Here is a 576716-nt window from a genome sequence, read left to right as displayed (position 1 = left end):
ATGCTGGGAGAATCATGAGGGCTTTGGAGGGTGCAGCCCCTTTCCCTTGTTGGACAGGCTGTCTGCCACTGCGGTGTGGAGAAGCTTGAGTTCATGCTTAAAGGGTGTGGAGTGAGCCCTTGGACCAAAAACTGGGCTGAAGTTCAATTCAAGGGCAGATAGAAAGGGGGCACACCTCCATGAGGGAGGCAGCTTGAGGATAGGTTTGCCAATCTAGCAAATAAAAGAAAGAACACCCCATTAAATTTGAATTACAAATAATTTTTTTTAAGTATGTCCCATGCAACATTCGAGACATGCTAAAAAGTTATTTGTGCTTTATCAGAAATTCATTTAACTGGGTGTCCTGTATTTTATCTGACTCACTCTCTTGGGGGGGTCTTCTCTTTGACGTATCTTGGGCCTTTTCTGGCTTATTGCTTTCAGGGATCATTGTTTCTCCTTGCAGCCTGGCCTGTTGGGATACGTTGCTAGAAACTCTAGAAATGAAATATCCCTTCCCTCTCTCCTTTCTCCTGGGGGTATCCAGGTGCACAGATCCAGTGAAGGCTTTCATTTCACTTTCTGGCAGTGAATTCTCAGCATGGAGCCAGATTCTCCCTGTGGGCAAGTTCTTCTGTGGGAAAACGAGAGGTAATTCTGAAGTTGTGTTAACTCCTTCAAGCCCCCAGGATTCCACTGAGGAAGAGATATCCTCAAGACAGGAACTCTAAGCAGTGAACAGCTTCGTTCAAGGGCCTCATTTAAGTAATGTGGATGTCTGTGTGGATAAACTCTCAGCTCAGCTCATCATTGATGAACTGTGAACCGCTGTTTTGTTTTATGTATATATCAGATCAGCACTGATGGGCAAACCTGACATTGGTGTTGCCACATTGCCAGAAACAAAAGCCGTGTGCCTGATGATGGACTAACAAGTTGGCCTGGGAAGGGGCCTGGAAACACCCTGTTCTCCAGGCTCAGACCTCTCATTTGTAGGATGATTTTAAGTTGTGTTGCATAGAGTCCTCAGTGAAGGCTGAGCAGCCTGGATCCCGAGCCCTTTCCACCCCTTGCCAAGGGGGTGGCTTCATTCTTAATGGTTTACTATTTAGGGTTTTATCTCAGACTGTGTTTGAAAGAAAGGTCCTGTAGAGAAAAGCAAGTTTGAAAATGACTGAGCTAGGATAAACTCTAATTCCTAGCAATACCTCTGCTGGAAAAGTATCCACCTTTCATCAGTGCTTGTCCAAAACTCTTCAAGTGGCACTCCAGGCCTTCGAAGCATTGGCACCATGCCCCTCGGAGTTCCCATTACCCACCTCCATGTGCCCCCTTCCGTTCATAACAGATTGTTCCCTAAATAGCCCACATTCTTTCACTCCTCTACTTCTCAATTTTGAAAAACTCTTCTCATCTTTCCAAGCCCGATTCACATCGGTCCTCCATGGAGAAGCCCCCAGCTTCCCCCTCCTTCTCCCAGAGCTAGGAGTAGCTCTCCTTCCCCTATACTTCCACAGAGGTTTGTCTGGATCTGCACTATGAACGCACTCTTCATTGGTTATTTGTCAATGCAACTCTCACACTCGACTTTAGCTCTTGGAGAGCAGAAACTGGTCTGTGTCCCTCCCAAAAGCCAGTGCAGGACCCTGCATGCAGCAGTGCATAATGGACCTTCTTCTTGCCTGGGCTGCTTGTTTCCTCCATCTTCGGTGCCTAACTCCTCACCTTCAGGACCCGGATGGAAAACGGTTTCCTCCAGGATGCCTTCCCTAACTCTCTGTGTCCTCACCAAACACATTGTAAGCGCTTTTACTATGTTATCACACTCCATTCATAATCATTTATTTAGATGCATGTCTTCCTCCCACAAAGTGAGATCGTTGAGGGCAAAAATTGTCCTATTCGTGTCTGTGACAGAGCTTCATATCTCATATTGAGATGATACTTAAATAATGCTTACTGAATAAATGAATGAAATGACAATGGAAAGAAAGGCCACCACTATTTCTTATACACTAACAGTACAATTAGGGAAGCTGTAATGGTATAGGAGATTAAGAACATGGGCTCTGGACTCTGCTTGAGTTTGATTCCCAACTTCTCCACTTACTAGATGTGTAATTTACTGGAAGTAAATTAACCATTTTGTGCCTCACTTTTTTCTTGTGTAAAATGAGGATAATTATTCCATTTTCCTCATAGGATGGTTATGAGGCTCAAATGAGACAATCAAAGTCAAGTACTTCTGATACCTAGGAGTGTTAAATAAATGTCTACTATCATGGTGATGATGATAACTGTAGTTAATCTAATTAAGACGGGGAAGGCTACTGTTCTTCACCAAACGAACAGACAGAAACTCCTCAATAATCAGTATGATATCTTAGCAACATGAATCCATTTCCAGCATTTCTACAATATAAACAATTAGCATAGCATGGCTTATCATTAAATGTGTTAGGATAGGAGTTCAGCTCCATCCTGGAACAAAAACAACTGCCTTTACACAAAGGCTATACCAATCCCCAAACCAGGAGCAAGTTAAAAATACCTTTCTTCCCTGACTCCATCACATCCCTGTCCCTGTGGACATGTACTGATCGCCCACAGAAAGGGGCCTGTAGATGGAGCTCCTCCAAGCCCTGAGCTGCCCCAGCCCTGCGGTAGGTACTTCAAGTCTGTTCAGGGGGGTTCTTAGAGTCAATACCTCACATGGCTCACAAAAAGGCAGAGTTGTGAAGGGTCTGTCTTAGTAACAAGACATGGAATCAGTGACAGCTGGGGCAGCTGAATCTCAAGACCCATCTTTCTCCATTGGGGTACCATTTTTTCTCTTTATAGCAATCCTTGTCTGATTGATGAAGTGCCTTAGCTCTGCTGATTCTTATATAGTTGATTCTTATACAGTGTATCCATGGGTTCTGCATCCACGGAGTCAACCAATGGAAGATTGAAAATATTTGGGAAAAAAAATCACAGAGTTGCAAAAAGCAAAGCAAAACTTGAATGTGCCACAGTCCAGCAACTATTTATATAGCATTTCCTTTGTATTAGGTACTATAAGTAATCTAGAGATGATTGAAAGCATACAAGAGGATGTATATAGATGATACACAAATACTATGCCATCTTATATAAGGGACTTGAGCATCCGTGGATGTCTGGTACCCAAAGGGGTCCTGGAATCAATCCCCCACTGATACCAAGGGATGACTGTAATTACCCAAGCTTCAGTAGCTCTTGTATCCTTTAGGCATAAGCTTCTGTTTCTTAATAGCTCAGTTCCTGGCCAGTACCTGTGTCTATGAGGCATGGAAATGGGCCTGAGGAAGGAAATACATCAGCTTTAGCCACCAACTGTTTCCTCTCCAAGCACGTTCATGCACTTGTGAATACGTGGTTTGGGCTGAGGTGGATAGAAACAAGAGAAGACAGGAGAAACTATAATCTACATGGGAAGTCCTCACAATCCCAGAATATGTATAGATTTCACAGAAACCTGGCCAGTCCCTGGCCCATCAACCACCCATAGCCAGCAGCTTCCTATTTGGATTATAGCAGGGCCAGATCAGATCTCCTTCCAGGTTCCAGTGTAGAGACTGGTAAAGATCTGGAGCACAGGGTGGCCACTTGTCTAGGAAGGAAATATATGGAATTTAAATTTTATATGTGCTTCATCAGGGAAAAATATCTGGCACATGCTAGGAAGAAAGGATAAAATTCCTCTTATCCTTTATAATCACTGATTATTCTACCTCAAGACACAAGAGAGAAAGGGGACTTAGGGGAAGGAGAGGAACTTGATTTGTTTTACTTCGGCATTTCACCGCCACATGACGTAGCACTAGGAGAAAGACTTAGGCTGGAATCCAGCCTCTGGTTCTGGTGTAGCCTCTAAAACTAACTTGCTGGGTCCTTAGACGTCGCTGTAGCACTCCCATCCACAAAGCGAAGGTGCACTGAAGAACGCCCAGGAGCATCTTAAAAGTGCAACTTCTTGGGAATGGGTGCCTGTACCTGCATCTTTAACAAGCCTCCCAGATGATCAGGATGTGGGTGATCCTCAGCCCACTCCTTGACCTCCCTATGACCTTCAAGATCCCTCCAACTGTAAAGTTCCATGGCTCAGCGATTCTATCAATACATGTCGGCAGAGCAGTAAAATGCCTTTTCAAGGTTTGGTCACAAGGACACTGGTATTCATTTTTCCCGAAGTTTGTTATCACCACTGAGGATTATTTGTGATTTAAAGCCATCCCCCTTCAAATCCTTTTCGTCCCCGTGGGTTTTCGGTTGCCAGTAAAAGGTGGACAGTGAGACTGAGAGATGAATATCTGATAATGTAAAACTATATCACTTTTCAAGTCAGAAAGTGTAAAACTGAGGCGGGGGAGAGATCTGGGGGAGACCTCGACTTGAGGTTGAGCCAGATTAAAAGACATGCTTGGGAATAGTTGTAGACCTACCTCCTCCCGGTTCTTAATAGGGTTACCTCAAAAGACTCAGCATGTAGATCAATACAATAGGTGGAAGTCCACATGACCTGGGGACTGGTCATCCATTTTTTGAATCATTGTTATAAAGGAAATGTAAAGACAGGTTGTTACATCCTACACCGAATATTCACTGGACTACAGCCTCCATGAGGAAAACAGGGACTTCGTCAGCATTTTTCATCTCATATTCTCAAAGCCTAATATAATACCTGGCACTTAATAGATGTTCATTAAAAATTTATGGAAGGGAAGAATGATATTATTCTTTAAACAACTTGGTATGAAAAGAAGAATAAAAAAAATAAAATATAAAGTTCCACTTTAAATTGTCCCTTGGTTAGCAATTTCAGAAAGTGTACTTTGTCCTTTAATTGCCAAATTAATGGGCTCCCCATGTTTGCAATGTCTGGAGGTAAATTTGTTCATTAGTTTCTGTATTCAACAAATTGTATTCAGCTAATAAGGGTGCTACAAAGATGAATCAGACATTGCACTCAGGGAGCTGACAATCTGGTATATAATTGCAACCTGTATAAGATCTGAGAGCTTTCAGAAAGCATTTGGTAAAGGTAACATTTAGTTTTATTTAGCAATACATAACAGAACCTCTTAAACCTGAACTTCATTCTCTGCAAAGGAAGAAAAAGCAAAATTTCTTCAAAGCATTTATAAGCCAACAGAGAAACCTTGGATCTCAAAAATAAACCAGCTAACATGCTAGAAAATAACTCAGTTTCCTTTCCTATCTGCATTCCTCCTGCCCTCCTCCACACCACCATCGCCGAATGGCAAAACTTTCCAGGGCCTACTCTCCTTCAAATCAAGCATATTTCTAACTACCGTTTATCGTAGGCAGAGACAGCAAATTCCAACTCAGCCTACCTGAGAAATAAATAACAAACTTCCCAAATGATTAAACAGTGATAGACACTGATAACATTTCTTATGAGAAATGTTAAAAGTCCTACCTGGGAGCTACCGGTCAGAACGAGAACCCATCCTGTTTCACCAGTCCCTTGCCCATTATAAGCCTCAGAAGTCCTGTAAGGAGGCAGGACTTCCTGTCCACTCGTAGGTGGATGCTGGTTGGCTCCAAAAACAGCTGCCTCCAAAAACAAAAAGTGAGAAACAACTGGGTCTCTGACAAGAAGGTCAGAAAAGCGGAAGTCCGATCAGGCAGCGGATGGTTGGAGAGGGCATTAGATGGGCTCTGTCATTTCTCTTAGTTCCCCAAAACAATGGTTTTGACTTTGCCTGCTGCTCTGTACCATCTATGTCTCCCTTTCGCCTCTCTTTTGGGCATCACAAAAGTTGAAAGACAAAGTGAGAGTTGAATTTCTCTAAGTTAACTCTAAGGCTACCAGATAAAGCTCCAGATGGCCATTTCCTTCATAATGGATCTGCGTGTATTTTGCTGCCGTTTAATGAAATTTTTAAGAAATGCAATAAAATAAAGCTACTGACAAAAATTTAGGACTCTAGTTCTATGGCAACTCTGGCTACTCTAACAGTTTCACAAGGTCAAAGATTTGGGCTAGTAGTTCTAAGCGGAGACGGTATAGCTCTTTAAAGGGTGTTCTGGAAATTTCTAGTGGTGTCTCGGTTACACAATGATTGGAGGGCACCGCTTGCATTCAGGGAAGCTGGAGGTTCCAGACATCCTGCTGATTTTGGCAAGTCAGCATAAGGGAGAACTGTCCCAAAATTTGCAAGATTTTTCATCTTCTAAAAGGACAATCCTGTAGTTGAGAAATCTATTTATAACTACCTTAGCACAGAATCTTTGTTTTCACATAAATTTAAAGCGGGTTTTTCGGTACAGTTTTGATATAAAGCAATTTTCCAGCAATGCAAATTGAGGGAAGGGCTTTTGTTTTCTTTTTTACTTTCTCCTGAACATTACCAAGAGCTGTTCACCCATTTCAGAAAAATCTCATGGTATTTGAATCAGCAGTACAACTTCCCTGTCACATTCATGATGATTCAATATACAGAGGTAAGCACACAACTACTTCCTTATGTCTTCAAGTGAAGATAGGACTGAGCATGTGGCAGATTAAAATACATAGTGTTTCATAGTAAATTACGTTTATTTCTTCTCTATATTGTAGTTAAGACATTTTAATTTTTTGCTATTGTTAATATTATGTGTATAAATAAATTATACTATCTATGAATTTCATTTCAGGATAGAAGAGAAAGAGAATTACAAAGCACTTATTACAAGAAGAGGTAGTAAGAGAATGTATTATATTCTTACTCCTTTTTAAAATCTGCCTGAAGTGAAATGTAACACACAAAGCAAACAACTGGGTAACCACCATCCAGATCAAACAATAGAATTTTGCCAGCACTACAGAAACCAGCTTCAGGCCCCTCCCAGACATGATCTCCTTTTTCTATGTAAAGGTAACCACTATCTTGGCTTTCACGAAAATCTCTTTATAATTTACCACCTACACATACCTTCCTAAACACCAGTTTACTTTGTCTTTTTCTCTCTCTCTCTCTCATTTTTACTTTTTTTTGAACTGACTACAAATGTAATTACAGTAGGGATGATTGTGGTCTCTGGTTTCTTTTTCTAGACATTACGTTACTGAGATTTATTTACGTTGTCAAGTCTAGCTAGTGTTCATCTCTTTTCATTGTTGCATAATGTTCCATTGTAGGAACATACCACAATTTACTTTTCCATTCTACTGTTGATGGATGTTGGGCTGTTTCCAGCTTTTGGTGATTACAAATAATGTCATGAACATTCCTGTCCTGCTTCCTGGTGTGTCTGTGCACACATTTCTGAGGAGTATATTTAGGACTGACAGATAAAATGAAGGGCATCTAGTTAAATTTTAATTTCAGATAAACAATAAACATTTATTTTTACTATAAGTATGTCCAAAATAATGTATGGAGTCTACCTAAAGATTTATTTATTCTTTATCTGAAATCCAAACTTAACTGGCATCCTGCATTTTTATTTGCTAAATCTGGCAACCCTAAGTATAAACCTATGAGTGGGAATTGCCAAATTATAGAACCCATGTAACTTTGGCTTCACTAGATAATGCTAAACTGTTTTACTAAGAAGCTGAACTAAATTACACCTTCTTTAGGAGTGTACAAGAATTTCGTTGTCATAAATCTCATGTCCACATGTATGTGGGTCTTTTTCTGGACTCTATTCTATTGGACTATTAGTTCATTCTGGTGCCCATACCACATTGTAATAATTACATAACAAAAATAAGTCTTGATTTCTGGTAAAGTAAGTTCTCCCAACTATCTTATTCTTTAAAAGTGTCTGAGATATTTTTGGTCCCTTGAATTTCTATACAAATTTCAAAATCAGCCTGGAAAGTTTTAACAAAAACTTGCTGGGATTTTAATTTTTCATTGAATATATAGAACAATTATAAAGGACATCTTTATAATATTTTGTCATCTAACCTATGAATACTGTGTATAACTCTACTTAGCCCTCTTTTTTTAATAGTTTTTTTCCTTTAACATATGTATCAGGTATTTTAAAGTTCCAGTTGAGAATTCCAATAACGTAACTATTTCTGGGTCTGATTCTATTGTCTTTTTTCCCTTTTGACCATGGATTACATTTTATTGTTCCACTATGTGTGTCAAATTTTTATATGTTAAAAGACAGCAGAAACAGAAGTTAATACTATTAATTCCTAGAAAAGGCCATATCACTTCTTAGAGGCTGACAGTGAGGGGGATTGATCTGTAGGTAAACTGGGTCTGGTTTATTGCCACTTTAAATTCTGCTCACCATTGATTAAACAGCTGTAAGGGAGGGATTAGGACTTTCCATCCAGCAAGGTTTAAGGGCAGACCCTTAGCAGATACCAAAGGTTTTTTTATACTTTAGAGCTGAACCACCATTTTTCTGAACCATGGGAGATCTCACTTTGCTTTACAGCCTGGCTGCCAGCTTTTGGGGTCACTCAGGAGTTCTTTTTACTTTCCAGTCAGAATTTCAGCTTTCTACATACCTCAGAATCTCTCTTGACCTCTGTCCTGCTTCCATTCTTTGGAGAATAGTAGCAATGGACTCAGTGAAGGCCCAATCTACTTCAACAGGATTTTTCTTAGCTACTTTGCCCCTCCCCCGGACTTCAGAAGGCAGCTGTACAACACTCGATAATAGTATTTTTGTTTACTTTTACCTTCTTGCTGCTCAAAAGAAATACAATTGATTCTGTATATTGAGCTTGTATCCAGTAACATTTTTCAATTTCCTTATTAATTCTAATAGTTCTCTAGATGCTTCTGAGAATCGCATACAAGGAAGCTCTCAAGAACCTGGACAGTTAACCTCAGCTCCACTGGTTAAGAGTGTGACTTCTTTTTTTTTTTTTTTTTTTTTTTTTGCGGTACGCGAGCCTCTCACTGTCGTGGCCTCTCCCGTTGCGGAGCACAGGCTCCGGACGCGCAGGCGCAGCAGCCATGACTCACGGGCCCAGCCGCTCCACGGCATGTGGGATCCTCCCAGACCGGGGCACGAACCCGTGTCCCCTGCAATGGCAGGCGGACTCTCAATCACTGCGCCACCAGGGAAGCCCAAGAGTGTGACTTCTTGAGCCTGATTCCTGAGTTTAAATTCCAACTCTGCCACTTGCTAACTATAGGACACCGGGCAAGATTTTTTTTTCAGGTGTTTTTTTTCACCATTTCTTCACCTATAAAATAAGGATAATAATAGCACTTCCCTCACAGGTATGTTGTGTGGATGAAATGAGTTAATACATGCACAGTACTTACAACAGTGCCTGGTACTTAATAAGCACTCTATAGATATCAGCTCCCCCGTCTCCCAGCATCTTCCCAGGTCTCTCTCCCCCTTGCTCCCTGTGCTCCAGCCTTAGCAAAGACTTCCCCCATTGCCCTGAACACACTGCTGCCTTCCTTTACGTAGCTAACTCCTTCTTATTCCTTAACTCTCAAGTTATATATTGCTGCCTTGAAAAATGGAACACTCACCACCACCACCACCGTCACCACAGGACCATAGCAAGTTCTACAGCCCTCCTACCGCCTCCAAACAGCAAGCAGCAGCAAATATTACATATGCCAGAAAGACAGAATTCTTTATGTAAAGGGGCATTTCAATGTACTCCAACATTTGTACTGCATTAAGCTATTAGACTCTATGAGACTGTATCTTTGGTGAATTCTAAATAGTGTAAGAGAAAGATTTTTTTCCATATAAAAAGGATTTAAAATTTTTTATAAAAATTGCATGTGCTGTCATAAAATGCAGCTGGAGTTTATTTGCATAATATCAGGTTTCTCAAAGTTTAGTGCAATAATTAGATACTGCTGTCATGATGAGAGTTTGGAGCTCAGCCGGGCGTGTTTTTGCAATGCTGTTGCCATCTCAAACTTCACCCTCCCCTTTGGAAGCTCACTATATTTTCCTTTGGTGCCAGTATTTAAAAAAAAAAAAAAAAAAAAAACCTATGGAAAAATATAATCATCATCCAAACTCAGAGAAAAGAGATTTGTACTGAGATATGTTGAAACGGTACAGACATTCATCTGTTTGAGAGTTGAGATGTTTTGCCTGGAGGAGGGGGATGGTTGGTGCCTTCCTCATCTTCTTGGATCTTAGGATGTTATACTTCAGTGCCCTGAGACCCATTTCCTCTTCCCTGTCACCACCAATTTATTTAGCAATGCTGAGGAAATTCTTCAATTTTCTGAGCTTTAAATTAGTACGTTTCCACGATGATTTTATAGATCAGAGGTCGGCAAAGTTTTGCCTTTTTCTTTTACTATAAAAGGCCAGGTAGTAAATCTTTTCAGCTTTACAGGCCATATGATCTTTGTTGTAATTACTCAACTTTGCTGCTGCAGTGTAAAAGCCACCATAGCAATTCATCAATGAATTGGCATGACTATGTTCCAATAAAATTTTATTTTTAAAATTAGGCAGCACTATTTACAATAGCCAGGACATGGAAGCAACCTAAATGTCCATCAACAGAAGAATGGATAAAGAAGACGTGGCACATATATACAGTGGAATATTACTCAGCCATAAGAAGGAATGAAATTGTGCCATTTGCAGAGATGTGGATGGACCTAGAGACTGTCATACAGAGTGTCATAAGTCAGAAAGAGAAAAACAAATATCGTACATTAACGCATATATGTGGAATTTGGAAAAATGGTACAGATGAACCTATTTGCAGAGCAGAAATAGAGACACAGACATAGAGAACAAACGTATAGACACCAAGGGGGGAAAGGGGCGGGGGGATGAATTGGAAAATTGGGATTGACATATAAATGCTATTATGTATAAAATAGATAACTAATGAGAACCTACTGTATAGCACAGCGAGCTCTACTCAGTGCTCTGTGGTGACCTAAATGGGAAGGAAATCCAAAAAGGAGGGGATGTATTATATGTATAGCTGATCCACTTTGCTGCACAGCAGAAACTAACACAACATTGTAAAGCAACTATACTCCAATAAAAAAAAAAAATAGGTGGCAGGCTGGATTTGGTCTGTGGGATGTAGTTTCTGAACAATGCTATAGACCATCACCTAATAAATAATAATATCATTTATTTGTTTGTTTTTTCATTTACTTATTCAAAGAATATTTATCAAGAGTTACTATGTGTATCAGGCACCATTCAAGGCACTGGAGACAGAGCAGCAAAGCAGACAGGTAAGGACCCTGGTCTCTGAAACTTACTTTCTTGACAAAAGACAAACAATAAATAAGTAAACAAATAACTTTGGATAATTGTAGCTGCTTTGAATATATTAAAGCCGAATGTGTGATGGGCAGTATCTGAGGCCTGCAGGAAAACGTGCCTGGTATTTGTGATATGAGTCCAAGAAAGTGACTTTGCACAGAGGCTATGTGTCTGTGCACTGGTGCCTTACATAACGTTATCTTTACCCCTCATGACAACACCACAAGTTGTATTATTACGCTTTTTTTATAGAAGAGGAAAAAAATTCCTAGAGGCTTTGAGAAGAAAGATCACATGCCTATAGTTCATAGCTGCTAATGACAGAGCTGGGAGTCAAATCCAGATTCACTTGTTTCCAAGGGCCAAGGACTTCCAGTTTCTCCTAGGACCTAGAATCTTTGCTAAGGGAGTCCCGTGCAATGCCCATACTAGCTTTCAGTAAATTATAGGAAATCAGGATGGGAAAGAAACCGAGAGACACCTTCACTCACTCACCCTTTCATTCAAGTATCATTCACTCCTCTAACAAACGTTTACTGAGTACCTACTAGGGACCAGGCACAACTGAGGATGTGGTGATGGACCAAACAAATAAGGTCTCTGACCACAGGGATGCTGGAAAATGTTGAAAACTGGCTCTGTGGAGGTAGAGGAAGCTCTGATTTGTACCATGTGCCGATTTGCATGGTGTAAGTACTTCCCCCATGGAGGATTTCAAGCTGCTAGCTTGTTGTGAAATGGCTTGCAAAATTCCTGACAATCTGACAATTGTTTTTCGTGACCAGCTCTGCACAACCCTGGGCTGTGGGCCCTCCATGCTTACCATCTAGTGGGGACACAGACAAATAATCAGACTATTTTAACACAGGGTAAGAAGTACGGTTATAGGGGGGTGAAGGTAGGATGTTTTTGGTGCTGGATTAATGCAAAGAATAGTCACTTAACCTCGACATGAAAACAGAAAGAAAGAATAGAATTGCTGTGATATATTTGACACCAAAGATGGATACTTGGAAACATATGTATTTTGATAGATAGAAATCCTCACTTTCTGCAGAAATATTTATCTTGTTGACACACTCCAAATGGTCCTTGGGCCAAAGTATTTAGATCGTTGTTTTACTTCTCAACTTTACTTGGTAAAAGAGAGCCTGATTTAACTAAAGGTTTGGGGTTCTAGTGTCATTCCTGCTGCTAACTGGTCCTGGGACCATGGGCAAGTGACTCGATTCTCTGTGTACTGGTGTCTAAATGACCCAAGGAATGTCAATGTCAGTGCTTCACTACTAAACCTCTCCAGTCACAAGAGTTTTATTTAGGTAAAGCGCCTCTTTTCTGTCCCCCTCAGTGGGGCCTCTCAGACAACAGGCACAAGTGACAAGATGGAATTCCGTTCAGGCATACCATACACTACTCCCATTTTCCAAACCCTAGAACCATTTAGAGAAGGCCCATCTTAGAACTAAAAATCTAGCAAGGCCCACATAAAAAAATTAAAAAAAAATACCTATAAAATCCACGTTATTCTAAAACCAAGATAGGACAGGAACGCGAATGCCATGTGGATGGCCTTTTGAAAATGTCAGCAGCTCTAAAATAGCTCACAAACGAAGACAAATCCTGGGACTTACAGGACTTGAGAGATTTTTCAGTCACATCTGCAGGCATCTGCTCGTTTCTAACGCCCACTGTCTTTGTAAAGGAGACAACGACTAGGACCTGTTAACTGGGACCTGTTCACACATTAGCTAAAAACATCAGGAAACCGTTGTTGCAGGAACACAGATGACCAATGCATGGGTCATCATCCTCACACCCTGGAGTTGTAATTGCCTTTCTAGTGGGACCCACGGCCAGGATCTGTGTTTTCAGGTTGTGTCCCTGGGTTCCCTGATTCCCACGGAGGAGGCTGAGGTCTGCAGCTGACTCCGCTGAGGCTCTCTTTCCACAGTCATCCTGATTCCATTCGCCTCTTCTGATATGATCTGTGTGGGCAGCCTGCTCGGACTGCGCCAGCACAAACCACAGCAATTCCAAGTCTTGCCTCACTTCATTTTCAAGTGAGCCTTACCTCCCAGGGACTGGAGATGTGATTAATGAAAGGACCACAGCTGAAACCTGAAAATCTATTTTTTGCGGTTGTTCCAAACATATGCACTGGCTTCATTTGGAATTCATTCCTCTGACTTTAGTTCAAAAGCAACACTTAGTGGTCTTCAGACAATATGGATGGTGGGCTGTGATGAAGAGTTTGTCTGTGTCTACAGAGCCCAAATTGGACAGATCGATCGAGAGACTCAGATTCTCCACTCAGACTAACTTCCTAGAGGTTAATCATACAATGACCAGATCCATACTTCACTGTGTCCTTTGTAAACCAAACCTCACTCCACATCAAAAAGCTACCAGGTATCTGGGTCTGTGAGGCCCACTGTAATTTTCCATCGGAATATCAGTAATTGCACATTCAACTAGATTGGCTAACAGGCAACAAAGGTCACATAGTTAGTCAGAGGGACCACAGGGAGTGGTGAAGACTGTGACGAAGTGGAAAGCACAGGCCTTGTGTACCGGAGGCAGCTTCTACTTTGTTCCCCCAGATTGTTGCCATGTGACAATGTAAGCCAAGTGCTATAAGATCCGCTAACTTTTCAAAGGAATCCTGCAATCTACATTTTGATGTAAAGCCTCTCAATTTTTAATGGTTCACAATTAATTTTTGTTTAAGCCCATAGCCCACACACATCTGTGGGTTTGAACCTGGCATGCAGACCACAAGTTTGTAATCTCTGGAATTGACAGAACTACTTTCTACAACCATCTGTAATTTGGGCGATTTTGCCACAACTCAGAAATGTAGCCAAACTGAATCTTCCACCCCTGCCATGCACCTTTCTTTTTTAATATATTTTATTTAATTATAGCATGCATTCAGGAAAGTGCATACGTCCTAAGTGCACAGGCTCACAAACTGAACATATATGTAAAACTAATACTCGGTTCTGGAAATAGAATATGATCTGCCTTCTGGGAGCCCCCCTCCAGTCATTACCCACCCCTACAAGATTAACACAGTTGCAGACATTTTTCTGTCACCTTTTTTCTAAGTAAAGTCAAATTAATGCATCAAATGAACACTGGCTGCTCATGAATTAGTTATAGTAACGCAGACTGTGGATTGCCAAAAGGCAAAGTATGTGTATATAATCGCCATGCTAGGAACCTTGGTCTGATATTTCAAACAATGTATCAGCAGGGTTTAAAATAACAGCCTCCACCAAGTTTTCCATTCACTTTGTCCGTACAAGAAAATCCAAGGTAAAGGCTTTGAATTCATAGCCTTTTTGTTACCTAATCCAGGTCATTTGAGCCAAATGCTTCCCTAGCTACATGTGTAGATAAAATCCAAATCTATGTGTAGTTTTCTAGTCTCTGAAATGAGTATCACCATTCTTTTCATGAAATCAGCTCTATGTATAAAATACAGGACTTTGCTGCAATGCATGTATTTATCTTACCAAGTTTATGTCAGACCATCGAAAGCCCTGCTCTGCTTTGCCTTCTCAGTGTGTTTGTCTTTTCTTTCTTCAGCAGTCATCCTGCAGTTTAAATTCTCTGGTCCTCACATCCTTTGTTTGGAAAGCAACCTGAATCTGGCATCAATTGTTTTTTAAGTGAGAAATAAATAGTCTGTGAAGTATGTTATGGCACAAGACGCTAAAACAAAAAGACAGGGGTTTGCGGGCTTTGTGTCAGAACACACACCAGCACTTGGCGAAAGCAGTCCTGTGAACTTACCATCGATTGCGATGGCTTCTTGATAGCTTCAGCTGCTGCCCATCTGCTCAGGCTGCCCGCTGTCATTCCAAGCTGCACCTCCTCCACGCCCAGCTGCGGGGCAGAGAATCACCGCGTTACACTCCCACTGCATAGCTGCCGGCCCCACTGTCTGTCTGGATCTCTGCATTACAGCATATTGACCATTTCACAAAGTGGGATTTAAAATCCCACTTCATTAATAGTCTATGAAACACAATACAAGCAACACTGAGATGGCTTTTCACCTATCATATGTAAAGTTTTTTTGCAATTTTCATTGCTCGACTGAGACGACCTATGCTTGAGGAGAATGAGGAAATGGAAATTCTTATACAATGCTGGAGTCAGCATAAACGCATTCTAACGTTCTAGAAGGTAACACATACCAAGTCTGGTAGGCAGGACTTTGGTCTCCATGGCTTTTGCTCCTAACATGACGAAAAGGACTTTGCAATGGAATTAAGGCTACTAATAAGTTGGCCTTCCCATAGAGAGATGCTTCTGTGTTATCAGATGGGCCCAATGTGATTACAGGAGCCCTGAAAATCAGAAGAGGAGACAGAGAGATGCGGACAGTGTGAGAAGGCTTTGCCGCCATCGCTGGTTCTGAGATATGGCAGGTTCCGTGCAGGTACTGGTGAGTGAGCTCTAGGGGCTAAGAGAGGCCCCAGCTGACAGCCATCAAGAATGCAAGGACCTAGTCCTGCAGCTGTGAGGGACTGAATTCTCTCAACAGCACAAAGGGGCCTGGAAACAGATTCTCCTCTGGAGTCTCCAAGAGGGAACATACCCTGCTGACACCTGGTTCTGGCCTTTTGAGACTCAAAACAGAGAAACCAGCCAAACCCATTGGATTTTTTACCTACAGAACTCTGAAATAATAAATGAGTGTTGTTTCAATTCACTAGATTTGCCTTACTTTATAATGGCAGTGTGTTCGTCAGGATTCTCCAGAGAAACAGAACCAACAGGATAGAGGTGTATTCAAGAGGAGACTTATAGGGCATCCCCGGTGGTGCAGTGGTTGAGAGTTCACCTGCCGATGCAGGGGACACGGGTTCGTGGCCTGGTCCGGGAAGATCCCACATGCCGCGGAGCGGCTGGGCCCGTGAGCCATGGCGGCTGAGCCTGCGCGTCCGGAGCCTGTGCTCCGCAACGGGAGAGGCCACAACAGTGAGAGGCCCGCGTACCGCAAAAAAAAAAAAAAAAAAAAGAGTAGACTTATTATCGGAATTGGTTCAAGTGTTATGAATGAAGGCTGAGAAGCCCCACGATCTGCCGCATGCAACCAGGAGAGCCAGTGGTATAATCCAGGCTGAGTCTCAGACCCTGAGAATCGAGGGACCTCTGGTGTAATTTTCTGAGTCCAAAGCCCGAGAACCAGAAGCTCTGATGTCCTAGGGCAGGAGAAGAAGGAAGTCCCAGATCGAGAAGAAAGAGAGATTCTGGTTCAAGGTGGCGACACAGGAGGAGCCTGGGCTCACCTCCTCTCATGGAAACTGCGAATCTGCAGCTACATCAAATCAAACAGGACAGGCTGGGACACAATCTCGCCAAAAACCCCGTCCCCGGCACGGCCACCCACAATCAGGAGGGAACTGAAAACCCAGAGCTTCTCCCTGTGGAACAGAGTTTGAACCCCACATAGAGCAACCCAGCTTTTAAGACCTGGTCCTGAGAGACAGTCCCCCAAAACATCTAGCTTAGAAAACCAACAGGGCTTCTGTCCACGAGACCGCAAGGCTATACCCATCTGGGAAACTGTTAGGGGAAACACTGACCAAATCCTCCCGCCCTGGCCAGGCCCGACGGGAACCACTTGCATGAGTTACCTTACAACAGGAGGTCCTGGTAAGTAAGGAACGCGGAACTTACAAGCTACCGCCCACCGAAAGAATTCGGGAAAGGTCAAAAGGAGAGACGAGACGCCAGTCCGTATGTCCTACCAACCTCCCAAAATCCTTCTCGCTGGAATCCATCTTAGCTGAGCGACGCACGCACCACCAGGAAGGATCCTGCGTCAGAAATGATTGGCCAGAGACAACCCGGAAACTACCCTCATTACCATAAAACCCGAGACTGCGAGTCACGTGGCAGAGCAGTTCTCCTGAGTTCCCTGACCCTGCTTCCTTCCGTCCCGCGCCTTTTCCCAATAAAGTCTCTTGCTTTGTCAGCACATGTGTCTCCTCGGACAATTCATTTCTCAGTGTTAGACTAGAGCCCACTCTGGGCCCTGGAAGGGGGTTCCGCTTCCTGCAACAAAACAGCTTTTAAAGGGCTCACGCTCAAACTCACCCAGTTAGGGCTCAGTGAAGAGGCAGCCTATGGAAAGCAGCCCAGACTCCATGTGAAGGAGGCTCATTTGCTCATCGTAAGGTGTCGGTCTGAGGAACATGAATCTAATTCAGCACACATGTAGGGGCCTGCTGGCTGGCAGGCACCATCTTCAAGCTCTAGGCAGTGGAGGCATCTTTTTAAAAAACATTTTTTTTTAAAAACGTTACGCTTTTTAACCTTTTTTTTTCTTTTCTTTTTTCCTGTGGGCACTATCTATATGCTTTCCTTCTACCTCATCCCAGCTGACAGGTACCATCTTTGAGCTCTAGCTGGCAGGATCCACTTTTTCTTTCTTTTTTTCTTTGGTTTTCTCTTTCTTTTTCCTCTCTATGTGTTCATTTTCTTCTGTATGTGTGAATGTGTTGAAGTATACGTAACACCATGTTGATAGAACGTTCTATCTGGGTTCTGGTTGGGGCCCCCCAAGGCCAAGAATAAAACGCTGTGTACTAGGTACTCCACAGGACTGGCAAGGGCAGCCACTGAAAATTAGCCCTTTATCCCCTCCAGGGTATAAAGGATGTGAGGCTGAAAAGATTTAGGGAACTTGTTGCTGCTGCAGGGAACATGGGGCCTCTTCTCCTGGCCATTTGTGGAAGAACTGGGGAGGAAGTTGACCTCCATCTTACAGCAAATGAAAGAGGGGGACTCCAAGAGGACAGCACAGAGAACTTGTTACCTCCCCTGGAGTTTGGAGGTTCAACATGTGTTGGAGTGTGACACATTTTTTAGTAACTCATTGATTCATTCATTCATCCAACCAAAACTGACTGAGCCAACCAGCATATATCATGCATTGTGCTGGGTGCTGGATTCTAGGCCTCTTGTTTTTTATTAAACCTGTTAGTAATCTAATTATTAGAATAAAGGAGTAGACCACTGTTGTTTGCCTTCCCCAAATCCATCCCTGCTTATTCTGGATAAAGCCCCTAATTTGAACTAGGGAATTTCCCTTGCGCTCACCTCACAGGACATGCACTTCACTTCTCCTTCAACTGAAGCCCATCAGTGGCTCTTATTCCCATGATCATTGTGATTGATTCAGGAATGAGCACATGAACCTAACAGACCAATGAGATACAATAAAATGTTGGCTGGCAGTCCTTGAGCAGAGACAGTTTCTCTTTTTCACTAGATGTGACTTGAGAATAAGCAGGAGCTGGAGCAGATGCAGCCATATTGCTACTATGAGGAACCTGGGAATTGAGTCACTATAAGAAAGAAAGAAAAAGAAAGAACGAACGAAAGAAAGGCTGGTGATATTGCTTGAACCCAGGATGAAACCATAACTGAAGCTAGCCTTACCCTTGTATTATTTATATCTATAAACTAATCATTCTCATTTTGCTTAAGTCACCGAATTTATGGGATACCACTTGCAAGAAAAAAATGCCCTCATATTGATACATCCTCTGTTCTACTTCCTGTTCTCAACTCTAAAATGTTGAAAGCTTGAATTTAAATTCTCAAAATAGAATTTGAGACTCAAAGAGGAAAGATAATACGATCATCTAATACATTTAATACTATACATACATTTGATTTCAAGTATGACAAATACGAGTTTACATCTTCAAATAGGCCTAAACTAGAAGTGTCAATCAAAACACCCTTGCGACAAGGAAAGTGTGATAAGGCAATTAAGAATGATGAGAATGCTTTCCGTTCTCTTTTAAGCTTCTTTAATTAACCCTCTTGTTACTTTCCAGCTATTCACCTAATCTGACAATAGGGGTCTAGAGTGGACATGCTTGAAGGGTAACAGAAGAGAAAAAAGTCAGCACTTATTCTGACACTTAAACATCTGTCAGATGCCTCTGAACTGATGAAGGAACTTTGATTTTAGCTAGGATTTTTCATTTTTGCATTCTCTTCAGAGTCTTTGCCTTCAATAACACACTAGAACACATCTTGTCTTATACTTAACATCTGGAATGAGGAAAGATTTCCCAAAGGACCCTCAACTGCCTATGCTCCCCTGGAGGAAATTCCCTGAGAGTTAGGCTGACAGTGTGTTAAACAGGCAGCACTCATCTGTGTGACAGTTCAGCGTCTCACCACATTTGAGAATAAAAGAATGAGGGCCAAAAAGAAGGAAACAAAGCTTGAATCAAAATCCTACTATCTCATTTCAAACTTTGGTTCAGGATTCGGCAACCAAGGTGGAAATGGCCTAACTTGTAGGCATTCTCTGTGCAATCCCATCCTAAGTAACTCTCTCGTTGATTTGATCTTCCCTCAGTATGCCAAAAAAAGTGACCCAAATAACCTTTCTTAATTCCAGCCCTTATCAAACATGGCTGGGCTTGATTCCTCGATCCCAAAACATACTAGCAAGGTGCCTATTTGGTCACAAAAGGGAGAATTTTCTTCTACAACATTTTCTTTTCCCTTTATAATTAATACCGGTCATACTTAACCTTTTGTCTCAGCCAGCTCTTTGAGACTGATGAAACCCAGACCCTCTTTCCAGAAAAATGCACATAATACAAGAAATTTTTTTCAAATTTCAGTGTTTCATGGGTCCTCTGAAGCCTATGCATAGTCTTTTTAGGTTAAGATTCCTGGATTATTGGGAATTCCCTGGTGGTCCAGTGGTTAGGACTCTGTGCTTTCATTGTTCAGGGCCTGGGTTCAATCCATCTGGGGAACTAAGATCCCGCAAACCACATGGCTAAAAAAAAAATATATATATATATATGTGTGTGTGTGTGTGTATACATATATATATTCCTAGATTATAGACTAATACATTTTTTCCCATTTTATTCATCCATTCATTCATTCACTCACTCATTTATTCACCCAGCCAAATATGTAGCTCATGATACACCAAACACTGTCCTAAGTCCTTTGCAGTCATGTGAACTTCTTTTGCACTCAGGTGATTTTGTGGGGACCCACAGGCTCTGGAGGGGTGAGTGTCACTCTCTGTGCTCTGGCACAGTGCCATTCTGTGCACTGGGAAAGAGGTTCTCCTTGCTCTGCAGAAAGGTAAGTTACCTTGTTTGATGCACTCCTGTAACATTGTTTCCCTCTGGGTGGATAGTCCCGTGTAGCTCTGTGAGAGCATTTTTCCTAGCAACACAGGGTTTTGGAGACAACACCAGACCCCAGGTCAGAAGGTTTGAATTTGGCCCCAGCAGTACTGTTCAGCCACACTGACCTGGGCAAGTCACTTCATCTCTCTAACTCAATTTCCTGCTCCGTGAGATGGAGCTAATAACGACTGCCTCACATCACCTCTTTCTGGGAGGGTGAGTAGAAAATAACGGAACAAGAAAACGTATGTGAAAGCATTTCGTAAGCCACAAAACAAATGATTATTAGTATTATTATTGTCATTGTTATGCTACCGTTGTTGAAAATCAGACCCGTATCTTCACTTTGGGCTCTATAAAGTGACAGAGAGGGGCAAGAGATCACTCTTAATCTGAATTCCAGGTTTCTATTTTGAATGCAAATCAAGTTGTTGAAACAGAGCAGGTAGCACATTTCCAAAACTGCGGGACCTCTCATGAGGCAATTCTCAGCCTCTTAGTTGTAGCGTACTACATTGGAGTAAATTACATGCACACACCAACATTTGCCCCACGGAAACTTAGATAACTTCTAGGCATTTCAACAATGCAAGTACACTTTAACTGCCTTTCTTGAGAGTATCTTGAAAGACATTTGCCGGCAGTATTAGGATTCCTTTGGTGGCAAGTAACAGAAATCAACTCTGCTTGCCTTACGTTCCAGATGAGGATTTATTCTCCAGTTACAACAGGGTCTTGTGGATGGCACGAGATGGCCTGAGTTGCTTGGTGGTCAGGAGGGGTTGAAGCTATGAGCCAGAACCCTCAGAACTCCACCTCTCTGTGTGAGTTGCTTCCGTGGATCCTGGCTCTTTCTTATCAGATCAGCTTCCTGGGAACCTCTGGTCCCATGGCAGGCAGAATGTGGCTGTACCCAACTCCTGTTTGACATGTATGCATCCAGCACCCCAGGCAGACCTAAGCTAGCTCTCTGTCCCAATTCCACATCCCCAGAAAAGAGGCTCTGATTGGCCTGAGTTGTATCCTCTAAACAGGAACTAGATGATGGTGAGCTTACAAGCCTGTAGTCACCTTTTCCCAAATTGAAGGGCAATATTAAAACAGTTCATCACTCAAGGTTCACCTGCTTATCACACATATTCCTCCAATGTGCTTCTTCAGAAAGTAAGGTGGATTCATTGAGAAATACAGTTGGTTTATCTTCAGCTTAGCTTTTCACTCATTAAATTGGTTTGCTTTCTTCATTGTGGTCCCTTCTGGGCCACAGGAGGAACTAGAAATGCTGTCTTCTTGTTGCCTGATAGTCTCTCCAAACTTCTTTTCAATATTCTTTTTTTCCTAAGTGACAATCATGTGACTAGCCTTGACATGTTTCCTGTTCTAAAGGAATTTACCATTGATTTAGCCTTGGGTTGGAATAATTTATGGCACTCACGTGACCTTGCAAGGCCACTGTAGAACCTAAGAAGTGGGTGAATCTGTGTCTCAGCTGGAACTGGGATCATACACCGTTGAATGTTTTCTCTTCAATTTCCATTTCTGTTCTTTCTTTATATATTTTGCTTGTCTTACTGCCTGCAGGCTTTTTCACATAGTAGAAGCATGGCTGTTGATATTCCTCAAGCTCTATGGCTAAGAGCTTCACTTACCTCCAGGAGAAAATGACTTTATTATCTAGAACTCAAGTCCAAAATACCCAAGGCTGTTCTGATTGGCTAATGCAAGTCACATGTCTCCTCTGGACAGATCAACTGTGACAGGTGGAATACTTTGAACAATGTATAGGGATGTAATGTGGAAATGAGGGGCAGACAAAACAATGTATCTAGCCAATGTATAAACATACCACCTCTTCCTTCATGTTTCTGCCATGGTCCCTACCATCTCAATCCTCCATACAGTAGAGAGAAAGCACTGACAAAGCAAAACGAGGAAAGTCAGACCCTGCACGTCTGCTAGGAGGTACATCAAAGGCATCTGTGTGAAGTACCCAAATTCTCAGCTTCTTACCCCTCTGTGATTAAAGCTCATTTATGGTATCAGATTCACAACATTTGGAGAGTTCCAGCTGGTTCTTTCTTCTCCCCTCCCTTCTCTAAATCTCTGGAGGAAAAAGATACTGCTCACTGTAAGGAAATGAGGAAAAGCTAAGTCTCTGCTGGAATCATGGTCAGAGAAGAGCTATATTTAAACAACTGCTGTCTTAGTCCCCACAAACATTCCCTTTCAGGGTATTTTCCATTGAAAAAAGAAAGAAAGACTTTAGACAAAAAGTAAGGGCTTCAGGAAATGAATCTCAAATGGTAGGATTTCAGGTGTCATCAACAGGCAGCGGCGTGGTGATGATTTGAATGAGCAAAAGGTAGAACCCTCCAGTCACTCCTCAGATCACAGCAGAATAGGAAAACTAAGGAGATATTGCATCAGAGCAGGACGACTAGAGAATATTTCACAGTAACTTTTTTCATTTTGATTTTTATCTCTTTATTTTTTAAATTGAGGTAATATTGGTTTATTTTTTAAATTTTTATTGGAGTATAGTTAATTTACAATGTTGTGCTAGTTTCAAGTGTACAGTAAAGTGAATCAGGTATACACATACATATACCCACTCTGTTTTAGATTCTTTTCCCATATAGGTCATTACAAAGTGTTGAATAGCATTCCCTGTGCTCATACAGTAGGTCTTTATTAGTTATCTATTTTATATATAGCAGTGTGTATATGTCCATCCCAGTCTCCCAATTACCCCTCCCCACTCCCCTTCCCTGCCTCCCCATAACCATTAAGTTTGTTCTCTACATCTGTGACTCTATTTCTGTTTTGTAAATAAGTTCATTTGTACCATTCTTTTACTTCCACATAGATAACATTATATAAGTTTCGTGTGGACGTTATACAGTTGACCCTTGAACAACACAGGTTTGAACTGTGCAGGCCCACTTGTATGTGGATAATTTTCAAAAAATATGTAATACAATACTACATGATCCATGGTGGGTTAGCACCCCTAGGCCCCGCTTTATTCAAGGGTGAACTGTATTTAGACTTCTGTATACACTACAGGGTACTCACCACCAAAAGTTTTGTTTCCATCTGTCACCATATGCTTGGCCTCCCTTACCCATTTTGCCCTCCACCCATAGTAACTATTTCTGAGGGGGTGGCGCAAGGAGTAATTGTTACTTCATTTCCCAGTACCAAAATATGACATCACATACAAATCGTGGCCTGTATTTTATACCTGAGTATAAGTACTTTAAGTACTTATACTTAAAGTATAAGTACTTATACTTAAAGTACTTTAGACTTTCAAGGTGAAGGAAATCAGTCAGGTTGATGTGTTCGTTTTGCAGATGCAATTAAGGGGCCCACAATGACCTTTTACTTGAGAATCAATTTTTTTTTTTGAGTTTCTATTTACTGTTGATTAAGAACCAGTCATTTTACAACTCTGTTAAGTTAGAAGTTAACTTACAGAAAAATGATCAAGTACAATGTTTTTCTCTTCCATCTGGTAGAAAAAAATAATCCAGAAATCTGGCTTTATTATCCTAAAGGACATTCACCAGTTTTGTAACCAATTGAGCATTCTTATTCTCAGCCTTACTTATTTTTTTCTACTCCCTATAAAATCCCAGGTTTTCATATCATCTGTGGAACTTGCTTTGTCATTCTTGTAGTGCTCTCATGAATACATTAAATGTATTCTTGTATTCTCCCACGAATACGTGAAACCTTGACAAGTGCTCACTGTTTGCGTTAAAATAATGTTTTAATATGTTGACAATAATAACTTGGTTTCCCTCTGGGCTCCAATTTCCTATTCCTTACTTCCTTTCCAAATCCCTGGCCAGCTTTTTCAAAAGGTAGATTCTGGGTCCCTCCCCAGAAATGCTGATTCAGTGAGATATTGGGGAATAAGTATTTTTAAATGTTCTTCTTGTGATTCTAATACATTACTAAATTGGACTCAATACCTTGATATTATTAGCAGTAATATTAACAGTAATAATAAAACTACTACATTAGATCATAGTAACAATACCAACTATTGTGCATTTACTGATTATACAGCCTCTGTGCTATTTGCTTCATACTCTTTGTGCCATTTATTTTTACCTAATCCCTATCCAAACCCTAGAGATAAAGAAGCCCCTTGGAAAGCTACATTCGTTTTTTAAGGCTACAAGGCTAGATACTAGGATACACAAAGAATGCCTTATAAAGTAAAAATAACACTAGCTGACTTTAATCAAGCCCTTTCTCTTTGCCAAGGTTGCTGCTAAGGAAATGACACTTGGGTGCTCATCACTTTGCCCAGACCGAAATTCGATGTTTTTTCCTGATCCATCAGTTAATTAATTCATCCAAACAGCATTTGTCAACTACTGCCATTTTCTAGTTACTGCCCTAGGGACACTGGGGAACAAAGTATCTTATCTTTAAGAAACTTATCCCGCATACAAGGCCAGGGAATTAGTTTTTATCTAAAACTCAGCCCCTGGCCAACTGGGATATTTTTGTCTATACTCCGAACACTCACCTAGGATTATGATCTCCTCAATTTATGATCTTGGGTGATAATGAATGCAGAAGGGTTTGTCGAGACCTGACTACCCCTAAATCTCTTGGACACTTTGTTAACAGGAAATTATTTTAGGTGATATTGTCTCTGCAACGCACCCCCACCCCTCGACCTTTTTCTCTCACATGGAGTCTGGTGGGGTTTTTTGAAAGGTTCAGATGAAATCTTTGGTCAATAAAGAAAGTTAGATGGTACAGGGGTCTGAAGATTTCAAGAGTTCATGGGTAGAATCCAGGAGATCTTTGAACTTGGATGGGAAAAATTATCTTTATTTTCATTAACCTTTAACTAAAATGAATCTTTAATTATGCATGTAGGTAATAAGCCACAGTACTATAAACAACCTGTTTCTTGTCATCAGTACAAATCAGACTTTTTCGTATTACTTGCTATAGGCGTCTGTTAATATTGTATGTACTTACCACCACTTTGATATTATATTTATTAGACTGCTAGATCGTGTTATTTAGTGCATGAGTAAAGAATCACATAATTACTACATCAGAAATTTGTTTTCTAAATATTTTGCTAACTTTATTTCCCTATTTGATTTCCTTTGTAAGCCTGTATTTTTATACATTTAAAAACATTATTCTAAGAAGAGAATCCAAGGCTGTACTCCCCCACCAACCCACACACATTAAGCTATGCAATATAGAGCAATACCAGACACCTGACATCCACAGAAGATATTCCAAAGCTATTGTAATTATCTAAATTTATAAATGCCGCTGAGTACAGCAGGTAGGAATCTCAGTACACAAACTCCAGTAAGCAAGAAGTTTAACTATTTTTCCATAACGTAATTCCTCCTAAGAGCCTCTTTCCATCATGAAACCCAGGATCAGTCAATTCAGGGTGCACCCCTCCTTTCGAGAGTGGTATCTGTGTTCCTAGGGGAGGGGGAGCGTAGCATCCAGGCTTTGTGGAACAGGCTTACCTGCTCCGTTTTCCTCTCCTCTGATACCCTCAGCCCCACCTGATCCCAGTCCCTCGGGCCCCAAGGGGCTGCTGGGTGGGCTTGTTCTTGGCCCGGGGCTTCTTTGATGTTGCCTCTATCTGATTGCTGAGCCCTGCCAGGTGTGTGGGGAATGTCCTGCTCTTCTCAAGCCACGCATAGAAGCTCTGCCCTTTTCTGTCCTGGGTCCATCCTCCTACAAGTACCATGCAGCTATTTCTTCTCGGGGGTCTCATCCTTTCCCAGAGCAAAACCAGAAGCAGGGCACAGCTCCTCTCTTCTCTTAGATCTCCCAAACCAAGCTGGATTTTTGTCACCCACTCGTAGAATTTCATCCACCTGGACATAGGTTGGCAGGGTGGGGTCGAAGGGGAAGAAAGATTAAAGGGCCTTTTTTTTTTTTTTTTTCAGATATATCCTTGAGTCTAAGCTTCCCTACTTCACTCTCTTCCTCACCTGCTCTTAATTGGAGCAACTTTCTAGTCTGGAAGGCTAGGAAGCTTTGCTCCTAACTTCTCTACGCCCCCTCAGATCCTACAATCTGAAATGCAAACACACAGTTTTAAAAACTCAAAAGCCTTTGCTGTGTCTCCTCCTTCCTGAGGCAATCTCTCAGCTTGGTGGCCCAATTTAGGGAAGAGTCAAGGGATTCACAGGAAATACCAGTGAAAACACAGCAGGCAGTTCCAAATATTTTCCCACCACAAAAATATACAAATCTGCATCTCAAATACACGAACTACAGTGGAAAAAATTAACGTATCCATTCTCACCGTCAATGCGAAATTCTGTTAGCGAGCAGGAACTAACAACGACGTGATGAGACATGGGTGCTGGCTGCTTGGACAGGCTCACTGATTGGCTAAATGACTTACTTCTGTGCAACGTGCTCGGGGGAGTCAAAATGGCGACTCCATAAAACACAACTTGTTCCCTGTCATCCGGTACTAGGTGCTCTCTAAGCCTCAGGTTGTACGAGTTCGTCTCCCCTATGATGCTCTGGGTAAACAGCCATCTTAACTCAGGGAAAATGATACAGAGTAAGGCGCTTAAGACTGAGCAGTGAGTAGGAAGGTTTTCCTGCCAAGCAGAGTCTAGGCTCTATGGGGATGAGGGAGGGGAAAAGGAGTGGGTCTTCTACAGAAAAAGACAACAACCTCCTCTGTCAGTGGCAGGAAAGCAGAGTCCCTGTGGTGCTGACTAGCTGCTTCCACCCCGGCTGTGGGCTGGGTCCACACTGGACTGGCTGCAGATAGGCAGCATCTGTCTCAGGAGTAGCGTCCAGCTGCCCCTGCTGCAGACCTGAGGGGCCAGGTTGGGGTTATGGCTCCCAGTCAGGCCTGCATTTCCAGTGGGGATGACACAACTTACCACGTGACTATCTGGTAATCTTTTCACCTCATGTGGCTGAGCTTGTAGAGGGCAGAAACCATGGCCTTTCAGCCTGTGCAGGGACCAGCCCACAGGAAATGCCCTGCAGTACTCGCTCCCCAGGGTTTGCTGAGCCCGCCCTTTGTGTGAGTTTCTGGGCTTACATTTGAAACGCCCTATCCTATTTCACCCTCACAAAGAGCCTCTGAGGTACAGACAGCAGCACCTCAGAGAAAACAAGCTTGTCACCTTGGGTCACACACCTGGTAAGCGACAGGGCCAAGGTCTGAATTGGGAGTGGCTGACCTCCAAGGCCTGGCCCCTAAACATCTACAACACTGAAGAGACAGCTGGAGAAGCATTCTACAACATCCCCGTGCGTCAGGAGATGCTGTAAACGCAGGACGCTTTGGGGCCTTCCCGGGACAGGCCCCTCCCCCATATCCTCTGCTTTAGCTCCTCTCTGAAGTACCTAGATAACGGAATCTGATATACATTTCCTGAGTTGTAACAGTGACCTCCGTGCATTGTTGCTTGGGGGTATCGACCACTGCAGCTTCTGAGGAGAAATTTGGCCCAACTCAGTTAACTTAGTATTACACAAACCGCACTCCCAGTGACTCAGTGTATACATGCCAGTGGATTTTTCTCCCAGGTCTACAAAAGGACTCATTTGGTGTTTTCATAGAAATACTGTCTCTAGTGGCAGGAATTTGGAGGTACCCATCACCGGGAGAGGGAAGGAGGAAAAGGTGCTAAGTCCACAGTCATTACGAGGAGGAGGAAAAACACTTTCCATGTAAACCTTGAAGTTTTGCAGTAACCGGAGTACATTTGGAAGATATAGGTCTGCAGTTTTAATGCGAGGCCCCGTGTGGAATTTATACAGTAAACGGCTCCTGGGGTACTGCTTTAAATGCTTCACAAATCAGTAGTCTGAACAGATGGAGGCTGGGTGGGTAAGTAGTAAGAGATCAAACTTTGGGATCTGATAAGCCTTGTCTTACTCACAGTGCAGCCTCAGTCTGGTGCCTGCTGCCCAATAGCTACTCAATTACACCTGTGGGACAGATAAATGAATATGACACTTCTTTTAAAAACAGTTTTGAGGGCTTCCCTGGTGGCGCAGTGGTTAAGAATCCGCCTGCCAATGCAGGGGACACGGGTTCAAGCCCTGGTCCAGGAAGATCCCACATGTCACAGAGCAACGAAGCCTGTGCGCCACGACTACTGAGCGGGCGCTCTAGAGCCTGTGAGCCACAACTACTGAGCCCATGCGCCTAGAGCCCTTGCTCTGCAACAAGAGAAGCCACCGCAATGAGAAGCCCGCGCACCACAACAAAGAGTAGCCCCTGCTCGCTGCAACTAGAGAAAGCCTACACGAAGCAATGAAGACCCAACGCAGCCATAAATAAATAAATGTTTAAAAAAAAAACAAAACAGTTTTGAATGAAAAGGGCATGATGCAGTATGGCTGGTTATACCTCTGCTGTCTCTCTGTCTCTCTCTGTCTCTCTCTCATGCACACATACACACATGCACAGAAGCCAGAGCCGTCAAGAGAAGCAAAGTCTGGAAGTAAACAGAGGAAATATACCAAAACATTGACAGTGATTATATACATTATGTGGTGGGTCTGTGGGTGTATTTAAACTATATTTTTCTTTCTAATTTTCTGTATCTTCTAATACATAATATAGATATATATTTTCTAATATATATTTCTGTTATTTCTAATCTTCTGTATTTTCATGTAATTTTCTTTAACATAAACGTTTTTTAAATCAAAAGAAGTCATGTACAAAGGGAAGAAAGGAATGCTTTTGATGGCTAATATATATATGACACATGGTTTTATATATTATATATAAATATAATGGTTATATAATATAGATATAGATAATCTCCTCAAAAGGCCTGCTTTTGGATCTGCAAAGAAAGACTGGGAGCATAGTCTAAGGTGGAGTTGAAAGCTGAAATTGTCCTACATAAGTAAACAATAAGATGTGTGGGTCTGCACCTGCATCTGGTGGAGAGAGACAAAGAAGAGAAGGGGAGGGTGGGGGAGGAGTGGGGAGGGGTTGGGGAGGGGAAGAGAGGGGTGGGGGAGGGGTGGGGGAGGGGACGGGAGGGCCTGAATAAAGTGGCAGCAGGCAGACCCAAGAAAATAAAATGACACTGAAAAATTTCTCATGATGGGGATTTTAGAAATCATTGAGAAAAGCAATGTTCGGGTTTCCATGTTAACTGCTAGTAACAGAGCATCTCCTGTGGGCCAGGCCACGTGCTTGGGGTGGGGCTCTGAAAATGAGAGAGACAAGACCTCTGTTTTTGTGCCTTTCATGTTCTAGAGAGGGGGCTGATCACAATAGCTAGTGTTTATGTAGCACTTAATATGTGCCCAGCACCATGCTCAGTACTTTACACGTATTAACTCCTTCAATCCTCACAGCAATTCTCTGAGTTCCTTATTTTACTGATGCAAAACTTTTTTGAAAACAAAGTTACATAATTTGCATTAAGACCCCTTAGCCAGCACATGATGGGGTTGGGATTAGAACTCATGCAGGCTGCCCCTAAGATTTGCAAATAAAGGCAATGACAGGTTATAGTGAATGGTAGGAAAGGCGTATGCAGAGGATTTTGGTGAGTAACTGGGAAGAATCCACTTTTGACAGATTGGTCCTGGAAGGCCTTAGGTGGTAATATTTAAATTGAAATCTAAATGAAGAATAGGAGACATTTCTAAATTGAGAAGAATTTTTCTTCATTATCCCCACACACGACAAGTTGGCCATACACAACAGCCTCGACAGTAATGGGGCTTTGAGGTTATGGCCGAAAGATCCTCCATAAAAAAGGGTGAGTAAAGTTGCTAGGGATAGAGAGAACACTGACCAGGACTAGACACCAGGCATGCTCGCTTTCCTCAAAAGCATTCTAGGGGAAAGTAATTTTCAAACCAGGAGACCAGGGATGGTATTCACAAGGACAAAATAGACAAGGGCAAACCAGGCAGTGGACACTCAATTACACAGTAGAGACAGGAGCTGAAAGAAAAAGGAAGAAGTTGCAATTCCTCCCTCCCCACCGACCTCAAAGTATCTTTTGCATTGTATCTTCAGGTCAGTTTCCTAAGAGGCATTATTACAAACTGGCACAGGATAAAGTAGTACAGAATTAACCAGGTTTTGCTGTGTTCCAAATCCATGCTCACAGTATACAATTCACTTTTAGAAAGCAAGAAAAGAGGCCTGTTTTTAACAGAGAAGCATGAATAGTAACACTGGCCATTCATGAATAGTTGTTGCTAAGTGGAAAATGATTCTAACACATTTTATTATTCATAAGGAATCAGGACTAAATAGCTGGTGAGATGAAGCTTCGGCTATTCAAATGAGATCCATTCCAAACTATTGCCTTGGACTTTGTGACTGCGAAAAAGGCTTTTGGTGGATTTGATGTGTTTGCAGATGCATTTCCCTTACCACCATCCACGCTGCTTCTGAATGAGTCCCTAAACTTGGTGAGTCATGCCTGGTGAAATCTTCTGCTGTCCTTTGCTGCTAGGGAGAAGATGCTCTTAGAGACCTCTGTCCTGCAGCCTACAGTCTCCTTCTCTTTCATGCCTCTCCTCTCCCCCTTCTTTATTCCTTCCCTTTGAGCATTCATAGCTCTTTGATGGCTTGAATTAGATTATACCAATGTGGCTATATGCTTTCAATTAAAATATTTTCTCGAATCTTTGCGATGATTCATTTGTATTCACTATCTCTTGCGGCATTACAAATTACCCTGAGGCAGAGAGGCTTAAAATAACAAATATTTATTATCTCAGACTTTCTTTGGCCTTGGGGTCAGGAGTTCGGGGGTGGCTTGGCTGAGCGGTTCTGGCTCAGGGTCTTTCATGAGGTTGCAGTCAAGATGTTGCCAGGGGCTTCAGTCATCTGAAGGCTTGACTGTGGCTGAAGGATCTACGTGCCACATGGCTCACTCCTGTGGCCGGTGGGTAAAAACCTCAGTTCCTCACTGACTGACAGGAGACTTCAGTTCTTCATCACAGGGGCCTCTCCATGGAGCTGCCTGAGTGTCCTCATGAGGAATCCAAGAGAACGTATGGCAGAAGCTACAATGTCTTTTAGGACCTAGCCTCAGAAGTCATACAGCATTTCCACAATATCTCAGTGGTTACACACGTCACCCCATTTCAACATGGGAGGGACTACCAAAGGCATGGAGAATCATGGAGAACATCTTGGAGACCAACTACCACACCAGGGAAGAGTATGTTATTAGTCTCTGACTTAAAGATACAGAAGCATAGAGAAACCCAACTGTCCGCCTGAAATGAAAAGCAGATAGCACACTCATTTCTATATAGTGGTATAATTCATTCAGTCTCACTTATCTGTGGATAAATTATCCACTTTGAAAATCATCAGGGTGGTTATCAAGATTATTATGGTTAATAGTGTATTTATTTATAATGCCATTTATTGTATTCTTACCATGTCTCAGACCTTGGCTAGGACTTTACCTACATTTTATCTTCACAATGATCCTATGAAGTTGGTATTATTAGCCCTACTTTACAGATAAAGAAACAGACCTAGAAAGAGTCTCCAGCTTACAAATGATCTTAGACATCATGGAGTGTAAACACTTCATAGAAGGAACCTGCAGCCTGGAGAGTTTAATAGACTCTTCTGAAGTCCTCAGTGAACCAGTGGCTGTGTTGAGACCAAAGCCCTGGCCTCCAGAGTCTGGACAAAGCTTTCTTTCAACTACATGGGGCAGCTTTCTTGTGATCTTTTCTCTTAAACAAAAGGTCAGAACTCCCACAAGACATTTAGCCTCTGTGAGCCTGTTAAAATGGGCGTAACAATCAAACTTATCTCATAGAGGGTTGTAAAGATTACATAAGCAAAGGAAGGTAAAGTACCAAGTGCAGTGCTTGACACACACAAGGACTGATCCTATGGTAGCTGCTACTATTGTTGTTGTTTGTCTTAGTCTATTTGGGCTGCTATAACAAAATCCCACAGACTGGGTGGCTTATAGACAACAGAAATTTATTTCTCACAGTTCTGGAGGCTAGAAGTCTGAGGGTGCTGGCATGGTCTGGTTTGGGCCCTCTTCAGGTTGCAGACTTCTTACTGTGTCCTCACATGGTGAAAGGGGTGAACTCTTTTATAAGGTCACTAATCCCTTTCACGAGGGTTCCACCCTCATGCCCTAAGCACCTCCCAAAGGTCCCACATCCTAATACCATCACATTGGGCATTAGGATTTCAGCACATGAATTTTGAGGGAACACAAACATTCAGACCATAGCAATGTAATTAATTTATGAACAGGAAAACTAAACCAAGCTGTCACTGAGCACCTGGATGGTAGGAATCATGCCTTAAACTCAGCATTGTGCTGAACTCCCTATTGCCCTCCTTAATCAAATCAATCCAATGAGCTGGACTCATGGACTAGCCAGCCTCTTCTTTACTCCAATCTTTTAACCAAAAAGATTGCTTAAAAGATCTTTTAACCAAAAGATCCAATCTTTTAACCAAGGTGATGTGTGTATGCCCCTGGTTATATTTAAGATGATTCCAGAAGGAACACATTTTTATATTTTAATAGTTATGTACTTATTTTTAGTAAGTATTAGAAAAATATAACTGAGATAAAATCACTGATTTAATGGATAATCTTGCTTAGGATGAAGCTAAAATAGGTTGATTTAAAAGAATCTTAAGCTAATAATAGCAATGGCAGCATGCAATCAATTACAAGGAGAACTGTGAAGATGGAATGCAAATCAGTTTGGGGGAGCCCTAATTTAATATACCTTGAAGATTACAGGGGCTTGACAGTTCAGAATAGCTTTGCTTATTATTATTACCCTTTTTATTTTACCAGTATATTCTCTTCTGAGATAGCTCAGCCTGTCTCCTTTACACGAAACAATCCATGCCCCTCTTCTCACTCTAACTCTGGCTTAGAGATCCTTTTCCACTCTCTTTACTTGGGTAACTCCTGCCCATGCTTTAAATTTTGGATCACACAAGGCTTCATCTGAGAAAAAGTAATCTCTGTAATCTTTCCTCCAGCCTCGAAAAGCATCCTCTTTACACCTCTGTTCCTGTACTTAGCACTTTGTATGGGAATTAAAGGATTGTGTGTCTCTCTCCCCTACTTTTCTGGGGCTCCTCAAGGGCAGGGACCATGCCTTATTCATCTTTGCAACCCCAGCACTGACCACAGTGGTTGGCATAAAGAAGGCACTCAATTGTTTACCTGAAATAAGATCCTACTATAGGCTGCATAAGAAATTAAACCAACGTTTCTTCTTGTTGGACCCTTAAAATCGGCTGCCTGTCCAATCGATGGGGGCAGGCATGAAGAACTTTGTAGCTATTCTGTTTTACTTAAGAAGGCCATCACTATTAAATATTTCTTAGCTTGTCAAATGTGGGAAAGGAAAAAGGGAATATATTGAAGAAAGAGTAGCATGTCTTCAGGCTCTAAAATGTGGAAACTTCTTTTGGTTGGAACTGGTAACCTGGTTTGAACTTGTAACTTTTAATTGGGACAAAACCCTGGAAAAAAATATCTCCTGTATGCAAATGACTCCATCTGTGATCCTGTTAAACATTCGTTAGTTCAGTAGAACCTTGCCAAACTGCCACATTGTCTCTTCTTCATGACAATTAACATTTGACAATTAACTGAGAAATGGGGAAATAAACATAGACTGTGGACTCATTTTAAATAAAGTGAATATTAAATAAAACACAAACCTGCGAGTTCATTAAGGTCCTGAAGAACTTGCCAGGAATTGCTATTCCCTCCAGTGTGATGAATCACTAGACTATGAACTTTCCATCAGGACAGGGGGAAAAAAAGTACAGAGAAAGTGAAGAAATGTGCGTTCTAGCGCTAATTTTGCTTTGGGGTTGGGCTTTGGACAAGACAGCAAATTTCCTGAGATTTTAGTTTCTTCCTCTATAAATTAGGTTTTTGGACTAGGCTCTCCAAGAATCTTTCCAGATCAAATAAACTACCTTTAATTCATTCATCCACTTAATAAATATGTATTGAGTATCTACTGTGTGCTAGGCACTGTGTTAGGTCTTTATAGGTAATCGTTAACAAGATTAAATCTTTGTTCCATTGGAACTTTTAATCTGGTGGCAGAGGTAAGCATCACACAAATGATTATGCAAATAATGATTCAAGTGTGCTTACACTAAGTGTGATGAGGAAGGGCAGGGTAGTGTGAATATATCTACTTGGAAGGCATTAGAATAGTCCCAGAGATCAGGGAAGGCTTCCCAGAGGAAGTGATATATATATATATATATATATATATTTTTTTTTTTTTTTTTTTTTTTTTTTTGCGGTACTCGGGCCTCTCACTGCTGTGGCCTCTCCCACTGCAGAGCACAGGCTCCGGACGCGCAGGCTCAGTGGCCATGGCTCACGGGCCCAGCCGCTCCACGGCACGTGGGATCCTCCCGGACCGGGGCACGAACCCGCGTCCCCTGCATTGGCAGGCGGACCCCCCAACCACTGTGCCACCAGGGAAGCCCCGGAAGTGATATTTGATAGCTGGTATCTGAAAGATGAGTAGGAGTGGCCCAGGGGAAGAACTGTAGAAAGGCTGATCCAAGTACAGGAAAGAAGCCCAGTGCTTGAGAACTAAGAGTAACCAACGAGGGGCTGGGCAGTCACGTGAGCTGAGGTTAGAGAGGCCGGCTGCAGCCAGTCAAGCGGAACATCATAGGCCACGGAGAGGTCAGCCTCCTTCAGTGGCAAAGGGAAGCCATCCATGGGAGCAATCTAATTGGAGGTAAAAGATTCACAGTAATTCTTTTTTTTTTTTTTTTTTTCGGTACACGGACCTCTCACTGTTGTGGCCTCTCCCGTTGCGGAGCACAGGCTCCGGACGCGCAGGCTCAGCGGCCATGGCTCACGGGCCCAGCCGCTCCACGGCACGTGGGATCCTCCCGGACCGGGGCTCAAACCCGTGTCCCCTGCATCGGCAGGCGGACTTTCAACCACTGCGCCACCAGGGAAGCCCAATTCACAGTAATTCTGATTAAGGGAACTTTCTTTTCTCTATCCTTACCTCCAAATTGTGACAGGCCCTAGTTGGCAAGGTCTTAACTTGGATCCTTCTGGATTAACAATTACAAAAGCAATATTATCATCTGAGGCTTCTCTAGGGTTCTTGACTAATTCCACATGGGCCCGTGAACGTCTCACACCTTGCAAAAGTTTTTTGCACATTATTGTGATATTTCAGCAAAGAACGTGCTGCCGGAACCTTTTGCAAACTTCACTAATGTGGTTACAACTCCAATGCTCTCAGGCAGTATCATCTTTTATAAGAAGAGCAGTAGACAATGATTTGAAGGAAGTCAGCACGTAGCCTACGATTTGGACTCCATATAGCCCAACTTCCCTATTTCTCTCCTTTTCTTTGTAAAGGATTAATAGAAACCATTTAGAATTTGAGGTGAATTTAAATTGTGTGCTCCTTCTTCCAGGGGTATGGCATTCTAGATTTAACTCCTATTGTAGACTGAAAGGCTTCCTATTCTAAGAGTCTCAGAAAGCAGTCAATAGGTGGGGAAGAAATTGTGGATGTTTTGGGGGGTGGAAGGTTGGGTTGGGTTGAGAATCTTTTCAAGTATGCTTGTATATACTTTGACCATGTGTCACACTAACCATGAAGGATGTAGGAGCCACTTGGATAATGGCTATGGCTATGATTCCCTAACAACCATCTAGGCATTTTTTTTTCTCTTCGACTCTAAACGAAAATATTATGTTATTTTTTTCTGTGTTAAAAAAATGCAATCCTTCCACAGTACACTGAAAAATGCTATGTACTGTTGGTGTCCTTGATGACTGGCCATAATAAGCCAAAGCAATTTTTGGACCTGAACTTTTCTCTGGGAGTGATTAGGGGTTCACAATCAACATTATTTGTCACTACACTGTTACTTTAACCATCTGATTTATAGCCAACTAAACAGCTCACATAAAAGAGCCTGGGAGAAAAATAGGCAATAGGAAGTCTAGGCCCCTTATGTCATAGAAGAGTCGTGGAGTTACAGAACTGGGTTACTAACTGATACTGCAGCAAAAAGTCCAGTGTGTCTGCTTCACCATGGAGGTCACCCAGTTAGTGATCAGTCAGGAAGCTCTGCTGGAGATGATGGTAGTGAAAAGCTGCATATTCAGGTAAACCAGTGAGAGTAGAGGTAACAGAATCACCAAATTCTGCTGTCTGGGGCCATATTGAAATAGTCTTTAAGAATTATCAGTATAAGGAAGAGATGGTATAGTATAGTATATTGTTAGTACATAGATTTTGGATTCTGGCTTGACCACATCATTGCTGCCTGGCCCTGCATTACCTGTCTATGCTTGAGTTCCCTTACCTGTCAAATAGGGATAATAACACTAGGGCTGTGGTGAGCTGTGCCAGGACATGGACGAGGTGAGTGAGGCACTCGCCTTGGGCAAAATGGAATGGGGGGCCCACAAAACTCAGTAATAGAGGTAAATGATATTTTAATGTGATACTTTCTTAAAAATCCAAATTAAAAAAAATTCAAATTTAATGTCAAAAATGCACGATGAACAAACTAGCAAAAGGGCTGTTTTGTGATTAAATACTCTGATATTTTTGTCTTTCTGAGGTTTTAACAAAAGGTACAGTCACACATTCAGCCTTTTCTCTGTACCCCTGTTTGGGCAGCTGTTTCTGACTTTTAGTACCTTTTGCCATTTAGAGTGTCTGAGAGTTTTCAAAATCATCCAGTCTTGATATTGACTTACAATTTACTTACTGTATTTTGTTTTCCTTCTCCCATGAGAATTTAATCTCTGTGAAGGCATGGATTTTCTAAAAATGTTTATGTTGAAATAATTTTAGATTCATAGAAAAGCTGCTAAGCTAGGATACAGAATTCACGTATACCCTTTACCCAACTTCCCCTAATCTTAACATCTTATGCAAAACCGTGGTACATTTATCAAAACTAAGAAACTAACATCAGCATAATACTATTAACTAAACTACAGACTTTATTTAGATTTCCCCAGTTTTTCCATTAATGTCCTTTTTCTGTTTCAGAATCCACATTGCACTTAGTCATAATGGTTCTTAATCTCCCCCAGTTTGTGACAGTTTCTCTGTCTTTCCTTGTTTCTCATGACCTTAATAGGTTTGAAGGATACTGATAAGATATTTTGTAGAATGTCCCTCAATTGGGGTTTATCAGATATTTTCTCATGATTAAACTGAAGTTATGAATTTTGTGGAAGAATACCAGAGTTAATGAAAGCACTTTAAAAATTGTATTTTGATCATTAATGTTTCCTCAGCATCTAGAACAGCACCTGGCACACAGAGACAATAAAATATCTGTCAAATATTTGAGGTGGAATTTACTAGCATCTACCTGATGATGTGGCTAAATATAGACATACAAAGTTTTTCTAAAGAAAATATTTGTAAAATACTGATGGCTTCTAAAGAAAATTAACTCCCCTGAGAAATCCACTTATCTCCCAAGGTAAGGTGGGAAATCCTGTTTCTAATCAGCTCTAGGTCATTGACTGGCAGAAAACAAACAGGTGACTCAAAAATGTAAGAAAGCCAGCTTTAAGTGCAAGGTACGACATTTGAAAAATACTAGTTTCTTTCCTAAATCATGTAATGTCTTAACCAAGAACTTGTAGAAAGGAAGCAGTTGGGTCCTGTTTTTGCTCTGTATCACTAGCATCCAGCATCTTACTTATAAAGTGGGTGCTTTATAAACATTTGCTTAAACCCAGTCTACATGATCAACAAACTATATAAGGAGCTGCCTACTGGCCCTTGACAGCTGCTCCTCCAAATGACAGAGCACCAATTTCACAAATTAATTTTGACTCAGACAAATATGCATTCAAATTCTAGCTCTAGTATATGGCAAATCTCGGGGGCTCTCTGAGCTCCATTTTCTTCTTGTAGAAAAATGAAAAAAGCCTTTTCACCTTTGTTGTCAAGCACTAAACAAAGTGACTTTTTTAAAGTGCCTAATGGGAGTCCTGACATGTAAGAGTCCTTCTTATCTTTCCTCCTGTATCTTGTCAGCATCTCACCTGCTCTGCTGGTGGCGACCCGAGGCTTCTATCACAATAGATCACTGCTCCTCAAAAGGCAGACACTACGAATGGACAGAGCAGTAAAATATACTTGTTAATTTGCCACTTAGAAGCTGCATGATCTTGGATAGGTTATTAACCAAACTGTGCCTTCGTTTTTTTTATTGTATGATTAAGATACCAGTAACTACCTCAAAGGGTCAGGGTGAGGATTAAGTAGGAACATGTACCTAAAGTGCTTGGGACTCTGCCTGAAACATATAATAAATACTACTTGTTATAATGGGTTGTTGCATTTGGTGCACAGGGCAGGTGATGGTAAGACATATGTGAGGGAGAAGAGGGAAAATAAAACCTGATTTATTATGAAGGAAATAAAATGCAATGAATATATATATCATCAGAGAAATTTTGCCTGACTCAATAGCTAACCCTAAACCTTCCATGATTTTACCTAAATAGTTAAGGAATAGAGGGAGGGAAGAGGACAGTGCTCAATTATTATAGCATTTCCAAAGGTTTAGAACATGGCTGTTATCCACACCTTTCCTGTAAAGGGCCACCAAGTAAATATTTCAGGCTTTATGGATCACATGCAGTGTCTGTCCATGTTCTTCTGCTTTTGTTTTATTTTGTCTTTTACAATTCTTTAAAAAATGTAAAAACCATTCTTTGGTCCAATGGCCCAAGATTTGCTGACCCGTGGTAAAATCAGTTACTATATTTTAGAGAAATTTGAAGAAAGATGTGACGAATAGCTGAAGTTAAAGGTGAGAGCATAGCATATTTGCTGATAAGTGAGAGAGAGAATTGCGGAATGGGTGGTTAGACTCATCAAAACCACAGAAAAGTGGAAAACCCAGAGTCTAAATCCAAGACCCGGTGAAACCTTTCCACACATAGATGTCTTGGGACTTATTTATCATGAAAGCAGTAGGAAATTTGTTTGGCCAAAGCTGCTTATGACTATTGGAAGATAATTCCCTGTGGGCCTCTTGGGTTTCTGCACATCTTGCAAGCAAGGCCCTCACTGCCCCTTTGTTCCAGGCTGTCTTTTGAAGGATATTTGTATAGTGAACAGCCTTGTAAGACAGAGATAGTGTCTCCCTCAAGAGCAAAGAACATGCATGATTACCTCATATTATAAAAGATCTGGCTTCCCTAAACTCAAGGTTCTTCTCCTGTAACACACCCCACTGCATGAGCAGGTATCACTGACCCTCTTCTTGATGCGAACAAAGGCCATGAGTAAAAAGCTGTCCTTCATCTCTTACCTGGCAGTCTCAAGTCACCTGTCAACATCCATGAAACTCTGGCAGGTTTACTTCTTAGCTTGCACATAGGAAAACATTTCAGAGTTTTTACAGTTTTTGACAGTGACAGAAATGGAATGCAAATGAGGAACAACAAACTAATCAAAGGAATCATTAAGTAAAAGTTACCCTTAAAAAAAGCATTTAACAAAATCTTAAAATGGTGTGATGCACTGAAATGGGAAAGAAGGTGGAAAGAGATGGTAAACAGTGACTTAGTCTGTTTGGGTGATGTGGGAGAATGTAGCACATCTACCCTGGCTGTCTCTACTGAAATTCTACCATTCTTCAAAGTGTTTGCAAATACCACACTACCTGGAAGTGACCTCTTCGTCAAAGACCGGAAATGTACACTATCTCCATTAATACTAGTGATTTCACAGGCATATTGTCTTATCTGAAATGACAAATCCACAGCTTCTAGCAGTGTGCTCAATAAATGTGTGTGTTTCACTTATTTAGCTATGTATTATGGTTATTTTTGCAGTCTTATGTAGATTGTATGCTCAATGATAGCAATAATCCTTTCTTATTTGTCTTTGCATCCAAATTAGGTGCTTGTTATGGGCGGAATCGTATCCCCTTCAAATCCGTGTGTTGAAGCCCTAACTCCCAGGACCTCAGAATGTGACTGTATTTGAAGATAGGATTTTTAAAGCATGAATTATGAGGTCATTTGGGTGGGCCCCAAGCCAATATAACTGGTGTCCCTATAAAAAGAAGAAAAGTAGACACAGATAGGTACAGAGGGGAGACCACATGAAGACACAAGGAGAGGATGGCTGTCTACAAGCCAAGGAGAGAGGCCTCAGAAGAAACCAACCCTGCCAACACCTTTATCTCAGGCTTCTAGCCTCCAGACTGAGAGAAAATAAGCAAATAAAAAAGTAAATATCTAGTGTTTAAGCCAAAGTCTGTGGTACTTTGTTACGGCAGCTCCAGGAAATTAATACAGTGCTCAATTCTTAGTTTCTAAACAAATGAACTTCTTAAGGAAGCCATCCCTGCTTCTGGGTTAGCTATCTCTCCGATTTATTGCCATAACAGCTTGTACTAACTTCTATCAGATCACTCGCCTACCACATGGCATTGTAGTTATCTATTTATTATTTATATTATTACATATATTATATATCATTTATTACATCTGGTGCAAGTGACAGAAAATGTGATTCAAACAAGATGAAGCAAAGTGGAAATCTACTGACACTTCAGTAGATCTAGCGTCAGGCATATTTTGATTCAAGGGCTCAAATGACATCATCAGGGCCCAATCTCTTTCTATCTCTTAACTCTGCTTTCTTCCACACTAGCTTCATTCTCAGAGTTCATGTGATGGAAAGGTGGCTGCCAACAGATTCAGGCTTACATACTCCCAGGTTCAAGACCAGGATAAAAGGAGATAAAGCTTGTTTCTCAATAGTCCCAGCAAAATTCCCCAGTTTGCATCTCTTTGGATCAGGTGATATGCTTGTCCCTGAACCAATCAGTTGGGGGGGGGGGGGATGCAGTGCTCAGGCCAGGAGGGAGTCAGATGCCCCACCAGGAAGTCAGAGGTGGAGTCAGATACCTGATACCCATGGGTGGAGGGAGGGAAGAGAGGTGCTCCCAGGGGAAGATTGAGATCCAAGCGAAGGGAGGATGGGTGTTGGGCAAGCAACTTGCTTTTTGCTCCTATATGACTGTTAAACTCTCAAGGACTAGATACCCCAGTATCTCTCTAGCTTCTGGACCCAGCAAGGTTCCCTGCATATAATAATAGGCACCAGTAAGTGTGTGTTAAATAAATGAATGCAGCAGATGTGGAGCCATCAGGTAAGGGAAATTTCCATTCCTGCTGCAACCAGGACAGAGTGCCTGGGAGTCCCACTCATCTTCACATGTAGAAAACAGCCTGCAGCCTCACAGCCCGAACCTGGCCTGGTGGAGGAAATGGCCCTCTTCTCTTCCGCAACAGAGCAGCCTAGTGAGATTGTGCATGCTGGCTTTGTGGTCAGATTCTCTTTGGACACAGAGGGGTGGGTGAAAATTAAGACAGAAACAAATGCGGAAGGCGTGGGGACAGGATTCTACCCTAATGTTTCCGTTCTTCACTTCAGCCAGCAAGTGGGAATCGCATCCGATAGGTTACAGAACCACCTAGTGGTCAAAGAGCATCGACACCAGTAGTGTAGACCTCAGATGCTGTGTGTTGCAGCATAATGACCGGCATCCAGGCCTGGGAGTGGTGGTGAACTCTGTGGTCACTGAAGGGTCTCCTGAGTACCCTCCGTGGCTTCCACTTTTCGCCTACTTTTGGGAATGCCACTGAGAGCAGAAATTTGGGATAAAATGAGCCAGCTACATCGGCTTTTCATTTCTACTTTTGTCCCGGAGGTATTTGGGAAAGGAAAGGTGTCACAATGACCAGGAAGACTGCAAAGCTGAGTGAAAATAGCAGTGCAGCACTCTCTCCTCACGCCTGGTAATCTGTGGGCGCAGAGGTCACACGAGGGACTTTCCATTTCTACCTCATATACTTTCGTACTGCTTGCTTTATAACATCTGCTGCTTCTGTAATAATCATCATAAAAGAGGACATATTTAAACATAAAGAAATGGATATCATTTCATCAGGGTGGTTCTCCCTGACGTTCTAAGAGCAGAGTGTGGTCTACCCGCATTAATCTGTTTACGAATCTTCCGAACGTGTTTTTCAGAAATACAGCTGGCGTTATGGGCACTGACAGTGGCTTCGGCACTAACTGGGGCTAACTTGTTCAACTGGGAAGTTGACGCATGGGCTTCGTTACCCTTGAGCACTCCAGTCTTCCCCAGAGTGTCTTGCTTCCGGCAGTATGAGGCTCTAAGCGCCTGCCCTCATCCCCTGCAGTGTCTGGGAGAAGTAAGGCTGGCAGATAAAGGCGAGATGGTCTTCCATTTTGCTAATGGACATGCAGCCATGATTCTAAATGCAGCTGGGTGGCTTATGATGCTCTACATGAAGATTCCTAAAGGTTTTAGGTCATAAAATATATAGAACAGACTTACTGATAGTTAAATCCATGATATTTAGAAAAATATTATCCAAGTTATATTTGGGAAGGTTAACTTGAGGACAAGTGGATTGGACAGGAAGAGACACTGGCTTCCAAGATACCAAGTAGGAGAGCATTGTAAGGGGATAATTGCTATGATTGTTGCCATGGCAGTTTCTCTCCTAACATCAAATCCTCAGTGTGCCTATTATAGTGCCTGGCAAGGCATAGGTGACTAATAACCACTGGTTGAGTAAATGCTTGTGTAAACCTGCATAATCAGTTACAGAATTGTAGTGAAAGGGGGCAGAGGAGAGGCATGAAAGAATGCAGAAGACTTACCTAGTACGTAGATGTAAGAAGCTGGGGAGAGAGGAGATCAAATAATGACCGCAGTTTTGATCATTACTAGAACTGCTGTGAAAGAGAGAGGGATAGGTGAGGCAGAGACTGAGAGAGAGACAGAATTGTGGACTGTGGAGAGGCTGCCTATCAGAGCAGAGGGGAGAGGAAGGAAGATGAGTTCCATTCATTGTGCATATGTTCAGTTTGAGTTGACAACGGGACATCTTAAAGAAATGTCCAGGGCTTCCCTGGTGGTGCAATGGTTGGGAGTCCGCCTGCCGATGCAGGGGACACAGGCTTGTGCCCCGGTCCGGGAGGATCCCACGTGCTGCGGAGCGGCTGGGCCCATGAGCCATGGCCGCTGAGCCTGCGCGTCCGGAGCCTGTACTCCGCAATGGGAGAGGCCACAGCAGTGAGAGGCCCGCGTACCGCAAAAAAAAAAAAAGAAATGTCCAGCAGGCAGCTGATGATAGGGATTTGAGCGTGGGTGAGAGGTTAGTGTTTGGGATAAAGATCTGGGTAAGTCTAACATGGAGGCAAGAGCTGACTCTGTAAGAGCAAATGAACTGCCTTGGAGGGCAGGATGTAAAGATAGAAAATCAAGGGCCCAGATTTGAGTTCTGAGGAATGTTCCCTCTTTCAAAAAGTGTTGGGAATATTGAAGAAACTTGCAGATGATAAGCTTCTCCAATTGCCAATTGAATCCTTATTTACTAAAGGCCTGGTGAAATTACTTGACATTTTAAATGTAGACTACAGAGAGAGTCATTCAGAGTCGGATATGAAGCAGAAAATCCTTCTGAGACATACAGAGGGAAGAAACGATTTCCATTTCTCAGTTGTTCTCTGTTTTAAAATTCTCGAAAGCAACAAAAATCAAGGTACTTCAGTTAAAAACTTTGAGCTAAAGTTTTCTCTCGTTCTAGCTCATTTGAGTGTACTTTTCCCCCTTCTATTTTTGCTTTGTCTCCACTTCGTAAAGAGGTTGTTTAAACCTGTGCATCAAATTCTCACCAAGCAACCCAGCCACTGAGGGAAAACCAAAAAGCAAGTACAGTGCATTTATAAGAGCTTTGCTAGGAATCAATGAGAGGGGAAACCAAAGGATGCTGTCCAGATCAGTGACCCCTGCACACTGGGAAAAGTTAATTGGCAAACAGCACAGGAACATAATGGGAGGACCAAGAGTGGCTCAGGCAACCTTTTTAGGATGAAAGGAGTATACCTTTGGCAGTGACCATTTTTCACTTCCTTGCTTCCCAGAGGCCTTCTGCTTATACATTAACAGAAACAGTACCTTTCCCGATATAATCAAACATGTAGCAACAAGAGAGAGACGGGATGGGGGAGCAGCTGAGGACAATCTTTGCCTTGGGTAATGCTGAGGCAACAAATAGCTTGTTGGAGGAAATGTTGAAATAAATATATGTTCTTTTACTGATGCCAGAGGGAACGGTTTCTCTAACAAGGATGCGTGTTTGTGTGTGTGCAGGCGTGTGTGCGTTATGTGTGTTACCAGCATCGATTTGGGTGTGTAAATGGAAACACGTGATTATCCCATGGTGCTGCAAGAATGACGGAAACAATACACTTTTTAAATAAGCAGATATCGCATGGAGGCAGGACCCAGATGCTTCCTTTCTGAAGGAAACTCCCAACAATACACTGAAATCCACTATCAACAATGAAAACACATTGACAGAAGAGCCTAGAGATTCTCAAATCAAATTCTTTAAGGTTTATAACACTAGATTCAGCTTATTAAACTACTGAAAAGGGGAGAAATTAAAAAATAATCATTTTAATTATCGTGTTTGTATCAAGTTTAGCCAACTGCTACATTAATATCACTTAGCTTGTTCTACTGTAATTAATCCAATAAGTGTACAAGGCAAACAAATTAGATTTATAGCACTGAAGCTAAGTGGAAATGAGATATTGCCCAAGTGCTATTACAATAAATATGGGTTGTTTCACACTCCTTCAAATTATGCTTTAGGACTTTCAACCATTCATGTTATTCTTCAACTGTATAAACCTCCACGACAAAAAGAAAATTCCAATAGTGAACCTCATCAAACTTATGTTCAGATGTGCATATCGAGTTGAATAACCAGGCACTTGTTTTATTTGAGCCAAATTAAATATATCTCATTAAGGAAATGTTAACTAGTATGCAAACACTGAATGCATTTTTGAAAAAACAGTCTCTGTAATGAGGTACAAACATTATGTGACTTTGTGAATCTGTGCCACAGGGCAAAAACCATGGTCAAGATTCGTATCATTTAAATGTCATAGATTCTCCCCAGGTCCAGTTAATAGTGAATTATATGTAAATGAAAGGAAATACAGATATGGCACAAAAGGAGAAAATCTGTATTAGAGATGACTGGTTTTTTTTTTTTTAAGTAATAACCCCTCACTCAGGAAAAAAAAAAAAAAAGAAAGAAAATTGTATGCAAGACCACTGTTCAGGCATAATACAAGCAAATTAGGTCCCAAGTAATTCCATTCACAAGTGTAAGAAAAAAACTGTCCAAGTCCCCTCCTCATATTTCTGCATTACTGTTGCTGAGACTACTACTGACCATGGTAAAATACACTACCTACTACTTACTGCCTGCTTTCAGTTTATAAGGCACCAGATTAAGTCCTTAGCATTCTTTTGCCCAGTTAATCCACAGAGCTTCATGAGCAGATGCTGTAGTTATCCCTGTCCTGCAGATGAGAAGACCAAGGCCGAGAGGGGACATTTCCACAAGATTCTCAGATTACAAAGCCTGAGCTCTTAACCAATATATTTTCCCCTGACAAATAGGTTTTCAAATGTGGAGAAAAGTTTGTGAGGGATTTTGGATACAGCTGAACTAGCCTACTCTTGGAATTAGTGTGAACGAGGCCCTACCCCTGCTTCAGTCCATCTGGCCTGGGCTCTGGTTTTCCCCCCGCCCACAGGATAACCAGCTCCTGAGCATACATCTACGTTTGTTATCTAAAAAATAGCGCCCTGCATGTGCATACCCCTTTGAACTCTGTAAAGCCATTTCACATAAACGGTCTCTTTTGATCTGCCAGTGAAGTGAGAAGAGAAACCATTTTTTAATCCCCATTTTAAAGGCAGTATAAAACAACTTTATTCAAAGTCATATCATGGGTTAGGAGCGGAGCCAGAGGTCGAATCTGATTTTTTGCCCTTCCCGCAAGTAGCTTCCTCTCCTGCTTGGCCCTCCATGTGAGGGAACATATATATGTAACTGCATATACAACCTAACTGCCAAGCCCAGAGGAATCCTCCGGGAGCCTGCTAAACAAAGTAACACGTAGTAGGGACAGAGCTTCATGTTCTCATATAATCTAGAATTTAGAACTAGAGGCAGACATCTCTAGCTCATTTCAGACCAAACCAAAAATCACTAATCCAAACCTCAGAGAGAGAGCTCAGCTTCTGATTTGTTGCCAAAAAAAACCCCTTTGGGAGAAGAGGCAAAACTTTAATTTAGTTATCAGTTCATACAATGCTGTGTATGTGATATATTTTTTCTAGTTTGTCCGTAGGATTGAATGTTAATTATAAGGCAGCATGGATCTTTTTCAAATGTCACCATGTTTTCAAGTTTTCCTAACTACTCTCTAAGTCAAATCACGACTATGTTCACTATTAGCTGTATAACAATTGGGCAAATACTTTGAAATTTTAAAATAATCTAAAACAGTGACAATAATAACACCTGCCTCATTGAATTGTTGTAATCTTTAAATGAGATATGCATGTGAAACATCTGGTGTGGTACTTGGCAAGTACATTTTATGCATGTGACAAGTACATTTTAGTTGTTGATTTCGCTATGCAAAGCATTTTAAAATGCATCTTTGAAGCCAAATACACAAAGAGTAATTAGGCTTTTGTCAAGTTGTTTTATCTTGAAGTTAATAAGACTTATCGCCTAATCAAATGCATCATTTAACTGACAATTTATATCATTGATTAATTTGCATCTTAATGAAGGATGTGAGGTGACCGCGACAGAGCTTACCAAGTCTCTCCCCTGCATGAGTTTAGTTCGTCTTTCTCTTTACTCTTCAAGTTTGCTTTGATCGTTAGAATTTCACTGGCTTGTGAGCTCCTTGAAGGCAGAGGTAGGTGTTTTCATCTGCATTCTCTCACAGAATCCACCACATGGTTGCCACGCAGTAAACAACACTTGATGAACATTGATTTGATGCCGGGAAACTAAAAAATTCATCCATTAACAGAATTTATGTTTGCTTTGAGATTCCCACTGTGTTTGGTCAACAAGAGTACCCTGAGTTCTCTGGGATCTTAATTCTACTCTTGGGCAGGCACGGCTCTCTTCTATTCTGAGCAGCTCTTATAGCACACACACAAAAGGGGAGGGAGACAAAAAGAGAAAAAACAAGGAAAGAAAAATGAAAGGGGGCTAGAAATTTATGTTATGTGCAGTGGTTAAGAATCCGCCTGCTAATGCAGGGGACACGGGTTCAAGCCCTGGTCCGGGAAGATCCCACATGCCGCGAAGCAACTAAGCCCGTGCGCCACAATTACTGAGCCTGCGCTCTAGAGCCCGCAAGCCACAACTACTGAGCCCGGATGCCACAACTACTGTAGCCCACGTGCCTAGAGCCCGTGCTCTGCAACAACAGAAGCCACCGCAATGAGAACCCTGCGCACCGCAACGAAGAGTAGCCCACACACGCTGCAACTAGAGAAAGCCCACGTGCAGCAACAAAGACCCAATGCAGTCAAAAATAAATAAAATAAATACATTTATTTAATAAAAAGAAAAATGAAAGGGAAATAAGGAGAGAGCAAATAGGGGAGGAGAGGAAAAAAATGAATTAATGAATTTTACTTTTTACCTTTCCCCAAATATCCTTCTGTATTATATGATCTTTCCTTTTTAATCTCAATTTATCTTTTTTTAAAATTTAGGTATAGTTTATGTACAACACTGTGTTGTCTATTTATCTTTTATAATGAAAAAGAAAAATGTATACAGCTGTTAATTTCTATATTAAAATATTTCAATCAAAATGGTAACATAAATTGAGACCTGATTTGCTAATTACAGCTATTATCCATGTTTTGGAGGTTCCTGGAAGTTTTGAAGTTGCAGAGTAGACGGGAAGGAACATGATTTTGAAATTAGACAGACACAGCCCTACAGCAAAGTGTATATCTTGTCCAAGTTACTCAACCTCTTTGCACTTCTATTTCTTCATCTTTACAATTAATATGTAAATTACTTAATATTAATATAAATTCTTTATTAATATTAATACTTAATATTAATCCCCCTCTCAAAATTATATGAGGGTCAAGAGTACAAGCTCTGGAGTTAGGCTCAAATGATGGCTCCAACATTTGCTAACAGGGTAACCCGATATGAACTTCATTTTCCTTATAAATATAATACCGGTATTAATAATATCTACCTCATCAGGTTGTGAGGAGGAATAAATGAGATAATCAGGAATTCTACTCTGCACATTAGTAGACTTGCATAATCAAAATATATACTCAATTATTTTTATAATTTTGTTAATACAAATATTGTGGAATTTTATTTTCCCTCTTGGTGTGTATGTACATACCTATTTGTGTGTATATATATATATATATATACACACACATACATATATGTAATATCCTTGATTTTGCCTGCCTCTTGGCTCACAAAGCCTAAATATCTATTATCCAGCACTTCACAGAAAAAGTAGTTTACTGACCTCTGGCTTAGAAGATAAGAAGTCATACCATCCCAAGGTACTGCTTCCACTAAGTCATATATTTTCTATTAATGAAGCCGATTCCATGTGGGTAAGAGCAGGGAGACATGAGGCTAGAGGAAGGAGGGAAATGTAGACAAATTTTAAAGAGAGATTCTTTTCTTTGTTGGGAAAAAAAGGAGGTTCTTTTTTCCCTTCCATTCTTTTTAAGTCTAAGTGAGAAGAATGCCTTACGGTTAGCTTACCAGTACCCTTCCTGGACACCTATTAAATAAACGGTGATGGAACAACTGGTGATGCATATGGAAAAAAAAAATCGGATCCCGACTTCATATACCAGGTGGATTAAAAAAAAATGTTTTAATGTGAAAAGCAAAACTTTAAAATCCTTAAAATATTGAGGATGCTGTTTTGGCTTTGGGATAAGACAGACACAAACCGTCAAGAAGATGTGGCACTTAAGCCTTATGTAGTCCTAGGAAGTCCCTTGCACACACGTATACAAGGAGACACACACAGGATCGTTCACAGACTATTTGTAAAAGCAGGAAACCGGACACAAACTTAATGTCATCAGTAGAAAAAGGGATCGATACATTGTGATATGTTAATGGACTACTACATGCTAGTAAACAGAGCCTCACAAAGTATTCACACAGGTGAATCTCACAAACTTATGAGTGAAATAAGCAAGTTGAAGAATAAGTCAGTATTATGTCATTTATATAAAAGTCAAAAACATGCTGAACAATACTACATTGTTTTAGAATAGGCACACATGTAGTAAAAATATAAAGGAATGCTGAGAATGATAAGCCTAAAATTCAGAATATTAGTAACTTCTGCTGGGAAGACATGGGCTACCATTAGAATATACACAGTGTATTTCAACTATACTTAATGTTTTTACATTTCAACCTAGAAGTACAGTACATAGGTATTTATTATATTATACTTTTAAGTCTTACTACATATATCATGCATCTTATAGCTTATTGCATTATAGTAAGTATAAAAATCAAATTATTAAGAAAGAAGCCCTAAAACACCCTTTCCTCCATAGGCATTACCTTTTTAGAGAGCCATGCTGGTTTTTCCTGTATTTCCTACGTTGCTGAAATGGACATAATTGCTTTCCTCAAGAGTACCACACCTTATATTTTGTCCAAGACATATTACTTATTGAACTAAGGAAATGGCCACTGGACTTTTTGAGAAGAGTCATGTAATACCCCGGGAGGCCAGTAATAATACAGATAAAAGTCCTTGGTACCTTGAATTAGGTTATTTTTATAAGATTGAGAGGAGCCCTGATGAACCAAAAAAAAAAAAAAGGAACTACTCTAATGTTAGAATATCAAACGTGCCTGCTTAATAATATTTTCCAATGCAATTAGATTAGAAGGACAAAATATTTAAAAGCCAAGATTACATTAGGAGTTATTGGGGCAAAATCATATTTTCTTTCTAAGGTATAGTTAAAAATTCCAAGCAATTCAAGAGGTCTGGAAAAGAGCATCTAGTTATCAATTCTCTCAGTTAAATGAAATATTTGTGCCAGGTGACAAATGTGTGTGTGTGCTATGCTTATTTTTTAACAAAGAAATCACTCCATATATACTTTCACATAGCCTGATAAAACTAGAATATATATAGGGAACACTTTCATATATATATGTATACACATATATAAATGACTATATATATTCTTCTGAAATATAATTGAGATTTTATTACTTCAAAAACTACATGTATATTTATATATTATATATTAATATATAACATTATATATAATATATACAATATAAATTAATTGTTGTGTGTAAAAGTTATATATATATTTCAGAATTGAAATGTGTCAAAGAATCTAATACAACTTTATTTTATAGAGAGAAAACTAAAGCTCAAAAATGACAATCAAGGTCTCATCAAATTATTAGCAAGGCTAATGCTAAGATATGTATTTTTCATTCTTAGTTCTCAGTTCAAAATTGTGCAAGAAACATGTCATTCTTAGCCACACAAAAAGTAGTAAATGTGGGTCACTGTTATTTACTTGTCATCAGATACATGAAACATGAACATCCCGATCCGGGCTACACAATGAAAGAAAGATGTGAAGAATTTGGAAGGGATCTAGAGAAGAGTGCAAGGGCAATCAGAAAATCAGTTGAGAGAAAAAGCATTAAGGCAGAGAAAACTCAGCTTGTAAGAAGGAAGCCAAAGAAGGATTTTGCTCACAGTGGGCACTTAATGGCTTGGGACTGCATTCAGTGGGGAAAGCTCATTGAACAAGGGTGGGAAACATTCCCCCAGTTATTGAACCAGAAAAACCTCAAAGCAAGGGCCCATTCCTCCCCACATCCCTTGCAAAAAGATATCCAAAATATTTTCCCCATCACTTAGAGATGAAATATTCAGTTCATTTATTTTGTTAAAGAACTGAGAATAGGCAACATAAAACTTTGATATGCACAAAATGCTAAATACATCTCATTTCCATTTCTATATTAGAGTCAGTTAAAGTTTGAATAAACATAAACTGAAGACTGGGTGAGACGACAAAAGGATAGAGGCAGAGTGGTAAGGATAGAAGCTATACCCTGGGCAGTAGCTATATTGTTCCTCTTTAAAATGCTGATAAAACTGTCTACTTTCTATAGCTTTTTAATTGTCCGGATTCATAGGTTCTGCTCTGAATCAGAATATTATAATTGCCAACGTGGAAAAAATGATTTTTGGAGCAGTACCAGCAGCCAGAGCATGCTGAGCCCGGGGAAGAGATGAAATGAAGCCCATTAGAATGGTCTCTCTTCCACGGATACTCTCTTCCAGATCTTGATCAGGGACCACAGCTCCCCAGCTCTAGTCTTAAAGGACGGTGACCTGATCCCATCTCCCATAAAGAGACAATAAGAAGACCCAAGCTCTAATTGCAGCATGAGCAATTTAAATCAGTGGCTAGAAAAATTCCCTAACCTTAAGGCTGAAATGGATTTCTGAGAGGTTTTGCAAACTATCGAATATCACCAGAATTACCTTGTGTTACGTGAATATTTAAAAACTGCTTTAGAATTGAGTTTCATTATAAAATTGATTTAAAGAATTAACATACCTTTCCACTGTTTACCTTTTTTGGTACTCACTTTTTTTTTTTTGCTTTTATTATTTTGGTTTACTGATATATATATATTTAACATTCTTATTGCAGTATAATTACTTTACAATGGTGTGTTAGTTTCTGCTTTAGAACAAAGTGAATCAGCTATACATATACATTTATCCCCACATACCCTCCCTCTTGCATCTCCCTCCCTCCCACCCTCCCTATCTCACCCCTCTAGGTGGTCACAAAGCACCGAGCTGATCTCCCTGTGCCATGCAGCTGCTTCCCACTAGCTATCTATCTTACATGTGGTAGTACTCACTGCTTTTTACACCATGTAAGTAGGCTTTATTTTGATACACTAAAAATTTCATATTGATGTCTATATGACATAGTATAAGTATTAAAACAAATTCCCTAGCACAAACTCTCCAACCTTTCCCCTGCTGATTCTCTTAAGGCTCCAGACTCCCCTCTATCAACTTCAGTTCAGTCTTGACTTTCATACTCTCAATTCCCATTCTGCCTCTAGTTGGGTCCTGGTTAAGACAGAGGTTCCGTGGTTTGTTCATAAATGATGATCTCTTATTTTTGTGATATAATAAAATAAAAAACAGGAAATCAGTGTGACTCAGGTCAAATATTAAATTCTCAGCTCGGTGCTTTGTGACCGCCTGGAGCGGGGGGGATAGGGAGGGTGGGAGGCAGGGAGATGCAAGAGGGAAGAGATATGGCAACATATGTATATGTATAACTGATTCACTTTGTTATAAAGCAGAAACTAACACACCATTGTAAAGCAATTATACTCTAATAAAGATGTAAAAAATAAATAAATAAATTCCAATTTTGGTTCAAAGTAGATGATCAAAGATAACCACATTTAAATACCATTCACCTCATTGGAGATGCAGTTCAATCTTTTATTAAACCATAGAAATGACTGAATCTTTTACAGAAAAAGCCAAAGCCATGTTATCCCACTAGGAAGACTGTGACCTAGACCAGTATCAGAATAGAATATGATCTGAAGAGATGATAAAAATTGAGTCTGGTTAAGCATGACCTTGCGACAGACATAAACATCCAAGGAGTATCTGAACTGGCATTTAAGCTAGGGTATGTTGGTCAATATGAATGCTCATGTAGTGATTAAAATATACCACATTTAAACAGGACAGAAACAGTGTTTTTTTTTTTTTTTTTTTTATTTTGCGGTACGCGGGCCTGTCACTGTTGTGGCCTCTCCCGGAGCACAGGCTCCGGACACGCAGGCTCAGCGGCCATGGCTCACGGGCCCAGCCGCTCCACGGCATGTGGGATCTTCCCGGCCCGGGGCACGAACCCGTGTCCCCTGCATCGGCAGGCGGACTCTCAACCACTGCGCCACCAGGGAAGCCCAGAAACAGTGTTTTTTTAAAAAGTGCATTATTACAGGCATAGAACATTATAAATAGAATGCCAAAGCAAACAAATGCCCTCAAACACAAAGACAAAAAAAAAAAGCAGAAGGAATGCATTTTAAATCATTTTATTAAGAAATTCAACACTTAAAGCTCAATAAAAATTTATGTAACTGATTTCTGCAGATATCTGAATTGGAGATGTTGATTTCAGGCTTCTTTTTAACTGCTGCTGTGATAAAATTTAATTCTTGAGAATTTAAACAGGAACACATTAGGTATCAAGGCCTAATTTGAGCCACTGTCAGATCATACTATACATTTGCTCTTATCTCAAGGGATGAATATTGAAAAAATTTAAAGCACAGCAGAGTTAAATGTTCAAGGATGTCCTGAAATGACTAAATTTTATAGGCATACAGACCCACTCAAGGTGAAATTTTAAATGGGCACATTTCAAACATTTTTTTTAAAGCTATATAAAAACACTGACCTAAAAATGCTGTTGGAATGACTCTTCTAAATGGGCAAGAAAAAAAAAGCATCTCACTTTGAATGAAATCTTCCATTTTAATGCAGAAATAATTTGAGGTGGGGGTATGACATCATACTTTTAGCAGTATTCATATTCCACTGCTTAAGAGCAGAATAAAAATGTTGAGATAATTGAGAACCAAAGAGCAATGCCTGTACAAACGACTTGCATGTTTCAACAAATCACAGAAAACTATATTCACATTAAACAAAACTGTTAGGGAATAAAATTACTGAAATTCTCAGAATTTAAACTCTGAGTTTAAATAATGATCAACCTCAGCACTGTTAGAAGCAAATGTGACACTCCAGTGATGAAAGATGCCAATACAAATGCAGCACTACTTACAATTTTTAAAAGAAGGTACAAAGATCCCAATTGTTCAACAGTAGGGAACTGGTGAAGTAAATTTAACCACTCAAATAATGATATTCAGCTATTAAAAAGAATGAAATTTCAATGTTCAACATACATAATGATGCCTATAATAGATTGCTTAAAAAAAAGAAGTTGACTTTGAAAACAATATGCAAAGTGAAAGATGCCAGAAGCAAAAGGCCCCATTTTATGCTTCTCCTTGTATGAAATGTCCAGAATAAGCAAATCCAGAGACGGAAAATAGATAGCAGTTGCCAGAGTCTGGGAGGTGGGGAATTGAGAGGTATAGGGTTTCTTCTAGGGGTGATGGAAATATTCTGAAATTAGATAGTAATGACACTTGTACAACATTGTGAATATACTAAAGCAACTGAACTGTACACTCTATAAATTTGTTAAAATAAATTTTATGTTTTATGAATTTTAATTCTAAAACAAGGCACATGTATGTGTGTATTCGTATGTACAGGAGCCACTGGGGGAAAGGGGGAGGGGAAGAGGGAACCTGTGTGTATGGTCTGATAAAATGCACACCAATCTATTTGAAGGGACTTATGTGGGGAGGGAAATCTGAGGCGAGGGCAGTTTTACTTCATTTTGTTTTCTCTGGGCAAAAGTACTATATTGTTTTTCCCTCTATTAAAGTCCATCCTAAAACTCTTCTCTTGAACTCTAAAAATACAGATGTTCCAGCAGTTTGTTCTTCCTCCCATTCTCTCCCCATGCCTTAAAAGAATTTTTGACATAATTTACATATCATGAAATCTACTCATTTTAAGTGTACACTTTAATGATTTTAATAAACGTACAGTTGCACGACCATCATCGCTCAAGAAGTTCCATCCTGCCCATTTGCAGTGAATCCCCACTTCACCTCCAGGCAATTACTGATTTATCTCTAGAGATTTGTCTTTCCCAGAAATTCATATAAATGGAATCAATTGATATGTGGTCTTTCACAACTGGCTTTTTTACTTGCATCTTTTCAAGGGTCATCCACGTTGAAACACCTTATCAATAATACATTCCTATTTACTGCTGAAGAGAAATATTACTTTTTACTATAATGTTATGTAATCATAAAAGGAAATAAAAACATTCCCATTTTGAAAATTAAAATATATAAAATAGGGCTTTTATATTTTTTAACATCTTTATTGGAGTATAATTGCTTTACAGTGGTGTGTTAGTTTCTGCGGTATAACAAAATGAGTCAGCTATACATATGCATATATCCCCATATCTCCTCCCTCTTGCATCTGCCTCCCACCCTCCCTATCCCACCCCTCTAGGTGGACACAAAGCACGGAGCTGATCTCCCTGTGCTATGTGGCTGCTTCCCACTAGCTATCTATTTTACATTTGGTAGTGTACGTATGTCCATGCCACTCTCTCACTTCATCCCAGCTTACCCTTCCCCCTCCCTGTGTCAAGTCCATTCTCTATGTCTGCATCTTCATTCCTGTCCTGCGCCTAGGTTCTTCAAAACCATTTTTTTTTTTTTAGATTCCATATATATGTGTTAGTATACGGTATTTGCTTTCCTTTTTCTTACTTCACTCTGTATAACAGACTCTAGGTCCATCCACCTCACTACAAATAACTCAATTTTGTTTCTTTTTATGACTGAGTAATATTCCATTGTATATATGTGCCACATCTTCTTTATCCATTCATCTGTCGATGGACACTTAGGTTGCTTCCAGGTGCTAGCTATTGTAAATAGAGCTGCAATGAACATTGTGGTATATGACTCTTTTTGAATTATGGTTTTCTCAGGGTATATGCCCAGTAGTGGATTGCTAGGTCGTATGGTAGTTCTATTTTTAGTTTTTTAAGGAACCTCCATATTGTTCTCCATACTGGCTGTATCAATTTACATTCCCACCAACAGTGCAAGAGGGTTCCCTTTTCTCCACACCCTCTCCAGCATTTATTGTTTGTAGATTTTTTGATGATGGCCATTCTGACCGGTGTGAGGTGATACCTCATCGTAGTTTTGATTTGCATTTCTCTAATGATTAGTGGTATTGAGCATCCTTTCATGTGTTTGTTGTCAATCTGTATATCTTCTTTGGAGAAATGTCTATTTAGGTCTTCTGCCCAGTTTTGGAGTGGGTTGTTTGTTTTTTTGATACTGAGCTGCATGAGCTGCTTGTAAATTTTGGAGATTAATCCTTTGTCAGTTGCTTCATTTGCAAATATTTTCTCCCATTCTGAGGGTTGTCTTTGGTCTTGTTAATGGTTTCCTTTGCTGTGCAAAAGCTTTTAAGTTTCATTAGGTCCCATTTGTTTATTTTGTTTTTATTTCCATTTCTCTAGGAGGTGGGTCAAAAAGGATCTTGCTGTGATTTATGTCACAGAGTGTTCTGCCTATGTTTTCCTCTAAGAGTTTTGTAGCGTCTGGCCTTACATTTAGGTCTTAAAAATATGGAACGCTTCACGAATTTGTGTGTCATCCTTGCGCAGGGGCCACGGTAATCTCTGTATCGCTCCAATTTTAGTATATGTGCTGCCGAAGCAAGCACTAAAATAATAGGGCTTTTAGGATCATTGACTGCCTAGAGAAAAGACGCTACCAAGTCCTATAATATCAAAAAATCACAAAACTGAAACCTACAAGCAAATGTGTCATTAAATTTTACAAAGACATTCGTTTGAACTGTAATTACCTGGGGAAAAAAATGAAATAACCATGTTGTTTTCTCTATTTTTAAGAGAATCAGAGTAGGCCAACTAGGTATAAATTTACAAGCATCTTAAATGTTTATGAGTACTTCCTTTGTTTTCTCATATTTAAAATTTCTTTTGTGCTGCAAGTGTTGAAAAGCGATTATAACGCCTTAATACGTAATTCATCACCCTACAAGCTATCACCATATTTAGTGGTAGTTTCAGAAAAAAAAAAAATTATATATGCAAGGTAAGCCTAATAAAACTCATGAAAAATGTAATATCCGATTTTTAGAACCTAATGTGCTCAAGGAAGTATTTGTGCTTTTAAATTAGGAGAACTCTGTATTTAATTAGTCCTCATTTGCGTACGTAATCTTTTTAATTTATTTGCACAAACACAGGACATTGTGCTCCATCAGCAGGTAATGTTCTTTATTAACTAGACTAGGAACTTCATGCACAGGAAGAAATATTCCTATCTGTGATGCAAAAGTCAGAACTACACACTGTCTTGACTTCGTTCTTCAGGTTTTATGGTCACCATTCCAAGATAATAGAATAGAATAATATAAAACACTTGACTAGGTAATCTGCCAATCTCTAGAAATCAGTAATTTAATATTTAATGTTTGTTTTTACGTACTGCCCAGTTACAAACTGGGTATTTATTCATGAACAAAGTAACTTATTGAAATTCAAGTACTACTAATAATGCTCTAAAATACAAACTTCAATAATTTGGATGGTGGCAGAAGTAGAACTGATTAAAAGTCAGTGATTTCTTCATTGGTGGTGTCAACTAATAACAGCCTAGATTGTGGAGAAAGTGGTGAGGACAGGCTTTAAGATGTTTGAAAGTCAACACTGTATGCTTGACAAGCTAATGACAGATCATACTTATCTACTCATTAAAGCACATGAACCAATTTTTCCTTAGGGCATTTCCAATAGACCCTGATAATCTTGTTCTTGCCACTCCTTCCCCCAAATCCTAAATACATCCTAAAAAGAAAACAAGAAACTCTCATTAACTACTGTGACTAAAAAAGTACTTGTGTTTTTGCCTACTACTAAATGCTTCATTCTTAAAGTTACTTTGAAAACAAGCATATTATTAAGATACAAATACATTGCTTGAGGAATAACTTAAGCTTTCATTTCCAAATAAATTGAGATTTACAAATAATTGAGTTCATTTGGTGATTTGGAATTTGACACTACAGAATGAATCAGTGGATACTTTGTGAGGACAGATTTCACTTGGGGCTACTGTTTGGGTAGGAAGCTTGCTCTAGCTAAAGTCTTGAAGGAAGGCCCAGTGCTGTTCTTTGGTAAGTACTCTTCATGTGATGATCTACACCGAGTTACGTTTTTTTGGAAAACTTTTGGCACAACTTTACAACAGGCTAAGCACTGTGTCATATATAATTTTTTCTCCCACACGGCAGGTTAAGCAAATTGTTCAAGTCATTACATTAGATATGCTCTATATGACAACAGGCAGATCTCCAAATATCATCTTGATTTCCCATAATTCTTCATGACTGGGTCTGAGTATCCTATAACATTACAGAGATAACTGTCCTCACTTAGTTTTGGAATATATTTGAGTTGAGCAATGCCTATTATAGTTGCAAAATGTCATATGCATAGTACTTAGATCCCACCCCAAGTCAAATCATTAGATACATTTTAAAAAATTCTCTTTGATTGGATGACCAGTATGTAAGGACAGTGTTTAAAGGTTTACAGAATTTTTCATTATCTGCATAACTTTATCTGGCAAAAGAATGCCTATTTCTATAAGCTTTCTTATACAGCTCTTGAAAACACCCATTGGTAAACGTATTACAGCAAAGTTGTAAAATATACGTTTATACTATATGTAAATTCAACTGCATGTCTTTGGCATACATGCTTGCATAAACACACTCGCTTGAGTGAGCGAACCTGAAAAATCCACTCACAAAGAGTTTTACTCAGAGACAGTCACTGGGTTAAGCTTTTAGTGATGCTGAGAGCATCTCCAGTACTTAAAGGTACATCCATGGTTTGGGTATAAAATGGACCTAAAAGCAAACCATATGCTCTTCCTGGTACTTAGCTGAAGCAGCAGAAAGCTATTCCGATGCTAGAGAAAAACATTACCACATCGTATTTCTGAGACACAGTTATGTCCGTTTTTAAAGTATGCACAAATATGGCTACATATACTGTATTTTTGATGAGAGAGTTTTATAAAAGGGAAATTTTGGTCACGCATGACTCTTCATGTAAACAAGCAAACTTGAGAACTCTTATATCAAAGGCAATTCCACTGTATACCTATTCTGACAGAATATAAAATAGTTTTGCAACTAATCATTTTGGGGTTAAATAAAAGACAACTAACAACAAAAATCTCTACATTATTGATTTAAACTAAAAATTATTTTGTTGGGGGTGGAGGCAAAAAAATAAGAAAACAGTTTGATCCATTTGGGGAATTTAGCTGAAGATTAATGGTCTTAAGTCTAACTAACTGAGGGAGATTTTAATTCCCAAAGCATTATCTACCCTTTTCATTAGGAAGAACTGGATATTAACAGAAGGCACCCATTACATTTACCTTAGGAAGAACTGTTTACACTTATAAAATGAATTGAAAAAGGCAAAAAAGATACTATCCAAGGATTATAATAAAAAATATTCTAAAACAATTTGGTAAGTTTAAAAACCCAGCCAATAGCTAATTACTAGTGAGTACGTTCCTCCAGAAGATTAAATATTAATGAAGGAAAACAAATTTATGTAATTCCAGAGATCAGAAATCATGATCTTCTTGTAAGAAGTATGTTTTATTATTTTAACCTTTTATGGTTGAACACTAGCTCTAAAAAAGAACCATGAATATGTCAGCATGGCATTTCTTTTTATTTAGTCTGAAAGCCTCCTCTTAAAAAAAAAAAAAAAAAAAAAAGAGCAACATTTTCCCTCCCAGTATGGCACCTTTCTCATAACTGAGCTTTGTCCAAAATCAGAATCTGGCTCCAGAAAAAGCCAATCATCAAGATATGGTATTTTCTTACAGACTTTCTGACAAGAGAACATGACAATATTAACCAAATAAATTCAACACAAGGAAATAATGCAACTCAAAGCAAACTACTTTTTGTTTAATCTCATTTTTTGATTCTATACTAGATGACCACTATTCTTAAAGCGTAAAATAAATTGGGAATACAAGTCAAAACCAGACCCTAGTTAAAGAAAATGGAACACCGAGAACAGTGGGTTAGCAAAAGTAAACTCAACAACACACTTTAAATCAACTGGGAAAATTTTAATTAATAAGCATCAAATGTACTTTACATTGAAACTGCAATACTGAAACTGTGACATTTTAAATATTCTTCACAAAAAAGGTTAGTGATTTTCTTTTTCCTGGGAAACATGGAGATCAAATTATGAGCATTGATGCAGAGTCTAGGTCACTGTGGTTTAGTTAATGCTAGTATCTGAAGAGATGTTCACATTTCACATCTACAATAAGGTAGACTGTGAACTACTTGTATCGCTGAATTTAGCTAAAATTCCATGAGATAATTTAGAGAACTGTCAAACTTTTGAAGTGCAAACTCATAAAACTTTACATTGGGATCACTTTTTTGCTTCAACTGCACCTGACTTGAGACTACAGGTAATTTTTATTTCCTAACTCCTTGGAAAATATTTCTCCAATAAGTCTTATGTCTTCTTTATTATGGGTTGTTTTTAAGAAAGATTATTATCTCTGTGGTTAGTTTCCCACAGTTGATAAAAATCCATCAAAAACATTATGTTAGCAAGGAGAAGAGCTGTTTTTCTAAGGCTGCAGGAACACGAAAGAAATAGCACTTCTTATTTGTATTAGCACAAACATTTAAACCTAGTCACACTGCAGGTAAATCCAATATAGTATTCAAAAGTTCTATAAAAATGAACAAAAGATACGTATTTACTTCCATTGCTCCAAGAGTCAAACATCAGATCTGCACGAGAGTTGTACTGTAGCACTTTGCTGGTCCAATTTAAGAGTTCAAAGTCCTTTTTGCTATTTGGCCCAATGATGTCCACATCCGAGATAAATTCAGTTCAAAAAACAGAAATTAGGGCAAAGACTCCGTATAGCAAAGCACAAGGATATGCTACTAGAAGTTGCTGTCCTTCCATGGCTAATGCAGAAATAAAAATTTTGGAAGCAGAAAAACTACACCATCCAATAATTCCAGCAGTGAGAATGATTCCTACCATTCCTCTGTAGCCGACAAGGAAAAACAGGGCGAGGGGAGAGAAACAGTAGATGAGATTAGTTACATAAGAATAAGTTTTAAAAAAGCAGTTAAAAATCCACATGTAGATATCCGCCGAAATAATCAAGATGTTTTTCAAATACTGAAATGTACCTCACAGTGAATTCCATTATTTCATGTGATAAAAAGCTCATCTGTAACACATCTTGCTCCTTAATCAAGCACAATTTCTCAGCCTTGGCAGCACTGACATTTGGGGTGGATACGCTTTTGCTGTGGGGGTGTATCTGTCCATCGTTAGGAAGTTACGCAGCATCCTGGCCTCCAGCCATAAAATACCAGGAGCATCCATGCCTCCCACAGTTTTTCACAACTGAAATTGTCTCCAGACATTGCCAAGCCTCCCCCGGTTGCAAAACTAACTCCGGTGGGAAAACGCTGTTTCAGTAGAAAATACTGTGTGTAAAATTTGAATGTAAATGTATCGATCTTAACAAATGAGAAGAGTGAAGCAGGGACACTGTGAGGCCATCATCCTGCCAAATCTCTACTACCAAATAGGTGATATATACTCTTCTCCTAAACTTTCATTTTCAAAGTGTAACAAAGCTCAATCTTTGCTCGTCCAGCACTAGCCACAAGGAGGAGCTTGAACTGTTGAGAGAACATCTCTGCACTGGCCATGAGAAGTAATTTTATTAGCTGTACTTATACCTTTATTTTTAATTTTATTTTTAATTTTTTTTTATTTTTTTCGGTACGCAGGCCTCCCACCGTTGTGGCCTCTCCCACTGCGGAGCACAGGCTCCAGACGCGCAGGCTCAGCGGCCATGGCTCACGGGCCCAGCTGCTCCGCGGCATGTGAGATCTTCCTGGACTGGGGCACGAACCCACGTCCCCTGGGTCGGCAGGCGGACTCCCAACCACGGCGCCACCAGGGAAGCCCTATACCTTTATTTTTAACCTTACCTAAAATATTATTTTAAAATAACACATATTTAAAGCTGTGTACATCTGAGAACACGATAGGCTAGTAACAGCCTCTTCCATAAAAAGAATGCTCCATTTTTAGTTAAAAAGCTGTTAAAGAGAGAATATGTGTTTATTATTCATCCACTTAGCATATGCCCGATATCTTTTTTTTTTTTTTTTTTTTTGTGGTACGCAGGCCTCTCACTGTTTGTGGCCTCTCCCTTTGCGGAGCACAGGCTCCGGACGCACAGGCTCAGCGGCCATGGCTCACGGGCCCAGCCGCTCCGCAGCATGTGGGATCTTCCCGGACTGGGGCACGAACCCGTGTCCCCTGCATCGGCAGGCGGACTCTCAACCACTGCGCCACCAGGGAAGCCCTGCCCGATATCTTTAAGAAGTCAGATATGGTATAGAAAATATCAAAGAGAGGGTAAGTATAATTCTAAACAACTTGATCTTTTCCATGCAGTATTTAAGTTAACAATCACCACTGTTCAATTTGTTTATGGACACTGCTAAGTACGCAAAAAACTAAATTCTTTATCATAGGTAAAAGAGAGATGGTATAAAAGATTTTTAAACTTATTCTCACTTCCATTATTCATCACTGAGAAATATAAAACACAGTCCTCACATATAAGAGGCACTATCTAATATGTTGTTGAATCAGTGATTTATCTCAAACTGATGGTGCGGTAAATCCTATTACACAGAATTAGTCAATCAACCCCCAAAATAAAGACCAGCACTTACTGCAAAGAAAATATCACTGCAAAGCTGGAAAGCAGGATCATGGGAAGAAGACAATATCCAAGGACGCTTGCCACACAACCGAAGGAAACACCAGTCATACTCATTAAGTTTAATAAACAAAACATTCCTAGGCATCCAATTGCACTGATCCCATATACATAGCCAAACTGGATTTTGCCAGCCTACGGGTAAAGAAAAGATTACAGGTTAAGGGCAAAATAGTTATTTTTGGCTTCTTTCACCTGAAATGGCACTCACAGAAGATATACAACTTGTGAGCATTAAAATCCACAAAGGTACCTATTCTTTATACGGAGAAGTAAAACAGTAAGCAGACTGGCTTTTATATCCTTCTTAAGAAGTTTAAAATATCCACCTCCCAACACACAGATATTGTTTTTCATTTTCTAGTTACCATTTGAGCTTGGCATAGAATTCAACAAAGATATAAAATCATGGTATGATCACCTAAAGTAGTAGATTTCTAAAAATAAATCTGGCTGATTTTAAGCAAATAAACTACAGAGACAAGATGGAAAGCCATTCAGATGTTTGGATAGTAGCTAGTATCACTTGAAAGTACCCAAATTCCATCAAAATTGCCCTGAAGCAATTTATTCTCATTGGCAGATGTAGCTATAATCTTTTTAACAGCAGAAATAATCTCATTATTCACTTTACATGGGTGTTAGAGGAATTAGGAGAAAGGAAGCCAAGATAAGCAGGAAGCCAGGGTTCTGTGAGGAGGGGAGGAGAAAAGAAAAGTGGTTAATAACTGGGCAAGAGGATTATAATGGAGTATATTTTCTTCTTTGTTTTTCCAAATTGTTGGTTGCTTTATACAGTTCTCTGACAAACAAACAAACAAACACAAACCTTAAAGATTCTGCTCTTATAAAAGACAGCACTGAACAGTCTTAGGGCAGTGAATGTTAGCTTAATTGTAGTTAGTATTCTTAGTCCAGCTATGTGAACAAACATTGTATTCAGGGTATGCTATCACTAAAATCAGTCCACAGAGAAGCCTTTAAAAAGTTCCTGGTTTGTCAGATGTTTGACATATAAAACTCAATTGGGAGAATGGCTCCACAGATTACATTAAATAGCAAAATCCTTGGGATTTTTGTTAGAATCAATATTTGTTTGTAAATACTTGAGTAAGAGTGTAGAAGTTTAAAAGGGCTCAGCTGAGTTCACTAATGCACTCATATAGTAATAATAAAACCTTATACTTATACAGTGCTTTAAACTTTTCAAAGTGTCCTCACATAACCTGTCTTGCTTAATCTCCAAAACAAACTTGTTAGGTGGGAAGCATAGTATTATCTATGAGAGGGAGGTGAAGGATGAAATGACTTTGCTCAAGGGTAGAGTAGGAGCACTGAGTTCACGCCCAGTTTTTCTGACTAAAAAGTCCATCTTCGATCCATTATGTCATTTACCTCTTCTAATTCAGAAATGACATAAAATAAAACAAACAGTAATAATTACCTTTACAACTTTTCATTTTCAATATGCTTTAACATTCTTAGGGAGATGGGAGATAGGGACTAAAACCTGTTGCCTTTAATGTTTCAATTCATTAAATGTTAAAATAATATATAGAAGACCAGCATTGCTACAACAAAACACCACCTAATGATGAAATTTTAAAAAATAGCAATAAGCTAAAAGTTTTGTCAGTTTTTGAAAGGAAGGAATTTTGATGAGAGACTAAAGCCATACGATATTTATTAATATTTTTTCCCTAATAACTGAAGCACTTAGTGAAACAAGAAATGATTTCTAAATACACTATATCTATTATCAGTGGAGAAGTAATGAACAGGTACAAATTCAAACAACTCAATACTATTTAAGACACATCAAAGACTTGACTGTATAAGCAGAGTCTCAATAAAGGCTCTTGGTGGAACATTTAATCTCACACTGAGAGTTGCAACTAACATCTTACCAGTAACAATGTGGCTCCAAAAGCAAGGCAAAAAACCATTGGTCCTGCCAAGTCAGTCTCATTCATGATGCTGCCATCTGCTACTTTTAATGGGTGTAACACTGTGAGTGTTTTTTGCCAGATGTGATCAAAATTGATACCTAATTCTAAAGAAAAAGAAAATAAGGAAGTCAATCAGGATTTGTGATATACTTTTAGTTTACCAGAATCTATGTTCTAACAGGAGAAAAAATGAAACCACCAATATCAAAGGAGTGATCTAGCAATATCAGATGATATTATTTTGGTGAGTCCTCAATATCAGTCTTTACTGATTATGGTGGTTATTCCACAAATATCCAATTTCTGGTCTGATGTTAGAAACAGGTATGGACATGATGAAACAGACACTCTGCTATGTCTGCATAGCAAAGAATATATGGACAGTGTTAACAGTAAGGGACTCTATACCTGAGGCTTCAGGAACACTGGAGTTCCTGTGAAAATGTATACAAAACTACGTCTCTCTGCATGTGTATGCCTTTTTCTGAGGAGAGTATGCATAGCTTTCACTAGACTTTCAAAGCGTATCTGATCAAAAAACAAGAAACACTTTAGAACTACTGCTTTTTGTGTTTCGGGATACAATTTGAAAAACACCATACTTTTCAGTGATGTTACTAGCTCTGTCAGCTTATTTCCGTGCAGAATAATCAATACCACGCTATTTCCTCTCATTTCTTCCACTGATAGAATTTCAATAATAATCTGAAGTAAAAGTTACTCTGCTCATATACTGACATACTTTATTATCACTTTATAAAGATCTATTAAAAATCTGGTCCTCCTGGCTCAATGTGGTTTCATATACACTCTGTTCAAAATGAGTCACTTTAGTAGAAAACTGTTTTCTACAGTATTATTCTTTCAAAGAAAAGGGTAACTTCTCCAAACTAAGATTTATTTTCACTGACCAGCTGGGTACTATAGAGTACTATCAAGTGTTGCAACCAATCGTACCTTCTAATAAAGGTGGCTCGTCCTCAAAGTTGTTTCCATATAATGGCTGAGGCGTAGTTGGAGTATACGCCTGAGCTGGCTGGAAAATCTGCCCGGTGTACGGCTGTTGTGGCTGCACCATGTCTGGAGGGACAAACCGGCCTTGGTGCGAGTAGTCATAGCCAGCATACTGTCTACAATAAAAGTAAGTTACATTTCTCAGAATTATGTCAACGCCCCAAACTGATATTCCCAACAGGCAGAAAATCTTAGTCATGCAATTCCCAGGATATCTCTTTGCCAGTTTTTATAAACGGTGGTTGAAATTAATTACTAAGATCAAGCTGATTATCTACAATAAGTTGTCTGTATTTTATAGAGAATTTTCCTGATGATGTTAAAACTCACTTATGCAGTGCTTAAGCATTTCACAAACTATTAAGTTTTTAAACATCAGGAGGTCAACAAATGAAAACGTAAACGTTTTCTTGTACTTTCCCCTTTAGTGAGCATAAAGATAGCTGTGAAATAAAATTTATGCCCAAGACTATGAATAAAAACTCAGGATGACAGACTTCGTACTGCATGTTACGTTAATTTTCCACTGTAACTCAGATCTCTCCATGAGAATGAATGAGTATAAAATCATTCTTCTTTCTTCTCTGTAGTATGTTATTTTTTGCAAGTGGGTAAATCTCTTTAAGAACAACCATCAATTTCAAAAAGTAGAAAAAAATCAAGCTTCTTTTTTGTGAAAGCTTTCTGAATATACAAACATTATTAGCACACCTTGCATCTAAATAGTGCTTTTAATTTTTCAAAGTAATTGTATACCTATTGTCTCCTTTGCTATGTACTATAACAAATCTTGCATTTTAGAAGGAAACCTTACCATGGCTTTTTTAGTGATGAAAACAACAGGGAACAGAAGGATATTGAAGCAATATCTTTTAAAGACCTGTTTTACTATGTTCCAGAAAAATATGACTTAGCTATCAATGGTAAGAAATATAAAGAAGTAAAGTAACTATTGTAAAAGTAAGCTACTTTAAAAATGAGAGCTGAGAAGGCTTAGAGATCTTTTAGTCTAATTATCTTTAAAAATTTTTAATTCCCTTTTGAAAAATATAAAAAATCTAATGACCTCATTATTGAGATTTTAAAATTAAATCTAATTTTAAATTAACTGAACATCTTGATTAAAAGCAAATCAAAGGTGAAGGTTCAACTACACATAGCTCTCATTCTCATGACTTACCACGCTAGTCCAATACATGCTTAAAAAAATACTATTTATTTTTCTAGCTATAAAATATAGAATTCGCTACAGCATTATTTTAATAGCAAAAAGTAGAAACCAAAACAAAATATAAACAGCTATCAGTAACTACACTGTGATATAGGCACAGACTACTCTGCACCTTTTTAAAGGTGTGAGGCAGTTTTGTCTGCACTCGTAAGAAATGATAATCAAGAAATATTCAGTGGGGAAGAAAAAATCTAATATTCAGAATAGTATATACCATATGCACCCACCGTGACTATGCTTTTTAGAATATGTATGCATATCTATGTGCATGTGTGTATATATATATACACGTACATTATATACACCATTATATAGGTAAAGGGACCCAGAGACAGGAGAAGTAAAAGACTTAATTTTCAGGTTATAAACTTTTGTACCTTTGCACCTTTAAAAATCCTGTATATTTATTATTTGTTGAAATTCATTAATTCTAAAATGTCATATGTAATACATGGGTATATATTAACTACTGAAAATTTCCAAAAACATAAATAATAGGCTTTTGAATATTACCGTGTAAAACACTGTTTTAAGTCTTTAATGTGAATTATCTCACATTATTCTCTCTACAATTCTTTAGGAGGTCAATTTTATCATCCTCTCCATTACAAAAATGTGGAAACATATTTGGGTTAAAATGATTTGTCCATGGTGGTGCCAGGATTCAAAACTAGACTTTTTAATTCCAATAGCCAGCTCTTATAACAACTGTAGTAAAAAATTACCCTCAAATCCTACCTGACAGAGACAGCCATAATATCTTTTTCTATACATGCATTTCCCCAGTCATTCTGGTATGCAAGGATCTTGATTACTATTCTCTCTCTCTCTCTCTCCCTCCCTCTCTCTCTCTCTCTCTCTCTCTCTCTCTCACACACACACACACACACACACACGGAGTTTCCACAGGGCTAGCTGGTTGAATTAGGACAAGAACTCACATTTTCTGATTTAGTAAAATATGCTATTGTGTTGATCTCTGTTAGGATGCATCATAAACCCACCTTGGAGTTTATGAAAGAGCTAGAAAAGCTCCATATGGAGGTTTCTACAATCTGCATAAACAAATTGCATTTTATACTCTCTCTCTCCAAAGAGAGCAAGAGAGAGAATATCAATGTGTATGCAATAGAAAAAACAAGAATGACATAAACCTGTGGTTCTCAAAGTCTTTGATCTTAGAACCCATTATACTCTTAAAATTTATTATTGAGCACTCCTAAAATTTTTTATGTGGGTTATATCTACCAATATTTATTATTTTAGAAATTAAAACAGAAATGTTTAAATAATTAATTCATTTAAAGTAACAATAAATCCATTACATGTTAGCATAAACAGTTTTATGAAAAAATTATTTAAAAAAATTACTGAGAAAAGTGGCACTGTATTCTATTTTTGACAATCTCATTAATGTCTGGCTTCATATAAGACAGCTGCAAATTCTTATATCTGCTTCTGCACTCATTCTGTTGTGATATACTGTTTTAGTTGAAGTATTTGAAGAAAATCTAGTGTTGCAGACCTGTAGTTGGAAAAGAGTATTTTAATAACCTTTCCAGATTATCATGAATATTCTTTTTTTTTTACCTTAGTTGTATTTTTGTAATTTCCCCAGTTTATTTGAAAACAATCTTTTCTGACATATATTGATGTGAATTTTAGATCAGCTATCTCCAAGTGCACAGAAATTACCTATATTTGCCTATAAACTAAGCACTGATAAAAGAATACTTAACATATCAATATTTAAGCATTCCAACATAAAAGGACTTTTTCCCACTTATTATTTTTTTCCCACCTAAGTTGATCTAAATTTGACATTCAGGTTAATTACATGCATGTAAAAGCAGACGCCATCCCCAAACTGACCCTAAGGTAAACCAGCACACAAGTGTCCTTCTTCCCGGACATAATTACATTTCCAGAGGCAAAGTGGTTCAAATGGGAACACTTAAGCTGACTTCCGTATGAAATCAACTAGACAGACACAAACTAAGGAGTGAAGGTGCTGAAGATTAATCCCACAAATCTTCTTCCTTCCTGTCCTGTAAATGCACAAGTGTGCACCCTGCGCATATATGAACACTTCTTGCCAACATCACTGGACACCAGGCCCTGACATCAAGAGGGAGTGCAGGGCAGGGGCCCCATCCACACAGAGGGAAGAGGTAGTGCAGATTCTTGAAGTGCCAATGGGCTCAGACGCTGATAGGCCTTACAGTGATGTTTCACTTCATTATGCTCTATTTTGCTGCTCTACTATTTTGTTTGTTCCACTATTTCTGTAACTGGGGGCAAAGTGGGAGGTTCAACTAGTCTAAGAACACTTACCCCATAAACTGTCTAAATCAAAAATTTTTATTTATTCTTCTGCCAAATACAACAACCGATTTCCATCTACAATTATTTTTTAAGGTAAGAAACAGTGAGTTAACTGAAGAAAGGGCTGCAGCCTTGGCTGGGGAATGGTGACACTGTGACACCTGACTGAGAATGCGGGCCTGTGGGATGAGCCTGGGCCACAGCAGGACTGGACCCAGGTCAGCAAACCTTCTCCAGGAAGGCTCTGCAGCACCGCACACACTGCTGGTAGACAGTCTCAAAGTCAGTGTCATTACCATAATAAGGATCTTCAATCATGAGTTGTTTCTGTGGATTGTAGCTCCCAAGTAGTTCAATTTTCACTCTGCAGTTTTCAACTTGATTACTTTTCCTATTCAAATCTCTCAGGTTGTTTTCATCCATACATAGTATATAATCAAAAGTGGCAAAGTCTTCTTTGGTAACCTGTCTTGCTTTATGCGCTGTGTTAACGCCATGATTTGTTAGGCAGCTCACAGCTCTTGGATCTGGCGACCGGCCCACGTTCCAGTCAGAAACAGCGCCACTGTCAATGACCCAAGTATCAGAAATGTTTTGATCTGTTACAAGTTTCCCGAAAACTGCTTCTGCAATGGGTGATTGACAGATGTTACCCAGACACATGAACAGCACTGACTTGGTCACCTGTTCGGCCATCTTCATCTTCCCGCGTGCATAGAGCGAATATTCTTTTTGATACATCAAAATGCAAAGCAAAGTGGTAGTTTTTTAAATTTAACTTGCAACATGGAGCTAGAAACAATGCTAATGAACTCTGTTGTATTAGAATAAACTGATCTGTCTTATACTTTAATTGGATCCTTTATTATTCATGTATGATTTTGTAACACCATGCATTGGCCATTTAGAAAATATTAGTATGAATTATGCAGCTCTTCCAAATATTGACACACTTAATATAAAATATATATATAAATTTTTAAAAATCAGCTTTGTTAATATCACCACTGATCTCATCAGAAAATGGTTAATTATTGGGAAGCTGACAAGTTCACAATGATGGATACAAGTTTTCCAAAATCCTCATTTTTGCCTGAAAACTTGAAATTGATCTTTGGCCACACATACTGTCAATTGTTTTCCTTGAAGTAACAGGTCACTTCACTCATTTTTGAGAAATTTTTCAAGTCTGAATAACCATAGTTTGTCTGTCAGATGTTCTTTCCAATAAAAATGGTTTCCACAAAAAAGTGGCTGAATCAACTTGTGACTCAAATTGTACACGGGCTTTTCCTAGAGATAATCATTGTACTTCAGTATGAAGCAGAAGTGCTTGAGGACTGTTTCCCACTTTGTCACACAGACTTTTCTAAAAATGTGTGTTGTCAAGATCAGCATTTAATAAAACAATAATTCTTGCAGCTTCATCAAGGGCACCCTTAAGTGAAAATGATTCCCCTCACCCCCCGCAACAAGTGTGTGATGAAGAATACAACGATTACTAGAAAAATTTGATGCCATTGTCTTGCCTCATATTTGGGTAACAGCAGTTCTACCAGTCATTACTTCTGCAACATCAGTGCAAATCTCAACACACCTAAAAAGGTATATAACATCTTAGAATTTTTACAAAAATAGTTTTGACCTTAACGTCTTCCTGAAAGGTCTCAAGAACCCTCTGGGTCTGCAGGCCACACTTCAGAAACACTGATGCAGACCCATAAATTTCATGTAAGGAAAAGAAACACTGCAAACAAATAAGAGCTTTAAAAGTGGCACCATCATTCCTTCTTCAGGATATAAGGTGACAAAGACAACACCGTGGAATTTTACAATTTTTCTTTTCTGGCAGGATCTGCTCAGGAAAATTCCTGACTCACTCCTGTTGGTTTTAAACTAAAACACCGCATGGTAGACATGATCTTTATAATCTAAATCAACACTTTTACAGCAGGAAAAGCAGCAGATGTAAACCAATACTCTCAGAAGCACTCAGTATCAACAACAAGGACAAAAAGCGTCTTAATATACTGGGTTGACTACTTAAGTTCATCAAAATCCTTACATAGTCCATAAAGGTGTTATTAGCTATTTCGGAAGATGAAAAAATACTAGCTTTCAAGACTTTAAAAAATATGTAATTGGTATTACTAAATATTTTATAGGCATATCTAGAATACAATGTGGAACCTGTCCAATATGACAGATGGAGATCAAACGACCTTTTACTATTTCGGTTTATTTTTTGTTGTATGAATGTATGAATGTACAGTACCCAGAGTGGAAATTATGCAAAATGTTAAAGCTGACTTCATAGGGCAAATGTAGAACTAGGGACTAATAATAAGTCAAGTCAAATCTGAAGACAATCCAAGTCAGATGCTATGTGAACCTAGATTTTCATCAATAGAGAGATAAAAGTTAGCTGATCCTTGTTACCAAGTCGGCGTAACAAACAAAATGTTATTTGATAAACTGACATGGACATAAAAATGTCATTAGGGTGCAGAAACAGTACATATAGGTACATAGAGAGGAGTTCAATTTTTTTTTTTATGAAGTTCAGAAACCCAGTCATTACTGCTAACACATTAGGCTTCTTATTTTCCTAAGCATCATCTATAAACTCACATTCATTAACTGGCAGTAATGTTTATATAAGCATCTGGAATGAAACTTTTTCACTAGTACAGAAGCAATGCTTAGTGGTACATGATTTGGTTGGAACAGAATTGTGAGAATAGTTAGCAAGAGAATATCTTTAGATATTCTGCTCTGTGGAGAACTGAAGTGAGATGCTAAGTGTAAAGAAAAGATAAGTCACACCTTTAAGAGATGCAAACATGGACAGAAAGAAAGAAACATAGGAAAGAAAGGCAGAGACAGATAAAGCTAGGAGGCTGCAATCTAAATGGAATAATTCTGTTGAGTCCAAACATCAATATCATTTGGTTAAAAACAGGCCCACATACAGAGACAGGTTTTCCAAACCCCTGTTGCAGCACCCTGACCAATCTTATATTCATCTGCCCTGTCATACTGAACAATCACAAGAAACACATATTTAGGTAAATAAATGAGTGGAAATTTCTCAACATGACTTTTCCAATTCTGCCGGATTAACTGATAAAAGAGATAAATCTTCAATGGCATGTAATTGAGAATTTAAAAGAAAGAAAAAAAGTGGTTCACAGACAGCATTATTTACATGTTCACTCCCATTGTCCAATGTGTTGAATTTTAGGCGGGGGGGAGCTTTAGAATGTATCAAAAAATAAGCAGATTCAAGGAGTTTTGTTTTGTAAAAAGTATAGCCTATACAAAACAAATGATACTGTGGGGCTGAATTTGATTTTTGCTTTTTTAAATTCTTGGGCACTTTCATTCAGATTTATTAATTCAAACACATTCTAGTACTAATGTTTCTCTCAGATTGGATATGCACCCTTTCCATGCCCTCAACCTGGGAAAATCTTCATTAGGTTTTTAATTCAGAGTCCATAGATGCACATCTAACACACGAACTGTCTGGACATTATATGCACATTACTGTGGGTGTTTGCATGCATATATTTCTCAGAAATAGGCCCACAGTTTTCCTAAGATTCTCAAAGTGGTCCTGGACCATCTAAAAAAGGTTAAGTAGGCCTGATATAGGAAACGCCTTCACTGGATGGCAGGCTGAAAAGATTAACTTTAAGGACCTAAGAAACTAAGAATATGATGTCCTAGAGGAGACTGGTAAAAAGCTTTAAGTTTTTTGCCACAAACACCATGGACTATAAAAAGAACAGAGTTTTGGTTTTGTTTTTTCAACAGTTCGTGGATAAAAGGTTTTGGGTTCCCCTTACTTCAGCCTGTAACCGGCAATTTGTGTGTACTGACTGATCATAAAGTTTTGGTGTGTGGAGTAATAAAAGTGATTATCAGCTGCTTTATGAAATCCACCTGATGATTCACAGTATGGTGCTTACACTGTTCAATAGTGTCACTCAGTGCTTTCAGTTAACAGCTGATAAAGTCTGAAAGTTGGACTGATTTAGCTATTAAACAAGCTGTCAAAAGACTTGAATTTTTAACTCGTCTTGTGGCCTAAACAGCCTATCTTCTAGGTACTTAAAACTTCTATCCATATCTTAAATGATGTACAAATACTGTCACTAGAAAAAGGTTCTTCTAGAATCTATTTTTCCACTCATGGCACACCTGAAAATTGTGCATAAGATACCAAACCCTAAATAGGGCAATCCCTTCCAACCCAAACAAGTGTCACAGATCTCTCCGGAGGTATAAAGATTATGAAAAGTCACGTTCCTGATACGGAACATGTTCACACATTCACTCTTACGCAGAACCAAACATTCGGGGTACGTGCTTTCAATGCAATCTCAACTAAGTAAACGGGCAAAGTTGAAAAGTTACTTGCTATAAGGTCCTCCACTTCCTCCATAATCGTAGGACTGCTGTGACTGGTCATCGATGCTGTAACTTGTCTGGTAGAAATCTGTGTTTAAGTTGTCAAAGCCTGACATTGCAAATGATCTGCAATAAAAAGAAACAGCAAAGACTGCTTATGCCCAAGGTCCTCCCTGAATTCGGTCCTGATACTTTACTTAAGCAAATACCCTCAGAAGGCAGTAAATAACTTCTAAAATTTTGGGGGGCAGCATTTGGAAGATGGGTCGGGAGTGGGGTGTGCTAAAGAAATGTCTAGACTCTAAGTCGAGGCCCGAGAAGACACCTCCACTTCAAGGAGCTGATATGCCTTGGGTTCGCGGCAGGGACGTGGGAGGAGGGGTTTCGTGGGGTCTAAAATATCAACAACAACAAAGATGATTCCTCACCTCTGGACAGCTGACAACACGACAGCCTCCTGCAAAATAAGGCCTGGGCCGGCCAGGAAAGCGCAGACTCCTGCAGGGGCCTCGTCAAAGCAAGGCCCGAAAGGGAGGGAAGGTCTGAGCGAAAGGACCGGGGCGCGGTGCCGAGAGGCGGCAAGAAGCCACCCTGCCCAGGTGCGGGGAGAAACCGAACAGTGAGCCACGGAACTGGGCACTCACCAAACGCAGAGGCGGAGGCGAAAGCGGAGGCGGAGGCGGAGGCGGAGGCAGAGGCGGCGGCGGCGGCGGCGGTAGCTCCAGCAGCTCCGGCAGCCTCCAGTAACACCCCCAAACTCAACTAAGGACCCTGCACTAGCCCCGTTGCTACGTGTCAGCAGGTTAAAGAACTGCTTCCGGGGCACGCCCGCTCGCGCAGGCGTGTTAGCGACTTTGCGCCCGGGGCGTACAACGGAGAGAGTTGGGGGGCGGGGGAACGAGGGTACGATATTGAGCATGCGCAGTATCGACCAACTAGTCCAGCAGCGGGCCAATGGGAAGAGGGAAAAGCTTCCGGCGGTTTAGTTAGCGGTGGAGGCAGAAAGGCGCAGGCGCAGCAGTTGTTAGTTGCTGTTTGAGAGCGAGAGTTACTTAGTAGACCGAGTTCCTGGGTGAAAGCGTGCAAGAGCCTCTCAACACACACACATACAAACACCCCCCCCCAATGAAACAAACAAGGAAAAATAAAATAAACAGCAAGAAACACACTTGCCTTCAAACAAAAATAACAGTAGCAAAAGGACATAAACCAAAAAACCAAGGAGCTGGAGAGGAACAGGCAGCTACCCTTTGAGGTTTTCTACTCCACCAAAGAATTTCTGAAATTGCTCATGCAACTATCTAACTTACCACCTTTTACAAATAATTTTAGAATTTATTGATGTAGGTACAATCTGCAGAATTCTAGGTGGAATGACTATATCCTGATTTGGTGGGGACAGCCCCATTGTCCTATGTTATGCCTGTTTTTTCCAACATAATTACTAATTTTGTCCCCTTTTCATTTTCAGAAATATTCCAGTTTGGCTGATAAATTATATGGTTGTACTTTATTTAAGCTTCATTATCTAGGAAGCAGAGTTTCTAGTTACCAAAAATATGCAATAACCTATCGCTTCATCTACTTAGTGATCTTACTGAAAAAATTCTAGTCTCTCTTGTTTCTTCTGATGTTTCCCTTTTTTCCTGTCCAAAAGAGATATTACTCTCAAATATGAATAGAATACAAGAATATGAGTATTAAAAATTACTTGCTTAGGAATGAATTGTTAGATAAAGATATTACTCAAATTCTGCTTCTGTTCCTGAAAGCAATTACGGTGTTCACTGGATTTTCTTTCCTCTCCAACCCCTGCCCCAAATGAGAAGCCAAGCAAGAAAATTGTTACATGATTAAATTTTCCTTATTGTTTGTTTGGTATCCTGCAGAAGCCACTTGGGGATTTTGAGAATATCAGTCAATTTCATGGCTAGTCAGGTAGGCTTTTTCTTTTTGGAAACTTTTTTTTTTTTGGTGTTATACCCGCCACCACGCCCCGGCCCCCCCACCCCATGATAGGCTCCAGAGAAGTATATTAAAGGAAACTGAGTACTTGTTAAATGTGCTGACCTCTGTTAAAGTCATTGAGCTGGCTTTATTAGGAGTAGAAAGCCTCAACCAGGTCAAGGGATAATAGAACATAAAGTGGGTTTGGAGCAGCTGCCCAGTCCTTCCCTGGGACCTAGTATGTCAGTCACTAAACTTGGAACAAAAAAGGGAAGAACATTCTAATCATGAGCAGTATCTCTTAATAGTTAATCTCTTAATCACGCTAGTCTACACACTAACACTTTTACATTCTTCACAAAGGTACAAGAAAACTCTCCTTTTATGATGGCAGTGAAATTGTGCTTTGATATCTTGGAGCTGTCTTCTTTCCCTTCTGTTCTATGCTAAAATATGTCATAGGGAATTGTGCCAGGAAATTATGGTTTGAGCATAGGTACTTTTCCCCTACTTTCAGCTATATCCACAAGCACCAAATGAGTGGGGGTTTGGCAGTGGTGTGCTTATCGTGTCAAGTTACGCATAATAACTATGAAACCTGATAACTATGGTAAAAACAATGTAAGTGCCCAAGATCTGTTTTCACTATCCCTGAATATTAATTATATAACCCAAATATGACAATTATATTTCCCCCAAATTATCCTTTATCCCTTAGAAAAGAGTTTCCTCATCAAATTCTGCAACTGTTATTTCAATTATTTTACTTTGAACAATAAATTATTGTTTTGTGAAGACATTTACCTGTAACAACACTGGATGCTTTTGGAAAAAACTCATTTTCAAAAGGCAATGAAATTGAACCCTAATGTAATATTTATTCTTGGGACTTTGACTTCAATATGCAAGTGCTTCATGGTGCTTTATTAAAAAAAGTCTTTTAAAGATAATTTTTAAAGCAACACTGTAAGTATTTCCATCGTAGAGCTCACACATACCCTCTTTTTTTAAAAAAATTATTTATTTATTTTGACTGCGTTGGGTCTTTTTTGTTGCTGCGCACAGGCTTTCCCTAGTTGCGGTGAGCAGGGGCTACTCTTCACTGCGGTGCATGGGCGTCTCATTGCGATGGCTTCTCTTGTTGTGGAGCACAGGCTCTAGGCACACGGGCTTCAGTAGTTGTGGCACGTGGGCTCGGTAATTGTGGCTCGTGGGCTCTAGAGCGCAGGCTCGGTAGTTGTGGCGCACGGGCTTAGTTGCTACGCGGCACGTGGGATCTTCCTGGACCAGGGCTTGAATCTGTGTCCCCTGCATTGGCAGGTGGATTCTTAACTACTGCACCACCAGGGAAACCCCCACACATACTCCCTTAAATAGCATTTCTAATGTTAGGTGAATGGATGTTGTGGTCTGGAATAAGAATTTCAGTGATAATAGTAGAAGTTCTATATCTCAATTACCTTAGACGGAAGGGGAAATAATGTAAAAAACAGCATCAGAGGACTGGGCTCTAGTGATGGCAGAGCCCCTCCTGCCAAAGGTGCATTTGAAAAATGTAACAGCTACCACCTAGGTATAGTTACTATGTGCCAGGCACTGCTCCAAGCACTTTATACCTTTGAACTCAATTGCTTTTCCTAACTACCTGATGAGATAGCTACTCTCTATTTTTCCCTTGGTAAAACTGAGAACAGGGTGGTAAATAACTTGCAGACCTGAGATTTGAACCCAGACTGTCTGGGTCCTGAGTCCTTGTGCTAAACCACTAGACTGTATTGTCATTGTGTTACAAGTATGAATAGGGAGAAAGGCAATATTTCTAATGAATATACTACTTTGCCTAATGTGTGATTTTATATATATATATATATATAATATGCTAAAATTGCAGTTAGACAGTTGATAATTATATCTATATCCCCAAATGTGTATATGTTCAAATTGATAAAAAAAAATTTTTGTAGTCTTATTGGGCACATGACAAATCACCTAGTGTTCAAGTTTACCTTATGTTAGTCATGTAATTTAGTTAATAATGTATAGTGGTAAACGATGCATTTTCTGGAGGCAGACTGCTTAGATTTACATCCGCTACCACTTACTACCCATGAACCTTTAGTAAGTTAAAGGCTTTGTGCCTCATATATCTCATGTGTAAGAGCAAGATAATAAGAGTATTTGTTGTATGTGGTTGCTAGGAGGATTGTATGAGATAATGCACGTAAGTATCAATGCCTAAGAACTAAATACTCAGTGAATGTTTGCAGTTATTATCATTGCTGAAACTATATAGCTACAGAAGCAATAAGACTTTGTCAGCAACCAAAATGGACTTTTTTTAAAGCTATAATGATTAGGCTTGAACCAACTATGTATCTCTGAGATCAGTTACACACATTCATTCTGATGCCTCCCTACAGATTCTGTATTATTTTATAATTGGCCTTTTGATATTGCGGAATGTATTAAAAATATGCTTTCTTCACCTTCTGCCTCGGATTCTCCAAATTAGGCTTGTCTGCATTGTAAATTTTAGTCTCACAAATATCTTTTGAGGTCAGACACTATTGGTTTAAGAACCACTCGTACATTAGAGCAGTTGTGCTTGAAAATCATAGTGTGCTATCCATATTTGATTTTCTTGATGTGTTTCATGGTATTTCAAGCACTAAAGAAAATGTGTTCATCTTTCTGCTTTATATGCCTTTTTCTCTTCTCTTTCCTCAATACATGGAATTTAATTTATAAGGAGGCAGTGCATAAGATGGCTAATGCTGCAGAAAATATGTTTATTTACCAAGAAAGAAAATGGCAGTGTCCTAGCCAAGTAAAACAACTGCCATGAAAATTTTAATATATGTTTTTTAAAAACATGAAGGGATCAGGTTTTGTTATATTCAATGAGAGAAAAGTCCAGAAATTACTGCAAGTGTAATATATTACACTTCCTTAGGCAGTCCACTTTTTATATTTTTCTGTTACGATTCTTCCTGACCCTCTCAGTTATAGACACTTCAAGCTACCATGCTTATCATTACAGTTTAACTCTGCTGTTATAACGAATGTCGTATTCAACTCTATTTTATTATAAGACGGTATTTCCAGGGCTAGATATTGGTGCTCTGAATGCTTTAAGCCAGATAAATTTAAATATAAATTTAAAATATTCTTGTTTTAACTTGGTACCTTGCCTTTTGGAGTATACATGCCCAAGCTACAAAATACTGATTTTTCATTTTTATCTGATTTTCACCTTAATGTCTTGATAATAGCAGTCTCTCGCCTGAGTATGAGATAAATCACTGGGCACTAGACAGGTAGCCAGGTGGGAGAGCCTCCTATCTTGAAGCCTGTGTGAAGCAGCATACGCTTTTTACCATTATTCTTACTTTCTTCAATTTTTTTCTAAATGTCAGAGAATGCATATTCCTTGAGCAAAGAATGGTTACTATTATGGTCGCTAGAGAGAGCAGTTTACTATATCTTAACCATATTGTTTTCATGTACTTAGGTACGATGTTTTGTTCTTAAGACTTCTAATTATAATGCTAATTAAACTCTTTTCCTTAAATGAAGATAATTTCATTTTAAAACAATCAGAGGCATGTGAAATCAAACTTATTATTTTTCATTAAATTCTGCAAATTTAGATCTGGAAGTCAAACACATTTTTGCCTTTTGATTTTACATTAAGCCATCAAGATGTTTTGACTCTTCCCCTGCAGTCCTAAATCTGCAGAAATTAATGAATATCACAAAACCCCTCCTGTCTGAGATAATGAATTTTTCCCTCTGGAAGAAAATATAAATAGTTATTGTCTCTTGCTAAGATTTTATTTTAGAAAGATAAACATCATTTAAAAGAATTTTTGATTTTAGGTTTATAAATATCTTTTCTTTCCTGGACTGTCTAAAAGCTCTTCCTGTCAATTCCAAAACTGACTTCTATACTAAATGTTGTAATGTACCCCTCTTCCCATTCCCTGGAAATTAAATGTCTCAGCTTCACATGAAAATTTTGAGAGGAGCCTGGGAGATTAGCCTGAATTCACTGAGATATCCCTAAAATGAACAAAAATAGACTGGTCTTTGCAGACAATCAGGACAGCAAGTGCCTTAGAAAATGACCAAAACACCTCTGGTTTGACTGGCTTCCCATAATGAGAATTAAAACGAACAGGAACCTTGGTATCATTTGTTCTCTACCCTCTGATTTTACAAGTGAGAATCTGAGGCCAAGAGAAGTGAAGAGATGTATTGTAAGACCTGAGTTTCACCTGATGCCTTGACATTTCTGTCCCTGATTGGGCTCCAAAAGCTTGGCCATGAGTTCCTCTGGCCTTGCTAGTTATGCCTCCTACCCAGCAGGAAAGGTTTCACACCTGGCCAGCTCTTCTACCAGCCACACCAGCTAAACCCCACCTGGTCCTCAACCTAATTGGTCTTACCTTCCTACAAGTTGTTGAAATTATTCAAACAAACCAAGCATATCCCCCCATGGGAACCAGGGATCACCTCACCCTCTTAATACTACAAAGTCTGCCTCCTACAGCCTCTGTGGGCTCACTCTATTCTGAGTGCAATGTCCACATGGACCTGCATGGGTTGTGGTGTCCCTACAGGGACTGTGAGTGTATGTGATTAATAAACTGATCTTGTCTGTCCAGTGTCAATCGTCAAAGGAGGGATTACTCCTTTGCCAACAGGGTGAATAGAAGGTGATAAGAACAAGGGATTTGATCAATTCTGGTAACATGGTTAGTGTCAGGTTCATCATTGTATCCTTTCTGTGACTTTCAGATGATAGATGACAAATAAAGATGAGATGGTAAATAAGTGAGTAATTGTAACCATCTAATTACATCAGAAGCTCTGTTAGGGTAGAGGTCATATTAAATATACTTTGGATCCCAACACTAGGGCATAGAATCGCGCTGTGTTTTGGCTATGTATATATTTATTTGACAAGTATGTATTGAGAATCTACCATGTACCAGTCACTATAAACAACAGACTCTGTGTTTGCCTCTTGGTGTCTTAAGCTTGAAAGAGTCCTGTCCTCCCATCTCGCCTGCAGGTTAGCTGCAAGCTAGGCCTCCTCAGTCGTCTGCCTTCAGAAATGCTACTGTTCCCCAGTACTTCCGGCTTGATGAAGTCACTACTGAGTTTCCATCCAGCTGAGCTTGCCATTCCTTATTTGTGAACTGGAAGGTCCATGCCAGGAAAAGTCTCTCATTTGTAGACCTGCTGCCTGGGGGAAAGTTTATAGGAACCTGCCGATGGATGTCAGTGAGAACGACACCCCTAACTGAGAAGTCTTTATCTCCAAGACTCTCTAGTTCTGAGCATTAGTGTGCATGGGGTTAGAAACCAAGGGATTGCATATCTTGAGAACCTTTTTCTGTTTTTTTCTTTTCAGGTCAGGGTTGAGTAGATCCATACCAATGGGAATCCATAGAAGCACTAATCTAATCCCTTGGCAATTTATTTCCTTAAATTCTGTCATATTCCCAAAGACAATTGTCCTGTGTTCTGGTTATCTATTGTTTTATATATATATTAGACTCCAACTTTTGGTAGAAGACTGTCAAAGATTTTTTTATATGTTTTAAAACTACCACTTCCGGGCTTCCCTGGTGGCGCAGTGGTTGAGAGTCCGCCTGCTGATGCAGGGGACGTCGGTTCGTGCCCCGGTCCGGGAGGATCCCGCATGCCGCGGAGCGGCTGGGCCCGTGAGCCATGGCCGCTGGACTTGCGCGTCCGGAGCCTGTGCTCTGCAATGGGAGAGGCCACAACAGTGAGAGGCCCGCGTACCGCAAAAAAAAAAAACAACAACAAAAAACTACCACTTCCAATGGCAGGCAAGTGGAAAAAACAATAGCATATGTTTTCTTTTTTAATCAGAGGGACTGGTACATATGAGTAGCAATGAAGAAATGAAGTGAAAGAGAATGCAAGAATTCTAAACATGTATTAGATCCTGACATGTGATTAAAGGGCTGCTTCAAGACTGAATATATGGGTTGGTGTCTTGGTTCTGTAGACATGGTCTCATTATGTGCATTTAGCAATGCCGTTCAGTTACTAATGAAGTATTCTGCTTACATGTCATTATTCCTCAGAAAAACAGGGTCTCTAAATCAAATACTGTATTCATAGAATAAAGCACATTTGGTTAACTATTCTTTAGAGCTCTTTCTCTGCCTACAATGATATACAACATTTGCTGTTTATTTTTTTCATGATGCAAACAGGGATGTTTCCTTTTTGTTTCTAGAATTTCACATCAGCAGTATTTATGGTATGCTCATTTTGCCCCCTAGTGGCTTCTTATGTCCTCATTCCATATTTCTGTTTAATTTTCACATCTTTTGAAGCGTAAGAAGGGGAAGTATCCGTCTGTCCCCTCCACCACATGCATCTCATTTTACAGATGAGGAAATTAAGACCCAGACAACTTGTGGGACTTGTCTGGTGTCACACATCCAGCTAGAACTGGAATTCAATATTGCTGTCTCATCCAAGTAGGAATAAGACCCATGAGGGCATAGCAGTCTTGTTCATTGAGGAACAGGAATGGTGCCAGGCAAATGGGAGGTGCCCAGTAAAAACCTGATAAACGATAAAAATAAATTAATTAATCAATCAAAATTAGGACCAATATCTTTCGATTCCATGCTTTATACTGTTTACTATGTGGTCTTTCTTTTCATCCTCATCATAAATCCTTCTCATAGCACTTGATACTTGATTTTATTTTACTCCACAAACATTTCAACTCCTTGAACTACCTTACCCATCATGCATTTTGTCATTAGGTTTATTACATTATCATTCACTTATTCATTCAATTTCAGTGAGTACCAGCTGCATCAGGCACTGTGCTACCGATAGGACTGCAACAAATTACTTACATTTTTTCATTTAAAAATTTAAAATTATAGTAAAATATATGTAACATAAAATTCATCATCTTAACCTTTTTTTTTTTTTTTTTTTTTTTCCGGTACGCGGGCCTCTCACTGTTGTGGCCTCTCCCGTTCCGGAGCACAGGCTCCGGACGCGCAGGCTCAGCCGCCATGGCTCACGGGCCCAGCCGCTCCGCGGCATGTGGGATCTTCGCAGACCGGGGCACGAACCCGTGTCCCCTGCATCGGCAGGCGGACTCCCAACCACTGCACCACCAGGAAAGCCCATCTTAACCATTTTTAAGTATGCAGTTCAATTGTGTTAAATATATTCACGTTGTGTGCAACCAATCTCCAGAACTTTTTTACCTTGAAAAACTGAAACTCTGCGTCCATTAAACAACTCCCCACTCCCCCTTCCACCAGCCCCAGCCAGCACCATTCTACTTCCTATTTCTGTACATTTGACTACTTTAGATGCCTCATATAAGTGGGATCATACACTATTTACCTTTGTGTGACTAGTTCATATCACTTGGCATAACATCGTCCATGTTGTAAAATACGTCAGAATTTCCTTCCTTTTTAAGGCTGAGTAATATCCCATTACATGTATATACCACATTTTGTTTAACCAGTCACCCATTGGCGGACACTTGAGTTGTTTCCACCTTTTAGCTATTGTGAATAATGCTGCTATGACCACGTATCTGTCTGAGATCCGGATTTTATTTTTTCGGATATATACAAAGACATGGAATGGAATTGCTGGATCTTATAGTAATTCTATTTTTAATTTTTTGAGAAAGGGCCATACCTTTTTCCACAGTGGATACATTTTATATTCCCACCAACAGTGTACAAGTGTTCCAATTTCTCCACAACCTTGCCAATGCTTGTTATTTTGTTTATTTGATGGTAGCAATTGTCATAGGTGTGATGATATCTCATTGTGGTTTTGATTTGGATTTCCCTAGTGATTAGTGATATTCAGCATGTTTTAATATACTTGTTGGCCATTGGTATAATTAAAAGAGGCTCTTTTAATTCATTAGTTGCTTCTTCTGTATACAGAAAACTCTCCTGATAACAGCCATTCTCCCCCTTTTTTTCTTTGAAATACTATATCACCATTTACTTAAGATCTGAAGAATAATGATAAAATAATAACTAAAACTTGCATTACATCTGCACCTGTTACATGCTAGGCATTGCTCTAAGTGCCTTACATATATTAATTTATTTAATCCTCAAAACAGCCCTACAAGGTGGAAACTATTACTATTCTCAGTTTACAGAGGATGACATAGAGACACAAGGAGGTATATGCCTTGTCCAAAGTCACACGGGTGCTAAACAGTAGAAAGAGGATTTGTACCTGGGAAGTTGGCTTCAGAGCCTGTGCACTTAACCAGAACATTATTTTGCCTCTCTGATACCCACTCAATCCCTTTTATAACACCTTTTTAAATATCACCTACATCTTTTTTGTGATATCTTCCTGGACCCCTCTTCTGTATAAGTTTGTATGAGTTTGGATTGCAGATTTAAAAAATTAAGTGCAAACTAATTGCATTGTAAGAAAGAATTCATTACCTCCATGGATGGCAAGTCTAGGGTACAGCTAGCTTCAGATATGTTTGAATCCAGGGGCTCAAACAATTTTATATCTCCCAATCATATAAAATCCTCAACCAACATCTCTTTGGCTCTGATTGAGCCCCATGCTTGTCGCTGAAATAACCATGGTGGCAGGGAGCACAAAATGCTCTGAGTGATCTGCCCAAGTGAGTCATATGCCCACACTTGGAACAAAGTTGGCATCAATACCGCCAAAACCACAGAAACTTGGAGCTGTGGTGAGGGGTGGTCCCCATGCCCATTCACATTTATTTATTTTTTTTTTGAAGGGAGAGTGGGAGGCTGTGTTTCTCCCTCTAGGAACAAATATGTAAGTGAAATTATTATTTTTAAAAACCTTTTGCTTATAATGGTTTGAATAATTTAAAAAGCTAACATTAATTTAGTGACTGTACAAAACACTGTGCTGAGAATTTTACATATATGCTCAATGAATCCTTACAATTGCGGATGAAAAAACTGAGGTGCAGAAGTGCTTGGGTGTACATGGAACAGAACGCAATAACTGGTCTTCAGAGACTCAGTTTGTAAGTAGTGCAGCCAAGATTCTCACCCAGCTGGGTCAGCTCCAGAACCTCTTCTCCAATTGCATCATAAGGGAGAGTGCTTGTCATATATAGAAACTGAAACCCACAAAAGAAACAGAAGAATTCATCCCTTATGTCAATGCCTCACTCTCAGGAAAGACATCTTTGGCCAACCTAGCTTATGCTTAATAATTAGGACTTACACTAGCACCTAAGTTTATAGATATATAAGAAAAAATATAAATATATAGTTTATTGTATCAAGTTTGTGTTAGACACTGATTTTTTTAAAAAAAGAATGGCCAATGGTCCCTGTTCAGAGTCTAAGAGAATACGATTAAAAATTTAGAAAAGATTATCCATGCTGTCAGAGCTATTCATCATCATAAGCATTGACTATTTTATTTGTAAGAACTTTAGTAACATTCTAGTTTTGCAGTGGAAAAAAAACACAGCTGCTAAGTCTCTCTGAAAATGTTTTATCTCAAAAAACATCAAAAGAGGTTTTTAACCAGTTTGCTTAAGCAAGTACCAAGCTCTCTTCCAAGTGTCCACATTTTCTCTTCAAAGCACTCCCAATAAACGGCCAAAGCATCAAAGGCAATATACCAAGCGTACGTTAAATTTTTAGTATCTTGGAAAAAGTGATTAAGGTAAGAGTTTTTTTATATTTTCTTTTAGAACTGCCATACTTTAATGTAGTGATGAAAAAAAATTGCACAAACTGGCAGCTCTCATTAATGAGTTGGAAAGAGGAAGAATCATTCCAGAGCCAATTTTTCCACTAGATGTGTGATATTCAGCTATTTTTTTGGCCCCAATTTCCTCAACTGAAAAATACAGGAAAAAAACTGTAATGCTGAGACATCAGTTCATCCATTTCTGTGAGTCTTTACTGGACACCTCTTATGTGCCAGGCACTGTGCCAATGCTGGGGATGCGCTATAGTGCTCATCAAAAGCAGATGTGATTACTGCCCTTGTGGAGCATACAGTGTCATTGGGCAAGACAAACCTGGTTCAAATAATCGCTCATCAAATAGGCAAAGGACTCCTTAAGACTTTTCAGTTCCTAAGTTCCATGTACACATAAACATGAAAGAATAAAACACAAATCATCATATGTGTTTATTGGAGAAATCTGATGAAACTTCTTTTGTTTTAAACTCATTTTCCCCCCAGACTGTCAGCTACTGATATTACAAATCATTCATGACAATTTTCTACCTGTCAATGACATAATGCATTGACCTGGCTTATTATTGTAATAATAGTTATATGCATATTGAACGCATAATTTCAGATAATATTTCAGTCTTCATTTTCATCTCATTCTTGGAACTCACTTTTTTTCCTAACAGGGAGAGATTGAAAAATAGTAGATCTTAATCCTGAAGTCTGTTGTGATATCATTTTTTTTCTTCAAATAAAATGTTGAGTTTCAAAGGTAAGAACTAAAGAAAGAGACAGGTGGGTTGTTTATTCTTATAGCTATAATAAAACATTCCTTGGGTTTCCCCTTTCTTTCAGATCTCAGTTTTGTTGATAGAACACAGATAAAGATGTGAAATGAGATGTGTTTACTGAATCATGAATGACCGGAGGCTAGTGAGGGGTAGACTTTTTAATTACTTATTTGTTTATTACAATTCCTCTTTGGCAGTTCTTCCCTGAATTACTTCATAATTAACAACCTCAGGTCAGGATGTCAATTAAATCTTTTGTAAAGGTTTTGGTTTTACATGTAAAAACTATCCTTTAGGTTCCATATATCTGTAAGTTGGGCTAAATGGGTGAGAGAAGGAGGGTATATATTGAGCACCAACCAGTAGCCCTGTTTAGAATATACTTGCCAGTTCTTCTACCTCAGGCTGTGATTTCATGAAAAGATATATGTACGAGTCATTGCTTCCGTAACCACCCCTCCGGACCCACCGGAAGGGGCTGTGGTTGGCTTAGTAAATGGCACTTTTCCCTCTGAGTCTAGCTTATGCATGTAGCTGGGCTGAAAGCTGATGTATCTGGAGTTGTTTTTCACTAGGGTAGACAAGAGGCTCTGATAATCAGCAGTCATTATAAGTTGCTGGCTCCTTGTCACAGCAGCGAGGCTGCTTTGATGTAGAAGTTAGGCATGTGTTTTGATTGATAATGAACATGTCCAAATATTAAGGTTTCTTCTGGGTTTCACTGTTGATGTGATCCTTCTCTGCAAATTTTCATTTGGTACTTCCAAAAGAAAAGCTAATAAATATTTGCCTTGTGTCACTCTTAGATTTACTGTTACTAGCAGTAGGGAATCATCGAGGTCAAATTCTCATGTTAGATTTTCTTTTTTCTTGTGCCTCTCAATAGAAGGTCCATGAGAATATCGTTAAAGCTGGTTTTAATGATTCATTTTTCTGGTAGAGTTATGCATCTGGAGGTGAGCTTTTTAACCTGAAACTTTCTTAACCCCTAAAGGAGACTTAACCAAAAGTGGCTGGGCTGATGGTTAGTAGGTAGGACATTTCCACCTCTGGCAATTTTGTCATTGGGCAGCATCAGTAAAGGATGGAATGGGGTAAGCGGTGGAGAAGGGGCAGGTGGGAGATCATGTAGCTTGAAAACATCAGATGGGTGATGTGATACTGTTCTTTTCTATCAAATATTCTTCCCCCTTCCCGCCCCCCGGTCATACACACAAAAGTTGAAGATCAGTACTGAATTAAAACCTCGAAGAGCTAATCCTCCTACACAGAAATGCCAAAAGGAAGGTAAAAGGGCAGCTATGTACAACATAATCAAAGGCAAGCTCTGAGGTCTTGTTAAAGCCTTATACTCATACGTGGTGATCTGATGGCAGCACACTTTTGCAAGCATTTCTATAAATATAACGAATACCAATGGCCTAAAAGCATTCACTTAGACTTTTAGGAGACTTTCAATGATGCCAGACACTAGTTATACTTGAATCTATTGGAGTAACAGTTCTGAAAGTATTTAGTGCATGGTTCTTAACCTGCTTGGGGAACACATACTATTTTGAAATTTGCATGAGCTCTCTGGCATCTCTAGAAAATGCGCAACAGATATATAGAGTTTTATACACAACCTCATGGGATTCATGAAATTTGTGAAATCTATGCATGGACCTAGGTTAAGAACTCAGTGTTTGAAAGCAAATTGTGCTAGGTAAAGAGGACTTCATGGAATAAAGTTTTCCTGTCTGAGTGATGACGCTGTCAGCCACCTGCACGATGCCCAGTGGTCTTTGGGGTTTTCTTGTGGGCTGCCAGCATTCTCTCCTGTTTTTCTTCCATTCTAATATGGCAGTGGTCTTCTCATTTTAATTCACCTGCTTGTCAAGTTCCTCACTCTTTTTTGAGGTTAAATAGATTGCTATCTTATTTGTCTTCCTTCTCCAGAATGGGTCTAAAGACTGTACACGGCCCTGTGTCAGAGCTACTTACTGCACGCAGGATGAGGCTGAGAAACCACAACCCGTGAAGAGAGAGGGGGAAATCCACCGGAAAGAGGCTTTGGAAGGAACTGCAGGTTCGTTGCGGTAACCAGGCCCACAGAGCGCCATGAATTACATAAACACAAATGAATATGCACACATTTTGATGACCCCCACCCACCCACAGTCACGCACTTAGTCACTCTTTCCCCTGCGTCTCCTTAACTCTATAATGCCTTGATTACAACTGCTACCATTGCACTGGAATTATTTGTTTATGAGTTTGTCTCTCTTACTAGACTATGAGCAATTCCAAGACAGAGTCCCTGACTTATTTATTTCTGTATCCCAATCCAGTGTCTGGGTTAAGAGTGCAGGCTTTGGAGTCAAACTGTCTGCATTCAAATCCATGCTCTGTACCTAGGAGGAGGAACATCTGGGCAAGCTACTTAACTTGTCTGAGCCTTGGTTTCTTTTTCTTTCTTTCTTTCTTTCTTTTTTTCTTTCTTTCCTTCATTCCTTCTTCTTTCCTCAATTCCTTTGCACCTAAGAGTATCACATTAATAAGTTGTACTGGTTTATTGTGAAGAGTAAAAGAAATATTGCTTATTACAGTGACAGTCACTATAGACAATAATAGATGGTATCTATTATTACATACATTATTATTACTATTGATTATTGAGTCAATAATCAATTCCCTACTATACTTCACCTGCCAGGAAAAAGGCTTTTAAGCTTAAACTACTAAAGAACACACTTTTCTCTCACCTCTTTCCTCGTCCCCTCTGCCCCCTTTGCTACTAACACCCCTCCTCTGCAACACGGTAGTTGGTATCTTCCTCACCCTACTTTATTTTTCACCATCCATTATACTTCTCATCATCTGACATCTGATATGCTTATTGTCTAAAATGCCAGCTCCATGAAGGAAGGGGCTTTGGCTATTTGGGGTCGACTTCCATATCCCTAATGTCTAGAGTGGTGCCTGGTGCATAGAATATGCTCAACCGCTATTTTTTTTAACTAATTTTTATTGGAGCATAGTTGCTTTACAACGTTGTGTTAGTTTCTACTGTACAGCAAAATGAATCAGCTCTGCATATACATATATCCCCTCCTTTTTGGATATTTCCTTCCCATTTAGGTCACCACAGAGCATCGAGTAGAGTTCCCTGTGCTATACAGTAGGTTCTCATTAGTTATCTGTTTTATACACAGTACCAACAGTGTATATATGTCAATCCCAATCTCCTAATTCCTCCCACCCACCCCCCTTTCCCCCTTGGTAGCCATACATTTGTTCTCTACGTCTCTGTCTCTACTTCTGCTTTGCAAATAAGATCATCAACCATATTTGTTGAAGGAATGAAGGAGTAGACACACACGCACACTCCACAACACACAGAAAGCATCTTTACTCTCTGCTGTAGGTGAGCCTCACTGATTGTCTCTCAATGGGTACATTAAACATGTGCATTTCCTCACTTTTGCCAAATAATCATAGAACACCTTTCCCCTTAATTTCTCTTTCTTCCATAGTTGGTGTAGGGAGGGAAATATTTTCTAAAAGTATTGTAAAAACTAAATGATTAGAACTTCAATGTCAAAGCCATACCCTACAGTGGGGCTATTGATGGGGATCATTGAGTGGTAGGTCCCAGCTAAGAGAGGTGAGAAAGGTGACAGTGGGGAGGAGGGTAGATGAGCTCTTTAGAACCTTGTAGAAGTTGCTGTTGTTGAGAACCTTGTTTCTGTCATTCCTGCTCAAAAAGTCTCAATGATGATGCATTGTTTACAGATTTATATCCTGACTCCTCAGAGACTTTCCCACTCTGCTTCTTCACAGGTGTCTTTTGCTCCAGCCAAACTGGATCATTCACTGTTCTTTTCCCAATGCCTACACGCCTCCTTACCCACACACGCACACACATATATACTTTTTGAACTGATTTTTTCCTTCTGCCTAGTACCTTTAGCTTCTGTTTTTCTAGATCTACTGTCCTTTAAGGTGCGATGACAACATTGTCTAGTCAGGATATTTCCTCTAATTCCTCTCCTGTTCCCTCACCTTAAACTCTGATGACAGCCAGCTGAATTCTTCCTCAGTTTCCTTTAAGAATGTTTACCTCTCTTTTGGGGGGCCCTTGCCAGCCTTTCCCTGCATAGAGCTGTCTCTAGACTTGTCTGCTAAATTGTCTCAAAGTTTGGAACGCTCTCCTTTCTGGTTTTCTACCTATACCAGGCATTCAGTGAATGTTTTTGAGTAAGTCTCTGGGTATATAGCTGCAAGTTGCATATCTCTATTTTCCTAGAAGTGCAAAAAATCTTTTGGGTCTGTCTGATGCTAGCATGTTAAATGCAGAGTATTTTTCTCCTATGGTCAATGCAGATGAAGTTCTTTTACCATCCATTCTGTAAAAGGCAAAATCATTCATACCTACTGTAAAGATAGAGCTGGGCTCGTATTTCTTGAGACCTCAGAGAGAAGTGGTCATTTTCTGCCGAGAAGATTTGGCAGGACATTGAGAAGTGGTAGACCAAGGTGTGGGCCTCATTGCTAACTTGGTTTGGGGCCTTGAGACTTAGCAAGTGGAAAGAAACAAGCAACTGAAACTGAGACTCTTTGGGATCCTGGGTATGAGCAGGGTTACTCAGAGCAACTTTCATTTTCTCTTCTTCAAGGCCTCACGTTGGTGCAGGCGTCTGGTAACACTGCCCCCTTCTGTTTCTCTGAATTGTCAATACTGTGACTTCTCAACTCTGGTTTGAAGATCCTGACATGAATTTTCAATTTCCAAGAAATACTTGCTTAAGGCAGAGAGGAAAGGAAATCATATGTTTAACATGAAGCATGATAACTTGACCGTTCGATTTTGTTGTGAGGTATTCCTTCAATCGATTGTAGTTGGGTACTATATTTCAGGGGAATGGGTGAAGTCAAGGTTCATAACAAAATCAATTAATTAATTTATTTATTTGTGTTCTAAGGGGCTACTACATTTCTTCTAGTTCTTAAAACTTCCCTATTTCTTCCCTTGGAAGCTAAATCACAACCACTGGTTGACGCATTGTGGCCCTTCCATTTAGGACAGATCCTCTCAGATTAAGAGAAGTTAAAGAGTTGTGAATGCTGGTTCTTCACACATCAAAAGCTAGCACCACTCTCTGTGAATAGCACTGTTTGTGAAGGACTTTTGAACTGCTCTGGGACTGTTTTATCCTTTCCTTCCAAGCCCCCCTGTATATCTCTCTAAAGTAGTTAGGGCTGAATAGCATAGATCTTTGAATCTATACCAACGACTTTGGACTTTATTTTATAAACAGTGGGGAGCCAATTGAGATATCTCGGCAAAGGATGGTATCTTTAGAAGCATGACACTGTCAGCTTTGTGTTGAATGAACTGAGATGAAAAAGCTTGGAAGGAGGGAGAACATTAGCAGATGCGTGTAATAGCACTGCCTCCAGCATCTCGATGATGTGTCCAAAATCCTCACCAGTTTTTCCTCCTTTATCCTCCCTCCACCCTACTTTAGGCCACTATATCTATTGCTTGGATTCCTGCAACACTGTCTTTATTCTGCCCTACAGCCAATCTTGCTTCCCTACAATTCATTATCTCCAGAGCAGCCAACCGTCAACTCTAAAAAACAAGTAAGCTAGAACACATGGCTTCTAACTTTGAACCTATCAATGGCTTCCCATCCTACTTAAAATGAAATCTACATGCTTACTGTAGTACATGATCCCCAGAACGGTTTGACCCCTGTGTGCTTCTCAGACCTACGCTCTCACTTCTGCTGCAACTCACTGGCTTTCTTGGTTCCTCGAACATGCCAAGCTTAGTCTGACTTCAGACATGTGAGCCTTTGTTCTTGCCATTCCATCCACCTAGAATATGCTATTCCGAGAATTTCACACGGCTGGCTTCTTGCCCTAGCTCACGTATCATCTACGCAGAGTCCCATCCTCTTCTCTTTGTCTTCCCAACCCCACCCCGACCCAAGACATTTTTTTCATATCACCACATTCTAATTTATTCATAACACATCACTATTTGAAATGATTTTGCTTATTTATTTACTTGTTTAAGGTGTGAACTGCTTGCGTAGAATGAAGGTTCCATGAGGGCAAGGGCCATGTTTACCTGTTCATCTCTGGGTCCCCAACACATAGAGCTTACAGCTGAATGCTGCATCTGGCCAATGGTAAATCTCAGTAATTATTTGTTGAACAAATGAATTTGGGTAAAAGGTAAAGAACAAGGGTCGAACAGATGGGGATGGAAAAGAAAAGATACCTGGAAGATTTATAGTAGAGATACAGTGGATAGATTTGCCTATTGGGTATCAGGAGCTAATGGAAACGGAGGAATCAGGTAATGGGTTTTCACTTAGAAAGTAGAGGAAGGCCATTGATGCCATTAACTCAGAGAATGTGGTAGAATGTAACGAATGGGAGTGGCAAACAGATGTTTGGCTTTGGACATGAATGTGAGGTTCTGGTAGGTCTATGTGAAGATGCCCATTCAGTATATAGAAGCTGGAAACCAAACGTTCAGATTTTGAATCATTTGCACAGTGGTGACAGTCCACTGAGACTGAATCAAGTCAACAAGCAGGAGGATATAGGGGGGAAAAAAGAGAACTTAAAAAATGTGCAGATTTCTGCCCAAATATCCTGTGTACCGGAAACCATGCCGGGACAACTGACCCGTAATAAATGAGGAGTAAGGGCTAGAGCTTCAAGGGGCCAGGGATGGTGAAACTGATAATTTGGCAAGTAGAGAGTTATTATTCAGGCAAATAACATTATGACACTGACATATGGTGCCTTTTGACCCACCCCAAACATCTCTGAGTGAGGCTCTGCACCCCCAGAGGAGATCTGTGTAACTGCTCTGATTCCTTCCCTCCCAATCTGTAAGGGGCACAGAATGAGGACTGGCCAACATTAACAATGTGCCTCTACCCTCTGCTCTAGGGAGATAATCTAAAACAGTTTTGGGAAAAAAATGCATGAAAAAGCTCCAAAGTTACATTTGTTGAACACTAACTATGAGCTGGTGATGTACTAAGTACTCAATAGATGTTCTCTTACTTGGTTCTCCCAAAATCTCCATAAGGAACTACAATTATTTCCCATTTTACAGATGTGAAAATCATGACTAGAAAATTAATGTAACTTTCTCAGCTGGTAAATGATGGAGCTGGGAGTTGGTTCCCAGAACTGCCTGACCCCAAAGCCCCCACTTTTAACCATAATGCACGAATGCTTCCCTCTGTAGGAAAAAATCATTTTTAGTACTTAAGTTTTGTTTTAGTATTTCTTTGTAGGTTTCTTTCCCTTCCCATCCCCAAATTGTGAACGTTAGGTTAATAAACCAGGCAACTTTTATTTGCAGTAATGCAAGGTGACCAAAATTACTCATAAGGTTGTCCTTTTGTGTTGAACAAAAGTTATTCATGTTCTTGGGCTTCCCTGGTGGCACAGTGGTTGAGAATCTGCCTGCCAATGCAGGGAACACGGGTTCGAGCCCTGGTCTGGGAGGATCCCACATGCCACGGAGCAACTAAGCTCGTGCGCCACAACTACTGAGCCTGCGCGTCTGGAGCCCGTGCTCCGCAACGAGAGAGGCCGCGATAGTGAGAGGCCTGCGCACCGCGATGAAGAGTGGCCCCGGCTCGCTGCAACTAGAGAAAGCCCTCGCACAGAAACGAAGACCCAATACAGCCAAAAGTAAATAAATAAATAAAATTTTTTTAAAAAGTTACTGGGCTTCCCTGGTGGCGCAGTTGTTGGGAGTCCACCTGCCAATGCAGGGGACACGGGTTCGTGCCCCGGTCCGGGAGGATCCCGCGTGCCGCGGAGCGGCTGGACCCGTGATGGCCGCTGGGCCTGCGCGTCCGGAGCCTGTGCTCCGCGGCGGGAGAGGCCACAGCAGTGAGAGGTCCGCGTACCGCAAAAAAAAAAAAAAAAAAAAAGTAACTCATGTTCTTTTATTAGATCTCCTCTGTATTCCACAATTGCCTTAAAGAATTGCTATTGTTACAGAAAGTCAACCTCCCCAAGCCCTCAGGACATCCTTAATTACAGGGCTCCTGGGGTATCTGAAATAGAAACAGTGTTTTGTATTGTCCTCCACTTCCACCCCCCCAGCCTGAAACTATAGGCATACCCCATTTATTGTGGGAATCTGTTCCCGGATATAATTATGTTAACTAAATGGGAGCTCTATGGGATTATTGCAACGTCCTTGGGGATGTGCTACTGATGTCATACTTTGGCAATTGTTCTTCTTTCCCCTGAAGTCTCCTGAATTTGTGATATGCCCCTGGCCATAGATATCTTCTATTTATGCTTCATACTGTTATTGGGCAATCTTTCTAGGCTGCATTGAGGCTTATACTGCCCTTCAAAATGTCAAAGGATTTCTACCAGGCAACAATTGTGTGTTGATCTGGGTTTCTTAGACTATCTCCTTGAAGGCATTTGGAGCTGTTGGCGGTGAAGCCTGCTTTCTACCATCCGGTCTCTTCCTTGGTCTTTGGTGGCATCCTCAGCACCATCACTTGTATTCCTTTGGTCAGCCATCTTGAACCCACGTGTTCACTGCCACACAAGTAACGGCAGAAAGAGGGATCTGGTGGAATAAATAAATGACTGTGGAGGACCACACAAATGGCTCTTAGCCCTTGTTGGCTGAGAACCAAATACAAATGAGCTGTACAGACTAGTGCTGTCATGGGCTTACAAAAATATTTCTGAGAGCATCAGGACTCTAATGAATCAGCACAGTTTGGGGCAGTTCTAAATGAATTCTAAACGAGTGCCTCCGACTTCATGCCCAGTAAACGTGTAGGGATGCAAGGTAGCACTTTCTTTAGCCCATCAATAATTTATTAATGGGCACTTTGTGCTAACATGATGTTCCTCAGAGTTTCAAAAAATGACTTCCTTTTGGTTAGCTCTGTGCCTGTCTCATAGAACTTTCTCCATTTCTTTTAAGAGCAACCGTCACTCTCTGTGCATCAGTTATCTATCTCCAATTTGAACACAGAATAAGTTGTTCTGTCCTACTGTATTATCAGCTTATTGAGGGCAACTCTCTTGTCTGATTAATAGTTGCATCCTCTACAGTGTCTAACATAGTTCTTTGTACAAATAGACGTGTAAAAATTTCAGTAAATGAATGATGATAAGCAGAAGTGGGATTTCAAAAGCTTTTTTTTGTTGGACTTCAACAGACTTAGTTGTCATTAACTAATGGGGTTTCTGGGGAAGGACTCTATCTGGACTCTGATTAGCCAGTGCCTCTGCAGGTGAACTTTTTTGGGAATGGGGGGTTATTATTGTGAAGCCCAAAGTGGATGTTCTCAAAGTGGACTCCATCCCATCGGTCGCTTTCATTGGACAGTTACTTTCTCTTTCTTTCTTTAGACTTATAGGCACAAATGTCCTTGGGCAAAATGGCAATAAGAGAAATGCATTTGCTTACAGTCTTTGGTGCAAATTAGAAATCCAACTCCTTTTCCATCCCTAGCCCTTTCTCTAATTTTCCATCTTAATTTAAGATTTTATTTAATATCCTATCTAGGGGTAACGTTAGCCTCTGTGTTCAATATGATGGTACTTCAACAACATAGCTGTATGAACTACTCTCAAAATCTCATTTACATATATGAAAAATTCAAGGGGTTGGTCAAGAGACATCAGATTGAATCCAGTTTCTATCAGATCCATAAATCTTTTCTCGTGTCACTCCATTTTTCACAGGCATTCTTTTTCCTAATGAATGGGAACCAGATTTATCAGGAAGATATACAGCACTGGCTGTATTTCAAACAATTGCCCAATATCCTCTGGCAGCCATTGGAACCATACATCGCACACCAGCCTGTCATTCGGATACAATACCTACATTGCAAACCAGCCTGTCATTTGGATAGACCCTAGGATAACTGGCAGATGTACTTGAGGCTCAGCTCACTCTCCATAAAGGTAACATGCGATTTCCTTGGCAGCAGCTGTGCACATCTGCATTTTACAGCAAAAGAGTGATGTCTCCCAACTCACATTTGAACTGTGTGCTTTGGCTTCTTAAATCTTGTGCCCAGTGTGTGTGTCTGTATAGGTCAATCATTATCAGGACTTCCAACTCCACATGCCACTCCACACATATTTTTGGAAAGGATGCAGAGTGACTGATGCATAAAATGATGGGATTAGAATTGCCTGGTACCTTGTCAAGATTTTTTTTTTAAGTAAATCACGTTTTTTTTTTTCACCATCTAAGGACTTAAAAAAAACACTGGGGATTTTTAGCTTTATCTCCAAAGGAGTGTCTTATTTCTAAAAGCTTCTAAATTCTGGAACATAAACATATAAATCTATAGTACTCAGCCTTGTGGATTCATGAAGGGCCAATTCTTTGATGCTGTTATAAAAAACTTTTAGTTTTTCCCTCTTTGGAACCCTTTTTCATGGTTGGAATCAGTCTTCCATTTGGAACCAAAATTTCAGGAGTAAAGACAATTAGACACACCACATGAGATCAGAACCTTGTTGTTTCCAGCTAAAATTTCTGGACACCATTTGTCCCAGTTGATAGTTTGTTCATTTATTCTTTTATATATATATATATATATATATATATATATATATAGTCTGCGTTGGGTCTGCGAGCGTTGCTGCTGCTCGCGGGCTTTTCTCTAGCTGTGGTGAGCGGGGGCTACTCTTCGTTGAGGTGCAAGGGCTTCTCATTGTGGTGGCTTCTCTTGTTGCGGAACACGGGCTCTAGACATGCAGGCTTCAGTAGTTGTGGCTCGCAGGCTCTAGAGCACAGGCTCAGTAGTTGTGGCACACGGGCTTAGTTGCTCTGCAGCATGTGGGATCTTCCTGGACCAGGGCTCGAACCCGTGTCCCCTGCATTGGCAGGCGGATTCTTTTTTTTTTTTTTTTGCGGTACGCGGGCCTCTCACTGTTGTGGCCTCTCCCGTTGCGGAGCACAGGCTCCGGACGCGCAGGCTCAGCGGCCATGGCTCACGGGCCCAGCCGCTCGGCGGCATGTGGGATCTTCCCGGACCGGGGCACGAACCCGTCTCCCCTGCATCGACAGGCGGACTTTCAACCACTGAGCCACCAGGTAAGCCCAGCAGGCAGATTCTTAACTACTGCGTCACCAGGGAAGTCCCTCACACGTTGATTTATTCATTCACTTGTTCATTCTAACAAACTTCTGACAAATCCTTACAGAGTGCTTTTTCTGTGCCAGGCACAGAACTAGGATTGGGGATACAGTGGTGATCTATGCTAGGAACGTATGCTGCTCTGTGTGAGCAAATCCAAATGTTAGACACAGACTGAGGATATTTAATACAAGGAATTATGCCTAAGTAATTTGGTGTCGTTAAAAGGGGGCTTTGGCATCAGACAAGCTTGGTGTGACCTCTTGCTAATTATTTAACCTCTTGGAAGCTCTTTTATTCTCCCCACAATACCAAAAGTTCAGGATTGTTGTAGGAATTAAAAGAGATAACGTAGGTGAATATGTCTGGCAGTCAGCGTGTTTTATGTGTTAGTTTGTTTGGCCACAAACACAGACATGAATATTTTAATAAACTGGTGTCAGTGCAATTTTGAAACTAAAAACTTTGTGGTGTCTTCCTCTTCCAAGGGTGTAAATGGTCTTCCTTTTTTCACTCCATTTGGACTGGGCACTGGGTCCTTGGATGACCTCTTTGCAGGGGTGAGTTAAGAACGGCCGTTTTTGCAGTTAGTTGATTTCTCTGGGTCCTGACCAAATGCAAAAGTCCCTAGTAGCATCGTGAATGAAAAATGTCGCCTGCCATATCAGTAGACAAAGGATGTTGCAGCCATCAAGCCACTGCAGCCGCCCCCATGTGGCCCCCAGCTGTGCACCTGGAGGGATTCAGGATGGAGAAAAGCAGGATTCTGGCCCCAGATAGCTAAGGTGCATATTAAAGGAATGATTTCAAGGAGCCAGATTTTTGCATCTTCCCATACATAAAAGAAAAGTGCTAAATTCATTAACTTGAGATGTCTGGTGTTCTTTAATTAACAGTAATCTTTTGAAGTTCCACTACCTGGTCTTTGTTGCAAAAACTCCAATGTATCCTGGCTCCCCCCCTTACCTCTTCAGAGCAGTCCCTCAGAACTATCTAAGAGGCTGCGTCCCAGGCTGAAGTGCTCAGTTTTGTCCAGAAAACAAAACGTAATTCTCAACTTTTTGGCTGTATATTTTTTTTTTTTAGTTGACAGCATGGAGAACTCAATGTTTTGAGAGCTAAACTGAAATCAACTACCAACGAACAGCTCATTCTGACACGACCCTGTCAGTTTCTTAATATACCACTTTTTGTGCCATTCTGAGAAAACATTCTTGCTCCTGCAATTAAATTCAACAAACGTTAATTGAGTACCTTCCAGACGCCAGATCCTGTGCTAGCTGCTGGGGGCTATGAAGATGAATGAAAAATGATCCCTGGATTTCTTGTAGATAACTGGAAGGCAAGGGAAAAAGTGTGCTGGCTATCAAAGTGGTATTTCAGAGCATGCCTGAAATTCCCAGCTTTGATTTCTCAAGTCCTCTAATAAAACAGTTCCATTTTGTTCCTTGAGATAAATGTTTCCATTTGTTATTTGGTCTTTGCCCTTCTCTCTTCCTGCTTTCCCTGTGTGCAGATGCTATTGGTAAGATTCATTTCAACCTACGAGTATGACATGTTTGGATTTAGTTGTGAAAAATGCCTTCTACAAACAATGGCTACACCAAAGTGACTGCTGAATCAACGTAAAATGATGGGAGATGTCCTGAATGAGTTTTCCTCTATTCATCATTCTTTGAAAAGTATAGCTACTTTCTAAGGCAGGTGACTATGTTTTTTTGTTGTTGTTGTTTTAGATGTTGGGGGTAGGAGTTTATTAATTAATTAATTTATTTTTGCTGTGTTGGGTCTTCGTTTCTGTGCGAGGGCTTTCTCTAGTTGTGGCAAGTGGGGGCCACTCTTCATTGCGGTGCGCAGGCCTCTCACTGTCGCGGCCTCTCTTGTTGCGGAGCACAGGCTCCAGACGCGCAGGCTCAGTAGTTGTGGCTCACGGGTCTAGTTGCTCCGCGTCATGTGGGATCCTCCCAGACCAGGGCTCAAACCCGTGTCCCCTGCATTAGCAGGCAGATTCTCAACCACTGCGCCACCAGGGAAGCCCTAAATGAACAAATTATCCACCTCCTAGGACAATTGTGCTTAGAGTTCCCAGTATCCCTTTCCTTTATCCTATCCCACTCCTTACAGGGAGAAGCAGACTTTTAGAAAAGGGATCAGTCACATCACCAGTATGAATAAGTAATGTGGTACCCTCCCACCCACTCATTCACACAGACGCATCGCGTGCAGGCAGAAAGTGGAGGAAGAGGGAGAGGAGGTGATGGAGCGAAGCATAAATATAATCACATTGCCCTTCACCTATTGAACAGTTGCTATGTGCCAAGCACTTGCAGAATATTATCTCTAATCTTTACATCAATTCCACAAAGTGGATTCTTCTATCTTTATTATATACAAGAGGCGAATATCCTCAGAGAGGTAAAGTGATTAGCTCATGATCATACAGCTGGTAGGTACCTCTTTCAAACCTTGCTCTGCCTGATTCTAAAGCCTGTTCCGTTTCATTATAACTAGGCTTTTCAGACTCCATTTCCCGCAAGTTGTTTCAGGGAGTTCAATAAATTCCATGTATGCGTATATAAAACTATTTAGAAAAACATTAAAATGCACTCTAGAGACCCCTGACATGTTATTGCAATTTCTGACTGATTGCTTTTTAAATAAATAAGTGTGTTTGAACTTAACACCTAAGCGTTTGTGGATTTGATATTGCTACTCTCTGTTGCATATTTTGGAAAGGTGACCAAGATGTCGTTTGAAAGATGGGTTTCGTGGTAGAAGATAAAAGATTGACAATTACTGGCTTACAAATTACACTACTCTTTTACCAAGAGATATGTTGCCTAATGTGTAGCAAACATAGTAAGGATGGTGCCAATATGCATAACACAACATATACAATGAGCATCACACTGTGAATGACACAGCACGGTTAAGCAGGTTTCTTGGAGTAGGACTGTACGGGCGGCCAGGGTAGACCTCTTTTGTTTTTTTCTGGTTATACCTAAAATACTGTCTATGTATTTGCTGGAACCAATTGTTTGATAGCTGGGCAGCTATATTCTCCCCCCACACACACCCATTCTCCAATCCATTTTAAGGACGAGTATATTTCTGTTGGTTAGGTTTCATGCCGATGAGATCACAGTTTCAAAACACATATGTGGAGTTGGCTTCACTCAACTTCATGATCAAATGGTGCACTCCTAACTTGGACCATTTGTTCCAGAAAAGCTTCCTTGTTTTGAAGAAAAAGAAAAGATGTCACCTTCATATGTGAAGAGCAGTCCATACTTGCTTTTCAGATCAGCATAAAATTAAAAAAACCCTCAGATCTCAAAATGAGTTCACTTGGAAGAACTTTATTCGGCAGACTTTCCTTTCAGAGTCTCCATGGTGGTACAAACAGCTTTAGCTATTATATATGTTTTGGTAGTCAAGTTCAAGACTATTTTCAGGGAGACGTCCTGAGAGAAGTGATTTGACTGAATGTTTGCTATTACCTCAAACTTTTGGGTGGAGCTGTGGGTGCAGTGGATGATATTGAAGGGTCTCCTGTTCCAACTTTAAAATTACACAAGTCTAATCCCAATTCTTTCTTGTGAGGCTTTAACAAGAGAGATTGCTGTTTGCTGCCATCTTCCTCTGTTACTTCCCAGTATGTCTCTGAAGATTTGGCAGCCGTATTTTATCTTTCTTTTGCCATCAGTCACAATATCTCTATAAGGGGGGACAGCTTCATTTTATAGATATGGAAGCAGAGGCCACCTGAGGTTAAGTGGTTTGTCCAAGCCATATGTGAACTATGTAGGACCCAAAGCTGAATACAGCAGCAGGCATCGTTTTCTGCAAATAAGAGGCAGTACTCAAGGATCTAGAACCTTTTAATCTTTGTCTTCCATTGCTATGATTTTGAGTGTGAGTGTGTTCGTGAGTGTCTGAGTTCAGAGATTGTACTGAATTCAGCTTTGTATCTTAAGTACCTAGCACTGTGCTGCATACAACTTAGTAAATCTGTGCGGAATGGATGAAAGGGTACCAGGAATACAACCCTGTCTGGCAGAAGGTAGTGCAATTTCTATTTTTAACCATCGTGGTATTGATTATTCTCAGTTCCCCATTCTGCCACCCATCCCCCTCACCAAAGCCTGAAATTCCCCCCATTATTAAGAAATACATTTATACCAAGCAATGATCTTTACCTAAAACTTCACAGTGGGAAGATGAATGATTTTGGAAGTAGAAGTGAATTTCAATCTTCAGGCATCTTCTGTCACTTCTTTGTGCCTCAGCTTGAGTCTAACAACAAATATGGCTGCTTCTACCACTATCATGGATACTGCTGTCATTTATTAAGCATCAGCTAGAGCTAGGGAACGTGCTAGGGGTCCAACATGCAGATCATAGTATTTTATCAGCCCAGCACACCTGGGAGGCAGGTCTTCTCATTTTCTCCATTTTACCCTGGCTCAGAGACATTGAGTCTCCCGTCTGCTGTTACACCACCAGTCAGGGAGAGAGGTAATGACTGTGGCTGGCCCTCCATAAACGGTAGCTATTAAGATGATGGTGCTAATTCAGGAGTCCTTGGGGGCATGTAACACAATAAGTGCACTGCATCTTAGTATGAGTAAGTTTATGAGATCAATTCCCTCCCTTATATCAAAGACAGTCAGCATAAAAGCTATCAGTGCTTGACGGGAGAGGAAACTGAAGGATGTGTTAGGGGGTGAGGCTATGGGAAGTGATCCCATTATTCCAAAATTAAAATTGTCCTTTTGAGAATAGGCTCTTCAACATTCAGCTCTACGGGTGTGTGAAAGTGGGGAACAGGAAACAGAAGCTGACACGTTTTATCAATACCACAAATTACCCGTGGTGTGTCTTCATGTGCTGTGGGCTTGAATATTACAAGGAACAGGATGGAACATTCTTCCTCGCTCTTCCCCTAAGAGAAATCTGTTGCTGGATGTTCAGCCTTCGGGCTGAGTGTGGCATCCCACAGTGTTTCAGCGGAAAGCTGCCAGAAAAGAATAATCACACTAGCAGCGTTATCTGCTGACACGAAGGACAGGAACACACTAACTGCTTAGACTTGGCTTCTTGCCTCTTGTTCAGGCACCAAACAGCTGGGATTACTGACAGCCTTCCTGAGACACCCTGGGACATACTCGATTACTCTAGCACTATTTAAATCTCTCTATATGGTGTATTGCTTTGTTTCCTCAAAGCCCACTTCTCAAGCCTTTGTATCCCAGAGACTAAAGGAATAAGAAAGAGTATGGATCAGATGTTAACCTGTGCTCTACAGAACCTGACATGCATAGGCTTAGGGCCAATGTTGACTCAAACCCCTGACCTCTCAAAAGATGAGAGGTCCAGAACCTCTCAATTTCTTGAGGGTCCAGGTAGATTAAAAAAGTAAATATGCCTAAAGAGGGCTGGCAAAACAGTTGTTTATTTTTAACAGTTTATTATAATAAATGAACTTTTTTTTAGCACAAAACAACATACAGCAATACAAGTGTGTAAAGCCTGGGATAGTTACAGTGTTCATTAAAATATATTAAGAAATACGAATTCAGAGTGCATTTCAGGTGGTGTGGTCACAAGGTTAAGGTCGTGTGGTGAATGTTTTATGTTTTATTTTTTTCAGTGCTCAGAATGTGTCTCTCTGTGTGTAATCTCATTTCAAAAAGAAGGTTCAGGGCTTCCCTGGTGGCGCAGTGGTTGAGAGTCCGCCTGCCGATGCAGGGGACACGGGTTCGTGCCCCGGTCCGGGAGGATCCCATATGCCGCGGAGCGGCTGGGCCTGTGACCCATGGCGGCTGAGCCTGCGCATCCGGAGCCTGTGCTCCGCAACGGGAGAGGCCACAGCAGTGAGAGGCCCGAGTACCGCAAAAAAAAAAAAAAAAAAGAAGGTTCATAGTCAAAATTTGAGGATTGCTGGGAATGTGAGTCCCTGGCCACGTGATCTCCCTGGTTCCTCTCTTTACTCAGACCTTTCCGAGAAGCTCTACCCCGACACTGAATGTGAACTTTTATGCGCGTGTATTCATTTCCTAGATTTCCTAAGATTCTCCAAGCAGTCCATTCTCCAAAAACATTAAAAACTACTTGTCTCAAAAATAGCCTACCCTGGGCTTCCCTGGTGGCGCAGTGGTTGAGAGTCCGCCTGCCGATGCAGGGGACACGGATTCGTGCCCCGGTCCGGGAAGATCCCGCATGCCGCGGAGCGGCTGGGCCCGTGAGCCATGGCGGCTGAGCCTGCGCGTCCGGGGCCTGTGCCCCGCAGCGGGAGAGGCCCGCGTACCGCAAAAAAAAAAAAAAAAAAAAAAAAAAAAGTTGCCTACCCTATGGAACCCAGACAAATAAACAGAGCTCCTCATTTTTGAAATTCAGATTACTCTACTTTTAAATGGTAAAAATATTTTAGCCTTTCAACTCAACTTAATGCTAAAAGCTCTTTTAAATGACTTGTTCTTTTGTTTTCAAATGTGTAATAATCTTGAAATTCTTCTTGTTTTCTTTGCTTGCCACTTCTCCATCCCTATTCTAGAATCCATAAGGTTAAAAACAGCACATTGATCATTCTGAATATGCAGTGGTCTAACCCCTACCCTGCTACTCCACAGCTGTGTGACCCTGTGGAAGTGCTTTCCCTCTCTGGTACTCAGTTTCCGTATCTTTAAGACAAGATGGTGATTCCATTTCACAAGTTCCTTTTATCTTTAAAAGACTATGATTTTTCTTCCTCCCATTCTTCACTTCCTGTCAGACTGCCCCCCAAATATTTTAATATCTAATCTCCAAAGCTATTGTCATGGCGTACTGGCCTACTCTCTTAGACAAAATAATTTGCTCTTAACTACAACCAAAACCAGTACTTAATAGGTATAGATTCAGACTTACTTTTTTCCCTTAACCAGATGGCAACTAAATGTTTACTTTGTCATCTTGGTGAACAGAACATTTCTGGAAATACTCAAACCACTATAAAAACCTTAAAATAAAGGAAAAAAAAAATCTAACTTTTGGTTCAGGTAAGTTGCCAGATACAGATTGCACTGATAGTTTGAAAACACTAGATGGCGATATGAGTGCATCAAATAACAGACACATCCTTGATTGGTCCAGTATTAAAATCCCAATGATTGAGGGCAGAACAGGTTAATACATTCGTTAAAGAAACAAAGTCAAATATAATCAGGCGTTGGAGTGTTAGCTAACACTCTGAATATGTTCAGTAATCCGGTTCTTAGTGAAAGAAAAGTGTTAAATTAGAAATTATTTTATGCTACCGCTGAGTCTATCTTCAAGCTAATTCTTGGGGCAAGAGTTGGCCATAAACACGGGTATCCCATAAAATCTATCTAATTCATACTTTCCTCTCCAGTTTTGGCTTTCATTTTTTAAAAATAGCAATTGTTTGGAATGGAGTGTGCCTCACATATATTATTCATAGATGAAGTACTATATTCTCATTAGGAATGTGAGTCCTAAGATGTTGGTGTTTGAAAGGGGAAATGGCTGACTTACTGTAAGCTGTTGGCTGGGCCATTATTGACTGGCAGGATCAACTGGAAGCACTTTGTTAGTGGATTAGGTTGCCCTGGAAATGCCTTCCTGAAACTCTAATGATGCACTTAAGGGAACCCTGTGGGACAGGAGTAAAATGTCTCTTTGCAGGCGAATCTCCCACCAGAGTCCTCTTGGGATGAGATGGGAGGGGGCGGGGGCACATCCAAAGAGATGCTCTGTATGGAAACAGCCCCAGAAAAAAGGTTGCAGGTCACAATTTACATGGAAGCTAAGCTCATGACTTACTGATATAAACCCTGGGTTTTCTGAGGGTACCAGTGCTTCGTGGATTCTTTTGAAGGAGTATCATTAATTCCAGAGAGACTGTACCTAGGCATGTATGTATTTATTATTTATTTATTTATTTCCTGTGGTGGGGTGGCAGAGGGATGGAGAAGGGAAAAAACAGGTGAAGGCATCTGAGAGAACATGGTTTCATCCTCTTTGGTTGGAAAAAAGAACTACTTTGTAGCTTGAATATTGGGGGTCGTTGGGTGTGCTTTCCTTCCTTCCTTCCTTTTTTTTAAATTTTTATAAAAACAAGCTTTAGAGGGGCAATTTGCCCTTCCGCAGAAATTCAGTGCACGTGCGACGGGCATGTTTGTTGATTTTTTTAATGAAAAATCTCTGTGTTCGTCTCACCACTGGGTTGGGGGCTTGTTTCTGGGGGATGGTGGTGGCGGTGGAAGTCTGAAGACAGGAGGAAAGGGCAAAGCAAAGGCCCTTGTAAACTCCAGACTTCCGGACAGGACGGGGAGGGGGGGAGTGGCTGCGCAGCGCTGCGTCCCCGCCCCGCGCCCAGAGCGCCCAGGAGTCGCGTGCTCACGGCCGGAGCGCGGCGTCCTCGTGCAGTCCTGGCGACCTGTCAGCGAGGCGGACGTGACTCGGAGCTGCCTCCGCTTTCTCCAAGCCATATTCCTTTAAGATGATGTAATAGTCATTTCCCTGGATGGTTTCTTGCCTGCACTGCTGAAACAACAGCATCCGAACTGCACTAGGAACTGTGGAACCACCCAGCTCCGCCGCCTGAGAAGCCCGAGCCCGAGCCCCCCGTCGTCATTTCGGCGCTGCGGCGGCCACCGGCTCCCACTTGGCTGGGAACATGGGAGCCCGCTTGCCCTTGCCGGCAGGTGGGGTGGCTACCTGGGACCCCAGCAGGGCACATCTGTCTTTCTTCTTCTGGGCTTTCTGAAAAGCTTCTAGGTCCCAGTACCTCTTGCAACTCTCTTCTGTTTTAAGGATTCTTTCCAAAGGTTTGATTTTTTTTTTTCCTGGAGAAGCTTTGGATGAATATTTTTCTCTGCTTTGCTTCTTCAATACAACCTCTCGTCACGGTTTAACTTTTTTGTGACTTGTTTTAACTTGAGATTGGAAGTGAATATATACATATATATACACAAATGTACATTTATATAAATCTTTAAATATATATATATACACACACATATATATATATGATTATTTTCTAAGAGCACATCTCTCTGGCACCCTTCATTGATACCTCTGTCCTTTACCTCTTTGGGATTTGACAAGCTCCAGACTCTGTGTGGTTGTGGATTCCGACTGCTTTGCAAATGGGTATTTCTGCGCAAGAGCTGTTTCCAGCACTCACTAAGGTAAGTTCCGAGGCTTATTACTTTTCCTGTCCAGCCAGAAAAAAAAAAAAAAAATTCCCTTTTAGAAGTTGAAAATTGCATATTCCTTTTTAATGCAGAAATCAAATAGAAATGTTTTTAATACTAAATGCTGGAGACAGAGGAATATGGATAAATATGTAGACAAAAAAATAGCTTGAGAGAAGCTACGATTTAGTTGAAGAATGGGTGAAATCAGTAGTTCCAGGGCTGCTTATGTAAAATAATCTCTCCCTCCCTCCCTCCCTCCCTTCCTTCCTCCCTTCCTCCCTTCCTCCCTTCCTGCTTCTCTCCTTCCCTCTTCTCTCTCCAGTGGTCTCTTTTTTTCTGACTCATGCTGGGATTGAGGAAATAATTTTCTCTCTTTTCCTTCACACAGACCTCTCAGTAACTGGAGACCTGGCCTGCCTTGCCTACTGAGCTTGGGGGAAGATTGGATGCAGATGAGTTAATTATATTCCATGAAGTAATAGCTTACCACCTGCCAGGGTTTAAACTACTTTTGCAGCATCACTTCACCTGTGGAGTCTTTGAAATTTTGCTTTCTTGGGGAAAAAACTAGGTAAGAGAAGGCCGTTTTCTTAACAAGTTAGCGTCCTCTCCCTCCCTTACAAGTTTGCAAAAGATCAGGCTCTGACTCCATTGAACTGCACCTTCACGTCAAAATAGAAGAAGAAGAAAGGGACAATGGCTCTGAGTGGAAACTGTAGTCGTTATTATCCTCGAGAACAAGGGGCTGCGGTTCCCAACTCCTTCCCTGAGGTTGTGGAGCTGAATGTTGGGGGTCAAGTTTATTTCACTCGCCATTCCACATTAATAAGCATCCCTCATTCCCTCCTGTGGAAAATGTTTTCCCCAAAGAGAGACACAGCTAACGATCTAGCCAAGGACTCCAAGGGAAGGTTTTTCATTGACAGAGATGGATTCCTGTTCCGTTATATTCTGGACTATCTCAGGGACAGGCAGGTGGTCCTGCCTGATCACTTTCCAGAAAGGGGAAGACTGAAAAGGGAAGCTGAGTACTTCCAGCTCCCAGACTTGGTCAAACTCCTGACCCCTGATGAAATCAAGCAAAGCCCAGATGAATTCTGCCATAGTGACTTTGAAGATGCCTCCCAAGGAAGTGACACGAGAATATGCCCCCCTTCCTCGCTACTCCCTGCTGACCGCAAGTGGGGTTTTATTACTGTGGGATACAGGGGCTCCTGCACCATGGGCAGAGAGGGGCAGGCGGATGCCAAGTTTCGGAGAGTTCCCCGGATTTTGGTTTGTGGAAGGATTTCCTTGGCAAAGGAGGTCTTTGGAGAAACTTTGAATGAGAGCAGAGACCCTGACAGAGCCCCAGAAAGATACACCTCCAGATTTTATCTCAAATTCAGGCATCTGGAAAGGGCTTTTGATATGTTGTCAGAATGTGGATTCCACATGGTGGCCTGTAACTCCTCAGTGACAGCATCTTTCGTCAACCAATACACAGATGACAAGGTCTGGTCAAGTTACACTGAGTACGTCTTCTATCGTAAGTACCACGGGTTCTTTTTGTTTTTTCATGTGTATGGATCCTCTTAACAGAAATATATGTCTGCATGTTCAGTCTATGTCTAAGGAATACTGTTTTGGTTCTTTTTTTTAACCCTTGAGGTACAGCTAGAAGATTAGAGGTTATAGTCAGCTTTCATGTCTTACCTAAGACAACGTTTGTTTTTCCAGTCACAGACTATTTAAAGAATATTTATAAAATATTTATTTTATAATATTTATATAAATATTTATATAAATATTTATATAAATATTTAAAAATATTTAAAGAATCACAGAACATTTAAAGGCCTCAAAAATCACAAGATGCAAATGATATTGGTATAGGTAATATGTGGAATGAAAACAGGCATGTATGGCTCTGTCAGATACTGAATTGTGAACATAAGAACATTAGAACTTAGCTGTTGGTCCACAGGAGGTTGATAGACTCAGAGTGGCTGAAGTGCTGCTCTCTATTCTTTTATCTAACTTTGGGGTCTCTGAAGCTGGTTGCTGAAGACTGGCTTTCATGGGGGCGTTGAAAACACAAATGGATGTTGCACTGAACGACATGATCTTGGCTAGATGGCAGCATAGACTGACGAAAGACCCCCTTCCCCCCCGACCCCAAGTCTGAAATTTGCTTTTCTAGGCTTTACAGTTTTGTGATTTGATTCCTTAGCAGTTTGTACTGAGATGTGAGTTGCAGTGCAGACGTAATTAAGTCGAGCTTCATTTAGGCATCATCTAAAAGGAATGAATCCTTGAGAATTGTCAGTCACATGCAGTCGTCTTCAGATAGCTGAGGTGATAGAGTCACTGACATAAAAGGAAAGCAGAAGGGAAAAAAGAAAGGAAACAATTGTACCTTTAAATTGTGCCTTTAAAGTAAGAGTTTGTTAGAGGTCAGTCCATTTGTTTAAATGACTGTACAGAATGCCTTATTTTAAGAAATGGCATTATTCTAAAGATAAGCCATTGATCTCTGAAAGAACAATCAATCAATCTGTAAAGTGTAGTGCTTGATGAACTGCTGATTTTCAACAGGTCTGGGAGTTGGGTGGAGTGAATGCCGTAAGAAATATGTTTCCAGTTTTTCTCTGTTCTTATTTTAAGGCAAATCCATAAATTTTGAGGATTAAAATATCTTAATGTCTTTACACATAAAGATACGACTGAATTTCCTGGACTGGTTTTTGCCTACAGTTGTGTTTATTCATTTGGAGATGGTGCTGGGAACCTTGGTGACAAGGCCTGTGGGAAGCCGAGTTGCTCTCTACTGGGTTATCACACGTTTGGTTTTTGGAAGTGAAGACAAATGGATTGTGTAGAAAGAAGAGCCTGTGTAGAAAAATGAAATCAGCCAGCAGTTCAGTAGCGTTCTCATGTGTTGCAACAAGCATTATTTGGTCCAGTATCCCTACCTATGGCCTTTAGCTGTAATCTGTACCTTCCTCTATGTTGGAACTTAGTTGCCAGATTCTGCTTTCTTCCTTCTGGTGAATTTTCCACTAGTATAGAGATAAGGCTTTAGCTTTTTAGCTTTCTACAAAGGAGGGTGACATTATCTGTGATTCTGTAGAATAAATATCTTCTAACTTTTTGGGGAAAACATGCATCGTAGAGTTTAAATCTAGGTATGTGATATTTACCTTGTTCTCCAATTTCTAATATTTGAAAACAGCCTCTTAAGAAGCTTCAGTCAAATAAAAGAAAACCTACCAACCATAGCCCCTCAAAAAGACTACACTTGATTCTAATCACTTGCTCATGTAAATGATACCCAGAACCTGAGCGTATTTGCCTACTAGCTCAGTGACATTTCTGTGTTCATCAAAGACTCGTCCATATAACACTATGTCCTTTTTAGATTGCTCTCAACAGACTCTGTTCTTTGATCATATAATCGCTTCTTTCTTTTTTGGGTTGCTGAGAGGTTGCCAAGGTTTGCTCTCTGTCACTCCACGGACAGGCTAGCACAAACGTACAGCAACTTCATATTGCACAGCACATGTACTGCATACGATATACTTGCCCTTTGTACGTAACAACCAGAGCTAAGTGTTAACTCTTCCTCTGTCTTAGGATCCATAAAACTGGCTACTGTCTTTCTAAGGTGCATGACAGCTTCCGTGCAGCTGCTTAGGCATAATTATTTAATTAGAAGCTGCCAACTGTGCCTCTATAACCAAATTCGTCAACCTGCTGTGCTCAGGTTAATGGGACAAAACTACAGGAGGTGCTCTAAAGCAGGGAGTTGCTTGTACGCAAAGACGCTCCGAGCCCTGCCAATCAACCAACTGTGAGCACCAAGCCACCGCTCGCTTTGCAGGGGGTGTGGAGCCCAGAAGCCACCACCTGCCAGCCAGGTCCGAAGGGGCAGTGTGTGTCTCTGGTGAGCACCTCCCCCAACCTCAAAGAAACCAACCAACCAACCAACTAACAGAAAAGATGCTCTTTGCCGGGGGACTCGACTTCCTCCTATGTTATAAAAATATCTGTAGATAAAGATATAGATATGTAGTGACAAACTTCTTAGGTCCAAGTAATTAACTCCAAGCAATTAGACTCTTCTAATAACCAAGGGATAATGCAGAGTCACTTTGTCAGGATCCAGATCACAGTAAAAAATGAACAGCAAGAAATTAATACATTGCATATGGTGGTTGACAGTCATGGGGAAAGACCCCTTCTTCCTCTGTTTGCCTCATTTTCTTCCAGATTTTCCAAGGGGACATTGGGAAATCTGTCAATTATTAACAGGTTAGATTCTTGCCTCATTCAGTCTTCATGTGGATCTAGAATTGATGGTCAACATCAGGCAGTTCTGACTGAGTGTTTCGTTGTTGCAGAACTATTAACAGTTAAAGTCAACCCATGTTTGTGTGTGTTCAAAAGGGCAGCAAGAAAGGTGTTTGTCTACGTTGCTTACTCACCAAAATATGTGAGATACTGTGGATTATGATTCACTTATCAGCAACTGAAAAAATGTGAGTGATATAGGAAGTAAAGAAATGTCTGTCCTAGGATTGCCTCACAAAGTATTTTAATTAAAAAAAACGAGAAGGTACTTTTCCACCTTTCTCACCCAACTAGGTAAATAATTCCCTCTGTTTTCTCTCCAAGTGTTATGTGGAAGGCAATATCATAAACATCAGAGGATGCCTTCTTGATTCACCTCTAGATGAAATGAGAGCTAAGTAATTTGGCAACGAGAAGTCCTGATATTGAACTCAATAGCCATTCACACTGCTTAGGAACAAAATCACAGGTGCGTGGAAATAAATGAACCTCTTATTAGCCCTCTTCCAGTGCCCTAGGGAAGCTTGCTCTTGGTTGGAGAAAATTAAGTACATTTCCTTAATCCTACTCATGAGTGAGTTACTTCAGACAAATGCCTGAAACCATTCAGATTCAAAGGCATTTGCCTTTAGTAGAACTGTGATAACATGACCACAAATAGGGAGTTTAATTCGTAAGATCCAAAAACATAAACTATGAGTTCTGTGAATTATGGAGGTACCAATTCATTGCCTTTTCAACAGATTCCTGCTTGTAGGTGCATTTTAACCTTTTTTCTCTTTACCTGGTTTTCTTAAATGTAAAGGGTTGTTTCCACAAAAGTTTCTAATTTCCTTTTATACGCAGTATATATCTTCAGGGTGGTTGATTGAGATGGAGTGTTGGAGAAAAGTAGATCAGGAAATGACTTCTCACTTAGAATTCAGCTGCATGACCTTGTATTGGGAAGAAATGGTGGTTCTGGCCATTGGGAATAACTTACCCAGTTGATTTTAAAAGCTTCCATAAGAGGGTGTGTTTTTAAAGGAAAACAGGTGGAAAAGCATCTATCTTGAAATGATTCTAGCTCTTTTTTTCCTGTTTCCTCAAAAGTTACCAATGATAGCTTCAATTTTTACTGTCCATGGAAATATGATGTTGGCACATTCAAAATGAAGCCACGGGAACAATGAAGTCCAAACTGGGAGGGTCTGGTCTTTACCACACCTGCCTCTCCTCTTTCTGTGATGTTTTTCTGTCTTTTCCATCTAAGATGGTCTCTGTTCCTCTTCCTTTAGTCATTCCTGCTTTCAAGTTCTCTCTCTATGCCATAATCACGACGTCAGTAAAAATTCTGTTCTGTCATTTTATTTAGAATATTTTCAAGGCATGGTGTTACTTTTTTCAGAGGATTTTATACATAAGAAACCTTTTAATAACTGTGGATCCAGTGACTTTGTATCCCAAAGGGAGTGTTCTTAAGACTTGAGCCTTGTTAATTTATAATTTAAATATATAGCATAATCTAAGTATAAGACTTTATCATGAAGTTGGTTTAGACCCTGCTTGGGCAGATATTGGATGGTGATGATGATGATAGAAGAAAGGGGTAGTGGGTATCATTTTTTCTTACCTCTTTAAGATGCTGTTCTCCGACCGTTGGGCTCAACGTAACAGGGATATAAGCGTGTTAGTAACATATCCTATTATGCCGTTTTCACTTTCATGCCAAACAAGGTATATTACCTGAGCCCAGTTCCTTGTAGGAGATGATTTGAATCATTTCTTCCTAGGTCTCTGGCATCCTGAATGAATTTGGCAGCAAGAGAAGTGTCAATATGTAGGCAGAAAGGGGGAGATGTCTGTGATTGCCCCCAAGTACCTCAATATATTAAAAACGTATGTATACGATTGGAAAGAGAAGACCAAATGATTTTGATAGTCTAAGGAGGTTTAGATCTTACCAAAGGAATTAGAGATTGAAATAGCTGAGAATGTGCCACAGAGCTCCATTTGGAACACCTCCAAACACAAACCATGGAGAGGAGTGACTGGGCATAGAAGAGAGTGCCAGTCGGATGCACAGAAAACAGTTCTTCAGAAATGTAGAGGTGATGCTCAGTCTCTGCATCATAGCTGACTATTGCTCTTTTTCTTTGGTCTTTGCTCTAGCTTTCCTCAAATACTGCGTTTCTTGGTAAGTCAGCTAAAACATGTTAGTATGGAAATTTTCAAACACATCCAAATGTAGAGAAACCCAGCTCCCAAAATTACAGAGATCATTACAAGACTCATCTTGGTGCATATATATTCCTACCTACTTTCTCCTCTGTCTACACTGGATTCTTTTGAAACAAATTATAGAAATCAGTCATTTCATTCATCCATAAACACTATACTATATGTTTCTAAAATAAAATGAATTTTAAGATACATAACAATACCATTATCACATACAAAATTAATAATTCTTTAATATCTTCTAATATCTAGTTGGTGTTCAAACTTCTTTGATTTTCTCACAATATTATTTTTAAAGTTGTCAAACTCTTGTTTGAATCAAGAGTCAAATGAGGTCCATCCATTATCTTTTATTGCTATTTATTTTCTCTTTCAAAATTAAAAAAATAGGGCTTCCCTGGTGGCGCAGTGGTTGAGAGTCCGCCTGCCGATGCAGGGGACACGGGTTTGTGCCCCGGTCCGGGAAGATCCCACATGCCGCAGAGCGGCTGGGCCCGTGGGCCATGGCCGCTGAGGCTGCGCGTCCGGAGCCTGTGCTCCGCAGTGGGAGAGGCCACAACAGTGAGAGGCCCGCATACCGCAAAAAAAAAAAATAAATAAATAAATAAAATATTGCATATGGCATATATGACAAAGTGGCAAAAATCTTAAATCTCTTTTAATTTCTCCCTGCCTCCCTCCTTTTCCCTTGCTTCCTTTTTCTCTCTCTCCCTCTTTCTTTCTTTTCTTTTTCAATCTATTTGTTTGAAGAAACCAAGTTATTTGTCATGGTGAATGTCTGGCACTCTGGGTTTCGCTCATCCATCTCTGTGATCTCTGTGATTTTATTGACACATTTTTTTTCTTACCCCTGTATTTTCTGTAAATTTGTTAGAGCTAAACACCAGATTCTAAGGCTTGATCAGATTCAGGTTCAGAATTTCTTGCAAGAAAACTTCACAAGCGTTGGCAGGTCCATTTTTAATTTGCTTTGACAGATTGAAATGCTATCTGCTTTGGAGGCAAGGGAGGGACCTCTCCTTCTTGTTTGTTTTTCTTTTTTTTTTTTAATAAAATTTTCCATTTAAAAATTTTTTATTTGTTTTATTTATTTATTTTTGGCTGTGTTGGGGTCTTTGTTGCCGCGTGTGGGCTTTCTCTAGTTGCGGCGACTGGGGGCTACTCTTCATTGCAGTGCGCAGGCTTCTCATTGCGGTGGCTTCTCTTGTTGTGGAGCACGGGCTCTAGGTGCACAGGCTTCAGTAGTTGTGGTGCGTGGGCTCAGTAGCTGTGGCACACGGGCTTAGTTGTTCCGCGGCATGTGGGATCTTCCCAGATCAGAACTTGAACCCGTGTCCCCTGCACTGGCAGGCAGATTCTTAACCACTGCACCACCAAGGAAGCCCTGTTAGTTTTTTCATGATCATCATATGGACAAATAGCAATTGGGATCTGTTCTCTCCATTGTTCAAGTTGATTCTGACGATACAGCAGGCAGTAAAAGAGGCTCCAGTTTTTCCTTCTAGTCATCCAAGAACTATCTAGCATTCCACTGCTGTTCTTGTCATTAGGCCGGGCTACGATCAGGGGTGCAGTGAACCCACCAAGATGTGCACTGGCTCCTGCTGACTGGGAGGAAGAATCATTCTGAGTGGGAAAGTTTGCCTCCTGGCTATTCTAATTTTGTATTCTGGGATTCTTTCAACCGTGCGGAATCTCCACTGAACTCATCGTGCACATTCTCAAACCTCTTCTCTCCTAGCTTTCCTTATCTCAGTAAATGGATTCATCAGTTGCCCAGTTCCCCAGGGAAGAATAAAACCTGAGTGGCTCTTCTTTCTCCCTAACCATTTCTCCAGTCTCCAAGTCCTATTGTTTCTTTTCCTTCATCCGTCTCTAATCCGTCCATTTCTTCTCGTCTCCACTGATGCTACCAAGCCCACTGGCATTGCTTTTCTAGATTATTGCAAAGAAACTGAAACTGTCCTTCCCACCCACATCTGGTGTTGTCCCCTTTGGGTCTCTTCTTCCTGCTGCAAAAATGGTGAGATTTCTAAAATGTGAGCCTGACCATGTCACTCCTTAACATGAATCACAGCTCTTGGTGGAATGACCTCTGCTTCTGTCCTTAGCCTCTTGTGTTGCCCTCCCACCCGTTACATTTTTAACTTCAGCTCTACCCCATTTCTTTTAGCTCTTCAATGCTGTTATACACTTGCTTCTTCAGTTTTGTACATAATGTTCCCTCTGCCTGGAACTGTGCCTTCACCTGCTTTGATTACATACTTCAGGTCCCAATCTAGAGGTTCCTTTTATGGGAAGCCTTTCTAGCCCACCATATCTAGATTAGGCACCTCTTATCTTTGCTCCATAGGATCCTACTTTCCATTACTGTGGCACAAATAATACTGTATTATACTTTCTTATTTAACTGTTTCTGTAACATTAGACTGCAAGCTCCGTGAAGGTAGGAACTGTGTCGGTCACTTTCATCATGATATACCTGGCACAGAACCTGGCAAAAATGTAGGCACTCCATAAGTATTTCTCAAAGAAGGAAACTAAATGCCCACTGCAGACTTTTGTTATGGTCATGAGCACCACTGTCTTGCATATACCATTACATTATCTCTTAACAGAACTAGAGAGCAATGATGGTGTGATTGCTCTGGTGTGATTGGTAATAATGATGGCATTTCCTAATTTCCACTGAGTTCTTCAGGTGCTTGGCTAAGCACTTTAATTTTTATTTTTAGAATTTTTGAATTTTATGTATTTTTTTATACAGCAGGTTCTTATTAGTTATCCATTTTATGCACATCAGTGTATACATGTCAATCCCAATCTCCCAATTTATCCCCCCCACCCCACTCCCAGCCACTTTCCCCTCTTGGTGTCCATACATTTGTTCTCTACATCTGTGTCTCAATTTCTGCCCTGCAAACCGGTTCATCTGTACCATTTTGCTAGGTTCCACATATATGCATTAATATACGATATTTGTTTTTCTCTTTCTGACTTACTTCACTCTGTATGACAGTCTCTAGATCCACGTCTCTACAAATGACACAATTTCGTTCCTTTTTATGGCTGAGTAATATTCCATTCTGTATATGTGCCACATCTTCTTTATCCATTCATCTGTCAATGGGCATTTAGGTTGCTTCCATGACCTGGCTATTGTAAATAGTGCTGCAATGAACATTGGGGTGCATGTGTCTTTCTGAATTATGGTTTTCTCTGGGTATATGCCCAGTAGTGGGATTGCTGGCTCATATAGTAATTCTATTTTTAGTTTTTTAAGGAATCTCCATACTGATCTCCATAGTGGCTGTATCAATTTACATTTCCACCAACAGTGCAAGAGGGTTCCCTTTTCTCCACACCCTCTCCAGCATTTGTTGTTTGTAGATTTTCTGATGATGCCTATTCTAACTGGCGTGAGGTGATACCTCATTATAGTTTTGATTTGCATTTCTCTAATAATTAGTGATGTTCAGTAGCTTTTCATGTGCTTCTTGGCCATCTGTATGTCTTCTTTGGAGAAATGTTTATTTAAGTCTTCTGCCCATTTTTGTATTGGGTTCTTTGTTTTTTTAATATTGAGCTGCATGAGCTGTGTATATATTTTGGAAATTAATCGTTTGTCCGTTGATTCAGTTGCAAATATTTTCTCCCATTCTGAGGGGTGTCTTTTCATCTTGTTTGTAGCTTCCTTTGCTTTACAAAGCTTTTAAGTTTCATTAGGTCCCATTTGTTTATTCTTGTTTTTATTTCCATTACTCTAGGAGGTGGATCAAAAAAGATCTTGCTGTGATTTATGTCAAAGAGTGTTCTTCCTCCATTTTCCTCTAAGAGTTTTACAATGTCTGGTCTTACATTTAGGTCTCTAATGCATCTGGAGTTTATTCTTTTGTATAGTGATAGGGAGTGTTTTAATTTCATTCTTTTACATGTAGCTGTCCAGTTTTCCCAGCACCACTAAATGAAGAGACTGTCTTTTCTCCATTGTATATCCTTGCCTCCTTTGTCATAGATTAGTTGACCATAGGGGTGTGGGTTTATCTGTGGGCTTTCTATCCTGTTCCATTGATCTATATTTCTGTTTTTGTGCCACTACCATATTGTCTTGATTACTGTAGCTTTGTAGTATAGTTTGAAGTCAGGGAGCCTGATTCCTCCAGCTCGGATTTTTTCCCTCAAGACTGCTTTGGCTGTTTGGGTCTTTTGTGTCTCCATACAAATTTTAAGATTTTTTTGTTCTAGTTCTGTAAAAAATGCCATTGGTAATTTGATAGGGATTGCATTGAATCTGTAGATTGCTTTGGGTAGTATAGTCATTTTCATAATATTGATTCTTCCAATCCAAGAAAATGGTGTATCTCTCCATCTGTTTGCATCATCTTTGATTTCTTTTATCAGCGTCTTATAGTTTTCTGAGTGCAAGTATTTTACCTTCTTATGCAGGTTTATTCCTAGATATTTTATTCTTTTTGTTGCAATGGTAAATGGGAGTGTTTCCTTAATTTCTCTTTCTGATCTTTCTTTGTTAGTGTATAGGAATGCAAAAGACTTCTGTGCATTAATTTTGTACCCTGCAACTTTACCAAATTCATTGATTAGCTCTAGTAGTTTTCTGGTAGCATCTTTAGGATTCTGTATGTATAGTATCATGTCATCTGAAAACAATGACAGTTTTACTTCTTCTTTTCCAAGTTGTTTTCCTTTTATTTCTTTTTCTTCTCTCTTTGCCGTGGCTAGGACTTCCAAAACTATGTTGAATGATAGTGGCGAGAGTGGATATCCTTGTCTTGTTCCTAATCTTAGAGGAAATGGTTTCAGTTTTTCACCATTGAGAATGATGTTTGCTGTGGGTTTGTCATGTATGGCCTTTATTATGTTGAGGTAGGTTCCCTCTCTGGTCACTTTCTAGAGAGTTTTTATCATAAATGGGTGTTGAATTTTTTCAAAAGCTTTTTCTGCATCTATTGATATGATCATATGGTTTTTCTTCTTCAGTTTGTTAATATGGTGTATCACATTGATTGATTTGCATATATTGAAGAATCCTTGCATCCTTGGGATAAATTCCACTTTATCATGGTGTATAATCCTTTTAATGTATTGTTGGATTCTGTTTGCTAGTATTTTGTTGAGGATTTTTGCATCTATATTCATCAGTGCTATTGGTCTGTAATTTTCTTTTTTTGTAGTATCTCTTTCTGGTTTTTGTATCAGGGTGATGGTGGCCTCATAGAATGAGTTTGGGAGTGTTCCTTCTTCTGCAATTTTTTGGAAGAGTTAGAAAAGGATGGGTGTTAACTCTTCTCTAAATGTTTGATAAAATTTACCTGTGAAGCCATCTGGTCCTGGACTTCTGTTGGTTGGAAGATTTTTAATCACAGTTTCAATTTCATTACTTGTGATTGGTCTGTTCATATTTTCTATTTCTTCCTGGTTCAGTCATGGAAGGTTATACCTTTCTAAGAATTTGTCCATTTTTCCAGGTTGTCCATTTTATTGGCATAGAGTTGCTTGTAGTAGTCTCTTATGATGCTTTGTATTTCTGCGGTGTCTGTTGTAACTTCTTTTTCATTTCTAATTTTATTGATTTGAGTCCTCTCCCTCTTTTTCTTGATGAGTCTGGTTAATGGTTTAGCAATTTCATTTATCATCTCAAAGAACCGGCTTTTAGTTTTATTGATCTTTGCTACTGTTTTCTTTGTTTCTATTTCATTTTTTTCTGCTCTGATCTTTATGATTTCTTTCCATCTGCTGACTTTGGGTTTTGTTTGTTCTCCTTTCTCTAGTTCCTTTAAGTGTAAAGTTAGATTGTTATTTGAGATTTTTCTTGTTTCTTGAGGTAGGCTTGTATTGCTATAATCTTCCCTCTTAGAACTGCTTTTGCCGCATCCCATTGGTTTTGGATCGTCGTGTTTTCATTCTAACTTGTCTCTAGGTGTTTTTTGATTTCCTCTTTGATTTCTTCAGTGATCTCTTGGTTATTTAGTAACATATTGTTTAACCTTCATGTGTTTGTTTTTTATGTTTTTTTCCCCTGTAATTGATTTCTAATCTCATAGCGTTGTGGTCAGAAAAGATGCTTGATATGATTTCAATTTTCTTAAATTTACCAAGGCTTGATTTGTGACCCAAGATGTGATCTATCCTGGAGAATGTTCCGTGTACACTTGAGAAGAAAGAGTAATCTGCTGTTTTTGGTTGGAATGTCCTATAAATATCAATTAAATCTATCTGGTCTCTTGTGTCATTTAAAGCTTGTGTTTCCTTATTAAATTTCTGTCTGGATGATCTGTCCATTGGTGTAAGTGAGGTGTTAAAGTCCCCCATTATTATTGTGTTAGTGTTGATTTCCTCTTTTATAGCTGTTAGCAGTTGCCTTATGTATTGAGGTGCCCCTATGTTGGGTATTTATTTATAATTGTTATATCTTCTTCTTGGATTGATCCCTTGATCATTATGTAGTGTCCTTCCTTGTCTCTTGTAACATTCTTAGTTTAAAATCTATTTTATCTGATATGAGTATTGCTACTCCAGGTTTCTTTTGATTTTCATTTTCATAGAATATCTTTTTCCATCCCCTCACTTTCAGTCTGTATGTGTCCCTAGGTCTGAGATGGGTCTCTTGTAGACAGCATATATATGGGTCTTGTTTTTGTATCCATTCTGTGAGCTTGTGTCTTTTGGTTGGAGCATTTAATCCATTGACGTTTAAGGTAATTATTTATATGTATGTTCCTCTTACCATTTTCTTAATTGTTATGTGTTTGTTTTTGTAGGTCCTTTTCTTCTCTTGTGTTTCCCACTTAGAGAAATTCCTTTAGCATTTGTTGTAGAGCTGGTTTCGTGGTGCTGAATTCTCTTAGCTTTTGCTTGTCTGTAAAGCTTTTGATTTCTCCATTGAATCCAAATGAGATCCTTGCTGGGTAGAGTAATCTTGGTTTTACGTTTTTCCCTTTCATCACTTTAAGTATATCATGCCACTCCCTTCTGGCTTGTAGAGTTTCTGCTGAGAAATCAGCTGTTAACCTTATGGGAGTTCCCTTGTATGTTATTTGTCATTATTCCCTTGTTGCTTTTAATAATTTTTCTTTGTATTTAATTTTTGTCAGTTTGATTACTATGTGTCTCGCCATGTTTCTCCTTGGGTTTATCCTGCCTGGGACTCTCTGCACTTCCTGGACTTGGGTGGCTATTTCTCTTCCCATGTTAGGTAATTTTTTGACTATAATCTCTTCAAATATTTTCTCGGGTCGTTTGTCTCTCTCTTCTCCTTCTGGGACCCCTATAATGTGAATGTCTTTGCATTTAATGTTGTCCCAGAGGTCTCTTAGGCTGTCTTCATTTCTTTTCATTCTTTTTTCTTTATTCTGTTCTGTAGCAGTGAATGCCACCATTCTGTCTTCCAGGTCACTTCTCTGTTCTTCTGCCTCAGTCATTCTACTATTTATTCCTTCTCGTGTATTTTTCATTTCAGTTATTGTATTGTTCATCTCTGTTTGTTTGTTCTTTAATTCTTCTAGGTGTTTGTTCTGTAATTCTTCTAAGTCTTTGTTAAACATTTCTTGCATCTTCTTGATCTTTGCCTCCGTTCTTTTTCTGAGGTCCTGGATCATCTTCACTATCATTATTCTGAATTCTTTTCCTGGAAGTTTGCCTATCTCCACTTCATTTAGTTGTGTTTCTGAGGTTTTATCTTATTCCTTCATGTGGTACAAAGTCCTCTGCCTTTTCATTTTGTCTGTTTTTCTGTGAATGTGGTTTTCCTTCCACAGGCTGCAGAATTGTAGTTCTTCTTGCTTCTACTGTCTGCCCTCTCAGGGTTAAGCATTTTACATACAAATTGGAATTCTCCCTGAAAGATGCTCTGCTCTTAACACCTGCACAAAGATTCTAGCTCTGGGGAACTGAGAAAAACACTTTATCAGCAGCGAAGTCTCCTGTGCTTTCCTTTTAGTTGATTCACCTAAGCAGGAGCAAATTGAAGCTGGGAGGGGGTGGGTGGGCAGCATTTAAGGAACAACCCTAGGAGGGACTTGGGATTCAGAAAAGTGCTGCAAAATTGAGAGAATAACTTCAATAGGAGAAGAGCTCTGCTAGAATGCAAAGTGTGCTGTGAGGCTGACCAGGTTGCCTTCTTAATCTTCTTACTGCTAAAGGATTCTATTGATATTTCCTCCTTCCCTCCCTTCTTACCACGTTAGCGATCATTCCTTAATGCCAGAGGCAACATAACATGGTGGTTTAGAGCCTGGGTGTTGGAGCCCACACTGCTTGAGTTTGAATTTCTAGCTGTTTGATCACCTGCAAATCACTTGACTTCCATGCCTCAGTTTCCTCACCTGGAAAATGGAGATGGTAACAGTGGTACTTGCCTCATAGGGTTGTTACGAGAATTGAATAGGTTGCTACATATAAAGTGCTGATGACAGCACCTGGCACCCAGGCAATGCTATGGAAATGTTAATAAATAATTTCAAGGACCTCTGAGAATACTGACATGACAAGATACAGGCCCTTCCTATAAAAAACTTACCTGATTCTTTATAATAGTCCTCTTGGATACTTTGTTCAGTCTGTTGATTCTATGCATGTTAAAAAAACAAACAAAAACATCTAGAAGTAACTTTTAAAGAGGAAATTCAAGCTATTGATTTTAATTGAATCTGAATAAACATAAAAGTAAACCCTTCAGAAAGCTTCCCATTGCAGTAACTCTTTTCTTCCCCCTGGCTATTCCGTAATGCAAGTCATTAATAATGGCTTTTCTCCCTACCTTATTTTCAACTTGTGGTTTTTCAGAACCTGGGAGAATATGTGGTAGCATTGAAAATTAAGAATATAATTTAAATTATATATTCAGTCACTGCAGAATTAGAATAACCTTTTAGGAATCTCAGCCTAGAGAGAATTCTCCTTCATGGTGACAGAAAATGGTTACTGAGTACACCTCCGACAATAAGATCATTTAAATTGCTCCAGAAATGAAAACAAGACATGTTTCTTCACACCATGAGTAGCTGTTCTGTGTGGCTTTGAATGGAAACAAGACTGCTAATGGGGGCTGTTGCTGCGTGACCCAGTCAAAAGCTGCCCCATGTGAAGAAATTCATACTTTTCTACTTTCATTCATCTATCCCATTCTGAAGCAGAAAGTTCTCATAATTTCCACACCCCCGTTTACAGTGACCTTTTATTCTGAGTGTATCTGATATAATGTGATGGTGAACTAGTTACATTGATGAAAATAGGAGGTGACCCATTCTTTATATGTAACTTGGTGCACAAGAGACTTTGGGGCTGCTGGATGTTGTGTTTTAGACAATATTGTAGACTGTGGATTGACACTGCTAGGCCACTACATAGAGGAAAGGAGAGCTAGGCTCTGGTAACGGTGATTTTTCTGTGAAGGGAGCTTTCTGTGTGTGGAGCAGCAGAGAAATTCTAGGGACTGGGATGAGGGAAATGGGGTGTCTGACTGTTAGAGTGTGGCAGAGGCATGAAATCAAAACCAAGGGAGTACTCCAGACTTGGGGAAATGTTGCAGAGCCCTTGACAGAGGAAGAGCTGGCCAACAATGAGAAGCGCATCGAGCACTGGCCAGGCATCACGGCTCATTTTCTTACAGTGTTAAGCATTCAGTTACGTCAGGCGGAGACATTTTCCTATGGGTACGTGCTTGCACATTTACCCTGAAAATGCAAATGGAAAATAAGATTCCGTTTGCACTAATTTGCTTTCTAGCCAACTAGGTGAAATCTCTTTTTTTCTTTAAACAGAGGGATAACCTGTGTGGAGTTGTACATCTTGGGAAGCTGCCGTGAAATAGCACGATGTTCATTCCTATTTGCGTGAGAAAAGCATGCCTTAGAAAACAGCAGAGTTGCTTGGCTTTTCTGGATAAATCCTCCTGTGGTCTGGAGCAGTAATGGCTAATGCTATAATGTGTGATGCTTTAAAATTTTAAAGGCCATTTTCAGGTCTTTGGATGCTCAGTAATGTAAAATATTTATTTGGGAAGATCTGATTGCTTCATACTCACTGAGGACCTGTCTTATATAAAGTACCTTTTCTGTTTTTTGTAGGGTTGTCCAGATGCGTTAGGTAGCAAATATCCTATCTGTATGCAAAGAATTGAGATCCTGATTCACAAAGTCCTCATGCTCACGGTTTTCTAGTACTTCTCCACAATCTGCCAGGGAAGTGATTCACAATGTGCACAGGCCTCGTGGATTGGAAGCTGAAGGCCCTTCCAGCCTTTCATCATCGGCATCCTTTTATACAGACAAAAAAGAAAACATAGCCTGATGTGTGATCTAGTTTTACACCAAGATGGTGCCTCCCTTCATCAGAATGACCTCCTTTAATAGGCAGAGTCCATCCCACCTCTGTTGCTGGTACAGAATTCTGATCGCTACCTTCTAGCCATGCAAATACATGCCAGGCCCTGGAATGTTGCTATGCCTTTGCTTTTGTGTATGTTAGGTTCCTAAACATCTCTGCAATGGTTGGCTTATACATTCCTTCTAGAATATATTTTGAACACCTACTGTGCACCTGAGGCTACCCGCAGTTCCAGGGATTCACCTGTGAATGAGAAGCATATGGTCAGTGTTCTCATGGAGCACATTGTTTAGGGAGAGATTAGACTAGTAAATGGGTAATTTCAATCTTGTGTGATGGGTAAGTGTAAATTGATTTGAGGATAGAGAGGGGACTTTTTTTTTTTTTTTTTTTTTTTTTTGCGGTACGCGGGCCTCTCACTGTTGTGGCCTCTCCCGTTGCGGAGCACAGGCTCCGGATGCGCAGGCTTAGAGGCCATGGCTCACGGGCCCAGCCGCTTCGCGGCATGTGGGATCTTCCCGGACTGGGGCATGAACCCGTGTCCCCTGCATCGGCAGGCAGACTCTCAACCACTGCGCCACCAGGGAAGCCCTGTAGTCCCTTTTTATAATGATTCTCAAAATGGTGTCATGATTATTATTTTAACGTTAAGGATTACTGATTTGCCTTGCCAATCTCATGCATAACTCTTTTTCAGTAACTACCCCAGTGCTGAACACACAGGAGGGGCTCATTAAGCATCTGTGGAATGAATAAATAAATTCATAACACCACATTTTATTTTTTAATTTCTTTGCCACACAACACGGCTCGAGGGATCTTAGCTCACCAACCAGGGATTGAACCCAGGCCTCGGCAACGAAAGCTCAGAGTCCTAACCACTGGACTGCAAGGGAATTCCCCATAACACCACATTTTAAAGAATGTTAATTTTATTTTAAAGAAGTAAAATTTAAAAGAAATAAAATTTAAAGAAATAAAATGTGAAATGTAAAATGAATGAAATGTGAAATGAATGAAAATATCAGGTTTACCTGATACTTACTTTTAACCATGGATGTGCACCCTATGAGCGACAGTGAAAATATGGTTGAGTACAGTAACAGCATCAGACCTATCTGGATAAAAACCTCAGTTCCGTCCGTTCCTACCAGGGCACTCTTGGGAGAGTGTCTTAACCTCCTGATACCTCAGAACACTCATCTCTAAAAGGGGAACGTGGAAGCTTCTCTCATGGCGGTACTGTAAGGATTAAGCCAAGGTCATGCCATCTTGTTTGCTTGTCTCGTTAATATCCAGGCATTTCGTCTCTAGGCTCTTTTTGTTCATCTTACAAATAGGTGTGTTTGGATTCAGAAGAAGAAACTGAGAGAATATGGATCTCATGGAGCTGATCTTGCCCACTCACAAACAAAAGTCAAGCTGCTTCTCGCTGGTTTCCCTATGGACTAGTTGAGCTCCATGTTTCCACCATAGCACTGTTTACATGTGTAAATATTTGCTTGCTTTACTTGTTTATTTTCTCTCTCTGTAGACTGTAAGCTTCATGGGGGCAGGAGCTAGGAACTCTGTTTGTCCTGTTCTTAAGTATGCGTAGCACCTAGCACAGTGTGTGGAGCATAGGAGGCACTAACTTATTTTTTCTTTATCCTCCCTTCCCCACCATGTAAAATTATAATAGTAGGATTCCCTCTCATGGTGAAGGCAACTGATGATATAGATATAGATCTATAGACATATAGATATTGATATACACACACATAAAATATTATATAATCTGTCTCTGGCTAGTGTACTGGAAACAAACATGAGAAATGGAAAAGGGCAAATTAAATCCTGAAAGAATACAAGATGTGGACAGAAGTGGGGAAACTGGCTTCGATACATCACTTACCCTCTCCAACCCTCAGGTACCTCAGTTGTATAACAGGTATGGTGGAACTCATAGGACGCGAACTAGCAAATAATATGACATATGTAAAGTGACTGTTGCTTGATTAGACGTCTGCTGTTAAGGCAGATTTTATCCTAGCTTGAGTGAACACGTAGAGAATGTCTTAAGGAAAGGTAACTCCATCCACAAAGAGAGAGATTAAATCTGCTCATTTAGAAAGTTGTTAAAGCATTTGGATACTCATGGTCAAAATAAGTAGATGGGCAGGACGTCCCTGGTAGTGCAGCGGTTAAGAATCCGCCTGCTAATGCAGGGGACACGGGTTCAAGCCCTGGTCCAGGAAGACCCACATGCCATGGAGCAGCTAAGCCCGTGCGCCACAGCTACTGAGCCTGCGCTCTGGAGCCCGCGATCCACAAGTACTGAAGCCTGTGTGCCACAACTACTGAAACCTGTGTGATTAGAGCCCGTGCTCCGCAACAAAGAGAAGCCACCGCAGTGAGAAGCCCGCACATCACAATGAAGAGTAGCCCCCACTCACTGCAACTAGAGAAAGCCTGCGCACAGCAATGAAGACCCAACACAGCCAAAAATAAATAAATAAATTTGTAAAGAAAAAAAAAAAAGACAGGCTTTAATGGGACTGCAGCACCAGCACTATTATCACATAACACTGAGTAGCATAGAATCAAAGATATGTTGGGTCTATTTTGGTCTCCTTTACTTGTGTAATGATCATGCCACCTATGGTCTGAAGGTACTGGTTAAAAGGATAAAAATAAATTCCTTATTGAGCCCCGTAAACTGTAACGCTGGATGGGAGCTTGAAGCGTATCTTTTACTCTAGGAAAAGTACCAACTTGGTTTATAAAATCAGAGCATCCTGGGAGGTAGGGGGATCTCATGGTTTCATGATTCAGTTTCCTCTCACAGCCTCCAGGCTTTAAATGAAGTTCTAGGTAGAAGCCACCACACAGAATCTTTCAAAGTGACACTCTTTTGATTGAAGTAGGAATTGGGTGTGAGTAAGATGTTCCTCCCTATTCCCCCCTTTTTATTTTGCGGTGGCCCTTGGGGCAATTCAAGAAACCTAGGGCCCAGTGTAGATGTTTGAAAACTCTAACCTGGACATTCTAAACATATGGTGAATTTCTGTCTTTTGAAAAATTAGCTTTTTATCTTTTTGGCCAGGTTCTTAGCTGTGTATTCCTTTCAACTTTTTAAATTTTCATTGACTTATGTGTAGTTCTCAGGACAACTCAAAATGAAGGGTGGACTGGAGAAAGGCAATTATTAAAAAAGGTAAAGAGCAAATTAAATTAATTTTACCCCTGTCTTTGGTATGTTACAGAGAAAGTTGCCTTAATTATCTACTTTACATTTTTTTCTCTGTAACAACACAAGCAATGGGAGTTATTGCTATTGAAGGAAAGCATGGAAAATGGTCAATACAACAGATTTTTTATGTTTGCACCTGGTAGTCTGGAGTTGTTTTATATATTGGGAATAAAGGCTGAGGTTAGTATATTATTTTATTAATGTATATTTCCTCCAAAGAGCTTAAGGGACTGTGGTAAAATCTCTGGTTGAGATGGTGCTTTCTATCCTAACATGAAGAATTAATTGTAAACAAAAAAAAAATCTGTTTTGGGGGTGTTTGCAAATAATCCCTCATACCAGTGATATTCTCCTGTGTAAAAACAGCAGGAACACTTTCTTTTTATCATAGCTGTATTTTCATATTGTTTATAGTCTGTGATTTGCCTTGGTAGTTTGCTTCCTTTTATGGGAAAACAAGTTTTCTTCCAAACAACCAGATGCAATGTAATCAAATAATTACTGTCTTAATTTGCTGCTGAAGTCCTCCTGAGCAGAAAGAAACAAAATACAGGTATGCAGTGGCATATATTTAAATTCTGAGATTCTAACCACAATCATAGCTCTTTTGTATGTGAACTTGATGTCAGGTATCATGTCAAGTGTTTCTCATGTAGTCCTCATGAAGCCTCTACAGTAGGAAACTGAGGCTTAGAGAGATTTACCTTGCTCAAGGTCACTGTTAGTGGATGCTTCAGAATTTCTGTAGCATTAAGTTTGAGCAAAGTTCATTCACTCATCTCAAGCATGAAGGTGAGGGTGGACTGATGGACATCAAGGCTGGGTGATGGGGCTGAACTTGAAAGTAATTTCTCCCTACACCACAGACCCAAGTTACTGCTATGTGGTCTCATAATTGCTATGAGCAGAATTCAAATCCCAGCTGCCCTGACCCCAATTCCAGCACTCTTGACTGTCATGCAATACCACCGAAATACCAGATGGCAGTCCTGTCTTTTTTGAACTGCCAGAAGCAGCTCTTCAAGGAAACTGACTCCCAAGATTAAGTGAGAAGCCCACATACAGCCTCCCCCAGGAGGTGGCATGGCAGAAGGTGCTGGACAGGACTGATTTCTCTTTCTCTCTCCCCTTCAAACTTCAAGCCTTATGAACACGATTTTCCCATGATACAGCTTAAAAAAAAGTTAAACCAGATTGGGCTGAAATCTGCAAATCTGTCCTCAGTTACCCACACAAAACTTCTGGGATATGATCTCTTCTCCCAGAGACTCCTACACAGCATTATTTTTAAGAATTTGATTTCTTAGGTACCACGGATATGAAAAGGCACAAGATTTCACAGTACAAAAAGACATCAAAAAACATTTGAAATGGAATAGGAAAGACTTATCCTTGTCTTCCTCCACGCCACGAAATACCTAAGCTAAATTAATAAAGTCTTTAAAAATTAAAAAAAAATTCAAAGGCATATTTGCGAGTTCTGTTTCTTGAATCTAGCAAAACGGAAATGAGTAAGGTAGTCTGATGGAAGATGAATCCAGATGCTCTGACAGGCATTCTTAGTCTCCAGAGAAAAGGCACATTTAAGCATGAACCTATGACTAACCTGAAACTCTGTTTAAATCATGAAGTATACTGAAAATGAGCTCTTCTCTTACAGGCTCGCCTAGTTTTGAATTTGGGGAGAGTTCCTTAAGAATATAATATTGGTATAACTATTTTATGTTACTAGCAGCTTTCTATACCTCAGAGGTCTAGACATATATAACAGCAAGATTACAAACAAAAACTAAAAAGAAAAATTGATTCTTGTTACTGAAACTGGTTGACCCTCACAACCGCTTTTCCTTCTGAATCTGGATGAAAATCCTAAAACCCTAGATATGGGCAAGTGTAGCCTCTTGCTTTTCCCCGTATCTTTTGGGTTTTGTTTTTCTTCATTTAACTGTTCTCTAAAATTATAGATGCCACTGATTGAGCACAAATCACACGGCAAACACTGTGATAAGTGCTGTACAGATATTACAGTGTTCTCTTTTTAGAACAACCTTAGGAGGTGTGGATTATTACTATTTTAATATCTTTATTGGAGTATAATTGCTTTACAGTGGTGTGTTAGTTTCTGCTGTATAACAAAGTGAATCAGCTGTACATATACATATATCCCCATATCTCCTCCCTGTTGTGTCTCCCTCCCACCCTCCCTATCCCACCCCTCTAGGTGGACACAAAGCACTGAGCTGATCTCCCTGTGCCATGTGGCTGCTTCCCACTAGCTAGCTATTTCACATTTGGTAGTGTATATATGTCAATGCCGCTCTCTCACTTCATCCCAGTTTACCCTTCCCCCTCCCTGTGTCCTCAAGTCCATTCTCTACATCTGCATCTTTATTCCTGTCCTGCCCCTAGGTTCTTCAGAACCAATTTTTTTTTTTTAGATTCCCTATATATGTGTTAGCATACAGTATTTGTTTTTCTCTTTCTGACTTACTTCACTCTATATGACAGACTCTAGGTCCATCCACCTCACTACAAATAACTCAGTTTTGTTTCTTTTTATGGCTGAGTAATATTCCATTGTATATATGTGCCACATCTTCTTTATCCATTCATCTGTCAATGGGCACTTAGGTTGCTTCCATCTCCTCTATTGTAAATAGAACTGCAATGAACATTTTGGTACATGACTCTTTTTGAATTACGATTTTCTCAGGCTATATGCCCAGTAGTGAGATTATTGGGTCGTATGGTAGTTCTATTTTTAGTTTTTTAAGGAACCTCCATAGTGGCTGTATCAATTTACATTCCCACCAACAGTGCAAGAGGGTTCCCTCTTCTAGGAGTTGTGGATTATTTTTTCCATATCTCAGATGAGAAAACTGAGACCTTGGGAGATCCTTAACCAAGTTCACAGCTAGTAAAAAATAAAATGAAGATTCAGACTCAGTCAAGTCTGTCTGACTCTTAAGACTGTAAATTCTTTTTAATTGCTGAGATATATTGGTTGTCCATAGAGTACAGATCTTTTCTATAAAATGAAATATAAAAATTAGATGGTAGAACAGAAACTGAGATCAAAAGATTTTTTTAAGATGGTAGAAGAAACAACATATTTGTCTACTGGTCGGAAGCATTCAGGGGTTAGGGAAAAATCAACAATACAGGAGAGAGAGGAGAGATAGCTAGAGTGATATCCTTGGATAAGTAAGAAGGAATGGAATTGAGTACATATAGGGTTTATTCTTTGTTATGTGCCTTGTCAGTTCATTCATGGTAATAAGATGTATGAATACAGACTAGATATACGATAGATATAGTAATAGTACATGTACATACAATCACATATATTTATGTGTGTGTATATATGTATATGTATATATATAACAAATAGTAATAGAGTATATGGGTACAGACACAGTTGGTATGCTTTGGTGGGAGCTTGTTGATGTTCTCTTTGGATTGCTTCTGTCTGCTCAGTAGAATAAGAAGCTGAAAGACTGAGGATGGGGAAGGAAGTAAGTGAGGTTTGAAGATAGAATAGATGGTTTAAATAGTTCTTTAGTACTGTGGGGGGGGGGGGTGAGTGAAATAGGGAAAGTTATTGACCAGCAGCATTAAGGACTCACTTGAAGTAAGTGGCCATGAATTTAAAGTGAGATCATTCAGCATGGTTGTACATTTTTCTCCAGCCATGTTCAGCTGTATGGTTGCAGGTGGGGAGCAGACTCAGATTTGATCCTAACCAGGAAGTATGAGGTTTTGCAAAATGGGGGCAAAAGAGTTGAAGATGTAAACAAGAGAGTTATTAAAATGATTGACTACTGAATTTAAGTTGGGTAAGAAATGCAGTAAGGACGTGAAAGAGATGAAGGACAATAAAGAGGTGTAGATGAAGGACAAATTGAAGGTCTCTGTGGACTCAAAGGTTGTTAGAATCTAGTACTGAAGAAAATCAGCCAGAAAGCTAGGAGGAGATGGTGAGATGTTTGTAATTGAACTTACAGAGGGTCAAGCAATTAATAATGACATAATTCAGGATATGGCCCTGGAAGAACCTGGCTGAGGGAGGGTGGAAAATGTGACTACTGGAAGAGAGGAGTTGGGAGTTTTCAGAGATCATCTGTTTGGGTATTGATAGCACCAAGAATTAAGTTATTTCAACTTCATAGCAAATCTGTGATCATCATTTTAGAAAGAAAAATTGAGGCCAAGAGTTGGTAAGTAAGTCCAAGATCCCAAACCTAGGAGGCATCAGTACTGGGATTTTAATCTGGCTTGCAAGACTCATCTCTTTTACCCACATAATGTACATAATGGCTTATGTTTGGTATGTTTCCCTGCCTCTATGCTATGGTTAATTAAAAGGGACCGAGGCATGTCAAATGCTTTGTGTCATTTGCCTACCAAATCTGTCATTCACCAACGCAGATTTATTAAGCACCTACTAAACACCAGTGCACTGCACTGTTCCATGTCCCGGGGCTACAAGGGTGAAAGGTATTGCAAGGAGTTGCAGAATTCAGTTTCAGCTGCATTGTCATCTTTGCCAGTATGAAAGTGTTTGGATAATTATTTGAATATTTTCTTGCATCTTGCTCTTATTATCTTATAAAAAATGAGTAGAAAATAGAGAGTGAGAGTGCTAATATTGGTGATAAGACGCATGTATCTCATAAACTTAATGTAGTTGAGACAAAGACGGAAATCTTTAGGCATGCTGAAAGAGGCAAATCTTTAGCCTCATGTGGATATCATTGGATTTAAGCCAGTTGAGTGAATTTTCAATTCGGAAGGAAAAAGAAATCATAATTTAAAAAAAAGTATTAACTATAAGAACTATATTTCGAAGATACTATCTAAAATGAAAGGTGTAATTAGGAATTTATTTTTTTTTCTAATTTTGGTATACCTATCATGTAATGTGTGAATCTATGGTTTGATTTTTGCAACCAGATCTTTATACATGACTTAAGAGGTATGTTATGTGTGAACATAGGGATTGCTTTTATAATATAGAAGTGGTACAGGTATTGGGAAAAAGTAGAAGAGGAAATAAATACTTAATTCTGTGTGGAATGATCAGGAATGTCTTCCCTGCGGTGGCAGTTCTTAAGCAAAGTCATAAAGAATGAGGAATTTATTAAGCAGACAATACAAGGAATAGCATTATGGGCAGAAGGACAAGCAGGTGCTGAGGCATGGAAATGAGATTCATCATGGCTTGTTTCCTGAACCTCATGGTTAGAATGTAAGGGCAGGGAGCAGACAAAGGCTCCGTATAGAGAGCTAAATAGAAAGTAGGTAGTGAATGCCCTTATGTGACATGCTAAGCTGCTGGACTTCATCCTACGTGGTGGGGAGACTTGTAGGCACCTAGTAACCACAATTCATTCTTATCAGTGTCTTCCTTCTGTTTTCATTGCTGATTTAGTGTTGCCTAAATTCACATCACTGTTGTTTGATGCTTGTGTAACACTTTGTGGTATCTGACTGTATTATTTGGTGTACATGTTTATGGGCCCATTCTCATAAATTTCTTCCTTTCAGCTACATGGTTTATTGAGTCTTTATCTTCATTCATTTATTTGATAAATATTTATTGAGCATCTACTATCTACCAGATATTTTCTAAGCATTAGGGATTCAGAGTGAACATAATTTCTGCTCTTGTGAAGCTTATATTCCAGTGGAGGACATAGACTGATAAGCAAATTCATATATAAATCACTAGCCATGAATACTGCCTGTAAGGTTAGCATTAGGCTGAATTATGAGGTTGACAAGGTCCTCCCCATTCTCGGCTGTACCTTTGCTCCCTACAAGTGTCAAGGGTGTTCCAGAAATGGAAGTACCACAAAAAGAAAAGATAAAAGGTTTCCAACTATATCATGAAATCTACATTAAGAAGAGGGAGCTATTCTCAGGTTTGAATGTTCTTGATACTTGATGGTTTGCCAAAGGATAGACTATTATTCTGTTACAGATTCGTATATATGGTCCATAAGATCACAGTTTTTCTTAAATTCATGTTTGGATTTTAGATAATTCCTAATAGAGTTCCAGTAACAAAGCTTCTACTAATGAGAACAACAATAGTAATAGCTAATATATTTTGGGCACTTACTTGCCAAATATATTAGATCCACTGTCTGAACACTCAAAATGATGGGCTCAAAGTGGCTAAGCATGTTGCCCCAGGTCATAAAGCTAGTAAAATGTAGAGCTGGAATTCACATCTAAGACATGGGTTTCTAGAACCTGGGCTCTCATCCTCCATGTGATACGTGACTGTGCTGCCAGAAGACCAAGCTTCTAGTCTTTTTCTTTCTGGCAAATAAACACCTTTTGGTGGAATTTCAAGTAGATTCCTCCATTAGGTCTAAGGTAGATTCTATCCCTAAGGTAGATTCTGCAGTCTTTAGAGCAATACTCTTCAATAGAAACATTAAGTGAGCGATGTATGTAATTTAAAATTTTCTAGTAGCCACGTGACAAAAAGTAAAAAGAGTAAAATTAATTTGAATAAAACGCTTTATGTAACCCAATAGATCAAAAATATCATTTCAGGATATTTCTGAATATTTTTCAGGACTTGAGTTTTTAAATTTTTAAAATCATTTAAACTAAATAAAATGTAAAATTCGAGATCTTTAGTTGCACTTGCTATATTTCAAGTACTCAACAGCCACATGTGACTGGTGGCTACTATCTTGGGAAGTGAAGCTTTAGCAGATTATGTTTAAAGGAACCCCAGGTTGCTCAGTGATATCACATATAGATTCATGTGTATACCCTGAGATTTTGTAGCTATTTTTTCATGCCAGATTGAAAGCACGGAACCTTTGTTTCAGGCAGAGCAATTGTTTTTCAATCATTGTAGAATTGTGTCTTCCCAATTTGGATAAGTGCTTTGCAGGTACCCGCCATATTTCCAGCTTGAGTGGGCCTCCAGTCTCATAATGGAAGCCGTATCAACCATTAAATAAAACACAGTGACATCAGTTGTGAAAGTTAACTTTGCTCTTGTTGTTTTTGTAGGCATAGGTGGAGACGAAGGTTGTGATCTTTGTCACTTTTCTAAAACGCCAGGAGAAATTCTGATTCTATCATCTTAAATTCATTCTCTTAGTATCTTGAAATCTACATTGTGAGGGCTTGATACCATCAAGGTCAACTCTGTTTCCAGCTGCATTTTATAGCCAGCAGGGAGTCTTATCTATCAGAGCTTTCTCCCTAAGCCTGGGAAAGAGAAAAAGCAGAAGAAAGCAAAGAGATGTGTGAAGTTTGCATGTCAGCCCTCCTTCAAGTTTTTTTTCTTTTCCCCATCCCACCCCGTTTTTATTTTATTTTATTGTAAAAAACAAAGAGTTTAGTGATAATGGCTTCAGGTTCTGTCTTAGTCCCATCCCTAAAGGACTGTGCTATTACATTATTTGCACTTTAAATGGAATCCATTGTTCCAGTACGTTTTTTTTTGTTTTACACCCTTTAGATCTTCCGTAAACAGGACAGATAATGAACATAAAAGAAACCCAGCTTACCTAGGAAGATAAGGCAAAATTGCCCAGGTGTTTGAATTGTGCTGGCTGGTTTTATCTGGTTGTGATAAATCCTTTCCTGTCCTGGCAGTCAATCCCAGGGAAGGGGAGAGAGAAGGGGAAGAATTTGAAAACGCTAATTAGGGGCTTCCCTGGTGGCACAGTGGTTGAGAGTCTGCCTGCTGATGCAGGGGATGCAGGGGATGCAGGGGATGCAGGGGATGCAGGGGACACGGGTTCGTGCCCCAGTCCGGGAGATCCCACATGCCGCAGAGCGGTTGGGCCTGTGTGTCCGGAGCCTGTGCTCCACAACGGGAGAGGCCACAACAGTGAGAGGCCCGCTAGTACTCATCATTTAATCTCTGCAGTATCTGCTTTGCAACTAGGAAACCATAGTATTTATTAGACAAAAGTCTTAAAGGATTAAAACAGAATCGTAATATTTTCTGGTTAGGCAAAAACAGATTTAAATAAATAAATAACAGCAGGAGGATATGATCTATTCTAAAGAATATAATCTTCAATTATTGTAGGTTGATTTTGTACAGAAGCATTCGCATTCCCAGTTATCTGATGTCAAGCAGGTACCATATTATAGCCAAGTCTCAGTAATGGGGAGGAAATGAGTTATTTTTGTTTTTGATGTTTCCTTTGGATGTTCCAAATTCAAAAGTCAAGATGAATTGTTCAGACCTCCCTGTTTGGTAGACACTGTGGCCATCTCTTAAGCTGCTGCTCCGTAACCTCACCCCACAAGAGAAAGTTCAGGATTTCACTCTCTTGTGAGAAATGTAATATATAAAAACTTCACTCATTTTTTCCCCCACTCTGTCTGTCGTGGCTCAAATAGCTCCTATTTACCGTGACACCTTCTCTATCCCAGGGATCACAAGCTATTTAGGTAGCATGAGAGGTGCTGAACCAGTGAGGTAGGTTGTAAGCAGCTTCACTCAAACCACAAAGATAAATGGCTCTTCCATGGAAGATCCAGGACTTGGAATCAGGCTACAGTGACTCTTATATCCTATTTGTGCTACTTACCCGTTTTGTGAGCCAAAGCGTACAACTGAGTCAGGCTTTCCTGTGAAAAATGGGAACAAATCCACTGACCTTACTAGGTTGTTATATGGCTCAGAGAAGATGATGTCTACAGGAAAACATTTGGCCATCTATAAAGCAGTGTACAAAGAAGTTAATACATATATAAACCGTATGCGTCAGAATCCATCCCTTTTCCAAAGATAAAAGTTATTATGATCAAAAATGAGTTACTGAGATGGGCAAGAAACCAGTCTCTCCCTAAAGGGACCTCAGCCTTTTCCTTTCTCTCCTGATGAAAACAGGAGTACATCACTAACTCTGTCTCCTCTGGATAAAAGCTGAAAGCTGTCCAATAAGCAATAAATAAATGATTGCCAGGAAATACGCACACTAGCCTCACTGAAGCCCAGCTCAATTTCTATCCCATGAAAGTACACAAGCACACCCAGTTGATGGGATAAAATGTTCTCAGTGTATGCTTTTAGGGGGAATCATTTTGCATGGGTGATCATGTTGTTTTTATGCACAAATCTTAGTCTCCTGACTCAGGGATCTCAACCTTTTAACAATCCATTATTCCTCTGGGTTAAAAGTCTCATGCTTCCCCTTTCTCTGGAGGTTCTAGTGCCTCTCCCGAGCAGGGGAGGAAAAGTCGGTTTCCTTGTACCTTTCTAGGTTCTTGGCGGAGACCCCTCCGTAATAAAAGATAGATTAACAGGAGGGAAACAAACAAAAGTTTAATAATAACCTTCTGTATACATGGGAGATACCCAGGAAAACTGAGTAACTCCTTAAATGGCCCAACCCATCACCTTAAATACCATCTTCAGCTAAAGACAAAAGAAGATGAGGCGGGGTGGAGCCAGTTATGGGCAGTTATCAGGCAAAGCACAATATACAATGATAAGATTTTATGGAGATTTAAGTCCTTGCTTTCTCCTTTGACAAGAGTTTCAAGAGATTTGATAATCCTCTTCATGGTAAAGAGAGAGAGAGACACCCTTACAAAGGGAGATTTCCCTTATGTAAATGTATCTTTCAAAAAGGTAATTTCTAAGTTTTTAGAGCTTTTCCTGTGTCTGCTGTTTCTTGAAGATAATCGGCCTAAAATAATCCTTTTGCCAAAGAGACTTATTTTGGGGGCAAATTCTACTCCCTTTCACAAGGGTGTAGTTCCTCTGACCACAGCTAAGAGAGGATAAAGTCCTCTGTTTCCTCATTGGCCCAAGGTTCTTCAGTAAATTTGCTGAGCTCTTTGTTTCCATGGTTTATGTTTAGAGCAGGAGCCATAGAGTCAGTCTGACTGGGTCAAACCTTTACTCTACCACTTATTTCTTGTTTGACCTTGTGTACACAGATACTTAAACCCTTGATGCCTCAGTTTCCTCGTCTATAAAATGGGAATGATGGTAGTATGTACCTTATGGAGTTGCTGAGAAAGTTAAATGAAATGATGAATATAAAATATTTAGCAAAGTGCCTGGCTCATGGTAAGCCCTCAATAAATATTAGCTTTTATTATTGTTATTATTGTTACAGAAGTGAGAGATTATTATTATTATTTAGTTTTTGGATAGAAAATTATAGTATAATAGACTATTTCTTATCAAACTTCAGAGAGGTCTTTTGAGATTCACTATTGAAAATTTATACCTAACGGAATAAATACCTTTCCAAATACCTTCAGGCCTTTGAAACATTAAAATGTCTGATTCTAATTTTAAAAGGCACAAAACCCACCATAAAAGTTTAAATAACTTGATATTGTGAACACCCTCATTCTTTCTCTGTATCCCCAAATTTCATCAAAGTACTGCACGCTTTGGGGTAGTACTGACCCAGTACTTACTGACCATGGAAATTTTTATACCAAAAGGTCATTGTTAATGTATGGATTCTAGAAAAAGAAAAATGGCATAGATCTTAGCAATGACTCTGTTATAGGATTGATATCATTTGACAATAAAACATTTAATTAGGTCCTCCTGCATGCCAGGCACCATTAGATGCTGAAGAGACAGAAAACCCTGTCTCTGCCCATGAGGTGCTGTTAGTCTAGTAAAGACACAAACACAAATACAACTAATTATCAGAGAATGAATAGATGCTGTATCTGAGGCACAATTGAAATGTAGAGGGAGAAATCAATTTTGCCTTTTGGGTGAAGTCAGGGATAGCTCTGAAGAAGAGGGAACCTTTGAGTTGGATCTTTGGAGTAGAGCATGATTTGGGCTGGTAGATGGGGGTCTGGAATGGAGGGAGGGCAATCCAGGCAGAGGGAACCACATGTGCAAAGGCATGAAACTTTGTAGGGAATTTTATGAAACCGGTGGGTGGTCTGGTATGTCCAGAACAAAGCGTGATAGAGATCATGTTATTAATTACATTTATCTAAAAATCATGGATGTACCTTTCCCATAGTGATGTAGAGATCATATAAAATATGAACACCTCATATTTTGTGAAACAGAGCTAAAGATTATGCAAGATACCCTCTTAGAGAAACTTGCTTGTAGGATAGTAAGGTAGCAGGGACATTTAGAAAAGCCATCAGGGCGAGCAGCTTGAAAAGCCCATGACTTTTTTTTGGTAAGGAAGGGAAGGTATATGCAAATGGTTTTAGCTGCTAGGAGGCATCATCGGAGGAAGGAGATTTGTTCTGCTACTAACTGGGTGTTGACCTGGGAAAGTTGCTTAACCTGGTGGGCCTCAGTTTCCTCATTTGTAAAGTAAGGGCTTTAGGTGACCTTAAAAGTCTCAAACTTTAAGGATTTGTCATATTGGCAGTGGCTATCTCACTGCTGAACTTTGTTTTAATGGCTTGCCTGTTCCCCACTGAAAAATGCCCCATGACTAAGTAGGTCAGGTGGCCAGGTACCAGTGACTAGCCCTAGATGGATGGAAATACTATTGAATCTCTACTTTGATCCTCCACCTTCATTGTTTCTTCTCATCCATCCGAGGTTCTTGGGTGTTCTGGGCCCCTACTCTGAACGTTTCTTCTATGAAAGTCTGGTTGCTTGGCTTTGCCAGTCACGTACCTCTATTGGGTCTTAACTGGGGTGAACGTAGAACACTAAAATAATTTCTAACCACGGTGGTTTGGCTCTGTTTTCTCATCCCATTCAAGAATGGTCGCTATTTAGATCCTACACCACGAGGCTGCTGTCCTTGCTATCATAATTGTAATTTGGTATATTGATACAGTACTAAATTTCAGTTGAGCAGATGGTGTCAGGATTTAGACTTATGCTTTTCAGATACAGATGGTCCAAACAGTGAACTTATCTGTTGGTTATTTTTATTTAGAGCAGGTTAAACATAAATGTGACTTCATATCATTTTTCTTTCGTGATTTTTGTTTTACTAGTGATTACAAATGGTTTCTCTTATTCTTTACCCTTTTCTAGACAAAGTCTTTGATTTTAATTAATACCTATTTTCCCTCAGTGTTGACCCAGATCGTCTCCCTTAATCCTGTTGCTTTGGTTTTCCAAGTTTTCTGGAAGAGGAGAAAACTAGTAATTAAAAAAACAAAAAACAAAAAACAAGCCACACCGTTAATTAGTCTGGAAGAAAAAGCTCTGTGGTTGTCAAGCGTTCTTAATCATGCACCCCCATCCTCATCCACCCCCAGTGACAGTTGTCAGTAGCAGAGCAGAACTTAATATACAGGCTCTGGGAGGGCCGATGCTTGCTTTAGAGGTAAAAAAACAAAACAGAGCATCAGAGAAACTGAGTGATTTGTCTGAGGTCACATGGAAGTGTTTGGAAGGGTCAAGCCCAGAACCGTGTCTTCAGATTCCTGTTTGGTACTCTTTTCAGATACTGAAGTGCCTTCCGGAACCACTCCGGTTGCTTAGCATCAGATACTGTTACTAGCAACTGGCGTTTTTCCCACATGGGGAAATTGATACCATCACTATGGAGAACGAATTCTCTGCCAACTTTCTGAAAAACCACAAGTTCTGCAAGTGTTTCGTGGTTCTGATTCCGAAGGTGGGGACTGTGCAGCCAGATGGCTGTGGATTGCTAAAAGGAGGCAGTAGCAGTAATCTTGGTTTAGAATGCAGGATAATGAGAGAAGTAGGTCAGAGGATGCTACAGCTGAGAAGGACTCAGGAAGGCACATATTTCACATAGATTTCCATTGTCTTCTTGAAGATTTTCAGGGGCTGACTTCTCAGCGACCCTTGGGAATCCATTTCAGTATTTCACCACCCCGGGGTCCATGAGCTCCTCTTCTTTTCATTTAGGAGCTTTAGTTCCCTTTAGTTTGGTAACTTGAAGTCAGAGGTTGTTACTTCTGTCCTTTTCTTTGGAGGAAGTGAGAGTTGCCTAAGGAGTGTGACATAGTCAGGATTGAAACTCGTCCAGGTAGACAGCTTTATTTGGAGAGTGGAACAATAACCAGGCTTCATCTCATGCTTCTCCGTGATCACCTGGTCTTGTTGACTTATCTCAGTGATAGGCTTTGCTTCTTCCTCAGGAGTGCAGCGTTTTAATCTCCCAACAGCCTTGCTGTCAGTTGAGAAGAATTGGGTTTTAAGATGCTGAGATCTGGAAAAGGATGATAGAAGTTGCATTCATCCAAAACAATTAATTGGAGCCCCTTTAGCACTTCCTTCATTATCATTTTTCAAGTTATCCCCACTCATCTATTCCATAAGTGTTTACTGAGTGCCTTTTGGGGGCTAGGTACTAGGGATACATCTAGGGCAAGGCAGATGCTTGCCTGAAAGGGGCTTATGGTCCAGGGGAAGATTCAGACAAGTAGGTAGACAGTTGCAGTCCTTCATGATAAACGCAATGCTATGATAGGAGCAAGCATGTGGGGCTGAGGGAGCACACAGGGCAGAGGAAACCTATGGGAGACACTCAATAAATGCTTGTTGAATGAGACAAGAATCTTAAATTGTGGCTTACTAATTGTGTGATTTTGGGCTAGGCCTCAGTTGCCTTATCTGCAAACTGGGGATAATACTTCTCTAGACAGCCCCTAAAAGTTTTTATGAGAATCAGTTAAAACAATGCACTTAAAAGCACTTAGGAAACCACGATGCTGGATAAGGGAATTGTTAAAAGAAATGATGTGCTTTTCCTGGCGTGTTTGGTCATGGTAACAATGTGGAAGTTATTAAGAATTTTGGGTAAATTTCCTAAGAGAATGGATTACAGCCAAAGAATTGTGTCTATCGATGCCCCTGAGAGACTTTATTTTAAAGTGTCTTCTTTACAAGACAAAAACACATGACAGACCCCAGAATCAGTAATGAAGAATCTCATTTAGTTTTGCATTTGGAGTGAAGAGAATTCCGAAAGACATTTATTTCTTTTTAAAAGAGCTTTTAAGGATATGTTTACCTCTTCAAATCCTGTTTTGACAGGTCTCTAAATTCCCAGTGATTAAATCCACGTTGTCACCAGATTCCCCTAGAAACCTTTAAAAATAGCGTAATCATGAGCTACCATGCCTTTTTGAATGCCTAGTCAACACTGATGCCAAGGAAGATATAAGAAGAAACAAGATGGTCTTTACCATCAAGGATCTTATAGTCTAAATGATGGAATGTGATTACCACATAAAACGATAGTGAATAATAACGACACAATACATAAATCATAAGCAAGATTGGGGGTTGAGAACTTACCAGAGGTTTATGAAGGCATTGAGATCACATTGGCACTTGAAGGATGGATAAGATTTAGATAAGGCTGAATGAAATGGGGAAATTATTAATCTTTCCAGGTGAAAGGAAAGGCTTAAACTTTGGAGATGAATAGAGTTAATAGTGCCAGTTTCTGGGATAACCTTAGTGGCTTCTACTTAGTAAATGCCTTCTGTATGTTAGACATAGGCTAAGAACATTACGTATATTAATCTTCATAACAATCCTATGAAGTTGGTACTATTCACGCCCCAATTTTACATAAGAAAAGACTGAGTTTCAGAGACATTAGGTAATGTGTCGTTAGACGCATAGCTAATAAGTGGTAAAATGAGGTTTTAAACTAAGATATATCTGATCTTAAAGTCCATGTTATTAACCATCATATTATGCCATCTTCTGACTCTGTGCATCAGAAAGGTTTCAAATGAATAATTCATATTTTCTGAGGAATTAGTGGTTTTGAAACTTCCTAAGTGTCTCTTTAAATTAGAGTCTCTTTCCTTCATCACAGTATATGGTGCTTTTAACTTTTTTTTTCTTGTTTTTTTTTCTTTTAACTTTTTTGCATTGTATTTTTAACAGTTAATTTTTAAAATTTTGAGATAATTTAAGTCTGAAAGAAGAGTTGAGAAAGTAGTACAAAGCCCTGTCTACCCTTCATTCATCATCTCCTTATGTTAACATTTTATACAACCATAGAACATTTACCAAAACTATGACATTAACCTTAGTACAATACTATTAGCTAAAGTACAGAACTTATTTGGATTTCACCGTTTTTTCCAATAATGTCCTTTTTCTTTTAGAAGATCCCATCCAGGATCCTATGTTGCATTTAGTAATGTCTCTATGGTATCTTCCAGTCTGTCACAATGCCTCAGTCTTTGCCTATCTTTTATAACCTTGACACTTTTGAAGAGTATTGATCAGTTACTTTGACTGTTGCCTCTCAATGTCTGATGTCTGATGATAATGAGATTGAGATTACACATTATTGAGAAGGATACCAGAGAGGTGATGTGTCCTTCTCAGTGTTTCATATCAAGGGGTACTTGATGACAGTATATGGTTTTAAAATGTTCCTCAATGCTACTAGATTGTTTAGGCTAGTGAGGAGATAAAAGAGGAAATGTATCTCTGAAGAGAACAGTTGGGTTGGTGTATACAGGGGTTGGAAGTGGGAGGTGATGAGCTCTCATCCTTGTATCTTATTCTTCATACTTTGAAACTACTACAATGTAGAACAAGACAGATTCCTCTCTCAAGTCATGCATGGTACCTGTGGTCCTCTTCTTAACTCTGAAATTCACTCTGAATGGTCTTAAGCTTTTGTCTGAACCTGATTTTCTACTTTGATAGCCTGGGGATAGTGAGAGTAGAAAGAAGGGAACTAAATGAGTAAGAAACATTCCAAATAATGCAGTTCCTCTCTGACCTTACTTACGCTCTCAAAACACTTTTCAGGAGCATTAAAGGGTGGGGTTGGCTTCCCTGGTGGCGCAGTGGTTGAGAGTCCGCCTGCCGATGCAGGGGACACGGGTTCGTGCCCCAGTCCGGGAAGATCCCACATGCCACGGAGCGGCTAGGCCCATGAGCCATGGCCGCTGGGCCTGCGCATCTGGAGCCTGTGCTCCACAACGGGAGAGGCCACAACAGTGAGAGGCCTGCATACCGCAAAAACAAAAACAAAAAAGGGTGGGGTTGAAAACTCAACATACAATTTTCATTATGGTTGGTGTGGAGACTTTATGTTGAAGGACTCATGTCTGAGAATAACAGGATATTACATTAGAATCACTCCTTACAAGCGCCTTTGAATTATTGTACGTAATGTAGATTGGAAATTGCAATCAGATCAATTAAACTCACATTTTTTTATACTAATCCCTTAATAACTGACGTTGGTGGATATTTTAATTTTATTCAAGGAGGCAGATGAGGCTTGTGTATGAATAAAAATGAAAGGATTGTGAATATAAAGAGTTTATTGCTAGTGTTCCCCTGCTGAATACAGTGATTTTCTGGTTACCTGATCTGAAATGAATCGTAAGTCAGTGACATAAGAGAGTACAATACAATAATTCAGCGTGCCATGTTTTGCCTACGAAGCATAAATATTTGAACATTTGCATTACCGTTTCTGAATGAGTGGATTAAGTAGCTATGAATTACTAACTTACGTTCTTTTGGGTATGATTGAAATATTACATTCAATCTTTACCCCTCCAAAGGGAAAAAAACCCCCACAAATCCCTATGTTCTATGAAACGTGAAAAGAATCTCATTTCAATGTCTTGCTTCATTTAACTGTGCCACATCTGTAATATAGTATGGTGACCATGTTGCAGTTGAGAATTTAAGGTTCCCGTTCTGTTCTTCAGAGGAACGGTACATGAGTACACCATACTTTACCCACTTTCTCTAAAAGTTGTAAGTTGGAATTTATAAATTCAGAAGCAGAGCTGGCAATCTAAAGAGTTTGTGTTTTTTTGAAAAGGAAGGTGGTTTTTGAAATGTGTTTTCTGTTTTGTAGACTTCTTGTAAGTATTAAGAGATATTAAAGCAAGATCCATTCCTTGGACTTCCAAAACCAGGAACTCCTTGTTTATCTAGAGACCATGTACTGGCATTCTAGTTTACAGACAGGGGTCATGGAAGTCTTATCTATAAAAAATATATAGTTCTTAGCAGGTGTGTTTTGTAGAAAGTAATAAGCATTTCACCATAATACAATTTTATTATCATTATCATTATTATTTTTGAATAAATAATACAAACCATAGACAATTATATACTTCCCCCCACCTCAGTAACGCATTTGCCAACTTCCCAACTAATGTGCTACTATTGTCGCATCTTTTAATTATACATGTATTTTAAATCTCACCAGACATTATAATAATCTTATACAGTCAGTATTTATTAATAAACCAATATTGACACATCTTTATTAACTAAAGTCCATAATTTATTTAGATTCACTTAGTTTTTACCTAGTGTCCTTTTTCTGTTCTAGGATTCCATCCAAGTTACCATTACGTTTAGTTGTCTTATTTCCTTAGGTTCCTCTTGGCTGATGTTTCTCTGATGATTAGGCTAGGGTTGTGGGCTTGTGGGAGGAAGACAACAGAGGTAAAGTGCTATTTTTATCATGTCATATCAAGGGTTCACACTATCAACATGACATCACTTTTAATGTTGACCTTAATCCTTTGGCTGAGTTAGTGTAAATTTACTCTTTTTTATTTTTTCCCTTTCCACCCTGTACTCTTTGGAAAGAAGTCCTATGCCCACTCACACTTAAGTAGTGGAGAGTTATACTCCTCCTCAAGGGCACAATATCTATTTAAATTATTTGGAACTCTCCTGCATGGAAGATTTGTCTCTTCTTTCCCATTTGTTTCTTTATTCAGTCATTTATTTATGTTGTGGACGTTTCCTTTATACTTTGCGTTATAATGCAACTTTGTATTAAAACTTAATTTTGTTGCTCCAGATGTTTTGGCTTTGACCATTTGGAACTCTTTCAGTGGCTCCTGTGTTCCTTTGATGTAACTCCATCATTGTGGGGTTTTAGTTTTTGTGGGTTTTTTGGGAGCACTTCATTATTTTCAAGTATTATAAGATCCTCCAGACTTATTTTGAATATTTCCTACCCCAGTCCTGGGATCAGCCATCTCCCTGAGGAGCCCTGGTTTCTTTTATTGGATAATGTTATTAGAAATCAAAATCTGGTTGCTAGGTGAGCTCATTGCTACTAGAGTGACATTGCTTCTAGTCTCTCTTATCTGACATAGCAAGGACATAAATGTGTGTTTACTAACCATGTATGTATATCTGTCTATCCATCTATCTATCCATCTATCTATTATACAGATAGTATAACCATCTATATCTGTATTAAGCTAAATATGGGTTCATACTGATGTCTCAACTCTAATTTGTTAACATATGGATTGTTCTTGCTTCCTTCCCTCGTTTATCTGTAAACACCCTTTCCAACAGTGAGAAATTTGCTCCTACTGTCTGCTATCCATTTACATGATTGTTCAATTCCAGTGTGCATGTATAGCAAATTCAGAGTTGGTAACCTGTACCGTGTGGGGCACAACTTTACCAACTAGAGAAAAGTGCTTATGCACAATTTCTTTTGCTTTTAGTTTTACAGAATCCATGTATTTCTGGTGTTACTTAGGTCAGCACCTTTTCCCTCCATCCTCTTCAGTGAGATTATTTCATACATTTACAGTACAGTCAGATTGATTTGGTTCCCCCCCCCCACAATCCTTTTGTTTCTTCACATTTTAGTTTGGATATTTTCTTCTGATCTATATTTTAGTTCACTAACTCACTCTTCAACTGGATTTACTGTACTATGAAAAACCTTCATTGGGTTCTTAATTTTGATGATTATAATTTTCAGTTATATATTTTTCCATTGATTCTTTTTAATAGTTTCCAGTTCCCTGTCAAAATTCCTAATTATGTCTATCAATTCTTTGAACATGTTAAATATATTCTGTCTCATGACTTTATTACTTGGATCCCATGTGAGTATATTTACATTGTTTGTTTTCTTCCTCTTGGTCTGTGATCCTTTTGTCTTATTTCTTCTTCTGCCTGGTTGATTTTTTTATTGAATTCCAGACATTGTATTTGAAAAAATGTCAGGGTAAAGTGAGGTCTAAGATGGTCTTCCTCCAGGGAGAATTTATTTTTGGTTCTAACAGGAGGCTAGGGCCACTAGGAGTCCTGGATTACATCTCAATTCAAAGATTGAGATAATTTGAAACAGGACTTCCGCTGTGAAGATTGATCTATTGATCTATTTATTTATTTTGGGTAGCTTTTGAGGTACCCAAATCAAAGCATGGGGAATTTCCAGGTCTCCCCCTTCTTGGTGGACTCAGGGCTTCAATTTTTGTCTTTCTAATACAACGCTCTCAAAATCTCTGCTAAGCTTCTTAGTCATTTTTTTTTTTTGGATTGACCTGTGCCCAGTGACTTCCTTAGAAAGAGGTGGTTGGGTCAAATGATCTGTAAGACCCTTGAGTATGGGGCACCAAACTGTGTTTAGACATAGTTCCTACCTATTTCTATTTTACTTCTGACACTGAAAGTATATAAAGGAAACATTGAGAGCCAGTTGAGTAATAGAATGCTAAACTGCATTGTATAGACAAATAGAGGATAGGAGAGTCTCTGTTAAATTGATAATTGCACAATATAAAGAATAAGCACAAAACAGGTACATGAAGGAGAAGGTGGTGAGGGTTGCTGTCCAAGCCATGGAATTGGACTAATTGGCTTCTTTTCCATTTTTACGCTTCCATATCAAACACACTTTCTGGTCAGGCGGGTATGTGGCCCAGTCTATCTCAATTTTAACAAAATAACCCCTTTAATAAATTAAATCTGTGTTTTTGTTTGGGGTTGGAGAGATAACTCTATTTTTAGATATCTTTCCCAATGAGCCCGCAGAATTGGACCCATTCACATTTCTTCACCTTCCCTTTTCAGATTTGCCAGTAGCCTTGGTGTGGTTACAATTGTAGCCTTAACTTTGTGTCTTATTAAGTATGTGGCATTTTGAATTTCATATTCTTTATCAATAAATCAAATGAAATGTAATAGTGAAAGAGAAGCTCCTTGGAAGCAGAATCATGTGTAAATTATGCCTTATTAATGCAGTAAGTCCCCTACATACAAACCTTCAAGTTGTGAACTTTCAAAGACGTGTATGTGAGTTTGCATGTCCAATCACGTAAGTTAGTTCACGTGTCTGGCGTACATTGTCATGTGAATGCATCCTCTACAAGTGGTTGTGCTTTTGTGTACTTTACTGTACATACTGTATAGAGTACAGTAGTACAGAATCTTTATTTCAATCCCAGGATGTCTGGAAGCAAGCATAAAAGCAGTGGTGATATAGCTGGTACTGCTAAGAAGCACCAGCTGTTGTACTGTACTACTTTACTTTTCAAGGTACTGTACTGTACTATTAAAAATGTTTTCTTGGGCTTCCCTGGTGGCGCAGTGGTTGAGAGTCTGCCTGCCGATGCAGGGGACACGGGTTCGTGCCCCGGTCGGGGAAGATCCCACATGCCGCGGAGCGGCTGGGCCCGTGAGCCATGGCCGCTGAGCCTGCACGTCCGGAGCCTGTGCTCCGCAACGGGAGAGCCACAACAGCGAGGGGCCCGCATACCGCAAAAAAAAAAAAGAAAAAAAGTTTTCTTTATTTTCTGTGTTTGTTTTTTGTGTATTATTTGTGTGAAAAGTATTATAAACCTATTACAGTACAGTACTGTATAGCTGATTGTGTTAGTTGGGTACGTAGGCTACCTTTGTTGGACTTACAGACAAATTGGACTTAAGAATGTGCTCTCGGATTGGAACTGAACTCGTTCGCATGTAGGGGACTTACTGTATTATTTTGGCACGTCATCAGATTGTGAACTATGGGGATAATGATAAGATTAGAAAAGCTCTGGATATGGGGAGATAATGATGATTATTCTGTTAAAAGCTGATTGAAACCCTCAAAAACCTGAATTGTGATTTTTTTGCTTATTTATTCACCTTAACATGTATTCATCCATTTACTTACTTAGTACATAATTACCGAGTGTCTTAAATGGGCCTGGTACTGAAGCTGAAAACTTGGCCTCTGTGCACCAGTGCCGAATCAAATCTCAGACACAGAGTTTTGGGTGAAGTAGAAAAGCATAGTTTTATTGCTTCACCAGGCAAAGGGAGACAGCAGGCTCACGCCCTTCGAAAACTGTGTCTCTACCCTGGAGAATTTGGTGAGTTTTATAGCATTGGTTCAAGGGCGGGATTGCTGATAAAAGGCCTGTGTTCCTTTAATCTGGCCTCAGGTGATCACCTGATGAGCTTCTGTGGTTCCTTTAATCTGGCCTCGAGTGGTCTCCTGATCTCTGAAGAATGCTTCATCAAGTAGTTAGTATCTTCCATTTGTTGTGGGCTTTAGTTCTGTAAAGGAGCTCAAAGATATTGTTATGTATATTCCTTGAGGTGAACCAGGATCCTGTCCCAAGGCTGCTCTATTGTTTCTTGACTGCCCCTCCCTTGTCTCTGCATCCCCTCCCTTCCCTGATTAGCAGCTGTTTGAACCTGCCCTTTGGAACTCAGGGAAGGTCATGGAGGCTGAAATCTATTTCCAAGAAATGGGGGACACAGGCTTCCATGGCCAGGAGCCCCACAGGGTCCTGCTTGGTTTTAGTACTGTGCTGGATGCTGGGAATTTCAGAGCAAATATACCTACAAGCTTTGTCCTTGAGGAGCTCACAGCCTAGTGAGGGAGATGAAAATTAATCAAAGAATCAAACCAATCAATGTGACATCACAACTGTGATAGATACTTTCATGGAGAGGACTATGTTTCTACAGGAATATATAATGAGAGGATGGAAGATTTGACCTGGTCAGAGAGGTTAGGGAAAACATGCTCAAGGAAGTGGCAGTTGCCATGAGACTTGAAGTATAGGGGTTGGCAAGATACATGGAGGAAGTGAGAGTATTCCAGGCCAAAGGACTACCATCTGCAAAAGTTCTGAGGTGAAAGGGAGAATGACATGTTCAAAAACCTTAAAGAAGTCCAGAAGGTCTAGAAGGTAGAAGCAAGGAAGAAGTGGCCCATCAGATGGGGTTGAGAGATATGCAAGGTCCGGACCTTGCAGTGCTTTGTGGCCACATTAAAGATTCTGGTCTTCGTCCCAAGGACAGTGAGGGAGCCATTGAAGTGTTCAGGGGAATGATGTGGTAATGAGGATGCTATATTCCAGAGGTCAGGTGATGTTTGGGCAGAGAGATGACCCTCATTGGGCTTCGTATCATTGAGTTGAGTACTCCATTTTCTGTCATTATGTTCACAGAGAAGACTAATTTAATGTGAAATCTTCAATACAAATCAGGATTTGTAAGTTTATGCCTTGGAGTGCATTATTGAAAAGGCACTGAATATAATTCCAGGTAGCATTAAAAAATCATCAGACGATGTCCATTTGCTCAATGAATAAATGGAGACTGTTTTGCAGAAGTCATTAGGATAAAAATAAGCCAAATGTGGCTTTGAATTACATCCACTAGACATTCATTTAAAGAGCAAAATATTGGGAATATTCAAACAAATTCTTTCTTCAAAATGTTTAAAATATAATGGAATAAAATGGATAATATAGAACTTTGATCATGTTTGATTTTTTATTAAAGTCTTAAATACTTGGTTTGTGTTAACTTAGGAAGAATTGGATGTAGGATATTTTCTATGCTACCTTCATATCCACTCAAATAAAACAAAGTCACAAAATGGTAATTGAACCTTGACCAGGTCCCATCATAGTGCTCTAGCTCCTACCAAGTTTCTTTTTCTTTTCCTACTCATCTCCCCTTTTCACACCCTCTGACTTATGTGTTATTCCCCTAACCCCACCTCACTTTGTTTATTGAACTTGCCCAATATTGGATATGACTTGGGCCTTGGTAGTAGCAATGGAGAAGGTGAGAAAAATGGCTTCTGGCTTTGCTGATGAACTGGATGAGTCAAAGATGACTTTCTGATTTTTGTTCTGAAAACGGGAAGCATATAGTGACCATTCCTGAAAGCGAGAAGATTGCAGGAGAGTTCCCAATTTTGGAATATTGAGTTTGAGATGTCTGTTAATCTCCACAGTGGAAGAACCTTTTTAAAGCTAAATATTGCCTGCTTCTCTTAACAAAAAATTCAGTGTTATAATGTTAATAGGCTCTGCCTCTTTATTTGGTCTTATCAAAGGTCCTGACCATGCAAATCAGATTAAGTTGCTCTCCTAATTAAAACTTTCCAATGGCTACTTACCGCCTTTAGACTAAAATCTAAATTTTTTTTTTTACCACAGTCTCCAAGACCCTTCCTATAGGTATTGCCTGACCAACCTACCTCGTGATACCTTCCTCTTCACTCATCATGCTGCTTCTGTAAGGGCCTTATTTCTGTCTCTTGAACATGCCAAGAGACATACTTCAATTTTAGGACTTGCAGTTGTTCTTCTCTTTTTCTGGATTATTCTTCCCACTTTTTCTTTTATACTAGAGACTCTTTTTGACTATTTTGATTTCAGACCATGTTTTATTGCCTCAAAAAGTTCTTTTGTAATTATTATCATTTTTTTCATAATACTTCTCATCCTCTGAATTTTTTTTTTTTTTTTTTGCTTTTTTTTTTTGCAGTACATGGGCCTCTCACTGTTGTGGCCTCTCCCGTTGCGGAGCACAGGCTCCGGACGCGCAGGCCCAGTGGCCATGGCTCACAGGCCCAGCCACTCCGCGGCATGTGGGATCCTCCCAGACCGGGGCACGAACCCATGTCCCCTGCATCGGCAGGTGGACTCTCAACCACTGTGCCACCAGGGAAGCCCTCCTCTGAAATTATTTATTTATATATTTACACATTCACTGGTTGTCATCCCCCACCCCTGCCCCACAAGGTATCTCATCTGATTAGTTTGTCCCTATATTCCCAACACCTAATACAGCATCTGGCACATTTGAAGCACTCAGTAAATATTTGTGACTATAAAAATATTAAATAAGTGAATGGAAGTGTGAAGAAAAGGAGGAGGTAGAGAGAAAAAAGCCTATTCTCTCTTATAATCAAATAAAAAATGTATATCACATAATGTCTTTATGTTGGCTACAATATTGCCCCCATTTATTAATACACTTCATGTTATAGACCTTACAAATGGCAAAGTATTCCTCGTGGGTTTTGTGCTAAGAATACAAATTCAGTACGTCAGGCCATCTCCATTTTACATAGGAAAATAAGGCTCACAGGAAACAGATAACTTCCTCGCGCTTACTCTGCTTTTAAGTGACAGTCTGACCTGACCTTGAATCCACATCTCTTGAGTTTGAGTCTGGTATTCTTTTCGTACACTGTGCTAGCTAGGGACTGATGTTGTCACGTAATGACGATATCATTGTCAAGAAGCAACACATAACCAAATGGATCAGATAAAATTAGAAGTGGTCCCGCATTTTGATAACTCGAGTCTTTGCCCATTTTTAGAATCACAATCAGATTTATTAATATCTTCTGGCGCTGATATGTTTTAAGTAACTTTCCTTAATTTACATACCTATTTATCAGACTGACCACTGGCTGTGTAACTGGGAATATAAGCAATCTCACTGGGAACATGCTCCTTTAAAAATTTTTAACTAATTGTACAGTCTCTGGGGCTTTATAATCTCTGAGAAGCCTGAATTAACAGTGGGTTCCAATGTGTTCACAACCACAGCCCTTTGCACAGCATTCACAGCAAGGTGAGGGGTTGTGAGCCGTTGCCACCTGGGTGTATTTCTGGCACAGCCGTATCTTCCTACTAAACTGTATACTTCTCGGAACCAAGGCTAGATTTTGCATCGAGGAGATGTTTCTGGCATAGCTGTACGGAAGAGGACCCATGGTGCACCGGCTCTTTCTGCAATAGTCTGCTGCCATGTCAGTCTACCCGTGGCAACAGTAATGCACACTTAGCAGAGGTGGTGCTTCAAGGGGTGGGGGTGATGAACTCCTCTCAGGGACTCTGTATCCCAGAAGTCGCACAATTGACATGTTGCTTTGGAATTCTTTGCCTTTACTTACTTCACTTTCTTACTTTGCCTCTACTTACTTCATTGTACTGTGTGTGTGTTGGGAGTGGGGCAGAGATACAATATCTAGTCTTAGTTCTAAGAAGTATACAGTTTATAGGAAGATATCGAACTTATTTTCAAACAACTATAATGGAAATTAGAATTTGGGATAGATGTAGCCTAGAATGTATGGTTTAATTAAACCTTGCTCCCTGGAGTCAGGCAGGCTTGGAGTTAGGCTGAGATTATTACTTATTAGGTAGGTTGTTTTAGACAGCATACTTAAGCTCCGTGAGACTTGATTTCCTCATCTGGAACATTGGGGTAACAATAACCATACGTGTCATTTCACCCAATTGCATTCATGATACATTTCTGTAAATGGACTCACATAGTTCTTGGCACGTAGTAAGTGCTTGATAAATGTTAGCCTTTATATAATTGTTATATAATTTGTATATAAAATGTAAAATGGTTTCAATTCCTTCTGCTCTTCATAAGTGACTGCATTTTGCATTAAGGAAATACCATTAGTAAAGTTGGAAAGGGGGAAAGTGCAGGGTGTGTGGGGAAGTGGCCATTCCCAGTTTGGCCAGATTCTGTGATCTGTGTGGAGAAGTCTTGAAATATAAGAGATAAATCAGGGAGGGTTAATTAAGGTGAAGCTTGAAGAGTTTTGAGTGACAAATCTATATTTAAATCAACACTTGTGGGTAGGTAGTGAAGGAGCATACTGTTTAAAAGGGAGTTCTGGAGCCAAACTACCGAAGTTCACACCCCAGCTCCACTGTTCACTGCTACATGATGTTGGACAAATTATATAATTTCTATTTGCCTCAGTTTCCTCATGTGTAATAATTTTACCAACATCATAGGCTTCTTGTGAACATTATGAGATATTACAAGTTCATTATTACCTGAGAGCCTGGTAAAACACTAAATAAATGATAGCTATTATTGTATTATTATTGTTATTATTATTTGAACAGAACTGAATAGTTGATTTGCAAGTAGCAGAAACAAAAGACAGCCCTTTCGGTGTTATTTTATAACTAAAATGGGCATGGTGATAAATTTTGAGTAAGACAGCCGTGAAAAGTGACATTTTACTCCTCTTCTCCAACCCCCAAAGATTTGGTTTTTCTCCAAGAGTTTCCTGACCACTTATGCAGTCAGTTTCTAGCTGGAGGTGACTTTAAGAATTTCTATGCAAAGTGGCATGTACATATGCAATTTACATATACTGACATGCCATTGGCTGCTTGTAGTTTATGGATCTATCAGTATAGTGTAGGTAGTAAATCTATTCCTGAAAAGCTAATCTATTCAATTAGTTTTTGCAAATTGAATATTTTAAGCAAAAAAAAGGAGAAGTCTTTGTTTAGAAAAATGCTGTCATTAATTTATTTTTAAAATGTAAGAGACCACTACCCCATTCGTCATCTTTCTAAATCCAAGTGTCCATTTATTTGGGTGGGCAAAAGTCTGCATAAATAGTTTCTAGTAAATAGCATTATGCAGAGAGCTACCGAAAGCCAAATCAGAGTTAATCTTGATTTTTTTTTCTTTTCTGCCTTTTTAGAAAATCTACAAATATTTCAACCTGCCATTATTAATTTTTAGTGTGTCAGTTTTCTTTAGGTGCAAACACTGGACAGGTGGCCTAATGCTTTTCATGAAAACTTAAAGTGGATGAATAATAAATAGGAAATGTCACTTCCCTAGAAAAACTAAAAGAGCCAAGAGCGTTCACCTTTGATTAGTACAGGCTAGGGTGACGATTGGCACCTGCAGTCTCAGAGGTGAATTTTTCTCTCAGTGGGGTTCAACCAGGTCACAAAGAATCATTCTACTGAGTTCTTTGGATTTCAGGGTGTTAGTGAGGCTCATGTCAGAAAACCATGATGGAACATTTTGCTGGAAAAGGCATGCAACTAGATCATGCTACATTAGGCAAGTCTCAGAGCAAAGGCTGAGTGTCCGGGAAGTTTCATCCATCTGGAACTATCTCTAACTCTGATTACAGAATGGCTGTCACAGCCTAAAGCAGGTTCTTTTTTTCTCATCTTCTTTTGTCTTGTTTTACTCCTCCCCCATCTCCCCCCACCCCCTTGTTCTCCCTCTTTTCTGTCCTCACTTGGAGTTGATGTCTCTACTGTTAGGAACTCATTTGGTCAATGACCAATTGGAGCTCAATAGATCATTTTTATGACCTATTGTTTACAGCCAGACCTGCTTGGAGCCATTTCTAATTCTCTTAATAAAGAGAATGGAGTTAAGAGTATTGTAATTTAGATGTATCCATTTGGGAAGGGTTCACAGCTCCATCCAGGATATTTTATGCTTGAAGATCCATGGTCATCTCGCCATGTCCCACTCTGAACCCCCTTTCATTGTTATCCCCAAGCCAGCATATTATCTCCTTGTACCCTACCACTTACAGGTATTACATATTTACATAATATATAATTATATATTACAGAAAGATGTCATATATCACTTCTCTTCTAGTCATGTAATATTGGAATCTGGGGATCAATATACTTTTTTTTATTATGATAATTCTCAAACCTCTATAAAAATAGTGAGAGTAGTGTAGTGAACCCCATTTCAGGGACTAGGATATTTTCTGTGCTCATAGTCCCCGGAATTGTCACTAGCACAAAACTGGTGTTTTATACAAGTTTCTTCATCAAGATGGTTGTCTATCAAATTTATTTCCTTTTTCAAAAATAGGGAAAAACTTTGTATAATTTCAGTACTTGGAATCCCTCTTCCTTTTTTTTTTTTTTGGTTCAAAAATGAACTTGTTGCACACATGTGGCTATAGAAAATAATAGAATCTTTTTTTTTTTTTTTAAAGAGGACCATTTGGGCATCTTTTTGTAGTTTTGTCAAGATGTTATACCTGTTGAGTGGAGAGGAACTTATAACAGGCTTTTTCCTCCCCTAAAAATCTGTCTTTTATTACATGTTGAGATGGTGGCTCTTTGAAGGTACTTGACCCTGAGAGATTAAATGCCTCTCAAAGAGGGGGAAAATACATCTACTGCTACCAAATTAAATGCTAATGAAATCTGGAAGCATGTTTTATACTTAGAGCTTTAAAAAACTGTTGTTTCATGTAAAGGTCTCTGGGGTTTTTATTCAGAGATTAAAAAAAGGATTGTTGTCGGCTGTGTTTTTACTAAATCACCATTGATCTCACCTGTGACTCAGGGAAGACGTAGGCAGTTGATTGTGGGCATCTCTAGGGTAACGATTTGTTCCCTATGGACCTGTGTATCTAAGGCCTGGGTAGGTCTCTGCACAAAACCTATATGGTTGGCAAATGCATATACTAACACTCACCACATTATCTGGAAAGTGCTTTCCTTGAGAGTAAGAGGGCAACCCAACCAGAAGAACTTCTTCCTCTTTGAATGTGTTGACTCTTGCTGCAACTAATTTCTGATGTTGAAGGAACAGACCAAATAACTTTTGACTTTGGAAAAAGTGTAGCTCCTGGAGCTCAGAGTGATTTCAATTCTAAAATCACTTCATTTTGCTTCAGACAATGGAGGGACATATAAATCTATCAACATTTAGCAAAGAGGACACCCTACACAAATCATAGGACTCTGAGCAAATAAAAACCTTAGAGAATGTCTGACTCTTTCACAGATGATAGAGATTTGGAGAAATTAAGTAATTTACCTGAGGTCATCCAGATAATTATTGGCAGAAGTAGATCTCTAGAAGTGGGTTCCTGGCTCATTTACAATCACCCAGGGAGATAATAATGCTGTATATGCCAGGCCTGTACTTCATCCATTTTTTGCTTCCACACGTTGTACTGGGATGCTTTCAAACCTCCACTGGATAAAATGAGATTACGGTCATTATGTTGCTATTGTCTGGGTTTGAATCCAGGCATTTCAGATCTAGATGCCCCCTTTCTCAAACTCTATGCTTCACTGACCAGGAATTATCTGTGGGAATAGGTACAGCCTTATTTAGACAGAAGAAAAAAGTGCAATGGTGGTTCTTTGCAGAGATATGAACATCGCATTCTACATTCTGTGTATCTGTTCTATCACATTCTTCCTACGATTTGCAGTCTAAAAGCAAAGCAACTCTTCAATTACTCTAAGTGCTATGATCTCGATCAAAACAGTTGACTTCTGTGGGCCTCTTTTTTCCCACTTGAAAAAAAAAACACAAATGATCAGGGAGATTGCAAAGTCTTGTGCTAAGAGAAAGATTGTCAGAGTATCAGTTGGCGGTAAATCTCTTCAGGGTTCTGCAAACAGAATCATCCATAAGTTAGTTTTTAGGGACAGAAAATAAATTTACATCCACACGTTCATTATTACCTGTGCTACATTAAGAAGGACAGTATCAGGGGAGATAAGCAACTGTGACCTCCAAAAAGTCCCCAAGGGGTCTTTTAATACTGCTAGTCTGTCTGCCTGACTTGCCCTGCGGATAAACGAAAAGGAACACCTTCTTTTTTTTTTTTTTAATTAATTAATTAATTTATGTCTGTGTTGGGTCTTCGTTTCTGTGCGAGGGCTTTCTCTAGTTGTGGCAAGCGGGGGCCACTCTTCATCACGGTGTGCAGGCCTCTCACTATCGCGGCCTCTGTTGTTGCGGAGCACAGGCTCCAGACGCGCAGGCTCAGTAATTGTGGCTCACGGGCCCAGTTGCTCCGCAGCATGTGGGATCTTCCCAGACCAGGGCTCGAACCCATGTCCCCTGCATTGGCAGGCAGATTCTGAACCACTGCGCCACCAGGGAAGCCCAGGAACACCTTCTTAATGACACTACAAAAGCAACAAGAAGTCCTGAGAGGTATAGTGACCAAAATGGGAAGTTTTGGGGTCATTCATCATGCTGCTAAAGGAAAATCATTATTTACTAGAATTTTAGGACTTTAATGCTACTGCGTGTGGAGAATATGAGCCATCAATGGGATTAGATATATTAGGTGAAACAAAAGCTCAGGGAATGAGTGTGATCAGCATCTTCCATACAGAACTTGAGAAGGTGTTTATTGACATCTTAAAATCTCTAAGCTATTAACAGTCTTTGACTGGGGAGTAGTGAGAGATCAGAATACGCAAGGTGACCAGTGTGGCAAAAATTTTGCCTTTTGTAAAGGAATATGTAGATCATAATCACTAAGATTTTTTTATATCTTGTTATCATTCTACTTTTATTTGAGTTATTTATATATGTGTCTGCATCCCTCCCGAATCGTAAGTTCTCAGAGGGCAGAGGTGTGTGTATTATTTACCCATGTCCCCCAAAGTACAATATTGAACAATTGAATTCAAGGAATTGTTTTTATTCTAAAACATTCCTGCCATCACCACAGCAGAGGAGCCTCAATTTCAGAGAACTATAGGAAAAACTTTTTTATAAATGTGCATGAATCATAAGACTAAGCATTTTTTATCTGCCAGGTAAGACCAGTGCAACTGAGGACGCCTATGGCTAGTGAATCACTAAGACAAATATATTTGTTTCAAGTTTGCAAATCCTAAAATTGTTTCAAAAAACCATTTCTCTTCTCTTCGTCCCATGGAGTAATCAGCAGAAGTTTAGGCATAGTTTCTTGTTAGACTCTTGGAAATCAGCTTATCATGATGAATTGTGCAGTATTTGAGACCACCAATTTCACCTGGGATGCCACAGCATCATCTGTCAGCCCCACCAAGCTGGAAGAGCTCTGTAAGACCTAGATTTCCTGGGAATGTTTAGATAATCTGTAACCACGTTTTCGCTTTGACTGTATGTACATCTCTGTTAATTCATTGAGCTATACGCCAATGTTTCAATTTCACCAACATTTATACTATTTAAGACTATTCATTCTTTTATGTATCAAACAGAATATTTTCTTTTTTTTAAACATCTTTATTGGAGTTTAATTGCTTTACAATGGTGTCTTAGTTTCTGCTGTATAATAGAGTAAATCAGCTCTACGTATACAGATATCCCCATATCTCCTCCCTCTTGTGTCTCCCTCCCACCCTCCCTATCCCACCCCTCTAGGTGGACACAAAGCCCCGAGCTGATCTCCCTGTGCTATGTGGCTGCTTCCCACTAGCTATCTGTTTTACGTTTGGAAGTGTATATATGTCCATGCTACTCTCTCACTTGGTCCCAGCTTCCCCTTCCCCCTCCCCATGTCCTCAAGTCCATTCTCTACGGCTGCGTCTTTATTCCTGTCCTGCCTCTAGGTTCTTCAGAACCATTTTTTTTTTTTAGATTCCGTATATATGTGTTAGCATACGGTATTTGTTTTTCTCTTTCTGACTTACTTCACTCGGTATGACAATCTCTAGGTCCATCCACCTCGCTACAAATAATTCAATTTCGTTCCTTTTTATGGCTGAGTAATATTCCATTGTATATATGTAACACATCTTCTTTATCCATTCAGCTGTCGATGGACACTTAGGTAACTTCCATGTCCTGGCTATTGTAAATAGAGCTGCAATGAATTTTGTGGTACATGACTCTTTTTTATTTTTGAATTTTATTTACTTTTTTATGCAGCAGGGTCTTATTAGTTATCCATTTTATACACATCAGTGTATACATGTCAATCCCAATCTCCCAATTCATCCCACCACCACCACCACCCCTCCGCCACTTTCCTCCCTTGTTGTCCATATGTTTGTTCTCTACATCTGTGTCTCTACTTCTGCCCTGCAAACCGATTCATCTGTACCATTTTGCTAGGTTCCACATATATGCGTTAATATACAATATTTGTTTTTCTCTTTCTGACTTACTTTACTCTGTATGACAGTCTCTAGATCCATCCACATCTCTACAAATGACCCAGATTCTTTCCTTTTTATGGCTGAGTAATATTCCATTGTATATATGTGCCACATCTTCTTTATCCATTCGTCTGTCGATGGGCATTTAGGTTGCTTCCATGACCTGGCTTTGTAAATAGTGCTGCAATGAACATTGGGGTGCATGCGTCTTTTTGAATTATGGTTTTCTCTGGGTATATGCCCAGTAGTGGGATTGCTGGCTCATATGGTAATTCTACTTTTAGTTTTTTAAGGAACCTCCATACTGTTCTCCATAGTGGCTGTATCAATTTACATTCCCACCAACAGTGCAAGAGGGTTCCCTTTTCTCCACACCCTCTCCAGCATTTGTTGTTTGTACATTTTCTGATGATGCCCATTCTGACTGGTGTGAGGTGATACCTCATTATAGTTTTGATTTGCATTTCTCTAATAATTAGTGATGTTGAGCAGCTTTTCATGTGCTTTTTGGCCATCTGTATGTCTTCTTTGGAGAAATGTCTATTTAACTCTTCTGCCCATTTTTTGATTGAGTTGTTTGTTTTTTTAATATTGAGCTGCATGAGCTGTTTATGTATTTTGGAGATTAATCCTTTGTCCCTTGATTCATTTGCAAATATTTTCTCCCATTCTGAGGGTTGTCTTTTCATCTTGTTTGTAGTTTCCTTTGCTTTGCAAAACCTTTTAAGTTTCATTAGGTCCCATTTGTTTATTTTTGTTTTTATTTCCATTACTCTAGGAGGTGGATCAAAAAAGATCTTGCTGTGATTTATGTCAAAGAGTGTTCTTCCTCCGTTTTCCTCTAAGAGTTTTATAATGTCCAGTCTTACATTTAGGTCTCTAATCTATTTTGAGTTTATTTTTGTGCAAGGTGTTAGGGAGTGTTCTAATTTCATTCTTTTGCATGTAGCTGTCCAGTTTTCCAGCACCACTTATTGAAGAGACTGTCTTTTCTCCATTGTATATCCTTGCCTCCTTTATCATAGATTAGTTGACCATAGGTGTGTGGGTTTATTTGTGGGCTTTCTATCCTGTTCCATTGATCTATATTTCTGTTTCTGTGCCACTACCATATTGTCTTGATTACTGTAGCTTTGTAGTATAGTCTGAAGTCAGGGAGCCTGATTCCTCCAGCTCTGTTTCTTTCCCTCAAGACTGCTTTGGCTATTCGGGGTCTTTTGTGTCTCCATATAAATTTTAAGACTTTTTGTTCTAGTTCTGTAAAAACTGCCATTGGTAATTTGATAAGGATTGCATTGAATCTGTAGATTGCTTTGGGTAGTATAGTCATTTTCACAATATTGATTCTTCCAATCCAAGAACATTGTGTATCTCCCCATCTGTTTGTATCATCTTTAATTTCTTTCAATAGTGTCTTATAGTTTTCTGCATACAGGCCTTTTGTCTCCCTAGGTACGTTTATTCCCAGGTATTTTATTCTTTTTGTTACAATGGTAAATGGGAGTGTTTCCTTAATTTCTCTTTCAGAGTTTTCATCATTAGTGTATAGGAATGCAAGACATTTCTGTGCATTCATTTTGTAAATGGTAAAGTTTCCAGCAACTTTACCAAATTCATTGATTAGCTCTAGTAGTTTTCTGGTAGCATCTTTAGGATTCTCTATGTATAGTATCATGTCATCTGCAAACAGTGACAGTTTTACTTCTTTTCCAATTTGTATTCCTTTTATTTCTTTTTCTTCTCTGTTTGCCGTGGCTAGACCTTCCAAAACTATGTTGAATAATAGTGATGAGAGTAGACATCCTTGTCTTGTTCCTGATCTTAGAGGAAATGCTTTCAGTTTTTCACCATTGAGAATGATGTTTGCTGTGGCTTTGTCATATATGGACTTTATTATGTTGCAGTAGGTTCCCTCTATGGCCACTTTCTGGAGAGTTTTTTTTATCATAAATGGGTGTTGAATTTTGTCAAAAGCTTTTTCTGCATTTATTGAGATGATCTTATGGTTTTTATCCTTCAATTTGTTTGTATTGTTTATTACATTTATTGATTTGCATATATTGAAGAATCCTTGTGTTCCTTGGATAAACTCCACTTGGTCATGGTGTATGATCCTTTTAATGTATTGTTGGATTCTGTTTGCTAGTATTTTGTTGAAGATTTTTGCATCTGTGTTCATCACTGATATTGGCCTGTAGTTTTCGTTTTGTGACATCTTTGTCTGGTTTTGGTATCAGGGTGATTGTGGCCTTGTAGAATGAGTTTGGGTGTCTTCCTCCCTCTGTTATATTTTGGAAGAGTTTGAGAAGGACAGGTGTTAGCTCTTCTCTAAACGTTTGATAGAAGTCGCCTGTGAAGCCATCTGCACATGCGCTTTTGGTTGTTGGAAGATTTTTAATCACAGTCTCTATTTCAGGCCTTGTGATTGGTCTGTTCATATTTTCTATTTCTTCCTGGTTCAGTCTTGGCAGGCTGTGCTTTTCTTAGTATTTGTCCATTTCTTCCAGGTTGTCCATTTTTTTGGCATATAGTTGCTTGTCGTAATCTCTCATGATCCTTTGTATTTCGGCAGTGTCAGTTGTTTCTTCTCCTTTTTCATTTCTAATTCTATTGATTTGTGTTTTCCTTTTTTCCTGAGGAGTCTGGGTCATGGTTTATCAATTTTGTTTATCTTCTCAAAGAACCAGCTTTTAGTTTTATTGATCTTTGCTATCCTTTCCTTCATTTCTTTGTCATTTATTTCTGATCTGCTCTTTATGATTTCTTTCCTTCTGCCAATTTTGGGGTGTTTTTTGTTCTTCTTTCTCTAATTGCTTTAGGTGTAAGGTTAGGTTGTTTATTTAAGATGTTTCTTGAAGTAGGATTGTATTGCTATAAACTTCCCTCTTAGAACTTCTTTTGCTGCGTCCCATAAGTTTGGGGTTGTCGTGTTTTCATTGTCATTTGTTTGTAGGTATTTTTTGATTTCCTCTCTGATTTCCTCAGTGATCTCTTGGTTATTTAGTAGCCTATTGTTTAGCCTCCATGTGTTTGTACTTTTTACAGATATTTTCCTGTAATTGATGGTATCTAGTTGCATAGCGTTGTGGTCAGAAAAGATAGTTGATACAATTTCAATTTTCTTAAATTTACCAAGGCTTGATTTATGACCCAAGGTGTGATCTATCCTGGAGAATGTTCCATGAGCACTTGAGAAGAAAGTGTATTCTGTTGTTTTTGGATGGAATGTCCTATAAATATCAGTTAAGTCCATCTTGTTTAATGTGTCACTTAAAGCTTGTGTTTTTTTATTTATTTTCATTTTGTATGATCTGTCCAGTGGTGAAAGTGGGGTGTTAAAATCCCTACTTTTTTGTGTTACTGTTCATATCCCCTTTTATGGGTGTTAGCATTTGCCTTATGTATTGAGGTGTTCCTATGTTGGGTGCATAAATATTTACAATTGTATATCTTCTTCTTGGATTGATCTGTTGATCATTATGTCGTGTCCTTCTTTATCTGTTTTAATAGTCTTTATTTAAAGTCTGTTTTGTCAGATATGAGACTTGCTACTCCAGCTTACTTTTGATTTCCATTTGTATGGAATATCTCTTTCCATCCCCCCACTTTCAGTCTGTATGTGTCCCTAGGTCTGAAGTGGGTCCCTTGTAGACAGCATATGTATGGGTCTTGTTTTTGTATCCATTTAGCCAGTCTGTGTCTTTTGGTTGGAGCATTTAATCCATTTACATTTAAGGTAATTATCGATATGTATGTTCCTATTACCATTTTCCTAATTGTTTGCATTTGTTGTTGTACGTCTTCTCTTTCTCTTGTGTCTCCTGCCTAGAGAATTTCCTGTAGCATTTGTTGTAAAGCTGGTTTGGTGGTGCTGAATTGTCTTAGCTTTTCTGTAAAGGTTTTAATTTCTCAGTTGAATCTGAATGGGATCCTTGCTGGGTAGAGTTATCTTGGTTGTAGGTTTTTCCCTTTCATCACTTTAAATATGTTCTGCCACACCCTTCTGGCTTGCACAGTTTCTGCTGAAAAATCAACCTTAACCTTATGGGGATTCCCTTATATGTTATTTGTTGCTCTTCCCTTGCTGCTTTTAATATTTTTTCTTTGTATTTAATTTTTGATAGTTTGATTTATATGTGTCTTGGTGTGTTTCTCCTTGGATTTTTCCTGTATGGGACTCTCTGAGCTTCCTGGATTTGTCTATTTCCTTTCCAATATTAGCAAAGTTTTCAACTGTAATCTCTTCAAATATTTTCTCAGACTCTTTCTTTTTCTCTTCTTTTGGGAACCCTATAATTTGAATGATGGTGCATTTAATGTTGACCCAGATGTCTCTGAGACTGTCCTAAATTCTTTTTTCTTTATTCTGCTCTGCAGTAGTTATTTCCACCATTTTATCTTCCAGGTCACTTATCTGTTCTTCTGCCTTAGTTATTCTGCTATTGATTCCTTCTAGAGAATTTTTGATTTCATTTATTGTGTTGTTCATTATCGTTTGTTTGCTCTTTAGTTCTTCTAGGTCCTTGCTAAACGTTTCTTGTATTTTCTCCATTCTATTTTCAAGATTTTGGATCATCTTTACTATCATTACTCTGAATTCTTTTTCAGGTAGACTGCCTCTTTCCTCTTCATTTGGTCTGGTGGATTTTTACCTTGCTTCTTCATCTGCTGTGTATCTCTCTGTCTTTTGTCTTGACAGTTTCACAATTCATGTCTTATCTTTGAGTCTGTATTTACCTTGCTGAAAGAGATCATTACCCTCAGAAAATGTACTATCCTATTGGTATTATTTCTTAAGTAACTATTAATACCATTTTTATAAACGGATATAATTAACTCATAGACTGGCAGCTTTCTTTGAAATTCTCTCTCTTTTCTCTTTCCTAAACTTACTCTCGTCTCTGACTGTACCTTGTAAACATCTGTCAAGATTTGATGAAATGACCTCATTTGCGTCCCAGTCAGCTCAGCAACAAAGACTGTCATGCTTAGGACCTGACATCACTGAAGGGTAAAAATGAACAAACTAAAGAAAACATTCTAGAGGGAAAACGTCACAAGCAAATCCCCCTAAAGATTCCCTTTACACAAAGCTGGGATTTTAGGACAGAAATGGTGAAGGAAAATAATTGCTAGAATAATAACTTATATGTGTGATTAAAACACTTGATGCCTTGAAGGAGGGAGTTTTCTTAGAAGATTAATTTGAAAAATAATATGCTGGAGGCTGCCCTTAGGGGTCCTCAAGCCTGCCTACTCCCTCTCTGCTTCTGTAAAAGGGTAAAATTTGACCCAACATACTACCTCATCCTTTGTACCTCTCTGCAGAAATTCTTTCATCCAGAGATTTCAAAGTGTTTTACAAATGTAAATTAACAGGCCTCCTCACTTCTCTCCATAGAGATGGTTCATTTAAGTAACACAGAAACTTACCTAAATGGCTTACTCAAGGTCACCTGGGAAGTCCTTTGTATAATCTGGAAATGGATATTCAAAGTGTAAAAATACCTTGCAGCCTCACTGCAGATGCAGACTCATTTCATCCCTTGGCAGGTACTACTGAAGGGATGAATCATCTTCTTCTTCCGTCTTTACGGGGAGGCTTCTACTAGTTGGCCTTTTCTCAGCCTCACCGAAACCCCACATGTCTGGAAATCCAGACTTCAGCCCTCCTCTTTCCTAGCTCTTCTGTTCCCAAAGCTGAGTGAGGACAGAACATGACTATTTTTTAAGATCTAAAATGAATTACTTTGATTAAATAAGTACTTGACCCTGTTTCCTTTTATGCCCCCAAACTTGTCTATTAATCAAGCTAACAAATGTTTATTTATTAAACACTTATTTCGTTACTGCTCACTGTGCTAGACACAAGGAACACTAGAGTCATGTTTCTCCCTTCGTGAGAAAGAAACAAGAAACAAGAAACAGATACACTGAGTCGGTGCTACGAAGATGGCAAACATGGTGAGCTGGATGAAGTGGGTGGGAATGGATGGATCACGGAAGGCCTCTGTAAGTGGTTGACATTTGAACTGAGGCCTGAAGCATGAGAATGAGTCAGACTTTTAAAGTACAGGAGGAAGAGTGCTCCAGGTAGTGGGAGCAGCTAAAGTGAAGACAAGAGCTCAAGTGGGAAAGAATTTGGCATATGGGAAGGTGGCCAAAGTTTAGTGAACAAGAGTGAGAAGAGCAGGATATGTGGCTGCAGAGGAAGGGCAGAGCTTGTGGGCCTTGGGAAGCAGAGCGGATTTTATTCTGAGAGCAGTGATCAAACCGTGAACGGTTTTAAGCAAGGCGGTAACATGATCCGGTTCATGTTTTGAAACTAGGGGATTTTGGAGAATATCCTTCCTCAGCGAACATTTTTATCTGTCTTTACATAAGATTCAACCAGGCAGCGCAGGTTTTCTCATGCCTTACACCCACTGAAAGAATATAAGTAGGAAACTGTATGTGTTCTTCCCACTTTAATCCTTACCACACCAGTTCCCTGAACACTCAGGAGCACAAAGTAAAACATTGTTTTATAAAGGAAAGACCTACTTGCCTCTCTGGAGCTGATTCATCCATGGTTTCATTACTAATTAGCTCATCTTCTTGCCCTTGACACTGAGGAAACTGCAGTGTCCCTTTGATTTATCTATCATCCTCCCCTGTGATCCCAAAGCACACGGCACAGACCTTATCGCTTTGTATTGACATTATAAGCCATCCTTTGCCTCGATCTTCTGTTTGTGAGCTCTTTGAGGGCTGCGAACTATATTACTCACCTTTGTATTTCCAGCGTTATCACAGAGGAAGTTCCAGAGTAGGTGCTCAAAAAAGGATGGGCAGTTGAATGAACAATAATGGATCGTCCCAAATCATGACACATTGGAGTGTCAAAGGGAATGCAGTTAATGATTATGCTGGGGCAACAGTGTAAAGTTGGACTGGACACCCTCTGAACTGGGATGTATGGCCACCTTGATAATCATTGTAATGAATATGAGAAGAACTGTGAACTCTCATTCTAGAGGTCTTTTATAAGGCACTGTTACTTCTTTTGCCCAAGCTGGCTTAGACCAATGGTTCTCAAAGCATGAGAGACATAATCATGCAGGAGATGTTTGTAGGTGGCAAGGGAATCAAGATTAAATAATATAGATTCACACTTTCATAGCAATTCGCTTTTCAATTTTACTTTAGCATTTCTACATAACAAATAGTAATAGAATACATGAATATTTTGCCATTTCTAATTATTACAAAGAGAAACTCTCCGTTAGGTGTCAGATTATCTTTAACCCCCTCAAACCCCTGCCTATCTTCCTTTTTTTTTTAAATGGAAAGGAACAAACCTCAAGATCAGAGCCTTTGAACAAGAAATGATATTTGGCTGGAATTTAATGTTATGTTAGTTATATTTCCTTCTATGCTTTCCTTTCTTCATGGCAAATTATGATCATTTACCAGTTAGGATTGGGATATAAAATTTTGTTTTCAATTAAACTTTTGAAGTAAAAAGTATAAGATTTAAAATATATATGCTGAAAGTCATACATAGATTTTGACAAAAACCCATGAAACTAATGTACAAATGACTGACATTTAAGAAGCTGGATCAGACCAGTGATTCCCAACCTTGTTTCTGAGCCTACCTTGAAGATTCACACTTATTAGAAAATATTCAAGTGAAATTAATTTAAATTAAAGTAATTGAGAAAAATAAATGTGTATATATTACTTTTATTTATCAGCTTTTTCTCATTATAAAAATTATGCATGCTTATTGTTGGAATATGATCCTGGAGAATACTTAAGTTAAAGATGAAAATTAAAAACAGAATATCACAATTTAGGAACAAATGCATGTAATATGTGAGGGTTTTTTTTTTTTAACTTTTATAAATATGATGATTTTGACTCTCAAAATGTTAATACATTTGTAAATCTAAATTTACATAAAAGAAAAGGATTATGGTTTTATTTATTAAAAACAGTTAACAATAGAATGACTTTAAATATCATACCTTTCCTTGTGTACTTAAAAGTTTAATTTGCTCAAAATTCATATACATTTAATATTGAGGACCATATTTACCAAGTAACTTAAGACACATCTTTACTAAATACAATTTCATACAATTTCAGTCACTTATAGTGAGATGAGTGAAGTTTCCTTTTGGAAATCGTGTATTTAAATCCCTGCTTTTCTTACTTGCCAGAGATGTACAATTTCCAGCTCTTTGCAAACTTACCTTCCTACTATGGAGGAATAAAAACATAGCAGACTGAATTGTGTTCTAATTTTCAGTGAGAGGAGATGGCTTGGAATCTATTGCTATACCAAACCAACAGGTATAGGGAGATAATTATCTACTTATAAGAATGCTGTAGGTGTCAGAAGTGTCTGTTTACATTTTTTTTCCAAAGCAGAACATGAGCACGGAGTAACATTATTACCTTAATCACAAGCAGGCAAGATGGTTTCAACAACAACAACAAGCAGAACAATAACCACTCCACACCAATGCGATAACCTGCTGTTCCACTGATAGTTTCCTTCCCCCCCACCCTAAGGAGTTCTCTATTCAGATAGACAATGACTATACCACCACTTGATTTTGATGTTATGAGGTGAGAGCATGGGACTATACGATCTTGTTATAGCACTTTGTCAGGAAACAGTGCAACTAAGAAGGGAACCCTTGATCTTGAAACAAACTCTTGTCCCTTGCCACCAGCTCCACTCAACATTAGTATAAATACTAATCATTTAAAGACTATATATAGTCTCCACAAAGACTGGGAATCCGTGAAGTTATCCTCTGTGCTGGAAACAGTTGTTGGTTCCCAGAAAGCTCTTTAATATTGTTGAATGAATGTACCATCATCATAATAGCTACCTTTCCTAAATAGCTAAGATGTATTAGGTGCTGTGATTTGCTATAATAGTTCCAGTTCTCACAAAGACTCTAAATTGTAGTTGTTGTTATCTCTATTGTCACATTGAAGAAACGAGTTCAGAAGTGTTAAGTCCACCCAGTGATGGGAGTAGAATTCAAAGCTAGATTTATCTGATGCCAGTGCTTCAAGTGTTTCTCCTACAGAATGCAAAAGAGTTACATGACCTCAAAAAGGGCTTCATATATGAAAAAGGAAAACTACAATGGTGCAGATTCAAATTCTTTTGTATGGTCTGATAACAGTGACATTATTTTAAAAAAAGAAAAGAAAAAAGAATCCATGTACGTTCCTGGGACTGTGAAATAGATTTTTTTTTTTAATGAGTTGACTCTAAAGGGTTGGGAGGAACCTTTGGGGACTGACAGACATTAACAGTTTAGGCTCCATTTAGAAAACAACTGTATATGTATACGTATATGTATAGGGGTCCATTGTCTTACTCTTCTTTTGCTACTGTCTAATCTCTCCTCACCAGTCTGTCAGACTGGACAGGGCTCAACCACTGCGCCACCAGGGAAGCCCCAGAGGGACATCTTGATTGGATACCTTCTTCCCATCCTTTGCTTCTTTCTCTTTGGAAGCTGGGCTGCCTTTTGAGGCAAATGGGTAGCCATAACCAAAGAGAGCCCAGAATATCTTCAGGAGGGAACAGAGGGTGGCACCAAAACAGCCCTGCGGGAGATGAGGACATCAAGAAGATTTGTTCACCAGAGTCTGCAGTTTCCTGCAGCTTTATAAATAATTCACTTGGGTAATGTTTTACCAAAAACTGCACAATCGCTTCAAAAGCCTGAGAATCTAATGGGCTTTAAAAAAAATCTTAATAAAAGAATATCAAGGCTTTAACCTGACACCGTTCCCCACCTCAGTAGGTTTTTTTTTTCCCCTCTTGGGGAAAAAAATCTGTAACAGAAAAATGAATTTATTGTAATTGGCCACCTAGTGTGTAAAATTTCAGCTTCTGTGTCATGCTTAACAGGCAGTGTGCGCAAAGCATGATCCCAGCTGAGGACTCAAGGTTTCTAGTTGTTGTTTCTTTTTAACAGCCAGCGGTTGGATGCTGTGCTTATCTCCGCGAAGAAGTGATTGGATCAATTCTTTATTTAATCTCTCTGCTGACTTATATTCCCTGTTCTACAACAATGATATTTTAGTCCATCTCCTCCTTATTAAGTATGAATTTCCCCCATAGAATTTTAATCCACTGATTTGTGTTTCTTGACATACATACTTGGCATGCACTCACCGTGAAATCTGTTTCTCTGGTCACAAGGTGAGCCATGCAAGAAAATGTAGATGATTCATGAAACTCGTCATCACGCCCAAGGAGAGATTTGAAGCCTTTGCCAAAGATGGTGGATCCTCAGAGAAGGATAAGATTGACTCAGTGGCAAAAGTGTGGGCTCTGGTCAGGCGGCCTGGTTTGAATTGAAGCTACACCACATATGGGCTGCGTGACATTGAATACCTTCTTTAAATCTTCTTTGTCCCAGCTTCCTTGCTTATTAACTGTAGATAATTGCTCCTGCCTAAGAAGGTTAGTGTGAGGGTTAAGTAAGTTAATAAATGGAAGGCGTTTAGGGCAGGGCTGGTCCACAGGAAGCACTTTAAAATGCTAGCTGCTCTCAGTTATCCTGTCTTGTCTTAACACATGTGCTGTGTGAGGCTCTTCTACCTGACATGCAGAAGGCATGCAACAAATACTCATTGAACAAATGAATGGGTGCTTCCTAGAGTTCCCATCCCGAAGCTATGGCTGTATCTGTTTCTGTGTATTTCATCCTGCTTTCCATCACCGTACATTGTTTTTAATGGGTCATTGCGGTCCTTCTCACGTACCCTTGATTCTCCACGCAAAATTCCCACGGGCAATGAGCCTGGCCAGTGGCGGAGGCAAAATAAAGAGGCAGTTGGTCAAAGTAGATGCCATTCTTTCCCTCAAGTGACAGATCTGTAGTGATCCATTTAAGCTAACATGACTTTGAGTGTTTACTTTTCTACTTGTTAACAGGTATCTCTCTGAACTGTTAAAATGTTAAAAGATAAACGGAGGCATATTTTAAGAGTGTATCTGAGCAGAAATCAATGTGAATCAGGCAGTATCCGATCTAGCAGATAGAAAGGAGTTCTGAGGAGCGATACAAAATGAAAGACTTTTATAGCCAGAAGGAAGCAGGAAAAAAGAAGTTATACTAGACAAAAAAGTGGGTTGGTTATTGCAAGGTCACTTTTCTTCAGGGGATGGCAGGGGTCTGTCAAGCAGATGACTTAACGAGTGCTGATCCAGCAATTTCTGATGGACGGGTTTAAGATTCCGTTTCTGGGAGAGCTAAAACTGTAATTAAGTCTTAGTTTGGTAACATGGGGCTTAGCTTAAGCAGTTCCACTTGCGGCCTGTTGTCTTGTTTTTAACAATTCCCCCTTTAGATCAGACTCTCAGCCTAACTGAGAGACTGTATCAGAAATTTAAGGCATTAGCTCTACTCCCAGCTACCACTCTGGAGTTCTTGCAGTTTTTGCCAAATCTCTGTGTGGTATTCACAGATCATGACTTTAGGTTCACATTCTTTACATTGGTCATTCCTTTTCCAAAGTTCTCTTCTTGAGGAGACTGATTATGTGCTTGGTGGCTAGTGGCTATGAACATGCATTTAAGTCTTTTCAGAAAATACAGCACAGCAGGGAGACTACTATGATTATTATAACCAGGATAATTCCCAATGTCTGGAGTGCACTTTGGAGCCATGGTCCCCAAGGTCCAAACCAGTCAGTATCAAAATAAGTCAAAAAAAGACCCCGTTGAAGGAGTAACTTTCTCAAGCCAAGTGGCTTGTTCAGTGAGCTCATGTAATGAAGTCTCAACTTCCTTGGAAGTGTTAATCCAAGTGCAGCAAGTGAAATTGGCCACAGCATAAACACCTCTATTCTCAGTTGAAAAATCGTCAAGGGCTATCCTATTATCAACAGCTTTGGTCAGAGAGTCTAGGAATTTTTGCTGGGCAGCTAATTGCTTTTGCAGAAGATATTTGCCGGAGTTAAGGAACAGTGTCTTCCTGTGCATTAACAGAGAAAAAAAACGTAAGTAGCAAAAAAGAAAAGGAATGAAGGTTTCGTTTTGGAAATGAAGATTTTTGGTCTGTGATCTTGGGAAAGCTGTTTATTTTGAGATGTTAACTGCTTTGGGGGAGGAACCTCCCTAATCAATTTTAATTTTAGATCTTTAGCTGTTGTGCAGTTCTAAGAGTCTGATGGAACCCTTTTTAATTGGGAGATATGGACCCAAGATTCAAGTATATGAAGTTTGGCTGCCACCTGCATAGTGAGAAGGACCTGGTATGGTCCCTTCCAAGGCAGTTCGAAGTAGTTTTTGTTCTTAGTGATTTCAAATCAGAAGGGTGGGAGAAAATTGGAAACTTTGGTTTGGAGAATTAGCTAGGTATTTGAGGCAACAAGAAGAATTTAGGATTCAGTCCACTTTACAGGTATATAGCAAAACCTTTAGGTGTATAATAAAACCTCAAAGATAATGAACAGGATTAGAATCAAATATCTGTGAAGATGCAACCATAATTTTTCCTCTGTAATCACCCCCATTTTTACCAAAGATCATCACAGTAAAACTAATAGGTTTGCATGAAATTTGGCCTGATTATTTACATAAGTGCAGCAAGAATAATGATGGACTATATAGGCTCTTTTTAAGTCTGTTTTGTTGGTGCTTTTCATTATGAATCTAAGATTGAACTCTTAAAAGCCTCTCAAAGCTAGGAAGTCAAGCCAAGAACTTGGCATCAGACTTGCCACCAGACTTCACCTGCAATACCTGTAGATTTGGATGAAGTCCTCTCTTCCCAAGGTCCCCTAAATATATTGAGGTTCCTGAGCCTGCCAGGAAGTGACCTTCCTTACTCACCTATTAAGGCTGCTAATAACCGTGTAAGCAAGGTACCAGGCCTGTTTTTTCAAGGGGCTTTTTTGACTCCATAAAGCCAACCTTAGTTCTTCAAAGCTGTCTGGTCATATCTGATTCTACACATATTCTCAAATATGGCATTCCACCTAAAGCCTTGGCAATATAACCAATGTTTCCAGTGGTGTCTCATTACAAGGAGAACAGATTCTTATTGAACTTATGCAGATATCTAACTATATTGCCATGAAAAAAATACTCAAGAGTTTCTGAATTCTGGTGGATCAGGTAGTGCAAAAAGTAACTGTTTCGTCTTTGTTTACAAAGGTATACTTTATCCAATTGCTGTAAGTCATAGATAGCTTAAGAAAAAAGGTTTCCTTAAATCTGGAAATATAAACCATTAAAGAACTATCAGTGTTTCAAATGAAAAGTTATAAAACTTATAATCATCCTCATCAGTTCATTCAATTACATGTGATTAATTATTTCAAAGTAGCTTTAATTATATATATTGATTAGAATTCTTAACCTGTAGAATCCTAAATTCCTAGTGAAAACTGAGAGGTAAGCAATTGTGGATTGATTGTTACAATTGAATTCTGTGGATTGACAAATTTACAAATGCATTTCATAATTTCTATAAGTACATTCTTCTTCATAGTAAATTTTCCAGTGTTTCACAAGCCATGTTTACTAATATACCTAAATCTCTTTAGTTCCTCTGTAAAAGGAAGACAAAGTGGATAAACCTATGTTCAGTAGTTAATATTTCAGGATTTTGTCTAAAATCATATAGATATTTAATGAATATCAATTATTTAATTTAGCTAAATATAACTTTAAGGTTTCAAGTTACCCAAAAGACTTTGGAACCTACTTAAAGTAGACATACTGTAAAGCATAATTGTTGAAAAGTTTATTTACAAGCTTTCACTTACATCTATTTAATTCATTTGTTCTTTTTTTATATAAATTTATTTGTTTATTTATTTGTTTGTTTTTTATTTTTGGCTGCGTTGGGTCCTCGCTGCTGCACACGGGCTTTCTCTAGTTGCGGCGAGGGGTGACTACTCTTCCTTGAAGTGCATGGGCTTCTCATTGTTGTGGCTTCTCTTATTGCAGAGCATGGGCTCTAGAGCACAGGCTCAGTAGTTGTGGTGCACAGGCCCAGCTGCTCCGTGGCATGTGGGATCCTCCCGGGCCAGGGATCAAACCCATGTTCCCACACTGGCAGGTTGATTCTTAACCACTGTGCCACCAGGGAAGCCCCAATTCATTTGTTCTTAACAATTACGTTTAGATTAGTCATGAAAATCTCACAAGACATTAAACAGCTAATTATCATCTTAAGTTATCTTTCTTGCTGACAGATTCTGTAATAGAGATAACATAAGCTTATTTAACTTTTAGTAAACTTAGGTAGAATAAAAGTATTATATTTAATGTTGATAACTCTAAAGACATGCCTGCTTTAATTAAATCAACAAACCTACACTGGCTTTTATTTACTGAAGATTACCCTAGATCACATGGACTTGGAAAAAGTTTGGGTTAATTTCTATATTTCTGTGAGTAGACTTGATTTATATAATGCTTGTTTGTCTTTAAGCCAGTTAAATAAAACTCTTTGCAAACTAGTTTTGGTAATACCATCTGAAGATAGAAAAACATCACACATCTATAACATATATACATAGATATACATAAACATAGAGATAGACACAAAAAGAGATCTTACAGCTTTCATTTTAAGATTTTAGCCATGAGATGAGTATGATAATGCAAAGCCCACTAGTTTGTAAAAGAACAGTTGGATTCAAATTGTGTTTCTGACAGATGGAATAAGTTGAGGTTACTTGCTCAGAGGGCTAAAGCTTTTTACGAATATTTGTGAAAGAAACTTTTAAGATGTTTCATAGGCCTAGTTTGCAAAATAGCCTTTCCTTTTCTTTTCCCTTGATAAAAATTACCTTGGTTCCTAGAGAAGACCAGGTAGAATACTTAACATCTCAAAAGGCACAGAGAAAGAATGCAAGTTTCACCAAGAAGGACTTTGTTCCATAAGTCAAGATGCTTTACAATATCTGCAAGCCTTGTGAGATGAACAGGGGAGGTGTGAGGACTCACAAAAGGGTAGATGGGCTTTGGATCGTTTCTAGAGCCACATTTCTGGTCTTGTAAAAGTTTGATTTGTAAACAAATTCAGTTAAAAATTTTTCAAAGAATAGTTTTGCAATCTGAATGATACGGAGGCTGACCCTCCCATCCCACTACATTATCCTCAATTTGCTTTTTTATATCAGGAAGAGGATCTTTAAGATGGAAATCAAGACATTCCTATGTTCTAGATTTAGAGCTCTGTGTCTTTGGAATGGCTTGTGACCACTGTAATTCACCATTGTCTTTGGTAAGCTTGACCTGCTTGTTCAGCTTTCAGACAAAATTCTATTCACCTAAGGCCTCACTCTGGGCACAGTCCAGCTTAAGTCAGACCTACCCTGTTTCTAATTCAGACCCAGTCTGTCACTGGAAACAGTCTGATTTCTACGTCAGATCCAGCCCAACTCCTGCCAGTTTGGGGACCCAGGTAGGTAAAGAAATGCTCAAAGTCTGAAAGCTCCCAACACATTAGCTGTGGATGGAGCATCTGAGGGACCTTACCTAAGAGGAGGCAAGAAAGCTGTGACTCCAGGGGCTCTGCGGGTACCTTTGCTGTTGTTGTTTATCGCTTCTGAGGGCTGTCGAGGGTCTCCTTGGGTTCCCTCTTTTGTCCCCAGACCTGTGAAAAGATAAACTGAGGCATATTAAAAATTTTTAAGTTAGAGCAAAAATCAGTCCAATCGGAAACATCCAATCTAGCCAATAGGAAGGAGCTCTGAGGGGCAGTGCAAAATGACTTTAGAGCCAGAAAGGAGCAGGAAGTTACACTAGACAAAAAAGCAGGTTGTTTATGGCAAGGTGACTTTCTTTTAGGGGATGGCAGGGGTCTGACAGGTAGATGACCTAACTAGTACTCATCGGCTGTCTCCTGATTGGCTGGTTTGAGATTCCATTTCTGGCAGAGCCAAAAATTCAATTAAGTCTCCATTTGATGTGGGGCTTAGCATAAGCAATCCCATTATTGGGCCGGTTGTCTTATTTTTTAACAACACAAAAGCACCATTTGCAAAATAAACTCATCTGGGGGCTTCTAAAGGGAGTTTCATCCAATAAAAGGAGACATTAGTTATTTAAAACCACGTGGGCATTTTCAGGAGAAAGGTTAAAAGGTTTTCCAGAAGACAGACTTTCTGAATTTTTCTTTCTTTTTTTTTTTTTCTAATTTTTCCTTCTTTTTCTCCTTCTTTTCTCTTTCTCCTTATCTTTCTCATCATCCTCTTTTTACTTCTTTTTCTCCTCTGTCCCTTCCTCCTTCTCCTCCCCCTTTTCTCCTTCTTCAATCCAGCTCAGAGTGTGTGGCATTTATGGTAGGAAGTCTTCAGGGAGCAAGAATGTGTAGGAGACAGGTGGCTTGGGAAGGTTAAAGGTCACTCTAACAGTGCAGCAATTAACAGTTGCAAAAGTGTGTAGAGGTTGCTAAGACAAGGTAACCCAGAGTCATTGTGCATGAGGAGGCAGAAGGAATGGGATGTATAATATTTTTTGTTATTCTGAATGTGAGGTCGTGACCTCATCAGTATTTCTCCACAGTCGAGGATAATGATTGTGCTTATGAAATAGTCAGTGAGAAGGGTGGGCAGAAACATCTGCTCTACATGTTGTTGGGACTTGACCTGTCTGAATTCAGCCTTTGGACTTCAGCCGAGAAGAAAGGGTCGGGTGAGGCACGGGCAAGGGACAGCAAGGAAAATGCTATCTTCCAGTTTCCTCTTTCAGACGACCTTCCTTTCTTTTAACTAACCTACCTCAACTCTTGTGTACTCACTTCTCTGCTTGCATTTCTGTACTTTTGAAGGTATCAATTCTACCTTTAAAGTCTCATCAATCAGAAGGTTTCCTTTTTCTTTCCGACTCTGTTTTACAAGGAACTTTTAGCAAAGTCCAACAAAACCACAGGGCTTCTGAAAGCCAGCTCTGTTTAAATTGTACCCAGGTAATTATAATTTCTTTAAGTGTGGCCATTCCTCTGGTAATATGTATTCACACTAAAAAAAGATATTTTCAGATTCTTTAGCAGCATATTAAAATGCAAATCGGTCTTCCTATTAAAGATTTCTGGAAGTTCTCTGACAACACATTTAAATGCAAATTGCCAAAGTGTAGATGCTAAAATTAAAATTGGGAAACATAATACACCTCCGTGGAGGGGCTGATACTCTTAACAGCAGAAAGGAAAGAGGAGCTCCGGACCCCCTGCGTTGTAATCACACAGTTGGTCAGTGACAGGTTTGGGCAACTGCAGAGAATAACAGTCCCACCCCCACCCCCGTCCCTCCTTCTCCCTCTGCGTGTAATTCTGCAAAATGGACCTGAGCAGAGTGGACTCAGTGCAATCTGATAACCGGTTCAGATTCTCTGTCTTCCTTCCTCTCATGTCATGTTGCCGGGACAAGACAGGGGAAGGCAAAGCTTCTGACCCACTGGTATTATTTACTCAGTGACTCTGCCTTGCCCTATTTACAGCCCTTACGAGATTTCTCCCGTCTCCTGCTCTTTCTAGAACTGGATGGTTGTAGAAGGCATATTCCCATGGCAACGATACAAGCCAATGCTTTCCCAGTTCTGCTTTTGTGACACCGCAGGGTCCTCCTAATTATCCCAAAGGGTATCATGGTATTCTCAAACAAAATTAGTTCTCATTCACTTTAAATTTAAAAATAAATGTGTCATTTTGTGCTTTGGGGCCATTAGGTGGTGAAGGATGTACGCTGCGAGTCAGGTGGGTGGTGGGAGTGAAATTAAATCATGATCTGCTCAAAAGACTTGAAAATGTAATGTTGGAGATCATTTCAGGACTGTGTGGTTGAACAATGTAGCATGGACTCCTAATTCCTAAAATGCGGCTCCCAGATTAAAATAGGCTGGGTCGTGAGCCACGCCTTTCTTGCAAGGCTGAGCATGCTATCCTCTGACATTGTTTCGCTAGGTGACGTGTCTTTAGGATCTTTCTAAATTGGCCTTGGGTGAATGTCCTGAAGAACTAGCTCTCTTTGGTAGTGTTCACTGCATCCTTTGTTTGAAAGTAATTTTTAATTATACAAAAAAATACGTGAATACATTTTTTCTTAAAAGCTCTTTTGTTTTAAACCCAGTACCAGCCTCTTCTCCGAGAGTCAACTTTGTTATGAATTTGGTGTGTACTCTTCAAAATAATTCTAATATATATCTATAGATGATGTACAGAACTGTTGTGTGTGTCTTTTTGAAAAAGGAAATGACATTGTTCTACAATATTATTTCTGTCTCTCGATATTTCTTAGGGAATTATCAATTTGATGTATGTATCTTTAATTCATTTATTTGCTTTTAGAATTATATGATTCTGTCACAGATTATTTAGCCAGCCTCTTAATGGTAGACAGATTACTTATAATTTTCCACTATTATAAATAATGCTGCAGGGAATATTTTTGCATGTGGTTTATTTAGGATAGGTACTTAGAAATGGAATTACTATGATCCTCATTTTTCAAGGAATTTGCCCCTTTCTCTTAGCCTTCTGTATCTGGCAGAGACCTGGAAATGTTCCTTTTTGATTAATAGCTTCTGGTTTCCTGGAAGGAGAGGTCTTGTTTCCTATTTATATTCTGTTCCATAATCTGTGTAATTAAAACATAGCAATGTTGCAAGAAATTACATAATGATGACAGTCGTATCCTGTGTTTAATCCACAGTGCAAATGACAGGGTGTGAAGCAGAGCTCTGAATGATGGCGTTAATATCATTTATTCAGTGTTGTTATATATCCATAGATTCTATATCCTTCCCTGAGGCTGAAAAACTCACTCTGTGTTTTTCCCCTAAGGGTTTTATTTCTCTTTGGAAAGTTTGCTGTAGGACAGAAATAATAATTTGCAGTTGTATGGTTCTTTGCGTTATTTGGTGGGCTTCATAGTCTGGAATTATTGAATGATCTTGTGAGTTCAGGCAGTGTACATAGCTCAAAGTGGATGCTGCTGCTGCTGACGATGATTGTGATAAGGCTCCTTTGGGCTGAGTGGAAGCCTTACTGAGAAAAAAACAAAACCTCATAAACTGCAGAATGACTTCCCTTTGTAGAGTGCATACTAAGCTTAATTAGAGAGTAGACAGGTATTTGCATTGTATAATTTCAATCACAGGTGGCTAAACTTGGAAAAGAATTTAGACCAACACCCTCCTATTCCATCTAAGAAACTTGCATCTCAAAGAGATGATGTGAGTATCTGCGATCACTTAGCAAGATAATGGCAGAGCCAGCATGATAAACCAGATTTTTAAAAATTTTACTTTTCAAAATTTACGTACAGTAAAATTTAATATTTTTCCTTTTTGGTATATTGTTCTGTGAATTTTGACAAATTCACCAACACAATCAGGATACAGAACGGTTCCATCACTCCAAAAAATTACGTGCTGCCCGTTTGTGGTCCAGGCCTTCCTCCATCACTAACCTCTAGCAACTTCTGACCTCTGAATTGGTCATGCTGTTTCCAGGGTATCATATAAATGGAAGCATACGGTATTTCATCTTTAAGCCTGGCTACGTTCATTTACATAGTATGTTTAGGATGCATTCGTGTTGCTGACTGCATTAGAAGTCCGTATCTTTTTATTTCTGAATATCATTCCATTGCATGACTACACCCCTGTTTGTTTATCCATTCACCCCCTGAAGGACAAGTGGGTTGTTTCTAACTTTCAGTGATTAAAAATAATGCTGCTATAAATATTTGTTTACAAGTTTTGTGTGAACATAAGATGGTGTTTCTCTAGGGTAGATAACTAGAAGTACATGGTTAAACAACCAGAAGTAGGAATTGCTGGGCATATGTATGTACTTAACATTACAAGAAACTGCTGAACTGTTTACCAGTGTAATTATACCAGTTTGCAGTTCCACCAGAGTAAGAGTTCCAGTTATCTGCAACTTTGCCAGTACCTGTAATGGTTAGTGTTTAGATTTTAGCCATTTTAGTACGTTTGTAGTGATATCTCATTGTGTTTTTAATTTGCGTTTACCTAATGGCTAAAGAGGTTGAGCATCGTTTCATGTGCTTATTTGCCATATATATATCTTTTTTGGGGAAATATCTGTTAAAATATTTAATCTAGTTTTTAATTGAGTTATTTGTTACCTTTCTGTTGAGTTCTGAGGTTTATGTGTGCATGTGTGTGCATACTATATATGTGTGTGTGTGTATATATATGTATATGTACGTATTCAGGATATTAGTACTTTGTTGGATATATGATTTGTGGCTCTATTTTCCCAGTATGTAGTTAGTCTTTTCATTTGTTGTTTTTTTTGCAGAAGTAAGTTTTTAATTTTGATAAAGTCAAATTTATCAATTTTTAATTTTATGGGTTGTGATTTGATGTATCTAAAAACTCTTTGCCTAACCCAAGGTTTCAAAGATCTTCTGAGTTTAATAGTTTCATATTTTCCATTTAAGTGTAGGATCCATTTTGAATTAAATTTTATTTAACGTATGAGGTATAAGTAGAGATTACCATTATCTTTTTTCTGTTTGTTTATGGATGTTCCATCGTCTGGCACCATTTGTTGAAAAGGCTATTCTTTCTCCATTGACTTGCTTTTGCACTGTTGTCAAAAACCAATTTCTATTGTCTGTATCTGAAGTCTCTCTTCTGTTCCATTGATCTATTTAACTGTCCTTTCAGCAATACCACACTGTCTTGTTTTGTAACTTTATAATAAGTGTTTGAAAAATTAAATGAGTCCTCCAATTTTGTTCTTATTTTTCAAAATTGTTTTGGCCACTTTAGTTCCTTTGCATTTCATTAAAATTTAGAACCGCTTTGTCAATATCTCTAACAGCAACAACAAAAATCCTGCTAGAATTTTTATTGCAGTTGTGTTATATTCATAGATCAATTTGGGGGGGATTTGAGGAAAATTAAACTCTTAAAATATTGAGGTTTCCAATCAACACACATGGTATATCTCTCACTTATTTGCATTCTTCTTTACTTTCCTACATCTGTGTTTTTGAGTTTTCAGCAACAGATGTAGCACATAATATTTTGTTACATTTATCCCTAAGTATGTCATGTTTTGGAGTATTTTACACAATTTTTGGTTTTCTTTTTCTTTCTTTTTGTTTTGAATTATCTGGCAGGCTTGCCCACCTATGTGCTTGCTTTCCCTTCCTTCCTCCTTCCCTCCCTCCCTCCCTCCCTCCCTTCCTTCCTTCCTTCCTTCCTTCCTTCCTTCCTTCCCTCCTTCTCTCCCTCTTTCCAAGCATGCCCAATGTATGTGCATAACAGAACCCTATAAGTATGATTATTGCAATGTCAATAGTGTTTAAATTCTAGTAGTTTTCTTATGAGCATTTATGAACATCATTGTTAAAAACTTTTTGATACATTTCTGCTACCCCTCACCCCCTGCTTCTAGCAGCCACCAATCCTCTGTATCTATAAGCTTTTTGAAAAACAGAGACCACATATAAGAGAGCTCATCTGGTATTTGTCTTTCTCTAGCTGACTTAGCATAATTCCCTCAAGGTCCATCCATGTTGTCACAAATGGCACTATTTTGCTCTTTTTTATGGCTGAGTAGTATTCCATTGCATATCTTCTTCATCTATTCATCCATCAGTGGGTACTTAGGCTGCTTCCATATCTTGGCTATTATAAATAATTCTGTAATGAACATGGGGATGCATATATTTTTTCAATTTAGTGTTTTTGTTTTCTTGAGATAAATACCCAGAAGTGGAATTGCTGAATCATATGGTATTTCATTTTTAATTTTTTGAGGAACTTCCATACTTCTTTCCATAGTGGCTACACCAATTTACATTCCCACCAGCAGTGCACAAGGGTTCCTTTTTCTTCACATCCTTGCCAACATTTGTTATTTGTTGTCTTTTTGATAATAGCCATTTTGGCAGGTATGAGGTGGTATCTTACTGTGGTTTTGATTTTCATTTCCCTGATTATTACTGATGCATCTTTTCATGTACCTGTTGGCCATCTGTGTGTCTTCTTTGGAAAAATGTCTATTTGGAACTTTTGAAATATCTGTTCAAATTTTGATTTTCAATTGTTCGTTGCTTACTGTAAAGAAATATGATTTATTTTAATGTATTGACCTTGAATCCTGCAAACACGTTGAACTCACTTATTAGGTCCAGGAGCTTTCTGTAGATGCCCTGAAATTTTCTATACAGACAAGTGATGTTGCTTGTGAGTAGAGACAGCTTCACTTATTTTTCAATTTGTATGTGTTTTATTTCTTCTATTGTGCCTTATTTCAATGACTAGGGCTTTTATACAGTGTTGGATAGGAATGGTGAACGTGGATATTCTTACCGTGGTGCCGAGTTTAGCAGGAAAGCATTAATTCTTTGATCATTAATTATGATGTTAGCTTCATGTTTTTATACAGATCCTTAATCAGGTTAAGGAAGATCCCTTTTATTTCTAGTTTGCTAGAGTTTTTACTGCTGTGAATTAATATTGAATTCCACCAAAAAATTTTCTTTATCTATTGGCATGATTAATGTCATTTTCTTCCTTAGTCTGTTAATATGATGGATTACATTGATTTATTTTCTCATAATGAATCAGCCTTGCATTTCTGAGATAAACCCTACTTTGTCTTAGTCTGAGTTTCATTTTATATATTGCTGGATCTGACTTCTGATATTTCGTTGAGGTCTTTTATATCTGTATTTATGAAGGATATTGTTCTGTAGTTTTCATTTCTTATATTGTCCTTGTCTGGCTTTGTTGTCAGAGTCCTGCTGGCATCATAAAATGAGTTGAGTAGTATTCCCTTCTTTTCTGTTTTTTGGAAGAAATTGTGAGGAATTGGTATTATTATTATTTTCTTACCTGCTTGGTAAAATTCACCAGAGAAACCATCTGGGCCTGGAGTTTTCTTTGTTAGAAGTTTAAAATTATGAATTAAAGTTTTTAAATAGATATAGAGCTATTCAAATTATTTCTTTCTTCTCGAGTGAGTTTCGTAGTGTGTCTTTCAATTGGTCCACATCATCTAAGTTGTTGAATTTATGGCCATAAAGTCATTCTTAGAATTCCCCTATAATTATTTTAATGTCTGTGGAATCTGTAGTGATATATTCTGGTATTGGTGGTTTGTGCCTTCCTGCTTTTTTCTTTGTCAATCTGGACAGAATTCTACCAATTTTTTTGATCTTTTCAAAGAAGCTGCTTTTGGTTTTATTGATTTTTTTTGTTTTCTGTTTTTCCTTTTTCTATTTAAAATTTATTTTATTTTATTTATTTTTGGCTGCGTTGGGTCTTCGTTGCTGCACGTGGGCTTTCTCTAGTTGCAGCAAGCGGGAGCTACTCTTTGTTGTGGTGCTCGGGCTTCTGATTGCGGTGGCTTCTCTTGTTGCGGAGCATGGGCTCTAGGTGTGCGGGCTTCAGTAGTTGTGGCTCGCGGGCTCTAGAGCGTAGGCTCAGTAGTTGTGGCACATGGGCTTAGATGCTCCGTGGCATGTGGGATCTTCCCGGACCAGGGCTCGAACCCTTGTCCCCTGCATCGGCAGGCGGATTCCTAACCACTGTGCCACCAGGGAAGCCCCTCTTTTTCTATTTTATTTTCGTTATTTACTTCATTCTACTTGCTTAAGTTCCACATGTTCTTTTTCTAGTGTCTTAGGCTAGAAACTTCAATTATCCATTTGAGAGTGTTCTTCATTTCTAATAGAAACATTAAATGATATAAGTTGTCTTCTAGCACCATTTTAGATTCATCTCATAACTTTTAATATGATATACGTTTATTTTTATTCAATTCAAAATATTTTCTGGTAGATTCCAGTCCTTTTCATTGATGGTTGTTCTACAGATAGTTGTGATTTTGGTGTGGTCATGAGAAGAGGTGAGCTCAGGGTCTTTCTACTCTGTCATCTTGGCCACCTGCAAAGAGAATCCAATTCAGAATATTTTCTAACTTGCTTGAGACTTACGCTTTGACGCATAGATTATTTGGAAGTGTGTTTTTAACTTTCAGATATTTGGAGATTTTTCAGATATCTTTCTGTTATTGATTTTTGGTTCGATTTTGTTATGATCAGAGAATAATACCTCGCATTTTTTCAATTAAAAAAGTTATTAAAGTTTGCTTTTATGACCCAGTATATTGTCTCTCTCATTGAATATTCCATGTGGACTTGAAAAGAACCTGTATTATGCTATTGTTAAGTGGAGTGCTTTACGAATGTTAATTAGGTCAAGTTGATTGATATTGTGGTTCAGGACTTCTTTATCCTTCTTGACTTTCTTTCTATTTGATCTTTGATTACTGAGAGATGAGTGTTGAGGTCTCCAAGTACAATTATGGATTTGCCTACTTGTCCTTTTAGTTGCATTCATTTTTTTTTTTAAACAATCATGATATCTGGTTTTTGTTTGTTTGTTTGTTTTGTGGTACACGGGCCTCACACCGCTGTGGCCTCTCCCGTTGCGGAGCAGAGGCTCCGCACGTGCAGGCTCAGCGGCCATGGCTCACAGGCCCAGCCGCTCCGCAGCATGTGGGATCTTCCCAGACCGGGGCACGAACCCGTGTCCCCTGCATCAGCAGGCGGACTCTCAACCACTGCGCCACCAGGGAAGCCCCAGTTGCATTCATTTTTGCTTCACATATTTTGAATACGTTATTAGGTGCAGATACATTTAGGATTTTTATATTTTCTTCATGAATTAACCCTTTTTTGATCATTTTGTAATGTCCCTCATTATCGCTGGTAATTTTTCTTATTCGGAACTCTGCTTATCTTATCTTTATGTAGCCAGTCCTGTGACTGACTTGGTGACAGAGGAAGGAGAGGGAAGGAAGAAAGACACTTGAGATCACAGAGACCCCATTTCCCAGTTCCTCTGGTCATAGAGAAATATATCCTTTCCAATTATCCAAAAATCTGCACAGGAGTATTGTCTCATGACTGAGCCTTGCCTGGAACCAGCACAGGAGAGTAAAAAATATTAAATTAAATCAGTCTTCCTCCCACATATCCATCCCACATGGGGGCGTCTTCCTGGTTTTCTGGCCGTGAAGAGAGAAGAAGGAAATTTCTCTTGAAGTGTGTCCTGATTGCATCTGCTGCATGGTCTTGGGATTCAGGACTTTGTGGAGTTCAAGCTCGGAGGTATGGGAGGGAAAAACACAGGAATGTCTGTACCATGTTGGTCACGCTCCTAGTTCTATTATTTACTTTTAGTGTTATCAGATAGGGGCCTTATACATGCTATCCAGGAATTTTAATTGTAATTAGAGAAAGTATGGAATGAGCTTACTGCATTGTAGCTGGAGCCATCACCTCTTAAACCATATTTTACTCCACACTGAACAACTCAGAAGATTCCTCCCCGTACTTCTTCTGTCATTTTGGTCAAAAATACCTTCTTAATCAGTTCCATTATTATGCCTGAAGTTCCGTATTACGTACTACTTTCAACACATGTGACTGATGCAAGTGCAACAGCCAACAACTATTTTCAGCCAATTATGCCGTAACTCTAATCAGTTCAATAGATAATCATTAGCATAGATCATAACTAAGGGAAAACCAAAACAAAAATGGAGAACTATATTTCCTTGATGGAAATGGAAAGGAGGCTGGCTTTATGAACACCGTGTCTTTTTAGGGCATGAAAATATATGTCCCTTAACAAATGAAGGATAAATAAGAGCTTTGTTTACGTGGGAGACAAATCAGTAGGTATTAGATTTTATCAGGAAGTACTCTTTTGGTTGTGATCACAGAAATCCAACACTATTTGACTTAAACTAGGAAAGAAATATATTTAAAATTCTAGGAGTAATATGGCTTCATAAATGGCTACATTCACTTACTCAAATTATGTAGCCAGGGATCTGTCTTCCTCATTTTCATGGCTTGTATAGCTTTTTTTTTTCTGGGGCCGCTCCCTACGTGGCATGTGGAATCTTAGTTCCCTAACCAGGCATTGAACCTGTGCCCCCTGCAGTGGAAGCATGGAGTCTTAACCAGTGGACCACCAGGGAAGTCCCAGTTCCCGTTGGCTTCATTCTCGGGCAGATTCTTCCCATGACGTGGCCAGTAACTAGTAACTAGGTCACTAGTGACTTCAGACTTATCATTTTTCCTCAAAGTAACTCTGTCAAATAGAGTATCTTTTTCAAAATCGTAATTGGAAGTTGGAGGTTCTCATCGATTGGCCTGGGTTGGGCTTTATTCCCGTCTCTGAACCATCGACTGTTATTCTGGTTGTCCAGACCTAGGAAGTAGGCTTAGCCCTTGATAAAACAGGGACTACAAGTGAGGAAAGAGTAAGTCCCCCAGGAAATTTGAGGTTCTATGAACATAAGAAGAAGGCATTGATTGTAAAAAGGCAAAACAAGAGCTATCCATTCTGTAGGCGATGTTGAAAGAAGGGTGGAAAGCTATGAAAAGAAACGTTTCCCACTTCACAGTGTGGCTTAGTAGCCTATTTTGTGTGAGAAGGAAAGCTCAAAGGCTGGTTTTGTAAATCTCTAGCAGTGACAATTCCCTTGAATCCAGGGGAGTAAGTGAATTATGCTGAGTTTTTATTGTCCCTGATTTTAGCACTGACAGGTATAGCAAGTGCAATTCTCCAGTAATATTGAATGGCATATACAAAAGACAGGCCATGTTTCTTTTTTTTACTAATTGCTACCTGCTATATTTTGTTACTTATTAAAAAAATAAGAAACAGATTTCAAGTTAAAAAAAGATTGCTTTTTAAAGTTAAAAAGTATATCAGGTACACTTTTTAATGTCAGCATCTTTATAGCTAAGGAAAAATATTGCTAAGAATTAAAAACAGAACATTGCTTGAAGAAAAGAATTTAGAAGAAGAGGGGAGGCATTTCTTAAGTTATGAATGCTCTTCTCTCCTCTTCCATAGCTCTCACCATAAACTGGTTTGCTCAGGATTCAGGGTTGAGTGTCAGGGCCAGAATCCCTGAGGAATCGTCTGAAATATGCCATCACAGAAGCACCTCACATAAACCACCACTGTTCAGGTGCCACCAGAGGCGTGGAGGTGATAGATACACTTGGACACAAAATTGCTTCCCAAAACACTGAGTCTCTCCCCACCGGAGGGGAGTTTGTAGGATGGTGTGAAGAAGGTCTCCACAAGGAGTCATGTGTAATTGCTACTGCAGCTGTATCACAAAAGAAAAATTTCCTGAGAACCAAGAAAGATCAGAGATTTAGGCAAGTCTCTCGGCCTATTGCAAATGGCAGGGTGACTGTTCAGCACTTGAGAAAATCTGAGAGCCTAAAATTAGTCCTCAACACCTTTGGGATAAGAAGAAAAAGGAAGATAAGGGAACAAATACTTTAACATTTTATTCAAAGTCTGACATGTAAAGTAGTTGGCATAGCCATCTTTAACTGGCTGAAAGCATCTCAAAGTGAAACTTTTGCTTACAACTTTCTTAGTGTTCTCTCCTTCCATGTCTTCTCCTACCCTTCCCATTTCCTCTTTTGCAGCCTCCTGTTACAGTCCTTTTTTCCCCCTATCTGGCTTCTCTAGAGCCAAGGGGCCTTAATATGCTGTGTAAATATGTATGTTGGAACTCAGTGGCTTTTTGTTTTTCTGAGCATAGCACAGATATACCATGGAGTTTTCACTGGAGCTACCCAAAACACTTTCATGGCATATATGTTCTCATGTGCTACCAGGAACCCCACAAATATAAAACTACTGGAGTATGAAAAACTACACTGCTGTCTATTTTGCAAACATAGGGCTTTGGATTCCAGTAGTAGTATTTTGTAGTTGGTATTTGGTTGATCTAACGTGGCAGCAAACCTTTTATTAAAGGACCAATCCCTTTGTAAGTTTTTATCCATTTCTTCAAAACTCAGAATACCAGATAGAACAATTTTTAGATGTACCGAATTTTTACGTTTCAACCACAGGCCTAAGTGGAAAGCGTATGATTGTCGTGGCTGTCCTACTAGTCTTTTTTTTTTTTTTTTTTCCTTCAAGCCATCTGATAATGGTGATAATGAACGACTTTTTTTTCTGATAAAGGATGTAAATCATTGGCATGATCACTTGATGTTTTGGACAGGAATGTTTTCTTTTTTGTTTTGAGTCATCGCCAATTGTCAGGCCCAATTTGATATGAAACCTGAAGGTTTGGGGATTTTTGTTTTGTTTTATTTTTAGATAGCTCTCTTTATTTCTTTATATTTCTGGTTGCTTTGTTTGGGATCATGGTCAAATATCATATACATCACAAGTGTGTGAGGAAAGATATCTTCTTTCTTTCACCCCAATAAAATATTATATTTAGAGTTTATTCCCAATTTAGTGAGTTTCAGGTACATACATAGGTCTGGACTGGCCTAGAGATTCTCTAGCAGAGACATCATTGTAATTTCCGCTATCATTTTTGGGAACATTGTCCCTAAGGATGAGGGTTGCGTGTGCAGAAACAGATGTTATAACTAATGCACATCTGCATTGTGCTTTAGAGTTTGTCATTTAATTTTAACTCTGTAGCTTTACACAGAAGAATTGTGCTTCTTTTTCAATTCTTAATTTTAAGAATATCTGCAAAGTCCTTTTATATAAACTGAGTTCCGCAGAATCAAATCAATGATATCGTGGTGGTGATTTCACTTAGTGGTGAGGAAAAAAATCTACTTCCTCTGATAATTGCAATAATGACAGTAGTAATAGCAGAAGTAAGAGTAATGATGATAGTATGTCGACTGTTTACTGAGCTCTCGTTATGTATCAGGTATTAGTCTAAATATATTTTACGATTTACCTCCCTTTATCCTTATGTATTAGTTTAAGTCCTTCCAGAAGCAAATGTCAAGGCAGGGTTGTACAGACAAGCATTTTATTAGGGAAAATGCCTGTGAGGGAAAATGGGGAGTGAGTTGGAAGAGGCTAGAAGGCCTGCTAGGCTTTTTCTTTTTTAAATTTTATTATTATTATTTTTATACAGCAGGTTCTTATTAATATCTATTTTATACATATTGGTGTATATATGTCAATCCCAATCTCCCAATTCATTCTCCCCTCCCCCATGGCTTTCCCCCCTTGGTGTCCATACGTTTGTTCCCTACATCTGTGTCTCTATTTCCAAGTTTCACCTCAAGTGAGAGAGAAAGGGAAGGAAGTTTAGGTGGAAGGATCTGATGAGATTGCCATCAGTTTGGGGAAAGCTAGGAAAGACTATGGGGGAGTCTTTGAGTCCAATTTAGCCATTAAGGAGTCTTGTGTCTTCCAGAAAAAGGCCTGCCTTAATACCTTTCCTGTGCTCTGTCACTGGCAGGGAGAAGCCTGTGTGAAGTGGGGCACTGGTACAAATACTGCTGTGGATTTCAGAGCACAGGGACCAGGGCCCTTGGTCGATTGATCCGTTATACTCCCTGTGGCTGGAAGTCTGTAGGTGTCTTCTCATGGCCATCACACCTTACCTCAACCCTGTTTTACAGTTGAGAAAAACTAAGGCAACAGAGAGATTAAGTAATCTGCCCAAAGTTAACAACTCATCAGTGACAGAGCCAGGATTCCGATCTATGAAGCTTGATGTCAGATTCCATGCTTTCAATTGCTAGATCAACTCTTAAGGTTATACTTTAATAATCTTTGATACTATTAAGACAAAAGCACCATATGAAGATCTAGAGCAGACTTCTTAAACTTTAGCCGGTATAAAATCACTCCAGGGACTTACTGAACGTACAGATGAACAGCTCCTTACTATACGGATTCTGGTACAGGCAGCCTGGGGTGAGGTTTCAGGATTTACCCTTTTAAGGCTAATATCCTAGTGATCCTTTGCAAATGATTCTTGAATCAGACTTTCATAAACACTGCTCTGGAGAAAGAATACTGGGCTTGGAGATAGAAAAGGGTGCTTTAAATTCTGATGGTGCCAATTTCTAGTTGTGAAAAGTTGGACAAGTTACTTAAACTTGTTAAACCCAGTTTACAAATTTGCAAATGGAGATAACAGCAAAAATTAACTAAATAGGGCTCACCAGGTTGCTGTGAGCTCCCGCCTGACCAGATGTGAAAACATGGTTTGATCGTCTGGACGGCATTGTGCACGTGGTGGTTACGATGATGCCTGATTGGTTCTCAGATGGTCAGCGGACCCTGGTTATTTGTGGGTATGTCATGTGCTTCGGATTTGAACATGTTTGCTATCTGCCTTTGAATCCAGGTGAAGAAAAAAGGAATGTCTTTTAAGTAGTCAATAAATCAAATAATTAATTTCTCCTTTACTTCTCCAGTGAGTCACATCATGCCTTTAGAGAGTGTCTTTGTTGAAAATGGAGTCTTCGAAAAGGCATTTCATTGATGCATTTTTTCCCCTTTATTCATGGCATCACTACTGGCTACTTTAAAAAATTAACAGTGATAGTAAATCAGAGTGCTGTAGAAGATGAAGAAAATTTTCATTTATTGCTTGTCCCTTCCTCCAGTTTCCTATGGGAACTAGAATGTGCCCGCACCTGCATCTTGCTGCATTTCACCCTAGGATAGCTAATGTTCCTACATCCCATGAGAGCGAATCTCAGGGATCAGCTCCAGTGCCTATCTGCTAAGGATTTAAGAGGACTGAGTTGTAAGGCTGTGAGGTGCCTGTCATTAATTTTTTTTTACCTGTCTGTGGGGATTACTTATCGCTGGTCTCACATCACCCTTCCCTTGTCTGCCTAGGAAACACTATCTGATAGGAGAGGGATACCTATGGTCCAAGACTGGACAATGCCACACACATTCCCTCTACTGATTCTATCTTGGTGCTTTACTCCTCTACATTATGTTCTTGAGCCAAAGATGTTAGAAAAGGAAAAATCCACTTAGCTACCTGGAGTGTCAGTCTCTTTGTAACTTGAGGGTAATAATACATGTTTCAATGAGGGTCAGATAAGATGAGGCAACCCCTTTATTAAGACCTAACTGGTTACCAGATTTTGGTGACACATTAAAATATCCTTAATACTGAGCACTATTTCCAATTGGCAAAAAATTGTAAATTGTACTTTTGTTTCTACAAATGCATTTTGTACCATAAAATTAAGAGAGCTATCAAAAATAAATGAAATGAAAAGAAAATCCAGGGCTTCCCTGGTGGCGCAGTGGTTGAGAGTCCGCCTGCTGGTGCAGGGGACACGGGTTCGTGCCCCAGTCCAGGAAGATCCCGCATGCCACGGAGCGTCTGGGCACGTGAGCCATGGCCGCTGAGCCTGCATGTCCGGAGCCTGTGCTCCGCGACGGGAGAGGCCACAACAGTGAGAGGCCCACGTACTGCAAAAAAAAAAGAAAATCCAAATGGAAACTTTCAATGAACATTTATTATGCATATAAAACCAAACAATAAAAACCTTTACCATAAATTTTCCTTTTGGAAACATTTTCTGTGTGAACTATATGGATGAAATATACTAAAATATATCCATTAAGATTATTGTTATTTTTTGTACTGAAATTTTCCTCTTATAATCATAAGTATTCTTTACTTTATCCATCTTAAACATGTTTATCATCAAGTCAGTGTGCCTGAATGCTGCTCAATTACTGGAATAGTAAATGTCCACGGAAAAGCGGTTTCCATAATTACTTCTTTTTCAAGGATCTCTTGCTCTTTTATATCAGTAAGATCTTTCCTTCTGAGCATCCATTAATGGTATTCTTTATCGACAGATGTGAAATCTTCTCTTTTGGTTGTGTACATTACCAAGACACTTGCTTCCAAAAAAGTTCTGTTTTTATTTTCTCTTGATGTCTGTTAAGAAGAGTAGTTTTCACCTTCAGTAATTTCAGCTAATGTCCCTAGCAGTCATCCTTGAGTGTTCGAATTATTGCACGCAGTTTCCCTTGAACTGTGACCTCATGTCAAGCAATTGTCTATCTGTTCAGACAGAACCACAATTATTATTATTATTTTTTTTTTATTTTTTGCGGTACACGGGCCTCTCACTGTTGCGGCCTCTCCCGTTATGGAGCACAGGCTCCGGACGCGCAGGCTCAGTGGCCATGGCTCCCGGGCCCAGCCGCTCCGCGGCATGTGGGATCTTCCCAAGCCGGGGCACGAACCCGTGTCCCCTGCATCGGCAGGCGGACTCTCAACCACTGTGCCACCAGGGAAGCCCATTATAAATATTTTTGTATCATATCAGTTATTTCAGATTCTTGAAATTGTTTAAGGTCACTTCTTCAAACTTAGGGAAATTATTAGGCTGCTGCTAAATCTAGCTATTTGACCCATCAGTGAAGGAGCTCATATGTTTCCATATAGATTTAAAGGAATATCTTAACTATTTTTAATATAATTGGTTTCCTTTATAATCTTATGTATTTTATTTTATGAATTTAAAAACCTTATTATGAGAAAGAGTTCATGGGCTCTTCATTAGATTGCTGACAGGATATTTGACACAACAGTGGTTAGGAGCACTTGCATTGTAAGCTCACTGAGGACAGGGTTTATGAGGGATGTTGGCAGCGTCTTTCAAGCCCAATTCAGGGTAATGGTATTTTGGGATATGGTAAAGTTGTCCTTGCTGCGGTAATGAATTAGAATTGGAAGCCTGGATAATCCAGAATACTACTGAGCAGAGCTTGGTTGAATTGGGTCTGGTTGTTCTATATAGGATGGGTTAGAGGGTCAAACTCATTTAGAAATCTTGTTATAGCTCAGCTATGAGATGGGGAGGCCTCGTCAAAGGTGGCTGGCCGTTAGGATTTAAGATGAAGACTTGGCCTGGACCTCACAAGGGTGAAATAGAAGAAATAGATAGAGGTGAGCCCTGGAAGTGCTGTTTTGGGTGGAAAAGAGCAAGAATTCGATTTTGATGACGCTGTGCTTGAGGTAACATAAAAATCTTGTTAAATTTAGATGGTGGTTTGGCGTTTCAGTGTGAAGCTAGGGATTTGAAAGCTACCATTACAGAGGGAAGAGGTGAAATCAAAAGAACAAAGTAGGGCTTCCCTGGTGGCGCAGTGGTTGAGAGTCCGCCTGCCGATGCAAGGGACATGGGTTCGTGCCCCGGTCTGGGAAGATCCCACATGCCGCAGAGCGGCTGCGCCCGTGAGCCATGGCCGCTAAGCCTGCGAGTCCGGAGCCTGTGCTCCGCAACGGGAGAGGCCGCAATAGTGAGAGGCCCGCGTACTGCAAAAAAAAAAAAAAAAAAAAAAAAGAACAAAGTACTTCATCAATGGAAAGAGCAGAACGAGAGAAGAGGCTGAGAGTTAGGCAGGAAGATTCAGATTCAATAGAAAGTTCTCAGCTTTCCACTCCTCAGGAGTAACCAGTGATCTCTGCCCAATGTTTACCCTCTGTGGAGTCTGGACCCAAAGGGCAAGCTGGACTCCTGGGAGGCACATATTTTAGAAGAGACCATGCTGCCCAGGAAGGGCCAGTGTTCAGCAGTGACCAGGGGCCCAGGTTGGCCTCAGATTGTGAAGCTCAAGTCATAAAATTCCTTTGCCTATTTGAACAGAAGCTTGGTGACATTGAAGGCCAAGTTCCATGCACGGTGTTACTGAACTCATTAGGAGCTTGGCTATCTCTCTTTACTGGCCTCACTTCCTACAGCTCTCACAGCATTCAAATCCGACTCTTGTTTCTGCTAAGGTTACTCTCTGATCACTTGAGTTCCTTTTTTTCTTTCATTGCGTGGCCTTTTCTCCAAGGTTTTCCTCTCTCTATGAGAGAGTCTGTGGCTTTCTTCCAGAGTGTCTAATTTTATAGTCTTATACTAATTCTTTCAAGCTTTTAAAAATTGTTACCATGATACAGTAACGCTCAAATCTCCACAACTAGCCGCTCCCCTAATTTGTTCCCTTTATGAACTAAGGAGCCATGCTGATGTCTGCTCTTTAACATTTCTCCAATGGTCCATGTTTATTGTTTCCGTAACTTTTTATTGTGGCTTTTCTAGAAATTTAAATCTTTGTTTGTAAAGGTCTGCTCTTATGAAAATGCACTGATGCTTTATTCTTGTCATGTCTGACCCCAACCATTGCTGAAATTTTATTTTGAAGTATCTTAAAATTTTGACTGAAGCTTGATCCATCTATAAAGACTTTCAAAAACATTCATATGCAGCAAGAAAGATGGTAGCCTACTCAGTAGTCTGCATCTGGAATACTGATTACCTTTAGGTCCATGCCAATTTCGATGATGAACTTACCACAAAAGCATATTTTAATAAAACAAAATATCCATTTCATTAGTCAGTTTCTATGTAATTAAATGAGAAGCCAATTACATTTTGCATATAATGTTGAATGTTTCTTAGGAGATTGTCTAGTAATTTAACTAGAATATAAACCCTGTATCCTCTTAAATTAAAACTGCTGTGTTTTTTGAATGAATACCAATATGTCATATCTTATTTTTTCTTTTGCTGACACTAAAAGGAAAGTAATGACAGCATAACCTGGAACAGATTATCATGAATTTTTAAATAGCTATTGACTTATTTTCAATTGATAACCGTCGAAGATAGGCTGATAACTCTGTAATTCAGTGCAACTTGCTTTTTAAAAATTAAGACTTTATTATTTTAGATCAGTTTAAGGTCCATAGCAAAATTGAGCTGAAGTACAGAGACTTCCCATATATCCCCTGCCCTCACGCATGTATAACTTTCCTATCATCAACATCCCGCACTGGAGTGTTACATTTGTTACAACTGATGAATCTATATCATGATCACCCAAAGTCCATACTTTATATCAGGGTTCAGTCTTTGGTGTTTTACATTCTGTGGACTGGAAAAATATATAATGAGATGTATCCATTATTATGGTATCATACAGAACATTTTCAGTGCCCTAAAATCTTCTGTGTTACACCTATTCATCCCTCCCCATAACCTCTGACAACTAGTGATCTTTTTACTATCTCCATAATTTTACCTTTTCTAGAATGTTGTATAGTTGGGATCCTACAGTATGTAGCCTTTTCAGATTGACTTCTCACACTTAGAAATATGTATTTAATTTTCTTCCATGTTTTTCGTGCTTTGATAGCTCATGACTTTTTAGTGCTGAATAATATTCCATTGTCTCAATGTACCACAGTTTACTTATCTTTTCACCTACTGAAGGACATCTCGGTTGTTTCTAAGTTTTGGCAGTTACGAATAAAGCTTCTCTGAACATCTGTGTGCAAGTTTTTGTGTGGACGTAAGTTTTCAACTTCTTTGGATAAATACGAAGGAGCATAATTGCGGGCTCATTTGGTAAGAATATGTTTAGTTTTGTAAGAAACCACTAAACTGTCTTCCACAGTGGCTACCATTTTGCATTCCCACCAGCCATGAATGAGGGTTCCTGTTGGTCCATGTCCTTGTCAGCATGTAGTATTGTCAGTGTTCTGGATTTTAGCCATTCTAATAGGTGTGTAGTGGTGTCTCATTATGGTTTTAATTTGCATATCCCTGATAACATGACTTGGAGCATCTTTTCATATCCTTACTTGCCATCTGTATGTCTTCTTTTGTGAAGTGTCTGTTAGGGTCTTTGGACCATTTTTTAAATTGAATTGTTTGTTTTTTTATTGTTGAGTTTTACAAGTTCTTTGTATATTTTGGATAAGAGTTCTTCATCAGACGTGTCTTTTACAGATATTTTCTCCCAGTCCATGGCTTGTCTTCTCATTTTGTAACATTGTCTTTTGCAGAGTAGAAGTTTTTAATTTTAATGAAGTCCAGTTTATCAATTATTTGATAATTGGATGCAGCTTGCTTTTTAACTAAATGTCTAAGGTGTATCTTTTCTAAGATGCGTAGAGATGTTTAATGACACTCACAATCCCAGATACTTAATTCTCTGGGTATGTGTGGGCATGTTTGCACATGAACATTATGTTTTCTTATGGGGGAGATTTTTCTTTACATGCTATGTTATCAGATTATCTGACTCAAATTTTGCACATCTATTTACAATTCATAGAATTTCTCACAAATATGCTTTTTCCTCATCAGAGTCTTAAGGCCATTAGTTGTGGAGGAATCCTTTTATAAATACTTTCACTTCAGGGTAGGAACTTAGAGAGAACAAAGGAAACCTTTCCTAATTTGTCCTATGTAGTGTCTTCAGCCCTGTGTTCTTTTTGGATTGAACAGGTAGATTTAGGTGGCAAAAGAGCACAGTTAGAGTGTGGGCTTTGGAGTTGGCAGAACTGGATTCTAATCACTGCTTCATTATTTACAGTGTACATATACTAACTTAACCTCTCCACACCTCAGTTTCTTTATCTGTACCGTTCAGTCCCTCATTCAACTACCATTTGTTGAGCATTTGCTATGTGGGAGGGGCTATGTAAATTCTTACGGATAGGCATGGTGCTTGACCATTTGTTGAGCATTTGCTATATGGGAGGGGCTATGTAAATTCTTACGGATAGGCATGGTGCTTGACCATTTGTTGAGCATTTGCTATGTGGGAGGGGCTATGTAAATTCTTACGGATAGGCATGGTGCTTGACTTGATGGAGCCTACATATAAGTGGAGCATAATGGAGAATGGCACATATCATATAAATTTATGCAAATGAACTGATATTATCCAAGGAAGTGATAAAGTGACAGACATATAGTAAGGACTCAATAAATGATCGATTTAAAAATATTATTGTTATTATTGTTAGTTTATAAGTCTCCTGACCAGCCCCTGTTGTGTTGTTCCAGTGCCTGGCATGCTTCTTAGCACATATCAGGCTCTTGTCTTAGGTAGAGTTCTTTAGAAGCAAACTCCAAGATGATAATTTGTGCTCAAATAATTAATTAGGGAAGTTCTCCCAGGAGAAACTGGTAAAGGATTGGGGAAAGCAGAACAAGAAAGTAGGAGAAGCCAAGGAAGGGTAGGATGAGGCAAACTCCAGCAGAGGTGACCTGATGCTTCAGGGGACTCTGGAGAGTAAATCATCCCTCAGCATTCCCAGTCTGAGATAGGAGAGGTGTCAATCGTCGTACCTGCCCCTCACTGACTAAGTGAATCATGGGGCACTATGGTGGGCAGAATAATGGTCCCCAAAGGTTTTCATGCCCTAATCCCTGGAACCTGTGACTATATTACCTTCCATGGCAAAGGGAATTCTGCAGATGTGATTAGGGCTATGGACTCTTAGATAGGAAGATAGATTATCCTGGGTTATCCAGAGAGGCCCAATCTTAGTCACAGGAATCCTTAAAAATCCTTTCCCAGCTAAGATCAGAGAGAGATGTATGACAGAAGAAGAGACAGAGAAAAGTGATATTATTAACTTTGAAAATGGAAGAAGAAGGGCTATGAGCCAATTAATGCGGGAGGCTTCAAGAATCTGGAAAAGACAAGGGAATGGATTCTCCCCACAAGGAGAACACAGCCTGGCAACACCCAGTGAGAACTGTGTCCTGGCTACTAACCTACAAAACTGTAAGGTAATAAATATGCATTGTTTTAAACCACTAAGTTTGTGGTAATTTGTTATAGCAGCCATAGGAAACTAATACGGCTACGAAAACTCATAGACACTTGAGTCCCTCTGCTCTTATGTGCAGGGCAGCTCCAGCTGTCTATGGGAAATTCTCCAAAGAACCTTTGCAGCTAAGGAATTGGAGGCAAAAGTACACCAAAGTAGAATGAACTTAGAAATGGCAAAAGGGACCCCAGGAGATCTGGAGAGCCACCAAAAGTGTTTGGTACAGTGCTGGATGAGCGTTTGTTACCTGAATGGATGAATGAATAAGTAATTGAACAAACAAATTTATGTGAACTACTAGAGCAGAGAGATTGTGTAAGAAATGGCTTCTTGTCACAGGTAGACATGTTGGCAGTTCCCATTCAAAGAGAGTATTTGGCAATCAAAACATTCTTCTATACGTACTGCCTTCTCCTTGTTTTTAAGTTCTCCAAGGGACCAGTGGATTAGAAATGTAAAAGTGTTCTATAGACATAATAAAAACAAGCAAACTTTAAAGCTATGTGTTTGCTGTAGAAATCCTTCAGAAAATTCAACAGTTCTTTGGAGAATTTCATTGCATTCTAAGTGCTTGACTTGTAAACTGCTGTAACTAACCAGCTGGAGAATTCACCATCCTCTGGAGCATTTGGATTGCTTGGCAGAAAAACAAAACAAATCTACCTAGAAATGGAAAAGGAATGGCCTTTGGAAGCAAATGTTTTGAGAAGTCAAGATCAAGAAAAATAAGCTAATGGAATATTTTCCACTTTTCTATGGTTGTCCTCCCTCCCTACTCCCTTTCCCACCTTTTGTGCCAGGGCAAGAACTCTAAGTGAATTGTCTTCCTTATCGTTAAATTAGAATAAAATCTGTGTACGTGAATGATTGATTCTATATCCATGTATTCAAGAGTCAGAGAAAGACAGATGATTGGGGACATGACTTGTGTAATTTTACGTCGCTTCAGATCACCTGAACTCAAGAGATGCTTTAAATCTGATAAGATTAAAGATGAGGTTGTGGGAATTTGCCTGGGAGATGCTGGTGGAAGTGTCAGATCAGTATTCCCTTTCATTCTAGTTCCCCCTCGTATCACTTTTAAGTGACATTCTCTTCTTTTTCTCCTCCATTAAAACATTTTAGTAATACTTGTATTGATGCATGAGGTGTAGAACCATAAGTGTACACCTTTTAGATTTAAATGCTACGTTAGTAAGAATGCTTTTAGCTGCAAGAAAGAGAAAAATGCAACCAAAAGAGGCTTAAACAATAAGGGGTTTATTACCTCTGCGAGGAAGTTGAGAAACCTGGGAAGTTCAGGACTGGTTTAGTGGTGCAATTGAAGACCCAGGTGCTTTCCATATTTCAACTGATCACATCAGAGATGACTCTGGTCATGGTCCCAACTTGACTGCAGAGATTCAGATATATCCAGCTATACCATGTATGTTTGTATTTTTTTTAACATCTTTATTGGAGTATAATTGCTTTACAATGGTGTGTTAGTTTCTGCTTTATAACAAAGTGAATCAGCTGTACATATACATATATCCCCATATCCCCTCCCTCTTGCGTCTCTCTCCCACCCTCCCTATCCCACCCCTCTAGGTGGTCACAAAGCACCAAGCTGATCTCCCTGTGCTGTGTGACTGCATCCCAGTAGCTATCTATTTTACGTTTGGTAGTGTATATATGTCCATGCCACTCTCTCACTTCGTCCCAGCTTACCCTTACCCCTCCCTGCGTCCTCAAGTCCATTCTCTACATCTGCGTCTTTATTCCTGTCCTGCCCCTAGGTTCTTCAGAACCTTTTTTTTTTTTAGATTCCACATACGTGTGTTAGTATAGGTATACCATGTATGTTGAAGAAGAATTTTATGTTAGTGAGTCTCCTTTAATATGGAGTAAAACCTTTTCAAGATCTCCCCATTCCGTCCTAGCTTACTTTTCTTTGGATCACATTGGTCAGGTTTAGATCACTTACCATGTCGAGAAGCAAAGAAGGCTTGGGAATTGTGTGTCTGTAAAAGCTACATTCAGCCTCTAGAGTGGGAGGCCAGCTCTGCCAGTAAGGAGGAAAGTGAAGGGATGGTGATGACTATTGGACATACAGCCCTGGGTATAGGTACCCAGTTGTTGTGATGGTGAAATGAGATCATGTTGGTAAGTGCTTAGTATGGTGCCTACAAGTGCATACAGTCTCAAGATGCCTTCTGGGACATAATTCCTTGGAAGTTTGTTTGCTACTGTGTTAGCTTTTTTTTGCGGTACGCGGGCCTCTCACTGCTGTGGCCTCTCCCGTTGCGGAGCACAGGCTCCGGAAGCGCAGGCTCAGCGGCCATGGCTCACGGACCCAGCCGCTCTGCGGCATGTGGGATCTTCCCAGACCGGGGCACGAACCCGCGTCCCCTGCAACGGCAGGTGGACTCTCAACCACTGCGCCACCAGGGAAGCCCTGTGTTAGCATTTTTAACGCCCAGCTGCAATACCAGTCTAATATCCAAACAAGCATAAAAATTTTATTTGATGAGTCTCTCAAAGCAGACACAGGGCAGTTGTTTTGTATGACACTGAAAAATATCTAAAAATTCTTCTTCCCTTTTCTAATATTCTCTCATTGTCACGAATGCTCCCCATTGTACTTCGGTCTCTCCCCTACTCTGGCCCTTCTCTTAAGTCCTTTTTCCTGACCTTCCTCTTTATTATGTAGATCCGTTTAGTCTCTCCAGTGTTCTTTTAGGTTTCCTTTTTACCCAGTATTCTGATCAGCACAATGAAGTCTCAGGAATGGAGCGGGTTAAGGCAGAATTCTCTTGAGAAGCAAGGCATAAAAGAGAATGTTATGCATACGTAAAATGGAGTAATGCATTTTTCTTTCCCTTGTCACTGAGCTATTTGGTGTTGCCTAGAGATCCTAGCAATGGATCACTAAGACTTCGGCAGAAACCTTCAACCTTTTTCAGTCCCTTCCCCAAAGAGGGCCAAGAATGGAAGCAAGACCACTTTGCCATTCATCAGGAGGATCCACCCCTGCTTTGCTGACAGCCTTGTTCTGTTAAAATGACACATTATGATCCACATGAAAATAGTTTGGCCAAACTTCAGATAAGGAAGAGGTCCCACTGATCTTAAATGTACTGTCTGCTTTCTGTCTTTCTCACCCTGGTTTTAGTTTCCTCTGCCCATGGGTGATGGGTGATCGCGCAGACCTAAATTCATCTTTGCTTTCGGAAGTATATGCTGTATTTTGATGTTGCACGTATAAATGGGTACTCCAGTCGGTTTTCATTTTTCTTTTGCCACTTGCCTAACTACCAGCTGCCCTCTAGGTTTGAAAGGAGAACTAGTTACATCCACCATTAGTTTTATCACTTTATTTTTTGTGTTTTGTCTGAAAGGAAGTGCTCAGACAGACACAATTGCAGAAACAAGTCAGCTAGTGCCCTGTACTTTGGGGACAATATTGCTGATTATGCCTTTGAAGGGTATTTCTATCAATGAAACTAGAGGCTGGGTAGAAAATCCAGGTGCATTTATGTCAGGTACTTTATATTACCTTTTTTAAAAGGTAATATCAGATCTTTTACTGCTTTGGTACAGTTAGACCTTAACAGAGAGAAGTTTACCTGAGTGAGTCTCCTTGGGACCTCTCCTGGCTTCCTTTGAAAGCCAAGCTCTGTCCTTTGAAGCTAGATCTTGGTTCGTTGGAAAGCAGTGGGCATGTGAGGGTAAGGCGAGTGGCTTTTATTTGTTTCCTATATAACAGGTAGAAGGAGAATACCATTTCTGCCTATGGTTTAGCAAGAAGATTACCTGGAGGGAGAGGTCTGGGCCCATTTCTCTTGATAGCATTTATGAGACCAAGGACTCCAGAGTACAGGAAACAGAAGGCACAGGAGGTGTGGGGAAGGAGTACCAGGCAAACAGAGGAGAGTTTTCATATTTTTATTCATCCAAGACTGTGCCTGCTTGAAAGTACTTTTTTTACGAGAGGGATGGGGGCAGTTCTGTCTACATATTGGAATGAAAAAGGTTCATTTTGTTTTATATTGAGTTCAGAGAAAGGTGATAAAAATAATAGCAAAAATTTGGTATGCTAAGCACTTTCACATAAATTATATCACACAATTCTCATATAAGCCTCTGACGTTGATGTTTTTATTACACTGTTATTCTCATTTAATTGATTAGGTACGAGGTTTAGAGAGGCTAGTCGCTTGTGTAAAGTCACATAGCTGGTCCTAACAACTACATTATATGGCCTCCCTAACATGCTGTTAGGCTATATCAATATCTTTACGGAGAGGTATGTTGTAATAAAATATGAATGTCCTCATTCCAACGAATTCATTTTCTAAGACCAAAGCATTCACATGTCAGCTGTGGGTTATCTGATTCACTAGAATCCTCTGCTGAAAAATAAAAGTGCCCCATTTGTTTCTCCACCTTACAAATATTGAGAAGAGGTAAACTTTTATTTTTTACAGCCATGTCCCTTGGCCTACTGTTTTGAATCATGTGCATATGCTGGGATTAGAATAATAAAAAGAAAGAGACAGAGGTTTTGGGAAAAAGAAATTACATGGAAAGGAAAGGTATTTACAACTAAGCATAATACAAAAATTAAAATTTGATTTTTAACAATAACAAAAAATACAAGGACAGGTATTTATGTGTCTCACAGAGAAATAAGAAATCTATAATGCTGGTATTGTCAGCACAAAATTAAGTTTCATTGTACATGGATACATAAAGGGATTTCAGCCTAGAAAAACTGGTCGGTAACCATTCATGGCTGGCTATCCTAGAAATCAACGTAGATTCTTTCATGATCAATATCACTGCAGTGTTCTAAACCAGTCAAGACTACTGGCTGTGGTCGACTATAATGAAACCACTCGGCCACACTTAGATATGACCCGAGCGTGTGCTTGTATCAGTGCCAGAACAGTTTTTTCAGCCCCTCAAATGGAAGAGCATTGAATCAAAGAAGATATGGACTGACTTGGAAAGTGTAGGGAAGTAAGTCTCTTGGGCTCCTGATAATTGCCAGTTACTCCTTCACCAAATAGATCTGGTTATTTTATGTCTGGCATCACAGAATATCCCTGCTTCACTGTCACCCTTCCAGTCCTTACTCTGTATCTCTTTTCTCAAATCATTGCATCCTATCCTGAAGGCTGCTGCTGATTTTGAATACCCACCTTTTACAACTTGTACTGTTAAATAGGGCACAAATATCTTTGTAATATTTCACTCAGATAATGTAGCAGGAAGCATGTTGTAATCCACAAGGTATTTTGCAGTGTAGTATATTATATATATGTAATATGTAAGTAATAATTGACTTTCTGTATTCAATCCTGCAATAAATACTTACTGATCTTTTCACCCATGGCAGACATCATGGTTATTATAGGGGATATGAGATGAAGGAGATATATCCCACTAGTGAGGACCCAACACTGGTGAATAGTACGGCCATCTAAGCTCGTAATTAATACGCCATGTGGCTGGGTGAAACGGGAGAATTCTCCCAAAGGATTTCATACTATTAGATACTGCATCTTAAATACTAAGCAGAAGTTTGCTAGGAAACAGAAGAAAGATAGGCCAAGTGGAATACGCAGCAGCCACAGAGTAAGGACAAATCATAGTCAGAAAATGGTGGGGAATTTGACCAGAGTATATGGTAAAGAGGATGAGGCAAGATGAGCAAGGAAGATAGAATCACTTAGATGGTGAAGGACCTTGCAAGTGATGTAGAGGAGGCGTGTTTTTTTCTGAAGGAAGCATTTTAGGTAGAGAAGTAATTCCATCAAAGCTCCATGGAGATTGAACTGAAAGGGAGTAAGGCCAGAGGTAAGATCATTGTGGGCTGTTTAAGTAGGTAAGAAAAGAGATGATGAATTCTTAAGCCATACAAGAGTATATGTCTTGACTCCTCAGCAAAACTCTAAGTTCCTTGGGGAGATATTAAGCATAAGTTATGTTTTGCTTGTCTTTCTTTGTTTCCAGAATAATTCTGTATACATAGTAGATGCTTGGAAAATACTCACCGTATTAGTAGATTAGGAATCCATCTTTACTTAGGAAAATGTACTTGCACAGTGTAGGCCTGACCCAGTGACGAGGGTGTTTTTAATAAAGCTCTCTCATTATTAACAGCATGGAAATTACCACTTTATAAATTACTCCATGAATGAAAATTATCTTGAAGTGTCCCTTGATAGCCAAATGTCCAGAAGTTTGCCCATCAAAAACTCTCTTTTCTGGATCTTCAACATAGTAGCTTTTGAAGATTTAGATATTTTTAGGATTCATGGAGATGAAAACATAAATCTCAAAATCATTATTTTATTTCATCTTTCATTTTATTTTATTTTATTATTGTCTCTAATAATAATCACAGGTTTCATTATTGAATACTTACTCTGTGGTTGTCACTCCTCCAAGTACTCTGAGGACATTTTGTCATTTAATTTTTACACATTCAGTCTGAGGTAGATTTTATTACTATCCCATATTAAAAATGAGGAAATTGGGACACATATAGTTTAAATAACCTGTCCAAGAGCAAGTAGCTAAAGACAGAAGAGCTTCCAACCCAGGTTTTCTGACCCGAAAGCACACTCATCACTATAAAAAGTGAAGAGATAGGCAGATTTAGGGTAGCGCAGAGGTCACGTGCTGGGACCCTTAATAGTATCATTGCAGTGACATGATTTTGAGAGACTCTGGGCAGGCTTCAGGGAAAAAAAAATTAAAAAGGGAAAAAAGGAATAAAAGAAAGACAGAGAAATGAGTTCAAAACAAGAATGTATGCTGTCACAGTGAGTGCATAATAAATATTTTTGAATGAAATGAAAGATGAAGGACAGAAACAAAGGAGGATTTCATGGCAGGGAGTAAAAGATGGCCCTCAACCATGGCTTTGGGTTCCGTCCTTGGTAGAGAAGAACTGTGTACTTAAGAGTATAAACGTTTTGGTGGATTGCAGCTTCACTTACTCCCAGGCTATTTCTGGACCTGTTAACAAATGCATAAATCTTCACCCACTATTTTTTCTTTCTGGTTAGGATCAGCCCAAATGATTCTAGCTTTCGGAATACTTATTATCGTACTTCAAATACAGTATCAAGGAAAGAATAACTTAATTGTAAAAGCTGTTTTTCTGATTTTGGGTCTGAGATTCTCATATTCAGTGAAAGCGGTTGCTCTGGTGCATAGAACATGTCCTCAAATAACATGAGAGATTATGCCACAGTTGTATATGAAGGTCAGAATGTTTTTCATAATTTGATACAGACAGAATGATTAAAAAGCCCACTCACCTCTTCCTTCTTCATTGTTCTGTCTTTTTTAATTTGGATCCCTTTGGGTTGGTTATAACCAGTGGAAAAGAAGTGCAGTCTATAGAATGAGCAGTGGGATGTTGTGGAATATGGAAATCATTTCTATATATGCAGAGGGGAAACCTAATTACCTCTCTCGATCGTTCATCTGGTTGTTCCTCTCCGCTGTTTTGTTTAGTGTTGCTATATACGTGGCCTAATTAGAGCATTAGTGCCTCCTCTCACAGGGCATGTGTTTGCAGGTCATTAGCAACCTTGACTGACATGTCCAAAAGAACAGACCTAAGAAGAAAAGCAAACTTTCTTTCCACAGAAGGGTAGCTGGCTTTCTCTAGTTAACTCTTTTTTTTTCTTCTGCAAATGTCGTTGGAATTATATTTCAGGTGCAAGCCCTCTAAGCTTCAACTGACTGTTAGTTACCTAGTCTTGGAAGTGATTGTTCCTGTAGAGTAGTAGCAAAGCAGTGCTCTATAGGCCCTGAGATGTCTGTGAAATCCCTTACGATATGTTAAAAACCCAGTTAGCATTTTAAGATTCTCTAGGGCCTCCAGGTGGGGAGGGATTATTCAGAGATGGAAATAGAAGTCTGGGCCTTTGTGTGGCAAGGGTAATGGGAATGGTCCAAGGTTCAGCCTCTTGTCAAAAATAAGTTTCAAACGTGATCGAGCTTTTTATGCTCATTATTTCAGAGTGATCTGCACCTGTTTGGTTGGCATCAACAATACCAGTTGAAATACCTAAAACTCTTCATCACTTAATTTTTTTCCCTGGCCATTATAATGAGCCAAAAAGACAAACATGCTGATGGAAGGACTAGGCTGAGTGATAAAAATGAAGCTCCAGGTTGAGGTTCAGGCTTTCCACTAAATAGCTCTGTGACAATGGGAAGCAATTTCTCCACTCCACGTTCTTTTCATACGAGTTGGTTGGTTTTGGGAGTTTAAATTCAAACACCATTAGAGGCCTGGGCAAAGAACATAATACAAATGGTAGAGATGAGGTCTGTGGCAATTGGAGAGAGCATGTCCACCTGGCCTAAAGGCATTGCAGCCTTAACACGCTTAAAAATATCCTCTCACAGAAAATTCATCTATGGGAAATATTTGGCCAATAGTTATCAGTTTACCACTGCTAGGCTATATAATCTAAACCCTCTCTCTCTCTCTCTTTTTTTTTTTTGGTCTAAATTTTCTGTTTTCACAAAAGAAAAATAAAAGAGCAAATGAAAGACCTAAATGAAATGCCTTCTAGTAAAAACTTTTTTAAAGGAACAAAGCAAATTATGTGAGGATAAAAACTGACTTGGTTTAGATAGAAAAAAAAAGGCCAGGGTGTCAGTTAGATAGAAGTTGAATGTGACTAGCTAGTGTATTATTCTTGTGGGGGAAGGAAAAGGGCTGCATAATCCTGAAATGCAACATGAAAAACCTGTCACATGGTGTCTCGAAGTCATTTTTTCACTGTCCTCAGCTTTGGTCTGACCCTCATTATAGGGGAGTCCAGATGTGGTCAGGGACCCTTAAAAGGGATATGAAAAAGCCAAGAAGTACCCAGAGCTTAAAAGAACAGACATTGTTTCTTTTGAGGAAAGGCTAAAGGAATTTGAATTGATTGCAGAGAAGAGGATGGGATGTATTTTCATGTTGAGAATGTAAAGCAGTTTCCTCTGTATCTGTGAGTAAAGACATTAGCTGGAATAAGTGATCCTAAATGAAAGCAATGGAGATGCTGTTGACTACTAGGAAGGACAGGATCTTGCATAATAGGGTGGCGAAATGCTAGAAGGGTCTACATAGAGATGTTTTGATATCTTCATCCCAGGGGATCATCAGATAGAGAAAAGGCAAGTGATTAATCTGGTTACCCTGGTGTTAAAGAGCCACTGTTCAGCACTTTAATCTGATATAGTCTTGTTTGACATCACCATCATCCCCGTCACCCCCAATCTTTTTTTTTAATATAAATTTATTTATTTATTTATGGCTGCCTTGGGTCTTCATTGCTGCACACGGGCTTTCTCTAGCTGCAGCCAGCGGAGGGCTACTCTTTGTTGCGGTGTGTGGGCTTCTCATTGCGGTGGCTTCTCTTGTTGTGGAGCACAGGCTCTAGGCGTGCGGGCTTCAGTAGTTATGGCTCATGGGCTCTAGGCGCGCAGGCTCAGTAGTTCTGGCACACAGGCTTAGTTGCTCCACGGCATGTGGGATCTTCCCGGACCAGGGATTGAACCCGTGTCCCCTGCATTGCCAGGCGGATTGTTTACCACTGCGCCACCAGGGAAGTCCCACCCCCAATCTTGTGGTTACTTCCTTTAACCATAATGAATGGATTTCAAATAAAGATGGCCAAAGATCCTCTTGAAGTACTGGAACAGAACCTCAGAGCCACTGAGAATATCAAATTTATTATTTTTTTTTTCCCTGAGTTCTTTTCTGAGCTAGTAGACCTCATTGTTAATTCCTGGTCACCTGCTCTGTCTAGTTCACCCAGCATGTAGGCAACTCTGCATTTAGAGCTCTGTAGAGCAAGAGATCAAACTGACCAAGATTAAGGTGTCAGTTAATTTAGCTTCCCCTGAGGCCTCATTGTTTAGCTTGCAGGTGGTCACTTTCTCACTCTGTCCTCACATTGTATTTCCCAGATGCTCATATGTACCTGGCTTCTCTCTGTAGGAGCAAATCTCCTTTTCTTGTACGGACAACAGTCGGATCAGATGAAGGCACACCCAAATTCCTAGGAGGAAGGTTCTGTTGTATCTGGTTTGGGGCAAGTGTTTGCCTGGTTTTAATAAACTATACCCTGAGATAGGGTGAGAGTTGTTTGGTAGGAGGACCTACCAGCATAGGTGGTGTTATGGGATAAATGGTGTTGTTGCAGGAGAATGGAGAGTGGGAGAATGGTCATGTCCCAGGTCTCAGGCGAGTTCCTGGAATGGTCCACCAAGTGAGGGTCCTTGGCTTCATGCAGGAAAGAATGCAAGAGCAAGCCAAAGAAAAGCAAAAGCAAGTTTACTCAGAGGTATACACTCTATAGGCAGAATTTGGATCGTCTCAGAAAGTGAGAGCAGCCCCGGGGTATGGGGGTGGTTTGTTTTTATGGGCTGAGTAATTTAATATGCTAGCAAGTGGGAGGAATATTCTTACCTTATTGGGGAAGGGGCAGGGACTTCCAGGAATTGGGCCACTGCCCACTTTTTGGCCCTTCATGGTTGGCCCTAGAACTGTCATGGCGCCTGTCATGGTGCTGGTGGGTGTGTCATTTCTCTGATGTATTACAGTGAGCATATAATGAGGCTCAAGGTCTCCTGGAAGTCAAATTTTCCACTATCTTGGGCCTAGTTTGTCCAGACCAGTTTTTGTCATATCCTGTTTCTCTCAATGGCTATGTCCCCCTCTTCATTCTTTTCATCGTTGTGCCCCGCTCCCTTCCTTCCTGTCTCAGTGTCCTCCCCAAAATCCATATGTTGAAGCCCTAAGCCCCAGAACCTCAGAATGTGACTCTACCTGGAGATAGTCCCTTTAAAGAGGTAAATAAGGTAAAACAAGGTTGGTAGGGTGTGCCTTCATTTGATCCTACTGGTGTCCGTACAAGAAAAGGAGATTTGCTCCTACAGAGAGAAGCCAGGTACATATGAGCATCAACGAAAGACCATGTGAGGACATAGTGAGAAAGTGACCACGTGCAAGCTAAAGAATGAGGCCTCAGGGGAAACTCAATTAACTGACACCTTAATCTTGGACTTCTAGCCTCCAGAACTGTGAGACTAAGTTTCTGTTGTTTAAGCCATCTAGTCTGTGGTGGTATTTGGTTATGGTGACCCTAACAAATGAATACAGGTGGTCAGTGTAAGTTCTTTGACAAATGGACCTCAGCAGATTCCCCAAGAAATCTGTTGTCATCACTATATTATCATTGCCTATATCAACAGCAGGTGACGATTCTACGGAGATTCCCATAACTATAACCACACCCCCCTTGCTAGGAGTTTATAAGTATTGCACTTTTCTAGGGCTGGATCAGAGAATGCAGCAGCTCAGCTCCATCCTAAATCATTCTGAATATTCTCTAGCCTGTCCGTGGTTGGAGCAAAAATTGTAGGGAAGGGGGAAGTCATAGCAGTTTGTGTTTTTGCAGCTGTGGCTGCTGTGATAGGAGATCCAACCAGAGCCATCCTGACAGTCCCCAACCAGCAGCCCAGCCGTGGCAAGCCTTATCCTGCCCTCTCTGTTTCCCCACAGTTGACTGCCACGGCTGGAGCTATGTTCAGGGTGGATTCACTTCACAGCCCACTTTACGCCAGTGATTGCTACTGGGACTGGCTTTACCGGGCAGTGGCCTTTACAAACTCCTCAGCAGATATAAACCTATTAGGACTGAGTGACTTTCCCTTGGCCCAAACTACTCACATGACACCCTCAATTCTCTGTTTGACTTGAGCTGCAGGGACCTGCCTTGGGATTGCCTGGTGGTGTAGGGACAACTGTTAGCATTAATGAAGCTCACCTGCAACTCCTCTTTCCCTCAAGGTCTCACCTGTTTGCTAACCAACCTTTCTAAAGGCCCCCAGATAGCACTGGATGCTCCAGCTGTTATGTGTGGAGGTCAGAGTTCCTCCCTTCTAGGAATTTCCTTGCTGTGCTGTAGGCAAACCTTTTCAGTTACACAGTTATTCTTAACACATACCAGAGCCAAAGACAAATTCTGTCCCCTCTGATCTCGTCTAGGCAGATCATTTCTTTACCGTGAAACGGTTGATGCCTTTCTACTGCTTGCAGAATAAAGCCCGGTTCCTTAGTGTGGTATCCAGAGGTTTCTAACTAGACAACAGCCCACCTCTCGGGCCTTATCCGTAACCTCACTCCAGCCTCACAGGTCTACTTGCTATAGTTCCGTCATTACGTCTCATGTTTTGCTTGCGCAGTTTTCTCTAAGATCCTTTTCCTCTCATAACCATCTCTTTAAATTCTATTCACCTTTGAAATCCTAGATCAAGTGTGATCTTCTCCATAGAAACCTGCTCAGTCTCCTGAGTTGGAATGAATCCCTTCTTGAGTTACCATCACCCAGTCTTCATAACTCCATTAGGGCCTGGCCTTGCTCTCAGCTGCATTATTATAGTTTTAAGTGTTTATTTCAGCATCATCCTCCACTAAACTCCTTAAGGACTAGGTCAGTGTCTTGTCTTCCTGTAGATCTGCCCCCAGTATCCATTCAGTGACTTTAGAGTAATCATTGTCACTTATTAAACATTTACTATGAGCCAACTTTAGAGTAATAATTGTCACTTATTAAACATTTACTATGAGCCAAGCTGTGTGCTCAGTATACGTTATTTCATTTAATTGGCAGCATTTTTAAAATGCAGCCTGGAAAGCTTAGAGAGGTTGAATAGCTTCCCCAAGATTCTGCTGTTTGCAAATGGTAGAGGCAGCATTGGAACCCATTTCTCTGTGATGTCTCAACACTAATGTATAATGCTGCTTTCAGCACTCAGTATATGCAGGCTGAATTGATTTGGATGAAATAGCCTTTCCGTTTTAAGAACTAATTTATGTTAAGGTGAGCTCATGGAACGGCCCCCAGTCATGATTGCTGTTGCTGCCAAGAGCCCCCGAGTGTTGTTAAGGATGAAGGTGCATTGCCAGTCCTGGCCCAGCCATACGGTAGCTGAACCAAGGTGATGTGTCGGATGCAACGGCCACGCTCTGAAAGAACAGCGGAATGTTAACCAGCGTGTTAATCGTGCCAACAGATGGTCCGCCTGGCTCAGGTTCTTCAGCAGACTCTTCCTACCTCTCAAGCTCACTGCTGTGTACCTGTTAGTCTGAAGGGAATAATAGAAGATACAGGTTTAGGTGGGGAAGCAGGGCAGCATTAGTAATAGTTAGAAGAATAGGTTAGGCTCTCTGATATTTTAATTGCCTTTATTCTGCTTGCCCGGGACACGGACCTTTATCTTTCTATCATAGCAACCCACCCCCCTGTCAGTACACTTAAAATATATGCTCACATTCTGGTCCCACACCCAAGATGGTCCCCAGTGACACTTTCACACACAGCACTGAAAATGGCTACCGCCAACCAGTCAGGTAAGCATATATCCTGAGGAAATTTGCTATCCCTTGGCTTTATTTCTGTTGGCTCAGTGGGCAGATTCTAATTTGAACAAGCAAAATTTAGCCCGCCAGAGGCTGGTGGGCAGGTGTTGCTTTTTATGACTGAGCTGCTTCAATTGCTGGAGCGTCCAGATATTCCAGGCTGACATCACCTCTATAGGAAACCCAAGTTCCATTTGGTGGGGGTCTGGGGTCTTGGCAAATCCCATCTTCCACTGGCCTCACTGACAATGCCTTGACTTATCATTTGTGGAGGTACATATCTTAATGTTGATATTCATATATGTATACCCTCTCTATCATCTACATATCTGTCATACTGAGGTCCACTCAAATCAACAGAAAAACCTAATGAGACACAAAGAGATATAAACCTGTCTCCATCCTCAAATTGTGGGATGGAGTTGGGTGGGAGAAAGAAACTTATGATAAAGAAAAAAGATAGTGAAAGCAAAAAAGGACAAAGTGTGACAAAGAAATAAAGAAAAAGATAGTGAAAGCAAATGATAAAGAAGAAAGATAGTGAAAGCAAAAAAGGACAAAGTGTGACAGCTCCCCCTTCCCTTGCCACCTCTTTTATTTTTTCACATGGAAGAGAATTAGCCAGTATCGAGCACTACTTAGCATTGGGCAGTTTTCACATGGGGTCTCATTGAATTCACATGGGGTCTCATTGAATTCTCATCCTAGGCCTTTGAGATAGGTTTCATTGTCCCTTTTCCACAGAAGAGAAGACTGGGAACCAGAGGGAGTAATAACTTACAATAAGTTATAACTTACAATGGAAAGAGGGAGTACGATCACAGGGATTGTAAATGCTGGGATTGGGGTCACATGCTGGCTTATCTCATCCTGGTGCTGACCTCTAGCTGCTGTGATGAACTGCCACATTTCTCAGCACGTTTCACACTGCCTCTTCTCTGAAACGAGCCACTTATTCGTGAGAGGAGGCGAAACGTTAGGAGGAATCGATACCTTCTCCTTCACTGCTGTGTTTAATGGGCAGTTCTGTGCCAAACTGCCCAAAGCACTTTATGTACTCTTCGAATACCTACATTTGAAACTCTTGATCAATGCATCCTACAACTCCGGGAGGATAGATACCCACCCAGAGTAACATCCTCTTGACTGGAGACCTACGACATTCATAATCTCCCCAGATTCTTTTTTTTCCAGGCAGAAAAGATAGCAGTGGTTCATAGTCAAGCCAATTGCTTGTAAAACCCAGGACGTGTGATTTGGGGTGACACGTTCTTGGCATATTTTGAATGAAGCCTTCATTGGTAATCTTTGAGTCTTCCAAGCCTTGTTAGATTGGGAAATGGGCCAGGTCAATTTGTAATCCTGATGACAGAGTCCTGAGACCAGACAAACTTCTGTTACTGTTTTGGGTCAAAATATTGGTTCTTAATCCTCTGAGGTCTGGATCCAGATGGCAGAAGAGACCTCAGAGGTACGTCCTGGAGGCGACACATCTGCTTAGCCAATCCACAAAGTGTGGCTTGTGGAAGAACTCACACACTGGCTCTAAGTTTGAGAAACTCCAAAGGAAATCTTAAAAGAAATGGACCATTTGGGGATATGATTAGTGGGAAAATGCAGCGACAGTGTTATTTGGGAGAATTTATTTCCTTGGGAACTTACTGAGTAGCATGGAAGCAGAAGAAGGGTGGGAGGAGAGAGGAGGACAGGAAAATTTGTATACAGTGCAGTTTAATTTATTTTGAGTTCTGCATGGTGTCATCACGTATATTTAAGAAATAATTTGTGAAATCTTTTTTTGGTCTTTTATGAAATTTTTTTCTTCTTTCCCAAATGTGCTTTGTCTTAAGCCAGCAGAAATGAAAGTTTTGTCTTTTAAAAACTTGTCATCCTAATGGTTGAAACTGGATGTTCAAGTCTGTTCCAGGCTGATATCTTTAACATACAGAGCAGTTCCAGAAACTTAGTGCTGTAGAGTTAGAATTGGCTGTATTTTTTTCTGTTTCCCACTGTATGTGGCTGTGAAGGTACATACTAAATTGCTTGGTAAAAAATTGCAAATTACCAAAACTTAAATGCACTAAAAGACCTCAGGGTTTTTTGTTTTTTTTTTTCTCCTACTCTTGCTACTACCTCTACCTAATGCTTATTCCCATGGGGCAGCTCTGGGAAGTGGGAGAATACACTCCCCACAGTGCCACTGCACATTCTTCCTCACAAGGCTGCAGCAGTGGCATCTTGGTCTTTTAAATGTATATGTATAACTGATTCACTTTGTTATAGAGCAGAAACTAACACACCACTGTAAAGCAATTATACTCCAATAAAGATGTTAATAATAATAATAATAATAGTGTAGGGTGCATTGTGATTGATTTCCTCATGTCCAGTGGAGGTTCATCTTTCCCACCCCAAGTCAGTCACGGTAATTCTACCTCCCTTACCATTGATTGGTTTAGATGTGGGCAGGCCAGGTCTTCTGGGATTTGCCTAAGGCTCTTGAAATGCCAGTTCTTTCTGAGACTCGGTCTCCCCACCTGTAAAGTGGAGACAATAGTAGTTTCCAAGTCAAGGATTGTCATAAAGATTACACGAGTTCCTACTTAGTCAATACTACCTGGCACATAGTACACACTCAGAAAAAGAGTTTGGGATTAACAGATACACACTACTATATGTAAAACAGATAAACAACAAGGGCCCACTGTATAGCACAGGGAACTATATTCAATATCTTATAATAACTTATAATGGAAAAGAATCTGAAAAAGTGTATATAAAAGTATATATATGTATACATATATATATGACTGAGTCACTTTGCTGTATACATGAAACTAACATAACATTGTGAATCAGCTACACTCCAATAAAAAAGTTGTTTCAAAAAAAAATTAACATACATATTGTTCAAGCCACTTGCCACAGATTTCTGCCAAGACTCTCTGATTCAACTCCATTCCACAAATATTTATAAAGAGTCTATTAGATGCCAGGCACTTTACTAGATGGTTCACAAAAACATATTCAGTCTGCTCCCTTATAGTTAAGACTGTACCAAATCATCCCAAAGCACAGGGGAGGGAAATGCATTGCACTTGGTTGTCTCTGTTAACAGGGTGGGAACTGGGGCTTCTGCTTCCCTATGTCTTTCTGCTGTGTGCACAGGGGCTGAGCCAAGGGCTGCTGGACTGTGTCAGCCCCACTGGTGATGTCCACCATCCTTAGCACTCATCACCTTGATTAAGCATATTCACCTGAAGTAGAAATGAAAGTGACCTCCAGTGTAGCTTCAACATAAGTCTCCTAACCCTTTCGATCAGATTGCTGTCCTAAGCCCCTTTCACGTAGAAAATCCAGAGCCACTTCTACCTGCGGAAGGAAGCCAAGGCTCTTTTAGGTGCTTAGTTCAGTTTGTTCACTGTACTGATATGTCCTCAAAATGGAATACCGTTTACAATCTGATTTTTTCAGAATGAGCACATAGAAGAGAAGAAGAAAAAATTCTGTCTTGATTTTGTTCTCCTTCAAATGAGGTGTCTTCCACAAAGAGAGAGTGTAAGACAGTGCTTGTGGGCCAAGTGCTGGAGGAACCTCCATTGGAAAGGAGAGTGAAGGCTTCCTGTTTAACTCTTTCCCTAGGACTTCTCATGGAGTTTGAAATGCTGTTGAAGCTCACTGTAAAACACGATGGCGAAACTCTGTAATGGGAAGTGATAAGGCAGAAGAAACTCCTTTGGATTCTTAAGAAAAGCTGTCCCATTTATATCCCTTAAATAGCCTTTAAAGAAAATTTTTAATAACTATACTTCCACCCATGGTCTTAAGTCAAAAACTGTAGGTAGTTACAAGGCCACCATCACCCTGATACCAAAACCAGACAAGGATGTCACAAAGAAAGAAAACTACAGGCCAATATCACTCATGAACATAGATGCAAAAATCCTCAGCAAAATACTAGCAAACAGAATCCAACAGCACATTAAAAGGATCATACACCATGATCAAGTGGGGTTTATTCCAGGAATGCAAGGATTCTTCAATATACGCAAATCAATCAATGTGATACACCATATTAACAAATTGAAGGAAAAAAACCATATGATCATCTCAATAGATGCAGAGATAGTTTTCAACAAAAGTCAACACCAATTTATGATAAAAACCCTGCAGAAAGTAGGCATAGAGGGAACTTTCCTCAACATAATAAAGGCCATATATGACAAACCCACAGCCAACATTGTTCTCAATGGTGAAAAACTGAAAGCATTTCCACTAAGATCAGGAACAAAACAAGGTTGTCCACACTCACCAGTATTATTCAACGTGGTTTTGGAAGTTTTAGCCCAAGCAATCAGAGAAGAAAAAGAAATAAAAGGAATCGAGGGCTTCCCTGGTGCCGCAGTCATTGAGAGTCCGCCTGCTGATGCAGGGGACATGGGTTTGTGCCCCCGTCCGGGAGGATCCCACATGCCGCAGAGCGGCTGGGCCCATGAGCCATGGCCACTGAGCCTGCGTGTGCGGAGCCTGTGCTCCGCAACAGGAGAGGCCACAGCAGTGAGAGGCCCGTGTACCGCAAAAAAAAAAAAAAAAAAAAGAATTGAAATCGGAAAAGAAGAAGTAAAGTTGTCACTCTTTGCAGATGACATGATACTATACATAGAGAATCCTAAAGATGCTACCAGAAAACTACTAGAGCTAATCAATGAATTTGGTAAAGTAGCAGGATACAAAATTATTGCACAGAAATCTTTTGCATTCCTATACACTAATGGTGAAAAAACTGAAAGAGAAATTAAGGAAACACTCCCATTTACCACTGCAACAAAAAGAGTAAAATACCTAGGCAAAAATCTACCTAAGGAGACAAAAGACCTGTATGCAGAAAACTATAAGATACCGATGAAAGAAATTAAAGATCATACAAACAGATGGAGAGATATACCATGTTCTTGGATTGGAAGAATCAACATTGTGAAAAGGACTCTACTACACAAAGCAATCTACAGACTCAGTGCAATCCCTATCAAATTACCAATGTCATTTTTCACAGAACTAGAGCAAAAAATTTCACAATTTGTATGGACACACAAAAGACCCTGAATAGCCAAAGCAATCTTGGGAAAGAAAAACGGAGCTGGAGGAATCAGGCTCCCTGACTTTGGACTATACTACAAAGCTACAGTAATCAAGACAGTATGGTAGTGGCACAAAAACAGAAATATAGATCAATGGAACAGGATAGAAAGCCCAGAGATAAACCCACACACATATGGTCACATTATTTTTGATAAAGGAGGCAAGAATATACAGTGGAGAAAAGATAGCCTCTTCAATAAGTGGTGCTGGGAAAACTGGACAGCTACATGTAAAAGAATGAAATTAGAACACTCCATAACATCATACACAAAAATAAACTCAAAATGGATTAAAGACCTAAATGTAAGGCCACTCTAAAACTCTTAGAGGAAAACATAGAACACTCTATGACATAAATCACAGCAAGATCCTTTTTGACCCACCTCCTAGAGAAATGCAAATAAAAACAAAAATAAACAAATGGAACCCAATGAAACTTAAAAGCTTTTGCACAGCAAAGGAAAACATAAACAAGACAAAACGACAACCTTCAGAATGGGAGAAGATATTTGCAAGTGAAGCAACTGACAAAGAATTGATCTCCAAAATATACAAGCAGCTCATGCAGCTCAATATCAAAAAAACAAACAGCCCAATCCAAACTGGGCAGAAGGCCTAAACAGACATTTCTCCAAAGAAGTTATACAGACTGCCAACAAACACATGAAAGGATGCTCAACATCACTAATCATTAGAGAAATGCAAATCAAAACCACAATGAGGTATCACCTCACACCAGTTAGAATGGCCATCATCAAAAATCTACAAACAATAAATGCTGGAGAGGGTGTGGAGAAAAGGGAACCCTCTTGCACTGTTGGTGGGAATGTAAATTGATACAGCCACTATGGAGAACAGGATGGAGGTTTCTTAAAAAACTAAAAATAGAACTACCATACAACCCAGCAACCCCACTACTGGGCATATACCCTGAGAAAACCATAATTCAAAAAGAGTCATGTACCACAGTGTTCATTGCAGCTCTATTTACAAGAGCCAGGACATGGAAGCAACCTAAGTGTCCATCGACAGATGAATGGATAAAGAAGATGTGGCAGATATATACAATGAAACATTACTCAGCCATAAAAAGAAACAAAATTGAGTTATTTGTAGTGAGGTGGATGGACCTAGAGTCTGTCATACAGAGTGAAGTAAGTCAGAAAGAGAAAAACAAATACCGTATGCCAACGCATATATGTGGAATCTAAAAAAAAAAAATAGTTCTGAAGAACCTAGGGACAGGACAGGAATAAAGATGCAGATGTAGAGAATGGACTTGAGGACATGGGGAGGGGGAAGGGTAAGCTGGGACCAAGTGAGAGAGCAGCATGGACATATATACACTACCAAATGTAAAATATATAGCTAATGAGAAGCAGCCGCATGGCACAGGGAGATTAACTCAGTGCTTTGTGTCCACCTAGAGGGGTGGGATAGGGAGGGTGGGAGGGAGACACAGTAGGGAGGAGATATGGGGATATATGTATATGTATAGCTGATTCACTTTGTTATAAAGCAGAAACTAACACACCACTAACATACTAACATACTCCACTAACATACTCCAGTAAAGATGTTAAATAAATAAAGAATAAAAATAAAACAAGTATATACAGGTTCAAGCTTTAGCCCAGGATATTGCTATTCACTAACGTTAAGATAAAATTTCATAATGGAAATGAAATAAAGATCTAGCACTTTGTGTACCGTTTAGTATATAAGACTATCTCAAATAGTGACACATAATGCCATATTAATGTAAATGTTTATAATAGAGGAAACTGGGTAGAGGGCATATGGGAACTCTCTGTACTATCTAAATTTTTCTGTAAATCTGAAACATTCTAAAGGGTATTAAATAATTTTAATAAAAAGAAAGCATTTCCAATTCAAAAAAAAGACTATCTCATGTTTTTTGAGGTAGAAAACGAAAATTGGGCATTTCTAATCTGATATTTTAATTTTTTACGCAAAAATATCCTAAATATTGTTTTACAGAAGTGTGGCAACTAAGGAAAACACATCGAAGTCTAGATAATCCCAGACTATTTAATCTCATATTATGTGGTACAGATGAAATAATGCAAATGCCCTCAATCTATTTGCTAATTTTTCGTGAAGTATTTTATAAATGTACTGTTTCAGTGGGGATATTCCAGTGATCAAAATACTTCATGTAGTAACAATAGGTAATTGCCAGTAGAAATAAATTTGGTTTAAATTTCAGAAATCTCAGTCGTTGGTGATAGTCACCTAATCTGAGCAGTACCCTATGGGGCCTTCCTGGGACAGATCCCTCCCCCTTCTCCTCTGCTGTAGCTCTTCTCTGAAGTACCAAGATAATAGTATCTCATGCATATTTCCTGAGTTTTTCTGTTGCTAAAAACACCACCAAATGGAAGAAATTAACTACTTGATGTCATGAGCAGTAGCCCCCCAGACCTTCTGGCGCTGGTGGATTGATAATGTTAACTGCCCTATTACCTCACCATCAACCAGAGAATTATGCACGAGATGATCACATACCCTGTGAACCCCTTCCCTCTCCTGGCCTTTAAAAATGCTTTTCTGAAAGCTTTTGGGGAGTTTGGGGTTTTCTGAGGGCATGAGCCACCTGTTCTCCTTGCATGACCCTGTAATAAAACTTTCTCTACTAAAAAAAACAAAAAAAACAAACAAAAAAACCCCCTGTAGGTAGCAAAGGTAAGAGTGGTAATGATAGTGGAAGGTTGGAGAAATGAAAGAGGAGTTCAGAAAAAAAGGTATGAAAATAATGGCAGTATAGTTATAGCCTGTATACAGGGTATTTTTAGGGCACTGGGAAAAGCTGACCAAACCATTTTGAATTGATGGTGAAAGTGAGTGGGAATGTTTAGGGTTTTGTTTCATATGGCTGTGATGAGATGAGAGATCAGTAGAAAACAAAAAGCAGGAATATCAAATATACTTAATTAAACAGCACATGAGCATTAATGGGTCAGTTTCATATAGCATCCGTCTGCTGCTAGACGTAACCATTCATAAAATCTCAACTTTTGCCAACAGAGATTTTCTGCCAAACACAGCCTGTTTGCAGTGTCTTAAGCTGTAGATGAGCTAACGTTTTACTGGGATGGTCTTGGGGCCCTCGTTGCATGAATGAGCCTTAGAGTGTCACCTGCGATGGGAGATGAAAAACACTAAACCCACCATAAGGTTTTGTTATCAGAGGGTAGATCAGAATTTAGAAACTGCAGTACTGTTTTGTTTTTTTTTTAATTATGTAAACAGGAGTAACTGCTTCACATTTATGAATGCTTTTACTTTAATGGCGCCCAAGATGTAGTTAAATTTTATAAACAGTACTAACCTCCCCTGTTTGGGAACCAGGGAATGATGGCTGCTTTCTTTATGATTACGACATCCTTATAGTGGCAAGATGAAAATGTATGTGATAAAACGGATCCATGCAGGTAGTCAGTCTGGAATATTCCGAGCCTCCAGAAGTATTTTTGTCTCTCAGTAGTGATTGTAGTAATAGTAATAGTAGTAATAAACGTTGATTAAGCCCACACTATGCCTGGCATTGTCAATTATGGTCCTGTTGAAAGGGCTCTGGAATTAGTGTTTGGTATGTAGTATCTTACTTTGTCATCACAGTAACCCATTGAGATAGATGCTATTACTATTTCTGCATTTTACAGATCAGTTAATTTGCTTAAGATTATACAGAGGTAAATAGTGGATTTTGACTTAGAAAGTCTAATATCAGGCACCATGTAGTTAAACACCCATTTATAAGAATCTGACAGAGACTGGAATTGTTTCAATAATTTCCCTTTCAATTTCATTTCACTGGGAACAAAAGAGATTTGGCATTTAGCAGGTTTGTTAATCGACGCAGATGGTTCATACAGATATTATAGTTGGACCCCAAAGTATTTGGGTGGTAATGGAAGTACTTTGTTATTGTTCTTCTTTTTTTGTGACTGGGAGACATGAATTCTTTGGAATATCAGGGAGCACTCAACCCCAGCGAATTGAGACAAAGCATAACTGTCTTGGGAGTAATGAAAGCCCAGGCACAGGAAATTTCTAGCACGTTTTTGACGATGTCATCTGCTGTTATTGGAGTCTATGTGTTTGGTAACGAGCTACAAAAGTGTACCTTCTACTCTGGTTTAGGAGAGGTAGGTCAGGCAGCCCAATAACAAAACTGTTGTGAAAGATGGGACCACAGACTCAGAGGTGCCCTGTGCCCAGATCTCGGTTTGCAGTCCAGCTAGTGGGTTAGACGCTTAGGCCTTGTTCTCTGGGGACAAGAGGGTAGAGACAGGAAGGACTAGAGGATGGAATTATGATGAAAGGCATCTGGCTTTGTTCTTCACTTAGTTGCCCTTCTCTTAAAAATAGAGAAGCTATTTTTTAAATACACATAGGTTTTTTGTTATATTTATTTGCCAAACTGTTCTTAACACATATGCATGAGTGCCCACACACACACACACACACACACACACACACACACAGAAAAATAGAGCATTTAAACCTTGGAAACTTCATGCTGAAATGCTGGTGGGCTAATTAAAAGGACCAAACTGTACCTCTTTGTCTGTATCCTTCATCCTTCACCCTAGATTTCTGTGCTACTGAAGCTTCAGTAGGTTTGTGGTAAATTGCAGAGGTGTGCCAGCAGGGGTGTGTTCTAAAGACCCTGATGGGCTTTGTGACTAATGGAAAGGTCTAATCATTATCATTTATTAGACTAGTTGTTCTGCATTTTGCATTGTCCTTCTGGGTTTCTAATATTCACAGGTATTTTCAAGACACAAGCACTTCCACACTGTGATATTCCACGGTGTCCTGACAAATGTTGCGTGAAGGCCGGTGTGCTGCCCCTACCGTCCTGTGGTTGATTTGGGGACATTAGGGTCTCATCTACACATCCTCCCCGGAACCTTTCTTCCAGTCAGTTCCGCTGTGGACCATCATCCCTGAACGAATCCAACTGTGTGAAAACAGCAAATCTGTTATATCTCCCTATTGTTCCTCCTTTTGAAACAATTTTCCTAATGGACTCTGAAGGTTTTTATTCATCTATGTTAGAAAGACCTTTTTTCCTGACTTATTTCCAAAGTATAAATATCTTTATTTTTACTAAGCATAAATTATATACTGCTGTTGTAAAATTTTAAACAGTGAAGTACATAAAGTAGAAATGGCAGTTCCCTGCAACCTCATCCCAAATATAATGATGATAATTAAAGCCAAAATAATACATTTATTAAGTGCTATGTGCCAATCTAAGCTTTTAGACTCATTAGCAGATGTATCTCTCAGAATAGTTTTGTGAGGTCGGTAATATTATTTCCCAGTTTAGTACATAAGGAAGCTGAGGAATGAAAGGTTAAAGGTCTGTACAACACCACACAGGTAGTCAATAGCAAAGCTAGAACCTAATTATTATATTAAAAGTGTGAATTTGTGCTCCAGTTACTGTATTAAACCTGATGGATCAGGGTTGGTCATTTATTTAACTTTTTAAATCATAAAAGATGAACTATGTACACCTTAAGATTTTATTTTAACTTAAAGTATACATCATTTTTACATTAATTCCCTAACCATTGATTTAACACTAAGGCCATTTCTTAAGGATGGCTACACCATTTGCTTTTCTTAATTAAACCACACCCATAATTGTTGTGACTTTGTAGTGGGTGGTAAATTCTTCCCAGGCTATTTTTTTTTTTTTTAATTTAAAGAGATTCTCCCTTATGGAGCCTTCCCAAAACAATTAATTTAGTTTTCATACAAGCAGTTCCTTTTGTTCTTATATTTTACCAACTTGTGTAATTTTAAACGAAACTAGGTCATTACAGCAAGTATAAAACTGGCTTTAACCAGTCTGGGGACAAAAGCCACTGATTCTTGGTAAGCAAACAGTACAATCAATGTGTGAGGCCAGAAATGCCTGGGGCTTATAGCTTTAAGCCCTCAGCACTTCCCTGGGCATCGCCTGAACATTTTGCAGAGGAAAATAGAGCCTGTAGGTACATTGGGAAAGTCAAGTTCAGTTAGGAGACCTTCTTTACAGTGGAGTTATCAGGCATGCTGAGAGCTGCAGAAGTTGCTCATTGAGGGGAATCTTGTTTTTTTTCCATGCCCCACACCTGTAAGGGTGCGTGCTTACCAAAGCCTGTTGGCCCACTTCTTTTTCTTTTTTTGCATCTTTTGTAAGTTCATATACCTCTCCAATTTCAATTAGTCTTGGCAACCAAGACTTCAAAAACACGAACGTTAAAGAGTACAGTGAATTCCCCAGGAAGGAAAAATTCTAGAGCCACTCCCATGAGACTGGGCCAACACTAGAAAAGTGAAACAGAACTGAAGAAATCAACAGCATAAATCTAGTATTCAGAACTGCCGTTTTATTTTCTTTCCAGAGAATGCCCAAACTGATTAGCATGGCTATAAGGTGGTATATGACCCAGCCCCCGACTCGCCATGTAGCCAAACCACCTGTCATGCTTGATCCTGCCATGCTATTTCTGGAGTCAGTTCCTCTGCTCTTATACCTTCTTGGAGTGTACACCCTCACCTTTTCCTTCCCTTTCCCACTAAGAAAATCCCTTCGAATCCCCACTAGTGCCTTCTTCTCTCTGATCCCTTCCTGGACTTCTTAGCTGCTAGGGCAGAACCGAGGGGCTCCTTCGCCTGACTCCATTACCCTGTCCCCACCGTACATGGTATTTCTATTTTAGCACGCGTCACCCAGATTTACAACTACGTTTTGGCTTGTGTGTTGCTCCTACTACAGCATGAAATCCAGGAGGGCAGAGGTGGGGTTTCATTCATCTGTATGTCCCCAGAGTCTACCTCCATGCTTGGCAAATAATAGTGCTCCACAACTATTGGCTGAATGAGTGAACACATAGTCTGGGGGAAGTCTTGGTCTCCCAGCATGCTGAGGTGGGAAGGCATGGATGCCCTTTGGCTGTGACCCATTCTCCTGACTGCAATGCTTTCCTTCAACCCTGGGTTGGGGAGATGGAAGAAGGAGGCTCCTTGCGTGGCCATTCCTGCAAATCTCTTTCCAGCCTCGAAAGAGAGATCAAAGGCACAGCCCTGAGTTGCCTGCTCCGAGCTTTTGTTAGTACTTTCCCTTTGCAGCGAGGGACTAAGAGGAAGATTTTCTGTATATATTTTGCTTCAGACTTTGATCTCACTTGGTTGATGTTGATGGCACCTTGTTCACAGTACGTTGCCAGTGGGACTATCGTATAATGCAATAAGGGGAAGTCTGTGTGACAGCCAGGTGATGCTGAAAGAATGTATGGGTTTATTTCATTAGGGCTAATGTATTCTCAGCAGAGACCGGTCTGCGTGCATAATGTGATTTTCAGGGTGCCACAGAAGATACTGTCTGTTAGAGGAAGGTGATTGTATTACCCTGCCACTTTCAGATTCATTAAGGGGAATCTTGGGCTGGCCCATCAGTTTTGTGAGTCCCACTCACATTCAGAACTATTTCCCTGCGGTCACCTTTCCATCAGGCCGTGCGTCTCATTGGCCCTGCCTGACAGCCAGCTCCTAAATGCTTCTTAGCAAGTGCGTACGCCTGTCCTATACGTAGTTGCAGAATTGCTTGGCAAAGGAAAAAAGCTCTTAGAGGACAGAGACACTGTCTTGATCATCTCCAAAGTGAGCTGTGCCCACCACTGATGATTTTAGATGGTTCATGGGTAAACATTTACAAATTTTTAGTTGTGATATGTTTATGTTAATGTTGACTAGAAAAAATAAAACTAGCACATAAAACCTGTGATTTCACAGAGGTGATGTTTAGAGGGAGGCAAAGTGGGTGCTGAAGTAAGTCAATTTAACAGAAAATCTAAGCTAATAGCAATGACTAAAATAAAATGATATTCTAGTAATTAAAGTATAGAAATATTGTGATATAGGACAGTTCCTGATATGTGGTGGGTGCTTAATCAATGTTTATTGGAATGAATAAATGAATATTTAAAATAATAATAGTATCTACTTTTAATTACACACTTGTTTTGTGCCCAGTCACTGGGCTATAAGTGTTGCATACAATACGCCCTTTGATTCTGACTCGTAAGTTGATAATTTGTCTTCATTTTAGAGATGAAGGAACCAAGGCATAGAAAATAACTTACGCAGCTTCACACCGCTAGTGGTGGTAGGTCTCTTCTCTGTCACCAAACCCCAAGTGTGCTTCTGCGCGTCCCTGAGTCATAGATACTACAAGTTAAGATTGAATTTTTATTTCCAGTTCCACCTGGGTTCCCTAAGGTGGTAAAACTGTTCCAGTACGTTAAAGGGTAGCTCAGATAGCTCTGTTGTGACGAGCGTTCCGCCAAGACTGTGCATTTCATACGTTTGGCCGGAGCTGGCCTGCTTAAACAGCGTGCACTGCACGAAGTCTTCCAAGTCCCTGAACAAGCCTGACTTCTAGACTCTTCTTGTACCCTCTCCTCTGGAACGCCTCTTCAGCTTCACTGCCAGTGTTGTGAGAATGTCATGTCACGGCTTAAGCGAAGACTCCCAGGGACTTCATCAGATGCCGACCCAAACAGAGCTCCGTCTCAAACAGCTCTTAAGGCAGTGACAACACTGCTTTGGACAACTGTGTTGCTTGACTCAAGAAGCGGCTCTGACGGTCCCTAAGACATCAGTGTCAAAGGTGCAGGTGTGACTTGATGAGAGTGAAATAGAGTTTTTCAAAATTACTATTTTTTTGTTGGTGATTTTACATATGAATGTATAAGTAAATTTATAAATGTTTTATGATGGTATTTGTCTATTTCACTGGTAGAACTAAACAATTATACCTTTAAATTGACCAAGAGCTTCTCTCCCCACCCTTTGCTTTGTATTCATACTGTGTCTATGCTGCACTGAGCCCAATGACCTATTAGCAGTACAGATGAGCTAAATATTGATTAAGTCTCACAATCTGATAAATAAAACCTGGGTACATTCTTGAAAGCCATTTTCAGATCTTCAGTAAATCTTGGGATACCAGTAGCTTCTAATTTAAAGCAAATGTAAACTTTTAAAGTTTAAGACCATGTGCATTCGCTCTGAGTAGTCCCCACTCTGTGCCATCAGAGGGCTAAAGGGAAAAGGCATTTGGAGGAAAATACATTTGGAGGAAGAATTTTCTTAGTTTCATTAAAATTATTCCTCATGTTTATGGTTTCTTCTGTGTGGCTCATTTATTATCTAGGATAGGACATAAGTATTATGGTTTGGAATAATTTCAGAGCTGAGTGATAGTTCTTAAAAGTTGAAATGGCTCTTTTTCTCTTCATCTGCTTTTTACTTTTTTTCTAGTTTCAAGGAAGAGAAGGGTCAGATCATAAGCAGATAATGGGGATCATGGGCATTCCATATGTAAACAAATGTCAGTTCCTGACAAAACCTCTCTACCATGTCTGGGAAAGCCAATGATCTCATGACTGATCATTAAGATTGGAAGGGGCTTCTGAAAATCTTTTTTTCTAGAATTCCTCAAAATGTGAGTTGTGGATCACCGACTTTAAAATCACCTGGGGGTAAGACTGTGTATATTCCAGGTCTCCACTCTAGACCATGTGAATTAATGTCTTCAAGGGAGACCAGGGAGGATAGATTTTTCAGAAGCTCCCTAAGTAATTCATATGAACACTAGAGGTTGGTAATGACTTTGTTCTGATCTCCTCATGATACATAGAAATTGAGGCACGACACAGTGAAGTGACTTAGCAATGGTAAACTAGACAGTAAATAAGAAATCACCATGCTTAGCTATTCAGAACTGCCTAGGTGAGCTACCTGCATCTTTCTGCCTCAGCTGTGTAGTTATGTAACTTAATTACTTTTTGTTTGATTTGATGGCCTTTTTCTATTAGATAAGGTGTGTTAATTACTCTGTTGGCAATATGTGGTAATAATGGCTCAGTGTTGACATTAATAATTTCAAGATCATGAATAACATGCAACACCTCTGTGTCTGAGCCATCATTAATTTGTTTCACCATTGCTGAAGTGTTTAAAATTCAGTTTCAAGCATGTCTTCTCAGAGGAAAAAAGAATAATACATGTATTGAAAAACCTCCCCTTTATTCTGCTCTTAACTCTGTCCTTGCAACACAATTAGCTGCGTATTGTACCTAATTAGTGGGGTAAAAATCCAATCTCATTTTATTTTTTAAACGTACAGGTAAATCAAAACAAATTCTTTGCTGATAAAGAAGGAGGAAGAGTAAGAGCAATATAAATCTTACTTGGAGGATTTGCAATTGTATCACTTATAATGAATCTCAAGGGATAAGAATAATTCTGTAAGTAGAATTTTTTATTAGCCTGAGTTTTTGAGTAAACTTAAAGTCATGCTTCCTTAGCGAAGGAAAAAAGTCTGCTACTCACTTTCATGATGATTAAGCAGTTGATACCTAGGAAGAAAAGAAGGTACTTGGTGGACACCTGTTCTGTCTCCTGCCCAGCATCCATTTCTCTTTTCTGATAAGTGCATCCTGATGTGGAATAATCATTTCTCTTAGTCTATGTGGGAACAGCCGTCAACATCCATAGTTGGACAGTCAACCCAGGACTGACTAATCAGCATATTCCATTCTCCTGGGAATTGTGATTGGCTTAAAGATGGTGTGTGATATAAGTTGGTCCAATCAGAGCTCATCCTAGGATTTCTAGAGCAATTGAGAAAGATGTGTACTGAGGACATAGGGCATCAACTTGGAGAAACTGACACTCATCTTGCCACCATGAAAGGCAAGTCTACCATCATAGGAAAAAAGAGGGGAGGGGGTCATGAGACCAGTTCCTGGTGACAGAATTTAAGTCCCTGAATCCACCCAAGCCTAAAGTTACCTACTATTTTTTTTAACATTATGCAGCCAAAGTGTTGTATTTTTTGCTTAAGCCATTGTGAGTTGGATTTCTATCACTTGCAGCAACAACAAAAAGACATGAAAATGTTTAAAAACCTTCTGAACTCCTGAGTTTCCAGGAATGGGAATGGGTTTGCACTGAATCTTGCATGTGTTCTTGAGTCTTCTTTGTGACCAGAGGAGCAGATTGGCAGCTGGCCTGGGTTAGAGGTAGGGTGATGATATAATGTATTTTATGAAGCAGAATAGTTCTCTCCCTTATCATTTAATTTTGGAGAATTCTGAACCTACATAAAAGTAAACAGAATAATATAATAAATTCCTTTGAACCTGTCAGCAAGCTCCAACACCATCAATCCATTGGCCAATCCTGCCTCACTCACATCCCATCAACTTCTCCCACCTCTACTATTATTTTGAAGTGAATCCCAGACATCATCATTTCATTGGATAACATTTTGAGAGGAAAGGAAGGGACTATTATGTCAACAACAGGTGCAAACTAAGACTGTCCCAGAGAGACTGAGATAGATAGTACAGAATAGATTGAAAATAAGTGGATTAAAATCTGTAACCTTTGTACTGTGCTCTAACCAACTGTAATGGTAGACCAATCGGAGTGCTGAAAAGCCTTGAGACCTTTTGCTTTCTAGTAGCCTTTTTTGGTTGTATAAATGTTTTATTGAATACCATCTTAGTCAGGGTCCTCCAAGTAACAGATGCCAGAAAAGGCAAGAATGTACAGGAAGTTCATTAGGGAAACATCCCCCAGAAAGGAAACAGGGAGGAGGCTGGAAAAGGCTGGGAGAACAATTAGAGGAAGAAAGAGTAGGTTAGATGTGTCCTAGGTTTTGCAAGGCTGTCAGGGAGTCCTCGAGCTAAAGCCCGATGTCCCCTAGAAATTGGCCTGCCCTAATATGCCTGCTGCTCTCAGTCCTGGGCTGGGGACAGCCTATGAAAGTGTTGACTCAGTGCACAAACACAGCATCTTAGTCTGTTCGGGCTGCTATAACAAATTACCATAGCCTAGATGGCAATTAATCACAATTCTGGAGGCTGGCAAGTCCAAGATCAAGGTGCTGACAGATTTGGTGTTTGGTGAGGACCCACTTCCTGGTCCATAGATGGCCATCTTCTTGCTGTGTCCTAACCTGGGAGAAGTGAGAGAGCTCTCCAGGGTCTCTCTTATAAGGGCACTAATCCTATTCATGAGAGTGCCACCCTCATGACCTAATTACCTCCCAAAGGTCCCACTCCATATACCATCATACTGGGGATTAGGTTTCAAAATATGAATTTGAGGGGTACACAAGCCTTCAGTCTGTAGTGCACAGTGATGGATTTCAGAGTGTGGCAGCTGAGACCCTTGGTCAGTTTTGCTCCCTGTGTTTGAAGTTCTGTGAGGTACATTTTCATGGCCACCACACATACTGTAAAGCATGGACTTGGGAATCAGAGCAACTCTGTTAAAATCTTAGCTGTATTGCTTAGTAGTTATGTGAAGGTGGGCAAATCACTTAACTTCAATGTACCTTACACATGAAATGAGGATAACAGCAGCCCTTACCTCATGGGTCATTGTGAAGATTAAATGAGATAAGCTATAGATACTGCTTAGCAGAGTGTATGGCCTATAGTGAGTGCTCAAAAATTGTTAATGGTGATGATGATGATGACAACAATGATGATAATGATGGTAACAAACATGAAGGCTTTAGGAATAGGCTTATTTATAGACACCTAGCCATAGGTTCCTATTTTTAGAGACTATATCTGAACAGTGGATCTGAAATGACTAATGTATTTCACTTAGGAGTTTTGGCCCAGTCTTTCAGGTCTGTCTCATCTTCTTTTGGTACATCAAAGGATCCTTTTCCGTCCTATTCCTGAGCCTTTGCACTCAGCACTCTCTCTATCTGCATTACTTTCCCTACTTTTCTCCTTTAACCACTTGCTATTTGCTCATCCTTCTGGTTTCAGTTTAAGAATAAATTAATCAGGTAGGACTTCTCTGACCCCACAGTCTAGTAAAGCTTCTTTTTAAAATATAGCCTCCAAGAATTGAGCTCCTAAAATTGTATTCCTTTTATAGCTAGGACTTATGTTAGTGTGTAATTATGTATTTATTCATATGGTTGTCTTTCCAGTGTGAGAGCAAGGATGATGTCTGATTTTGCTTATAATTTAAATCCAAAGCCTAGCACAGTGTTAGCTCACAACCCGCTTAATAGCATTTATTAACTAAATGAATGAAGTATCTTTACTCCTCAGAAATAATCAGGTCCTTGTCAGTTATATTCTTTGCAGCCCATTCATAGGAAGCTGAGCCATAAAACTAGCTTGGCAATAGACAGAAAGGAGGTGTCTGACTAGTTCTCTGGGCAAAGCACTCCTTGTCCTACTTTTATTTTGTTTTCATTTTTGTTGTTAAAAGATGTTTATTTTTAGTTATTCTGGTAAGAACACTACAGGAGATCAATCCTCTTAACAAATTTTAAATGCATAGTGCAATATTGTTAACTACAGGCACAATGTTGTACAGCTGATCTCTAGAACTTATTCATCTCGTGTAACTGAAACTGTATACCCGTTGAACAACAACTCTGCATTTCCCTCGGCCCCCAGTCCCTGGCAACCACCATTCTACTCTCTCTATATATAGTTTGACTATTTTAGATACCTCATATAAGTAGAATCATGCAGTGTTTGTCCTTTTGTGACTGGTTTATTTCACTTAGCATAATGTCCTCCAGGTTTATCCATGATGTCACAGGGTTTCTGTCTTAAAGCCAAATAATATTTCATTGTATGTATATACAGTTTCTTTATCCATTCATTCATTGATGGACATTGAGATCGTTTCCATATCTTGGCTATTGTGAATGACACTGCAGTGAATATGAGAGGGCAGGTATCTCTTTGAGATCCTGATTTCAATTCTTTTGAATAAATACCCAAAAGTGGGATTTCTGGACCATATGGCAGTTATTTTAAAAAATATTTTGAGGACCCTCCTTACTGCTTTCCACGGTAGCTGTACGAATTTACATTCCCACCAACAGTGCACAAAAGTTCCCTTTTCTCCACATCCTTGACAACACCTGTTAATTGTTTTGTTTTTGATAACAGCCATTCATATAGGTGTGAGGAGATATCTCATTGTGGTTTTGATTTGCATTTTCCTGGTGATTAGCAATGTGGAACATCTTTTCATTTGCCTATTGGCCATTTGTATGCCTTCTTTGGGGAAATGTCTGTTCAAGTCCTTTGTCCACTTTTTAAATCATATTAGTTGTTTTTGTTTTATTTTGTTGCTAGAGTTATAGGAGTTTCATATATATTTGGATGTTGACCCTTTATCAAATACATGGTTTGGAAATATTTTTTTCCCATTCTATAGGTTACCTTTTCACTGTGGTGTTTCTTGTGCTGTGCAGAAGCTTTTTAGCTTGTTGTAGTCCCATGTCTATTTTTGTTTTAGTTGCCTGTGTTTTCAGTGTCATATCCAAGGAATCATTGCCAAGACAAAATTCATGAATTTTTCCCCTGTTTTCTTCTAGAAGTTTTACACTTTCAGATTCTACATTTAAGTCTTTAATATAATTAAGTTGATTTTTGTGTGTGTGTGGTGTAAGGTAAGGGAACAATTTTTTTTCTTTCACATGTGGATATCCAGTTTCCCCAACAGTATCATATGTAGAAAACCCTAAAAACTTCGCAAAAAAACTGTTAGAACTAATAAATGAATTAAATACATTTACAGGATACAAAAATCAGATGTGTTTTTGCATATTAACAATGAACTATTCAAAAAGGAAACAATCTCATTTAGAATAGCATCAAAAAGAATAAAATACTTAGGAATAAACTTAACAAAGAGATGAAATACTTGTATACTGAAAATTATAAAACATTGATGAAAAAAATAAGACAAATAAATGGAGAGACATCCCATGTTCATGGATTGGAAGACAATACTGTTAAAATGTTTCTACTACCCAAAACAAGCTACAGATTTAATGCATTTCTTATCAGAAATCCCAGTGCCAATTTTTTACAGAAACAGAAAAAAACTAAAGTTCCTAAAGATCATATGGAACCACAAAAGACCCCAAATAGCCAAAGCAATCTTGAGCAAGAACATAGCTGCAGACATTACACTTTCTGATTTCAAACTATGTTACAAAGCTGAAGTAATTAAAACAGTATTGAACTGGTATAAGAACAGAAATATAGACCAATGGAACAGAATAGAGAGCCCAGAAGTAAACCATGCATGTCCAATCAGTTAATGTTCAGCAAGGGTACCTAGAATACACAGTGGAGAAAGTATAATTTCTTCATTTAGTAGTGTCAAGAAAATTGGATGTCCACATGCGAAAGAATGAAGTTGGGTCCTTATCTTACATCATTCACAAAAATTAACTCACACGGATTAGAGGCTTAAGACCTGAAACTATAAAACTTTTAGAATATGGATAAAAAGCACAAGCAACAAAAGCAGAAATTAGGGCTCTGTGTGTATTTTAGCATGACTAGAGAACTAAGTTTGGTATCAGGGCAGTCTTGCATCAGCATCATGAGGGGAGATGAGAGACTGGTGAACAAAACATTATAGTTAGATACTTAGGGATTGAAAATACCCATATATTTTCTCTAACCATGGTGAGTTTTCTCCCAGTGCTTCTCAAAATTTAATGTTGATAAGTACCTGAGTAGTTCGTTAAATATAATTATTCCCAGAACCTCTGCCAAGAGATTCAGACTTAGTAGGTTTATGGCAGCGCCCCTGAATTTGAATGTTTATAAAGGGGCCCATGGATTCTGATGGTCAGGCAGTTTTAGGAATCACTGTCCTGCATTCCACTGATGGCTCAGGACTACCGAACATGACACATCTATGGCCAGAACCTATCATGATCAACTTAGATAACACTGATGTACTCTCCCAACAGATCATATACTCTAGGAAGGCAGAGACTATGCCATTCTTGCTTACTGTTATATCACCGAGCTAAGCACTGCAGTTGGCACATAGTAAGCACTCAGTAAATATTTTAGCATACTGACAGTGCAGTGTTTTACTTTCAAGTTGTGGCAGTTCCAGCTCTCTGTAGGTACACGTGCAGAACAGGGGCTTTGCAATTTGCCATGTAATTTGTAACCTCCAGCCCCTAAATACTAATCGTGGGTTAATTTTATTAATCCCTAATTATTTCCCACAGTAGATTATCAGTAGGTTATTCTTTAGTTATACGTATAAACAAAAGTATTTGGAAGAGTGTGCCATTTGCTGATGCAATGAAGAAAGGGTTCACATTTTGGAGCACTTTGAGCACTTTTCTGGGACCCTGCTTTGAGAACCACTGGTCCAGGACATGGGTCAGTGTGGTAAACTGTGTCTCAACCATAAAGCTGATTGTCATCTACTATAGTCACTGGGGTGACCAAGAACCTTTCTGTCACCTTTTTCTCAGGCTCTGTTGTGGGCAAAGCAGCCATGTTGGTTGGATTTTCACATCATGATTGCTGCTTCTTTGGTTTCTGAGCTTGTGTCCATTTAGTTTCTTCTTTGGGCTTTGTATGACTGCCATTTTGCCTTTTTTTTGTTGTTTTTTTGCGGTACGCGGGCCTCTCACTGCTGTGGCCTCTCCCGTTGTGGAGCGCAGGCTCCGGACGCGCAGGCTCAGTGGCCATGGCTCACAGGCCCAGCCGCTCCGCGGCATGTGGGATCCTCCCGGACCGGGGCACGAACCCATGTCCCCTGCAGCGGCAGGCGGACTCTCAACCACTGCGCCACCAGGGAAGCCCTTGCCTATTTTTTTAAGTAACTAAAAGCCTCTTCATTTGACCTTCCTTGTCTCCCAGATGACCAGGGCAGACAGAGCCTTATTTTGCCTTATTCTTCTCTTTCTGTTACTAATAAATTTTGTTTTCTCCTGAATAGAGTTTAGAAGAGTGAGAATTGTCATCTATCTCTAGACCTCACACTCCACACAAAGCTTTTAGTAACCAGACATTTATTCTTTTACCTACAGTGCAGTCCTTCAATCTGTCCTGTACCTGCTAATAGATCCTATAGGAGTTACACCTGCAACTGCAAGTTGTAGAGGTGCTTCACTCACAGTTTATAATTATGTCCTCATGTAAAATAGTACGTAAGGCCTCACCACTGTTGAAACGAAAGTGCTGTGTTTAGGGATTCACGATACTAGGTTAATGCTCTAATTTGCTTCTCCACATTAGTGACAAACAAGGTCTGTGTGACTTTTGTTTCTTACCTGCTTCCAAAGTCAGTCTCTTCCCATGGGTTGAAGTTTGGGAATGCTTTATACAGAAGTGGTCCCATGAGACAGGACTGTCTTCTCTCTCAACTGCCCTCCGTCTCCTACATTTGCCACTATGTAACTAAATAGGACGCCAGACTCCAGCTGGTATTCCCTGAGCAGCCTGAGAGTCAATGTGTTTGTTGAATTTCCACCTATGAAGCTATCCAGTGATTGCATTTCCCAGCAGTGACCAGTTAATTGGACTTTCAATGCACTGGCCCCAAAAACTGCTTTTGTGTGCTATCCATGGGTGTATTTGCAGCGTTTATAGACCAGATTGCTTCCCTTTGACTACTTGGGTGAAAAATGATGGTGATTATGTTAGATGCGTGCACGTGCGCACACACACCCACACACACAGACGCACACACACACAGTTCTTTTCACGCCTCCCATTACAGTGGTCCAGACTTCCACCATCTCCTGTTGAGATGTCTCTGGTGGACTCCTCTAGCCTCTTTGGTCCCAGGTGAACCTCCCTGTGTGCAGTGGGAGATCTAGGTTCTGCACTCACTCCTCATTGCCCTCAGGATATGGTCTAAGCCCTTCAACAGCATTCAAAGGCCTTTCGTGCCCTCTGTTTCCATCTCCTCGTGTTCCTTCCCCACGTCCTCTTCTCCCATCTTAGACTCCATGCTACAGCCCACTGAATTGCATGTCGTTTGCTCTCCCACTTCTGGACCCTGGAATAAACTCTTCACTTTGACTGGAGCACTCTTCTCTTCCTTCTTTTCTCATTCTCTCTTCCCTTTCAGCCTAGCTCTTTGTTGTTCTCCTTCAAGTCTCAGCTTGAACATGCCAGCCTTCAGGAGGCGTTTATGGGCAATGCATCCTGAAGAAGCTCCTTGCCCAGGAGCTTCCAGAGCACCAAGTACCTTCCCTATGAAAACCCTTGGCACACTGTGTCATAGCTGCCTCTTGACTTGCCTGTTTCCCCTCTCCCCTCTGCTGTAAAGACCATGAACTTAGGAACTATGACTTGTTCATTGTCACAGCTCCAATGTGTAGAACAAGGCTTGGCACACAGTAGGCATTCAATAAATGCTTGTTCGATAAGAAAAGAATTTGTGTAGAGGCTTCACGGTGTACAAATGATTTTATGTGTATTCCATTTCATTTTTATAGACAGACCTTTCAGAATGGTATTTAATGACAATAATAAGAGACTCAACAAAATTTGTTTTTCATATGGTTATTTTAATGATATGGTTAAATGTCCTGTTCTGTCGTAGACCTAAGGCCATCCATAAAGTCAATTCTGTTTTATAAAATGTTTTGCATTGTTAAAAGAAAGACACCAAGTGGTATAAATATGTGACTATTTTATCCCATCAGTTACCATGGGATACCTTCCTTCAAAAACCTCCTCTCTAAGATGGATGCCCACATCTATGATGATAAAGTCTATAAAGTAATCAACTTTGAGAGAGTAACAGTAAATAAATATAGAATGTCAATGTGATCAGAGATTATGGGTGTCAGAGACTGGCAGGAGAAAAACAGAAAATAATTATCCAGTAGAAGAGCAAATACATCTTGAGTGTTTTGAATGCTTATTGTCTTTTCTGTCAAGGGTAAATTTGTGATGAGTTGAGGTATTTTACCATCTAGCTTATGAAACTCCACTCAATAAGTGTGACTCGAAATATTAAAAGTGAAATGGAAACACTTGTGTCATGGATCAAATTGGACCTTATAACTAATGGTGCTTCCTAACTTCAGTACCTCCACTGTTCTCTTTTTTTTTTTTTATGAAGAGTGATATCTTCCTACCCAACTATTTTATTTATTTATTCATTTATTTTTTAGATGTTGGGGGTAGGAGTTTATTAATTTTGCTGTGTTGTGTCTTCGTTTCTGTGCGAGGGCTTTCTCTAGTTGTGGCAAGCGGGGCCCACTCTTCATCGCGGTGCGCGGGCCTCTCACTATTGCGGCCTCTCTTGTTGCGGAGCACAGGCTCCAGACGCGCAGGCTCAGTAGTTGTGGCTCACGGGCCTAGTTGCTCCGTGGCATGTGGGATCTTCCCAGACCAGGGCTCGAACCCATGTCCCCTGCATAAGCAGGCAGATTCTCAACCACTGCGCCACCAGGGAAGCCCCACTGTTCTCTTCTTGACCGTAGATGATGGCTAGGAGATTTCTATAGATGTTTCTAAGCCAGACTTTTACCTAGTTTGAAAATCAGTTTAGATTCACTCAAAAGAAGAAAGAAAAAAATCCAGTTCTGTTCATCTGCCTCCAGGGCCTAACTCGTTATCTTTTGGAAAATATATTATCCCAAGAAAGAATTTCAGAAAACAGCCTTTAATAAAATATTTTTTTAAATCTTTAACTTTGAAAAGTGGTACAAATGAACTTATTTACAAAACAGAGAGTCACAGATGTAAAAAACAAACTTACGGTTACCAGGGAAGCGGGGGAAGGAGAAACTGGAGATTGGGAATGACATATACACACTACTGTATATAAAATAGATGACTAATAAGGACCTACTGTGTAGCACAGGGAACTCTACTCAGCACTCTGTAATGACCTATATGGGAAAAGAATCTAAAAGAGAGTGGATATATGTAGTATAACTGATTCACTGTGCTGTACAGCAGAAACTTAACACAACATTGTAAATCAACTATACTGCAATAAAAAATTTTCAAAGAATCTTTAACCTCAGTAATAGATTCTATAAAATAGATAAATTGTACTTAGAATCAAAAGCTTTCCTGTTCCCATAGTTTCAATATATTGTTATGGTCAGCCCTGACATTTTTGAAGTGTTTAGGGTATGCTTAAATTCAGTATCGTTTAGGAGTTCACAGGAAGTTTTGAGGAAGTTTAGGAGTTTTGAGGGAAGAGGGAATTAAACCATCCATTTTGAGCTTATTTATGGAAGCGAAACTATTTAGAGCAGGAAGCTTGGCGGCAGTTTTGGCCTTTGGGTCTGTGCGTGATAGTGTTTCCTCTGACAGAAGTATGTCATGGTTTCTAAAACTGTGTGACACTGGTGACCTGACCTAAGAGCACATGTTCTAGTGATTTATGGAATTTGGAAATTGTTTCCAATTGAGCCTTTCTGCTTGCTCTGAGAGATGTACACCTACTTGCTTGGAAAGTTCGGTGGTTCTCCAAAGATCCTCTTCTAGAATACCTTTGTGCCTTTCTGCCTGCTCCTCCGAGCATAACGCTGGCCCTCTCTCCCACTTTTACCTTTTTAGAGAGCTTTATTGGGTGTCCCTGACTCTTTCCCATTAGAATTCAAGAGCCCTTCCTTGTGTTTTCATGGTATCCACTATAGAGCTGTGTACAGCTGCCACACTGTATTTTGAAATAATTTTTTGTTGTTTTATATACATACCTCAATCCCTCTTTCTACAGATAATCAGTTAACAGTTTCTTGGGTTTCTTTCCCTAAAACGTAAATTTTGCATATTACTGATGCACATGAAACTAAACATAAACATGGATTTTAAAGAAATCACATAAAAGACCATATTTTAGGCAATCTTTTTCACTCTGCCTTTTATTTACTCTGTTTTGGATATATTTCTATGAATGCATGCAGGCCTGCCTCGTTCCTTTAAACAGCTGCTGAGTAATTCTCTCTTTTTTTTTTTTAACATCTTTATTGGGGTATAATTACTTTACAATGGTGTGTTAGTTTCTGCTTTATAACAAAGTGAATCAGTTATACATATACATATGTTCCCATATCTCTTCCCTCTTGCGTCTCCCTCCCTCCCACCCTCCCCATCCCACCCCTCCAGGCTGTCACAAAGCACCGAGCCAATATCCCTGTGCCATGCGGCTGCTTCCCACCAGCTATCTACCTTACTACGTTTGTTAGTGTGTATATGTCCATGACTCTCTCTCGCCCCGTCACAGCTCACCCTTCCCCCTCCCCATAACCTCAAGTCCGTTCTCTAGGAGGTCTGCGTCTTTATTCCTGCCTTACCCCTAGGTTCTTCATGACATTTTTTTTTTTTCTTAAATTCCATATATATGTGTTAGCATACTGTATTTGTCTTTTTCTTTCTGACTTACTTCACTGTGTATGACAGACTCTAGGTCTATCCACCTCATTACAAATAGCTCAATTTCGTTTCTTTTTATGGCTGAGTAATAGTCCATTGTATATATGGATGTTTTATAAATTATAACTACCCAGGCTGCCAGTTACGAACACTTTGATTGTTTGCCGCTTCTTGTCTTTACAAACACTGCAGTGACGATCCCTAGTGAACTTCTGCGAGTATGTCTTCAGGATGCATCCCAAACACTGAGATTTCAGGGTCACAGGGCATGTGCTATTTAATACTGGTGGATTAACTCTACAAAAAATTAGTTTCACACTTTATCAGGACAGCACTGTCTGAAAAAATGAGTTTACTTTTCTCTCTCCCCACCTAGAAGGGGAGAAAATTGAAAGTAGGATGGTGCTTTTTATCTCTTCATCCCCAAAGCACCTAGCCCAGCACTCAGTAAATATTTGCAGAAGGAAGAAATGACGAATGGAAAGTTCTACTCATATTTTAGCCTGTGTTAACACTGTCAGAGTTATGCCAGTGGTAATATTAAAGTCACACGTTAATGTGACACTCAGACAAGTTTGATAATTCATGGAAAGGTGTGGATGCAGTTGTGAATTCACCAGGCAATTACACACCATCTCTTCATTCATCTTACTTAGAGGCCCAGGAAGAGGAAGAAAGGATAGTTCCAGGATCCATCTATGTCCCATTTCTTTCAGGGGGCACCATCCCCTGGGGCCAGCAGACTTGCTGACTGGTGATTTGAGTGTGTGGATGGGGAAAAAGAGGGAAGGGGAGAATCTTCTGTTCTGTGCCCCAGGCAGGGAGCGTGCACTCCTGCCAGACTCAGTGACGCAACATCCATTTCTTCCTGTCATCCCATGATGAACGTGAAAACTGATTGTGGATCCTAAGAGCCTAACAGAGAGACTCTAAACTCTGCAGCCTGACCAGCAAGGCCCTCCCTCATCCAGCCTCAAGTGTGTGTCCTGCTGTTCCCGGCTACTCCAGACAGCTTAAGACCTACCGTGGGCTTTGCCAGCCTGTTTTTTTAGGATCATTCTGTCTTGTTTCATTGTGAAAAGAATTTTCATCTTCCTGAGTCTTCTGGCTGGGAGGACCTTTGCTGTTGCCCCCATTTTTTCATTTCCTTCTTTTTTGAACCAGCATCTCATTTCTTACTGTCTGATTCATGGATGCCAATCATTCTTAGTTCAGATTGGTTGCCATAGTGATTTTAATCCGCACCTAGTTGTTCAGTGAATGAACTGTAAATATGCCACCCATCTGTATTCCAGCCTGGAGACTCAGAAAAGTTTTTTCAGACCTCCAGCGCTTTCCAAGGCACATTTACTTGAAATATTGTGTGCACTCTACAATGCTGACACCCTGGGGGGAGGGGAGGGGAATCTGAGAGGTATTTACTTTCTCCTGGCTGTTCATCGGACTGACATCCATTTGGCAGATCGGCCCTAACTGGCTCAGGGCGGGTGTAATGCATGTCTTAGATTACCCAGTGACTTTGAACTTGAATTTTTATTAGCTTGGTTCGCTCAGAGAGCACCTCTGTGCCACTGTAATCTTTAGGATGCCTCCTCTCTGCAGGCTGATAGGATTTATGGCTCCAGGGTTGGAAAAGCATAAAGATGAAATGGTCCTCTTGAGTGGTTTGTCTCTTCAGGTTAGTGTTAATGCAGAGGCCATATTTACCCCCCTAGATCCCAGGACCATAAAAAGTAAATCCACAACAGAGTGCTAAAAGATGACTCTTGTTTGGAACCATTGCAGCATCTAAAACTGACACTGCAGTCAATGAAAACATTTTACTGGCCCTCTTGGGTTTTACTACGGAAGATCGCAAAGCTCTCTTACGCACGAAAAACAGGAACAGATTTTGTTGGTGGCCTTGAGTCAATCTGTTAGATATATTTGGAGGAATGTGGATATTAGTGAAGTTGGATAGGAATTTTCAGGTGGTGCCAAGAAATAAGCTTCTACAAATAAACAATCAATGAAATAAACAAACACACAGACAGAAGTATTTGCATAGGTCTCACCAGTTGGCAAAATACTTTCACATATATCATATGTTCAATCCACCAGCCCTCGGAAGGGCCAGGTGTAATTCGTAGTCATTCCATTTTAGAGATGAGGGCATTTGAAGTCCAAAGAAATTGAACGATGTGAGGTTGAAATTTTCATGAGTGGCTTTAGTGTCTCTCCTGTGTGTTATACTACATGGCTTCAAAACTACCAGCAAAGCTGCAGTTGCTTCCATTCTAAATCCACCAAGGCCACAGAAGTAGGCTGAACATCAAGAGGGAAAAATAAAGTCACCATTTGTAAGATACTCAGCTTATTAGAATAATATGGAAAATCCACACAGATAGTTCATAGTTCAATCACTTTTTAAAAAGACATCCAGAACTTATTTACTTGGATTATAAAAACATTCTGATTCTTACAGGATTGCTCATTTATCCCTTCATTTATTCATTTAAAATTTACTTAGAGTTTCTGCGCACCAGGCATTGTATATGCTATAGCAGCTGCACAAATGACTAACACGTCATCCCTGCTTTTAAGAACAAAATAACAATATTAGATAATGTTTCCTGATGCTAGCTTATGGTATTTTGGGCAAAGTGCTAAACACTTAAAATACTTTGTGACACTTATCTATAACCAGCCCCTTCTGTATGTTATTATCCTTATTTTGCAGATGAGGTCATTGAGGCTCACATCCCAAGTAAGCAGTAAGAGGCCGACCTGGATTCCATTCAAGGGCTGGTGTGATCCAGAAGCCTGTACTTTTTAGCCTCTCTGTGACCCTTCCTTTCCATGTTCTGCTCCCTGGCTCGTGATCTGGGATAGACCAGACACAGGAACAGAAAATGTAGCAATAAACTAGGGGAAGTTCAATAACAAAGGAATGAATGAAGTGTTGGAGGAACACAAAGTGAGGAAAATTAGAGAGGATTGGCCTTGGTAGGTGGAACTTAAGTAAGGTATTAAAATAGCCAGAGAACTTTTCTGTGCAAAGAGAGTAAAAGGCATTCTAGGAAGAAAGGAAAACATAAGCAAAACCATGGAGTCACATCTAAGGGTTTCAACTTTGGATACTGCATAGAGAGGACTCGCTGTTTGTACAATGAATATTGCATAGAGAGTCTTCATGGGTTACCAAAAGTGTATTGAATCCTCGTGGAGTTCCTGGGGCTGTTTCAGTGGCTTGAGGTATTGATTATAACCCTGGCACGGTCCTGTCATTACTCTTGCTTTAAACTGAAAAAAGCTCCTCAAACTTTTACAGTAATCAGACCACAGAGAACAGCACCATGGCTGGACTAGTTGTTCTGGTAACACACAGCAGTATCCTTTCGATGCGTTGGTCTTTATCAGCCCTCTGTAATGTGCCGATTGCTACTTAAATATGCAAAAAGACTTCAAGTCTTCATCTAATTCACACAGGAGAATGTAGCATAGGTTGCAAAGCAGGGAGAATATAATCACCCAGGAGCAGAATGAATGAGAGCTGTCACCTGGCAAACAATGTATTACCCTAGATGGGATATATCCTTTCAGGTAGGGGGAGGAGTGGAGGGTCTGTCCATTTCTTTACAGACTTGAAGACTTTGAGGTCTCTAATTGAAGGTACGATGTTACTGTCACTCACCAATAGTGATATCGTATCATTAGGAGTCTGAGAATTTTATATCATTAAGAGACTGAGGGGGCTTCCCTGGTGGCACAGTGGTTGAGGGTCCGCCTGCCGATGCAGGGGACACGGGTTCGTGCCCCGGTCCGGGAGGATCCCGCATGCCATGGAGCGGCTGGGCCCGTGAGCCGTGGCCTCTGGGCCTGCGCGTCCGGAGCCTGTGCTCCGCAATGGGAGAGGCCACAACAGTGAGAGGCCTGTGTACTGCAAAAAAAAAAAAAGAGGAAAAGAAAAAGCGTCTGAGAAAATCCTAACAACATCCTAGAGTACTCTCTATCCTTAGGGAGCAGTAGGAGAGTCCCAGAGCTTACTGGAAAAAAGAAGAGGAATGCTTTGGTGTAGTTGAATTCAACTTTTATTTTCAAACTGAAATTTTCCTGCCCCTTATGTTCTAGTTAGGAAGCAAGTAAGAAAGCTCCTCTGTGCCTTTTGAGGTTAAAGAATAATTCCTATCCTGAGAGCATATGTAATTGTGACCTACGGACCACCACGTCTAGAAGAAGATGCTTGAATTCTTAGAGGAAGCTTGTGCATATTAAACAAAGGAGAAGGCCTTTTGGTAAAAGATTGGATGCACAGGTTTTCCCCCCTTCTGATCCCTATTAAACACCCCTAACATGACAAAAGAGGAATAAAATGCATAAAACCACAAGGACAAAGAGAGTGGCCCGGAAGATGGTACCAGATGAGAAATGTCAACAACGTGTTGGAAGTTAGAAGGTGGATGGGCAAGAGATAACTGACATAGTGGAGAGGAGGCAGCTGAAGCTACGTGGAGGGAAAGACAAGAAGAGGCTGAGTCTGTGACTCTGGCAAGGCCCAGGGGGACTGAGGATTCCGGGTTGCTAAGGACATCCAAAGGGAAAGGGCTGGAAACAGAGGCATCCTCTGAAAGCCTGCGTAGGGTTAGGCTACCCAGTGAATCACCCACCTTGTGCAGCCAAGTAACCTACCCTCCTCACCCTGCTAGGCACAGGGAGGGTGTTCTTCAGATAAATGAGAGGCTTTGGACTCAGAGACAACAAACCCAGCAGAGGGCAATGCTGAAATACTATACTGAAAGTAGGGAGTTAAGTTAAAAGCTACTCATTGACTCACAAGACCCTTAATGTCTGTCCTGTGTGTATCTCTCAGAATTCTAAATAGTTGGGCAAGAAATTGGAGAATTCCTTTCGAGATAAACTCATATGCCCAACAAGCAGTGGGGGACACTAAAAGACTAACGCTTGACATTCCTCAAAGAAAGGGCCAGATCTCTGTTTGCTCATGTTACTGGAAAACCTGTCAGTAAATGTGTTATAATGGCTATTTGCACTTTTTTCCTAACCAGTGCAGTTTTTTTAAAATAATTGCCTTATGTACTTTCGGACGTCCAGGATAATGTCGTTAATATTAGAAGATTTCAGTGACTATTCCATAGTGTTGAAATCACTGGGCAGTTGTGCCGAAGGAGCATCTACTTACGAGTTTCCCGGTCAAAAAATCTTGAAAAATAAACAGATATTTGCTACTGTAATGCAGCTTTTCTTCTTCTCTTCTGTTCTACACTTGGTCCCTGGTGTATTGGTTAGGTATTGCCATAATAATGCTGCAAAAGAAGCTACTCTAAATCTCAGTGGCTTAAAACTATAAGGCTTTATTTCATGTAAGAGTGTGCAGTCGGCTAGGTGGTTGTTCTGGTGTTGGCTGGGCTCACTCATCTCGTTTGCGTGTGGGCAGCTGCAGGTGACCTGATGGCTCTGCATTTCTCAGCTGCATTCTTTCTGTGAGCCTCTGGGTGTCTATGGGGGTCAGCAGAATGTTGGCTGGTCTCCGATTGTTCAGGCTGGGATGATGACTGGGGCGACTCAGTTCTGCTTCAGTGTCTCATCCTCCTGCAGTCTCCTCTGGATGCATTCTTGGCAAAGGCAGAGGAGCAAAAGGGAAACACACCCCAATGTGTACGTGATCTTCATGCCTCTGCTCACATCATGTTTGCTAATGTCCCAGTGGCCCAAGCATGTCATGTGGCTGAGTCCAGACTCACGGGAGGTGAAGAATTGGGTCCATCAATGCCATCAGTCTGCCACATCTGGCTCCACCTTATTCCTCCATCTCCCCTTTGTATTATATATGGACTCCACTCTGCAATTTAGAGAGTATACATTTTGGGGGTTATCTTCACCCCACAGTCTGCTCTTGGCTTCAGGGACCTCAAGCTATACACTTTTTAGCAGTTTACTGAAATATACAATTCAGCACGAAACAAGAATCTATTTGCCTTAGAAAGCCACTGGCATAAAAAGGAATCCCTTAGAGGTTGAAGGAAACTAGTTTAGACAGCAGACTTCCTGTTCTTTGAAGTGTGGTTATGAAGGGTTTATCCAAAATGGGACTGGGTTTACAAATCCCCTTTCAGAGTTGAATTGATAGGGTCGCTTTAAAGCTTCCTCTGATCCATCTTCAAAGTCCAAACTCTTGGGCCATATTTAGGGTGGTGTCCCGGTGGAGGAGACATGTCAGCACTTGGTTTCAGGGCTCAAGGTGGCTGACCTTGACAAATCACTTGACTCTGTTTCCTTTTCTGAGAAAGTGCGGTGATAATGCTTTTTAAAGAAAACCTACCTTAGAGTAGACTTAATGATTAAATGACAAATGGGTGATGCCACCTAATCTAAATATATACAATTATAGATCATTAAAATTTTAAATATTATCATTATGGCAAAACCTATTTTATTATTAACTTACCCTGTGACAGCATTAACAACAATAATAGCTTTCATTTGCCAAGTGTGTATCACGTTGATACATGTTTTACCTCCTTAATTTTATTTAATCTTAATGGGAATGCTATGGAAGTTAATATTATCCCTGTTTTATAGAAAACCAAGTTTTAGAAAGGTCAGATAACTTACCGAATTTCACATGGTATTGAAGGGAATGTAACAAAAGGAATCTGGCAGTACAATTCCGGAAACTGTCTTCTGAATTACTCTTCTCATGCAGTACATTTTGCGAGTCTTGTGCAATTGTGAACCTTCTGCATTCTCCAGAGTGTTCACCCCAGAACTAATTCCCATGATGGAGCAGGTCGCATTCAACAGAAGTTATTATACTACTACTAATCTTTATTAAGCCCTTAGTGTGTCCATGATACTGCTAAAGACTTTGGAAAAAGTGTGGTCCAGACCTATAGAAAGTAAATAGCTTATAGCCAGCATGGGTGGAAGGCAGGGGAGTGATGCCATTGAGAGGACCCTGGAGGGCTCTACATATGAAAATTACTTTTATTTGTTTGTCCAACAATCATTTATTGGAAAACTACTCTAAGAAAGGTCTAGAGGTTAAAGAAATGAGTAAGGCAGGCCCTGAAGGAGCTCAGGTTCTAGTGAAGAAGACACACACACACACACACACACACACACACACACACACACACACACACACACAATGATGATATGGGGCATGGGAAAGGGCTGAAGCAAAGATCTCTATGATGAGACTGGCTTTGGTTTGGATGTGAGGGTGAGGAACAAGGGCCGAGTCCAGGGAAGGCTTCATGGAAGAAGTGGCAATCTGGCTGAGTCATGAAGAATGAGAAGAATCTCCTCAGGAAGAAAACCGATACATAAACACAAAAGTCGGAACGGCTCTTTGATATGATCAACCACAGTAGGTGCGTGACAGAGTGGGAGGGTGAAGGCATGGTGGGAAATGAATGTTGAGAGGGTCCAGATCCTGAATGGTCATGCTGAGAAAATGGAGATGTTTCTTAGAAAATGGGAGCCATCGATTTTTAAGAACCTGAAAATCCATCATTAAGTAAAAGCTGCAATGGTGAAATGCTTCAGTACCTGTGTCGGGCAGGGTTTGCCCTTGTTTTCCAATAGGACCAGCAGAGGCACAGAGCGGAGGTGCCACTTGTCCGATGCCATCCGTCTAGCTGAAAGGACCTTCCTGTGAGACCACGTGGCATCCCCACACTGACAGAATCTGGGAAGACAGGCTGTCTTGTGCACTGGCCCTTGCAAAAGCAGAGCTGCTACAAAATCTGTTTCTGAGAAGTTCTAATTCTTCTTCCCTTTTGCTGGTGCTGGAGAAGCTGGGATGCTGACAGAGCAGGCTCCTAGCACAGCCGCTGACCTCATCCTCTGACACCTGTAACAGCAGTATGGATGTGAGCAAATCATGAAGGTGTATGCAGGCCTGCACCTCAGTCCACAAAGTCGGCTATTCCATGACTGGAACATGATGTGAAAGAACGAGGCAACTTGGAAGCCAAGAAGAGCATCTGCATTTTCATGCTGTGAATTAGTAAGCAAGCTGTCACTGTGGATTCCCCTAATGCCATCTTTTGCTTCTATCAGCCTGAAAATACTTCAGAAGTCTCTTTGCCTCTGGCCCCACGCTTGACTGGTCATCACTGCTAGGCTCTGGTTCCATCCAGGGCATTCATTTAAAGCTCTGGGAATTTCCCACTTGTTTAAATTAAAGACGTTGCCAGGTTTTTGGTAAGCCTGTTTCTATGATTTCTTCTAGATGAAAAAGACAAACTGTTCTGCAAGAGTTACGAGAAAGAAAGTGCTTGTTCGCATGTTATGAATCCTCTTTCATTCATATGCTCCCTTCTGCCCTTTGAAACCTGCTTCACTTACCCCGATACACACATTGACCCACACACAATCACGCATGTCCCTTGTATTTGGAAAAACTGTGGAAGGTTACTGAGATCTGGGGAATTCAAAGTTATGTGAAACTCAAGAAGGGAAAGAAGTCCGTGTGGGTGGGTGTCGGTATTCATATTAATACGTGATGGTAATCATTACTGTGTATATACCTTTACCTTTTGCTTTATTCAGATAATGTTTACAACCATGTTCCCAAGTTACTTCATTGTCTTCATAATTACTGTCTTAGTGACTACTACATAATACTGCATAGATTGATGTATCGTAATTCCATTACTTCTAGTCTAATTTCGGACATTTCAATTTCAAGTATTTGTGATTATAACCAAAGCTGTAATGAACATCTTTGCATTGTTAGCTGTAAGGACACTTCTCCAGGATAAGGGTCATAGAGTGGAATTATTGGGGCAAAGGCTATAAAAAAAGTTAGAGCTTCTAATTATTTTCATGTTGTTTTCTAAAACAGGTAGTACACACTTTTTATGTCACAAGGGGTGTGAACATACCAATTTCACCAGAATTTTCCCAGTCGTATGCTATGATTTTAAGAATTTTTTTGTCATTTTATTAATCCGTTAGCTGTAAAATAGTACAGCAAAGTTGCCTTAATTTGAAATTCCATGATTAGTAGGAAGCATGAACTATTTCTTCCAGCACTTACTTAATATTTACAGTTTCTTTTATGTACATTGTTTATATCTTGCATATATTTGGTGTCTGGATTTTTCTCATGAAGTTTTTAACTACTTGTATGCCATATTAGACATTTGTAGACATTAACAATCTGCTTCCTAGAAATGTCCTTCCCCCAGATCTTGGCAAGACTTGCTCCTTCTCTTCATCATTCAGCTCTCTGCTCAAATGCCATCTTCTTAGAGAGAGCAATCCTGACCTCCCCATGTAGAGTTAAGGCAGTTGGGGTAGCATGACATTAACCCCAACTTCTTCATTGGAATATGCAGGCATACGGGGAAACATAGGATGAAAACCATCTACTTCAAGTGAAGTTGGTGGCTCAGGTATAGGAGTGATAGAAAATGAGCTGAAAAGGCAGGCCTGGGTTCTGATGGTGGAAGGCCCAAAGGTTGCTCTCTGAGATGCATTGAGATGAGTCTCCTTCCCCTCACTTTTTTTAGGGCCCCTGGAATCTGGGCAAAGAGGCGCTTAGAACGTGTAGACCGATTTCCTGGTGGTTAGCAAGAGTGATGCTAGCACAGTGCTCTCCACTGAAGAGAGATCATCTCCATTTATCCATCCCCTGGGTCTTCCGGTGAGAATTGTTCCAGAGGAATACTTGGACACATCCACAGAAGAAGGGTGAGCCGCCTAGATTAGCATCACTTAGGCTCCACTTCATCATCTACCATTGATGGAGCACTTCCTCAGGACTAGGTTCTCTGCATAGTACATTATGTGCCTTACCTCATTTACTCCTCTCAAGAACCCTAAAAGCATGTGCTACTTTTATTCTCATTTTACAAACGAGGAAGCTGAAGCTTGGAGAGCTCACACAGCTAATAAGTGCTGAGGTCAAAGTGAAATCCAGGACCGCCTGTCTCCAAAGCCACTGCTCTTTGCAGTCTCTGACGTTAGCTTTACATGACCTCTCTCCACAGTTATTGTTCAGTTGCTACCTTCTCTCCTTTCCCCCTACTTCCCCAGCGTACTGCATTTCCTTCCTCACCACCTCTCCCCTCCTACTCTTGTCCTCGCCCAAGCTCTTGGTGGCGCGCTCAATCTCTCAACGTTTATGGAATACATATAGCGTGCCAAGCTTTCTGCAGAGTGATCCTATTTCTCTGTGTTTTTGTTTCTCTATAATGCCTGATGTGGTACTGGCAGAAAGCACTTAATGACTATATGGTGTTGTTAGGTGTGGTCCAGCGCCCTCGAGAACTTCGATAAATGCCATATTTTAGCTGACACTCCCCAAGATGGGAAGCACTTTTGCCTGCTTTCCCTTCTCTCCCTCCCCTTCTCCCTCCTTCCCTTCCTTCCTTCCACAGATATTTGTCCTATGAGTGTTCTATACCAAATACTGTGCTAGGTGTTTGAGGTACAGATGAAGTGCAGAGTGAGATGAATATAATTAAAACATGTTTCTGATCCACTGTGAGGATGTAATGCATGTCTCCTGGGCCTCTGGTCAATGCTTATCCCCCACTCAACAGTTAGTAAGATAATGCTTTCACTGATGCCTTTTATAAAAATCCCAAAAAGGACTAAACTGTTGGGCAAGAAGGGCAGCACCAAAGATTAAATGAAGGAGGAGGGGGCTTTGGGTAATTCTCATGCATTCTGTTCATCTACTAGAAGCAAGGCGGGTGGGATACATGCTTGCAAATCAGGATCTGCAAGGCAGAACTAGAGAGAGGAGTTTGACGAGAACCCTGGGAGATGGATGAAGCTGCCCTGGGGCATGAATCGCCCAGCTGGATGTGTCCAAATTTCTCTAGCTATGCAACTAGCTGGCTTCATAAATGGCTAACAGGAACAGGGAACTCTCTTTTTTTCCTCTGGCTGAGGGGTAGAGATGGAGATAGGGTGATAACAGGACACGATCACACCTTGCTCACTTGGGGAGAAATCGTATTTTCCAAATCAGACACACACTTCAAGGGACATTCTGTTAGGAATTGAAGCTGAATCTGGCCTCTGTAGCCCGACACCAAATTAATTCTTGGAGACAGAGTTTTGGTGAAATAGAAAAGAATAGCTTTATTGCTTGGCCAGGCAAAGGGGACCACAGCGGGCTAATGCCCTCAAAACTGTGTCTCCTGACCTGGAGGGGGTAGTAAGGAGTTTTCTAGTAATGGTTCAAAGAGGGCGTGATCAGCTCATGGACATTCTTCTGACTGCTTGGTGGTGAGGTAAGGAGGAGTCAGCATCATCAACCTCCTGGTTCCAGCTGGTCTGGGATCTACATGCTTGTGGGCAGTGTACCATTAACTCCTCCTACCTGGTGGCGGTTTCAGTATCTGCAATACAGCTCAAAGACATTGTTATGTATATCCCTTGAGGGGTGAATCAGGACCCTGCCCCAAGGCTGCACTATTGTTTCTTTTGACTGCTCCTCCCTTGTCTCCGCATCCCCTCCCTTCCCTAATTAGCAACTGTTTGAACCTGCCCCTTGGAACTCAGAGAAGATCATGGAGGCTGAATGAAGCCTATTTCCTATAATCAAGAAGTGGGGGACGCAGAAAGGCTTTTGTGCCCAGAAGCTCCACAGGTTCCTGCTTGGTATCAGGATTAGGCGATAGACTCTAAAATGGCATTCCTTCTCATGCCTGCCCTTAGCCCATCTCATGGACCCCTCTCTGTCCTGAATGGAGAGCATAGCAAAAGATGTATTTCCTCAACAGAGATTTGAATATCTGCAATGAACAAGACTCCACCTTAGACAGAGTGGATTAATTTCATTACAAGCAAAAAAACACCTTCAGAAGAGTGAGACTGTCATACAGAGTGAAGTAAGTCAGAAAGAGAAAAACGAATATTGTATATTAATGCATATATGTGGAATCTGAAAAAATTGGTATAGACGATCTTATTTACAAAGCAGAAATAGAGACACGTAGAGAACAAGCGTATGGATGCCAAGGGGGAAAGGGGTGGGGTGGGATGAATTGGGAGATTGGGATTGACATATATACACTACTGATACCATGTATAAAATAGATAACTAATGAGAACCTGCTGTACAGCACAGAGAACTCTACTCAGTGCTCTGTGGTGACCTAAATGGGAAGGAAATCCAGAAAAGAGGGGATATATGTATACGTATAGCTGATTCACTTTGCTGTACAGTAGAAACTAACACGACATTGTAAAGCAACTATACTCCAATAAAAAATTTTTTTAAATAAATAAATAAAATTGGTAAAAAAAACTGTTAAAAAAAAAGAGTATTCATATTGTTGATCTTTAACTTCATGAAGCAGAACAGCTTGCGTCAGTTCACCCACTAGTAACTGGTTGATTCAGTGCATTGTGAAAAGGCACCCCTGCAGCTCTGAGCTTGTATTTCTCAGCCACAGTAGGACATGGAGTTTGGATTTTAGGGAACAGGCTATTCTCACTTTCCTGTAGCATATGCTCATGTATTTGTTGAAGAAACAAGCTGAGCTTGCCTAGCCCCATAGGAAATGTAAGTACCTTTCTCTCATTCTTTGTCACCCATTAACAGCACACATTTCTGTAACCATGGGATTCGTGAATTGGTTTTATGCCATTTCTTATGTTAAGTCATTTCATAGAAAATTTTCAGTAGTATGTTATTACCTCACCTTCCTTTCAGAGAGTTCCTGGGAATATCTGCAGTATGGGACTGGCCGCAAAGTTATATTATGTTAAGAAATTTAATTAGCAGAAAATGCAATATAACACACATGTCACACATTAATTTTTATAGGCTGCATGCAAATTAGATGTTGAAAATTCCTGGGTGATTTCAGTCTGCAAGCCCATTTTCCTCAACTATATTATTTATGTTTTATTCTTACCTAGGACTGATGTAAGACTTTGGGGCTCTCATTCTTTTTTTTTTGGCCGCACTGTGTGGCTCGCGGGATCTTAGTTCCCCAACCAGGGATCGAACCCATGCCCCCTGTAATGGAAGCATGGAGTCCTAACCACTGAACTGCCAGGGGATTACCTCATTCTTTCACTCATTTGTTTGGAAGATATTTCCTGAGCCTCTATATGTGCTGGGCACTGTCTTGAGCAAGGAGACCACAGCAGTGAACAAAATAGGTAAGGGCGCTGCTCCTATGAAGCTTACCTTCTGGATCAGTGCTCTCCAACAGAAATTTCTGTGATGATGGACATGTAGTGTGATCAGATTAGATTAGGGGCTGATTTGCTGTCCACTGGAGTAGCCACTAACCTCATGTGGCTACTGAGCATTTAATACATGGATAGTGCAACTGAGGAGCTGAATTTTTAGAATTATTGAACGTGTTATATTTAAACGTAAATAGCCACACAGGGCTAGTGGCTGTCGTATTAGAAAGCACAGTTCTAGTGCAAGAGGCTGACTGTAAACAAGTAAATGCAGAACCGATGTCTGTTCAGATTGTGAAAAGTGCTGGGAGGGAATACACAGGTGATGCGATGGGCCGAACTTCAGAGAGAGGGACTAGAGAGGGATGGGTGACAAGGAGCCAGACTTGCGAGGAGCTGCAGGAAAAGGATGGCAGGCAGAGGGAACGGCAGGCTTACAGATCTGGCATGAGTTTTCTCAGGAGTGCCCTGAATGTGCTGAATGAATGTGTCTCTTCCTGCTGAATGCCTGCCCCTTCCCAGACCCACACCTGGGCTGGAGGCATCTACTTTCGTTGAGCCTCTCCTCCAGGATGACCGGTTCTGCCTGGGAGCATCGCTAGGCTTTAGACCGGCCAGGAAGATCCCATTCTGCTTTTTCCCAGTAGAGCCATGTCTTCCCTGCCATACAGCTGATGGTGGAGCTGACCCATGGCCCAGTGGTTCTGGCTATGCCCTTTCAGCTTCTCACACTCCAGGTGTCCCCAGGTGGCACAGGAGATATTTGCTGCCTAACCTACTTTCCGCATCTAAATCTTTTCTGATTTCTCTGGGAAGAGAAGAAAATTCCTTTCCCTGAAGTCATTTCTTTATCCGTGTTCCAATGCCTGTAACTCTTTGTCTTTCCACCATCTGCATTTGTCCCCTTCCCACCCCTCCCTTGCTAATCTGTTCACTGACTCTTCTCCCTGCAGCATCTCCCAGTGGCCTATCTATGTTTCTGTTTCTAGTGTTCTCTTTTCATAGCACTTGCAGGTGCAGGAACGCATTTGACACTTGAGGTGTGGCTGGTACTATCAGTATTACTATGACTATCATAGTCTTTATCATCACCATTCCCGTCCCCATTTTTATAGAGGAGAAGAAAAAATGATGCTAGGAAGTTGCAATGCCCTGACCCAAATCACCAAGATGCTCCATGGCCCAGCCCAAATATTTGACTTTCAATTCAGTGTTTTTTCCCAAATACTCTACTCATCCTCATCTTGTTACTTCAACCTGTTATCCTTCATTGAACTGCCTCTCAAATTTGGGACGTTGAAGAAGCCAAATAAATTGCCTTTTTCCCCAGTGTGAGAAGCTCTGTAGCATCTGCTTTTTCCATGATCACTCACGTGGCCCAGGATAGTTGCAAAGGGGTGGTATTCTAAATAATTTAGAACATGCTTTATTATTTCAAAAAACTTAACTGATGTTAAAAAACTGAATTAAAAAATTTTCCTAGAGAATTCTTGGATCTCAAAGTACATTTTTTGTAGATTCCTAGAGCTTGAAAAATACTGATTTGTGGGTATTTTTGATGTTTATTTTGGTTGACAACCCTATTCGGAGAAGGCAGACTCTTTCTCTAGCAGCCCTGACCAATATCTATCAGCCCCACTATCTCCTTTTATAATTGTAATTGCACTGTCCGGAGAATAGAAGGGAGAGTAGCCCGGACGCAGGCAGCTGATAGAAATCCCGTGGGAGAGGTGAAGACGGGTCTGCAGGTTTCTCAGTTTTATAACACGCTGACATACTAATTTTTTGCAGAACTCTGTGTTATACGAAGTTAGTGACTTTCCCCAATTTCCTTGGTAAGGAGTACAGTGTTTAGTCCCATGCTGTCCCTCATTGCTGCAGTAAACTCCCAGTAAATGAGGACTTCTGAATTGCAGCCACTTGATGGGGAGCTGTTGAATCTTAGTACTCAGAGCTGTGGGTAAGCATGTCCGGAAAAGGAAACATTACTTGCAGCATTAAGCAATTAATATCTTAACGAGATCATGCTATTTCTCTTTTAAGGTAAACCAGCATGGATGGTTCAGTTTTCTCTCTTTTTCTTTTCTTTAAAACCCTCTTGATGTTTCCACAGACTGCAGTTATTATTGGTCCCCTCTGTTACACGTGGCTGCTTTTGTGCTAAGACCCTCAGATATTTTGTTTGCTTATTAGAGTGGCATGGAGCTTGTATAAGTGTTCCATGCTAAATAAGACTACCCCTAGATCCAAGAAAAACTTATTGAGGGCTTCCCTGGTGGCGCAGTGGTTGAGAGTCCGCCTGCCGATGCAGGGGACACGGGTTTGTGCCCCGGTCCGGGAAGATCCCACATGCCGCGAAGCGGCTGGGCCCGTGAGCCATGGCCGCTGAGCCTGTGCGTCCAGAGCCTGTGCTCTGCAACGGGAGAGGCCACAACAGTGAGCGGCCCGTGTACCGAAAAAAAAAAAAAAAGAAAAACTTATTGATAAGAAGCAGGGCAATGTATTTCACTAAAAAAATAGAGTCTGGACACCGCTGAAGTAAAATGCACTTTAAAGATAGGTTGCAAAGTGGAGTAGAGTGTGCGCGTCTGGTGGATCGTGGGCGAGAATGCTTATGGTCAGCAACTCACGTCACTGCCATTCAAAACGTTTTATGGAGATTTGTGATCCTTGTCTTTGTTCTCTCTGTCCTCATCTCTCCCTCTTTGACTCTTTTATAAGCACGTCTTGATCATCCTGTGCAAGGTGCAGTGCTGTATATTGTTGGGTCAGACATGACATGGGTCCCCGCCTTCAAGGCGTCTACTCTTTAGTGATCAGAGGCACTGCTCAGCTTGGCTGACAAACAGTACAGTGTGATGTAACCAACACAGTAGCTGTGATGTGATTAATGTACTATTTGGATAAAGAAAGGGACCATGTAATTCTTCCCCAGGAAGCTTTTCCAGGGAGTTGACATTGGACTTGGGCCTCGGACAATGAGCCTTCACCAGACACAGAAGGAGAGGTTGGGAAAAGAACATTCTAGGCTGCAAGAATAACACGAAGAATGATCTGAAGACATGAAAGTGCAAATCCTGTTTGGAGAATGGGGAGGTATTCCTTGTACCGAGAGAGAAGGAAGTGTTTTGATAAAGGGTGGTGAGCAATGACTCTGGAAAGGGAGGGTAAGGCCAAATGCAAAGGTAGGTCTATGCCAGGCTAATGGATTTGAACTTGATTTTGCCGGTAATGAGGAGCCAAATGTTTGAAAGCAGGAGCATAATATAATCACGTCTGCTCTTAAAAATACAATAATGTCAATAACCTTGATTCCATCTAGTTTAGGGACTGATATCAAGGAAAGGAGGCAGGTCATCAGGATAAAAATGTGAAGGGAGTGCAGATGATAGCGAACTTGAACATTCACACTGGGTACCAGGAGGAGAAATACAGGCAGAGGATGACAGCTAAACAAATATAAGGGAATCAGTGGTGTCAGCTGATAACCTCACACCCAAAACACTTGTGACACACATAGACTCTCTTACTCTCGCCCCTGAAATTGAGCTACTTGAAAAATTCTTTTGATTGTCCTTTCTGTCCTTAAGGCTTTCATTCCAGGTTTTCTGTCCTATAGCTAATTGCTCTTCAGTTTCCATGGTAGCAAAACCTAACAAATTGAGCACAGTCCCCACAAAGCACTGAGTTGTGGATGTTAAAATTTACGATAGAGCAATTTGGTTGTGCCCTGTTCTGAAGAAACGGAGACCCTTAATTTTTCATCTGCTTCAATGGCAGCACTCGCTATGATTTCAGATCAAAAGGTGGTGCAAAATTATTTTTGAATTATTTTAACACATGAAATCTGAACATTGGAATGATTTATGGAAATAAATCATCTTACTTGGCACTAATGGGTTTTTGTTTCATCTTCCAGCCATTTATTTTTAACCTCTCTGAATGTCTTCTGCTCTGCTGATACCAGCAACTCACTTCTGAAGCCAGTGCATTGTCTGCTTATAAATACTGAGTCAACCAGCAAATCACATTTAATTAGACTTTGTTCATACCACTTAGCTTTTAAGATGGTAACATGTCTTTTAAACTGTACAAACCTTGGTAATCTAAATAAGAACAGACCTGATAAAATCTTAATTAAATGTAGACCAGGGCTAATGTTTGCCACCTGCTTCTGCCAAATGTGAAGGAACCCTTGAAAATAGTGTCTGCCCCAGTGGGCCGTATTTAGACCCTGATACATTCTGGGGGAAGTATAGAGCCCAGTAAGCACTTTGCTTTTGAGAAATCTTTGAATGAACTCCTGATGCTGGTCTGCCCTGTGTTATTGCTCATGCCCCCTGTTTGGGGAACACTCTGGCTTAATCACAGTTGACCACAAACAATAATTTCCAGGTACATTTATACTATTTCTTTGGTCAAGAGGGTGAAGCTAGAAGAAGTGTAAATGTAGCAGTGCAATAGATAAAAATGAAGCTTCAGAGGCAGGCAGAGATCTGTAGCATTTCTGCCCCTGTTTCACACTAGCTATGCAACTCAGCATAATTTGCAAACTCTAAGCCTTGGTTTCTTCGCTTGAAATTGGGTTTAGTATATTGAGCTTATCTTGTGTCATTATTGTAAAAATTAAATAAGATCGTGCATGTAAAGGGCACACACCAGTGCCTCACAGATGGTTAGAACTCTATAAATATGTACATATTATTATGTATTATATGAGAGGGCAGAGCAAGAGTCCTCTAGCTACAGCATTTCTTGGTAGTGCTATTTTACCACTGGAGCGCTTTCCTAGGTTTAAGGAACTAACATTTAATGATACTGAGCAGTATGCAAATATATGCAAATACTGAATTTCTATAGGCAGATAAACATTCCTGTGACCTAGTTTATTTGAATAGTAACATGGAATAAAAGTAAGGGGCTTAAAACTTATGTACTCTGGTAGTTTATTTTGTTTTATTTTATTTCATTTCATTTTTTGGAACAGAGAAAGGTTTATTTCAGGGCCAAGCAAGGAGAACAGGTGGTTTGTGCTCAAAAAACGTAAACTCCCAGTAGTTGTTTTAGAGAAAAAAGTCATAAAACAGATATTTGCCTCTTGAAAAGAATCTAATTAATTCAGAGATATATACATGCTGTATCTTCTTGACTTGAACTCTCCCGCAATTACAAGACTTATCATATATTAATAAGAGGTTTCCTTTTTTTGGCAAGAGGGAGCAAAGAAATACTTAATTAGATACATATTTTGATTATATAGTGAATTCTGATTTCATAAATATTAAAATATGGAGAAAAACAACTTATAATTGAGAAAATATAGGAAAGATGAATACCTCATATATTATTTTTGCTACCTAAAGATAACCATTATTAACCAGTGGAATATATTTTCTAAGCTCTTTAAATTACATACATAGTACACACACACATGCACACATATATATACACAATTTAAGTTTATTTTATAAAAACATGTACTACAGGATGTCTGCTTAGAAATACTAAATTTATTTAGTATATATAAAGATATGTACCATGAACACCATCCTGCAACTAAAAGAAATAATTCTATAACTTGCTTTTATCACAATATATCATAGACTTTTTTTTTAATTAATTAATTAATTATTTTATTTATTTATTTTTGGCTGTGTTGGGTCTTCGTTTCTGTGTGAGGGCTTTCTCTAGTTGTGGCGAGCGGGGGCCACTCTTCATCGCGGTGCGCGGGCCTCTCACTGTCGCGGCCTCTCTTGTTGTGGAGCACAAGCTCCAGATGCGCAGGCTCAGTAGTTGTGGCTCACGGGCCTAGTTGCTCCGTGGCATGTGGGATCTTCCCAGACCAGGGCTCGAACCTGTGTCCCCTGCATTGGCAGGCAGATTCTCAACCACTGTGCTACCAGGGAAGCCCTATCATAGACTTTTTATCAATGTCTTTTACGTTGAAAAACAGAAGCTAACCAGTGTTTGAGAGGCCTTTGCAACCTTCTTTTGGGTTGGCCAAAAAGTTCGTTTGGGTTTTTAAACCCAAACGAACTTTTTGGCCAACCCAGTAGAAAGCTATGCCATGGCTCCTTGGAATCGGAACTAAAAAGAGGAGGATTTAGGTCAGCATCACTCACTAACCACTGCACCCTGTACCACACCCAAATGTAAGAACTGCTATGATTAGTCTATTATATATGTGTGAAATGATTGATTTTATCATTCTCTCATTGATATTGTTCAGTAGATCATAAGCTTTTATTATCATGAACTCTTTTGAGAATCTGATAATAGCTCTGGACCCTTTTAAGCATCCAAGATGTGCATACATTTTCAGGGACTTTATGATCCCCCTAGAGTTCACCCTTAGCCCCTCTCTACCCCGCCACCTATATGACCAGTTAAAACCCTTAGAGCCCCTAAACTATGTAAAAATTACCTGCCATATTTAATCACACATAAAACAATAATAAACTGTAAAACACAAAGCTTTAATATACGTTGAAATTAAAATACCTTAGTTCTAGATATTATGATTGCAAAATTTGGAATACACTCATTGAAATAGAATGAAGTCATTTGTGAGGATTCCTTCTCTGCTGGGTGTGAAATATGTGCTCAGTCTATCTCTTGGTTAATATAAAAATTAACTTCACCTGTGAACCAGAAAGCACAGTGAATTATATTAAGTAAATTTAATATAAGGCTTACAAATCAGTGCATACTCTGCTACTCTAAGGTATAACTTCCAAATTTTCTTTTAAAGCACCATGTATTTGAAAGTATTATAGCCAATAATACCTAATATTTACTGAGGACTCAACATGCTCTTGGATCTTTATTAAGTACTTTGCCTGCCTTATCCTGTTTGGTCCCCACAACATTCCCAGGATTTTATCAACCTAATTTTATAGAGGAGGGAACCTCATTTTGTAGAGATAAAGTGAGTTGCCCAGTGTTACACATGTAGAAAGTTCTGGAGTCAGAGAACAAACCTATGACTGCCACGTTTATGGCCTGCCCTCTGCCCATTCTATAGATTGACACTTTCAGATGACAACAATATTGAACATATTATTTGAGATATAGTTGTCTGGTTAGCTCCTGTCCACATGACCTTAACTTTGCAGATGAAAACAAATATATAAACAGCATTGAAATAGAAAAATAAATCCCCCAAGTTCTTGCTGTTCAGTTCAGAGGCTTACAGAAGCAATTTTCAGAAGATGGCCATTTACATGTAAGGAATATCAAATCTCCAAACTAACACTCAAACTCAGTTTTTATATTAGGAAATGTGAAGCTTCTGGAGGAGTGTTACCCATTGGGAAGAGACAGGTAGTGAAAGCATGGCGGGCTAGCCAGAAGACCCACTGACATGGTGTTTCTCTCACCTTCTGTGGTCCTTGGTTTCCTTCCATAAAATGGTGAGTGGTGATACGATCCAATATCGCTTACATTTCTCATATTAATGTGTCCTCCTACATGTCATTTCTTTTTCTTTCTTTTTTAACCTACTATTCTTCTGTAGTTTCTGACAGTTGGTCCTTTATAATCATTCTCTACTCTGCTCCTTCCTTTCTCTTACCCCAGATTTGTTCAGACCAGTCTCAGGCATGTATTAGTAACACACCATGCTGATTTTTGCCTTTTTTCCCCCCCTCTAGCTATTTCCCCTTGCCCAGAGTGCTCTTCCTGTTCTGTTCTCTCTATTAAAATCCCTTCTATTTTTCTAAATCAGCTTAAGTCTAGTAAGGTCAGTCCATTTGGGAGAAATATCTCTGTAGCTTCTGAGACATTGAAAGGAGAAATTTTAGCCTTTGTTGACCTCCCTCTCAGGAGCTTGTAGAACACAATTAAATTCTCAGTTTTTCTGAGTTTATTGCTCTCTTGTTTCATACATGAATGTACTTTTCCTAAGAAGATTGCAAAAATTTTAAGGCAGGCACTATGTCTTATACTTCTGTAATTCCCACATAACTTAACATGGTTAGAATCTCCCACAGTTTTACTCAGTGATATGGTCTGAATGTTTATGTCCCCGAAAGTTCACATGCTGAAACCCTAACCTCTGAAGGTGATAGGTGGGGCCTTTGGGAAGTGATTAGGTTATGAGGGTATAACCCCCAGGAACGGGATTAGTGCTTTTATGAGTCTTCAGAGAAACTCTTAGTTCTTCTGCCATGTGAGGATACGAAAGAAGTCTGCAACCCAGAAGAGGGCCCTCACCTGACCATGCTGGCAATTCCCTCTCATTTCAGGTTTTGCTCCAGAATGTAGTTATGCTCATTGTAGGATCAGAAGCTATGGCCTTCTCTTGAAATTTGAAATCTTCTGGGACAAATTATAATAGGGAGAAAATGATGAAATAAAATACTATAGCCATCAAATGCATTAAATATGTCTGGTGCCAGGCACTGTATAAATAAGATAGAACCAAGGTGTTCTCTGTCTCTCTGGAAGCTTACAACTCAATGGATGTTGCAATAACTAATGGAACAGGGGATTGTCTTAAAGATTTCACAGAGGAGGTGGTATTTGACTTGGGCCTTGAAGAATAAGCAGCAGGTGGTTGATAAGAAGAATAAGAAGGAAGCAAAGGAAAATGTTTTAGCTTTAACTTCTCAGGTCACCCATAATTCTGTGCATTCCTCTTTGTCTAATATCCTGGGAAAGATACGTGTTTCCTTTTCCTCTCTTTAGCTAAATCCCTGCTTAAAGTTAAAGTCTGCTGCCACCCAGGAGCTCAGAATCACCCAGGGTACTTGTTGAGATGCAGATTCCCAGGATCCACCACAGAGCTACGGAGATAGAACCTATAGGGGATGGACACAGGCATTTATTTTCATAAGAAGCAGAGACTCATAGGTAGCGAGGGATTTAAGCTGCTTCTACTTTTTGAAGCTCCTGGTATATTCAAATTGAAGAAATTCCACAAGAGGGGGCCAAATTTGTGGCTTTTAATGTTTCTATTAAGCAAATTGATTTTAACCCATGTTCAAAATAGAATGATTGTATATATAAGCTTGACTGGTGATGGCACAAAAAGTTAACACTTGAGGCCTTTTTAAAATATGGGGCCTTGAGGCAAATGACACTTCAAGCCCCTGCCCCCTCCCCTTTAGCCCTATTAACAAATTTCTCAGGGGCATCTTATGTGGGTACCAAGTGCTCATCTGTAGACCCCCATTTGGGACTTGCTGTGTGGTTATCCACCCTCAGTATACAGAGGAAACTGAGACTCAGTATATATATGATATATACGTATATCTAGATATATATTTTATATATGTGTGTGTGTGTATATATATACCGTCTCTCTCTCGCTCTCACACACACACACACACACACTAATAGAATCACAAAACTTTATGGCTAAATGGATCTTTGAGATCACGTGCCTCCAAATGAGAGAAGATGCTGAGGATGCAGTGCATGCCTAATAAATAGGCATAAATAAACTTACTGAATTGGAAACTACTCTCCTCCAGGTGCTTAATATGCCCTGTCTCTGTAGGACTGATTATAATTGGAACAGCCTCCCAGAATGTTTCTCACAGTTTGGGTTACAAGTTCTCCTCATTACAAACACTTCAGAATGTTTCCTGCAGAATCATTTCCGCTCGACACCTGTCAGGCGGTGGCGTGAGGCGGTAGGGCCCAGGAGCTCTTCTGAGGAGCCAGATTCTCCTAAGTAGGTGTCATTAGCTCTCCTCTGTAAAGAGAATGGTTATCTCTGTTGTGAATTAAGAGCACAGGCAGCTTCAAAGGGGAGTTATGTTATGCCTAATTTTTATCCTTTATGTGAGGCTTTCACGGTCATACCTCTAGAAGAGTGAGCTCCACTAGGGGCAGTATTGCACCCCAGGGGACATTTGGCAATGCCTGGAGACATTTTTCATTGTCATATTTGGGGGTGGGGTGCTAACAGCATCTAGAGGGTAGAGGCTGGGGATCCTGCTGTGTGACCTTCATTGCATAGGACAGCCCCCAATGACAAAGCATTATTCAGCACAGAATGTCAATAGTGCCAAGTTTTAGAAATCCTGTTCTGGAGCCAGGGTTCTTAATCTGAAGGTCTTATTCCACAGTCCAGGAAACTATGGATGGACTTCAAGGAATCTATGAACCTTCCAAAATTTGGGCAAAAGTTTGTGTGTACATACATTGTCTACAGGAAGTCTGTGATTTCTATCACATTCTCATATCCCTCAAAGGTGACAGATTACAAACCTTCTGTCTCTGTCGTTTCCCATACCAAGAATGTTTTCCACGTGACTTGTTTTCCAACCATGCCTGTCACCTTCATTGGAAACTTATTTAACATTGCTCTGTAAATGTGTTCAGATGATGACAGGTAGGGTGACTATCTGTCCTAAGATACTTGGGCCATGACAGACCTAATAATTATTATTTTATTAAAGTATGGTTGATTTACAATATTGTGTTAGTTTCAGGTATACAGCAAAGTGATTCATATATGTATATATTCAGATTATTTTCCATTATTGTTTATTATAATATATTGATATAGTTCCCTGTGCTGTACAGTAAATCCTTGTTGCTTATTTATTTTACGTATAGTAGTTTGTTTCTGTTAATCCCATACTCCTAATTTATCCCTACCCACCTCCCTCTACAGTTTGGTAACCGTAAGTTTGTTTTCTATGTCTGTGACCCTGTTTCTGTTTTGTATATGGATTCATTTGTATTATATTTTAGACTCTACATATAAGTGATATATTTGTCTTTGTCTGTCTGATTTGCTTAACTAAGTATAATATTCTCTAGGTCCATCCATGTTGCTGCACGTAGCAATATTTCATTCTTCTTTATGGCTGAGTAGTATTCCATTGTGTGTGTCTATATCTTCTTTACCTGTTCATCTGTCAATAGACATTTAGGTTGCTTCCATGTCCTGGCTATTGTAAATAGTGCTGCTATGAACATTGGGGTGTACGTATTTTTTGAATTAAAGTTTTCTCTGGATATATGCCCAAGAGTGGGATTGCTGGATCATATGGTAGTTCTATTTTTAGTTTTTTAAGGAAACTCCATACTGTTTTCCATAGTGGCTGCACCAATTCACATTATCACTAACAGTGTAGGAGGGTTCCCTTTTCTCTGCATCCTCTCCAGTATTCATTGTTTATAGACTTTTTGATGACAGCCATTCTGGCTGGTGTGAGGTGATGATACCTCATTGTGGTTTTGACTTGCATTTCTCTAGTAATTAGCAATGTTGAGCATCTTCTCATGTGCCTGTTGGCCATCTGTATCAGACCTAATTATTAATGACATCCCCTTTCATTTTCATCCGGTCCTGGGTTGACCTGGTGAGTTACCAGGTCGCTAATCAGATGTACTGTGTCCATTTCAACTCTTTTTCAATGTCAGGAATTCCTCACTGCTGAGGCATAAATTGTATGCTTAAAAAGTGCTTTCAGGAAAAATACACAAATATACAGAACCTCTTCCTTGCTGACTTCCACCTCAGGTTATGTAATCCTTTGGGGTATAGAAGGAGGAAAGTCTATGTGACAAGTGCCACAATTACATTAAATATTTTACTTAGGATATCTTTATATACTAAAAACAGATAACATTTAGAAATCTCATTATGGATACAAAACACTTGCCAAATTAGGGTGTGTTCTTATCACAATCTGTGGCCTATATAGCTAAAAAATCTGTAAGAAATTCAAAATATGCATAAAGATTGGTCCCAAGAGAGCTACATTTTATACACTTTACTCTTGGTTATGGTGTGTGTGTGTACGTGTATGTATGTTAACATATTTATATAGAAATTACTCTTGGTCAAGTCACTTAACACTTTTCTGAATCCAGAAGAATTCTGTAAAATCAGGTAGCTGGAATAAATTTTCCCAAAGGCCCTTCCAGTCTAGAATTCTATGTCTGTTCATTCATTCATTCATTTACTCATTCATCACTCCAAAGCAGTTGAACACCTGCTCCCAGCCAGGTCCTGTAGGTACAGAAATAAGAATTACACTTTTAGACCTAAAAATCTATCAGGACCCAGTAGGGAAAGAAGACAAGCCCATATTCAGGGTGCTGTGGGAGCGTGGAGGTGAATCCCCTAGTATGGGGGGTGGGGTGGAAATAAAGGTGATCCAGACAAGGAAAGAAAAATGTGTTCATTTACCACTTGCATGTAATTCGGTAATGAATTCCTATGACAAGGTATGATTCCTGTGGGACGGCCAGAGCCATGCTAGATTATAAACCTCCTTGGGGCAGAACGCCACCTCTTCTTTTTGGTTCTGTGGAATAAGAGTGGTAGAGGGTGGCGATTAAGAGCACACGCTTTGCCATTTGATCTGGGTTTGATCCCAGCTTTAGTACTTACTATATCATAGTAAGTACTAAATGCTGATGATATAGTACTTATATCATCATCATACATTATAGCATGATGATATAGTACTTACTATATCATCTTGGGAAAGAGAGTTCACTTCCTTAAGGTACTTCCTTAAGTTTCCTCATCTGTGGATTGGGAATGAAAATAGAGTTATCACTGATTCTTCAACAGATTTACTTCATAGAATTGAATAAAATGATGTGTGTAAGGCACCTGGCACTGGTAAGTACTTATTAAATTTGGTTCTTAGTACTCTCAGGTGTTATTAGATGTGGGCATCACAGTTCAGTGAGCATGGGATATTTGAGTCCAGCAGACTCGAGTACAAATCCAAGCCCTGCCACTCACTTAGCGTGGGATACTGGGAGTTCATCAGTCCCGGCCTCAGCTTCCTTATCAGTTAAACAAGAATAATAATATCCACCACACAGAGTTCTTGCAAAGATTAAAGAAGAGTGTGTATGATTTGTAGCAACATGAATGGACCTAGAGATTATCATACTAAGTGAAGTAAATCAGAAAGAAAAAGACAAATACTGTATGATATCACTTATATGTGCAATTTAAAACATAACACAAATGTATCTACAAAACAGAAACAGACTCACAGACATAGAGAACAGACTTGTGGTTGCCAAAGGGGAGGGGGTTGGGAAAGGGATGGAGTGGGAGCTGGGATTAGCAGATGCAAACTCTTATACAAAGAATGGGTGAACAACAAGGTCTTACTGTATAGCACAGGGAATTATATTCAATATCCTGTGATAAATCATAATGGAAAGGAATATGGAAAAGAATATGTATACCTGAATCACTTTGCTGTACAGCAGAAACTAACACAACATCGTAAATCAACTATACTTCAATAAAAATTAATTTTAAAGAAGAGGGTGTATGTAGAGTGTTGGGTGCTGAGTAATAGTTTCTTTAGAAGTCTTCTCTCTTTCCTTAATTCCTTTCAGTGTCTTTGATTTACGTTGCTCCCAACTGAAAACTTCTATAGAGCTCCTCATTCACTCATTTACTTATTATTCAGTTAAAAACTGTTTATTGTGGACTAACCTGAATCCAGACCTCAAGGCCATTGTTCAAGGAGGATAGGTCTAATACTTATCATAGCCTGTCTTCTGTGGTGACCCAAGTAGTAGTGGCGTCGGCTGTCTATCTGGGGATGCGTGTTTGTTCTCTGCCCTTGTCTCTTCCTCCTCCTTTGTGACAGGCTCTTCCCTATGAGAGGAATGATTGGCAAGTCAGCATGATCTCTGCTCCAGGAACATCAGGGGCACACAGGAAAGGAGCAATTTTTCAGAGAACGATGGCTGCAGGAGAGGGTGTGTGGCCAAGGGCAGGAGGGCATGTTGCTAAGTTGTCTATCCTCATTTTGTTCACACCTCACCTGTGCGTGTCAGGATCCATCCCTCAGCATGACAGTGGCTGGGAGAGCTGTTTCTTTTTTCTTTTGGCCGCTCTGTGCCTGTGGGGATCTTAGTTCCCGGACTAGGGATCAAACCCAGGCTTCCTGCAGTGGAAGTGCAGAGTCTTAACCATTGGACAACCAGAGAGGTCCCTGGGAGAGCTCTTTCTTGTCTTTTCTCTTCTGCTTCCCTGAAGCTCTTCCTTGCTATCCGTTCCCTTCCATTGTTTGTACAGTTGAATTTTGTGTTGTAGCCCAGATGTAATGCAGTTTGATTAGCTTTATTTAGTTTGGGGGTAACATGCTTATTTCAAAACTTTTTTTGAAATTTGGTTTCATGATTAAACAGAAAACATTTTTTCAATGTTCATTAGAGGATTGCCCTTCTAAACCCTTTGCTTTCAGATCCACGATTCCCTACAGTCACTTTTGGAACCAACACTATAGCCTAAGAACCAAAATAACATCCTAAGACTATAAACAACACATTCATGGCTCAAAAGCACGTTTTCAAGCCTCTTCCCTGCTTTTGAATTGGGGCATTTTTGCATGCGGTGATCATGTGTAGGTAAGGCTGCGGTGGCACTCTCAAGCTCCTCCACCTGCATGTCTTGAATCTCAGCCACAGCTGCTGAGTTTCCATCAAAAAGGACACATGCTAAAAAGGAGGGTTAGAAACAAATTTTTACTTCTCATTGTTTCCATTTTCTCTCTGCCCTGGTGGATGTACTCGGATGAGGTTGAGGACCGGTGGTAAGGGCTAAATGCACATGGTAGTCCGTCGGCTTCCAGAAAGCGAAGCAGAACAACGCGCTTGACTCCAGAGGTAACCTCATGGAAGTAGATCAAATGGCCTTTTATTGTCCTAGGCTCTGAAAAATAAAGAGGGACTTATTAATATGTAACTACACAGTCATTACATATTTATGCTCTATAGGATACATAATTAGAGCTACACTGACTGTATAATTTATCCTTGGTAGGCACAGTTAAGACTGCTCAGATAACCATGTACTGTAATTATGTAGTAATTGCTAGTCTTTGAGTAAAAGTAGTAACCAATAAAGTGAAAACAGGCGAGTAATTGCTTTATAATTATTTTGGGAAAGGAATTGTTTCAAGTAAAACAGTGAAATAAACAGATGAATCTTGCCTTTGATAGGTGATGCGAGCTAGCTATCAGCAGCCCTGCAGTCATATCGAGACAAATTCCATACTATTTTTATTCATTCATTTATTTATTTTACTTGAAGCAATATGGACAAGAGAATGATTTCCAAAGAACAAATCCTACGTGTGGCTCTTTTAGTGGTTATCTAGTGGTTGCTTTCAAACTGCGGTGCACGTTAATTCAAAACAGAGCTAAACCTCTTTTTTTTTTTTTTAATGTCTCTGTTAGTTGTTTCGTTGATGACAAGTTGTCATGACCACAAACTCAGCAGTGAGCTTATCAGTCCTAAGAGCATTTCTGTTTGCTATTTTTAATAATTGGTAGGACGACTCTTTTTCATACCTACACTTCCTTGTAGGGAGACATTCTTTCTAGAAAAGGAAATCTTTAAAAGATTACCATTGGAGAGCATTCTGATTTGCTCTAGCCACTAATTTATTTGCTACTGGAAGGGGTGGGTTAGAGAAAGATCATTCATTTACTCAAGCCAGGCTTCTAAACTGTCTTGTATTCTACAAATATCCAATTTATTTATTTAGTACTTATTTATTCATTTAATTACTACTTCTCATTAGATCAATAGGGAGCTTTTTTTTGTTCTCAAGTTAGTTTAGAAAAAAAAGACAGTTGGAAACCAATTAAGCCCATGTTGCCAGAATGTTTCTTTTTGTACTTGTTTCCTATTCCCATTTGAAATTCAGGTAACATAATTGCATGCATCTTTAGGAACAAAACCAATAAGGATCAGTACTCTTTATTAGTTGCTTGAGGTTAGTCTGTTATTTTCCTGAAAAATCCTTGTGTTGCAGGTAATGTAAAAGGCAGTGGGATGTGAATAGCAATTAGACAGAACAGTGGAGTTTCTCAGTGTACCAAGAAACTGGTAACAGAGTTTGCCTGTGGGATGGATTTATGGGATTAGGATGGGAGGAGGTACACTTTTTACTGCTTAATTAGTATATTTATTTTTACGTATGCATGTTTCGCCTACTTGGAACATACACATACAAACACGTATACCTGATACTAAAAATGCTCAGTGAAGATTAGCTATTATTACTGTTGTACTTAGTCATGGAAAGCTGGCTCATGACTGAAATAATGCTAACATCTATAATTCCAAGTACCCTGTCAAAGATTTGCCTGCTTGAAATCACCAGTGCTCAGAAAACTCACTGTCGGAGTCTTGTTGAGCTGCAGATCCCAAAGAGGAGTGTAAGGATATTAAATGACCAGACCACTGGTTTTTGTGCCAGACATTACTTAAGCAATGTAAGTATGTCCCCTGACATCCTTTACTATCATTATTTGCTTTAAATGGATCATGTGGTTGTGAGATGTTTCCATGAATTCCCATAACTTTTCTAAGAGAGTGAATTGGAGGAATAAGGAATTTGGAGTTCTAACACCTGCGATAAAGGTCCAACTCTATTCGTCGGCAGTCTATGGAGCTTCAAGATGCAGCTGTGCCTGTAGACCAGAAGGAGGTCTCTCAGGAGTCTACGCTGTGTCTGGAAGGAAACCAAACCTGCTGCCCTACTCAAAACAGACTGAGCAGGGCTTCCCTGGTGGCGCAGTGGTTGGGAGTCCGCCTGCCGATGCAGGGGACACGGGTTCGTGCCCCGGTCTGGGAAGATCCCACATGCCGCGGAGCGGCTGGGCCCGTGAGCCATGGCCGCTGAGCCTGTGCGTCCAGAGCCTGTGCTCCGCAATGGGAGAGGCCACAACAGTGAGAGGCCCGGGTACCACAAAAAAAAAAAAAAAAAAAGACTGAGCAGAGGTGCAAACCAATCATATGTGGGCTGGCTATGAAGGAGGCCTGTCACCCAAAGCTACTCAGCACAAGTTTCTAGCCTGATCCCATGGATGGTGACAATAGATCCAGTCAGATCCTCACTGTAGGAAATGAGATTGCTCAGAAAAATACATAGAACAAGTGGATCCTTTGAGTTCTGGCTGTATTGAGAAGAATGCTGAGAAATGCCCTTTGGCATTAGCTACCCAGCTCATGATCTCTGCCTCTCTGAGAGGTGCCCTCTGCTGCATACATTCACACACATATTTGGGCCTGGCAGCCATGTCCGTCCTGCATGACTGGCCCTCTGGTTGTAGCTGATTAGAACAGAGATGGACAACTGGCTTAAACGACCTCCCGAATTTAGAATTCGAACTTAGAAGCCCTCATCGAGTTGGTCACTTGAACTGCAGACGCGTAAACTCTGGATCTGGGGGAAGGGTGGGTGTGGGATGGTGCAAGGAGGCAGCTTTGCCAAAAGTAGAGAATGAAGCATCCATGTAAAGATGAGTGACATCGCAGGAGTGGCTGCTTGTATTTCGGAGGCTTTCTTGTGCCTGGTTCTAGTCTTTGGTTATGGGTTATGTGAGAGTCCTTTGTATTCTAATAGTAAGTCTGCAAACCCTTTTTTTCCTTTTTTAAGTTGTGTCAAGGGGATTTCCATTACTCACAACCAGGAGAGCTGGCTTTCTACACTGGCCACTGCCATGCATCTCAGTCTCAGAAGGTACTCTGAGACCCAGAGTAACCTTGTGTGCCCCTAAGGAGGCCACGACTTATGGCCCCAATGTTCCTTGCCATAAATTCCCACTGAGGAAAGTAATCTGTTTGGTTTTTTTTTTTCACCATATCCCCGGAATCTTTTCACATCTCCAGATATTAAACCCTTCGAATGCATTCTAACATCTGTAGAATGGGAATAACAACGCTACCTCCCCTACTCAGGAGCTATTGCAAAGATTAAAGTGAGGGATTATGATTATGGTTTTTAATCTCTATGCATTGTAGGCAGTCATGGTACATAAACTGTGCTGCTTTGTAGAGCTGGCCTATGAACAATAATTAATATAGAATGATGATGGTAGGCAGATTTTTGGCCCCCATAACATTTGCCCCTGGTGTTACACTCACAAATATGTTAGTTACATGGCAAAGGGAAGTTGCAGGTGGCATTAAAATGAATCAGTTGACCTTAAAATAGGGAGATTATTCTGGATTATCTGGGAGGACCCAATTACATGAGCCCTTAAAAATAGAGGAGAAAGGCAGGGGGGCGCGGTACTGGGAAGGGCTGATTTCTAGATGCTCTAGATGGAGCAGAGGGTGGCCCCAGCTGACAGGCAGCAAGGAAATGGGGACCTCAGACCTACAGTCACAAGGACATGAATTCTACAACCACCTGAATGAGCTTGGGAGTGAATTCTCTCCCAGCGCCTCCAGGTAAGAACTCAGTGCAGACAGCACTTTGATTTTGGCTTTGTGAGACCTTCAGTAGAGAACCTAGTTGAGCCTCACTGTGCCTGGACTTCTGACCCTGGACTTCTGACCTGTGCAAACTGTGAGATGATACATGGCTGTCGTTTTCAGTCACTGTGTTTCTGGTAGGTAGTTACAACAGTCAGAGGAAACCAAGTCACTATGCAATAGGCACCGTGCTTTACAGTCACTCCACCAGAATCATCAAGGGGTCCTAGGAAGTAGAGACTCTTGCATGTCTCAGTTACAAATGAGGAGGAAATTAAGGCTTAGAGAGTCTGGTTCAAAATAATACCAATCAGTCATCAGCAGAGCCAGGATTTGAACCCTGGTCTGTTTGAAAGAGACCTAAACCCAAGCTGTTCATCAAATGAGATGTAAAACTTCAGCCAGCTGGAACTGAGAACTGCCCCATCATCCTGGAAGATACAGTGAGTCCCAGGAACCATTGTGCTGGATACGTAGCTCATATTACCCCCTCTCTGCTTGCTCCTCTGAGAAACAGAAGGAGCCAGACAGCAGCTCTGCACCTGCAGGACGTGGCCGTGCTGCCCACAGGGCCCATTTAGCCGCAGTCAGTCTGTGGCGGGAGCTCATCTGGGGCCCAGCTCCCACCCTGCTTGGCAACCTGAGTGCCGTGTCATAGTCAAGGCTCTGAAGCGTGAAATGGGGTTTTGCGCTGAAGCCTGAGAGACACGGTGCATCAAGCTTGGTTTGGCTATTTTCCCCCCTACTGTTTGTTTTTAAAGATGACATAAGGGCAGGCATGAAAAAGGTCTCCCAGATCCAGTGATGCAGGCGGGCATACAAATAAAGGGAAGACAGGGCAGCTCTCTGAAGCCCGGCAACAGTCAGTATGTAGCAGTCATTCCTGTTTTATTACCACGCTATTATTGTATGATTATTTCAGGGCCATGGAGAAATTCTCCCAGCCTCCAAGATGTATGGAATTACAATTAAGGGATCTTCCCATTCCTTTGGTTTAAGATTAATGTCCTGTGAAATGTTTTCTTACCTTTGGCATCCGTTCCCTGACACTTCTGAAATGCACGTTGTTATAAGAAAATAGCAAGTAGCTTAAAAGATGTCAGGGATTTTTCATTCAATCTAAACCTAATACCCCGGGTAAAAGGCATTTGTCATTCATACTCTAATAAAGCATTTTTCAGGTGTTAAAGGCATACCACTGGGGGTACGTGAAATGATTTTAGGTGATTCACAGATGAACATACGGTTTGAATAATTATATATTTTAATATGAACTGTAAGAAAACATACATGGCATGTTAAGTGCATGATTTCCAACAAGGCTAAAGTTAGTAGTAAGTAAAAATAGTGTGTCTGTCGAAAGGAAAATATTATTATTATATGTAGGGAGTACAAAGAGGGGAGGCAATAGGAAGGCAGTTTGTGGGTGATGGATATTTGGGGATGTCTGCCATAGTGTGACTTCTCTTCAGTTCATCAGATTAGTTCCAAAGCAGACATTAGGAGAAGAAAAGAGAGAAAAAGATCCTGGTCCCCCGCGGAATAACATGAGGACAGAGGAGAGGTTAGTGCTAAGGCTGCCAGGAGCCCTGGCAGAGGGGATAGAGCCCCTGACAGTGACGTTTTAGACCCTTCCTGTCAAATATAGCTGCCTGCAAATTTTTTTTTCTAGTTCTACCCAGACTGATGGAAAAATGAATGCAATTCCTGTTGGCCTAAGAGAGTGACTGTGGCTTCCAGATTGCTTTACCTGCAAGCAGGCTGTGCACCGAGAGAGTCTTTTATTTCTTTTGTGATGGCAGAATTTACTGTGGCTCCATGGGATAGATTATGGAGTCTACGTAGTCTTCGTGGAATTTTGGAGCCCAAAGGACCATGATCATCCTCATCATTTTACAGATAAGAAACCTCTGACACGGAGAAGGTAAATGACTTCTCCAAGGTCTCGCAGACACCGTCCTTGACTCCTGACTCCCTCTCAGCTGGTACTCATCCTGATGCGGCTTGTCAGAGGCAGACAAGGAATTAGACCCCAGGCCCTGTGTGGATATTTGATAGAGAACACATCCAGAGAAGGGTGCCAATCCCGGACTTCTTTTCTGCCAGTCTTGTGCTTTTGCTTTTATACTACTCCCTTGTATGCTTTATCACCATAATCTTAAAAGCCATTATAACCTTACCTATTTAAATTCTTTTAATAGTTGAAAAGCCACTTGTGGAGGATGTGCTCAGGGTAGGCAGTTGCTCTTCCTGCAGCCCCCTTAGTTACATATCCACCCTAGTAAAACTTTGTTTAAAGGGTGTTTGATATATTTGTTGTAGGGAGTTTTAAAAACTCCCTAAGCTGGGGAACCTGCATGCATGTGCCTGAGTCCTATTAGAAATAATACTCCTTCTGCTGCCTTTTCCCCGTATTTGCCTTTCCCATATTTCAAAGGCTTGGAATTCTGTAGCTTGTAGGAACAGTTGTTTATAAAGGAAAGAATCTGCTGCTAATCCTTAGGCATCTATTTGGAGACAATGTATTACACAGTTTCTTATTCGTGTGAATATAAATTGTATTTATTAGGCAATAAAGATGGAAGGTGAGTTGGCTAATGTCTTGGATCGGCTCCCTTGGTTACTGACATTACCTCTGTTAAACTTCAGATACAAACATCTTTTCAAGAAAATACAAATGTTGCTGAAAAGCTATAGAGGACTCCATTATTCCGTCAGCCATCCATCACAGTCCTAATCATGGGGCCAGTCCATTTCCTCATGAATGCTATCATTTGAGAAACAAAGATGCAAAGGTCCTACTGGAGTTGAGTCTCAGGTTCTGACCAGCCCTGCCCTTTCTCTCCCTTTTGTTTAGTGATAGGAACTTCTAAGTTGTCCCTTTGGGATCTAAGACAGTTTGGAGTGGTTTTTGCCAGTAGCAAATGAAAGTTTCTGCCTCATTTTGCTTTGACACGATGGGCATGCTAACCTCATATTTACTCTTCCCTTTACCTGAATTCTCTATGTTGTACAGTGATTTTAGGCTTTTGAGATATTTCTGGAAATACACTTTTTTTCAACCATAAGTCTGAAATAATGATTTCAGTGATACGGCATAATGGAAATTGTCCCTGTTTGATCATTTCTGCTGTGACTGAGAGGCATGTAGTTCAGGACTGTTTGGAGATTTGAGAGTCAAACACTAAATTGCCGTGTAACTTTGCCCAAATGACAGCCTCTCAAGCCCTTTGTTTCTCTCTCTCTCATAAGACAAAGATCTATTATCTGCGTCTCCCGCATATGTATTGGGGAAGGGTTCTGAATGTTCCTCATTCCGAGACACTAAGCACAGCAACCAGAAGCTGCTGATTCTATATATGTCACCAAGTCCAAATGGTTACTGAACTCTGCTGCAATTAAAAACATTCTCTTTAGTTTAGCTTCCATAGCATTGATGTTCATGGACCCCAGGGACGCTTACAATGTGGTGAGGAATTAAATTCACCTTGAAGGCTGTCTTCTTAATTTAGACCTAAGAAATATTTGATCAAAACCATTGCTGTTTTTTCTCCTGTCATGCCATTTATGGGATAGCTGCTAGGCAGGAGCCACAACTTACTATTAATGAATAATTAACACTCTAATTAATAACTCCAAACCTCCCCTTCCTCTCTTCCCTCTAGCTGTCATGGGTTCTCACCTATGTTCTGTTTAATAACATCCCTCCTCACTTTCTCACCCCATTATCAAAGCAAGAGGGAATAAAGGACGATGGATTGGATATGTCTGTCTCACTGACAGGTTAAGGATTAGGCTGGAGACTTACATGTTGGATACTAACAGGAAGAGTCAGGAGGTTGCTAGCGCTCTCATTCATTCATTCATTCATTCCAGCATAGAAGCTAATGTCCTACAGTCAGATTGCCTCAGTCTCTCTGCAATTTCTAAATGGGTAAATTTGGGAAATTTATTTAACCCCTGTGTGCTTTCGTTTCCTTATCTATGACATGCAAACAATAGTATTACCTATCTTATAGGATTTTTGTTGAGACTCAGTTGGAAAATATTCACACTATGCCTACTATAGAGGAAGGCTCCAATAAAAGTTAACTATTCATTCATTTGTGAAGTTATTTGGCAACCATGTATTAATTACCTATTTGTGCCAGTCACTGTGCCATGTGCTGGGGGATACAGAAATACACAGAATGTGGTATTTTCTAGGAGTCCACAGATTGCGTAGAAGTGGGGCTGCAGATTCCATAGCAGTTAAATACATTCTAATGGCAAATGCTGTAGCCTACAGCTGTACCCTTGGTATGTTATAGAGTAACATGAGAGTTTAGGGACTGAGACATTGAACTCAGGTGACCCAGGAGGCAACCTCTGTGACAAATCCTGAAGGGTGAAGAGGTATTACTGGATAGATAGGTGGGCATGCCAGGTGAAGGAACTGCATCTTTAAAGGTTCGGTGATAGGATGGGAAAAGAAGTTCTGTGTTATTGTCATCATTGGATCCAAGGGGTCTGGTTGGAGAACAGTAAGTAAAAGAAGACAGAAAGATTGGAAGTACTAGATCATAAAAACCTGTTTCAGGCCCTTTGGAGGGCTCGTGGCCCAGAATGCAGAGCCTGTGAAGATCTGTAAGAAGGAGGGTGATGACTTTATTTTTGTTTGCCTCTCATGAGGGGAGTTGTGTGAACACAGTTTAAAGTCACTCAACCCAGCTAAAAGGGTATTACATTAGTCTGGGGAAGAAATGGCCAGGCAGCCTGTTCTAAATTTACTACTAATAATGGGAGTAGAGAATAGAGATTTAAGAGAAATTGAGGGTTCTTTCATGTGTTTGTTGGCAATCTGTATATCTTCTTTGGAGAAATGTCTATGTAGGTCTTCTGCCCATTTTTTGATTGGGTTGTTTGTTTTTTTGATATTGAGCTGCATGAGCTGCTTGTAAATTTTGGAGATTATTCCTTTGTCAGTTGCTTCATTTGAAAATATTTTCTCCCATTCTGAGGGTTGTTTTTTCGTCTTGTTTATGGTTTCCTTTGCTGTGCAAAAGCTTTTAAGTTTCATTACGTCCCATTTGTTTATTTTCGGTTTTATTTCCATTTCTCTAGGAGGTGGGTCAAAAACGATCTTGCTGTGATTTATGCCATAGAATGTTCTGCCTATGTTTTCCTCTAAGAGTTTGATAGTGTCTGGACTTACATTTAGGTCTTTAATGAATTTTGAGTTTATTTTTCTGTATGGTGTTAGGGAGTGTTCTGATTTCATTCTTTTACAAGTAGCTGTCCAGTTTTTTCAGCACCACTTATTGAAGAGGCTGTCTTTTCTCCATTGTCTACTCTTGCCTCCTTTATCAAAGATAAGGTAACCATATGTGCATGGGCTTATCTCTGGGCTTTCTATCCTGTTCCATTGATCTATATTTCTATTTTTGTGCCAGTACCATACTGTCTTGATTACTGTAGCTTTGTCATATAGTCTAAAGTCAGGAAGCCTGATTCTTCCAGCTTCATTTTTCTTTCTCAAGAATGCTTTGGCTATTTGGGGTCTTTTGTGTGTCCATACAAATTGTGAAATTTTTTTGTTCTAGTTCTGTGAAAAATGCCATTGGTAATTTGATAGGGATTGCATTGAATCTGTAGATTGCTTTAGGTAGTGTAGTCCTTTTCACAGTGTTGATTCTTCCAATCCAAGAACATGGTATATCTCTCCATCTGTTTGTATCATCTTTAATTTCTTTCATCAGTGTCTTATAGTTTTCTGCATACAGGTCTTTTGTCTCCTTAGGTAGGTTTATACCTAGGTGTTTTATTCTTTTTGTTGCAATGGTAAATGCGAGTGTTTCCTTAATTTCTCTTTCAGATTATTCATAATTAGTGTATAGGAATGCAAGAGATGTGTGTTCATTAATTTTGTATCCTGCTACGTTACCAAATTCATTGATTAGCTCTAGTAGTTTTCTTGTAGCATCTTTAGGATTCTCTGTGTATAGTATCATGTCATCTGCAAACAGTGACAGTTTTACTTCTTCTTTTCCAATTTGGATTCCTTTTATTTCTTTTCCTTCTCTGATTGCTGTGGCTAAAACTTCCAAAACTATGTTGAATAATAGTGGTGAGAGTGAGCACCCTTGTCTTGTTCCTGATCTTAGAAGAAGTGCTTTCAGTTTTACACCATTGAGAATGATGTTGTCTGTGGGTTTATCATATATGGGTTTTATTATGCTGAGGTAGGTTCCCTCTATCCCCACTTTCTGGAGAGTTTTATCATAAATCGATGTTGAATTTTGTCAAGTTTTTTCTGCATCTATTGAGATTATTGTATGGTTTTTCTCCTTCAATTTGTTAATATGGTGTATCACATGGATTGATTTGTGTATATTAAAGACTGCTTGCATTCTTGGGATAAACCCCACTTGATCACAGTGTATGATCCTTTTAATATGCTGTTAGGGGCTTCCCTGGTGGCGCAGTGGTTGAGAGTCCGCCTGCCGATGCAGGGGTTCGTGCCCCGGTCCGGGAAGATCCCACATGCCGCAGAGCGGCTAGGCCCATGAGCCATAGCCGCTGAGCCTGTGCGTCCGGAGCCTGTGCTCTGCAATGGGAGAGGCCACAATAGTGAGAGGCCCACGTACCCCCCCACAAAAAAAATGCTGTTGGATTCTGTTTCCTAGTATGTTGTTGAGGATTTTTGCATTTATGTTCATCAGCTTTATTGACCTGTAATTTTCTTTTTTTTGTGATATCTTTGTCTGATTTTGGTATCAGGGTGATGGTGGCCTCGTAGAATGAGTTTGAGAGTGTTCCTCCCTCTGCTATATTTTGGAAGAGTTTGAGAAGGATAGGTGTTAGCTCTTCTCTAAATGTTTGATAAAATTCACCTGTGAAGTCATCTGGCCCTGGGCTTTTGTGTGTTGGAAGAGTTTTAATCACATTTTAAATTTCAGTGCTTGTGATTGGTCTGTTCATATTTTCTATTTCTTCCTGGTTCAGTCTTGGAAGGTTGTACTCTTCTAAGAATTTGTCCATTTCTTCCAGGTTGTCCATTTTATTGGCATATAGTTGCTTGTAGTAGCCTCTCATGATCCTTTGTATTTCTGCAGTGTCTGTTGTTACTTCTTTTTCGTTTCTAATTCTGTTGATTTAAGTCTTCTCTCTTTTTTTTCCTGATGAGTCTGGCTAATGGTTTATCAGTTTTGTTTATATTCTCAAAGAACCAGATTTTAGTTTTATTGATTTTTGCTGTTGTTTCCTTCATTTATTTTTCATTTTTTTCTTTATGACATTTTTTTCTTTCTTTTCTTTATGACTTATTTCCTTCTGATAACTTTGGGGTTTTTTTTTCTTCTTTCTCTGATTGCTTTAGGTGTAAGTTTAGGTTGTTTATTTGAGATGTTTCTTGTTTCATGAGGTAGGATTGTAGTGCTATAAACTTTTCTCTTATAAGTGCTATAAACTTTTCTCTTATAACTGCTTTTGCTGCATCCCATAGGTTTTGGGCCATTGTGTTTTCATTGTCATTTGTTTCTGTGTATTTTTTAATTTCCACTTTGATTTCTTCAGTGATCTCTTGGTTGTTTAGAAGCATACTGTTTAGCCTCCATGTGTTTGTATTTTGTACAGGTTTTTTTTTTCCTGTAATTGATATCTAGTCTCATAGCATTGTAGTCAGAAAAGATACTTGATACTATTTCAGTTTTCTTAAATGTACCGAGGCTTGATTTGTGACCCAAGATGCAATCTATCCTGGAGAATGTTCTGTGTGCACTTGGGAAGAAAGTTTATTCTGTTGTTTTTGGATGGAATGTCCTATAAATATCAGTTAAGTCCATCTGGTCTAATGTGTCATTTAAAGTTTATGTTTCCTTATTTATTTTCACTTTGGATGATCTGTCCATTGGTGAAAGTGGGGTGTTAAAGTCCCCTACAATTATTGTGTTACTGTCAATTTCCCCTTTTATGGCTATTAGTATTTGCATTATGTACTGAGGTGCTCCTATGTTGGGTGCATAGATATTTACAGTTGTTATATCTTCTTGGATTGATCCCTTGATCATTATGTACTGTCCTTCCTTGTCTCTTGTTATAGTCTTTATTTTAAAGTCTATTTTGTCTGATATGAGTATTGCTACTCCAGCTTTCCTTTGATGTTCATTTGCATGGAATATCTTTTTCCAACCCATCACTTTCAGTCTGTATGTGTCCCTAGGTCTGAAGTGGGTCTCTTGTAGACAGCATATATATGGGTCTTGTTTTTGTATGTATTCAGCCAGTCTGTGTCTTTTGGTTGGGGCATTTAATGCATTTACATTTAAGGTGATTATATGTATGTTCCTATTACCATTTTCTTAATTGTTTTGGGTTTGTTTTTGTGGGTCTTTTCCTTCTCTTGTGTTTCCTCCTAGAGAAGTTCCTTTAGCATTTGCTGTAAAGTTGGTTTGGTGGTGCTGAATTCTCTTAACTTCTGCTTGTCTGTAAAGCTTTTGATTTCTCCATCGAATCTGAATGAGATCCTTTCTGGGTAAAGTAATCTTGGTTGTAGGTTTTTCCCTTTCATCACTTTAAATGTATCTTGCCACTCCCTTCTGGCCTGTAGAGTTTCTGCTGAAAGATCAGCTGTTCACCTTATGGGGATTCCCTTTCATGTTATTTGTTGCTTTTCCCTTGCTGCTTTTAATATTTTTTCTTTGTGTTTAATTTTTGTTAGTTTGATTAATACATGTCTCGGCGTGTTTCTTCTTGGGTTTATCCTGTATGGGACTCTCTGTGCTTCCTGGACTTGATTGACTATTTCCTTTCCCACGTTGAGGAAGTTTTCGACTATAATCTCTTCAAATATTTTCTCAGACTCTTTCTTTTTTTCTTCTTCTTCTGGGACACCTGTAATTCAAATGTTGGTGCAGTTAATGTTGTCCCAGAGGTCTCTGAGACTGTCCTCCATTCTGTTCATTCTTTTTTCTTTATTCTGCCCTGCGGCATTTATTTCCACCATTCTATCTTCCAGCTCACTTATCTGTTCTTCTGCCTCAGTTATTCTGCTATTGATTCCTTCTAGAGTGTTTTTAATTTCAGTTATTGTGTTGTTCATTACAGTTTGTTTACTCTTTAGTTCTTCTAGGTCCTTGTTAAACGTTTCTTGTATTTTCTCCATTCTATTTCTGAGACTTTGAATCATCTTTACTATCATTACTCTGAATTCTTTTTCAGGTAGTTTGCCTATTTCCTCTTCATTTATTTGTTCTTGTGGGTTTTTATCTTGCTCCTTTGCCTGCAAGGTGTTTCTCTGTCTTCTCATTTTGTTTAATTTACAGTATTTGAGGTCTTCTTTCCCTAGGCTTCAGGGTTTTAGTTCCTCTTGCTTCTGCTCTCTGAGAATGGTCCTGTGGCTTGCGTAGGCTTCCTGATTGGGGGGACTGGTGCCTGTGTTGTGGTGGGTGGAGCTGAGTCATTTCCTTCTGATGAGCAGGGCCGTGTCAGGTGGTGTGTTTGGGGGTGTCTGTTAGCTTAGTATGACTTTAGGTAGTCTGTGTGTTGATGGGTGGGTTTGAGTTCCTGTCTTGTTTGTTGTTTGGTGTGAGACGTCCAGTGCTGGGAGCTGCTGGCAGTTGGGTGGAGCCAGGTCTTGGATTCAGATAGAGGTCTCTGTGAGAGCAATTAATCTTCCCTTGGGCCAGGAATTATGTAGTGGTCCAGCGTCCTGGCCTTGGTGCTCCCACCCCAGACCCTCAGACCTGACTTCTGGTCAAGAAACCAAGACCCCGCCAGTTGCTCATCCTGGTAACAGAGGGGATTAAAAAAAAAAAATGAAAAGAAAAAGAAAAGACTAACAAAACGCCAGACAAATGGTAAAAAGTAAATCAAACAAACAAAAACAGAAACAAGGAAACACACACACACACACACACACACACACACACACACACACACAAGAAACAAAAACAGAACCCAATAAATGAAAAAGCAAGAGAACAACCAGACAAACAAAGGAACCCAAGAATGAAATCAAACAGTTAAAAAGAAAACTGTCAAAAACACAGAACCAAATAACAAAATGAAAGCAGAGTGCCAACTGAAGAAGCAAAGAAACAAAACAAACCGACAAAAATGATAAAAAAGAAAAAAGAGAAAGGGGAAAGAAGACAGAACGAAAGAAATGCAACGTAGAAATAGAAATATAAAAAAGTATGTAGAAAATAAATTAAGGAAAAAGAGAACAAAACAAAGCAAAAAAGACAAACAAAACTCCAGAGAAATGGTAAAAACAAAATCAAACAAACAAAAACAGAAACAAGGAAACACATGCAGAAGAAACAAAAACAGAACCAAATAAAACAGAAACAAGAGAACAACCAGAGAAACAGAAGGACTCCAAAACGAAATCAAACAATTAGGGTCCAAACTAAGAAAAGCACAAAACCTAAAAGCAAACCAAAGCAGTGTGCCACCTGAAGAATAAAGCAAGAAAAAAGAACAAACTGATCAAAATGATTAAAAAACAAAATAACATATAAAGGGAAAAAACACAGGACAACAGAAAAGCAAAGTAGAAATGGAAATATAAAAAATATTAAAAATATATTAAAGAAGAAAAAAAGTAACGGAAAAGAACAAACAACAGAAAAGCAAAGTAAAAATAGAAATATATAAAAAAATAAAAAATATGTTATAGAACATGAAGATCTCAAAAGACTAAAAAAATAAAATACTAAAACAACAACAAACAAAAAAAAGAAAGAAAAAAGGACTAGAAAAAAAAAAAGCCAGAACCAACAACAGAATGCATTAAAACATAATAAAATTAATAGTAATAATTATGTTTCCCTGGGGTCTCACCTGTAAGTGTCCTTGCATATGCCATGAGACACAGCCCACCTCCAGCTCCCCAAGAGCCTCTCCTCTGTCTCTGGGCTGATCTCTGGACCTGCTGTGGGCCCTGTGGGGACCACTTAGACTCTGATCCGGTCTAATTCCTGCGTGTGCTGCCCCCAAAGTCCACAGCTGCCAGAGCTAGACCATTTTCATTTGTGGGAACACTCATTGTCTACTCACATATTCCATAAACACAAGGTCTACCTAGCTGATTGCAGGGATTTAATCTGCAGCTCGTACAGCTAACGGAAAGATTTTCAGTGTTCTTCCTTAGTCGCCCCATACCTGGGGTTCAGCTTTGGTTTTATCCCCACCCCTGCATATGGTCCACCCACAGGAGTCTGGTCCTGAGGCTGCCTTGGAGCTCTCGGGTCTGCCCCAGTGAGGACAGGGTACAGAAGTAGTATGACTGCTTGGAACGCGGGAGCCCCAGCGGCACCAAATGCACAGGGAAGCCGGCAGCCACGGGCGCAAGAGATATGGCCCTAGTGAGGGCCTTTTCTGGTGCCCGGTAGCAGGTGCATGAGGGCCAGGCCTGAGAGGGTTTTTTTTTTTTTTTTTTGCCCTGCAGCCGGCACTTGAGGGCCAGTCCTGAGGGGGCTTCTTTTATTGTTCATTGGCAGGCACCAGCGTGTGGGGAGGGAGGGGCTACAGTAGTGGCTCCTCGCCCTGCATGTGACTCAGCAATGGTGCCCTGCTTCCATGGCAGTCCAGTCTTCTTCCATAGGCACTCCCTGCTGCAGATTTCCTCCCTCCTGTCCCCTCAGTCCGTCTCCTCACAGCCAACAGCAGTTCTCACTCTGGGCCTGTTCTCTAGTCCCCACGCACCAGCTCCCAGCCCCCTTGCACACCTGTGAACACACGTCCCAGTCCAGGGCATGTTGGAGCATGGTATGGGCCATCTGTATATTTCTCACTCTGTCCTGTCTGCCACCCATTGGTCGCTTCACCCTCTTCCGACAGCCTCAGATGCTTCCCTTCTGTCCCAATTGATTTCCCAGTCAGAGAGGGGTTTCCCTAATTCGGGAATCTCTCCTCTGCTTCAGCTCCCCTGCCCCAGGGTGCAGGTCCTGTCCCACTTCCTCTCCTCCTCCTTCTCTCTTTTTTTTTCTGTCCTACCCAGTTATGCAGGGATCTTTGTAGTCCTTCCAGTGTCCAAGGTCTTCTGCTAGTTTTCAGCTGGTGTTCTGTGAGAATTGTTGCATCTATAGATGCATTCCTGATGCATCTGTGGAGAGAGATGAACTCCACGTCCTCCTACTCCTCCGCCATCTTGAATCCCCCTTCAGTCTCTATTTTAGTCATTACATTGTGTTCTCCCTCTTTCTTCCTTCATATATGGACCTTTATGATTACATTTAGGGCCCACATGTATAATCTAGGAGAATCTCCCCATCTCAAGAGCTTTACTTCATCATATGGGCAAAGTGTCTTTTGCCACATAAAGTAACATATTCACAGGTTTTGGAGATTGGGATGTGGACATCTTGCGGGGAGGAGCATTATTCAGCCTATAACATGACAATTATTTCACAACCAAAATGCTAGAATTCCAGTAAGAAATGATTGAGATTGGAAGCATCCTCTCAATTAGGACCTGTATCATCCTCATGCTTTGGAAGAGATAGCAATGAATGATATCTGATGCATTCTTCTGAGTACTCTGGAATGTAGTAGAGATTATAACTTCAACCTCTGAAGACATTAAAATCTAACATTTTTAGCGATTTAGGAGAGTGAGATTGGAGAGCAAGGTTAATATTTGAAATGGTAGGAAGAGTCACAAGATAAAATAGCATCACCTCATAATGTTGCAGTGTAGACTAAGTGGAAGAGAGAAGGTAAACGAGTTCAGATCTCTTTATAGATCTAACTGCTTTTGCTGAAATGAGATCTCACACTAGAACCTTTAGTTTTTCATTTCTTTTTAATGAAAATGGAATTTGCCTGTGTGTGGTAGCAAGGCAAGCAGAGGAGTCTGGGCTGACAATCCCTTTGACTCTTGATTTCTTTCAATAGCCTGTGGCCAGTCTTGTGGTCTTTATGCTCTACCAAGAAACAAAAATAGCTATTTTTTTCCTTATAAAGTTCTACTCAGCTAATGTGAATGATATGCCTGTAGCCTTTGTCGCCACAATCTCTTTTCTGTGCTATGATTTTCCTGGAGACAGGTTTATTTTGATTCTACTGTCTTGGTTTCTACCCAACACAAAATAATGGGAAGCCTCCTTCTCAGGGGTTTTCGCTTTGGGACTGCTCTTGTCTCCTGGTCCACACTGCTTTATGTGATGCGCCCCAGCAGTAATGCATTTAACTGCAATACCTCTTAAGTCAGTTGTGCAGCAAAACTCAGCACTGCTTTGTTCTTGACAAGAGCATTGTCTACGTTCAGATGGGCCAGCTATGGTCTTCTCAGGAATGGCCTTCATTTAGAATCTCTTCATTCACTTCCTGAAGTCTCATTTCTTCCCAGTTCGTGGGATTCTTTGCCTTGCTCTTTGAGAAGAGAGATATCACAGAGAAGATTGCCATAACCCTTGGTTTGGACCCTAGACTAGTTGGAATAGTACAGGACCTCTGGCAAGTATCTTACATTCTTGATATCTACACCAGTCGGCTCAGTCTCTCCAAAAGCATAGTTCCTTCTTTTCCTCTTAGAATAGACTTCCAGTTGAATGACTGGGTCCTACAATTGCCCATCTCTCTGCAGATATATATAGGAAGATGTCCTATTTCTCACCCATGAAATGTAAGCACATGTAATAAAAAGTTACTTGCTTAAAAGGAAAACGCTTGACCTGGACTTCCTGTTTTTCTCCTCTCCCATGATCAAGGACGTATATGTGACATGTCATGCCATGTTGACCTTGCAGAAGAGAACAACGTCCTAAGTGATGGTGGAATCATGAGATGGGTGAAACCTGAGTACAAGAAGGGCTTATGGGGTAGCCCCTACTGTTGTGTGAGAGAAAGAAAATTCTTGTTTCAGCAATTGTATTGGTGTTTTTTACTACAGAGAACTTCACCTCAGTGTTCCCATCTGGAAATGGAGAAGTCAATCCCCAAGAGTCTCTATCTAGGGGGAGTTCTCTAGGACCGCCACATTAAACCTTTTCTGTTGGCTAAATCTTCTTCATTCTGACTCATTTCTACTTTTTTCTTCTCTTATTATAAATTCTTTTCCCTTCTCTTGGGACGTCTGGACCCCCACACCCTTCTTTTCATTTACGATTTAGCTTTCTGCTGGTTGACAGCTAACTCATTATAGATACATGTTTTCAAGCGTATTCATTTTACACTGTATAGATAGAAGGTACACTCTTTATCGAAAAGGAATATACTGAATACATGTGCAATGATATTCATAAAATGTTGTAATTTTGGTAGTTGGTTTAGTGATTCTCTTATAGTGAGAGATTGGTTTTGCAGAGAAAATGATTTGATAAGACCTCCACAGAGGAGAAATGAGCCTCTGGGTTCCAGGCGTGAAACTGGCACCCAAGTTCATGCAGAAAAGGAGGGTTATTCTGTGTAATAAAGGAGTGAGAGGAAAAAGGAGAGGGTTCTGGTTTATACAGGGAAAAGGACAGGGGGAGATGAGTTAAGGGCCCTGATTTATAGAGCAGCCAGGGATTCTTGAAAGAAGAATCATGTATCATAGTTATATTTTTAAGTGAAATGCATTATACAGTAGAATATGAACCCCTCTTGTGAGCCGTACTTTTTCAGTTAAAAAAATCCTACAATATTCTTGGTCTGTTTAGTGTTCTAATAGAAGCTTATTAAAAGGCTGAGTTGTGTGTTAAGGTGAGATATTGACATTTATAAACTGGAAATCATCATCTCATTGGCTTTTGTCACTAACAAAGTAAAAAGGAGAGGTGATCCGTGCTTTGGTGTGACCACGGTGCTATCTATGCTCCTTATGCCATCCGTAATGGAGCAGTATTTCTGTTAACCACTTAAGCTCTCAGAATAAATCCAGCCGAGTATCCTTTATTGGAGGCTTGGATGCATGTACCTGCCCCTTCAGATTTGGGATAACATTGGATGAGGTGGTGGAGTCTGGGGAGTGGTTGCTCTTTTATTCAACTCATTTCCTACCTCACCTTCCCAACAGGCCTGTAATCTTAGCTCTCCCATGAGATGCTTTGGCCATCCTTCATGGAGCCTTTCTCTGTTAAAGGAGAAAGAGCCCCTGTTGAACTTTCTCTCTTTTTAGTTTCCCTTGGGGTTCCTTGATCGTGTTAACCATAACATCCTCGAATGAAGTGTTATTGGAGATCCTGTATATACTACACATGAGTGAAGTGGCTGGATGTCAGACTATAAGGAATGGTGAGGCCTGTGGTAAACTGGTGAATTTCTATCCTGGCTAAAGGGCACAACTTACGCTCAACTCTAGCTGATTGCTACCAGGCAGCAATTGTATATATTTTAACTATACTATAAACCCAGATCTAGCGTAGCCAGATCTGATTTTCAACAGAATATTCAGTTAGGAACTGTATGTGATATTACTGATTTTACAGCATTGGGGCCAGAGCCAATCTACATTTCATCAATTTGTGACCTTTGGTTTAATACTTTCTTCCCAAGCTGCCACACACATTTAAGTTGCTGCAAGTTGAAGAAGGGAGAGGAGAAGCCTCCCCTAGGTTTAGGCATCTAGGAAGATTATCCAGAAATCACTCAGACCTTTCATAGCTAATAAAACATCCTACTGACAAGTCTTTTGCAGGCTATTGTGCTAAGAGTGTTATCTCAGGTCCAGTAAGTCCCCAGACTCAGGAATGAGTAGGAGCATAGGGATTAGAAAAATAATTACACAAACCTCCGTCTCTCGTTCCACAATGCCACGGTTTTGTGCAGCTCACTGGGTAATTATCTTTCCCATCTCTTTCTATACAGACTTTGTTTTTCTTACTTTCATTACATGCAGGGGAGTGTGTGGTGTGTGTGTTGTGTTGTGCGTGTGTGTGTGTGTATGGCGTGTATGGTGTGTTTGTATGGTGCGCATGTGTGTTGTGTGTGTGGTGTGTATCCTCTCCCATACATACATATCATTGACAAGAATCTGTTGGGGGGGGCATTAAACTTAAAAAAAATAAAAAGAACTTGAACACTCCGCAGCTCTCCAGATTTCCAAGTATAGTTTGGACTTTTACACGGGCCTCTCACTGTTGTGGCCTCTCCTGTTGTGGAGCACAGGCTCTGGACGTGCAGGCTCAGCGGCCGTGGCTCACGGGCCCAGCCGCTCCGCGGCATGTGGGGTCTTCCCGGACTGGGGCACGAACCCGTGTCCCCTGCATCGGCAGGCGGACTCTCAACCACTGCACCACCAGGGAAGCCCTAGTTTGGACTTTTAAGAATGTTTTCATGAATTTCAAAGGACACGCCCTTCCCTCCTCTCTTGACCTCTCTCTTTTTCTCCAGAGAAGGGGATTCTACTAGCCATGAGGCTGGTGTGGAGGTGGAGGAGAGGTATGTTAGGGCTGTAGGAAAAACCTGTAGTGAAAAGTAATACAAGAACTTAACAGCTAAGAATTCCAGACACAGGACTGAAATGAGACTGTTGTGTATGTGGATAAATCAGTATGCAGTCAAGTAAAAAATACATACACCAAATCTAGTTCTTCGCTTTGTCAGATCATTAAGTGGTTTATAGGATTTAAGTCAATCTTCTTTTAAAAATTTCTTTGATAACACATCTGAGCCTTTATAAGCTCTTCTTCTGCTGAAAATTTGTATCTCGCTCATCACAGAGTGGTTTTAATTTCTGTAGTGAAGTTAGAGAAATAGTTATTTCGTTTCAGATGTGTGCAGATATGCTACAGTTGATTTGCAGTGTTATTTTTCTTTTTAACAGCTTCAGAATCCGACTTTATTGGCTGTGTCATTTCTATGCCTTTGTTGCTTTCATGTATAAATTAAATAAGATGTTTTAAGTGCATTAGAAAGAATCATCCCACATGTGTCATAGATGGCAGCTTAACTTCATGAAGTTTAGCACTGGTCAAGGCCACGGAGCAGACTTGTATTTTTAAATTATGCAAGGAAACAGCTAATGTCTCAGGCATAGATTGAGCTGGACCAAGGTATTATTTGGCCTGTTCTCTCCACTTCGCTGTGTATAGACACATGATTGCTTTGTCTTAAATGACTTTTTACAGTGCATTGATCCTAAACTAAAATTCATCGTAGGAAAAGATGCAAGTGTCTATGAAATGGGATTTTGCTATATTAATTGCGGGCTTTCTCTTAGGTGCCTGGCTTCAGAGTGAATATTCATTTACCACCCACACTTTGGGTATTGCCAGAAGAACTTTCTGCCCTTAGTATGTTTTGTCCTCTAAAGGAGATTCGGTTTAACATGAAATGTTCAAGACAGTTATATGACTTTTACCCCTACCTAACCATGCTTTCTCTCCTGCCCATTAGTTTTTCCCATTTTTATGACTACTCAGTGGCTGCACTCCACAGGCATTTCCACTGATGACAAGACAGTCACAGGAAGGAGGCTCTTTTTTTTCTTTTAGGCTGTGTTTACACATTGGGTTGGACTTCGGATGAGAACTGGGGAATTAATAAATAAAGAGATTTTTCATGTCTTGGAAGAAGATGGACTTAATCTGAGATGGGTTTGGAATTGTAATGAGAGGAATTTAGGTGTTCGGTAAGTAAGCTTTGTGACCATAAAGACCATGAGCGAACAGAGCACGTTGCTGAGGGAGGCTTTGGAAGATACTGTTGGAGGATATCTTTAAGGACATGATCATGAGAGATTAGAGACCAGGAGTCCCTTAGGGGGACTTGGGACATGCTACAGTCCTAAATACTGTTATTTTATTTTCAAAGATAATACTGTTGACAATTTTTCAGATAGATTTCTTTGTAGAGGCATGACAGAAAATACCAATGTGGGATTATTTACTCTTCCTTTTAAAGTTCCACAAAGATAGCGCCTACAAACTGCGCCAAATAAGATCACCCATGCTTTTTCCCCTATGGTTAGTGTCTGATACTGAGAATTTTAGCCAGAGTGCATCAGGGGTTGTAGCTTCAGATCCTCATCACTGCATCACTGCCTTCAGAAATATGCCAGGGAAGTTGTGTTCAAATCAAACAAAGTGTAGCTAAAAGAGTAAACCAACTACCCAAGTGTTTTCAACACTTATATGTACTATGTCATATAAGTGGTCTATATATTTAATTTTTCTTGTTTTCTTCACATACAAATTCTATGCCCCAGCAGTGTGCCAGGTTCATGCATACATGCATTTGTGAGTGTGGTGTCCTCTGCCTAGAATACCGTTCACCATAATACAGAATCCACCTTTAAAACCCAGCGCAGACATCAGCAACTCCGGGAAGGCTCCCTGTATCCCATGCCCCTCTCCTTTGACGTCATATTTAGACTCCTTTTACTGAGCTTACTGTAGGTGGTTGCTCAATACACATGTATTGAATGAATGAATATTGAGTAGATAGGTAGCCTTTCTCCCATATTATACTATGAGCTCCAAGAAAACTGGAAATTTATTTTATTCATATCCACATAGCCAGCCGCTAACACCATGCCCAACGTATAGCAGATACGTGATAGCCAAGTGGTGAATGGATACATATGTATTCGTGGGGAGACAAAGCATCTCTGTATCCAGTGCAAGACCCTCCATGTTCATGTTGTTCAAGGTGAAGTCTACTTGGTTCAAGAAAATAAGACTCTGATGATAAAGTCACCGCTCAGTTCTCACATGACTCTGTCCAGCTCGTGCATATCTTGCACACTATTCTTTTCTACCATAAGCACCCAAAATTCTCTGGTTAGCAGCATCAGATTGTCTTCCCACCATACTCTGATAAAATGGCCTTGCCAATTTACTGCTACCCTCACCCTTCCTTCCTATTACCTCTGCAGAGAAGCACAACCCTTCAAATTCACTTTCCGTATGTCAGTGGAGCCATCTCACCTTCCCTGGTGTCTCACAAATAAGTTTGCGAAAAGCAGAAGAAATCACAGTTGATGAGAACCTGGGGACTCTCCTAAATGATAAACGAGGATTTAGAAAATTGCCCACCTTAACCGTAAACTGCACTTGCTGCGCAAGTTGAGGAATTAAACTGCCGTCTTCCATCTCATAGAGCTGAGATTTCTCTGCAGTCAGAGCTGCTGTCGTGACCTTTCGTCTCACATTTTGTTGAGTTATTCACTCCCCAGCTCAGCTTCTTTTATTTGAAATATTCAGATCTACCTTTTTTCATGGGATGGATTACTTGTTTTCTCCCTAGCTTTTTCTCATGCCGTTGAACTGCATCATGTGTTAATAAACTTTTTTACTGTGCTAAATTACTTTGTTTCTGTAGCTGATTTGAAGGCAAAAAGGCCCTAGGGGGGTGAAGGGGAAAAAAAAGAAACATTCTAAAGTAATTAGAATGATTACAGCAGCTGAAAACACTGTTTTCCTGAAACTGCAATATTTTTTCAGGAGATTTTGTTTTTGTTTTACAATAGCCCATGAGGCTCCAGGATCAGCGCTTTGCCGAGCAAATGGTGGCTGGTAGTTTTTCATCGTAGAGCTGAGTGAGAGTCACACATCAGAAATTTCCAGATGTGTTATGGTGACCACCCTAGGGTTGTCTTGCTAATCTTGTATTTGGTTCCAGTTATATCATCTGCCTTCAAGACCAACTGAGCCGGAAGCCTTCGCAGCAGTTCTCAAGGGTGTGAAACACTGGGTTACGAACCAGTATTATGATAACTATGTAAAAATCTATTCATGAAAAATGGTGAGTTGTAGACATCTCTTTGATCAGAAAAACGAAAATAGTAAATGTGGCAGCTATGAATTGACAGTTATGAAAAGATGATTTCTCCTAGTGAAGTATTAGTCCTTCTGCAATGGAAGAAATAACACTTTTTCCTCCCAGGGTTTGATTTTCAAGCAGAGTAGTAGCTAATAAAATGGGAGAGGGATTAGGATGGAGAGTTTAGACGGTTCACAGCCTTCTCTCATGATCCCCCATGAATAGGTAGCATCTGCTGGCTCATTTCAAACCTTTGCACAATGGGTATCCATCCTTTCCTTGTAATGGACATACAAATTTTAGGCCCTTTTCGGCATCCTTGCAGGCATGAAAAGCTGGTAAGGAGACAAAGGTAAGGCTTCAGAACTGGAGGCTGAGGAAGAGGGTGGGAAAGGAGATGGGCCAGCCCATGCTTGAAATCCTTCCTCTCTTGTCTCCATCAAACATCTGTTGGAAACAGCAGCACTAGCTGCATTACTTCTGAACATACTAATACCTCACAATGACGTTTTCAGCATAGGTCTATTTTTCCAAGTAACTTTAAAATAAAATTCCACTCAGAATGTACATCTTCCAACGTATATTTCCCACTTTGCCATCATCTTAACACAAAATATATTGAACATAACTTATCCTTTTTCTAATGCCTGAAGTTGGATTTTATAAACATCCAGTAATTCTGTGGGCATTACTGTTATTTGCAGTGTTATTTATTTAGTGTGGAGACTGAATGCTACTAAACTAATGGAGTTTTATAGTAACTGTGGCCAATGTTTCAAAGGGTTGTATTTCTGGCTTCCAGTTTATGCTTTCTAGTGATGGTCACTTGACTACCCTTTAAAGCTTTTGGACGGATAAATAATCAGATGTGTAAAATAAGGTGACATTTTAAGTGAGATTCAATATAGCTGTTGGATGGTCTCTTTCATGGAACAAAGTGCAGACATTTTGGTGTCTATGTCGGCTATTTAAAAGCTCACTCCATTTTGAATTCATTGCTGAAAGCCTGGCATTCCAATAAGTGGGGCATTATAGTTTGTGTTTTGGCTAAAGGGGATGTTGTCTGCAGCTGGGAACAAACAAGCAGCAAGCTCATGAATCATGACTCCCTTCACAGTTCATTGTGAAATAATAATACATGGGCTTAAAAACCATTTGCCTTGGGACTTCCCTGGTGGCGCAGTGGTTAAGAATCCGCCTGCCAATGCAGGGGACACAGGTTTGAGCCCTGGTCTGGGAAGATCCCACATGCCACGGAGCAACTAAGCCCACGTGCCACAACTACTGAAGCCCGTGCGCCTAGAGCCTGTGCTCCACAAGAGAAACAACCGCAATGAGAAGCCCGTGCACCCCAACAAAGAGTAGCCCTGCTCGCCACAACTAGAGAAAGCCTGTGCGCAGCAACGAAGACCCAATGCAGCCAAAAATAAATAAATATATTAAATAAATAAATAACCATTTGCCTTGATTATAGCTGTCACTAAAGGGAAATGTTGATTGAGGCCATAACCTTTCAATAAAATACAAGGCACACAAATTCAGAAAAATATTTTCATTTACTCATAGGTACTGATGACTTTAGTGAAGACAATATATTGCATTTTATCAACAAATCATTGAAACATAAATGTAATGAGGTACATGACATATGTATCTGTTACTTTTCTATATTTAGTTTTGAATAGTCTTCCTTAATATGCTTGGAGTTAAGCCATACGGATTTAGTTTTTTTGTTTGTTTGTTTCCTTTACAACCACTTCCGCTTCTTCTGTGTGCAGCTCCCTGTTCTTGTTTGGGATATTATTCCACCTTCACTGACAATGGGTGGAATGGACCAAATATAATCCTCTTTCTTCTATATTAAATCTCTTATTTTTTCCTCCAGATATCTGCTTCATGCCACTCCATCACTATAAAATGATTTCCACTGCTTCCCATTCTCACAATACAAAATATGACCACCATAAGGTCTCAGGTTCATGTATTAATTGTCCAGCCGCCCAGAAGAGACCGAATCAACTCCTGACCCCAGTCCCAAATTTTCAAGCATATAAATCTCTGGACCATTCAGCTGTTCCATGAGTAGTACTCATATTGCACTGAAATGTTGCTTCCACTCAAATCATGTAAGGGTATGTGTGGTGCATTTGGGGGGGTGGTTAGGGACAGGTTTCCCCAAAGGGGAAGTGGTTCCCCCAAAGTGGGATGTCCACCACTTCCTATGTGGGTCTAGTAGGGACTCATCGTGACATTTATTTTAAAAAAGCATCCAGGTTGCCTTTAAACATTTTCACATGCCATCTGCTCTTCATTAAAAATATTATTGGTGGAGAGTGGGGCTGAGCTACCTAGTAATCACTGTTTGGGATTCTAAATATTGTTCTGATAAGGTTTTCACATCATCTAGCCGCCACTGAGAGATAGAACCCTAGAAATGTGTACAGACAGAAAATGATAAAATGGGTATGTCTCCTGGATTGGCAGAAAAGCTCAGTTAAGAGCAAGGCAAATATTTTTTAATCTCTTCTCTTCTGCAGAGCTGAATAACTGTTGACTTTCCCTCTCAGCTGATTTTAAAAGGCTCTCTGAATTGAGAGTGTGTAGGATGGGCACCGCACATATTCTGAATGGCAGTTCCACCGCTGAAGCACTCCAGCTACATTGTAACCAATCCCAGTCAACCCCAAATACCCTCATGAAGTTAGTGGCAAGAGGAATTTCTTGAGCATTTATTTCTGGAGATTTCTAGGCATTGTAAAAAGACTAGTGATTGGTGATTTGAGATTGATGTAGTGCTTCTTATTGTTCTTAGGTAGTTATTGACCCCTCTGTGGTAGGGCTATGGTACTGTGGTCACATTTGTTCTCTTTCATTTACGTGAGTTCTTACTTTGACTCTGTATTTGCTTATATGACTCTGTAGTCCGTTGGAAATGCTCAATACACATTTACTAAATGACTGAATATGTGTGTTTACAAAAGGAAGATATCTCCATTTTTAATATCTTCCAGATTTTTAGCTTAATACAGTGCTTGTAAGAATGTTCAATTATTACATAGTGGATGAAGGAAGAAAGGAATAAAAGTAGACACTTTCAAAGTGCTTTTGAAGCTTTATTTGGGGGAAAAACAAACAAACAAAAAGAACTCCTGCCATTCCTCAAAGAATTAGAACTAATCACAGGAACTCAGACTACATTGATTTGAATGAATTAATGCACAGGGGAGTACTTGATAAGCTGTAAAGGGGTATGATTGTTATCACAAAAGACAACACCAGGCTCATCTCAACTAATATAGCTTACATTTGTAGAGTCCTTTACTGTTGCAAAGCACTTTCACATGTAGTATCCCTATCAGTTTTCTCAACAACCTCATGAGGGTGCTGTTTTGTTATCTCCATGCTACAGGTGAAGCAACAGGTTCATTGAGAGAAAATCATTGGTTTGAGGTCACATACTTAATAGTGAAGTCAAGATTCAAGCTCTGTTTTTCTGAATCTCAGTCTGAACTCCTTCCTCTATTGTAGAACAAATATCCCAGGGTAATAATCTACTGTTTTAATGAGTAATGGTGTTTCTTTTTTTTTTTTTTTTTTTGCGTACATGGGCCTCTCACTGTTGGGGCCTCTCCTGTTGTGGAGCACAGGCTCCGGACGCACAGGCTCAGCGGCCACGGCTCACGGGCCCAGCCGCTCCGCAGCATGTGGGATCTTCCCGGACCAAGGCCCGAACCCGTGTCCCCTGCATCGGCAGGCGGACTCTCAACCACTGCGCCACCAGGGAAGCCCGGTGTTTCTTATTTATTCAAAGTTTAAGGAAGAATTGGGTACCCCTTTGCTTTATCAGCAAGGAAATCATCCAACCCACAGGTTTTGGAATTACGTCTGAGCCCTGGGCTAGGCATGGAGGTCTGTGGTGAGAGCTGAGGTATTAAAGATTTAGGAGTGTGAGAATTTACGTCAATCACATGAATGCCTATGTAGGTGTAGCTTAAAAGGAGATTTCTTTATTTCTTGAAACATGACCCAGCAATAGCTTTGCCACCAGGTGGACACAACTCTTCAGCCCAAGAGTCTGTCATGCAGAGTGAAGTAAATCAGAAAGAGAAAAACAAATATTGTATATTAACGCATATATGTGGGATCTAGAAAAATGGTATAGATGATCTTATTGGCAAAGCAGAAATAGAGACGCAGACATAGAGAACAAATGTATGGATGCCAAGGGGGGAAAGGGGGTGGGATGAATTGGGAGATGGGGATTGACATATGTATACTATTGATAGTAAAATAGATAACTAATGAGAACCTACTGTATAGCACAGGGAACTCTACTCAGTGCTCTGTGGGGACCTAAACGGGAAGGAAATAGAAAAACAAGGGGATATATGTATACGTTTAGCTGATTCATTTTGCTCTACAGTAGAAACTAACACAACATTGTAAAGCATCTATACCCCAATAAAAATTAAACAAACAACTCTTCAGCCCAGCCTATAAGCAATAGGTGCTTTAGCAATGACCCTGTACGTTAGGAATTCATTAGTGACCCCTCTCCCTTTATTTAACCAATCAGCAATCCTGGTGTCAGAGAGGTTTAATAACTCACCTAAGGACACAATGCTAGTAAGCAGCAAAGCTAGCATTTCTATTCTCCATTAATTGTTATCACTTTTTTTAGGTCAAATGTTACATAGAACACATTATTTATTATTAATCAGGAAAAGAAAATAAGGCACATTTCAACTCTAGAGCAAGCGTTTAAAATAAATGAACTTCTTATGTATCATTGCTTTCTTCTCATTACTAATCTTTACCTTTTCCTTTATTAATTCACTCTGAATATTATCTTGGATTTAATTTAATACCCTTTCTTGAGATTGTTATCCTCAACTTTAGTCTTATTTGAGAGTTGGATACCATAGAATATCCAGCATTTAGTGCAGAAGAAAACTTTCATTTTAACCCTAGAACTAGAACCTAGAACCCTAATGTATGCAGGTTTAACCCTAGAACCTGGAACCCTAATGTATGCAGTCTCAGCTCTCCATGAAAACCTCAGGTAGGTTTACATTTTCAGCCTTCATGATTTGGAGTAGAATGGAATTGTTTCTCAGCTATTTATTGAGCCTCTTACTCCATCTCTTCTTCCCAGCCACACTGAGAAGCAGCAGCATGGGGAAAGTATTTATTTATTCAACAAATAATTGAATAACAAATAATTGAATACCCACAATGTTTGGGGTGTACTATTCAAGACACAGTGACCTAAACAAAGACCTTGTTCTCATGAAATTTTCATTCTGGTAAATAAAATAGATAAGAGTATATGCATATATATGTGTGTGAATGTGTGTGTTTATACGTGAGTGTTTGAAGGATAGTAAATGCTGCACAGATGAAGAAAGCTAGGTAAGAGTGATGAGGAATAGTAGATGTAGGTGGGTATTCCACACAGGAAGTCATGGAGGACCTCTGAGAGCTATGGGAGGTTAGCCTCTGAGGGTAGCTTCCTTTCCTCCTTCCCAACAGGCACGTTACCTCTGGAGTTGCCTATCGCAGCAGACTAAGAGGGTCCCAGGGTAAATGGACATTTCTGTTCTGCGAACAAGTCATTAGAAATAAATGATTGCCAAAGGCAGAAATCATCAAGTAAGAAACAACCAGAAAAATTGTAAGAAATAGGTACAGGGTGTGATGTATAGATATGCTTATAAAAATCTCTTGATTGTATCGAGCTGCCCTTTCTGTTGGTTATGAAAGTTTTAAGTTCAGAAGTAATTTGATCTTTTCCCTGCATGAGAGAAAGAAAAGTTAGTTTCTCTGTCTTCTAAAGGTCTTGGTGATTGCTGGAACAGTGACCTAATTAAAATTGGATTCCAGAATGTAGATTATCTGTGAATGTGTGTCATCTTCTAATAGAACCTCTTGAGGATATTCATACATAATCTCATATTTTAAAAATTCTTTTGTCATGACTAATGAGTCTTATCATTTATCTCTGAAGCAAGTGGCTACACACATTTAATATTTTATGTGGCTCTTTCATATAGATGTGAATGGAATCATAGCCAATCTAACTATTTAGTACGTTTTTCTGTGTGTGTTAAGTTATCGTGGCTATCTGCCCAGCCAGGTGGATTTCCTTGTTTCTAACACAGCACTACCTAACACTGATTATTAAATCTCCTTTTTGAGAACAAGGAGAAGCATGTATTTGGGGCCCCACGTGGTAGAAGCTGGAAATGGTGACATGTTCAAAAGAAAAAGGGAAAGGTTGGAGTCGGAACCCACAGGGAGAAGGGAGAGGGGACAAGAGAGTCTAGCTCCAATTAGTGTTGGAAGGGTCTGTGCGCGGCAGTTGGAAGTGCAGCTCATTTTACAGTGGCTAAAAATTAGGTCATTAAATCATTAAATCAACTCACAAGAAAAGCTCAAACAGGCTATAAGAGTGTTTTTCTCAAACCAGGATTGAGTTGATCCGTCACGACTAGGACGTAATTGTGACATTTATCTTCTGTGTTTCTAGTTCTCTGTTTTTCCTCTTCTTTCTCTCCTTTGGTGTTTTCTCCTTTTGTTCCAAGGTGGCTGGTGCCTTTATGAGCTTCCTCTTACCCTCTACACTCAACAATTACTGCTCATTTTCTCCCTCCATCTTCTCCCATGGGATTCCACCCAGACCTACCCTGTACTTGTACTATAATCCTTCCGCTCATTAAAGCATAAGCCTCCTGACTCCATTCCCTGCTGATCTGGTGTATTGTATCATGCGTAACCTCTGGGATGCAGTAGGTGCTCCAAATATACTTCTTGAATAAATGTGGCCATAGCTTAATAGGTGACCCCTACCAACTACCACAGGTACTTTGGAAAGACTCCTTAGAGTCTTTGTTGGAGTTGGAGCTTTCAAGGTCCTTAGTGATATCAGGGAGAAATGTATTATAAAGCTGAGCCCTCAATGAAGTTCTTCATTTGCCCAGTCATTTCCTTTGGGCAGAGATTCTGAAATGCATAGTGAGACTGAACATCATCCTCTGCATATCTATTCAGAATCTGGCCCAGGTGTTATGTTAATAATTTACCTTTCCTTAACACTATCCCGACATGAATATTTCTAAGGTTGACCTTCTTGAATTAAGAGACAGGTTGGCATGTGGAAAGTGAAGCAGATGTACAGTCAGAAGTGTCTCATTCACCTTCTGGCTCTATCCCTTGCTAGCAGTATGATACTGGGCGAGTCTCTTCATTTCTCCCAGCTTCTATTTTCTCATTGGAAAATGGTCAGTCCGCTAACTGACCTACCTAGGGTAGCTTGGAAGGATCATTGTCATACTGGATGTACATCTTCTTTACAAACTCTGAAGTGTAGACAAGACGTAAAGGCATGTTCAGTTCTAACATTTGGATTTCACTTTGAGTCCCAGATGAATGGCTTTCTGCTACACATGTTTCAACGGACTTGTTGATCTTTATTAGTCGTTAGGGGTAAAATTGTGTGGAAGTTACTTATTCATGTGACAGTTGAGTGCCTAGTGAATGGCAGGTAGTGTACTAAGTGCTGTGCGTAGTCAGTGAAAACAAAACCACATCATCTTTTCCTTTACGGAATTTATAGATGGAGGAAGATATTAAATAAACACAGAAATAACTATATAATTATAAATTTATAATTAAAAGCATGTGAGTTGCTATGGAGTAAAAACTATAAGGTCTGTGAGAGGGAGAGGCTGGAGAGTGAAAGCTTGATGTTGAAGTAATGAGTAGGAGTAAAGCCAAGTCATGAATGGCAGAGGGAATAACACATAGACCAAGCTTCATAAATTCAGAAAAGGTAAAGAAAACCAACGTGCCTACGAGTGAGGTGGGTGGTGAAAGTGCTTTGACTGGGTCAAATAGTGGATAGAAGGGTGAGGTCATAGATGCGGGTAGGGGTTAGATCATGCAAAGCCTTATAACCCGTGGTGGAGATGCTCAATCTTATTGGAAGTTCACTGAGAGCCACTAAAGGGTATTAAAGCGTGAAACTGATAGGGCTACTAGATTTATGTTTTTTTAAAAAGGCTTCAGTCTCTGTATGTTGTATGAATAGATTAAAGGTGAATCTATGTGGAAGCAGATAGACTGGCAAAGAGTTCATTGCAGTATCCGGGCAGGAAATGGGGATGAATGTGGTTGTCCTGGTGCTGCTTATCACGTGTTCCTGGTTCTACTTTTTCTGAGAACACAGGAAATTTCACTCCTCCACTCCTTTTAAAGTTAGGTTATGAACTTTTTTAAAACTTTGGTCAATGAGACTGAAAAGTAACTTGTCACGTCTGGACAGAAAATTTAAGAACAGACTGTGGTTTTCTGTGTTCCCTCTCTTCCTCCTTGATGTTCCTGGAAACACACATTCATAAAGAGCTTCCATCCGTGTGGGCCCCCGAATCACTATGATTAACAGAGCGCCCCCTGCTGAGAAACACTGGATATAGTATGAGGAAAGAGTATACCTTTGCTGGGTAGGAGCCACTGAGTTTTGGGGGTTGTTTGTTACTGCAGCAGCAAGTGTCTTGACCGGTCCTGTGCTTACACATAAGCAGACTAATTAATGTTCAGATAAACTTTGCATTTTTACAACTACGTTGATACTATAACGAATGACCCTTTTGAATTCTGTTGACAGAATTATAGCTCATCTTTGTTGTATTTGCTTTATATTCTGATTCAGAGCAATATTCTTATAACATTAATTAGTGAACTATATCAATAGCCTAGCCTTTTAAGAAGTACATTTTCAATACTTTTGTAGTTGTTTTAGCTACCTCCTTTTATGTGTTATCATTTGTAGATCATTAAAAACAGAGATAGAGTTGAACAGCAAAGCATACAGGTGGTTTGAATTGGTATATTCTCTAATTTGTTTTTTAAAGTGGTGAATTTGTATGTTTCTCTATGTGACTATTAAGACTCTTGTGAGATGCTTTCTTATTCCTGTGTCATTCCTACTCAACGTAGGCAACACATATAATTTTGAGGATTCAAGTATCTGTTCTTAGTCTCATGTGATTAATGTGTGTGTGTATACGTACATATATACATACATGTACGTATAGACATACACATTTATGTATGTATATGTGTGTATATATAAACTATAGCTATATATAAAATAGATAGATGTATTTAGGTATGTAGATATAAAAGCCAAGTTGATTCTTCCTTGCCACCTGTGTGCCTATTTTTCACCCACATACCCACCCATGCTATAGGAGAGAGTAGGCTGCATATTTAAAGCACCAGCCCATTCCCTAGCAACCTGCATTCTACAGTTTAAATGGCTTGGAGGCTGCAGCAGGAACAGGAAGAGTTAATTGCCTGCTTTATTTGTTGGGAGAGGCAGCTTTCATTTCACATTGATTTTCTGCATTCTCTGTGCCAATTTGTGACAGCTTGTTTCACAGCCCCACATTTGTTTAAAGCTTTCTAACAGACTGATTCTATTTTTTTTCCCCCATGAGTTTTTTTGTTTTTTTTTTAACTTAGGAGAACATGGCTTTGCACGTGGTCAGGAACCCAGATAAGCCTCTCTCTCTCTCTGGAGACTGTGATTGGCAGCTCCCCCTGTTGTGCAGATGTGAAATGAGGAAAGCTAATTTTCCCATCGACTTTCTAGTTTCTATTACTACCTGTCATTTCACATTGGTGTTCCTTACAGCCATCTACTTGCCAGATGGAAATCTGCCTACTTACCGGGTGTCTATTTTCTGCCGCTCATGGATCATGACAATGTCAGACAATATGTCAGTAAACTCCCTTCAATATCCTTTTTGCACTGGATAGATTGGTGACATTATGTAAAAGGCTTGCTATTGGTAGGTAACTACCTTCATGTCATATGTGAGCAAAGAAGAGGCAAGGCCAGAAAATCCAGGTTCCTTGAGAAAAATTGCCCATGGTAACAGAAGAGATGGAATGGTGTTGGCAACACAAACGAATCATTTTGTAGCCATAGCTGTTCTCCGAAAACTGAACGGGGTTGACTAATGGCCCATGTGAACAAGTAGAGTGTTGGGCTAACACTAGAACTTCCTGTTCTTCATGAGAGGACGACTCAGAGCTGGAAACCAGGCTTGGCTTGAGCCACTAGTTCTCCAAGTGTGGTCCTGGACCAGAAACATCAGCATCACCTGGGGATTCATTAGAAATGCACATTCTCAGTCCCCACCCAGTCCTACTGACTCAGAATATCTGGGTATGGGGCCTGGAAATCTGTGTTTTAAGAAGCCTCCCGGCTGATTCTGATGTTTGCTAAAGTTTGAGAACCAGTGATTTAAACTAAAGTGGGTATGGGAATATTATTTAACTGGGTTGAAAACCCAGATAGTTGCTTCAATTATCTATTTATTTTTTCATGTATGGGATAGGGAGAGGAAGTTTCTGGAGCAGATATATTGAATCAGATAACATGGAATGAAATCAAAATGCAAGTTTATTTTCATTTTCCAAGCTTCCTTTAAAATGTATTCACTGAAAGAGGGTCTTCCCTGCCTTGAGTGGAAAGCTCCTGGAGGCCTTTTCCAGGCATTCTGAGGCAATAAAAGTCTCATGGACACTTTAAGGGCAAATAGGCCTCAATGCAGTCCTCTCTCCACCCCAGCTGGGCTGGCTGCAGAGGGAACCCCTTGCAGGCTTCTTTGTTCTTCCTCATTCACACCCTCCCTACTCAGTACTTCTTTTCCCTGCTTACAACCTTATATTCTGGCAACTCCCTTCACAGTAATCTCCCTGGTGGAGTCTTAGTGCCCTCCTGGGTAGTCCATTTGGGCAGAATTCAAGCAGTTCTAGGCTGCCTTTCTCTTCCCAACATGGTGCTAATCTAGCTGTGGTCAAGTAGACTGACCTCAACGCAGCAGCCACTCTCCAGGCTCTGCCACCTGAGATGTCTGTCAGCATCTAGACCAGGTGGCAGTAAACTATGGCCCATGAGCCAGCTCTGGCCTGCTGCCCTTTTTTTTTAAATAAAGTTTTATTGGAACACAGTCACATCCATTCTTTTATGTGTAGTCCATGATTGCTTTTGCACTACAGCATAGTACAGATTACATGGATCTCAAAACCTAAAATATTTGCAGTCTCTTTGCAAAAAATGTTTGCCAGCCCTGTTCTAGATTTCTGGGGGTGGGGGAGGGGAGAAAGGGGAAGGAAACCGGAGGAGGTAATGGGAAGTCAGTCCCCTTTGCCTCTCAAACTCCAGGGAGTGTTAAGAACTCTAGGTAGTCTCCTTGCAGCACCCCTACTCCTCCTTTACCTTTAAGGGAAGGAGGTAGCCACATGGAAGCTGCTCTATCCAAGAAATCCCAGTGTAAGTCCTGTCTTTATTTTTCAGCTCTCAACACCTTTGTTCCCCTGAAGGAAGTGAGTAGTCTAAGAGTCATAAAGCCGGTCTTAGCCTCACCTTTTGAAAACACACAATTTGATTCAGTACCTTATTTTGGTGTCTGATACTTACCACCTGAGCTCCTTGGCCAAAATTCATGATTTACCTCCAATGACATTTGTGTTTAGGTAGTTAAATAAAATGCAGATGACATACCTAGATCTTGATTTTGAAGAGATGCGGTAGAGTTCTTTGTGGACTAAATTAACACTTAACTGGTATTTTCTTGCATCATTGATAATTGAGGGTCAGAGGCTCCATTAAAGAGATAAGCACAGAGGTTTTCTGAGCTTGTTTACTGATGACTTGCCCAAATAATATATTTTAGTCACTTCTCAGATCCCCATCAGGCCTTCTGATCAAACCTAACATTGCAAATCAAAAAATCCAACCATTGCTCTGCTTCTTTCCAACAGACTCAAGATAGTTTTCATGCTGATCAATGATCCTAGGTGTCAGAGAAAAATCAGCCTGCTTTCCAGTTTCTGAGATGGAAACTGACTTCTAGCATCTCCCAGTCCAGTACTTTGTTTGTTATTTATGTACTTTTATTTTTAGCATTGTTGGATTCACTTTACAGAATTATTTGTCTTATATTATTTTGGAATTGATGGACACCCAGAGAAAACAGTTTATGAAAAAGAATCTATCCTCATGGTAGTAGGGAGAACATGTCTCAGATTCCCACTGAGACAGTTCAAGAAGGTAAAATGACCATGTGGCTAGAACATGTTACATGAGGCCTTAAAGTCTGGTGCTCACTCTAGCAACTGGTTACAAAACCCCGTAGGTGAGCTCGTTTGATGAAAAAGTAATCAAAAAGGCTGAACCATGAAACCGTGGTTTTGATTATTTTGTGCTCTTAATACCCGAATCTAAAGAGCTCTGTGGTGAACTTACTGACTGGGTGTCATGCTTGAAATGGAAATCCCACCGCAAAACACATCAGTTGGATTTTGCTCAGCGTTTTTTCTTTTTCCAGTAATGAGTAGGTATTTTGCTAATCGATAGTTTTACGAAGTATTAGGTAATATATTTACTACTGTTTTTGATATTTACATTGGAACATATCAGATAATAAAGAGAAGAGCTGCCTGCACCTATTATTATTATATACACTTTAACATTTTTAAGAAATCCTGTTTTTCCTCAGTCTTCTTATGTTTATGTCCAGTCTGAGTTATTTTAGCCCGACATGATTTTGAGCTCATGCTAATTTACATAGCCAGAGTACCAGGCAGATTGTTAAGAGAAAGTGAGAATTTTCTTTACTTCATGGCTAATTCCCCACTAAGTCCTTTCAGCAGAAGCTCTAAAAATATTAGTTATCTTATATCTTCAAGTTGTTTTTAAAATGTGTTCACAAGTTTTGAAGCTTGACCCGATGTGAAAATGCCTCCTTCTGTAAAAAGGTTTAGAGTAGTTAATACAAGTAAGCTTCTGGTATACATACTTCTGAATACATTATACACACACACACACACATACAATGCACACGTTTATAGAGATTCACCCCAAAGAGAGACTCCAGTACAGTTTCCTTGTTTTAGCTATGTATTTGTACTATTTTTTTCAAAATATTTTTATTTCTTCAAGATTTAGGAAAGGGCTGCAATAAAAAATCATGCTGTTTCTGGTGGTGTATTTCAGTAGTTCCTTGCATTTATATCCTATATAGCATAACTTTTTTAAAAACCTTTGCTGGACGAGTAAAATATGAGATTCTCACTCGGTTCCTGTGGTTTAAAGTCTCCAGCCTGCATCTCTACTGTAGGTACCCGAGAGAAGCGGCAGCAAGTCTGCTTATGTAGAGGAGGAGTGTGCTGATGAACATTCTCTTGAAGCAGCACTGACTGAATTCCTACTATGTGTGGAGTGTGATACCGGGCGCTAGGGAGAATCTGAAGATTAAAGCGACACCGGTGCTGTGCATACGGAGCCTTAGGGACACTCACGACCTAGATGTACTGCTTTATCAGAGTTATCTAACTTAGAAGATGGTTCACATAAAATTATGTTGTGCCCTCAAGTTATCTAAGTTACTGCTATTTTCTCCCTTCCCTCAGTTATAAGCAGCTCACTATTAACTGGGAATTTTTTCTCCTGGAATTTGTGTGTGTGTGTGTGTGTGTATGTGGAATCTAGTATTAGTGCAAAATCAGAACATCCCTTTTTTGTTTTATAAAAAGACAGTAACTAGGCTTCTCTGGCTTTTGTAATTTGTTCTTTCTGATCATTTGTAAATAGAATGAGTTTTCAGTGAGCTAAGTGGGCATGTTTTACCTTTTGGGGGGCTGCCCTGTCAATTACTAGGGTACAATTGTTGAAGTGCAATCATTTGAATAGATAATGAAAATATATGAACATTGTCCTCATGCTAGGAATTTTATCGAAATGTTGAAGATAGATTTCACTGATAGCCAGTCCAGTCCATGAAATACATTCATTGTAGTCTTCACTAGTCTGATTGATAAATCAGATAAACAAACAGCACTTCATACATAGAAATGAGTTTCTCATGAATATAGCAACTATTATTATGACATTCTTATACTCATTTTGTTTTTTCATCCTCTGCCTTTCTTCTAGTACCAAAAGTGTACTGCAGTTGCATATTTTCTAAATCTCCACATGAGAAAAGATCTAAAGATTGATTCTACCTCGGTGGTAGAGACAGGAACCAAGGAATTTGGGATGCTAGAACGTCTCCTCTGAGGATCTGTAAATTTGAGGCCAAATCCTTTTCCTTTCACTTGCGCCGCTCCCATTTTTCCCATGAAGGCCAGAGCCGTAAACTAGACATAGCTATGACGTCAGCACCTCTTCATCTTCAATATTTTTACTTTCTAAATGCTGTGCTTGTTTTCTGTATATGATACAACTTCACCCTTGGCTTTGAGCAGGAAGAGTGTCTCTGAGTTCTGTTTCAAGTGGGGAAAGATAGTTTGGCTAAATTGGGATAGAATTCTTGGGTGGGTAGGTGCCAGCTGGACGGGGCAAGGGCCTTGCAGTGAAGAAGGGAGAGGGCCTTTGAGAGGTGTTCACACAGTTGACTCACATAGGTGTGATATCCCTACTGGTTTGGAACAAGGAAGGGATCTAAAGCCCAAGAGGGAGGAAGGCGGTAGCCAACTAGAACACTCTAGCAGCCAGTGAGGTAGAGGTCTAAACCACAGTACTTGGATCAGAACCTCTTGTCCAGGGCACCCACCGTGTGAACCCTTGTGTAACGCATCAGCATGCTTGTCTAGTTTTACTACTTGGAATAGCAATGTGGGATGAATAGCAGTATAATATAACATGATATGGAACAGTACACCTGGAGGGAACCTTGGAAATCATTCATTCAACACCCTCTATATTGCCAAGCATTGTTTTGGGTGCCGGGGATTCAGTGATGGGCAAGGCAGATAAGGTCCCTCCCTAGGCGGATATTACTGTCTAAAGAAAGGACAAATAAATAACTATCAAGAAAATACGAGATATTCACAAATACTATAAAGAAAACAAAACACAATCGTATGACAGTAATTGGATGACAACTTTAGATTGAACAATCAGAAAAGACTTAGCCAGGTGGAGGTACTTGAGCTGAGACCTGTGGAAGAGAAGGAGCCAGTGGGATGAACATTTGCAGGGAGAGTTTTTCCAGGTGGAGGGAACAACCAGTGCAAAGGCCATGAGCTGTGGGAAAAGCTTTATGTATTGGGGATCAGAGAAAAGAGCAGTGTGATTGGAGCAGAGTAAGAGAAGAGAATGGTTGGCCAAAGTTTGGAAAGGTAGGTAGGAGCCATATCATGACACCTTGTAGGCCAAGGCAAAGATCAATGTGCATCCCTCCTTCTAAAGCTGAAAGAGCTCAACTTCAGAGGCAAAATGCCTTGACCAGGGTGCTTAGTGGCAGCCTGGGCTCTGATTGCTGCTCTGACCTCCACATCACACTCACACTCCCGCCAAAAGAGGGGTTCACTTAAACTCTTATGACATATATCGATTTTCATGTCATAATGGGGGGTTATAGCACCACTCGCATGAAATTCTTAACAGCAATATTGATAAGAAACAAAAGAAGAGAGACCATGCCCAGAGGCGAGGGAAACACTGCAAACCAGCATTGTCTCCTTAGTTCTTCATGGTGTATGAAACATGTACAGACTGCATGGACACAAAAGCAGACACACAAAGCAATGCACGTGAAGAGGAGGTAAACTCATTCCAAGTGTACTTCTGATTTGGTTCCACAGAACCCTGACCTAGCTGGTGGCCACCTTGAGTCTGCCACCAGCATTGAAAAATGGGGCTTCCCGGGCACTTGCAAACAGATGGTTGTTTGCAATATTAGCGTCACTTTGGGGCAACAAAGATGTGTTTAGCTTACTTTTACCATCTGTCTGTCCTTTCATATATTGACTCAATCATGGGCACTTCCTAAGAAATAACTTCTATGCTGCACATCTTGTGGAGCTCCGGACCGCTCCATAAGACAAAGTCATTGCTGCCTAGAGTTTACATCTGTATCTCACAGATGTGGACACAATCTCAGAGAAGTGAAGCGAATGACTCAAGTTAACACAGCTGATAGATGATAGAACTGATGTTTGGATCCAAACATATCTGACTCCCCTCTTCTTCGTCTATCAAGTATTTGTGGAGCACGTCTATCCCAGGGACTGTGTTAAGGCCCAGAGAGCAGAAGTGAGACATCAGGCATGGTGCCCTTATGGAGTTTGCAGTCTATGCTGGACAACCTTCCAGTGTCTCAGAAATAGCCCACGGAAATGGAGAGGAGCGGATGATTTTCTCATATTCAGTTTTCAAAAGAGCAGGACAGGTCAGCTTGTGCACAAGCCAAAATCTCCTGGCATGTGCAATGCCCAAGGCTGTTCTTCTCTGGACAATTGGATACTGGCATTGGCTTTAGACGAGGCTTTGCTGCATTGATGATCTCACAATAGCATTTGAGGCAGGAAGATGTTTACTTGGCCTCTCTTTTGCTACCTCCCCTTAGGTGGACAGGTAAAGAGTGGCTGTTATTTTTGCATGAAGACAAATGACAATGTGATACTTTTGCCATATTTGTAGACCAAGTTTTATGTCCTGTGCCCAATTAGGTCATCCATCTGACTACATATGGGTGGGAGAAGAGTATGACTTAGCGATAAAGAAAAATATGTCTTAGAGAACCCTTTGGTCTGAGTTCAAAATCTGACTCCGGGGGCTTCCCTGGTGGCACGGTGGTTGAGAGTCCGCCTGCCGATGCAGGGGACGCGGGTTCGTGCCCCGGTCCAGGAGGGTCCCACATGCTGCGGAGCGGCTGGGCCCGTGGGCCACGGCCACTGGGCCTGCGCGTCCGGAGCCTGTGCTCCGCAACGGGAGAGGCCGCGATGGTGAGAGGCCTGCGTACCGCAAAGGGAAAAAAAAAAATCTGGCTCCACTACTTACCATCTCTAAGTTAGTTAATGTTCCTTGACTTCAATTTTCTCAGCCTTTTTTTATTAGGAATTATCATAGTACCTACTGCAAAAGGTTGTTTTGAAGAGTTCATGAGATAATCCCTCAAGAGAGTTTAGCTGAATGGTGTAACCAAGTTGTTACAGGTTGGTGGCATAATTTTGGTGTTCAAATTCTACCAGTAACTCATTTTTGCTTTTTTAAGGCAACTAGGGCCCAAAGTATTAATGGAAAACTAATTTTTAAAATCACCTGGTATATTTAGTTCCTATTGCTGCTGCAACAAATTACCACCAATGTAGTGGCTTAAAACAGAATAAATTTATTCTATTACAGTTCTGGAGGTCAGAGTCTGAAATGAGTCTTAAGGGGTTAAAATTAAGGTATCCCAGAGCTAATTCTTTCAGGAGACTCCAGGGGAGAATACTTTCTTTGCCTCTTCCAGATTTTGGGGCTGCCAGCATTCTTTGGCTTGTGGCTATATCACTCTAATCTCTGCCTTTGTGGTCAAATAGCCTTCTCCTCTCTGACCTCTGACCCTCCTGTCTTCCTTTGTTATGGACTCTTGTGATTACATTGGGCACACCTGGATAATCCAGGATACTCTGCCCATTTCAATATCCTTAATCTCATCTGCAACGTCTTTCTTTACCATGTACTATAGGGTAAATTGTGTCTCTTAAAAAGATACGTTGGGCTTCCCTGGGGATGCAGTGGTTAAGAATCCGCCTGCTAATGCAGAGGACAGAGGTTCGAGCCCTGGTTCGGGAAGATCTCACATGCCACGGAGCAACTAAGCCCGTGCTCTACAACCACTGAGCCTGTGCTCTAGAGCCCGCAAGCCACAACTGTTGAGCCCGCAAGCTACGACTACTGAAGCCCGCGCGCCTAGAGCCCGTGCTCTGCAACAAGAGAAGCCACAGCAATGAGAAGCCCACGCACTGCAACAGAGTAGCCCCCACTCGCTGCAACTTGAGAAAGCCTGCGTGCAGCAACAAAGACCCAATGCAGCCAAAAATAAATAAATTAAAAAAAAAAAAGATATGTTGAAGTTCTAATCCTTGGTATAACCAAATGTGCCCTTATTTGGAAATAGTGTCTTTGCAAGTTAAAATGAGGTCATGCTGGATGAAGGTGGACCCTAATCCAATGACTCTTGTCTTCATATGACAAGGAGAATTTGGACACAGACTCACAGAACAGAACACCATGTGCAGACACAGAGACTGAAATGACATACAAGGAGAACACCATATGACAACAGAGACAGAGTCTGGAGTGATGTGTGTATAAGCCATCGAAGGGCCAACGATTGTATTGTCAGCAACCACTGGAAGCTAAGAGAGAGAGGCAGAGAACAGATTCTCCCTCTGAGTCTCCAAGAAGGAGTCACCCTGCTGACACCTTGATTTTGTACTTCTGGCCTCCAGAACTGTGAGAGAATAAATTACCAGTTTGTGGTAACTTGTTACAGTAACCCTAGGAACTATACTGTGTAAGACGACACATTCTTAGATTCTGGGAATTAGAATGTAGACATCTTTGGGGACCATTATTCAGCCCACCTCCCACGCATATTGCTCCATCCTCCCTCCGCCACTCCCTTAATACAGGACTCTCTGATAAGTGGTACCAAAGTACAAGCTGTAGTTCTGGAAACGAGGGTAGATTAGGCTTCCTTAAACTGCACGCTGATTCTGAGTTGGCAAACTCAGGGCTACTGACTTCATCATGTGCACATGCTGTGATCTCACAGTATGTGAGGCAGTCGGCTAGGCCTGGGAGATAGACCTTGTGCATCCCCCCCAAGGACCTTACTGCATGGGGTGTACCCCGAAGGGGCAGAGAGTAGAGCCCAATCTTTAACACACAGCACTCTCACTTACCACTAAAAATCGGAGCCTGAAACTTGTCTTAGCCTTTTCTGGATCTGTTTAATAACAACACTTCTTTCTGGGGAAAGAAAGAGGATGGAAAAAAGAATTTAGAAAATTTCAATGTAACAACCACCCCACCCACTGGAAGAAGGGAAAAAATGCTACTCCTTATGGACTGATATGGAAATGGAGAGCAAAATGGGCAGAGCCCCCCATCCCAACCCCACCAGGAGTCATAAGCATACAATAAGTATCAGTGCATATTGGTATTATTTTCATCGTGTTCACAGCTGTGTTCTGCCTTTCCCCATAATCTGGATTGTCAGCTATCTGACTATCCTTCATAGTCAATGAATACTTCCCCCTGTCAATCTGGAGAAGCTGTACATGATCTGGTTGGTCAATCTTCTGATAATGGGGGATATCCCTCAACCATCATTTGTGCATGGTCTCTTATTTCCTCTTTGTGTCACAAGAACACTAAGACTGTGATCCATCTGAGCTGGCAGAGCTGGACCTGTTTTGGAAAGAAAAAAGCAGAAATGTATAATTATAGAGGAAAATTGAGTAGGCAAACCCATTGGATCTTATTCTTTGTTGAGAAGCCAGAACGGGGAATTTGGCTTCATGACATATTGGGAGTGTTCTGTTATGAATCTTGCTGTGGTAGAGAGGTGACAGGTTTACTGGGTTGTCTTTCTGTTGGTGGGGAAACTTTCACTTGAGACAGGGGTAGGGGTATCTTTCCAGTCCCTGGATCCCATCTACACAGCTGGATGCAGGATGTTTTGAGGCTGCACTGCGGCCAGAGCACAGAGCACTATCGTGGAATGCAGGCATTTAGCTTCCATTCTATAACAGGAACACATTAAGCCAGATCTTTCCTGGATCATGAATAGAGTTCAGAAATGAATAGTAATAATAATACTTAGTTGATATTGATTAAGTACTTTGGGGTAACAGGTGCTCTCTTAACTACTTTACACTATTATTTTCCTCTGAGGAAACTGAGGTTTAGTCATTTGTCCACTATCACAGATATAAAATACCAATGTCAGGATTTAAACCTAGGACTTTCTAACTCCAAAGGCTAAGCTTTAAACCATCTTACTATAATTGTCTCTGGAAATTCATATTCCATGTTAAATAAAACCCACTTGGTTTTGGTACTTTTTCTGTAACATGCAGTATGGAAATTACGGTAAAAAGAACAGAAAGTTTAAGCATGGTTTCCTACAGACCCCATTTTGCTGGAGATTGGGGTGAATTCAGGCCAATGAGAATGTCATGAGCTGAAAAGACTTTGCTGGGACCCTGTGATGTTTAGAAAATTACTTTCCAGGATGCCTTAATCCCTGCTGTCACAGTATGAACCTCATTCCTCTCGTCTGTCTTAAGCAGAGATGGAGATCTGCCAGGAACTATTTCCTCAAAATAAGCCTTCATTGTGCCTGAAGATTCTTCTTTGGACTCCTGTCTTAGTTTCCTTTCTATGTAACGCATGCAAAGCGTCATCCTGCTAAGGTGGGAACTTAGATACTCTCCTTTTCATAGCTCACCAGGTAGCTCTGAACTTGTAGCTCCTGGGCTAAGCATTCTAGCAAGCATCTCATCTGCTGGGAGCTGCTTCCCTGATGACGGTGGTTTCGCTGGGCTGTTGTAGGCAAACAGCTCTGTTTTTTCGCACCATTGATTGGGATGGCAGAGGGAACAGTGGGCATCTCCAGCCAAATGACTGGAAAGACCCAGGACAGTAGGGCTGTCTGCTCCTGCTGTGAGCCTTCTCTCTCCTCAGTAGCCACGTGGAAGCCATTGGTGGCCCTAAGCACCATTGGCAACCCCGGTTAATTTTGAGTTTCCAAGGGAGTGGATGAAAAACAAAGCTGATCTTAATTCTATTTATAGGATGGATTTGCTGAAAAGTAGGAAAATGGTTGATACTTTGTTTTATTCTGGTGAAATATTGGAGCTGGTTGCTCATAACAATATTGTAAGTACCCTACAAACAAGGCGACTTGCATTAACAAATGATGTGACTATAGTAGCCCTTGTGCCTGACCACAGTGGGAATTACTTAGATAACTAGGTAGTACCCTGAGAATTCCCAAAGCTATTTCAGGCTAGTAAAAGGAAACCCACACCAAGTACACAGTGTTTTAGTTTGGCCAAAGTTATTTTAGCCCTAAGCAGTGGCTGGGAGGCAGTGATTGATGTGTTCCCATCATGAAGCACAGTTGGTTAGCTCCTTACTTCATCTCAAATTTATTGTCACGGAAGGACATTTGTTTGTTACAATATGCCAAGAAGGGGAAAAAAAGTCGTTAAAGGTCAGATAGTTATTAATCATTTTAACTGAGGAAAGGATTTAAAAATCAACTCCATGGTAGGGCCTCTTTAAGTGCCTTACCAATGATCCGTTCTAAAAACATCTTCATTTGTAAGTGACCGTTTTCTCCCCTAGTTGTCAAAAGGCAAGAATTTTTCCCCTCCTTTTTATCCTGTGGTCCAGATGCATTAGTTATGGTTCATCTCATTCCATAATAACACATACATCACATGGGTGCAAATAATCTAGCAGCACCTGTTTCACAAAGCCTGGCCAGCAGCGCTCATTAGGCAACAACCAATAGAGGGCAAGTATGGTTGGATGGGGATGGAGGGTGAAAGCTATTAGAAATAGAAAAAGACAAAGGGTTTAGATAGGGGAGATTCCAGCTAAGCCAGCAATGTGCCAATCCATGCAGGCGTCTCCTAGGATCTTTTCTTTATCTGCCACCTACCTCTCTATGCAGTTATATGGCAGAGAAACTCATGGGTCATTCTACAGTTTGATACTTCCTAGGATTTGGAGGCTGACATGATCTCATTCCTTATCCACTTCCAAGTGACCAATTACTCTTTATCATCAAACACTATTTAACTGTTTCGTGCAGGGCACAAAAGTTGGACTTTTAGATGATCTTTATAGGAAAACCTTGGTTCCCTTGGCCCTGCGGTTAGGTGAGTCAACAGGAGGAAGGCCTTTGACAAAGGCAACCAAGGGCCCTCCAATAGACATTTCACTGTAAAGTTCGTGCCTTTGATGGGAGCAGCTGGGAAGAAGAAAGACAGCTGGGAAAATGCCATGTGCAGGGCTCTCAGAGTTTCCAAACTCTTCACCCTGTTTTTCCTAATGTTGTTCTTTTTTTTCTTTTTCTATTCCACCAACCGAATTTTGAGCTGAAAACCCTAGAATAGATAAGGCAGAAAGCAGTTTCGCTTAGGGCTTGTTTAGAAATTCATTACAAACTCATTAAATTCATGTTTAATGTAAAGTAGAAGTTTGGGGCCTTGAATAATCAGGTATGTTTAAGGGAAGATATTAAGATCTCAGCTACATTTTCTTACCATTGCTGTTCCGCACATTGACCAGCTGGGATAAAGTCCAAAGCCAGGAGCAGAAGGGCTAGTGTTTGAAAAATCTTTATAAACAGTCCCCGGCTCTGCACCCCACCGGTGGAGAGAGTCCTCACTGGAACACCATCTCGGCTGCCATAACTTGGTGGAATTTGCAAGGAAGGCCTAGCTCCACTGTACGGTTTCAGCACCCTGCCTTAGTCAGATTGCTCTTGGAATGAATAAACACAAATATATTTATGGACAACTACAAAAGCTTCCTCTTGTTTCTGAATAATACATTAGAAACAAATCCTTGGCTCTTTTGCTACATTATTTCTCAAATTTTTCACCCTGGTTCACATCAGTTCAACAATGATGACTGGGTAAAGCAAAGACACTGTTTTGGTGAAGAAGACCTTGGAGGTGGAGATATATCTATGCATCACTCCCTCCCAGAGCGTTCCATGCACTCAGAATTAATCCACATTGCTTATCCTGGTGTCCCAGGCCTACATGCTGTGGCCCCTGCCTGCCCCTCCAACCTGATCTTACGTGATTATCCTCACTGCTCCTTATACTTCCACCATCTCAGCCTCCTTTCTTTTCTTCCAGTGTTCCAGCCTTCGTCCCATTTTTTTGCCTCCCCAGATCTTCACATGGCTGACACTTTCCTGAACTTCAAGTCAAATGCCACCTCTTCCGAGAGGCCTTCCCTGACCACTTCATATAGCATCAAGCTCTCTATTATGTCATTTCTCTGTAATTCCTTTTTTAACGGTCTATGGTCTGTCTTCCTTCAGCAGAATATATGCTTTACGAGCGTGAGGTCCTTCTCTCATTCACCTGTATATCTCCAATGACTGGCACATAGACATGCTTAATCAGCACTACTGAGTAGCTGAATGAACTGGAAGTCAAAAGATCTATGTTCTGTTCCGTCTTTCCCATTATTAAGCTGTGCTCATTCCTAGAACTCTCTAGGTCTCAACTTCACCTTTCGTATAATGAAAACATTTGAGCCAGATTTCCAAGGTTAGTTTCACATCTGATTTTAAGTTTTTACATCGGCTGTGCTTCATTGAATCCTGTTTCACTTTATGGGCCTAAAAGACTATTTCCACAAGACCATTTCACGTTTACAGCTGCGAACAGCTCCCACTGACTGAGCCTTTGACATAGTTCTTGGGACAACAATGTTATTATCTCTCATTCATTCAACAAGCATTCTTTGAGAAACAGGCACAAATTAGGCTTTTGGGAATACAGCAATGAGCCAGACCTCTGCTCTCAAGGTTCTTACATTCTCAAGAAAAGAACAGCTACAATCAGCAATATCAATACGATGGTAAGTACCATGATAGGGGAGTGTTCTCTGATGGCCCATTAGCAGAACACCTAACATAAATAGGAGGTATCAGGGATACTTCCATGATACTATGACAGTTCAAACATGACCAGAAAGCTCATGTTACCCTGGTGAGGATGAGGAGGGGAAGGGTATTCCAGGAAGAGGCTCTAACATGTGTGAAGGCCTCTGAGGGAGAGAGAGCATGACGTGTTTCCATGAAACTTTGCAGTTAGACTGGATGGAGCAGAGGCTGCAGGGAGATGACTGAGAAATGTAGCTGAGCCTTGCTGTGGTAAAGCCAAGGTCATCTTACGTTGTTTGGTTCTCTGGTTCCTAAAGGAAGAGGCCTTCGTAAGTGTCTTCTGAGACACAAGATCTAGAAAAGGACAAATTGTTTGGTTTGGGCACCTGTTAAATGACGTATTCTCCACGACACTAGCATATTAAATCCATTTCTATAGAAGATACAAGATTGGTACCACCTCGTGATTTCATTTGACTTTCATCATAATACCCTACACATAATCTCATATTTAACTGGGATGATTTCAGAGAACTATTTGCAGAGAAGTTCCATTTTTTTTCCCTTACGGAATATAGAAAATAGCACTAGATAATACAGTGGATTTTCAAACTTTGCCAATTCCCACTAACAGCCTTATGTGCTTATTCATCAGTTTTGTGACATTCGGTTTTTATTCTGCTTAATATGATGTGTCGAGTTCCCCAGGTTCTCAGCGCATGTTGTCATGGTACTAGGGATTGGGTACTAGGCAATATACTGTTGGGAAAAATGGCATTTCTGATATCTTTTCCCTTTCAGTATGTTGGTCATGCCTGTGAACACCCAAGAAGTTATCTTGTGCTAATTTGTAAAAGTCTGATGATTTGAAACTTTGTTCTAAGGACATATGAATACAGTTTCGCTATAGACTGAGTTTTAGGGCTCTTCGTCCCCCCCCAAATTCATATGTCAAGCTACCTCAGAATGTGACTGTATTTAGAGATACCCTTTAAAGAGGTGATTAAGGTTAAATGAGGTCATATGAGTTTGCCTTTATCCAATTTAGCTAGTGTCTTTATAGGAAGAGGAGATTGGGACACAGACATGCACAGAAGAAAGTTTATGAAAAGACGGAGGGAAAAGACAGCCACCCACAAGCCAAGGAGAGAGACCTCAGAAGAAACAATCGTGTTGACATCTTGATCTTGGACTTTAGCCTCTAGAATTGTGAGGAACTAGATTTCTGTTGTTTAAGCCGCCCAGTCTGCGGTACTTCGTTATGACCGTCCTCACAAACTAATACAAACTCTGTCCCCTTTTTTATATGGAGAAGTTGAAGATTACACATAATTCATTCATTTATGAACTAGCCTACTATATCTTTGATTGATTTGAGGAGGAATGTTTACATGTATTTTTTTAGGAGTGTATTATCAGGGTTTGCTGTCCAGAGTGTTATCAGCTTCCCCTGACAAGTCTACAAGACCCCCTTGAAGGGGAGGAAATAAGGGAATATAAGAAGGATTAAAGCAAATGCATCAGTTATCAGGAATTGTGGTATTTATGATAATGAGACTGGTGAGTCATCCCATCTTCGGAGCACGGTCAGGATAGAGAACTGGGAGCTGAAATGATATCATAGGCTTTGGAATGAATATACAGTGTATAATTTACAAAATGTATAGGTACTCTTTTGAATGGACAGGTCTTCAGTGGTTTAAGTAGTTGGTGTTGTAGAATGAGCATCGATGGAGAAATCTGGAGAGCTGGGTTTTAGATCTGTCACTAGGTCTGTGGAACCTGGGGCCCTCTACTTTTCCTCTGTGGATCTCACAGTTGTCATCCTTGAGCTAAAGGGACTGTAGACGATCTTGTAGGTCCATTCTATCCTTAACATTTATTGAGTGTCCCCAGTGGGTAAATGTGGTTGAAAAACATTTCACACCTCTTTGACTCTTTGGTGGGTTTAAAAACAATCCATCCAGTTACTAGTTATAGAAGTCAAACTGTAGAAAACTTAGCTCTGCTTCCAAATTTTTAAGGTGTTAATAGAAGCATTATAAACCATTGTTCCTTCAATGTCCGTCTAGTTATTTCATCCACATTTTCCTCTCCGTGGGGTCAATGCTGTGTAGTATTGTAAAATAAATCTGTCTTCTGGTTGATAGTATGAAAAATGCTACATAGCCTCAGAGCCCAAATGGGTTGTCATGACGACTGATGACATTTCTATCCTGCATAGTGTACTGGGAATACATGGCCTGTGTGTCCCTGCAAACTGTTTCATGTTATTTTTGCAGTGGGAAAGCTGGAGCCAGGAATGGTGTGAAGATAGAAAGTTATCCCACTCAAATCTTCAGATTATGGGCTTAACTTGGGCAGAGATGATATTTCCTTTTGTTTGTTTTTTTTTTGTTTTTGTTCTTTTTTGCGGTACGCGGGCCTCTTACTATTGCGGCCTCTCCCGTTGCGGAGCACAGGCTCCGGACGCGCAGGCTCAGCGGCCATGGCTCACGGGCCTAGCTGCTCCGCGGCATGTGAGATCTTCCCGGACCGGGGCATGAACCCGTGTCCCCTGCACCGGCAGGTGGACTCTCAACCACTGCGCCACCAGGGAAGTCCGAGATGATATTTTATAATCATTAAATCTCTAGGCATTGTATTAAAGTAAGCACGTAGTACATGATTTTTACATAAATAAATGAATAAATATCAGAATTTTGCTGGTACATAACCCCCAACATAAAAGACTTGAGAGAGTGGCATGGACATATATACACTACCAAACGTAAAATAGATAGCTAGTGGGAAGCAGCCGCATAGCACAGGGAGATCAGCTCGGTGCTTTGTGACCACCTATAGGGGTGGGATAGGGAGGGTGGGAGGGAGGGAGACGCAAGAGGGAAGAGATGTGGGAACGTATGTATATGTATAACTGATTCACTTTGTTATAAAGCAGAAACTAACACACCATTGTAAAGCAATTATACTCCGGTAAAGATGTTAAAAAAAAAAAAAAGACTTTTACAAAGTCAATTAACTTTGGAAAGTCTTATTTATCACAGTGAAGTCGACATTTATGGGTTTTGCTGACCAGCATTTACTTACACTCCAATTTTCTTCTGGGATGTCATTCCCTCTCCAACTCTTTGTCAGTGGGTTTTGGGTTAAAGTCACTTTGCCACCAGCCACAAGAGTGGGAAAATGACTTGGGCCTTGCCAATCAAAGCATTATATCCTTGTGTCCGTAGTAACTGATTCAGGGATAGACATGTGACCCAGTTATACTGAGATACACTGCTGAGAGACAGAGGCACACATTCCTCTTTAGCTGGTCTTACCTGCGTGTTGATTGGTCTCAAGCTGTTGGCAGCCGTATTGCCATCAATGGAGCTTGAGGATGCAGTCATTGGAAGCAAAGCAGAGTCAAAAGATAGGCAGGGACCTGAACCTGGTGACATTGTTTGAGCCACTCCTAAAGTTAGACCTTCCTTTGCACTTATCAATTTTATGAGCCAATAAATTCCATTGTTGTTTAAGATACTTGGGGTTGCACTTTCTGTCACTTTCAGCAGAAACCATGCCTATAGACATAGGCCTACGGTGAGCTTTGAGGGATAGTGGAAAAAATCCTGATCCGTGGACAAAACTCTTGACTGTTTAATTTTGGGCAAGTACCTCTTCGAAAATGGGACCAAGTATTCTAGACGGTCCTATTCCTTATGTTCTTCAGGGGATCAGACTTGAAAACACGTTTTTGAAATGTTTTGTAAAATGTAAAACTTCTTTACTGCTGTTAGCTATTAAATTTTTGACAGTGGGGACTGTAAAGTTTGCTGCAGAACAGTGTTTTGACTGGCAGCTGCTATGTCCGTGATACCTAAATACGCATCTCTGTTATTTCATGCCTTAGGCCTAAAGGAAACCATAGGATGCAAAACGATTTTGGTTCAGATAAACCTTTGTTGTGAGGGGCTGTCCTGTGCATTATAGGATGATTGACAGCATCCCTGGCCCCTACTCACCAGATGCCAGTACACCCCCTACCCCAGTTGTGACAATCAAAAGTGTCTGCAGATAGTGCTAAATGTTCTTTGTGGGAGCGAAGTTGTCCCCCTCCTCCAAAAGAGAATCACTGGTCTAGTGGATGGGTAGATAATTGTACCTAATCGTCTGAAAGAAATGGACACATGAAGTCAAAGATTTCATCTGTTAACTCAATTATGACATTTTATGGAACGCTCATTTTTTCTCTGTTATGGACTAAATGTTTGTGCATCCTGAAATTCATATGTGGAACCTCTAACCTCCAATTTGATTTGGAAGTGGGGCTTTGGGGAGGTCATTAGGGTTAGATGAGGTCATGAGGGAGGGCTCTCGTGATAGGATTGGTCCCCTTGTAAGAAGAGACACCAGGGAGCTTGCTCTTTCTCTCCCCTTGTACGAAGAAGAGGTCATGTGACCACAAAGCAAACTGGCAGGTACCTAAAAGCCAAGGGAGGAGGCCTTGGGATGAAACCTAGCTTGTTGGCACCTTGATCTTGGACTTCTCAACCTCCAGAACTGTAAGAAGTAAGTCTCTGCTTTTTTAGCTACCCAGGCTGTGGTATTTTGTTATAGTAGCCCGAGCTATCTAGTATAATCTCCCAGGCCCTGACCTAAGCTCTGGAGATGCAGTATTCAATATAACACAGTCCTCGCCTTAGGAGTTCACAGTCTAGTGGGGAAGACATATACATACATGTCAACATGAAACTGAAATAGAGTCTGCCTAATGCTACACTCAGTACCCAGCCACCCCAGGGTGGGCAAGTGGGGAAGCAGTTGGGGAATGGACTGAGTTCAAGCTGAGTTATAAATAGGACTAAGTGAAGTGAAACAGGTGACAAGACCATTGCAGTCAAAAGGCACCATATATGCACAGACTTGGTGGACTTGGTGGTGGCAGAGAACATGGTGTTTCTGGGAATTATAGTACCTGGTCTGGCTGAAGTGAGCAGCCAGCGATGGGAAGTGGTCAGAACTGTGGCTGGGGTGGAGGATAGAGGCCAGAACATGATCTGGTATGCTATTCTAAGCAGCTCAGACCTATCCTATAGGTTTTGAGGAGCCTCTGAAGGGTTTTAAGTAGAACTGTATCTTGCTAGATGTGTTCTTCAGTATCTGGCTTCAAAGTGGAGGATGGGCTGGAGAGGGCATGGTTGGTTAAGAGGCTGCTGCAGTAAGTTAGTGAAAGTTAACATAGCTTAAACTAAAGCAATAGTTATGGAAATAGAGAGGAAAGAGGCAGATTATGGTGATATTTAGGAAGTGGTCTTGACAAGACTTGGTGACTGATTAGATCTGGGGGTAAGGGAGAAGGGAATCAGAGATGGCTCTGAAGTTCTTCTTAGTGTGTGTGTGTGTGTGTGTGTGTGTCTGTGTCTCTGTTCCTTTTCCAGATACCATGGTTAAAACAGGGCAGCTGCGGTTTTCTCGTGGGGACTGAGAACTCAGTCCATATTTGGGTGTTCTCAGGAAGGGGAATAAACTTTAATTTCCACCTTGGGAAGGGGCTGCACTTTAAGAACCTGATGTATCCTATAAAGATGCATATATGTGGCTGATGTCTCTGCCTGAAGGCTGATAAAAATACAAAGAGAAAACACCTTGCTTATAGCAGCCTTAATATATCCTGGAGGGCTATGTTCTTGGGGACCCTATCAAAGGAGAGAGACTGGGGGGAAATAGCTGTCTTGTGCTCACTGATAACCCTCACAATAACTTCACTCATGACGTTGATTTGGATTGCCCCCTGAATGTGAATTTCATGCTTGATGTAAGTCATCTCAAAACCCATGGAAAGAATTTGGGCAGAGGAAATGAGATTTGTGTAATCTGCTTTGGCTTCTGTTCTCTTCTAGCATCTCCAGCAACTCTCCCTGCTTCTTTTCCTTGGTGGTTTTAAGCTCTACTTTGTTATTCTGGTTTCTCAGACCTTTTCCCAGCTGTGGTGTGGCAGGCCACAAGGGCAAGTCTAAGCTTGCGTTAGCCACTTATTTTTAGTTGGAAAATCTTGTTCCGAATATACATGAAGAAATTATTTGTCCTTTAACTCTGAATGACTTAATGTGGATGTTTCCTGACTGGGTCTTAAAATCAGACAAATCATTTGATCTCAAAGTGAAATCAAATGATTCTCCCAAGCCCCGCTTCTCCCTGCAAGGAGATGACTTATGATATGTTTGAAGAGGGTGTTCATCTGAGCCCACACTTGTGTTCATACCTGGGCTGTGTTTGAGTCTGTTGGCCTGGGGAGTCAGGCAGGCATCTATTTGCATGGGTTGACTTATAAGGAGGCTTCTGTATGTTAGCTAAAGGAGTAGGAAGTATTTTTGCATGGGTGCCTAGGGTCTGGAACAAGATAGAATGACATGTCATGAGTACTCCAGCTTACTCCTTGGACTGGGTTGGAATGCCAGTAGGGTAAGAGAGTGAGCCAGGGCTGAAGGAATTTGTTTTCAAAGGCTTAAGTGAGAGGGTGTGGCAGAGAGACAGAGAGAAGGTCACTATCACTGCATGGACGTTACACTTACTTTTGCAGATCTAGGACTGGCAACTTAGGGAACATCCATACGGAGCATGGACACTGGTTGCAGAAATGATAAACATGAGAAACGTAAGTAGACTTGAGCACATCAGAGTCAACTCTGGGGATCCCCAGGACGAAACTGTGGGAGACTCTGATGAGGAGGGTCTGAAGCCTTCCAGAATAAGTTTGAGTAGGGTTTGAGTCATCTTACCTCATTTGTACTTAAAGGCATCTGAGATACTAGGTTCGCCATAAAAGCCCTGGGCAGGAAAACATTTATCTATATGTGCAGTAGAACTTTAATCAAAAACCTGGAGTGAGTCCCTTGGTAGAATTTCAGTCAACGTCCCCCATCTACTTATCACATTCTCTGACTCTTAAATGTCATTGAAAATCTCTGCTTTCTGAGTGACAAAGCAAAGAATGTGAGATTAGAAACAAATTGCCTGGCTAAACTCTGGGCTGCTTATTATGTAAACTCTGAAAGTGCCATTAGCTCTGCTGAGCTGATAATCATCAAGGCTGTGGTCTAGCGTTTGTGGAAGAGAAGCCAAGACCAGACTCTCTGAGCTGTTGATTTCCATCTAAATGTTCTGTTTGATTGTGTGTTGATTTGGGAATCTGACTGGTGTGCCATGCACTCATCCTCCCACTTTACTTAGGAAGCTTGAAAGTTAGAACATCCACATTTTAAAAATTTCAAACAGATCCACAAATGGAAGTATTTATGCTCCCGTATTTCCGTGAAAAATACAACAGGCTGTACTGAAAATTTTCAGCAAGTGCTATTTCTGCTTATTGCGTGGCACAGGTCCGTCTCAGCTCTGTGTCCAAGTAGTACAGCCCTGTGTGTCTGATTTGGATGTCTGGTTGGAGAAATGAATGATGCTACTGAACAACATCAAAAGTCAAATTCACCCATCATCGTTGTCTACGAAGTGAATGATAAAGAAGCTTATATAACGGGGTGGGAGGAAGAAAACAATCTAATACCCAACAATAGGAGATTTATTAAGTAGGCTATGGTATTCTATAGAAGAATATGTTGCTATTTAAAATGATGCCGTGTGTAAGAAGAATATCTAATAACATGGGAAGATACCTGTAGTGTAATGCGAAGTCAAAAAAGTAGGTTACAAAGATGAATATATACCTCCATATGGGATGTTCCTAGCCCTTGATATGTGGCAGCATTAAGGCTGTGCTTGCTCCTTTTATAGATGCAATAGGTCTTTTCTTTTCCTTAGACTACCTGGAAGGATGCTGAGTTAATTGGCAGTATCCTCCCAAGCTCATTAGTCCACATACAACTTCCTCAGAGCTTGCATTTCCACCGGTTCTGACTCAGGACCGTTTGAAATAGATAAAATGGTGGTCAGCCATCCTCTCCTTTGTCACTTATCTGTTACTCAGAATTTTGAAAACAATGGTAGGCACCAATATCCTGCTTATCGTCTGCATGCCAGCACTTGTATAAAAGCCAATTACAAGGCATTTGTCATTGTTTTTATACCATAACTTGATAATTTTATTTAGACAGGGGCATTTTGTGTTGATAAATCTAGGTAGATTACCAAGTCAGAATACATTTATTAAAATACCAATTAGATCTTGCTCCCTCATCCATCACAAGACCTTTAATTCTTGTGTGGTTTTGGCGGGGTGTTCCAGGAACCATGTTCACCTGAGTAAATGACTTAAATCAAATTGGCATTTTGCAAGGATTACCTTTCTTGAAATTTCAAGGCAAGCCATTCTTCATGTATTCTGTGAACAATAAGCAATATTGTTTTCAAGCCTTACTAACTTCATTGTTGGGATACAGCATGGGAAATAGCAAGTCTAGGAGGCTGAAGCTGAAAGTGGTTGCTTTCCAAAGGGAGATAACCTCCCAAGGTGCTTACGGACTTGGAAAGAGCACAACCAGTGACACGAGCACAGCGGAAAGTGGAATTAGCAACAGTTAGGGTCTGGAGGAAGAGAAGGAGCCAGTGAGAAGAGCAGATGCTGTTCCCTAAATTATCGTTTTGGATGTTCTTAAGATGAACACCATGTCTTTTCCCTCCCCTCTCCCAACTTTTACTTTCTGCCAAAACTAGTTGACAAGAATAATATTTCTTTTTTCCTGAAATGCCTTTTCAGGATTGGGTATTCTGCTGCTTGCTACCTGCCACTGACACCTTGCATGAAAACATCTGCAGCAGGTGGCAGTAAAAGAGCTTCTCCTGAAGGAGAAAACAGAAAAGAAGACAGGAGTTGGGCAGGAAGGAAGGTAAAATAGGAGGAAGCAGAGATGAGAAAAATGGAATAGACTGATTTGGAAGAAAAATTCTTTAGTAAATCTTTATTGAGCACTTATTTGGGGCAAGGCATTATGAGTGTATTTGGTTGACAGTGTCAAAAATGAAACGTGAGCAAGCTCACATAAGAGGTAGAGTTTATTGGAAGGATACTGGTGTAGCTTACAGAATACAGAGAAGAGAAGAAAGCTGGGTTCCCTATGGCTCCTGTTTCCCTCTGTAAGTTGCTTTTATTCTCTTTAGCAACAGGAGGTTCCTGCCTGAGCACAAGGGAACATGGCCTCAGGCAGTGAACTAACACCACTTTATTTGAGTGACCCAAGATTTGACAGCTCAGCTTAAACAATCTTGTGATGGACGCTGGCCCAGCGTGAGTCACATACCTCCCTTTAACCAATCATGTTGCATTGGGGGAATGGTAGGCTATGATTGGCCAGATCTGAGTCATGCACCCATCTTTGGCTGGTGGCAGGATACCATGATTGACAGTTACCATGAGAACCATGTTTTGAGTTGGAGAGAAGATATTCCTCAAGGAAAGAAGTATTACAAGGAAAGGTGGGAGTGGGGATGGGAAGTGATAGCATACTCTCCCTGAACAACAATTGAAGGGAACTAAAATGAGGAATACAAAGATGAGTAAGGTAGACAGAGATACAGAGATAGACACTGTCCTCAAGGAATATATGTACTGCCAGGGAACTAAGACATATTCACAAATACCTTTAACATCCAGAGATGAAAGCAAAAAGTAAAAGAAAAGAGAAAAATGAGGAGAAATAGACAAGAGAAAAGAAGGAAATGTGTTGAGAGAGCCGATAGGCGTAGCTTTTATAGAATAACGAATGCATGAGGTTGTAAGATGACTAAAATGATAGCAGTGGGAAAAGAAAAAAAACAGTAAATATAATATGAAATGTACAAGCTCAGCTGGTCTACACAATATCTCAGAGGACATGGTCCCTGGGCAAGTTCCTTGTGTGGTCATCTTTTTAAAACGAAGCAAAACAGCAACACAAGAGACCTCATTTTCCCTTCTTACTTTGCAGATAAGCTTATCTTCCAGTCACTAGTTGGCTTTATTTTATATTCTATGGACACAACTCACTGTTTCCTTAAAATAAAAAGATGAAACATTTGGAATAGGAATTGCTGACAAACCAAAATGGCGGAGGACACCCAGGATACAATGCTTAGGAAAGGGGTGGGGCTAGGTCAGGCAGAGTGAGAGACAGCGAGGTCTCTGTGTTTGTCAGTTTGGCTGTGGCAGGTGCATTTTACTAGGAGCCATAGGTGTGGCTACTATGCCAGGCTGTGATACCAGCTTGCTATGTGGCCTCAGGGAAGTTATTTCACTTCTCTGGACCTCAAATTTCTCATCTCTGAAATGAGAGAGATTGAATTAAATCATGGATGGCAAACTGTTTCCTCGTAAGTGCCAATTCTGATCAATTAACTATGGGAAGGATTATGTCTGGGTTCAGATTTCAAGCAACGAGACAGATAACATGTTAAACCATCAGCTGTCATTAGTGCTTCAGTGGGAGTTGGTTTGCTGGGATTTTTCCATGTGAGAGATGAGGCATTTCCCTCCTGGGGAAGAGTATGAGGAAACTGGTCCAGGCTCCCATCCATGCAACCAAACCGAGGGTCTCTCCATCTTTACTGGCAACATCTCTGGAGTGAGATTTTCGTATATTGCTTTCCCAGTTAACACTCTATAGTGGTTTGAAGCTGTGTTTTGATACATAGCTCCTTGAGAATCTAACTATAGTCATGGATCTCCTCCCAAAATGCATGAATATCCCCTTTTTTTGCATAAAATTTCAGGGGTTTCATAGCCCTCCTAAAGACCAAACATATAGCCCCAAAGTAGCCTTCCAGGACCACTGATATTAAATGAAATAAAACTTTAACATCATGTCAAAACATTTGTAATTATAAATTGTGAAATTAGAAAAAAATATTATGTATTTTAATCAAGTTACCTCTGTCAAAACTAAGTAGCAGCCCACTGCCTATACATGCTACGTGTTTAGCTCCTTCAGTAGGAAAAATTCAAGGATTTCTCTTTTAAATGACTCGTTGTTTCACTTAAGTAGGATAGCAATTGAGTTAAGTAGTTAGTCACTTTATTTTTATTTATTTATTTACAGCTGTGTTCGGTCTTCGTTTCTGTGCGAGGGCCCTCCCTAGTTGTGGCAAGCGGGGACCACTCTTCATCGCGGTGCGCGGACCTCTCACTATCGTGGCCTCCCTTGTTGCGGAGCACAGGCTCCAGATGCGCAGGCTCAGTAGTTGTGGCCCATGGGCCCAGTTGCTCCGCGGCACGTGGGATCTTCCCAGATCAGGGCTCGAACCCGTGTCCCCTGCACTGGCAGGCAGATTCTCAACCACTGCGCCACCAGGGAAGCCCAGTCAGTCAGTTTAGAGGTGAAGAGACTTGCTTTAGTTTTTTCACAAGTACAAGGAGGTGGTTAGACTAATGGCCCCTTAAGGTTGATGTCGGTTATAATGCACTTCACGTTCTAGTGTACAGTTAACTAATTCACCGGCACACCGTTTACTAATGGAATCAAGTTCAACTCTTTAGCTCAGTTTGTGCAAGTAGATGAGTGGCTCTTCAACCTAGTGGGCATACAGATCACCTGGTGTGTTAAAATGCACATTGCCAGGTCCAGATCACAAAATTTGGGATCTCTGAGTATGTGAGAGGGGCCAAGAAATAGGCATTTTTAAAACATTCTCCTGGTGATTCTCGCGCAAGTGGTCCCGAGGTCCCACTTTGAGAAACATGGCACTCGTGTGAGGCAAAGATCGTGTTTTGTTCTGACAATACCTTGTATAAAGTAGATCATAAGTGCTCATTAACTTGAATTATTCCTGCTTTAGTGAATCATGGGAAAATTGCCTGGGCTCAGAAACGTTTGGCAGAGTGTTGCATACCATAACATACGAAGCAATGGAAAATGTTAGCGCCAAACCATATGTCTTCGGAATCCCAACTAAATTTCCTACACGATGTTTTTTCAGTATGTTGATCATTTTAAACTGCTCATTTTCTAATCCTGAAAAAGGAGCCATGAACGTTCTATAATTCAGTAAAAATGCAATAGATGATGTGGTGACTTCCTTTTTTTTCTGTTATTCTAATTCACCTTGCAAATAGATGCTTTTCGATGATATGGACATTGAGGTCACCTTAGTGCCATTTCATCAATGTTTGAAACTGGCCTGGTTTTCTTTTAAAAATAAAACCAAAATCGTCTCTTTTTTTCTTTTTAAACTGTGAGTAGGATGCTTTTCAAATGAATCACTAGACTAAAGGTAAATGGAATCACATGTGTTCACTCCTTTTATGTGCTGGGAACGTTGATAAGTGCTTTATAGCCGTTGTGCTGACTAAGCCTCCCGGACAACCCCTTTAAGAAGCAATTGTTATACCCATTTTATGGCTGAAGTTATGGATTCAGAGAAGTAAATTGCTCAAAGTCACCCAGCCAGTAGCCAGTGGAATTGGAAACTGTCTTTATTTAACATTTTAATGACCCTTTTCCAGCGGACTTGTGTTATCAGGACTTACTGAAGTGATTCCTTGGAACAAACTTTGTGTATCATGACTATAATTTGTCAGTGGTCCACCTGGGCCAGAGAGAATGTTTTGTATTGGATCAGATTCATACTCCAGTGGCAAAGACTAAAACAAAGCCTGATTGTGTGTGTGTGTGTGAGTGTGTGTGTGTGTATAAATCTCCTTGATATTAGGGGAAAAAATAGGTTACTGATAAGACTTCAGTTTATCCAAATTGCTTTCATCTGCTAATCTAATTTTATTATTATATGTATTATCTTCTAAGTCAAGCCCAATTTTTCTTGAATTACCTCAGTTTTCTTTTCCTATCACTTTTTATGTTCTCATTATATGCTAGCTACCAATATATGCATACACACACACACACATACATACATACAGTTAGTCTTCATAGTTGACATAGGAGGTAGACATTATTGCCCTAATTATTCCCATTTTACTCCTGGAAGAACAGATTTGTAGCAAGATCAGATGATTTATTCAAGGCCAAACATATTAAGTGGCAGAACCAGGGTTTGTTCTCGAGTCTGCCTGACTTTGAAAGCCTGTTCTCATAGCTTCTTACGAGCTCTAGCAGGTATCGCAAACTCGAATGCCAGACTAGTCATGAAAATGAGTGTACCTGGCAGGAGTAAAAAGAAGAAATTACTTGGCTCTTTTGGTCACTTGTCTGTTTTTACAGTTTAAATAGAGACCTGGGAACAGAGAAATGTTTCTCTGCTATTAGAAAATTACAGGTCAAGTGCAGTAATAAAGGACAAGCGATGTCCATCCTTGGCATTGAGAAACGATGGGGAGTCTGCACTGCTCTGAAATTGGCCATTTAGAGGAGCAGCCATTACTCCTCCCAAGCCAACTGCTGCATGAGAACATAATGATCTAGGGGGACCAGATTCTCTGAGTTTTCAAGAAAAGTTGGGACTCTAGATTTTTATGTAACATCTCTTAATTTTTTAAAATTGTCTGTTTTTTTTTTAATTTTAAAATGTCAGCTAAGTAAAATAAGTCTGCCGGCTAAATCAAATTTCTAGACCACTTATTTTGTACCTCTGTAATTATTACTTATTTGACATTTAAAAATAAATAGAAAACCAGTGTATGACATAGCAGTCAGCTTTTTTGACTTTCCAAGTAGACCATGATAAGTTCCTCCTCCTTCTGCTTTATTAAATTCCCCCGTTCTTTCGTTATGTGCCTGGTAGAGTTAACATGTCTACAGTAATGATGATGTTTGAAGTCCTTAAAACTTGGTCTTTCTTGTTCTAAATATGATGTCACGCCCTTTTGCTTATGAAAAACAATGTGGCAGTGTAAATTATTTCTTTGTCGTTGTAGTCGCTGTCATCAGGTTTTTCAAATAATGCCTTCTCTTGGTTAAGAGCCTGTCACCCGAAGCCACTGCCCCTGTGTGCCGCGTTATCATCTGCTGATGATGCTGGCCCAGAAAGCGTGTGGGAAGTGGTTCTTCCCACCCACGGACATCACCGGTAGACAGAGCCCTCAGCTCTACTAACCGGTGAAATTGTTTCCCACTTTCCAGCATACTAAAAGCACTAATTGCTTTCTTCAATGAAACAAAACTATCCACTGAGCCAGTTTGTTGAGCTGGGAAATTACTCACCTGTGACAGTTGGCTTATCTCTGGGGTTTTTAAAGAAATGTTAACTGTTGGGACATAATTAACCTTGAAGAGTGAGCTGACCACGTGGGCAACTTTACCTTTCTGAGCGATCTTTGTCTCTTATTTTCAAACCCGAAATCCACTCTCCGTGTGAGAAGTGATTTCCCTTTACTTGATGTTAGTAGTCATGTTTTTATGGTTGATGCAGGGATTAATAGTTAAATTAATTACATTTCACAGAGGAAACAATATTCATAAACATAATATTCAGTACATGGATGTTAAATGAGGGAGGAATGTGTAGCTCATGAAACACTATTGCTGATGTGAATTATGGTAATCCTCTTAAAAGGCCAGAGGGAGGGAGGATTAAGGTCTCTTGGCCTCATGCTTCATCTCATTTACTTACACCCCTGTTTTTCAATCAGTTTTCACGTAATGCTCTACATGACACCCTTTTGGATTTGGTACAAGGAGCTGATAATGTTTTGCAGGCATCACCCAAAGCCGATTCCTTCATTCTAGTTGAAGTGATTAGAATACTGGCCTAATTAGTATCCGAAATACATGTCATAACACGGTTGGATATAGTGGTAGTTACTATTCAGTAGGTCACATAAAACACTTCATTCTGCATTTTTAATATAGCACATGCTGTGAGAGGCAACAAAGCAAAGGTGCCTTTAGTCGGAGTATCAACGCATATTCCCTAAAGATGTCTCTGGGGAAATAAGAAGAGCAGAGTTCGTTGTGTCATTTCAAAGTGGAAAAGGGAAGCACGTGAGGAGAGGAGCTGAGAAATGTGCTGTGGGGTTTAGGTGGGGAGGGGGCCAGAGGTGAGCAACAGAGAATCTGTGGGTTCACAGTTTTTTGGCTCTCTTAAAAAGATGTTCACGCTATTGTTTTTCGTTCATTCTTCCTTTTTTTAGCTTCATAAAAATGGTAGTTTATTGAAGAAAAATAACACCGTATGAAATTGTATAAAGGAAAAACTGATAATTGGTCTTCTACCCTCTTCATTCTGCCAAACAGACAAGACCTTGGTTAACGTGCTTTACCTCTCTGTAATTTGCTATGTACCCTTGTCTGTAAATCAGATGTAACAGTAGTATCACCTTCATAGGTTTGTTGTGAGGTTTTAATGAATTAATGTATGGAAACAGCTTATAGAAATGTCATTTCAGATCAGTGTATCTCTCTGTCTGTTGATCTAATTTATCTGCTATCTTATTCCTCCGCTCGCTTTTCACCAGACCAATGTATCAGGAATAACATTTCACGTTCTCACATAGAGACTATCTCATTCTTTTAACATCTGCTTTATATTTCAAAATGTGAACACACTGTAGTTATCAGTCCTCTTTTAATGAATATTTACATGATTACCCTTATTAGGCTATTACAAACAAAATTCTGCAATAAATATCCTTACACATATACCCTTTCTACACTACCAGAAATGGGATTACTAGGACAAGGGATCTATGTATTTAAGTTTGATAAATATTACCAATTGTCTTTTAAACCAGCTGAGTTGACTTACACTTCTGTTACTAGTATCTGAGACTTCCCTTTTCTCTACACTTTTGCCAGCATCAAGGGAAGTGATTTTGTTGTGCGGTACTCATGAGTACCTTGTCGTATGTGTGTGTGTAGTTTTATTTTGACTCCACTCTCTGGCACACTGCTTTCAGCCATCCACACACCCAAAGGGCAGAGAGCAGCTGTAGGAGCATATTTATAGAGCTGCTCTATCTAGTTTTCCAGGGAAACAACTTTGGTTTTAACTTAGTGACCTGTTGTACGGATGTGACTCCAAAGTAGAAGCAGTCCACTGCTTGACTCTTCTCTTCCTCTCTGCTGTTCTAAAGCTAAAGTCCTATGGGACTTTAATGAGTGTTTACTCTTTAGAAGAGGCAGACCTAGTGTGGTGGCAAATGGAGTTGACTGCCAACCACCAATTACAATTATCTGGTTCCTTAAATATCTCCTGCACTGCTCTGCCGTAGTGTGGAACATTCTCCCCTTAGGATTTAATTTTCAGGGACTGTATGAAAAACTGCACTTTACCTCTTTGTCCTCCCTTTAAAAGGCTATTGTTTTTGGCCTAGGGAACCGGTATCATGGAAAGAAAACTGATCTTGGGGTCAGGAGACCTCGATTCTAGTCCCAGGATAGCAAGTAGTTAAGAGACTAGAGGTCTGGGTCCAAATTCCACTCTGCCCATTACTTCCTAGGAAATACTGGGGAAAATATTTAACTTTTTGAAGATTTAGGTTCTGCCTGCATAAAATGGTTATAATAATATTTCCTACTGCTATCGATCAACATTCTTGATTATAGGTAATAAAAATGGAGTCTGGCCGTTTTAAGCAGAAGGACTTTTTCTGTAAATGTATCAGGACTTCTCAGATTAATAGGAGGCTATAGATTCAGTTCTAGAAAACAGGCAAGACTTGGGCTCCTTGGAATGCTGGCCACAGGCACAATCTGGCTAGGGTGCCCTTGGTCTCCACTGTGAATACTTATACATTATTCATATTTACACCATTTCACCAAGGTTCGAATTTCTGAGGGTAGTAATCAGTTGGCCCAGGCTGAATTAAGTACTGTGATACCCAGGCTGCCAGGGACAAGGAAAAGGAGTAACTGCCTCATTTGTCCTCTATGACGGAAAACATGATGCTGCCTCCAACAAGATCGTGAAGGAAGAATAACGGAGTGATTAATAGCATGGATTTGGGATCTAGATGCCCTGGGTTCAAATCCTAGCCCCAATCCTTAATCCATTTGTGCTTCCTGGGTACAATGAAGATGGTTAAGATACGTACCTCATTAGAATTATCCTGAGGATTGAATGCATTGATAGGTGTAAAATTCTTAGAACAATATCTGACATAGAGTAAGCTCACCAGAGTTGTCTCTTAATATTATTAATTTTCTCAGATAGGAAGGAGTTAATACCGGATAGCCAAACACAAACACAAAAACTGACAAACAAACCTACCGCACCGATATCAACACTTACACATAGTAAACATTCAATACTGATAGCAGTTTTTCTTATTGCAATTTGTGAATTCCAGCTCTGCAACTAGCTTGTTTTCAACAGCCTGGGCTATTATTACCTTCTTCATCTGTAAAATGACATTTAAGGTATCTTGACAATTGTAAAATACTATGAATGGGACTCAGGAAAAGGCAGAGAGACTGTTGGGAAAAGATGGGGAATGTGGTGCAATTTTGTTGCCAGTTAAGATAGGCACCAGCCACCTGTGGCTGTCGAGCATTTGAAATGAGGCCAGTCTCTACTGAAATGTGATGTAAGAGTAGAATACACAGTAGACTTCAAAGACTTCATGCAAAAAGAAAGAATGTAAGTCATTATAATAGGAATTTTTGAACTATTGGTTACATGTGGAAATGATATCATATATATATACATAGATATATATGGTTAAATAAAACATACGCTTAAAATTAAATCCCCCCGTTTCTTTTTACCTTTTTTTTAATGTGGCTACTAGAAAATTTAAAATGACTTATGTGGTGCACATGATATATCTGTTGGCCAGTGCTGGGCTAGAGCAGTTACATAATTGAATACTCTGGAAACAGTTTAATGTTTGAGCCCTATATTAGTCAAGATATTTTCATTTTCAACGGACAGAAATCCAACTCAATTTGCTCTAAAACATAGGAGTATTTGGAATATAATGGCTCATCCATAACTGAAAAGTACAGGAAGAGCCTATCTTCAGACTTGACTAGAATCTAAGAACTAAATCTATGTCATTAACACCCTGTGTGAGCATATATGTGAACTCTGTGTGTCCATCTCTTTGCTCTGTTTTCCACTGTGCTGGCCTCACTCCTAGGCAGGTTCTCATTTCACGGTAACCACAGCACTAATACATCTAAAGCTTTATACCTCCTAGTCTAGGAGAACAAGAGATGGTCTCATCCCCTTAGTTCCAACAAATGTAGCTTGGGTCATGTGCCCATGCTTGCACTAATCACTGTGGGATGGCGTATTATGCTTTGATTAGCCAGACCTGGGTCACCGGGCACTCTCTGGATCACAGTTGGAGACAGTCATTTGAACCCCATGGTCCGAGAATGAGGATCACCAAGAAAATATGGTTTCTGTTCCTAGAACTAGTCAGAATGGCTTGCTGGGCAGGGAAAATCAATCATCAGAGGCTGTCAGGGGGAGAAAGAGGGTTCCTCTTCCTCTGTTCTTTATCTCATGCTTACCTCTAAGTCATCATCTTCCACTCTTCCTCACATACTTCATCCAGTCAGTCACCAAATCCTGTTAATTTGCCTCTTAGACAGCTTCATACGTAACCCAACATCCCCTGCTCTTGCATTAGCTTCCTATCTGTTCTCTTTAGTTTTAATCTCATTTTGCTGAAATACAAAATCTACTTTCCACACTACTTACAGAGTTATTTATTTAATTAATGAAACATATTTTTTAAAAAAATCATGGGTGTAGAAAACTATACAAAACAAAACGTATGACAGTGAATTATTCTAAAGCAAACATTTTTGTAACCACAACCAGGTGAGAGAAATTGAACACTGCCAGACACTCTAGAAGCCCTTCCATGAGCCCCAGTCCAAACACAATCCCTTTGCTCCCCCCTGTAACTTTTATACTAAAGTTAAAACCACCCTAACTTTTATACTAAACATTTCCTTGACATTTTTATAGTTATTTCTCCGTCTTTCTTTGCATTACAATTAAACTATTAAAAACTCAGGCTTCTTTTTCTTAAATTTTTTATTGGGGTATAGGTGTTTTACAGTGTTGTGTTAGTTTCTACTGTACAATGAAGTAGAGTTCCCAGTGCTATACAGCAGGTTCTCATTAGTTATCTATTTTATACACATTAGCACATATATGTCAATCCCAGTCTCCCAAAACATCCCCTTCCCCTTTCCCCCCTTGGTGTCTATATGTTTGTTCTCTACGTCTGTGTCTCTATTTCTGCCTTGCAGACAGGTTCATCTGTACCGTTTTTCTAGATTCCACATATAGGCATTAATATATGATACTTGTTTTTCTCTTTCTGACTTACTTCACTCTGTATGACAGTCTCTGGGTCCATCCACGTCTCTACAAATGACCCAATTTCGTTCCTTTTTATGGCTGAGTAATATTCCATTGGATATATGTACTACCACACCTTCTTTATCCATTCATCTGTTGATGGACATTTAGGTTGCTTCCATGACCTGTCTATTGTAAATAGTGCTGCAATGAACATTGGGGTGCATGTGTCTTTTTGAGATACGGTTTTCTCTGGGTATATGAAAAATATTCTGTAATGGCCTACAATGGAAAAGAAGCTAAAAAGAAAAAAAAAGTGGATATATGTATAACTGATTCACTTTGTTGTACATCTGAGACTAGCACAACATTGTAAATCAACTATACTCCAATGAAAATTTTTTAAAAATTAAAAAGAGAAAAAGAAAATGAAGGGTACAAAAAAAAAAAAAAAAACTCAGGCTGTTTGAACTATGGAGTTTCTCAGAGTTTAGATTTGGCTGAATGTAAACACATCAAATAATTCAATACGCTCCTCTGCCCTTTGTATTTTCTGCAAAATAGTAGCTGCGTCTAGAGACTGGATCTGACTCTGTAGATTCCTTGGCTAGATTATGATGACACATATCTGGTTGTCTTTCATTTTGTGATTAGTAGCCATTGATATTTAATACCTATTTCTATTAAGTCATTGTGATTTGTAAAATGGTGACATGCTGATTCTATTATTTAATTTTTAGTTATTTATTTTTAACCCTTTATTTATATAAAACTTACATGTCATAAAAGTCATCCATTTAAAATATACAATACAAAGTTTTAAAAATATATTCATGTGGTTATGAAAGCATCACCATAATCTTAGAATATTTTGTCTCCTCTCAGAAGAAACCCTGTACTTATTAGGAGTTATTTCATATCCCACCCCAGCCCATCCTCAAGCCTTAGGCAACCACTAATCTATAGATTTGCCTATTCTGAACATTTCATATAAATGGAATCATACAATATATGTTATCTTGTACTTGATTTCTTTCACTTAGCCTAATGTTTTTAAGGTTCTTTCATGTTGGTGCATGTATCAGTACTTCATTATTTATTTATTTATTTATTTTTTGTGGTACGCGGGCCTCTCACTATTGTGGCCTCTCCCGTTGAGGAGCACAGGCTCTGGACGCGCAGGCTCAGCCGCCATGGCTAACGGGCCCAGCCGCTCCACAGCATGTGGGATCTTCCCAGACCGGGGTACAAACCCGTGTCCCCTGCATCGGCAGGCGGACTCTCAACCACTGCACCACCAGGGAAGCCCTTTTTCTTCCTTTAAGTTTGCAAGCCGTGCACTTCTGTTATTAAATGTGTACCTTACTGTTTTGTTCTTATTGATGCTATTGTAGAGGAAATTGTTTTCTTACTTTCATTATTGGATTACTCATTGCTACTATATGAGAATTTGATAGATTTTTTTGCTGTATTGATCTTGTATTCTGACACATTGCTGAACTTGTTCATTAGGTCTAATAGTTTTTTTTCCCTAAATTTCTTTGAATGTTTTTTATATAAGATCATGTCATCTTCAAATAAATATATTTTTACAGTACTTTTTCCTCTCTAATCTGGATGGCTTTTATTTCTTTTTCTTGTCTTATTGCTCTGGCTAGAAACTCTAGTACATGTTGAATAAAGTAGTGGGGGTTGACATCTTGTCATTTTCCTAATCTTAGGGAGAAAGCATTTATTCTTTCATCATTAAGGATGATGCTAGCTGTGGGTTTTCTGTAGATGTCCTTTAGCAGATTGAGAAAGCTCTGTTCTTTTCTAATTTGTTGAACATTCTAATCAAAAAAGGTATTAGATTTTGTCAAATGCTTTTTCTGTATCTACTGAGATGGTGATATGGTTTTTAGCCTTCATTCTATTACGTAATTTATTACATTAATTGATGTTTGAATATTAAATCATTCTTACATTCCTGAGATATATCTGCATTGGTTGCTATGTATAATGCTTCTTTACATGTTGCTGGATTGGGTTTGCTAGTAATTTGTTGAGGTTTTTGTGTCTATATTCATAAAAGATATTTTTATGTTATTTTCTTTCTTGTGATATCTTTGTCTGATATCAGGGTAATATTGACCTCCTAGGTTGTATTAGGCAGTGTTCTCTCCTCTTCTGTTTTTTGGAAGAGTTTTCGAAGGATTGGTATTACTTCTGTGAATGTGTGGTAGAATTTATCAGTAAAGGCATCTTAGCCTGGGCTGTTCTTTGTGGGAAATTTTTAAACTGATGATTACATCTCTTTACTTGGTATAAAACTATTCAGATTTTCTCTTGCCTCTTGACTCAGTTTCAGTAATTAGTGTCTTTCTAGGAATTTATTCATTTCATGTAAATTATCTAATTTTTTGACATATAGTTGTTCATGGTAATTTCTTATAATCCTTTTTTATTTCTGTAATGTTGGTAGTGACATTTCTTCTTTCATTCCTGATTTTAATAATTTGAATCTTCTCTACTTCTCTACTGTTTTTGTTTAGTAGAGCTAAATATTTGTTAATTTTCTTGATCTTTTCAAAGAACAACCTCTTGGTTTTGTTGATTTTTCTCTATTCTTTCTATTCTGTATTTTATTTATTTTTGCTCTAGTCTTTGTTATTTCCTTTTTTTGAATTATCCTGGGCATTGTTTGCTTTTCTTTTTCTAGTTTCTTAAGTAAAATCTTAGGTTACTGATTTGTGATCTTCTTTTTTTAACGTAGTCATTTACATATAAATTTCTGTCTCTGAGGAGTGATATAACTAAATCCCATAAGTTCTGTTATGTTGTATTTTCATTTTCACTCATCCAAAAGTATTTTCGAATTTCCCTTGTGATTTCTTTCCTTTAACCAATTGCTTTCTTAAGAATGTTTTGTTTAATATTCACAGACTGATTTCTAATTAAATTCCATTATGATTGAAAACAAGCTTTGCATGATTTCAATCCTTTTATATTTTTCAAGACATTTTATGGCCTAGCATATGTTTATCCTGGAGAATGTTCCTTCTGCAATTGAGAATAATGTATATTCTGCTGTTGTTGAATGAAGTATTCTATAGATTTTTAGATTTAAGCTACTAAGTGGTTTAAGTTTTCTATTTATTTATTCTTCCTAGTTTGTTTTAACAATTTTTGAAAGTGGATATTGAAGTCTCCAACTACTATGTTGAGTTTTTTTCTATTTTTTTTTTTCCATTTCTAGTCTGTCAAGTTTTGCTTCATATGTTTTGGGGATATGCTGTTCATTGCATATACAGTCCTCCACTGGTATCCATGGGGGAATTGGTTCCAGAACCCTCACGTGGATACCAAAGTCTGAGGATGCTCAAGTCCCTTATATAAAATGGTGTTGATTTGCATATAACCTATGTACATCCTCCTAAATACTTTAAATCATCTCTACACTATTTATTAACATTTTTATTGGAGTATAATTGCTTTAATGGTGTGTTACTTTCTGCTTTATAACAAAGTGAATTAGTTATACATATATCCCCATATCTCTTCCCTCTTGCATCTCCCTCCCTCCCACCATCCCTATCCCACCCTTTTAGCTGTTCACAAAGCACCAAGCTGATCTCCCTGTGCTATGCAACTGCCTCCTACTACCTATCTATTTTACATTTGGTAGTATATACATGTCCATATATACACTACCACTCTCTCACTGAAGGAGAAAACTTACCTCAACATAATTCCCACTTCATCTCTCACTCTTTGTACCAGCTTACCCTTACCCCTCCCTGTGTCATCAAGTCCATTCTCTACTAGGTCTGTGTCCTTATTCCTGTCTTGCCCCTAGGTTCTTCTTCTTTTTTTTTTTTTTAGATTCCATATATATGTGTTAGCATACGGTATTTGTTTTTCTCTTTCTGACTTACTTCACTCTGTATGACAGACTCTAGGTCCATCCACCTCACTAAAAATAACTCAATTTTGTTTCTTTTTATGGCTGAGTAATATTCCATTATATATGTGCCACATATTCTTTATCCATTCATCTGTCGATGGACACTTAGATTGCTTCCATCCGGGCTATTGTAAATAGAGCTGCAGTGAACATTGTGGTACATGACTATTTTTCAATGATGGTTTTCTCAGGGTATATGCCCAGTAGTGAGATTGCTGGGTCGTATGATAGTTCTATTTTTAGTTTTTTAAGGAACCTCCATACTGTTCTCCATAGTGGCTGTATCAATTTACATTCCCACCAACAGTGTATGAGGGTTCCCTTTTCTCCACACCCTCTCAGGCATTTATGGTTTGTAGTTTTTTGGGTTTTTTTTTGCGTTACATGGGCCTCTCACTGTTGTGGCCTCTCCCGTTGTGGAGCACAGGCTCTGGACGCGCAGGCTCAGCAGCCATGGCTCACGGGCCTAGCCGCTCCGCGGCATGTGGGATCTTGCTGAACCCGCATCCCCCATTTCGGCAGGCAGACTCTCAACTACTGCGCCACCAGGGAAGCCCCATGTTTGTAGATTTTTTGATGCTGGCCATTCTGACCAGTGTGAGGTGATACCTCATTGTAGTTTTGATTTGCATTTCTCTAATGATTAATGATGTTGAGCATTCTTTCATGTGTTTTTTGGCAATCTGTATATCTTCTTTGGAGACATGTCTATTTAGATCTTCTGTCCATTTTGGGATTGGGTTGTTTGCTTTTTTTCATATTGAGATGCATGAGCTGCTTGTAAATTTTGCAGATTAATCCTTTGTCAGTTGCTTCACTTGCAAATATCTTCTCTCATTCTGAGGACTGTCTTTTCATCTTGTTCATGGTTTCCTTTGTTGTGCAAAAGCTTTTATGTTTCATTAGGTCCCATTTGTTTATTTTTGTTTTTATTTCCATTCCTCTAGGAAGTGGGTCAAAAAGGATCTTGCCATAGAGTATTCTGCCTATGTTTTCCTCTAAGAGTTTGATAGTATCTGGCCGACGTTTAGGTCTTTAATCCATTTTCAGTTGACTTTTGTGTATGGTGTTAGGGAGGGTTCTAATTTCATTCTTTTACATGTAGCTCTCCAGTTTTCCCAGCACAACTTACTGAAGAGGCTGTCTTTTCTCCATTTTATATTCTTGCCTCCTTTATCAAAGATAAGGTGACCATATGTGCATGGGTTTATCTCTGGGCTTTCTATCGTGTTCCATTGATATATTTCTGTTTTTGTGCCAGTACCATACTGTCTTGATTACTGTAGCTTTGTAGTATAGTCTGAAGTCAGGGAGCTCAATTCCTCCAGCTCCATTTTTCTTTCTCAAGATTGCTTTGGCTACTCGGGGTCTTTTGTGTTTCCATACAAATTGTGAAATTTTTTCTTCTAGGTCTGTGAAAAATGCGAGTGGAAGTTTCATAGGGATTTCATAGGGATTGCTTTGGGTAGTATAGTCCTTTTCACAATGTTGATTCTTCCAATCCAAGAACATGGTATATCTCTCCATCTACTTGCATCGTTTTTAATTTCTTTCATCAGTGTCTTATAATTTTCTGCATACAGGTCTTTTGTCTCCTTAGTTAGGTTTATTCCTAGGTATTTTATTCATTTTGTTGCAGTGGTAAATGGAAGTGTTTTCCTAATTTCACTTTCAGATTTTTCATCATTAGTGTATAGGAATGCAAGAGATTTCTGTGCCTTAATTTTGTATCCTGCTCCTTTACCAAATTCATTGATTAGCTCTAGTAGTTTTCTGGTAGCATCTTTAGGATTCTCTATGTGTAGCATCATGTCATCTGCAAACAGTGACAGCTTTACTTCTTCTTTTCCAATTTGGATTCCTTTTATTTCTTTTTCTTCTCTGATTGCTGTGGCTAAAACTTCCAAAAATGTGTGAATAATAGTAGTGAGAGTGGGCAACTGTGTCTTTTTCCTGATCTTAGTGGAAATGGTTTCAGTTTTTCACCACTGAGGATGATGTTGACTGTGGGTTTGTCATATATAGCATTTATTATGTTGAGGTAAGTTCCCTCTATGCCTACGTTCTGGAGGGTTTTTTTCATAAATGGGTGTTGAATTTTTTCGCAAGCTTTCTCTGCATCTATTGAGATGATCATATGGTTTTCTCCTGCAATTTGTTAACATGGTGTATCACATTGATTGATTTGCGTATATTGAAGAATCCTTGCATTCCTGGGATAAACCCCACTTGATCATGGTATATGATCCTTTTAATGTGCTGTTGGATTCTGTTTGCTAGTATTTTGTTGAGGATTTTTGCATCTATGTTCATCAGTGTTATTGGCCTGTAGTTTTCTGTCTTTGTGACATCTTTGTCTGTTTTTGGTATCAGGGTGATGGTGGTCTCGTAGAATGAGTTTGGGAGTGTTCCTTCCTCTGCTGTATTTTGGAAGAGTTTGAGAAGGATAGGTGTTAGCTCTTCTCTAAATGTTTGATAGAGTTCTCCTGTGAAGCCATCTGGTCCTGGGCTTTTGTTTGTTGGAAGACTTTTTTTTTTTTTTTTTTTTTGGTGGTACGCGGGCCTCTCACTGCTGTGACCTCTCCCATTGTGGAGCACAGCCTCCGGACGCGCAGGCTCAGTGGCCATGGCTCACGGGCCCAGCCGCTCTGGGGCATGTGGGATCCTCCCAGACCGGGGCACGAACCCGTGTCCCCTGCATTGGCAGGCGGACTCTCAACCACTGCTCCACCAGGGAAGCCCTGCTGGAAGATTTTTAATCACAGTCTCAATTTCAGTGCTTGTGATTGGTCTATTTATATTTTCTATTTCTCCCTGGTTCAGTCTCGGAAGGTTGTGCATTTCTAAGAATTTGTCCATTTCTTCCAGGTTGTCCATTTTATTGGCATATAGTTGCTTGTAGTAATCTCTCATGACGCTTTGTATTTCTGCAGGGTCAGTTGTTACTTCCCCTTTTTCATTACTAATTTTATTGATTTGAGTTTTCTTTTTTTTCTTGATGAGTCTGGCTAATGGTTTATCAATTTTGTTTATCTTCTCAAAGAACCAGCTTTTAGTTTTATTGATCTTTGCTATCGTTTCCTTCTTTTCTGTTTCATTTATTTCTGATCTGATCTTCATGATTTCTTTCCTTCTGCTAACTTGGGGGTTTTTTGTTCTTCTTTCTCTAATTGCTTTAGGTGTGAAGTTAGATTGTTTAGTTGAGATGTTTTTTGTTTCTTAAGGTAGGATTGTATTGCTATAAACTTCCCTCTTAGAACTGCTTTTGCTGCATCCCATAGGTTTTGGGTTGTCGTGTTTTCATTGTCTTTTGTTTCCAGGTATTTTTTGATTTCCTCTTTGATTTCTTCCGTGATCTCTTGGTTATTTAGTAGTGTATTGTTTAGCCTCCATGTGTTGGTAATTTTTACAGTTTTTTTCCTGTAATTGATATCTAGTCTCATAGCATTGGGGTAGGAAAAGATACTTGATACAATTTCAATTTTCTTAAATTTACCAAGGCTTGATTTGTGACCCAAGGTATGATCTATCCTGGAGAATGTTCCACAAGCACTTGAGAAGAAAGTGTATTCTGTTGTTTTTGGATGGAATGTCCTATAAATATCAATTAAGTCCATCTTGTTTAATGTGCCATTTAAAGCTTGTGTTTCCTTATTTATTTTAATTTTGGTTGATCTGTCCATTGGTGAAAGTGGGGTGTTAAAGTCTCCTACTATGATTGTGTTACTGTCGATTTTCCCTTTTATAGCTGTTAGCATTTGCCTTATGTATTGAGGTGCTCCTATGTTGGGATCATAAATGTTTATAATTGTTATATCTTCTTCTTGGATTGATCCCTTGATCATTATGTAGTGTCCTTCTTTGTCTCTTGTAATAGTCTTTATCTTAAAGTCTGTTTTGCCTGATATGAGAATTGCTACTCCAGCCTTCTTCTGATTTCCATTTGTATGGAATATGTTTTCCATCCCCTCACTTGCAGCCTGTATGTGTCCCTAGGTCTGAAGTGGGTCTCTTGAAGACAGCATATATACAGGTCTTGTTTTTGTATCCATTTAGCCAGTCTCTGTCTTTTGGTTGGAGCATTTAATCCATTTACATTTAAGGTAATTTTTGATATGTATGTTTCTATTCCCGTTTTCTTAATTGTTTTGGGTATGTTTTTGTAGGTCTTCTTCTCTTGTGTTTCCTGCCTAGAGAAGTTCCTTTAGCATTTGTTGTAAAGCTGGTTTGGTGGTGCTGAATTGTCTTAGCTTTGCTTGTCTGTAAAGGTTTTAATTTCTCCGTCAAATCTGAATGAGATCCTTGCTGGTTAGAGTAATCTTGGTTGAAGATTTTTCCCTTTCATCACTTTAAATATATCCTGCCACACCCTTCTGGCTTGCAGAGTTTCTGCTAAAAGATTATCTGTTAACCTTGTGGGGATTCCCTTGTATGTTGTTTGTTGTTTTTCCCTTGCTGCTTTTAATATTTTTTCTTTGGATTTAATTTTTGACAGCTTGATTAATATGTGTCTTGGCGTATTTCTCCTTGGTTTTATCCTCTATGGGACTCTCTGTGCTTCCTGGACTTCATTAACTATTTCCTTTCCCATATTAGGGAAGTTTTCAACTATAAGCTCTTCAAATATTTTCTCAGTCCCTTTCTTTTTCTCTTCTTCTTCTGGGACCCCTATAATTCAAATGTTGGTGCATTTAACATTGTCCCAGAGGTCTCTGAGACTGTCCTCAATATATTTCATTCTTTTTTCTTTATTCTGCTCTGCAGTAGTTATTTCCACTATTTTATCTTCCAGGTCACTTATCCGTCCTTCTGCCTCAGTTATTTTGCTATTGATCCCTTCTAGAGAATTTTTAATTTCATTTATTGTGTTGTTCATGATTATTTGTTGCTCTTAGTTCTTCTAGGTCCTTGTTAAACATTTCTTGTATTTTCTCCATTCTATTTCCAAGATTTTGGATCATCTTTACTATCATTATTCTGAATTCTTTTTCAGGTAGACTGCCTATTTCCTCTTCATTTGTTTGGTCTGGTGGGTTTTTACCTTGCTCCTTCATCTGCTCTGTGTTTCTTTGTCTTCTCATTTTGCTTATCTTACTGTGTTTTGGGTCTTCTTTTCGCAGACTGCAGTTTGTAGTTCCCATTGTTTTTAGTGTCTGCCCAGTAGCCTAGGTTGGTTCAGTGGGTGGTGTAGGCTTCCTGGTGGAGGGGACTAGTGCCTGTGTTCTGGTGGATGAGGCTGGATCTTGTCTTTCTGGTGGGCAGGTCCACGTCTGGTGGTGTGTTTTGGGATGTCTGTGACCTTATTATGATTTTAGGCAGCCTCTCTGCTAATGGGTGCAGTTGTGTTCCTGTCTTGCTAGTTGTTTGGCATAGGGTGTCCAGCCCTGTAGCTTGCTGGTCGTTGAGTGGAGCTGGGTCTTGGCATTGAGATGGAGATCTCTGGGAGATTTTCGCCATTTGATATTATGTGGAGCTGGGAGGTCTCTGGTGGACCAATGTCCTGAACTTGGCTCTCCCACCTCAGAGGCACAGCTCTGATGCCTGGCTGGAGCACCAAGAGCCTGTCATCCACATGGCTCAGAATAAAAGGGAGAAAAGAAAGAACAAAAGAAAGAAAAATATAAGATAAAGTAAAATAAAAGTTATTAAAATAAAAAACAAAAAATAATTATTAATAACTTTTAAGTAATTAAAAAAGAAAGAAGGAAAGAAGAGAACAATGAAACCAAAAAACAAGTTCACCAACGATAACAAGTGCTGAAAACTATAGTGAAAAAAAAACCAAAACAGACAGAGCCCAGGACAAATGGTATAATCAAAGCTATACAGACAAAATGACACACAGAAGCATACGCATACACACTCACAAAAAGAGAAAGAGGGAAAAAATATATACGTATCGTTGCTCCCAAAGTCCATCTCCTCAGTTTGGGATGATTTGTTGTCTATTCAGGTATTCCACAGATGCAGGTACATCAAGTTGATTGTGGAGATTTAATCCGCTGCTCCTGAGGCTGCTGGAAGAGATTTCCCTTTCTCTTCTTTGTTCGCACAGCTCCTGGGGTTCAGCTTTGGATTTGGCCCCGCCTCTGCATGTAGGTCACCTGAGGGTGTCTCTTCTTCGCTCAGACAGGACGGGATTAAAGGAGCAGCTGCTTCTGGGGCTCTGGCTCACTCAGGCAGCGGGGAGAGAGGGCTACGGATGTGGGGCAAGCCTGCAGCAACAGAGGCCAGCATGACGTTGCACCAGCCTGAGGCGTGCAGTGTGTTCTCCTTGGGAAGTTGTCCCTGGATCACGGGACCCTGGCAGTGGCGGGCTGCATAGGCTCCCGGGAGGGGAGGTGTGGCTAGTGACCTGTGCTTGCACACAGGCTTCTTGGTGGCGGCAGCAGCAGCCTTAGCGTCTCATGCCCGTCTCTGGGGTCTGCGCTGATAGCCACGGCTCATGCCCGTCTTTGGAGTTCCTTTAAGTGGCCCTCTTAATCCCCTCTGCGTGGTGCACCAGGAAACAAAGAGGCAAGAAAAAGTCCCTTGCCTCTTCGGCAGGTCCAGACTTTTCCCCGGATTCCCTCCCGGCTAGCCGTGGTGCACTAACCCCCTGCAGGCTGTGTTCATGCCGCCAACCCCAGTCCTCTCCGTGGGATCTGACCGAAGCCCGAGCCTCAGCTCCCAGCCCCCACCTGCCCCAGCGGGTGAGCAGACAAGCCTCTCGGGCTGGTGAGTCCTGTTCAGCACCGATCCTCTGTGCGGGAATCTCTCCGCTTTGCCCTCCGCACCCTTGTTGCTGTGCTCTCCTCTCTGGCTCTGAAGCTTCCCCCACCCCCGTCTCCGCCCGCGAAGGGGCTTCCTAGTGTGTGGAAACCTTTCCTCCTTCACAGCTCCCTCCCAGAGGTGCAGGTCCTGTCCCTATTCTTTTGTCTCTGTTTTTTCTTTTTTCTTTTGCCTACCCAGGTACGTGGGGAGTTTCTTGCCTTTTGGGAAGTCTGAGGTCTTCTGCCAGCGTTCAGTAGGTGTTCTGTAGGAGTTGTTCCACGTGTAGATATATTTCTGATGTATTTGTGGGGAGGAAGGTGATCTCCATGTCTTACTCTTCTGCCATCTTGAAGCTCCCCCCTTCTAGATTATTTATACCTGATGCAATGTTAATGCTATATAAATAGGTGTAAATACAATGTAAATGCTATGTAAATAGTTGCCAGTATGTTAGATTCAAGTTTAGCTTTTTGGATCTTCCTGAAAACTGTTTTTTGTTTGATATATTTTATCTGCATTTGGTTGAATCAGTAGATGCAGAACCATGAATATGGAGGGCCAACTGTATGTTTATAGTAGTTATATTCTCCTGACGGACTTATCCTTTTGTCATTATGTCTCTCTTCATTTCCAATAATTTTTGTTTCTTTTAAAGTCTATTTTCATATCATTATTTGAGAATAATATTTTTAAAGAATTCTTGTATTATATATTAATTATGTAAAATTAATATACGATCTCATTATATATTGTATGTGAGAATAATATTCTCATATTATTATAAAATCTATTTTCTTACATTAGTCTAGCCAGCTCAGGTCTTTTACGGTTGTTGCTTACTTGGCATATCTTTTATAAACTTTTACTATTTGTATCTTTGCATCTAAAGTATGTTTCCTACACAAAGCGTATAGTTGGATCTTATTTTATATCCCATTTCACAATCCTTGAGTTTTGATTGCATTGTGTAAACCATTAACATATAACATTATTGATATGTTTGGATTTATATCTGTGATTTTGCTTTTTGTTTTCTATATGTCTGGAGTATTTTTAAAAATATAGTATTCTCCTTTATTACCCTCTTTTGCAGTAAGTGTAATTTTTAGTGTACCGTTTTAATTCCTTTTTGTATTTCTTTTCATAGTGGTTGCTCTAAGCCTTATTTCAAATTTATTCATAGCTTCAGGGAAATATAGAAGTGTTACTTTTATATGGCTCCATTTCCTCCCATCTTTCCAACATTTTTGTGCATTTACTATTATACATTTTATGTTTATATATGTTGCAAACCAAAAATACGTTGTTATAATTTTCACTTTGCATAATTTTATATCTTTAAAAGAAGCTAAGAGAAGAAAAGAAAGTGAGTATATATTTATTGAGTTTGTTATGTTAACTTTTTTATTTGCCCTTTCTAGTTCTCTTTATTCCTTCCTTTGGATTTGAGTTGCCATCTGGTTTCATTTTCTTACTCCAATACAGCTTTGTTCTGACCAGTCTTCTTTGTGTGCTATTGTCAAATATATTAATTTTGTATGATATAGGCTCCATGTTACAATTATATCACATTGTTTTATGTAATTGTTTGTAAATCAGTCAAGAGAACAAACAAAATGCAATATGTAATTATACTATCTTTTGAAATTGCCTATATAATTACCTTTAATGGTGCTCTTTGTTTTACCATGCGGATTCCAGTTACCATCTGGTATCACTTGCTTTTTAGCATGAAGAATTTTCTTTAGTTTTTCTGGTAAGGAAGATCTGTTAGCAACAAATTCTCTCAGGTTTTGTTTGCCTGGGAATGTCTTTAATTTGCCTTCATTTTTAAAATATAGTTTTGCTGGATATAGTATTCTTGGTTGATAGTTTTTTACTTTCCATACTTTGACTATGCCACCCCACTGCATTCTGACCTCCACTGTTTCTGATGAGAAGTCAGTTGTTAACCATATTGGAGTTTTTGTATATGGTGAGTTATTTTTCTCATGCTGCTTTTAACATTCTGTCATTGTCTTTCAACACTTTTATTATGATGTGCCTTGATGTGAATCTCTGTATTTATCCTATTAGGAGTTTACTGAAGTTCTTGGATGTGTAAATTAATGTTTTAAATTAAATTTGGAAACATTTTAGACATTACTTCTTCAAGTATTTTTTCTCTCTTCTTTCCTACTGGTACACCTATTCTGGTGACAAGATAATGAATTGGTTCCCTGTCATCCTCCATATGTGATGTTACTATATATATATATATATATATATATATATATATATTTATTTATTTATTTATTTATTTATTTATTTATTTATTTATTTTGTGTGTGGGGGGGTACGCGGGCCTCTCACTGTTGTGGCCTCTCCCGTTGCGGAGCACAGGCTCCAGATGTGCAGGCTCTGGACACGCAGGCTCAATGGCCATGGCTCACGGGCCCAGCCGCTCCGCGGCATATGGGATCTTCCCGGACCGGGGCACAAACCTGTGTCCCCTGCATCAGCAGGCAGACTCCCAACCACTGCGCCACCAGGGAAGCCTGACTATATTTTTATTATCATCATCAATTCATGGGTTTAAAGTTATATTCAGTTTAAATTTATTGCATTTATTATCATTATGAAGCTCAAATTGTTCTATCTTTGGCCTGTGGGAGTTTCTTCAGTTTGTCTTCTGAGTCTTTTTGACATGACTTTAGTAGTCATTGATGACTTCCTTGCTGTCAGGTATGATGAGTTATTCCAGGCTCATCTGCTATATTTTCTGCCTCTGACCTGGAATTAATTTTCTCCAGGAAGGTTTGGTTTATTTTAGTGAGAAATGGTATTTCAAAATCACAATCTGGGTGGTAAAAGTGCTCATTAGTACTGGAGTAGTCATGTACACATATCTTATAGATTCATATTGATACTTACAATTCAGATTAAAAACTTCAGGGTTTTTACTTAAGCTCTTCTCTAGTATATCTGTTTTCCTTTCCTCCACATCAGAAATTGTAGTATATAATCAATGCACACTATTCTCTCTTTCTCCTAGCCTTCATTTAATCTTAGTTCTACAAGTATATCAGTTTGATCAGGGAAGCAGACCACTTTGAATGATATGGAGTAAGGGATGGGTCTTGGGGGTTAGGTTTTACATAATTGTGAGAGCTAGTGAAGAAGTCTGTTGAAGGCCATTTCCTCTGAGTCTGGTGTTGGGTCTGAAGCTGATGTAGGTAAGCAGGGAAGAAACACTGCACATGAAGCAGAAAAAAGCAAGCAAAAAGTGGAACCCACAAAGAGAATCTGTGTCTAATGTTTGTTTCTCACTACCTACAACCCCAGCAGTGTAGTGATTGCAGAAGAAATTGGTGCCCTTTGCCATAGAGTTGCACACATGCTTGACTGAGGATTCAGAGAAGCTGAAGAAAGATATTTGATAGGAATTGAAGGGGGTTAGGAGCTAGCTGATGCCAGATACCAACAAGGTGAACTAGTAGATAGCAACTACATGGGCAAGCTGTAGTAGTACATGGAGTCCCATACTGACATTCACAGAATAATGGCTACAGTTCTACTTCTGCTTTCCAAATTTTATGCAAATTTCTGTTATAGACAACTCTAATCTAGGAATATACAGGGAAGGAATTCTGGAAAACACAACTCTAGCTTGGTTAAATTGACTTAGCAGTAAACTACTACTTCAAATAGATATGTATTTAATGTTAACCACAAGTCCTTATCTTGGCACCTCTTTAGTCATTTCGGTTAGCTAAAGCTTGTTGTATTATAGATTTTCCAGAAAATTCTCAAGAGAATATTCCCTTAGTAATTACAGTTGATGACAGTTTGTGCCACTTATACCTGTAAGATAGTTTTGCTAGATATAAAATCTCGGCTTATACCTTCTTTCTTTGAACACCTTAAATATGATATTCCATTTTCTTTTGGTGTGAAGTATTTCTATCAAAAAGTCTGATGATAATTTAATATTTTTTCCCTAATAAATCAGATGTTTCTTTTATTTTCCTTAAAGTCAAATATACATATATGAAATAATTGAATTTTCTTGATTTATAGTCCTTAACATATTCTCTGTTCCCTTGCTTCAGTTTTCTTCTTTAGCAATGTCTATCATCTATTTGTTGAAAAAATTTTTTGCTTATGTTCAGTATTTGTCACTTCATTTAGAACCCTCTTGATCTCTTATTTTTTATTTTTATAAGTATCCTTTTTTCACCTTTTATTTCTGTTAAGACATGTGTTGTGTTTTTGCACTCTTGTGTTCCTTCTAGCTGTCTTTATTTCTTAAAGTATTCTTTATTATTATTCTTTTATAAACACTGTCATCTAAATTGTGTCTTTTCTGATTCCAGTTTGTGTTATTCTTCAATATTTTGTATTAATCTCTTAAAGTATTTGAGCTTATTTTGAAATAATGGATTGTAGTTTTAATCTTCTTTACATGCATGTTTTTCTGGCAGGTATTCATTGTCTGTAGGTATGTTATTTTGCTATTTTTTTCTACTTCTTATAATTTTTTTTTTTTTGGAAATTGTTACTCTGCCACCTGTTCTCACTTTTCTTATTTTGTTGTATAGAATTTGAGCTCAACAATTTTATGTTGCTTATTTTTGTGGGAAATGATCTTTCCTGACCTTTTAGAATGAGGTGAGGTTCAGGGATGTTCTAATTTTACAGAGCTCTCCCTTCTGTTGTTTTAATATAATGTTAAAAACATGGCTGCTGCTTTCTCAGATTTCCTGGCTACATTCTTCTCATTTTGGCCTACACTGTATTTTTCATTTATTTCTGTTCTATCTTGTTCAATTTTTATTCTACTCCTAGCAAATTTCAGTTACACAATACAGCATTATCAACCATAGTCACTATCTTATGTTAGATCCTCAGACCTTATTCATCTTACAGCTGAAAGTATGTGCCCTTTTACCAACCACTCCCTACTTACCTCACCCCCAGCCCCAGGCAACCATTTTTCTACTCTGTTTCTTGAGTTTGAGTTTCTTTTAGGTTCCACATATAAGTGATACCATGCACTATTTGTCTTTGGCTGTCTGACTTATTTCACTTAGCATAATGTCTTCAAGGTCCATCCATGTTTTTGCAAGGGACAAAATTTCCTTCTTTTTCATGGCTGAATAATATTCCATTATATATATATATGTTATATATCATATATAACATTTTCTTCATGCATTTATGTATTGGTGGATACATAGGTTGTTTCCATATCTTAACTATTGTGAGTAGTGCTACAGTGAACATGGGAGTGTAGATATTTATTTGAGATCCTGATTTTATTTCCTTTTGCTAATATCCAAAAATGGGATTGCTAGATCTATGGTACTTATATTTTTAATGTTTTTTTGGAAAGTCGATACTATTTTCTCTAGTAGCTGTTCCAATGTACAGTCCCATCAATAGTGCACAGGTGTTCCCTTTTCTCCACATCTTCACCAACACTTGTTATCTCTTGTCTCTTATCTTTTCATAGCCATTCTAACAAATGTAAAGTAATAATATCTCATTGTTGATTTGCATTTCTCTGATTATTAGTGGTGTTGAGCACCTTTTCATGTACCTGTTGGCCATTTATATATCTTCTCTGGAAAAAGAAGATCCTTTGTCCATTTTTAAATCAGTTTTTTTGCTATTAAGTTGTATGAGTTCTTTATATATTTTGGATATTAACCCCTTATCAAATATATGATTTGTAAATATTTTATTCCATTACATAGGTTGCCTTTTCATTTTGTTGATGGTTTCTTTTGCTATTCAGAAGCTTTTTAGTTTGGTGTAGTCCCACTTATTTATTTTTGCTTTTGTTGCCTTTGCTTTTGGTGTCAAATCCAAAAAATCATTGTCAAAACGCATGTGAAAAAATTTACCCCGTGAGTTTTATTCTAGAAGTTTTATGGTTTCTGGTTTTAAATTTAAGTCTTTAATCCATTCTGAGTTGAATTTTGTATATGGTGTAAGATAGGGATCCAGTTTCATTCTTTTACATGTGGCTGTCCAGTTTTCCTAACACCATTTATTAAAGAGACTATCTTTTCCCTATTGTATATTCTTGATGTCTTTGTTATAAATTAATTGCCTGTGTATGCTGATTTTTCAATTCCTCTTTTTATGTGGGTATTCAAGTGTTTTAAAGCAATGCTGCCACCTCTTCCATTTCTCCCAAATCCTGCAGAACAATCTTTTGGAAACATAAATCTAAATATGATACTTCTGTGCTTTAAAAATAATGATTTTATATATTTTTATTATCCTTAGATAAAGTCCATGCTTCTTAAAATGGCCAAGAAGAGTGGTTCTCAAACTTTGCTTGGTACTGGAATTACCTAGGGTGTTTTTTTTTTTTTTTTTTTTTTTTGCAGTACGCGGGTCTCTCACTGTTGTGGCCTCTCCCGTTGTGGAGCACAGGCTCCGGACGCGCAGGCTCAGCGGCCATGGCTCACGGGCCCAGCCGCTCCGCGGCATGTGGGATCTTCCCGGACCGGGGCACAAACCCGTGTCCCCTGCATCGGCAGGCAGACTTTCAACCACTGCGCCACCAGGGAAGCCCCCTAGGGTGTTTTTAATAATCCTGATGCCCAGACTGTACTCAAGACCAATTAAATTAGAAGCTCTGCAGATGGAATCAGGCATTTATATTTTTTAAAGCTCCCCCAGATGGTCCCAATATTTAAGAACCGTTGACTAGAAGGCCCTTGACCATCTGATCCAGCATTTTTCTGTTTCTCTATGTCTCCATGTTGATGTTGCCCGACAAGCCCACATATATCCACACATCAGTCATATCAAATTACTTATAGTACTAAAATTCATTACCCTGTCTCTTTGCATATACTGTTCTCTTTGCCTCAAATTACCCTTTCCCTCTAAAACAACTATTCACCTGATGATCACCGTATAGCTTGATGGTAGCAGATCTAAAGATTACTACAGGTACCTGGTTTTAACAAAAAGTAAGGGAGATGGCTGATTCTTGTAAATTTAGGTTTTCTTTCTTAATACTATGCTCAGTGTGGGATCTGACTGCGTGATATTATGAACCATTTCTTGCTCGGAGGTGAGCCTTCAGCTCTCTCTGGTGATCTCCAGATCACCAGAGTTCTGGTCTTTGAGAAATTTTTTGAGAAGGATGAGTTACTGACCAGGACCTCTATAGGGTGTTTACTTCTCTGAGTGATGATTCATATTTATAATACTGGGGCTGAAGTTGGAAATTAGACCTGCCACTTTAAAATATGCTTGGTCTGGCTCTGGTATTGTGAAGAGTGGGTTCTTATCAGCAGTTGCATTAAAACAGCAGCAGAGACAAGGGCAAGCATATTTTTTAAATGACAGTTCTAAGGAGCCTTCCTGTTTTAGGCTAAATCATGATTCCAAAATGCTAAGCCCTGGATTAAAGATTTTGATTTGTCTCCATATTCTCTTAATCAAATCTCCTTTCCTTAATGCTTGCGCCCTTAGGAAAAATGAGAAACCACTTCTTCCTAATGGCTTTTATTGTATCAATTAGGTCCCAGTAGATACCAAATAACTCACCTTTGTTTGGAATAAGGTAAACTTTCGGTACAACCAATGAACCATCTTGAAGCAGTTGAAAAGAATGTCATAGATTCATCTTTACAGTTGTGGAAAGATGATGATATAAAGTCTGAAAGGATTCAAACCAACATAGTAAAAATAGTTACCTCTTTTTGATGAAATTGCACACAGGTGGTTTTGTGTTTGTTTCAGTGTTTTTATCAGATCTTTCCAATTTTCTAATGGTGAATATCTTCATACATATACATTTAAAGAGGTTAGGTGTAGCTAGAAAGTTTTCTTCTATGGTAGGAGAGATTGCCTTTTTCAAGACTATTGAGGGATTTGTAGAATCCATCACTTTTCATATTTTTCATACTTTTCATATATCTTTCATCTGAACAGAGAAGCTAAAGAGTGTCTCAAAGCAGCTTAACCTACTTCCTTTCACTTCTCAATGCTGCAGAGGTCTCAAGTTATGATTCCCAATTAAAGGAGAGAGAGAATTTTTTTTTGACTGGATAGTTAATTTGTTAAAATTATTTTTACTCTCCAATCCTGTACTTGGGATAAATGGCACATGAGGACACAGGAAAGGCCAACTGGTGATTCTGTGTCTGTGTTCATGTTGCATGGATTGGTTGCCCCATAGGGCTCAGCTTTGTCTGTGCTGGTCCTGCCTCACCAGGAGATAATGGCTAAGAGGGAGACATTAATTACATGTTAGAAAGGACAAACCAGTGCAGTAACAAGGCATTGAAACACAAATCTCGCTCTTTTTGGAAGCTCTATTAAAATCAAACTTTAATCATGAATTGTGGAATAGAACACAGGCAGTTAGGAGCTGCTAAAATATTAACACATCTATTGAAACAGAAACCCAGGCACTTTATTATCCTCACGACCAGCTCTGGGATTTCATAATTAAGTCTTTCAATTTGATTTATTTAGACTCTAAGCAAACTTTCAAAGTGAGTTTGAGGGGCTTTGTACTTTGAACATGAATGCATTGCACTTCCCGAGGCAATTTAGAACTAGGGTTTTATCACTTCAACACCCTGGCTTAGAAGCAGGTATTCTGAGAAACTTCTCCTGAGCACACTTAACTCATTAACTGTGAGAAGGACCTCAGACATCTCCCTTAACAATGAGAATCTTCAGGAGGGAGGGAGAGAGGGAAAGATATAATATTCAGGAGGGAAACTGGTATTAGTCGCAGCATCTTAATTTCTCTTGGTCTGTTCTCTTTGGTACTGCAAATGGACACCTCTGTCATCTCCCATCTAAGCCTTTAGCTGGTTCTAAATATTTCCCCATTGGCCAGAGTGCATGGAAAGCTGCATCCCTTCCACATTTAGAAACATTAGTCCTTTTACCCTCCAAGAGGTACTTTGGTATTGAGGAACATTGGATCTAACATAACCCCGAGATTGATCACATGGTAAATTCTGAGATCATCTGAGCTTGAATATACCATGTAAAATTACCCATCTCAAGGAACAAGGTTGGTGAATCAAGGAAAAGAATGAGACCTAAATACATTACAGACTTAAGGGTGGCATTTTATCCAGTGACACATAATAATCTTTGTTCCAAAGGAATCAAGGAAGGGAGAAAGGGAGTGAATCACCCAGAAGATGTATGTAATAAGTGTTAATACAATGAGAGAGAGAGAGAGAAGGAGAGAGAAGAAGAGAAATAAAGAGAAAAACAGAAAGAGAAAGAAGAGAGCATTGCTACAGGAAAGTAGAGTATCCACGTTTAAAAATGTGAGGTTTACTTTGGGATGTCCACTTTGAGCATTTTAAAATGACCAGTTGACCTTAGTCATTTGCCAAATCAGGTGACAAAACTAGACCTAAATGAAATATCATCTCCCATCACTGTGACGATTGTGAAAGCTGAGTGAGGGGAAAAAACCAAGAAAAGCAAGCAACACCCCAAGAGAATAGGAAAGAAAACTGGACCTTCTTTAAGTGCCTACGTTAGTGGAGAATCTGGCTGCTTTCCTCGCAAGTTCCAAGCTTCAGAGTCTATTATTTGAGAATGGTACAGGCTACCCTCAACGTATCTCACTGATCCTACCTGAGATGGGGGAATTGGCTCTTAAAAATCATTCAGTCCAGTGCTGCCAGAGATGGACACCAAGGCAAAGGTACCTGGGAGGAAGCGGAGAAGGATCTAAAGGGATGAATTTGGTCCTGTAGGCCCTTTCTTCCCCGAAGATAGAGCTAGCTGTACCTTTTTGCATCATTGGGAAGATGATCCATAATTAGAACTCACCCTAGACAGATTGTTCAGGGACAGCTATTTCTCTCTGTATCCTCACACTTTCTGCCCTGTGGGGCTCATGTCCCTCCTCCTCTAAGTTGATGTTCAGGCTCCAGGTGCCCAGGGCAGCTTAAGATGCTTCAGAGTCTCTCGCTGAATTCCCCCAGCCAGCATGCTTTGACTTCCTAGTCTGACCACATTTCCCCCTCACCATCAAAAGGGACTTGAGGGCTTCCCTGATGGCGCAGTGGTTGAGAGTCCGCCTGCCGATTCAGGGGACACGGGTTCGTGCCCCGGTCCGGGGAGATCCCACATGCCGCGGAGCGGCTGGGCCCGTGGGCCATGGCCGCTGGGCCTGCGCATCCGGAGCCTGTGCTCCGCAATGGGAGAGGCCATGGCGGTGAGAGGCCCGCGTACCGCAAAAAAAAAAAAAAAAAAAAAAAAAGGGACTTGAAATATATCCCACTTCTCTAGTTTTCCTCTCACCTTGATGTTGGAAAGAAGCTGTTTCACCCTAAGTTGTCAGTTTCTCCCCCCCACTTCACTACATCTTTACTGTGTGTGTGGATTTTCATAGGAGACTCTTGAAGCAAAAATGCCTTAAGAGAAACAACGATAGAATTTAGTGTCAGAAGCACCCAATTTGAGGCTACACTAAATGTGGAACCTTGGGAAAGGCCCTTAATTAATGTGAATCACAATTTATTAATTTGGCAAATGGAAGAAAGAATCCTTTCTTTCACAGGTTAAAGATTAAAGTGTGATTATATCTGTATGAAATCCACTAACAAACTATTAAGCCTTGAGTAATTGTTGTTAGTGTTATCATTTTCATCATGGTAGAATTCTTTACGGGCCAGTGAAAGAGGTATTTTGGGCAGAAGAGGAGGGGTGCTTACATCAAAATTCTAATATCATACCCTATAGGAGCTACCTACGCTACTGGTTTTAGGCTGGCCTTAAACTAGGACTGACATTTTTAAATGTACCAACCCTTTGCAAGAGTTCATTTCTCTAAGGTCTCAGAGGTGGCCCCTCTGACTTCAGTATGACCTCATGGAAAAGATATTCAGTGTACTATAGAACCCAGACTCTTTAAAATATGAGTCTGGGTTCTATAGTACACTGAATATCTTTTTTTTTTTGAGAGTAAACTTAGCAGATGGGGAGAAGACATGGAGGATTGAACGCTCAGATTTCTTTTGATAAGAAATTGACACACCATTGTTCTAACTGGTATTCTAGCCATGCTGGGGAAATCAGTGGTGGATCAGTAGACCCTAAGCACATACATGTATATGTCAACTCTATGCTTGTCTTAAATCCTTATGCTATGCATTATTTTGCTGCATAAGTTAGAATTGAGGAAGTTACCCATCCAACCAGTCTCTACCTCATTTTCTTTCAGTATAAATTACCTTTTTAGGGCTTCCCTGGTGGCGCAGTGGTTGAGAGTCCGCCTGCCGATGCAGGGCACGCGGGTTCGTGCCCCGGTCCGGGAGGATCCCACATGCTGCGGAGCGGCTAGGCCCGTGAGCCATGGCCGCTGAGCCTGCGCGTCCGGAGCCTGTGCTCCACAGTGGGAGAGGCCACAACAGTGAGAGGCCCGCGTACCGCAAAGGAAAAAAAAAAACAAAAATCTTTACCCTTATCTTCCATAAAATCAAAGCATTCATAAAACTAGAAGTACCCATACCAACTTTATATTTTGTTTCCGTCACATGGACATGGTGCAAATCAACTTTGTGTTTTCTAAGAGAGTGTGTCCTTGTTATTATTATTAATTATTATTAATACTACTCCATCTTCTGCCCCTGATAATATTCAGGGAATGTTGATTCTTCTCTCAGCCAGCTTTTTCAGGAGGTGCCCAAATTATGAATGGGTCACATTTCTGCAATTATATAAACATTGAATCTATATGATATTTCCTCATAGAAATAATGCTAAAGTTTGTGGTTAGGTCCCTAATTAGATGTCAGAAGCTTTTTAAAGTCATTACAATTTCTATGGGAATTCTTGGGATTTTATATATAAAGATCCCTCGTTGATAGATCAACTCTGAGAAGGAAGCTCCTCTCAAAGCTCATTCTCTTTTCATGAACCTGGTGGTGTGAGATGCCTTCTTCCCCTTACCAGGGGTTTCTTTGCCTGGGTCATATCTTTTTTCTGGGTTAAGCCATGTTTTAATTCCTTTTAAGAGAGCATTGGGCTTGGGCTTTTATGGTCTTGATGGAGAGATGTTCATAACAGCAAGTAAATTAACAAACGAACAATAGACTTGAAGTTTCAAGCTACCAAAAATGGTCCATCCGGGGAGTGATTGTGCTACCATTTTCTTATAGACCTCAACACCATGACACCATGTTTTGAAGTAACCACATTCTGAAGGCACTGCAGCAGTTTCCACCTTCTGCTTGAGATTTCCTCCTTTTTCTTGTCAACTATCTGAGATGATGGGGACCCTGCACCTCATCATCTGAGGGATTTTGTTGACAACCAGGCATCTGCGTCCAAGCTGGGGGTGAAGTGTGCTCATTCTCTTTCATAGTGCACCTGGGCAAATATAATCTGTAATAAAATCATGCACTCAGAGCTCTGTCACCTTATTTGAGGCATGCTTGGTGCTCAGGACCACTGTCTCTGTTCTTCAGGAGCACGGGTACCTGGCTGGCAGGCAGGCAGAACGTTTGAACATATTTCAAACATATGCAACCTTTAAAAGTGTTGTATATTTCTTTGGCGCAGTAATACAGAATCTGTCATTCTGAGAAAGGTACACACAGATCTTTGTTTGTCCTCACTAAGGACTCTAGGTAAAAGTTATTCTTTTTTCTTGACATTTTTTTCTAATAAGGAAGAAAGTAATGATACTAATAAAGTATCATTTAATATCTGGTAAAATCTTTGAGGAAATTTAGAGCCGTAAAAGACTCCTCCACCTAAGCTTTCCTGGAATAGGAATATGGTGAAATAAACATAATGGCCAAAGCCAGTGCAACACGTTGATTCACTCAATTGAAATTTGGGGGGTTGGTATTTAGCACGTGCAAATATTCTTGTAGGCATTGCAGATACAGCGGTAGATAAAAGAGACAACAACCTCTTGGTCTCAGGGGACTTAGGTTCTTGAGCATATCAGGAGCCTTAAGTTTTGAGATGACTGCTACAAGCATTGATCATACGAGGTCACAGACTGCCTGCTGTCTGAGTGGCCCCACCTCCAGCATTTCCCTGTGTCTCATAGCAGGCCCTTCCTCCTTTCCGTCAACATGGCAGCATTGAGGAGGGACACGGCCCTGAGTCTGGAGCCGATGGGAGAGATACAAGTGGGAGAGTCTCACTCAACTTTCTTTTGCTTCTACATGGCCCCCTCCCTTCCAAAGCAGGAGACTCCTTCCCCTTAACCAGAATTTATCTCCATGCCTCCTGGGTTACTGAGTGTGGTACCTCAGCAACATATGAGAAGAAGGAGGTACATTCATCTTCTGCAACCGTACCTATCTTTACTGGAGAATAGAGCATTCTCCTGCTGTGGTAGAGATTGTGGTGGCAGGTAATTTGGGGACCAGGGCAATGTAGAGGGGAAGAGTCAGAGAAGGAAGTCCAATGAGGACTCCAGTGATGGAATTTGGTATGGGGCTGTGGGACAAGACTGGGATCCCTCTGACTAAACAGTGGGGTGAGGGCAGGATGAGCTGAGCCAGTAGTGGAATGGAGAGAGTTAGGTTTGGAGGATGGGTTGACCTTGATGGTTGAATAAGGGAGCCAGGGATTGTAGCAGCTTAAACGATTTGTAGTGGGGTGAAGGAAGGGGAAGGGATGTTTCTAGGTAGGACTGGCAATATTCAGAGAGTATTTAAGTATTGGAGTAGAATCTTTGATAGCTTTTGCTTTTTAATAAAGGGACTTGCACAGATGGGAGTGCATCAGTCTGGGGATGTCTGAACATAGGTGCAGTTCTCGAGGCATAATTGTCTTGGTGCCCTGTGTCAGTGCCTGATTCTCCTGCTACAATGTCAAAGAAGGGAAATTTGTGTGCAGCATTAGAAATACTATAAATACAAACTTGATTCACAGATAATCTGCAAGCCATTGCCATGTCTCATATTATGCCATTTTAAAATGGTGCCAAACTTCCATGATCCTCTACTCATAGAAATAAATATTTGGTATATACACATTATCTTCCAATTATAGGAACAAGAAGATTCTTTTGGAATTTAACCCTTTTCTTTAGGTATATCTAAAAAGGCATGTATAATTCTTTATATGCATAGGCTATTTTAAATTCTTTATATATTTTCACTATTTTTAATTCTTCATATACTTCTGTCATATGCACAAACAAAAAAGTATAACTGTGCTGCGGTTTAGAACAATAGGGAGAGCATCAGAGTAGTGTATGACTTTTTGACCTTTAACGCTTACATTTTAACTTAAAATACATGTATGCTTTTCTTTTAACTAAAATTTACTACAACTGAAAACGGAACCTGCCTCTCAATTCAGTGTGTACTTCTGTTTTCTCTCTGACTTGCTCTATCGCTTTTTTTTTACTGTCCATTCGTTCCCTTCCCCCGCCCCTCACACACACAAACACACACATATACACGCACACGCCCAATGTATCCCAGGCTAGACTCATTAGGGGCACGTTACAGTACAATTTGACGATCAAACTTCTCTTGCCTATTTCTCATTCAGCTGAGGAAGATACACTGCCGTGGTCTCAGGTTTACTCTTCATTTTCCTTAATGCACGATTCAGTGACTTATTTGACTAGTGAATGTATTTTTTCTTTTTTTTGTGAATGTATTTTTGATGGATCCATCGAGAGTTGGGTAGATCTTGGCTTTTGAATTTATTTTGGCAACACTTTCTGTGATACTATACCACATTTCTTTTTTCCTGGTGAATGGGAAAAGAAACAAATAGCCTCTTGTAATGACTGTACAGATGAGTATTTGAAAAGATAGACACTTAGAAATTGTCTTTCCCACAATATTCTCTTACACCTTATGCTATACAGACTTTTTATTCAAAAGTGGTGTTTGAAGATCTGAGAGGAGGGGGAATGCAGGAATTTTCTAAACAAAGTGTGCATATAGCCATAGATCGAAAGTAGTTTAAGCTTCAAGTGAGGTAGTTAAGGAAATAATGAAGCTTGCTCAGACAAAGTACAAACTTGTGATGGAAAGGCAGTAATCACTGGGATATGTGTATTTAAATGTAATGAGTACTTAATGAATCTGTCATCAGATAGCCTAGTTGATTAAAAGATGATTCGTCTCTTTGTTCACTCCATTGACCGGAGTGAAGTGAAGTGGCCCTTATGTGCCAAATACTCTGCTTTTCTATGGGGTTAGAAAATGAATAAGCATGGTCCCTGCTGGTAAGGGACCCAGTCTGTTGTGGGAGCCACTCAGAGAGTACAACACGGCACTGTAAGTGCAGGAGAGAGGTGCCCCAGGTGAAAGGGCAGATGAGGGGTCAATAACTCGACCTCTAAGGGCATTGGGTTGGGCTTGCTGTAAATCAGGAGACTTTCTGGAAAAGGTGCAACTAAGCTGACTCTTCCTTGATTAGTTACTCAGACAAAGGGAAGAGGAGACAGGAAAGATATTTAGGCAGAAGGGACAATCTGAGTAAAGTCAATGAGGCAAGAAGCCTCATACACAAACACTAAGGAATGAGTAAAGAGCATGGAAGGAGACCAGTTTAAAAGAGAGAATCAAATACCAGATCAAGAGTCCCTTTTGTCCTGTGAAGGAGAGTAATCCAGTGTCAATGAGACCAAACTGAAGGCTGAAAATAAGAATGATAACAATACCAAAGGTACAAATTCTACCTCAAAGTTAAATGCCGTGATATTATTATTATTTTGCAAAATATCTTCATGAATATTCTTATTTGACAGAGAGAACCTAGCAAGCTGTAAGTAGGGTAATAATACTATCAGAATTAGGGATGAGAGAAATATAGGGATTTTAATAATTTGGCCAAGGCCTTATAAATTGTTGGAACCATAGCAGGGCTGGGGCATGGGTCTCGTACCATGACTGGTGCAGCATACCGCCTGCCCATGCAACCAAGGCATCTTAGCTCAAGGGCTGCTATTGGTCCCATTTTACAGGCGAGCAAAACAAAGTTCAGCCACTTGCTTAAGTCACACAAGCGACACGTAGAAGTGCAATGACGCTGAGATTTGTTGACGTCACAGCCCAAGCTCATCACCACCGTGTGAAACTGCCTTTCTCATGTACTGCTCCTTGATGTATATAACACCTGTACTGTACCATATGTGAATTGTTGGTATTAAATAAACCATATGGAGATTTCTTTCTCTGTTCCAAGAATTCTGCTGCAGAGGCTGCTGTTCTATAGCTAAAGAAACCCCATCCTAGAATGTTTACTAACTAGTCCTTGGTCCTGCTGTCAAAACAGAAAGAAAGAGAGAAAGAGAGAACAGCAAAAAGCCGAATGTGTCAGATCCTAATGGAACTTGGTTTACTGTTTAATTCAGCTTCAGGGGTGGGGCTGTCATGGAAATCTATTTGAAACTGCCCCTTGAATAAAAACCTAATGTACAAACCAAAGGGATGCTATACAGCTAAACACACTGAAAACCTGTTAATTTTCAGCAGTGTTTGAACTTCAGGTTTGGCTTCTGTTCCCAAGAACCTGACAGGAGGCAGGGCTGTCTTCTTGCATTTCAATGTGTTTGCAGCTATTTTCTCTCTCCCTGTTGTAGAGGATGCACAATCAGGTATTAAGATGTGACAGGATGATGGAAATGAGAAAGTGAAGAAGGCACATGGGAAGGCAGTAATTAACTGGAATGCATATTTATCATAGTCTGTCATTGTTTACAAACAATATAATGATTCCTGATGGTGAAATTAAACTCCAGGCTTCCAGTTTGTGAAGTCAACCAAACAACCCCGGCAGGTGCAGATCAGCAGAAGGACTAACCAAGTAAGTGTTCTGATGTACAGGATAAAGCTGGAGACATCTCTCAAAAACTGATTGATTGTTGAAGATTTGAATAATCTGTATATTGGGATGCCTTAAGCATTGATACAACCATGGCATAATGGGGGAAGAACTGGACTTAGAAACAGAAAAATTCTCCATCTAATACCCAGCCTAGACAAATCCTTTGCTTTCTGAGCCTCATTTTCCTCATCTGTAAGACAGGAATAAGGACATCTGTCTCATAGAGTCCCTGCTCTCCATCTCCGTTCCTAGAAGTCACCCCCATGAGTCATGTCTGGACTCTGTAATAACATCCTAACTGGCTTTCCTACCTCCATTCTTACTCACCTATAATCTCTTCTCTAGAGAGCAGCATGAGTAAGCTTGTAACAAAGATAAATTAGATCATGTAATTCCTCTGTTTAAACCATCCTTCTCATTGCCCTACATAACTCCCGAGTGTAGCCTTTGTAGTTCTTTACATTTTGGCCACTGTCTCTCTCTTCAACCTCGTTTTCTGCAGTTCTCCCTCTCTCACCATATTCAAGCCATGCATGTCTTCTTTCTGTTCCTTGCATATTCTTATTCCTACTTCAAGACCTTTGCATCTGATGTTTCTTTTGCTTATAATGGCTTCTACATGATCTTCACAGACTGGCTTCTTTTGGACAATAGGTTCCCGCTCAAACATCAACTTCTCTGGAGATGCCATCTGACCATTCTATCTGTTGATAACAACTCTCTCACCCAACTCACTCCATCATATTCTCCTGTTTTATTTTCTTCAAAGCCCTCATCACTACCTGAAATTTTATCTTTTACTTGTTTAGTGTTTATCTTCCTTACTAGAATGTAAAATACCAGTGACCAGCTGTGTACCCATTGCCTAAGAGTGCAGTCAAATATTAGTTGAGTGTTGAGTGAATAAGTGCGAGGATCAAATGAGGTATAAAAAATGGAAATGGTTCTATAATCTATCAAGTGTTATACAAATACTAGGTTTTTTCATTTCTTCTCGCCTGTTAAGTCATGACTCTTCTCAAATCTTTGTCAAAATGGAACAAGCATAATTTTCAGCCAGGAACTCTTCCAAATGGGAACTTACTTTCCAGGAACTTACAATTTAATGAAAGACAAGATTAGCATGAAGAGTAAAATAAATGATTTTTATGAAAAAATTGAAGATAGCCTATATTCACTTGCTAAGGCCAGTTTTTTTCTTTTGTACCATACCACCCCATGTAACTATATGGTTGTATACATATGACATAGAATTATTGTATAGAATTAGAGGAGAAGCATGGAAAAAGGAAATTTGAAATAGTGTTGATGTGGGGAGAGAGCAAGATTTATCAATTTGGAATTTCTACAGGCCCATAAGAATTCTCAAATTTAACTAATTATCTTCATCCCACTCCCCTCTGCCCTTAGTCTCTTCCTTTTCCTGGCATCTTTTCATATATCTGTTGGCCATTTGTATGTCTTCTTTGGGGAAAAAATGTCTATTCAGTTCCTCTGCCCATTTTAAAATCAGAGTGTTTGGTTGTTGTTTATTTTGTTTGTTTGTTTTACCTGTTAAGTTATATGAGTTTTTAAATATTTTTTTGGATATTAACCCCTTATCAGATATATGATTTTCAGATATTTTCTCCCATTCTGTAGGTTGCCGTTTAATTTTGTTGGTTGGTTGTTTTGCTGTACAAAGTCTTTTTGGTTTGATGTAGTCCCACTTACTTTTTTGCTTTTGTTGCTTGAGCTTCTGGTTACACAACCCAAAAAAGTCATTGACAAGACCAATTGTCAAGGAACTTTTACCCTATGTTTTCTTCTAGGAGATTTACAGTTTCAGACCCTATGCTTAATACTTTAATCCATTTTGATTTAATGCAGCCTCTATCAAAATCCCAATGGCATTTTTCACAGAAATAGAAAAAAAATCATAAAATTTATACAGAACCACAAAAGACCCTGAATAACCAAAGCAATCCTGGTTTTAAAAATAAATAAATAAACAAAGCTGGAGGCATCAAGACATCACAGTCCCTGAACTCAAATTATATTAAAAAGTAATAGTAATCAAAACAGTATGACAGGTATGGCACTTGCATAAAAATAGACACAGACCAATGCAACAGAATCAAGAGTCCAAAAATGAACCCTCGTATGTATGGTCAACTAATTTGACAAGGGAGCCAAAAAAAAAAAAAAAAAAAAAAAACACAATGGGGAAAGGATAGTCTCTTCAATAAATGGTGTTAAGAAAACTTTATAACCACTTGCAGGAGAATGAAATTGGACCTTTTTCTTATACCACTCTTTTAGTTATCTTTTTTAAAAGCTCTTTCCTTTCTACAGTATTTTCCAAATGTTAACAATCGAGTGTGTTACTAAGGGTCTAATTATTAATGCAAAGGGAATAATATACTTAATAACCAGGGGCCAAGCAATGTAGTATTCAAGAATCTCACAATCTAACTTCCCCGTGGTTATCACAGGGATCATATTTTCCATCCCCTTTGGTCTGGAAATCATTAGTGCTAATTTATGTTGATAGCACTCCATTGCATTCATTGCTATTGGATACATCTGTCAAACCACTTGAATATCTGTTTTAAGTGAATTAACCACAAAAGTAATGGTGGGATCCACAATGAAAGATATTTCTCCCTATAAGAAGGGTGCGTTGGGCAATCTTATGAAGTTGTGCATTTGTTTGTCATTAATATGATTTAACAAAAAAGGCAAATCATATATAAAGGAGTAATAGTGAACTATCATCACAGTACATAATTTACCCCCTCTTTTAGGAATTCTTGTTGCCCTTAGAGCAACAAGACATGACCTGCTGGTCATGTATGGCAATCTTTGCTCCAGAGCCAAGAGGAGGAAAACGTCTCTTAATCATTCTGTTCATCAGCAGTGCTTTCCTAAATATTATAAATTATGCGAATGGAATCAATTCTTTGGTAAATAGCCCATGAGAGTAGAAAGTAGAGACGTTGGTTAGGTAATATGAAGTTGGGCTATGGGTAGACTGTCTATTGAAAGAAAAGCAGAAAAATGGGAGATTACCTATAAAGTATCTTTATTAAAAGTACCCTTTAGGGCTTCCCTGGTGGCGCAGTGGTTGAGAGTCCGCCTGCCCATGCAGGGGACGCGGGTTCGTGCCCCGGTCCGGGAGGATCCCGCATGCCGCGGAGCGGCTGGGCCCGTGGGCCATGGCCGCTGGGCCTGCGCGTCCGGAGCCTGTGCTCCGCAGCGGAGGAGGCCACAACAGTGAGAGGCCCGCGTACAGCAAAAAAAAAAAAAAAAAAAGTACCCTTTAAATATTTTACAACTGTGATTGATACGAACATTGTCAATTTGGGTATCAAAGTAATTATCTTTTTAAAAAAATATTCAATGTGTATTGAATATATTCTAGGCACTGTTATCATGCTAGAGACAAATTCTCACCCTCCTACTGGAGCAGTATTGTTATTTCCAACATTTTCAGATGACAAAAACTGCTAGTCACCAGCAGAGTTGTGGCCTATTCCTGTTTCTTTGACGCCAAAGCCCAGTTTCTGAACCACTAGGCTTTACTACCTGCCTCACTATGGAAACTGTGGGATCAGACTGCCCGAGTCTGCATCACAGCTCGTCTCTTAAAGCCTTTTAGTTGCTTAACCTCTGTGTGCCTCAGTTCACTCTTCTGTAAAATGTGAATGACAGTAGAGCTCACTTCGTAAGGATGCTGTAAATCTCAAATGAGATTCTGCAGGGAAAGTGCAGAATAGCACCTGGCATGTAGTAATGTAACACTCAATTTAATGTTGTCTATTATTATTTGTCTATTATTATTACATGATAGGAATATAGGCTCTGGCTATATGGGAAAATCCTAGATTAAAGCCATCTTTGTCCCATTTTGAAATCCTAATTAAAAGAAGAGTAATTAATCAGTGGCCAATTGGCAGAGATCCATGTTCAGTTGGAGTTGCTAAATTCTGTTAATCTTTCTTTTCTGTTATCATCTGAAGACAGCCTGGTGAGAATAAGGTGCTCTTTTCATTTTATGAAAAGTGAAAGGGCAACTCCATTTCCTTCATTTCCTTTCATTGGCCTTCTTTTGGAACTTATAGTGAATGGAATGGTTAGGTCTCTGCCCAATAAGCTCCTTTCAAAAAGATATCATTTCACTGAAGCATCATGATATACTGATGGAACAGAAGTTAGTCTTGGAGTCAGATCTGCCAAATATCAAATCCTGGTGTCATCTTTTATTAGCTTTGTGACTCATGGGCAAATGAGTCAACAGTTATGAAATTCGGTTTCCTCATTAATGAAATGGGAATCATATTAACCACAGAGCAGTGGTTCTCAACTAAAGGTGATTGTAGTTGTCATGCCTGAGTGGCAGAGGTGCTACTGACAACTAGAGGGGAGAAACCAGGGATGCTGCTTCACAGCCTACAATGCACAGGACGGCCCCCGCAACAAAGAATTATTCAGCCCAAACATCAGTAATACCGAGGTTGAGAAACTGCCTTCGTGTTGTTGCTAGAATAAAATAAAAATATTTGTAAAGCACTTAGACCACCTCTGACATGTGGTTGGAGCTCATAATTCATTGATGTCATTTGCAGGGAGTTACTAATGTGAGTTCCCAGGCTTCCTCTGTCAGGTCCAAGCATTGTGATAAACTCATTCACACGGAAGTGTCAGACTCATTCTTCCATCAAGGGTGTATGCAGTTTAAAAGCAGGCCTTTTAGATGCTGATTCTGAGTAAATCTCTATGATGAAACGTCAGCCTCCCTAGCGCCTGGGGAAGTTTGATCCCCATGCACCTCCTCTTTCCCCCAAGGAGGTGGGAATTCATCACCGTAACTATTTACCTCTTTTCACTGGTTTTGAAGATTCAATGAGATGATACAGGTAAAGTGTCCGGCACTGTGTACGGCATAGGGTAGGTGCAAGCGTAGGTCAGTGTTAGCATCACTTAGTGTCTGTCTGACTTTCTGTCTGTCTCTCTCCATTAGGCATGTGGTCATATTAGAGGAATCTGCTTTCTCCACATTGCTCTGCCCTGTGTTTATCTTCACTGTACTCAATAATGGACTCTTCCTGAGAGCTTTTTTCCCCCAGGTGATAGACTCTTCAGATACGAAAACCTCTCCACTTGGGTCTGATTTTGCCTGCATGGCTCTGCACCCTCCCAGCTCTGTCCCTGGCAAGGCCCCAGACAGGCTCCAGACCTGGAACTGGGCTTTGACACTATTGTTAGGACTCTTTCTCTCTCCTCATTGTAAACAAGCGTGCTCAGTGGCCTCTAAGGTCCCTTCCAGGTCTCGCACTCTGTGATTCTGTCTACAGTGAGTTCTGCGCTGCATCCTGATTGGCTTTCTCACGGCTTTCTCACCCTCTGAAGTTTTCTGGTTAACTCCGACTTCAAAGCAGTTTATGACTTGTAAGTGTTCTAAGACAGTTATTTTATCTGTGATTCTCAAAAAATTCCCAGGGTACTCTGGCTCGTGGACAACTGATCTGGGTTAATTTGGCTTTTTTTTTCTTTTACCAGGAGAATCAATAGAAATTTATGTTTGCATTTACCCATAAGCCATATATTATTGTGTTTTGATTTTCCCCACTTTGAGGAGGTATCATATATTGCTTGGTTGTTGAAAATTCATTAAACAGTATTAGCAAATATTAAATCTTAAGTAAATGGCAAAGGGCTTTTTTTCCTGTGCTAATTAAATGCATACTTCAAACACTGTTGATTGCTACCAGGGCAGCCTGGGTAGAACAGAAGACGGGTGGAGGGGGCGTGACATACCCCACACATCAGGAATGTACCAGAGCTCTTCATCCTTCATTTAGTCATTTTCAGTTCTTTCCAGTGAACTCTGGGAAGGGAGCTGAGATTTCTTATATAAATATAATGATTTTTTAGAAACCTATGAAAACCCGGATTTTCAAGTTGTTCGATCAGGTGGTTACTTTGAAAAGTTACCAAAGGGATGGAAAAGTTACCACTGGGACTATCATGTCTTAAAGTCCACACTTTAACCCTTTTGGCCTATTAGTATTTTTAAATATCTCTAGTAGAAAATTCTCGTGATATTGAATAACATGTCCACCAAAAAGAGCAGAGGCTTTGCATTAAAAGAGACCTCGACTTGAATTCTTTTTTTTCTTATCAAAACCAGAAATTTATTTCTTAAGTTCTGGGGAATGGAAGTCTAAGATCAGGGTTCTTAATCTGCCACATGTAAACTCTGCAACTTTGGGTCAGATAATTAACCACTCTGAGCTACAGTTTTGTCTTCCACAAAAAGGAAAGAGTAACAATCCACCTGTAGAGTTCCTGTGAAGATTAGATTATGTAAAGTGCTAAGCACAATGCTAGGCACATAGGAGTCCTCAATAAATGATATCTATTATTATGCTAAGTTTCTGGTTTTGGAGGTACAACTATTGTTTTATTTATCGTTGGAATAACTGTGTACAACAGGTGGCAGTATTGCCTTAGTATGTCTCTTGAGAGTGTTAGTCAAATTTGTTGGGACTAGTGTAGCAAAGAGGCTATGATTCCAGAAAAGAAACAAGTCACCAACAAAGTAGCTTAGAAAACTAACAGTACTTGTTCTCTAAAGCACTGGCCAATATTAGTGGTAGAATTGTACAAGTGTTCAGAAGATGACAGAGGTAAACTAGACAGAAATTAAAGGTGTTAATATGAATTTGATATAGTGTTCAAGACTTTTATTGTAAGTAACACAAAATTACCTTTCACTAGATTGAGCCAACAGAGAATTTCTTGGCTTGTAAAATTATAATGCTGGGAACGGGGCCAACTTGTGATACCACTAGATGTGGGGCTCTGTCTCTTTGTCAGCTTTGCCTGTCCTGCTTGGCTTCTTCATGCGTGAATATTCCTCGAACTGGTAAGGAAAATAGCCAGTGAACTCCCATCCTCCTGGTTTGGTACATCCCACATCATAAGGCAGATACTACCCATAAGTTCAAGTAAAACAGTCACAGTGGGGACTCCGATTCACCCAGCTTGGCTCACTTGACCGTGCCTGAATCATCCACTACAGTTGGGAGATGGGAAGTTCACATTTGGTCCATGTGTCCTCCCCTTATGGCCAGACGTGGCACCATGGTTGACAGCCCCTTCAGGATGTGATAGGGAAGAGGCAGTTCCCTAAAGGAAAAGAAGGGTGGTTTTACTGGAAAAGGGGGACATGCAAACCCTGTAATAATTTCATATACATTTCATTCTAAGAGATAAAACACTCTGAGATATTGATTGAGAGGAGTTGTAGCAGAACTTATTATTTGGGGGACTTGTTCAAGTTTATGAAAATTGGTGAAGAAAAATATAAAAGCAAGTCCCAAGACTGGGTGGGAAGAGAGATCAGATGGGCCACAGAACTCCCTATGAAATAGGCAAATAAGGACTTTGGGGACAGGAGTAATTCAGTATGATCTTAGCTGAAAAATGCTGAGACTTAAAAGGAGGAAATACAGTAAAGAGGAGGAAAGTAAGAGAAGGACAAAAGGCCCTGGAGAATGTGAAATAAATGTGTCATCAAGGAGCACTTGAAAGAGCAAGGCAGTAGACCAGAAAGTTAAAGTTCAGGATTACAGCCTTATACACATGATCGCATTGCTTTATTTAGAGAGACACCTCACAGGTGAAAAGCCTGAGCTAGGAGGGTGTCTGAGCATCACCAAAGTGGAAAATTATGTGACTAGAGACCATAGTTGAGTGGTTAAGAACGTTCATTTTTACTGAAGTTGTATAATGCCTTTGGGAATTTTTGGATATTAATAAATAATTATGAGTGATGATCAATTAGAAAATCTGTATATACAGTTATTCAGTTCTGGATGGATTTTGCCGTTATCTCTGTTGATCAGCATGTTTTATGTTTTTGCCACATGCATATAAATGTCCAGTGATATGCCTAAATGTTTTCCGTTTTGCAGGTCAGTTTTCTCTTTTTTTTTTTCTTTTGGTGGAAGGTTTACTGCCTCTCACAAACACTGTAAACCAAAAATTACTTTCTGTACACATCATCCATTTCCTCTCCCGTTCATTTTCATGCAGATATTTCCTGCTGCCCTGATAGCCTAGTGTTTATGTACCCTGGAGTGTGCATTAGAATTCAGAAGAGGACAAACCCAGGCTTTAACACAGGAAAACGGACATTAAACAAACCTAGAAACACATCCATAGTTACACATTGTGGTGGTGTGATAGAAACAGGTTGGAAGTTAGGACTGGCTTAAATTGGGTTGGGGGATGAATAGGTAAGGTGCTCTGAGAAAGGGATGGACAAAAAAGTGCTGAACAGGTGGAAGTCAGAAGAATAAGTTGCTGGTAGAGGGATGATCAGATGCAAAACACTTAAGGTAAAAGAAAGGGCAGCTGGGCAGAAACTGAACTGAGATGATTTTTATATTTATTTATTTATTTATTTATTTATTTATTTTTGGCTGTGTTGGGTCTTCGTTTCTGTGCGAGGGCTTTCTCCAGTTGCGGCGAGCGGGGGCCACTCTTCATCGTGGTGCGCAGGCCTCTCACTATCGCGGACTCTATTCTTGCGGCTTGCGGAGCAGAGGCTCCAGACACGCAGGCTCAGTAGTTGTGGCTCATGGGCCCAGTTGCTCCGCAGCATGTGGGATCCTTCCAGACCAGGGCTCAAACCCGTGTCCCCTGCATCAGCAGGCAGACTCTCAACCACTGCACCACCAGGGAAGCCCGAGATGGTGGTTCTTACTTCCGTTCCCTAACTCCTCCATTTGCAGTCATGGTCCAGCAGGTCGAGAGCTGTGTCTTTCTTTTCTGTTGCATCCCTGGCGGGGTCTGTGTGTTGTTATTAAGCTGTTGTCTCTCGGCTTCAAACCCACCCCTCTCTACTGTGCTGTCTGACGCTGAGGCTGAGATTCAGCTAACCACCCTCTTCATTGGCCAAGCTGGCTTCCTGTTAGATTCTGTCTGTAGGGGGCGCTAGAGGAAGACCGTAATAACAGGGGGAGAAGAAGGACTCCATATTTGCTTCCTGCTCTCATCAGAATCAACTCAGCTTTTATTTACCCCAGAAGCAGTTGGTTCCACTTCTTTTTTTTTTTTTTTTTTTTTTTCTGTAATCCCCAGAGCCAGTCTCCTTCAGAGATACCAGGACCAGCAGTCATGGTGCCCTCCTCACATGCCTGGGTCTCACCTCCCATAGGATGCCTTTTGCCAGCATCTAGGTTCTAGTAACCCCCTCTCTTTTATTTGTCTCCCCAGCCCTAAGGGTGGTATCTGCCTCTAGCAGTCACTATCTTTGACTCCTCCAACATCTGTTTAACCAATTCCTTATATTAAATTCTCCCTGTTCAGATAACAGGTGGAACGTCTGTTTTCCTGACTGGCCCTGGCAGATGCACGGGTGGTTTAACTGTCTGCTGTTGCCCAAACTTGCCATGTCTTAATGAGGATCCCCAGCTGGGTCCCTTCAAGGCCAAATGTCCCTGAGTGGAAAAGGTCAACCACAAGCAAGAAACGATGATTGTCAAGCTGGAAGATGTATTTTTCTCAGATGCTTGCACGGTCTGCCTATTCCCAACCTCCACTATGCAATATCTTTTCCAAGGTTAGCAGAATTATAAAAACATCAATTTGGGCATTATTGCCTTTTCATCTGGGACACCGAGAAAGTGTTTCAGCAGCCTTGGTAAATTAAATCTGACCACCTAGCTCCCAGACTGGCAGGTTCCTACATCATTGACAGAGAAGACAGGGGAAAGCAGTTTTCCCAGTTGTTGCTGTAAATGATGTGCATTGTGTTCACAACCATTATTAGCAGGTGGAGAATTTGAAGTGTGGGTAGATTGCAGAACTGCCTCTTTTAAAAATGCATAAGCACTTTGTGAGTTTTCTAAGTCGTGCTTCCCTCAGTCCGGTTTGAATTTTTCATAGGGGAGAAAGATTCTGTTGTCTTTCCTCTTTTATTCCTTCTTTGTCAGTACGGACTTAGGGCTACAGTGGAAAGGGAGCGAGTGTAATCATATAATTTTCTTGACTGGTCCTCAATTTTTCCAAGTTGTAAAATGTTGGAAGATTCAGTGTTTAAGGACTTGAGGCTATTGAGTTTCCTGCCCCTTACCATTTAATCCAAACTACAAATTTCCCTGGGCTCTGGGTTTAAATTTATCTGATGCGTCCTAAAGTAAATTTTTATTCTGGAAGACTCATCCATTTGTGAAATTCTAAGCACTGCACTTTGAAGGAACCTTCCTTCCAAAATGATCCCCTGGTCATATACTATGTTCCTCTCCAGTCCCAAATAGAGTCAGACATTATGAAATGCTCGGTGTACATTTTCCTGACGAGTCCAATTATAGCATCAGTGTTCTTCCCAACATGATGCTCCAGCCAGACCTAAGAATTGGTTTTATAGCGTGTTAGTGGAAACCTAATCATCATATCTAACAAGCTCCTGATCTTTTTCGTTTATGTAGATCAGTGTCTGGCTTCTGGTAGAACAAATGTGGAACGTGTACACTGATTGAAATGCGTATTGGATGCCACAAACCGTGAAACATCTTTACCTTCATTAACTATCTCATTTAATTTTCCTAAAACCCTTATGAGGAAGATACTATTACTAGCCTTATTTTTCAGGTGAGGAAACTGAGGCTCAGAGAGGTAAAGTAATTGATCCAAGCTGACATATTTCAGGGCCTGACTCTGGAGCCTGACATCTGTCTGCTACATTATCAACTTGATAATAATTCAACGCATGTGTCTGGCTCATTCATTTAATCGTCAAACATTTATCAAACCTCTATTATGTGCCAGGCAGCAAAAATGAAATCCAGCAAATTCAGCAATGGTTTATTTAAAAATAAGGAAGAGCTATTAGGCTCTTTGACCAGCAACTAGTTAATACACCCCTCGAAAGGCAGTGGAGGTTTTGCTTTTTTAATATCAATAAATCAGACTTTTCTGGCAATGAAATGGCTTTCTCCCTCTATCTGACTAATCAATTGTAACCTATTTTCTCCTCAAATGGAGAGATTTATTCCAGCCAGCATTGAAACCTCAGCAAATTGAGAGCAAAAGTATGTTGCAACCTGAAGTACCGAAGTATTTAGGAGATCATATTTTGCTGTAGTTGGGCGGATTCTAGAATACCTAGAGTTACAGAACATACCTTTCATAGATGTATTTACACTTTCCGGAACAGGTGAGTACATGTCCGTGGGACTGCAAGGGCGAAAGGGTTTTCTGTGTTCTGGTTTGTAACCTCTGTCTGCTGTGGTTAAATTCTCAGGAAGGGGGTGATACGCCAGACAGTGCTACCAAAAAAGAAACAGCATGGTTCTCTTCTCACGTTTGATTATTTTTCTTTTCTTTTTTTTTTTTTGCTGTACGCGGGCCTCTCACTGTTGTGGCGTCTCCCCTTGTGGAGCACAGGCTCCGGATGCGCAGGCTCAGTGGCCATGGCTCACGGGTCCGGCCGCTCCATGGCATGTGGGATCTTCCCGGACTGGGGCACGAACCCGTGTCCCCGGCATCGGCAGGTGGACTGTCAACCACTGCGCCACCAGGGAAGCCCTGATTATTTTTCAAATTTCATAATGACTCTTCACGAAGCACCTCCAGCTAGACTGTGTTAATCCCATATTCTTCCTTGATTTCAACCTAAGACGTAGACTTCAGAAGCCATCTTATGAATTATCTTTCCAAAATAGTAAAACATTCAGATGTGCTCATTAAATATTGAAACGTGGTAGTATGACAAACTCCACTAAAATTAATTTGTTTCATTTCCCTTTAATAGTGATAGCGCCTAGAATAAGTGGAAAGTAATACTTCTGTTTGCCTAGAAGCTGGTGGATCCCAGCTGACATTTAAATCCGTGATTATCCTGGCAGTCCAGGGAGGAAATAATGCATCTGTGCCAGGTTCTTGGCTTGGACAGATCTTGGAGGGCTGCGTGCGGTTTTCCACATGAATACACAGGACTCCCTCGCATGATGGTGTTTGCGTTGTTAAAATGCCTTTTAGAAAAGCCTCAAGGTTTCCCTCCAAGTCCACTGAATGGAATGACTTTCAGGGGAAGGCAACTGCTGGGCAGAGAAACACAGGCTTGTATTTCGACCGGTACAGCAGGTTTTATGGCCAAAATATTTTGTCGTCTTGTTTTAAGGTAATAGGAGTACTCCAGCACATCTCCTTCTTCTTCTCCTTTCTGTCTTTCTCCTGTTCCCCTTCTTTCTTTTTTTTAAGGCTAAGTTCAATTTCTGAACTTTTCTCAAAAAATAAAAAATAAAACTAGATCAACTCTGGGTTGAGGTGATTACTTTTCCTTGGTCCAATTAGCTGGAGCCATTTTTCCATCGAGTCATATTAGTATAGGGATGGTCAGGTTTTGAGAGGCAGAGGCAAAGTCTGCCTTCTGAAGGAGAAAAAACGTTCACCTCAGAGTCTGGGCTGGCAGACAGAAAGCATTTTCTGTTGCTGCTATTTTCTGTTACCAGCTGGCACGTGTTGAACAGTTTCTCTGTTGCACGGAAGAGATTTGTTTGTAATAGCCTGAGATAACTAGGACATTACTGCTGTGGTGATTCCTTTTAGCTAATGGGATTGTTGCCTTTCGTTTAATGGGTATATAAGTACATGAATACTCAGTCACATTTTAAAAAGTGGTTCAGAAGAGCAGGTATACGTGAGAGAGACTTTTGGAACTGTGCTTTACAGGGACTTTTTTTTTTTACTATCTCAGGGGAAAAATGTATAAATTGCTATAAATATTTAAATCATTTAGCTATGTAGAAGGCAGGCATTGTAAAAGACGGCAGGATATAACTTTCCTAATGGTTTCCATTCTAGGGTTCCTCTACTTTGACCACATTAGAAATGACAATAAAGTGAGATCTTATTATCATGTGACTTATTATTTATGAGTATAAGATATAGTGCAAATCAAAACTAGGTCTCCTTTAAAACGTAGAAACGTACCACATTATCCTTGTCCTCAATATTAGCATTATAAAGGGGATTGATTTCCTTTTTTTTTTTTTTTTTGCGGTACACAGGCCTCTCACTGTTGTGGCCTCTCCCGTTGCGGAGCACAGGCTCCGGACGCACAGACTCAGCAGCCATGGCTCACGGGCCCAGCCGCTCCGCGGCATGCGGGATCCTCCCGGACCAGGGCACGAACCCGTGTCCCCTGCATCGGCAGGCAGACTCTCAACCACTGTGCCACCAGGGAAGCCCTGATTTCCCTTTTTTTTTATGGCTTAAGTGCAATGAACTATATGAAGTACCCAGTGTATAACATATGATCAGTAAACAATATTAAGTTCATGACTCCAAGAACACTGTGGCTGTTCGAAGGGTGGAAGGCTGGGAGCAGTGACTTATGTTTAGGAAATTGCTTTGTGCCATAATTGTGGATTTCCTAGTTTAGGGAGCCACCAACTGAGTATCTGAAAAGTGGCTCTGCCTCCAAATAGCTCAACGCAATGCTATGAATCAAGACTTAGGGAAATAGAGAGAGAGGAATTCACACTGGCTTAAATATATTGTAGTGGGTCATATAAGTGAAGGCTCATTGACAGGTCTGGCTTCAGGTATGGCTGGATCCAGGTATTTAAATGTTATTATTAGGATAGTATTTTAATGAATTTCTACACTGTGACTTGAGCTATTTTCTGGGAGGACAACAAGGAACATTTCACCTTGTCCACCTCAGGGTGCTCACGGTATAGTAGCTGAGATGCCTAAGGTAGAAAAGAACTATAACAAAATATGATATGTGCAATAATAGATGCATTTACAAAAGTAGACCATAACTCAGAGGAAAAATGTAACAACTACTTCTGAGGATAGGTAAACAAGGATTCAGAGAAAATTGAAAATCAAAACAATTGAAAATTGTTTTGAAAGAGAAGCAGGAATTTTACAGACAGCCTTGGTTATAGTATTTGGGAGACCTGTATTCAAATCCCAGCCCTGCCATTTACAGATAGTGCAAACTACAACAAGTTTCTTAAATTCCCAGGGTCTTAGTTTCCTTGTATGGAAACTGGGAGTGGAGCTACTGATTTCTTCAAATTATCATGAGGACCCGGTGAATTGATGCATGCACAGAGCTTACATGGGGGCCAGCACAAAGTAAGCCCTCCCTGACTGGTAGCTGTCATTCCACTCTTCTAGACTCCCCCTATTTACCTGACTGCAATAACATGGGGCATTGGATTAGGGTTTAACATCAGCCACAGTAAAATCAGCTAGCATTTAGTGAGCGCTTACTGCATGCCACACATTGCATTAAGAATTTCACTTGCCTTGTCTAAATCCACCCTACAACTCTTGGAAGTGGGGAAATTATTATCCTCATCTCACAGATAAGGAGACTGAAGCTTTGAGAATTTAAGGGATATGCCAACGTAGCAAGGTTAGTGATGGTATAGCTGAGTAACTTTCTGACTCCAATGCCCATGGGCTGAAGCATTACACTATATTTCTTGTCATGCAGCACGCCATCATTAACTTGCTTCGCTCGATGAGCTTGGCTGCTGGGTACTCCTGTTGCAGCCCATTCCGTGTGCCATCCCATTTCTTCTAAAGACATGGTTGTGGATGCTCGTGTGTGTGTGTGTGTTCACATGCTGTGTTGTTACTCCGCACTGAGCTGCCTGGCATTCATCCCTTGGGTCCTGTGCTTCCTTGCAGGTGAGCCATCTAGGTGGTCATCCTCGCACTGTGATTGCTGCTGCAAGAATGGCAAGGGTGACAAAGAAGGAGAGAGTGGCACCTCTTGCAATGACCTCTCCAGCTCCAGCTGCGACAGCCAGTCTGAGGCCAGCTCTCCCCAGGAGACAGTCATCTGTGGGCCTGTGACGCGCCAGACCAACATCCAGACTCTGGACCGTCCCATCAAGAAGGGCCCCGTCCAACTGATCCAGCAGTCAGAGATGCGACGGAAAAGTGATCTGCTCCGGACTCTGACTTCGGGCTCCAGGGAGTCGAACGTGAGCAGCAAAAAAAAACCTGTTAAGGAAAAGCTCTCAATTGAGGAAGAGCTGGAGAAATGCATCCAGGATTTCCTGAAGATCAAAATCCCAGAGAGGTTCCCTGAGCGAAAACATCCATGGCAATCTGAACTTTTGCGGAAGTATCATCTATAGTGGAGGGCGGGGGAGGTGGGAGAAGAAACAGATCGTGTCACCGTTTTGAAGTAAACCTCCTAAAAGAAATTCATATTTGAAAAGAAAAACAATAACTAACGATACACGTTTGTTAGAATACAGTAGCCCATTGATATACTACTGCCTGTTTACCTAGTTCACCTTAACATGTCAATCCACAGGGTAGATTTCTTTCCAGATGTGGAAGTATAAGCATCTCTCTCTCTTCTTTTTGTTCTTTATTTGTTTGTTAACTGGGTCCCGTGTGCTGAGTATCTTACGTATAATGAGAGCCAGCTACATAAGTATAGCTGAGAGGCCTTGGGAATCATTTATCCCAAACTGGGTTTTGCTCTCCTCTTCTACCTCCCTCCTTTGAATGAGAATATGGTAGAGATCTGACCCATTGCCATAGGTCTGAATTTTTAAATTTTCCTTTTCCCTTTTGTTTATGGGGTAAGGGGGGAATGGCAGATTTATATGACTTTTCACTCAAATCGATTATGTGCCAGTTTATATTGACTCCGTATGCATGAGTATTTGTGCAACACAAGCCCAACAAAGTGTGTATATACACACAGTGCACATGAGCCCAGGGCCTGGGCATCCTAAGAGGTGCGCTTCTGCTCCCAGCAGCACCCTCTTAGAGTCCTTCAGACACAGGAGCCTCTGCTCTTATCTTAAAACCCTTCTGGGAAGATTTCCCAACCTGTCTTGGCAACACTTCCTAACATCAGAGAACCTTCATCATCAACAAATTACCTTCCTTATTTCAATATTAACACCCTCAGGCTCCATTTTACTGCGTTGCTCTTTCTCCGCACTAGGAGAAGGTGAGAAGAGCTAGTCACATATTCTTTGTGTTTTTTTTAAAAAAACAAAACATCCCTAATCCACAAAAATGACTGCAAAACGACCCCATGTGCAGCCTTCTCTACCCTGAGCTGAATTACCTTCCTTCTCGCAGTGTTTTCAGAGTCCTTACTGCCCACGTTTTCATCGTGTGGCCTTTTCACGTAATCCACATTGAGTTCTCTGCATTCCCGTGTAGCTGTGGAAGTAAGAAAAACACACAGCACTTGGATGAGTGTCCAGCCTTTTGTTTTAAGAGGAAATTGTATTCCACACCCCTCCTAGTAATGTCTCATAACTTGTTCAAATGGCAGTGCTTCACTGTTACTTCCTTATATCCAGTTTCTTTTTTTTGCCTTTGGGATCTGGGATTTGGCTGTGTCCATACTAGGATTTGGCTGTCGTTTCTGTGATGTCTGTGAACAACCCAGCTAGATAACTGAAGCTCTGAAATTAAGACTTTGGCTTTCTGAACTGTCTTTCTTGATTATATCCTTCACCTATATAGACACAGCCAAAAAGATACTGTTAACAGCCATCCATCCACGTGACTCTGTATTCTATTAACGTACCAATAGTTTTCTCATAGACTTGTGGTAAGTGAAGATTAAAGGGCAAGGTTTTACTTTCAGCATTCCTTGTGCATTTCAGTGGGAACTGAAAATATAATTTGTCCATCATTAATTGTGTGCCAAGCACTACTAATTTTTTTTTTATTGTGTGTGTGTGTGTGTGTGTGTGTGTATGTGTATCACAGGTAATAAAGGCAACTGGATGATGTTTGTAGGAGGGAAACATAATGACCAATTGCTCCTTTTTGAAATCTTTCACTGATGCACATTTATCATATAAGAGGTCTGTCTTGATCCTGTTACTATTGCCCATTAGTATATGGATATCTTTCTGAATTTTTATTAATTCTTACACCTGGGCAACAGACTCAGCCAATGTTTTCTTGTCCTAATGGTTCGAATGGACTTTACAGTTTTGCTGAAGTGGAAAAGAAAGGTCATTTGGGGAGCTGAGTTGTCAAGAGAATTATAATTATGAGTTTAAGTGGTGTTCTTTTTTGCAGTAGTATATTAGCAGACGTTTAGTCTTAACTACAACCTAGCTTTGTACAGCCTACCCGTATGTCTTCATTCTTTTCAGTGTTTCTTTATACCACATCAAAATATCATATTAATAATAGAAGATTCTGCAAAGGATCATAGAACTTAATGGGCCAAGAAGTTGAATTTGGTGAAAATATCCCCAAACTCACTTTGGTCAAATGATTCTTATGGTCCTACTGGAAGTTCTGTCAAAGAGTTGGGGGTCTAACTAAAATGGCCAAAGTCCCAACTTTCTTAAATTCCAGACCTGATTGTCATGCCTTCAAGATAGAAACACACTAATAAGAATTAGAGAACTAGTAAGATGACAGTCAACACACTACTCCTACTACGTACTTTAAATAGGAAATTAAACACTGCAAAAGAAAATGTTCATGGCATTATTTCTCTGTTCTTTGACCTGTCATGAATTTGTTTCTGTTTAGGCTGTCCTTATACCCCCAGTGAACAAAACCAGTGGTGGCAAGTCTGTTTAAAACAACAGTAACATTTTAAATCTGAGTCAGCTCTAGACTGACACTCACACCAAATAGTCCAAGTAGCTGAAACAACAACATGGTGTTCATTTGTGTGGTTGTTGGTGTGGAGATGACGGTAGACCTGATCAGTAAAAGGCTCTGCAGAGGCACCGAGTCCATGGACATCTTCAGTCCTAGTTCAGGTGGAGTTCAAGTGAGGTCTGTGTGGCCTGCAACGTTGGAGATGAGTTCTGGGTAAGTGAGTTAGAAGATGAAATGCTGTAGCGGCCCTGCACCATGAATCAGGCCCATTTTCCTGAACTTAAAATAGTTTGAAGAACTTTTAGTTCCTTTCCGGACAGAACAATATATATGGCTCGCTTCTTGAATATTGGTTATGACAAGGGCTGATATGAAGAGACTAGTAGCATCAAATAGGTCAAATGAATAACGAATCATATGTGCAGAGCCCCTACTCAGGTAGCCTCCTAGAAAATTCTGCAATGCTAAAATCCATTGAGCTTGGGGAGGTCATTCTCTATGGTACATGGGTCTTCTGAAGGCAGAACTATATTTAAAATAAAGTCCCCCTACCCACTGTCAAAAAGGGAGTGATCTGTGTTTAGCAGGAAAGGGGGAAGACAGGAAAATAAAACTGTTGGGTCATTGTGGTAGTGTGCTGTCCCTCCCCCTGCTAAGAAAAAAATTGCCCTGAGATATGGCTATAAAACATCAAAGTGAAGTGGTTTCCAAAAGTTGCAGTGATGTTATCCTTTGTAATTGTAGGCACAGTTACCTTCCTGGAAATACATGCATGATGAATTATATTAAAAGGGGAACAATTCACAAACCGTAAGTGTTCCCTTTGTTCTTTATTCCTCCATAGCTATGTCTACCCCCAACCAATTCATTTGCAGGGGTCACATCTATCAAAGGGGAGCTAACAAGGATTTTTTCACTTTTCCATTGGCCTTGTTTGGGGCACCTTTATCCATAGGCACAGACCAGATGTCTGTTGTTCATTTGGGGTCCTCTGAGTTCCCACTGTTTGTGCTTCTGGATTACTTTTGCTTCTCTGATTATCCTTTCTGATTCCTTTAGATTTAGATGCCTTTCTGATTATCCTTTGTCTGTGCCAAGCAAAACATGCTCCAGTGAGACAAAGAAAAGGCATATATGGTGTTTTGCAAAATTACTTGACCCCAACTCCCAAAATGGGAAACAAACTTTGATTCTCATATATTTTTCTCTGTTACAGTTTCAAAGTTCCAACTTTGTATTTGTAGTGTCTCAATCCAGAACACTTAAGTGCTGGTATTTTCTGCCACGAGCTATCATAACGTGCAACTTGACTTGTCTTGGTCTTCTGGAGGATATTTCCTAGATTTAAAACTCTGTGAGCTTTTAGGAAGAATCGTTTGTCACCTTCACGTGACATGGCAATTTTCAAAGGAAAAATGATGGGAGTTATTTTTTCCCCGATGACTCTGTGGCAGATGAATGTTTTTGCCAATCTGCATGCTGGGTTATACGTTTAGCATGGGCCGTTTCTCTCTTAATGTCTCGGTACTGTTGGCATCTTGCAATCTTGATGGCCCACTGTTCCAATTTATTTATTTTCTTTTATATTGTCAAAATAACACAAGAGAGAAAGAATCAGAGTGAGCATTCTGTATTCTGAGGTAATATGGAGTTAGATGTCGTTTGAACAGGACTGTACAATGATTAATATCTGCAGCGAAATTAGACCAAATGAAACCTGCTGAAATGGGTTTGATTTATATTACCTTCATCATTCTGATTTTAGAAGAAATGGTTATTGCTCTCCACCCCTGATGAAAGAAAAGAGTGTTTGTTAAACTTTAATAATCACAGCTTTGTGATGCAAGCACAAAGCTTATTTGTTTGGAATGTCTGTTTTTCTCATCTTGCCATATACATTGGAATGGAGATTCTTCCCCTAGTGACCTCCACTGCAGAAGTTTTGGCAGTGTTTCCAATACTCAGCGTGCATAAAATCATTTGCAGCACTTGCGTAAAAATGCAGATTCCTTGACCCTAACCCCAGAAAGTCTGACTCAGAAACTTCAAGCGGGGCCAAGGAATCTGCATTTTGGGCTATCATCCTTAATGGTTTTGATGAGATGGTCTGTGGACCTTCCTTTAAGAAACTCTGCTCCTTAAGGACTCTGCAGAGGTGAACATTTCTCTCACTTCCTAGTGGCGCTTCCTCTCACTTTCCACTACAAATGAGTCAAAGCACGCATGATTCATTATCTTAAGAAAAAAGACCCAAAGATCATTCTAGGACTAGGGCAGAGCAGATTTCCATAATTCGTTTGCCCTTTCATCTGCCTGTCAATCATAACATTTTCTTCCTTTCGTGTATGTTTGATGTTTGTGCCTTTGTTTTTTTTTTTCCAAACTGAAAACCTACACCAATATAGTTTTATGACGGGGTAGATGGGAGCACATCTCTGAGTGAGATGTGTCCTAATGATACCCAACAAGGAACAAAAATAATGACCTTTTCCAAAGTAAGTTGTTCATTTCTAGGCCCTTTTACAGTGTGAGTCAGAGGAACCTTCGAGTGATCCATAATGTAATGATGTGTATGGCCCCAAAGGGGGTTCCAGTAACTGCACATACAAGCCACCAAAATGAATATGGAATGTTTAGTGAATTTAGCTCTACTTCACGGATGAAATGCTGAGTCATTGTATTGCTAAGTGTGTCCAATTTGATTCAAGCAGGACTAGGAAGTTCTCAGAGTTGAAGACCCTGAACCCCAACGTTAACTAAAAACTTCAAGCAAAATCCATGGGGGAGAATAAATTTTTTAAAAAGAAATAAGGAGTGTTTTCAAAATTCCATTTGTAAGGACATGAAATTCTCTGATTTTCCAGTCGCTCTGACTAGGAGAGGTGGCCGTACTATGATTATTCAGAAAGAAAAAAAATTTGGAGGTTTCAACGACCCAGTTGGTTCTATCCATGTAACACAGTAACTGGAGATGTACCAGATTGCCACATGCAACGGGAAATAGAGAATAGATGGCTTAAATTCATGCTTGTCATGATATTAGTTAATATTTAAGTAAAAACTATGAAAGGAAAGTAAAGAGTGCTTAATGAAATGAATGCACTTGTTGCCACTAATTAAGATTATTTGGCCAAGAATTTTTTTTAAATCTTAAATTTGATTCAGTTTCTTTTCCCTCCTTTACTTCCCAAGGGAAGTTTACTTCTCTTTATTCCCTAGCTTCCTAACCTTTAAAAAAATGTTCTTCTTGTTTGTGAACAAATTGTGTTGTTTATTCGATAAAGAATTTTTAGTTCCTAGACTGTCATCTTTGCTTTATTTAGGGAATTTACTTTGAAAAGCCTGAAGAAAAATATGTCCCAGTCCAGTGACTATCAAGGGGTTTTTCCTGGGGGAGGGAGGAGGTGATTTTCCTGTTACACGCCAACTGGAGGATTAAGTAAGTCTCCTCTCTCCAGCGACCTCTTCCATCTTGTCAGTATTCTTAGAATTGACCTTTAGCTAATTTACCTGCACTTGCACAATAAAAATCAACATAACTGCAGACTCTCTTATTGCTGTTGTTGGCTGCATCCACCACAAATGGAAGAGGATTGATGCGCAACTAAGTAGTGGAGGAGAACTGCTTTATAATTGTGTCTGTGTGTGTATGTGTCTCTGCATACACGTACATGTGCAATTTTTAGGTCAATGTTGGGTCGGTGGCTAGTGCCCATGGTAATGCTATCCAAGTTCAGGGAAAACGTCTTTGGTCACAAAGTTTAACAGCTTTTCATTCAGCACAGTTGTTTGTCAATACTTGAGAAGGTTGAGTAAAGCTGGTCTCCTGATACAAAATTCAAACGTTACAGATTTCTGGATGAAAATCAAACTCATTTTCATTTATATAGTCACTAGTGACATCATACTGAAAGAAAAGAAAAAAAAAAGGAAAGAAAAAGGAAGCCTTGAAAGCTAAACTATGCATAGAATTCACATTGATCACTAGCAGTTTTTCTCAACTACAGCCAGTGGTCAGTGGTTTTTCTTACATGTGAGAGACAGAAACACTTCCAGGAAAGGCTCTGATTTGCGTGGGTTATGTGCATTTAAGGCAGTGGCTCTCATCCAGGCGTGATTTTGCACCCCAGGGGGCTTTTGGCAATGCCTGGGGATATTTTTGATGGTTGTGGCTTGAGAGGTGCTACTGGCATCCAGTAAGTAAAAACCAGGGATGCTGCGAAACATCCCACCACGTGCAAGACAGCCCTCACAACAAAGAGTCATCCAGCCCCAAATGTCAATAGTGCTGAGGCTGCGAAACCCTGAGCTAAGGGTTGGCTCGGATTTTCCAAGGCATTCTTAACCATGTAGAGAAAGACTTCTGGGCCAAGGGATAGGATGAAATGAATGATAATAATTTGTACCACCTGAAATCTGCATAGGGTTTATTTATTACCCCTTTATACAGATGTGAATGCTGAGATTTAGAGACAAATAGGTCATTTTTTTCCAGGGTTCCAGTAGTGATGAAGCAGGCCTATGGTCTAACTCTGTCTTCTACTTACATCTTTTTCTGCCTCAGAAAAATGATACTTCAGTGAAGTTATCAACCTAAAAACAGCTAAATGTGTTTGTTGTGAAGCACTTTGGGAGCATTCTGAGTTCGTGTGACCCGATTAAGGATGCTTTTCAACAGTAGAGAGCAAGGTGCTCTCAGAAAGGAAACAGGAAAGCGGGGGCAAGAGTGCTTAGAACAGGCCAACGATTCCACCTTTAACTGCTCATTGTGTACTTTGTTTCTTTGGGTCGAACATCCTCACTAAAGATGATATCTAGGTCTTGGAAAATATGATCCTCAGACCCACACAGATGACCCCCATGCGCACATTTTCAGAGCTATGACAAGTCTAAGCAAGGCCCTGGCTACCGAGCCTCATTATTTCATTTACTTGTACTGACCTCATTAGAACACAAAACAGGTTTGTATCTTAAATAATTTGGCATTTTTCTTTTCATTTATCACACCAACATCACAGTGATAGAGTAAAGGTCCAATCATTCTACCTCCATTTCGTACAAGGGAAACTGAAGACCCAGAGAGTTGAAGTCAGACATTCATCTATTCATTTGTTCATGCATTCACTCAGCAGGTATTTGTTTAGTGCATACCGTGTACAGGTCACCGTGATGAGCATTATAATCTACTAGGGAATCGAACTTGGGATACAGAACTTGAATTCAGATCAAGTTCGCATCCTAGGCTAACATTATTTTTGTATGTAACTCTGATCAACATTCTAGATTTATGGTTTAAATTTTTTTTTAATTAATTTATTTTATTTATTTATATTTGGCTGTGTTGGGTCTTTGTTGTGGTGAGTGGGCTTCTCATTGTGGTGGCTTCTCCTGTTGCAGAGCATGGGCTCTAGGCATGTGGGCTTCAGTAGTTGTGTCATGCGGGCTCAGTAGTTGTGGCTCGCAGACTCAGTAGTTGTGGCTCACTGGCTCTAGAACATAGGCTCAGTAATTGTGGCGCACGGGCTTAGGTGCTCTGCGGCATGTGGGATCCTCCCGGACCAGGGCCCGAACCCGTGTCCCCTGCATTGGCAGGCGGACTCTCAACCACTGCGCCACCAGGGAAGCCCTATGGTTTAAATTTTAAGTTATAAACAATGTAGACTATGAACTTGTTATGCGCTAGAAACTCTACTAGGTGTTTTCTATGCCTTATTTAATCCTAGAATAACGTAATGAGGTAGATCTTGTTACTCTCCTCTTTTTCACAGATGAGGTCAGTGAGACTCAGAAAGGTAAGGTAGCACCTAGCCTGACAACGGCAGAGACAGATTTTCATCTGGGTTTATTAGACTCCCAAGGCTGACAGCTTCACCACCTCGTGACATAAGCTCTTCTCTGTTTTCTGGATTTCACCTTTTTATAGTTTCTTCTGCTCTAAACAAAAGGTAGCCAGGATGATTCCGGCCTGACATCCTTCCTGCAAGTTGTTCGCTATTTTGAGTTGCAAGTTCCACTGGACGTGCATGTCCCTAGGAGATCAAGGAAAAAAAGATTTTGGGGGTACCACAGACTGTACTTAATGGTAAAAGCCCTATCAGGGGGCTTTGTTGTAGAACAGGTATCTAGTGAGTACTGAGCCCTATGAAACCCACAGTGGTAAGATAGCCCCCACGTCAGGAGGATAGCGCCCACAGCTGCTGGCTGTGCTGTTCACAGGTGACCGGGGCAAATTTCACGAAAAGTAAAATGTGTCTGTATATGTGTGTGTGTGCGTGTACATGCACGTATTTGCCGTTTTTACTTTTTGGCTTTTTAAACAATTTCAGTTTTTGTTCATGACAGGTCAGAAATCCAAATAGGATTGACTGCCCCTAGCATCTCATCATTACTATTCTAAGTTGGAAAAAAGAGAGTCATCTAGAGAAAAGAAACTGCACTGAAATATGTGAGTGTGTGTGTGTGAGGAGTGTGTGTATACTTGTGTGTTGTGTATGTATGTTTATGTATAAATTTTGTGTATATATGTATATATGAGTGTACATCTATCTGAATGTATATATATCTATATCTATACATTTGTATACACACATAAATCTTAGTTTGAAACTGTTTGGAATTTTGGGTTTGAGGGACTTAGAATTTATTTTTGATTTCCTAGATAGTCTAAAATAGTTCTAATTTCCAAAAGTCTCTTCCACTATGAGTATATGTATATATCTATGGTACAGAGAATATGGTTAGAATACCTAGGTTTAACATCTATGGATGCAAAACCAAATAAAAGTGCATTTAAGGAAAAGCCAAACTTGGAAAAACTGGCTTTCTAATTTGAACCATTTGTTGGAATTTCAAACTACTGTATGTGTTTTCAAACTTGCTCATTAAAACACACACACACACACACACACACACACACACACACATACACACACACAACCCACCAAATGAACACGATGATGTTTAGGAAGAAAAGAATAAGAAAATGTAGGTCTATGATAGCACAAATCCAATGATTACCATACCAATGGTACTTCACCTACCTATTGGTTAATTTACTATCTTCTCATTGATTTTACTTCATCATTCATGGGGGGGGGGCGCCCCCGTGGCCTTATGTATTTGTAGGTGGAGCTAGTTATCTGTTTAATTATTTTAAAACTATAGTAAATAATTAATATGCATATTGTAAACATATACTAAAGCTCAAGGGCACATTGTAATAATAACCAAACATTTCCTAGACTCCTGCAAGTAACCCTTTAAGCCTGTTTATGCAGATACCAAAATAGTTGCTCAAAGAAGGAACAGCATAAAGTTAAATGAAAGAAAATGTTACTTATCTGTTTTGGCATCCTATATGCATATGACCAAATGACTGAAATTTGGGCACTCTTAAGGATACAGTAAGTTATGTTTTCATTCATAGGCATGTGCTTTGCATATTTTGGAGACTATGAAAAGTGTTTTAAGTCAACCTATGCAAACAGGGCTTCCCTGGTGCTCCTTGGGAGCAGTTTGTATGCATACAGCCCATACCTTCAGAAACTCAGCCTGGCTCCCAGGCCAGGTCTTAGCTGATGGTCCAAGCACAGACTCCTCCTCCCAGGGACCTGTCAGGTTTGCTCAGACAGTCAGAAACATTTGCAAACCTATCAAGTATGGTCATTCCTCTTTTTTATTCCCCAAATCTCCCTGCAAGTGTGGTCTTAAAAGCATAAGAAAGAAAACCAATTTTGTAGCAATTTCATGTTCTAATTAGGTTTAAGGACACTTGAAGAAGGAATGTTTGTTTTTCCCCAAAATTTTAGAGCAGAAGAGGAGGTTTAACATCAACCTTGGCTTCAAGTTCTCCTATCATTTTCTTTCATTCATTTTTATTCTAAAGGAGAATGTTGAATCAGGATAATTTTGCTTAAAATATTCTGCTTAGTTTAGAAAAGGACAGATTAATTTTTTTGTGTGTGTATAACATGAGGGGTGGAGGAGTGGGTGTGCCAGACCCCTCATTACCCTGTTTCTGATCTAAGGAAATGGATTCAGGAATTATTGGAGTGGTGCCCTACTTAAAACACAAAAACAGAAACGTAGGGGGCCCTATTTCAGAGTCCCATTGAAAGCTGTTAATGGGATCTCCTGTAAGTGGGTCACCACTTATATTAGTGATGGCATCTCACTTGTTTCTCTGATAGGAACTTAGTCTGTAACATCAAGAATCTTTGTGTTGGCTGAAGGAATTGAATGAATGATCTCAGTTGAATTCCTGTTCCCCACATCTTTCAGAACCAGCAGAGCACGGGGTAGAATCTAACAAACAAAATAATTTGTCCAAATTAAATCAACATGTTTAAATAGTATCGGCATCGCTCTCGATCGGCGCTTATAAAGACCCTGTTAATTATGCTACCTGTGATCTCGGTTTGCCAGGGATCCTCAAGCTCCTCTTATATCCATCTTGGATGCTTTGAATGTGATGTCACCATAGATAAAGGAGTCTGAATTTCACTGGTACTAACCCTGAGTGGTATTCTACTGGGGCCTTGCTCATGTTACTTTTTCCTGACCTCATTCAAGTGCTTGATGACTTGGGTCAGTTTGTTGCACACTGATGCATACCAAGTGACACCCGCTGAAATTACCTCTTCTCCTTTCCAATGCAGTTCGCTTGTACATAAGTGTAATGTCAAATTGTTTACAGGTTCTTTTTGTGTGTAATTGTGATAGCAGACTTAGCTCAAACTTTAATCTGTTTACTGAATGGTGTTAAAATGAATGTGCTTATTACAGTATAAACATCATTAATCATGGACTCACATGAATGCATGTCTACATGTCGTCAATTCCCAGCAGCTCGGTTATCCAGCAAAAAGTCTGCGGTCTGTGAATAGCAAATATACATAAACTACTGTGATTCTAATAACTCAGTAACTGTTTTTACCTTGGTATGTAACACTGTAAATTTTGGCTTGTTGTACTTCTTTCTTACCTATTTGTTTTGCAAGAGAAACATGATGAAAGATAGTACTACTAATTGTCCCAGTGGAATTGCACATCGTTTTGGCAATCACTGGTCCACCCCAAAGGCAACTGCCTATGATAGAACAATGGCCCTGAGCAACGTATAAATATATACATACATATTTATGTATGCAATATCTACAATGCTAATTACTACCATCTATTCTCACTGCCAGTGGAAACAAACTATTTTCTTTGGAATCATTGATGGATATAAAAATTTTAATTTGCTATTAACTGCTTTCATATTCTGTTTAGTTCTTATAGTATGGTAAATGATACAGGTGCGGTATCAGTATTGTAAAATTGTGTGGTGAAAACTACAAAAGTCATTCTGTGGATATATTTTAAAAGGCAGACCAGAAACTATATTTCAGATTCTTGTGTGAATATAATTACAGAAATAGGTAACTATTTTTTATGTGTTTCCATAAATGACTCCATTTCATATACATTGTAATTTAGCACCAATCATAATAAATCATTTGGTAACATTTAGTTGTTAGAGATATCTATTTTCAGTATTCATGAGAGACTGATGATTCAACATTATTTCATGCTAACTCAAGAATTTTAGATGGAAGGTAATTACCATTGCAATTAGTTTATTTCTGGTTTGTTATGGCAGCTTGCTGGATTGGGGTACAAAAAAGGAGACTTAATAAGTTGGTTATTTAAAATTCTTAGAATGAGATTGCAGTGATCTGAAGCCTTGCCACTGCCTCTTCTTAGTTGGGTGGCCTCACACGGTTTATCAAGCCTCTTTGAACTGCAGTTTCCTCATCTGAAAATAGGGCATAAAAGTAATAGACACCTCATGAGGTTCCTGTGAGAATTAAATTAGATAATCCAATTAAAGCATTTAGCACGGTATCTAGTACACTAAATAAATGCTTAATAATCCCTACCCATTTGCATTACTATTATCCAAAATGCAGACCTTAAAGAGGAGCTTGGCTTCAACAGTCTGAATATGTTTCTTCTTTTTCCTCTTTAGCCTTTTACAGTATTGCCTATAGAGCTAAACATTCAGTATGTTTTTTAATCAAGAGGGAAAAATTATACAGGGAAAAAAGGGAATTCTACAGCTTGGGTTGGTGCTTTAGTAATAATGTAGCCTTTTGCTGCTGTGAAGTATATTCCGCAGAACACTTGTCCCATGATCTGGGCTGAAAAAATGAAGGGAATTGGATGAAGTAGAGTTTGGGAAATATAATCTTTTTATACACCCCTCTTTGTAGTTTTTAAGTGCTTTTTTGTTACACTTAAAGCCCTGAGAGTTATGCAGTAAAGGAACTTCCAAACTCTATTTAACCCAGAATCTCCCAGACTTCTCTCACTAAGGATGCTTCTAGTTCTAAGGTGTGCATGTTCAGAAGAGCTAATTTAGCCCAGTCTCCTCCTTGTACAGAAGAGAAAGCTGAGCCCCGGAGAGGGGAAGGGTTGTGTTGAAGGTGTGATGATCCTGGGCCTAGAACCCCATCTATGGACGCAGGCTAGGACACTTCCTGCTAAACAAGTCTTATCTAGATGACTGGCAAGAGTAATGGCATTGATCTGAAAAACCCTTCTAAATCCATAACATCCTACTAGCACAGACCCAAAGTAAAGAGTCGCATGAGATACTGAAGCCCAAGCAAGAGAAAAGCAAGGATGCAGCGAACAGGAATCCTTCCTTAGGCTCAGTCACCCCTGAAATTGCTGAGGGACAGACACTGAGCCTGCTTGGGCCTCCCAAACCTATCTTTAGAGATAGTCACTACCGTGACACAGACCCTGGGCCGGGCTATCCCTCCGCCCGCCACAGGGGTAAGAGCTTAAATGGACCAAAGTGGTGGAGGGGTTTGGAGGGGAGTTTTCCTATGAATTCTTATGTGGGAGGCTGGGAGCTTCCTCCAAAAACATTAGCGAGAAGACCCCTGTGTTGAGAAACTGTGAAGTCATTGATTTCTGCAGCCCCAGAAACTGCTTTTGTAGAGCTGAAACTTCATCAGGTGCAGGTCACAGAGAAAGACATTGCCTCCAGTGTTCCAGAATAATACAGACAGTAAAGGAGCCACAGCAAGAGGAAAACGTGGCTGCAACTTTAAAGGATGAGTTCTGCCTCGTACGGCAGCTAGGTTCTCCCCAAATCAAGCGTCCCGAGAACACTCCCAAGAGCCTCTGTGTTGAGGACACGAGGAGGCTGCCCTCTCTACTTAGCTTGGAGCCTGCGTGGAAAAGAAGGTGTGTCAGGGGGCCCAGCCAGGAGTATAGTGGTGGTGAGTCAGGAGAAAGACTCCACCTTGAGCTCTCTGAGGAGACCTGGGGGTGTCTGGGAGGCTTCATCCATCTCAGCTTTGAAGTTACAAAGAGCCAGCAAAGGCTTCCAGTTGCTGTCCAAAAACTTGTCCGTCTGACAAACTGAGTCGAACAGGACTTCATCAGAAGGATCATAGCTTTTGGAATGAGGTCAGTGAAATAGGGAAAAACACCACCTTCTCAGACAACACTTCTCCTCCCGTCTAAGTTCAACCCAAAGGTAGCGTTCCTTCCCAGGCCTGCCAAACACCCAGAGCCACGTCAATCTCGGCCCTGATGGCAGCTACCACTGAGACATGTCACTTTAGGTGTTTATCCCAGTAGTAGGGCTGGTGACAGCCCCTAGCCAGGGCTCACAAATAACAATGTGTCGGTAGCAGAAACCCAGAAGGGCAGGTTTTCCGAATGCTCAGAATCCCAGAGAGCACCCACATTGCTTAGTCTCAGAAATCTTGTCATGAAAGCACCAGAAAGAAAGTCTGGGCACCAAACTCCAGCTTGTTTTCTCCTTCCTTCTTGCTCACTGTATCCCCCCGGCCCCCATACGGTACCAAGAGACAAAACATCCCATGTACTTGAAGATCACCATGGAAACGGGTTTACTGTTCGTCTGTGACTTAGGTCTGGGCTCAAATGTGCGGTCCGAGCCTAGGAAATCCCTGGTGGATGTAAAGCAATGAAATCTACCGCCTCCAAGACAGAAAAATCACAAACTCCATGCACCCTTCACACAAATAAAGCTTTTCTTCTCTCCTTCTCTCCTGGCCTCTCCACTTCCATACCTCTGCATTTCTGTTTTTCTCTTTTTATTCTGTCTGCTCTTTGGATGTCTGATACACAGAACAAACATGTTGAATAAACCACAGTACCCCTTATTCAACACCCTCACCCCGACTCCCACACTTCTCTCCAGGCCTCAGCTTCCTCATCTGAACTGTAAATGAAGAACTTGGAGGAAACACTTCTAGGTACCATTTGCCATTCCTTCTCTCTACTGATTTTTACCTAGGCCCTAGCTGGTCTCTGATGTGAGGGCATGGGTAAGAGGGGGGTGAGGAGGCTTTGGTGGTGCCCACAAGTTGACCATTTCAGCTTGTCTTTGAATGAAAACAGCTGGCCTACCTAAGAGAGAACAAAGGATAAGGAGGTAAGTTGGATGCTGGTCTATCCTTTCAAGTTTTGGTGTTCCAAAAATTTCACAATTTGTGTGGAAACACAGAAGACCCCCAAATAGCCAAAACAATCTTGAGAAAGAAAAAAGGAGCTGGGGGAATCAGGCTCCCTAGCTTCAGGCTATACTACAAAGCTACAGTAATCAAGACAGTATGGTACTGGAACAAAAATAGAAATATAGATCAGTGGAACAGGTTAGAAAGCCCAGAGATAAACCCACACACATATGGTCACCTTATCTTTGATAAAAGAGGCAAGAATATAAAATGGAGAAAAAAGCAGCATCTTCAATAAGTGGTTCTGGGAAAACTGGACAGCTATATGTAAAAGAATGAAATTAGAACCCTCCATAACACCATACACAAAAATAAACTCAAAATGGATTAAAGACCTAAATGTAAGGCCACTCTAAAACTCTTAGAGGAAAACATAGGCAGAACACTCTATGACATAAATCACAGCAAGATCGTTTTTGACCCACCTCCTAGAGAAATGGAAATAAAAACAAAAATAAACAAATGGGACCTAATGAAACTTCAAAGCTTTTACACAGCAAAGGAAACCATAAACACGATGAGAAAACAACCCTCAGAACGGGAGAAAATATTTGCAAATGAAGCAACTGACAAAAGATTAATCTCCAAAATATACAAGCAGCTCATGCAGCTCAATATCAAAAAAACAAACAACCCAATCCAAAAATGGGCAGACGACCTAAATAGACATTTCTCCAAAGAAGATACACAGACTGCCAACAAACACATAAAAGGATGCTCAACATTACTAATCATTAGAGAACTGCAAATCAAAACTACAATGAGGTATCACCTCACACTGGTCAGAATGGCCATCATCAAAAAATCTACAAACAGTAAATGCTGGAGAGGGTGTGAGAAAAGGGAACCCTCTTGCACTGTTGGTGGGAATGTAAATTGATACAGCCACTATGGAGAACCGTATGGAGGTTCCTTAAAAAACTACAAATAGAACTACCATACAACCCAGCAATCCCACTACTGGGCATATACCCTGAGAAAACCATAATTCAAAAAGAGTCATGTACCCCAAAGTTCATTGCAGCACTATTTACAATAGCCAGGACATGGAAGCAACCTAAGTGTCCATCGACAGGTGAATGGATAAAGAAGATGTGGCACATATATACAATGGAATATTACTCAGCCATAAAAAGAAACGAAATTGAGTTACTTGTAGTGAGATGGATGGATGTGGAGACTGTCATACAGAGTGAAGTAAATCAGAAAGAGAAAGACAAATACTGTATGCTAACACATATATATGGAATCTAAGGGGAAAAAAAAGAAAAATGGTTCTGACAAACCTAGGGGCAGGACAGGAATAAAGATGCAGACATAGAGAATGGACTTGAGGACATGGGGAGGGGGAAGGGTAAGCTGGGATGAAGTGAGAGAGTGGCATGGACATATATACACTACCAAATGTAAAATAGCTAGTGGGAAGCAGCCTCATAGCACAGGGAGATCAGCTCGGTGCATTATGACCACCTAGAGGGGTGGGATAGGGAGGGTGGGAGGGAGACGCAAGAGGGAGGGGATATGGGGATATATGTATACATATAGCTGATTCACTTTGTGATACAGCAGAAACTAACACAAGATTGTAAAGCAATTATACTCCAATAAAGATGTTAAAACAAAAAATTTGTTGTTCCAAAGTTCTTGTGAATGGATGAGCTGTCCTCACCCTTCCCTCTGACAGTGGGCCTCCCAGGGGGTGAAGTGGACACCCAGTGACTCACCTCCTGCATTACCCAGGGCTGCAGCTTTTGTTTCAGCAAGCCCAGTGTGAATTTCCATTTTCTCTTCACTGTGGATAGATGGGAAGGGATTGGCAAGCGGGACAAATAGTCAACTAACTGGAGTTGGAGATGGGGGTGACACAGTTGACAGCAAATTGTTCTTCCTCTCCTTTGTCCCTGGGAAAATGTGTCCCTTAGTACCTAGAAATAATAAACTGTCAGATGTTTTTAAAAATAAGGAGATAGACTCTACTATCTCTGCCACCTGACACTGACAAATGTGACAGCATACGAGGAGGGAAACAGAGATGTTAATAACTACCAGGTCTGTGTACCTGAGGCATAAGGGAGGGTTTTTTTCTGCCGAAGTCAATGAGTAGCATGGTAAGTATCTTGATCTACTCTTCAGGGAGCTGCTACCTGCAGGTCCCTTTCCAAAGCCCAGTTTCTTTGTTCATAATGGGATTAAGTGCACACTGTCTGTCATCTGGCACCTTGAAGTTTTTAGTGAATATGCTTGTTCATCTGAAGTTTCCAAAAGCAGGAGCAAAAGGTCAGGATTCTCCTCTCGTTTTCCTCTTAAATCTGTCACATGGGTCTATATAGCTATTGAGTACCTTGTATTGATATTTATGAGTCTTTGAGGAGATGCTGGAAATATAGCAGAATAAAAGTTAACAAGATAACATAGAAATATGTTCAGTGCAGTTGTTTCCCATATTTTGTAGTCCTCTCTTATTAATAAGTAAATGTCAACCAAAGACAAACATAAACAAGGGGTGTCTTCTTGTTTGAATGGGGAAATTGATTCTTTTCTGGTTTATGACATTTAGGCAATATAGATCCCATTTTCTTAGTTCCAAGATAGTGAAATCATCCAAACAAAAGAGGCCTCTGAAACACACAGATCCAGATGCAAGGAACCCTAAGGGAGGCGCTGAAAGACATCTCCGCAAGTGCTGAGCTCTGAGGATGTTTCTGCAAAAACCATGGGAAATAGAACAAAATGACAAGAGGTCAAACAATTAATTATATCTCCCATAGCTACAAAACCTCAGGATGTTTCTCATGGACCAACTTCCTTAACCTAACTTCATGAACTTTTCCTTCCTTAAGATCGTTCCCTCCCTCTGACACTACTGCTGTTTCTGCTCTGGTTATCTTATTGGAATTTCTCAGAGTAGCCTAGAAAAGAGGCAGAAAATAGGCAGTAAGGACTTGGAATGAAACAGGGTCTGGGAAGGGAAGGGAAGGGAGGTCTGGAAGCTTGCTTCTCAAAGTCTGTCCTGAGGATAAGCAGCAGTGGCATCACCTGGGGACATGTTAGAACTAAAGAATCTCAGGACCACCCCCCACACCCCTACTGGATCAGAATCTGAATTTCAGCAGAACCCAGGTGTCACAGGCACACTACAGTTTGAGAAGCGTTGGTCTATAAGGCATGGTAGAATGTGTGGAGATAGCCTCAGAGGTAAGAAGGAGATGTTGAGGGTGAAGGGATGTATGAGAGGTGGATTGTTCCAAGTGCAGCCATGAAATTAGGTGATGTGGAGGTTGCCATGTGGGCAATAAAAATACCACCAGTAAGTGCTTAAATGCAGAAATGTTTATTATTAAATTTAAAAAATTTCTTACACTGTATAAAAATTTTTCAATGTAAAAGTTTAGCATCTAAATATAAACAGAAAGAACAATACAAGTTAACCATAATTGTAACCATCAGCTATAATCATAGTTAACATTTTACCCTGTCTTCCACTTTCTTTGTATATGTGTATGTACTGTGTGTGTATATATATATATATATATATAAAATTCATATAGGTGAATATATATAGTTATATATATAATTCATATAGGTAAAATATTTATTATATATAATTCATATAGGTAAAATATTATTATTAAGAATATAAATTAGTTACAAAACATGAATAAATGCCAAACTATATAATAATATATTAATACATTGATATACAATTATTTAGGTGTAATATATTAACTTTATAGGGATGGGAATGTAAGTGCCAACTGTAACTTTCATTTCTGGTTTATAACATATTCTGATACTTTATGCAAATGAATTTTAGGAAAGATTTTTTTCATTAATAATATTAGTCTTTTTAATGTTAATACCGAAAAGACTGACTATACTAAATGTTGGCAAGAATGTAGAGCAGTGGGTACACTCATACATTACTGGTAAGAGAATAGAGTAGTACAGCTACTTTGGAAATCTTTTTAGCATTGTTTCCAAGCAGGGTTTGCTGCCCAACGCCCCTAGAAGTCAATACTATCGAACCCGAGTTTTAGAAAAGAAAGAGCTTTATTGTGAGGTCAACCAGAAAGGAGATAGAAGGCACAGCTCAAATCTGTTTCCCAGTGCAGTGCTGGGGTGAAATTTAAGGGGTTGGGGAAATTTCAAACTTGGAAGCTGATTGGCTAGTCTCAAATCAGTCCATAATAAGCTACATGTGCTGCTGGAAGCCAGCTTTTCCTTGAAGGACTTCCCGCTTCATAATGCTCTTTGGGGGCAAAATATGTATTCTGTGAGCGCTGCAGACTGAAGATTCTCCGTTCCCGGGTCACCTGTCGACAAGGGCTCCTGTCCTGAACGCGTGCAATGGTAGTGCTGTCTCCGTAAAATAATTCCAGGTTTGATTAATCAACAACCTAGTTGAAGAGGCTAAACCGGTTTAAGCTGGTCAATGTGTTATGTGCTGTTTCAGCATTATCTGTTAAATATCAGCAAAAATTCCACACTGGAAGTAGCCTAAATACCTTTCCATAATAGATTGGATACAAACAAAAATACTGAATGAAATCACTTATGCAATATTTCAAACAAAACTACGCTCTGTTGTTAGAAATCATGGTAGTGGTTCCCATCAAGGAGGAACAGGTGGGTAGTGATAGGGAATGCAGGACAAGGGCTTCTGGAAGGTCAATAATGTTCTATTTCTTGACTTGGATGATCAAGAAATATGCTTCAATAAAGTAGTTTAATAAACATTATAAAGTGATGCTGTATATTTTAGAACATTTGGAAAACAAAGTGACAGTTTCTATTATCATGTTGATATATGTTCGCCTGATCTTTTTGTTTGTTTTAAAATGTCTCTTTTTCCTCCTAAACCCACGTAATGCATACTTATTAAAATTAACTGCCCTCCCCACCCCCGGAGATCAAAATGTGTAAACCAGAAAGGGAAAGACCACTGCAACTCCATCCTACACAGGTAAGTTCTGGTAAAATGTAGTGCTTATTCAGGAGGGGTTAGTTTTTAAAGTGGATCTTATATTTTAGTTAAATCAATGGGCTTTTGCTAACTTCACATTTCTTTGGAGCAGGGATTGGTTGGTTTGTCTTACTAATTTTCCTTTCCAGCCTTCCCATATACTAAACTCTATTCAGTAAATGAAAGGGAGTCACCTTCATTTAAGCTCATAGTCTCCATCATCTCCCTTCTTTTGCTATAGAGTTACGTGTTAGTCTGAGAAAAGGGATATAGGACAAGGGAGGTGAGCTTTGACTGGGACCCACAGGTCATCCTATAAGGAAGCTCTGTTTGGAAGTATCACACCCCTGGCCCCCGGGGACTTGCTCATCTCATATAAAAGCCAAGAACCATCTTTTGAATACTCAGAGCCGTCCCAGGTCTCAGGGCAGAAATCTGGGAAAGAAGAAACAATTGGCGACCTAAAGTCTTATCTGTCTTCTGCTCCAAGTACCCCTCTGCTCTGGGTGATAGTGGGGAGAGGTGGACATTGAGAAAAACTAGTGGGCTAGTTTTTCTAGAAGGCTCTTTGAAATCATGTAAGCCAGTGGTTCTCACTTGAGGCCAATTTCACCCCCGCCCCCCAGAGGACATTCACAAAGTCTGGAGACAGTTGTGGTTGTTGGACGGGGGACTAGAGGCGGGGGATACTGCTTAACAGCCTACAATGCATGAGACAGCCCCCATGACAAAGAATTAACCAGTCTGAAATGTCAATAGTGCCAAGGTTGAGATGCTGAGATGCTGATACGAGTGGATAAGTGTGTGTGTGTGGTGGTGGTGGCGGGGCGACGGTGGGTGGGTGGGGGGGAAGGTGTTAGTTTCAGCTCAGGCCTCCCAACAGGTATATAGATGAACAGCCCTTGACAAATTTTCTTCCTCCCTAGGGAAGTTTTCTTGATTGAAGCTCAGACAATGGTTTAGTTCATTCCATAATGATTTTAGGCACAAAACTCACATTATTCAGATGGATTGGTTCTGTCTCGTAGAGTGGGAGCACACACATACACTTAATGTACACCAAAATTAGTAGAATAAATATCAGCTGAGGAAGTCTTGTGGGAAACCAGCAAGTTCATTATTCCTAAGAGACACTTTGGCAGCTCCCACCCAAGCTCCTTGTGAGACCACATGGAAGAACCTGGAGAAAGAGCCACTTAGCTGAAACCACGCTAAGCAGACAGTGAGAAGCCTGGAAAGGGAACAGTGTGAAGGCTCAGGGAACCTAGATTCTCTTTGAGACACACAGAACTTACTCAGGGACAAGTTATTTAATAGCCTTAGAACTCTTTTCCCCTTATCTGTAAAGCAAAGGAGAGGAAAAGAATGAACATTTATGGTGAATGTATTATTTATTAGATACCTTTGTAACTTTCTTTCATTTAGTCCCCTTCTTAGCTCAATGAAGTAAATATTGGTATCTCCATATTACTTATGAGACTCAGAGAGGTTACCTGCTCCATGTCACACAGCAGAAAGTAGTAGGGCCAGGATTTCAACTTAAGTGTCCTGGTCACTTTCATTTTTCACCTTTCCGCAGATCCTGTTTCCTTAACCTGTAAAACAGAGACGACTCATGGGTTTTTGTGTGATGATTTATTGATTTAATGCACACAGCCTCAGAAGAGCAGTAGACATTTAATAAATGCTGAGCCTTACTTTTAATCATTATTATTATTTTGACACTTCCCTGTTCAAAAACTGCCCTTTTATTTGTAAGAAACAGCTGCTTAGAAATGAAATTCACTCATCAGTATTAGATACCAATTATGAAGCAAACTTACAAAGTTCCTTTGGAATAACCCCCCCTCCCCACCCCAATTTCTCTTTTCTGGCAGAATCAAGGGAGGCTCAGGACCTGATATTCTGACCTGGAGACGGAAATCAGGCTTGCCCCGGCTTGAGTGCCCCATTTACCAAGCAGGGAGCTCTCCTGTCCTCGGGGCAGGCGGGTCGGGGGTAAATGGAGCCACTAATAATGCCGCTGAGCTAAGCACCTCCACCAGGAGCTCCACAGTTGCCTTTCTCCTTGGTTATCAGGCTCTCGAAATGCTCTCCAGGGATTCTCAACTTTTAGAGTAAACGATCCCAGTCTGGGAGGATGAATAATTCAGTGTTAGCGGTAAATTTTGGAGAAACACAAGTGTGGGAGACACTCTGGGACTCTGGGGCATTAGTTGTGCTTAGAGGCAACCCCTTGTAACAGGGGGTTTAAGATTCCTGTAATCCACTAGCACCCCATCCTGCCAGGACCCCCCGCTTCCACCAACACCTGTCAGGCCCGAATCACACCTCCTGTCAAGGCATCCAGGGCTCTTGCTAAAATGCAAATATTACTTGGGAGCAATAAATGCACGAATATATTAGCACATATTAACACTGTGTTTGTTTATCAGATTAGCTGTCCCTCAGAGAGCAGATCCCTAGGGGAATGGAAGCTAATTTGCATTTGTATCGGTGTAGAAAAGGATCTCTCAGGGAGGTCTGATCTGGATTTAGATAGAATTTAAGAGGGATGTATTATCACATCCTTTGGTTTTTACAGACTTGCTCCAGGCTTGGCCAGAAGCCTGGCCCCTACAGGTTGGGAACTGGTCTTAGGTCAAAGGACTAGGAAGCAGCTGGGCCTCCACTGAAAGCTGGGAGTTCTAAATCTAAAACCAGGCTAGCAGCTCAGTGGTTGTTAGTAGGAAGACAGAGGGTCCAATGGTAATCGTAGAGAAAAATGTTGACTTGAGTTTGAAGATTGGGGTTTGACAAGGTTTGAATTTAAGAGAACAAGCGACATTATTTGGTTTAAAGGAAGACAGAGAATAAGGTGCAAATGTATGATTCAGAGGGTGAGGTGCGTGCGTGCGTGCGTGCGTGCGTGTGTGTGTGTGTGTGTGTGTGTGTGTGTGTGTGTGTGTGGTTGGGGGGGGGTGGTCCTTTTGCCAGAACCTTCAGTGACTTTAGTTACTGCACCTGAAGGAAGCAGCATGCCCTGGGTCTGGGCTCTTGGTCCTTTACAAAGGAGGGACCCCTTGCTTTTGCCCCCCAGGTGAGATTGGCCTTGGGAGAAATCTGTCACTCCTCGATCCCTGCCTAGACTCTAAAGTGGCTGTGACGTTTGGATGTGTCACGATGTAAAAAGCACGTAGCGTAAGCGGGCCTGGCACGTGGGAGGTGCATGTGTCTAGTGGTGAATGCTAGAAATATGACCTGGACTTGGATTCACATACGAGGGGCTTGACCCTCCTTCAGGTAGCTAGTAACTGTGCACTCAGGCCCTAAAAATGTAGAGCCTGGGGCGAGAGTACACTTGGACGGCAGCACCCGTATGTCTAAATGTTCAAAGACAGTAAATCAAGCTTAAAACCGTTAAACAAAATATATTCTATCACTTCACTTTCATAATGACAAAATCAAAATGTGGAAAGCTTTGGCTTTTATATGACCGAAAGTCTGCAAAATATCAAACACGACTGAATTTAGTTCTTATTGCATATATCTGGGTGTTTTTTATTAACAGGCCTGCAATAACAATAAAGACATGCATAACTAATAAATTATTAATACCCATTCCCTCAATTTTTTTTCTTGATTTATTTCAGCCAAAGCACTAAAGGCTGTTAAGATCAAGACCTTTCCAAATAATTTGGTTTTTCAAGAGTAACTATTTAAAGTTTAAAAATATAATTGTATTCAAAATGTCCACAATTTGACTATATTTTCTCAAAAAAGCAAATCGTAGAAAATGTATCAATAATAAGTTACAAAACACAAAAAATATTTTCCATGTGTTTTCAGAATTCTGCAAATTTGTAAAAAGTAAAAGCTCAAATTATTAATAATGAACATCGACACTTAAAAATATAGTTTTTTAAATTTAAAAACTTGTAATTTAATTCCATTATGAAAATGTAATTACCTCATTAAATAATTTTATGTTAAACTATTTGTAATACTAATATTTGGGAAAACTACCCCCCTTCTTTTCTTGTTCTTTTGGCTGGTCAAATAACTAAAATGACATAAGACAGATTAAGAGGAGAAAATCAAATTTAATTACGTACATACTGGAAATCCACATTAACGTGAGAAATTGCAAAGACAGGTAAAATGAGGTATAGACGTCATTCTGGACTCAGGAGAAAGGGTTAGGGGCCTGTACTGCAAAGGAAAGGAAGGCAATTCAGAGGAAGAATAAAAGAGTAAATGCTTGATAAACAAATGTTTTCTGGGCCATCCCTAAGCAACACAGGGAGGATTTTGATCAAACAGGCCGTGCTAGGTCTCTCCCCGGCTACCACACCTAGTTTGTACAATATTATGCTCTAGCTGTCTATGGTGATAGTTCCCTTCCCGGACCAGGTCCTCCATCTAAATTCTTTTAGGCAGTTAGGGGGAAGGTCAAAGGTTCTTCCTGAGTGGCACATCGTGGGGAGACTCATTCCGAACCCCTACACATTCAATCACCTAATTACATGGGAAGAATCGGCGGCATGCTGTGGGAATTTCAGGGTAATATGCATTGTTTAATATTGCAAATACTCCCAGCCACCACGAAGAGCACGCTGCACTAATTCCTGAATGCCTCTGGAACTCTGAATTGTGAAACAAATAGAAGTGAGAAAACAGAGGCACTCTGGGAGAGGCTACTTTGCTGTGCAGGAATCTATTGCTTTCATACTATTTGAAAGAAAGGATTTGACAAGTTAATTAATTTGCCTTTCCTGTTACCCGAGCACTTCTGCAGCTCACATCCTACACTACTCTCTCTGAAGCCCTGTCTCCAATGTCAACCTCAGACAACCACAAAGGTTCACTGCTTTTTGACATAATTGCCTTTTTAGGGGGAATAAGGAAAGACAGGTGGAGAAATGTTTCATTGGCCTGAACAGTATTAATCAGGAGGGTGGATGTTTAGGATTTAGGGTCACAGGGTCCTGGTCTGTGTGCTGGATTCTGAGTGCTGAGGTATCTACGCATCCTTACATTTATTTTGTGTGTGTGTTTGTTATGTAGGTCCCTCCAAGGCTTGGAACCTGGAGCAGCAGCTGCCCTTTCCTGGGTGTTAGGGCGTTATCATGTACGTGATTTCAGGCAAGTCACTTTGCTAAGAACTGCTCCTCTCACCTGAGAAATGGGAACATTACCCCCGATCTACTTATCTCACAGTGTTCTTGAGAAAAGTAAGACTACATTTGCATGCCTTTCTAAGAATATATTTATAGTTTTGGTAAAAGTGTGGTATTAAAGGAACATAAACCTTTGCAAAAATAGAGTTTATTGTTTGCCTGGATTTCTTTTTCTTTCGTGTATTTATTAACAAAAAATCAGAGTGAATTAAGTAGACATTATTACCATGTATCAAGTGACAATCAGCTAGGAATTTCTACTAAGACAGGCCTTCATGCATAGGACTCTGGAAGGGTTTTATTCTTTGTCTTATCCTCAAGCACATTAAAAATTCTCACATCTGTATAAAGTGAAATGGGGGTGGCATTTATCCCATAACGTCAAGTCATATAAATGGTTGGCTGTTCATTTCCATGTCAGGGCCGCATCATCAGCTGCATCTTGCAGTGAGACAGACCATTCATTGAAATCTTGCCTACTCATTTCTTTATCTTGCTCATTTTTTAAAACTAATAATTTCTATGTTTTGAGAACATCTTTAGCGCCAGGCCCTAGGCTAAGTTTTACACATGGTATCTCATTAAGCTTTCTTAACAACCAGGTTACATTATTATGATTCTCACTCTAAAATAAGGAAACAGAGCCTGAGTGATTTGCTCAGGGTCATAAATAGGGAATGAAAGGACTAGAAACAAGGTTAGTCTAACTGCAAAGCCCAATACTGTCCAATATAGAGATTGTTGAAGACATCAATCAAGGTTTCAGGTTGGACTCACCTGCTGTTGATGTCTCTGTTTGGATTAATGATGTCATCCTGATACCTCTGGGATTGGGAGCCCTTTAGAGAAAATCTGTTTGACCCAGAAGTCTGAGCCGGGGACATCTTGGCCTGACTCACATGTTACCAGTTGTGTTGGGATATATACAGAGTGCTGATGTGGAGGGCTGTGGTTCAGGACACTGCATAGCTCCGAGGTGAACGAAAACATCAGAGCGTTGTTTTGGGCACCGCTGTGTAATCAAAGCCACACAGCCTAGATGGATTTCAGCTAATCGGTTCAATGGAAACTTACAGCTGCAATGGGATGGACCAGAGCTGTCTGCTGTTGTCCATGCAGACCAGCCCCGGTCATGTTCCCCGGCCACCACTGAAACAAATGCCCTACATTGTAAAGAAGCACGGAGCGTGGCACACAAATAGCTAAGCTGTTTCACATCGGCAGACATTCAGGGTAATACATCTGCTGTCAATACGCCACACACACATTAGGGAGGATTATGACAGCATTGCCGACACAGTATTGATTCACGGCAGAGGCTGTTTATCTGTGACAAGAAAACATCAGTTGATATTGACAAATCGTCTGAAAATACCCACCTACTTGCACTCTATCAAGTTGAGTGAAATATACAGTAAACTGGCTGCTGGGAGTCAAAATGGATCCACAGGGAGAAAGTGTCCATAAGACATTAGATATTCTGTATAAATACACAGCCCAGGTTTATTGATGGGAGAGGAATTGTTTTTTCCCTGTTAAGGCCGAAGACTGAAATCCAGTTGTGTTAGTAGTAGGAAAGAACAGTGAGCAAATTTGGAGTAGGACTTGTTTATATAATTCTGTCCTGTTTATTGACCTTAAAAAAGGAATATGAAAAACTGCCTGGTGTGCAGTGTTAGATGGGCAATAAAGTCTAACGTACTAGAGGGAGGAAAGCATGCCCTTGTTTTTAAAGAGCCAGGATCAAGGCGGAGCATTTTTACTTAAACTGAAAGTTACAGACTTTCCCCATTGCCTTTCTTGTTGGTGGTGGACGTCAACAGAGCTGTTTAAATTAAGGATGCACATTCTGTCAAGCTAGAGCGTTGCATGTAGGTTACCTGGAAAAAGGATGGCCATCGGTCTACAAATGCTCTTGCAAAAATGCATTCACCCATTCAACCAAGAGTTAGTTATTAAGCACTATTGTGTGTCATGTACTGTGCTAGGTGGTGGGGGTGTGGATGAGAGCAAGAGACAAGTCTCTGCCCTCATGGAGCTTATATTTTACTTTGGGAGGAAGACAGAAAAAGTAAATATAAAATGAAATAAGCCAATATAAATATAACAAAGTTTTAAGAAGTAACACATCAGAGACAAAGGTAGCTTGAAATGGATTCTACCACATGCAGCAAGAAAGTCCCGACTAGTAACAGTGAGCTGGTTGGGCATATCTGGATGTCCCCCAAGTCCTCCATGGGCCTGCAGAGCGAAGGTAATATAGGCTTAGAGAAGAGGGATTGTATTTATTTGGTAACTGCTTTGAGCAAGCTCTGTACCTAGACACTCTTACGTACCTTAAGGATTGTGAGTAGAAGCTTGGGGGAAAGAATTTGGGGTTTGAAGTCAGATTACCTACCACACCCTACTACTGTGACCCCAGGAAAATCACTTAACCTCTCTGACCCTCAGTTTCCTTGTTCATAAAGTAGAGATAATATTATATCTTGCAGGATCATAGTGAGGATTAAATTAGATAATACATTTAAAATATGTGGCATATAATAGGCAACCAATAAGTTAATTAAGGGAATTCCCTGGGGGTTCAGTGGTTAGGTCTTGGTGCTTTCACTGCTGGGGCCCAGGTTCAATCCCTGGTTGGGGAATTAAGATCCCACAAGCCACATGGCGTGGCCCCCAAAAAAGTAAGTTAATTGAGCCTTCATAATCTTCCAAGAGGAGTACTAAGGACCACTATGTTAAGTCTGAGGCTATCGAAGGCTTAGAATGCTTAGTGGGGTTTTTTGTTTGTTTTTTGTTGTTATTTTTGTTTTGTTTTGTTGTGGGTTTTCTTTTTTTTGCCATATCACAGCATGTGGGATCTTAGTTCCCTGACCAGGGATCGAACCTGTGCCCCCTGCAGTGGAAGCACAGAGTCTTAACCACCAGACCACCAGGGAAGTCCCAATGCTTAGTGTTTTTAAAAGGTTGAATGAATGGGGCTTTGGATCCTCATCTAACTGACTAGATCACTACTCTTTTCATTGGAGTTAATGCTACATCACAGCACTTCAATAATGTATTCCTACCAACTGTTCCTACCATCATCACGATTACTGTTGTCATGACCTCCAGCATGAGCACCACTTCCACCACCATCACCATCACCACCAACCACTACGACTACTTCTATAAGCATCTTAACCTGGCTGATCCCTTACAATGTACCAGGCACTAAGCCATAGAAAATATCATCTCATCTAATTCTCACAACCCATGTGATAGTGTTATAACCTCTCATTTTATAGATGAGAAAATGGAGGCATGCTCTAGGTTACAAAATTATATTCAACTTCAAGCAGCTAATAAGAAGTAGAATTGGGATCCAAACCCAGGCAGCCTAACTCTAGAAGTTCCTCACATGAGCTGTGTACACAGTGCGTTACCCATCTGAGCTTTACTAAGGCATTCTGTAGTTCTGACTGAGTTGTTAAGGCAGCCACAGGAATCCCAGGCAGTCTGGTTGGTTACTGTGATCATCAATAGCCTGGAATCAGCTGGACCACCTGGCTGCCTGCTTGGCAGCATCCCAGGCTGCTCTTTTCTCTTCAGTGAGTAGCTTAGGTCCAAGGGGAATCTGGCTCAACAAGGGCTAACTGATAGTGTATGATAAGGAAAAGACAGCAGGAAGATCCGTCAGTAAGACAAAGACTTGGAAGTGATATGTTCTATTAAAGAGCTTTCCTGTGAGTTACTAATGAAAGTCAAGAAACTGATATTTCCTTATTTGATCAGGTCTCCTGTTAAGGATTGACTGAACTCACACATTTGCCGATTTACTGAAAATAACTCAAAGCGTCATTAAATGAATTTCTCCAGAGTCCAATTTCAATCTGCCCTATTTCTTTGTTTATAGCCACTGTTTTCTGGGATACTGCAGGGAACACTCTTTCCCTCCAATAGATCTAATAGAAGCGGGAAGATATGTTGCTAAATTTATAGGAATCCTTTTCCCTAGCTTGTCTAAATGTCCTTAGGTCAGTTGCCCATTGTTTTTGATGATTATTTTGTATATGATGTTAGTGGTGTGGCTGTATGCCTTGGGAATCAATTCTGTTTTCAGTAATAAGCCTATAATATCTCTGGAAGCTGTCTCTGCTGTGGGACTATTTTCTAGGTGAAAAAAAATTTACTTTAAGTTCCTTCTGGAATTTTAACAATAAAATTACATTGGATAAGTTCTAAGACCCAGGTCATGCCAAACTTCAGGTTGGAATGGGATCTGCTTTAATGAGACATTGTTGTATTGGGGATGCGTGTGATGAAAAATAAACTGAAATGACCTACAAACTACTACTCAGTGCAACTAGAAAAAGTGGCTTTTTTATCATTTATGTCATTTATATTTTCAAAGCCAAGTGGCTTCTGCTTGGTTATTGGTATGACAGCCACAAAGTGATATAATATGTTTTGCCTAATTTTAATCAAACTTAATTTCCAGGAATAATGAAGTAGTCCTGTGTAATTGCTTTTCCAAAAAATTAAGCCCATGGGTTTCCTAGGGCAGGAAACACGATTCTTAGATATGGAGGATGCCAGTGCTGGGTGGTCATATTTTCTCATGTTACATATGATGAAGTAAAGACATAGTAACTTGTTTAAAATCTTACATATAGTAAGTGGTGGTGCTAGGATTTGAATCCAGGTCTTTAAGACTCCAAAGTTTAAATCTCTTTTTTACCCAACATGGTATCCTGCCTTCTGATGACCCAAATAAGGAACTGAGATATTTCTAATGCTCTACTTAATTATATGGTGAAATGTAGGTTTTGACCCTGAAATGTCTCCCCATCTCCCAGATGTCACAACTTCTTTATCTTTATAAATCCCATTTATTTTATTTTTCAAATATTTATAAAATATTAACCATACATCTGGGGATACAGAGGTAAGACATAATGGTTGCAGTCAAAAATCTCATAGTTGGGCTTCCCTGGTGGCGCAGTGGTTGAGAGTCCGCCTGCCGATGCAGGGGGTACGGGTTTGTGCCCCGGTCCGGGAAGATCCCACATGCCGCGGAGTGGCTGGGCCTGTGAGCCGTGGCCGCTGAGCCTGCGCGTCCGGAGCCTGTGCTCCGCAGTGGGAGAGGCCACAGCAGTGAGAGGCCCGCGTACCGCAAAAAAAAAAAAAAAAAAAAAAAAAATCTCATAGTTCACTGATCTGTTACAAATTCTCTATTTCAAAGCTCTTCATCGTTATACTTTTTTACAGAATGCTGCAATGTTTATTCTGTGCTTTTTATTTTATTGTTGATATATGACTAATAACTTCTTCTATGTTATACTTTTCCAAGTCCCTGATCAGATATTTAAATGATAGAAAATATTGCTTCACCACATTGAAGTTAAATGATCTTCATTTTCTCCATATTTTGTTTTATAAAATTTCTATCTTATATCTCCATGAGAATTTTATTATTTGTCTGAGGGAATATTTACATAGTTATTAACATATAATCTAGTGCAGTGGTTTTCATGATTTTCACTGGAGCAGCTAATCTAAATGGCATGGTTAACAGTAGTGGACCATACCAGGCAATTAAGGAAGGGACTTTTGAAAAGCAAAGAAAACATGATATTGTTTGCATAGATAATTCCTTAATATGTTTATTATTGTTGTAGAGTTTGTGTGTTTAAACTTGTGTCTAACTATTTTCTTTTAGGGATTTCTTAAGCTGAACAGCTATCCTTTTCTCTTGGCTTTGAATGTTAGATTCGTCAACAGGACATAAGATATTAATTGAAGCTGACAACAATTTGAAAATTTTAGTTTTCAAATAATGTGTCTTATCTGATGCCTAAGTATTTGAGAACCCAAATTAATAACATTTCTAAATACACAGGAGAGAAGTATGGAAAGAGTGTAGAATATGTAGTCAGAGAAGCAGGCCCTTAGACAAATCTCTGTTCCTGAGCTTTGGTGCCCTGAGAGATAGAAAGGTAAATGTCTCTGAGCGTCAGTATCAGTTTCCTCATCTGTAAAGTGGAGAAAATAACCATGGCAATGTCTATCTTCTGGGATGGTCACATCCTTGTTGGAAGGAGGTGATGGGAAAATATTCTTACGGCTATTTTGTTAAGCTGAGCACGTATCCATTTTTCAAGTTTTTCAATACTCAAGCCGTATACGATTCTAATTTACAGCACCCAGCTTAGTGTCTGCCAATGACTGGAAACTCCATAAGTGATGGTTGTTGTTATGACTTAAAACATGAAATTTCCAGTGATGGACCTTAAAGGTCTCTCTTAACGCCTAGAGCAGCAAGCTTTACACTAATTGCTCTTGTCCAGGTCCCCTAGATTGGCTTTATGTTATGGATGCAAAAATTCTATCCATCAGTTGTTCATTTGGATGATTCTGACTATATATAGCTGGCCAGACATCCTCAACAAAAGAACTCAGACCCTAGGAAGATGAGTGAGGGTCCAAAAACTTCTCAAATCAAAATATTTCCAGATTTAAACAAGTGTTTGACCGAATGCTATCTTTCATCATATCCCCAGTGCTTTTTCTTGTTTTTTATTATATATTTCCTCTAATAACACCTATGCTTGAGTGAAGAGGTAGTACAGTTTGCTATTTCTGTCTTTTTTAAAAAAATAATGTTTATGGCTTTGATATTTTTAGGGATGAAGAAAATTACCAAAAATGTGTGCTTAAGAACACAATTGCCAGGCAGGGTATATTCCTGGATCATAAAGAGCTATCCTTAAGTAAAGATGCAGTGATCCGTGAGCCAGGGCAGCCTAGATTTGACCCTTCTTACATTAATTCCATTCTTAGTTTTCATTTACACACCACAGCCAGAAGAGACAGATGAAGACCTCTCTTAAGATTTTTTTTTTTTTTTTTTTTTTTTTTTTTTGCGGTACGCGGACCTCTCACTGTTGTGGCCTCTCCTGTTACGGAGCAACAGGCTCTGGACGCATAGGCTCAGCGGCCATGGCTCACGGGCCCAGCCGCTCCGCGGCATGTGGGATCTTCCCGGACCGGGGCACGAACCCGTGTCCCCTGCATCAGCAGGCGGACTCTCAACCACTGTGCCACCAGGGAAGCCCTCTCTTAAGATTTAAGTAGTAATTCACCTTCTCTTAGAAATCTTCCTGACCATCACACCTTGTCATATTTCCAATCTCCGTTCCTTCCCCCACGTCCCCAGTCTGAGTTGATAGAATTCTAATTTATTTTGTGTAATAGTTAATATTATGTGTCCACTTGACCGGGCTGGGGGCATCCATGAGGGTGTTTCTGGAAGAGTTTAGCATTTGAATCTGTGAACTGAGTGAATCAGATGGCGCTCGCCAAAGTGAGTGGGCTTCATCCAATCCAATGAGGGTTCAAATAGAACAAAAAGGTGGAGAAAGGGTTGATGACCTCTCTGGGCTTGAGCTGAGATGCATCTTCTGCCCTTGGGCATGGGTGTTCCTGGTTCAAGGGATTCTGGACTGAGATGGGGACTTAACCATTATTCCCCTGATTCTCAGGCCACTGGACTCAGACTGAATTACACCTCTGGCTTTCCTGGTTCTCCAGCTGGCAGATAGCAGATCATGGGACTTCTTGGCCTCTATAATTGCATGAGCCAATCCCCATAATAAATCTTCTCTTATATATATCCTATGGGTTCTATTTCTCCAGAGAACCCTGAGTAATACACTTTTAATTTTTTCAGTTCTTGTATATGGATCCTACTATCTTTACAGGGGCTGCTTATATTTTTTCACATAATGTCTAACTCTTTCATGTTTGTTGTAACGTCCAGTGCAAAGATTATAGCTCTACAGGTTGACTGTTTTGTAGACTACTCTAGTATAAGGATTACCGCTCTATACATCAACTGTATTCTAATCTATCACATTGTAAGGTCTATAGCTTCATAGGTCAGCTGTATCGTCATCTACTGCAGTAGGAGAATTAGATCCTCATTCTGTACCTGTATTATTGTTTATTCCAGTGTAACAACTGCATGTCTATTATATGGACAACTTTAGGCTCCAAGAACCTGGAGCCTAAAATTGTTAATGAAATTGTTACTATCACTTGGCATGCCATGAGACACTTCATAAATAAAAGATTCAAAATCTGAATGCAGACTTGCAGAAGGTAACACTATAATGACAGCAATATAAAAAAAAAAGCAATTGATAATTAGATTTCTTGTTTGCCTTTCTCTAGAAAAATCTGTTCTTTCACTAGATCTTTTAGTTAATGGGCTTAAAGTAGCATCTCTGATTACTTACAATTAGCCCTGCATTGTTTAATCTGAACTTTTAGTCCTCATTTGTTTGATTATATGCATAGAAGGAGCAAAGATGTTAAAGTGAAGGTGGATGTGTATACTGATATCCAACATGTAGATAAAAAGTAAAAAGGGTCTATCAATCAATTAGATGTTTCTGGAACCAGCTGTACACACAATGCCAAGTAGCTGAACATTTGGAAACATCTGGCTAACTGACAGAATGTTCTTTTAAACATCTAGATGTTTGAAATCACACTAACTTGATGAACACAGAAGTCACTCTCAAGATGTGGGGCTTGGAAAATCATCCTCATTCAATAGGACCAATTCTGTGAATCAGTATGATCTATATGAAAACTTGAAAGTTTGGAATTAAAAAAGAATTTGTCCTTTAGTCAAAATCACATTCTAGGTTCTTTAAAATATTTTCAGGAAAATAGAGGATTTCTCTTATGAACACCTGACCTAAGGTTTCAGTAACATAGGAGATAACCTAGATGGCCTTTGGTATGGCAATGACCCTCGATACAACACCGAAGGCTGGATCCATGAAAGAAATAATTGATAAGCTGGACTTCTTTAAAATTAAAACTTCTGCTCTGCAAAAGACAATCTCAAGAGAATGAAAGGACAAGCCACAGACTGGGAGACAATATTTGCAATGTTTGCAAAAGACATCTTATAAAGGACTATCATCTAAAATATATGATGAACTCTTAAAATTCCACAATAAGAAAATAAACAACCTGCTTAAACAAGAGCAAAAGACCTGAATAATCACCTCACCGAAGACGATATATAGATGGCAAATAAACATGAAATGTTCTTCAACATCGTATGTCATTACAGAATTACAAATCAAAACAATGAGGTACGACTACACACCTATTCCAATGGCCAAAATCTGGAATGCTGACAACACTGAAAGCTGCTGAAGATGAAAAAAGAAAAGAGAAACTAACCTTAGAAACGTTTCCCCCCTCTAATCCAGGTTCATCATCAACAGGAGTGAAAATCCTGCTGGGAGAAGTTTTCACAAAGAGAATGGATGGTTGTGTAATCATTACAGAATTATTAGTTAATAGAGTACAAATCGCTTTGCTTCCCAACTCTTCCTCCCCTCTACTGTTAGGAAGCAGTGCTGTTCTCTCAGGCATCAAGCTTCCAAGCACCCATGTCATCTTTAATTTCTTCCTCTTCTTTGCCTTTAGTTTCCATTCAGTGGGTAAGTGTTTTCTCTTGAGTCAATTTAGAGATATTTTTATGTATCCTTTTGTCTTCCACTGAAGTTCAAGTTCAATCATATAATCTTTTTTCTTCAAAGTAAGTGTTCAACTTCTTTTTAATTATAAGAATAATGCATGCTTTTTAGGTAACAAATCAAATAAAACAAAAGTGAATAAAGTAAAACTTGAAAGTTTCTTTTTCTCTAACCTTACTGCCCAACTGTTAACAATGGTTATTTCGTGATTTTATTATGCCCATAAAATATATGTATATATACCTTTATCTATCAATATAATACATCCATATCAACATATGCATCACAAACACAAATTAGCTAATATTTATTGAGGAATTATTATGAGCCAGTGGTGTGTTATGCACTTTACATACATTTTCTCATGTAGCCCCTGTTGTACTATCTGATAACCGATTAAACCACAATTCTAACCTTGCCTAGCTAACTCCAGAACCTCACACCTTACTGTATTCTTTGTTGCTTTTTAAAAATAAAATTATGATGACTTTATACATGTTGTTTTGCAACTTCCTTTTTTTTACTTCACATATTAAAGACACCTGTACTTATATCAAAATAACTCATTCCTTTCTCTATTATAGAAATACAATAAATATTTTGTACACTTGAGTTTGTTTCCGTTGGATAAGTTCCTTAGAAGTAAATTCGCAGTAAGTTCTTAACTTGTTTGCTCACCTCCACTTTCTGCCCTCTCAAATCTGTCTTTCTCATTCCTTCCAGATTTATCACCATGCAGCTGATCCCACCACTTCCAGGTTCTGGCGTCCCCTGGACTTTTGGATAAGGTAGAAAACCTTGCCTCTTCTGCCTTTCAAAATTGCAAATACTTTCAATCCAAACTCATTTTACCAGTTCTCTTTTACTCACTCAGTGCCCCAGTATTAACTGTTCTATTGCTGTCTTAGCCTGGAATCTCTTCCTTCTCCTCTTTGTCTAGTATGGTTCTCCCCAGCTGGAAATCATAGCTCCCTAGTCCCAATGTCCCAAAGCATCTCTCTCTCTGTTTTCACAGCTATCGGTACTATTTTGTTTTAGTGTTGATCTCTAATACACACTTTGTCATTCTCTGAAAATTCTGAAAATGAAAAGGAAAGAATATAAAAGAAAAGAAGATCCTTGTGGGCATGTTCCATGTCTAATATAGCCTATATCCCCTGCGGCATTTAGTGTTGGCTTGCTAATTAAGTAGTTATTTCATAAGTTACTTTGTTTATAAGTGTGAAGACCATTTTACTATTTCCCTGAGCTTCTTTCTCTTTGTAGATGCTAATGCCATGGAACCCCTGAACATGATGATTTGAGCTGCTTGTTTTTCTATGAAATAAACATTCACTTACCTTTTTTTTTTTTTTTTTTTTGGTACACAGTCCTCTCACTGCTGTGGCCTCTCCCGTTGCGGAGCACAGGCTCCGGACGCGCAGGCCCAGTGGCCATGGCTCACGGGCCCAGCCTCTCCGCGGCATGTGGGATCCTTCCGAACTGGGCCACGAACCCGCGTCCCCTGCATCGGCAGGCGGACTCTCAACCACTGCGCCACCAGGGAAGCCCTCACTTACCTTTAAAAGTAATCTTATTGCTACTTTATTGGGGAGGGTTTTTAAAAACTTCTAAAAGCTAAAATATTTTGGCTGATGATATCATATGTACCTTTTCATACAGGTTTTTATAGAAAATTGTCCTGTCTACAATTCCTGATATCAGGCAGCCATATCCATGAGGCTCTGTGCTCCAGGAAAATGGACTGGAGATAAACATGTGATCTATGGACAAGCAATCTTGATGCTGGTCAGTAAAACTTGAATGATTTTCCGAAATAAAAAGTGAGGTAAGACGATCAGATTCTCCTTCAGAATTTGGAAATGAGAACTGTGAGGCTGAGATGTTATTTGGAAGGCAGTGCATTAGGGCTCAGCGTTACAAGAATGCATAAAAGATGTACGGTGCAGTCATGGATTGGAGCCTGGTACCTAAAGGCAGTTGGTGTTACAGGCAGTCAAATTTACCCTTGAAATCTCTTACAGAGGTGCCACTTTGGGACCAGTATACTGTTTCTTGATAAGTTCAATATAATATGATTTTTCTATCGTTTTGGAATAGACTGTTGCTTCTTCAGTAGAGTACGAGATGAAGCAGTTGGCTTGCATCTAGAGGCCATGTTTTACTGAAAATATGTATCTCTAAATACTAGAATTACACTTGGTGTCATGAGACGATCATGGTACAGGAGGCACCTGGAAACTGAAAGTGATGGAGAGAACAGCAGTTTTAGGACACCCACCTTATGCTCACTTCTGTGTGTATGTGGGAAGAACTGAAAGATGAATATGCATAAGGTAAATCTACTTATAATTTGGCTCCAGGGTAGAGAACAGAGGAGGGATCCAGTAGAGGGAGAAGGTGGAGGCATCATACAGGGATAAGGTGGGTTATCGTGAGGTAGAGGCTATGGAGCCGTAGAGGAGGAGACAGGACAGGAGGCAGCCCTTCAAGCTGGCTTGGATTTGGACCAGTCCACTCTTCTGCTCCAGTCTGTGCGTATCCTTACAGTAACCCCCCTTCCTCAACATAGCCTATAAAAACCTTTGTTCATTACAACCGAAATTGTCCAGGCTAGTCAGTGAAATGGTAAAGATACTGCTTCTTGAATTCTTCTGAAGTTTGTCTTGTATCCATGAAAATGCTTTGGGTGGGAAGTGAGAGAACACCCATGAAAAATATTCTCCACTGTATGCCTTCCAGAGAAATTATATATTGGCATTTCTGGAGCTAGTATATCAGCAAAAAAATCAGAAGGCAACACAGAAAAAGAACATCCAACTAGTATTTGGATAAAGTAGTGACATTTACCATTTTTTTTTTACCATTTACATAGCATAGCTAGTGCGTTTTACAGGCACTCAAAGTCACCTTTAAATGTAGTTCAGACCAACTTCAGTATTTTCAGCCATAGGTAAATCATATTTTGTGCCCCTTCTTGTATATCATAGTTGAACAACTTTCGGTGTGAAATAAAATACTTCTATTATTTCTTTCCAGGGAAGGCAAATGCATAATTTCAAATTGTCAGATGTTAGACAGCTTTGAATAAGTTCTGTTCCCTCCTCTTGGTGAGAAGCCTCTACAGAGAACATTCTGGGATTTAATCGGCAAACAGTAGAGGGGAGTTAGCTTAGAAAAATAGCCCTCTCTAACACATCCGCTCTGCAGATACCGTGTACTGCAAGGAAGCATCAGACCTCAGAAGACCAAACGGGAAAGCTGCCAGGGAAAGGAGGGCCAATCTGGACTGCCTTTTGCAACATCTGTTGGGAGTCAACAAACTGCCTGGTGATATGCAACCTGGATTACACTGATCAACTTCAGTGCCAGCCCCTGGCCCCAGGGAAATTGGTTTCCAGGTCTACTGTGCCGGTGCTGAGAAGAACACAGAAGATTCTTGGAGCAGGAGAAGGCAAATAGTTTTGGATGTACTTAGCAATACAAAAGAGCTTTGTGGAAACTTTAGCTTTCTCTTCCCTCCTTGGAGAACATTGGTCTTGTGATCTGTGCTGAAACTTTTTCTTTGTTTGCCAAAAGCTTGGATTGGAACGTACACACACACTCAGATGTCTACAGAGAATTCCAACTAGCACATGGTGCTTCGTTTTTGAGGAATAAAAGTAAGAGCCTACTCTCTGCAGTACTTTACAGTAGAAGCATGTCAACCATAATGATCCCTTTTGTTGTAATATCTCTTTCCTCCAAACCACTAACTTCTGTTTCTCACGAATGCCCTTGTCCCTACTTGCCTGAAATGAAAGCCGACCCGTCTTTGCTCTCCACTGATCAGTCATCACTCGGGCTTCTCATCTCCCTTCAGGCAGATTCTCCCGATGATTCTGGCGAGGCTACTTCTGTTTATGGAACTAGAATCCAAATGTATCTGCTGAATATTCACAGAAGGTGTTCGACCAATGAATGATGGAGCCAGATTTATTGAGGGGCTACTTTGAATTCATTTACATGATTTCTAATAAGAAAGCTGGTCAGAAGACAGAAACAGGCAATGAAATGAAACTTCTGTTGACAGGTGGCAATCGTGAAGTCTCATCATGTGCCAATTCTGGGGTTTTGTGTAGGTTTTCTCATTAGTCCTCAAGAGGAAGAATTGCTATGTTTGTTTTCTTAGGTCAGAGACATCTTGTAATCTGCCTAAAATTAATTTACTTGGTAAGTATAAAGTTTGTGGGACTCCAAGTTTCAAGATTTTCCATATATTTTACTCCTTCCACAGAGTGTTATTAATTGTTTGTTCCATAAAAAGTTATTGAGTGCCCATTCTGTGCCGGGCATTTGTCCCGCTCTGGGGACACAGCAGTGAAAATGAAAAGAAAGAAAGAAGACGAAATCTGCCCTTGTGGAGTTTACGTTCTGATGTCAAAGTCAGAAAGACCCCGAGAAGGAATCTAATCTAACCTAACCTAATGTAGATGAGGAACAGAACATACAAGTTTTCTCCTAAACTCTGAAGGCACATAGACTGACTAGTATAACATCTCACACAGAGCAAAAGCTCGGTAAAATATTGCTGTGATTAATTGTGGTGGTGGTGGTGATGATGAAGATGATGATGATGAGATTCTAGACAAAAATTACAACAAAAAAGAGGGCAACATTTTAACCCATAGAAGAGGAGACCCAAGCCAGAACAGACAATGTTTAATTTTAGAACTCAGGACCCTTTCATTTAGGAAGTGTACCTGGTCTCAAAAGAGATTTTTAAAAATAGATTCAACTGGAGTGCCAGCTAACCTGAAGAGTTTTCAAAGCTGGTGACCACCATTGCATGAGCCCTTTTGCTTGGCATCATCTCTGCAAGTCCTTGCCAAGGAGGTGCCTTCTGGAGAGGTATAGGGACAATGTGGAGATCCGGCACTGGTTTGTGGAGCAGCAGAATTGATACTCACCACATTAGAGGGAGCTTTCCTGCCAGCTCTGCACTGCCCTTCTCCCTCCTCCCAAAGAGGTGTATCACACTTGTGAGAGATCCCAACAGCCTACTGGTGAGATACTCAGTACGAAAGAAGACGGTAAAATTAACGCTTGAGTTTGAGTTGTGATCTAGAGAAGGTTTAGGAATTTTGGCTCAGCGGACGGTTGTAAGTCTGGGCATTCAGATTGTTTTGTTAGGTAATCCTATTCACATTTATTCAATTTGTTAAAGAATTTCCAAACTTCAAAAGCCAGATTGGTTTAACACTCTGCTAACGTTAACGCATAGATCCTGCCCATTGTCATTTAGAGCAACACAATCTGGCAGCTTCTACACTTGCTAATTAATAAATCCTTAGGTGTTAGAGATGGGAGATTGTATGTCATTTATGTTTCATCAGTAAGTTGTGGGCCTAGAACAAATTTACCTTCATTGCCGTCTGCTAACATCTTTCTTCAAGGACACAAGAAGACATCCAGTAAAGCATTTAACCTTCCTGTGTCTGAGTCTCCTCAACTATGAAATAGAAATACTCACATCTGTCCAGATACTCTTGTGAGACTGTATTAAGATAATGGATCTGAACCCTCCAGTTAGAATAAACGTCTCTCGATTTTCACAGAGAACTGACGGCACAATTCACTTTCTCTCTGTGGTATAGTTTTTTATCCTTCCATCTTCTCAGTGACATCAGTTTAAGACTGTCTATTCCAACTCTACACCTTCTTTCCACAACTCTTTGCACGATCTTTAATTCTGTTTTATTTTTTTTTCTTTAATAAAAATTTGAGTAACTTTTTTGTGCCAGGCTCTGTGTAACTGTAAAACTTGTTCTCCTCTTGGGTCCATCTCCTTCCATATTTATTAGCTGCTTCAGGGTCAGAGTCCAGGTGGGGAGGAGGCTAATTAAGGTGAAGAGTGTTGTCTCTGACATGGCTGGTATTTTCTTAAAGAAGGAAACTGAATTTTAAAATAGTTTTAGATTTAAAGAAAAGTTGCAAAGATGGTACAGATAGTTCCCATATACCCCTCACCCAGTTTTCCCTAATGTTAACACCTTACATTATCATACAGGACATTTGTCACAGCTAAGACAGCAACATGGTTACACTGCTATTGACCAAACTCACACTTTATTCAGATTTCACATGTTTTCCCACTAATGTCCGTTTTCTGTTTTCGGTTCCCATCCAAGACACCACTTGCATATAGCCTTAATCTTCTCTGGTCTGTGAAGGTTTCTCAGTCTTTGCTTGTTATTAATGACCTTCACAGTTTTAAGGACTACTGGTCAGGTATTTTGTGCAGTGTCTTTCCTTCTGACAAATCCAAACCCTCAGTTTGGGTTTGTCGGATATTTTTCTCCTGGTTAGACTGAAGTTGTGAGTTTTTGAGAAGACCACAGAGATGAAGTGCCTTTCTCATTACATCACCTCAGGGTAAGTGCTGTGAACATGACTTATTTTTACTGAACCAAAATTGGGTCTCCTCACCTGCATGTAGTAAAGCCAATCTACTGACACCAGGTGTGGTGAAGGAAAGTGCAGCGTTTATTGCAGGCCGCCAAGCAAGGAGTCCAGGTAGCTGGTGCTTAAGAGGCCCAAACTCCCCGAAGACTTTCAGGGAAAGGTTTTTAAAGACAGGTTGAGGGAGGGGGTTGTGGGGTGTGTGATCAGCTCATGGACATTTTTCTGATTGGTTGGTGGTGGGGTAATTGGGAGTCAACATCATCAACTTTCTAGTTTCAACCCATCTGTGGTCTACATGCTTGTAGGCAGCATACAGTTAACTTCTTCCACCTGGTGGGGGTTTCAGTATCTGCAAAACAGCTCAAAGGACATGGCTCAGAATATTCTCTATAGCCCTTGAGGAGGAACTAAAAGTTCTTGAATTTGTTTAATAGCTAAACTATTATTATTTTGTTTTGCTTGACTGTTTTCATTTCTTTCTGCATTTTCTCACTTCTCTAATTAAATTTATTCTTTGACTAAATTTCTTCTACAGACAAAAGGCAGGCAGAGGACATGGGGAGGCAGGGGTATGTCCTAGGAAGGCCTCATAGGGTCCTGCTTGGTTACATTATTCCTGGTGGTGTTAATCTTGATACCCTGGCCAAGGTAATGTTCTCCAGGTTCTGCATTGTAAAGTTGCTTTTTCCCATCTTATAGTCTATTCTTCAGAAGCAAGTCACTAAGGCCAGCCACACTCAAAGAGGTGGGAAAGAGGTGACAAGCTTCACTTCCTGGTATTTATACATAAATTATTTGGAACTCTTCTGTAAGGAAGATTTGCTTCTTCTCCAATTGTATCTTCCTATCTATCTATCCATCCATTCATTCATTGATATCAGCATGAATTCAGGTATATTTATTTTATATTTTGTGTTGTAATATGATACTGTGTTCATGATTTATTTTGTTGCTCAATTGTTCCACCTCTGGCCATTGGCGGCTTTTAGATTGGCTCTTGTGGCCCTTTGACAAGCTCCCATCCTTTGATTTTTGAGTACTTCTTTACTTTTACACACTAAGAGATGCTAAGAGATGCTCTAGGCTCATCTTGCATTTTCCCTGCCCTGGCCTGAGAATTAGCCATTTCTTAGGAGACGTAATTTATTTCACTGGAGAATAGTATTAGAAACCAGGATCTGGGTGGTCATTGTGCTTGTTCCTACTGGGGTTTCTCAGTAGCCGGTACAGTTTTAATCCAACGTTGAGTCCTCTGTGCATTGGAAGCTTAGTAGCTGGTTACGCTCTTAGAGCATGCTTGTGGGTTTCTCAGAGGTTCATCCACTGGAGTCATCCAACAATGATTACTTTACTTGCAGTGGGGACCATTAATGATTTCTAAATATGGCATGATAATGAAAGCTGTCTTCTAGTAACATTACTTGCATAGAAATTTGGGGTATGAAATGGAGTAGAGAAGAGAATGGAATAGGGAGGCCAATTAGGAAATTGATAGAGTAGTCTTAGGATTTAAAACAAAAAGAAGTCTGGACAAGGATGATTAGTGTGAAAATCAAAATAGGGAGATAATTACAAGAAATATCTACTAAGAGTATTGAAGAGCTGGCTGTTCTCAGCTACTTCCCACCATGGTTATATTCTTTAAGGATTTTCTGACACCGAATTCTGCTGTTACTACAGTATATGAGTTGGGACAGCTTCTAAGCTCAGTCAGACTCTCGGGCCATGTACAAGGGGAGACTCACAGCATGGTTCCTATAGTCTGCAGCTCTTGGGGCTCAAGTCTCTAGACTGGGTTGCTCATAGCTTCCACATTTTAGTGACATAGAACATTTTGCTATTTCCCTCTGGGAAATGGTGGATGGATCCAGGCAGGATGTATGACTGGACACCAAATGATGGTTTCAAATTGCTCTTGTAATAGTCATCCTTCATTTTCCCATTTTCTGTATCTTCTAAGAGGAAGGATGTAGAAAAGCACATGGGAATGTGCTAAGTAAGAGCTTATAGGTCTTAGAGAGCTCTTCATGAGATACAAATTTGTAGCTCTCTAGACCAAGCATGTAATTTTATTTTTCTGATGAATACAGGGGGCTTTAAATGGATATGTAAGTAGTTTGCATTTATTCCTCTAGGATCTCTCTTGCTACCCAAAATGCAGTCCTCAGAGGAGCAACAGAAGCATCACTTGGGAGTTTGCTGGAAGTGCAGCTTCCATGTACTGTATAAGAATCTATATAAAAATAAGATCCCTGAATCATCCGTATGCACAATAAAGGTTGAGATGCAGTGGTCTCGACCACTGGTCCACTGATTTGGCTGTACATGAGAATCGTTTGGGGAGCTTTACAAAACACTATGCTTGGGTTTATCCCCACAGATTGTGATGTAATTGGCGTTGAATGTGACCAGAGGATTTGGATTTTAAAACTTCCCAGTACTTCAGGATTGCCATGGTGAATATCACCATTCCAGGCAGAAGATTAGAAGGCCATAAAACAATACACTAAGGAAGAAAAACTTAAGACTAGTTCTCTTAATTCATCTGATATTACCAACATTGCTCCAAAAACCTGGCTTGTGGCGCACAATATCGATAACACTGGGCATGGGTATTCTTTTTCTGTCAGTGAAACTACATGGGCAGCCCATCAAACTGCTGACTGGAAGGGTCCTAAAAATATCACCTTCAGAGCCACAGGTAGTTACACTCAGATTTGAGATGGGTTCATGTGGCTCACTCCATGTTATGGACATTCTAGCATGTGGCACCCCTAAGTTGGGAAGAAAAAAAATCACTCTAAACAGAACAAACCCAATTGCACTAGGGATGTGGCATGATGGATACCACTGGAACTGTGTAGTCATTCTGTCCCACTAAAGGCTAGTGACTGGTTTGGCACTGGCTGGTTGTGTCGCCCAGGTATTTACTGGGTAGTCCTACATGGGACCCAATGGTTGTGTGGCACAGATCTCTGGTCCTGGCTTCTACCTGAGTGGTCGAACAGCTTGCACTCTGGGTTTCCCTGGCCACAGGGGAGAATCCACCCCACCATAGCTAAAATTACCAGCCTTCCTCTCATCAACGCTAGGTGGGCACCTTCTCTTTTCCACTGGTGTGATCATGTGGCCGCTTTGTCCTCTACACTGGCCTGTAGGACATGACAACACACATAGAAGCCCTTACTACATTCACCCAACAAGCCTTAAATGATAGCTGGCAAACCTGTCTTTACTGAGCACCGAAATGTCTCTAATAAGAAAAGCTGTCTTCCAAAATAGGATGATCCAACAAGAGTAAGGGATATGCAACACTAATAAACAGTGCTCAGACACCAGCGGGCTCTCCTCCAATTCAACTCAATTCTGTTACTATCTACCCAGAGACAGCATCAGATTCCACAGGCTGAGGGTTCAGTCTTACAAGACTGCTACCCCCAACCCCCTCAACCTCAGACTGCAGATGACAGTCACAAGCCCACGTTGTTACCTGTGCTCGTGCTTCTGACAGACCAGCTATAGATGGGAGATTCCCAGCCTCCTCCTTGGACTTCAGATGCCAGTTGCAAGTGCAGGTTGTTACCTGTACTTCTGACCTGGCTATAGATGAGAGGCTCCCAAGACCCCCTCCTTAAGTTCAATTAATTTGCTAGAGCAGCTCACAGAACTCAGGAAAACACGACTTACGGGATTTACCGGTTTATCATAAAAGGTTACAACACAAAAACAGCCAGATGGAAGAGATGCCTAGGGCAAGGTATGTGGGAAGAATACGGGGCTTCCATGCTCTCCCCAGGTCTGTCACTCTCCCCAAATCTCCATGTGTTCACTAACCTCTCCAAACCCCATTCTTTTTGGCTGTTCTAAAAGCTTCATCACATAGGCATGACTGACGAAATCCTTGCCCATCAGTGATTAAATCAACCTCAGGCCCCTCTTCCCCTCCCTGGAGGTCAAGAGGGTGGAACTGAAACTTCCAGACCTTTCATCCAGTGGTTGGTTCCCCTGGCAACCAGCACCTCACCCTTAAGTAGGGTCCAATAGTCATCTCATTAACATAATGAAAGACACCTTCCTTCCCCCATTCCCCCCCCCATCAATTAGGAAATTCCAAGAATTTTAGGAGCTCTGTGCCGGAAACTGGGCTGAAGACAAATTTGTATTTCTTACTATAAATTACAATATCATAGTTGGCCTTAGACATTATTACTTCCTTGCAGGGATTCACCCGTGCCATTATCCAGAGTGTTGTGTGTTTATACTCGATAAGGCTGCTAATGTATCATCTTTATTAAATCACATGAGGGGACACAAGTGAATACCTTAAGTGATCAGACTTCCAGCTTAGGGGACTTCGTAAGTCAATGGATGGGATCACGGGGCTTTTGGTGGAAAAAAAAAATGTTACTTATTTTGGGAATTAATGTCATAATCTGTATTTTCTCTTACATGTGCCTATACTCCTGCTGTGGCATCTGCGTCCGATGCAGCCAAACAGCCAGCAAAGGAGCCACCACTGTGCTAATGAAACCCCTTGCTGACCGTTCAGGGGGGCGAGTAAAATGGTAAGAGCTGGTCCCAAGGGGTAAGATGTTGGGGGGGCCCTAGAGAGGTTGGGACTGCTGGTTGCCCCTTGAGGCTGACCCCAGCGATCAGAGGCTACTCACCCCACCCCCCACCCCCGTCCTTTGAATGTAAGCCCCGCCCACCGTCCCCACAGGTGAAGCCTTTTTCAAGGAGGCAGCCCAGAGAGAGCATTGAGGTATTGAAACCACCTGGAGGGTAACCACTTAAGCAGTCTTTATAAACTTTGAAGACGCTGGTGGGTAGGTGTGGAGATCGACTCGCCTCGCGGCGTCCACAACAAGTCCCGAATGTAAGTTGCTTTTCTTCTTAAAACTGCCACCTACCCCAGTCTGGAGCTGTCTGCCTCTTTCTTAGGTCTCTTCTTGTCCTTTGTGTATCGGGGGCCGGTTTGGGAACCAGCACCACCAGAAAGTATTTAGCTAGCTTTGGGGTGCGTTTTAGTGCTTCCTTTTTAAAGCTTCCCAAGTAATTTTAATATGCTGCCAGCACTGAGAAACTTTGTTTTTCCGCTCCTGGAGGCCACGCCGGAAAACGGTTTTCCCAAAAGTGGAATAAAGGCCTTGGTGGAATTAAAGGACGGGCCAAGTAGAAACACGGACTGAGCTGTAGGACTTGCAGATTGCTGCTCTCACTGTGAAAAGCGCTTCCCGCCCCGTTTTCAAGATGAATAGCATAATATTGTGTAAGCACTAAATATTATCATTCCTCATACAAGACTTTTGTTTCTTGTTTGACTCCTGGGTAACCTGAATTCTGGGACATTTGAAAGTTTGAAAAGCCCTGAATTATCGATGCATTTCCATTGTCTTGTTGGAAGCCAGGTGTTAATCACTGTACTGTGTTAACTCCTTCAACTCTGCACTTTACAAGTTTTAGCAAGTCTCCAGAAGGGTCCTTCCCTCTACTCGAGAGCACTCTGCAAGCTCACCTTCTCCTGTTGCCTGCAGTGAAATGGCCCCTAAACAGGCTCTTCTTAATTTTTACAATCAGCCGGTGTTCTCCTTGTAAAACACGAGTTTCAGCTTTTATTTTTAGAGTCTTCTAATACCTCCTGATAAATGTTCTCCTCCTAAGGGTTTGTCAGGAGCAAGCGTGATTGATAAACTGTTGCAAAGGAAAGAGAAAAATGTTCTCGCTGATATCTGCCACTGTGACAGATTACATAATGTTCTAAGGCTAATCGGTACTAAATGGATTTTGTATTTTAAATGTTCTCTGCAGCCATCCAGGTATGAATCACATTGTTTTATCAAAATCGTTATGAGGGCCGCCTTGACTTGTAAAATCTGACAAATTGATGTGGGATGGCAAATGGTGCTAGGCTTGTGCGGCGGCATTATCAGGGCGTTGTTTATTCTGCGAGCTCATAAATCATCACTCCATGTGTAAAGACTTGCCGGGGAAAAGTAAAAGCTTTGTCCTTGGTTATCTGTGTTGGCTCCTGGGACAGGTGTTGCTTTCTTAGTGTCAGATGACTGGGGCTTCAGCTGTTTGCTCCTTGTTTGTGTTTGATTCTCTTTTTCCCTGTATTTCAGGACAGAATTCTTTATGGCAGAGGTTTCTGAAATGTGTCAGGCAGGATAATTTTAGGTGGCACATGAGCAAATATTTTGATTTTTAGCAATTGAAATATTGGTCTGTTTTTGCATTAAGCCTGCTGATGGAGTCTACTTCCTACTTTCCTTGCCTCCAGAGGTTCAGAAATAGAAACAACTAAAGAGGAACAAAAGAGGGAGTAAAGAAGAGAGGAGCTAAAGGAAGTGAAAAGAGAAGGGACCCAATGCTAAGAGGTATTGGACCCTGGGGTCATGCCAGAGATATAAAGAGTTACAGATGTAGGAGAGAGGAGAGAGAGAGTGAGAGAGAGTGAGAGAGAGTGTGTGTGTGTGTGTGTGTGTGTGTGTGTGTGTGTGTGTGTGTGTGTTAGAAGCTTTTTCTGAAACTTCTCCATTGGGGGCCTGTCTCCCATGACCGTAGAAACTCCAATTAGAGAACTCTGCTCTCATCCAGTTCACCCACCGTTAAGAGCAGAGGGAAGGGCTTCCCTGGTGGCGCAGTGGTTGAGGGTCCGCCTGCCGATGCAGGGGACACGGGTTCGTGCCCAGGTCCGGGAAGATCCCACGTGGCGCGGAGCGGCTGGGCCCGTGAGCCATGGCCGCTGAGCCTGTGCGTCCAAAGCCTGTGCTCCGCAACGGGAGGGACCACAACGGTGAGAGGCCCGCGTACCGCAAAAAAAAAAAAAAAAAAAAAAAGAGCAGAGGGAAAAAGGACTTTGGAAAGGTGAGAGGAAAGAGAGATGGGCAACAATAAAGAAAGGTTCAGAGATGGGAAACCAAGTGGTGAGACTGGAGCTACGAGATTTTTAGAATCATTGGAGGTTCAAGGCTACACAACTCGGCGAGGGTGTATGCTAGAGGCATATGATAGGGCAACCATAAGTATGTTAGAGAATCTCTGTATTTGTTAAAGAGCATAAATTCCCAGCTGTGTTTAAGCCACCCCGAGACCTTGGGACAAATCCCTTTCTCTTCTATAAAATGCAACGGTTAGATTTTTAAAATGTTTCATTGCTATTTTATAAAAGAATAAGTCCAGTATGATTGGTTGTTGCTGCTGCTGCTGTATTTAGTTTTTAAATTACCTTATATTCATGGTAAGCAAAATCGGTTTTCCATTTATTTTAGGTAAGTTTATCTAAGTTAAAATGATTCTGCTTGTAGAAAAAAAGTCAATTAATACAGCAAGAGTTGATGCTTTCATGGCATTTCTTCCCGTGTCAGGCTTTACTTGTATTTGATTGTCATTTGGTCATAATTTGCAAAAAGTGCTATTCTGTTCCCAGTTCACACACCCTGGGATATAGAGGTTGAATGTCATGGTCAGGGTTGCACAGTTCATGCCTGGAGAAAGCCAAAGGCTGAATCCAGGTGCTCTGGCTCCACAGTCAGTGTTATTCTCCTCCACAGTCACTCGGTTACCTCTTCAGTATCAATATAGGTGGAATTACTTGGCAAAAACAGGGAACTTGCTGCTCAAGAGACATTGCTCTAAGTTTCACCTGGTATCACGAAAGTGTGTTGTTTTATCTAAAGCTTTGTCTAGTATATAAGGTAGCTGCTCAAAAATACTGTCACAGATTAAAAAAAAAAAAGAAATTTGTTTTCTGTATCACACTCAGTGGAATCTTCCTAAGGCTCAGATTATATCATGTCACTCCCCTGGTTAAACTTTTTTAGTGGCTTCCTATTAAGTTTGCCGGAGTAAGCAAATAAAAATGTAGGACACCCAGTTAAATTTGGATTTCAGATAAACAATGATTTTTTTTTTTTTAGTGTGACATAGTCTAGGCAATATTTGAGACACACTATAGTTACTCATTGTTTATTTTAAATTCAAATTTAGCTGGGCCTCTTTTTATCTGGCTACTGTGGTGCTCCAAGGACAAGGGTGCCTCAAGGACAAAGGGCGACCCTGCCTGAAAAAGGGTCATGTTACACCCCTACTGGACTCTTAATCGCCTTCCCCACCCTGTTGCGATGGTTATGAAATTTCTGAGCCCACCTGGTCAAGGGGACCTGTCCCAAATAAGGAAAGGCATCTGGCCTGTCCCACTCCCGCCCTATAGAAGGAAGGTGTATGTGCCTCGACCAATCAGTAAAGGAAATTTCCACCTTGGACCATTCCTTTTGTTTTCTGGCTATAAAAACTGATCAGTAGCACATGTTTGGGCTCAACTCTCCCAGACCACTAGGAAGTCGGCCTGCTGTTCTGGCAGCAGCCCTTCCCTCTAATAAATTCTATCTTCTTTCCATTTTGCTTTGTGTCTGGAAATTCTTTTCCAACCCGCGTTCAGACCATGACAGCTACCCCACCCTCCATTGCACTCAGAATAAAGTTCAAATTCTTTAACTTGTGTAGGGTTTGCAATCTGTTTACAGCTTAATTCTCCTACCTCTTATTACACCATTTCCCATGTAGACGGTGTTTTAGCTACGTCTGGATATTTGCAGTTCCCTGAACGTATACCTTCTCTAACCACCTGACCTTTTCACATACTGTTCTCCCTACAGATCATCCGTCACCTAAGTCTTTTGTCAGATCAGATTAGATGTTACTCCTCCTAAGTCTAGGTTAGGGGCCACCATGCTTGCTGTTCTCCAACCAGCCTTCCTATTACAATGTGTAGTAGTTGCCTTTTTACCTGTTTCTCTCTCTCTCTCTTGACTTCATGCTCTTTGAAGGCAGAGGCCATATACATCGTGCTCACTGTTGCATCCTTGTTGTATGCCCAGGGTATGACCTAAAGCAATATCTGTGGAAGAAAATGACCTTAAGAGTTTAATAATGGAACAAGTTCAGATCTGGACTATTCTGTTGATTCAGAAAACAAGTGGCTAACTATATACAGGATAAAATGAGTATCGACGCATGTCTATTCTGCATGTTTTGCTCATCTAAGATCTGTTTTTCAAATGAATGTATTTAACATTGGAGGCAAAGCTCTGATTTTTTTCAGGTGGGATGTATATGATGGGCTCCTTTCAGAAGCAGCATCTATTTTGTTCAAACCAATGATGCATAAAATTATATTTTAATCATCCCAATAACTGACTACAACTTCCTAGTTTATTAATCAGCTTCTACAGAATTTAACATCAAGATGTCATTGACCCAGTTGATTCTATGTCTGTATATTGGCAACCTTTCTGCAGTCTGATTGTGTAAGAATGATAAGCCCTACAAAAGAACCAAGCTATAGTACATGGTGCTGAGCTATATATGCATCTTGGGGACATGCTTGGCAAATATTTTCCCAGAACTTAGACTGGTCAGCGGGTAATCATAAGGTAACCGTTTTTCATAGAGATCTGTCTTGGCAATCGGTTGCGATGGTTCCCTACTAACGTGTATATTGCACCTGCACACTGAATATGGAGAACTTATCTGGTTTATAAAGATCAAGTTTCATCTACATCAAAATGCATTTTTTTTTTTTTAACCATACATTCCTAAATTGGCATGTAAGCAGACTATGCTAATAGTTTATTTCTGGAGGGTAGTGCTGGCTTAAAGAAAGGAACGTGAGATTTTGAGGCAATGATTGCTTTGAAAACTTGCTGGTTTTGTTATTCTCTGAGCCTCATTTATCTTTTGTTGTAAAATGGGGCTAGTAATGCCTACTTTTGGAAGGATGTTTCTTTCGGTTTCTAACTTAATCTTTTTCAACTTCAGCCAAGTTCCTTAGAAAATGTGGCTTACTTGTCTTTTTTGTCTGCTCACCTGTCTGTTTTTCTCTTCCTCTCGCACATCTACATGCAAAACACACACAGCAATGGGAAATGTAAGTGAAACCCCCTCTAGTACCTTGGATCAAATACGGGCTCAAAGCAACCATATTGGAGCTGAACATGAGGGAAGCCAGCTTCCTTTGTCTTAGTTTGACAGTAGCTCTATTTTAGGATGTATAAATCCCAGTAAGCCCAGTGAAACAGGTCCCTTCCGTTCTAATTGTTACCCCAAGTGGTGTCAAATGAACTTGACTGTTGTTTGTGATGCTTGCTGCCCTGAGAATTTCATAGGCCTAGGAAGGAAGGAAATGCAGCTGATGGAGGTACAACCACTATTTCTCTGCATTTCCACATATCTCTGCAATAAAACTCTATGCATGTCTTTTTCTTGCAGCCTTTAAAAACCTGCTGAAAATACAAGGGTCTAAATTTCTATTATCAGATCCCTCAACTGAGAAGATATATGTGCCTAACAATGTTTACAATGATTTGCTTCTAATAATGAACGTTTGGAAAGAGCATAACTATCTAAAAAGAGTGGAAGTTAATGGCTGTCTTCACAAAGCTGAAGCCTGAGGAGTGCCATCAGAAAATGACTCTAATACACCTGTATTTTGAGCAGCCCCTGGTTCTACCTGGCTGCCCTGAGGACCAAGGAGATCAATATCTGAAGGCATATCTGAAGCCCATGCATGGCATACAGATTGGAAGGTTCTGAATTATGATACATACATACAATTGAATATTTGCAGCTGGCAAAAATGATTATATCGATTTAAATGTGTTAGCATTAAAAAATGTCTACAGCAGGGCTTCCCTGGTGACACAGTGGTTGAGAGTCCGCCTGCCGTTGCAGGGGACGGGGTTTCGTGCCCTGGTCCGGGAACACACCCCGTGCTGCGGAGCGGCTGGGCCCGTGAGCCATGGCCGCTGAGCCTGCGCGTCCGGAGCCTGTGCTCTGCAGTGGGAGAGGCTGCAACAGTGAGAGGCCCGCGTACCGAAAAAAAAAAAAAAAAAAAGTGTCTACAGCAGATTGTATTGGAGGGAAAACGTTCATACCTATGCCCTCAGCTTCACTAAGCTATACAGCTGGGCTGTGGCAAATGGGAGGTACAGTCAGTTGTTGTTCATGCCAACAACTGCATGAGCATAGGCCTGGGCAGAGCTGATTCAGAAGTGGCAGAGACTCTTCACACTGTGTAGGCCTGGTGCTAGTCCTGAGGTGGATACCATGGGCCTTATAGTAATAGAGAAGGTTGATTGTAAACCCCATGTGAATGGGACAGCAGTAACGTGTTGATGTCTTCGTCATCATCAACATCATAACATTACTTATACAGGCTTGTTCTGCATCAGAAATATCTGACATGGGATTGTTGGGAAAACATTTACAGATCTTCAAATTATCTTCTGGAAGGATGGGCTGGAAATTGAATTGAACCATATAAGGTCTTCATTAGGCTCTTGTCACATGCCAGGTTTCTGTGCATTTGCTTTGGTTTGATTCCTGTCTGTTTTGCATGTTTCCGCCATGATAAACTGTATCAGCTCATTAGGTAATAATTCCCCATTCAATGGAGTGGGGAGACCCATGGATTTTCAGAGAAAGCATAGCTAGTCTTGCTTTTCACAATGGGCGTAAACCTGGGTGCATTTGTCTACTCCATAGTTATTTTTCTATTCATCCCAAACCTTATCAGAACCGATAATAAACTACTTTATGAGCAGATGTGCCACTTATTCGTCTAGTTCTATAATGATAATGAAGAAAGTTTAATCTGGAGTGTCTATGGAAGATGAACTAAAGCCAGATTGGTATGAATAATAAAGGCTCTGTTGAAATGTTGGGCCCCACATGCAAAGCCAGTCATTACCTATGTGACAATGCCGTCTTTGATATAGTCCAATAGTGCATAGAAACAACCACCTCTTGGTGCTGGACTCCACCTGGAGCTACTGTTGCTACAGATGTAAACATTCTAAATTGCTTAGAGCATAAAGGATACATTTTCTTGCAGCTGGAAGCGACATCTGACGTTGCAAAATGCTGGAAATATGTTGGAGGGATTGCTTTATTCAGACAAATTTAAGATAAACGTGCAGCTTGACATTTTTGTTTTAAAAAAAATAACAAATTGAGGCCAATTTCCCTCTAAAAACTGTACGAAATGATCTCTTGGGAGATGATTAGCATGAAATCTGCACATTTGACCTTGGTTTTATACATGATGCATAGCTGCTCTTGACACAGAGGAACATGTGGTCTCTAGCTAGGAGACAGTTGTGTCTTCATTGAACCCCATCAAAGCTTTATCATATAGGTTGTGTAACTTTTTCATTTCTTATTGAATTCAATGCACCAAAACTACAATAATAGCAACACCTTATAAACTCTGAGAATCTCAACATGTCACATGGTTTCAAAACAATTACCTTTCCTCTCTGTGCTTTTGTGTCTTTGGGAAATGTAGAGAAGAATATCAGTTTCCCTTGTGCATCTATTGGCCTGAATGACTCTTTTTCATTTAAAAGTTGTAGTTCCTTGGTAGATCCCCATTGCAGTAATAGACATCTAAATAATTCTGTCCTGTCCAAGCAATGGAAATTAGTGTGTATTGTGCATAGAAAATCCTGCTTTTGAACTTTGTGTGCAGCACCACTCAATAATTCAATTAACAAACCCCATGAGGAACAGTTCATAATTATTTCTTAAGAGTCAACATGGTTGTAAAACAGCTTGCCAATATAAGCAGAACAGGAGATTTACAATAACAAGTCCATGCTGTACTTACACTTTTCAGTGAATTTAATACTTTTATGAAGTCGAAACCAATAGCCTCAAGGAAATTAAAAAGTTGTTTCTCTATAGAACAAATTGAATATTAAGTTTAGCCTCAGGAAAGACGTTTTATATTCAAATCGTTTTGTTAAATGATGTCTCTCGATACTGAACTCTTCATAATCACTACAGCGTCGATCTTCCTCCCAACTTGCTCCTTCTCTCATATCCCCTCCCTCCATAAATGGCTCCATTACCTCCCAGGCTTTTTGTCTTCCAGCCCTCTCTTTGCAGTTACAATGTAGCCTTTCAGAACTCCCACATCTTCCAAAATGCAGGAGGTTCACCATCGCCACCTGCACTTTCACATGCTGTCTCTTCTGCCTGATTTAGTTCTTCCTCCCTTTTCTCTCCATCTTTCTTTGGCTACCTTACCTACTCAGCTCGGATATCCCTCCCTTCTCCACATCTTCATTGTTTCACGCTTTCCTCCTGGTCCGGCTTGTCTGTGCTCTCAAGTCACCCACTGAAATGGAGGCCCTTCCCACGCTGCTTCCTAGCCCAGCACCGACTTACTTGTCTCCCGTGTTACACGGTAAGCTGTTTGAAGACAGACACTGAGCCCTATCAGCCTTCGTATCTGAAATCCCCAGCAGGGTTCTTACTGTTTAGGAAGGGCTTAGGAGGTGCTCCTTCAGGATACATGAGTTAACCTGTGTTGAGGTAGTAGAGGCTTTGATGATAACACAGAATGAAGTAAACCACATAGGTAAGGTAAAGCCTTGGAGGATTCTCTTCCAACTTATCTGTCATCTTGAGGGGTTTGAAAATTACTTGAAGGACTAATAAGGTGAATGCCCAGACATATAACTTATAAACCTTCCTTTTGTTCATTTCATTACTGCTGCTAATTGTTCTAAGACCTTCTGGCTAATCCTCCTTATCTTTGCTGCCTAAAGCTTTTCATGGCCCTGAAGGGAAAACCTGGACTCTGTAATGTTCTGTGGAAATTAGACAGCTCGGAGTCTTCAAAGGCAGGAATTTCACTATTCTCTCACCAAAAATCTGAGTGTCAGGAAATGATTAGAGATGTTTTCCATGAATATCATTACAGAATATAGAACTCTGGAAAAGATTGACACCAAAAGCCATCCTCCTTGATGTGCATGGGAGGATGAGGTAGTTGGTGATTTGCTGTTAATGTACAACCCTTTGTAAGGAGCTTGAGATGACACATAGCATTTCCCCCTGCAGTCTTTGGACTTTATTAGGAGGGTGACGTTTCCCAAGTTATTGTAGGTCAGCTGTATCTGTTTATTCTAGGAAATCCCCAGGACTTGTAAGATGCTAAGACTGCAGTGCATAAGGTTCTAGGGTTCTTGGACTTTTTTTTAATAAGGCTTACTTTTATGGGGGCCGCCTCCTCTGTGAGTGAGAATTCTGAGGATGACTCTAATACCCAGGGTTCCAGAATAGAGGGGATGGCTAAGGGGAAAGGACCAGGAGTGGCTTCCTAGCCTGCCTCTAGTTGCATCTTAAGAAGGGCTGAGTCCTGAAGGCTCATATGTTCTTCTACTCAAGGCCAACTTGAGGCATCTCTTGTTGTATTGTGAAAAGAGTTTAAGTCGCTGTTGCACCCTGACCATGCAATGCCAATGCCGCAGTGGGTATTGGTTCACGTTATTCCTCTCTCTTCTTTATTTCTATTTACGTGTTTAAAGAGCCTGAGTTCTTCAAGATCAGCGTGAATCCCACTTGTACTGGATAAGCTTTTCTGGTCTAACTCAAATTCCTGTATTAAAAAATGTATATATTTATCTTATATCATTGACTTATATATACATTTATAATCTACATCTTTATATATATATATATATATATATATACACATTTATATATATGTCTTATCTCATTGACTGGATTTAATTCCATTCATTAGACATTTGGTGACTGCCAAGCGTGTACTGGATATTTTGTATGTGTTTGCTGTCTATTTCTAACTCTACTTGCAATTACCACACCCTTTACAGTCATTGTGGCATAAATGTTGATTAATTAGCACCTGGTTTTACTAATGATGATAGCATAAGCACCCACGCATAGTTCTGTACTCTGCAATTTTATTAAAATATTGTACAATCAACATTGCTTTGGTGCTAGAATATAGTTCAGCGTTGCCCTTGCTCACCTGGCCATTTTCTATGAATAGTATCCAACAACCTCACTGACAAAATAGTTTAATGAATTGGCTAAATATTTTGATGTTGCAAAAACATGTTTTCCTTTGTAAATTTGCAATAAATCCTTTATAATCCATAGTGTCAGTATTTTTCAAAAGATTAATATGTCTCTCTTAAGAGCACGTGATTTTGACCAACTCCAGTTTAGCTGAAAACAGGTTTTTCTTAGGACAATGAGTATTTTTAGTCTTCCTTTATTAAATCTTTGGTATACTAAGAGAGCACTTTTTCACTATTTATGCATCTTTAACAATTTTCCCTCCCTTTTTTCAGAATATTTTTTCTTTCTTACTTTTAAATATAGAATCCATTTGATTCTGCATTAACATAAGCTTTATCCATCCATCAGTCAATGTAGCAAACATTTAGTTGGCTTCCACGTCTTGGCTATTTTGAAGAGAGATACGCATGTACTACCATGTTCATTGTAACATTATTCACAGTAGCCAAGATGTCTCTGTCTTCCTTCCTTTCTTCCCCTCCCTCCCTTCCTTCTTCCCTCCCTCCCAGCCTCCCTCCCTTCCTATTTTTTCTTTTATTGAAGTATAGTTGATTTACAATATTATATTAATTTCATATGTAAAACATAATTCAATATTTTTATAGATTGTACTCCATTTATAGTTATTACAAAATATTGGCTATATTTCCCTGTGCTGTACAATATATCCCTGTTGCTTATCTTTTTATACATAGTAATTTGTATCTCTTAATCTCCTACCCCATCTGACCCCTTCCCTCTAGATAACCACTAGATAACTAGATATCTAGTTATCTAGATATCTTTTTATACATAGTAATTTGTATCTCTTAATCTCCTACCCCATCTGACCCCTTCCCTCTAGATAACCACTAGATATCTAGATAACTAGATAACCACTAGTTTGTTCTCTATATCTGTGAGTCTGTTTCTGTTGTGTTGAATACATTCATGTTTTATTTTTTAGGTTCCACATATAAGTGATAATGTAGAGTATTTATATTTCTCTGACTTACTTCACTAAGCCTAATACTCTCTAGGTCCATCCACGTGGTAGCAAATGGCAAAATTTCATTCTTTTTTTTAATGGCTGAGTAACATTCCATTGTGTGTGTGTGTGTGTGTGTGTGTGTGTGTATATATATATATATATATATATACACACACACACACCATATCATCTTGAATTTCCTTCATTAATGTTTTATAGTTTTCAGAGCATAGGTCTTTTACCTCCTTGGTTAACTTTATTCCTAGGTATTTTATTCTTTTTAATGTGATTTTAAACAGGATTGTTTTCTTGCTTTATCTTCCTGATAGTTCATTATTAGTGTATAGAAAAGCAACAGATTTCTGTATATTAATCTTGTATCCTCCAATTTTACTAAATTCATTCTAATTTTTTTTTTTTTTGGAGACTAGGGTTTTCTATACAGTGTCACGTGGAGATGTCACATTTTTTAATGTGTTTTTTTACAGCTATAAATTTCTCTCTGAGCATTGCTTCACTAGAATCATTTAAGTTTTGATTAGCATTCATATAAAAGTACTTTCTAATTTCCTTTTTAATTGTTTTTGGTATACTGGTTGTTTAGGAATATATTATTTATCATTTGGTTGTGAATTTTCCAAATATTCTTCTGTTATTGGTGGCCAATTTTATTCCATTGTGGTTGGAGAGCATACTTTCTATGATTTCAAACTTATTGAGATTTTTTAACTTAGTTTATGGCCTAACGTGGTCTATACTGTAGACTGTTCCATGTGCACTTAAGAATGTGTATTTCGTTTTTGTTGGGTGGTGTGCTCTATAGCTGTCTAGTTAGTAGTGTTATTCAAGTCTTCTGTTTCCTTGCTGATCTTCTGTCTAGTAGTTCTGTTACTGAAAATGGGATATTGAAATCTCTAGCAATCATTGTTGAATTGTCTATTTCTTCTAGAACCTCTATTTTAAAAGGCAATTACTTATGCCCGTGCCAAATAACAACACCTAACATTTGTTTGCAAACATCATATCATTCACAAAACATTTGCATACAGTGTATCAGTGAATTTTTTTCCGCAACCTTAAGAGCTAGTGTTCTTTACCCTGTCGTTCAATAGTTGAAGAAAATGCTATTAAAAGAAATAAAATACCCTGACCAAGCTGAAGCTGGTCAAGGTGATGCTTGCATTCAGGTTTGTTAAAGTCCTGTGTGCTTTCCAGTGTGCCATGATGTAATCTCCCCACTTCCCCACTCATCAAGATAATACCCCCATAAATGCTCTTCATGGGTAGAGTTCTGCCCACGTTTCTTTCCCTCCAGACCACCTGGACCTGCTCCACAGCCTACTGACTTTGGTGGAGTCCACGTCTGGCTCCCACACAAGTATCTATGTCTCTATTTCACATCTTGGATTGGCATTTTCTGGTATTAAAAATTCCACCCACTTTTTGGGCCAAGAGCCAACAAGCCCTGGCGATGACAGCCAGACCTACCCACCTTTCCATTCAAACACAGCCAGCTGGGTAGCATCACTCTCTGCCAACCACCTGCCTACATGTATCTTCTTCTGCCAAAGCAGCTCTTTGCAAACCCCAGCCCCAGCTCCAGTTCAGCCCTTCTCTTGGCACACCTGAGAGGAACATACAGGTCAGAATTAAATAGCAAGGCATTTTTCAAAATCATTGCATAGCAAATAAATGATCAAAGGCTGGGTCTACGTACTCAGGGAGAAACCAGCTGAATAGAAAGTGAAGAGTCAGTCAGCTGTTTGTTGATAACCTACATTAAGCCAACAAAAGAAAAAGGTTTTGGCCGATTTTCTCAAAGAATTAGCCCGGTGTGTCTGTGTCACGTAAATACGTGGTGGTTCTGTGAGGTAGGAGGGGGAGGAAAGGGGATATTTGATCTGCAGTGGAATCCATAATAAGTTGTCTCTGAGGAAGTCCGAGGTTTGCATTTGGTGATTTGGAAATCTCCAGGATTTGGGTCTATGGATGTAGCAAGAGGAAGATAAGGAGTTAACCTAGGCAGTACAGTGAACGTTTGGGGTGCCAGAGGTGAGTCAAAGGAGAATATATTGAAAAGACGTGTAAACATTTTGCCAGGACCTAGTCCTCATTTTTGTATAGATCTCTTTAGTAAGCAACCTCTTTGACCTGTAACTAAATCTTAGGGTTATATATGTGACAGAATACACAACCCAAACCCGAAGTATCAATTAGGGAGCAGGAAATCCAAGGTCCTAAAATCAGGCCCAAGGACATGACAACTGGAAAGTCAGGGTAGATTATTGAAGTCAGGCGGGATATGTTTGGGGAGTATGTTTTTTTATGTCTGGGAATCTTTTTCTGGTGGGGAGATATTTTTGAAGAGCTGTTGGAATATACACAAAAAACTACTTCAGGATCCAGTAATTTAGTGCCTTTGTTTTATCACAAGGTGTTGAATATAGTTCCCTGTGCTATACATAAGGACCTAGTTGTTTATCCATTCTAAATGTAATAGTTTGCATCTACCATCCTCAAACTCCAGGTCCATTCCTCTCCCTCCGCCCCTTGCCCTTGGCAACCACAAGTCTGTTCTCTATGAGTCTGTTTCTGTTTCTAACCTGCCCTTTGGACTGGTGTGAGAGACTGGGTGAATTTGTACTGTGGGAATTTACACATTTTGCTTAGTAAAGGTTGCCCCTTCTTTAATGGACTGTTATTTTTCCTTTTTTTTTTTTTTTTTTTGCGGTACACGGGCCTCTCACTGCTGTGGCCTCTCCCGTTGCAGAGCACAGGCTCCGGATGCGCGGGCCCGGCGGCCATAGCTCACGGGTCCAGCCGCGCTCCTCAGCACACGGGATCCTCCCGGACTGGGGCACGAACCCGTGTCCCCTGCATCGGCAGGCGGACTCAACCGCTGCGCAACCAGGGAAGTCCTTTAATGGACTGTTGATAAATTATTTGATTTTAATGAGAAATGATGAGAATATTAATCAAATCTAGCCATGGACAACTGAGGACAGTTTTGGAAGAGTAGATCTGTTCATCTTTTATGTAATCGTAGACATTTAGACACTTATTCAGCACCAATAATGCATCAAAAATTATATTAGGGGTTCTAGTGTACTGTTCATCCCCTCAGGAGGTCCATTAATTGAAATAGGCAGAATGTACAACAATAATTGTTAAACAGTGTGATAAATACTGTAATAAAGATAGGAATATAATATTTGAGGAGTGTCCTGCTCTGGCAATGATTCAGTAAGTGGTATATTTCCACTTTTACTATGAATAGCTGGAACACAGGATAAAATATAAGTAGTTGATGGGAAGGATTGCATGCAAAGGAAACTTTTGGGATAATGGAAATGTTCTTTATCTTGATTATAATGGTATTTACATCAGCACAAGATAATCAGAACTCATCGGTCAGTATCCTTAAAATGGGTATCTTTTTGGTTATAAATTTTACCTCATATACTGATCAAAATAAGTGAAACCAAACTTTGACTCCATAATTGAAAAATATACAATTAAAAAATAAAACTGAGGTGGATCAGAGACCTAAATGTCCAAGCTAAAACTTTAAAATTTCTAGGAGAAAACAGAATATTTTTGTAAACTTGAGTGGGCAAAGCTTTTTCACAAGGAAACCAAAAGCATTTTTTTCGTTTTTTTTTAATTGAAGTGTAGTTGATTTACAATGTTGTGCCAGTCTCTGCTGTACAGCAAAGTGACTCAGTTATACACATACTGACATTCTTTTATATTATTTTTCATTATGGTTTACCACAGGATATTGAATAGAGTTCCCTGTGCTTGTTGTTTATCCATCCTATATATAATAGTGTGAATCTGCTAATCCCAAACTCCCGATCCATCCCTCCCCCGCACCCCTCCCCCTTGGCAGCCACAAGTCTGTTCTTTATGTCTGTGTGTCTGTTTCTCTTTTGTAGATAGGTTCAGTTGTGCCATATTTTAGATTCCACATAAAAGTGATATCATATGTTATTTGTCGTTCTCTTTCTCACTTATTTCACTTAGTGTGATAATCTCTAGTTGCATCCATGTTGCTGCAAATGGCATTATTTTGTTCTTTTGTTCTTCTTTTATGGCTGAGTAGTATTGTTGTATATATGTAGCACATCTTTTTTATCCATTCATCTGTTGATGGACATTTAGGTTGTTTCCATGTGTGGGCTATTGTGAATAGTGCCGCTATGAACATAAGGGTGCATGAATTTTTTTTTCTTTTCGGCTGCACCTCACGGAAGGCGGAACTTCCCTGACCAGGGATCCAACTCCTGCCCCCTGAAGTGGAAGCATGGAGTCTTAACCATTGGACCACCAGGGAAGTCCCCATGTATCTTTTTGAATTACAGTTTTGTCCTGGTATATGCCCAGGAGTGGGATTGCTAGATCATAGGGTAATTCTACTTTCAGTTTTCTGAGGAACCTCCACATTGTTTTTTCATAGTGGCTGCACCAACTTACATTCCCACCAACAGTGTAGGTGGGTTCCCTTTTTTCCACACCCTCTCCAGTATTTATTTGTAGACTTTTTAATGTTGGCCATTCTGACTGGTGTAAGGTGGTACTTCACTGCAGTTTTGATTTGCATTTCTCTAATAATTAGTGATGTTGAGCATCTTTTCATGCGCCTAATGGCCATCTGTATGTCTTCTTTGGAGAAATGTATATTAACGTCTTCTGCCCGTTTTTCAATTGGGTTTTTTTGTTGTTGAGTTGTATGAGCTGTTTGTATATTTTGGAGATTAAGCCCTTGTCTATTGCAGCATTTTCAAATATTTTCTCCCATTCTGTAGGTTGTCTTTTTTTTTTATGGTTTACTTTGTTTTGCAAAAACTTGTAAGTTTAAGTCCCATTTGTTTAGTTTTGTTTTTATTTCTATTGTCATGGAAGACTGACCTAAGAAAACAAAACATTGGTATGATTTATGTCAGAGAATGTTTTGCCTATGCTCTCTTCTAGGAGTTTCATGGTGTCATGTGTTATGTTTAAGTCTTTAAGCCATTTTGAGTTTATTTTTGTGCATGGTGTGAGGGTGTATTCTAACTTCATTTATTTTATATGCAGCTATCCAGCTTTCCTAGCACCACTTGCTGAAGAGACTGTCTTTTTCCCATTTTATATTCTTGCCTCCTTTGTTGAAGATTAATTGACCGTAGGTGTGTGGGTTTATTTCTGGGCTCTCTATTCTGTGCCATTGATCTGTATGTCTGTTTTTGTACCCATACCACACTGTTTGGATTACTGTAGCTTTGTAGTATTTTCTGAAGTCTGGGAGAGTTATTCCTCCTGCTTCTTCCCCCGCCCCCCCCCCTCAGGATTGCTTTGGCAATTGTCATTCTTTTAAGATTCCATATAAATTTTTGGATTGTTTGTTCTAGTTCTGTGGAAAATGTCATGGGTATTTTGATAGGGATCACATTAAATCTGTAGATTGATTTGGGTAGTATTGCCATTTTAACAATATTAATTCTACCAACACAAGAGCATGGAATACCTTTCCATTCCTTTGAATTCTCTTTAATTTCCTTTATTAATGTTTTATAGTTCTCAGCATATGTCTTTCACCTACTTAGTCAGGTTTATTCCTAGGTATTTTATTTTATTTTATTTTTTTGGTGCTATTTTAAAAGGTCAAAAAGCATTTTAAAAGTGTTTCAGGAGCACAAAGAAACAATCACTTTTGCCTGGGAAAAACTTTACAGAAGAGGTGAGTCTTGATGGAAGTATATAGTAACAGAATTTTGGTGGTGTGTGAAGGATGTGCAGAATGGGGGAACTACTGCAGATGGGAGATTATTTAGAGATTGTGGCAATGAGGAAGAAACAGAAGAAAATCAGTACATTTTGACAGGGGCCTCAAGCTCAAATGCCTACACTGTCCAGGTAGACAATATAAATGTATGAAGCAGTTTAGGTATGAGATCATAGGGGGAAGAGGGAGCTGTGAAAAATGGCACATTCTTGTCTTATCTAGAGAGGGCCGCCATGCTCACCTGCAGCTAAATATTCTCCCATGGAAGCGCAGACCCAGTGCTGTCAAATCTGATTTTTCTTCAAGAGAAGTCAGACACCCAGATTTCTATGCAAAATCTCTTGGATTTTAAACTGCAGAAGACTGTGTGGGCTAACACCCTGTGGGTCAAAAACAAAAACAACCCCCCCCCCACATTTCTAGGAAAATGTGGATCATGGGCTAACAGTTCATCACCCGGAATTTGAATCTGTGTGGCTTAGTCAGTCTTTGAATGAGGGTGGTGAAAGATGAGGCGAAGTTTTCTGGCTGGGGCAAGCATTTGGATAGTGATTTCAATAACTGAAATAGGAAATTAGGAGTCAGAAGTATATTCATGTGCATATAATAATACTCTGTTTGGGATGTTGAATCTGAAGATTTAAAGTGCTTGTATGAGTAAACAAACCTTTCTATCCCAGAAGATATTGAAATATGGGTCCCTGAACTCTTGTCAAAGGACAAGATCTGGGAAAATTGTATGTGGTAACTGTGATTGTGGTCCTTCGATATTTTGCTTGTAGCGTCTATCCAAACCATATCAAACCTAATTTCCTTATGCCACCACTTACATTGATTATTTCAACAACTACTTAATAATACTTTCAGTGGTTTACTTAACAGTATAATATTTCGTTTATATTAATATACTCGTATTATTTTATCCCCTAGTTATCTGACTCAATTTCAGTTTTTTCCTTGATTCCAAAATGAGAAAAAACAGTTGAGTGCATTATGTGGTATTTCGTTAACAAATGTGTGAAAAATATCAGTGTGTATACATGCTAATAGAGATATTTTAAAGCATTTTCTCCCTAGGTTATTGAAAAAAAGTTACTTAAAAATCTTTTGCCTTTTATTGGGGAAAAAAAGGCAGGAAAAATTAATATTTTTCCTACTAAAAGATAAATATTTCCATATTAGTAGCTTTCTCTTTCTTTTAACCACCTTAAGATACAGGGTTTTAGAAATATAAATGATATGTTGACCCTTAGCTCTTTCTGCATTCAAGAGAAACCTCTTATGCTGCTTTTTAAAAGGTGAGGTATTTAATTAGTGTGCTTTTTCATAATAGAAATGGTTTGGCCAAACATTCCCATGACCTGAGTTCAGCAAGTTTTTGATTGGCTGGCTGTAACAAAGTTGATTTTCTTCATACTGCTCTGTTTTGGAGATACTCATCTTGATGTAGTAATGACAGTTTCATTCTTCTAGAGTTTGGGGAAATCAAAAAGCCTCTCATTATAGGTAACGGATACACAATACATTATTTAAAAGTAATTAAAGCCTCAAGATAGTGAAGTTGTCAGTTCTCCCCAAATTTATCTATTGGTTTAATCCAATTCCTATCAATCTCAGCAAAGTTTTCTGTAGAAATAGACCATCTTATTCAAAAATGTATGTGGAAAGAAATAGGACCTAGAATAGCTAAATTAATTATGATAAAGAATAAAGTGGGAGAACCACTCTACCCTATGTTAGGTCTTGCTACACAGAGTAATGAAAACAGTGTGGCACTGGCAGAGGGATAGACACATAGGTCAGTGGAGTGACCTGGAAATAGCCCTGCACAAATATGCCAAACTGAGTTTTGACAAAGGTGCAAAACCAGTTCAATGGAGAAAGGATAATCTTTTCAACAAATGGTGTTGGAGCAATTGGATACCCAGAGAAAGGGAAGGGAAAAAAAAAAGGAAAAAGAACCACTGACTAAACCTCAAAACTCATACAAAGACTGAAAATGGACCATGGACATAAACGTGAAACTAAAACTTTTAGAAGAAGCATAGAGAAAATCTTCAGGATTTAGGGCTAGTTCTTAGACATACAAAAATTCAATAAAAAAGAAACGTTGATAAATTGGTCTCCATCAAAATTAAAAACTTTTGTTCCACAAAAAGCCCTGTTAAGAGACTGAAAAGAACATTTATAGACTGGGAGAACATACTTACGAATCACCTATCTAACAGAGGACTTATATCTAGATTACGTAAAGAACTCCCAAACTAAACAATTAAAAAAATCCAATTAGAAAACAGGCAAAGGACACTAATGGACATTTCACTGAAGAAGATATGCAGCTGGCAAATAAGCAATTAAAGACATTTAACATCATTAGTCATTAGGGAAATACAAATAAAACCCACAATGAGATGATACTACATATCTATCAGAATGGATAAAATAAAAAAATATATATTAGTAACACCAAATGCTGGTGAAGGTATGGATAAATTTTAACACATGTACACTGCTACTTGAAATGTACAGTGGTATAGCCACTCTGAAAGAATATGGTAGTTTCTTACAAAACTAAACATTTGCTTGTCATATGACCCAGCAAGTACATTCTTAGGCATTTATTTCAGAGAAGCGAAAACTTAGTTCCTGCAGAAACCTGTACATGAATCTTCATAGCAGTTTTATTTGTAATAGCCAAAAACTGAAAACAACTCAAATGTTTTTCAGTGGATGAATAGTTAAACAGTGGTATATCTACATCATGGAACACAGCAAAAAACCAGAAACCAAAAAACTATATTACAACTTGGATTAATCTCAAGGGAATTATGCTGAGAGAAAAGTCAGTCTCAAAAAATTATCTACTGCATGATCCATCATTTGTATAGCATACTTTAAATAATAAAATTGTAGAAATGAAGAACATAGTAGTGGCAGCCAGGAATTGGGCACAGTGATAGAATGGGGGAGGAGAAAGTATCTGTAAAAAGGTAGGACCAAGGATCCTTTTGATAGGATGGTCTGTCTCTTGAGTGAAGTAATGGCCACATGAATCTATATGTAAGATAAAGTTACATTGAACTAAATACACACACATACACACAATGAGACATGAAGCTGGAAAAATCTGAATAAACTTGATGGATTTTGTAAACATCAATTTCCTGGTTGCAGTGTTGTACAATAGTTATGTAAGATGTTACCATTGGGAGGGAAACTGAATGAAAGTTATATGAGATCTTTTTGTATTCTTTCTTCCAACTGTATATGAATCTAAAAGGAATTCAAATTGGGAAGGAAGAAGTAAAACTGTCACTGTTGCAGGTGACATGATACTATACATAGAAAATTCTAAAGATGCCACCAGAAAACTACTGGAGCTCACCAGTAGATTCAGTAAAGTTGCAGGATACAAAATTAATACTCTGAAATCTGTTGCATTTCTATACACTAACAGTGAACCATTAGAAAGAGAAATTAAGGAAACAATCCCATTTACCCACCCCATCAAAAAGAATGAAATACCTAGAAATAAACCTACCTAAGAAGGTAAAAGACCTATACTCGGAAAACTGTAAGACTCTGATAAAAGAAATTGAAGATGACACAAACAGATGGAAAGATATGCTGTGTTCTTGAATTGAAAGAATATTGTTAAAATGACCATACTACCCAAAATGACCATAGTATATACAGATTCAATGCAATCCCTATCAAAATACCATAGGCATTTTTCACAGAACTAGAACAAATAATTTTAAAATTTGTATGGAAACACAAAAGACTCCAAATAGCCAAAACAATCTTAAGAAAGAAGAACAGAGCTGGAGGAATCACACTCCCTGACTTCAGACTGTACTATAAAGCCACAGTAATCAAAACAGTATGGTACTGGCCAAAAAACAGACACATGGATTAATGGAACAGAATAGGGAGCCCATAAATAAACCCACACACTTAGGGTCAGTTAATCTATGACAAAGGAGGCAAGAATATAGAATGGGGAAAAGACAATCTCTTCAATAAGTGGTGCTGAGGAAACTGAACAGCTGGTAAAACTGAAAGAATGAGATTAGACCGTTTGAATTAAAGACCTAAATGTAAGATCAGAAACCAAAAACTCCTAGAGGAAAGCATAGGTAGAACACTCTTTGACGTAAATCATAATACTTTTTTAGGTCTGTCCCATAAAGCAAAGTAACAAGCAAAAACAAACAAATGGGATCTAATTAAAAGCTTTTGCACAGCAAAAATGATATGACCAATAAGGGGTTAATATCCAAAATATATAAACAGCTCATGCAACTCAACGTCAAAAAAGCCAACAACCCAATTTAAAAATGGTCAGAAGACCTGAATAAACATTTTTCCAAAGAGGAAATGCAGATGGCCAACAGTCACATAAAAAGATGCTCAACATTGCTAATCATCAGAGAAATGCAACTCAAAACCACAATGAGGTACCATCTCACACCTATCAGAATGACTATCATCAAAAAGAGCACAGATAATGAATGTGGTGAGGATGTGGAGATAAGGGAACCCTCCTACACTGTTTGTGGGAATGCAAATTGGTGCAGCCACTATGGAAAACAATATGAAGATTCCTCAGAAAACTAAAAATAGAACTGCTAAATGATCTAGCAGTTTCATTCCTGGGTATATATTAAAAAAAACCCAGAACACTAATTTGAAAAGATGTATGCACCCCGATGTTCATAGCAGCACTATTTAAAAGAGCCAAGGTATGGAAGTAAACTGTGTTCATCAACAAATGAATGGATAAAGAAGATGTGATATATATATATATGTATACATATATGTATATATATATATATATATATATATATATAAAATGAAATATTACTCAGACAAAAAAAGAATGAAATTCTACCATTTGCAACAACATGAATGGGCCTAGAGAGTATTATGCTTAATGCAATAAGTCAGACAAAGAAGGACAAATCCTCTGTGGTATCACTTATGTGGAATCTAAAAAATGAAACAAATGAATATATTTAACAAAACAGAAACAGACTCACAGATATAAAGAACAAACTAGTGATTACCAGACAGGAGAGGAAAGGAGGTAGGGGCAAGAGAGGGGCAGGGGATTAAGAGATACTATGTATCTCTTAAGGATACAATAAGGATATATTGTACAGCACAGGGAAATATAGTCATTATTTTATAATAAGTATAAATGGAGTATAATGTATAAAAATATTGAATCATCTATGCTGTACACCTGTAACTAATACAATATTGTAAGTCAACTGTACCTCAAAAAAAAAAAGTTCCTGTGAAGGTCCTTCATGGGTCACTGAACCAGTGCTTATTGCTAGGAAGAAGGTGTTCTGTGATTGGCCAGGCCTGGGTCACTTGAGCTGGTGGAGTAGAGACCTCCAAGATGTCAGGAACTGGCATAGGCAGAAGCAATAGCGTGTTCCAAGACTATGTGCACAGAAAGGAATGGCAGCTGACAGTAGAGGAGTGAACAACTGCCTGGTAAATGGTGCCTAGGGATCAACTAGAAGAGTAATGAGAGATGGCTCTCTCTCCTGTAATTAGAGGGCAGTATGGCTCGAGATACTGAAAAATTGCTAGGACAGTGATTTAAAAAATATTTTTATATAGGTAGTAGAAACCCTTTATTGTTTTAAGCTGGAGAAATTGGGTATGTACTTGAGGGAGATTAATTTAGTCAGAACTTCTCAGATAAATTGGAGAAGGGAGGCATTTGTGACATAGATTCTAATTTAAGACTCTTGCTAGCCTCAAGGTAAGAAGTAATGAATAGATTTACAGCTTTCACTTGTTCTTCTTAATAGTGATTACAAAACAAAGGTAGTAAACAATTCAGTAACCATTTATATTTGGCTTTACAGTTTGTAGAGTCATTCTTTCAGCTTCTGTTTTTGTTTCTGTCTTGTACGTGTGTGTGCCTGTTTCTTTTTTTTGGAGGGAATGTAGGCATTCCTTACAAATTAGTTTTGACTTTAAATCAACTTAAGAATTACTTTTTTCAGCTTTACTGAGGTATAATTGACAAATAAAATTGTAAGATATTTAAAATATACATTGTGATGATTTGATATATGTCTACATTGTGAAAGCATTCCTCTCCTATCTAGTTAATTAACACATCCATCACTATATATATATATATATATATATATATATGATGTGAGAACATTTAAGCTTTACTTATCAGTTTTCAGTTACACAATACGGTGTTATCAACTATAGCCACCATATTATACAGTAGATTCTTGCACTTTATTCAACTTGGAGCTGAAAGTTTGTACCCTTTTACCAACATTTCCCTTTTTCCACCATCCCCCTAGAAACATTCCTTAACTCTTTTGTGATAAGTGATGCCCTATGTTCTCTGGGATAAAAAAAATGAGTATAGCGCCCTTTCTTAAAAAGCTTTAAGTATAGTTGGTGAGATAAAACACAGAATCACTAAATAATGAGAGAAAAATACGAGAGGGACTTTGTCCTGTGTTGTTCGCTCACCTCCTGTTGTAGCATAATACTGGGGAGATGGCACGTGGTCCAAAAGTATGTGAATGAAGGTGGCCAGAGTGCCACTATGTTTCACATGGAAATGACCCATTTGCAGCTGCACTTGAAGATTAATGAGGAAATGGGTGTACACAGAAAACATCTAAATGACTATAGTTTTACACTTGGAAGCTGCTGGTGACACACGCTCACACCATCTGTTGGCTTGGCAGCTGCAACAGTTGACAACATTGCTCAACGGCGAAGCCAGGATTCACTTCTGGGAGGATAAATGCACAATTAAGCATGGCTGGGAGAGCTGGGGAACAGTGGTTAGAGTGGCAAACCTAGAATCAACTTCCTTGATTTTTACACCCAGCCAAGGCTTGGAACTCTGAAAATCCCCCCTCAGCACGATCTTATTTCTCTTCACCCCCAATTAACTTGGTCTCAGCCGTAAGGCCATCAAGTCTTTCTTATCAAGGGTCTAATTCCTCCCTCTCAGCTGTGTTCCCTTTATCACCTGCTATATTTTTCACCTCCAAGTTTTGCCCAATCTACTTGCCAACTTCCAATTCTGAAATAAACTCTATTTTCAATTTTATTGAAACATCTAGGTCTTTAGCTAGATACATTTATGTAAAAATACTGAGTTCTGTTCTAATTTCACAGGGACAAGACAATAAGATTATGTCTCATTTGCTTATCTAATACCAAAAAATGTTGTGAAAATCAAATGGTTTTATAATTTACTTGGTGGCAAAACCTGATGTAGCTTGAAATAATTTGTCAACAACACCTTAACTTGAATTGACCTGGGACTACTTACATACTTTGTCTCTTAGTGAGAAGATTAATATTTTACTGAAGAAAAACATAATTACAAGATGGTTCCCTCGACCCTACTTGGGATGGCATGTAACATATATTTCTACACTATTATGTCTTTAAAACAGAAAAATTCTGAATTCTGAAGCATGTCCAGTCCCAGGTATTTCAGGTAAAGAATTGTGGACCTGTACACCCTTAGATTTTTGGGATATAAATAGTTGCACTTGTGCTACCTTGTATAATCCTTAAAACAATCCTGAGGTGTAATGAATACATTGCTGCACCCATTTTTCAGATACGAAGACTGAGGTTTAAAAATGTAAGTCCCTGATCACAGAACTAATAGACTAGAGAGCTAGGATTTGAAATGAGGCATTCTTTTCTGTTCGCTTTTTGCTCATTCATGTTTTGTTTTGTTTTGTTTTTCTTTTCCTTAACAGTTACTGTTTATTTTCATTATAAAAGTAATCAAGGGTTTTAAGTAGACAGCGAAAAATCTGAAAAGTAGAAAGAAAAAAGGAATGAAAAGTACTCACAACTCAGTTATCATTGTTGTAAACATTTTGTTACTCTTTTGTTCTGTTCATTCTTAATATATTTTAAACAAAAGTGAGATAATCTATATATAGTGTTTCGTATTTTGATTTTTAAAATTATTTAAATTATATTATACACATGTTCTAATGGCATTAAATCATCTTCTGCATCATGACTTCTCCAATTTTGTTTAAGCCTCTGGTGCAGAGAATTCAGGGCACATCATCATTTTCAGAATTTGCAGGGCCTGTCATTACTGATCTGCATTCCCATTCTTTTATTTTTTTTATTTATTATTTTTTATTTTTGGCTGTGTTGGGTCTTCATTGCTGCATGCAGGCTTTCTCTAGTTGCGGCGAGTGGGGGGCTGCTCTTTGTTGCAGTGCGAGGGCTTCTGATTGCAGTGGCTTCTCTTGTTGCGGAGCATAGGCTCTAGGTGCATGGGCTTCGGTAGTTGTGGCTCGCGGGCTCTAGGGTGCAGGCTCAGTAGTTGTGGCTTAGTTGCTCTGTGGCATGTGGGATCTTCCTGGACCAGGGCTCGAACCCGTGTCCCCTGCATTGGCAGGTAGATTCTTAACCACTGTGCCACCAGGGAAGCCCTGCATTCACATTATATCCCACTCCTCCCTCAATTCATATAGACACTCTCTCTTTATATGTCTAATATATGGCCCTAGACATGTGAATAGTCTTATAAAACAAATGTTATAAAATAAAATAAAAATTTTGTATGTTTTCCAAAGTTTTGAAATTATAATTTACTTAAGACCAGGCTCCTTTCTAGTTTTTTTTCATTCACTATACTTTAAGATTTCTCTCTCTCTCTGCATGTTTATTTCTAACTGCCTTTAACTGCTTTATATTATCCATAATGATCATCCTTCACACTTTATTTTTCCATTCCTCAGTTGGTAGACCTTTTATAGTTATAAACAATGCTGTGAGGAGTATCCTTGAACATGTTCCGTTATGGAATTGAGCAGAAATATCTCTGGGCTCTGTTCCTGGAGTGTCATTTCTCAGTCAAAAGGCATATGCAGATTGAATTTCTACAAGTGATATCAGATAATTTTTTTGAACACCTGTATCAGTTAAGCCTCCCATAAGTAGTGCTTGAGGATATCGTTTCCCCATGTTAAATCTAGATGTAATCCAAATTTTGAAACTTTTTGAAATCTGATGGATGTAATCTGACATATTCTAAAGGCAGTAAATTTGAGAAAGTCTTTATGTTTTGGTTATCCATATGCAGTTTCCTACCTACAGATTGCTTGTTCATTTCTTTGCACATTTTCAACTGAATTTCTATCTTTTTATTTTTCATATTCAGTAGCTTACACAAATATGACTACAAAATAATCTATTTTATGTAAGTATTAGAATTTATTTTACCTGTTTCCTATTGTTGATTATTTTGATTGGATCAGCCTGTCACCATTTTAAATAATGGTGTGATGAGTATTCTAGTACATTTGAGCACATCTCTATTTAGTTCTTAAACACTGGTTTTTTTTTTTGGTTTTGTTTTTACAAATAGAAGTACAAGAGATTCAACTGTATAAATTTAAAGTGTTAGGTAATAATTAGTTTGTATCAATTTTACATAGCATATGAGATTTCCTGTTTCTCTAAACCCTTGCCAACCGTGCGCATTAACTTTATCTGAATAATTACTAATTGTTCAAATAGTATCTGGGAATTTCAGTGAACATTTCTTCAGTAACTAATACCTTGAAAATAGAGTGTTATAAAACTTTCTCTAGTCATTTAGCAGTACTATAGTGCTTTGATTATTTTACTTTTAAGATTTGATTTTATATACTGTAGAGCTGGTCTCCCTTATTACTTTTCTTTTTCAAAATTTTCCTGTGTATTCTTGCCTCTTTATTGTTCGTATTACTTTTATATATTGTCTCTTTATTCAATTCTCTTAGTTTGTAATTGTTTTCCAGTTAATTTGCTTATAGCCTCATTGTTTGCAATAGTATCCTCTACAAATAATGGTAATTTTAACTCCTTTCTGTTTTTTGTATCTCTAGTTTTTGTGTTTCCTAATTGCAGTTTTAATCCTCCAGAACAATGTTAAATAATAATGGTGGCTATGGACACCTTTGTCTTATTCCTGATTTTAATTGAGAATGCCTCAAGTAATTTCTCATCATGTGAGATGCTGACTTTGGGGTTGAGAGGCACATATTTTATGATGTTAGGAAGTAGCAATTTGTTCCTATTTTTTTAAAAAAAATCTTTCTATTTTGAATTTTATAAAAAATATTTCAGCCTCTATGAATATAAACATAAATTTTCTTTTTAGATATGTTGCATATTTTAATAAATGCCTTGAGGTTTAACTACACCTGCATTTCTGGAGTAAAGTCCCCTTACTGATGGTGCATAATTATTTTAATATATTGCAGAATTCTGTCAGCTAATATATTAAGGTTTTAAGATGACATTTATAAATAGATTGGTTTATAGACTGACCCCGTCTATTTTTTTTTTTTAATTTTCTGGAGGAATTCTTTTTTTTTTAACATCTTTATTGGAGTATAATTGCTTTACAATGTTCTGTTAGTTTCTGCTGTATAACAAAGTGAATCAGCTATATGTATACATATATCCCCATATCTCCTCCCTCTTGAGTCTCCCTCCCACCCTCCCTATCCCACCCCTCTAGGTGGCACAAGCACCGAGCTGATCTCCCTGTGCTATGTGGCTGCTTCCCACTAGCTAGCTATTTTACATCCGGTAGTATATAGATGTCAATGCTACTCTCTCACTTCGTCCCATCTTACCCTTCCCCCTCCTTGTGTCCTCAAGTCCATCCCCTATGTCTGCATCTTTATTCCTGTCCTGCCCCTAGGTTCTTCAGAACCGTTTTTTTTTAGATTCCACATATATATGTGTTAGCGTATGGTATTTGTTTTTCTCTTTCTGACTTACTTCACTCTGTATGACAGTCTCTAGGTCCATCCATCTCATGACAAATAACTCAATTTCGTTTCTTTTTAGGGCTGAGTAATATTCCATTGTATATATGTGCCACATGTTCTTTATCCATTCATCTGTTGATGGACACTTAGGTTGCTTCCATGTCCTGGCTATTGTAAATAGTGCTGCAATGAACATTGTGGTACATGACTCTTTTTGAATTATGGTTTTCTCAGAGTATATGCCCAGTAGTGGGATTGCTGGATCATATGGTAGTTCTATTTTTAGTTTTTTAAAGGACCTCCATACTGTTCTCCATAGTGGCTGTATCAATTTACATTCCCACCAACAGTGCAAGAGGGTTCTCTTTTCTCCATACCCTCTCCAACATTTATTGTTTGTAGATTTTTTGATGATGGCCATTCTGACCGGTGTGAGGTGATACCTCATTGTAGTTTTGATTTGCATTTCTCTAATGATTGTCTATTTTTGAACTTTTGGTATCAAAGTATGTTCACTTAATTAAAATTATTTAGAGACTTGTCTTATTTTTCTATGTTCTGTAAAATTTTAAACACCATTGTAATTATTTTTTTCCAAATATTTGGTAGAACTTTCCTCTGAAATTTGGGTCTGGTGCTTTGGGGGCCAATAGTGTTTGGTCACTTAGCTCTCTATCTCTCTCTAGCAATGATTCACAATTGAGAGTAGTTTAATTTGGACCAAGGAGAGGGGAGGTGGCTCAGAATGAAACATCTACCTTCTCTGTTTCCAAAGATGTAGACTAGTTTCTGAACATGTCGTTTGTTCATGTGATGAGTTTCTATGTATGTGCTGCTTCCTCTGGCTGGTTGATTGGAGCCTCAATTGGGGAAACCTCTGATACCAGACCATGTGCCCCTTTGGACAGGTGTAGACCAAGGATTCAGGCACTGCATAATGTGTGTCTCCTCTTACCTTCAGGAGTGTTCTTCAAAACATTGGCTATTGGAGGCCAGGAACTTGTTCCACATATTCCCTGCATGATTTCCTGCTTTCTCTCCATGGCTTTAGCTGTCCTTTGACACATCTTGAGATTTGAGGCTTAGCTGTCACTATATTTAGCTGAGAATCGAATGTACACATTCTCTTTGTTGCTTTTAGATGATTTCTTAGAAGTATTGGAATGCTCACTTAATGACTTTATTTTCAAGCAAAAGGTAGTTAAGAAGCATTTTCCTTTTTCTATTTCATGAATAAATTTTCAATTTATAAAATGCCTCTTGTACATCTCTCATTTTGGGGACCCAGTGTTTTATGAAGAACACTTTAAATTTTATCAGTGCTGTTTTAGAATATATCAAGATGGTCACATAATTTTTATTCTTTGACTTATTAATGTGATGAAATGTATTAGTACACATTTAGTACTAAATCTTTTTGCATTCTTCAGGTAAATATGTTTGAAAAGCTAACAATAAGAAAAGATTATATTTATTGAGTGTTTACCCACATACACTCAATAAATATTAGTAAATTCTTTGCACATATGTATTATCTTTTTAAATCCTCACTACAATTCTATTAAGTCAGTACTGTTAATATTTTACATTTGAGGAAATGGAGACTCCTTAAGGTTAAGTCATAAGTTCACAAAGCTAGTATTAATGGTGAACTCAAATTTTAACTAGGCTGACTGACCTTGTATCTTATTGTTTTATTATTTTAATGTAGTAGTTTTAATTTACTAACATTTTATTAAATATTTTTAATCTAGTTCAATATCAGTAAGGTTTTGTTGTAATATATTTTATGAATGAAATAAAAAAGTGAAATGTTTTATATTTGCCCCCATGGTGTATCGGAGAGGTGATGGAAGTGAGAGTTATCCCTGTCTTAAATATTCAATTGTTGTCACTTATAAAGCCATTTAAGCAAGTTATTAATTTTACAAGCAATTATTCAACATCTTTTTCTGTTATTCCCAATGTTGTCATTCTTTTCAGTTCATCTGCTTTTTTTCTTTTTAGGCAGGTTTTGGTACTTTTGTTTTAGGACTTGTCCTATTTTCTTTAAATTTTTCATGTTTTTTTTTAATCCTATATACTTTATATGTATATGCCTCTGTTCAGAATAAGTACCTATGTAATAGATATCTAGATAAATAGAAAAAGATCCAAATACTCAATATGTGTTGCCACATTTTCCTCTGTTTTCTTCATGCTCTTTTATTGATTTCACCAGACCTGAGATCCTGCACCCACCCAAAACCACATCTTAGACTCATGTATCAATTCTATGCTTTTGTTTGTTCGAATGTACTTTTCTGATTAATTTTAATTAACAGTTTTCTTATAGTTTTCCTCAAATGAGTTTTAGTGTTCCTTTTCTAAATCTTGAGGTTAAAAGTTTAGTTTATTTCCTGTCATTTCTTTTAAAATATTGATCTGATTCAAAGGTATGAAGTTTTCTTTTAGCCATTTCCTATATTATAGTAATCTTATTCTCATTATTTTATAAATAGCTCATAATTATAGTTTTGATTTTTCTTTTTAAAAAAGTTTTCTTTGATACATTTCAAAACTATACTTTGTTTAATTCTACCTTTATTGGGTTGTTATTAGAGAAAGTGGTATACAATTTATACCTTTGGGAATTTATGCAGTTCTTAATATGCCACAGAATGTAACCAATTTTGGTAAATGTTCCATAATCCTTGGAAAATAAGGTGGATTCTTGGTCTGTAAAAAGCTGTTGTATGCATAATCATGTATTATGTTTGAAACTTCTATATATTGTTTACACATATTATTTTTTCTTCTTGTTCTGTCAAAAGCTGACTATGGTATATTAAAATTTCCCACTTTGTGTTTCTGACAGTTTTTTTCTATAATTCTGACAGTTTTGATTACTGTATTTCAATTCTGTATTCCCTCCTTGAAGGTTCATGACTCACATCTTTATTTTCTTTACCCTATATTTAACTTTTGCCAATATAAATGACTTCTTTTTAAAATTTTACCTTGATTTAAATCATACTTCGATTATTTTGCCAGCCCACGTTTTTCCCCTTGATATGTCTTTGTAAGTTCTTTTATTTGGGTCCTAATCCCCCTACCTGTAAGCCCTTTACTTTTAGTAGGGGATTTAATTCATTTATATTCAGTCAGATAGCAGATAACTATAGCCTTATTACAGTCATCTTACTTTAAGATTTTTCTTTTTTGATGATGCCTTTTCTCCTTCCATATCTTTTCTTACGTGACACTCAAATGCACACACGCACACTTTTTTCTTTTATTATATTAATTTGAGAGGCATATACATCTAAAGTAGGACTATATCAAATGTACATATATGTGTTTCTTTCTTTGAAGGGTGGAACGAAGCATCATCTCAGGTCACTTGGAGAGTTACCCTTAGAAGTACACCAACATTGAGTCTTTCAAGGTGGCTCCCTCAGATTTTTAAGGCTCCCTGGAGTTGCTGAGGGGATCTTCCATAGGAGGTTACTTGAGAGCTCATTTGTCCAAGGAAACTAGATGTTAAAAGGACCTTTAAAACAGTTAAAATAATTTTCTCCAGGAAGAGGGATGTGTTTTTGAGTCCAGGAGGAGGTGGCCTGGAAACTTCTGTATCATCACTCCCAAGGAGGGTGGGGATGGTTTCCTGGGAGGTGGTTATAAAAGCCCAGAGAGCTGAGTGCTAAGAGCTATAACGCTAGGAGCCCAAGCCAGGAGTACTCCTGCCCAGTCCTGCCTTGATCATACTCACTGAAGAATCAGGACAGCTGGTGCAGTGATCAGAATCCATAAATAATTCTCCCAGTGGTGGGCCAGAGTACTTTTCAGATTGTGAACAACCACTGCTCAATAGCAACGCCTTGTGGAAGTGAGGAGGAATAGCTGTGGTCAACACATCTCACCCCAGGGCATTCTCTATTAGGTATGTCCTTCAGACTAGTCCTCTTGGATGTAAGTTCCTAGGCTCTGTAGATTACTGGAGACAGAAGAAAGTCTCAAAAGGGAGCTACCAAACCTCCTGACAATGGGACATTTGTTGGCTAGAGCAATTAACTGGAAAAACAAGGCATGTGACTATATTTTAAACCCCAAATTTGTGGAATAGGTTATATCGTATTTTATTCTAATTGTGGTTACTTCTAAATTAAAAAATACATTTGAATTTTTTAATTTACCAAAATCTATACTGAAATAAAAAATTGTTGACTGTGTAAGATTACTTCTCCCTTCCACCTGCTGTCTTCTCAGTGTTCATATAACCCCAATGTTTGTTTGGATTTTAACCCCAAATTATTGTTAGTTATAAGCTGTTAAATGATGTGCCAAGGCCTAAAATTACTTTAGATTGACAAAAATTATTTCAATGTTATCTTGTTTAATTTAGTTTTATTACACACAGTGCAGTCTCATATAATAACCATTCCTTTTGGAGATATTCATTTTGATTTATCTCTGGAAGGCTGCTATACATCTTTAAGTAATTTATTTTTCAAGAAGAGTGTTTTGGGGCTGTATGAGTAGCTGCTTTTTCTTCTTGGCTACTTATATGTGAGGTTTTTTTTTTTTTGTCCTTGAAATTAAGTGATCACAAAAGATTTTTTGATCTATATGCATTTTATATAATACTCATGATACTTTATACTTATAGTACTTTATGGTACATAAAGAGCTTGTTCATTTTACAAATTTGTGTCCTTCCTCAACTCAGCAAAGTTTTCTTTTATTATTTTTTATTATCTTTATCTTATCCTTCTATTCTCCATCTCCTTTTTGGGATTCTTGTTTTACATTTACCTTTTCTCTCATCTCTCCTATCATATTAATATTTTGTGGCATCATTTATCATCATCTCAAATTTATTGTGTAAATCATTAATTTATGGGAAGTATCTAACCTGCTGTTTTTTATCTCGATATTTTTAAAAACTTTATATAATATTTACTGATTTTAGAAGATTTAAAAAAAAATAAATGCTTAGCTCTACTTTCACAGATGAAGTGTCCTCTTGAATATTTTTGGGAACACACATCAGAATTCTTTAAAATGCTCTTCTGTTAGTTTGATATGTCAGAGAGGAATCCCTGTGATTTCTGTTTTCAAGGTGATTCTCTTTTTCTAACCTGCAATTTATATTTAGGAGTATTTCCTCTATTTGTTTCACTGGGAGAAACTCAGCTGATTTTTTTTTTTTTTTTGTCCTGTTGAAGTCCTGTGCTCTGGGAGGAAATCTGCATCTTAACCATCCCATCATTGTTGTGCAATCCTACCTTTCCTCATCTCTCATTTAGAAAGTGGAAGTGGAATTTAGTGTAGAAGTCCTTCAGTTCTTCTCCAGAAAGCCTTCTCTATCGTGAGATAAGTCATCAGTAGTTTTTCTTTCTACCTTCATTCCATTCCTTCCTGAAGATTTCTTAGCAAACATTCCTTGATTCCTTCTATTTTTCATATTTCAATTCCTAATGGGAAATTTTCCCTATTAAAAATTTCATATGAAATATTCATAAAAGTGGGGAACAAGGTACTAGTGCTTGTCTGTTATGTGTTTTAAGGTACTTTATAATATGTTGTAATATACATACACATTTGTTATATTACATTATATTTTATATACTATACACACCACACATGCTACATACACAACATGTTTTTACAAAAATCTGTAATCCTTTGTTAATCTGTAGCTGTGACAGTATACATAGCATGTGTTCCAGACCATTCCTAATCACTTTAGGACCTCAGAACATGTTACTGAGAAGACCAAGATAATTCAGTATGAATTTCCCCAACATCCCTTTCTCTATATCCCAGATTATACTATCTTTCCTCTTTTCTTTCTTTTTTGTTTCTAATTAAGGGATCACCATCAATTACCATTTCTGGTTCTCTCAGTGTTTGATTCATCAGTTATGTTTTCCTTCCCTTGAAACTTGAGTTATCTGTACTCACTCCTTTTCCTCAGATGGAAAATTTATCTAAATCCCTCATTTGAGAATGTAGTCTACACATGATGCATCCTCTTTATTTTCACACACACATGCCTCAACTTCCAAGCTTTTTCTACTAAAATAATTCTTTTGAAAATAATACACCTAGGGGTATTCTATTTCCTTACTCTCTTTCTTCTCTTTGTCACCTAGGATATTATTAGTCATCCCTTCAATATCTTAGAAATCTTTTCCACCCTTGGCACCCTAGGTTTACCCTGCTTCTCTTCCGTACTCTGTGATTAATTCCTCTGCAGCTTTAGTAGCTCTTTTGATTTTTCCTTCTCTCTACGATCTCTTGTACTTCCATGAACTCTCTCCTCCCATAGTGTCCTCCTTGGTGAAGTCATCCAGTCTTGACACTTCAGTCCTCATCTCTAGGCTGATGACAATTTAATCTGTAACTTCTTCTAGCACTTCTTCCTGAGATCCCAGTGTTTTCCTCAACCACCTGGTAGACACTATCTCCAAGACTCTTAATTTGAATGCTCAGAATCTGGGACTCTCCTCCCTCTTTCTTCCTATATCCATCAGCAAACAAATACTGTCATCATTTTTCTTTTTTTTTGAAATTGGTTTTATGTGTGTTTTTTTTTTTTATCGTTTTACTCATCTTGTCATCTCCACCTTGGGTCTCTTCCCTCCCTGCTAAAAGCCATCCCATATAGTACTCTTGTATCATATACAGTAAGGACTTGAACTTGTTGCCATTGCCTTCTCGTAAGTAGAAATATGCACAAGCCCATCCAAGACCAGTTCCTACTTTGAGCAAACGTTCTGAAAGCTCTCTTCATAGTCACATGTCATGTAAAAGTTTCATGATGCAAAAATACCTGCTTGCAAAATAACAGTATATTCCTTTCAAGTCCCATTCCTTTCTATTCCAGGACAGCAATGTTGCGAGTTTACATCTTTATAGTACAAAGATGTAAACTTAAAATATTCTTATTTTTCATCACTCTCAGGGAACCACATTCTGGGATTTACTTTTCTCTTATGACTGATCACAAATAAAAAACTAGACTTGCCGTCTCTCAAGTGACTCACTTGATGATGTCACTCAGTGATGTTTCTTGTAACATCCCCTTCTATGTAGCAAATTATCCAACTTGGAACTTAGATTAAATCTCTGGTCTGTGACAGAAGAGAGACATAGTTTGTAAATATTTAGCTAAAAAACATTTTTAACTAATATACATACTGAACTATGGGATTTTAAATGTTGCCATGCTGTAGATCCTCTTATGTGAAATTAGTTTGGGGACAGGATATGGGAGCCCCTCTGCAGAACTGTTCCCTTGGTGATTAAATCCCAACATGTAGGGTTCAGCATTCATTGCCTGGTCAATGATGGTGACTTATATTAGAGTCTGTGAAGCACTTTTATAATTCTGTTTCAGTAATCTGTATGATATCCTACGAGATGGGTTGAAAATGCTGTACTCGTCTGACTTGATAAATAAGAAAAGATAAGGGTGGGAAAAGTTTAGTGGATTAAGAAGGTGACACAGCTAGAAAGTGTCAGATTCTGGTCAAGAATTCTAGTTTTTGGGGGCTTCCCTGGTGGCGCAGTGGTTGAGAGTCCGCCTGCTGATGCAGGGGACACGGGTTTGTGCCCCGGTCCGGGAAGATCCCACATGCCGCAGAGCGGCTGGGTCCGTGAGCCATGGCCACTGAGCCTGCGTGTCCGGAGCCTGTGCTCCGCAATAGGAGAGGCCACAACAGTGAGAGGCCCGCGTACCGCAAAAAAAAAAAAAAAAAAAGAATTCTAGTCTCTTGACTCCACAATCAATATTTCCCCCTTACACAATATTATTTTGGATGTATGCATATCAGATGTTTCTGTATTTTTTTTTAATGAGTCCCCTCTCTAATTTGAGTATGAGCTCATGAGTATCAGGAATCTATTATTCATGTTTGTATCCCTAGATACTGTCACAGCCACAGTGGGAAGGGTTGTCCACTATGCTGATATTTGATAAGTGAATCCATGCATAATAATCGCTAACGTTTACTGAGAGTTTCTTTGTTTCAGACGCTAATAACTTTATTGACTCACTTGATCCTTGCAACCATCTCATGAATTAGGTATAGTAATTATTACCTCTACTCTATAGAGGAAAAAAACTGAGGCAGAGAAAGGTGAAATAATGCACCCACAACCAAGAAGTGAGAGAGTCGGTGTTTGAACCCAGCACTCATTTAGCCACTATGTTCTGCTGTCTTTTAGTATTTGAGTCCATTTTATAAAAGTCAGATAATAATAATGGATGTAGTTGTTTTAAAACATGGCTACAAGTTCTTTGACAGTCCTCCCATGGAAAGGTGTGGGTTTATGTCTTCTCCCGTTGAATCTGGGGAGTTTGGTGAAAGTGATATTGTGTGGCTTCCAAGACTGAACCATAAATGGCCATGCGGCTTCTACCCTGTTACCTGGAACGTCTGTTAACAGGCCACTGAACTGAGAGGAAAGTTATCTAACTAACTTGACTACGTCAAACTGTGAGGAAACCCAAGCCATCTAGAGAAGCCATGTGGAGGTGCCTCTAGTTAATTGTCCCACCTGATGCTAGGTTTTTTTTTTGTTTTTTTGAAATTGAACACTTTTCTCTTTATTACCATTGTTCACTTCTTTACTTTTAAGTTTCTAGATTTTCAACTACCATTAACTGGGCATCCACTTATGCCATACATTATATATTTTTTTAACACACACATACAAACACAACTTTCCTTTTTTTTCTTTTTTTAAACTGAAGTATAGTTGCCGTATAATATATTTTTAAAATTTTTTATTGGAGTATAGTTGCTTTACAATCTTGTGTTAGTTTCAGGTGTACAGCAAAGTGAATCAGTTATACGTATACATATATCCACTCTTTTTTAGATTCTTTTCCCATATAGGTCATTACAGAGTATTGAGTAGAGTTCCCTGTGCTATACAGTAGGTCCTTATTAGTTATCTATTTTATATATCATAGTGTGTATATGTCAATCCCAATCCCCCAATTTATCCCTCCCCCCCCCTTATCCTCTGGTAACCAGGATGTCCCAGCTCTGCTGTCAGACATATAAATGACAAATCCTTCAGAAGATTCCTGTCCTGAGTGTTTGTGTCACTCCCAGCCATTCTAGTGTCCCCAGCTAAGGGCCTGGACACTGTGGAGCAGAGATTAGGCAACCCCATTGTGCCTTGCCTGTATCCTTGATTCACAGAGCCTGTGAGCATAACACATGCTTGTTGTACGTATACCACTAAAATAACCATAATAATGAGATTTAATCATTATTAAACACTCCCATATCCCGAGGCCACTTGCTTTCTGATAATAATACTCCAGACCTATTTAGTTGAAGCAATTAAGTGTGTCATGTGTTACATACCCCACACCGGACGGTGCTGCGTGTTAAGCTGATGGAAGTATTTAAAGAGATTGGCCTGTTGGACAGCTCCTTGTTTCCAGGAAAGCCACAGGAATATGGAACCTCTTGTTCCATATTCTGCTGAGCTCAGTGGGTTGAGTGTTCTTGGCTTCTTGCCCAACAAGTCTTGGCAGTCTTGTCACTCCTTCCCTCATTATTTTGCAACTGGTTATGAATTGCTGCTGCTGATGTACTGAGGTTTTGGTCTCCGCATAACTGGGCGCATTGGCTAGCTTTCTCAACTATGTAAGTTTACTCTACCCTTAGATTTGCTGAGGAGTGGCCAGACCTTCGGAAAGTGAAGGATGATTAATGATAGCTCAGACTTTCCTCCTGAGTGAGGATAGATTTACTTGGTTGTGTTCTTTGTGTATCATATTACGGACTGAGAATACGAGTTTGCTCTTCCAGGTCCCAGGCATCACTAAAAACTTAACAGATTTACAAAGCTTGGACACATAAAAGACATAAAGGACCCTATTCCTCATGCATATGAGTTACTGCAGTTGTGATACATTCTCTGAGCCCAAACTGCTATTTGAACCGTTCATTCATTGAAAAGTTAATTGAGGACTATGTGCAAAACATTTTGCTGGATGTTAATGAATCTGAACCTAAAGCAGAAACACACTGCATTCATTTCTTTCATGGTACCTGTACCCTGGAATGCTATGTCCTCCATCCACATGGTACCTGACACAATTTAGGGGCTCAGTTCATATTTGTTGAATTAATATAAAACAAAAGTGATTTTTCGTTTCCTGGGAGAGTCTTTATTCATGAAGCCTTTCCCTATTCTTTCATCCTGCATTGAATTCTTCTTTCCTCTAGGCTCCTAGAAGGACCCAATTTGTATAATGGAGTTTGGATTTTCTGCTATAGTTTTATGTGTTCTGAGTTAATAAGGACCTTAGCACCCACTAAACAATATTTGGTTGAAGAACCACTAAGCATTTGATATTGGACAAGTCTTTTTTTCTCTCTAGGTCTCAGTTTCCTCTTTTGTAAACTTAAGCATTTGAACTAGGTACGGAGATTTCAGTCTGTGTGCCAAGAACCTCCCAGGCAGGATGGGAGAGCAGCTAAAGTTTCTAAGACCTTCACAATCATATTTAAAATATAAATTTCAAGAAACGTAATGTAAAACACACAGATTATTTTGTAGTAGCCTGGCTGTTAAAAATATTTTTTTAAAAATAAAAAAGGGGGGCTTCCCTGGTGGCGCACTGGTTGAGAGTCCACTTGCCGATGCAGGGGACACGGGTTTGTGCCCCAGTTCGGGAAGATCCCACGTGCCACAGAGCGGCGGGGCCCGTGAGCCATGGCCGCTGAGCCTGCGCGTCCGGAGCCTGTGCTCCGCAACGGGAGAGGCCACAACAGTGAGAGGCCCGCGTACCGCCAAAAAAATAAAAATAAAAATAAATTAAAAAAAAAAAAGGGTCTTCATACAGGAGAACTTTAGAAATTATTAATCTGTAGGTAGAAGGTTGGCAAACTATGACCTCCGGGACAAATCCAGCCAGCAGCCTGTGTTTGTATAACGCACAAGCCAGGAAAGGCTTTAACGTTTTAAAAGAATTGTTAAACAAACACACACACACACAACTAACAAAGACAGTGTGTGACAGAGACTGTACGTGTGACCTGCAATGCCTAAAATATTTACCGACGTATTACTTTGGTCCCTTACAGAAAAAGTTCACTGACTCCTAATGTAGATCAAGGATGGAACATGCATGGCTTATGTGCTGATTCTTTCTACCTTGCCCATGGCAGGCATCTTTAGTGGGTTATAGTATCCTTATCCATCTGCCTTAGGATCCCCCTTCACTTAGTACTCCTGGAAGTTATTACCAATTTAGTGGAGTTGGCATTTTAGCCTCCAAGTTTTCATTGTATGGAAGAGCCATACTTAAAAGAATGTTGAGGCGGTCTCCGTTAGTGCCCCCAATCTTCTCTTTCTAAGCTTCTAGTACATTTTAGCTGACTTCCATTGCCAATATCTGTGTGTCTCTCGCCCATGGGCTTTCTCCAAAGTCACTGAAGCTGGTACCACTTCTACACATGGCAGGACAGGAATGCCAATGAATTAATACCCCTGGGAGCAGCCTCAGGAGTCGTTGTATAAATACCCCAGCTCCCTTGCCGTTTGGGTCGAATAGTTATGAAGCATCTTTAATGAAATCTCCCAGAGTTTTCCCATGAGGTTAAGCTCCATTTGCTCATCGTGGTAACTGGCTAAATGATGGCCCTTTATTCTCTGTCTTGTCTTCCCTTTGACACCATTGTCTTTGCTGCTGGCGTTCTCTGTCTTCCAGATAAACTACTTATACTCAAATTCTTATCTCAGCGTGTGCTTCTGGGAAACTCAAACCAAGACTGATTTCATACCCACTCCTTTATAGAAGTCATGCTTTTACAAAGACCTCTGACTTAAAGCATCCTGACCTTCAATTGCGAGTCCTGGAATTTGCTGCCTGAAGTTATTCATTTGGAGGACCACCCAATTTTGTGTGGTCTGATGTCTCTATTTTTGACTGACATTATGGATGGGTCAAACAATTAATTTTCTTCTTGGATACTGGGAACTTTCCAGCCCATTTTTCCAGACCCTTATTAGAGAAAACACTTCCTAGGTGCCCTTACAATGGAAAATTCACAACCAATAAACAATTGAATCTTAAGATTTACATTGGGCAGGCAGGTTGCTATAACAAGCTCTAATAATAACTCCATTTTTTCTCAAACCCTGGCAGAAAATGCAGACAGCTGTGTCCAATTATGCTGAGCACAGCAAACTCAAACTTATTAAAGGTAGGAAACAGGCTGTTTCAGGATATGAAAATCTCCACATAATGTGAAGATAATTTCTCAAGTGTATGGTTTAGTTGCCGTTTTTGCTTTATTTTATTTCTCTCTCAAGCACTAAGTTTTTAGTTCCCAGTATAGGGCATGGAATACAATCTTGGCTAATACTTACAAATCAGAGTTCAAATATATAAGCTCAGTTTCTGGACCAGCCAACAACTATATTGAATGACCCCCACAAATCATTTGTTTCATTTATTGTTCAAAAAATGCAATTAATAATACCTCCTCGTAAGAGAGGAATTTCGGTTAAAGTTTATTTGGGGCTTTGAGATCTAAAACCAAGATATGGAAAAAAGCAAGGTGGCAGAGCAATTTAATTAATTGGCTCATGGGTCTGCCTGGCATTTTGGGGCGGTATTTCAGGACAGGACTTTCATGGTCCTGAGACAAAAAATAGATTTTTTATGATGTGAGAAAACAGTATTTCTTCAAGTAACTTTTCCTCCTTTCACTACCTCTGGCTTCCCCAGGGAAGTTGCTTCCATCAACAGCTTGTTCCATTGCCAAATGATTCTGACGATGTTTTCCAAGTATTCAAGTAGCGTTTTTCCATGCTGCAACAGAGACCTGGTATAACTTTTCTCCTTCCTCTAATAGAAATAATTGATCCCTCAGCTTGCTTTCTCTAATGAGGCCCAGTCAGGGAGCAGCCTGTCTTCTCACTCTTCTACTAATTGAATATCTTTTTCTGCACCTTGAGATATTTTACAACTGTTTTCAAAACAATGCACACAATTGTTTTTCATGCTGTCAAAGCTAGTTCCTTATTTTTCTAGACAACTTTCCTATCCCCCCACCTAAATTAGATCCCTTGTCATACTTATTCATGTTACTGTGTGTTTTCACTTCATTGAACTTAGAGCTGTTTGTAGTTATGTATTCATTTCTTTGGTTATGTGACTAATATCTTTGTTTCCCCACCAGACTATATGCCCCAAGAGGACAAGGATTATATTTGTCCATGTATTACCATATTCTCAGTGCCAGGTTTTTTCCAGAAACATGGTATTATTGAATGATATGGATTTTACATTAAATATACTTATTAATCCATTCATATTTATTAATATATAATTATGTGATTATTATTTAATAATACTTTGTTTCATGAACACAGTCCTGGGGATGTACATATATACTATGCATATACATGGACATATACTATGTAATGTGTAATAGAATACTATTTTATATTATATAATAATGTATAAAGTAAAATGTATGATATAACATATAGCATAATTATATGCATTACTATATACTATATAATATACGTGTGCTATATATACACGTATGTATACATATATATGTATATATATGTATATATTTAGACAAACTAAATCTAAATAGCTCTTTCTCTTTCAAAATGCCCGTTTTGCAAACATTTTCGGCAGAGGGAATAAGAAGCTTGTTGAAGTCTGTTGTCCAAGTTACATTTATTTTTAACTTTTTAAAAAAAACAGATTAAGTTTGTTTTTTATTGTTTCAGACTGAGAATGCACAATGCACTGGCTACATTTATATTGGTTACCATGGTTTCCGATACTTCCCAAGAAAAGAGTGGAATTTTTCTCACCATGCAAAGATGTTTTTCCCTAACTTGTTTGTGCCCACATAATGTACCAGTTTGAATCATCTGCTTCTCTCCTCCCCATCTGTGCTGTTTGCAAGGGGCGGGGAGAAAAGGGAAAAAAAAGCAGGTGAAAGAGTTAGACACAGCCTTCATTACAGCCGTGATGAGCTCAAATGTAGACTCTCTTTCCTGTATCCTAAGGGCCTCTTACTTGCACAGTATAGATGTAGCATCCAGAGTACGTTTCCTTTCATCCAATCACTCCTCCATGAACATGTAACAGTTTTTGTGGAGAAGGTAAGGCAGAGACCACTGGTTCTCTAGAGGTGGCACTGTCAGAAGAGAGTTTTATGCTAATGGTTCTATTGATATTGCTGCTTTTGCTACTGTTGCTTTTAGTTAATTTTTGTGTGTGTGTGTGACCAATTGGAAGGATCTGCTTTTGCAGGGATGACTACCTTTCGTTCTGCTCTAATTACTTATCTGTATTATTGTCTCAATTCACCAAAAAAGGAAAATGTGGTTTTCCCTCGGAATGTATTATTACTCTGCATCTATGGTTCATTTTCATTGCAGAAGCAAGTAAGCTTTCTTTTTTTTCAGTAGCCATTATGTGTCCTGGCCTGACTTTCTGTTAATAATAGCTCTCATTTACTGAACAGTTGCTATGTGCTTGGAGCTGTGGTCAATGCAATGACGTCAATATTTGCTTCACCCTCAAAATAACCCTGTAAGATAGGTGGTATTATTATCCCTATTTCATAGACAAGAAAACTGAGCCAGAATTCAATGCACAGACCTAGGACAGTAAAACAGATCTTTCTAACATCAGGCTTTTCTTAACTTGTTCACTTCAGAAATTTACTGACAACTTACTATGACCTAGGTAATTTTATATGTGCTGGGAAAATAAAAAATTCTTTCTCTCAGGAAGCTTCCGTTCTACTGGTCTTTACAATGCTGTGCTATCTCTCACATGTCTTGTTGAAGTTTGGAGTGCCTGCTTAACCTATCATTCTCTTCTCTTGGTAAGTTCCTGCCACTTGCAAGAGTAAGTTGAGGTGTCACATTACCCTCTCAATCTCCCATGGCCATAGCTGATTGGCTCTTAACCATGGCTAGGTAAATCAGATTTTTTCTCAGTCTAGAATTTGAAATTAGAAATTAGAGATACTTAAAAGACCACTTGTTATTTGAAGAGAAGAGGTTTAACCTTTTTTTTTTTTTGGCATTCTTGGCTATGTGCACACAGGAATAGAGAAAGTTTGCCTTGAGATTGAGAGAGAGAATAAGAAGAGAATGGTAGAGAAGGAGGCAATTAAGTAGATAAGTACAGAGAAGCAACAACACAAAGTTGTGTGATCTCAAAAAGAAGGAAACCCAATGGGTACTCTCTTAATATGGCCCCTGAATTCCTATTTCAGTTTCTGCTTCTGGGGAACCTGCCTATGAGAGTTGATAGCAGGAGTGGTCCTAGGAAGCAGCTTGCTGGGAGTGAGTTTGGAGTTGGATCACTCACCACCAGTTAGAGATGAGGACACTGTCACTGGTGGCATGTAGAGTAGCAGCAACCCCTACACGAAGCTACAGTGCACTTGTTAAGCTAAGACTTTGACTCTCCGCGGACTAGTACAATATAAGAGGAAGGAGCACACCATCTCATGCAGTATCTCAAGCATTTGAAAGATGCAGGAAGATACTAATTATAATGATCCTATTGTGTGGACCATCACTGATACCTCAAGAGGGAAAAAGGTAAGCCCAGGAGCATCAATACCCATTTTCAAGTAACGCATGAGGGTCGGAAGTCCTCCTTGGCGGCATTTGAAGAGACCTTTATCGCCTGCAGCTGGAGGGCAGCAGAGCTGAGGGCTATGCAGATAACGTGACTGGGAGATCAACAGAACTTTGTAGAGAGATGAAGTTCTCAGCTTGGGCAGGTCTCCTATGACAAGTCAGGGCCCATAGAGGAGTGTGGTCCTGAGACTGGAATAAAGATGCCTCGGTAGACAGTCTTGAGCACCTTGCACTTCCAGGTGCCCTCGATCCCTCTGTGCCTGCAGAAGTGTCCCACTTCCCCTTGTTGGAAGATAGAACTCACCCTGCCTGCCAACCCCTGCCTGAAGCTTGAGGCTATAGAGAAATCTCAAATGAGACAAGTGCCTTCCAAGTTAATGCTGGTCTTTACGATCTGCCTTGTCTTCTGTCTCTCCTGGTTACCAGGCCAATTACCAGAGGCAGATGGTAACAAATGCTGACTCTGCTAAGGTGTGGAAGGAATTATATGCCAAAGGGGCCACACGATTTGGCTGTCATATATTAACTGAAAGTACAGAGGAGGCCTAGTTGGATTCTGAGGGTGCAGAATTAAGGTGGGGAGAACATTGAACTGGATTATGGAGAGCTTGTTGTTGCAGGAACACTCTCCCATGTCACAGGATTTTCCACCCTCTTAGGACGCTCAGAGCTGGTCCTAATACATTTCCAGGATAAGCCTTAGAAGCTTGGTTAAAGTGGCATCCCACAGTAAATGGCATAGAGATGCAGAACTGCCACGCAGACAGTGCAGAAGCATGTCGGAAGAGATGAGAGAATGGCGTGCTAGAATGAGTCTTCTGTATGAGAACAGAAAACCCACCGGACAGTCGTATCCTGGGGATGACCCTGAGCACACTCCACTTACCAGAGTGTTGCAGAACACATTGGGGAAGACAGTGCCTGCAGCATGTGGTCCTTCAGAATCTCAGTGGGGGCTCTCTGTATAGGCGGGGACTGACAGTACAAGATTCTGGTACAGAACCGAGATTCCTGGTAGCTGTGGGGATAATAGGATTCCAGAGTATCAGAGGCTAACACTTAGTCATCAGGAACAAGGTGGGCTTAATTATTCTGAAGGGCGGCAAGGTTGGAATGGCATCTAAGTGTCCTGAACTATGGGACTCAATGAGATCTCTAATAAAGCCCTCTGTCCATAAATCATGACCTTCCAAATCCTTATTTCAAGCTTGTATCTAAGGGATCTAACATAAGATAATCCCTTCCTCAGCCCCCATCCACAGAGCTGTCCTTTCTAGGCTTTAGCAGTTTCGAAAGGATAGGAGAGAAACCTTCTTGTTCCAAAGTTTATATCTGGACCTCCTAGGAAGTTGCCAGGCAGGAATAGCAGCAGTTGGTATGTATCCTGTCATCAGAGCCAAAACAGACATCTTTTCTCAACCCAACATGATGGCCCTGAAAATGCAGCTTGAGTAGGTTGTTGAGGGAGCAGGAAGCACTGTCCTGTGGCTGTCAGATGGTGTGAACAGACACAGGCAAGGCGTGTGGCCTCCACTGGGTAGACGAGGCGGAGACCGGGTGCGTCAGATAGCAAGTGAGGGTCCAATGTGGTCACAAAAACGAGTCCCAGTAAAATAAGTATGTACATTCATAAATGACTTGGTGTTTTTGGTCTGTTTTCTCATTGGGTATTGTATTAGGTTAAGTTATTTTTGATTGTGTGTGAGAGGAATGAAACTTGAATTAAATTCAGTCCAAGAAGGAAATTTATTAATTCACAGAATTGGAGAAAGGGTTGAATAAATACACGAGAAAAAGGCAGATAGACAACTGAGCTACCAGAACAAATGGATCCCGGAACTCAAATGCTGCCAAGTCTTTCCCCCTGACTCCCAGCACTGCTTCTTTCCAAAGCCAGTTTCATTCTCTCTTACTGCAGCCTGGCTGTCTTCTCAAGGAGCAAAGAATAGTGTCTGTAGCTTTTGAGTTTTCTACCTGTATGTCTTCAATCTCCAGAAAGAAAAGAGTCTGACTCCATCTGATTCAAGGTACAGGCATTGTAGGAAATGGAATTGGTTAGTTTGACTTGAGTTAGTTGCTTACCTACAGATGAATCAACTATAACCAGAAGGGCATGGACGGGCAGGGTCCGTCCCTTAGGAAGGGACACTTCCTAAGGAGGAGGATGGATACTTGGTCATCACCTCTGTGGGTTTCCATTATAAAGCCTCAGGGCAATCCTGAGTGGAAGGCAGAGCAGGGTTGCAGGGTTACTCACTTTTGGAGGCACTGAACGTAGAATCCAGAGTCTGGGATTCAGTGGGAGCACGTTGGTGGAGGAAAGAGCTGTAAACTTAGAATCAAAAGGAACAAAAGTCCAAGTAGCTACCCCATTAACCCTGTGAACAGGACTGTATCACTTACCCTCTCAGAGCCTTTGTTTCTTCACTGTAAAATGGGAGGGATTATGTTTTATGTATGTTTTTGTATTACTGTGAAGTAATCCCAGCATAGTACTTGCCATGTTATCCAAACTTAATATGTGTTTTCTGAATTGTAATATCGTAATAGCCCACCATCCATTTTTTTTTTTTTTTGCGATATGCGGGCCTCTCACTGTTGTGGCCTCTCCCGTTGCGGAGCACAGGCTCCGGATGCGCAGGCTCAGCGGCCATGGCTCACGGGCCCAGCTGCTCCGCGGCACGTGGGATCTTCCCGGACCGGGGCACGAACCCGTGTCCCCTGCATCGGCAGGCGGACTCTCAACCACTGCGCCACCAGGGAAGGCCCCACCATCCATTTTTAAACCCAGTAAACGTTCATTCAGAAAAATAAGTATGGACTTTGGATACGCACACACCCAGACACACAAAGGGTCTTTATTATTATTCTACCCCTGGCGTGGCCATATTAGAATTTCTCCATTTATCTGATCTGTAGCTCACATAAGATCGTTATGACTATGGAGAACTCTGGTGAATTTACACATGCTATCAAATGCGGTAAGTGTAGGAACATGCAATAGAAACTGCACTTATCTAGTGCTTTCATATCTAAATACTTATTCCAGGTCAATGTTTCTGGAGCTTGTATTATTTAGACATGTTTCAGCTCTACATTTCACTCGGCATATATAGATACAAGCTTTCTAAGGATTTCTGAAATAGCTATTCTCCCTTTATCTGTTCTGTTTTTCTGGGTCTGTTGGACAGATTTTCCTAGGATAGAGAAGAAAGGAAACACATGTTAATTTTGTTTGCCTGGAGAAGGTTCTGGGAACCTGTCTCTTGCAGCACACCTGCTCATTTCTCGCTCTGGACCTGAGCCACACCTTCCCCAGACTGCTTCATTTCTGGGGAAATAGCCATGGCTTTTAAATTCCACCTGGAGTGAGGCCTGGAAGGGTCATGTTAGTTCTGAGGTTGGTTTCAAGAGGCTCATGTTCCTCTTTTCATTGGCAGGCGTTTACAAGGGATAGCCTCAATAGACTGGATTCTCAGGATGGTGAGTTCTATTCAGGCCTGGAGGCAGACCAAGAGGGAGAACTTCCCTAGAAGAAAAACCAGGCCATTCAGTATTTGCCTGTTTCCACCTGTGCCCCTCTTTGTTTACAAAGCTGTGGCAATGTTTGTGTTGAACGGTTTAGAGCACAGGAGGGCTTTTGCTGGAAATAGTTGTAAAGAAGTCAAAACAAAATCCTCTAGTTATTCCATTTCTTAGCTTTCTTCTTCCCCTTTTGCTCCACCCCCTACAGGAGCTAAAAGCAGCACTGCCCTTTGTATGTACCTTGGAGCTAGGAAGTTCCATATTGTCTCAGCCTGAGTTTTCAGAAAGCAGAGCCTGAGAAAAGGCTTTTGTGGTACTATTTTACGAAGGGGATGCAACTCCAGGGATCCTGACTGAAGGAGAAAGGGTGTGAGGCAGGGAAGGTGTGGGAACCAATGAGCCAATATAAGCCATGTGAGCAAGTTAGCAACCACTTGGTTTGAAGTGGGACTGAGCTCCATCTTGGAAGGGCTGTCTTCAGAGAAGCTCACAGATTGCTTCTCAGGACAGTTCATGCAAGGCAAGAAGGAAGACACTGATGTGCTCCCCCCAGGCTCCCATTGGTCCATGGTTCTCCCCATGGGGCAGTAAATCCCTCATGGTTCCCAGCAGCGTCCACCACCCCAGCATCCAAGGGACACACCTGAGGAAAGAGGTGAGCAGTGCACAGAGCACACCTGAGGTGTGACGTGGTGGGCTGTGTGTGCAGGGAGTTAGGTCTATATAAAGACACCTAGGAACACAGAGTTTCAGCTGTGGGGTGGAGGGGAAGGAATCTGTATTTTGTTTAGGTTCTCAGGTTATTCTGATTCAGCCTCTCCACAAGCTAAAGTTCAGAAATCACTTTTATAGATTATGACTACCTCTCACCATAAACGTTGACATGCCTATCAGTTGTAGCAATGCGATTTGTGAGCTTTTGAGAAGTATTTTTCTTTTATGACCGCCTAAAGGCAAAATCATAAACATATACACTCACACGGGTGTGTGTGTGCGCACGTGCGTGTGTGTACGGGTTGAACACAGGGTACAAGGGAAATAGTTTGAATTCCATAAGCTACCTGAGTTTAATCTGTATAGAAAGAAGAACTGATGAGTTTTCCCCAAATCTTCCCAAACTTCATGCATATTTTTAGGAACTATGAGTTTTCAAATTCTTATATGGACTCAGCTGTCAGTTATCTTTTGTCTGCTTTGTGAATTAATGAGTGTCAAGTTTGTCTCCATGGCCAGCACGCCAGGCTGGCTGGCTTGCCTTCCCCACTGCAGAAAGCACGTGTTTACCGAGGAAACAGTCACTCAGTTTTAGCATTGGCCTCAGCAAAAAACCTATTTAGGAGGGCAAATCCAGTGCTCTTGCAAAATTAAAATCTGACTTGAACACCTTCCAAAACCAAGCTGAAATGGCTTTTGGATTACCCCTGGTAGTGGATTATTCACACTACTGCTCTCCTATTAACAAACAGTTATTCAGAGTTCACCATCCAAACAGCCTCAAAACTATGAACGGGCTATGTTGCAATTCAGTTGCATGTAACTCACAACATGTTATCATGTAAGCTGAGTGAGGAATTGTGGTGAGACCCCTACCTAGGTCAGCTGTTCTCAAAGTGTGGCCCCTGAGCAGCAACACCAGTATCACTTGGGAACTCGTTAGAAATTCAGAAAGATCATTAGGTTTTTGTTTAATTACATGTGCACGTTGAAAAAACTGTAATACATAAAATGAACTGCTGTATCAGGTGTTGTATCTCCAACTGCTAGAAGTATTTAAGTAGAGACTGGATAAATTGTCAGAGGTTTTGGGAAGAGATTCTAGCTTTAGATGAGATGCTGGATAAAAGCGCTGCTAAAGTTTCTTCAGACACGAATGTTTTTTTTTTTAACCATATCAGCAGGAAGTAAGTGATCAGAGTATCTTTCTTTTTTTTTTTTGCGGTACGCGGGCCTCTCACTGTTGTGGCCTCTCCCATTGCGGAGCACAGGCTCCGGACGCGCAGGCTCAGCGGCCATGGCTCACGGGCCCAGCCGCTCCGCGGCATGTGGGATCTTCCCGAAAAGGGGCACGAACCCGTGTCCCCTGCATCGGCAGGCGGACTCTCAACCACTGCGCCACCAGGGAAGCCCCAGAGTATCTTATCTTTGTGTTTTAGTTTGGATCTCATAGATGGTTCATGCAGCCACACTAGTACATGACTTTCAGATCATCGTGAGTCTTTTCCTGAGTTTTGCTGCAATATCCACACGCACTCCAGAATAATTATTTACGAACCGTTTTCCAGATTGGTCTTACCTGTAATCAGAATTTCTGAGGTTTCTAAAGACTTTAAAAAATAATGAAAACCAATCAAATAGATCTGTGCTAGGGATGAGATAAAAATGTTTTGCATTATGATTTAGCTGATCCATGTTTTCGTTTTTTATCACAGAAAGGTAATTGTTATTAACGTGATTTGTCACATTTTAGTACAAAGTGTTATTGTCACGAGTAATGGTAAGGAACTAACGTTTGTATAGCGCTTTGGAGAGTACGAAGTGCCTCCTCATATATGCGTACACTTTATCCTTATAGTGACCCTATCGGCATTTATGATTGATTACTCTTATTGTATGCAAGAAGCACCTGGCATTGGAGAGCTCAGTTACTTATTTAGGCGCACACTGTTAATTACTGATGCAGGAGAAGGGGAGTCCAGGCCACTGACTTTATCAAGTCCATTTTCTTTCCCTTATATCAGTGGTTCTAAAATGTTTTGCCTTAGGATCCCAATTATTGAGGACCCCAGAGATCTTTTTGTTCATGGGATTTATATCTGTGGTTTACCATATTAGAATTTAAAACTGAGGAAATTTTTTTAAAACACCTTTATTAAAACTGAGGAAATTTTAAAATACTATTTACCACTTCATTTAAAATAACATTAATAAACCAATTATATCATAATATCAATGTATATTTTAATTAAAAAATCATTTTTCAAAACAAAAAAATTAGTGAGAACAGTTGTATTCTTAAACACTTTAAAATATCTCTTTAGTGTTTGGATTAATAGAAGAGAACTGGATTCTCATATTTTCTTTTGCATTTAATTTTTTACAAGGTGACGTTTTGGTTGAAGAGTGTGAAAAAAATTTGACCACCCAGAGATACATGGTTGGAAAAGAAGACATATTTTAATCACCTTTGTAGATAATTGTGGATATTTTGATGCTATACCAACACTCAACGAGTGATAGTTTCTCAGAGATCTGTTGTGATATGCAACCTGAACGCTTTTCAGTGCAATTTTGTACACTGTTACATTGTGATACAATGGCATTCCTGCATTCTGAATGAATATTTTACAACTGTAAGATTTTATGACTTCATGCCATGGTTACTTGAAAAATATTGATTCACTGTTATGAGGATTTTTCAAATATTGTCACATTTTATTATATAGTACCAAAAAAATCACATCTGTTAATGGCACTATAATGCCACAGGAAGAGTTCTTATGTATTGGGAAGCTGTCAGGTTTATGGCTGCAGACACAAGGTTTTCAGAACTCTCATTTTCCATTCAGATCTTATCTTTAACAACAAATATTAGTTGTTTTCCTTAAAGTGCCAGGCTTACTTCATTTTTCTCAAGAAATTCTCAAGAAAATATTTTTATGTCAGATTTCCGAGTCTGAACAACCAGAGTTTACATTTCATGGAAAAAAGTCTAACTAGTTCAACTTAGAGTTAAACACTCACACAAACATTATTCCTCAAGACAATCATCATACATTGTTATGCGGCAGTAATGTCTCATGCATACTTCCCATTCCATCATTTAATCACATACAGTATTGACAAGATGTGTACTCAAGATTAAAATATAAAAATTTAATCATTTATACTGCTTCCACAAGAATATTCTTTGCTGGAAATTGGCCTTTTTTTTTTTTTTTTGAGTGTGTGATGGTAACGTATATAACAGTTAACTAGTAGGACAGGCTGGTGCCAGTGACTTGATTTGTACAAAGGCACGAGTAATTTTCTCACCATTGTTTTTGCACCTTCAGTACAAATGTCAATCCAGTGAAAAAGGCAAATAATGTCTTAGTATTATCAGGAACACAGTTTTGAGCTCATGGGTGTCTTAGCAGGGTCTTGGGGACTTCGGTGTTCATGGAAGAATTGCTACCTTACATCAAGCTGCCCTTCATTTTAAGTAGCTGGATTTTGAAGAAGTTGATATTTCACTCCGTTATAAAGGAAACACTTCTGATGCCAAACTGCTTAATGTTGCTGACACCGACAGTTTTGATTTTTTGCTGCTATGGCCCATTTTGAACTTTCTCCTCCTTGCATACTCACTGCAGTCGCTCTAAACTTTCCGTTCCTTTATCTCACTTTGTTCTCTCTAGTTCCTGGACTTCACAAACATTGGTCAATCTGCTGGGAATACCACTTCCTTCTAAACTGTGAGGCTAGCTCATCCTCAGGTATGAGCTTAAATATCATTTTCTCAAGGACATGCTCACTGACACCTACAGTCAAAGATATTTCTTCTAAACACCTATTATATGGTAGGGCATAGACTAGGTATTAGGCACACATTTGTACATATTGGGTATCCATTGTTCTTACCTGTCAGCAGAAAAAGATAACTCTGATTAATCTAGGTAATTCCATTACTTTTATATTTATAGGTAAAGTCAGTCAAATTCAGGGTCTCTTTCCCCTGTCCTTCTTCCTGATGTAGATTGTATCATCTAGGGTTTATTCAAGATTGTTATTGATGGGGATGGGTCTTCCAAGGCTTGGTCTGGGTCCATCTAGCCTGGCGCCCACCAAGACATGCAGTAATACTGTGGTGCTCTCTGATAGTGAGGCTCCATCCATTTTGGCATCTGCAGATGAGAGACTGCACTTCCAGCACAAAATCTGCCAGAAGTGACTGCAATATACAGTCTATCCTCATTATCCATAGATTCCATATTTATGAATTTGCCTACTTAATTTGTTTGAAATCCTAAAATCAATTCATTTATTTTGGCATCTGCAGCTGATTTGTGTACCTTCCTACATGAAAGCTACTGGGACTGGCTGCAATAAACAGTCAATCCTCATTATTTGCAGGTTCCATATTTGTAAATTTTCCTATTTGCTATAATTTACTTATAATCTAAAATCAATAGCCATGGTGCTTTCACAGTCACACACAGACATACGAAGAGCAGCAAAAGATTTAAATTGCTTGACATACACATTCCCAATTGAGGCTGAACACAGTTATACTCTGCCTTTTTGTTTCACTCTCATACTGTAAGTTAGTCTCCTTTTGAGTCTATTGAGTTCTGTGTTTTTCACTTTTTTGAGCTTTCCATTGGTGACTTTGCTGTTTAAAATGGACTCCAAGCGTTGTGCTGTCTAGTGTCCCTAAGTACAAGTAGGTTGTGAGGTGACTTATGGACAAAATGTGTGTGTTAGAAAAGCTTTGTTCAGATATGAGATATAGTACTGCTGGCTGTGAGTTCAAAGCTAATGAATTAACATTACACATGAAATAAGGTATCTCTAAACACAAACACACAAAAAACAAGACTATGTATTCATCAGTTGACAAAAATGTTGTGACCAGAAGCTCACAGGAACCTAACCCTGTATTTCTTCTAGGAGCAGTGGTTTTAATATTTGCAAATTCTGTATTTGTGACTAGTTTATAGAACTTAACTACCATGAATAACGAAAATTGACTGTACCATTTTCCTATAACTTTCTCTGGTCACAGAGTAGATAGCATGACTCTGAATTCTGGCTCTAGCTTCACCACATACTCATTGTATGGAAGACCAGGAAACATTTCAAAGAAACTTGTCTAAGTACGGAAGAGAACTCTGGCTATTCCTTCATCCTACCCTGTTGTGGGTTGAATGGTTTCCCCCAAAACAAACTGTTGAAGTCCTAACCCTGGTACCTGTGAATATGACTTTATTTCGAAATAAGGTCTTTGCAGATGTAAGGTGAGGTCATACTTGATTAGGGTGGGCCCTAAATCCAATAACGGGTATCCTCATAAGGAGAGAGATTTGGAGACCAAGAGAGAGGAAACACACAGAGAAGTCCCTGTAAAGATGGAGGCAGAGATTGGACTTATGATGCCACAAGCCAAGTAACACCAAGGATTTCTGGGAACTACAGAAGCCAGGGCAGAGGCATAAAACACATTCTCCCCATAGCCCCCAGAAGAAACTGACCCTGTGAACACCTTGATTTTGGACTTCTAGCTTCCAGGCCTGTGAAAGAATACATTTCCCCTGGTTTTTTTTTTTTTTTTTTTTTGCGGTACGCAGGCCTCTCACTGCTGTGGCCTCTCCCGTTGTGGAGCACAGGCTCTGGACGGGCAGGCTCAGCGGCCATGGCTCACGGGCCCAGCTGCTCCGTGGCATGTGGGATCCTCCTGGATCGGGGCATGAACCCGCATCCCCTGCATCGGCAGGCAGACCCTCAACCACTGCGCCACCAGGGAAGCCCTTCCCCTGTTTTAAGCCTCCCAGTTTGTGGTACTTTGTTACAGCATTCCTAGGAAACTTAACACACACTCTTTAAAGTTTAAGGTAGTATCCTTGATAAGAACCAGGAGAAAATAACTCCAAATAGACCTATCAGAAAATGGGCATTTCATCACTCTCACTGTGATGGTTCAGAATGGGCAAGTCCTGAACTAATTAACTGGAAATTCTAGGCTCCAGATTTCAGGTAGCGGGAGTCATGGAGAGAAGTAGGACGCCGGAGACCTGGCTTGTGGGAAAGTTTCTGTGCCTGGTATTTCACACTCTCAGATCAAATGCTGTTTAAAGGAGGAATGATAAATATTAATGTAGCACCTGCTCCAATTCCTTTCAAGTAGCAGGAGCTGACAGAGTGTGGTGCATGCAGTGAGACCCTGCGGAAGCGGCCCCTGACACTCCTGCAGGCTTACCGCAGCGATCCTTCCCAAACCAGACCTGGTGGCTTTGCTAATTGGCCCTCTGAGGTGGCCTGTCACACCCCAGCACAAGGGCCCTAGACAACCAGAGGGCTGGCAGCACAGGGGTTCCATCCCCGGCCTCTTTGGTAGGCTGGTGGGGAAGGGTGCTGCTGACCACATTTCCCTTTTCCATCCAAGTTCCTGGAGATTTGCTGGTGGAAAGTTAGCTGCTTCCTCTGGAAGTGGAGCAGCCATGTTTCCTTAGCAAGTTTCCCTGAGGTGGAATTTGCCTCATTTGCCACCACTCCCAGCTGCTGCAGGGGCCACGCACCCCCATGAAGCTGGCAGGAACGTTTGAGGGGGATACACCTTCCCCATGCATTGAGTCATTCATGGGGGCACCAGGGCCTGAGAATTGTGCATAGGAACGAACTGAAATCAAGCAGCCTGCAGTAAGTACCTGAACCTGTGTCTGGGCCTGCCTCTAGCCATCTGAAGTATTTAGAAATTGCTGAGTAGCCCTCAGTGACAAGCTTCATGGTAAAAAGAGCATCTCCAAGTGAAAATTTTAAGCCATAATTTATAGAGGACTCTAGGTGTGTCAGCTTACATGGAGCGATTTAAAAATTCATTAAGTTCTAGCAACCCTAAGATGGAGCGACTATTATTATCCTCATTGTACATATAAAGTAAGAAAAATCTATAAGAGCAGGGACGATTTCTGTTTTTCCCAGCAATGTATACCCAGAGAGTAGTGCAATATCTAACACAAATGTATACTCAGTAAATATTTGAAGGAACAAATAAAAAGGAAAATGAGTGGATGAAATTATTTTGCTGATTGAAAAGTTCTGCATTCACTATAACCTTTCTATTCTCAGGAAGTAGGCAGAGAACGAGAAAACTCTCGTTTTCACCTTACAGACATGGAGCTGGAACTTGCGTTCTCCAATGGCTCCACTTCATTTTTCTGATATGACCAAGTAAGGTAGGGGTCTGTCAACCTTAGTTTCCGCTATTACTCCTTATGTTCTTGTTTTTAAATTTTATTTATTTATTTTTCGCTGCGTTGGGTCTTTGTTGCTGCATCCAGGCTTTCCTCTAGTTGCGGCAAGCGGGGGCTACTCTTTGTTGCGGTGCGCGAGCTTCTCATTGCGGTGGCTTATCTTGTTGCGGAGCATGGGCTCTAGGCACGCGGCTTCAGTAGTTGTGGCACGTGGGCTCAGTAGTTGTGGCTCATGGTCTCTTGGGTGCAGGCTCAGTGCCTGTGGTGCACAGGCTTAGTTGCTCCGCAGCATGTGGGATCTTCTTGGACCAAGGCTTGAACCCATGTTCCCTGCATTGGCAGGTGGATTCTTAACCACTGTGCCACCAGGGAAACCCTGTTCTTGTTTTTATAGACATAAGTTGAGACACAAGACAAATGTTGCTGATTGCCAAAGAACAGGCCAAGAATGACAGGAAAATTTCCAAAGTTTCTACTTATATCCTTCAAATAAACTGTAAGCATGCTGAAATCTCTTTTTAACTTGATGAAGGGTAGCTGCTCCCATTTGAACAGTTAAGCTTTGAGCTGAGAACCCAGCACCACAAGTATCATTTTATTTCTGGAACTAGAAATCCTGAGGTGAATCCTAAAATACAATCTAGATATATTTCTTTTATTCTGTCCTTGGTGATGCTGGAACTATTCTATGTTTTGACATATTCAAATGAGTCAAACATTCTGGGGAATAAATTCCTGTTCAGTATTTTGGGAAGAGAATAATATATACAGGTATAAACATAGCTATAGATATAAATATAGTTTGAGAATTGCCTCTGTCTATTTCACATTGTCCACAGGCAGGATGGGGAATTCTCAACTCATCTTATAGGGAGCATCTCCCGTAGCCACATATAAAAGGCCAAAATTGTGTATAACCTGAAGGCAACCAGATACCAAGAAGTCAAACGTGGTCTGTGTATATCTGCCAAACATTATAATGAAGGGCCCAGAAATGGTAAAGACCTATTGGGTACCCCAAAGATTAATTCGGCTCTATTACCACCTATTATCCTTCTGGGGAAAGAGCATAATTAACTGATTTCTTCATTTTCTGGAACAGAGATCCATCTCTTGAAAGATGCTATTTGGGACCATTACAAATTTGTGAAACTCACTCTCTGGGGTGGGCTCCCCAGATTCTATCTAGCTAGTCCTTTTATTTATGCATCTGATCCTCCAGACTCTTGTCATATTCCCTTTAGCTTCTGTTCCAAAGCATCACCAAGCTCCTATTTCTCTTAATGGTGGTAACATTTCCTTTGTCTTCCTGATGTCAATTTGGAGCTCTTAAATCATTACATCAATAGTCAATTCCTCTTTCTCTTTATCTACAATGTCTGATCCGCTACCAGGATTGATGGATTTGGCTTTATATTTTCTCTTGATTCTCTTCTTTTTGTTCTCACTCCATCCCTACCCTTTCATTCTCTTAGAATGTTTTCACTCCCCATCTATAGCTATTGAAAATAAAGACATCTTTTCAGAGAAATCTGAGAAGCCTTCAACTTTAAGAATCTTTTCTGAAAGTGCGTCTTGCCCAATAAATTTGATAGTGCCTTAGCCTGAAATTCTACAGCACATGTATTTCTCTTTGCACATGTATTCTCCATTGTACCATAGTTGTCTGTACCCTGTGTTATTCTTTTCATTGGAATATAAGAAATGTCAGTCTCAGTTCCATCCCTCGAGGGCTGGCAGTATACTGCACCTATTAGCTTTGCACCTAATATAGTCTGATAGAGAAAGTTGAGTGTTCCGAGTCAGACTGCCTAGATTGGAATCCCAGCTTAGACATTTCGAACCTCAGTTCGTTTATCTAACAAAGAACAATAACTATCTTTGAGGTGTGTATTTTAACACAAAGCTTGTATCAGTGTTGTCTGGCATATAGTAAATGTTTCGTCATTTAATTCATTCAGCTGAATTTACTGAGCAGGTACTCCGTGACAGGTATTGTTTTTGGCTCTAAGGATCCACAGTGGTGAATAAGACAGACAAGTGCCTTGTTTCCGAAGGGTGTAGATCCTAGTGGGAAGAGACAGAGAGGGCTGATGTTAATCTGTTATAAAATAGTATGGCTGTACCAGTTGTTTTCAGCTAGTTTCCATTCTGCTTTGTAGGTTCCCATGCCATAGTCATTTTTTTTTTTTTTTTGTGCGGTACGCGGGCCTCTCACCGCTGTGGCCTCTCCCGTTGCGGAGCACAGGCTCCGGACGTGCAGGCTCAGCGGCCATGGCTCACGGGCCCAGCCGCTCCGCGGTATGTGGGATCTTCCCGGACCGGGGCACGAACCCGCGTCCCTGCATCGGCAGGCGGACTCTCAACCACTGCACCACCAGGGAAGCCCCCATAGTCATTTTTAAAGATGATGAATGCAGTTCTGGATACAGATACTTCATAAAGATGTTGAAATGGAATTTTTTGGATGAAGCACCATGACAATAAATACCATACTCCAGAGTGACATGCAAGTCATTATATATATGTATACATTTCAAAAGTGGTATTGAAATCCACTGCCATATCTATGAAAATCCTCACCTGCAATGAGCATAACTAAAAGTCAACAGTTGAAGATAAAAGCAGAGGATTTTTGTTGAGAGCATTGGGGATTCTCTGAGTGTCCCTCCTTCCCGAAGGATGGAAAGGATAGGCTTATTACTTCCTTCTTCATCTTAAGAGAGAGCTACTTTAAGGAGACCAGTCAGGGTTTAACATGATATTTCTTCAGTTTGGGAAACACAGTACCCTTGAGTCTGAGTCCTTCTAGAAAATCCAACAAGTGAAAAGTTGGCTAGCTGCTTTGATAGTGGATTGAAGGGACATTGAGTGGCCTGTAGTCCTTGAATTTGTTGAGGAACATAGCATATAAATATGCTCCATGGAAAAATTGTGCATGAAAACACGGGGGAGGGGCTGATGATTTAACTTCTGTCTAGAAGGGCTGCAGGGAATATTGAAGAGACCTCAGAAGAAAGAACTTGAAGTACCAATAGATGCTTATGTTCAAAGAAGGAGTAAGTGGCCAGGTGCAATAGAAATGCATTCATACTCCTCAGTAATGAAGATCAGCTGGTTAGGTACTTATTAGAGTATCCATTTATACTTACATAAGTAAACAAGGTATCTTGAGAGAGTGGTAAGAGCCATGGAGAAGATAAATGAGGATAATTTAATAGAGATTGACAAGGGTGAGATAGAAGTAACTTGAAAGTGGATGCCCAGGGACGATCTCTCAGAGCAGGTAATTGTAGTCTGGCAGGAAGTAGCCAGGCAGGTAATGTTCTTTTTTTTTTTTTTTTTTTTTTTTTGCGGTACGTGGGTCTCTCACTGTTGCGGCCTCTCCCGTTGCGGAGCACAGGCTCCGGACGCGCAGGCTTAGTGGCCATGGCTCACGGGCCCAGCTGCTCCGCGGCATGTGGAATCTTCCCGGACTGGGGCACGAACCCGTGTCCCCTGCATCGGCAGGCGGACTCTCAACCACTGCGCCACCGGGGAAGCCCAGGTAATGTTCTTGAATATCAAGAAGGTTCTGCAGGAAAGGGAATAGCAAGCTCCAGGGCTGTTGGGTGGGAATGAGGTTGACATGTTTTAGGAACTCGAAGAAAGCCAGTGTGCAGATGATCAGTAAGTGGGGGTGATGAACAAATACTGAGTGTCATCAGAGAGGACTGCACGGGCAGTTCGAGCAGGGCCTTTCAGGGCATAGTGAGGTGTTTGGGTTTTATTTTCAGTAGAAAAGGAAGCTTACTAGAGAGTTTTGAGCAGGAAGTGGCATGAAGTGATTTACTTTTACTTCTGAGTAAAGTAACAGAAAACTGCAAAGTACAGAGATAATGGAATATCAGAAACCTCCTCAAGGACGTCAGACTTGAAATAGAGCTGAAGCATTTGGGTTGGATTTGGAGAAGCTGGGAAGAATGGGTGGAAGGTGGGTGGAAGAGCATATACAGGTACAGAGGCAGGGAAGTACATGACACAAGGCACAATTCCCCTACAACACAAACAAAAACCAGGAGATTGGGATTTTAAGCTACAAATTGGTTGCTGGGATGGATTAATACTGGAGGAGGTACCTAGATGTAGGGTGCGAGCAAACCAAGCTAACTGTCCAAATGTGATACCTATGCAAAGGGACCAGATGAAGAGGTAGATTACAGGAGTGAGGGAGCATGATACCAGTCAGGAAGAAAGGTTCCAAAGGAGGGTGGGCTGTAGGGCCTGAAAAGAGTGTCTCACTGGCTGAGATGTGCTAACAGGTTCTATGTTGCCTGTGGCCACGGACAGAGAGGAAGCTATTAACAGTAATGGAGCAAATCAAAGCTATACTTACCTGACTGTGGTCAATTGTCCTTACTTTTCTCTTGGCAGTCCCTCGCTGAGAGCTCCTGAAATCTAAATGAATCACTATACAGCAACTTCATGGCGTTTGTCTGAGTTCTATTTTTCCGTTTTGTGTGATTATTTGACTAGCATCTGGATCCACAACCAGAAATTCAGCTCAGTAAAACTGAAGACTTTTCCTGATTTTACTCAATAATCTGTCCCCAGCATAATGCCAATCACGTAATGGTTATTCAAATATTGGCTGAATGAGTGAATACTGCCTCACCTCCTAAGCATTTCATGAGTTGATGTCTTGCCTCTCCCAAATCCAGACAGACTAGTACCCTTCTAGCTTGTGAATACACTTTAATTAATTTCTTTATTTATATATACAAGAAGATTTGATTGGCACTTATTATGGGTTACCCACTGTGAAAGATGCTTAATACAATGGTGCACAGGACAAACCTGCCCCCTATTCCCTGAAGAACTTAACATTTAGTGCAGAATATTAAATAATTATGCACAAGGATATTATATTACAATTAACATACATGCTAAAGAGGAAAAGTAGAGGTTGCTGTGAATAGCCATGAATATGAAGCCCATTCTCTACCCTCAGAGGAGAAAAATATAATCTTGAAGGAAAAAAGGAACCATAAGTTTACATTTGATCCGTAAATCTGTGTGGTACCTAGAACAGGCCCATATATAGCAGTAAATGCCTGTCAGAGTGAAAAATCAAAGCTGACATACTGACAATACACACTAACTATGGTAATCAGTGTGTTCTGTCAACACGGCACAGGTATCACGAAGTGCTTATTCTTGTTGTCACATGGGTATGGTGGTCAGGGAATTACTGAGGAGACTCTCTGTTGGGTAGGATATTAGACACTTATTTTCCATCTGTCTACGCACACATAGATATTGGCTGTTTGCCTCTGTCAGAAATCAGATTGATCAGTATAGAAGTACTGAAATTAAATGTTTACAGAGGATCTCTCTGGTGATTATTAAAAGATTAGAGTCTCCTTAGAGGTTTTAAGTTGGACCAGATGGTCATCTATATAAAAGCCCTAAAGAAATTCAGGGGGAGAAAAGAAAATTTAGAAACGTAAGCAGATAATGGTAGGGAAATTGAAAGACCAGGGTGAGGATGGCAGAATTTGCTGAGTCCAGGGGAAAATCATTTTCTTGCTTAGCTGCCCCTGAAACCATATTGTTTATGGATACAAGTTGCCTCTGCTTGCAGCTGCTGTTCCTTCTAGCTGGAATCCTTTGCTCTGACTCTTTCCCTAGTTGTCATGTTTATGTCTTTGAGATCCCAACCCAAGAGACTTTCCTTGAAGACCTTTTATATATTGGACCCTCCCCATGTACTTTCCCATTGCCTTATTTTGTCCTTCATAACATCACAGTGTGCATTTATCTTGTTGATGTGTGTACTTTTAAAGAACCTTTCTCCCCTATTAAAATGTTTCGTGAGGACAGGTATCTGTTCTGTGTTGTTTGCTTCTTTAAACTGAAAAGCAATTAGGGAGATCAAGAGCATTACATAAATATTTATGAAGAAAGGAATGAATGTTGATTGACTATGGAGGGGATTATAAAGATGTCATTTTACGTTGGTGAAAACCACTTGAATTTCTTAGGCTTATAGAGAAGGAAACTCTAACTTTTTTCCTTATCTATTTCTTTATTTAACTACTTCCGGTAGAAGGGTTTTTGTGTATGTGTGTGCCTCACTGTACTTCTATTTTCTTTTTTCCTCTGGGCTTTGTTGAGATATACCTAATATATAAAAATCGTATATATTTAACATATACAACATGATTTTTTTGTTTTTTGAATTGATGAAGTTGTATAGTTTTATTTATTATTTTTTAACTGAAGTATAGTTGATGTACAGAGTTGTGCTAATTACTGCTGTACAGCAAAGTGACTCAGTCATATATATGTATGTATATTCTTTTTCATATTCTCTTCCATGATGGTTTATCAGATATTGAATATAGTTCCCTGTGCTATACAGTAGGACCTTGTTGTCTATCCGTTCTCTATGTAACAGTCTGCATCTGCTAATCCCAAACTCCCAGTTCATCCCTCCCCCACCCCCCTCCCGCTTGGCAACCGCCAGTCTATTCTCTATGTCCATGTTTCTGTTTCATAGATAGGTTCATTTGTGTCATATTTTAGATTCCACATGTAAGTGATAGCGTATGGTATTTGTCTTTCTCTTTCTGACTTACTTCACTTAGTATGATAATCTCTAGTAACATGATGTTTTGATATATGTGTACATTATGAAATTATTACCACAGTCAAGCTAATTAACATATCCATCACCTCACATAGTTACAATTTTGTGTGTGTGTGATGAGAACACTTAAGATCAACTCTTAGCAAATTTCAAGTATACAATACAGTATTATTAAATATATTCACCATGCTATACATGACATCTCCAGAATATTTTTACCCTGAATAACTGGAGTGTTTTTTTCCTGATTGAACTCCTCCAATGCTTAAACTGAAGCTTACTACCTATTGTTCAGTCCTCTGATAAGAATGGCCTCATATAGATAATCACCTTCTTACCTTGCCTTCTTTAAACAGTCCATCTCCCCATCCCTCCCTTACGATGAGGTAGAAAGAGCACTGCACTGTGTTTCAGAAAAAAAAAAATGTTAATTTGCCATTGAGATTTTGGTCACAAATTTCCTCCTCTCAGATCTGTCATTTGTGAAATGAAAGAGTTAGACTAGATGATAATGTACAGTGTTTTCTAAGTTTAAGATGCTATGATTCATAGGTATTATATTTAAGTCTTTTATTCCTGCCTGCAACCGATCTTTCTAAAGGTCAGAATTGGACAACAGATGCTGAAGAAAGGTTTTGGCCAAAGCTCAAGTTGATTGGGAAGGTACTGTCAGTGTTTATATAGGTCTTGGTCTTGCTGAGCTAATTGTCAGAGGAGCCCCAAATTCTCTACATCATATGGGAACCTTAATTATTAAAATTGGCTCATCTCCATTGAGATGTTTCTGGAAACCCAGACATAGTTTTCAGAATTTTTAGAAGAAGCCATGAATTTGGCCAAAGAGGAAATGCCAAGGACTGACTTTTTCAGAAAAAGATAACTTTCTAAAAATGAAAAAATCAAGAACTTTCATGGTTTTTACCAGAATCCAACTTCTACCAGAAATCTTTCTCTTTTTAACAAAACATTTTGCCATTGATTTAGATGGCAGAGGGAAGCAGGAAGGACACCTGTGAAGACAGAGTGTATAGTAGTTAAGAACTTGAAATCTGGACTTAGATCAGTGTTTAGACCACTTACATCATCTGTCATTTAACCTCCCTGAGACTCATGTTCCTCATCTATAAAATGTGGATGACAGTAGTACTGTTATCATAGCTCTACTTGGCTTTTAAATGAGGTAGTATGTGAAAACCTTGCCTGGTTCATTATAAAATGCTCCATAAATATTAGCCATGACTCTCTTACTATAATACCTGTAATACTCAACAAATATTTGTAAGCAGCATAAGTAATAAGATTCCCAATTCCCTTTTCACCTTCACACACATATTGCTTGTTTAAACTATAAGCCCTTTAAGAGCAAGGTATACTTGGCAATGTAGTAGTACACCAGCAACTTCCAACATGTTACGAATGATTTTAAAATATGGAAGAGAGAAAACTTGTTATTAGTGGAATTTCCTCACCCAATCTATTTCCTCAAATTGTCCTCTTCACTTCCTGCATCAGAATGTATTTATTCATTGTATTCAACTCATGCTGAATAAAATGTGGACTTACTATTTTTTACCGAGTTCACTGGAGGATACAGTAAAAATATAAGGTCCCATATCTACCCTCAGAGTCTACAGTACAGTGGTTTAGAGCACAGGCTTCAAATTATACAGACTTCGTTTGAAATTCTGGCTTCCTTGTCTCTTAGCTACATGATCATGGGAAAATTATTTATTAACTTTGAACCTCAATTTTCTTGTGTGTAAAATGCAAAACCCTCCTTTTAGGTTTTTTATGAATGTAATTCATGTAGTGAATACAACATAATCTTCGAAAACACTAAGAATTCCTAACACATAAAAGTACCAATAAATGGCTGTTATTATTATCAGTAAAAATGTAGTGTACAGTTTTTAAACACCACATTTTTGATCATCTCATATATAAAATTACTGACATTTCTACCCACCCCCTTATTGAGTTAGTCTGGGCTTAATGGCAGGTCAATAATAACAACAGATCCTTCAAATATCAGAGATTTAATACAACAAAATACTATTTCTTGTTGATCCAAAGTCTTCTGTGGTTCCAGAGAACTCCTCAGGTCAGCTGTCCTCTGTACAGTCACTCAGAAATACAAGTTGCAATTTATTTCTCCACCAGCTCAACACAAGAGGTATCTGTGGGTCCAAAGTGTGAAATGAGTATCAGGGAGCTCTAGTCCTATCTTCCACAACCTTCTCCTCTCCTGTAGACTCTTAGGTGCTCATATTAAACACTTCATAGAAAAATCAGAGAAAATGGCTGGTTCTTAGAGAGAGAAAGAGAAAAAATAAAATGGAATGAAGGGACATTTGCAGGGATGTTTTATCCTTCATGCTAGCGTCAATCCATTGTTTTCTAGCTGTCCAGAGGGCTTGGCTGAGAAAGCTAACCTTGCTTATTAGGAAAAGTGTCTTCATCATTTCACAGTGTCTTCCATAGGCACAGAACGCAGGAGTAGTGACATACATACTACACTTCTTCCATTCCTGGCTTAAGTAAACGTCTTGAATCCACTCTTATGCAGATATTGTTTTATGTTTAATAACTAATGTCAAGGATACCTAAAACAGTAATACAATAAATAAAAAAATAACAAAAACTTTATATATCATAAAACATCAAACTTTTTTTCAATGCTGTTTCATGTTTCTACTCCCTGTTAAATTTTAAAACATATTTCAGATGTGATATCATTTTACTACTAAATATTTCAGGACACATTTCTGAGAAAGTTATGCCAACATTACCACGGTGCCATTGTTACATAGAAAGATAACAATAATTTACTAATATCATCTAATTCCCAGTCAACGTTCAAATTTCTCTAATTATCTCAAAAATGTTCTTTTATAGTTACTTTTAAAAATCAGACTATAAAACCAGGACCAGTTATAACATTTGGTTGTTATGGGTCTTTGGTCTCTTTTATATTGTAAGCCCTCATTCCATTTTTTTTTTTTTTTGTGATTAGGAACAAATTTTTCTTGTTATTGGTCATTTAATTTAATTTATTTATTTAACAAATTTATTGGAGTATAATTGGTTCACAATGTAGCGTTAATTTCTGCTGAATAACAAAGTGAATCAGCTATACATATACATATATCCCCATATCTCCTCCCTCTTGATTCTTCCTCCCACCCTCCCTGTCCCACTCCTCTAGGTGCTCGCAAAGCACCGAGCTGATCTTGCTGTGCTATGCGGCGGCTTCCCACTAGCTATCTGTTTTACATTTGGTAGTGTATATATGTCCATGCTACTCTCTCACTACGACCCACCTTACCCTTCCCCCTCCCCGTGTCCTCAAGTCCATTCTACGTCTGCATCTTTATTCCTGTCCTGCCCCTAGGTTCGTTAGAACCATTTTCTTTTTTTTTAGATTCTCTATATATGTGTTAGCATATGGTATTTGTTTTTCTATTTCTGACTTACTTCACCCTGTATGACAGCCTCTAGGTCCATCCACCTCACTACAGATAACTCAATTTCGTTTCCTTTTATGGCTGAGTAATAGTCCATTGTATATATGTGCCACATCTTCTTTATCCATTCATCTGTTGATAGACACCTAGGTTGCTTCCATGTCCTGGCTATGGTAAATAGAGTTGCAATGAACATTGTGGTACATGACTCTTTTTGAATGATGGTTTTCTTAGGGTGTATACCCAGTAGGGGGATTGCTGGGTGCCCATGGTAGTTCTATTCTTAGGTTTTTAAGGAACCTCCATACGGTTCTCCATAGTGGCTGTATCAATTTACATTCTCACCAACAGTGCAAAAGGGTTCCCTTTTCTCCACACCCTCTTCAGCATTTATTGTTTGTAGATTTTTTGATGTTGGCTATGCTAACCGGTGTGAAACGATACCTCACTGTAGTTTTGATTTGTATTTCTCAATGATTAGTGATGTTGAGCATCCTTTCATGTGTCTGTTGCCAATCTGTATATCTTCCTGGGAGAAATGTCGATTCAGGTCTTCTGCCCAGTTTTGGATTAGGTTGTTTCTTTTTTTGATATTGAGCTGCATGAGCTGCTTGTATATTTTGGAGATTAATCCTTTGTCAATTGCTTTGTTTGAAAATACTTTCTCCCAATCAAGGGTTGTCTTTTCGACTTGTTTATGGTTTACTTTGCTGTGCAAAATCTTTTATGTTTCATTAGGTCCCATTTGTTTATTTTTGTTTCTATTTTGATTTCTCTAGGAGGTGGGTCAAAAAGGATCTTGCTGTGATTTGTGTCATAGAGTGTTCTGCCTATGTCTTCCTCTAAGAGTTTTATAGTGTCTGGCCTTACATCTAGGTCTTTAATCCATTTTGAGTTTATTTTTGTGGTCTTTTCTCCACTGTATATTCTTGCCTCCTTTATCAAAGATAAGGTGACCATAGGTGCGTGGGTTTATCTCTGGGCTTTCTATCCTGTTCCATTGATCTATATTTCTGTTTTTGTGCGACTACAATATTGTCTTGACTACTGTAGCTTTGTAGTATAGTCTGAAGTTAGGGAGCCTGATTCCGCCAACTCCGTTTTTCTTTTTGAAGATTTCTTTGGCTATTCGGTGTCTTTTGTGTTTCCATACAAATTGTGAAATTTTTTGTTCTAGTTCTGTGAAAAACGCCAGTGGTAGTTTGATAGGGATTGCATTGAATCTGTAGATTGCTTTGGGTAGTAGAGTCATTTTCACAGTGTTGATTCTTCCAATCCAAGAACATGGTATATCTCTCCATCTTTTGTATCATCTTTAATTTCTTTCATCAGTGTCTTATAGTTTTCTGCATGCAGGTCTTTTGGCTCCTTAGATAGGTTTATTCCTAGGTATTTTATTCTTTTTGTTGCAGTGGTAAATGGGAATGTTTCCTTAATTTCTCTTTCAGATTTCCCATCATTAGTGTATAAGAATGCAAGAGAGTTCTGTGCAGTAAGTTTGTATCTTGCTACTTTACCAGACTTATTGATTACCTCTAGTAGTTTTCTGGTAGCATCTTTAGGATTCTCTGTGTATAGTATCATGTCATCTGCAAACAGTGACATCTTTACTTCCTCTTTGTATTCCTTTTATTTCTTTTTCTACTCTGATTGCTGTGGCTGAAACTTCCAAAGCTATGTTGAATAATAGTGATGAGAGTGGGCAACCTTGTCTTGTTCCTTATCTTAGTGGAAATGATTTCAGTTCTTCACCATTGAGGACAATGTTGGCTGTGGGTTTGTCATATATGGCCTTTATTATGTTGAGGTAAGTTCCCTCTATGCTTACTTTCTGGAGGGTTTTTATCATAAATGGGTGTTGAATTTTGTGAAAGCTTTTTCTGCATCTATTGAGATGATTGTATGGTTTTTATCCTTCAATTTGTTAATACCACATTGTATCACATTGTTTGATTTGTGTATATTGAAGAATCCTTTCATTCCTGGGATAAACTCCACTTGATCATGGTGTATGATCCTTTTAATGTGCTGTTGGATTCTGTTTACTAGTATTTTGTTGAGGATTTTTGCATCTGTGTTCATCATTGATATTGGTCTGTAGTTTTCTTTTTTTGTGATATCTTTCTCTGGTTTTGGTATCAGGGTGATGGTGGCCTCATTGAATGAGTTTGGGAGTGTTCCTCCTTCCACTATATTTTGGAAGAGTTTGAGAAGGATAGGTGTTAGCTCTTCTCTAAATGTTTCATAGAATTTGCCTGTGAAGCCATCTGGTCCTGTTCTTTTGTTTGATGGAAGATTTTTAATCACAGTTTCAATTTGAGTGCTTGTGATTGGTATTTTCATATTTTCTATTTCTTCCTGGTTCAGTCTCGGAAGGTTGTACTTTTCTAAGAATTTGTCCATTTCTTCCAGGTTGCCCATTTTATTTGCATAGAGTTGCTTGTAATAATCCCTCATCATTCTTTGTATATCTGCAGGGTCAGTTGTTACTTCTTCTGTTTCATTTCCAATTCTATTGATTTGAGTCTTCTTGCTTTTTTTCTTGATAATCTGGCTAGTGGTTTATCAAGTTTGTTTATCTTCTCAAAGAACCAGCTTTTAGTTTTATTGACCTTTGCTATCGTTTCCTTCATTTCCTTTTCATTTATTTCTGACTTGATCTTTATGTTTTCCTTCCTTCTGCTAACTTTGGGGTTTTTTTGTTCATCTTTCTCTAATTTATGTAGGTGTAAAGGTAGGTTGTTTATTTGAGATGTTTCTTGTTTCTTGAGGTAGGATTTTATTGCTATAAACTTTCCTCTTGGAACTGCTTTTGCTGCATCCCATACATTTTGGGTCTTTGTGTTTTCATTGTCATTTGTCTCTAGGTATTTTTTGATTCCCTCTTTGATTTCTTCAGTGATCTCTTGGCTAGTTAGTAGTGTACTGTTTAGATTCCATGTGTTTGTATTTTTAACAGTTTTTTTCCTGTAATTGATATCTAGTCTCATAGCATTGTGGTCAGAAAAGATACTTGATACGATTTCAGTTTTCTTAAATTTACTAAGGCTTGATTTGTGACCCAAGATATGGAACATTCTCCAGGATAGATCATCAGCACTTGAAAAGAAAGTGTATGTTGTTGTTTTTTGATGGAATGTCCTATAAATATCAATTAAATCTATCTGGTGTATTGTGTCACTTAAAGCTTGTATTTCCTTATTTATTTTCATTTTTGATGATCTGTCTATTGGCGAAAATGAGGTGTTAAAGTCCCCTACTATTATTGTGTTACTGTTGATTTCCCCTTTTATGGCTGTTAGTATTTACCTTATGTATTGGGGTGCTCCTATGTTGGGTGTATAAATATTTACAATTGTTATATCTTTTTCTTGGATTGATCCCTTGATCATTATGTAGTGTCCTTCTTTGTCTCTTGTAATAGTCTTTATTGTAAAGTCTATTTTGTCTGATATGAGAATGACTACTGCAGCTTTCTTTGATTTCCATTTGCATGGAATATCTTTTTCCATCCCCTAACTTTCAGTCTGTATGTGTCCCTAGGTCTGAAGCACGTCTCTTGTAGATGGCACATATACAGCTCTTGTTTTTGTATCCATTCAGCCAGTCTCTGTCTTTTGGTTGGAGCATTTAATCCATTTACCGTTAAGGTAGTTATCGATATGTATGTTCCGATTACCATTTTCTTAATTGTTTTGGGTTTGTTATTGTAGATCTTTTCCTTCTCTTCTGTTTCCTGTCTAGAGTTGTTTCCTGCCTAGAGAAGTTCCATTAGCATTTGTTGTAAAGCTGATTTGGTGGTGGTGAATTCTCTTACCTTTTTCTTGTCTGTAAAGGTTTTAATTTCTCTGTTGAATCTGAATGAGATCCTTGCTGGGTAGAGTAATCATGTTTGTAGGTTTTTTCCTTTCATCACTTTAAATACGTCCTGCCACACCCTTCTGGCTTGCAGAGTTTCTGCTGAAAGACCCACTGTTAACCTTATGGGGATTCCCTTGTATGTTATTTGTTGCTTTTCCCTTGCTGCTTTTAATACTTTTTCTTTGTATTTAATTTTTGATAGTTTGATTAATATGTCTCTTGGGTGTGTTTCTCCTTGGATTTATCCTGTATGGGACTCTCTGTGCTTCCTGGGCTTGATTGACTATTTTCTTTCCCATATTGGGGAAGTTTTCAACTATAATCTCTTCATATATTTTCTCAGACCTTTCTTTTTCCATTCTTCTTCTGTGACCCCTATAATTTGAATGTTTGGTGTGTTTAATTTTGTCCCCAAGGTCTCTGAGACTGTCCTCAATTCTTTTAATTCTTTTTTCTTTATTCTACTCTGTGGTACTTATTTCCACTGTTTTATCTTCCATGTCACTTATCTGTTCTTCTGCCTCAATTATTCTGCTGTTGATTCCTTCTAGGGAATTTTTAATTTCATTTATTGTGTTGATCATCATTATTTGTTTGCTGTTTAGTTATTCTAGGTCCTTGTTAAACGTTTCTTGTATTTTCTCCATTCTATTTCAAGATTTTGGATCATCTTTACTATCATTACTCTGAATTCTTTTTCAGTTAGACTGCCTGTTTCCTCTTCATTTGTTTGGTCTGGTGGGCTTTCTTAGTGTGTTTGGGGTCTCCTTTCCGCAGGCTGCAGGTTCGTCTTTCCCATTGTTTTGCATGTCTGCCCCCAGTGGATAAAGTTGCTTCAGTGGCTTCTGTAGGCTCTCTGGTGGAGGGGACTGGGTACTGGTGCCTGTGTTCTGGTAGGTGGGAATGGATCTTGTCTTTCTGGTGGGCAGGGGGGCATCCGGTGGTGTGTTTTGCGTTGTCTGTGAACTCAGTATGATTTTAGGTAGCCTGTCTGCTAATGGGTGGCTTTGTGTTCCTGTTTTGCTAGTTGTTTGGCATGGGGCCTCCAGCACTGGAGCTTGCTGGCCATTGGGTGGAGCTGGGTGTTAGTGTTGAGACAGAGATCTCTGGGAGAGCTCTCATCAGTTGATATTATGTGGGGCTGGGAGGTCTCTGGTGGTGCAATTTCCTGAACTTGTCTCTCCCATCTCAGAGGCTCAGGCCTGACACCTGATTGGAGTACGAAGACCCTGTGAGCCACATGGCTCAGAAGAAAAGGGAGAAATATAGAAGAAAAAGAATTTTTTTAATAAAATAAAGTATTAAAATAAAAAAAATAATAAAAAAATTAAAAAGTAATTAAAAAAAGAAGAGAGCAACGAAACCAATAAACAAATCCACTAATGATAACAAGCGCTAAAAACTGTGGTAAGATAAACATAAAAATCAGAAACAAATTAGTCGCAGACAGCAAACCCCAAGTCTACAGATGCTTCCAAATTCCACCACCTCAATTTTGGGTTGATTCGTTGTCTGTTCAGGTATTCCACAGATGCAGGGTACCTCAGGCTGACTGTGGGGATTTAATCTGCTGCTGCTGAGGCTGCTGGGAGAAATTTCCCTTCCTCTTCTTTGTTCCCACAGCTCCTGGGGTTCAGCTTTGGTTTTGGCCCCACCTCTGCATGTAGGTCACCCTAAGGCTTCTGTTCCCACTGAGACAGGGTTTAAAGCAGCAGCTGATGAGTGGTCCCTGGCTTACTCAGGCTGGGGGGAGGAAGGGGTAAGGTACTTTTAATTGGAATGCGGGGGGAGCCTGTGGCCGCAGAGGCCAGCATGACGTTGCAGTAGCCTGAGGCATGCTGTGTGTTCTCCCGGGGAAGTTGTCCCTGGATCTCGGGACCCTGGCAGTGGCGGCCTGCGCAAGCTCCTGGGAGTGTGTGGATAGTGACCTGTGCTTGCACACAGGCTTCTTGGTGGCTTCCGCAGCATCGTTAGCGGTTCATGTCTGTCTCTGGTGTCCAAGCAACCACAGCTAGCGCCCATCTTTGGAGCTCATTTAGGCAGTTCTCTGCCTTCTGTGGGCAGACAGGGAAGGAATCCCCCCTCCTCACACACCCTGAAACAATGGTCTCTTGCCTCTTAGGCAGGTTCAGAGTTTTTCCCAGAGTCCCTCCCGGCTAGCTGTGGCGCACTAGCCCCCTTCAGGCTGTGTTCACGCAGCCAACCCCAGTCCTCTCCCTGGGATCTGACCTCTGAAGCCCGAGCCTCAGCTCCCAGCCCCCACCTGCCCTGCTGGATGAGCAGACAAGCCTCTCAGGCTGGTGAGTGCTGGTCGGCACTGATCCTCTGTGCGGGAATCTCTCCGCTTTGCCCTCTGCACCCCTGTTGCTGTGCTCTCCTCCATGTCTCCAAAGATCCCCCTCACCACCCCCGTCTTCGCCAGTGAAGGGGCTTCCTCGTGTGTGGAAACTTTTCCTGCTTCACTGCTCCCTCCTAGAGGTGCAGGTCCCGTCCCTATTCTTTTGTCTGTTTTTTCTTTTTTCTTTTGCACTAGCCGGGTACGTGGGGAGTTTCTTGCCTTTTGGTAAGTCTGAGGTCTTCTGCTAGCATTCGTTCAGTAGCTGTTCTGTAGGAGTTGTCCCGCATGGAGATGTATTTTTGATGTATTTGTAGGGAGGAAGGTGATCTCCACGTCTTACTCCTTTGCCATCTGGAAGGTCCCCCCCATTCCATTTTTATGCAGTTGATCTGTTGGAGAAATCATGTCACTTGTACTATAGAATGTTGTACATTATGAATTTACCAGTTCCCTCATGGTTTGGCTTATCTTACTTTTCTTTTTCCTGTAAGCTTGTAGGTGGATAGAAAGACTTGATTAGATTCAGAATCTATTCATTTGTGGTGTGTCTCTTTTATTTTTACGTATTTTTGCTTCAGTTTTATATTTCAGGCATTTCTTTTAAAAGTTTCCCTAAGGACTTCTTACTTTGAATAATCGTCATGTAGTCTTCATTAAACTAATATTTCTGCTATTAACAATTATAAATGTTAAACAAGATATATATGATAGTTATTTGAAAGCACAGAAGAATGATAAAACATTGGCAGAAATTTTAGGGAATAAAATGTTTGAAAAAAAGAAAATATGACAGTTTCAATCCACATTTAAATTATTTTTTTCCCTAGTTGTGAGAATGGCTAGAAATTGAAACAGGAATCCAGTAAAAGAAGAGAGTCACAGGGGGTGGAAGCTTCAACAATCTGCATATATATTTTCCCCCCAATATTAATATACTCCTAAAGTGTACATGCATGGGGTGAGGCTCCCAGAAAATTAAAAGCCGGAAGGCTAAAAAAAATTAGACTTTAACAGTTTTCTGGTGTTGGGAAGAGTTGGGGGTTCACTTCTTATCAAGCTTTAATAGCTTAGTGAACAGTTGGAGGTTTTGAGTAAAATCCCAATAGCATCATGCCTTAGGTATAAGAACCACATGACAGAACTAAGGTCTGTGCCCTAGGATTAAGGGAAAATCCAGAATAGACCTTCAGTGACCAATCTGCCATGGATAAAGGTGACTCATCATTTAACTATGTATCTGTGGGAACAAAACTCCACACTCTTCAGAGGAGCACAAATAATCCAGAGTATCTACAGTGTATCATTTATAATGTTCAGTGTCAAATACTACCAGACACAATAAAAGTCAACAAAATATAATTATAAGGAGAAATAGGCAATAGAAGCAAACCCACAGATTGCCTACTAATTCCAATATCTGGGCTAAGACATTAAAATAGCAATTAAAATATGTAAAAGGAATCCCTGTGAAAGTAAGACACGTGAATTTCAAAAGAGATATGAAAATTCTAAAAGCGAACCAAGCAAGCATCCTAGAACTAAAAAAACTAAACATGAAATTAAAGAATACAGTGATTGGGTTTAAATATAGATTATATAATAAAATGCAGAAGGAAGGGTCATTGAACTTGAAGGTAGGTCAATAGAAATTATTAAACAAAATATATAAGGACCTATACAACTTAATAACAAAGAAAAAACAAATAACCCTATTAAAAAATAGGCAGAAGAACTAAATAGACATATTCCCAAAGAGGACATCAAAATAGCTAGTAGGCATATGAGAAGATGCTCAACTTTACTAATCATCAGGGAAATGCAAACAAAAACTACAGTAAGATATCACCTCATACCTGTTAGAATGGCTATCATCAAGAAGACAAGAGAGTACAGGTGCTGGTTAGGATACGGTGAAAAGGGAAACTTTATACACTGTTGGTGGGAATATAAATTAGTCCAACCACTATGGAAAAAAAATTAAAAATAGATCTACCATAGAATCTAGCAATTCCACTTCTGCGTATATACCCAAAGGAAATAAAAACAATTTTTAAAGAATTTTTAAAAAAATATTTTATCATATTGGAGCATAGTTGATTAACAATGTTGTGTTAGTTCTGGGTGTACAGCAAAGTGATTCAGTTATACATATACATGTATCTATTCTTTTTCAAACTCTTTTCTCATTTAGGTTATTACGGAATATTGAGCAGAGTTCCCTGTGCTATGCAGTAGGTCCTTGTTGGTTATCTATTTTAAATATAGCAGTGTGTACATGTCAATCCCAAACTCCCAGTCTATCCCTACACCCCACCCTTCCCTCGGTAACCATAAATTCATTCTCTAAGTCTGTGAGTCTGTTTCTGTTTTGTAAATAAGTTCATTTTACAAATGTATCATTTTTAAAAAAAGATTCTGCATATAAGCTGTATCATATGATATTTTTCTTTCTCTGTCTGACTTACTTCACTTAGTATGATAATCTCCAGGTCCATCCGCATTGCTGCAAATGGCATTATTTAATTCTTTTTAATGGCTGGGTAATATTCCATTGTATATATGTATCACATCTTCTTTATCCATTCATCTGTCGATGGACATTTAGGTTGCTTCCATGTCTTGGCTACTGTAAACAGTGCTGCAATGATCACTGGGGTGAATGTATCCTTTCTTTTTTTTAAATTAATTTTTATTAGAGTATGGTTGATTTACAATGTTGTGGTAGTTTCAGGTGTACAGCAAAGTGAATCAGTTATGCATATACATATATCCACTCTTTTTAAGATTATTTTCCCATATAGGCTATTACAGAGTATTGAGTAGAGTTCCCTGTGCTATATAGTAGGTTCTTATTAGTTACCTATTTTATATACAGTAGTGTGTATATGTCAATCCCAATCTTCCAATTTAACCCTCCTCCTCCCCTTACCCCCTGGTAACCATAAGTTTGTTTTCTACAGCTGTAACTCTATTCCTGTTCTGTAGGTAAGTTCATTTGTACCTTTTTTTAATCTTCCTCATATAAGCAATATCATGTGATACTTGTCTTTATCTGTCTGACTTACTTCACTCAGTATGACAATCTCTAGGTCCATCCATGTTGCTGCAAATGGCATTATTTCATCCATTTTTATGGCTGGGTAATATTCCATTGTATATATGTATCACATTTTCTTTATCCATTCATCTGTTGATGGACATTTAGGCTGTTTCCATGTCTTGGCTATTGTGAATAGTGCTGCTATGAACATAGGGGTGCATGTATCTTTTTGAATTACAGTTTTGTCTGGATATATGCCCAGGAGTGGGATTGCTGGATCGTATGCTAATTCTATTTTCAGTTTTCTGAGGAGCTTCCATACTATTTTCCATAGTGGCTGCACCAACTTACATTCCCACCAACAGTGTTGGAGGGTTCCCTTTTCTCCACACCCTCTCCAGCATTTGTTATTTGCAGACTTTTTAATGATGGCCATTCTAACCAGTGTGAGGTGGTACCTCATTGTAGTTTTGATTTGCATTTCTCTAATAATTAGTGATGTTGAGCATCTTTCCACATGCCTTTTGGCCATCTGTATGTCTTCTTTGGAGAAATACCTAGGTCTTCTGCCCATTTTTTGATTGGGTTGTTTGTTTTTATGATATTGAGCTGCATGGGCTGTTTTAAAACAGAATTTTGACAAGCTATATACACTGCTGTGTTTATCACAGCATTTTTAAAATAGCCAAGATATGGACCCAACCCAAATGCCTATCAGTGGATGACACACACAAAAAAGATGTGGCATATATTCAAAATGGAACATTATTCAGCTATGAAAAAGGAGGATATCCTGCCATTTTCAACAACATGGATGGGGCTTGACACGTTATGAAAGTGAGAGAGACAAGTACTGTGTAGTACCACTTATATGTGGAATATAAAAATATCAAATTTGTTAAAAACCAAACAAAACCAGAGAGTAAAATGGTGGTTACCAGGGGATGAGGGAATAGGATAAGACTGATCATGTTTAAGGTTACAAATTTGTAATGAGTAATAAATAAGCCATAGAGATCTACTGTACAGTATCATGAATATAGGTAATCTTGTACTAAAAGTTATGTAACATTAATAATGGAAATTATATTACAGCTTATAAATGTGTCAGGTAACATGCTGTATGCCTTAAGGTTACACAATGTTACATCTCAAATTTATCTAGTAAATTTAAAAAAAATTTTCTTGAAGTGTCTGCTGATGGGAATGTAAAGATGGAACATCTAACTGGAATCAGTTTAGTAGTTTCTTACGAAGTTAAATACTCTCCTATGTTATGCCCAGCAATTTAACTTCTAGGCTAGTTATGTATCCAAGAGAAATGTAAGCATGTACCTACACACACATGTGCCTATACACAAAAAAACCTTCTGTGAGACTGCTTTTTTAGCAGCTTTATTGATAATAGCTAAATACCCCAAACAACCAAATCGCTTACCAAAAGGCGAATGGAGAAACAAATTGATATATTTATATAATACAGAACTTCTAAGAAAAAAAATCCAAACTGCTTATGTGGATGGATCTCAAAATAATTTTGTTGAATGAAAAATATCAGACAGAAAAGACTATGATTTCATTTATATAAAAACATATACAAAACAGGGAAAATAATCTAAAATGACAAAAACATGTTAAGTAGCTGGGGAGATTAACTGTGAAGAATCACAAGGAAAATTTCTGGGGTGATGGAAATGTGTATCTTTACAGGAATATTACACAATTCTATACTTTTGTTAAAACTCATCAAATTTTATCCTTATAATCTTTTTATATCATGTAAATTATGTATCTTTAAGGAAAAAGTATTGGAAAATTTGTCCTAAAATGATTATGTTATACTGGCTAATGTTAAGTTCAGTAATTTTTTCCAGCTTTACAATCTGACAATTTTAAAATCTCTAACAATCTGAAATAGTAGTTGTAACCACTACTGCAGTTGTAACAAATTAATGAAATTTGTTAATGGCATAACAGGTTTATTATCTTAAAGTTCTGGAGTACAGAAATCAAACATAAGTCAACAGAGCTGTGTTCCACTGAGATACTCTAGGAGATAATCTGTTTTCTTGCCTTTTTTCAACTTTTAAAGACCACCTTCATTCTTTGGCTCATGGCCTCCTCCATCTTCCAAGACATCAATGTGGCTTCTCTCTCTGGCACTGACTCTTGATTCTGTTGTCATATCTCCTTCTCTGATTCTTTTGCCTCACTTGTTACCTCATAAGGGTGCCTGTGATTACATTGGACTGACGTGGATAAACGACGATCATTTCCTCACTTCACGATCCTTAACTTAATCACATCTGCAAAGTCCTTTTGCTGTTTATTCACAGGTCCTGGGGATCAGGGCATGGCCATCTTTAGGGCCCATTATTCTGACTACTATAGTGGTACACCGAACACCTAAAACACCCACTCTTCACCCAGATTCATTGACTGTCAGCCATCTTTGTCACTCTTTCTCTCCCTGTCTCTCCTTCTCCCTCTCCCTTTGTCTCTCTGGCTCTCTCTTTTCTCTCATTGCAACTTCAGCAATAAGGAAGAAATAATTTTTAAAAAGGCATGAAGGCATAAATAACTCAAGATATGTAGATAAATCTGGATTTTCTGTTATCACTTATGATGGCTTTTAGTTTATATCATAGTCTTTCCGGGGGTGTGTAACATGATTCTTATTCAAATTTTTATTATTTTAAAAAATGGTACTACTTTTGGAAAATGGGGCCAGGATGCCATAAAATCAAACTAATGGCAGTAGATCTCCAACTCAGAGAGGGAACTGAATTTATATGTTAATTCATCTTTTTAATTCATTTAAAACAGTTGAGCACTGCTATGTGTGTTTATAGTGGTTTTATGCAAATAATCAATTAAGGGGAGTTAAGATGGGCTGATATATAATGTTTTGTTGAATACCTACTGTGTACAACACTAAGCTGAGTCCTGGAGATAACAGCAGTGGGTGATGCAGGTGTGTTCCCTATGCTCATGAAGCCACAGCCCATAGTCTCCCAAAGTGACATCTTATGCAAGAAACTCCAGAAGAGCATTTGAGAAAAATTTATCCAGTTTTTACAATGAAGGGGCCTTTCCCTAGAGACTTCATGGAGATAGGAGGAAATCCTGGTTATAGTAATATAAATGTGTCTTATGAGAGTTAATCTAATCCTTTTAAAAACATGTTATGATATGATGAATTTTGTACTTGAAATCTTGCAGGAAGACTACAGTGGTAAATGATTAGGAGTGAAAAAATTATAGAGCAAATACCTCAGAAAACAGCTGGAAAAGAACACTGTTCACAACAGAGTAATCTCCTGGGATGACAGATGGGCAGTTAGTTTCCTGGGACATTCAGAGTCATATTAAAAAGCACAGAAAAAAAAACCAAAATAAAACATTATGGCGAGTCAATCATCATTCTACAGCAAATGGATGAAATTCACTTTTTCATCTGATTCCAATTTCTATTCTAAATAACAACCAATTTAGTCTAGCTTTTTCTTTTTTTTTTTTTTAGTATCTCTCTCCCAGTGCCCTGAACTGTTTTGAAAAAAATGTAAGAATTCTTATAATTCTTACCTTGTGATATTCAGGACGGGAGAGAATGTATTTAGAGGGAAATTGTGACCAGTGACTGATAGGAATAAGAATCTGACTTTGCTTACTTTGGTTCGATATATGTGTGTCTGTGTATCACACACTGAAATTAAAATGGTGCATGCAGTTGAGAGGGAATAAATCCTAAATATAGCTGAAAAAAACTTTTAAATGCTCATAAGCTATGTTTATATGGGAAAATTATAGTATTTAAAAAGGTTTAAAGTCAAATGCATTATCTAACAGGACAGTGTATTAGGATAGACAATGAAAATCAACCACAAAATCTCAGCGGTCAAACATAATAAAGCTTGTTTCTTTCTCATGCAAAGTGCACTGAGGGTCTGACTCTAGGACAGCTGTCCTCTATGAGGTGACTTTGAAACCCAGACCACTAGTGTTGCCTCCATCTCAATACATATTTCTTCAAGCATGGAAGACATGGGAACAGAGTGTCTCTTGCCCTGAAAGTGAAATGTTTTCATTCGAAAGGAGTGTCAGTTCTGCTCACGAGACATTAGCCAGGCCTTGATCAGAACCTGTCACACGGCCCTTCCTGCTAAGAGTTGCAGTAAATGGCCAGAAAGAGGAGAATGGTGTATGGGCGAGCTCTAGAAATCCAGACCGTGCATGATCGTCTTCCCCTACTAGAATGTAAATTCCATAAGGCAAGAATGTTTTCCTGTTCAGTTCACTGTCGCTGTATCCTCAAAGCCTAGAATAGTTCCTGGCATGTAACACATGCTCAATGTTCATTGAATGAATGCAGGAAAAAAATCACCTGGAGGTTATTTTCTCCACAGGGGGCTTTGGGTATTGCAGGCACTTGGACTTTCTGGGATGTGCCTCAGTAAATAAATGATACAATAATCATGCTGAATAGTGAGAAAGTTGGATTGACCAGATCACAGGCTCTGATTAATCACTATGTTGGCCAGGGTCTAGGTTGCTTTCAGCTACAAAGTGACGGACTAATCAAGAAAAAAGAGACGAACAACTGGTATTTAATATTACATGATAAACATTCTGCAGAACAATGATCCTGGAGTGCTTCATGACTCAATAATCATCAAAGACCCAGCACGTCCCGATCTTTCTACTCCATCATCCTCTATGTTCTGGTAAGGATCACATTAACAGTGACCATCACATCCTTATCCAGCAATGTTCAAGAAAGAATGAGGTGGGCTAGAAAGTTGTCTTCATACATCTCTCTCTTTTTATCAGAGTGGAAATTACTTTTCAGAAACCCCCCTGAAAGATTTCGCTCTATATCTCAGTGGCTACACCTACATTAAATGCCGTCCCCTAGCTATGATGGAAGGGTCTGAGCTGGAGAGAAAAGTGTGAAGTCGTCACTCTACAGACGGCATTTAAAGTCAGGAGACTGGGTGAGATCCCCAAGGACCTGGAGGTTGACTGAAAATGCAAACCATCAGAGTTCTTCAATATTAAGAATTCGGGGAAATGAGGTGCAACTTGGTAACTTGGGGCTAGTCGCTTAATCTTTCTGAGCCTCCATTCTTTCAACTTTAAAGTGAAGATGCTATTTAAGTGGCCATATAGCTAAGTAATCAACATGTAATTAAAGTTACCTAGGCTTTTCTTTTCAACGTAACATCAAGATCATGAGGCTTAAATTAAAAAAAACGCATGTGCTGTACATTGTAATTTGGTGATAAATGTAAATTTCCTTTATAGCAAATATTGTACCTGTATAAATGGATAACTCTTTGTCCTGCTCAATACCTTCAGTGGCTTCCGGCCGCACTCGGAGTAGTTTCTCTCTCTCCCGCCACCGTGGTGCTCAGCAGTGCCCCTGCCTGTCTGCATAACCTCATCCCATCCCTCTCTTCCCCTTGCTCTCTACTGACCAAGACCGCCTTAAATTCCCCTCAGCTTGACTAAACTTTTCACAGGCTTTTTCTCGAGTCTTGGGTGGGCCTGACCTCCTTTTTCTTAGAGCGTTGCCTTTAGGAAACTTGTCATTTTAAATTCTTTCTCTGATCCTTTGACATGTAAATCTTTTTAAAAGCCTCTTGCCCACTTGACAACCCAGGATTGTCTTTCTCGTGGATGTTGAAGGCTGAGCTTCAGCAAACTAGCCTAGACGGTATTAATTTGGCAGTTGGTGACCATTTCTTTCAATGCAGATGCACGAATGATATTAGCAAGCGGCTGATGAGTGTGCAAGTGATTCCAGGCTGAAGCTTTCTTGCTGGGGACCTCGGGTCTAACTATTAAGAAAGCATTGTTTACAGTCGTCTGCACAGGTCTGCTCTTTGCTGAAGCAGAATGCTGGCTGCGATCTAGCCTTAGCACTGGTTATTTCTAGTCCCAGGAAGTAGAGAAAGCAAACTATTCCAGGCCCCCAAAACACTTTTTCTGGAATAGCTAAATAACCCAGGTTAGAATTACTCCACGTTTTCTCTTGTTACTTTACTTTTTTGGGACTTATCTCTATACATGGAGCTTAAGAAAATACCCAAGATAAGGCAGGCTAGACACATGGCTGTCATTTGGCTTTACAATTATTAGAGAAATGAATTGCTCCATGTGATAGATCACCACTGTTCTATTCAGAGGCTGAAATCCAAAAGCAACTTCAATTGATTTAAGTCCCCAGGTTAACTCTTCTCTGTTCCCAACTCTAGTGTCCTATGTACTGTCTTTTTCCACTGAGGTCAAGTAGAGAGTCAGGAACTTATCTAGGAAATATCCTTAGTGGTGACATCACTTGGAACAAAATCCTACTTCATTATTGGAAGCAGCTGTTCCTCCTAAGGTCTGGAGTTGCTGCATAATTGTTTCAACTCATTCCGTTTGTCCTTTGAAGGCACAAGTGAAGAAATTTGATAAGAAATTTGTTCCCCAGGGGACACATGTATATTAGCCAAGAGAACATCGATGGAATGTCTTCATCTTTCACATCTTGGACATCTGATAATCTCAATGATATTCACAAAAATCTCCTGGAGTAGGAGGCTGCAGAAGACAAAATGATGTTTCCTGCAGAAAAAAAAAAGCAGAGAATAGAGTAGTAACCTTAGCAGGAAGAAGAAACTGGAATATAGTAAATATCAGGGAGCAGAGATGAGAAAGCCAATAAAATAGCTGCAGCTCTATCTTTCCTGAGCTGGTAGACCTTGAAAGGGAGAAAACATGTTAAGTGGTGAGTGGCAAGGCAAATGGTGCCAGGGAAAAGAGTTTTCTCTTCTTTTTTATTTTTCTAGAAGGGGAGAGAGAGGAGGAGAAAATTATTTGAATCACAAAAGTCTAAAGGTGATGCAAATTGAATATAGGTGGTATGAGGAGTTAAGAATCATAAACAGGACACTTTTTACTTTGTGCTAAAGTGCAAGAGAGAAAAATCCAAAATGATCATCAAACAGTACAAAGGAGTATTGCCCAAACCTTGGTTTTGTTATGGATGTAGCCCTCAGCATATCCTCTCCAGTTGTGCCCATGGGTCTAGGATAATGCAAATTAAAATAACACCACTTTGTAAATTTAAAATTTGTAATGTAGAAAGCAAGCGTCTTTGCAAAGTTTCCTCATGTCTGATGTCCTCCATACCACACAAGCGGGTGAATCAGTGACAGGAGCCACCCCTGATTCAGACAGACAGGTTTGCACAAACATCTTGCAAGTTACAAGATGATGCTAAAATCCCAAGCCCTTTCCCACTAATTCCATGCCCTGCATACAACCTAATGATGAAACCACTTGCATCCATAACGGTTCCAGCAAGGAGAAGGAAATGTTATTTACACAAAGTTTATTAAACACAAACTTACTAATGCCAACTCTGTGCCTGGCACTGTTCCATGTGTTGGGAAATAGCAGTGAACACAGTCCCTGACCTCAAGGAGCATATATTCTAGTGGGGAGACACAAACAAATGTACAGATGGCTGATATTAACAGCTGTTGTGAAGAAAAAACAGAGTCAGGGAGATGATGTTGCCTGGGGAGAACTAGTGCTCCTTTATTTAGTGTCCTTAGGGGAAGTCTGTCTGATCAGATGACTTTGCTTGGAGATTTAAAGGAAGGGAGCAGACTACTGATGACTGATGGACCACGAAACCAGGATGAGGAAACAGCAAATGCAAAGACCCTGAGGTGGGAATGCATCTTCACGGATTTATAGAATGGGCGCGGTGGTTAGAAGAGAATAAGCAAGGAGACTGGGGTAAGATGAAGCCAGAGAGACACAGAAAGAAAAGGGTGGGAGAGGAGGGAAGGGAGGGAAGAAGAAAGAGAAGAGAGAGGCAGGATCATGATATAGGGACTTCTGAGCAGGATAAAAGCAGCCTTCTGATACAGATGTCACGTTTAGATGTTCTCTCATCTTGCTATTTCAAATAGACCAAATAACAATCAGCTTTCTTGCCAGACAATACTAAACTTCAAAAATCTTCTAAAATTTATATATCAAATAGAGGAAAATGACATTCTTCACCTTTATGACCTTTCCAGCCTGTTTACAGAGGACTGTAACTGCATCTAGTGTCTGTGGGTCTGTTTGTTGCACAGATGTATTATTACTCAAATAACTGGGAGCAGAAAAATCAAAAGAAAGCCACTGTCCATGCTGCCATTCAGGATCATCTTGCTTTGCAGAGCTTAGGAGAGACTGGGACAAAAGCAGCATATTTGAAAATTCCCATATGAGTTCATTTCAATTCTACTTTAATCATGGGCCTTGCATCAACTTTTTAAATTGACATTTTTATTTAGATACTTACAGATTGACATGCCGTTTTTTAAAAATACACAATAAATTTTATTTTATGAAAATAAATTGATGGTCATTTTGACTACTGTAATGAATTTAACAAATGAGTGTATTTAATTCCCTCCTGAAACACCACTAGAATGACAGTAAAGGGAAATTTTGGGGGGGATTCCACATTCCTGATTTCGTAATGTTGCCTTTTTAAAGTCTTTTCTTGTATCTTTTTTCTCAGATTCCACGTATAAGTGATATCATATGATATATGGCTCACTTAGTATGATATTCTCTACTCCATCCACATTGCTGCAAATGGCATTATCTCATCCTTTTTTATGACTAATATTCCATTGTATATATATACTACATCTTTATCCATTCGTCTGTCAGTGGACATTTAGGTTGCTTCCATGTCTTGGCCATTGTAAATAGTGCTGCTGTGACCATAGAGGTGCGTGTATTTTTTTGAATTATGGTTTTCTCTGGATATATGCTCACGAGTGGGATTGCAGGATCATATGGTAACTCTGTTTTTAGTTTTTAAAGGAACCTCCATACTGTTCTCTGTAGTGGCTATACCAATTTACATTCCCACCAACAGTGTAGGAGGGTTTCTTTTTCTTCACACCCTCTCCAGCATTATTTGTAGACTTTTTGGTGATGGCCATTCTGACTGGAGTGAGGTGATACCTCATCGTAGTTTTGATTTGCATTTCTCTAATAATTAGCAATGTTGAGCATCTTTTCATGGGTCTGTTGGCCATCTGTATGTCTTCCTTGGAGAAATGTCTCCTTAGGTCTTCTGCCATTTTTTGATTGGGTTGTTTGTTTGTTTTCTTTTTTGATATTGAGTTGTATGAGTTGTTTGTATATTTTAGAAATTAAGTCCTTGTTGTTTGCATCATTTGCAAATATTTTCTCCCGTTCCCGTAGGTTGTCTTTTTCTTTTGTTGATGGTTTCCTTTGCTGTTCAAAAGCTTATGTTTGATTAGGTCCCATTTGTTTATTTTTGCTTTATTTCTATCACCTTGGGAGAAGACACACTATGATTTATGTCAGAGAATGTTTTACCTATGTTCTCTTCTAAGAGTTTTATGGTGTCTGTTTTATATTTAAGTCTTTAAAACATTTTGAGTTTATCTTTGTGTATGGTGTGAGGGAGTGTTCTAACTTTATTGATTTACATGTGGCTGTCCAGCTTTCCCAACACCACTTGCTGAAGAGACTGTCTTTTTTGCACTGTATATTTTTGCCTCCTTTGTCAAAGATTAATTGACCATAGGTGTGTGGGTTTATTTCTGGGCTCTCTGTTCTGTTCCACTGATCTATATATCTGTTTTTGTGCTTTTCCTTTTCCTTCCTGGTATTTCATTGATAGCGTAAAGGAATGCAACGGATTTCTGAATGTTAATCTTGTATCCTGCTACCTCGCTGAATTTATTAGTTCTAGTAGATCTTGTGTGGAGTCTTTAGGGTTTTCTGTATATAGAATCAGGTTATCTACATATAATGACAATTTTACCTCTTCCTGTCCAATTTGTATACCTTTTATTTCTTTTTCTTAGATGATTGCTGTGGCTTGGGTATACCGTAATCTAACTGTTGATCTGTTGAAGGATATATGGACTGATTACAGTTTGTGGCTATTATGAATAAAGCTGCATTCATGTTTACCTTTTCTGAAAATATAAGTTTTATTTCTCTTTATTTCTCTTGGATAAACCTAAAAGGTAAATATAGATTTACCTTTTCTGAAAATATAGGTTTTATTTCTTTTGGCATGCAATTGCTAGATCCTATGGTAGTTGTATGCTCTGTTTTATAAGAACCTAACAAACTGTTTTCCAGAGTGGTTGCACCATTTTACCTTCTACCAGCAGTGTATAAGTGACTGTTTCCCTATAGCCTTGTCAGCTTTTGGTATTGTCACTTTTTTTTTTTTAATTTAGCCATTCTGATAGCCGTACATTTATATCTCATTAGGGTTTGATATGCATGTCCCTGATAGCTAATGTTGCTGCGCATCTTTTCATGTGCTTATTTGCCATCTCTATGTCCTCTTCAGTTAAATAGCTGTTCATTTCTTTTCCTCATTTTCTAATTGTATTGTTTTTGTTATTGTTACTTTTGTTGTTTGGGGGTGGGGTGTTTCTTTTGTTTGTCTGTTTTTTCTGTTTTGCTTTGTCTGTTTTTGTTTTACTATTGAGGCTTCCCAGATTTGGAGACTTGATGTACTTGGATCCTGCTTTCAGCTCTGACCATTGCCCCCACATCTCTGGTGGGGCATGAAAGCCTTGGCCACAGAACAAAGCAGCTTCCTGGGCCAGGCTACTTGCTGTGACTGGTCCTTGTTTCCTGTCCCATCTGCCTACTCGGCTGTCTCTGGGAGGTGGAGGAGCATTTTGGGACGACAGGGGCAAGTTGGCTCCTCAGCCTGAGCTGCTGTATCTCTCTTGCTCATTTCTCTTGCCACTTGGGTATCTTTTGGCAAAAGAGGGAGTCTTGGACCAGGCAGAGAAAGAGAGTGCTTTCCCTTCATGCTTATTTTTGGTGAGACTCCTAATGGATTCTTCACGCCATTTGTGTTAGGCTTGCCTGATGTTGTCAAGGGAATGTCTTCCACCCAGGGGAGGAATGAGCTTACATGAGCTGCCTTCGGTTGCTAAGTCAGGGACTGAGAAACACTAGGTCTATGTAGCTTTCAGCTGGGTGGGGGAGCCAGGAAGCCCTGCCACTGTGCTGTTTCTCCAGTCCTGAGGTCCCAAACCAGCTCACCTTCTTAACCCTGTTCAGACTTCTACCTCCCTTGTCTCTTAATCCATTTTCGGGGTTTGTAGTGGTACTTAGTGGGGAGGAGCAGGATAAAAATGGGTCTATACTATCATGTCTGGACTGAAAGTTCCAATTTACTTTAAACAAATAACTCTTTATTTTGAAATAATTATGGATTCGCAGCAAATTTCAAAGAAATATACAGGGAGTTTCTGTGACCCTTTACCGAATCTCCCCAATGTTAGCATCATGTATGACCATAGTACAATATCAAAGCCAGGAATTTGACCTTGGTACAAGTCATAGAGCTTATTCAGATTTTTATCAGTTACATATGCACTCCAGTGTGGTGTGTGTATGTATAGCTCTATGCAGTTTTACTTCATGAGTAGCTTTATGTAACCACCACTATGATAGGTACTTAAGATACTTAACTTTACCATCAACATGAGACTCTCATTCTACCCCTTTTTGGACACAATCACCCGTCCTCCCCCATTATCTCTTGGCAATAACTAATCTGTTGTCTATCCCTATAATTGTGTTATTTCACAAATGTTATATAAATGGAGTCATGGCATATATATCCTTTTCAAGTTGGCTTTTTTCACTCACTATAATTTCTGGAGGTTCATTTAGGTAGTTTCTAGGTTTTCATCACAAATAAAGCTGGTACAAATATTTGTGTACAAGTTTCTGTGTGAAAATATATTTTCATTCCTTGGGGATATACATCCAAAAGTTAGGTTGTATGATACATTCATTTTTAGTTTTAAAAGGAACTTAAACAATTTTCCAGAGTGGCTTTACCATTTCATCCTCTCACCAGTAATGTATGAGTGGTTCAGTTTCTCTGCATCCTTGCTAGCATTTGGTATTATCACTATTTTTTATTTTAGTTTTTCTGACAGGTGTTCATTAACATACCACTTTAGTTTTAATTTGCATTTCTCTAATGACTAATAATGGTTGAACATTTTGTCATGTGTTTATTTGCCATCTGTATATCTTCTTCAGTGAAACATCTCTTCCTGTATTTTGCCTATTTTCTGAGGGGATTTTTTTTTTCCCCCCGATACGCGGGCCCCTCACTGTTGTGGCCTTTCCCGTTGCGGAGCACAGGCTCCGGACGCGCAGGCTCAGCGGCCATGGCTCACGGCCCAGCCGCTCCGCGGCATGTGGGATCTTCCTGGACCTGCGCACAAACCCATGTCCCCTGCATCGGCAGGCGGACTTTCAACCGCTGTGCCACCAGGGAAGCCCTGAGGGGATTTTTTTAATGTTGGCTTTTGAGAGTTCTTTATATCTTCTAAATAAAAGAACTTTGTGAGATATATAATTAAAAATATTTTCTCCCGGTTTGTAATTTGCATTTTCTTGACAAGATCTTTCGCAGAGCAAAAGGTTTCAATTTTGATCAGGCCCAATTTTTTGATTTTTTTCTTTATGGATTGTGCTTCTGGTGTCAAATCTAACTTTTTAGTTTTAGATATAGAAGACTCTTATGCTTTTTTTTCTGGAAGCTTCATAGTTTCATTTCTACATTTACATTTATGATCTATTTTGAGTTAACTCAAAATTTTGTATAAGGTGTGATGTTTAGTGAAAAGTTTTTGTTTCTTGGTTTTGTTTTGTCTATGGATGTCTAATTGCTCCAACATCATTATTGAAAATGCAGTTATCCTCCTTTGAATTTCTTTTGCTAATTTGCTGATTTATTTTTAGTACCATTCTTCAACTGCGACTACAGATTATCCAGCCATTTGATGATTGCTCTGGACAGAATTTGACTGATTGAGGCCCTTGATATTTCTTTCCTTGCTTATAAATATTGGGATGTTGAAAGGGATTTAACCCTGGACTCTCACTGGATTTTTTTCTGTCTCAATCTAACAAACGTTCCTGGCAGATTCTTGGTATTAAGCTATGTTCATGGTATTCAGAATATTTAATTTTGGGGCTCTCTTTATTCTTAATTTATTTTATATTCTTATGGATGTTGGGGCAAGTGACCCAAGTACTGTTTGCCTCTTCATATATTCTTTTAGTTCTGATCCATGGTATGTGTGCGGGGGCATTGGGGTGGGAAGTAAGAGGGAACTGTGTTCGACTATTTTTTTTTTAACATCTTTATTGGAGTATAATTGCTTTACAATGGTGTGTTAGTTTCTGCTTTATAACAAAGTGAATCAGTTATACATATACATATGTCCCCATATCTCTTCCCTCTTGTGTCTCCCTCCCTGCCACCCTCCCTACCCACCCCTCTAGGTGGTCAAAAAGCACCGAGCTGATCTCCCTGTGCTATGCGGCTGCTTCCCACTAGCTATCTATTTTACGTTTGGTAGTGTATATAAGTCCATGCCACTCTCTCACTTTGTCCCAGCTTACCCCCCCGCCCCCCCACCGCTGCATCCTCAAGTCCATTCTCTATTAGGTCTGTGTCTTTATTCCTTTCTTACCCCTAGGTTCTTCATGACCCTTTTTTTTTAGATTCCATATATATGTGTTAGCATACGGTATTTGTTTTTCTCTTTCTGACTTATTTCACTCTGTATGACAGCCTCTTTGTCCATCCACCTTACTACAAATAACTCAATTTTGTTTCTTTTTATGCCTGAGTAATATTCCATTGTATATATGTGCCACATCTTCTTTATCCATTCATCTGTTGATGGACACTTAGGTTGCTTCCATGCCCTAGCTATTGTAAATAGTGCTGCAATGAACGTTGTGGTACATGACTCTTTTTGAATGATGGTTTTCTCAGGGTATATGCCTAGTAGTGGGAATGCTAGATCATATGATAGATCTATTTTTAGCTTTTTAAAGAACCTCCATACTGTTCTCCATAGTGGCTGTATCAATTTACATTCCCACCAACAGTGCAAGAGAGTTCCCTTTTCTCCACACCCTCTCCAGCATTTATTGTTTGTAGATTATTTCTTTTTCTTTTTTTGCGGTACGCGGGCCTCTCACTGTTGTGGCCTCTCCTGTTGCGGAGCACAGGTTCTGGATGCGCAGGCTCAGCGGCCATGGCTCACGGGCCCAGACGCTCCGTGGCATGTGGCATCTTCCCGGACCGGGGCACGAACCCGTGTCCCCTGCATCAGTAGGCGGACTCTCAACCACTGCGCCAACAGGGAAGCCCCTGTTTGTAGATTTTTTGATGATGGCCATTCTGACTGGTGTGAGATGATATCTCATTGTAGCTTTGATTTGCATTTCTCTAATGATTAATGATGTTGAGCATTCTTTCATGTGTTTGTTGGCAATCTGTATATCTTCTTTGGAGAAATGTCTATTTAGGTATTCTTCCCATTTTTGGATTGTATTGTTTTTTCTGATACTGAGCTGCATGAGCTGCTTGTGAATTTTGCAGATTAATCCTTGTCAGCTGCTTCATTTGCAAATATTTTCTCCCATAGTGAGCATTGTATTTTCATCTTGTTTATGGTTTCCATTGCTGTGCAAAAGCTTTTAAGTTTCATTAGGTCCCATTTGTTTATTTTTGTTTTTATTTCCATTTCTCTAGGAGGTGGGTCAAAAACGATCTTGCTGTGATTTATGCCATAGAGTGTTCTGCCTGTTTACCTCTAAGAGTTTGACAGTGTCTGGCCTTACATCTAGGTCTTTAATCCATTTTCAGTTTATTTTTGTGTATGGTGTTAGGAAGTGTTCTAATAGCATTCTTTTACATGTAGCTGTACAGTTTTCCCAGCACCACTTTTTGAAGAGGCTGTCTTTTCTCCACTGTGTATTCTTGCCTCCTTTATCAAAGATAAGGTGACCATATATGCGTGGGTTTATCTCTGGGCTTTCTCTCCTGTTCCATTGATCTATATTTCTGTTTTTGTGCCAGTACCGTACTGTCTTGATTACTGTAGCTTTGTAGTATAGTCTGAAGTCAGGGAGCCTGATTCCTCCAGCTCCGTTTTTCGTTCTCAAGATTGCTTTGGCTATTCGGGGTTTTTTCTGTTTCCATACAAATTGTGAAATTTTTTGTTCTAGTTCTGTGAAAAATGCCAATGGTAGTTTGATAGAGATTGCATTGAATCTGTAGATTGCTTTGGGTAGTATAGTCATTTTCACAGTGTTGATTCTTCCAATCCAAGAACATGGTATATCTCTCCATCTGTTTGTATCATCTTTCATTTCTTTCATCAGCATCTTTAGCTTTCTGCGTACAGGTCTTTTGTCTCCTTAGGTAGGTTTATTCCTAGGTATTTTATTCTTTTTGTTGCAATGGTAAATGGGGGTGTTTTCTTAATTTCACTTTCAGATTATTCATCATTAGTGTATAGGAATGCCAGAGTTTTATGTGCATTAATTTTGTATCCTGCTGCGTTACCAAATTCATTGATTAGCTCTAGTAGTTTTCTGGTAGCATCCTTAGGTTTCTCTACGTATATTATCATGTCATCTGCAAACAGTGACAGCTTTACTTCTTCTTTTCTGATTTGGATTCCTTTTATTTCTTTTTCTTCTCTGATTGCTGTGGCTAAAACTTCCAAAACTATATTGAATAAGGGTGGTGAGAGTGGGCAACCTTGTCTTGTTCCTGATCTTAGTGGAAATGGTTTCAGTTTTTCATGATTGAGGATGATGTTGGCTGTGGGTTTGTCATATATGACCTTTATTATGTTGAGGAAAGTTCCCTGTATGCCTAGTTTCTGCAGGGTTTTTATCATAATGGATGTTGAATTTTGTCAAAAGTTTTCTCTGCATCTATTGAGATGATCATATGGTTTTTCTCCTTCAATTTGTTAATATGGTGTATCACATTGATTGATTTGCATATATTTAAGAATTCTTGCATTCCTGGATAAACCCCACTTGATCATGGTGTATGATCCTTTTAATGTGCTGTTGGATTCTGTTTGCTAGTATTTTGTTGAGGATTTTTGCGTCTATCTTCATCAGTGATATTGGCCTGTAGTTTTCTTTCTTTGTGCCATCTTTGTCTGGTTTTCATAGCTGGGTGATGGTGGCCTCGTAGAATGAGTTTGGAAGTGTTCCTCCCTCTGCTATATTTTGGAAGAGTTTGAGAAGGATAGGTGTTAGCTCTTCTCTAAGTGTTTGATAGAATTCGCCTGTGAAGCCATCTGGTTCTGGGCTTTTGTTTGTTGGAAGATTTTTAATCACAGTTTCAATTTCAGTGCGTGTGATTGGTCTGTTCATATTTTCTATTTCTTCCTGGTTCCGTCTTGGCAGGTTGTGCATTTGTAAGAATTTGTCCGTTTCTTTCAGGTTGTCCATTTTAATGGCATAGAGTTGCTTGTAGTAATCTCTCATGATCTTTTGTATTTCTGCAGTGTCAGTTGTTACTTCTCCTTTTTCATTTCTAATTCTATTGATTTGAGTCTTTTCCGTTTTTTTCTTGATGAGTCTGGCTAATGGTTTATCAACTTTGTTTATCTTAAAGAACCAACTCTTAGTTTTATTGATCTTTGCTATCGTTTCCTTCATTTCTTTTTCATTTATTTCTGATCTGATCTTTATGATTTCTTTCCATCTGCTAACTTTGGGGTTTTTTGGTTCTTCTTTCTCTAATTGCTTTAGGTTTAAGGTTAGGTTGTTTATTTGAGATGTTTCTTGTTTCTTAAGGTAGGATTGTATTGCTATAAACTTTTCTCTTAGAACTGCTTTTGCTGCATCCCATAGGTTTTGGGTCGTCGTGTTTTTATCATTTGTTTCCAGGTATGTTTTGATTTTGTTTTTGGTTTCTTCAGTGATCTCTTGGTTATTAAGTATCATATTGTTTAGCCTCCATCTGTTTGTATGTTTTACAGATTTTTTCCTGTAATTGATATCTAGTCTCATAGTGTTTTCGTCAGAAAAGATACTTGATACGATTTCAATTTTCTTAACTTTACCAAGGCTTGCTTTGTGACCTAAGATATGATCTATCCTGCAGAATGTTCCATTAGCACTTGAGAAGAATGTGTATTGTGTTGTTTTTGGATAGAATGTCCTATAAATATCAATTAAGTCCATCCTGTTTAATGTATCATTTAAAGCTTGTGTTACCTTATTTATTTTCATTTAGGATGATCTGTCCATTGGTGAAAGTGGGGTGTTAAAGTCCCTACCATGATTGTGTTACTGTCATTTTCCCATTTTATATCTGTTAGTATTTGCCTTATGTATTGAGGTGCTCCTATGTTGGGTGCATAAATATTTCCAATTGTTATATCTTCTTCTTAGATTGATCCCTTGATCATTATGTAGTGTCCTTCTTTGTCTCTTGTAATAGTCTTTGTTCTAAAGTCTATTTTGTCTGATATAAGAATTGCTACTCCAGCTTTCTTTTGATTTCCATTTGTATGCAATATCTTTTTCCATCCCCTCACTTTCAGTCTGTATGTGTCCCTAGGTCTGAAGTGGGTCTCTTGGAGACAGAATATATATGGGTCTTTTGTTTGTATCCATTCAGCCAAGACTTTGTATTTTTAGTAATACATGATTATTTGGTAAGAATCTCAAGTGGTTAGTGAGCAGAATCCTGAAATTATGATCAGCAACCATCTCTGAACCTGAAAGAGTTTAGATCACAGTAGTGGGAAATTTTTAGAGTATTTCAGAACTGGTTTTCTTTTTATCACCTTTATAGTAAAAGAACACTTGAGTGAATTGGAGAACAGGTACAAACACACATACAGATGTTAGAGTTTCAGTTTTAGAGGTTCTAAGAGAGAGCATTTAAAATGCCTGTTACATTGAAGGATATTTCCAATAAGGTAGTAGTTATTCCATAAGCAGAGGATGTGGCTGTTGTCAGGGTACTAACGTGCCCTTACATAACATTTTGGTTACAGAGAGTGAAAGATTAAACTTTCATTTTGCGTATTCTTGGATGTAGCTCTGTCGTAGGAGCTCAAAGGGGGTTTTTGGTGAGGGGTGGCCCAAGTGGACAGAGTGACCACTGGGCTCAGTAGACATATCTTTCCCTACAAAAGCCAGCCCGTGTCATGAATATGGAGTCTCTGCTAGATTCTCTCCTCAGTTGTTCCCTTTCTTTAATCAGTAACTCAACCAGGCTTCCATACACCAACTTCATACTACTGCTCCAGTGCTTATTATACAGGTCCTGATTATTATCATAGAATGTACATGTTATTCTATTACAGTTATTTGTGTATTTTTTAGTCCACCAGTGGACTTCAGAAGGAAACCTGTGCCACATATTAACTTTCTATCCGTCATGCTTGGCACAGGGCTAGACTCAATAGACGTTTTTGGAATAAATGCGTCTGACTCATGTTATTTTCTCCGGTACCTCTCCTAATGATTTCAGGTCATGGAGAGTATTAACTTCTTTGAATTCTTGCAAGAGTTATTATCTAAACAGTGCCTTGTGATTTCTTCTTTGGCACTCCTGTGTATTAATCTATAGTGGGTTGTCTTCATGGTCACCTGCAGAGGCAGATGGACTCCACCCAGGGTTTGGTGTGAATGTCAAGTTTGCTTGGTAGCTGTATATTTGCCATGTTAGTTTCTGACTTGCTACCGGGGCACACACTCTGAGACATCTCCTCTTGTTCTCTGAAGCCATTTTGCATCTGCTTGAGAGGCCTTCCCTGCTCACTCCAGAGACTTAATTTATGTTAAGTAACAAACATTTGCTTACCCTCTTGTGTGTGTGTGTGTGTGTGTGTTTCTGTGTGGCATGGTGTCTTGATATGGGAACCATGTTTTTGGGTAGGGGTCCATCTGCCTTTGAAGAAGACAGTAACAGTTATTCTTGTTGTATTTTAAGTGTTCTTCTGTCATTACATTATCACTTCATTGGACCCTGGGTCCATCCTGTCTGCTACATTTTTTTATTTCTTCCTGCCTGTTTTTCAATCTTCTCTTCTTTTGTCATTTATTGATCATTGGTCATGTTGGTTATCTTCACTCAGTGTTGGAGACACAAAGACAAATAAGACACAGGCACTAGCTCAAGAGTGTTTAAGGTTTAGTAAATTTCACTCTGCTTAAGGAAAAAAAAAAAAAGAATTTCCCTTCTTGTCATTTGGAGGAGTTGCAGAGTTGGCAACTGACCCATTATCCTCTTCAGCATCTTCAAGAAGCAAGGAGTGGAATAGAGTCAGGGCAGATTTTTTTATAACCATAGTGAGGCATCAGCTATTCCTCAGAGCTTCCTGGTACTCAGAATCTGAATTCACTTTTACATGCACTGACTGCAAGGAAGGGTGAAGTAGCCAATGGTTCCCTTCAAGCCCATTCCTTACGGGAACTTTTCCTTAGGCCAGGGGATTAGTGTTGGGAGGATCTCTTTAAAAATTTCTGATAATGTGTTTTACCCATGGTGGATAGAAAAAAAAAAAATCAATTAACTTCTAGAGCCCAGGGTGGTCAATCATGAAAGTTTAATAAGGAATCCTTAAAAATTATGGCCTGAGCAAGTTTTTTGACCTTCCTAAGATATGTCATTTTCTATACACTGTTTACCATTTTCACAAAAGCTGTGCCTGCTTTGGACAATCCATTCAACAACAGCCACAATGCCCCCATGCCAGTAAAAGCACAGGCTTTTTAGTTCTAAGAAATATGCTCCATTCAATTCTCCTTAGGTTCCAAAGTCTGTCTATTAGAAGCCATTCTTTCCTTAAGAACAGAAGTCCCTTTGGCCCAAGGTGCCATTAATAGGATGTGGAAACTATACAGTAATCTACTCACAAATCCTCTAAACCCCAAAATTAATCCCTTTTGCTAACAATGAAATAAAGCAGTGTCTTTAACATATTAAGGCATTTTTTGCACATGCATAATTAACTGATTAAGCTACCCAATGTGCAATTATCCAATTATGAGGAAGGAGGGAAAATTAAGATTAGACACAGTTTTTTTCTAGAAAGAGTAATTAAATTGTTACATCAAGGAGACATGAATAATATTTAAATCAAAGAAGCAGAAGAGACAGGAAATGTTTTATCACAAATACAGAAGCAGAGAAGGGAACAAAATGGGTCCATATAACTGGGATTGGAGAAGAAAGAAGGGGCAAAAAAATTAAGGGAAAGAAGACAGGAAAGAGGATGGAGAAGATATTTGAAGATACCAAGGAATATAGTTGGCACACTCAGTAAGATATATTTATTTCCCTAAGATTATCTTCTGGACAGTATAATGATATATTAAACAAATAAACCACCTCCTGGGTGAAATCCTGGGGAAGATGCTATGGAGCACAGTTGTTTTAAAACAAATAATGAAAAATAATAATTAATCTTGCACGTCTGCTTTTTATTTCCTTTTGAGTTATAAGCAAAATAAGAAAGTGTTCTGGACGAGCTGTAGTTTTCCAGAGGAAGTACCTCATGATGGCTTGAAGCTCAGCTTATGGGGAAATGATGAATCATGTACATAGGAATTTTCTTCCCAAAATCTTCAGCCTACCATATTTTTCTTCTGTTCATGCGTTCATTCAAGCAACATGTATTAAATACCTACTCTTTGTTAAGCACCATGCCTGGCAATGGTGATAGATACGTTAGTCAAGAAGAACAGCATTTTCTCTACCCTAACAGCGTCCTACTTTTCTCCTTATATAAATGACTTCTTTCTCCCCTCTCCTAATTTCTAATGGGACTCAGGTCATAGGTTTTAAGAACTGTTTGGATACTACAGAAAGACATAAATGAAACATTTGATGTTATGTTTACCTTAAGGATTTTGTCCAAACCTCTTTTTAACAGTTACCTGTGATTTCAAAAGCTCGTGCTCTTTAGCAACTGGGAAGAATTCCCTGATAACTGAAACTTATATTCATTTTTAACCTTACAAGATTTAGCTTGGGGATTCTGAGTGTTCTGTTTATTTTGTATTTCCCTTCTAGCTAAGAAGCCATCCTTTTTTCACTCTTGGCACATCTGAGAGTTGTCATGGATTATCTAAAAGGACATGTGCTTTCAGAGACATTCCAAATGATTCCAGGCTCCATTCCTAGTGAACTTACTGGAAATCAAGGCTTCACCAGAAAGTAAGTCATCTGTTCTGAGGCCCTTAGACTCACGTGGGAAGACTGAGGCAGCAATACCCTGAGACAGAGTCCTCTAGGAAAAAGGAGGTCAGGAAGGGAAAAGTCTTCACTGATCCCAAATATTAGTTGAAGAAGTCATTTATCCACTGTCGATTTGGAAACCAAGAGGAGAATAAAATAGTATCTAATTGCTATTTGGTATCAGAGGAACTGTGCTAAGAAATGTCCGTGGGCAAAAGAAGGAAATAGTGATTAGCTCTAGATTATGGATAAGACTCTACAAATTTGGGTGGGTCACCTATGTAATATTGATAGATCTCGAATATCAGAGTTCCTAGGTCTCTCATTGGGTGGAATGAAAAAATTCTGTAGAATTAGATTGTGTCAGTTAATCTGTCTAAAATTATTGCTCTCCTCCTTAGGTTTTCTATTTACTATTAAAAACTTAATTGGATCAGGGGAAGGATGATCCATTTAGGGAAGGTCTTTCTGTGATGGTTGCTGGGCTAAGCATTGCAAGGGGAGTATTGCTTTATTGACTCTGGTCACAGATGAGTTCATATTCTTTGAACACATATTAGAAATAGATTTTTTTAAGCCTCCCTCCTTTCCCTCCACAATATAAGCTTCTATTCAATTGGATGATTTTATTTCCTTTCTATATTGACCCCAGTTATGGCTCCTAGGTGATAGGTGAAAATGCCACATCAATTACATAATTGTTACTGTTGCTATGATTTTAATGGTGTGATATCTGCACATGCTTGTAAATTTAAATATTATCTTATTAGAATTAGCTCTGGCCAAATATGTGGATTAAATGCAGATGAGGTAGTGATACCCACCTCTGCATTCACCATCTTTGATGGTGAACCAAATCTCCCACCTGCAGTCCCCACCCCTGACCATGGATAAAAGTATATCAGCGTACATTGGAGTGGGGAACATTTCCAGGGGCTTCCACTGAGTCCTTCTTAACGTGATAGCTCTCAGTGGGTCAAAGAACCAAATTGGGAGTTCTGTTCCATCTCTTTCCACTATATGTTCTAAGATTAGAGGAAGAAACAACATGGGTCAGTTGTCCCACTGGACCTACTGGGAGATGGTCTTGGGTCAAGAATTCATCTATCACCTGACTGATGTTATGAGTGGTAGATCACAGTAGTGTTTTAGGTCTCAGGGAGCTAACTTCAGTATGAAGTCAGTACCTAATAACTCTCATAACGTTTGCAAATGTGCACAGATTCCCTCAAGGAATGCTTGGATGAATATTTATAATATACATCGAAGGCCACTTGTTGAGATTGTCCTCAGATGGAAGGGGGTTTGGACTTATAAATTAGCCTAGGTCTGAACACTATGTAAGAGGTCATAATCAGCCCCAAAATTTGAATTAGATTTCTCACCACATCACCAATACCTGGGATTTGCTTACTCATGTATGTCAAGTGGAACTCAAAGCTGTCTGTTTAATGCCTGATGACAAATAGCCCACTAACCACTGTCATTTTATTCCTGGACATCAAAACCCTCCACCACTCTGTTCTCTGTGTAGCTTATAATAGTTTTTATTCCCCCTACCCTCTACTACTCCAGAATCCCATTGTTTCCACTGAGGTCAGGAAAGCAATTTTCTTTGTAACTCCTCTAGTCATCTCTAGCATGGAAGAATGGCCAACATACTGTTTTCAGAGAAAGCCAATGTCCGTTCATGGATGCATTAAGACTTTGGTGAAGGGAGTGTCCTGTGGGTCTCCTGGAGTTGTGATGATTAGGACATGGCTGAAGAGGGTATATGTATGAGACCTGGTCTACCGTTCCCATCTCCCTGAGCCTTCTGACTCCTCTCCCTATACGTTTGCCAGGAAAGTTCTGACATAACAACTTCGTTGGCCTTAGGCCATTCCTGAATCCAAGTTTAATTAGACAACCAAGAAGACTTTTCATTCTATTCCCAGTGAGGTGAGTGTATCAAAAAATGTGGCCTAAATGCAGTTTTATATTTTGGCATCTTTGGTCTAATACCATTAGTGTCTACTCTCATGCATCCTACCCCCACTTACTCCTCTGGATATAAATTGGCAATGTTTTGACAGCTCTTTTGGTATATAAGCTATTTCCTCCCAGATGGGGCCTTGAATTCTCTGCCTTGGATATGCTAGGGTTTACCTTTTATTGTTTTGTACAGAGAGGTACCTGCCTCTGTCAGGGAGATTTAGGGACACAGAGTTCTCAGCCTCATCTGTGTTCTGTCCACATTTAGCCTTCTCGTTGTCAGGGTCTCACCCTTCTCCATCAGAGCCATTGCATAAAAGATCTGGTGGAGCTGAGCATCTAATTGGTGTCCCAACTCAGCATTACTTACCATCAGACTCTGGTTTCCATCACAGACATATTAGCCCTATGGCTATAGGAGACAAAGCGCTACTGCAAAGTTATGAGAAAGGCTTTCTGATTTTCCACTTGAGTTATGAGCTGGGCAGTTAAAGACTCCAATTGACTCTTTCTCTGGGGGTCCGTCAGCTCTCTAGGCTGTCAGAAGCAACTAACTAGCTCCCCAAACATCCCGATCAACAATTGTTACCACAGAAACTAAATGCCACAGTTATATAATCTCTTCATCCCTTGTCTTCCATTTGCACTTCCTGCCAAGCCATCTTCAGTGATTACTCATTTAATTATAATGCCACTGCATCCCATGGAATACTGCTGTTTCGTTTACCTCTTAGAAGGAAGGTATCTGTGCCCTCCTCAAATATATGGGCAACCTCATCTTAGAATTGCATCAGCAGGGCTGGTTTCCACAGGCTCTTCCTATTGTATCAGCTGTGGTTTTGGTCTTGGAAGGAAACAAATAAGACATTTATGTGGGCTAAAGAAATTTTAATAAAGTGACTATAAAGTTGTGATCATAATTAAGAGAGGATAACAGGGGATGGTGAAGCACCCTAGCTATTGCGGACACTGCTATGTGTTGCCACCTCTAGGTCTGGAGAGGGAACAAGGGAAAGGAATAGTTAGCAGAGTTCAGACAGTAGCTGTGGTTACAGGAGAGGACCACTTAACAGACTTGATGGCTTGGGTAGAGCAGCAGGCAAGCCATCGAGACATAATAGGAAGGGATCCAGAGTTATAAACACCAATATCTCACTTTCCCTGAATCTTCTGCTCATCTGTGCTTCCTGTTAGCCACATCCAGCTGGAAATTAGATGCAAGGCAGCCTACTGATCTGCTCCACAGAGATCATCTCCCAGGGCTGAGAGCAGCCTGGGCAAGTACGGAGAGTGACTGCGAGGTAGCAATAGAAAACTGCTGGCTCACAGGGGTACTGTTATACTCCCATTTGACAGATGAGAAAACTAAGGTTCCGAGAGCAAGAGGCAGTTGCCTGAAGTCTTTCAGCTCACAAGCTGGGGTTTCAGTAAAAATGGATCAATTCCAGTGACTCTTCAGTGCCTTGGAAACTGCTTCAAAGAGCACTTGTTTGACATTTTATTCTACAAAGAACTTTCTTCCTAAATAGTGTGTTTTGATCATCACTAGAAATGCTTCTGAGATAGGAATTGTTATTATTTCACTTTACAGGGGTGAAATCTGGGACCAAGAGAGTTTAAACTATGTTGCTAAGCCTCACAGTTCATAAGTGGCAGAGAGCATCCCGACGGCAGGTCTGCTGGACTCCCCATACCAAACACAGGCACCATGTCAGTGGACGAGGGTTTGCTTTTTTTCTTGCGGTTTTTTTCTGGCCACCCCCTTTCATTTTTAATGTGGTTCATTCATAGATCTAGCCCAGAGGCACCTTTCCCCCATCTGTTTTCCGAAAGCTAACTTTTGAGAAAATTGTAAAACGGAGAGTTTCTCTTCCCGCATTCCCTTGAGCACTCAACCTTGGTGTTCATCCCATCCTGTGAGCTTTGCCATCTCTAGGCACTTAGGAGTGGTCTGCCCCTGCTCACAGCACAGGAATATGAAAGCAGGGAATTCACTTTTGCTTTGTTGGGACAGACATTTCAGTATCAGCTCTGGGTTATTAGATTTACTGGGCTATAAATAACACTGATTGAAAAACACAACATTTTTTTTAACGGCTCAGGGCTTACCATGACATCAGCAGGGAAGAAATAATTAGCAAAAAAATGGGACAAATGTTGCTGGAGTATTCCCCTAACCCATTTAAAGAATTGTGAAAATGATACTATTCTCTAACATTATTATTATTTTATTTTTGGTTACTTTTCTCCTGGGAATTATGCTATAAGAATGATTTACCCCTGTGGTCGTATTCTGGCAATCCTATTTAAAGTAATAAAGACATTATTTGACTTTTTTTTTGAGGCAGCTGTAAGTTTGCATCATGTTGAATTAGCGGCTTTCTTACTTGCAGGTCTATTTCTTATCGATTTGAGGTCAGTATTATCACTTTCTTTGCTGTCACATTATGCAAAAAATGAGTTCTCATTTAGAGTGTCCGGTGACAATCTCTACTTTAGTCACTGAGCAAATTTTGCACCTGCCTTTGTCTTTCAATTAATTTCTATGCCCTAGATGTGGTGTTCAAGTAAGAATGAAAATAAACATCTAAAAACTGTGTTTTCATATATATGGAATCTAAAAAAAAAGGTTCTGATGAACCTAGGGCCAGGACAGGAATAAAGACACAGACGTAGAGAATGGGCTTGAGGATATGGGGAGGGGGAAGGGTAAGCTGGAACGAAGTGAGAGAGTGGCATGGACATATATCCACTACCAAATGTAAAATAGCTAGTGGGAAGCAGCCGCACAGCACAGGGAGATCAGCTCGGTGCTTTGTGACCACCTGGAGGGGTGGGTTAGGGAGGGTGGGAGGCAGAAGCAAGAGGGGAGAAGGTTTTGGGGATATATGTATGCATATAGCTGATTCACTTTGTTATAAAGCAGAAACTGACACAACATTGTAAAGCAATTATACTCCAATAAAGATGTTTTAAAAAAAAAAGGACAGTAAACAGCACAAAATAATTTAAAAAAAACCACTGTGTTTTAATTAGAGGACGAAAAGTAACATCCCAGGTTAATGTTTCCCACTCTAGGATTGAATAGTGCATGTAACATGATTTTACTGAGTACCCCCTATGTGCTAGCACTGTAACACATGCTGGAGACAGAGTCCACGGTGGCTGGAGCTAGCTGCATGGAGAGGAAGGCTTCAGGAAATGTGTTCCAAGAGGTAGCCATGGACTAGATCATGTGGGATCTGGGTAGGGAGCACCCAGGACAATGATGTATTTCTTCTCTCGATGGTTAACTTTCCAGTAAAGTAGATTTGAGTGAAACAAGAAAGGCTGGATGCAAAGCTGGTGCAGAGCTGGGAATGAAGGTGAAAATGTTGGCATGTGTTCTCACTGTTGTTGAAACCTTGAAATAGCACTACCCTTGACTTCAAGCCATGACCGAGAGCCAGCCGAGGCTGGTGCCTGTACTCACACCTAGCATCTCAACTGGTGAGGCCTCAGAGGCAGGGTGGCTCTCCCCCAGTTAGAGGTTTGGAAACATCCAATTCCTCATTTGCAAAATGAGAGCAATAGTTCCTTCCTCATGAGAATGTCATGAGTATTCTCTAAAGCAATTTATTTAAAATGCTCATCTCAGAGCCTTGCACATATTAAGAGCTTAATAAATATTTGCTGTTAGAATGATTATATAATAATGGTTATAAAGGATTATTTTAAGCACGGCTTTGGGCTCTCTGGGAAATGACATACAGACATATGGGGTCATTTTCCGAGAAAAGGTAATCAGCTGTAGTGATGATGGTAATTTAGAGAATTTCCCTTCTGAATAATAACCTTGATCTTATTCCAAGGTATTCTTCAAAAGTGCCTTTTCTTGACCCCCCCAAACATTAAACTACATTAGCTAATGAAGTGAATAACGCTACTGATGGGCTTGACATTTTCTGGCCAGTTGAAAAAATTAACCCTGCTGACTATATACAGCCAGGAAATTGGTAACCTTTCAGCCACTAGCATCATTATGAAGCATAACAAAGGTAAAGAGAAAATGATTTATGCCTTGAAAATGTACTGTGGAGTCATGCGTGGCCATGAACACAAGGTTGGATTTCTAGGAGGGCAGTTCCCCAGCTGCTGCGTAAATGCAGAAACTAAAATATAGATTAACATCACATTGTCCCAGAAATGCACCTTTTAAGAGTCTAGCTGCCTTTTAAACAGCTTTATTGAGGTGTAACTGATATACAAAGAACTCCAAATATTTAATGTACACAATGTGATGAGTTTGGACATATGCAAACAGTCACGATACCATCACCATAATCAAGGTAATAAAGATAGCCATCAATTCTCAGAGTTTCCTTGTGTCCTTGTGGTAAGAGCACTTTACATGAGAACTACCCGCTTCACAAATATTGACATGCTCGATACTATATTGGTAAGTATAGATAGACACTATGTTGTATGGCGGATCTCTCCAGAACACATTCATCTAGCATAACTGAAACTTTATACCCATTGAACAACTCCCCACATCACCCACCTCCCACCTTGCGGCAACCACTGTTGTATTCTCTACTTCTCTGAATTTGACTACATTAGGTTCCTCATATAAGTGGAACCATTGCAGTATTTGTCCTTCTGGGACTGGCTTATTTCGCTCAGCATAGTGTCCTCCAGGTTCATCCATGTTGTTGCATATGGCAGAATTTCCTTCTTTTTTAAGGCTGAATAATATTCCATTGTATGTATATACCACATTTTTTCTTTATTCATTCCTCTGTCGTTGGACACTTGGCTTCCCCCGTATCTTGTCGATCGTGAATGAGGCTGCAGTGAACACGGGAGTGCGAGATATCTCTTTGGTTTTCATGTGTTTTAATGTTGCAGCTTGGTGCTGTGGATATCATGTGCTTGTATTGATTTGCTATTATTATTAGCTCCGTTTTGCAGATGAGGAACCCAAGGCTTATAAGGACCCCATTTTAGTGTAAGTTTCCTGTATCCTGCCTTTGAGGATTACAGTGTGAGACCGCGAGCGTGGACTCCAATCTAGACTGATCTATGCTTGTGTCATATAGTCACAGAAAGTGGTACTGCATTGTCTAGGACACACATGTACCCTCACTGTTGTAGCTGTCATCCCTCTCACCTCCAACTACTGTACTATTGACAGAAACAAGACACCATGAACCAGAGTTCCTTCCAAGCTCTGAGCAAGCAGGACTACTGGCCTGCTTCTCTGATTTCCTATCCTTCCCATTGCTTCCCACCCCTATGCTCCAGCTGCACAGTTCTTTTTGTGCCTTAATATGCCAGATTTATTTCCACCTCAAGGATGTTTCACTTCCTACTTTCTCTGGGCTCATTTTCCTCTGGACTTTACTGTGTCTTTCTAGCATCCAAATCTTAGTATAGCTCAGGTATTACCTCTGCCGAGAGGTCTTTCCTGGTATTTCTCTCCTGCGAACTTCAACGCTGTTCACTCCCTATAGTTTTTAATTTTCAGGATAGCATTTTCACATTTGTTTGTGTATTTGTGAGTTGTCAGTATCCCCCACTGAAATGTGCAATCATTCAGGTAAGAACTCACCTGTCTTGGTCAATGCTGAATGCCTAATGCAGTGTACGTAGTAGGCACTCAGGAAACCTTGTTAAAAGGGCAGATGAATATTGTAGTGAGAAGAAAATATCATGAGAGCCAGTGTGTCTAATTACTCCATGTAAAATTCACTTCTCTAGCATATCAGTTGCATCCGTACTTGAGAATCAGTGCCTGAATGTGGGGTTTATGAAAAAGGCAAAACAAGGGGTAGACTTTGCTCAATTATCAGAGACTCTCTGACACTCTAAGGGAAAATGCCTTCCTGGCATAATAGGACAGCGAAGAAAGCAACAGTCCAGGCTGAGAATCACTGGCAAAATGGCTCACAGGTTTAGTGTAACATGGTGTTAAGGGGACTTCTGAAAAGCAACACATTAAATCTCATGGCAAAACGCATTTCTTGTCTTATTTTGCATAATAGTTCCAGATAATCAAAAGAGGAAAATAATTCTGATACTATAATATACTCAGAGAAATTTTTAAATGGTATGACAATAGAAAGCACAATGTAAGGAAAGTCTGCAAGCAGAAAGATACACTCTCAGACTACAAGGCTAATCCATTTCTTTAACATATGTGCGCACGCACACACACACACACACACGCACACACACACACACACGCACACACACACACACACACACACACACTATTCTCATGCCTTAACTTCTTGTTTTAGCCTTACTTATAGTAAGCGTCTCACCTGACAGCAAATGAGATTTTTCTCCTGACCACAGGAGGTTTCACTGAATTAAAGGCCAGAGGCCCTGATGTCCCCTTAAGAGGACCAGCTTGGAGAAGTGGGTGGGAAAGTGCCTTTCTAATATGTTCTGTGATTCTAACTTTAATCATAGTTACATTTTGTTGGATCGTACCATATGCTAAGCTCAGCGCTCAGTCCTTTTTTCATATTATTTTCAAAACAATATCCAAGAGGAGGTACTGTTAAAGTCCGCATTTTTAAGGTTGAGAAAAATAAATTTAGGGGAATGTTCAGTATCACCCAGGCAGTGAGTGATAAGGCCCATATGATGCCAAGATGTGCTCATCTCCTGTGCTCATAATGTCAAGGTGTGTGTCCAATGCCCTGGGTCCCGGGGCATCATGTAATGATGCTATAGCAATAACACTTACAAAGCACTTACCGCGTACCTGGCCCTGTTCAGAGTTCTCCACGTTTGAACTCATTCAGTGCTCACAATGACCTGTGAGATAAGTATTATTACAATATTATTGTTCTTGTTGTTCTTCCCATTTCATAAATAGGAAAAAATCAAGGCTGAGAATACTTGAAGAGCTTGCCCAAGCCCTCTCATACAGTAACTGGTGAAAGTTTTGAACCCAGGTTCTCTGACTCCAGAATTCATGCTCTGAGGCGGTGTGTAATATACCATGACAGTACAGGCTATTGTGTTTTCCTGTCTTTCGATCCAAAAGTCTCATGACCATTGATTTGGAAGAAAGCCTTTCATGATAGGTGCTCCGTTGGGGGTGAATATTATTAGTCACTATCATGCCCTAGGTGAAAGAGTTAAGGATCTTTCTGGAAGAAAGCCCCCAAATCTGAACTGACCTAATGCCTAGTGTTTCTAGGGCACAGCCCTTTGACTCAGAGACCCTGTCTAGAAAAGCCCAAACTGTGGACCTCATTTTCTGTGGGAGTATTTTGGTGGAAGGGCCTGTTGGTTAGTGTTAGTTATTTATTTGTTTACTTGTCCATTTCTTGTCTTCCTCTCTGGCACATCAGCTTCATCAGAGAGAGACTTTTTCTGGCTAGTTTAGCTTTGCATGCACAGTTCTTAACCCAGTGACTGAAAGATAGTAAGCACTCAATAGGTATTTGTCCAAAAGAAGAAGTGAACTTTGTAAAGAAATTCCAGGAGGCAGTGGTAAAGTGGAAATAGCATGACAGTTTCGGAATCGACATAATTGAGTTTGCGTCCCGGTTCTCCTATTCTGTAGGAAGGTGATGGGCGTCAGGCACAGCAAGTTTTGTCCTGGCCCCTATTTTATAGCAACACAACCTCGGGTAAGGCACGTAATCTTTCAGGGTCTCAATTTCTTCACATGGCAAATGGAGTATAAACATTCCTGCCTCCAGGGGTGATGACTGGGATGAGTTCGTGAATGTAAAGTACTTAGTAAGAGGTCTTGTTAATAATAAACATCAGGTTCCTTCTTGTTCCCTTCTCATCCCTAATTGTTTTTAGTGGCAATCGGAACATCAGCGCACACCAGCAGCATTAAAGGTTCTTGCTTTCTTGCTCTCTTCACTTGAGAACCCTTAGCTTTTCTTTTTTACCAACAAATTCACATCAGGGTGGTAAATATCCTGCTTTAGGGTATACAACGATAGGCAAAGATATTTATGTTGTTTCAGTAAGTGTAAAAGCCTTATAGCACAGGATGCAGAGTGTGATTTCATGGATATAAAAAAGGTGTGGGCTTCCCTGGTGGCGCAGTGGTTGAGAGTCCACCTGCCGATGCAGGGGACGCGGGTTCGTGCCCCGGTCCGGGAGGATCCCACATGCCGCGGAGCGGCTGGACCCGTGAGCCATGGCCGCTGAGCCTGCGCGTCCGGAGCCTGTGCTCCGCGGCGGCAGAGGCCACAGCAGTGAGAGGCCCGTATACCGCAAAAAAAAAAAAAAAAAAAAAAAAAAAAAAAAGTGTATATTTCCATAGGAAAATTCTAGAAATGTATACACAAAATGTTAAAAGTGGTATTGATACTACTAGTGGTAGGATTTTGGATTATTTTCTCTTCTTCCATTTTTTAAAAGTTTGTCTTATTTTTTACATATTCTAAGATGAACATGGTGTTACTTTGTATCCAAAAATACAGTGCTTCAAGTTGTATGGCTTGACTAGTACAAAGCAGAGGGAAAAAGTCTCCTTGAATATGGTTGAGACTTTATTTTTCAACTAAATTCAGTGAGAAATTGAGCAATATCTCATGGGAGTGAAGACAGAAGTCATTTACTTTAGGCCTCCACGTGTCTTTTTCTGAAAGGACACGAGATGAGGAAGCTGTGAAGACCTAATGGAGATTTTCTCTCACACACACCTGCTGAATCAAGGTAGAGAATGGATGTTCCTTTATCACTGATGCTCTGTCCACCAGAGCATAACACAAGCTGATAAATCATGGCCGTTGCCAAGGTGGGGGGCAGGCACCGAGAGCCCTCACTTAGTTCAGGTATGCTTACCCTCTGTCCTAGAAATGTTCCTAGAGAGATCAGTAGGCATCACATTTCTCTGAATTGAATTCTTAAGGGAGTCTGCTGTGTAAATTAATTCTGCTGAGAATCTGTATGAGGGTTAGTGAGCCCCTTGGAAATTCTCTGGAGAGAAATTCCAATTTCTCTCAGTTTACTTTTCTTTTTTTTTTTAGCTCATTCAGTGAAATAAAATAAGCATATTTGTGTATTATTAATTATTGTATATCAGCATTTTAATTTTATTTATTTTTTAAGGGCATTAACATTTTTTCCAGCTTTTATTGAGACCTAATTGACTGTAACATTGTGGAAGTTTAAGTTATACAGTGTGATGATTTGATACACGTATATATTGGAAAATGATTGCTGCAATTAGGCTAGTTTAATACTTCCAAGACCTCACATAACTACCTTTTTCTGCATGTGTGTTGAAATCCTTTAAGATCTATTCTCTTGGCAACTTTTAACCATATGATATTGTTAACTGTAGTCACCATTGCTGTACCTTACATCCCCAGAACTTATTCATCTTATAAGTGGAAGTTTATATTTTTTGACCAACATGTCCCCATTTCCCACATCCCCCAGTCCTTGGCAACCACCATTCTACTCTCTGTTTCTATGAGTTTGGCTTTTTTAGATTCCATATATAAATGAGATCATACATTATTTGTCTTTCTTCATCTGACTTATTTCACTTAACATAATGCCCTCAAGATTTATCCATGTTGTGGCAAATAACAGGCTTTCTTCTTTTTATGGCCGAATAACATTCCATTATATATAGATATAGATGTATATCACATTTTCTTTATCTCTTCTTCTGTTGACAGACATTTAGGTTGTTTCCATGTTGTCTTGGCTATTGTAAATAATGCTGCAATGAACATGGGAGTGCAGATATCTCTTCAAGATAGTGATTTTGTCTCCTTCAGATATATACCAAGAAGAGGAATGTAGTTGTATTTTAAATTTTTTAAGGAACTTCCATGCCATTTTCCATAGTGGCTACACCAGTTTACATTCCCACTAACAGTGCATGAGTGTTCCCTTTTCTCCACATCCTTGCCATCAGTTGGTATCTCTTGTCTTTTTGATAATGGCCATTCTAACAGGTGTGAGGTAATTGCTCATTGTGGTTTTGATTTGCATTTCCCTGATGATTAATGATGTTGAGCATCGTTTATGTATCTGTTGGCCATTTGGATGTTTTCCTTGGAAAAATGTTTATTCAGGTCCTTTGTTTATTTTTAAAAATTTTATTCAAGTGTACTAGATTTACGATGTTGTGTTAGTTTCAGGTATACAGCAAAATGTGTCAACATTTTTAATGGTTGCTTTGTATTCCATAGGGTGGATGTCTCAAAATTTAATCAGTTTCTAAGTGTTCAATGTTTAGATTGTTTCTGATATTTGTCTTTTTTTCATAGCATTTAACATTATTGCAGTTATAGATTTGAATACATCCATAGGCTATGTGTTTCCAAAGAATATATGTTTCTGAGACTCTGGTTACATAACGCCAAATTATTTTGCAGAATTCTTACACAACTTCCACCAGCAGCAGAAGAGAGTTTGCATTTCTTGCTGACTAATTTTGGATATTATTTTTATTGAAACATGCCAGTTTGACAGCTGAAAGTGGTCTCATATTGGAAGAATTTTTATTTCTTTGCTTACTAGTGTGGTTGAAAAAATTTCCCTTGAGGGTTTATATACTATTACAGTGCCTTCTGATTTTTTAGTGGATCATAGTACAAACTTGGGAAGCAAAATTACTTGTACATATTCTATTTTATTAGCTGAATAACCTAGGGCCAGTTAACCTCTCTGTGCCTCATAAGATAACAATAATAACAGTACCAGATGATATTATCTGAGCCCCCAGATCCACCTTTGCATGAACGCCACGCTTGAAATTCCGGTTATGTCAAGGGTCAGACTTGGATTTCAATCTCTTGCAACTTAAGGAGTCTTGTCTGATTCAGGGATAAGTGAGTTCTTTATCATTTCAGATGCTCAAACCGGGGATGGATGAGACCACTGTTTGGGGGTATCTTTAGCAGTGACTCATGCTTCAGAAAAGGTGTAAAACTAGACCTCTAAGCATATTCCTATATTAAAATTCTATACAGTATTTTTCATTATTTCAGAGTCTTACCCAGTAAAATATAAGTTGCTTAATGGTTTGCCCTGATTTATGTTTGAAAAGATGTCTGTCAGCCTGAAAACCCTAGTCATTTCCGCCAGGATTTGTGTGTTGAATTTCTTCCTCCACTCCAGATATACTCTCTGCCCTTTTCCACCTTGTGTGTGCCTTAGGAGAGCTGACTTGTTAGATTACATCAGTGGGTTCTCTGGCCTGTGCCAAGAACTGGTAGGAGAATGGAGGCCTGAAGAAGAGTGTGGTGATGGTGTTTATTTCCCTGGGTCCATTCTTATAACATCACCAATGCTGACTGCTTCCTTTAACCAAAGCTATAGTGCTTCAGGTGACCATTTCCACAGAGCTCTCTCCATCTCCAGGTTCTGGTAACTGCTTCCTTACTTTGCTGTTTTATCTTAGGGATGGTAATGATGCCTCATGGTTTCCTAGTATTCTGCCTACACGTAAGACTCTCCTTAGATTACCCATTTGTGTGTACTATCTGCTTCTTCCTAAGATCCCAAGTGATACAGAGAAATGTATTTTCCCACTCTCTGGCTAGTTGTCTAAACCTGTAGTGTTCAGAGACTCAGCCGTTGGTGACTGGCCCAAGAAATCCTACCGCATATCAAGTTATATCCCAGAACCAATAGCCCTGGGAAACGCCATTTAGAATTCAGGTTGATGTTGACAACCCACTCAAACACACACGAATTAACCAAACCAGTAAATAATCATGCAAAAGAGTTAATATTGGAAACTTGTTGAGCGTTTATTTCTTACGTTTTGTGTTTTTCATGTATGCTGATCTTGGATAACTATCACTCTCAATGCTCATGTAGAAATCTTACTGAGAGGAGTCCTAGGAATCATTAATATAAAATTATAAAGAGAACTAGTCTCCAGCTTAAGTCGAACACTTTATATTTTATGGAGCTAGTACTGTATACATATTTGTTCAGAGTATGGCCTTGGATATCAAAAAATCCTGGTTTAGATTCCTAAATCCACTACTAACTAGTTGTAAGCGTCCTTGAGAAATTACATAACATTTCTAACCTCTATTTACCTCACTTGTAAAATGAAGGTTATAATAGTATTTATTACACGTTGTATATAAAGCACTTAGTAGGAGTGAGTGCTCTATTAAATGTTATCTATTATCAGTATCATTGTGACTCCTATACTATTTTTTCCATGACTAGGCATCATTTTACCATCCATAACTAAGGCTCATAAACTCTATAGTCCATAGGGGCCAACAGGTAACGTATGAGTGAAGTAAGGTAGGCATAAGAAGTCATTTTGCCATCTTAATCTTTCCTTTGTAGTCCTACTTTTAAGAGACACAGAGAGGATGAGAGAGAGAGAGACAGAGATATTTCTCTACTCTGTGAAAAAAAAATCCTTATAAGCTCGATGACAAAGGGCAAGTGACTCTGAGCCTAGTTTCCCAAGGACTGCTAGGCTTTATCAAGAGAAAAATGATTGATTTTTGAAGAGAATTAGAAGGTTGTATGTGAAACTTCCCAGTTCCTTTTATTAAGATAATTTTTCAGAGCAGTTTTAGTTCACACAAAAAATTGAGGGTTGCAGTGATTTCTCTTATACCTCCTGCCCCTATACCCATAGCTCTCCCATTATTGACATCACCTACCAGATTGGTGTATTTGTTACAACTGATGAATCTACATAGATACATCAAAATCACCCGAAGTCCACAGTTTACATTATAGTTCACTCTTGGTGTTGTACATTCTATTTTGGACAAATGTATAATGGCCTTTATCCATCATTATGGTATCCTATAGAGTATTTTCACTGCCCTAAAAATACTCCATGCTCTGCCTGTTCATTACTCCACCCTCCCTAACCCCTGGCAACCACTAATCTTTTTACTGACTGCATGATTTTGCCTTTTCCAGAATGTTATATACTTGAAATCATATAGTATGTAGCCTTTTGAGATTGGTTCTTTCACTTAGTAATATGCAGTTAAGTTTCTTCCATGTCTTTTCATGGCTTGATAACTCAAAATATTTAGTACTGAATAATATTCCATTGTTTGGATGTACTGCAGTTGATTAACTTCCTGAAGGACATCTTTACTGCTTCCAAATTTTGGCACTTGTGAATACAGTTTCTGTAAAATCGTGTACAGGTTTTTATGTGGATAGAAGTTTTCAAAGTCTTTGGGTGAATACCAAGGACTGCAGTGATGTTGGGTTGTATGGGCATGGTATGTTTACTTTTGTGAGAAACTACCAAATTGTCTTCCAAAGTGGCTGTATCATTATGCATTTCCACCAGCAATGAATGAAAATTCCTTTTGCTCTGTACCCTCCCTAGTATTTGGTGTTGTGCGTTGGTTTTTGGACATCCTAATAGGTGTACAGTGGTATCTCATTGTTTTAATTTTCATTTTCCTGATGACATGTATGTGGAGCATCTTCTTATACACTTATTCGCCATCTGTATTTCTTCTTTGGTGAGGTGTGTCTGTTAAGATCTTTGGCTCATTTTTTAATTGAGTTGTTTGCTAAGTTTTATGAGTATTTCGTATATCTTGGATAATAGTCCTTTATCAGATGTGTCTTTTGCACATATTTTTTTCAAGTCTGACATGTCTTCACATTCTCTTGACATTGTCTTTTTCAGAGTAAAAGTTTTTTTATTTTAATGACATCCATCTTATTAATCACTTCTCTCATAGATTGTGTCTTTCACGTTATATCTAAAAAGCCATTGCCATATTCAAGATCATTTAGGTTGTCTCCTATGTTATTGTCTAGGGTTTTTTTGTTTGTTTGCTTTAGTTATGTAGTTTTAGGTCTGCAATCAATTTTGACTTCATTTTTATAAAGGATATAAGGTCTGTATCTAGATTTTTTTTTTTGCACGTAGATACCTAGTTGTTTCAGCACCATTTGATAAAAAGAATATCTTTGCTACATTTTATTGCTTTTACATTTTTGTCAAAGATTAGTTGACTATATTTATGAAGGTCTATTTCTGGACTCTGTATTCTGTTTCACTGATCTATTTGTCTCTTATTTCCATGTTGTCTTGATTACTATAGCTTATAGTAAGTCTTGAAGTTAGGTAGTGTTAGTCTTCCAACTTCCTTCTCCTTCAATGTATTGTTGGCTATTCTGGGCCTTTTGCCTCTCCATATAAAGTTTAGAATTGTTTTGTCAATGTCCACCAAGTAATTTCCTGGGATTTTGATTGGAATTTCATTGAATCTTCAGATCAAGTTGGGAAGACTAACATCTTGGCAATATTGAGTCTTCCTATCCATTAACATGGAATCTCTCTCCATTTATTTAGTTATTCTTTGATTTAATTCATCCATTTTGTAGTTTTTCTCATATAGCTCTTGTATATATTTTGTTACATCTATACCTAAGCATTTCATTTTTTTGGATGCTAAGGTAAATGGCATTGTGTGTTTCAAATTCCACTTGTTCAGTACTGGTGTATTGAAAAGTGATTAACTTTTGTATATTAACCACGTATCCTGCAACCTTGCTGTAACTGCTTATTAGTTACAGGAGTTTTTGTTGTTGATTCCTTCAAATTTTCTACATAGACATCATCTGCAAAGACAGTTTTATTTCTTCCTTCTCAGTCTGTTTTTATTTCCTTTTATTTTCTGATTGCAATAGCTAGAACGTTGAGTGTGATGTTTAAAAGGAGTGGTAAGGGGACATTTTTACTGTGTATCTGATCTTAGTGGGGAAAAAACCTTTCAGTTTAAAAATGTTGACAATATTTTTAAAGACAATACTAGGAAAACAAAACACATATGCAGACTAGATTGAGAGCAGAGAGCACCAATGTGTCATCTGACCTAGGAGGTTAAAATCATTTGTTGTAATAGAACAGTCTCCAGAAAGCAGAGGAGTCAATGGTTAATTCAGCTTACACATAATTCCCTTCTGTGTTAAAATTCGGAATAAGTAAGCACTTGAGAAATTAGTGATGGACTAGATAGAGTTTCTCTGCTTTTCCCACCCCCTTCCAACCCCAAATACTCTGTCCCCAGTTCCTACAATGACAAGTGAAGAAGAGGAGAGAAGTCCAGCAATGAACAGATCCTCAGTGTAACACTCATGTCTTCTTGGCAAAGTAGCTAAAGAAGGGACATAGAAAAGGACCCTGCACTTTAAGGTTTTACTCATCGCTTAGCTATCACAGTTAAAGCACACTGCTAAACGGGAAAAAAAGATGGATCTTGGTCTGACCTCCTTTCTATGCTGTTTTTCCACTTGCCTGTGGGCTTTATTAAATGTGCAAGAAACAAGCAGGTCTTCAGAAGCCTGTAGCTGGAAAGCCAGAGAACGATGTCTAAAATAGGCACACTACGTCTACATAGTCATTCCTAGCTAAGGAAATGCTGGGGGCAAAAGAGGAGGGGGAGGTAGGAATAAGGTATCCTTGAACTCTTCAATATTCCAAAGAGGAGGGAAAATAGGATAGTGGCCTTGTGGTGGTGGTGGGGGGGATGGAGTACAATCTGATTCTGAGTTCTTTTGGAGGGATTTAATTTTCTGCAATGCCCTTCGCAGATTTCACAGATCCTTTAATTCATTTTTCATTACACACTTCTTGTTCTCCACTCTCGTTTTCCCCTAGATTATCGATTCATTCATTTAATGACTCTACTCTTTCATACATGTAGTTTTTATTAAATGAGGACTGTGTCCTAAACTCTATGCCAGGCACTAGGGATACTATGAAAACTAAGAAGCTGTGTAGGGGATGAGAGAGATTTTAAACAAAAGCCCACAACATCACTTTGACAATTCCGGTGGGGATGGGAGCACAGCCTGGACATGATGATAATGAACTGCCTTTATTCTTCTCGTTACCTCATTTGATACAAATAGAACTTTCCACTATTTTGTGACTTCAGAACTCATCAGTCTTGGAAACACTGCTTTAGGTCTGAATATACTCTCTTTAAAGGAGGTAAATTTCCTGGGTTTTAACCCCAGCTCTTTTACATTTACTAGCTGTGCAACTTTGAGTACATTTTCTATGCCTCAATTTATTTATAATATGGGATTTTAATAACTGACTTATAAGAGTACTGAGGCAATCAAAACAGAGCATAGTGTCTGGCTTATAGTTAATATTTGTTATACGAGCTGCTAATAATGGTATAATATAATTAATTTGTCATATTATTATTAATTGTCTAATCACTTAAGTATATAGATCAGAGTAAACAAAAGTAAAAAGACCTTGATTGCATGGAGGATTGAGATGATTAGTGTACCAAAAAATCAAAAATACATAGATAATAATGGGAGTTATAGTTTGAATTTTTAAAATCAGCCGTGATGATAGATTTCCCTGTGACTTTAATGGCTATTGACAATGAATCAAATTCCAGGTTTTCATGAAAAAAAAATCTGTTTAAACGCTTCAAACCTACACTTGATTTAGCCAGTGTTGACAGACAGTTCTAAACTGCTGAGCATATTAGGATGCTCTCATTTGGAAGTGATAGAAGTCAAACATGAATTCGTGTAGGTTTGTAGAGGAGAGAACTGACATCAAAGGTAAGAGGAATTAATCAACATCTCCCCATTCCCGACCTCTCTCCTTTCTTTGCTGATCTCTGAACTTTAGCTTTTTTATCGCTTCTACTGTAGATGGGGGTTCACCCAGCAATGTCCATGGCTTCATGTTCCCATCTCTTTAGGGAGAATCTCCTTAATCCCAGCTAGATTTTGAAAAATTCTGGGCAGTGTCCAATTGGCTTTGCTTAGGCCACATGCCCACACATTGGACCAGTAACTGTGATGGAGGAAGGAAGAGCGTACTATGAATCTATCAGTTTGGGTTAGCACCTTCCCCTATAACCAGTTTGAGTGTATTCCTGGAAATAGCTGTGAGGGATAGGGTTGTGACACAGTGTTGGACATTTTGTCAGTCAGCCATCCCAATTTGTGTCCACTTCATGGGAGGTGGAAAGTATTTTTCATAGTATGTGAAATTTACTTACATGTATTTCTTCATAGTGTATGGTGATTGTTAGATTTATTCCAAAGATATCTAGACTATAATGAACCTTTAAAAGTTTTACTCTAAATTCATTTTTTGATGGTGTGATATTGGACTTCACCATTTCTCAAACACATATCCTAGTCCAGTTTCCCACAGTATCTTGTTAGTTCCTTGGACTCTATTCAGGAAATTCTACCAACTTTAAAAGGAATCATAAGTATTACTAATAGTTTTAAAAAATGTATTTTTTGCTAAGAATAAGACCCTGAGGGAAGAAAGGAAAATGCAATGTTATTTATCCTTATAATTCCATATATAAGATATGCACAGAACTGTTTTGTAAACGGGACAGGGGTAAAACAGTCAACTGTGTGGCATGTAGTAAGATTTCAATGGCATCGTGTTCCTTTCCTCTGATGAAGGCTAAGGCATTTATGACCCAGTTTGCATGCAAAGCTTGTATTTGCCAGAGCAGGTGTTTCACTCTGGTTTTATACTGTGCGATGATTACAGAAGGGAACTGAGGATTCCTAGACACAGACAACTCAGAAATATTTTTTTTACTTGAGGAAGAGCTTTTTCATATTTGTATACCAATTTTCCTCCCCCCAAATCTCCCCACACCTTGAACATTCTCTCTCTTAATTGGAAAAGAGAAAATCTCCAATTTCTTCAAAACATTTTCTACAGGTATAATATTCATAAAAATTCATGCAGGTTAGATGCATATGATTCAGATGTTTAGGGCATGACTACCTGATGTACACTGTATTGTAATGAAAATTAAATTGTTTGATGATGAGTTTCTACATTCCAACATTACAAGAAACATTTGGCTGATGAGAAGCTATTTATCTTGAAACCAATTATGATTTTGTTTTACAACCAGCTTTTACTATCATCTTTTAACTCCAGGATGAAGCTTTTAAATTTCAATTAAAAATCAAGAATCCTCTCTCTTCAGTGAAACGCTTCATTCAGAGAGAATTCATTAAGTAGCTACTGTAAGTGGAATTCTGCACCAATAGAATTAGACTGAATGCAGAATAACTCTCTTATCCTAATATCTTTATTGTGAGACCAATGGAAGATTTAGACTATTGTAGCAAATGTCTCTACAGAAAATGCAGTTGAACTGCAATTTTTATCAATATAATTTTAGATTTTTATCAATTTTATGATAGAACTAAAAAATACAGAGAGAGGAAGTGACTTCTCTGAAGTGACATATAAGGGTTTACCTAAGGTGTTTTTAAATTATTGAGATATAGTTGATGTACAATTCACAATTCTTAAATGTTATACTCCACAAACGGAGTATAACTATAAATACTTATTATAAAATATTGGCTATATTCCCCATGTTATATAATATATACTTATAGTTTATTTTATACCTATTAGTCTGTACCTCTTAATTCCCTACCTCTACATTGCCCCTCCCCCATTCCCTCTCCCCACTGGTAACCACTAGTTTGTTCTCTATATACCCATCTGCTTTTTTGCTATATTCATGATGAATGGATAAAGACGATGTGGTGTATATATACTCAATAGAATACTACTCTGCCATAAAAAAGAATGAAATTTTGCCATTTGCAGCAACATAGATGGACTTGAAGGTTATTATGCTAAGTGAAATGAGTCAGACAGAGGAAGACAAATACTGTATGATATTATTTATATGTGGAATCTAAAAAATTGCCTAAGTTTTTTAATCCCTAAATTTCTGTTCCCAATCTTCCCCATAGCCTATGTCATATATCAGTGGAAAAATGCTATTTAATGTTAGGGAAGACTTAAAAGTAACTCTTTCCCTCTTCTTTTTTGAGCTATGAGGTATTATGCCTTGTTGGTTGAAAGCAAATGGATTCAAGGATTTATTTTTTGAGCTTGGAATTCAGCGAGGAGATACATTTTCCTTTTTTTTTGTTAATCAGTACATTTAGGATGTGTATCACATGTTGTGAAAATGCTCATAAATTTGGGTGGAAAAACTCCCAGACCCAGTTACACAAACATTAAACAAAGTACCTGCTCATTAAAAAACACCAACAATAACAAAACTAGAATGAATCATTCTGCTAGGATAATTAACTATTGATTATACTTCAATATTAAAGTCATTTCTTGGAATGAGTTTAGATTTTCTTTTTTTCTTTGTATGCATTTCTAACTGTTAGCCTAATGCATTCATGTATAGTGGGAGAGAAAAAATGACACTTAAATTAAAATTACACTTATAGGGAATCAATTGGACAAAAATAACTTGATTGCAAACTTCTTCAGGGCAAGGAGGGTGAATAGTGCATCTTTTTAACCTCTGTCAGAACTGTTAGCATAGTGTCTTTCTCATGATGGATATTCAGATAAAGAGTGAAAAATGAATGAATAAATACATGTATGTATAAAATAAGCATTAATGAAGGAAATGAAGCTGGTTTGGATATTGCATTCCTTAAAAATAAGAGCATGGAAACAATCTAAATGCTCATCAGTGGAAGAATGTGTGGTTTATGCGCACAATGGAATATTATTCTGCCATGAAAGAGAAGGAAATTCTGCCATTTGCAGCCACATAGCTGAACCTGGACGATGTTATGTCAGTGAAATAAGCCAGTTACAGAAGTGCAAATACTGCATGATTCCACTTATAGGAGTTATCTAAAATAGTCAAACACATAGAAGTAGAGAGTAGAATGATTGTTTCCCGGGGCTAGAGGAAGAGGAAAATGGGAAGTTTTTGTTTAGTGGGTATAAAGTTTCAGTTAAGCTAGATGAATAAGTTGTAGAGATCCGCCCTACAACATTGTGTCTGTAGTTAACAATACAGTATTGTGCACTTAAAAATTTGTTAAAAGGATAGATCTCATGATATGTATTTTTAACACACTTTAAAAAAACAAAACAAAAGCAATGAGAGTGGCAGTATAGACACTTCTGTGGATCCAAGTTCAGAGCTGATCTTGGAAAACAGTTAGTGGTTGCTAGGAGCTAAAGATACCAGAGCTCTGTAGGTAATGAACACCAAGAAAATGAAACCCTCAGAAATTCTCATTCACAGCTGACTCTATATTCCTCATGCAGATGCTCACATGGATCCATTTCCCAAACAGGTGTTCACAGAACACTTTCCTCCATAATATTAATAAGTGAGCAGCATGCGAAGAGTTCAATGCTTCCTAAGTTTAAAAACACTGATTTAAATGCAGATAAACACAAATGCACAGGTTTCTTTATTACAGACTTCTAAGAGCTTCTAATATACTACCATGAAATATGAATCTCAGAGAAGGGCTAGAGATAATATTTTCCCATATTATTTGAGCATAGAATGTTTTGTTTGTGATCTCTGTTTGTTTGCAGTAGAATTGTTTTGATTTGTGATGCATCTGTCAACACTAATATCTCCTAAAATTAGGTTTATGCAGAATGTAAACACTGAGAAACACTGGCCTAGAGAATTAGAGCTAAATTCAGCTATTTGGCAAATTCATCCACCTTTGCAAATGTCAGCAGGATTAATTTATATATTTGATATGTAAAATAGTATATCTAATGGAATAAGGTACAGTTGGCAGAATCATGATGATGATAATGATTATAGCTAAAATTAATTGAATGCTTGCCATCTGCTAAGCACATAGTATTATCTCATTTAATCCTAATGGATTATATGAAGAGGTTTCAAAACTGAGAAACTATATATCAGAAATTTTACTTAATTTGTCTAAGCTCATAGAGCTAGGGTTAAACTAAATCTTATTCCATACCATTAAACTATAGTAGGACCTCCTTAGAAGTAAAATTTTATAACTAGCACGGGACATCATGGGATTAGTGCTAGATGACAACCCTCTTATTTTTTCCCCACTCATTATTACCTATTTGTTATATATATATATATATATATATATATATATCTTTATTATAAACATTGTTAAATGTTAGGGAAATAGAAGAACAAATTTATTACCATATATTTGTCTACTAGATTTAACAATTTTTTCATATATGCGTATGGATATGCGTGTACATGTATATATGTATATAAATATATATTTACTGAAGTTTTAAGATAATTTATAGAATTTACAACATTTGATGTCTAAATTCATCATATGCATCTTGAAAAATAAAGATTTTTCCTATAGAATCTAAATACATTATTCTTAATAAACTCATATTTTCAAAATTATCTCAAAAATGACTTCTTCAGCTGAATTGTTCCAACCAGGATGTAATCATTGATGACACATTTCATTTGGTTGATAATATACCTCTTAAAATTTCGATCTGGAACACTCTCTCCAAGCCTCTTCCTCCCCCCCAACTCCTGACAGCCCTCTCACCCTGCCCCACCAGCCACATTGACTTCTTGAAGAATTTGAGCCTGTTATCCTTTAGAAATGTCCCACTTTCTGGATTTGTCTGATTATTTCCTTGTTGTCTCATTATCTTGTTTTCCTTTTTCCTGTAAATGTTAGATCTAAAGGTTTGACTAAATTCAGATAAAAAAATTTTTGGCAAGAATACTATAGGCGACACTATTTATTTCATAACGCATCATGTTAGGAGGCATGTAACACATGGTTTTCCTACTAATTAATAGTGATTATGTGATTGATCACTGGGTTCAGGTTGAGAAGGCTAGATTCCTCCATTGTAAACTCCCATTCCCCACACTTTGTGCCTGGAAAGATTATGGTTGATACTTTACATCTTGTGAGTATGCAATTTTCCAGTAACATTTTATTTAATTCTTTCAATATTCATCAATGCTTTCTTCTTAATTTGATTATTTTATTAGGCATTGATTTTCTAATTCTGTAATTCTTTATACATTTATTCACTATAATTCACCTGTGAAAAAGATCTCTTTCTCAAAACACTAGGACTGTTTTTGTTACCCTGAATTCTTGTATCCTTTGTAAAGGCAGGATAAACAATTGTTTCCCTTTAAGCATAATTTTTTAGAGTAATGGTTGGTGGCAAACGAGGATTTTTATGTGTTTGTTTTGGTTTTGGCTCCTCTTTTTAGGTATAATTATAGAATCAAGAATTTTAACATATTAATGTGTTCCAATAAGTTAGAGTTTTATTTTTAATACCCAAATTCTCAGTTGAGTTACCGCCTTCCAGGTATCAACTTTATCCTTTTAATACAATCCAATTAGTCTCTGAAAATTTTCTTGCTTTCAGGCAAAAGATGTCCCAGGTACATCTAGGTCCTTCCCTTCTTTAGACCTGGAAATAACTATTTCTCCAAGGAACTCAAATTCTAATAGGAATGGTGCTTAGAAACCAAAATCCGGTCCTAGAATGACTTTGCCTTTAGGCTCTTTTAATTAACCCAGTTAAATATGTATAAATAAATATATTTAACATAAAAACATATATTTGTGTTTGTGAAAAAATCATATTGAGTTTGTTTTTAATTTCTTTGATTTTACACTTCTGTCTCTGTCTCCTTTTTCTTATTTTGAAAATCCGTGATTTCTAATTACATTAACATAATCATTGATTCACATTTTCCAACCATGTCTGTAAAACATTTCCAGATTACATTTAAAAGTACTAAATGAATTTTATCTTTTTGCAAATTTTTTTGGTCCTTAGTGTATATCTCACTTTGTACATTCAGTTCAAGAATTGCATTTTGAAGGGACCCAAAATGATTTTTCTATTGTGTTACTAGGGTATTTTTGTTATTGACTATTTTGGTTCCTTTTTTAATATATAAAATATTTTCACAGTTTAAGAGTAAACTTATGAAACATATGAAATGATACTCTCAGGCAATCTCACTTCCTTCTCTGTTGCTATCATGTCAGCTCTCCCACCCACTGTAGGTAACATTTTTAATAGTTTTTGATTTATCTTTTCACCGATTCTTTTTTCCAGCAGAAGCCTATATACATACATATTATTTCCTCTCTTTTCCTAAACAAAATGCAGCCTACTAAATAATCTTCTTTTATGCATAATTCATATTATACTTTTGCAAGTATACCTTTAGTATAGATTTCTAGAAATGGTATTGCTGGTCAAAGGGTAAATGCATGTGTAATTTTGTTAGATAGTGCCAGAGTTCCTTTCCTAGGGAAGATTTATACTCTTACCAGCTATGTCTGAGCACGCCTGTTTCCTTGTATCAGTTTGTGCTGCATAAAATACTACCCCAAAGCCACTAGTTTAAGAGAATCATCATTTAATTTAATTAGTTCGTAATTATGCAGGTGGGTAATTTAGGCTAGGCACAACTAAATAGACCTTCTGTTCTCTAGACTGGGCTCTGTCATGTTTCTGAGATCAACTGCAGGTCAGCTTTTGAGATTGGTAGGCTCTTGTCTGGGTTGAAGAGAGATGACAAAACCAAGTGTCTCTCATGCAGAAAGTTAACCCAGGCATGTTCACGTGGTTACAGGGCAGTGGACAAAGAGAGCAAGTGAAATCTGCTTGAGGCCTGGGAGAGACCTGACTTGATGCTCCTTCTCCTGTATTCTATTTCTCAAACTCAGTCACTGTCACAAGGGCAGCCCACAAATGAAACGATATCTTGATGGGAGGAGTTGCAGAGTCACATAGCAAAGAGGTGTAGCTATAGGGAGGGGAATCATTGTGGTCATTTTTACAAACGGTCTAAACATTTTTCATACACTTGCCAATAACAGTATATTGTTATGATTATTGATTTATGCCACTCTTTTTGGTTAAAATAAGGTATTTCAGTGGATTTTATTTTATTTTTTAAAATGTTTATTGGAGTATAATTGTCTTACAATGGTGTGTTAGTTTCTGCTTTATAACAAAGTGAATCCGTTATACGTATGTCCCCATATCTCTTCCCTCTTGCGTCTCCCTGCCTCCCACCCTCCCTATCCCACCCCTCTAGGTGGTCACAAAGCACCAACCTGATCTCCCTGTGCTATGCGGCTGCTTCCCACTAGCTATCTATTTTACGTTTGGTAGTATATATAACTCCATGCCAGTATCTCACTTCGTCCCAGCTTACCCTTCCCCCACCCCGTATCCTCAAGTCCATTCTCTAGTAGGTCTGTGTCTTTATTCCTGTCCTGCCCCTAGGTTCTTCATGACCCTTTTTTTTTTCCTTAGCTTCCATATATATGTGTTAGCATACAGTATTTGTTTTTCTCTTTCTGACTTACTTCACTCTGTATGACAGACTCTAGGTCCATCCACTTCACTACAAATAACTCAGTTTCGTTTTTTTTATGGCTGAGTAATATTCCATTGTAGATACGTGCCACATCTTCTTTATCCATTCATCTGTCGATGGACACTTAGGTTACTTCCATGTCCTGGTGATTGTAAATAGAGCTGCAATGAACATTTTGGTAGATGACTCTTTTTGAATTATGGTTTTCTCAGGGTATATGCCCAGTAGTGGGATTGCTGGGTCATATGGTAGATCTATTTTGAGTTTTTTAAGGAAGCTCTATACTGTTCTCCGTAGGGGCTGTATCAATTTACATTCCCACAAACAATGCAAGAGGGTTCCCTTTTCTCCACACCCTCTCCAGCATTTATTGTTTGTAGATTTTTTGATGATGGCCATTCTGACCGGTGTGAGATGATATCTCATTGTAGTTTTGATTTGCATTTTGATTGTTTGATTAATATGTATCTTGTCATGTTGTTTCTCCTTGGATTTATCCTGTATGGGACTATCTGTGCTTCCTGGACTTGACTATTTCCTTTCCCATATTAGGGAAGTTTTCAACTATAATCTCTTCACATATTTTCCCAGTCCCTTTCTTTTTCTGTTCTTCTTCTGGAACCCCTATAATTTGAATATTGCTATGTTTAATGTTGTCCCAGGTGTCTCTGCGACTGTCCTCAGTTCTTTTCATTCTTTTTTCTTTATTCTGCTCTGCAGTAGTTATTTCCACTATTTTATCTTCCAGGTCACTTATCCGTTCTGCCTCAGTTATTCTGCTATTGATCCCTTATAGAGAATTTTTAATTTCATTTATTGTGTTGTTCATCACTGTTTGTTTGCTCTTTAGTTCTTCTAGGTCCTTGTTAAACATTTTTTGTATTTTCTCCATTCTATTTCCAAGATTTTGGATCATCTTTACTATCATTACTCTGAATTCTTTTTCAGGTAGACCGCCTATTTCCTCTTTATTTGTTAGGTCTGGTGGGTTTTTGCCTTGCTCGTTCATCTGCTGTATGTTTCTCTGTCTTCTTATTTTGCTTAACTTACTGTGTTTGGGGTCTCCTTTTCACAGGCTGCAGGTTCGTAGTTCCCGTGGTTTTTGGTTTCTGTCCCCATTGGCTAAGGTTGGTGCAGTGCGTTGTGTAGGCTTTTTGGTGCAGGGGACTAGTGCCTGTGTTCCAGTGGATGAGGCTGGATCTTGTTTTTCTGGTGGGCAGGTCCACGTCTGGTGGTGTGTTTTGGGGTGTCTGTGGCCTTAGTATGATTTTAGTCAGCCTCTCTGCTAATGTATGGGGTTGTGTTCCTGTCTTGCTAGTTGTTTGGCATAGGGTGTCCAGCACTGTAGCTTGCTGTTCGTTGAGTGGAGCTGTGTCTTGGCATTGAGATGGAGATCTCTGGGAGATTTTTGCCATATGATATTATGTGGAGCTGCATGGTGTCTTGTGGACCAGTGTCTTGAACTGGGCTCTCCAACCTCAGAGGCACAGCCCTGATGCCTGGCTGGAGCACCAAGAGCCTGTCATCCACACAGCTCAGAATAAAAGGGAGAATAAAAAGAAAGAAAGAAAGGAGAAAATAAAATAAAATTAAAGTGAAAAAAATATTGTTAAAAAATTTGTAAAAAGTAATAAAAAAAAAAGTAAAGAAAGAAAGAAAGAAGAGAACAACCAAACCAAAAAACAAATCCACCAATGATAAGAAGTGCTAAAAACTATACTTAAAAAAAAAAAAGGAGAGACAACCCTAGGACAAATGGTAAAATCAAAGCTGTACACACAAAATCACACACAGAAGCATACAGATACACACTCACAAAAAGTGAAAAAGGGAAAAAAAGTATATATATCGTTGCTCCCAAAGTCTACCTCCTCAATTTGGGATGATTCGTTGTCTATTCAGGTATTCCACAGATGCAGGGTTCATCAAGATGATTGTGGAGATTTACTCCGTTGCTCCTGAGGCTGCTGGGAGGGATTTCCCTTTCTCTTCTTTGTTCGCACAGCTCCTGGGGTTCAGCTTTGGATTTGGCCCCGCCTCTGCGTGTAGGTCACCTGAGGGCGTCTGTTCTTCATTCAGACAGAACGGGGTTAATGGAGCAGCTGATTCAGGGGCTCTGGCTCACTCAGGCTGTGGGGAGAGATGGGCACGGAGTGCAGGGTAAGCCTGTGGCGGCAGAGGCCAGCGTGACGTTGCACCAGCCTGAGGAGCGCTGTGTGTTCTCCCGGAGAAGTTGTCCCTGGATTCCGGGACCCGGGCAGTGGCGGGCTGCACAGGCTCCGCAGAAGGGGAGGTGTTGATAGTGACCGGTGCTCGCACACAGGCTTCTTCGTGGCGGCAGCAGCAGCCTTAGCATCTCATGCCCGTCTCTGGGGTCCGCGCTGTTAGCCGTGGCTCGCGCCTGTCTCTGGAGCTTATTTAATCAGCACTCTTAATCCCCTCTCCTTGCGCACCAGGAAACAAATTAGCCAGAAAAAGTCTCTTGCGTCTTTGGCAGCTCCAGACTTTCTCCCGGACTCCCTCCCAGCTAGCTGTGGCGTACTAGCCCCCTTCAGGCTGTGTTTATGCATCCAACCCCGGTCCTCTCTCTGGGATCCGACCTCCGAAGCCGAAGCCGAAGCCCGAGCCTCAGCTCCCAGCCCCCACCCGTCCCAGCGGGGAAGCAGATAAGCCTCTCGGGCTGGTGAGTGCCGGTCAGCACCGACCCTCTGTGCGGGAATCTCTCAGCTTTGCCCTCCTCACCCCTGTTGCTGTGCTCTGCTCCAGGGCTCCAAAGCTTCCCCGCTCCGCCACCCGCAGTCTCCGCCCGCGAAGGGGCTTCCTAGTGTGTGGAAACCTTTCGTCCTTCACAGCTCCCTCCCACTGGTGCCAGTTCCATCCCTATTCTTTTGTGTCTGTGTTTTCTTTTTTTTTCGCCCTGTCCAGGTACGTGGGGCATTTCTTGCCTTTTGCGAGGTCTGAGGTCTTCTGGCAGCGTTCACTAGGTGTTCTGGAGGAGTTGTTCCACATGTAGATGTATTTCTGATTTATTTGTGGGGAGGAAGGTGATCTCCATGTCTGACTCTTCCGCCATCTTCAGTACTTCTCTGTTTTAGTGGATTTTAAGTCGCATTTCTATTGTTATAAATAGGTGGAACATCTTTTTCTACGAACAGTCTTTACATGTCTGTTTCCGTGTTTTTTTTTTAATCTGGTTGTTATTCTTTCTTGATTTTCAGCTAGGATTTTTAATATATTAGAGATTGATCATTTATCTGTACTATAAATTTCAGTTTTCCCCTCCCTGGTTTGTCATATATTTTTCTCCTTTGTTTGTGATATTTTATTTTCTGTTCTATATTTATATGGCTTATTATTTTTTCCTTTATGTCTTCTGGATTTTTGATTCATAGTTATAAAGGTTTTCTCTATTCCCATATTTTAGTGGTATTTATCATGTTTCCTTCTAGGTCTATTAATTTTAGTATCAGCTAATATCCCAAAGTTAACAGCTGTGCTTGAAATTTTTCTAACTCCATAAAATAGTGACATATTTTAAGCTCATTCTCTGAAGGCAACTTCTTGTGGGAGAAGGTGCAGTGTACACTTTTCTGCAGGTTGCAGAGAGAAGGAAAAGCAGAGAGGCAGATAATAGAGGAACCTTGATCCAACAAACAGATTTATTTCCAAAAGCTCACTTGCAATGTTTGTTATTTGAGATCCAGAACATCAGTACCCATAGAAACAATGAGAGAAACAACGGTTTGGTTTTCTCGCATCTCACCAACTTCGTTTTACCTGCATCATAGGATAAACCACACGGTGCTCTTTATTACCCTTTCCTGTTCCCATCTCTAGACCTGAAGAGGCAGGGGCAGGAAATAACATTATCAGTGCCTATGAGAGCTGGAGTGTGGACCACAGGCCACCCAAAGGAGCTGAGGTCATAAAGAGGTGTGGCCACTGCCTTAACATAGTGCTGGAGCAAGAAAAGAACACAGGGGAAATAATATCCCAGTTCCAACCTCTGATATTCTGTCAAACCCAAGTAGAATCGAAAGGGCAAAAGATCCCAGGTGATTTGGTTCATTAAGGTCGTCTCTCAGGTCATAAAGAAAAGAAAGAAGGATGGATAATGATTAAAGGGTACAAACAGAGAATTCCCATACAATTAGAGACTGCAGGGAACAGGTCCAGGGTGAGAATTTCAGAGTACCAGGATCTATATCATTATAAATGCTAGAATATATCTTGCATTTCTTCTTTCCCTGACCTTTACTTCTAGACTAGGAAGTTCTCCAGGCCATCTGGGTATTCTTATTGCTTAGTTCAGTATTTAAAACATGAAGGGAGCACAGAACACATGGAAGAGTGAGCAGTAACTGACGAAAAATCCATTTTCCTCTCCAGTGTTTCCCCATTCCAATTGTTTTGGAAAGGCTGTGGAGTTAAACAGCTTTACGTTCAACTACTGGCTCCTACTTACTAGCTCTGTGAGCTTGGGCACATTTCGTTCTTTTGTTTTTTAAAAAAAAATTTTATTGGAGTATAGTTGACTTACAATGTTGTTAGTTTCAGGTGTACAGCAAAGTGATTCAGTTATACATATACATGTATTCATTCTTTTTCAGATTCTTTTCCCATACAGCTTATTACAGAATATTTAGCAGAGTTCCCTGTGCTATACAGTAGGTCCTTATTAGTTATCTAGTTTATGTATAGTGTGTATATGTTAATTCTAACCTCTTAATTTATCACTTCCCCTCATGATTCCCCTTTGGTAACCTTAAGTTTGATTTCGAGATCTGTGAGTCTGTTTCTGTTTTGTAAATAAGTTCATTTGTATCATTTTTTGGTTAGATTCCACATATTAGTGATATCATATTTGTCTTTGTCTGTCTGACTTACTTCACTTGATATGATAATGTCTAGGTCTATCCACGTTGCTGCAAATGACATTATTTCATTGTTTGTTTGGGTTTTTTTGGCTGAGTAATATTCCATTGTGTATATGTAACACATCTTCTTTAACCATTCCTCTGTTGATGGACATTTAGGTTACTTCCATGTCTTGGTTATTGTAAATAGTGCTACAGTTCTTAAACTCTCTAAGCCGTAGTTGCTTTGTCTATAAAATAGAGATAATAAAAGAACTTAAAGGTACTTTGAGGATTCTTGTGAGGACTAATGAGATAATTCATGTGAAGTTCCTGCTACCTAAGTGCTCAAAATGGTAACTGCAAAATGCATCAATGACCTAAATGTAAGAGCTAAAACCATAAGACTATTAGAAGAAGAAAACGTAGGGATAAATCATCGTGAACTTGGACTCGGCAACAGATTCTTATATATGTCATGAAAAGCATGAGGAGCAAAAGAATTTTGGAGTACTTGGATCATACCATCATAAATGTGAGAATGTTACATAAAATATTGTATAAAATATAATTAAAATAGTGATATTGGGCTTTATCAAAATTTAAAAACATTTGCAGTAAAGGACATTATCAAGAAAGTGAAAAGACAACCTACAGAATGGGTGAAAGTATTTGCAAATCATCTATCTGATAAGTTTTTAGGATCCAGACTATGTAAAGAACACTTAAAATTCAATAACAAAAAGACAAACAATCCAATTAAAAATAGACAAAGAACTTGAATAGATATTTCTTCAAAGAAGATGTAAAAATGGCAAACTAACACAGGGAAAGATGTTCAACATCATTAATCATTAGGAAAGTACAAATCAAAATCACCATGAGTTACCACTTTTCACCCACTAGGACAGCTATAATACACACACACAAATACACACACACACACATATACACAGACACACACACAGAAAATAACAAGTGTTGGTTGAGGATGTAAAGAAATTGAATCCTTAATACATTGCTGATGGAATTGTAAAATGGTTCATCCACTATGGAAAACAGTTTGGTAGTTCTTCAAAAAGTTAAACATAGAATTAACATGCACTCAGGAATCCCACTCCTGGCTTTATACTCCAAAAAATTAAAAACAGGTGTTCAAAGAAGTACATGTACACACATGTTCACAGTAGCAATATTCACAATAGTCAAAAGGTGGAAACAGTTCAAATGTCCATAAATGATGAATGAACAGACAAATTGTGGTAAATCCACAGAACAGAATATTATTCAGGTATAAAAATGAATGAAGTACTGATACATGGTACAGTATGGTGAACTTTAAAAACAGTATGCTAAATGAAAAAAGTCAGACATAAAGGAATACGTATTGTGTGATTCCATTTTAATGAAATATCTAGAATAGGTAAATCCAAAGAGACAGAACACAAATTGGTGGTTGCCAGTGGTTGGGAGGAGTGGGAAACAGGATCAACTGCTCAGTGGGCACATAATTCCTTTTGGGCTGATGAAAATGTTTCAGAACTAGATAGAGGTGGTGGTTGAACAATGTGGTCAATGTACTAAATGCCACTGAATTGTTCACTTTCAGATGGTCAATTTTGTGCTATGTGAATTTCACCTCAATTAGGAAATAAAGAATAAAAAACAGGAGGAAGGAAGTGGGTGGTGGTATAGGGGAAAAAATATTGTCCATGATTTAAATACTAGGTATATGAGGGTTCATATACTATTGTCTATTTTGTATGTGTTAGTTGTTTTCCATAAAAATTATATGAAAGCAAGAATAACAGAAATTAATACTGCACCTGATATAGGTTTTACATATTTTAATCGGCCCATTGCAGAACAGGTTGCAATCTCAGAGCTTTCCCTCTGTTTTTCTATCTTTGACTCAAGTATACAGCTCTGATAGATTTTGTAAAAGGCATTAACCACACCTACCCTCCAAACAATTCATCTCATCTTAACCAATCTAACACCAAATAATTAAGGAATAATTATCTCACTCTCAAAAGCTATATTATGCTATTTTCTTTTCTCCTCATACTTACAGCAGTAAGGTTCTGCATCTGGGTTTCCAGGCAGTCCTGAACAACATGAAAATATTTGCAACGTTTGTGTTTCTGTATTATATACCTTTTGAGTGAAGGAGGGATTCATAGCTTCCATTAGATTCTCAAAGAGGCCTATTAGGACCTCATAAAAACGTAAATATCACAGCAAACAGAGAAAGAGGAATTATACAGAGTTGGAGAATTAAGGTACACTTGAAAATGACAGAAATCATGGATTAATTTATCAAGGAATATATTGGTGGATATAATTAACAAACAGGGGTGGTTCAGCTTCAGGTATGGCTTCATCTAGGGACTCAAACAATGTCTTGGACACAATCTCTCAGCTCTATCTCCATCTGCTTTGCACTCTTCTCAAGTTTTTCATGTGGATATTCAAGCAGTCACATATTCTCTCTTGACACAGGTGGTGTGGCAATGTCCACCCACATCACAAGTGTAACAGTGGAAGAAATGTGGATCCTTGAAAGAAAACTGGTATGCTAGCGTCTCATTACCAAAATAAAAGGAATGGATGCTGGGAGGGTAAACATAACAAATGTTAGCTGGGAATACTAATGATGAATCTTCATATGGGCATAAAAGTAAAGTAGATCCAGTTCTACCTATGCTTCTGATATTTAGGATTTCTCTGATTAGGTTTACTTGTAAGTAGGAGCAGAAATGCCCTCTGAGTGGACCATGCAGTGAAAACTGGAGTTAGGGCAAAAGCTGCGGGATCTGCCAGCAGTGTTGGCATTGGTGAAAGAAGCAAGAAGAAAGGCAGAGTGTTCTGGCTAAAAAGAGAGAAGAGAGAAGTGCTGACAGCAAATCAGAACCAGTAGAGGCTCAGCAACAACTCACAAAAGTGAAAGCAATGAAGACAGGAGATCTATATGTAGAAACAGGTGGGAAGGGAGTCACAGGATATAGTCCTTCAGTGGACATAATTATAATAATAAAAATAAACACCATTTATTAAGCACCTCTTGTATACTAAGCAGCACCCCTGTGTGTATTATCTGCACTATAAACTCCTGTGAGGTGGATGTTATTATCCCCATTTAATTTGGAAGAGATCAGTCTGATTATTTTTATATAGCTTGCCCCCGGCCACAGTGTCTGATTACTAAGCGCATTCCCCTTGCCACTTGCTTTGCAGAATGGCTCCTTGAGACCAAAGAATGCACTGCTCTGACAGCATGTTGCTTAAGACTCCGAGCCTTGCCTTTACAAAACGTGAGAGAGTATTGCACATGCTAGAACTGAAAATCTGCTGCGTAAGCACTGTGTTAAGAGCTTCGTGAACATTTCCTAATTTTATCTTTGCAAGAACTCTATCCCCATACGACCAATAAGGAAACTGAAAAGTGTGATTTCCTAAAGTCACACAGGGAATCTGATCCAAGAACTATGCTGGTCATCACTCTTTTGATCACAAGATCATTAGAAACAAAACTTTTGGATAATTCTCATCTCAGTGAAATTTCAGGGCCCGAATTTATCTTTGCCCCCACGATCTTTGCACAATGGTCTTTCTCCATCAAGCGTGCATGTTATCAGATATCAGGGTCTATAGAAAGAAATCCTATAAAATATGTTTTAACTTGGAGAAAAAAAAAATTGGAGTTGTTCTGCTTCTTATTTTGCCCTGAAGTTTTCACTGGTTTTTCTTTATTAGATTTCTCCCCTGATGCCAAAAGTTTGATGTTTTCCTCCTTGTTTTTTCTTTTTCTGGAGATGATTTTGATACTGATATGTGATTTGATTCCATTAGTTGGATTCTTCCTGGCTTATTGTTTGGTGCTGTGTTTTTAAATCCCCACAGATATGCGTCAGAAGACAACTGCTTTATTCTCACATGCCAGGAAGGAGAAAATCAATCTCCATTCCCTACGGGTGCCAAAATTTTTCCCGTACCCTAAGCACTTTCTTTCTGTCATTGTTATCCTTTAGCAAGATAGAGAGCGGGAGACCATTGTGTATGAGTACTATGTGATAGTATTAATAATAATAATAATTAGTATTCATTCAACAATTATTTATTGAGCACTGCTTATATTCTAGGCTCTTGGAATGCATCAAATAAACCCTCAGAGAGCTTGCGTTCTAGCAGGGGGAAGTGGACAACAAACAATAAACATAATATAAATAAGCAAAATAGTATATTGCTTAGTGCTCAGGCTATTAAAAAGGGTAAAAACAAGTTAAGCAGAAAAATTTGGGGTAGAAGATGGCTGCAATATTGGCAGTATGGTCAGTGCAAGCGTCACTGAAAAGGTGAGATATTAACAAAGACTTGAAAGAGTGGTGATGAGGGAGCTGTAAGCATAAAGATAGCGAAGAACATTCCATGCAGAGGGACAGCCAGTGCCAAGACCCTGAGGCAGAAGCATGCCCAGCAAGTTCTTGCATCAGCAAAGTGGCCTCTGTTCCAGAAGCCAAGTGAGGAGGGGGTCAGATCAGGAGGAGATAAAAGACGTGACAGGGAGCGTATGTAGGATTTGTAAGAATTTAGTTCTTTTATTTTGATTGAAATAGGGTTTTAAACAGAGGAGGGACTTAGTTTATCTTTTATTTTAAACAAATCACTCTGAGATTAGACTATAGGATTACGAAGGTGTTAACAGGAAAATCTATTAGTAGATTATTACCGAAATCCAAGAGATGGCTCAGACTAGGTGACAGCAACGAAGATGATGAAAGAGGTCAAGTTCTGGTAGATCCTCGTGTTTACTGACAGATCTGTTGTGAAGTGTGATGTACAGAGTGGTTATCAACTGAGATGGGGAAGGTTATGGGTGGAGTAGTTTTGGGAGGAAGACCTTGATATCTAAATGCATTCTTTTATTTATTCATTCATTTTTCATTTAGTCATTCAATAACTATTAAGTGCCTCTTACTGATTTTCAGAAGAAATATTACAGATGAGGAAACATAGGCTCAGACAGTTTAAACCATTGGCCAAAGTTCGTTCTGCCAGTGATCAGTAACTAGTAAGTCCAGTCCGAGTCTTTGTGATTTTCTCTTGCAAGCCTATCCCATGTGACTTGACTAAACTGACAAAACCAGAGAAAGATGATACTGATACGGTTTGACTTATACGTTGTTAAATATCAGATAATACTTTTTTGCAAGCAAACATTTCTTGTCTGATATGTCCTATTTTATCTTTCTGTGATGAGACACAAGGAAGTCTCCCCCTTCCCATTACATTTTAAGGCCTTTATAATATCCCATTCATAACTTCAACCAAAAATGACTAGGTGTTCTGCTTTTTGGAAGATGTAACAAAGATATAGTCAAAACTTCTGAATATTGAGCACTGTGTAACAAGTGCTATATCTAGATATTTGGGCAATAATGTAAATTTCATGACGTCATTATAATGCCTGTCATTTCTTTATCAGGGATGTAAAACAGCAGTAAGAAATCCACGTAAATAATTAGCGTAAAGATTTTCCGTGAATCAAGGTTCATTGCAGCTCTATTTACAATAGCGAGGACATGGAAGTAACCTAAGTGTCCATTGACAGATGAATGGATAAAGAAGATGTGGCACATATATACAATGGAATATTACTCAGCCATAAAAAGAAACGAAATTCAGTTATTTGTAGTAGGGTGGATGGACCTAGAATCTGTCATACAGAGTGAAGTAAGTCAGAAAGAGAAAAACAAATACCATATGCTAACACATATATATGGAATCTAAAAAAAAAACAAAAAAAACTGGTTCTGAAGAACCTAGGGGCAGGACAGGAATAAAGAGGCAGACGTAGAGAATGGACTTGAGGACGTGGGGAGGGGGAAGGGTAAGCTGGGACGAAGTGAGAGAGTGGCATGGACACATATACACTACCTAATGTAAAATAGATAGCTAGTGGGAAGCAGCCGCATAGCACAGGGAGATCAGCTCAGTGCTTTGTGACCACCTAGAGGGGTGGGATAGGGAGGGTGGGAGGCAGGGAGACGCAAGAGGGAACAGATATGGGAACAAATGTATATGTATAACTGCTTCACTTTGTTATACAGCAGAAACTAACACACCATTGTCAAGCAATTATACTCCAATAAGGACGTTAAAAAAAAAAAAAGATTTTCCTTGAATACTTTTGGCAAAATCAAAGAAACAAACAAAACATCAAAAAGTTTCAATAGCTGGAAGTGTATGTCTTTGGATGTGAACTGTAAGATCAAAAGAGGATGATTTTTCTTCCAAAAGTATCTTTTAACAGCTCTGTGGGATGCTTCTCTGGCCCTCAGGCCCTCTTATTCCTTCCCGCCTCCCAGAAGGGAATGCAGCTTCCCTGATGCTTTCCCCTGTGTTGCCCTGAGTTCTGGTTTGGGGCTACATTAATGTTTCTGTTATTCTTGATTGGCTTTGTTGGTGGTTAAAAGGACTCTTCTGGCCATGTTGGAGGAAAAAGTAATCTCATTCTCTTCTATCCATTTCTTTTATTTTAACTTTTAGGAATCTATTTAATAACTTTTTTTTTGGACATAGCCTCCAGTTATGATTTTGAGGCTATTCTGGGTTTTTTTTAAAAATGTTTCTGTAAAGATGCCATTTTATCAATGTGCATGCTTCGTGGACTTTATTTTCTATTACATGTGAAGAAAGCAGCACCTCCTTCATCCATCCATGATGCTGCCTTTGTTCCCCTAGGTACAATTTCGAATTTAATAAAAAGGATACAGCTCATAGCTATGAGAAAAATCCTCCTTGTACCCTCACCTCCAATGCCATCTGGAGGGGAAACATGAGGAGCTGTGGATTGAGAGGTGAGGGAGGGAGAATTTATCACTAATAGGAGGCCCGTAGAACCCACGAATACACAGAGCCCATCAGAAAATAACAGCAGCATTCATAATGTTTTGGCACAGTCCAGAGTTGTAAATAAAATGCAGAGGTTATCAAAAGAATGGCAGGGTTGGCTGAATGGTGACCACATGCCGTTCTCATTCTGAAAGCTGGATACAGGAAGCAGAGGCTGAGTCCCCACACATGGATTTCTTCCATCAACAGAGGAGCAGTTATGACATGATAGAGATGATGATGTTTTCATCTTCCCAGTGTCCCTCAAATGATGTTTGGTCCTTGTTCTTGCAGGCCACTCTGACAGAATGCCTCTAGAAGTTTTCAGTTGCTCTAGATGACTTGATTTGGTAGTACAAGAAAATCTCATTATTTTCTACCACACCAGTTGTGAAATAGTGTTAAAAGAATAGGAATAAGTCTTAAATTTACTTTTCCACAGTTGTCTAAGAAATGAATTAATTGCTGAGAAACTATCTCATCTGCCTAAGAATTTGAAAGACTTTAAACTCTTTAATTTTTTTGTTTTTATGATAAAAAGTTAACACTGTAATGTTCAACCTCTGCTTTCTAATTATTAAAGTAGGTGAATCTATGTTTTATGGCCACTGTAACAAGTTGCTACAAACTTAGTGGATTAAAACAGCAAGAATCTATAATATTACAGTTCTGTAAGTCAGAATTCTGATGTGCATCACAATGGGATGAAAACAAGGTATTTGTGGGGGATGAATTCCTTTCTGGAGGCTCTAGGGAACCCATTTTCTAGCCTTTTCCAGCTCCTAGAGGCTGCCACTTTCCTTAGCCCATGATCTCTTACATCTTCAAAGTCAGCAATGTCCAGTCAAGTTTTTCCCACATGCCACCAAACTGACACTGACCATTTTGCTTTCCTCTTCCACATTTAAGGACCCAGGTGGGCCATATCAGTAATCCAGAATAATCCCCCTATTTCAAGTTCAGATTAGCAATCTTAATTCCATCCTCAATTTTTATTCCCCCTTGCCATATAACAGAACATGTTCACAGACCCTGGGGTAAAGATATGGACATCTTTAGAGGCTGTTATTCTACCTACCACAGTAGGTTGTTCGGGAGGACCTTCATTAGATAGCAGAGAGTTAGTCCAGACCTTAGAAACAAAATGTTTTTCTTTGTACTCCAGTGCCTTGTTGTCTGCTTATAACATAGGCGTTGCTAATTGCTCACCGTGTTCTTTTTCACTGAGACCCAATATAGTCTCGGAATCCTTCTTAATGGGAAGCTCCAAGCATTCCTCTAGCAATTGATCAAAGTCATCACATGAGGTGAACCATTTTGTCATTTCTATCCTAAATGGTTTTACTTCCTCTTAATGAGATCTAATTTCTTAAAACATTTGTAAGGCACGTTTCCTGACACTAATTTAGACTGGCATTTTCCTAACTTATCCTAGTCAATACAGCTTACTTAAATCAGAGTCACGGAATTATATCTGTTCATGTTTGCTGTATGCAGATCCCTATATTGGATAACAAAGATTAAAAAAGAGACAATACCGGGCTTCCCTGGTGGCGCAGTGGTTGAGAGTCCACCTGCCGATGCAGGGGACACGGGTTCGTGCCCCGGTCCGGGAAGATCCCACATGCCATGGAGCGGCTAGGCCCGTGAGCCATGGCCGCTGAGCCTGCGCGTCTAGGGCCTGTGCTCTGCGATGGGAGAGGCCACAACAGTGAGAGGCCCGCGTACCGAAAAAAAAAAAAAAAAAAAAGACAATACTAAACACTGGTGAAAATATAGGAATTCTAATATATTGCTGGTTGGAATGCAAAATGCTACAGTCACTTTGAAAGATATTTTGCAATTTTCTTATAAAGAAAATGTTCTTACTAGATGACTCAGAAACCACATGCCTAGATATTTACCCATTTGAACTGTAAATTTTGTTCATGCAGATACCAGGTGTATATGTTTATAGGAGATTTATTCATAATTCTCAAATTCATGATTTATTCATAATTTGGTTGCTCCAAGCTGGAGGCAACCAAAATGTCCTTCAGTAGGTGAATGGATACGTATCATACAATGGAATTCTATTTAGCATTAAAAAGGAATGAACTACTGATTCATACACAAACATAGATGAATCTTAAGTACATTTTGCTAAGTGAAAGAACCAAAGGCCACATATCATATGAGTGCCTTCGTAAGATATTCTAGAAGAGGAAAACTACGAGAACAGAAAATAAATCTGTGGTTGCCAAGAGTTTGTGGAGGGGAAAGTGGTTGATGACAAAAGGAAAACAAAGAAGAATTTTTAGGGTGGTGGATCTATTCTGTATGGTAAGGTGAATGCATGACTGAATTTGTCAAAACCCACTGGAATTTACATTCCAGAGAGTAGACTTTAATGTATGCAAATTAAATTAATAATCAACCAGGAGGTTAGAGAAAATCCCAGGATGAAATGTTGACTGTGACAAAAGAATAGTCTATATTGCATATGTATGACATGACTTCATGGAAAGGGATGAGGAAATAGGGGTTGACTTAGGTAACTTTGGAAAATAGATTTTTAACTAGAAACCGTAAGGCTAAAGAGTAAATGTACTGAACATGAACACTGTACTCTAGTCAGTAAAGTTGTTTATCATGGGAATACAGGTTAAACAATTCTGAAAATGCCTTATTTGTATACTGAGGTCAAAAAACAATTAAATGGATATGGATGGTGGTGAAAGACAGACTTCTCATTGTTGGAGAGAAAAGTTACAGACGAGTAAGAGGGGAGGTGAGAATGAATTATATGGTACTGGATTTAGAGTAGGAGATATTAGTGTTAACATATAGTTAATTTATCTTAATACAGATGGAGAGAACCAGAAACAATTATAGATACGTATATATACATGCGTTAGTATACATACATAAATGTCTTAGTTCTGACGACCAAGAAAGCCTAAAAGTAGTGACATTACAAGTAGCAATGAAGATATTCAGTGCCCAAATCTTTGATTCTAGACACCATTCTCCAATAATAGGTACCTGGGTCTCTTGGAGAAATTGTTGATTCTAGGGCTGAAGAAAAGAAAATACACGATGAACCTGGTGCTTCTTGTAGTGCTTCAGTGTAAGAACGTGCTCAAAAGTCAAAAGGATGGGAGCTTGTTGAAGACACACAAGAGCAAATCTGACAAAGATCCTAATGGCCAAAGCTGGAACAATTTAGTAATAAAACCAGTACACAAAATAAAAAATAAATAAAAAAGTTTTTCATACTGAAGTATTCCAAATAATTTATGTAGACACTTCCCCCTCCAGTTGGTAGAGCTTAATCTCCTCCCTGCCCTTGAACAATGGGCTGGACTTGGTGATTTGCTTCCAATGAATAGTGTAGAATGGAGAAACACCACTGGAAAAGCCTGGCAATACTGCCTTGGCCAGGTGATCAAAGTTAATATTATAGGTGATGTTATGTTGATAGCATGTACCCCAGATATGATGACATGAGAAAAGTACTTTACATATGATATACCTTCAAAACAACAGACAAACCCACATTGAGGGACATTGTACAGCATCTTTGACCAGTACTCTTCCAAAATACCAAGGTCATCAATAACAAAATGGAGAAACTGTTACAAACCAGAGGAATCTAAGGAGACATGATTACTAAACACAATTTGGCTTCCTGACCTGGATCCTGAAACTACAAAATAAAGGACAGTAGTGTAAAAACAAATGAAATCTGAAGAAAGATTTGAGTTTAGGTAATAATAATTGCAAATGTTTTTTTTACCTTTATTTTTAAATTTTGACAGATGTGCCATGGTTATATAAGATGTTAACAATAGGGGCAACCAAGTAAGGAATATATATGAATTCTTCACACTGTCTTTGTAACTTTTCTGTAAATTTAAAATTATTCAGAGCAAAAGCAAAAAAATTTTGACTTGGCACCTTGTTAGAGAATATTTTGACCATACAATGTGTCTCTACTTATAAAATATTCCATTCATGGATTTGTCTGTCTTTAGGCCAGTCAACACTGTTGCTAAAGCTTTGTAGTAAGTCATTAAATAAAATAATGTTAAGTTCTCCATCTGTCTCTCTCGTTTTTTTTTTTTTGGTGTGTGTGTTTTTAGTGTTTTAGCTCATCGAGATCCTTTGCATTTCCGTATACATTTTAGAATCAACCTGTCAATTTCTTCTTCAAAGGGCTGTTGAAATTTAGATACTAATTTTATGTAGATCAGTTTAGAAAGAATACGTATCTTAATAATACTGTCTTCCGATTCAGGAATATTCTATTCGTCATCATTTATTTAGGTCTTATTTAAGTTTTTGCAAGAATTTTGAATAATTTTTACCAGTCTTATACATTTGTTGTTACGTTTGTTCCTCGGTATTTTATGTTTTATGTGCTATGGTAAATGGTACTTTTTAAAAATTTTGAATAATTTTTTGCTAATACATAAAAATACATGTGATTTTTGTATATTGACTATGTATATTCTGTTTTTGCTGAACTCATTTATTAGTTTTATTTTTTCTTAGAAATTCCATTCAGTCTTTCTACATATTCAATCATGTTATCTACAAACAAAGATTTGTTTCTTTCTAACCTTATTAGACTTATTGCACTGGGCAAGACCACCTGTAAAATATGCCTAGAAATCATTAGAACAGTCATTCTAGCCTTGTTCCTATTTTAGAAGAAAAGTGTTCAGTATTTTACTGTTATATATGATGTTAAGTTTCAGGATTTTTTTAGATGCCCTCTTTCAGGTGAGCAAGTTTCCTTTGACTTTTAACTTACTGAGAATTTTTATGTGTCTGCTGAATTTTATCAAAAATTTTTGCATGATTTGTATCCTTTATTCTTTATTGTAGTAAAATACATTGAGTGATTTTCAAATGTTGAACTAAACTTGCATTCATGGGATAAACATCATTTAATTATTTTGGATTTAATTTGCTGACCTTAAAATTTTTTTTTGTCTTATTTTTCCTCTTTCTGCCTTTGTGACTTGCTCATTGTCTTTGGTTTCTGTCAGTTGGCCATGGTAATTTGAGATGTGAGATTCTTTGCCTTTATTCCACTTCATTCTCACTGAGCTTCTTGTGTCTGTAAGTTGATGTCTCTTGTCCATTTTAGAAAGTCCTTGGCCATTATCTGTACAAACAGTTTACCCTTTTCTCTCTCTTCTTCTGGAACTCTAAATATATAGACCTATATATATATAGGTCTATATATACCAAAAATATATATATTGTCTAAATATATAGATGTTAGACCAACTGATATTGTCCCATAAACATCTGATTTTTAACCCCCTCTTCCCTAGTTTTTGGTATTTCCATTTGGATATTTCTGTTGACCAATCTTCAAGTTCTGCCTTTTTTTCTGCTGTGTTCAGCCTGCTCTTAGGCCTACCAAATGAATTATCCATTTCTGATATCAAATTTTTCCGTTCTAGTGTTTATTTTTTCATATTTTTTAATAGTTTCTATCCATCTCTTCTCTATGAAGGAATTGTTACATTCTGGAATTAGTTTCTTTAGAGTTCTTTGCATCCTGAACTCTCTGATGGATTTTTTTGTTGTTTGCTAACTGTGATTTTATAAATTATTGGGTTTGTTTGCATTGTTAGAGTGAGGATGAAAGTCTCTTGTGATTTTTAAACTATCTAGCTGTAATTGAAATTTGTATATTATTTTCAAGGAAAGGTTTGTGGAAATATTACTCTTTCCCTCTGTGGGATATTATAAACGGTGGAACTGTTTTAAGCACATACAAAAACAGCAAGGAATTAGGAAACTTTTCTCAAGTGATGATCTGGGCACAGATTGCAAATAATACCTCACAAATAAACTGTATCTGTACTTGACCCTTATGTGGGGTACATCATCAGAGGTTTTATAGGTGGTGGGTCCTGGTGTTTGACCTCCTTAAATTCAACAAAATTCTCTTTGCTCATCTAAGTAGAGATGAGCATATCTGAGCTTGGGTGACTGGAAAGCTAACTCTAACCATGCTTGTAATATAATGTGTGGCTTTGGAAATGACTTCTCTTCCTATGACTGAAGAACTTCTTGCTAAACAGGAAAACATAATTAATTTATAACACATAATGTATTTGTAATTACAGTAATGGAATAGTAAATCAGTTGTCAGGGCCAATACCAGCACATATGAATAATAACTTTGAGAAAGCTTTGATAATAAAACACGATTCTTTATCCTTTATGCATATGTTCGTAATCCCATTAGGTAGATACCATTTTAATAATAGTTATTTATATTTTTACAAAATAAAAACTGAACCATTTATGAGTTGAAGCATTTGCAATAGTGAGCATCTGTTATAATTTCCTTTCTAGCTTCAACTCATTTTTATTTCCTTAGGGTAATAACAACATGCTGATTTTCCCTGGGGGAATGAAATCACCAGCATTTTTTGTTGGTGTAGTTTAGGTGAAGATGACTCCATCCTGTCCTCAGTGTTGCACCCATGACCCAGGCCTGGCCAATCAGCTTTATAACAACATGGCCCACTGTGATTGGTTCATATTGGGCATGTGATTCAATTCTAAGGATGCTTTCAAGCTGTTAAGAAAGAAAGAATCTCTTTTTCTTCTGGGACTGCTAGCACTAAAGATGATGTACAGAAAGGAAAGCAGAACTGAGAGAGAGAGACCAGTTGCTTATTACATGCTTTGGGCTCTTGGATCCCAGTCAGGCCTGCAGTCCTTTGATCCCTCAATTTTTTCTTTTCTTTCTTTTCTTTTTTTTTTTTTTACATCTTTATTGGAGTATAATTGCTTTACAATGGTGTGTTAGTTTCTGCTTTATAACAAAGTGAATTGGTTATACATATACATATATTCCCATATCTCTTCCTCAACTTTTTCTTTAAGTGTGCCAATATATTTGCTTAACCGGTTTGGATCAGGTGTCTCTCCCTTCCTTGCATACAAGGTTGTTATGGCTAAATTTTTCCAGTGCAAGAAGTTAGTGAGAATTGAGATTGAAGTCAGATATCTATTTCAGACGACTATATATTTGAAACCGTGAACGTCCCAACTTTCTTACTGAAGCTGCTTTGCTGCAATTTCAACGAGCATTTCTTGAGTAAGGAAATTATCTTGCCCAACTTGCCTGGGTTAAGAGGAGAGGTAAATATTAAGAGATTTATTTGTTTAGTTCTCTGTTCCCTTGGGTTGACTCTAGATTGTGATTAACTGCAGCTTTGGGCTAATTTGTTGTCTAATATTCTTGTGCAAAATTGTGGATGTCATACTAGATTTAACTAGGAGAAGCAGGGGACTGTTTTCTGCAAGCCTAGAGTGGCATGAACTATGTAAACGCACATTCACATAAGAGTGCATGTTTGTCTTCCTCACTGCTGTTCCCCTGCAGGTTAACTCTAGCTAATCTAGTAATTAGTGGTAGGGAGCTTGCAGATTTGCAAGCTAATTTACACACAAGAAAACCATGTTTAAAATGACATTAACTCGGTTTCTGTGTGGAGCTTGGCACACAGTTGTTCTATCCCTTTGGCTATATAACCCCTGTGGTGCTTTGAAATGGGAAAAGGCATTAGGGTCTGCCTTGCAATAAGATATGCATAATGCGGAAGGAAGTCAAGACAGAAAGTGTTTCTTTTCGGGCCACTGAAATCCTAATAGGCCCTATTACTGATTGTAGAAGGGATTAATGGTCAAGCACGAAGTAGAAATAATGACAACTCTTCTCAGTTACTGAGTGCTTACTGTGTCTCAGGAACTGTGATAGATGCCATATATATATAATTATATTTTCTCCTCCTCAAATAAATTATTATCATCCTTACGATGTGGATGAGGAAATAATGCCTCAGAGACCTTCACTAGCTAGTCTAAGTTCATACATTTACCAATAGCAGAGTCATAATCCCTATTTAGGCTCAACATTTTAATTACAATGTGTGCTGCCTACTATAATAATAGACTTTGAAGAAAAGCGTTATCCAAAATGTTACCAACATTTGTAGTAGAGTCAACCCCATTATAATACAGCTTCTTATCAGAAACCCTGCAGGCATGCAAACATCTTCGTATCAGTTAAAAATAGACACACTTGAACCTATGTGCACTGTCACCTACTACTTAATTTTTATTCCCTTTCACAGGCAGACTCCTTGAAAGAGTAGGCCATATCTTCACCTCTCTTTTCTCCTAAGCCTCTCCAATAGGGCTTTTGTCCTGATAAGAGAGTGGCTCCTATGAAGGTGAACAATGAACTCTAAGCTCGTCTTCCTTGTTGTATCAGCCTCCTTTGACAGGACAGATCCCTCTCTTTTGCTTTAAACGCTTTCTTCACCTGGCTTCTGGGACACCACACTCTCTTACTCTTTTGGTTACCTTACTGTCTTTCTTACTAATCTCCTCTGCAGACTTTTTCCTTAGGTCCGAAGTTTTAAGCCACCCTGGAGTGCCACCCTAGGCTCCATCCTCAGACCTTTTATCTTCTGTCTTTACACTCCATTCCTTAAGACCTGTCACTTCAATCCTCAACATGTCTTATAGGGGAGCAAAATTTGCCACCCCAAAACGTGTGTCCTTGGCATGCCGATTATTTCAAGTTGAAAACAATCAAGGCCCAAAAGACTCAGGAAGAACTTTTGACCTTCTCCCAACTGCCTAAAAGAATTTATAGAGAGGGCTCCTGGAATAGAGCTACCACCAGAGATACCTGCCAAGAATATGGGCTAGGTGTGGTGAGGGAAAACACAGGCAGGGCCTGGAGATGAGAGTCCACTCTGTGTCCTACTGTCTCTGTATGATCCAGCAAACATTTGTTTACCAAATTTTGCTTTTCCATGTGAATTGCCTTCCTTCCCTTTGAAATCCCAAACCACTATCCCCAACATCCTTTTATGTCTTTAACCGAAGATGGTATTTAAGGTGAGCATTTTGGCAAGTTAACTCAGTTTTCCTGGGTTCCTCCCATGTACACGTTATTAAACGTTTGCGTGATTTTCTCCTGTTAACCATCTTATGTCAATTTAATTCTTAGACCTGTCATAAAAATCTAGAAGGGCAGAAGAAATTTTTTTGGCCTCTCCAGCAGTCTCAAATCCAGTTATTTCTAACCACAGTTCTTTCCCCTTTCCTTGTCTCAGCCACCCTTCTCTCTTGCCTGGACTCTTGCTATAGCCTCTACTGTGGTCTCTTTGTCCTTTCTTGCATCCCTAAAATCCATTCCCTTCATGCAGACAAGGTGAGTTTATTAAAACACAAATCGGATTGCAAATTTCCTGATTAAAATCCTCCAGTGTTTTCCTGTTGCACTTAGGATACAATTCAAAGTCCATTTCACGATGAACAAGGCCATTTTAGATTTTCCTTCCTTCCTTCCCTTATTTCAGTTTTTACTGCTTTCTCCTTGTTTTCTCTGTTCCAGCCACATTGTCCTGTTTTCTCTTTCTCAAATACACTAAGTTTCTTTCCAAAACATGACTTACACAGCTCTGCCTTTGAATTTTCTCCCCTAAGGTTTTCATGTAGTGGGGTGTTTCTTATCATTCAGATCTGATCCTAAAGTCACTTCTTCAGAGATTGTTCCTATAACCCAATCTTAAGAGCTTCCTACCAAAACCCCTGCTCTCTAACCCCTTACCCTACTTCATTTTCTTCATTGCAATAAGTCTATCTAAAATTGTATATTTAAAAAACAGTTTTACTTGTTCATTGTCTATTTGTCCACTAGACTGTAGATGCGTTGAGGATAAGAATTTGTTTTTACACTGCTGTTTCCTAGAAACATGGACTGATAGTAAATATTCTAAAATATTTGAATTAATGAATGAATACATTTTAATAAAAGGTATTTTAATGTGTCTCATCATCAAGACTTCCTCTAATATAGAAAGCCCTGCCAGTCTCCTTGATGGTGTATCTATTTCTCTCCCACTTTTCAAATTCCTTCCAAATAACTTTTTATTAAATTTCCCTAGTCTATATTTTCATATCTTTCTGCCCTTCATACTACCTGATATAGTGCAGGCATAAATGAAAGATGATAAAGCAAGCATTTCATGCCATGAATGTTCATTAAATATTTAAGGTCACTCAGAATGTGGGATGGGTGGAAGAAGAAAAAAGTGAAACAAAAGTTAATACACCATGGTTTAAATTAGGTCATTTTATGAAAGTCTGGACTTAAAGACTTTAAGAGTCATCAAATGCTTTTTGTTAGGAAATTTGTAGCATTAGGTGATTACATGATTATTAGTAAAAAGACAAATACTATTAGCAGTGGGAAGAGTGGCTGGGAAAAGAAATAAGATACAGGCAGGGAATCCAGGTTGGAGGCTATTGTAGTGCAGGTAAAAAGGAATTAAAACTCTAGGATATTGGCAAAAAAAAAAAAAAAAGTTTAGTGACTCCATTTTAGGGATAAATTGTGCAGGATTTAGTGAATAACTGGATATTATGTATGCTACGAAGAGAAGACATTAAAGAAAGTTCTGGGTTTATAAGCTAGGAATTTCATTGCCACTAATTTTGACAAAAAATACAAGAGAGTTCATGGAGGGGACTCTTTTTATTATAGAAATTTAGGCCGATCTAGTTTCTACACACAAGGGAATTTGTTTCAAGGACATTGACTGTGGTAGAAAAAATAATGGTCCGTCAAAGATGTCTATGTCCTTACCCCAGAACCTGTGAATATGTTCCCTTTCCTGGCACAAGGGACTTTGCAGATGTGATTAAGGACCTTGAATGGGACCATTTCGGATTATCCAGATGAACCCTGCCTAATCCCTTGAATACTTAAGAGCAGAGATCCTTTCTCAGCTGAGTTTAGAGAGAGATGTGACATTCTGCCTTTGAAGATAGAGGAAATGGCCATGAGTCAAGGAATGTGGACAGCCCCTAGAAGCTAGAAAGAGCAAGAATTGGATTCTCTCATAGGGCCAGCAGAAAGGAATGCAGCCCTGCAGACACTTTGATTTTTGCCTGTCGAGACCCATGTCAGACTTTGGATCTACATAACTATCTCAGAAGGCTCAAAGACAGGAAAGTTGGGCCTCAGGAATAATCACAGCCTAGAATGTGAACAGGATTATCTGCCCACATACCTCTCTGCATGTGTACTTCATCCTTCTCTCTCTAGAGACTGGCTTTCTATACTTCTCCAATGGCTATATCTGTACAGTGGCTCCTGAGAGCTCCTGAATGCTTTATATAATAGTTTCATCACCCAGAGAGACTCTTGGGATAGAAACGGAGGTCTCTGCATTTTAGCAGCATCACCTTATGATTCTTATGCACTTTAAATTGGAATAGCTACTCTTCAAAGGGAAATGACAGTGGTACATTTTACAGTATTATTATTAGAGAATTCAAGGTGGGTTTCATGTATCTCTTAAGAACTGACAGAGGAAGAAGAGTGAATTATGTGTTCCCCAAATGCAAAAGATAAAAGAGTTAGTTACAAAATTGTCAGACTTCACTGACGTTCACATAAGCATACTCGTTTCAATTAACCTACTCACCTTGATCTCAATATCAAAATGAAGAATGCTTGTAGTGGAATACACTGCTAATGGGTGTTGCCCAGCTTCTGCCCCTAGGGAACTCTTGATACTTTGTTTATACTTATTTTAAAATAAGGCCCTTATACAGGGAAGAATGCAGGATGTGTGTGTTCACCTGTGCTGTAATTGCTGGACGCACTGTTTGTTCATACGCCTCTAAATTGGCTATAGTGTAAATTGATGAGCTCTGAAAACTGTTAACTTTTTATCTACTAACTAACTTTTTTTTAGTTCTAATTACATTAGCACTCAACTGAAATAAACAAAGATATGCAGAATGTCTACTGATCACAAAGCACCTAGTATGTTAGATGTTAAAAAATCTTTGGGCATGACTTTGGAAAGTGTGAAATGTCTTTCTTATTTCCATTTGTCCATAATGGGAAGACATAGAAACTGAAAAAAAAGAAAAAATCTCTAGTCAACTGCCTAGACTCACTAAAATATTCTCTACTGAATTCTCTCCTCTTTCTTTTGAGGGGGTTTAAAGATGACCCTTCAAGGCACTCTACTCCTTCATCATGTGCAATGTAGTTGTTGCTAAAGGCCAAGGACAGAACAAGAATGTGGAGACAGGTTTTTTTGAGGTTCCTAAATCTGGGGGTGGGGTGAGATGGCAGATAGGCTGTTATGTGTGAAGATTTCTGAAGAATCATTGTCACTTAGCATCTCAAGCCCTGCTAAAGGGAAAATCCTGATTCTTCCTGAATAAACATTTGAAGCCAAGGGTGAACTGAATCTTCGTAAAGCTGCAATAAAAATCACACTCAGGTCAATCACAGATTAGCAACCTCAAAAGAAGAACCATGCCTTTTTGTCTAGGTGTAATATTGCTTACTTCGCTTTCTATTGTTCTTCTACACATGGTATCCAGCATTAGTTTTTTTTTAAAGCATAACACACATAAAGAAGCAAGAAAATACGAAATGTGATCGAGAAAGGAAAGTGTCAATAGATGGAAAAATGATTCAGATAATTGGAATTAGAGACAGATGAGGACTTTAAAATAACTAGGATAACTGTTAAAAAGTAGAGTGGAAAATGTGGACAAATTGTGTGAACAGATTGAGAATTTCAGCAGAGTAATAATCTATTAAAAAGTACCAAATGGAAACAGTAGAAAGAAAGTAATTGTTAGAAAAAAATAAATATGAAGATCCTAACAGAAGACTGGACATAACTGAAAAGGATAAAGAAGCTCAAAGATTATCCAAGTGGAATTATTTGGAGAAAAAAGAGTGAAAAAAATGAACCAGAGCAGTCGAGGCCAGTGGAGCAGCATGAATCAGTCTAACGCTATCAATAATTACACCTATTTGATACTTATAAACATGGCCCCCAAACTGCAGAATACAATTTTTTTTCAAGTGTATATGGAAGAGTCACCAAGACAGATTATATGGTGGGCCACAAATCAGGTCTCAACAAATTGTAAATGATTGAAGTTGTACAGAATATGTCTTTGGTCACAACAATAATAAATTAGAAATCAATAACAATAAGATATATAGAAAACTCAATTATTTAGAAATTCAACAAGATCCTTGAAATAACTCATTAATCACAAAATAAATCAGAAGAAAACACAATCAAAATATATCCTATGCAGTTAGATGGAAATTTATTGCTTTATATGCTTATATTATACAGATAATGAAAGGATAGGGGGATATTATGAAGAAATTCGTGAAAGTAACTGAAAACTTAGATGACATGGAAAAATTCTTTGAAAAACACAATTTTTAAAAATAGATGCAAGGAGATACAGAAAAACACCAGTAGACCTTTATCTATTAAAGATATTGAATTCATAAATAACAAAAATCAAACCTTCCTACCAAGAAAATTTGAGGCCCAGATGACTTCACTAGTGAATTCTTTTGAACTTTCAAGAAAAAGTAATAGCAGTCTTACTCATTTTTCTTTTTTTTTAGAAAACAGAAGAAACATTTCTCTGTTTTATGAGTTCAGCATAATTCTGACACCCCCCCCCCCAAAAAAAACCACCCCAATCCAAGTCTAATAACCCTCATGAAAAAGGGCCAAAAGTCCTTAGCAAAATATTAGCAAATCAAGTGCAGGAATATATTACAAGATCCTCAAATTTGTGCACATGTTCTTGCCTCAGCCTGGCTCAGTCCTAAACCCCTTCCTGGATATCTGGTGCTTTGTCACTCTTGAGGTCCCTGCTGAAATGTAGCCACTTCAGATCCCCTAAAGAACATCTTGGATCAGTCAACCTAACATAGCTTCTCTTCATTCCATGTTTCATAGTACCTCATACCCTATGTGTTTTCTTTATAGCACTTATAATAATGTAAAAGGATCGGATTTGTACGTTTCCTTCCTTTCCCAGAATATAAGCTTATGAGCAGAGATTTTGTCCTTTTGATACCCACTGCGTTGCTAGAGTGTCTGACAAAATGAATAGCACTAGTAATGGACACTCTAAAATATTTATTAATTGAATGAATGAATGAATGAATGAAGTGCAAGTGGTCAGTGAAACTAAGCAACTTAGTGCCTACATCTGTGAATTTTGGACATCTCTGAAGTTTCTACTTCATTTCTGCAAAGCTCTATTAGTCAGAACAGCCCTCTTCCCAAACTGAATTTTTGCTTTAGATTATAAAACTGCTCTGTGGGGATCTGTACTGTATCATGCTGGTGCCTTCCCTAGGGAATTATGTGTCCTCACACCAGATGCCCAAGCATGAAAAGCCACCTCTTCCATACATGAGTCAGGCAGTTTCTGATGAAAGCAGCCACTTACACTTGAAGGGCTTCCAGGAAATCCAAAATGTTGGGAAAGTTTTGTTAATAAAGACTTTTAAAGAGATGGGCATATGTTCTTGAAGTGGTCTGAATCAAGCTACTGCAGCTCAGTCCCTGCACCTGAGACATAGCTGACTACTTATTTAAGTGGGAGGAACTGTGTCCAAAAGACAAGAGTCCAGAAAGGTATCTGTGTTAGCTGATTCCTAAGTCTAATACTTCTTATATTTTACTGACACAGTGACTGCATCTCATTTTAAAACAAAAATGTCACGTGATTGCAATTCAACTTTGGTTCAGTAGAACCAAACATTTAAAATTTTATTAGGCTGTCACTCTGGAAAAAGAAGCTGTGTGTGTGTGTGTGAGAGAGAGAGAGAGAGAGAGAGAGACAGAGACAGAGACAAATTGAGACTCAAGTATTCACTCAAGTAGTCACTTCTCTCTTTTGTAATGAAGGAGAGTATTCACCTCTCCTTTGTCTTTGGAGTATTTTTACATGGCATTAAACAAACTAACAAAACAGCAAAAGCCCACTGAAGACTATGGTCGGAAGCTATCTGAATAGAAGTATTTTTTTTCTTTAGCCTAAAATAATATCGGCAAATGTTCCCCTAAGCAGGTTTCCCCGAAGCAGGTTAATATCTAATGAAGGTTAATATCTTTGACTATCTAATGTTTGTGCCATAGCTAACTCAGGTAGCACAAGTACACAAAGTGACAAATCATGTATTTGGGACGTTCACCTCATTTCTCAGTCTCTTTCTGCCACCACAACAATCATTTCAGGGCTGTACAAGTGTGAGTTGATTCTCCTTTGCTAAATCACCTTGTTTAAATCTCCATAAAACATTGCTGCCATCAGCAGCTAGAAACTTGGAGAAGCAATTTAGGGTTGATATAATTTGCAAGTAATTTATCACTGCAAGGGGATGCTTTTATTAAATAGCTGCAGGGTGCCTTCATAAGAAACAAAATAAAAGAAAGGTTATATTACCTGCGTTCATCCTCCTTCTCATCCTTCCTTGCTTCCACCCCTTTTGTTTTCTGATGTGGTTATTTAAACTTCTTCTCCTAGGTTGGAGAATAAAGAAGTAGACAAACCCTAGCATGTTTTGAACTGAAAAGATCCATAAGTATACGATGACCCTCCCTGCTTTTGTGAAAAAAGATTCCTGCAGGGCTTCCCTGGTGGCGCAGTGGTTGAGGGTCCGCCTGCCGATGCAGGGGACACGGGTTCGTGCCCTGGTCCTGGAGGATCCCGCATGCCGCGGAGCGGCTGGGCCCGTGAGCCATGGCCGCTGAGCCTGCGCGTCTGGAGCCTGTGCTCCGCAATGGGAGAGGCCACAACAGTGAGAGGCCCGCGTAACGCCAAAAAAAAAAAGATTCCTACAAAGAAAAGGCACAACAAAAGCTAGACCAAGCAGAGAAAATGTTGTGGAAGAGGTGGGCTTTGAGTCAGATCATAGATGACCGGAGAAGGAGGAAACTCCTTTAAGACAAAGCAAGAGTATGTGGCAAGGTCCTGGGGCTGCGAGTGTAGAGGTAGTGAGGAGACCTTCTAGTAGAATTTTATTTATCATTTTTGCTTTGTACTTAACATACTAAATTGCTATATCTATATATTAAATTGGTGATTTAATGTGTCTATAGCTTAATTTTGAATAAATCTATATGTGATGTATCCAAATTACTCAAAATTCCGAAGGCTAACGTTTGTTCTTCCGTTCAACCAACAGAGCTTAAACTTCTGGTATATGTCACCCAGTGTGTTAAAAATTAGGGGTACAAAGAAGATTGAATCAAATTGTGTGATAGATCAACCTATGAAAATTAAGTGTTTTAGTGGAACTTAGTGTTTTAGTGGCATTTCTGACTGAAGTTCTGTGTGACATGGGACAGAATGAGGCATTTTGACAGACAGGCACCAGCTTAGGGTGAGTAAGGTTAAGTCTTTGCATCATCATGTTTTTAATAATTCTTCGAACATTGAAATTCCAAGTGAAATTGCTGTGAGAATGCAGAGGGAGTGGGTACAGCTTGAGCGAGACAAAGAAGGCTTTCAACAGCAGGTAAAGGCTTCAGTAACACATGAGTTAGTGAACTTAGAATAATTCATGTGTATGGATGGCATGTTCTCCATGGTTTGTATTAATTCAAGGGTGTTTGTGTATGGTTGTATGCATATATTTTATGGAAGCACGTTTATATCCTAGATGATTGCTTGGACTAAAAATGGATAAACCATAAATTTTTAAATGAGTTATTTGGCCCATAAAAAAGCAGCCACTGGAGTGTAAGCAGCTAACAGAATTAATCTGGCTTTGAAGAGAAAGAATTGTCACTACTCAAAACTTGGTGTTGATTTGTAAGCAAGACCCCTATCCCCTTGCCCTCATCACGGTCATCTGGTCTCCCTATCTGTCACTCGTGCCTTTGGATTTCAATCACATTTCCGTGTAGTATTTTGGTTCTGGAAGTGGAGATGGAGATTTTGTGGCCACACCGTTGGAGAACCCAAAGATGTTCTCATGTTTACATATGTAAATATGGCCCAGTCACTAACCTCTTTCTAATTCATTGGCTCTACTAAACTCAGTACAGGCTGCAAAACCAGATAGTGCTCCCTGTTTCAATGGAGATAACACTGTTGGCTCATATTTTTTGAAAGAAAAGTAATGATTAAAAGAAAGGAACATGAATTTTTTGAATTGAATTATTTGAGACATTTAAGGAAAGCTGATTTAAAATGTTTTACTATTTTTTGCCAGTTTGTTTTCCCATGGGCTATGCCTGTAGGGAGAGTTTTTATTTTCCTCTTCCCCAAATAAGATCTTATTAAGATTTGTTCTAAGTTATTTTTTTAAATAAAGAAATGCATACAACTGAATAGTTTATCTTCTAATACCACTGAAAGAAAAAAATATTATCAAGTTCTTATCCCCTAAGGAAACAATATACAAATTCTTACTGGGTGGTTTATGAATAAGCTATACCCATGGAAAAACACTGGAGAGTCTAGGAATCTTGATGCTCAAATTTGCCTCCATCCCTTATTAATGACTCACTAGTCAAGGAGCTGCTGGCAACAGTATGTAGATCTTAGATTTGGCCATTTATCCCTCATCAACATTGGGTACGTGTGAGTTTCCTCGCTCCTCAATGCCAAGAATGGATGAATTAATTAGTGAATTGTTCACAGCCCAAGGAAAAGAGCTCTCTTTGGTCTTGGTCTCTGATTTTGTCCTCTAGTCAGATTTGTGCCTCAACCACAGGAGATAGGAGCAAGGAGACTAAATCTTACAGCGGAAGCCACTATGGTGGATAAAGGAGGGATTAGAGTCTGCCAGGAAAAACCCTACATTTATTGGGCCCTCAACTTTCTTTCCTCCTACCCTAAATGGTTCATGTGGACTAACTCCAGGGTCAGAGATGATGGAAGTTTTACCGTAATGATTCATTCTGAGGTTATTCTTGGCTGTGTCCTCAAACTGTATTACTATTTATTAAGTGCCTATTTCATGGACAACACTGTACTTTCATGATCTTTAATTTAAAAAGATTTTTCATTAAAATTAAAAAAAAACCTTCAGAAATAGGTATAAATTGTATGTATGTATGTATGTATGTATTTAAACTAGAAGAAGAAACTGAGGGCCAAAGTGAATAGCCAACCTGCTCTAGGACATACAGATGGTACAAGGCAGGGCCACCATTGAACCAAGGTCTGTGTAAGGCTGATGTTCTTGAGCTTTCTACTGCATACAAATGGCCTCTTTAACAAACAGGTTTGAGCTCAAAGCTGGATCAGTTGGAGATTATTGATCTCACTATCACTTTAAGTCATTATTTGCATGAAGTATCACCGGAGCCTGGGAGGAGGGCAAACGAGAGAAAGTATTAAGTGGGTTAACAAAACGCTTTCCCCTTATCTGTGAGGATGCATTCACAGCTAGAAGAAAACATATCACACTATCTGATAACTCACTCATGACATAATATGAGTAGGATAGCACCTGCTGGTTAAGAAAAGTCATCAAGGGAAGAGTTGTGAGTAGGACTTCTGATCTTTAATTGCTTTGAGGTACAATCAGGGCTCTTTGGTGTCTGTCATTTTCATGTTCACTGTGTCTTCAGAGCTCCCCGCAGGAGCCTCAAGAATGAGAGTGAGATTCCAGCTCAATAGAAAATGAATTTAGAATTGATTCTTCATACACTTAAATCTATGATAAAGTAGATAAACAGACAGGCTGCTAGTAATAACAAAAATTAATATGAATTATAAAGCAACTAGGTAAGAATTAGATGAGTAGATTTTTCATTTGAAAAGAAAAATGCAAGTATGTTAGGTGTTAGTATCCAGAAACTTTAGCTTTGTGATGGAATATTTACAGGTCCTGACACTTGATAGCTCCATGACTTTTCAGGACAAAATTCTCTATGCCTCAGTCTTCTCACAACAAAATGGAGATAATGGTAGCACCTACGCACCAATGAAGCAGCGATGAGGATAATACGAATGCTCCCTATACACAGGGCCTGACTTGCTGTGAGCCTCGATACATTTTAATCATCAACTATGATTTATCGCTATGATTACCACTGAAATAGTGTGTAGGAAGATGGTAACATCTTTGGACAATTGAAAATTGAATATTATTTCACTGGGGTTCAAATCCGTTCCTGTACCATGAGGCAGGTCTACAAATGGAAAAGCTTCTGAATTTTATTGGGTCTTCCAAAAAGATGTAGATTTGTTTTATAAAAGCCCTTAAATCTTGCTGTAATTATTCTTTTACCTAAAAGTTTGAACATAATAACTCCTCAACAAAACTGAGTTAGTTTTCTTTGTATTATCTGTTCTAATATAAGATAGTTAAGCATATAAGATGTGTCTCTATGTATAAAACTCATCAATTGGGACTTATGATATTCACACAGGATTCATTGATTGCTATCATAAGATTATTTAACACAGCGACAGTGGTTGTATTTTGTCAAATACTCGCACTGCAATAAAGTTCTAATGTGAATGAGCTATTATCTCACACCAGTCAGAATGGCCATCATCAAAAAGTCTAGAAACAATAAATGCTGGAGAGGGTGTGGAGAAAAGGGAACACTCTTGCACTGCTGGTGGGACTGTGAATTGGTACAGCCACTATGGAGAACAGTATGGAGTTTCCTTAAAAAACTACAAATAGAACTACCATATGACCCAGCAATCCCACTACTGGGCATATACCCTGAGAAAACCATAATTCAAAAAGAGTCATGTACCAAAATGTTCATTGCAGCTCTATTTACAATAGCCAGGAGATGGAAACAACCTAAGTGCCCATCATCGGATGAATGGATAAAGAAGATGTGGCACATATATACAATGGAATATTACTCATCCATAAAAAGAAACGAAATTGAGCTATTTGTAATGAGGTGGATGGACCTAGAGTCTGTCATACAGAGTGAAGTAAGTCAGAAAGAGAAAGACAAATACCGTATGCTAACACATATATATAGAATTTAAGAAAAAATATGTCATGAAGAACTTAGGGGTAAGACAGGAATAAAGACACATACCTACTAGAGAATAGACTTGAGGATATGTGGAGGGGGAAGGGTAAGCTGTGACAAAGCGAGAGAGTGGCATGGACATATATACACTACCAAACGTAAAATAGATAGCTAGTGGGAAGCAGCTGTATAGCACAGGGAGATCAGCTTGGTGCTTTGTGACCGCCTAGAGGGGTGGGATAGGGAGGGTGGGAGGGAGCGAGACAGAAGAGGGAAGAGATATGGGAACATATGTATATGTATAACTGATTCACTTTGTTATAAAGCAGAAACTAGCACACCATTGAAAGCAATTATACTCCAATAAAGATGTAAAAAAAAAAGTTCTAATGTGACAGAATAGATAATTTGATGTTGTTTTAAGACTCAGTTTTCCCTAAAATCAAGAAATGTGGTCTATTTATATGCTGCTAGAAATGCCAGGGCACAAGTACACCAGATGCTCTAAACCTTTGTTCCAGTTGGTACAGAAGGCAACCATTCATTCATCTGACCAGCATCTATTGAGCAACTTCTATATGACCAGGACTGTTCCAGACACTGCGATTAGAGGGGTGAACAAGTTATGCAAGATCCTTGCTCCCTTGGACTTGAGTTCAAGTGAGTGTAGTTAGACAGTAAATAGCTAAAGGACCTACAGAAAGTAATATCAGCTGTAAAGAAAATTAAATGGGAAAGGTTTATAGAAGGTGACTGTGATAGAGGTATGTTTCCTTTAAATTGGGTAGTAAGGAGATCCTCTTTGTGTGACACAAGTATTTTTAGGAGCATGCTTGAATTCTCTTGAAGGTCGGGGAACTGAAAGCCATCAAAATGAGCATCACTTTTAGAGTTTAGAAAGCCTTCACATAGCTGGGTTTATTTTGTTCCAGGATATCAATAGTTATCAAAATTGGGAAGCTCCTTCTATCTTGCATGACTCTCCCCAGTTCTTTAATCACTTTGGTTGGACTCAGACTGAATTTCATCTCTTCTGGGAAGCATCCCTGATCTCCTGAATGTTATGTTATATCCTTTCTGTGTGCTCCTCTAGCACGTACCTCTATATAATAGTAAGTTAAAGAGATTTATTTATTGTCCATTCCACAACTTGCTATCCGTACATAAAACCATAAGCCCCTTGAAAGAAATGACTTTTTTAATTTGAGTTTGTATATCCAGTACTTAGCACACCTGCAACTTTCTCTCATGAAAGGTGATAGATGATACACACAGGACATTTAAATTCTGTTAAGTGTCAGACTCATTTATTAAGCATTTTAATATTCTCTACATGTTGTGCATTTTCTCACCTGATCTTTGGCCCATGTAAAACTAACTCCTGTAACCTTGGAAAGGCCATTGTGTTGTAGAACCAGCTTTTTGATGTCTTCCAAGTAACAGGTCACGGAGGCCCTGGAAGTAATATATAAGCATTAAGTGTTCACCTCTGGAGCACAGTTAATAAATAAAATGCATAGTTACTAAAAAGAAAATTTCCTTTTTTGTGCCATTTTTCTGTTCTCCTCTCTAATCAAACCCAGTGACTCACTTCTTCCCATACCCAGTCCAACCCCTTATCTTTCATCTAAGACACCCGTTCTTTTAGAACTTAGCTCACATTTGAATTTTCTACTTGAAATGCATCTTGCTTTCTACACTTTCAGTCCTTAGAAAACGTGGAAGGGAGAAGTTGTACTACACTGGAAAGAGCTGGTACTGGGGATCTTGTGGGCAACAGAAACCATCAGAGGAGAATTTAGCTTAATTTCTAGAGACTGACTGACATTGTGCCAGCATTTCTAGTAAATTAGGATCAACCCTAAAATGGAAATAGTAAATGAGATCTTCTAATGTGTTCAGCTCAGTGAGCTTCAAAAATCTTTTACATCAAAGTTATTCATGAAGTTTTGGAATTTTGAACATTTTGTTCAAAGCCCCCATGCTGCAAAATTCATGTGCAGATCCAAGCAAAAAGGATCTCTTTGAGGGAATTTGAGGTGAGCTCTGAAGTTTTATATAGATATCCTCGTGGAGCTATATACATTATTAAATATATATATCTCTCTCACAATAAATATGTGCTACTTGCCACTTTCTGAGTATTTTATTAGAAGAGATATACAGCAGGTTTAGCGCTATACATATTGTGAATTCCCAATAAATGCTGTTTACTGATTGATGAAATATAAGCTATAATCCTAGGCTGTGATTGAAGCAGACCGAGCCTGGCCAAGGCTGACCCACAACGCTAGTTTCATTTCATGACAGCTTTTGTCAGCAATAGGGCTGATTAGTTCACAGCACGGTGTCCTGTTTCCGCAGTGCCTTTGAATCTTGCCACTATCACCCTTTCTTCATGTTATAGGTAAGAGAAATGAGCTACTGCAAATCTGTTTGAGAAGTTTCTGGGTGTCAAATGCTGATTCTCATTGCTAATCCTGCTGATTTTACTTACTGTATATTCTGTATGCTTGTCCACTTAGCCTGAATCCCACTGCTTTTGCTCTATGCCAGGCCCTTATATCTTTCATTAAATTAGATAGCATGTGCCGGGCACTTAAAAGGTGCTCAATAAATGGTAGATTTCATACTTTTTTTTGAATATCTCTTCTTTCTCCCTTCAGTGTATTCTGTATACTGTACTCACATTAATCCTTTTAGAGCATCAGTCTAATGATGTCACATCTTTGCTGAATACCTTCAGTGATTCCCAAATGCTTGGACAATAAAACACCCACTCCTTATTTTGGTATTCAAAGCCATCTTGGTCCCAAGTAGTGACTTGAAAAAACTTTTCTTGATCATGAAGCCTATGTTCCTGCATAGTGTTTAAGGACTTGGACAGTGGAATCAAATTCAGATCCTGGCTCCACAGCTTATGACCTGGATGGCCTAGTGTACTCATATGTAAAATGGGGAAAATAATATTAACTACCTCCTTTGGTTACATAATGATGGTCAAGGTCACAAATATGATGAAATATAAGCTATAATCCTATGTTGTGACTGAAGCAAATTTCTTAGAATTTCTGATATGGGTCTTATAGCTCTTGACATGTTCAATTTTTTTTTTAGTATTAATTTTTAGCAGCTACTTTGTACAGAGTGCTACATTATGTTTTTATAATGGGAAGATCTGAAAGACATACCTGAAAGGCATACCCTCCCTTCAAAGAGTAATGTACTTTCCATCTATTAGCAGATTATTTTGTGCCAAAAAAGGAAGATGTCTGTCTAATGGCCAAGGAGAATTGAGCAGCTTCAGTTTAGCTGATGGTATTCTTTCTGTAACTCTTCTGTTAGTCACGCTCAATGAATGGACAAAAATAACTCCCCCAAGGAGAGTAATTTTCCCCCATAATAATAATGTTTGTAGAGTGCCGAGAGTAATGGCATTATCAGGAGATTCCTGTGGATTTCCTGTGTCCTAGATGCAGACAGCAGGTACAGGAGATGGAAGGCTACCCCAGGGAACAGCCTTTACCTCCTTCCTCTTTCCATTTCTTCTCCCACATTATTAATGCAATGCCTCCCTGTCCTCTTCCTGCTCCCAAGGAGGTGCTGGAACAGAATGCCATTAATAATATCTCAGTTATTCTTTCTACATTGATAACCACCCATCTGGGAAATGGTACAAGAATATACACAGAGAGTGAAAAAGTTTGAAACTAAGAAATGACTGATGTTCTTAACTAGCATTATAAATGTTACTTATTTTGCAATTTCTGCCATCTTTTTTTGTTTTTTTTTACCTACGTTCTTTCCATTCTCACTGAATAGCTTGTGTGCATCCTTGCCCTTATCTCCTTGGACATCAGTCTTTTCATTAATGTGAGGCCTAGCACATTGGGTATCAATCTGTTAATTAAAACTACAAGGAGAGTCATCCAAGAGTTGCACAATGTCATCCAGGGCTTCTCAGTCAGAAGGGATATTATGAGTAACCTGTTAAACTTTGTTCAGCTTTAGGACAGGGACTATCAGAAAACTCTGATTTTTAATTTACGACAGTTGAGTATTAAACATGTGAAATAGACGTGGTGCCCTGAGAGCTATTGTAGCGTATAGTCCCTGACCAACAAAGCCCCAGGGGATCCCTTATACCTAGATCTATACGCTTTGAATCATGAGACCCCCTCTGTCCTGACCACAGACTGTTGACATCTGATCTAAAGGCAGCCAGTAAAGCTACTGACCTAACATGGGTCCGCTATATTAGACGATTACTAACAGAGGTACTCGGATTTTGTTAAAGCCCTTTGAATACGAGTAGATGTTTACTCATCAAATGATCCCTTATTGAGTATGCACTGTGGATTTGCTCACCTTTTTATTTCTGTATCTGATTTGCCCCAGTTGAGAATTTTCAATTTCTTTGAATATTTTTTCAGCCCCACCCTCTTTCTCCTCTCTTTCTGAGGTCTCCAGTGACACAAACGTTAGATCTTTCGTTATAGGTCTGTAGGTCTCTGAGGTTCTTTTCATAGATTTTCAGCCTGTTATTGTTTTAATTGGATAATTTCTATTGTTTCCTCTTGAAGTGTACTGATTTTTCCTTCTGTCCTCTCTGTCTTCTGCTGTTGAACTCATGTATAAGTTTTATATTTTGGTTATTTTATTTTTAAGTTCTAAAATTTTTATTTCATTCTTTTTAGTATGTTCTGCATCTTTTCTGAGACTTTCTGTTTCTCCATTACTTTGAAGCATATTCATAATTGCACTCTGGGGCATTTTTCAGTTGGCTGCTTTAAAATCCATGTCACTCAATTCTAACATTCTTGTCATCTCAGTGTTGGCATATGTTTTATGGTCTTTGGGATTTTTCTAGTTCTTTGCAGTATATGTGATTTTTCATTGAATTCCAGACATTTGGGTATTATGTTATGAGACTATTAATTTAGTTTAAACCTTCTGCTTTAGCACTGACACTATGCAGTGGGCCAAGTAGATAATGACCTGGTTGGCTTGGTGGTTATCCAACCACCAGGTAGGGTTGGAAGCCCGAGTTCCACACTCAAGGTCCTAGACACTCCTGAGTAGGGTCATGTCTCAGTACTGCTGGGTGGTGGGTGGGAGTTCAGACTACTCATCAGGCTTCTTTTCTGATATCACCAATGCTGGGAGGGTTAAAGAAGGCTTGTTACTATTCCCATATCACCTTCACTGATACCACAAAGGGTGTCCTTGTCATGTATGTTATATGCCACTCTGCACTGTAAAGAACCAAGAAATTTTCTTGGAGAAATGGCTGATTCCAGGACTGGGACAAGAAGAGTCAGGAATGTCTTATTTTATCAAAAAGTAAGGAAGACGTATGTTAGAAGGACACAGGAACCAGCTTGAATGGGCTCCCTGTGATCAAATCTTGAATACTTTAAATGTGAAGATAAATAATGATAGCAGTGAATTATAACCCATTAATTAAAGTAAGAATTCCCCGATTTTGTGCTAAAATAAATAAATAAATAAACCTCTTTCTTATAGTGGAATTACAGCTAATATGTATGGAAGTTGAAAAATCATCA

The 576716-nt window shown here is 39.5% G+C and overlaps 2 protein-coding genes, 1 non-coding gene and 1 pseudogene across 4 annotated transcripts; 1 reads left to right on the top strand and 3 right to left on the bottom strand.

Annotated features, from left to right (window-relative positions):
- Positions 1 to 56757: 56757 nt before the first annotated feature.
- LOC132423721 (U6 spliceosomal RNA) lies at positions 56758 to 56861 on the bottom strand. The gene has a single exon (XR_009519044.1). It is a non-coding gene; the product is annotated as a U6 spliceosomal RNA (small nuclear RNA).
- Positions 56862 to 59897: 3036 nt separating this feature from the next.
- Positions 59898 to 74793, bottom strand: YIPF5 (Yip1 domain family member 5). Of its 2 annotated transcripts, XM_060008616.1 has the most exons (6): positions 74632 to 74793; positions 73994 to 74113; positions 65959 to 66131; positions 64960 to 65105; positions 63006 to 63187; positions 59898 to 61285 (listed from the first exon to the last, which is right to left on the bottom strand). In XM_060008616.1, exons 2-6 carry the CDS (start codon positions 74101 to 74103, stop codon positions 61123 to 61125), a joined length of 774 nt encoding a protein of 257 aa, XP_059864599.1. In that variant the 5' UTR covers positions 74104 to 74113; positions 74632 to 74793; the 3' UTR covers positions 59898 to 61122. The 2 variants fall into 2 exon arrangements, with proteins under 2 accessions (XP_059864599.1, XP_059864601.1); XM_060008618.1 differs by lacking the exon at positions 74632 to 74793 and having other exon boundaries at positions 65959 to 66127; positions 73994 to 74114.
- LOC132422032 (low molecular weight phosphotyrosine protein phosphatase pseudogene) lies at positions 68670 to 72001 on the bottom strand (annotated as a pseudogene).
- A 32743-nt stretch (positions 74794 to 107536) lies between the features above and the next one.
- On the top strand, positions 107537 to 372265 carry KCTD16 (potassium channel tetramerization domain containing 16). The gene is made up of 2 exons (XM_060006869.1): positions 107537 to 108368; positions 371811 to 372265. The coding sequence occupies exons 1-2, from the start codon at positions 107537 to 107539 to the stop codon at positions 372263 to 372265; spliced, it is 1287 nt and encodes a 428-aa protein (XP_059862852.1).
- Positions 372266 to 576716: the final 204451 nt, after the last annotated feature.

The sequence above is a fragment of the Delphinus delphis genome, chromosome 3, assembly GCF_949987515.2.
Source record: "Delphinus delphis chromosome 3, mDelDel1.2, whole genome shotgun sequence".
NCBI lineage: Eukaryota > Metazoa > Chordata > Mammalia > Artiodactyla > Delphinidae > Delphinus > Delphinus delphis.
This window is presented reverse-complemented; position numbering and strand designations above follow the sequence as displayed.

Excerpts from the sequence above, each read along its gene's own strand:
- YIPF5 (XM_060008616.1), bottom strand. The coding sequence starts at position 74,103 with ATGTCAGGCTTTGACAACTTAAACACAGATTTCTACCAGACAAGTTAC. Across the intron at positions 63,188-64,959 it reads TTGGAGCCACATTGTTACTG|GCTGGCAAAATCCAGTTTGG; the intron begins GTAAGATGTTAG and ends CTTTACCCGTAG. Across the intron at positions 61,286-63,005 it reads GCAGTGATATTTTCTTTGCA|AGGAATGGTAGGAATCATTC; the intron begins GTAAGTGCTGGT and ends TGTCGGCTACAG.
- KCTD16 (XM_060006869.1), top strand. The coding sequence starts at position 107,537 with ATGGCTCTGAGTGGAAACTGTAGTCGTTATTATCCTCGAGAACAAGGG. Across the intron at positions 108,369-371,810 it reads CACTGAGTACGTCTTCTATC|GTGAGCCATCTAGGTGGTCA; the intron begins GTAAGTACCACG and ends GCTTCCTTGCAG.